A 576,716-nucleotide genomic window follows, 5' to 3' on the forward strand; every position below is an offset into this window, starting at 1 on the left:
TGATTTGTGCAAAATTGAGGTTAAAAAAGCAGCAATTTTTTTGCAAGTCATGGCAGAACTGTAGCCAGGAGACAATACAAAAGTATAAGTCTTTTTGGGTGGCCATGGGCCCACCAGGACCTCAGGGCCCCAGGCTACTGCCTGAAAAGGACCTATTATGAGTAGTCAGCAGATACAGCATTGTTTCTATTGGAAAGATTATTGCCATGTGTGCACAGAAGCCTGTCAGACTGGTAGTCACTGCAGCAGGGGGAGCACTGTCCTCAGAAATACACTGGACTTATAAATCTACTGTGTTCTCTCAGCACTCTTATCTTAGCAGCACTTATTGTGCTATTTTTGCATCTACGTCCACAGTATGAACCTGTAGTGGTTATATCATGCATATTAGGATGACCAATCTGCTTTAAATGGCTATTGCAATATTAACCAACATATATATTTTATATTTGTTGCTTGTCAAGTTAAATATTTAGCAAATTCATTAATTTACCAACCTTTCGTCCTTCTCCTAATGTTTCGCTATCTTCCTTTCATTGGTCACAGCTCATTGTTTAGGTTACTAACAACCACTCTGCTCTAAAAGCAGGTGTGTGTGTGTGTGTGTGTGTGTGTGTGTGTGTGTGTGTGTGTGTAGATAGATCGATCACTGCTTTTAGAGCAGATTAGTGGTTGGTTAGAGCTGTCAACAATGGGAGGGGAAGTGCAACCATATCAGTAGAAGGAGGCGAGTTTGCAAAAATATAACTCATTGAGCCCTACAAGTATTAAAAAGTTCAGGTGGGAATACCCCTTTCAGTTTTATGTTGTTGGAGAACATGTTCATATGAAGACCTTTATCTTGTGACATTATTTATCTATAGACACGGTTGCTCAGTGGTTAGCACTGTAGCCTTGCAGCGCTGGAGTCCTGGTTCAAATCCCACCTAGGATTTGCAAAGAGTTTGTACGTTCTCTCCATGTTTGCGTGGGTTTCCTCCAGGTACTCAGGTTTCCTCCCAAAAACATACAGATAAATGAAGCGCTGCGGAATCTGTGTGCGCTATACAAATAAAAGCATTATTGTTAAAGTCGGGGTTTGTCTTATACGGCGGGAAGGGGGCTGAAATATGGCCCCGTCCCCATCGTATGGGGCGACCACTATAAAAAAAAAAAAACAACAAAAACCTTTAACTCACCTTTAACTTCCCAGCCTCTGCACGCCTCCCGTACCGTTCACGGCGCAGTCAGTGTGACGTACACTACCTGCACCGGGGACTGAGATCGCCGAACCTCTCCCGGGCAGCTGAGCGTCTCATCTGAGAGGCTCGGCTTCCGGGAGAGCTTCGGGAGACTGAGAGAGGCGCTGAAAATTCCCGAAGCCTCTTTCTCCCCAAGCTCTCCCGGCAGCTGAGCGTCTGAGTCTCTCTGATGAGACACTTTACTGCCCGGGAGAGGTTTGGTGATCACTGGAGCAGGTAATGTACGTCACACTGCGTGCGCTGGGTACGGTATGGGTGGCGCGTGGAGGCCGGGAACGGGCCCTGGGTGAGTTGAAGGTTTTTTTGTTTTTGTTTGTTTTTTAAATTTAGCTGCAGTTATCCCCTGCCTGACCGCAGGAGGGCTGCGGTCAGGCAGGGGTTAACACTTTCTGGCGTATAAGGCAAACCCCTGACAATCTGCTTAAAAGTCAGGGGTCGTCTTATACGCCCAGTCGCCTTATATGCCGGAAAATAGGGTATTTGGTATCCACAGTTAATGGACAGTCATGTAGTTCATACATCCATACCATAGATAATTTGTATGCAAAAGGACGCTGGTTGACCTCAGGGAGATCAACCAAAACACCGCAGAGACACCATCACGTGTCTCAACGTCAGTGTATTCTAGAACATTGCCCCCTGGGAAATCGAATATGCAAAAGAACACTGCAGAGACACCATCACATGTCTCGACGTCAGTGAACTAGCCAGACCTTCCCTCCGGGAAGGAACAACCAAGCCAAAGCGTTCTCCAGTCAAGGAAACCACCTCAGCAAGGTATCCATCCACAGACAGCTGTTTCGGGGTTTTTGCCCCTCATCAGTGTGGAGTAGGTTTCTGGCTAGTGGGAGCAATGACTAGTATGTGCATGCAAAAGGACGCTGGTTGACCTCAGGGAGATCAACCAAAACACCGCAGAGACACCATCACGTGTCTCAACGTCGAAAACCCCGAAACAGCTGTCTGTGGATGGATACCTTGCTGAGGTGGTTTCCTTGACTGGAGAACGCTTTGGCTTGGTTGTTCCTTCCCGGAGGGAAGGTCTGGCTAGTTCACTGACGTCGAGACATGTGATGGTGTCTCTGCAGTGTTCTTTTGCATAATAGATAATTTGTATGACACAGATCATCCAGAGCAATGTCATTAAACATCTTTATTTCTCAGACACGCATGTGTAATATAGAGTTTTTACTTTTTGGCCCTGTTTTCTCACAGGGTGTAAAATATATATACTGGTGTAAAATGCTCACCAGTAAAATGAAAGCTGAGCTGTGATTGGTTGCTGTGGGCAGTTTACACTAGTGTATATTTCACACCGTGCATGTTTTGGGGTTAAGTTTGTGAAAGTTACATGTGAAATTGATAACAAAATACAAAACATCAGAATGAATCTTAGGCATTTATTTCCAGCTACCGAACAAGAGAAGAAATTCAGGAGGTGAGGAGTAAAAGTGACCCAATCACATTGCTGAAGGATAGGATGCTTAGTAACAACTTGGCCAGTGTGGAAGAACTGAAGGTATGTTATGGACATGGGATTGGGTTATGATGGCAGGTTCTGTGGGTTGGACGACTCACAACAGATTGTGCTGTTTGCTACATGCTAAATCTCCCAATGCATATGGAAAACGTATTCTTAGACCCTAGTCATCAGAAAGTTTATAGTGTCATTTTGGTCTTCGCCAAATTCTCCCCTCTCTTAACAAGGCTCTTGTCTGTTGTAGGAAATTGATGTTGAGGTGCGAAAGGAAATTGAGGAAGCCGCCCAGTTTGCCACCACTGACCCAGAGCCCCCTCTAGAGGAGCTAGCACATCACATTTATCACAATGAACCTACTTTTGAAGTACGCGGTGCAAACCCCTGGATCAAGCACAAGTCTGTTAGCTAAGCCTTCCATTTAGTCACACAGGCAAGCCACGTCTTTAGTCTGTTACTCAAAGGTCCCTAACATGGGGTCTGTTCACTATTTCATTTAACCCTTCCAGCCCCAATGGGGACAAGCATCTGACATCTATTGCAGACTATTGTAATTCATACAACTGGGACACTTGTAAATGTTTGAAACTGTTGCTATTAGCCTGACAGTTGCCTTACAGTCTCCATACTGAAAGTCCCCTCCACACACACACCCCTAATAGTTTAAAATGGCGTTATGGTAGGTTCCCATTTCTTTCTTGACTTATTTATGGAAGGCCCCTATTTTTAAGTGTATCCAGAAGTAAATCATGTGTCTTACCATATATGCACTTTTTTTGCAGTCATTAAAATTGGCCTTGATGTAAATAGTATCTTTCTTTTTCTTTCAGTACTTTTTCCATTTTAAACCTTAAGATTATCAGATTTTTTTTTTTAGAGTGCCACATGTGAAGAAGGCTTATATCCAGTAACAGACACCGTTTATATACATAAGTGGTGATCTTTCTGAGGAAGTAAAGCTTTACCCTGGTCTAGTCACACTGGTGAAAGTAACTAGTTACATCCATTAAGCACCTTGCCATTTGCATTTCTAAAATAAATACTGGAAGTCTAATTATAATAATTATTCTGCAGTTGAAAGGGAGAGTGTTTACAGACTTGACAAATTGAAAGAACATAGCATAGCCCTAGGATGAGTGTTATCAGCTGTATTAATGGAAAGTTTATAAAGACTCAGATTTTTTAGATTTTTTTTTTTTTTTTATTGGTATGTGTAACCTAATTTTTTTTTTTCCTACTGATTAGTCAGATACTGTTTTATCTCTAATCTGTTTCTATTTTCTGAAAACAAATATCTATAGTACAAGCGGTTTTAAGAAACTCTGTAATAGGTTTTATTTACCAAAAGGTTTACTTCTGTACTGAAAAAGCAGTTTTCCTAGGTCCCCCCTCACTGCAGAAGAACCAGGATTTCTATGTCCATTATGCTCTATGGAGAGGGGAGGGGCTGAGAGGAGTGAGTGAGCATGGAGCAGTCCTGCACAGCACTACACCTGCAATCTTCTCTCAGCAAGTTTCTAGATAAGCACTGACCTTTTTGACCCCTGAATTCAGGTTTTAGGTGCCCAGACAGTCTACAAACAGCTGATCTTCAGGTCTCCTCTTCCTGCTCACTCATCTCCCTCGGCCCCTCCATAGGATATAATGGACACAGCAAAAGCAGTCTTCACTGGCTTCTATGTAATGAGGGTGGATTTGCCTGATAATGCACAGATAAGAAGTGAGGGGGGAGGCTTGGAAATTGCTTTTTAAGTACAGAAAGAGGCTTTTTTTTTTGCCTAATAGTTTCTTAAAATTGCTTATACTACTGATTTATGCAAAAAAAAAAAGGCCGTTACGATTTAAGTGCTCATCTCTATAAATAACCCTTTTTTCCAACAAGCTCACTAAGAGCTTGTTTTGTTTTTTTTTTTTGTTTTTTTTCAAATCTGACATAGGAGTGGGGAGGATATCCTTGAGGACGTTCAGCTTTTTATCACATTTATTATGCAGGAAAAGTGGTTATACTGCCAATAGAAAATGTATATATAATATCCAAGCTTTGCCTACATACAAATATTACATCAAGGTTAATGTCAAATTTATTAAAGGAAGAGTGCCAAAATAGTAAATGAGGTAAGAGCAACAGTAGGTGAAGCAGACAAAAAAAATGGCGGATAGAAAATCTCCATTTTATTACACGTGGATTTTACATTGAGGGGTGAAATTGCCCCAGAAATGAACATTCAAATTTCCATAACTGCCCAGTTGATCTGCATGGGCTTTCGAGCTATCCATGCACTTGTCATCAATGAATCTTATTCACAGGAGCCTGGTTGTCAGATGCAGAAATTACTGCATGTATTTGGCACTGCGAGTCAGTTTCTATGCAGAAAAATTCTGCAGTGTGTGAGGTCTGTAAAAGTCATTGATAGGTCTGGTGGTAAAGTTCTCAGCAATATCGGCACATATGAATTAGAATGACCATGTATACAATGTTTGTTTCTTTATCACTAAAAGGGGTTTCCTGAAACTTTTATTCTCCACCAAGTGACAAATACCGACAGTATCACTGACATGTAAAAACCTAACAACTTTTACAACTTTTCCCCTATGTCTTTCTTAATACAAAAAACCCTAAAGTAACAGTAGTCTATAAAAAAATAAAAAAAATCACAGCGTGTCAATGACAGTATCACACTATACGTAATCATATGTTAAAGTGGCTCAGTGCAGTGCCCTCCAGTAGCTTCACAATTGTGGTTCCTGTTTTTTGTACAGAGAAAACTATACCTAATAAATTCATTCACAAGTGGGGGTTGTTATAATAATATGTGCAAGTACCTGTAGCACTGGTTTTGAGGTTCTTTAAATACATAGTGAAATATGTAATCACTGCCATTTAAAATAAAATTCTAGGACCGGCTCTGCTACAGCAGTATAAGTCATTATGATCAGGATGGATCCAGCTATACAGCACTGTATCAATAGCCATGGTGTGCTCCTGATGTCAGACAGATAAATATCACCATATGTTACATGGCAACCTGCTATTACTTTCCCTACATAAATGGTCATTTAAAGAAGCACAAAACCTCCAGCCTGTCTCACATTTGCTTTTAGTCTATTGTTCCTTGTTTCATTCTTCAGTAATGTCACTGACAGGTAGTTCAGTGACAGTGCTGGCCTGGCAATCATTGTTGTCTCACAACTAGCAGCTCTTTACCTTAGGTTTAGTGCTTTTTTTACACTGACCCTTGATACAACTTACTTGCTACATTACTGCAGTCTATCTGATATATATAGTATCTATACTATCTGATCAGACTCCTACAGAAAAAATACCCAATGCTGCACACTAGTTACAGTACAACACACACCTAGGAGGTAATAACTATACAGAGATGTACAAAAGATAAATAATTTAAAGTTGGAATGTTTTTTTCCTATATGTTACACTTTACATTCTATCTCCACAGGTGTGATACATGTATAATGTCAATTGTCCACACCAACTATTTTCTTAGGCTTTCGATGCTTGGAGATTGCTTTCCAGATCCTGCACAGAGGTCCGCCCCTGAGATACAGAGAAAAGCATTAGTTTCTGCATAGAGTATAGTACTACAATCTATTACCATTATCCAGTGCCCTCAAGCAAATTATAATCAATTATAAAAAAATGTATCGGCTGAATGGCAATGGCATTATATATGGGATACAGATTCTATATCTCTTCAGTGTTTGTACATAATATATGTTTTATTTATTTAGAGTGACTAGAGTCCTAGTTGTATTCTCAGACCCAGTCGGCAGTCATCCTGGCAAATTGAGGTATCCAGACTGGATTGTTTTTTTTTTTTTTTTTGTTTTTTTTTCTTCCCCATAGCATTTTGGGTTTACAGGGGTATCCTTATCACATCTTAGATTGAAATTTTAAAGACATGCCATGATTCTGAACTATTATTACAGAGCCATACCTGAGTTTTAGGTTCTTCAGGTCTTCTTTGGTGATCTCATGTAGAACGTCATAAAGGGTATAATCTTCTTCAACAAACTAATAAGTTAATACACACAAAAGAAGTCAGATAATATATCGAGTTCACATGGACGACAAGCTATCTGAAAAAACACCTTAAAATCAGCATGGAATTTGCTGTGTAGTTTTTTTTTTCTGCAGATTTTTGTCTTTTCAGGCTTGCGTTAATTTTAATGTGAGCTTTCAAGTAGAACTGCTCTAAAATGTGACAGATTTTTTATTTTTTTTGTTAGCATTCTTCATTAAAGTCAGCAGGGGATGAAAACTCATATTTTAGTGCATTTTTTGCCCATTTGCGGATTAGAGAATGATCTGTAATGAGTGGTAAGCATTACCTGCTCCACAACCTCTTCGCCACAGCCCTGCTGTCTCAGCCAGTCCACCAGCTCTTGGTCTCTATTAATGCCAATGGACACAAATGATGCAGATCTTGGAACATCTAACAATGAAAATTAGAAATGCAACTTCAATTATCCAACTTCAATTATCCATATTATGTGTGCTTCATAATAAGATGTGGTTAGAAACCAAGGCATCTATTATTTGAGTTGGTGTAGTAATATTTACCCATACTAGATTTGATCTGAAGGAGATGCAAGTCGTGGCTTCTTTGTTCCAGACATTGCTTTAGAAGAAACTGGTATTCTTTTTCCTTCTGAACAAGGTCTTCCAATAATCTACAGCCAAAATAAACCAATATAATAATGAGCCAATAAATTAACAAAAATATATTGGTTTGTCAAATTACAGTATTAACTGGGTTCATAACACACTTTTATTTAAGGGGTTGTGCAGGCAAAATTGAATGATGGCCATCAATATTTGTTGGCATTGTACCAACACTCATACCGATCAGCTGAGGTAAACACAGAGAACAAGAATCGGCACTGTGTGTAAACACCCTAAATGGAGCAGTTGCTGTGCGTGCACTAACACTCCATTCATTACTGCACACAATTTTCTTGCACTCTGTATTGTCAGAAGTGCAATCCTAATGATCTGCTAGTTATCCCCTACGATGTGGTTAGGAATCACCTTTCTGAAATTACAGAGCCTCCTAAAAGGAAATGTCTGGCGGAAAAAAAAAAAATTATTAAACTATTGTATTCCCCCGAAAAGTTATACAAACCACCAATATACACTTATTACAGGAAATGCACATAGAGGGGGGGATTTAACAAACATTGTGTAAAAGGAATACTGGCTCAGTTGCCCCTAGCAACCAGATTCCACGTTTCATTTTCCAAAGAGTCTGTGAGGAATTAAAGGTGCAATCGGATTGGTTGCTAGGGGCAACTGAGCCAGTTTCACTTAACACCATGTTTGATAAGTCCCCTCCATGCACTTACTACTGCATCAAGGCTTCACTTCCTGGATAACATGGTGATGTCACGACCCGACTCCCAGAGCTGTGCGGGCTGTGGCTGCTGGAGAGGATGATGGCAAGGGGACACTGAGGGACACAGGGCAGTGGAGGAACACTGAGCAGCCCCCTGCCATCATCCTCTCCAGCAGCCACAGCCCGCACAGCTCTGGGAGTTGGGTCGTGACATCACCATTTTATCCAGGAAGTGAAGCCTTGATGCAGTAGTAAGTGCAGGGAAAAAAGCACTTTATAAGCATTTCCCATAATAAGTGTATATTGGTGATTTGTATAACTTTTGGGGGGGCAATACAATACTTTAAAGGAGAAGTCTACCGAAAAATTTTATTAAAGTATTGTATTGCCCCCCAAAAGTTATACAAATCACCAATATACACTTATTATGGGAAATGCTTATAAAGTGCTTTTTTCCCTGCACTTACTACTGCATCAAGGCTTCACTTCCTGGATAAAATGGTGATGTCACGACCCAACTCCCAGAGCTGTGCGGGCTGTGGCTGCTGGAGAGGATGATGGCAGGGGGCTGCTCAGTGTTCCTCCACTGCCCTGTGTCCCTCAGTGTCCCCTTGCCATCATCCTCTCCAGCAGCCACAGCCCGCACAGCTCTGGGAGTCGGGTCGTGACATCACCATTTTATCCAGGAAGTGAAGCCTTGATGCAGTAGTAAGTGCAGGGAAAAAAGCACTATATAAGCATTTCCCATAATAAGTGTATATTGGTGATTTGTATAACTTTTGGGGGGCAATACAATACTTTAATAAAAATTTTCGGTAGACTTCTCCTTTAAAGGAATTATCTGGTTAAGTAATGGTGCGTTTACACAGACAGATTTATCTGACAGATTTGTGAAGCCAAAGCCAGGACTGGATTTGAAACCAGGAGAAATTTCAGTCTTTTCTTTATGACCTGTTCCCTGTTTAGTCTGTTCCTGGCTTTGGCTTCAAAGATCTTTCAGATAAATCTGTGTAAACGTACCATAACATATTTTCAATAATACTCCTCCTGGAGACTAACAATCTGCTCAATACTTGTTATTACCTCATCTATCTCCTCCCCCTGAGTTCTGAGTCTGCTGCCTTTTGCTTGAGACAGAGAAAACAGTGGCTGGCTGAACATTCCTCTCCATCCTGCTGCAAACTACTCCCCGCCCTTTCAGGGACAATCGTGTGAACAATGTATGTAGCCAGCTGTCACTGCACTGATGTTGGATGGCCCCCTCGGGGGAGTGAATGGCTTATTTACAGTGGGGTTGCCAGCAACTTGAGCCCAGCCAGGAACAATGTTTACATGTAGGGATGGGGACGAGGGAGTTTGCAGCGTGATGGAGAGGAATGTTCAGACACTGTTTTCTGTGTCTCCAGCAGAAGTTAGCAGACTCAGAAGTCAGGGAAAGAAACAGATAAGGTAGCAGCACTTCTCATAACAAATAGTGCCATTGATCTGAATAGAGCTTAATTGCAAACCACACTTGAATTGGAGACAAGTGTTGTGTTGTCTCTGGAAGAAAGTGGCCATGTTTTTCGAACACTGGATAACCCCTTTAATCCATTTATGTAGTCATGTTTTGGTATTAAAAACAGAAATGCCCTGAATATAAATGATTGGGCTTCATTCACATGCATCTGTGAAAATCATTTCCAATCCGTTCTTCTTTTTTAGCCAAAATAAAGAATGTCATCCTTTACAAAGGAAAAAGAAAACATTCCAGGTTGAAATGTTTTAGAATTTCTCCCTCTCACTTTTACAAGGATTTTTTTTCCTTGTTTGATGGAAAAGCAATAGATGGGAGCCCTGTTATGAACAGGGTAATCTATTATTCTTTGGTAAGGCTTTTGTCATCCTACCTGTTGGTCTCTTGTTTCAGTTTTCCAAGCTGTAGGTTTAGCTGATGACCCTGTGTCTCATGTGAAACCACTGAGCTAAGCGTGCTAACACCAGATGTCATTACAGCCTCTTCAGAACTATTCTGCTGAGCTGGCTGGTAATCTTCATCTTCCACTTCTTTATCCACTCCTTCACTCTCTGATGCAGGTCCCAAGTGTGTTCTTAGCTCTGTGTAGTACACGGAATGAAGACAAGATAAGAGTGACTCTGTGCTTGTGAGGTGCGTCTTTATGTTCACAACATACTGATTGAGAAAAGAAAAGGATTTCACATGTGCAGGAAACGTCAAACTAGAATACAGTGGGAAATACTGAGCACTTTAATGGATACATACAGAAATAGATGTTAAAAAACAAACTCTGCCTAAGAAGGTTACTCAAACTCTTCTTTAGGGTCTGTTCGCATGTACAGACTCGCTGCGTAAAACTCGCATCAAACTCGCATGAAAGTAGCTGCGTTTTTTGTGGTGTTGAACTTGCCTGTGAAAATCAAAACTCGCATGTAAAAATCGCACCAAACACGCAGCGAGAATACACATACATTGACTTTATAGTAATCAGTATCGCTGTGAATTTATGTACGAGAAACTCACAGCGATAAATACGCAGCAAGTCTGTACGTGTGAACAGACCCTTAGGGTGCCTTCACACATACCGGCTCGCAGCAAAAAACTTGCTGTGAGTTTCTGCTACAAGCCGAGGTCCTGGAAGGCCCCTATCAATACATACAAGCAGTGGTCTGAAAGACCGCTGCGTGTATGTAATGCAGCCGCCCCCTTAACCCCTTCGGCTCCCGCACCGCTGTCTCCATACATTACCTGGCTCTGGCTGCATGGGGTCACAGCGTCTTGCTCTGCCGCCCAGCCAATCAGTGTGTTGCCCAGCCGCAGCCACTGATTGGCTGGGCAGCAGAGCAGGACCCCGGGACCCCGTGCAGCCAGGCACCCTTAGGTTTTCTGACATTTATCATCTTCCCAATGGGGACAGCAGAGCCATCTATATATACACATATTGCGGGATCTGCCTTTGTGATTCCGTGATCTGTTAGCATGAAGGGGCTGGCTACAAGAAAGTTAAGTCTAGTGTGGGGTTCAATCTGATGGGTCTGCTTTGACCTGTACATGGACTCAAACGTTATGATCAAAATGTGCACAAAGAACCTTAAAGGATAAGTCCAGACAGACCTCTATTTTTCAAAACTGCTGGGAAGGGGGGGGGGGGGGGGGGGGGGAGTCTGAGTGAGAACCCAGGTTGTGACGTGTCAGGTCCGCTCGCCCAGTCAGCTGATGAGGCAGGACCCCACTGTGGCCACTGGCTAGCTGCGCAGACCTAACACGTCACAACTAGAGATGATCGAACAGCGCTAATTTTAAGGATTGTGCGAACTCGAACCATCGGTATTTGACTCCCACAGTCTTCCCGTTCCGTGGGAAGGTGAATACAGCCTATGGCCCAGGCTGTATTCCTGCTTTTCAGGTGGGACCCGGTAGGGCTGGGCGATATTGGCCTAAATCAATATCGCGGTTTAAGCTGCGGTAACGATAATTGAACGATAATTATGACACGCCCCTTTTTGCAAACCACACCCACTTGCTATGCCAAACGAGCAATATTTTGATTAAAAAAAGTAAAAAAAATAAAAGTAATGTCATCATTATTAGGGGGTCTCAGCAGAGACCTGGACGTGTATCTACAGGGGGTTACATAGGGAAAGGGGTGTATGACTGTAAAGGGAGGGGCAGATATGGGGTGTATTACTATACAGGGGGGCTGATAGCAGTGTATGCCTATATGGGGGGCTGATAGTGTATGACTATACAGTGGGCACGGACAGGGGTGTAAGATATACAGGGGGGTGGATAGGAGTGTATGACTACAGGGGGGATGATAGCAGTGTATGTGTATACGGGGGCTGATAGCAGTGTATGACTATACAGGGGGGACGGACGGGTGTATGATATACGGGGGGCAGATAGGGGTGTATGTGTATACGGGAGCTGATAGCAGTATATGACTAAACGGGGGGCTGATAGGGGTGTATTACTATACGGGGGCGGATAGGGGTGTATGACTATACGGGGGGCTGATAGCAGTGTGTGTCTATACGGGGGGCTGATAGCAGTGAATGTCTATACGGGCGGATAGGGGTGTATGACTATACAGGGGGGCTGATAGTGTATTACTATACGGGGGCGGATAGGGGTGTATGACTATATGGGGGGGCTGATAGGGGTGTATTGCTATACGGGGCGCGGATAGGTGTGTATTGCTATACGGGGGCTGATAGAGGTGTATGACTATATAGGGGGCACATAGGGATGGATGGTGGATAGGGGTGTATGACTATATAGGGGGTGGATAGGGGTGTATGACTATATAGGGGGCACATAGGGATAGATGGTGGATAGGGGTGTATGACTATAGGGGGGACGATTAGGGCTTTATTACTATATAAGGGGCACATAGGGATGAGGGTATGGGAAGTACAGTGCTGCAGCTTAGGAGGAATGAATGGGCTGCAGCAGGCAGGATGCCACACACATAACTTATAGGAAACATTGCTGTGTGCTGCAGCCCATTCATTCCTCCTAAGCTGCAGCACTGTACTGTTAATGATGCTGATGGAACTACAGTACGGCAGCCTCCCAAATGCTGCTCCTCCATATCCTGCCCGTGTCCTCCCTGCACACACAGGACAACAGGTGCAGCGCTTCCCGGTCATGTGTGTGTGGTGTGAGATCGCTCGTACGGGACAGGACTGATGGGGGGGGGGGGGGCGCTCGTACGGTACTGATCCGGGAGGGGATACTGGGACGGGTGCAGGCGCATTGGTAACGGGCGGGGGGGGCGCTTGTACGGGCCGGGTGCAGGGGGATGGGGCACTCAGACACTCTCACCCCTGCTGCTCCTCCTCCACCTCCCGCTCTGATACCGGTGTCCCTGCACATAACGTGCAGCGCTCACGCCGGGCCGCACGTGTGTGTGTGTTGGGGGACGCTCTGACAGGGGGAAGGTACTGACAAGCCGGGACTGGAGCGGGGAGGAGGCGCTCCGACAGGTCGGACAGCTCAGACCAGGAGATAAAAATACAAAAATACCGCAGATACCGTCCTGGCCAAGTTGAGGTCAATTAACCGACACCAGAGACGGTATCGGTATTTTTGCGGTATACCGCCCAGCCCTAGGACCCGGGCTGTCTGACTGCGGGAGTCAAATACCGAGGGTTCGAGTTCGTACGAACCTGAAAATTAGCGCTGTTCGATCATCTCTAGTCACAACCTGGGTCCCCACTCAGACCAGGAAGCAGCCACCAGCGCTGGAGCCTGGGAGGTCAGAGCATGTTTTCTTTTATCCTCCCCGCCACTTGTGATAAAAAATGGGTCTATCTGGACTTCTCCTTTAAAATTATGTAAATAATAAATACAGCAAGAAAACATTTTACCATAGTCCATATATTTAGGAGTTTTATAAACAGTATATCTTTGCCCAAGCCGACAGATTCTGTAATTTTTCTGCATGTTTACTCCTATTACTACTTTACCGCCACTTACCAGGAATAAGAATAGTGACAGCTGCCTGCACTGCACGACGAATAATATTATCCATAGCAAACATCCAATGGGGCCTGATTAAGTGGTTCCTTAAGACTTTATTAACCTGAGAAGACATGTAACAAACATAGAGCACATAAAAACACTCCACACATGCATCTCGGGCTGGATTCACATGATAATCGTCCAGTATGTCAGAGGTAAGTCAGGATAACTTGTTTACTGGCAAAATAATATCCAGTCTACCCATTTACTTTTTTTAAGTCTAGCAGGCTAAACAATTTATTTATTTATTTTTTTTTGGGGGGGGGTGGCATGGACCAAAAGTTATCTCTAGGAGACTGCACTTGGTCCCTTACAGTGAATGGGTATATGATATATGATATATGTTGGCATAGCTTTTTGCTGATATCCCAACATAAGGATCCAGACAAACCCTTTATTTATTGTTTTTCGTCTTTGTTTTTTTCAGCGTAGATTCAGATGGAAGACACATATGGGATTAAGTAGTAAGCAAACAAAAAGTGGTAAATAGGCATGTCACAAAAAAGTGACAGCTATGCTTTAAAGTGTCCCTATTGTTATAATGTTAAAAATCTAAATCAACAGTTTACAATTTACATTCATTTAAAGCGCAGTTGACCAGGGAAACACGGGACTTCCTGTGTTTAGGTCTAAAAACAGGGAGTGCAGTGCTTTCCATGATAACTAAAAAAAATAAATAAAAATAACGTAAATTGCTAACTTTCTTTATTTCACATCTACTGTTGATTTACATTTTGAAAGTTATAACGATAGTGACACTTAAACAAAGCAGAATATGTTTTATAATTTAACATTCTTTAAAGTAGTCTCCTCTTCTTCGTCACCTGGAATGGTTTTCAATCAATAGGTATGCCTTCTCAAGAGAATTTATGGAATTTCTTCCATTCATTATGTGTTTGAGACCATAGGTTGTGTTGTACAGAAATAGGATTGCTACACAGTTCTATACAGTGTTTATTCCTAAAGCTTTCACATGACTATTAAAAGTTGTTTTTTTTAAGTGACACTAATGCTTTAAGGTTATTCAAACTTTCAAACTTTGGTATGAAAATGATCAAATGTTATCATGAAACTGGCTGTTATTAGGAAGGAAAGGAAGACCTAGAGTTAATCTTTGCAGGAGAAGTTCATAAGAGTTACCAATAGAGATAAGCAAACTTACAGTAAGTTTGGGTCCATGCCTACTGTTCACTCCTCTCTAGTTACCAGACTCAGAAACTGAAAATTAACAGCACCCCAAAACTAGAGCCCATGTAAATGTCTTGTAGAGATGAAGTATCTGTCACATCATCACATCATCACATCTCAACTGTTTGGAGAAGACTGGGAGAATCTAGTGCTTTTGTGTTTCCTGCCATAATGTGGATTAGAACAGTAGCTGAATAGGACTAAACACTGTATAGAACTGTGTACCAATCCTGCCTTTGCACAATACGAAAGATGTCGCAAACCCATTTTAGGACCAGAACTTCCACACATTTACATCTATTGACCAGACTGCGGAATTCCTGGCATTATCGTTCCTTATAATGCTGTGAGCACTGAAACTGTTTAAATCTCCGCATCAGTGTACTGACATGGCTGTGTCATTGCAGAAGTGCAGAGATTTAACTATTTTAGAGCTCACAGCATCATAATGAAAGATGATGCCAGGCGTTCTAAGGTCTAGTCCATATCACATGGTCTGTAAATCTAGTCTGTGGACATCAGGCCTAACTCTTGACAACATATACCTGTTAATTGAAAACCATTTCAGGTGACTACCTTATAAAACTGGTTGAGAGAATGCAGAGAGTGTGCAAAGTGATCATCAAAACAAAAGGTAAGGCCGGGTTTACATTTGTCCGGCGGTGCGACGACGTTTCCCTCCGGCGCATGAGAAAGCGCCTGAGGGAAACGCATTATTGAACTGATCCCATTGTTTTCAATAGGATCATTCAATATATGCGGTGTGTAAATAGTGACAGCATGCAGCGTCCTCCCGTGCGGCCCGCAAGGCTGTGCGGCGCCGCATCCACTAAAGTGAATGAAGCGCCGGAGGCAAGCCGTGTGATGACTGATGCTGTATTCACTCGTCCGGCTCAAGCCTCCGGTGCTCCGAGAAGAGGCTCTCTGCCAGCACACCAAAGCCCTCCCCTTCCTGGTCCATTATCTTTAATTTTGTTTGTTTATTTATTTATTATAATGTTTATTTTAATTTATTGTGCTTAAATACAAGCTGGCAGTCTGCCATGTGCCTGTGGGGTCCTACTCTGTACAGGAAGTTCCTGCTTTTGGTTTTTCTATTGTACAGCAGTGGATCGAGGTATACTACTCTGCTCCTTCACATTTTAAAATTTGCAATTAAATTAAAAACTAATTAATTATTGGGAGGGGCATGCAGGCTAATGTGTGTGGGTAGTGTGTGTTGGGGTCAGATGGTATACTGTGCAGGGGGTCAGGTGGGGTTGTGTGGGGTCAGGTTTCATTGGTGTGTGTGGGGGGGGCAGGTTGGGAGGTGTGTGTGGTTGGATAAGGGGGGTGGTGTGTGGGTGGATCAGGTGGGGTAGCGTGTTGGGGTGGGTGGGTCTGGTGGGGTAGTGTGGGTGGGTCAAGGTGTGTGTTTGTGGGGTGGGGTAGTGGGGGTGGCTCAAGGTGTGTGTGTGTGTGTGGGGGGGGGGGGTCAGGTGGGTATGTGTGTGTTTGTGGGGGGGGTCAGGCGTATATACGCCATGCGATCATTTTGGCAGTTCAGAGCGTGGCCGTGTGGCGACCCCGCTCTGAACTGCCACGGTCCCAGATGCTTTATGCTTCTAGTATAAATGTAAAAAAAAAAAAAAAACAAGTGTTGTTATTAATAAAAAAAAAACCTCCCCTAATAAAAGTTTGAATCACCCCCCTTTTCCCATGTTATAAATAAAAATAAATAAACAAACATGTTTGGTATCACCGTGTGCGTAATCGCCCGAACTATTTATCACAGTCCTGATCTCGCACGGTTAACAGCGCAAGTGCACAAAAATCCACAAATGCAAATTGCGCATTTTTGGTTGCATCAAATCCAGAAAAATTGTAATAAAAAAGTAAAAAAAAAAAAAAAAAAATCGCAAACATTAAAATCCACCACTGAATACATACATGTAGGGGTGCGGTAGCATGTACACCCTGGAAACCCCATTTGCATTACTTTATGTAGAGCCGTGTAGGGGCTGCCACTATACTATACTGCAAGTACCTTAAAATCCCATTGAAAATTAAAGAAAAACCTATAGGGAAAAGAAATGTCAACTGATGAGAGCAAATTGTGACAACTGATGGTTTTTGCTGAAAAAAAGGATAGAAAAACTGATGACAACTGATGCATTTTTGGCATCATGTGTGGCATCAGTTGTGGTCAGTTTTTAGATAAAAACTGCAACTGACGCAAACTCATATATGTAAACCCAGCCTAACTACTTTAAAGAATCTAAAATATAAAACATATTCTGGTTTGTTTCATCTTTTTGTTTACTGCTTAAATTCATACGTGTTCCTTCAAATTTCCACAATCCAATAAAAATAACATTGGTAATTCTGCAAAATACAAATACTAAAAATATGGCATCAATTTCTCAAAACCTTACTATATGTAAAATCATACTGACTACTCACCGCATCCTGGAAGCCGAACAGGACTAGCTGGATTTGATTTATAGATGTGCTGTCAAAGTCAAGATCCACTTTAAGCTTGGATATGGTGGAAGCCATAACTCTCTGCTCTGGTGAACGGATAAAGTCCCTCAGGATACTGATAATCTGTTTGATGTGAGTGACTGACAGCTGCACGTCTTCTGAGCCCTGCAGAATATAATGGGTGGTATTATATTTAATCTTGAATCTAACTATATAGTACAAAGCACTCAGCTACCCAGTTACTTTTATTGTTAGGAGCTTCCAGATTAATGGGGTTCAGGTAATTTTTCCTCCAGGTACTTACGACCGGCACCTTGGACTCTGCTGCACTCCACGCTCCTTTTGGATCCGCTGGTGTCCACTGGCATCCTTGCTCCTCCCAGTCCTTGCTGCTTGCTCACCTGATATTTAAGGGGCCAATGGGTCTCCACCTATTTCTACCAATCATGTTGCACCTGCACCTATTAAAAGTTGCTCTGCCTGTTCCTCCTTGCCTGAGCATTATTTAATTCTTGTCTTCCTAAGTGAACATGTTTTCCTGTGTCTGCTGTTCTATTTATTCTGACCTGTTTCTCAGATTACGCTTGCTTGCCTGACCCCTTCTGTACTGTTCGCCTCTCCTGTTGCCGACTTAGACTGTCTGACCAGCACCTAAAGCCAATTGTCCTGTTGTTGCGCCAGACTCATATGCTGCTGCTACATTACTAGTACTGTGCTGCTTTTCTTGTTGGCAACTCCGCTTGATACCTACACTCATTTGGACTGTTCTCTGGAGCCTAGCATCGGAATTGTCTGGTTCTTGAGGCCAGCTGCTCCCCACAGCGGAACCATGCTTGTAGAGTGACCTGGTGTCCTCTAGCCTCTGAAGTCCAGCTTCCGCATCCTGAAGCAGAATAAAGGGTGAAGATCTAAAGGACTCTTAGACTCCGCTCCCTAATGTGGCTCAAAGCCAAACCAGTTCGGTAGCACTACGGGTCCATATGCCCATTACATAAACTCCTGTCATTGCTTGTTCACTTACCATTTTAGACCATTGTATGTAGATCCTGTTCTTTTCCCATCATAACCATCTTATGTGCTTCCTCTTTACAACCATCTCACAGCTTCATGGCCCTTTCTATATGAGCCTGTGTTTCACTAGATCCCACCTTTCTCTTACTATTAGCCTCTTTCCTTCACCATTCCTTACTTTCTCTTATTATCCTGTATTAAAGATCAGCTCATCTATATCCTGTAAGCTCTCTTACAATCCCATCCCAGCACCTTGGCTATATCATTGTTCCTCTTATTCTTTTCATTGTTCGTCACCTTGTTACCTTTCATGTAGTTCCCTCTGCCATTATTCCCATACCCTTTACCTCCCCTATACTCCCAAACCTTTCCCATATCTTTGTATGACCATTGTTTACAATACAGGAGAGAGTCATTTGTACCAAACAAGGCAGTACAAAATAACTAAATGTATAATGTCTAAAATAAAAGATGAATAACATATATATGCAAAAGATATATTGTATATTGTTGTACCTGCATAAGACATTCTTGTAGATTTGAGGACACTTTATTCTGCTCTTCCTTGAGGATCTTGTATAGTATTGCACGTCGTTCACTATCCTTTCGGAGAAGAAAGAGCCCAGAATCTCGTTCATCGGGAGAAGGGGGGGTACTTCTGTCTTCTGATACGGAGCCCTCATCTGGCACACTGTGTGTTAATACATCAATTTAATATAAATAGGGCTATGTATTCTCTGTAGTTTCCAGTCTTACAATAATTACTGTGTAATGACTCCATTTGCATGCACATTCGTTTTTGCGAAAAATCTTCATATTCTAATTATTCTTCTGTTGTCTAAACCTGCCCTCCAAGATGTTTAATTCCATGGCTGAGCAGCTAGAATTCAGTAAGATAATTAGACTTCTATATGCCCTGAATGAAATCGATCAATTCTACGTAGTTTTCATCCTCAAAGATTAACGGTGAAGTGACAGACATAACATTTCCTACATTTGTGTTAACTCAGTTTATTAATTGCTAAGGCATATAATGCATTTAGAAAGTATTTGAGCCCTTTCACTCTTTTACATTCTGCAGCTTTGCTAAAATTAAAAAAAAAAAATCAAATTTTCCTCCTTTAATTTGCACACATATTCTATAATAAGTGAGTATGTGAAAATCACATTTTAGAATCTTTGGGAAAAATTTATTAAAAAGGAAACAGTAAAATATTTCATTGACTTGAATTGAGTATTCAGCTCCTTCTCTGCAGATCCTCACAAGCTTTTTCAGGTTGGATGTGGTCTCTATACAGATGTTTGACTGGGTTAAAGTGGCATTGAGGGACATTTATTGAAAGGCGAAAATGCCTTTTTTGGCGCAGATGGGCCAGATCAGCGGAAGAATATTCTCAAATGGTATTTTTGTGAATATTTTTTCTCATTGGGCCAATCTGCGCCACTTTTGCCAGTGGGGCAGGGAGGATGTGTTACGGGTGGTGCGGCTGCATGCAGAGGGGTTGCGGCCTCTGCATGTGCAGCATTTATAATTTTTCCGGGGGAAAATTATACTGAAACCTACACAAGCTCTGAACTGGCATTGGTTTTAAATTTTTTCGCACAAACAGGCTCTGTGTGCAAGGGATTTATGTAGAGGCAGTGCGCCTCTACATAAATTCTCTGAGCTCCAGAGCTGCGGGGACATTAGTAAGCCAGCGCAAAAAATGACTCAATAAATGTCCCCCATTGTCTTGTCTTGTCTTGTCTTGCGCAATCTGAAGTCCCTAGCACTCTGGATGAAGTTTTTCTCCTTTCAGCCTTTTCCCTTAACCCTGATTAGTCTCCCTGCCCCAGCTGCTAAAAGACACCCTCACAACATGCTGCTTCCACCACCATACTTCACTGAAAGGGCCCTATTACACAGAGCGAAAATCTGCCGAATCAGGACGGTTTTGCAGATAATCGCGCCATGTAACAAAGACAAAGATCAGCCAATGAATGTTATCAGCTGATCGTGTCTTTTGAACCTGCCTATACTTCATCGGCAGCCGGACGCGCATCTCTACGGGTAATATTGATGCAAGGCTGACGACTGATAAAAAAAACTGTGAGACCTTATATAACCAATGAACTGAATTTACCACAGGTGGCACCAGTCAAGATCTCAGAGATGATCAAGAGAAATAGCATTTATTAGCGCCATTTTGCTGCATTTGTGCAATTTGCAGCATTATAGCACTAATTTAACGCTATATGTGAACAAAGCCTAAAGGTCAAGTGTCATAGCATAGAGACTGAGTACTTATGTCCATGCAAATTGTAAATGGACCCTTTTATTAAATGTGCAAGAATATCTAAAATTCTGCTTTTACATTCTCATTATGGGGTATTAAGCGCAGATTGATGGGGGTAAACTCTTTTTTTTGTTATGTTGTTAATTTACATATTAACAAAAAGGCTATATTTCAGTGCTGGAAAAAACTATTTTGATAAGAAAGGAATGTCCAGAGTCCTGATGAGAAGCCCCTATCTAGCCATGGGCTTATTTACAACTGTTTTTCAGCTGACAGGTCCACTTTAACTGAACTAAGCAGTGTCAGTAGTGCACTTACCTTAATAAACTGGATGTAGTAGATCTGTTGGTGGGTGATTCTGAACTGGATTTCTTCGCCTTTTCAAAGAACAGTTCATGCTTTGCATCAGAGTCAGGTGATACTGATCCATGCTCACTGCTACTGCTACCAGCCAGTTCTCCGGGCACTGGCAGCGGCAGAGAGGTACTGCGATTGTAATCTGCAACCATAACACTGACCTTATTACTACTCAATTTAACTGCACTTTTTAAATTAAAAATACAAAACCATACAAGCTCACACACACCTTAATAATAAGCAAATACTGGGTCTATTACTTTCATTTAAAATTATAGTAACTTTCTGTAAATGTAAGGATAATGAATACAGGGGCGGGGTGGGGGGTATGGAGGTCTTACCCTATCCTTTTTGGGTGGACAACCTCTATAAACATTAGATTGTCAATAGGTTCAGCTGACAAAAACCCAATCTATAGATAGTATTTGCCCCTGCATTACTTGGGGAAAGGCCCCAAGTATGCATCATAGAGGGACAAGACATATTAAGCATTTTATCTTTGACCTCCTAGTACGGATGCAGCCAATTTTGGCCTTCAGGATACAGCCCGATATCTCAAACTTGTAATCTGAAGGTGGGCATACATCTTCAATAACTGTCGGCCAACAATGATCTTTCCCATTCTCCCCATATATTGGAATGTTCAACACGGGAAATTCCATCACACCTATTTCCACTGACAGTATCTGCCTCATGATGAGCAGTGAGCTGCGGGGGGGCTTCCCGGGTGATCGCTAGATCATCTGGGCAGCCCATAGAAGATAGCAGCAAGCTGCTGCTGCCGCTCCTATTCCCCGAGGCGACGGCAGCAGATCGCTGCTATCTTAGGGCCCTATTAAATTGGACGATTATGGTACAAAAAAACGTTATATCGTTTGAATATGAGCGATAATCATTCTGTGTAATTGCAGGCAACAATCGAAAAGTCGTTGATTTAGATCTGATCCTAATCGTTCTCTGTAATTCCACATTTGTTCGCTCAAGTTCCGCATTTTTTCACTATTCAACCAGTGTAATTGCACATTGCTCATTGTTTTGCTGAGATCAGAAGGAATAATCGGTCATAGTAACAATCGCATTTAACGATTATCGTTCTGTGTGATATGGTGAACGATTTCAGGTTAATGATAAACAATCTCGTTTGCCATTGTTTATCATTAAAAATCACTCAGTGTAATAGGACACTTAGTCGTTTGAAAACATGTTGAAAGGCAACGACAGACAGCGATCAGCAGACATCGTTCATGTCGGCTCAACGCTAACTTCTATTACACGAGACAATTATCGGCCTTAACGGCTGATATCGACCGAATAGAGCCAATAATCGTTTTGTGTAATAGGGCCTTAAGTGAAGGTGGGTTTTATATCACACACGTTCTAGTGATATGGTCACTGCACCTACTACAATAGTAAATATGTCCTGCAGATCACATGGTGAAAGTCTTTGCTAAAGAATTTAGTTACATTTCAGTAATCTCAACTATTTAATTACTTGAGATTTAACACCTGGAAGCTAAGCCTTGCCAAGGACACCGCGCTGGTTCAAGCACCTTACATAAGTTTATAAGTCTTAGTGAAAATGAATACTATGTTATGTTAATGACAGAGGCACAAATGCAACCTGATATACCCCGGCTGTCTATCTGAGGGCTATTCAGCCCCCTCCCTCAGCCTATTGCTGTGTCTGATGCAGTGTATCTTTACCATATTTATTATCCCCATACTGTTGCTGTTACAATCATGCAACTTTGTCAGAAACAGATACTGAAAAGATCACTGTCAGATCCTTAAAAAAGGAAGAAAATAGGAAAGTAATCTTTTTAAAGGGGTAGTTCACAAAAACAAAAATCTTTCAAATCAACTGGTGGCAGAAAGTGCCAGAGATTTGTAATTTACTTCTATATCAAGTCCTCCAATACGTATCAGCTGCTGAATACAAGCTGCACCACTTACAGCATACAGCAACTAATAAGTAATGGAAGACTTGAGATTTTTTAATAGAAGTAAACTACAAATCTCTGGCGTTTTCTGCCACCAGTTGATTTGAGATTTTTTTTTTTTTGTGAACGACCCCTTAAATTAAACTTGCAACCAAAGAGAACGAGAGAAGGGCTTTGTCCCAGCATAAACTCCCACCTGTTCTGACATTGGTTGTGGAAAGACACAACTTCATGCCCCCCATGGAGGACTTCTATGGGGATTAGCTACTGCTCTGGACAGTTCCCATTACAGACAGAGGTGGCAGCAGAGAGCATCATGTCAGACTTTCAAAAAGCCATTGCTGACCGGCAAACTATGTTAGTAGGCAGCAACTGCTGATCTTATAATGAATACTGTATCTGCTAGAGTCTACTTACCAAAAAGGGTGATTTATATTTATATGGTAGGGACATCAAGTGAGTAAGTGAGGCCGCATTCACAGTTCACTAAACTACGCATTGATTTTTTTTACACGGATACTCTCGGCAGAAGTTTATTTAATTCTAATAAGTACCATGTGACTACAGGGTATCTTAATATATACATGGTTCGTATAAATAAAGTAAGATTTTGTTAATTGGCCTCCCAGTCCCGCATAGGTCGGTTATACAGAACCAAGCATGGAAATAAAACGCCACGTCCTGTAGGACATACAGTTGCTGATAAGTACTGGAAGGTTTGAGACTTTTCATTACAAATCTGTATCTGGCACCAGTAAAAGGATTAATTTTTCCCTTACGTCCTCAGCAGCAGCACAAATGGGGAAGATCCTATCTTCCTGCAATGGTAGGACAGATGGTACTAATAAAAGATTGATTAGGAGCCCTATAAGAAGGCCATACAGACCCCTCCTCCTTGTGTTTTTTTCTGTCCTCCTGTGGGACAGGTGGTAGGAGAGGGAAGCAGGCTCAGGCCTATGTTTGTGTCTGACTTTCCTTTCCAAAGATTCTTCCTTTCCACATGGTCGTGTGGAGAGGGGAAATTTATAGAAATGTTGTTTTTCCTGCTCTGCTGTATCAGAGAGGAGATTATTTACTTTTTAGTAGAGTTATCGCTCAGCTTCTCTGCTGTATGGAGCCGCTGTGTGAGGGAAGCCATGAAGCTGCTGCAGTAAGTATCATGGTGCTGCCAGACCTGTGTCCTCACCTGGGCGGCTGCTAATGTTTCTTGATACTTCAGCAAGGTAAGATATGCTGTTTTTTCTTTTGAGCTGGAAGCCTGGCATGTGTATCAGGAGGATTATTGGATATATATATATATATATATATATGTTGTATGAGGCTTTTATGCCTCAAATGTTTCGTTTCAATGTTTTTCACTTTTTTTAACATTGGTTGTGCAAGTCCTGTTAGACTGCTTCACTATATGAGTGACCTATGTAACTATAGTGAGTATACATGAACACAGCTTTAAAGCTGCTAGTTGGGTATTTAGTACACCTGCTGTCTCATAATTTTCTCCAGTACTGCTACAATGAAACTGTGTATGTGTGTGAACACAGCCCTAGAGCTGCTAATTGTGTACACCTGTTGCCTCATTACTTTCTATAGTACTGCCATCGGATGATGCAGTGAAGCTATAAAACTGTGTGTTTGTGTGTGCACACAACCCTAGAGCTGCTAGTTGTGCAGTGTGCACACCTGCTGCCTGATTACTTGCTATAGTACTGCTACCAGATGATGCAGTGAAGCTCTGAAACTGTATGTGAACACAGCCCTAGAGCTGCTAATTGTGTACACCTGTTGCCTCATTACTTTCTATAGTACTACCATCGGATGATGCAGTGAAGCTATAAAACTGTGTGTTTGTGTGTGCACACAACCCTAGAGCTGCTAGTTGTGCAGTGTGCACACCTACTGCCTGATTACTTTCTATAGCACTGCTACCAGATGATGCAGTGAAGCTCTGAAACTGTATGTGAACACAGCCCTAGAGCTGCTAATTGTGCACACCTACTGCCTCATTACTTTCTATAGCACTGCTACCAGATGATGCAATGAAGCTATAAAACTGTGTGCACACAACCCTAGAGCTGCTATTTGTGCATTGTGAACACCTGCTGCCTAATTACTTTCTATAGTACTGCTACCAGATGATGCAGTGAAATTGTGTGTGTGAACACAGCCTTAGGGTACAAACCCACACACCGTATACACAGCAGATACGCAACAAATACGCAGCAAATACGCAGCAGATTTGTTGGTACAGATTTGATGCTGTGTTCAGTTATTTAGATATAATTGCTGCGTTTTTGCTGCGTATTTGCTGCGTGTTTGCTGCGTATTTGCTGCGTATCGCAGCAGTAAATACGCTGCTTATACGGTGTGTGGGTTTATACCCTTAGAATTGTAGTTGTGTAGTGTGTATACCTGCGGTCTGATTACTTTTCCAGTATTTCTATCAGATGATACAATGAAGCTATAAAACTGTGTATGAACACAGCCTTAGAGTTATCGTGTAGTGGTAGATACACCTCCTGTCTAATAACTTTCACTAATACTGCTAACAGATGACGCAGTCACCCTATGGAGCGTCTGTGTGCTACTCCAGTGCTGCCATTTAAGAATGCAGTGAAGCTACTGTGTATGAACACGGCCTTAGAATTGTTAGTTGTATACTATACACCTGCTGTCTATTTACTTTCACTATACTGCTATCAGATGATATAGTGATCATGTGGACCTTCTGTGTGCTGACATTTAAGAATGCAGTGAAGCTACTGTGTGTGAACACTGCCTTAGAATTTAGTCGTGTACTATGTCCACCTGCTGTTTAATTACCTTCACTATACTGCTATCAGATGATGGTTATCATGTGGACCTTCTGTGTGCTGCTATTTAAGAATGCAGTGAAGTTATGAAGCCACTGTGTGTGAACATTGCCTTAGAATTGTAGTGTACTGTGTAACACCTGCTGTCTGATTTCTTTCACTATACTGCTATCAGATGATGCAGTGCCCTATGAAGCTACTGTGTGTGAACACAGCCTTAGAGTTGCTAGTTGTGTACTGGATACATCTATCTAATTACTTTCCCTAATACTGCTATCAGATTATATAGTGACCATATGGAGCTATGTGTGTGAGCACATGCTTAGAGCTGCTGGATGTGTACTGGATACACCTGCTATCTGATTACTTTCCCTAATACCGCCATCAGATGATGCAGTGATTCTATGGAGCTTTTTTGCGCTGCTCCAGTGCTGCTATTTAAGAATGCAGTAAAGCTACTGTGTGTGAACATGGCCTTAGGATTGTAGATGTGTACATCTGTGTACTATCTGATTAGTACTGTTATCAGATAATGCAGTGACCTATGAAGCTACATTCTTAGAGATGCTGGATGTGTACTGTATATACCTACAGTCTAATTACTCTGTAATACTGTGTACACCTGCTGTCTAGTTACACTCTGTAATACTGATATCAGATGATGCAGTGACCCTATGGAGCTTCTGTGTACTGAAGGATGCAGTAAAACTATGAAGCTGCTATGTGTGAACACCGCTTTAGGATTGCTGGTTGCATATTCAGTGCACCTGTGTGTCTGATTCCAGGCACTCTGCACTAGTCTGTTAGTCGGCCGGTCAGTCTGGCACAACTTCCATCCTTGGATGTAGCAGGATTCTGGTAACAGAACTTCTGGGGAAAAAGCTTTCTTGGCGTACAGATCCTGCAAGATTCCACTTTAAGGTGGCAGAGAATTCATTTGTGGATTGCAACTTTTTCTCAGAAGAGACAATGACTGCTTAAGATTTTACATCTGAATGATAATCTACAGGCTGAACTGGATGGAGTCCGAGGTCATGGCTCCTTCAGACGCACAAAGTCCTTGTTCAAAAAAAAAAATAAAAAAATTTTCTAGTAATTTAAAAAAAAAAAAATAATAATAAATAAATAAATAAATAAAAATAAATAAATAAATAAAATAAATGTCTATATTACTATAGCTGAGCAGTATACTTGGCTGCCCGATCCCCACAGTTTGGAGACTGGTCCTTCGTTGTAAGGGGGCAGATGTTCACTCCAATATAAAGATAGTTGGATCTGTATTGGACATTCTCATGAAAGTCTAATAAGAGAAGGAACTTCTACTTTGTTCCACATTCCGTAGGAATTCTAGTATGGAAGGTAAAGGAAAGAATCCTGCACAAGAAGGACCAGACGTCTCGGAGGCCTTGGGGATGGGGACAAGAACTTGTGACTACGTCTTTTCTGACAATTTATTTCCATAATGAGAGAGGTCTGTACCAGTGTTATATGATAGGAAAGGCTACCATATTGAATTTTGATCTGTGGGTCCCTCCTAGAGGGATGTTATCTGACCGTGTATACCTGTATACAGCCTCCTCTGAGGAAGGTGCTGTATGTGGGATCTATGATCTGTAGGTCCCTCCTAGAAGAAGGATGTTATCTGACCAGGTATACCTGCATGTACCTGTATACAGCCTCCTCTGAGAAGGCGGTTGTATGGAGGATTTATGCTCTGTAGTTCCCTCCTAGAAGAAGGACGTTATCTGGCCATGTATACCCGCATGTACCTGTCTACAGACAAAAGCTGCATATTCCTTTACATCAAGACCTTTTGTACAAGGCAATTGGCATTCTTTTCAATTTACAGTCCTTCTATCTGGAATAATCTTGGCTCCATCTACAGTCACCAAGAGGATGTCTATTGTACTTTGACTGTTTGAGAAAATTGAAGCTCATCATTGTTTTCTGGCATCGAACAATTCCTAAGGAGGAGAATAGATCCCCAGTCTGTGACTTTCTTCCTCCAGAGAGATTACAGAAGTTGACACAAGTCGGGGTTCTCAGCACTCCCCAGTTGCTGTCACTTCATCTGATACCCTTGGGTCTTATGTCTACACTGGAAATAACACCCAGAGACAAGGATAGCTTTTCCTGCTCAATGGCAGCAGTCTCCCAATGAAGTGGGTAGAGAAAACCATTGATATATCAAGCAGTGGGGCGCTTTTATGAGCAACTGGCAAGGAAGCCTTAATCCCCATCAGAAATGTTGCTGGCATCCAACATATGAAGGGAATACTAGTCCACTCCAGCACACCAATCTATGGTAAGCTATCAGTATAAGATCAAAACCGCATCTAGGATGGCGCATACCGATCTTTATAGGGGCACTACTGGAGGCAGGGGCATTTTGTCTGCTGGCAATCTATGCTGCGATGTAACCCTGTCGGAGGAACGGTCTCTGGACCAGAAGCTTTCTGGAAAATCGCATGGAGGATAGACCTATTCCTATTCAAGGTTCAAATTGGAAAACCTTTTTTCCTCACTCCTAAAAAGCCCAGAGTCTTGCAGAATCTGAGACAAGGTTGGGCCTTGGTCAGCCTCATTTGCCCCTATTGACCCAAGAGGGCATGGTTCACAATGGTGAGCCCCCTGCCTAAGAATCTTCTGGGAACTCTCCCAGTCTCCCCAGCTACTGACACAGAGTAGCAGAGATTACTCCCAGCGTCCCTGCCAGGTGTGGGCAGAGTCTAAAAATCTTGCAAGTAGCAAGTCTCTGGTTTCATGATGGCCTCTTATATTATCTAAAAGCATGGCGCTAATTCCATAGGAATAATCTGGAGGCTTCTGTATACCCTCAGTTAATAACTCAAGAGGGCAGGCTTGTCCGAAGCTTGACTGCCGTCAACAAGGTGGGAATTGATATGCTGTCAAAGTGGTGACCACTCTTCTGTAGTCCAGAGCCACAACTGCCTACAGAACCTACCTGAAGGTAAAGAAGATGTTTGAAGCCTGGTGGGTGAAAGTCTCTTCCACATCTCCATTGTTACAATCCATTACTCCTGCCAACACGGGAGAGAAGGAGCTTCATCCCTTAGATGTGGGAAGGGCTTGGAGCATGTATATTGAACGGGCAAACTCCTTCAGGAAATCTAACCACTTGTTTTTATCCTTTGCAGGGAAAAACAAAGGATGCAAGTCATCCAAAGCTTCTCTGTCCAGATGGATAAGGGAAGTCATCTCCATATGCTAACAAGAAGCTGGATTACAGGTACCTGGTGCAATCAAGGCACATTCAATGAGGGCAATATCATCCACATGGGCTGAAAAAAGATCTGTACCCTTGGAACAAATATGCAGGACTGCTTCATGGTCGTCCGTCAATACCTTTTGTCAAGCACTATAGACTAGATATTCACGAGTCAACCAGTTTTTGGCTCAGCCATTCTGTCTTCTGTAATGTAATGGCCCTCCCTAGTCTGTTTTCATAGCTTGCTATATCCCCATTTGTGCTGCTGCTGAGGACGTAAGGGAAAGGATAATTTTTTACTCACCGTAAATTTTCTTTCCTGTAGTCCGAAGCAGCAGCACAGACTTCCCGCCCTGATTTAAACAAACTATTATTTATGCAGCATACCTTGATTGTTTTAATGCCTTATTAACTAAGATTTTATTATGAATTTTAAATTTTTTTCGTCGTTAGAATTAACACAAGGAGGAGGGGTCTGTATGGCCTTCTTATAGGGCTCCTAATCAATCTTTTATTAGTACCATCTGTCCTACCATTGCAGGAAGATAGGATCTTCCCCATTTGTGCTGCTGCTTCGGACTACAGGAAAGAAAATTTACGGTGAGTAAAAAATTATCCTTTATTGCTGTAGTACCCCTTTAATGGAAGCTTTCTAAATCCCTGTTCTTAAGCTCCCACCAGAGGTGGCTTTAGGCAGATAGTTCTGACTATGTAAATCCTTGCAATGTTTCTGTAGATGTGCACATGTGTATGTCTTGCACTGTAGGCGTTTAACCCGACTTTTACAATGATTGGGTTCAATGAACAAGGTTATGTAAGGTAATGTACTGCATGGCAATGGCTTTCTTATTAATGGGAGTTTACCTGAGGGTTTAAATGCTATTTTACTTTTCTTTCCTTTATTTGCTTGCTTCAGAAAGAAGTCTCTCAGCAGGTCTGCTGCCGTTGCACGCTTTACTGGGTCAGGCTCAAAGCACAGTAATATAAAAGCCCTGGCCTCGGCCGACAAGGACTCTGGAATTTCTGGGTGGATTTTGAACATTCCCACCTGTAAAACAAGGAAACAGAATGTTCAGTATCCCTATAATGTAAGAGATACCCTCAGTCCCAATGGCAAGGTGATCATATATTACCCCACAAGCAATATAGGCAAATGTGTTTTGTGCCCTTACATTTATGCCCAGCACACTAGCCACAGAATTCTATAGTAGTTACATAAGCCCCACCATCAGCACCAAAAGTCACAGCAACATTCCCCTCACTTCCAGTAAATACGGTCACACACCCTCAGTCAACCTTGAGCCACAATACCCCCAGTCAGTCCTCCTCTACCCTCCTGCAAAGTGCGCTCTGCTCACAGTAAACTACATACAGTATAAGTAGACTATTGTCGGCTGCCGTATAAAGCCTCTTGCCTTGTTCTCTGCTAACACATATGTATGACTGCCATTGTGTGGTTAATATGCCCAGCATGTGTAGAATGTGACTGCTTTTACTGGGAGAGACAGATTGGGATTTGGCTGGCATCCAGCACCATATATTTAGCACTATCCGTAATCTAGCTGTCACTATTAAATGGATCTCCAATGGAATGGCAAAATACCAGCATAAATAGAGCCTTGAATGTGCAGGAGGATCCACTAAGGAGAAGTCAGGTAAAAAAAAAGTATTGTATTGTCCCCCAAATGTTATACAAATCCCCAATATACACTTATTACGGGAAATGCTTATAAAGTGCTTTTTTCCCTGCACTTACTACTGCATCAAGGCTTCACTTCATGGATAACATGGTGATGTCACGACCAGACTCCCAGAGCTGTGCGGGCTGTGGCAGGAAGTGAGCATTTCTAAGTATTTCCCACAATAAATGAATATTGCTAATTTGAATAACTTTTGGGGGTCAATACAATACCGTAATAAAAAAATTTCACTGGAGTTCTCCTTTAAATGGGAGCATCAGAGCAGAACCACACAGAAAGAAGTGACACTTATTTTTTGTAAGGTTCATAAGCTTGGTACGGCTTCTGCATCAAAAACTATGCAGTCGTTACCAGCATGAACATGCCCTGAGAAATTATGAGGAAAAAAATTAAGATATAATATATACCTTAAACATGGCAGCTTGGGGTTCTCCCAGCTCGTGGAATGGAGGCCTTCCTGTGGCCATTTCAATGATGGTACATCCGAGAGACCAGATATCAGCAGGAGCACCGTATCCTCTGGGCCCTTTATCAATAATTTCTGGAGCCATGTACTGTAACGTGCCTGAAATCAGGAGATTATATGTAGAAATAAAATCAGAAAAAGATTCTTCTATCCAGGCATAGTATCTAGAAAATGAAATATAAAATCCATAGCAAGAGCTCTGCAAATCACTGCAGTTATTGGTCCTTTTACAATATGGTCATTTTGGTTATCCAGTAGGTAATGCAGTAATGGGGCCATATTGCTCACTCTTCTTCACACTTCATGTGTATAACATTCATTGGAAGGCTTCTTATTACAGCCTGCCATTAATAAGATCAGGGACCCAGTCCAGGTTACCAAGCAGTCTATGGAAGGAGTCAACAGATTCCGTAGCTGTCACATAGACGGAACTAAAGCAGTAACATTCAGCAGGTAGGACAGGTAGATTAGAGGGAACAATAATACACTCATGGTGCATTCACACAGGCAGATTTATCTGACAGATTTTTGAAGCCAAAGCCAGTAACAGACCATAAACAAGAAACGGGTCATAAAGGATTTCTTGTCTTTTCAAATCCATTCCTGGCTTTGGCTTTCAAAACCTGTCAGATAAATCTGCCTGTGTAAACGCACCATAAAGGGAACCAATCGTGCTGATATGGTTCCCAGCTGCACAATATAGATCTACTGTGCAGCTTGCAGAGCATACCAGCCGCGGCTGCAGCAGTAGATTTACAGAGGGGAAAAAGATGTTTTATTATGCTACGTGAGGCAACTAGTCATGTGGACGGTAGTGGCTCTGCAGGGATGATTGACAAACAGAGAAGCCACTAATGGGTCTCTCTGTCTGTCAACCATCCCTGCACCGTGCACTGATAGGCAGATAGTTTTCATAAAAGCACTTGAAAAGTTGAGACACTCACCATCGCGTCTTCATAAAATAACTTTCTTTATTCACATAAATGCAGGTACATAGATACAGACGAAAGAATGGGTGACAGCCTGTTTCGCGTGTTTAATCACCACGCTTCCTCTCGGAGGGCTGACGCAGTGGTAAGTGCTTCAACTTTCAAGTGCTTTTGTGAAAACTATGTACTGTACAGTCTACGTGTTGATAGAGCACCATCTACATTGTTCTTGGATCAAGGGACCATCTAAATGGTGCGGTGGTAGTGCCGAAATTACCTTGCTAAGGAACAGAAAGGCAGAGAGCTGTGACTAGTCACAGATGGCTCCCCACCCGGACGACTAGTTGCCGCCCTCTCTTGACTTTGCATGCCGTTCAGAGGCGGACCTATCACTTGTGCAGCCTGTTCACCTGCACAGTGGCCCAGGCCAATAGAGGGGCCCGCCAGGCTCAGACTCTAAAGTGTCAGCTCAGCCTGGCACATGTCAGTAGTGGGCCCCCCAGGCGGCATTAGCACCCGGGAAGTGCGGGCCCCGTGCTCCTGTGGGGCCCACTTAGTGACTGGATGCTGTCACTATAGAATAACAGCTGTAATTGATCACAACCGTCCAAATAATGAACATGCTCACTATTTACCTTTTGCAAAATACTGCCTTTTTCTGTTCTCACATTGTTTTATTTTCTCTCAAAGTGATGGTGGTATTAAGCTTTTATTTTACTGTATGTGAATCTAGCCTGAATAATACGCTGACCTGTACAAAGGTATTTTCTCTGATTTCATTGTTAGCTCACTTTAAACAGATATTTGTTCTACTGTACACAAAGCAATACAAACTGACTGAAGATATTTTGTATTCACTTATACTGAACACTAGGGGGCATCATAGGAGGATCTTAAAATCTGTACTGGGGGGTCATTCCTGATGGTGACTGCACTGCACTTTAGTTGCTTCTCTAGTAATCACTGCATGTGAATGGCTTCCAGGTTTACTTCCATTTTCAGTCCTTATTTCAGTAGAAAGGAGTGGATACATTTTCTGCCTGCACATAAAAGAGCATCTTTACAAACCCATACTGTGTGGTGTGGTTCTTAGTACGCGATATAGGTATACAGTGGTCCCTCAACTTACAATGGCCTCAAGATACAATATTTTCAACATACAATGGTCCCTACTGGATCATCGTAACTTGAGACCAGACTCAACATACAACATACAATGCTAAGGACAGTCAGGATCTGCGGCACATGTAAATAACTAGATTATCAACCAATGAAACTGGCCATTTTACTGATAAAACCCCAGTATTAGTGAAGTGCATGTACTGGTTGGCTGTCTGCAATTTCCTCTTTACAGTACAGTGTGATACTACATGTCCTGTACTGTTGTGTGTCTAGTATCTCCTCTCTACAGTACAGTGTGATACTACATGTCCTGTACTGCTGTGTGTGTCTAGTATCTCCTCTCTACAGTACAGTGTGATACTACATGTCCTGTACTGTTGTGTGTCTAGTATCTCCTCTCTACAGTACAGTGTGATACTACATGTCCTGTACTGCTGTGTGTCTAGTATCTCCTCTCTACAGTATAGTGTGATACTACATGTCCTGTACTGCTGTGTGTGTCTGGTATGGAGACTTGCTGTATCCATATTAGTTAGCTGCTTGTTTCTCTTTAAATTTTCATTTTTGTCATTTTGGGAGATTTAGAAACAATCACCAGTTTTCCATAGATATTTGGTCTCAACATACAATGGTTTCAACATACAATGGTTTCAACATACAGTACACTGGTCATCCTGGAACCAATTAATATCATATGTTGAGGGACCACTGTATTAGAAATCTAGTGATCATCCTTTTCTTGTAAACAGCCACATTTGACCACTTCATTTATGGAGTATGTCTAGTCATCAAATACAAGTATAGAAGAGCCCCGGCACTCACAGACATTAGTAGATGCCTATTTATTCATTAAGTGAAGCACAAATGCAAATCAGTACATGGAGGATGCATTTCGGCTAGTAAATCCTTCATGAACAAATAGGCATCTACTAACGTTGGTGAGTGCTGGGATTCTTCGATACTATTATCTGGATTCTCTTATCACCTTATGTATTTAAGTTGGGGCTAGTGTTATGTGCACTGACCTCTTGTATCTGAGGGATTGTGTATTGTCATATAATTCCAAAAAAAACAATGTCCTGCATTTTTACTACTGAAATGTTGCCCTCTCCCTGTTGTCATCCCTGTGATATAATCGTAGTTGTACCCCCTCTGCTTGTTCCCATGTACTCTGCAATCAGCCGTTATTGTGACTTATGGGGTTAGACAGCGTTAAGAGGTTTCTATGATCACTCTCCATAGACAGGATAATACAGTTGCTGCCCTGTCCTGGACAGCACAGTGGCTTTCCCTCCGCGACTACAACGGTGCAGATCCTCAGAAGACTCTTGCCTGCACCGTTCTAATACAAAGCCGGTTCCTAAATGGGAACTGGCAACATGTTACAGAGCAGGAAGAGTTGAGCATATATAGTTTGGTTAGTATCAGTATAACTTGGCAGTTATATATGTAAATCTCTTTCCATTCAGGACTCAATATCCAAGTGGGAGGTCCAAATTAGTGATTGATAGCTATCTGTGTGTAAGTGTCCATATAGAGAGCTGTCAGTCACTGTGTAGGACCACCTACTTGACCATGCAGCCCAACATGTGCATAGATTTTCATGACGGGTTTTCATGGAACACTATATATCAAGCTGCTCAGCTCCTCTTTTCCTTTAGGCTGCGTTCACAAGGTGTGGTTTTTGCTGAGCTTTTCCTGCCTTTGTAATTATTCCACAAACACAAACAATTATGCACATTGCTGTAAAAACATTATTTTTTTTGCTCTGATTTCAGGAAAACCACAGCAAAAATGCAGGGTAAATGCACCGAAATATACCTAGAGCAGCTGTAAAACAGCAATTGTGGTCAGCTCACCAAACGGACAATGTGCACTGGGTCCTATATTGAAGCATGGAAAAAAAGGGTCCTGTTGTAGCAATGTAATAAAGGATATTCTCCAGCTCCAAAATTAGTAAAAATCCAAAGTCTTTATTAGAACATGTTAAATAATATTCTTAAAAAAACATCGATGTTCACAAGAAAAATAACCAACGCTTTCTGGAGCCATGAGTAAAGACGTTCTGTCCGAATCGCGTCGGTTATTTTTCTTGTGAACCTCGATGTTTTTGTAAGAATATTTTTTAACATGTTCTAATAAAGACTTTGAATTTTTACAAATTTTGGAGCTGGAGAATATCCTTCATTACATTGCCTAAATGCACCAAAACCCCATGTGAACACAGCCATAACACTAAACCTTCAGACTGGACTTCATTTTCATGATGGCAGGATTTCTTTAAGGGGTTAATGTAGAAGCATAGTTGTTGGTTTAGAGTGGGTATTGCTTGGGTATTACATAAAAATAATACAGTAGCACATGCCGGTGTTTTTTTTTTTTATAATGCCATGCAGCCATACTATACAGCAGTGGTCACCAACCAATTGCAAAACTACTACTCTCAGCATTCACTCACAGACATCACTGCTGTACAGTATAATGGGGAAATCAAACATCAAAGAAAAAAGCATAATAAAATGATTAGACACTGACAGGAAATAACTAATGATGCTGACCCTACAGTAATCAACATTGACCTCTGTAAGAAGGGAAACATAATAAGCAAGTTATTACCAGTGAAGGTCTCGGTGCATGGATTTACTCCAGCAAGTCGCTTTGATGTCCCAAAGTCTGATATTTTTACTACTCCACTGTATGTGTTGACTAGGACATTGTCACCCTAGATAAAAGACACTGGTTACATAATTGTGACACCATCATTACAGTAATTATCCAGCCTAAATGTACAGAATGGAACAACTAAACAATGCAGTTCTATCAGCTATACAGTAACTACAGGGTGGGATCACTTTACAAATGTACACAATCCAATGTTTTCATTGATACTATGACAATGTCATACCCCTCCTGTCTTCATCACTATGCCTAAAGCACAGTCAGCTGCCACTTACCTGCATAAAGTCAGCTTACTGAGAACTACTAGAACATTATCTTCTATCCAAAGGATACATGAAACGTGTTTCATTGCTGGACACCCCACACTGATGATTAGTATGGGGTATTAAAGGGAATGTGTCAGCAGAAAATAACTTATTTTTTAACACCTTTATGACCGAGCAATTGTCTTATTATGGATGTGTGTATGTGTATCTTTTTATGCTTGAACAGATTTCAATGAAAAAAAAACTTTTTGTATCTGACTTTAAATCAGTAAAAGAAAATTCAGGTGACACATTCCCTTTAAATTGTCACAGTCATTAAAAATTTTATTGCAGAAATCAATAGTACAGGCGATTTTAAGAAACTTTGTAATTGGTTTTATTAGCCGAAAAATGAATTTTTATCATGAAAAAGCAGTTTGAAGCTCTCCCCCCTGTCTTCATGGTTTTCCTATGGAGAGAGAAAGTAAAAGCAGCAAAAGAGGACAACAAAGAGTTAATTTACATTCACATCCGGGGCGCTCTCCTTTGACAGGCATCATGGAGCTATCTGACCTCTAATCAGGGCCGGGACATAGGGTAGGCCAGAGTAGGCGATGGCCTAGGGCGCCATCTAGTGGTAAGTTACAGGGGGCGCAATTTTAATTTCTTAAAAAAAAAATATATATCATTGACCTGCCAGGACCTACAGAGGCTCCGCCCCCTCCTCACCATGTGACCTCTTCTCTGTCTGACTGCTGGGCTGCTGTCTGGTGAGTTCACTGACTGACTCTCATCATTCTTTAGGTGTAGGAAGGCTGGAAGTGCTTGGAGAGCTGGGAATGCTGGGAGAGCTGGGAATGCTGGGAGAGGGAGGTCACCTAGGTCACAGGGCTGCCCCATATAACACTGCCCCATATCCCTGCACTGCTCCTCTATACACAGCACTTCCCATAGGCTATTGTTCCCCAACCTGTGGGTCACCAGCTGCTCCAAAACTACAACAGTCATAGCATGATGGGAGTTGTAGTCCTGCCATAGGTTGGTGAACACTTATATTCTGTTTATTGTGTACAGGCTAATCCCCTTGACACCAGTGATTTACAGTCAGGGGGTACAGTATACATGGTCCTGTTACAGTCAGAGGGTACAGTATACATGGTCCTGTTACAGTCAGGGGGTACAGTATACATGGTCCTGTTACAGTCAGGGGGTACAGTATACATGGTCCTGTTATAGTCAGATGGTACAGTATACACGGTCCTTTTACAGTCAGGGGGTACAGTGTACAGGGTCCTGTTATATTTAGAGGGTACAATATACATACTGGACTCTCCCATATAGTCTGCAGTGTGGTAATACTCTGCAGAGCCTGTGATGACCAAGTATCAGCCCCCACATACAGTATAGCCTCTTGGCTGTCCCCACATAGTGTACAGTCTACACTAGGGGGGGGCGCCATTTGCCTTCTCTGCCTAGGGCACCAAAACTCCTTGTCCCGGCCCTGCCTCTAATTAGGGCTCTGAATAGCTCCCCTGCTGTGTTATCCTTTCTTCTTAGCTCTCAGCTGCCTGCTAATCTCACTCCTTCCTCCTCCCTCCTTCCCTCTTCATAGACCAGACAGATCCAACTGATGAAAAAACTGTCGAGATTTCCTGATTCTGAGGAGTGGATGATAGAAAGGAGAGGAGGGGGGGTCTCGGAAAAGGCTTTTTACATGCAGATATTGGCATATTTGGCTAATAAACCCAATTACAAAGTTTCTTAAAATCGTCTGGACTATTGATTTCTGCAAAAAAAAATTTAATGACAGTGACACCTAACAATCTACTTAGCCTTAATCGTTAACCTGAACTCGTTCACCATATTATGTAGAACAATAGTCGTTGGTAATGATCGTTACTACAATCGTTTACTCCATTTGATCCCAGCAAAAGAATGAAAGACGTGGAATTACACTGAACGATTAGCAAATGATTAACAATGATTTTATGGCCAGATCTATATGAACGATCAACGACACACGATTTTTTGTTAGCCGCCTACAAACAAACAATTATAACTTGAACAATATAACAATTTTCCACACAATAATCGTCCTGTGTAATAGGGCCCTAAGACCAAGTATGGAGTGGCGAATGATCATGCGCACTGCTACAGAAAACACTAGGTGGGTTACAGAAGCAGCACTTTGCTGTTTTCCTGTCTCCCATAGTATTTGTATAGTGCTGCTTTCTGCATGTCCACCTACTGTGTTAAATGTTGGTTAGAAGTAGTAGGCCAATCAATACACATGTACCTGGCACATAAAGGTGCGCAGGGTTGTCACACTGATACAGGCCTGAACACATTAAAATCCCTTCACACCAGGAACAATATATATATAGTTACTGCACAGGGCATTGGCAGTAGGAACATACTGTACATAGCCGTATGGCTGACATTAAGAGGTTAACAATATAGTTAGGCATCCTCTGCTGTTGTTCCCCGTAGCATCTGCTATGGCTGCTATCCTGCTAACAATGCCCATGATAAATGTTTATTGCAGGAAAATCCTTTTAATAAATTAGATAACATCTGTGATTGCATTTCCTAGTTACGCTGCCAATCCAAACTACTTAACATAGATGTATAAACGTTACTGTCTTCAATTTCATTTAAACACCTTGCTCTCAGAACAATGTAAGTGGAAGACAACATGCTGACTTGTTCCATCATGAGATCATCAGGAAGTTTTATTTACCTGATCTAAACCCAATATTATTGAATTTTGTGCCCTCTGTGCCCGATCACTACAAATATAATAAACACTACTGGTACATAGTAGTATATCTCAGTAACTACACTACGTACATGTAACTAACTTTAGATTACAACTACATTTCCATGTAATAAATCACTACATCTAACTATACAAGAAGTGAACGCACATCACTACTCTTGTGCTTTTTCTAGTCTGGGCAAGTCACAACTACTAAATTTAATGCATGCAAACAATGTGTGGAATTTAGCCTGTTTTCTACATAACTTGTGTTCATGGTAGTTATCACTTACGTGTGGGATATGTCACAAAGAAAATGATTCAGAATCTCAGATTCAGAAAGACAGGCATATTCACAGCACAAACATTTCTGCAGCCTAATGTTAAAACTTTTAACAACTTTTTAGGTTTACATTGAAAACTAAAAAAAGGTATTGCTGGAATTTTGTCAGGTGACGGACTTATCATTCATCTGCCTGTTGAGGTTTCTCCATGCTCATACTATGGTTAAAGGGGTTTCCAGCGAAAATCTTTTTCTTTCAAATCAACTGGTTGTAGAAAGTTATATAGATTTCTAATTTACTTCTATTTAGAAGTCTACCTATACTTATTAGCTGCTGTATGTCCTGCATGAAATGTTATTTTCTTTTTCGGGCTGACACAGTGCTCTCTGCTGCCACCTCTATCCGAGACAGGAACTGTCCAGAGCAGCAGAGGTTTTCTATGGGAATTTGCTGCTGCTCTGGACAGTTCCTGCCTTGGACAGAGGTGGCAGCAGAGAGCACTGTGTCAGACTGAAAAGAAAACATTTCCTGCAGGACATACAGCAGCTGATAACTATGGGAAGCCTTGAGATTTTTAAATAGAAGTAAATTACAAATCTATGTAACGTTTTAAAACTATTTTGAAAAAAAAGAAAAAAAAAAAAAAAGATTTTTGCAGGATAACCCCTTTAAATTTCTGTAAACTTTATGCTAGTCTTGGAATGAAAAGTCCATGTGCCAAATTAATGAATCATTTCCATGGCACTTCTGCTGTGCGTCTGCTATTGATAGAACAATCTAAAATTTATCATTTAGTTGTCATCTGGCTTTGAGTATTTCTAAAATCCTTACTCATCTCAGTCTTACCTTAGTTATATTAAAGGGGTATTCTGACTGCACATTGCTTGCTGTGCTTGGGGCTGGCATGAGTACTGCTTGCTCAGGAAGCACTGTGCAACAGATTTTCAAGCAGTAACAGCTGATTTGTTAATTGTATATACAATTTTTTTACTAATAACACAGTCTATGTCCATCATATTAACTTTCAGATCAATAAAATATCATCTGCAATTTAAATGCATTTTTCAATATGACAAAGAAAAAAACATTTATATGTCACTGGAGCAAGTGTAAAAAACAAGTAATACCTTCTCCAAACCCCATGTAACTCCAATCAAAGCTCCTTCCAGTCCCTTGATAACTACCTATTTTTTTTGTCTCTGAGACAAGATATTGGAGCTGGACATGCCGTTCAGCCAGTCACTGGCCGCAGCAGTGTCCCTTAGTAAATGATTGTATGAACAGGCAGTTTCTGCTCCGAAATCTGGTCTCAAAAGCAGGAAGAAGAGACAAGAAGTGGTGGGCGGAAGGGAGTGCAATGGAAGCCTGGGTAAGTATCACTTTTTTCATTTTTGCCCCAGTAACATATAAGTTTTTTTTTACACTGGAATATCCCCATTTAACTAAAAAGCAACAGTTATAGTAAATGGTAGCAGCTATTTATCTTGATCTGCTTTAGATTTTATTTGCTTTAATTTTATTTTCTGCAAAAAGCAGTGTTCATACTTTAGTGATGCAACAATTTTGTAATACCTATTATAGTTGCCTAAATTACCTTTATATCTCGATGAACTATTTGATTCTCATGAAGGTACTTCAATCCTTCCAAGATTTGTTTTGTGTAAAATTTAATGGTTGGTTCCTTCATAGGGCCCCATTTAGATCTCAAAAGGACTGAAAGGCTACCTGTTTACAGAAAGAGACATTTAGCAGGTTTCTGCAGATATTTACTTAGGAATTGCTAAAGTAACTTTAAATTTTATACTGAAATATTGACAGCATCACACAGCCTTCACAAAGGTATAGGTACAAAGGTACGAATAGAAGTCTATGGGATCAGCATTTTTCAAGGACGTCACAGATATCACATCCAGGACATCCGTGAAAAACGCAGATCAAATCATAGCAAACTAGTCAATTTTTTTCCCCACCAGTACATTATTTTATGCGGATGCAGACATAAAAATAGCAGACCTTTATGCGGACCAGGAAAAACACTGAATGTGTAAATAAGGCCAAAGTCTGCCCTCTCCCAAATGGATGCATGAAAAACCAAACTAACATTTTTGGAATTTCTACAAACTAAATTTATGGCCATCATCAAAACGTTTAAAGGGGTAGTGCGGCGCTCAGAAATTATTCACAGAATAACACACATTACAAAGTTATACAACTTTGTAATGTATGTTATGTCTGTGAATCGCCCCGTGTACCACCACCCCCACCCGTGTACCCGGAAGTGTTGGTGCATTATACATTACCTGATCCGTGTCGAGGAGACTGGTGTCGGCACGTGACAGGTGAGTATAGCACACCACACTTGCGGGTACACGGGTGGGGGTGGTGGGACACGGGGAAGGGGGCCATTCACAGACATAACATACATAACAAAGTTGTATAACTTTGTAATGTGTGTTAGTCTGTGAATAATTCTTTACCGCCGCACTACCCCTTTAACCAGTCTGTGCAAGCTCACCACAAAAAGATATTAGATTTCACCTCGAAAGTAGATAATCTTGAAAACTGAGGATGTCACAAAAACATGAGGTGACCCAATAATGGAGAATAGAAGCTCAATTGTGAGACACTAATGCACTACACTTTACACTTTGAATATAGTATAACCTGTATAATATATTATTCAGCTCTTAAAGGAGTATTCCGGACACTAATGTTTTAATATGTACTGAAATGAAAATAAGTTATCACTAACTGGGGCAGGACAGTAACATCACTAACTGAGGTAGGACACTGCTGCAGTCAGTGACTGGCTGAGTAGCTGATCACTGCTGAGATGAGTCGGTCTCAGAAAGCAGCAGCCACGCGATTAGCGGGTAGCTGGAAAAGGGGAGCTGTGGGGAATCTAGGTAGGTGACCATGGCTGCTAACAGGCGTAAATCATGATACAAATCTACACCTGTTGGAAGCAGGTGTAGATTTGTTGCACCAGGCTGGCTGCATTTACTAAGAGGGGTGCACCTCTTAGTAAAACGGCCAGGGAAAGGCGCAGGGCCTAATTTAAGGTCCACCCATGTGTTTTTTGTTTTGTTTTTTAAGCCCCAGCAAAATATATATAGATTATTATACTGAATATCCCTTTAAGGGTTGAGAGTACTGAGCACAAATATATAAAACATACCTCCTGGGACTTGCTCCATAAAGATCTTAATGTATCCATCTTCTGAGACAGAGCCAAGATACTGAACTATGTTGCGATGTTTAAGATATTTATGAAGTGCGATTTCTTCATGAAGTGGTTGTGAATATCTGGGGAACAGCAAAAGCATTTTTATTACAACTTCTAAGTAATGTAATTACTGTATATATGTTTCCAGATGAGGTTTCTTACAGTGTAGACATACAATAATATAGCTGACAGCATATGGGACTCACCTGCTGTCTCTTTCTGGAATCTCCTTGATTGCTATGCGGACCTGATTGCTGAGGTCCCGGCCTGCATACACTACTCCATAGGTGCCTTTGCCCAGGATCACTCTGTCTCCATTTTCATCATAATCATATTCATACTAAAAACCATAAAGACCAACATATACTGCACATACATCAAGAGAGGTGAAATGCAGTGGGGATTACAATAATGGAAATGATCAGATCCTCTGCTACGACTGCTGATCTTTATTTCCTAATAAAAACTATTACAATAGTCATCATTTCCATTTCATTAATGCAAATGTATGATCTTGCGAAGTCCTCCAAATCTTATATGTACTATGCTAATAATTATTACTCCTCTATACACATCCACTCACCTCTAATGTATCACCATCTGCTTCACCCTCCAATTCTACCGTGCTGCCTACAACATCTGTGATGATTTCTTTCACAAGAGTACAAAACCTATAAAAATAGCAAAATGAGCTGTTAAACCCCCAGCTCAGCAGGTAAATAATAGTCTAAGTGTACAGTACATATTAGTACATATATTAATCATGGACAGTTTACATGAAATACTGTACATTCCTTACAATACATATGTGACACATACATAGCCTAGAATAAAAATCATGTAAAAAAATTCTGGGAGAATTCTGCTTTGAGACATGCAGAAATAATAATATGATATATGGACTGTAAAGGCGCAAGATCTATACAAGTTCAAAGGAATCACATCAAAAGTCACCGTTACTTTACCCCGTGGATACAACGTGACAACATCTGTAACAACAACTATCTGTACTGCACCCCAAGAATGGTAATTACACTATTACTTCTGTTGAAGACTGGATAGATAGATAGATAGATAGATAGATAGATAGATAGATAGATAGATAGATAACTAACAGGGATGTGAAGCTTATGACTCTGGTGTGAAAAACAAGTTCACCTAGTCTTCATTCCTTCTGATCTAATCCTTTCTCATGCAGAATTCTACCTGGGCACTGTGTACTATTCTAGCTAAGACAAATCTGGGTCTCATTTAAAAAGTACCTGTCCCAAAAAATAAGTTTTGATATGTCATCAGACATGTTAAAAGTTATTGATCCTACCAGGTCTCACTGCTGAGACACGCTGAGATCAGGAGATATAGTTAGGGAAAATATGTGGCAGCAGAGCCATACAATATCATTGACGGACATACAGCCAGGGAGTGAATAGCATAGCTGCCGCTGTCTCTCCCCGGCTGTATCTTCTGATCCCTGTAGGTTTCAGCTGAGACCCGGTAGGATCAGTAACTTTTGACACGTCTGATAACATAAAGGAGAAGAATTCCTACAGCATCCGTAGTGAAGCAACTTGAAGTTTATTCACGTACCCTAATAGGTCAATAAACTTCAGATTGCTTCACTACGGATGCAAACTCTGGAGCACTGTTGGCAACCTTACTTTCTAGAGACTGCAGCTCCCATTTTATACTGCTTTTATTGGCCTCTCTACTTTGCCAGACTATTGTTTCCTAGAACAGCAAGGACCTTGATCAGCACGCCAAAGACTATAGAACCCCCAACATCCATGCAACTGCGTATACCATGAGATTTTAGAGAGAAAATAAAGGTATATAATCATCCCGAGACACAGTAATTAGTATAAGGATAACCCTGTTAATATGCATTTGCTAGTAAAGTGGCTTTAGAAGATCCAGAAGTACATACTCACCTATTGCACTGGTCCTCAGTGGAAAAATAAATCTGAAAGTCATCAGAATTGTCGTGAACATACAGGAAGCAACAACGTTCATCAAACTTTGAAATGCTGCAGAAAGAAAAAAGTTTCAACATTTTCATCTTCATAAGACATATGAAGGAGTGATGAAGAGAGAGGATTAGTATGAAGCAGTTATCTTATACAAGAGAGGTCTACCCTGTCTGAGAGCTGAGAGCTACCATATCATATTAAAAGCCTGAAGGATGCCTACTGTTCAGCTGTCTCCAAACAAGCCATAAAGTTTCTCTGTGCAGACAGATTATTATGACTGCTATTACACATTCTACTAGTCTATGGTGTCAGAGAGCCAAAACACTGCACACACGTGGGTTATTGCCCTCAGGAAAGGTTCATTTTCAGTGTGTGTAGTGCTTAAGCTTTCTACAAGGCATAGTCTCATGTACAAGCTATAATGTTTGCCTTTTTATACTTGTTGATTTTTCCTTGAACGCAAAATAAAGCAACTCCCTAAGTAGTCTTTGCAAGAAATATCCTACTAGATTGACTGACTGCTCTCCCAGGACTCATTCACACATCAGTATTTTTCATCAGTATTTGCCAATCAGCAATCCTTTGCAACCCATTAATTTCTATGGAGCTATTCATACATCCTGCAAATTTGCAGATCGGTGATGCAAAAAAATAGGGCAGGTTGTAATGCAAATGCAGTCCGGACACTCCAATAGAAGTCTATGGGGGCCTCCGCACTCTGCAAAGCACTCGGTAATTGCATTCCGCAATTCTCATCCTAGCTCATTTTATGCCATCTCACTTTTTTTTGTTCTTTTTTTTTTTTTTTGCAGATCTGCAAAATATGGGGCACAACAGGGATGCACTGCGGATGATATTTTGCAGATTGCGGAGAAAAAATGCTGATCACAAAATTCATTCTTGAAAATATACTGTTGTGTGAATGTAGCTTCAATCTTAGAGATAACAGCAGGGAGGGGATTACCCACCTAGTAAACACAGTAGACAGGGGGAGGAGAAACCTTGGAGGCCAGCTCCCACAGGAAAAAAGAAGATACAAGGCAATCTGCAGAATATATATGCTGTGTACGTAGAGAGAAAATACAGCTCCCACAGAAAACTATACAGCATGTTAACATAAGCACATTGTTTAATACCTATGGAGAAAATTGCACACTGCTCATTCATATCAGTGGATTGTCTGTGTAAGGCTAGGGCTAAGTTGTAAGTTAGAACTTTGACCTGAACAACCTGTGTTATAGCCATATAGCCATAGCCTAATGCAGGAGGGAGAATGTCCTCCAGAGAGAAAGTCTTTATATCAACATTTCCTATTCTATATCACTATCCCACAGAGCTGGATGGATAAGCTAATTTATTTCTCCTATATTTTCTGTATCACATTCTTATCAATTTTATCTCCTTTTATCATAACTTTATTGAGACTAATACACAGGGGCGAGCTGGGCCAGGGGGCAGGGTGGCATCTGCCCCCTGGGCCGGTGTTTCCCAGTACAGGATAGGGCTGCACAGGGGTGAGCTGGGCCAGGGGGCAGCTGGTTGAAGGTCTTAGGGCCGCCCTGCAGCTTCTTTCTGCCCCAGTGCTCTTTTCTCCTGCACCTAAGAGTGCTGAGAGGCCGGACTGTGCTCCGCCCCCACCACGACATCAAGCCTCGTCCCCTTAGCAGACCCCTATGCTTTTAACCAAAGCCTATGAGGATTATAGTCAAAAGCAAACTGCTGCTCTTTCTCCCTTCCGTCACTAGAGGCCGCTCTCTACCCCCCTAGCTGCCACTCCTGCAGTCTGGATAGAGGAGCCTGAAGACATAGATGGTGGTCTGTAGGGAGCCAGGTAAAAACTGTACAGGGGAGACCTACACAGCATTCCCTGCAGCCCCCCTTTTCCCCCCCCCCCCCACAGCATCCCCTGCAGCCCCCCATCCCCTCCACAGCATCCCCTGCAGCGCCCCCTTCCCCCCCCCCCACAGCATCCGCTGCAGCCCTCCTATCCCTCCACACAGCATCCCCTGCAGCCCCCTCATCCCCCCACAGCATCCCCTGGAGCCCCCCCATCCCCCCACAGCATCCCCCCTATCCCCCCCACAGCATCCTCTGCAGCCCCCCTATCCCCCCCCCACACAGCATCCCTGCAGCCCCCCTATCTTTCCCACACAGCATCCCCTGCAGACCCCCACACAGCATCCCCTGCAGCCCCCTATCCCTACACACACACAGCATCCCCTGCAGCCTCCCCCCACAGCATCCCCTGCGCCCCCCAATCCCCACACACACAGCATCCCCTGCAGCTCCCCCCCCCCGCACACAGAGCATCCCCTGCACCCCCCCCCCCCCCCCACACACACACAGCAGCCCCTGCGGCACCCCCTCACCCCCACACACACAAAGCATACCCAGCAGCAAGTTCCCCCATCGTCCCTCCACTCCCTTCCCCCCACCAACCAAGGGCAGCAGCCACACAGGATCAGAGGAGGATAGAGCAGGAACCAGGACAGGTGAGATTACCCCCAGAGAACCTCCTAACAGTTCATGGTGGGAGTTGTAGTTTTGCAGTCTGTGGACATTCAGGTGTTGGACTACAACCCCCATCAAGCCCTATTGGCAAATCATATTAAGAGTTGAAGTTCTGCAACAGATTAGAGGTTGACACAGTATAGGAGAAGGGAAGCTGTGGCACAGTAGTACTACATCCCCCAGCATGGTGTATAGGGTAGGCTGTAGAGCTACATCTCCCAGTATGTTGTGTGGGGTAATATGCAGTTTGTTGTGTGGGGTAATATCACAAGTTGTAGTTCTGCAACAGATAAGACAATAATTCAGTACACGAGGAGGAGACAGTGGCGCAGTGCTCCTTTGTTCTCACAGCTCCCTGGTGCTTGAGTGATGCGCTGAGCCAGGTTAGTATGTTTCGGAGGGCCCTATACAGTTTTTTTGCTATGGGGCCCCATGAATCCCAGTTACACCCCTGTGTGTATGTTAGTGTTCATGTGTGGCTTTGGTAGAACAACTCCCAGCATGATCCTGTGTGGCTGTGGTAGAACAACTCCCAGCATGTTCATGTGTGGCTTTGGTAGAACAACAACTCCCAGCACGATCCTGTGTGGCTGTGGTAGAACAACTCCCAGCATGCTCCTGTGTGGCTTTGGTAGAACAACTCCCAGCATGATCCTGTGTGGCTGTGGTAGAACAACTCCCAGCATGCTTCTGTGTGGCTTTGGTAGAACAACAACTCCCAGCATGATCCTGTGTGGCTGTGGTAGAACAACTCCCAGCATGCTCCTGTGTGGCTTTGGTAGAACAACTCCCAGCATGATCCTGCGTGGCTGTGGTAGAACAACTCCCAGCATGCTTCTGTGTGGCTTTGGTAGAACAACAACTCCCAGCATGATCCTGTGTGGCTGTGGTAGAACAACTCCTAGCATGATCCTCTGGTGCTTTGGTAGAACTACAGCATGTGTGTATGTTGTTTTGTTTATTATTATTTTTACTAATAGGGGGTGTGCACATGAGGGGGAAGGAGAATTGAACCAAGGGTGAAGGATTGCCCATACCCACAGGGGGGATTGCTGGGGGGGGGGGGGGCATTTTGACAGCAAAAGTGATCATGTGAAGGGAGAAGTGAACTATGGTGAAAATACAGAAACCCCAGTTTCACAGCATCTTGTATTGTAGTCAGTATGATGGAGGTCACCCAGCTTGCCCACTATCTTATATTAAGTATTATGTGGTCACCCAGCTTTCACTCCATCCTTTACTCAGTATGAAGGAGGTTACTCAGCTTTCTCACCATTTTATACTTAGTATGATGGAGGTAACTCAGCTTTTCAACATCTTGTACTCAGTATAATGGAGGTCACCCAGCTTTCTACCCATCTTATACTCAGTATGATGGAGGTCACCCAGCTTTCACACCATCCTTTACTCAGTATGAAGGAGGTCACTCAGCTTTCTCACCATCTTATACTCGGTGAGAAAGCTGAGTGACCTCCTTCATACTGAGTATAAGATGGTGAGAAAGCTGAGTGACCTCCTTCATACTGAGTATAAGATGGTGAGAAAGCTGAGTGACCTCCTTCATACTATCTTATACTCAGTATGAAGGAGGTCACTTAGCTTTCTAACCATCTTATACTCAGTATGATGGAGGTAACTCAGCTTTCCATTATCTTGTACTCAGTATAATGGAGGTCACCCAGCTTTCTACCCATCTTATACTCAGTATGATGGAGGTCACCCTGCTCTCCCAGAATCTTATACTCAGTGGGATTGAGGTCACTCAGCTTTCCCACCATCTTGTACTCAGTATGATGGAGGTCGCCCAGCTTTCCCAGCATCTTGTACTCAGTTATGATGTGGGTCACCCAGTTTTCCCACCATCTTGTACTCAGTATGATGTGGTCACCCAGCTTTCCCAGCATCTAGTACTTAGTATGATGTTGTCACCCAGCTTTCATAGAATCTAATACTTATTATGATGTGGTAACCCAGCTTTCCCAGAATCTTATACTCAGTATGATGTGGTCACCCAGCTTTTCCAGCATCTAGTACTCAGTATGATGTGGTCACCCAGCTTTCCCAGAATCTTGTACTCAGTACAAGATGGTGGGAAAGCTGGTTGACCACATCATACTAAGTGGTTGGTAGCCTTGGGGAGCTGCAGAGTAAATCTATACTGTGCAGCTGAAAAACCAGATCAGCACAACTGTGCTAATTGGTTCCCTTTAAAGGAGCACTCCAGCCCTTACATATTATTACCCCCACATCAGTGCAGGGACGGTAGATGGCAACCCGGACCTTTACCTCTTCCAGAGGCACTGTTCCAACAGTTCGGATAACGTCTCCAGCCCTTCTGGTCATTTGTGACCAGAGAATTCCTACTGCTCTGTGTGAAGGGGCCAAAGGTCACCTACTCAATGTAAGTCTATGGGGCTATGGTTCCGTGTCAGCGCTGAGCCGTCCCATTTACTTATACAGGAAAGTGACTTCCGACCCCTTCACTGGGAGCAGTAGAAATTCCCTGTTTACAAATGACTGGAAAGGCTGAATGTGTATTTCGAATTGTCAGAACAGTGCCCCTGGAGGAAGTATTGGAGTGGGTGGCCATCTAGCTTCCTTGCACTGATGTGGGGAGCGTAATAATAGGTAAGGGCCTGAGTGGTCCTTGAAAGATGGGCCATTGGGCGGCTACTCATGGGCCAGTGCAGTGTGCTTGCCCCCCAGGCTAAAATTTGCCAGCCAGCCCCTGCTAATACAGTAAGCAGATCACTGATCTCAAGGAGACCAGCTACAGAAGAGACTGTCGGCAGCCGGTTAAATCGCTCGACATAGTGAAATCCTAGGTGCATTGCTCCACTTAGTATGGTGGTTTTGCTGGTCTCCTTACAGGAGCCATCCCTGTGCTAGGTCTTTTCCAGGAGCGATATCTGGCTGGTCCTGTGTTTTGAGATTCGTAACTGAGGCTTCACGGACCTTTTTGATGTTTCCCAGAATTTCACTGTATTGAGCGCTGTAACCGACTGCCGACAGTGTCTATTTTAGCTGGCCTCCCTGAGATCAGTGATCTGTTTGCCGTGTTGGTCTACTATGCATTGCTTCCACCTAGTCAAAATCCTGCTGCACACTGATAAAGGGGAAACAACCTGAAACAGCTGTCTGTGGATGAATACCTGGCTTCAGTGTTTCCCTGGTCATATCATCAGACTCGTGATTGAGTTGGATATTGACTGAAAAGGCCACTTAATATGGTGGTTTTGGTGGTTCCCTTACAGAAGCCACCCCTTTGATAGGTCCTTTCCTGGAGGGATATCAGCTATATTTAACCATTTAAAAAAAAAAAAAGTACCTGTCACTAAAAGTAACTCTTGACATGTCATTAGACATGTCAAAAGTTTTTAATTGCAGTGGGTGTCACTGCTGAGACTCAGTGTGAACAGGAGATATAGCCGGGAAAAGAAGGTGGCTGCTGTGCCATTCACTCCCCCGCCATTATCTTCATACCAGCAAATTCCGACAATGTAAGTCCACATTGACGAAATTTTTTAGCTTGTTGGGGAGTGAATTGTGCTGCTGCCACGATCTCTGCAGCTACATCTCATGATCACAGCGGGTCTCAGCAGTGAGGCCCGCTACAATCAAAAACTTTTGACATATCATTAGACATATTACAGGGACTCTTCTGGAAAATATTTAGAAACAAGCTACCATTGCTTGCAGGCCTTGTCCTTGCTTGTTGTGTGCACATTGTGATTAAAACCATGAAGACACCAACTGAGCATTCTCCTAACATCCCTGAAAATGTATGGCGTTGTTCGGTCCATTTCTCTTACCTTATGCCTCTGATAGAAGACGCAGTAAAATTCCACTCATGAATTCCTTTCTAAAATAATCATAACAATACAAAAGCAAAAGGATTATAAATTGTAAGCATACTTGACTGTTCACGATCCCGCTGCCCTTTCCTTTGTAGAGAATATAATCATGATCTTTTAGCTAAAGGGGGAAGCCTTTTGTTAGTGGTGTGGCAAATGGAATGTGCCTCACCCGGGAGGCTGCCTTAAGGGTATGTAAGCCCTGAAGTCACATCAATCAGGTGTACTTTTTGTGGTCACATACATCTTATGAATTGACAAGGGCAAACAAAAGTGTGTATATATAATATGTAGTGTTCATAGGAGAGATATTCCTTAATTGGTTAATTGGAAACTTTCTACAGGTTAAATAACGCTAACCTGCTAATATCTCATTACTGCGCATGGGGTGCTGAGAATAAAGGTAAGTTTCTTACCGCCCCCAGTGCCCCAATATGCCCCTGCTTAGCCCACCCCTTCTAATAAATATCAGTGGACTGGGCCAGACAGATCGGTGCACTTGGAGGTACTCCCACCCCAGTGCACCAAACCACCTTACTAGCCTAGGGATTTAACTAGAAAATGCATTAAAACAGTGCTGAGGAAGAAGGTAAGAGACATACAATAGGGATAGGCACAATAGGGATTCCACAATAGATTCGTCTAACCTGCTGATAGTTTCCCTTTAAACATATTTAATAGGTGCATAGCCCTTTGTCCTCAAGATAACAATAATATTTACAGTGAAGAAGCCATACAGCTATCCTCCTTATCTACAGAGCTCTTACCATTTCCACTGGTGACACATGCCATAATGAGACCGTCCTCTCATCGGCTTCCTTATTTATCGAGACATACGATGGCTGGTAAACCTTAGTGGGCTCCAAGACAAGAACCTAGAGTCATAAATACCAATTAGCTATAGGAGCGCAGAATACCATAATGAAGATTATATACAGTATACAGAATTTGTGTCATTTATGAAATTTTATCAGACAGTGTATACGTATATTTCAGGTTTACAGTGGGGAAAAAAAGTATTTAGTCAGTCACCAATAGTGCAAGTTCTCCCACTTAAAAAGATGAGAGGCGACTGTAATTTACACCATACGTAGACTTCAACTATGAGAGACAAAATGAGAAAACAAATCTTGAAAATCACATTGTCTGATTTTGTAAGAATTTTTTTGCAAATTATGGTGGAAAATAAGTATTTGGTCACCTACAAACAATCAAGATGTCTGGCTCTCACAGACCTGTAACTTCTTCTCTAAGAGTCTTCTCTTTCCTCCACTCATTACCTGTAGTAATGGCACCTGTTTAAACTTATCTGACTGTTATCTGACTGTTTGCACACCCTCAAACAGTCAGACTCCAAACTCCACTGTGGTGAAGACCAAAGAGCTGTCAAAGGACACCAGAAACAAAATTGTAGACCTGCACCAGGCTGGGAAGACTGAATCTGCAATAGGCAACCAGCTTGGATTGAAGAAATCAACTGTGGGAGCAATAATTAGAAAATGGAAGACATACAAGACCACTGATAATCTCCCTCGATCTGGGGCTCCACGCAAAATCTCACCCCGTGGGGTCAAAATGATCACAAGAACGGTGAGCAAAAATCCCAGAACCACGAGGGGGGACCTAGTGAATGAACTGCAGAGAGCTGGGACCAATGTAACAAAGTTTACCATCAGTTACACACTACGCCGCCAGGGACTCAGATCCTGCAGTGCCAGACGTGTCCCACTGCTTAAGCCAGTACATGTCCCAGCCCGTCTGAAGTTTGCTAGAGAGCATTTGGATGATCCAGAAGAGTATTGGGAGAATGTCCTATGGTCTGATGAAACCAAAGTGGAACTGTTTGGTAGAAACACAACTTGGCGTGTTTCGAGGAAAAAGAATACTGAGTTGCATCTATCAAACACCATACCTACTGTAAAGCATGGGGGTGGAAACATCATGCTTTGGGGCTGTTTCTCTGCAAAGGGGCAAGGACGACTGATCTGGGTACATGAAAGAATGAATGGGGCCATGTATCGTGAGATTTTGAGTGCAAACCTCCTTCCATCAGCAAGGGCATTGAAGATGAAACGTGGCTGGGTCTTTCAACATGACAATGATCCAAAGCACACCGCCAGGGCAAGAAGGAGTGGCTTCGTAAGAAGCATTTCAAGGTCCTGGAGTGGCCTAGCCAGTCTCCAGATCTCAACCCTATAGAAAACCTTTGGAGGGAGTTGAGAGTCCGTGTTGCCAAGAGACAGCCCCAAAACATCACTGCTCTAGAGGAGATCTGCATGGAGGAATGGGCCAACATACCAACAAGTGTGTGCCAACCTTGTGAAAACTTACAGAAAACGTTTGACCTCTGTCATTGCCAACAAAGGATATATAACAAAGTATTGAGATGAAATTTTGTTTCTGACCAAAAACTTATTTTCCACCATAATTTGCAAATAAATTCTTACAAAATCAGACAATGTGATTTTCTGGATTTGTTTTCTCATTTTGTCTTCCATAGTTGAGGTCTACATATGGTGTCATTTACAGGCCTCTCTCATTTTTTTTAAGTGGTGGAACCTGCACTATTGGTGACTGACTAAATACTTTTTTTCCCCACTGTATGTTTATGGGTGTATCTGCCTCAGCAAGGCAAATTATATTCTGAAATTATCTATAGTGGATTTGCATACAGAAAATCTCCCCTCCCCAACTACTTATACCTACTTGAAGCTCATGTGAAGTCCATTCTTCTAGTATGTTTGTGGACGCTGGTAGAGTTTTCGTTCGGGGGGAAAAAAAACTTTACTTGTGGAGATGTTGTGTCTAAGAGGCGGGGCCAAGAGCCTTCGTGCCCAGGTGAAGCGCCGCCTCTGTGGTCCCGGTCTGCGTTTACCCCTCCTCTCGTTCCCCCCTTTGTCCGCCCTCACTACTGCGCGGGATACGTGCGCTACGGCGCTCTACTGCGCATGCGCTGCAACGCTGAGGATAGAAGGGACGTATAAAGCGTAAGCGGGGGGCGTGGTGGACGAAGACTGACATGGGAGGCGGGACAGGAACATGGGGAGGCGGATTACAAACACATTGGAGGCGGGCCACGCAGAAGCTCGTCGCCAACACTGGGCGTGGACGACGCGCAGCGTGACCCACAACGAGGGGGCGCTGACCTCTCACGTCACGGAAACGGCGCCAGGGGTTTTGACGCACGCGCAGGTGCAAGAAAACAACTTCAGTAGTGAGGGCGGACAAAGGGGGGAACGAGAGGAGGGGGAGACGCAGACCGGGATGATAGAGACAGCGCTTCATCTGGGCACGAAGGCTCTTGGCCCCGCCTCTTAGACACAACATCTCCACAAGTAAACTTCTTTTTTCACCCGAACGAAAACTCTACCAGCGTCCACAAACATACTAGAAGAATGGACTTCACATGAGCTACAAGAAGGTATAAGTAGTTGGGGAGGGGGGAAAGTGGGTACAGAGTTGCTTTAAAGCGACTCTGTACCCACAATCTGTCCCCCCCAAACCGCTTGTACCTTCGGATAGCTGCTTTAATCTAAGATCTGTCCTGGGGTCCGTTCGGCAGGTGATGCAGTCATTGTCCTAAAAAACAACTTTTAAACTGGCAACCCCGTGCTCAACAGGCGTGGCCTAGATTGTGTATGCATTAGGCTGGCACAACCTCTCTGTCCCTCCTCCCCACCATCCTCATCATTAGGAATGCTCCAGGCAGATTGCCTCCTATTCATCAGCTGTGTAAATACTGAACATGGGCTGGATCGTTAAGGCACCTGTGCAATGTTCAAATAGGAGTAAATGTTTCAGTGGCATTCCCAATAATGAAGAGGATGGGGAGGAGGGACGGAGGGGTGGTGCAAAGTTAGGGCACAGATACTCCCTTTGGGCATGGGGCTGCAAGTTTAAAAATTCTTTTTAAGGACAATAACTGCATCACCTGCCAAAGGACCCCAGGACAGATCTTGGATTAAAAGCAGCTATCGGAAGGTAAAAGTGGTTTGGGGGGGTCAGATTGTGGGTACAGAGTCGCTTTAATATTTGAATAAACCTTTTTAGACACTGCGGAAAAGATCTACACAGAATTCAAAAGAAAACTGTGGATTCTAAAGCTGCAGCATCTTCATTTTTTGTGTGGATACACAGCGGATTTGTTGTAGATTCTTCCAATTCACTTAAATAAGAAAATCAAAACCCACAACAAATCTGTAAGGATGTTTTCACAATGGTTCAGATTTACTAAGCTGTGATTGGTTGCTGTGGAAAAAAGCAGGTGGTGTCATATTCAGGCAGCTTAATAATTCTTGGCCACTGTATTAAGCAGTGTATAGTCAATTCTGTTTCACGCAGATGCCAGGACAGGTCCTAGTGCATGCGTTATATGGATACAGTGACCCTAATGTACAAGTCAGAGGTGAAAGTATGTCATTTTGGCCTCTTTTCAGGACAAATGGAATCTGCTGGATGGAATAATGCAACCTTCTGCACTATTCAGGTATGTGTACATTACAGAAATTATGCGGATAACTTGCCGTGGATTCCGTGCTCTCCTGCTTGACTCTCTCCGCCCATCCCATAGATTCCATTGTATGCTTAGGCGGATTCCGCCATCCACCCAAAGAACTGACATGTCAAGACGGAATCAGCCCAAGCATAGAATAGAGCCTATGTGACGGGCAGAACTTCTAGTGGGAACGTGGGCAGCGGAATCCATACCCTGAGCTTGATCCTGTAAAAAAATGTATACTGCGCAGTGAGCATACATCGGAAGTGCACATTGAAGCCTTCCCTCAACTTGTACTGTTTATCTAACCTATACTCCTTAACGCACTGTGAAAGCCCTTTTATAAAACTATAAATCTGCAGCAAAATTAATTTCTTCAACTTTTCTGCACTAAAAGTTTTTAGGATCCACACCAAAATCCAAAACAAAATTGAGATGCAAAAAGCTCTTAAAAACTCACTATCATTAAAAATAACTTTTTACATGTCATCAGACATGACACAGCGAGTCTCACTGCTGAAACCCGCTGTGATCAGGAGATCTAGCTGTGGAGACAGCGTAGCAGCAGTGTGATCTATTCCCCAAATGGTTGCTTATTCCAACAATGTAGCATTATAGACTTTCACTGTTGCATTTAGCCATTATGGAGTAATGGCCAGGGAGTGGATTGTGCTCTTGCTGCACTCTCTCTCACACCATATCTCCTGATCACAGCCGGTCTCAGCAGACCCACTGTGATCAATTACAGTGGTACCTTGGTTTAAGAGTAACTTGGTTTAAGAGCGTTTTGGTTTAAGAGCTTGTAGTTTTTCAAAATTAAGACTTGGTTTAAGAGCATTGCTTTGGTTTAAGAGCTCCCTGTACTGGGTGGTAGGTGGAACGGGAGAGGGATATTGTCTGCACAGCATAGTCAACATCACTGTACCCTGACCCAGAAAGTGTCCCACACCTTCCAAATCATGGCAAATCTTCTTCAGGCTGGGGCTTACATCCAGGGCTGTGTAGTCGGTAAGCCACAACTCCGACTCCTGAATATTATCAGGACCAACTCGCACTCCTGCTCCTTCATAAATGGCCAGTCATATACCAGGGGAGTTATTTATCACATTAGCTCAGCAGCTTCTCCCTACATGATCCTGGGGCGACTTCTGAGGGAATAAGGAAAGATATAAAGCACCTTCTCCTGTGTGTTCAGTGGATGCAGCCAGTCTCCAGCCTCCATGTCCTGAACTACTCACAACTATACTAGATGGAGCAGGTGGTCTTTTCCTGCTGACAATCTTCTATGTTTCTAACTAAATATAGTCACCATACACACAGAAACACTGCTAACAATGCCAGATCCCTGTGATATAGAGGTCAGCTATAGTGATATAGAGGGGTCACTGTGGGTGTGGGAGCACGCCATAGCACACACACACACACACACACACACACACAGCCTGCTGCAGCCATAGCACATACACACAGAGCCTGATGCAGCCTTAGCACACACACAGCCTTCTGCAGCCATAGCACATACACACACATACACAGCCTGCTGCAGCCATAGCACATACACACACATACACAGCCTGCTGCAGCCATAGCACATACACACACATACAAAGCCTGCTGCAGCCATAGTACATACACACACATGCACAGGCTGATGCAGCCATAGTACGCACACACATACACAGCTTGCTGCAGCCATAGTACATACACACACATACACAGCCTGCTGCAGCCATAGCACATACACAGCCTGTTGCAGCCATAGCGCACACACACACAGCCTGCTGCAGCCATAGCACACACACACAGCCTGCTGCAGCCATAGCGCACACACACACACCCTACTGCAGCCATAGCACACACACACAGCCTGCTGCAGACATAGTACACACACAGCCTGTTGCAGCCATAGCGCACACAGCCTGCTGCAGCCATAGCATACACACACAGCCGGCTGCAGCCTGTCCCGTGCTCCGGGCCGCCGCCGCACCCCCTCTCTGTCCTATGCAGCCGCCCGTGTCCCGCTGGAGGGACCCGGCGCTGCTGCTAGTTCGGCCCCCGGGGGCGTCTCACCTCGCCCCGCTCCTGTCTCGTCTGTCTCGGCCGGCGCGCACGTCCCCGCCTCCTAGGGCGCGCGCACCGGCTGTCATAGATTTAAAGGGCCAGTACGCTCTTAATTGTTGTATGCACACAATCACTCCCTATAAATCCCAGCATGCCCTGTCCCTAGTTTTGGAGCCTCTACATGCTTCCCTTACTGTTTTTGGCCAGCTCCCTGTTGTACCTGTCCATTGCCCGTGTCCGTTGTTCCTGTCCACTGCCTGTGTCCGTTGTTCCTGTCTGCTGCCCTTGACCGTTGTTCCTGTCCATTGCCTCTGCCACCTGCGGTTACGCCTAAGACCACCATCTGCACGGTCACCTGCCTACTGCTCCTGCTACACCTTGCCCGCCGTCACTAGCAAACCAAGCCAGGGGTAGAGACCTGGGGGTCGCCTGCCGCAGCAAGCCCATCCCGCCTTGTGGCGGGCTCTGGTGAAAACCAGCGGCCCCTTAGACTCCGCTCCCTGGTGCGGTTTATGCCATCGCTGGTGACGGTACAGAGGATCCACAACTCCCATCGTTACACAGCCATAGCATACATACACACACACACACAGCTGCAGCCATAGAACACTGAAGAAAAAAAAACACATTGAGGACAGAGGTTACTGCTACACTACTGTCTTCTCCTCCTCTATATTACACAGGATATCTTCATATATCACTGCTGCTCATCCAGCATCCAGGAAGAGACCAGCACAGATCTCCCCCCACACAATGGACTCTTCCAGCTCAGAAACAAACTGCAAAATAATGACCAACAACTTTTCCCCGACCAACCTTATCTAATAGGGTCAGTGTCCTATTAGAATGTTGCTCATAATATATATTGATGAGCAAAACTTATAAAATTCATACCAAAACTCAATTCTAAATTGTTCTAAGATTATTTTTAAAGCTGGAGTCGGAGTCTGTACATTTTTTCCGACTCTAGCCAAAACTAGTTCCGACTCAGACTCCACAGGACTGTGGAGGTAATCTCTCCATAGCTATAACCTCTTTCTCCCCGGAAAGAGTGCTGCTATACTGTGCCCACACCTGTCCTGCCCATTCCTTCATGCTCCCTGCAGTCTCTGTCCGCCCTTGTGTTTCCCATCCTCTCCATTACTGTACAGGAGCTTATATCATCACATATTCTGCTGTTTCTGAATGTTTGTTTCATTTGTTTTACATGTTATTCAGAATAATAAATCATTATTTTTGGGGTGTGGAACCAATTGTCTGCATTTCTATGATTTCTTATGGGAACATTTGCTTTGGTTTAAGAGTGGATTTGGATTACAAGCACAGTTCCGGAATGAATTATGCTCGTAATCCAAGGCACCACTGTACTTTTTAAATAACAGGTACTCTTTTAAACTACATAACTCCAAAAACAAAATCAACGTAAACCAACCATGGAAAAGAATATGCCTGACTTTTTCAGAGCTTTCTGGAATAAGGTCTGTATCGACAGGAAAACTTGAAACTCAACATCTGACATTTTCTTTCCCACCAATGTAGTTCCATCAGCTGACTTGGTTTGCAATATAAAGTTCTGTATCCAGAAGCCTCAACCTTCATTTGCAATTCTAAATGGTATCTCTACTTCTGAATAAGGTCTACTTTATTCAGTAATAATATTCATATATATCCAATCTTCAATAATATTCAATCTTTTACACTGACATGAAGTTGTGAAAGTTCCTCTCTCTGTGTTTTCTGATAAACGTTTCCATCTTTCTTTTGAAATAATGTGAAGAAACTTCTAATATTGCTGTTTCAGCTGCATTGGTTAGGGCAGAGAGGTATACCATGGTCAGCCTCTGTCAGTTTTCACAAACCACAAAAAGAAGCTGGCGTGATAACTTGACAAGTTAGGAAATATAGCTGACCGTAAGATGATGCAAGTTTACAAAAGACTGGAGAAGGATTCAAAGGACAAATAACAAAAAGAGACTCAATAAGACACTAAACTATGATAACCATTACATACTGGAAATCTCAATCCGTTTGTGGATTCTTTTGTGGCCTCCACAATGATATCCATCCAGAAATTCAGCCTTTCTTGTCTGGGAGAGTGCTCTGGGTTGAGTTTCTTGAATCTCTGAATGAGAAGCAAATTCTGCACGACTGATCTCAGATACCTAGGGTGTAAAGTAAATTATATTTACTCCAGTATAGTCCAAGTTAAATGCCTTCATTGAGATCTTCACAACCCATAGTAAATCTACTGGCTCATGTGGTACCTCCTCATGCTTATAATGTCATACAAAATTCCAGAAATGTTACAGTTTTGTGGAATATTTCATCATGTGGAGTATAATGTAGGCATGAAAAGATAGTACAACACAGCTCAGCTTTTATGTCTTAAAAAGCTCTGATAAAATACAGCTAAGCTATGATTGGTTGCCTTGTGTAAGACAGGTTGATAAATCTAGGCCATTCCTATGGTACATTGGAACTTAGGCGAAATTCCTGCAGCTGGTCCTGCGTTATGCCTCCCACCCCCCCCCCCCCCCCCCAAAAAAAAAAATAAAGAATAAAAAAAAAGACTGATCCCTGCAAAGGGGGCAAAAACTCTTTCAAAAGAAAAGGCTTTACTGTGCGAAAATCCAATGTTATTTTCTGCAAATAGGAAAAGAGATCACACTGTTATAACTATTATACAGGGTTATATGGGGTCCCAGTGACTTAGGATCCTATTCCACGGGATGATTATAGTTCAGATTAGCGTTAAATCGAAATTCGAATCTAAGCGATAATTGTTCGGTTGAATAGCGGTTAACGATTAACAACCGAACGAGAAAAAGAGGTATAACCAGTAGGGAGACTTCATAAAATGGGTCCAAATACTGGCTACAACAATGGTGGATGGTCTGAAAACTGGGAAAGACTTAAGGATAAAAATCTGTATAGTCTGGAGGAAAGAAGGGTAAGGGGGGCATGATCATAACCTTTAATTATAACTAAATAAGCTTCAAAAGGGGTTCAAGAAGCATTTTTATTTAACAACAAGAACAAAAAGACACTTTGTGGTTAGTTGTGGGAAAGGTCAAAAACAACACCAATAAATATTAATTTACAGAAAAAGTAGTAGATGCTTGGAACAAACTTTCAGCAGATGTGGTTGGTAAATCCACAGTAACTGAATGTAAACCTGCCTGGGATAAACACATATGTATCCTAAGATAATAAGAAGGGAAATACTAAAAGGGTAGACTAGATGGACCCAGTGGTCTTTTTCTGCTGACTGTTTCTCAAAAAACAGTTGTGTTGTTACAGCCATTGCAAAACTGGTGCCCACCACACACTGATTTCTTACCATACTGGAGGCTTTAGCTTGAAAAGGCGCTCGGCAGCCTGTACGGCTTTTCCAATGTCACTGGCCAGCATGCTGACAATGAAAAACTGACCCACATCCCAGTAATTGTTCATTTTTTCCAAGCTTCCTTTCCTTCCCAGCAGACTGTTCAGACGAACACCTTAAAAGAAGAGTCTCACCGATTAATAGTAATAAACACTTTAGCAGTCTCTGGGCAGACTGTTAACCTGAGTGACATTGGCAAAGATAATTTATACTATAGGCCCTATTACACACACAAAAATCTGTCAGATAATCTGAGACCAAAGCCAGGAATGGATTTGAAAAGAGGAGAAATCTCAGTCTTTCCTTTATGACCTGTTCTCTGCTAGTCCTAGCTTTGGCTTCAATGACCTGCCAGATAAATCTCTGTGTGTAATTGATCCCTAAGGCCCTAAAATAATGGCCATTACTTTACCCGCGAAAAGACAGCCAAGAAAAACGGACGTAATTTTAACCTAGTGGGCACATAGCCTAAAACTATCCACATACACTTTGACAATCTGCTTTTAGTCTCATTGTGCTTTTTTTTCTTGATGCAACTGCACCCTTGATACACACAAGATATACCATCACCCAGTGCTATATCCAGATCACAAACCTAGCATGAGGATATTGTATATAATCACAGAGTTGGATAGATCAAAGATACAGCTATTAACATAGTAGGGAAAAATTGATATAGGATAATTAACTACAATTCATGGAATTTATTCATCAAAACTCTTGAGACATGAGATATCTTGTGAAGAATGGTAAGAGGTAAGACAAAATCAATGAAGAAGAAATAGATGACTATGATGCATTTACTCCACATGAATGAGTCTTTGAAACAACAGCATTACGTTGGTGCACAATAGTCTCTGCAGTATGTGCTGTACCTGGAAACCTAAGACCATTGATTGGGGAGCACAACCTTCTACAAACAGTGCACTACTGTATATGTACCTCGTCCTTCAGCAACAAAAAATGATTAATATTTACCTATTTTCCGAAGTTCTATGGAGGTCTCAAACTGCTGCCCAGCAACAATAAGTAAAACAGCGAGATTAATTCCCGAATACAATGATGGCTGAAGATCAAAACCTTTCCGATACCTAATAGAAATAATGTTCTTATTCAGTAGTTTTATCTTAACATTGTTACTAACTGCAAAAAAGTATATACTGCACATACAAAAATACAATGCTGTATATGAGGACCTACCCATAATCCTCAAGTCCCCTACTGCTTATGAAGCTTACTGCCTGGAAGTTATTGTTATGTCTCATATAAGATAGATTTAAAGCAGAACGAGACTTTTAGCTCTTGTGCTGTGACTTGTAATTTAAAGTGTCACTGTCATAAAAATTTTTTTTGCAGAAATCAATAGTACAGGCGATTTTAAGAAACTTTATTAGCCGAAAAATGAATTTTTATCATGAAAAAGCAGTTTGAAGCTCTCCCCCCTGTCTTCATTGTTCTCCTATGGAGAGAGGGAAGTGAGACACCAAAACAGGACAGCAAAGAGTTAATTTACAACTACATGACCCACTTTCTCCTCTGACAGTAAGCACTGACCTCTCTGAGCTCTGATTACAGCTGTCACCCAGCTCTGTGCCTGTAATCCTTTGTTCTCCGCTCTTACTGCCACTCATGTCCCCCCTCCCCCCTCCCTCCTCCCCTCTCTATAGGGTTGTGTCTGATGCAACAAGTCACAATTTCCTGATATTTTGCAGTGAATGGAAAAGAGGAGGGGGGGACCTGGAAAAAGTCTTTTTAAATGCAGATAATGGCATATTTGCCTAATAAACCCAATTACAAAGTTTCTCAAAATCGCCTGAACTATTGATTTCTGCAAAAAAAAAAAAAAATTATATTATATAAATCCAACCCAATTGAAAACAGCGGTATCTCCTGGTGGGCGCACAGTCCTCCACCGGGTTGGCTAATCCCCAGCTCTTTATCCAAGCAAAGAAGTTTGAAGACAGCGTCCTTGCAATATCCAAAAGTTTATTTAGCCAAATGCATACACAGAATACACAACGTTTCGGCTCTATGACATACTGAGCCTTTCTCAAGTATAACATTACCCTATGTTAACCGGAGTTTTATACAAAAAGTGACCAATCACCATTGACGCATAATTAAAACCTCGACCTATCAAAAGGCCTCCTGGGCGGGCACAACGTTCACAGACCATGATGTTATCATTATATCCATAATAAACATTATTCAATTCACAATAACTTAGTCTCAAGTTCATCACTTATCATGTCATCTCCTGGTATCACACGATCCTCACCACCGACTTCAGGAACTCCATCATTCAGTCGACCACGCCGCACTTCCATCACCGCTTGTAAACATTGGGATATATCCAAAATGAAGACACACTTTCTATATAAATAGTATGCTCTCAATAGAGCTACTGAAATACCTGTAACCAACACAGTCTCAACAACATATAAACAATCCTCCAAAGAAAAAAAGAGACCCTTTGTGTACTAGTATAAACCAAAATAAACTAGATTCTTATGTAATAATCCATACCTTTATTATCTATAATCATATATAACAATGAAATCGCAGTAAAAATCAGAGAACCACACATGGAAGACAACAACCCAGGAAGAGCAGCTAAGGGTAACCTCATGATGCAGGCTGCATGATGCTGTAAAGTAGTGGATAAAGACTAACCTTCGCACAAGTCACCATGAAAAAATGAATAAATATCTAATCTTTCTAATAGATGAAATCATAAATGCAATGTATATACAGCTGTCTCTAATAAAGTGACTGGTGCTATGTAAATAAATAAAGCAAAGTGCAGAGCATACCCATCACAACGTATTACTGCTCGTCCTGGATGCCGCCAAACCCCGACGTACGTTTCGTCTCCTTCATCAGGGGGTGACGTCATTACAGCAGGACGCATCTTATATACTAGATCACCATCAACATGTGACAGAACAAGCACCTGTGGTTAATAATCGGCGTCATGCCGCGTGCGGTCCGGGATCGTCCCTCCGGATGTGACGTCACCAGATGCGCGCGCCGGGGGGAAGGCCGGCCACGGCAAACAACGTCACCGTGGCCCGCCCTCCCCACGACAGCGCCTCCAGTAGAGACGCCCACCCCGAGGGAACAGTCCTTTTCAACACGCCGCATGCGCACTACCACTGGTATGATCAATGAGACTGGACAAAGAACAGATAATAGTGAGATGGGTATAACGCAACAATAGCGCAGATAGAGGGATCAATCCAAATCGGAATCTCCTAAAAAGCTTTAACATGATAATCAATAGTATAAATATCTAAGATATAACGTGAATACAGTGAGATAATTATTATATATGCAATGTTATATATAAAGTGCATGTGTTATATATATAGCACTTTAGCACTTTTTCATTAATATATTGTATAACACATGCACTTTATATATAACATTGCATATATAATAATTATCTCACTGTATTCACGTTATATCTTAGATATTTATACTATTGATTATCATGTTAAAGCTTTTTAGGAGATTCCGATTTGGATTGATCCCTCTATCTGCGCTATTGTTGCGTTATACCCATCTCAGTATTATCTGTTCTTTGTCCAGTCTCATTGATCATACCAGTGGTAGTGCGCATGCGGCGTGTTGAAAAGGACTGTTCCCTCGGGGTGGGCGTCTCTACTGGAGGCGCTGTCGTGGGGAGGGCGGGCCACGGTGACGTTGTTTGCCGTGGCCGGCCTTCCCCCCGGCGCGCGCATCTGGTGACGTCACATCCGGAGGGACGATCCCGGACCGCACGCGGCATGACGCCGATTATTAACCACAGGTGCTTGTTCTGTCACATGTTGATGGTGATCTAGTATATAAGATGCGTCCTGCTGTAATGACGTCACCCCCTGATGAAGGAGACGAAACGTACGTCGGGGTTTGGCGGCATCCAGGACGAGCAGTAATACGTTGTGATGGGTATGCTCTGCACTTTGCTTTATTTATTTACATAGCACCAGTCACTTTATTAGAGACAGCTGTATATACATTGCATTTATGATTTCATCTATTAGAAAGATTAGATATTTATTCATTTTTTCATGGTGACTTGTGCGAAGGTTAGTCTTTATCCACTACTTTACAGCATCATGCAGCCTGCATCATGAGGTTACCCTTAGCTGCTCTTCCTGGGTTGTTGTCTTCCATGTGTGGTTCTCTGATTTTTACTGCGATTTCATTGTTATATATGATTATAGATAATAAAGGTATGGATTATTACATAAGAATCTAGTTTATTTTGGTTTATACTAGTACACAAAGGGTCTCTTTTTTTCTTTGGAGGATTGTTTGTAAACATTGGGAGTACGGTTGCGCACACCGACGATCTCCATTGGTGTTGATGTTTCCATAGTAACAGATGCTTCATCTCCTATTGGTTCACTATGTATGATGCAGAGTTCATTCCACTTGTATATGTTTTCACCGCCTTCCGAGCTTGTTATTGACAGGTGCGATCAGTCCTGCTGCTGTCAAGCAATTACCATGCCGGATCCCCAGCTATTCCGGTCTGTTCACACCCAAGTTCATTTAGCTCGCGGTTTTCCATACCCTTCTTTAGATGTTGCACAAGGGAATTTATCCATGCCACATTTATAATGATGGAATAATCCCGCTGCCATTTTCCTCTATTATATTATCCAAATCAGTCTTGGGAATGAGGGATAAATTAGCGCACCGTACAGACTACTGTTTGAAGTTTATCCGGTGATATGTCTTGAACTCTAAATGGATATAGAGGAAAATGGCAGCGGGATTATTCCATCATTATAAATGTGGCATGGATAAATTCCCTTGTGCAACATCTAAAGAAGGGTATGGAAAACCGCGAGCTAAATGAACTTGGGTGTGAACAGACCGGAATAGCTGGGGATCCGGCACGGTAATTGCTTGACAGCAGCAGGACTGATCGCACCTGTCAATAACAAGCTCGGAAGGCGGTGAAAACATATACAAGTGGAATGAACTCTGCATCATACATAGTGAACCAATAGGAGATGAAGCATCTGTTACTATGGAAACATCAACACCAATGGAGATCGTCGGTGTGCGCAACCGTACTCCCAATGTTTACAAGCGGTGATGGAAGTGCGGCGTGGTCGACTGAATGATGGAGTTCCTGAAGTCGGTGGTGAGGATCGTGTGATACCAGGAGATGACATGATAAGTGATGAACTTGAGACTAAGTTATTGTGAATTGAATAATGTTTATTATGGATATAATGATAACATCATGGTCTGTGAACGTTGTGCCTGCCCAGGAGGCCTTTTGATAGGTCGAGGTTTTAATTATGCGTCAATGGTGATTGGTCACTTTTTGTATAAAACTCCGGTTAACATAGGGTAATGTTATACTTGAGAAAGGCTCAGTATGTCATAGAGCCGAAACGTTGTGTATTCTGTGTATGCATTTGGCTAAATAAACTTTTGGATATTGCAAGGACGCTGTCTTCAAACTTCTTTGCATATATATATATATATATATATATATATATATATATATATGCATGCATGCCAGTGACTCTTTAAACAATTTCTTATCTTTATCATTAAGGGTAGGTTCACACTATGGAACCCGAGCAGAGAATTCCCGCCGGATTCCGTAGCTTGTACCCGTTCACAGCCGCGCGCCTTTCCGCCGGCTCCATAGACACCATTCTATGGGCGGCCCGATTCCGCTATCCGCTGAAAGAATTAACGTATCAATTCTTTCGGTAGAATGCGGAATCCGCCCGTACATAGAACAGTGTCTATGGCACGGGCGAAGAGACGTGCGGCCGTGAGCGGGTACAAGCTACGGAATACGTTGGAAATTCTCCACTTGGGTTCCATAGTGTGAACCTACCCTTAGCCCTTAGACATGAAAACATTTATATGTATTTAGGACTATAACTAACCCATTTAGTCCTGTGGTTCTGGATATGTTTTATTTACTGTTATATAAAATACATTCCTATATATCCATCTTACCATTCAATAGCACTGTCCCTGCTCTTAGTGTCCTTACAGTCAGAATCCAGAAACATGTCTTTATATATGCGTCCACACAAGCAGAACATATCGGGCGCTGGGTGATCGCAGGCCTGCAGCACTTGAAGCATCACATGTAAGGCTTTCTCTCGGTCGCCGGCATTATTCCTTCTATAATGTGAAGACGTGTTATGATATAGTAAATTCATTTATCGCTGGGGCTACATAATGACTTTCACAACCCCCCAAAAGTAATGAGTAGTTACACAAGTCACAGTGCATAATGGGAAAAAAAACAAACACTGGAAATGTAATACTGACTTTGTCCTTTGATCATTCACTATTTGCCTTCATTCACTATGTGTTCTTGCTACTGGTGGATGGATGGATGGATGGATTGAATGGTTACATCCACCTTGATTCTTTACAACTGACATACATGTCTAGATAGATCCGAGCTCTCTCTTGAGATGAGCTCTGCACCATTCTAAGTTGGACATGATCAGGACACCCTTTTAGCTTTTAGATGTAGGCAATAGATGTTTTCACTGTCAGACAGTGCACAGATTTCTGGAAAATGGTGAATAAAAAATACATACAAAACAGTGAGCCAAGAATGCTTTATGCATTCCTGGCTTACTGTTAGTGGATTCCCTTTGCACTCTATGCCCAAACCAGGTTATCTGTGCACCCCACTAAAATAAATGAAATTTTTGCCAAAGTATCATTTTGGTATCAGGAAATTGCGATACTGCACTAAAGCCCCTATACCATGGGCCAACTGTGAGGAGCAAATGAGCGCTCCTCTTTTCCCACTCGCTGCCACCGCCAATACACACGGCTGCAGCAAACGGGTGCGGGAGGGGCCGCGGGGAGCTGCAGCGGCTGCCCGGGTGATCGTTAGATCGTCCGGGCAGCCCATAGGGGATAGTGGCGGTCTGCTGCCGGCGCCCCATGGAATAGAAGCTGCTATCCCAGTCGTTTGTTTTTCAACATGTTTGAAACACAAACGACTGCAACGATCAGCAGACATGAACGATGTCGGCTGATCGTTGCCTTCTTTTCCATAGGACGATTATCGTCCGAAGACGGACGATAATCGTTCCGTGGAATAGGGCCTTTAGGGTGCCTTCACACCTACCGGATCCGCTATCCGCTATGTGCTATCATAGGGATGAATGGCACTGGATCCACAGCCGATTTCGCTGTGAATCCGCAGCGTGAAATCTGCTGCGGATCTGGTAGGTGTGAAGGCATACCTAAACTGTATACAACACATGTCTATGCTCCAGGGCTCCTCTTGCGGTCTACTTCTTCCCGCGGTCCCGTGCGCTGCAGCTTTAGAGCAGTCTGTCTCAGCTGACATGCCGCAAATTACTGCCCGCAGCGGTCCCAGCCAGTGACAGGCTGAGCGGCACTGAAGCTGTAATAGGGAACGATAAATATCAGTATGAAAGTCAAGTTATGGTATTGTGTGATCTCTGCAATGAAAGCACTTAAGTTTCATAAACCAAAAGGTCTTAAATAGCTGGAGGCTATTCAGGCATCCCCTTTCCATTTGGGAATTGTGACGTTTGTTTTGCAACCCAGTTTGCTAACTGGGAACTACACTGTCAACTGGGCAGTTAACACTTCTCAACAAGGTACAGTCTCAGGGTCTCACCTGTAGTAACCACAATCTAGACCAGTGCCTCTCAATTCCAGTCCTCAGGCCTCACCAACAGGTCATGTTTTGAGGATTTCCTTAGTATTGCACAGTTGATATAATTATACTCAGTGCATCAGGTATTATCACAGGTGTCCTTTGTATGGGAAATCCTCAAAACATGACCTATTGGTGAGGCCTGAGGACTGGAATTGAGAAACACTGATCTAGACCACCCTCTTATGGACATTGTTGCAGTCTTTAGAGTGACAAGAAGATCACCACTGCTCTTATGGTATGTCCACACTACGGAATCCAGGCGGATCACCCACTGTGGATTCCGCAGCTCGCCCCTCTCGCGGTCACTCGCATCTCCGCTGGTCCCATGGGCTTCATTCTATGGTTTGGCAGTTTCCGCTGTCCACCCGAAGAATGAGCGGGTTCATTCTTCGGGTGGAAGGTGGAATCTGCCAAACCATAGAATGGAGCGTATGGGACCAGCGGAGATGCACGCGGTCGCGAGAGGGGGCAAGCTGAGGAATCCGCAGTGGGTGATCCCCCTGGATTCCTCAGTGTGGCCATACCCTACTGGAGGTTAACAGATGAGGCCACGGCCACAAAGTTAGGTCTTCTTAATATGGTGAATATAGTCAAATTGTTTCCAAAACAAAGATTTTATTTTAGTGAGAAAAAAAGTCCTGAAAGGTGTTTCTTGTAAAATACATCTGAAAGATGGCCATATGGCTGACTTGACTTAACTACATGCCACAAAGACATTCTGCTTTTATTATAAATAAAAGCTTTGTTATAAAGAGCAAATAAGTGATTCACATAAAAGGATGTAAAGGATAAAAAGCTTTCCAAGCTGGGAAATATACAATATATGTGCACCTAATGCACTGCGCTTCCTAGTTTTAAACTTGGAAACATCATAGAGAAGAATAGACTCGGCATCATTATCTGGTGGGTTGTAAACCATAACCCCGTGTCTGCATTTACAACCAGATAAAGCAAGTATTTGCCTCGCAGTTTGCATTAATTAAAACTTCCTCTGGCCAGACCTATGAAAAGGTCACTGTACACGGAATAGAAGAAAAAGTGTTTGTACGTGAAAAGCAAACACATCTCCTAAGCTTAAAAGCCACTTGAAGGCGTGCTGGTAATCACCACAGGATTTGGAAAGTTTACTGATCAGTTTTCAGTACGGATTATGATTTTTTGATCCCCCTGGTATCCAGGAATAGGCTAATGTACAGTATAAGAAATGTGATTGTTTGTTCTGTAAGCACTGCTAGTTATAGCCAGCTGCTTCCAGTAAGGCTCCTATTACACATGCCGACAACTCAGGAGGATGGCATTATGTCAAGTGACTTACGCAATCCTAGCTGCCTCGAGTCAAAGCAATTGTAAATTATCTGACAGACAACGGGAATCATGAATGGAAAAGCCTGAGCAGCAGAATATAGTAAACGCTCATATTCATAGTATTTTAGTTATTGAGGGTTTATGACTCGGTATAGTTTTATGATTGATAAATAAACTAAATGTCAGGATGGTATCTTTGCAGAGCATTATGCGCCCCTCGGCTCGTGCTGTGAATTTCTCTTATTCTGTTCCTGTGTTTTGTTTTGCAAGGTCTGAATGTCTGGTTTATCTGCTCACTTGGTTTGGTGGACACACCTGACTTCACCTGCTGAGTTCTGTCTGGCCATGTCATGGTTAATCTTTGTTTTGGTTCTGCTGTGACTGACAGGTTTTCCTGCCAGTGGATGTGTTTGTTCTCAGGTGTCTGTGCTTGGAGTTCAGGGGGATGGTCCAATTACGTTTATTGTGCTTGTTTGTATGTCTTGTTCTGTGTGCACCTATTCTAGTGGATGTCCGCGGCTGCTAGGGCAGTTTGAGGCAAGTAGGTAAGGACAGTTGGTGGGTTCAGTGTCAGGGCTCACTGTCTTGTCTTGTCCCTGCCGTCCGGTTTCTGACAGTAAACAGGTAAACCAGACACCAGAGGTGGAATCATATACATATAAGGGGCAATGCCACCCAAACACAGGGGAAGGAGCAGAGAAGTCAGAGAAAGCAAAGGTCAGGTAATGTCACAGTCAGACATACTACATGCAAGTATTATAAGTTGGTTGGCAAGTATTGTATGTTCCGCCATCCCCCATTGGTACCCACAGCTTCTTTCCAGTGGGCCTGGGAGGTGGAATAGTTGCTTACCAAAGTCGAGGAGTAGAGATAAGCACAATTGTTGGATGAGGAAGTATGATGTAGCCCTAAGGAGTCTGGGAAAACATGGATACAGCCTATGTCCTGTGTGTGTATCCATGTTTTCCTGAACTCCCTAGGGCTGCATCAAGCTTCTTCAGTCACCCATATTCAAATGCCAAACGATCGGCCTTGCACACGCTCAAGATGTGCTCATCTCTACCTAGGTGTAAACTGTTGAACTGCAAGCAAAAAATGAAGACCCCCTTCCCCTTCTTATTTTTCTTGTGGTGCTAGTTATTATCAATAGGAGGACTAGTCATGTATTGTTCCCAAATGGGAAGCATTTGCAAATTAAACTATTTAGGTAAGATGAGGGACAATAGGCGAGGGACACAGCAGGTTATATAGAAGCATGGTGCTTTTCTTAAGAGATGGGTTTTCACATTGCTTTTGAAGGTCCTGATTGATGGTGGGTGATTTGTTGAGGTAACATGAGAGCGTTGTATGACCTGTGAAGAGGTCAGGGTGCGAGAAGGGGGGAGCTGTGACCATAACCTATTGTCAGGCCGACTGGGGCCCAATCATAGCTGTAATCAAGCGCCAATCTGCTAGATTGGCACTCCTTTACTGGGCCTATTACACTGCCCGATAATCGTTTAACAAGGGCTGCACGGACATTGTTAGCGATGTCCTCGTAACCCTGGCTTAAACTGTACACATGACCTGTCCATGCTCCAGGGCTACTCTTGGGGTTTTCTTCTTCCCGGGTCCCACGCGCTGCAGCTTCAGAGCGGCCTGTCTCACCTATTACACAAGGAGGATTGAGGATATTACTCTGACCGGCTGCTATGGGAAACAAACAGAATCTTATTATAAGATAGATCGATAAATATTCCCCATACATTAACCAGAAGGTGATTTTGTAATGACGCTTTCCCTTTATTAGCGGCTGTCTGCTGTCAGTATCATCTCTGTCAGCAGGATACGATGCCTGTCTGGGGTTACGATGCCTAACAAGCACCTGCTCAGCACCAAACTTTTAGCGATTCTACACTTATTTTTAAGGTTTTAGTTATCTTATGTTACAGGATGAGAGACTAGAGAAGAGCCCTGTCCATGCTTTTAACACGCAACTCGAATTAACCCAAATGAATTTTCAATCTGACGCTTCTTATACCAATTCCTTAGAGATATCGTCCAGCTGTGCGGCAACCACAGATCTCCACACTTTGTCTCTTCTTCCTTGCAATTGTACGTATATCCAATTAGGATAGATTCGGGTTGATTAGGACATGTTAGCAGCATCATGCACAACCTCCCTGCCTTGCCTAGCAGCCACATATTGAAGTTATTACTTACTGCAGGTCTTATATTAAAGGAAATGGCTGCGATGACACAACCCTTTAATATTATCAATATTAGTTTATCTGCATGTATGTAAAAGGCTAGCACAATTATAATGTACATGACATGATACAGTATACTATTCTGTCTACATGTAGTGTCAGAACCAGTGGACCAGTCCGAGCTGGAAAAGCTACTAAGATTAACCCAAGTAACATGTCCCAGACTGCCTACATCCCAGCGTCTTACGGTCTAGTTTATTGCAGAGCTAGACTCCTGCTTATAATAAACCCCTTCAGGTCTGACAGAACAGTGCATATATTATATCCAGCATACAGTCCTTTAAATGTTATATAAACCTTGACTCATTTACACTGTATACCATGCACTGTTGTGTATACACTGTACATAGATGGATCTGTATTTTCACTGAAATACTTAGTTCTAGAGAGGTCTGGTCCACATTACGTCTGGAACCACTGAGTTATGCTGATGTCTACCTAATACTTTCCTATTAAAGCATATGGAGAGCCTTTTCCTACTGGGGCAACCATTGTAAAGGGAATCTGTTTATGCTGCTCAAACCAAGAACCATCAGGTTGGTCCCTGGTGGCTTCTGTCCATACAGTATGGGGACTGGTGGTGTGAGGTGAAGCTGCTGGGACCATCCTGATGACTCTTCGTTCAGGCAGTATGAGGATATGTTCCCACAACTTTTTTTAGTGGGAAAAAAAAACAAAACTGTTTTTTATCAATGGCAGGTGATGATGATGATGATGATGATGATGATGATGATGATGATTAATAACAGACACCATTATCAAAAAACTTCAAATTTTTTTACCTAAAAAAGATGTTGTGCAAACACAGGTTCCATGTGAGTGGAACGAGATCTGGGATGGCCACTCTACAGGATCTATGTTCAATCCAGGAAACTTTAAAGGCTTAGGGTACTATTACATGGGCCGATGGGGGCCCAATAATAACTGTAAATCTAGCAGATCGGCGCTCTTTTACTTGGCCTCTTACACGGCCCGATAATCGTTTAACAAGGGCTGCATGGACATTGTTACCGATGTCCTAGCAGCCCTTGCTTAAACTGCATACCTATCCATGGTCCAGGGCTCCTCTTGCGGTCCGCTTCCCCCGGGTCCCGCGCGTTGCAGCTTCAGAGCGGCCTATCTTAGCTGACAGGCCGTTCAGCCAATCACTGGCCACGGCAGCCCTGGCCAGTGATTTATTGAGCAGCCTGTCAGCTAAGACAATCGAGTAACACAAAGTTCAGTTCGGCACACTAGATATCTTGCCGGTGGTGCACGTAGATAGGAGCCAGTCCCATATATCGCATGAAATCAATTTCTCTGCACTCACGAATATGCTGAATTCGTATTTATTGCATCTTCAAAGATTAAATCAAATAAGTACAGGACGCTTTTCGGCGTATTGCCTTTATCATCTGACAGTTGATAAAGGAAATACGCTGAAACGCATCCTGTACTTATTTGATTTCATTTTTGAAGATGCAATAAATACGAATTCAGCATATTGGTGAGTGGCGAGAAATTGATTTCATGTCAGCTAAGACAGGCCACTCTGAAGTTGCAGCGAACAGGACCTGGGGAGAAGCAGAGCGCAGGAGGAGACTTGGACCATGGATAGGTAATGTATGCACTTTGCATATTGTCATCCGCCGGCCGCGCATCGCTATTACGCGTAGCTATGCGTAGTCGGTGCCCAACAATTATAGGGCCAAACCTATATCAACGATTAGCCGATGATAGTTGCCATTGGCTGATCGTTGTTTTCATTACATGGAACGATAATTAGCCAGATTGGGTCGATTTGGCCAATTATCGATCCGTGTAATAGGGCCCTTACCAGGAAACTTACCATTCCCTATGTATAGAGACTTTCTCAAATCTTCCTTTAAATCCTCAAAAAATAAAGACAAATCAATCATGAGATCCTTTGTTGGGAGCTATTCCATTAGGGCTCTATTCACACTACCATCATGGGTTTTGCACATAGAAAAGTAATGACCCATTTTGAGATTTTAGACAACTAATTTTGCCCTAGTGTGTCAGGGCTCCAGTATTTGAGTGCAAGAATAGCATAACTTAACACATAAATAATTAAAGGGAAACTTTAATCAGCATCTAACCTGTTGATATGTTCCCATAGTGCATGGGGCGCTGAGGATGAAAGTAAGTTTCTTACCTTCCTCCTCTGCACCATTTCGCTACTATTAGAATTTAATCTTAATGCTAATTAGGTATTTTGATTCACTGGGGACCGAACTACCACCTCCAGTGCACCGATCCTCCCCGAGTGTGCACCTCGAATGATAAGAATCCAATGGTTAAGGTTTTGTAACATACTGTTCATTGCGTTTTGCAACGTAAATGTAAACAAAGTCACCATATTATACAATACAATACTTATTATATTTTACTGACTTCAGTCTACTTTTTAGGCAAATACCTTCTATAAACAGTAGTACTAACAGTCTTGTCTTTCTACCTTGTTCTGGCAGCAGGAGACACTAACGTAAGACCGGTGGCAACAGAATGTTCCCATATTTTATTTATTAACAGGATTAATGGCTTGGCTTAGGGCACAATGTTTATTTCTCTAAGTAGAGTTCTTTGGTTTAATTATTAGTACCGGGTCATGAATTAGGCTAAAGAAAATTCTGTCTATGCAAAAGAGTTTTTAATAGTCTTGGAGGACTTATCGCTCCAGGCTGGTTTACTGTGCTGGAGGCGGTGGTATAGGGATAGAACGCACTTATGGGTGGCTTACTGCCATAGCAAGGACACAATGTGAAACCGTCTAAAGACCCTCTTATCATTATACATTAGCCCAATAAAAATAAGCCTATGGATTATACATTCTTCTACTTATAAATTAAGAACTAAAGCCAATGTGAAATCTCAGACTTCATATGTTTGTGTCCTCTGACTGTGTAGTGTATAAACTTTGAGGTGGAACTTATCAAGACCGGCGTACCTGTATACTGGTCTTACATAAATCCCCACCCCCATGCCCAACGCCCGAATTACTAAGGAGGTGCATGCCTCTCAGTAAATACGACAGCTGGCACACAACAGGCTCAAAGAACTAGGCCTGCTCCAGAGCAGACGTAGACCTCTTCAATAAATATGTGTACATGAAAGCTGAAAATAATACATTACGTAACCCAACTGGGAATAAATGGGGAAGATTTATCAAACATAGTGAAAAGTAAAACTGGCTCAATTGCCCCTAGTAACCAATCAGATTCCACCTTTCATTTTCCAAAGAGTCTGTAAGGAATGAAAGGTGGAATCTGATTGGTTGCTAGGGGCAACTGAGCCAGTTTTACTTTACACCATGTTTAATAAATCTCCCCCAATGTCTTTACGATCATCATGGTACTTTATAGGGGGTTTAACAATGATCAATCAAAAGTAATGGCTGAATCTTTTCTGGGTTCTCTTCGACTCCCAAAAATAGCAATTTTTTTTCTTCATATATAACCGCTCTATAGTGTTTTACTAGAAAACATCATGTGTGCTCTAATAATGGGCAGTATTGAATTTCCCTTTGATCTGCTGTAGATAATACGTCTTGAGGCGGTCAGGCAGGTGTTGGGATGATACCTTTGTTTTCCTGTACACAAGCAGCTGCCTGATGCTTTTTATAGATTTGTAAGAGCTTTACCATATCACACCTATCACGCTGACATGTTATTGAAATTTCCTGCTCTACATGAGGTCTATTGGAGCATACCACATGTAGCTCACAGAGCACTGCACCCTTATTACATGGCAAGAACATGAGGTCCAATGAGGTCCATTGGAGCATACCACATGTAGCTCACAGAGCACTGCACCCTTATTACATGGCAAGAACATGAGGTTGATCGGAGCATACCACATGTAGCTCACAGGCAGGGGCGGATTAACTTTACCATATGCCCCAGGCTGTTCACCAAGCTTGCCCCCCCCCAACCCCCTGTAACTATGGCGGCACTAGCTTTAGGGCCCTATTTCACCGGGCGATTATCGTTCACATAATCGTTAACGATTAACAATCTTAAACGACCGCTATTGCGAAAGACCGGGCGATTATCGTTCGCATAATCGTTAACAATTAATGATCTCAAACGACCGCTATTGCGAAAGACCTGAAAACGTTCACTCATTTCCATGGAACGATAATCGTTACTTATGATCGTATTTGCGATCGTTTTTTTCTTCGCTATTGCGTTCGTATCTACAGCAAACGACCGAACGACGTCTTATTCAATGCGAACGATTTGCGATAGTTTTGCGAACGAGCAAAGATAAAAATAGGTCCAGGTCTTATAAAGCGATCAACGATTTCTCGTTCGGTCGTTAATCGTTAACTGCATTTCAACCGAACGATTATCGTTTAGATTCGAACGATTTAACGATAATCTGAACGATAATTGTCCAGTGGAATAGGGCCCTTAGTCTTTTTCTTCCATAATGCAGCCTGTAAAGGACCTGTGGTGACATCATTGTCACATGGTAAAGGTCCTTCATTATGTTCTTTTATGTTACTGCATTGTCACCTGGCTGCAGTTTTGTCCTGATTTGTGCAAAATTGCGGTAAAAAGAAGCAATTTTTATGCAAAGTATGGCAAAACTGTAGCCTGGAGATAATACACCACTAAAAGTATAAGTCTGTTTGGAGCTAAGGGCCCCGGGCTACTGCCTGAAACGGACCTATTGTTATCCGCTGCTGCTCACAAGGCACTGCACCCTTATTACATGGCAAGAACATGGGGGGGAAAAGGTTGAGACATGAATTTGAGTAGAGCTAAATTTGTACAATACTGCAGTGAAGGGGAAGGTCAAGGTCCAATAAACCTACCCCAGTATTTATGCATGCATTATGAAAGAGAACCTCAATAAGGGATTCTTACCGATTGAGTGCGAAGGCATAATGAAATTTTATATTGTGTTGATCCGCTAAGTCACAAGTTGGCAGCATTTCTAAAGTTTCCACCAATTTAACCATGGCATCATAATCCTAAAAATGAAACAAATGTCAAGGCCCAGTGTACACAGACCACACGCAGAAACACTTAGGAAGCAGGAATATTGTATAGTGATACTCCTGACGGTAATCCATTGGGTGGTATGATAAAAAAAATAGGATTAGTCCTTACCGGTAAGCCGGTTTCTTCGAACCTTCACGACGGCACCATAGGAGGATGGGTTGTACCCTAGGGACAGGAAAAAGCACGAGAGGTTAAAAGCCCCTCCCCTTCCCTCCAGCACCAGTGTCTTTATAACAGAACTTTAGCACCACGTGAGTATCATACATTATATATATAATACTAGGGAGGGTAACTGGTGCCGTCGTGAAGGTTCGAAGAAACCGGCTTACCGGTAAGGACTAATCCTATTTTCTCTCCTCACCTTCACGACGGCACCATAGGAGTAATACCAGCAATTACCTTTAGGGAGGGACTACAGCCTGAAGAACCCTGCGTCCGAAGGACAGGTCTTCGTTACTTTGTAGTTGTAGCCGGTAGTGTTTCAAAAATGTGTGAGGAGACGACCATGTCGCTGCTCTGCAAATCTGTTCTATAGAAACAGATGCTCTTTCAGCCCAGGTGGTTGATATTGATCTTGTAGAATGGGCTCGGATATTAATAGGAGATGGAAGATTCTGCGCTTGGTATGCCTGTATAATGGCATTCCTTATCCATCTTGCAATGGTACTTTTGGATGACTTCTTCCCCTTATTTCTCCCCTGAAATTGTAGAAAGAGATTTTCGTCTATCCGCCATGGGGCGGTTGTCTCGATATATTTCAGGACTATTCTTCTGACATCTAAGGTCTGAAATTTCCTCTCTAAGTGATTTTTGGGGTTTGGACAAAAAGAGGGGAGTATGACGTCCTGGGACTTGTGGAAGTTGGAAACCACTTTAGGTAGAAATGAGGGATCAGTCTTCAGAACTATACGATCCTCTGAGATCGTACAATACGGTTGTCGTGTAGTCAAAGCCTGTATCTCGCCTATTCTTCTAGCTGAACAGATAGCTACGAGGAAGACGGTTTTGTAGGAGAGGAGCTTCAGGTTTGTCTCATCTAGGGGTTCAAATGGGGCTCCTGTAAGTCCTTCCAATACAACGTTTAGATCCCAAGGTGGATGTATGTTTTGTACTGTTGGATTTATTCTCGAGGCAGCGCGAATAAATCTTTTTATCCAGCGGTGATTCGCCAAATCTATATCATAGATCGCTGAGAGCGCCGAGACCTGTACCTTTAGTGTAGCGGGTTTGAGGCCCTTTGATAGTCCTGATTGCAAAAAGTCCAGTATTTGAGAAATATTGGGCTCTGCTGGAAAAGGAGGAGGGGTTCCACACCAGGAGGAAAAGACCTTCCATACCTTAAGGTAGATAGCTGCTGTTACCCTTTTCCTGCTTTTCATCAGAGTAGAGATTACGGTCTCTGATAATCCTCTGCTCCTTAACATTGATTCTTCAGGATCCAGGCAGATAGATGGAATTTTTGAGGTTCCGGGTGTAGTATTGGGCCCTGGAACAGCAAGTCTGGAGACTGAGGGAGAAGGATCGGTTCCTCCAAGGCCAGAGACTTTAGAAGGCCAAACCAACCTCTCCTCGGCCAATACGGGACGACCAGTATTATTTTTAGGCTCCCTTCCCGTATCTTCTGGAGCACCCTGGGAATTAGCGGGATTGGTGGAAACCCGTAAGCCATCTTGAAGCACCATCTCTGTGTTAGTGCGTCTATTCCGGTAGGGTGATCTGCAGGATTCAGAGAGAAAAACTTTTCTGCTTTTCGATTTTGCCTGGTGGCAAACAGATCTATCTGCGGTTTGCCCCAGCGTTCCACCAGTTGCAGGAAGAGTTGGTTGTTTAGGCACCATTCGCCCGGGTGAATTGTGTTCCTGCTGAGAAAATCTGCCTGTATGTTGTCTATTCCTCTCAGGTGTGTAGCTGAAAGGGATAACAGATGAATCTCTGCCCAGGAGAATATTTGCTGAGAGATTTTCCATAGCCTGTTGTTTTTTGCGCTGCCTTGATGTCGAAGGTGGGCAACCGTTGTCATATTGTCTGACAGGATATGCACATGAGTCCCTTTTAGGATATCTAGAGCAGATATCAAGGATGTCTGGACTGCTTTTAGTTCCTTCACATTTGAAGATTGTTTCAGGGTTTCTGGATCCCATACACCCTGAAAGATCTTCGCTCCTACCTGAGCACCCCAACCCGACTGACTTGCGTCTGTCCTCATTACTTGTTTTGTTTGGGGGTTCCATTCTGTTCCCTTTTCCAGGTTCCGTCTTATAAGCCACCAGCTCAGTGAAGACCTGACCTGGGAAGTAAGAGTGAAGGTCCTTTCGAGGCCCGTAGGTTTTTTGTCCCAGATTTTTAGTATTTGAGCCTGTAGGGATCTGGAGTGGGCTTGACTCCAGGGGACTGCCGGGATGCAAGCTGTCATAGACCCCAGAACGGACATTGCCTCCCTGACAGAAGGAAGTGTCTTTGTTTTGAATTTCTGGATTTTCTCCATTATCTTTACTATTTTTTCCTCTGGGAGAAACGACATCTGCAGGTCGGAATCCAGGAGGATCCCCAGAAAAACTTTCCGGGGGGATGGTATAAAATCCGACTTTTTTGTGTTTATGATCCACCCTAGGGACTGGAGTAGATTTTGGGTGGTCTGTAGATCTTGTAAGATCCTCTCTTGCGGCTCTGCTATTATTAGCAGATCGTCCAGATATGCCACCATGTTTATCCCTTGTATGTGTAGGTGTGATACGACTTCTGACATGATGTTGCTGAAGATCCTGGGCGCCGACGATATCCCGAAGGGAAGGGCCCTGAATTGAAAGTGGCATATCTTTGTGTTTATTGTTAGTGCAAATCTCAGAAGTTTCTGAGATTGTGGGTGAATCGGCACATGATAGTATGCGTCTTGGAGATCCAGAGAGATCATCCAGGCATTTTTGGCTATGAGTGGAGTAGTAGATTTTATCGATTCCATCTTGAACCTTATATATTTTACATGTTTGTTCAGTGGTTTGAGATTTATTATTAACCGGTATGTACCGTTTGGTTTTTTTACTAGGAATAGGCTTGAGTAGTGGCCTGAGCCCCTTTCTTCTCGGGGAACAGGAGAAATGACCTTCATGCGGTGGAGATTTAGTACGCTTGCCACCATTTCTGTTTGTAGGGGACCTGGAGACTGTCGGGAGATGACAAATCTTTCTGGGGGAGGGTGAGTTAGTTCTATCTGATACCCTTCCTTGATAATATTTAGTATCCAGCTGTTGTCTGTGATAGTGTCCCAGGCTTGTGAAAATTCCGACAGTCTCCCCCCTACAGGACAAGCGTCATTGCTTATCCTGGGAGGCCTTGGGGCTATAAAAAATATTTTTACCTTTGCCCCCTTTTGGATAACTCCAGCGACCCCCTTTACCTTTGCCCCTATAGGAGTCCTGGTATCTGGGTTTTTTAAACTGTTCTTTTTTCTGGGGCGTTTTATTCTCTGGAATAGCCTTCTTTTTATCCGCACTTTTCTCAATAATTGTATCCAATGCGGAACCAAATACGTATTTCCCTTTAAAGGGGATTCCACATAGTTTAGCTTTGGATGTGGAGTCACCCGTCCAGTTCTTTAGCCAGAGGGCCCTGCGTGCCGCGTTTGTCAAGGCCCCGTCTTTCGCAGCGAATCTTACTGATTCTGCCGTGGCATCTGAAAGGAAAGCGGTTGCATCTTTTAGTAGTGGTAGAGAACTAATGATTCTCTCCCTAGAGCAATCACTGTTTAGGTGTTCCTCTAGTTGTCCTATCCACAGGTGTAGGGCTCTTGCTACACATGTGGATGCAATGTTGTTTTTAATAGAGTATGCTGCCGTCTCCCAGGATCTCCTAAGCAAACTCTCGGCTTTGCGATCCATTGGGTCTTTAAGCTGTGAGGAATCCTCAAATGCCAGAAGGGTCTTTTTTGTCACCTTGGCCATTTGGGCATCAATTAATGGGATTTCTCCCCAATTCTCTGTGTCTGTATCACTAAATGGGAGACGTCTTTTGATCTCACCCGGGATCTGTAACCTTTTCTCGGGGTCCGACCATTCATCCATAATTAAGGCCTGGAGTGTGTCATGTACGGGGAAGACCAATCTTTTCTTTGGTCTAAGCCCCTGAAACATTTGGTCTTTTGCCGGTATTTCCTCTTGAATTTCTTCGAATCCAAGAGCACTCCTCACTGCTCTGAGAAGTGGCAGAGTATGATCCGAGGAAAACATATATTTTTTATGCTCCTCTTTATACTCTGTCTCATCTGACATCAGATCCAGAGACTCAGGGATCTGACCAGATTCACAGGATGAGTCTGACGAGTGTCTCTTTCTTTTAGAGGAGGACGCCACAGACATAGCGGACTCAGATTCCATGGAAGCCGGTGCTAAGGATACAGGTTCCCTGAGTTGGGAAATAGCTGGGGAAGTATCCCTGATAATAGGTTCCACTGGCAGAGATTCTGGAGGGGCAACGGTCTGCGGCGCAGTAGAAGGTATCTCCTGAGCGGGTATGGTAGGCTCTCTGGCCAAGGACGCAGCTATTTCGTCCTTCATCATTTTCCTTATGTCTTCCAAAAAGGAAGATCTATCTTTTTTAATAATGTCTCCAATACATCCTGCGCAGATGTTCTTTTTGTAGTTAGATGGAATCCTGCAATTGCAGGATACACATAACTTTGCAGGTGTTTTACTCTTCAATTCTTTTTTCTTTGTAGAAGTAGATGCAGCAGATTCTTTAGACTCCTAGATAAATATGAGAGCCAAGAATCTATGTGAGAATAATCTCTCATGAATCTCTCTATGCACCCAGATAGACGTGATATAACTTTAACCCCTGGTGACTAAGTGTAAGCAGAGTGAACCAGGTGATGTGTAAACCAGAACCCGAGTAGGCCCCATATGCAGAGTTGGCATTGGAAGCGCACTGGTTTGCAGAGATCGGCACACGGAAGCGTGACTGTAATATGGTTACTCACGGTTACCGCCGAGGTAGTCTTTTCTGCAGCGGAGGAATCCATCTTCATGCAGACGATCCGGTCCGCTCGCGCTGTCTTTTTAAAGATGGCGCCGGACCGGAAGTGCTATGACGCACTTCCGGTGTGCGCGCGGAATGTCGTCCGGCTGACGTATTTCCGGCTGAAGGCCGAGATTGCGGCCTACATCCGGAAGTCGCCGGACCCGTCTAGCAGTAGGAGAGTGGCCCGCCGGACCCCTCGCACTGCCGATTGCTGCCGCAGCCGCCGCGCACCGTACCTGATTCCGGGAGCGAGGTCTCTGAAGACGCCGGACCCTCAGGTAAAGGACGGGGGAGGAAGGAGACCGAAGGCCCCGATCGACCCCTCTCCTTTAATCTTCTTTCTTCTTGGGGGATCTCTCCTCATCTTCACGCGGATCCCCCCCTCTCGTGTCTGCCCTAGCAGGACAGGAAAAAGCACTGGTGCTGGAGGGAAGGGGAGGGGCTTTTAACCTCTCGTGCTTTTTCCTGTCCCTAGGGTACAACCCATCCTCCTATGGTGCCGTCGTGAAGGTGAGGAGAGAAAAACAACACAACCACATTATTTGTTTTCTGTGGTTCGATATAAATGACATTACACAAATTGTTATCTGCTCTGAGGTTTTCCTTTCTCTTTGCCAATATTTCATTAGTCACCTAATAGGCAATTAAGGCAGATTAGCGATTTTCCCTTGTGAATACACAGGTTCGTGGAAACCACAATCTCTCATCATTTTACACTGTCAGATATAAAGCAGCTTCTAATGTTAATTCTGAAAAAGGATTTTGAAGAACTCATTTAGTTAGATTTGCGTGAGAAAGCAGGCCTGATTCCAGCTATTTTGGCACTTGCAGTGGGGGATCAGGCAGGTGAGCAAAATGTTTTTGGCTCAAAAGCAGCCCACGTTTGTATATGAAAGTTTTGTGAAGACCCCCATATAACATTATCCTATGAGTCTATAATACTAGAGATGAGTAAACCTCTAGCACATTTGGGTCCATCCTAACCCCAGCGTGCAGCATTTAAATACCGCTGGCTAAAGAAGTTAGATGCAGCCTTATGCGGGCTGTGGCTGCTGGAGAGGATGATGGCAGGGGGATGCTCAGTGTCCCTCCAGTGCCCTGTGTCCCTCAGTGTCCCCCAGCCATCATCCTCTCCAGCAGCCACAGCCCGCACAGCTCTAGGATTGGTGATTTGTATAACTTTAATAAAAAATTTCACTGGACTGGATACAGTTGATCACTGTACATGTATATTATTGGGCCTGATTACATGCGACTGTGCATTCTTTCATTACACAATTTTCAACTATATAAGTTTCTGCATGATAAATGCCTTACCCATGGACAGTGGCGTAGCTACCAAAGAGGCAGGGTAGGCAGCTGCTAAGGGGGCCCATGGGGGGGATACACAGGGAAGATAAGAGCCTCCTGTGTCTTTCTGCTTAACCCCTCATGTACTGCAGTATGTAAGTGACTCAATGTTTACTTACATGCTGCAACACAAAAAAGGGGTTAACAAGCAGAAGACAAAGATCTCTGCTTCCCTGCTCCTGTAGCCCCTGACCTTAATTCTGGCTGCCTGCAGCAATCAAATAGGAAAATGTGCAGAGCTCCATGTAGAAGTCAGGGGTTATCAGTGCATCAGCAGTGAAGCAGATATCTCCTTGTCTTCTGAACACTGTGTCACTTACACACTGCAGTATATAAGGGGTTAAGAAAAATGTTGTCCGCTCCTGCACCTATATATTTAACCATATGGGCTCCTAATGGGCCCCTATAGTTAAAAACAGTGGACTGCCAGAGCAAGCAGCTATTGGCTCTCTGCTTTGCCAGTCACGATTCTGCCACTGGCCACAAGAGATTTTTTTTTGGCCACATCACAGAACATTATATAATATAATATATATATATTATATATATATATATATATATATATATATATATATATATATATATATATATATATATATATATATATATATATATATATATATATATATATATGCACAGTGCTTTGCATTGTGCATAGGGCAGGGCAGGGGGGCCCTTACAATTTTTTGCCATGGGGCCCTGTGAATCCTAGCTACGCCCCTGCCCATGGATCTACATTTATCTAAATGAATGTTATACCATTCCTTCTTATACTGTTACCTGGATATCTCTGTATGACAGAAGCAGGTTTATAACAATATCTGATGTCAGGACCTCAGTGTTGTCCATTCGTAGTTTTATACGTGCTAGTTCTTTGGCAAGTTCATCCCCTTGGTACTTCTCTCTGGCCTTTCTGATGTCATTGAGAAGAGTTTCCTTGTAGTATGCACTACAAGAGAAAAGAAAAGCTCTACATGCATTAGTCAGCGGATAGAAAAAAAAATGCAGTGCGGCACTCACCGAGACACTTTAAAATGCAGACTGCACAGTATTCCATCACAGTAAGGCTTGGTGCACACTACGATTTTGCAGTCCATTTTTTTTCTTCCATTTAAAAAACTGATGCATTTGTGTACTTCTGTTTTGATCCGCTTTTCCATTTACTTCCATAATAATAAAAAATGGATCACGTTTTTGTGTCCGCCAAAAAAAACTGTGTTTTGATCCTTTTTTAATCCGTTTTTTATTATGGAAGTCAATAGAAAAACATGTCAAAACGCATGTACACAAATGCATCAGTTTTTTTAAATTGGATTAAAAACAAAAAAAAAACAAAATTGAAAATTGACACTAGGCAGGAGCACGTTGCTATGGCTGAAGTTGCAAACACACAAAAACACAAAAAAATGCAACAGCTCACCGCAATGGCAAGATACAGACCCACTACAGACATGAAAATAGTTAAAAGCAGCAGTTCTTGGTCAGCTCTCCTAGAACACCATTCACACTAGGCAGGAGCACATTTCTATGGCTGAATTTGCAAACACACAACTGTCTGTAGTGGGTCTGTATCTTGCTATTGCGTAGAGCTGTTGCATTTTTTGTGTTTTTGTGTGTAAAAAAAACAAAAAAAAAACAGTCTGCAAAAACAGTGTCAACCCAGCCTTATAGATATAGGCAACAACTGTTTTGCACTCCTGTGGGCCAGGAGGATAAACTTTTTTTTTTTTTTTTTAATAAAGTCATTAGAAAATAGATCCTGCAGTATGCCATTCAACAGCATCCGTTTTTACCATCTGTTTCTTTTCTTTGAAAGGCAGAAGGGCTATAGTGCTTCATTTTCACAATGGTTTTATAAATAGGATAGTGCAAGTGAAGGTGTGTGAACCAGTTACTTTATGTGCTTAAAGGAGTACTCCGGCGGGGGGCTTTTTTCCGATCTGGCCGAGGAGTAGGTGGCTGAGGGCAACAACGTCCACTCACCTCCACGGTTCCAGCCGCCTTCTCCCCGGCCAGATCGGAAATAAAGCCCCCCCGCCGGAGTACCCCTTTAATGTCTAAGGCCGGGTTCACACTACATTTTTTTCATTTTTTTTTTAACAAAAAAACTATGAAAAAATGGATTTCAAAATGGATACATTTGTGTGCATCCGTTTTTCATTGTCTTTCATTATGGAAAACAAAAATCAAAACTAGAGATGAGCTAACCGGGTTCGGGTTAGAGTCCATCCGAACCCGAACGTTCAGCATTTGATTAGCTGGGGCTGCTGAACTTGGATAAAGCTCTGTGGTTGTCTGGAAAACATAGATACAGCCAATGACTATATCCATGTTTTCCACATAGCCTTAGGGCTTTATCTAACTTAAGCAGCCACCGCTAATCAAATGCAGAACGTTCGGGTTCGGATAGACTCGAACATGCTCCAGGTTCGCTCGTCTCTAATCAAAACACATCCCTTTTTTTTAACACACACAAAAATGTAGTTGACCATGTTTTTGATTACATTAAAAAAATATTTGCTTTAGGGTGCCTTCACGCGTACCAGATCCGCAGTGGATCCAGTGCCCAATCATCTTAATGAGAATACATATTCGCATTGACATCCCGCTGCAGGTATGTAAGTTAACCCCCCGCCGGCCAGAGTATACATTACCTCCTTCCCGCTTGCTTCGGGGGTGGTCAGCTGGAAATTCCGCTCAGCCAATCAGTAGCTGTGGCAGCACACTAGTTGGCTGAGCGGGACGAGCAGATGCCGGGAACCCCCTAAGCAAGCAGGAGCAGAGAGGAGGTAATGTATGCTCTGGCTGGCGGGGGGTTAACTTACATACATGCAGCGGGATGTCAATCCTGCTGCAACTATGTATTTTCCTTGGGATAAACGGGCACTGGATCCACAGCGGATTTCGATTCAAATTTGCAGTGTAAAATCCGCTGCAAATCCAGTGTGTGTGAAGGCACCCTTAGATTCGTTTTTTGTAAGGGTAGTCAAAAACGGATGAAAAAAAATAAGTTTGAACCCAACCTTAGCTGAATAAGATTGAGAGAAAAAAATGTCTATTGACTTTATGCTTCTATAGTCTCAATTATTAACATTAATAATTGAACAATAATAAACATTCCATCCATTTCAAAACAGAAAGTTCACTAAAGCTGTCAGGATCTCATGGGATGATGTTGGGGGGACTTAAACCTGTCAATGCCTCTAAAGGTGTGTTCACACATAGTAAATATGATGCAGATTTCACACAAGGAAATCCGCAGTGTGGTATCAGCAGGTTTTAATCTGTTTTTTAATGATTGGACACAGCATAAGATCCCCAGCAAAAAATCCACAAAGAAATTCTTAGCATCAAATCCAAAGTATTGCAAATAAACCCACAGATTTTACCCACAGATTTCCCTGCATGAAGTCTACACTACGTGTGATCATACACCGCTCATTATGCAGCTTCTCCTGATCCGCATGCATTCACTCCAACCATGCTCATTTCCCATGGCACATCCCTTGTCACAAATCACAACCCTTTTTTGTTCAACCTATCTAGTCCCACTTGTTTTTTGCATTTTTTTTAAGCTAAAGCGCGAAGTGGATTCAGGAAGAGTGAAAAATGTCAAAGTTAAAAAAATATAATTGCCAAATTCGGCTCTAAGGTCATTTCTTGTTTTGGTCAGACAATACGTATCATAACAATCTTTGGAAACATATTCTACTTACCATGAAGTAACATGTATGTCTTTAAGCAGGCTAATAAATCTGTCAATCAGGGGAACACACAAGGGTCCTAGCAGGTTGTCCCAGTTGGGCTGCATGTATTCAGAAGCTCTCCGCTGGGCATCACTCTCACAACAAAAGTAGTCACCACAAGGCGTCACAATGTAAGAAATAAAGTAGTAGTTACCACTTGAGGCCTGAAAATGGAGGGGAAAAAAAAACTATAAAATTAATAACCCAGAAATGTGAGCATCTCACAGTCCCAAATCAGTCCAGTGTAATACCAGTAACATGGCCCAAAGATGTTAACCTGTGTTTTAAACCAACTCTAAGCTTCACAACAGGAAACTATTTCATACTGGTCATCAAAAAAATCCTGGTATGAGAGGTAATAAAAAGAAAAATGTATAAAGATATTGCCACGGTATGTTGAGGCTAAGCTTTTGTATTACAGGGGGTTACTGATGCACTGGCTTTAGAAGGTGCTATGTGAATAGAAAAGAAATAAACAAAAGCACAACAAGGGGTTACACTAAACGCTAAACTGCTAGTACAGAGATGGAAGTAAAGCCTTGATTTACATTTCAGGCACAGTGTGGAGCCTCTGGAAGAATGAGAAAATCTCACAGTTTGCAGGTACACAGCCCAGTTTTGAACAGTAACTAAGCCAAACCAGCACTTCCTGTGCTCTGTATTGCTCTATCTATTACTAGTTTTTGACTATTCAAACTACTAAAGTGGTAGAAAGCAGACTGCTGGGAAATGAGATACCCAGTGAGTGAATTTACAGTAGGAACAAAGGAAAGCGCTTCGTTCCTATCTGCATTCTGCTCATCAGGCTGCAGGCTTTGAAGTCTGCTCCGCACCGCTCCTCTTCAGGTGCTGGAAAAAACAGCAAAGAGCAGAGCAGACTTCGTTTCTACTTTTTGTTTCCTTTGGTAAATTAATTGATTCACAAATATGTTAGGGATCACAAAAGCTATCACCCCGAGTGAAGTTTTTTAGAACGACAGGGACCATTTAATTTCTGCTTCAAGAATTAAAATTCTTGACGACTATTCTGTGACAAATTATGCCCATAGATTAAGAATTTTTGCTCCAAATCTGACGAGGAGGATTTCATAAGTGATCTTGGCAAGGTTCTTTGGTGAGGGATGAAAGAGGATTTTGACATGGATTTTCCCTCAGCAATTTCTAATGAAAACTTACATATCTATTTAGTATGAACCTACACTAACCCTCTATATTTTAGTCTGTATAACAGGAGTAGATGACGTCGGAGGTCCAAACATGCAGGCGTTGCGGGATGTCTAGGCGCCGATAGGCACAAGCAGTTTACCACATCGAGAATGATGGGAGTCGTAGTCCAAAAGGCATATAGTTGTTTATTTGGGATGGCGTGTTTTGAGGCATACCTCATCATGATGGATCTGATGAAGAGATACACCTTAATATGTGTCATCCCAAATAAACGACTATATGCCCGCATGTTTGGACCTCTGACATATCATCTCCTCCTGTTTGTTTACCAGGCTCTCCTGGCGCTGTGCACGGACTGCAGGCGTCAATCTTTTGATTAGCATTTGGCGGTGTCGGGCTCGAAGCACAACTGCCTTAGGTGCCTTAGGTGCATTAGCCTTTCCTTCATTTATTCTCACAGTGCTACATGATGTGCGCCTCTGGTGTCCCTTTATTTTTATAGTCTGTATAACAGTGAGAGATAGGAATCTTGACTTAAAAAACGACACCAGGATTAAGTATCTAGCTATTATACAGCCTGAGATAGAACTGGCAGACGAAGGGTTAGAAAATGACAGCTCCTCATATATTCAGTTCTTCAGTCAACAGATAGCGCCAATAGAAACCAGGATGTATTTCATAAATTCTCAGTAACTAAAGTGTCTCCATACCATGGGCATATGACGTTCTGGGCATTGAAAGGATTAAACCTACCCTGCACATTTACAATGGCAGAGCTTTAAAGCCCAGGAGCACGCATGTATGACATATGGCCACAACAACAGGTTAAACCTTTATTGTTTTACTTCTACTGGATATAATTCTGTCCTGATCATGTGATGGGCACATAGGTTCACCTCCATCTCATGAACAGGACACAGTTACGCCCCTGGTAGTAAATAATCAAGGTATTATTAATGACAAGCAGAAATCTTGCAAACTGTAAGGAATTCATAAAAGACTATGATATCAATTCATGCGACTTGTATTTTACCCGACTACCTCTTTCCTATGCCTATTTGGCTGTGTGCAGCTTGGAGCCTAGACATAGTGATTGGTTGTCTGACATCCAGACAATGTGTGACCTCTCTTTACAGTAACATATTTGGAGTAAATGGAAATATGAGCATAATAAATATATACAGTATATTATTCTGGTGAAAACATTTTTTTTTTTTTCAAATCAACTGTTGTCGGAAAGTTATACAGATTTTTATTTAAAAATCTTCAGTGTTCCAGTACTTATTAACTGCTGTATGTCCTGCGGGACATTTCCAGTCTGACACAGTGCTCTCTGCTGTGTCAGGAACTGTCCAGAGCAGTAGCAAGTCTACATAGAAAAACTCTCCTGCTCTGGACAGTTCCTGACACGGACAAAGGTGGCAACAGAGAGCACTGTGTCAGACTGGAAGGAATACACCACTTCCTGCAGGACATACAGCAGCTGATAGGTACAGGAAAGCCAGAGATTTTTAAATAGAAGTAATTAACTAATCTGTATAACTTTCTGACACCAGTTTATTAGAAAACAATTTATTTTTTTGGAGTTCCCCTTCAAAGTTGAACATTTTCTGAATTTAAAAAGTACCTGGCACTGAAACTAACTTTTGACATGACATCAGACATGTCAAAAGTTATTGATCAAAGGGGGTCTCACTGCTGAGACCTACTCTGATTAAAAGATATAGTTGGTATCGTCCAGTATAATGGAATGCAGGGCCGGCTGAGGAGAGGATCGCACTGCCTCAACCTCTCCCCGGCTATATCTCTAGATCACAGCGGGTCTCAGCAGTGAGACCCACACTGATCAATAACTTTTGACATGTCTGATGACAATTCAAAAGTTAGCTTTAGTGACAGTGCCCATTGAAGTTGTTCAGAGGCAGCACTTGTTTGGCCCGGCTTCTTCTGTAGAGATCTTCCAGACAGTGCAGACGGGGGAATAAAGCAAAAGACAAAATCTCTAAGATTCTGTGGGAATGTTTAGGGAAGAAGTCTACAAACTTTTTTTTCTCTAAAAACACAAAGGCTAATTCTTGACATTATGAAACACTAGTGTTTAACAATATGTGGGCACATCAGAAATGTAACCGATCCTCTACAAATAGACAAATACGAGATGGGAAAGCAGAAATGTGATTTAGTAAATGACAACTACTAATCTAAAAATAGCATTGTGAAGAAAACCAGACTCGTGGTCCATGAGAGCGAGCGTGGTTTCTTTGGTTGCCTTTTCTAGTTCAATTAATCTGCAGACAAAAAGTCATGTAACAAGCAGAAAACACAAAAACACAGATAGCCACCACTTTCTCACAGTATTTCTACATCCCAAGTTTAGGGTCCTTGAAACCAAAATAGACTGGAAGAGAACTAGTATCCCCAATGAAAATATATAGACCCAACAGTAACCTGATATCCCATTAGTCAAGACTCCTCTGCTTGTATAAATATATCAGATGAGTCTATATTTATTGGAATAGTAATAACAACTGGAACGCTGATAGATGATAAATAACCAGAACACATATTTACTTTTCCAATAGAAGTAATTAGAATTGATTACTCAAAGAGAGTTTTCAGTATTTCTACTTTATTCTCAATACATGGGGTAAGTGGGAGGCTGGTAACATTAATAATAGGGTGACAGTGTGGGTTGTCATGAGAATTCTCTGTCTGTCAATGTCCTTGAAAAGACCTTGGAAACACTGTTATATTTTAACAGGTCACAAAATGGGTGAAGGCCACACACCTGCAGCTTGACGTGGTGAAATCTTATACAATGCTGGGGTTTTAGTTACGTTTGCCCTGCAGGATATTTCTTAGGGGAAAAGTGGCCAAAACCTTTTACAAACATATTGCATGATATGCCCCTTTTTTTCTGATACTTATCGACAATTTTTGCAAGTGTCACAAAAAATCTGTTAGAGGGATGAATATTCCCCTTAGCTGGAGCTGTAATGTATCATGTTGAGGAAATAGCTACCTCTACATGTTAAAAGTCCACTACAAAATAATGTATAATAAGCCAAGAAAAGGGACAAAAAGTCAGGTGCCAGCATTTTCAACAGAAAAAAGAACTATGGTGTGACCCTCACATAGTATGGTGTTATAATCAATGTTATTTGTAAACATTAAACCCCAAAAAACCGTCGGATAGCTGCTTTTAATCCAAGATCTGTCCTGGGGTCCGTTTGGCAGGTGATGCAGTTATTGTCCTAGAAAAAATACTTTTAAACTTGCAGCGCTGTGTCAAATTGCCGTGGCCTAGATTGTCCGTGCCCTAGGCCTGCAAAGCCTCTCCGTACCTCCTCCCTGCCCATCATTCATCATTAGAAGGAGTTCTCCTAATCACTACTTGTCTGAACACTGCTCATGGGCCTTAATGATCCAGCGCCTGTGCAGTGTTCAGACAAGTAATCAATAGGAGAAATCCAGCTCAGGGGCATCTCTAATGGTGAGGAGGGTGGGGAGGAGGGACGAAAAGGCGTTGCAGGCCTAGGACATTCTAGGCAACCCCAATTTAACACAGGGCTGAAAGTTTAAAAGTCCTTTTTTAGGACAATAACTGTATCACCTGCGGAACGTGCTCTTGGATTAACTCTTTAAGGACGGGGCCAATTTTCCTTTTTTCGGTTTCATTTTTTTCTCCTTGTGTTTAAAAGGCCATAGCACTTGCATTTTTCTACCTAGAAACCCACATGACCCTTATTTTTTGCGTCACTAATTGTACTTTGCAATGACAGGCTGATTTTTTGCATAAAGTACACAGCGAAACCAGAAAAAAGTCAAAGTGTGGTGAAATTGAAAAAAAAAGAAACTTTATTGCTTTATTATACCTTTATTGCTCATATACGACTTTTTGATCGGTTTTTATAAAATTTTTTCTGGATTTGATGCGACCAAAAATGCGCAATTTTGCACTTTGGGATTTTTTTGCGCTGACGCCGTTTATCATGGGACATCAGTAATGTGATTAATTAATAGTTCGGGCGATAACGCACGCGGCGATAGCAAGCGTTTTTGTTTATTTATTTACTTTTATTTAAAACCTGGGAAAAGGGGGGTGATTCAGACTTTTATTAGGGGGGGGGGATTTTTTACTAATAACAATACTTTTTTTTTTTTTTTTAAACATATATTAGAAGCCCCCTTGGGGTTAGGGTTATTCCCCCTGGGGGACTTCTAGTATATACATTTTGACCTCTCATTGAGATCTTTGCTGTATAGTTATACAGAAAAGATCAATGAGATCAGCACTCGTTTGCTTTCGGCTGCCGCAGCCGAGAACAATCGAGTGCCGAGCCGGGGACGGCGCTATCTTGGAGCGGACCCCGGCCGGCAGCAGGTACAGAGATCGCTCCTCCGGGACATTGTCCCCCACTAGACACCAGGGAAGTGCTGCAGCCGGTAATCGGAGGCAGCTGTCAACTTTGACAGCTGCCTCTGATTACCTGATTAGCGGGCACGGCGATCACACCGTGCCCGCTAATAGCCGCGATCCCGGGCTACACGCGGCACCCGGGATCGCGGCGGTTCAGAGCGGGGCCGCGCCGCGACACCTCCTGCGGTACGTCATATGTCCTTAAGAGGTTAAAAGCAGCTATCCGACGGTACAAGCAGTTTGGGGGGGGTGGCAGATTGTGGGTACAGAGTCACTTTAGAGGGGTATTCCGGTCAAGAAAGATACGTGTTGAATCATCCCCCCTCCAGGAGACTAACAATGTTAGTTATCTTTTAAATTTCCTTCCCCCAGTTCTGAGCTGCTGGGCTGGTTTTTGCTAAAGACACAGAAAATTGAGTGAGCAGATCACTCTGCCTCTGCTCTGAACCCCCTCCTCCCCCTCCTTTCAGGAAAAGCTCATGTAAACACATGTAAACAGTGTCCCTGGCAATGTGCAACCAGCAACGGTACCTTAGATTAACCCTCCCAGCATCACATAGTGCAGGGACAGCCGGCCAGAGACACTGTTTACACGTCTCTGGGGAAGGGAAGGGGTTGGTGATTCAACATGTATTTTACTTGACCAGAATATCCCTTTAATGTTTATAAAAAAACATTGATCATACAATGTATAACACCATACTATTTGTATAATGTAGTATAATACTATACTATTAGTACCCTTTTAAAATACATACCTGAAAAAAAAATGTTTAAAGGAATTATCCCAAGATAATAAGGTGTAACTTGTTCACAGAACAGGTGATAACTAACTGACAAGGTGGGGGTTCAACCCCTGGGACCCCTACTGATCACAAGAACTGTACCCCAACTAAAAGGAACACTAGCATGCATCCTCAGCAATTACTCAATTCACTCTCTACAGAATTTCTGACGACAGCTAATGACAATGTTGTTCCAGAGAGTGAACGAAGCAAGGGGACGAGGGACATCTGTTCTCCATTACTGGTGAGCATAGGACTCTTTTCACCTTTAGGCCCAGTTCCCACTGAGCAAAACTAGCGGAATTCCGTGGCGGAATTGTCCGCCGCGGAATGCCGTTAGCCTCCCGCTCATAATGGGAGTCTATGGGAGGCCCGCGCTCCTGCCCTGTCCGCGCTGAAGAATGAACATGGACAACTTTAAGAACTTTGGATATCCTCTTTAAAGAAGGATTTTGATTGGTACCTTGTGAATATATTTGACCTATGTTCTCCTTCTATACCAATGATTCTTTAATCATGGTTATCTCCAAATTTATTTCATCATGGAGTCTCCTTTCTCTCACTAGTCTGTCATCACCCCAGACATCACCAGTAATGTATGTTTGACACAACGTAGTTTTATATTAATCACGGCCGTTGTTACTGATTTGCTCTTCCTGCAGGACATACAGCAGCTGATAGGTACTGGAAAGCCAGAGATTTTTAAATAGAAGTAATTTACTAATCTGTATAACTTTCTGACACCAGTTTTTTATGTAAACAATTTATTTTTCTGGAGCTCCCCTTCAAAGTTGAACATTTTCTGAATTTAAAAAGTACCTGGCACTGAAACTAACTTTTGACATGTCATGTCCCTGCTGAGATCTGCTCTGATCAAAAGATATAGTTGGTATCGTCGAGTATAATGGCATGCAGGGTCGGCTGAGGAGAGTATCGCACTGCCTCGACCTTTCCCCGGCTATATCTCTAGATCACAGCGGGTCTCAGCAGTGAGACCCACACTGATCAATAACTTTTGACATGTCTGATGACAATTCAAAAGTTAGCTTTAGTGACAGTGCCCATTGAAGTTGTTCAGAGGCAGCACTTGTTTGGCCCGGCTTTTTCTCTAGAGATCTTCCAGACAGTGCAGATTAGGGAATAATGCAAAAGACAAAATCTCTAAGATTCTGTGGGAATGTTTAGGGAAGAAGTCTATAAACTTTTTTTTTCTCTAAAAACACAAAGGCTAATTCTTGACATTATGAAACACTAGTGTTTAACAATATGTGGGCACATCGGAAATGTAACCGATCCTCTACAAATAGACAAATACGAGATGGGAAAGCAGAAATGTGATTTAGTAAATGACAACTACTAATCTAAAAATAGCATTGTGAAGAAAACCAGACTCGTGGTCCATGAGAGCGAGCGTGGTTTCTTTGGTTGCCTTTTCTATTCTGTTCAATTAACCTGCAGACAAAAAGTCATGTAACAAGCAGAAAACACAAAAACACAGATAGCCACCACTTTCTCACAGTATTTCTACATCCCAAGTTTAGGGTCCTTGAAACCAAAATAGACTGGAAGAGAACTAGTATCCCCAATGAAAATATATAGACCCAACAGTAACCTGATATCCCATTAGTCAAGACTCCTCTGCTTGTATAAATATATCAGATGAGTCTATATTTATTGGAATAGTAATAACAACTGGAACGCTGATAGATGATAAATAACCAGGACACATATTTACTTTTCAAATAGAACTAATTAGAATTGATTACTCAAAGAGAGTTTTCAGTATTTCTACTTTATTCTCAATACATGGGGTAAGTGGGAGGCTGGTAACATTAATAATAGGGTGACAGTGTGGGTTGTCATGAGAATTCTCTGTCCGTCAATGTCCTTGAAAAGACTTTGGAAACGCTGTTATAGTTTAAGTGGTCACAAAATGGGTGAAGGCCACACACCTGCAGCTTGACGTGGTGGAATATTATACAATGCTGGGGTTTTGGTTATGTTTGCCCTGCAGGATATTTCTTAGGGGAAAAGTGGCCAAAACCTTTTACAAATAACTTGCACGATGTACATCTTGCATGATATGCCTAGTGGCGTAGCTACCATAGAGGCAGGGTAGGCAGTTGCTATGGGGCCCATGCAGGAGGGGGGTGTCCTTCTGCTTAACCCCTTGTATAACCCAGTGTGTAAGTGACCCAATCTTTACTTACATGCTGCAACACAAAAAAAGGGTTAACAAGCAGAAGACCGAGATCTCTGCTTCCCTGCACTGATAATCCCTGTCCTCTATTCTCAAGCTGCTGCAATGAAGTAGGAAAGGAAAATGTGCAGAGCTCCATGCAGAGGTCAGGGGTTATCAGTGCACCAGCAGTGAAGCAGATATCTCCATGTCTTCTGAACATTGGGTCACTTACACACTGCAGTACATAAGGGGTTAAGCAGAAGGTACTCTGAAGCTCCTGCACCTATTTATTTAACCATAAGGTCTCCTAATGGGCCCTTATAGGTAAAAACAGTGGACTGTCATAGCAAGCAGCCGTTTGCTCTCTGCTCTGCCAGTCACTCTTGTGGCTGCAGCTAGGATTCTGCCTCTGGTCACAAGAGAATTAATTTTTTGGCCACATCGCAGAGCATATACTGTATATATATGTGTGTGTGTGTATATATATATATATATAAAACACACAGTGTTTTGTGTTCTGCGTAGGGGAGGGGGGGCCCTGTGAATCCTATCTATTCCCTCTGGATATGCCCCCTTTTTTTGATACTTATCTGCAATTTGCAAGTGTCACAAAAAGTCTGGTAGAGGGATGAATATTCCCCTTAGCTGGAGCTGTAATGTATCATGTTGAGGAAATAACCTTCATCTACATGTTAAAAATCCAGTACAAAATAATGTATAATAAGCCAAGAAAAGGGACAGAAAGTCAGGTGCCAGCATTTTCAACAGAAAAAAAGAACAGTGTGGCCCTCAAATACAACACGGGGAAGGGGCCATTCACTTAAAGTGTCACTGTCGGCGATTTTAAGAAACTTTGTAATTGGGTTTATTAGCCGAAAAATGCATTTTTATCATGAAAAAGCAGTTTGAAGCTCTCCCCCTGTCTTCATTGTTCTCCTATGGAAAGAGCTAAATAAAAGACCAAAACAGGACAACAAAGAGTTAATCTACAAATCCCTCACCCTTTATCTCCTCTGACAGTCACCACTGACCTCTCTGAGCTCTGATTACAGCTGTCACCCAGCTCATTGCCTGTAATCCACTGTTATCTGCTTTCTGCTGTCGGCTAACACCCTCCTCCCCCCTCCCCTCTCTATAGACCAGACTGGGTATGTCTGATGCAACAGGTCACAATTTCCTGATTTTTTGCAGTGGATTGAAAAGAGGAGGGAGGGAGGGGGGGGCCTGGAAAAAGGCTTTTTACATGCAGATAATGGCAGATTTGGCTAATAAACCCAATTACAAAGTTTCTTTAAAATCGCCTGGACTATTGATTTCTGCAAAAAAAAAAAAAAATACAACAGTGACTCTTTAAATAACACACATTACAAAGTTGTATAACTTTATAATGTGTGTTTATTAGTGAATAAATGTTAAACACTGCACTACCCCTTTAATGTTTACAAAAATTTGTATAATGTAGCATAATACTATACTATTAATACCCCTTTAAAATACATACAAGAAAAAATGTTTAAAGGAATTATCCCAAGATAACAAGGTGTAACTTGTTCACAGAACAGGTGATAACTAATTGATAGGTGGGGGTTCAACCCACAAGAACTGTCCCCCAACTAAAAGGAACACTAGCATGCATCCTAAGCCATTGCTCTGATCACTCTCTACAGGATTTCTCACGACAGCCAATATCAACATTGTCCCAGAAAATGAACGGAGCAAGGGGGCGAGGGACATTTGTTCTCCGTTACTGGTGAGAATGGGACTCTATCACCTTTACTCTGGACAACTTTAAGAACTTTGGATATCCTCTTTAAAGAAGGATTCTGATTGGTACTTTGTGAATATCTTTGACCTATGTTCTAAGCTTCTATACCAATGATTCTTCAATCACAGTTATCTCCAAATTTATTGGTGCCACATATCCTAAGTGCCATAGGCATAATAACACTGCAATAACTTTGCAACACTGGCACACTTTTCGTCCTTACTCCACCATGGTTGGCATACATGTATGGCATCATCTCTTCAACATTTTCTAAAACCCTAATATCAGATGCAAAACACTCCTCGTGACCTATTTTTCTGCTTTTTACAAAACTTTTCATAAAATTTCTTTCTCTCACTAGTTTGTCATCACCTCAGACATTACCAGTAATGTATGTTTGACACAACGTAAGTTTCATATTAATCACGGCCGTTGTTGCTGATTTGCTTATTTGATTAACCCTTAGAGGAGTTTTCATTTTTGCATTTTCGTTTTTCCCTCCTCGTGTATATAAGGCCATAGCGCCTGCATTTTTCCACCTAGAGACCCAAATGAGCCCTTATTTTTTGCGCAACTAATTGTACTTTGCTATGGCAGATGTAATTTTTGCCTAAAATGTGCCGGGAAACCAGAAAAAAATTATATGTGTGGTGAAATTGAAAAAAAAAATTTTTTTATTTTATTTGGGGGGGGGGGGGTTGTTTTTACTCCGTTCGCCCTGGGGTAAAACTGACTCGTTATATATGTTCCTTAAGTTGTTACGATTACAACGATATGTAACATGTATAACTTTTATTTGATTTGATGGCTTGTAAAAAATTAAAACCTTTTAAAGAAAATATATGTTCCTTAAAATGGCTCCATTCCCAGGCTTATAGCGCTTTTATCCTTTGGTCTATGGGTCTGTGTGAGGTGTCATTTTTTGCGCCATGATGTGATCTTTCTATCGGTACCTTGATTGCGCATATATGACTTTTTGATCGCTTTTTATTACAATTATTCTGGATTTGATGCGACCAAAAATGCGCAATTTTGCACTTTGGGATTTTTTTGCGCTGACGCCGTTTACCGTTTGAGATCAGGAATGTGATTAATTAATAGTTCGGCCGATTACGCATGCGGCGATAGCAAACATGTTTGTTTATTAATTAATTAATTTATTTTTATTTATAAAATGGGGAAAGGGGGGTGATTCAGACTTTTATTAGGGGGGGGGGATTTTGTGTTATTAAAAATACATTTTTCTTTTACTTTACACTTATACTAGAAGCCCTCCTGGGGTTAGGGTTATTCCCCCTGGGGGACTTCTAGTATATGCACTCTGATCTCTCAGAGATCCATGCAGTATAGTTATACTGCATGAATCCATGAGATCGGTGTTCTATTGCTTTTGGCTGCTGCAGCCAAAAGCAATAGAATGCTGAGCCGGGATCAGCGCCATTACGGCGCAGACCCCGGCCCGGGATGGATGCGGGGATCGCCCCCCCGCAATCGCGCCGCAGGGGGGCGATCCCCCCACTAGACCACCAGGGATGGATATGAGCAAGTATTTAGAAGCAGCTGTCAACTTTGACAGCTGCTTCTAAGTACTTAATTAGCGGGCATGGCGATCGGACAGTGTCCGCTAATAGCCGCGATCCTGGGCTACATGCGGCACCCGGGATCGCGGCACGAGGACGTTCAGTAACGTCCTGGTGCAGCTATGGGTTAATATGAAACTAAGGGTCCGTTTACACAGAAAGATTATCTGACAGATTATCTGCCAAAGATTTGAAGCCAAAGCCAGGAATGGATTTGAAAAGAGGAGAAATGTCAGTCTTTCCTTTATGACCTGATCTCTGTTTATAGTCTGTTCCTGGCTTTGGCTTCAAATTTTTGGCAGATAATCTTTCTGTGTAAATGGACCCTTACACTGTGCTGCCGTCTGTGGAATCACAGCCGGAGTGTATACACATAGTATACACTCTGTCCGGGATCACTGGCGGCCACGCAAAAAACTGACATGTCAGTTTTCTGTGGCCGCTATTCATTCATTCTGTCCGCATGTCACTAGTAATAAAAATGATCAATTATTACCAAAGAAAGAAAATAATTTCCCAGAGTTTCAGCCACTCAGTGTACATTAGCAATGAATGGCAGTACAAGCATACATACATTAACGGGAACAATTCTGTGCAGAAGACACTGTCATAGCTAGATAAAGAAGCCGCACATTAAGTGCACAGTAAAGCGCACACAATACTGCTCTGTGCAAACACTACAGTGCTATGCTTGGCAGCCGACTCATTTTCACTCACATTGTTGCCTACATAAGTGGACTATATTTCATATCTTTCTTCTAGGCCACTATTGCAGGTTAAGTAACCATTGGATATTATATTGAGATAGATATTTGACTATTAAAATACCTGACCTACTGAAACACATTTATTTACTGTACAAACAAATAAAGCAAACAATGAATTTATAACTTCTCAAGATAACTATCAGGTCAAGTCTATTTACAGACTATGACAAATAGTAGAGAAGAACTCTCCAAGTATATTCTGCTTATGTATTGTAGTGCATACAGCATCAGGTACAGTATGGACACGTTTCGGCCAAGCATGGCCTACATCACCACTGAGCCGATGAGTGCCATGCTTGGCCAAAACACGTCCTTACTGTACCTGATGCTGTATGCACTACAATACATAAGCAGAATATATTTGGCGAGTGCCGGGTCTTTCCTACTATTTGTCTGGACACTATTGCCTCGAGCACCACCGACCAAAAGAAGTGCCGTCCTTCCTACATCTATCTATTCACAGACTATGGCCAGAGTTACTAAAATGGCTCAGTTCTTAGGCCTCATCCACACACCGATTTTTCTTATGGGACCTCAGAAAGAGGATCAGTGATGTCCTGGAGAAACTAAACGGTGTTTGGTAGAAGCCTGCTTAGGCTAGGTTCACACTGCGTTTTCAGCATCCGTTTAACGGATCCGTTTTTTTTAACGTCCAGAAAAATAGGGTCAGCAACGTTTTTTGGTCCGTTTTGTTCCGCCAAAAAAAACGGATCCGTTTTTTTTTTATAATGGAAGTCAATGGAAAAACGGATGCACACAAATGAATCCGTTTTTTGCAATCCGTTTTTCATGCGTTTTTTTTGCAAAAAACGGATGCGTTAAACGGATGCTGAAAACGCAGTGTGAACCTAGCCTTAGGGGTTAGCAGGCAATGTTTTAGTAAAAACGTACAGCACACAAATGGTGCATTTAAAATGGATCCATAGGGGAGATTTATCAAACATGGTGTAAAGTGAAACTGGCTCAGTTGCCCCTAGCAACCAATCAGATTCCTCATTTAATTTTCCAAAGTGTCTATAAGGAATGAAAGGTGGAATCTGATTGGTTGCTAGTGGTTTGCTAAATCTCTCCCATTGACTTCTATTGGAGCCTCCAATTGGATCGGCAGCCAAAAACTGATCTGTTGAAATGGATCCTTTTTCTGTCCATAAATCAGGACCCTGATTAATGGACAGAAAAAACAAAAAATCATAATTGCAGTGATTACTGTAAAATACATACAACTAGGGATGCACGATGCACCGAAAAATCAATACTACTATCGATTTTCGGGGCAAAAAAACGGTTCGGTACCAGGATTTCCTGGTATCGATACTTTGTTAAACTACAAAATAGCGTAGTTTAACAGAGTATAGTGCAGAGAACATGACAGGCGGCTACCTGAGCGCCTGTCATGTTCTCTCTGTGCCACCCCTGCGAACACAGACCTGGGACCCCGATCTTCCGCGCACCATGCTGCTGCCGCCGGCCGTTCCTGCCTCTCACATCGCCGCGGGGGACACCGCCGGCCCGGGTACACGTGTGTGCCACTGCGGGGCTTGGCAGCTGCGATAGTGCTGAGGTCTTATGGAATAAGATGAGGAGAAGCATGAGCTTCCCCCCTCCACAGGCACCGGGCATGAGACAGAGCTGGGCCCGGTGAGTATCTGACAAGAGCCGAGGTGTATGCGGGGTCCCGGGTCAGTATAGCATTACAGAGCAGCGTCGGCGGCAGGAGAGGAAAGAGAAAGGCTGAGAGCTGCATGGTCCGGGGGAGGCGAGGAGGAGATCTGACAGGAGGTGGATGGCTGTGAGGTGGGGGCCCTCTGGACAGTCTCGGGCCGGCATCAGCAATGTGGGGGGTGAGCAAAAGGTCGGCATGGCTGCAACTGTGAAGGGAAGGGGGAGGGGGGCTGTAGCCTGCACATTACTCTGCTGACCGAATCCAGCTGGAATAGTGCAACTACAACCCTCATCATCCCTGATAGCTGGTGTGTGTTACATGACTACAGTTCCCATCATCCCTGATAGCTGAAGTGTGTTACATGACTACAGTTCCCATCATCCCTGATAGCTGAAGTGTGTGTTACATGACTACAACCCCCATCATCCCTGATAGCTGAAGTGTGTGTTACATGACTACAGTTCCCATCATCCCCCTGATAGCTGAAGTGTGTGTTACATGACTACAGTTCCCATCATCCCTGATAGCTGAAGTGTGTGTTACATGACTACAGTTCCCATTATCCCCCTGATAGCTGAAGTGTGTTACATGACTACAGTTCCCATCATCCCTGATAGCTGAAGTGTGTGTTACATGACTACAGTTCTCATCATCCCTGATAGCTGAAGTGTGTGTTACATGACTACAGTTCCCATCATCCCTGATAGCTGAAGTGTGTGTTACATGACTACAGTTCCCATCATCCCTGATAGCTGAAGTGTGTGTTACATGACTACAGTTCCCATCATCCCTGATAGCTGAAGTGTGTTACATGACTACAGTTCCCATCATCCCCGATAGCTGAAGTGTGTGTTACATGACTACAGTTCCCATCATCCCCCTGATAGCTGAAGTGTGTGTTACATGACTACAGTTCCCATCATCCCTGATAGCTGAAGTGTGTGTTACATGACTACAGTTCCCATCATCCCCCTGATAGCTGAAGTATGTTACATGACTACAGTTCCCATCATCCCTGATAGCTGAAGTGTGTGTTACATGACTACAGTTCCCATCATCCCTGATAGCTGAAGTGTGTGTTACATGACTACAGTTCCCATCATCCCTGATAGCTGAAGTGTGTGTTACATGACTACAGTTCCCATCATCCCTGATAGCTGAAGTGTGTTACATGACTACAGTTCCCATCATCCCTGATAGCTGAAGTGTGTGTTACATGACTACAGTTCCCATCATCCCTGATAGCTGAAGTGTGTTACATGACTACAGTTCCCATCATCCCCCTGATAGCTGAAGTGTGTGTTACATGACTACAGTTCCCATCATCCCTGATAGCTGAAGTGTGTGTTACATGACTACAGTTCTCATCATCCCTGATAGCTGAAGTGTGTGTTACATGACTACAGTTCCCATCATCCCTGATAGCTGAAGTGTGTTACATGACTACAGTTCCCATCATCCCTGATAGCTGAAGTGTGTTACATGACTACAGTTCCCATCATCCCCGATAGCTGAAGTGTGTGTTACATGACTACAGTTCCCATCATCCCTGATAGCTGAAGTGTGTGTTACATGACTACAGTTCCCATCATCCCTGATAGCTGAAGTGTGTGTTACATGACTACAGTTCCCATCATCCCTGATAGCTGAAGTGTGTGTTACATGACTACAGTTCCCATCATCCCTGATAGCTGAAGTGTGTGTTACATGACTACAGTTCCCATCATCCCCCTGATAGCTGAAGTGTGTGTTACATGACTACAACCCCCATCCCCCTGGTAGCTGAAGTGTGTGTTATATGACTACAACCCCCATCATCCCTGATAGCTGAAGTGTGTTACATGACTACAAGACCCATCATCCCTGATAGCTGAAGTGTTATTGTGCATATTATAAGATTATCACCTTCCTGATCACGCACGGTAAATGTTGCAAGCGGAGAAACCACCAAATTCAGTACCACATAAACACATGCTACTAAATAACACTACACCCCACAGCCATGCAGGCTAAAAGATAAAAAAAAAAGTGTTAGGAGTTAGAATAGGGACATTTTTTTAAGAACATTTATTTTAAATAATGCAAACTTTATTTTTAAAGTAATATGGTCCGTACGGGCGCATCTCTATTCTTGTGGGGGGGGGTTAAATAAAATTTATTAAGTATCGAATTGGTATCGAGCATTGAAAAAAAAAAGTTGGTATTGGTATCGAACTCAAAATTCTGGTATCGTGACATCACTACATACAACATAAATGATTCTCTTATTTTGTCCACTTGCACACAGATTACTGCCCACAACATGATCACAGTGTTTTATGAACTAGATCAATAGACCTAAGGACAATACTTGCTATAACTTTGGGTCTGCTTTTATTCTCTAGGCCTGACTCTTTTACCATACCGATGCAAGCTTATCTACACACTAAACTTTTTAAGCAAAAGAATGATTATATTCCCAGCGGGGGTGACAAATAACTTTCATAGCTATGATGTTCCACAATGTTGTACATACAACTTAATGACAGGAAACAAGAACGACCACTGTAAACACACGCTCTGTCAACCATCTGCATGAGAGAGTAAACTCCCTCTGCTTTCCTGAACCTCAGAGCTCATAGTAAGGACCCAACAATCAGAGATGTAATTACTTGGTCTGGGGGAGTGCAGTGACCTATACAGCAGCCTCCTGAGCAGTCTATCATGCATACATTCTTCACAAGATAACCTATTACCATAGGCTGAATACTATGATTTGTTACTTCCCTTTATAATAAGAAAATATGACATCCCACGGGGTCCAGAAACCAGCTAGGTCCTGCTTCCTTAAATAATCATAAACTGATGCACACATAGATATGGTACAAGTAGACAAAGTCACAATAGACCTAATGGCCACTATAATCGATCCCTGCATCCCATTTCACTTGTGCACTTATATATATACCCACAATGCATTCAGGAAAGTCTTCGGAACTTTTAAATTTTTCCCACTCTGTTACATTGTGCTCTTGTTCTAAAATAAAATAAAATAATCAAGTTTTCCTCTATCAATCTGCACTCAATACCCTCTGAGGCTTCCCATGTGTCTTGATAATCTTTAAGATGTTTCAACACCTTACATGGAGTCACCTCTGGTAAATTCAGGTAACACTGGTCAACAGCCAATAAGGTTCCGACATGAAAACAGTTGAACCTAACTAATTTTGGGGTGCTGAGATCGAAAATGATGTTCAAATTTTGAAATTGGCTCTAATTGTCAAGATATAGACGCACTTTTTATACTTCTCACAGCCTGTGATACAATACTGGGAAAAGTTTGCATCATCAGTATTGCATCATTAACTGGTATATTGCATCATTTTAGAATGACCAATAGTTATGGTATAAGGCTAGGTTCACACTGCGTTTTTGCCATCCGTGTTTTTCATCAGTTTTTTGCGAAAAACGATGAAAAAAAAATTGTGTGCATCCGTTTTCATCTACCTTTCCATTGACTTCCATTATAAAAAAAAAAAAACGGATCCTTTTTTTTAACGGACACAAAAGTAGTGTCAACGCTACTTTTGTGTCCGTTAAAAAAACTAATCTATTTCGATCCGTTTTTTTTTTATAATGGAAGTCAATGGAAAAACGGATCAAAACGGATGCACACAAATGCATCAGTTTTTCTCCCGTTTCTTGCAAAAAACGGATGAAAAAGACAGATATACTACTAAAAACGCAGTTATAACCTAGCCTAAGGTATCGGGGTAAATGGAACCCATCAATGCTTGCAGATTAATGTTGGACAGTTATCAGAGACAATCCCATGTATGAATACAAAAGACATGTGTAAATGCACCGAGAAGCCATTGAATAAGGACCTACATTCCAGAGTTCAATAAACATAATTAAACATAAGTAAACTTGCTTCCTTATGATTGCAGAAGTAATAAATATGTCGGCTATTATCAGGGCCGGATTAAGGTTGGTGGAGGCCCTGGGCAATAATTTTGTTGGGGGCCCCCCCATTTTCTTCCCCCACAAATAAACCATACAGTGATCTATACAGGTGGCTGATTACTGTAGGGGACTTAGCACCTACCCCTCCTCACTCCATCCTCCTCTGTTCTGCATATGATGGTCCCTAGAGGCTGCAGTGCAGAGGAAGATGCCAGGCCCTAGAGACAGGATGGGGGAGGGGTGAGCATCGTGGTGTGTTCCCACTTAATTCAATGCGAGAACACAGCACTTTAGCACTTTCTGTGCTCTCTTGCCCACTGTGTTAGCCCCAACAGCTAGCATATACAGTTGTGAATCACAGGCAGAACCTGGACTTGCAAATCTAGGTCTCATCTTCAGTTTCCAACCATATAAACTACCTGAAGCAGTAAAGAGCAGAAAGTACTTAAAGGCTGTGTATAATCTATAGCGGATATAATACATGTGAATATACCCTAAGGATCATGGCATATATAGCTGCACACAGGATACATGTCATAGGCTACATGTCATATGCTGCACAGAGGCTATATATACACAATATGCTGCACACAGGCTATATATCATACACTGCACACAAGCTATATATCATACACTGCACACAAGCTATATATCATACACTGCACACAAGCTATATATCATATGCTGCACACAGGCTATATATCATACACTGCACACAGGCTATATGTCATATGCTGCACACAGTCTATATACCATACACTGCACACAGGCAATATATCATAGGCTGCACACAGGCTATATATCATACACTGCACACAGGTTACATGTCATATGCTGCACACAGGGTATATATCATAGGCTGCACACAGGCTATATATTATAGGCTGCACACAGGCTATATATTATAGGCTGCACACAGGCTATATATTATAGGCTGCACACAGGCTATATACCATACACTGCACACAGGCAATATATCATAGGCTGCACACAGGCTATATACCATACACTGCACACAGGCTACATGTCATATGCTGCACACAGGCTATATATATATATGCCCCTATAGTATATACCCCTGCTCTGATATATGCCCCCATAGTATATGCCCTCGGTTCTGATATATGCCCCCTGCTCTGATATATGTCCCTATAGTATATACCCCTGCTCTGATATATGCCCTTATAGTATATATTCCTGCTCTGATATATGCCCCTATAGTACATACCCCTGCTCTGATGTGCCAATACAAAACAAAACCTCATACTCATCTGATCTGGGCAGATGACAGGTCTTCTCCTGGCTCTTCTCTGTTCCTTCAGCCTGTCAGCCACTGTGACAGATGCTCCAGCATGCTCCATGATGTCACATCCCTGCTGGAGAGATCAGGTTTCCTTGCTGAGGTCCCACGCTGTTCTCTCCTCAGTGAAGGGGAGGGGCAAGGGGAGTGAGGACCTCGGCAGGAGACAGGCACCCGGAAGCTTGACAGGAAGAATCCATTCAAAAGACCCACCAGGGGGGAGTCTGAGCCTGCCGGGAGGGAGATGCTTACACAGGATTAACCCTACACCTCCCTCCCTCCCTCCCTGGACAGCATGCAGTGTGGCCAGTGCTGTGTCCAGGTAGGGTTTCCACATGCTTTTTGCGCGTGGGACTGGCTCCCAGACACCACTTCTGGGTTTGGGCTGGTGGAGGCCCCCTAGTGGTGGAGGCCCCTGGGCACGTGCCCCTTGTGCCCCCCTTTAATCCTTTAATCCGACAAAACAGTAACCTGAAAACTCTTCGATATCATAGAAACTAGAGCCAATTAACATTTTTCCTTGTGATATTTGAATTCAGCACATAAAAATCATTAAGAAATGGATAATTTTATTTCTGAACCAAACAACTTTTGAAAATTTGTTGACCAGTGTATATAATCGGACAGGATTTGTAAAGACACAGCCCTGTATGTATAAGGCATCACAGCTGACAATACATATCAGAGCAAAAAACAAGCCATGAGGAGTAAAGGACTGCCTGTAGAGCTCAGAGATTGTGTGGGGGAGATCTGGAGGAGTGTATAAAAAGTTCTGCTGCACTGAAAATTCCCAACCGCACAGTGGTCTCCATAATCCACAAATGGAAACGTTAAGAACAACCAGAACTCTTCATAGAGCTGGTCACCTCACCAAAAGTAATCCTTTGTAATCTCTGGCTGAGTTTGAAAGAGCCTGTGTCTTGTTGGGAGAAACTTCCAGAAAGTGGACCATCACTGCAGTACTGCACCAATCTGGGGTTTATAAAAAAAACTATCTTTTTCTGCACCGATGTGAATTAAAAACTTGTCTTTAATTTTAATACGAGACAGTCATAGAAAAAACATAGCACACGCCGAAACGTGTAAGTTTTTAATTCACATCAGTGCTGAAAAAAATAGTTTTTTGGATGAATTTCTGCTTGGAAGTGATTCATGCACCTGTGGATTTTTCGGTGAGTGGACGCAACTGGCTTAGGTTTGTGGACACAAAATCTGGGCTTTATGGCAGAGTGGCCGGTAAAAAGCCTCTTCTCTGTGAATAAAAAACATGAAAGACCTGGAGGTTGTGAAAACGAAACACCCAAAGGATTTTCAGACTGGAAAAAACAAGATTCTCTGGTTTGATGAAACCAAGATTGCAGGAAACCAGGCACTGCTCATCACCTCCCCAATACCATCCCTAAAGTGAAGCATGGTGGAGGCAGCATCCTGCTATGGTGGTGTTTTTCAGCAGCTGGGACAGGGACACTAGTCAGGGCTGAGGGAAAGTTGAGGGAAAGAGATATTCGTTCTCAAAAAGCCCAATCCACAGTGCGCTGGACCTTAGACTGAGCTGAAAGTTCACCTTCCAACCAGACGCTGACCCTAAGCGCACAGCCAAGACAACACAAAAGCGGCTTAGGGACAACTCTGTGAATGTCCTTGAGTGACCCAGCCAGAGCTCAGACTAAAATCTCTGAAGAGACCAGAAAATGGCTGTTCACTGACTGTCCCCGTGCAACCTGACAGAGCCTGAGAGGATCTGCAGAGAAGAATGGCGGAAAATCCCAAAATTCAGGTGTGCAGACCTAGTGACATCATAGCCAAGAAGACTGGAGGCTGGAATCACTGCCAAAGGGGCTTAAAACTAAGTACTGAGTGAAAGCTCTGACTACTTATGTCAGTGCAAGATTTTAGTTTTTAGTTTTAATAAATTTGAAAGATTTTTTCCCAGAATGTTCTATTTTATTACATTATGACAAAATAAGAAAAAAAAGTCTGAGGACTTTCCGCATAGCCATAGATTTTATTGTCTATCCTTTAACCTATATTTCTTTATCCACACACTACACACTACAACATAACACATATAGATTTCTTTATTTTGAAAGCTGCAACATTTTCCCAATTAAACCAGGTCCCTGAGATGAAATGCAATGTGATGTGGGAACAAAATATCCTACAACTCACTGTGCCTTGGCTATGACTCATGAATGTTAGACTTGGCCCAGGTTCAGATGCACGGCTTCTTTATAGTAATTACAAGTGAACATCTATTACCATCAGGCAAGGAAATAATATGCAGTCTCAAGTCCTCCTCACCGGGATTCTCACAAAAGAAGCAAACCATTTTTTTTTAAATACGTATTAATCAAATTGTCTTGTTGTATACTTTAAAAAAGTATACTTACCTAGTATAGAGGTATACTTACCTAGTCCCATCTCCTGCCAGATTCCAACATGTCCGTTGCCCACTACTATCTTATTTCGACTAGTTCTGGTGATGTCCCATGCGGACAGCAACTACCCACTTAGCACAATCATTGACTGCATTCATGTCCTCATGTTAAAGACCTAGTAAGAATAAGCCGTCAGCAGGGCCTGGATGCTTGGAAAGATGGCAGCAATAGAGGATGGAGCCAGGTTGGTATACCCCTTTGTTATTTTCCCTGCAGCCTGGGCTACATATTACCCCCCCCCCCTTCCTCCAACCTGGACAACCTCTTTAATGGTATCATAATAAAAGGAGTAACTGACTATTTGATATCATATATATGAACCATTTAGACATAGTTTAAAAATTGTGTTTTTTTATGTACAGTATTTAATTGTTCATTAGAATAGTATTTATTCTCTGGAATGCCCCTTTTTTAATTCTCCACACCCACTTTTTCGTCAATTAAAGGGGTTAACCAAGACTCATCCCCCTGTCTTGTTGCATAAGAAGAGATTCACAGACATATTGCGCTGCTCAATCTAGAGAATGGTGGGGGTCTGAACAGCAAGACCCCAAAGAATTAACCCCAACAATTTAAAATTAATGGTCTCTTAGGCTAAGAAAGGAGCATTACATTGTTGGGAGTTCGACTTTAAAAAATTCTGCCGATAAGCTTAACTGTAAGCATTGTAGCTCTGTAGTTTTAGTAGCGTCTGCCACTACTGAAAGTACAGAGCTGTGCCCGGATAATATTACTTTATTTTGTGAGGTTAAAACAGAGGTTTAATACATATATATATTTATTTTTTTTATAATTATTATTATTATTATTATTTTTTTCATATATTCAGCTGTGCTTCCAGAACATAGAAAGCTGCTTTTATTCTACTGTGGAAAGAGTCAAAGAGGATTTCCCGAGCTCCTGATGTTCAACAAGCTGTAACATCTCCTTACACACCTCTCCCATAACTGACCCTACTTAGGACTCGGAAAGGCCACTTTGACTCTTTGTACCAGAAAATAAAAGCATTTTCTACATTCTGGAAGCACAGCTGGATATATAAAAGGTACCAGGTGCATTCTTAACCTAACAGCTATCCAACAATGTCAGCAGTTTGGAACCTGAATTGCAGCTGACAGATTCCCTTTAAATCACTGGGATTAGCAACTATATCTCCACATACACAGCCCCGCAGCATGAACATTATACACACACAACACTGCTTCACATACATTATATGTTGACACACAGCTCAGCTATACATACACACACAGCCTTGCTGCACCCACATATCTACTACACTTACAGCTCTGCTAAATACATACACATGACTGTGCTACACCAACATACACAGACACAGCTCTGTTATAACCACACACACGCAGTGCTGATGCACCAACAGACAAACATATACACACACACACACACACACATGTACACGTTGATTATAATAAAAACAAGTCCCTGCACAATTCAGTACCTACTAGTTGGAAGTTGACTTGTGAATCCTCCCAATATATATGACGGCTATATGACTGATCAGAACCTTTTACTCCTGGCCTGGTGTTTCGTTTTTTTTTTTTGTGTGTGGCAGGAAGCTGGATGCCATATATACATCACATCCAGCTTCTTTTCCTGTCTATTCTGCTTTCTGACACTGTGGGATTACAGGGTTACAAAACTAATACCTAGGTGCTAAAAACTGTGCTGTTCATACATGGATTAGGGGTATACATAAGGGTTGGGTACAGATTTAATGAACTAGAATTACCCAAGTTGGTTACATGTATATGTGTATCTTACTATTTTATTTACATATAGTAAGTGACTTATAATTATCCATGACCTTTCATTTTCACAATGACTAACAATGGCTCCGATTCAAGTTTGACTCCATGACACCAGATCATGAATTGAAATGGAAACTGTAGTTTGCAACTTGTCAGAGCTCCATGTGATGGATGAGTGATCCTGAGACAGAGAGGACAGAGAAGTGATGTCATTGGATCAATGGGGCAACAGAATGAGGTTCATGGCCAAGATTAGTGAAGTGACTGCTCCTACCAGGCATGTGTGTGAGTGTGAAAAACAGCTGAAGACTCGCACTGATGCAATTAAAAATAGTAAGATAAATACTAACTAAGGCTATGTTCACACACCGTATATTTCAGTCAGTATTGTGGTCCTCATATTGCAACCAAAACCAGGAGTGGATTAAAAACACAGAAAGGCTCTGTTCACACAATGGTGAAATTGAGTGGATGGCCGCCATATAACAGTAAATAACGGCCATTATTTCAATATAACAGCCGTTGTTTTAAAATAACAGCAAATATTCGCCATTAAATGGCGGCCATCCACTCAATTTCAACATTGTGTGAACAGAGCCTTTCTGTGTTTTCAATCCACTCCTGGTTTTGGTTGCAATATGAGGACCACAATACTGACTGAAATATACGTGTGAACCCATGCTTCAAGGGTGAAGATGAAAAAGTTTTAAAATTTACATTAGATACAATATTTATTGCCTTTATTTCTGCTCTACCTATTATACATGCTTTTATACTCACTGTGTTCTTCTGAGCCACCATATCCTAAAAAAGAAAACAAAGAAATTCAGATAAAATCAGCAGTCAAACTAGGCAGGAGCAAATCGAACATGCAGCATTTGATTACCGGTGGCTGCAGAAGTTGGATAGCAGAAAAGGGGTATTCCGGGAAAAATTCATCCCCACCATGCACCGGATAAGGAAGAAGTAGGAAATGGTGGGGGGTCCAACCCCTGAACCCCCTGGCGATCTACGTATCGGACTCCGCCGGCTTTGTTATGAATAGAGTACTGGGTCGGCACCTGACCCGCGGTTCATTCTTAGAACAATGGAAAGAGCCGAATGCAGTGCTTTTCCACCGTACTCGACTCTTTCCGTAGCTCCATAGGAATGAATAGAGCCACAGGTCACATGCTGACCCGGGGAAAAGTAAAATTTTCCTGGAATACTCCCTAGTAATAACTCGAATGTGCTTGAGATTCGCTCATCTCTACTCTACACCTGTCCTTAGGCTGTGTGTGGTATTAACACTTGGCTCCTTTTGCTCCAATAGAACTGAGCTGCAATACTACACACATACTGAGGACTGTATTTTACGTTTCTAAGAGGTCAGAGAGGTGGGCTGAGCTGCAGCAGCACTTCTATCCCTCCATGATTGATGTACAGGACTCTGCTCTTAAAGAGGTACTCCACAGAAAAAAAGCTATACAAATTAGTAAATTACTTCTACTTGAAAAACTCAAGTGTTCCAGTACTTATCAGCTGCTGTATGTCCTGTAGGAAGTAGTGTATTCTTCCCAGTCTGACACACTGCTCTTTGCTGCCACCTCTGTTCATGACACGAACTGTCCAGAGCAGTAGGAAATCCCCATAGAAAACTTCTCCTGCTCTGGACAGTTCCTGACATGGACGGAGGTGGCAGCAGAGAGCACTGTGTCAGACTGGGAAGAATACACCACTTCCTGCAGGACATACAGCAGCTGATTACTGGAGTACTGGAAGACTTGAGATTTTTAAATAAAAGTAATTTACAAATCTATATAACGTTCGGACCCCAGTTCATTTAAAAACATTTTTTTCACCAAGGATGCTGTGTAGTTAAAGAGAATGTATCACCTGGATTTTCTTCTACTGATTAGAGGCAGATACTGTAAGGCTCCGTTCCCACTGAGCAAAGGTAGCGGAATTCCGCGACGGAATTGTCCGCCGCGGAATGCCGTTAGCCTCCCGCTCATAATGGGACTCTATGGGAGGCGCGCGCTCCTGCCCTGTCCGCGCTGAAGAATGAACATGTTCATTCTTCAGCGCGTACAGAGCAGCAGCGCGCGCCTCCCATAGACTCCCATTATGAGCGGGAGGCTAACGGCATTCCGCGGCGGACAATTCCGTCGCGGAATTCCGCTAGCTTTGCTCAGTGGGAACGGGGCCTAAAATACTGCTGACCCACCCCAGTGTGATGAAACCCCCTCCCCTCTGTGATTCAGCTCCATTAGAATCAATGCCCCCAGTGCTTCATGCCCGGCCGGTCCTCGGTAACAGACCGGCGCAGGTCAAAAAGGGTCCACGGCACCAGCATCCCTGCTGTTCTATTCATGCAAAATAAAAACAACAACAATGTACCTAGTGGTACATTCACTTTAACACCTATAGTGTCAATCACCCTAAAAGGTTCCCTTTAATCTTATCAGTGGTTTAGTTCATATTGGGCATTTTTTATCATGAGAGAGAAAAAAAACACAGAAAAGCAAGTATATTCAATTCTGGGTTCAATAACAGCCAAAACAACATTCATGACATTTACCTTAAGAGACAGCGATGTATCAGGGTCTGTATCGTGATAGATAATAACATTATTTGCCATGTCGAAACTTTCTCGTACCCCGAGGTGGTAGAAAAGAGAAGGCTGCCTTCCCACATCACTCATGTCCACTACAGCAACATCTGCAATAGAAAGAGGTTTTATCAGTACCGGACTGTTTCAGCTGCCTTCACTTCCAGTTCTTCTTCAGCATTTTGTTATAAAACATATCATAAAACATCAGTTGTGGTCAGTCAGGGTCTCTGTGTCAAGACCTCCACCACCTGCTAAACAAAGCCAGGAGAAGCGCACGTCTGTGCTCTTCACTCGCTGATTCTCTGCTTGAACCACCTCATTATAGGAGAAACTTCATTGTAAGTTTATGGCAACTGTCTCCTGCATTGAGTTGGATTGTGTCTTGAGCTGGGGGTGAAGCGTACATCTGCACACTTCTTTAGGCTATATCTAGCAATCAATAGGGGTCTCTGCCCTGAGACCCTGACCGAACATAACCGTCTGTGTGCCATGTAAAACTTTTTACGTGACAATAAGACTTTCAATGGGATTTATCAGTGTCTTGGCTCTATTATAAACTAAAACCGTGACACTAGTGTGAACAAAGCCTTATATGCTGATCAGTTGTATCACAGTCATTCAGACATTACATCTATAAGAAAGTGCAGGGTCCCACCCAAATACACGAGAGATGTATGGAAATAACTATAGTGGACTTGAGCAGTTGAGGAACACTATATATATATAACATACAAGCAGTCAATGATGCGTCCTATGTTACTTTGGTCAGTCCCAGGTCAAAAGTGAATCTGTAGATCTGGCTCTATAGGAAGCTGTCACCAGGATTGTGGTAAATCAAGCTTTCATTTTATCCTAGCGTTGGTAGATACATATAAATAGATGTACTTCCTCTGAGAAAACAAGTCAATAATTCTTCCCAACAAATCTTATAGACAGCCTGGGAATTGTTCTGATACAGAAGAATGTTAACTGGAGCTGGGCGGTGGGATAGGGAGGCTAAGCAGTGGGATAGGGAGGCTGAGCTGTGGGATAGGGAGGCTGAGCTGTGGGATAGGGAGGTTGAGCTGTGGGATAGGGAGGCTGAGCTGTGGGATAGGGAGGCTGAGCTGTGGGATAGGGAGGCTGAGCTGTGGGATAGGGAGGCAGAGTGGTGGGACAGGGAGGCTGAGAGGTGGGACAGGGAGGCTGAGCTGTGGAATAGGGAGGCTGAGCTGTGGGATAGGGAGGCTGAGCGGTGGGATAGGGAGGCAGAGCGGTGGGATAGGGAGGCAGAGCGGTGGGATAGGGAGGCAGAGCGGTGGGATAGGGAGGCAGAGTGGTGGGATAGGGAGGCTGAGAGCTGGGACAGGGAGGCTGAGCGGTGGGATAGGGAGGCAGAGCGGTGGGATAGGGAGGCAGAGCGGTGGGATAGGGAGGCAGAGCGGTGGGATAGGGAGGCTGAGAGGTGGGACAGGGAGGCTGAGCGGTGGGACAGGGAGGCTGAGAGGTGGGACAGGGAGGCTGAGCGGTGGGACAGGGAGGCTGAGCGGTGGGGTAGGGAGGCTGAGCGGTGGGATAGGGAGGCTGAGCTGTGGGAAAGGGGGGCCGAGCGGTGGGACAGGGAGGCTGAGAGGTGGGACAGGGAGGCTGAGAGGTGGGACAGGGAGGCTGAGAGGTGGGACAGGGAGGCTGAGAGGTGGGACAGGGAGGCTGAGAGGTGGGACAGGGAGGCTGAGCGGTGGGACAGGGAGGCTGAGCGGTGGGATAGGGAGGCTGAGCGGTGGGATAGGGAGGCTGAGCGGTGGGATAGGGAGGCTGAGCGGTGGGATAGGGAGGCTGAGCGGTGGGATAGGGAGGCTGAGACATTTCTACAGCGCAATGCCTGAGACATAAGGATGAGATACATGCTAAAGAAGACATAAAGCGAAAAGTTTCCTGCATGTTCTCACGCAGAGCACAAAAGCATTGAATAATCCCAAAACGCTAAAGAACTTAGTAGGGGTGATATGAGTACCACATTCAAGCAATGGCGGATTATAATGTAGGCGGTTTGGGCGGCCGCCCGGGGCCCAAGGCTCCGGGGGGGCCCATGCCTTGCCGCCCACATTATAATGCCGCCCGGGAGGCCCCCTCGCCACTGCACTCTTGTGACCGCAAGCATTGTTTCGCTTGCGGTCACAAGAGTCTCCGGCTGCCTCCTTCTGATGCGCGGCTGCCGGGGGTGTCCGGTCCTCTGCCTGGCAGCGCGCGCGTCACACAGCTCCTAGTGCCGCCTGGGGCCCTGTCTTCCGGTACTGGGAGCGCACGTACCGGAAGTCAGGGCCCAGGCGGCACTAGGAGCTGTGTGACGCGCGCGCTGCCGGGCAGAGGACCGGACACCCCCGGCAGCCGCGCATCAGACGGAGGCAGCCGGAGAGAGGATCGACGGGGGAACGCAGGGTAGGTGAGTTATATTTTGTTATTTTTGTGTTATTTACTCACTGGGGGGCATCTATAAAGGGGGGGAAAGGGGGGCCAGCTATAAAGGGGGGGAAAGGGGGGCCAGCTATAAAGGGGGGGAAAGGGGGGCCAGCTATAAAGGGGGGGAAAGGGGGAGCAGCTATAAAGGGGGGGAAAGGGGGGGCAGCTATAAAGGGGGGGAAAGAGGGGGACCATCTATAAAGGGAGGGGGGAGAGGGGGACCATCTATAAGGGAGGGGGGAGAGGGGGACTATCCATAAGGGAGGGGGGAGAGGGGGACCATCTATAAAGGGAGGGGGGAGAGGGGGACCATCTATAAGGGAGAGGGGAGAGGGGGACCATCTATAAGGGAGGGGGGAGAGGGGGACCATCTATAAGGGAGGGGGAAGAGGGGGGCCATCTATAAGGGGGGAAGAGGGGGACCATCTATAAAGGGGGAAAGAGGGGGACCATCTATAAAGGGGGAAAGAGGGGGACCATCTATAAGGGGGGAAAGGAGGACTAGTTATAAGGGGGGAGAGGGAAGAGGAGGACCAGCTATAAGGGGGGAGAGGGAAGAGGGGGACCATCTATAAGGGGGGAAAGAGGGGGACCATCTATAAGGGGGGAGAGGGAAGAGGGGGACCATCTATAAGGGGGGAAAGAGGGGGACCATCTATAAGGGGGGAAAGAGGGGGACCATCTATAAGGGGGGAAAGGAGGACCAGTTATAAGGGGGGAGAGGGAAGAGGGGGACCAGCTATAAGGGGGGAGAGGGAAGAGGGGGACCATCTATAAAGGGGGAAAGAGGGGGACCATCTATAAGGGGGGAAAGAGGGGGACCATCTATAAGGGGGGAAAGGAGGACCAGTTATAAGGGGGGAGAGGGAAGAGGGGGACCAGCTATAAGGGGGGAGAGGGAAGAGGGGGACCATCTATAAAGGGGGAAAGAGGGGGACCATCTATAGAGTGGAAAGAGGGGGACCAGCTATAAGGGGGGAAAGGAGGACCAGCTATAAGGGGGGAGAGGGAAGAGGGGGACCAGCTATAAGGGGGGAGAGGGAAGAGGGGGACCAGCTATAAGGGGGGAAAGGAGGACCAGCTATAAGGGGGAAAGAGGGGGACCATCTATAAGGGGGGAAAGAGGGGGGGCATCTATAAGGGGGGAAAGAGGGGGACCATGTATAGAGGGGGAAAGAGGGGGACCAGCTATAAGGGGGAAAGAGGGGGACCATGTATAGAGGGGGAAAGAGGGGGACCATCTATAAGGGGGGAAAGAGGGGGACCATGTATAAGGGGGGAAAGAGGGGGACCATGTATAGAGGGGGAAAGAGGGGGACCATCTATAGAGGGGGAAAGAGGGGGACCATCTATAAGGGGGAAAGAGGGGGACCATCTATAAGGGGGGGGGAGAGGGGGACCATCTATAAGGGGGGGGGGGAAGAGGGGGACCATCTATAAAGGGGGACTATCTCCTATAGGATTAGCACCATCCTCTCCTGACATCCTCTGTGCTGCTGGGACCTCCCCTATAGATCAACACCCTCCTCTCCTGACATCCTTTGTGCTGCTTGGTCCTCTCCTATAAGATCAGCACCCTCCTCTCCTGACATCCTCTGTGCTGCTGTGACCTTAGGGGGGGGCAACATCAGGGGACCAGGTGAGGTGGCGATATGTTTATTGGGGGCAGTGGAGGTGGGGTGGGCAATGCTTACTGGGGGTAGCAGCAAGGGACCAAACATTATGTTTATTGGGGCCAGCAGGGAGGGGAGGCAGGCAGTGTTTATGGGGGACAGTGGGGGGGGGGGGGGACGCAGTGGCAGATTATAATGTGGGCGAATTGACTGGGGGGGGGGGGGGGGCCCAGGTTGGGTGGACAGCCCGGGGCCCAGAGTACATTTAATCCGCCACTGCATTCAAGAGAGGCTGCTAGATACAAATATTAACAGGACCTTCCAATGGTATAAGTCCCCAGCAGCTATGTCCCTCTGTAGCAGGGGTGCACAACCTGCAGACCTCCAGCTGTTGCTAAACTACAATTCCCATCATGTCTGAACATCCTGACGTGATGAGAATTGTGGTTTTGCAACAGCGGGAGGGCTGCAGGTTGGGCACCCCTGCACTACACTCTGAACCCCACAGCCATGTTCACACATTGAGGAGCCTGGCAGGAATCAGTTTTATATACCACCAGCAATGCAGGGGACTGGGTCTCATGAATGTGCTGCAAATTTTAAAATCCATAGCACACCGATTGTAGATTGGCTCAATTTAAAGGGGAACACCAGAGAGATTTTTTTTTAATCAACTGGTGTAGTAAAGTTATACAGATTTGAAGCAGAGAGCACTGTGTAAGGGTATGTTCAGACTGAGGAATCCACACGAAGAAGTTCTGTCAGATTCTGACGCTCGCCACCGCCACCGCAAAAAGCGCGCATCTCCGCCCCTAACAGACTCCATTCTATGGTCGGGCTGATTCCGCCGTTCGTCCAAATAACGAACAGGTTTATTCTTTGGACGGACAGCGGAATCCGCCCAACCATAGAATAGAGTCTATGGCTCGGGCAGAGATGCACGCAGCCGTGGGCGGTGGTGAGCAATGGAATCCGCCAGAACTTCTCTGTGCGGATTCCTTAGTCTGAACATACCCTCAGACTGGAAAGAATACACCATGTCCTGCAAGGCATACAGCAGCTGATAAGTACTTAAGGGATTAAGATTTTTAATAGAAGTAATATACAAATTAGTATAATTTTCTGATACAAACCTTTTTTCCCCTCAGGAGTACCCCATTAATGGTGCCAGTCTGTGTGCACATCTGTTTGCTGCACCATAGCAGAAATGTACGCAACACTATGTTGGCTAATCGTTGCCTTCTATTCCACGGGATGATTATCGGCCGATATCAGCCAAATACGGACGATAATCATTAGATAGGTCCTTTAGATGTCTGCTGCAAATTATCTTCCCAATTCATGTAGGAATCTGTAGCATGAACAGCCTTTGTCTGGCAACCAGGAACGTCTGACTAACATGAATAGAAATCTTTTCTTATTTTTAGCAAACATCTGCAAGGTTTATATGTCTCCTGTTCCCTTATCAGTTCCCAACATAACTACTTCATAGCGTCTACTGAACATCCCACCCTTCCATGCACACATCTAGAAGCTTCCTTCCTTTTCTACACTAACAGGATTGTGTTCCATCAGTTTCATGTCCATACAACATATATTTCTTTGGCCTATACAATGCACTATTCTACAGAACTGCTGACAGCATGCTGACGTACTAGGAGACCTCCACACAATTCAGATCTAGTATGATTCTAATGTATCCTAGCAAAAAGTGAGCTTGTGATTCTTAGCATCCTGTGCCCTTACATCCTCACTGGCAGTGTCGGACTGGGGTACCTGGGGCCCACCAGAGGAAAAGATCCTTGGGGCCCATCAATAAAGAACCAGAGAAACACGACATGCTGGCCTAGTCCTATCCTGGATTCATCTGTATCTGTGACAAATCCCTTGTAAGTAACATTTCAAACTCTTAGAACACCCTACAATTATACAGCTCTCAGGGTATGCTGGGAGTTCTAGTTTCTGAGAGGACAACATTTTAATAAATCACTGTGTGGAGAGTCTCCTGGTGGCTGCAATCTGTGGTTGACAACCATCAGCCTTGAAGGTCCAGCAATACATCTGTCTACACTGTACTACAACTCCCAGCATATCCTGAGGGCTGCAGACTGTCAACTTGGCCTTCCCCTTCCTCAACCAAGCGCATGCTATTGATATCTATTTATATGTGTGTGTATATATTAAGACAGATATTACCAATAATAATATAGGAAGGAAATATTATCACCATAGATATTACCGCCATACTGTTACTGACCAAATCCAGTATACTGAGACTAATATTACCAATAATACCAGTATACAAGGGGGAAATATTACTACTACACCATAACCACTACCATCACCACCATATTGTTACTGACTAAGGGTGGTATTACACGGGCCGAGCAGGGCCCGATAATACCTGTAAACGAGCAGCGATCTGCTAGATCGTTGCTCGTTTACTGGGCCTATTACACGGCCCGATAATAGTTTGTCAAGAGCTGCAAGGACATAGTTACCGATGTCCTTGCAGCCCTTGCTAAACTGGCATACATTACCCATCCACGTTCCAGGGCTGCTCCTGCCGTCCGCTTCTCCCGGGGTCCCGTGCGCGCTCTAGCTTCACAGCGGCCTGTCATCTGGTAGGCCGCTCAGCCAATCACAGGCCGGGACCGCCGCGGCCTGTGATTGGCTGAGCGGCCTATCAGCTGACAGGCCTCTGTGAAGCTAGAGCGCGCGCGGGACCCCGGGAGAAGCGGACGGCAGGAGCAGCCCTGGAACGTGGATGGGTAATGTATATCGTTAGTCGCCGGCCACGCACCGCTATTACACGCAGTGGTGCGCGGTCGGCGCCCGACGAAAATAGGGTCTAACCTATATCAACGATCAGCCGATGATCGTTGTCATCGGCTGATCGTTGCATTTATTACACGGAACGATAATCGGCCGAATTGGCCCGATTCGGCTGATTATCGCTCCGTGTAATAGTACCCTAAATCCTGTATACTAAATCCAATAAAACACAGTACCAGATTACAATCAACAAATAATACCCCCGCATACTGACTAATACCACCACATACTGACTAACACCACCGCTGCTACTGAATAAAATCCTCTGTACACAGATCACTATCACCTCATCCAGTCATATAGAGGTACCCAGCTCTACACAGGCTCTGTACTCTATATACATTATAGTGCAGTTATATCCAGTGACTCACAGGGGACATCTTCTCTGATCAGAGTTTTTCCCTTTTCATTTTCTTCTCCATCTGCCCTGGGCCGTTATGAGAACTTCTCTGAGCCACGAATCCACAGAATCTGCCAGACAGACATATTAGGCTCCTCACTCTGGCACCATCCTCATCTCTCTACAAACTGCACATCTGTATTGGCCCCTTTACACTTTCATTTAGTGGGTAGGCTGACTCTATGTGACCCCCCCCCCCTTATAGAATATGCTCCCTCTTCCATATAAAATAAAGCCCATGTGCATCTCCTAGAGAGCTCCCCTCTGTGTAGTCCCCCTATAGAAGATGCCCCCCTCTGTGCATTCCCTATAGTATATGGCCCTATTCTCTGTAGCCTCCCTTATAGATGCCCCCCTGTGCAGTCCACTATAGTAGATGCCCCCTCTGTGGATACCCTATTGTATACTGTGTTGTCCCCCTTATAGATGGTTCCCCTGTGTGTATTCCCCCTTGTAGATGCCCCCTGTGTTGTCCCCCTTATAGATGGCCCCCTGTATATTCCCCCTTAGTTGTCCCCCTTGTATTGTCCCCCTTATAGATGATCCCCCTTATAGATGCCCCCCGTATATTCCCTTATAGACGTCCCCCCAGTGTAATCCCCCTTATAGATGCCCCCCTGTATATCAGGGCTCCAGACTAAAAAATTTACCTGGGAGCCATTGGCTCCTAACCTGAAAAATTTAGGCGCCAAATAGAATATTTGGTCGCCAACATTTTAAACCATGTAAAATTAATGTTATGTTAAATGGGACTTACTGTGTGCAGAGGCCACGGCAGCATCCTCCTCCTTTAGATTCTTTCTTTTCTTAGTTTGAAAACTTTCAACATGGAAACTTGCAACTTGACAACCATATACAGTCTGACTCAGTACTTCAGCTTCACTTGGCTAGCCTTTTAATGAGGCTTACTCTTCTGAACTTGAACTTAAAGGGAACCTGTCGACCCCCGTGCCGGGGTGACAGGCTCCCAACCCCCCTATACTCACCTCATCGCGCCGGGTCCCGCTTCTGAAGATGGTCACGGAGATCTCAGCCGCTGCAGCCCGGCGTGCACACTGAGAGATGAGTCCAACGCTCATAGAGAATGACGGGAGAGTCCAGCGCTCAGTCATTCTCTATGAGTGTTGGACTCATCTCTCAGTGTGCGTGTCGGGCTGCAGCGGCTGAGATCTCCGTGACCCGACCATCTTCAGAAGCGGGACCCGGCGCGATGAGGTGAGTATAGGGGGTTCTAACGGGGGGTTGGGAGCCTGTCACCCCGTCACCGGGGGTGACAGGTTCCCTTTAAAAGCTTGCAACAGTCTATACATACTGAGCTAGACTTATGACTGCAGCCATAGTGACCCCCACAAGATGTGTATATAAATAGATATATCTCTCACCTAGTGACTAATGCAAGTGACCCCCTACAATACAGACACCTGAGGGGCCCTGATAATAATAATTGTGCATATATCTATCTCCCAGTGTCTGCAGCCAGTTTGCCCTACACTTATAGATGGCCCCCTCCCCTTATAGATGACCCCCTCTACCCCCATTATAGATGCCCCCTCCTCCCCCCCATTATAGATGCCCCCTCTCCCCCCCATTATAGATGCCCCCTCTTCTCCCCCCCTTATAGATACCCCCTCCCCTTATAGATGACCCCCTCTACCCCCATTATAGATGCCCCCTCTTCTCCCCCCCTTATAGATACACCCTCCCCTTATAGATGGCCCCCTCTCCCCCCCTTGAAGATGGCCCCTCTTCTCCCCCCATTATAGATGCCCCCCCCCCCCTTTCCTCTATGCTAAGCAGTATTTAAAAAAAACAAACTCACCTGACAACCCGCTCCCCCGGCGATCCTCTTCTTCTTCAGGCGCTGTCCCCGGCTGATGCGCGGCTGCCGGGGGTGTCCCGTCCTATCCCCGGCAGCGCGGCGCGTCATTGAGCTCCCTGTACGCCGGGGCTGTGACTTCTGACACAGGAAGCGTCTCTGACGTGCGCTTCCTGTGCCGGAAGTCAGGGCCCCAGGCAGCTCACTGATGCGCCGCGCTGCCGGGGATAGGACGGGACATCCCCGGCAGCCGCGCATCAGCTGGGGGCCCGGACTTAAAGAGACAGCGCGCCGTCGCCGGGGCCAGTCGCAAATGGCGCCCAGATTAATAAATCTGGGCGCCATTTGCAAAATGTCAGTCGCATTGGCGACCATTTTGGTCGCCATCTGGAGCCCTGTATATTCCCCCATATAGATGCACCACCTTTGTTGTCACCCTTATAGATGCCCCCCCTGTATTATCCCCCTCATAGATTTCCCCCCCAGTGTTATCCCCCTTATAGATGGCTCCCCCTCTATATTCCCTCTTATAGATGCCCCCCCTGTAGTATCCACCTTATAGATGACCCCCAGTATTGTCCCCCTTATAGATGCCCCCCCTGTATTTTTCCCCTTATAGATGCCCCCCCATATTATCCCCCTTATAGATTGCCCCCCTGAGCACAGCAGATTAAAAAGAAAACCACAAATACCTCACCTGACAACACGCTCCCCTGTCGCTGCTGTCTTCTCTTCTGCCCCTGTTGCTGCGTCGCTCCCTGGGGGATTCCCGGGCGGGGCACACATCAGGAAGCTCAGTAAGCGCCGGGGCTGGTACTTCCTGTACAGGAAGCGTCTCTAATACACTCTCACTGTACCGGAAGTCCCATCCAACGCACACTGAGGTTCCTGATGCGTGTGCTCCCTTGGAATCCCCAGGACACCCCCAGGGAGAGACGCATCAGCCAAATTGCCTCTTGCGACTGCAAGCAAGGCAGTGCTTGTGGTCACAAGAGGAAGGGGGGGGGACTCCGGCGCAGCACTTCAGGGTTTCTGCCGCACAACAGTAAGTGTGCTGCGTGAGTGGGGGGCCGGGGCCTACCAGAGGATCCTCCGGTCCTCCAGTGGCCCAGTCCGACCCTGCTCACTAACAATTAGCATTGACCATTTAGCACGTCCTGATGTGTCCCATAATAACACAGTCAATATAAATAATCACTGATATTGAGAATTACTTCTGGAATTATCATGAGCTCCATTCCTAATAAAGAAAAACATTGTTTTGTATACAGCATGAACAAAGGCTTCAAACATGATGCAATACAAATATCTGAATTTTTTTTTTCTTGGAGTGTCATCCACGGGCTACCCACAGTTATATATATGTATAGGAGCCCGAACCACAAATTTGGACTGTATAGTAACTTGTCCAAACCTTTAGCAGTCATGTGCACTGGCCCACAGAATAGAACGGGTCACATACTACCTGCAATTGTGCACCCACCATTGTATAGTATACACCCAAAGTTTTGCGGTCATGTTTATAGCTGCCTGAAGCAGTCACTTAAAGGGTTCGTTACTATGTTCTATGTATAAGAGATATACCATTGTATTTCTGTTTCAAATTTACCCCTGCACGCTATGACTTAGAGCTATATACAACTCACAATGTACAGGAGGTCTTTCACATTTTGAAATAAAGACTTAAAGAAAAGTTCTATACAACCCACCTGTAAGATACCAAACCTCCCTCTATGGAACCTGTCACCTCTTTTCTACCTTGACAAATGCTAACACCATAGAGTACAAGCACGGATTATATGCTATAGGATATCATCTTATAAAAAGGTTCACAATACCTCTGCAACTGTAAAAATAATGTAGGAAGCCCTACACCTGCTGGGCTCTACAGGACCAGGAAAAATCTGGTGTATTTATGAGCAAATCATGTAGGTCTGCATCCTGCATGCTGACTGGTGTGAGACTTCATAGAGCACATCCAGGGGGTACAGAGACTATAATGCGTGAAGTGATTGGGTAGCATCAGTCTTTATGTATAGGTTGTAAAATATACAGGAACACATATATTCTGTAAGATATACCAATATATGACATGGACAACATGTGCTGGTGCCATTGTGAGCAGCTTACAACCTCTTAGATACAGCGTATCCCTCTAAATGCACTTTTTTGTATCCTCAGGGCAGAACATCACTCATACAATTATTTGTCTACAATCTTTTCTTACAGACTAGAATAAAAACATGACGTGGTCAGTGACATAAAAAATAAAACGTGTTCCCAATCTGAGAGGAGAGCGCGTCAGCTCCTGCGGCAGCCCAGGCTCACTGCTGGGAATGTTTGCAGTAAGGAACTTAGGCAGAAAGCCAGGGGAATGCCTGCAGGAGCCAGCCATGATTCAGCAGATCTGTGCGCTGCTGGACTGCAAGCACAAGTGGGACTTTCATAGTTGCAGTGGTTGTTCAATAAGAACTTTCATAAACCCCACTATGCATTATAAAAAAAAAAGCTTTAAAGAGGTAGTTTAAAAAAAAAAAAATCTTTCAAATCAACTGATGCCAGAAAGTGCAATTTACTACTATTTAAAAAATCTCAAGTCTTGCTGTACTTATCAGCTGCTGTATGTCCTGCAGGAAGTGGTGTATTCTCTCTAGTCTGACACAGTGCTCTCTGCTGCCACCTCTGTCTGTGACAGGAACTGTCCAGAGCAGGAGCAAATACCTATAGAAAACCTTTCTGGCTCTCCAGACTGGAAAGAATACACCACTTATTGCAGGACATACAGCAGCTGATAAGTACTGGAATACTTGAGATTTTTTTTAATAGAAGTAAAATCCAAATCTCTGGCACGAGTTGATTTGCAAGATTTCTCACAGCTTTTATCTGAAGAGCTGTTTTAAAGTCATACATATTAAAGCGGACCATATACTTGAGAGGGCTGTACACTGACTGCTATCCTCCTAGCTCCCCCATAAACATGCATGTTCAGGTCAGATAAATGCACATATAGTAATACACTATCACTAAGGACAAGAAGGGAATAAGCTCATGTCAGACCCTTGTGGCACAACGTGCACATTGAAATCTAATGTGTGTTCAACATGTCAATCGCTTGTTCCTACAGGGAGCTGCTAGTAGCTTATTTTCCTTTAACCATTAAAATAAACTACACTCTATACCAAGCATTAATATACCTGTAGTCCAATAGTACATTTTGTATATACCCTACTGTGTTCAATAGTAAATTTTGCCCGAAAACTCCCTTTAATTTGACAATTTACATCCAATAACTATCCATCTAATGTGAATGGGGGTCTTCCACTTCACCCATGATGTCGGGGGAGAGAATGTTGCATTGCAACATCCCTGATACTATGTTCGCAGGGGGTACCCGCTGGAGTTATTTTTGAGAGTGCTTTCTCTAATTGCCCCATTCAGTACACATGCATGATCCTCGGAGATAGCCGTTGACCAAGCTGCGTGTCCATGTACACAGGGGGTAGATGGCAACCTTTATGTTTAATCTCTTACAATAATTATGTCAGGGGTTATCAATGTAAATTTCTTCCAAAAAAATGTCTTTTTTTGTATCTGCTTAATTTTTTCTGGCTTTACCATACAATGCCCCACTGACAGCGCATACATAGTGAGGGCACAGGGCAAGATGTGGATCTGTACATGCAGAGGCACCAAATGGGGGTCATTTTTCCCACAGATACTATGGCAGGAAAAGTGATCACATGACGTATAGCGGAGGTATTGTGCATCTGTGCTAACCATGTGGTCACAGACGTCGTTCCTATTACGCTACCTCCTGATATAAGCTGCTCCATGTACAGTTTCAGCAACTTTTGCATAAATCAGACTTCAGGCTGACATAATACAAGCTGAGACATGCCTCTCTATAAGACACTGGAATGTACACCCCCACTAACCATCCCTCAGGAGAGAGCGCTCTACATTGTTCCCAAAAAGGAGCAGAAAACTAAAATATAAGGTTTATACATTGTTACATTGTGCACAAACATGACAAGTACCAGTAATTCCACAAAATATTATAAAGAATATTATAAATTATAAAATATTTATAGTTGTAAAATTATAAAGTAATAGGGAATGATTTAGGGAAAACTTCCTAGAAGGCTGTGAAAGCAATATCTGCATATACCATATACCCTGGGGGGAGGGAATAAAACTGGTATAAAAGGGTGACTCACATCAAGTCTGAATGCCACAAAGGACAATGAGGAAATTCCTCTTTCAAGAAAAAGAGAAGATTTCTCAAACTGGTGTAAAGTAGAATTGTCTCAGTTGCCCCTAGCAACCAATCAGATTCCACCTTTCATTCCCCACGGATTCTTTGAAAAATGAAAGGTGGAATCTGATTGGTTGCTAGGGGCAACTAAGACAATTCTACTTTACACCAGTTTGAGAAATCTCCCCCAAAGTGTACCATACAGTAAGGTCCCCATACAACCTAGACTTTAGTCAGCCATATGGGGCTCTCCTGAACGACCACTGACATATGATGGAAAATCAAAACTTACCCCTTTGTTCAGGGAGAGATAAGCCACAGTCAGAGCTGTCTAGCTGAGGCTCACTCCTCCCCCTAGAGCAGGGATGTCAAACTCAGGCCCTCCAGCTGTTGCAAAACTACAAATTGCATCATGCCTGGACAATCAATGACTGGTATAGGAGATTGTTGAGAGCATGGTCACATATTAATCACCTATCCAGTGGATAGGTGACGTGCTATTAGTGGGCCAGCCATATTAAGCTCACCTATGATTGTGGAAATTTGCTCCATTCTAGCTATTTGTGTCATGTACTTATTTTGTAAGTTGGTCTTATGAAATGAAGCTCAGCAAAAAAATTCAGTCCGGAATTTCTTGTTGTTTTTTCCCCTGTGGTGTCTCCCAGCTACAAGACAGATTTAGCTTTTGTATTATTGTTAAAGTGATTGCTTCCTATTTCCTCTGCCTGGCGATGATATGGTTGATAGACTTCCCTCCTACAGCAAGTGAGATTCCAATCTACATGGGTGTAGGGTGTGAATGAGAATGGTATGCTTTAATGTCAGGTTGTATGTTTCTCAAAGAATAGTCTAATTATATATATATATATATATATATACACACAGGTACATTATAGCAGCAGTGTTTATAGCTGAGTGTGAGTGAAGGCACATTATAGCAGGAATGGAGAGGATGTGAAACACAAGGGCTGACAGAGACTGCGGGGAGTATGAAGGAATGAGCAGGACATATGTGGGCACAGTATAGCAGCACTCTCTGTGCGGGGATTACAGCTATGGAGAGATTACCTCCACAGTCTTGTCCCCTGATGCAAACCCCAGCCTGAAGTGGATCTGCTATGATATGGAAGGTGAGGCAGACTCACTGGGTCAGAGTACAAGGCTGTAGACCACCCTGTTCAGACTATGCCCCTTCCCCACTCGCCCTCCCACACAGTACAGGGAGCTCTTAAACCAAAGCAATGCTCTTAAAACAAGTTACAATTTTGAAAAACTGTGAGCTCTTCTTGCAAAACGCTCTTAATGCAAGTTACTCTTAAACAAACAAAGGTACCACTGAGTGTATATATATATATATATTTGCAGTGTATTTTGTATAACTCTAATATATGCAAAAATTAAGCAAATTTATAATGAACCTTGATCCTACTTACCCTGCAGATTTTTGTATACAGCACTTATCCAAACTTATGTGTCTCCAGGCTCGTGGTGTTACTCCACCATTTGTCGAGGTGTCTGTTATAAAGGTAACTGTGCTGTTTATGCAGCTCCATTGGGAGTAGATAAAGTGGGTCTGGGGGTTCAACCACTGGACCCCCCATTAGATCAGCTAGTTATCTTCTATGCTTTGTCAAATAAGAAAATCCCTTTAAGTGCAATGGCAGCCACATTATGATGTCAAGAGCTGAGAAACACCTTATCTTCTTTGCTGCTGAACTGACACAGCGGTGTCAATACAGCGGCAGAAAGTAAATTATGATGCAATAGTTCTATAAGAGTGTCAAGAGTTCAGTCTGTGACAAGACATGACATGCAGCCTAAGGCTGGGTTCACACTATGTATATTTGAGGCTGTATTTGGTCCTCATGTCAGGTCCTCATAGCAACCAAAACCAGGAGTGGATTGAAAACACAGAAAGGATCTGTTCACACAATGTTGAAATTGAGTGGATGGCCGCCATATAACAGTAAATAACGGCCATTATTTCAATACCACAGCCGTTGTTTTAAAATAACAGCAAATATTTGCCATTAAATGATGGCCATCCACTCAATTACAACATTGTGTGAACAGAGCCTTTCTGTGTTTTCAATCCACTCCTGGTTTTGGTTGCTATACAGCCTCACAAATACAGCCTCAAATATACATAGTGTGAACCCAGCCTCAGGCTGCAATCACACGTCCCATAAAATTGTCCGAGGTCGCCGATCCAGGTCGCGGCACAGATCATGTTAATGGCTGCATTCACATCAATGGTCCCTAAAAATTGTCCGTGGTCGCGGCGTGATCCGCTCTGCGATAAAATAGGACATGTCCCAGTGCGGCACGGATCCGCCCCCTCCCCCCCGCTGCCGAGATGACAGGAGAGCACATCTGTCATCGCATCTACTACACACCTATTTCCCCGGACCGGCCGGCTTAATGTTCACCTGAAGTGGCCATGGACTACAGAGTAGTCCAGGCCACTTCCGGTAAACGCAAGTAGCGGTCAGCACAGGGGAATAGGTGAGTAGTAGATGCGATAACAGGAGAGCACAATGTCATCTCTGCGGCAGGGCTACGGTGATCTGTGCCGTGATCCTACTCCTGAATGAGGCCCAAGGGCTCTTTTACATGGCCTGATCTGCAGCTTAGAAATATCGGCTCATGCAAAAGGGCCTTACCGTGTCACTGTCTTTATAACAAAAAACTTTGGACATGTCAGAAAGACATGTCAAAAGTTTTGTTTGGTCCATGTCTGAGTGTTCAAAACCTTGTCGATCCTGAGAATGAGCCAGGAGAAGACTAAGCTAAGTGCGGTCCTTTCCCAGCTCTGTGTCAAGTAACACTCAGACCCGCTCCTGGGTCCTGTTGATGGCCACCGACTGTCATCTTTGTCTGGCATCCGGATATGTTCACGTACATGGCTCTTCCAGCTGCAACGTCATAGCCCGATGGGCAGGACATTGGCTGAGTGGGGAACCACTCTGAGGTTGCAGCTAAAAGAGCGGTGCTATGGGGCATGAGGATAGTTACGTTTACATTGTTTATTATTTTCCCACACCCCCTGCCTGTCTGGCCTTTTACAGTTTCGTGGGACTTCTTCTTTAAGTGTATATCTGTGTTCCACATAGTGAACAAGCTGTTGTCTGCCTTTTTTTGACATGGAAACACAACAGACAAGATAAAATAAGACTTGTGCAGGATGAGTGAATGAAAACAACGAATGAAGAATGTACTGTGTCACCTAAATTTGTGCCAGGGCAGCATTGCTTCATCTGACCTAATCCAGGCTGTAAAACAGGCAGGATCCATCTAACTGAATAAGTAATCCAATGATTTGTCATGGGCATAGAGATGCCTCGCTAAGTGACTGCTACACTATTAATATTCTACTAATTACCCATTGTGGACAAACAGAAATACAAGTGTTTATAAAATAAGCAAAAAACATCCATAAGAGCCCGCTCAGGCCCCATTCACACGTCCGTGTCAGTTTTTACTGTCAGGAAATCCTGATCAGGAGGCCTCAAATGTCATCAGGAAAGTATCAGGATTTCCTGACAGTAATCCGTTTTTACCTTCAGTAAACCATCAGGAAAAGCCTTCAGGATTTCCTGATGGAGAAGAAAAAAAAAAAAAGTGATTTCAATATGGTCTAGTATGCCAACAAACATAACAAGTACCCACATCGCCCCTCGTGTACCTTGCCACTGCGTCCCCCTCGTCTACCCTGCCACTGCGCCCCCCTCGTCTACCCTGCCACTGCCTCCCCCTCGTCTACCCTGCCACTGCCTCCCCCTCGTCTACCCTGCCACTGCCTCTCCCCCTCATGTCATCCTCTTATCTGTAGCAGAACTACAACTCCCATTATGTAATGTAGTCCTGCATATTACAACACAAACCATGATGGGAGATGTAGTTCTACTGTGCCCCTGCCTCCCCCCTCCTATACTGTGTTATCCTCTAATCTGTTGCAGAACTACATCTCCCATTATGAACTGCCAATAGGGCATGATAGGGGTTGTAGTTCTGTAACAGGGAGAACAGGTTGCAAAGCTACAACTCCCATCATGGCCTGCAACCTGTAAGGCCACATGTTGCAAAACTACAACTCCCATCATGGCCTGTCACCAGGCCATGATGGGAGTAGTAGTTCTGCAACCTGAATGGCCACATGTTGCAAAACTACAACCCCCATCATGGTCTGTCAGCAGGCCATGATGGCAGTAGTAGTTCTGCAACCTGAAAGGCCACATGTTGCAAAACTGCAACTCCCATCATGGCCTGTAAGCAGGCCACCATGATGGGAGTAGTAGTTCTGCAACCTGAATGGCCACATGTTTCAAAACTACAACCCCCATCATGACTGTCAGCAGGCCATGATGGGAGTAGTAGTTCTGCAACCTGAATGGCCACATGTTGCAAAACTACAACTCCCATCATGGCCTGTCAGCAGGACATGGTAGGAGTTTTAGTTCTGGGCAGAAGGTGGGTGATCTCACCTGTCCCGGTGTCCGGTCCAGGAGGGTAGGCCGGGAGGCTGGCAGCGGCGGCAGCAGCAGGTGGCGAGTAACGGGGCTCCAGGGCAGTCCCGGCGGGCTTCCGCTTCACGGGGGGGGGGGGGGGGGTCTAGCTGTGAGTTGGATGCGGAGTCCCGATCGGCACCAGCTTCACGGGGGGGGGGGGGTAGGCGCGGGGTGCAGAGTCCCACCGGACACCTGCTTCATTGGGGGGGGGGGGGGGGGGGCGTTGTTGGTGACGCGGGGTGCAAAGTCCCGGCGGGCACCTGCTTCACGGGGGGCGGGGGGGGGAGGGGGTTGCGCGGGGTGCAGAGTCTCGGCGGGCACCTGCATCATGGGTACGGCGGGGGGCGCTCTCCCAGGCCATCCGGAGGTGCGGACGCTTTCCTGATGAGCATCAGGAAAGCGTCCGGAGCTCCCATAGATTTCTATGGGGGCGTCCGTTCCGGGTTTCCGGATGAAAATAGGACAGGACCTAAAAAATCCTGACCTATTTTCCGGAAAGGACACCCTTCGGGAAAAATCCGGAAGGGTGTCCGTGTCTAATGTAATCTTATGGGTCCGGAAATCCGTCTGGATTTCCTGATAAGAAATCCGGGTGGATTTTCCGGACGTGTGAAGGGGGCCTTAAATTTCTGGGTGCGGTGCCGCGAGTGGCCGCGGGGGGGGGGGTTGCAGGGTTAGGGGTTGTGCCGCGAGTGCCCGTGGCCTGCAGAAGAGGCGGCGGACGAAGAGGCAGTGGGAGGCTGGGCAGACCGGGGGCAGCGGTGGAAGGTGGTCCGGGTGAGTGGAACTCCCGACGCTTTCAGGAAAGCGTCCGGGGCCCGGGCGCTCCCATAGACTTCTATGGGGGCATCTGGGCCGGATTTCCGGCCGAAAATAGGACAGTTTCTAAAAAATCCGGTCCTATTTTCCGGAAGGGTGTCCGTGTCCAATGAAAGTCTATGCGTCCGGAAATCCGTCCGGATTTCCTGATAGGAAATCCGGGTGGTTTTTCCCGGACGTGTGAAGGGGGCCTTAAAGAATTGACATGTCAGTCCTTTGAGCGGAAGGGCGCAAAGAGCGGAGGCGCGCGAGGCCTCCCATTGAAAGAGATAGCAGACTGGACTGGGCACAAAGTCTGCAGGCAGGGGTTGCAAGTGGAATCTCTGCGCCGATTATGTGGTGTGAATGGGCCCTAAGGTTGGAATCACACATGACGCTATTTTTTTTTCAAAAGAGAAAAACGTATCTGTAAAGAAAGAAAGATACAAATGTGGGGACTGTAAGACTATAGAAAACTAGTATTAGGGCCTATTCCGTACCTCCCATTTGCCTCTAATTTTATCTGTAAGAAAAAAAACTAACAAAAAGACAAAAGGTGCAACAGCTTGCCACTAGGGATGGTCCGAACAGAGTTCGGTTCGGGTTCGTACGAACCCCAACCCTCGGCAATGATTCCCGCTGTCTGCCCGCTCCGGATCCAGCAGAACCCTGACCTGAACTCAATCAAATATCTCAGGAGTGACCTGAAAACAGTGTCCACCTATGGTACCCATTCAAGCTTGTGAGGATCTGCTGAAAAGAATGCCAGGAAATCCCCAAATGCAGGTGTACAAACCTTGTGACATCATACCCAAGAAGACTGGAGGCAAGAATCAATGCTGAGTAATGAATTTGAATACTTATATTACTTATATTTTTCTATTATGGGTTTTTGAGAATGTGGCTCAGTGACTAGCACTGTTACCTTACAGGGCTGGGATCCTGGGTTAACATCCCATCAAGGACAACATCTGCAGAGAGTTTGTAGGTTTTACTCATTCTTTTGTGAGGTTCCTTCCATACTCAAAAAAAAACAAACAACCAAAGCTAGGTTAAAGGGGTTATCCAGCACTACAAAAACATGGCCACTTTCCCCCTACTGTTGTCTCCAGTTTGGGTGGGGTTTTGAAACTCCGTTCCATTGAAGTAAATGAAGCTTAATTGGAAACCGCACCTGAACTGGAGACAACAGTAGGGGGAAAGTGGCCATGTTTTTGTAGCGCTGGATAACCCCTTTAATTTGTAACTTAAGGTCCTATTAGATACAGCTATTTTAAACATGCCTTTTTGGAAACAACCTGAAATCGTTCACCATACCACACAGAATGATAGTCATTAGTTACTATCATTACTGCCATCAATAATTCCTTCAGCAAAATAACAAACCATGTGTACATTTAGTGAAGGATTAGTGAATGACTGACGCCTTCCCGTCAGGGAATCAAACCCCGGTCTCCCGCGTGAAAGGCGGGGATACTTACCACTATATTAACAATTTTATAAATAGCTTAAAATATAGGGTCAGCGACACACAAAATTTTTTCAATATAACAATTTTTTGAACAATAATCGCCCTGTATAAAAGGGATCTTAGATTGTGAGCCTTAGGGTCCTATCAGACTGGCCGATGAGGCCCTATCAATAATGTAAACCAGCACCGATCTAGCAGTTTATTAAACCTATTACACAGCACGATAATCATTTAGCAAGGACTGCACAGACATCGTTAGTGATGTCCGTGCAGCTCTTGCCCTAAACTGTATACATTAACTCTCCATGCTCCTGGTGTTCTACTGCCCTCTGCTCGCTTCCCAGAGCTGCCGCTGTAGCTTCAGAGTGGGTCTCTGAACTGACAGGCCGCTCAGCCAATCACTGGTGGTTCGATTATCGCTCCATGTAATGGGGGGCAGGGGCACTTTACAAGCTATGCAAAGTGCTGCGAAATAAATCAAAGAATTTATTATTGAATGGAGAACTTAAACAACTTAAAGGGTCTGAAGACTATGAATTGCACTGTCTGCGGATTATGTAAGCACTTTCTATACAGGCCACATTTGTGTAGTTTGGCACTTCCAACAATAGATGTCTATTGTTCGGCCCCTTTACCACTACCGAATCGGCGCAGAGATTCCGTGCGGAACAAACTGATAGAAGGCAGGATTCGGCACGGGGGGGGTTCGGCACAGAATCTTGGCACTGATTCCGTAGTGTGAACGGGGCCTACTGAGGAAAATGACAGGAGGTGACTGTATCCTACAAATATACAATATAAGCGTTAATGCTATGTGATACTTTTATGCCATAAAGACCAATGACCTAAATGTGCCTAATCCATATATTACTACTGTAATATATGGGTTAAAGGGGTTGTCCAGCGAAAATCTTTTTCTTTCAGATCAACTGAAATCAGAAAGTTATAGATTTGTAATTTACTTTTATAAAAAAATCTCAAGTCCTACCATACTTATCAGCTGCTGTATGTCATGCAGGAAATGTTGTTTTATTTTCAGTCTGACACAGTGCCCTCTGCTGAAATCTCTGGCCAAGACAGGAACTGTCCAGAGCAGGAGAGGTTTTCTACGGGATTCATAGAAAACCGAGACAGAGTTCCAGTTGATTTAAAAGGTTTTCACAGGATAACCCCTTTAAGCCATAAAATTTCACATGGTGTCTGAGGGGTGTAGCTATTGTCAGCAAATTTAACAAAATAATACAAAGTGTATAATACAAAGTGTCCTTTCGTAAAACGCAAATATCCCAAAACCTAGGCTAGATCCGTTTAAAGGGGTACTCCAGCAGGGGGGGGGGGCACCTTTATGCTGGGACCGGGGAGGAGGTGGCCGAGGGAAAGGACGTCCACTCACCTTCCCGGTTTCAGCGGCGGGTCCCACATCGCGGCGCTCCGGTACCCGGCCGCTTCCGGGTGTCTGACGCGGGCCCGAGACGTGACGTCTCAGGTCTGCTCAGCCACTCAGTGAAGGAGGCGGGATCCGTTTCAAGTCAGCTCAAATCCCGCCTCCTTCACCAAGTGGCTGAGCGGACCTGAGACGTCACGTGAGACACCCGGAAGCGTCCGGGAACCGGGCACCAGAGCACCGCGATGCGGGACCCGCCGCTGAAACCGGGAAGGTGAGTGGACGTCCTTTCCCTCGGCCACCCCCTCCCCGGTCCCAGCAAAAAGGTACCCCCCCCGCTGGAGTACCCCTTTAACATTACAGCAGCACGGTGTCTGTACCGTGAATCATACGGCACATACAGCACAAAGTTGTTGGTTTTGTTACACTTTAAGTGTCTTGTATGCTGTAGCAATAGCTTTGTTCTTCACTAGAAGTAAGGAGCCAAAACCTGAAAAACGACCCATGCCAATAATTCTCTCACCAAATCTCATGCAGGCGCTGTGATTACTGGTATAAGGCATTTTCCAGGAATCTGCCAAACCCAGATTTATCCACCACGCTGCCAGGTAGTAAACGGGACTCATCAGCTGACTTTTTGCTGGCATTAAGCATGGTGAGCTTTAGGTTTAGGTGGTGCAGGATTATCATGGAAACTTATGGTAATCTCTGCAGAGGTCACAGAACAAACATATTTTGCAGTCACTTGTAACAAAGCACAAAGCATCTTACTGTATGTAAAGTGGCTGATCTGTTCAGTATGACCCATACTACTACCAATGTCTATGGAAATGAGGTGGCTGTGTGCCTGATGGTACACACCTCTTTACAATGGGTGTGACTGAATAACTGAGCAGTACTATAAAGCTGACAAATTATTGATGTGGACAGTGTTCATCACAGCAGGACAATACTTCCCAGACACGGGGGGGATTTATCAAAAATGGTGTAAAGTGAAACTGGCTCAGTTGCCCATAGCAACCAATCAGATTCCACTTTTCATTTCCCAAAGAGTCTGTGAGGAATAAAAAGTGGAATCTGATTGGTTGCTAGGGGCAACTGAGCCAGTTTAACTTTACTTCTATTTAAAAATCTCAAGTCTTCCCATACTTATCCTGAAATGTTGTTTTTTCCAGGAGACAGAGCTCTCTGCTGACACCTCTGTCCGAGACAGGTTTTCTATGGGGATTTGCTGCTGCTCTGGACAGTTCCGGTCTCGGCCAAATATGTCAGCAGAGGGCACTCTATCAGACTGAAAAGAAAACAACATTTCCTGCAGGACATACAGCAGCTGATAAGTATGGCAAGACTGGAGATTTTTAAATAGAAGTAAATTACAAATCTATCTAACTTAATGAAACCAGCTGATCTGAAAGAAAAAGCTTTTAGCTGGACAACCCCTTTAAAATCAATTATTGGTGTTGCACAGTGTGTGTGCAGCCCTAGCCTGTGTCTTCATCATAGTAACTAATGATACAAGCGCCGTACATGATGTGACGCAGTGTAACATCTGTCACGTCTGTGCTCCTCAGTCTGAATCAGTGCACACTGTGTACGGCCAGGCAGACATTTGCATTGCTATTTTGGCCCATAATTTATGTGACACTTGTAGTAGATTTATGGACTGCTGCTATAGAAGAAGCAAAAGGCCAGCTTTGATCAACAGCAGCCACACGCTTTGTATTAACAACTGGCCTGTCCTTGTATCTTTCAGGCTGAATTACTTGTGATCTTTAGATGAGGAATGACACTCGCTGACCTTGATGTAAAGACGCCAGACATTGGTATACTGGGCCACCCATCTAACTCTCTGGCTGATCTGTGCTTCTTACATATTCATTATTAGAATTTCTTTTATAGGTTATGTTCACATTAAGTTAAAAACAAAATGGTGTCTGCTCTTTCTTTTTAAAGGGGTTGTTAACTGACAACTGGTGCCAGAGATTTGTAATTTACTTCTATTAAAAAATCTCAAGTCTTTTAGTACTTATCAGCTGCTGTGTGTCCTGCAGGAAGTGGTGTATTTTTTCCAGACGGACACAGTACCCTCTGCTGCCACTTCTGTCCATGTCAGGAACTGTCCAGAGCAGTAGCAACTCCCCAAAGAAAACCTGTCATGCTCCCCAGACTGGAAAGAATACACCCCTTCCTGCAGGACATACAGCAGCTGATAAGTACTAAAAGACATAACATGTTTTAATAGAAGTAAATTACAAATCTCTGGCACTATCTGGCACCAGTTTAATTAAAAAAAAATGTAAGGGTGAACTACCCCTTTAAAATTAATTCTGTTATTAGCGCATTTTCAATCACCTCATGGAATGCACTTAAGTCAATGGAATGACTGGTGTCCAATGCACACAGTATATAAAATAAGGGACGTTCTCAACGTCAAAATAATGATCATGACAATTATGATAGATAGATGTGATAGCCCCCCCCAGTGCTTGTAACGTCCTTACCAGAGACACAATTATATTAACAATTGCACGGGAACGGCGCAGAGGATGAGGGTAAGACACGTACCTTTATTCTCCGCACTTGGTGTGCAATAGGGAGCCATCAGCAGGTTAGAGTTGTCCTGTTTAACTTGTGGGGAACACATCTCCTCTGTTCTAATGATTGGTGCAGATCCCAGCAGTCAGATCCCCATTGATCACCTAGTTATCCCCTTTCGTATCGTATGGATAGGAGATAACGTGAAATGGTCGGAATACCCCTTTAGGGTACAAACCCACTTGACGTATTTGCTGTGTGAATCAGTCTTAAAAATAAGCAGGCAAAACGCAAGTTGGCTTTATACGATTGTTCTGCGCTAAAATACGCAATTGCGTATTTTTGAAGCGTGAAGCTTGTTGTTAGCAAAGCATAAGTTGTTAACAACCTGTGCGAAAAACGCATGTAGCTTCACGCTTCAAAAATACGCAATTGCGTATTTTAACAACTTATGCTTTGCTAACAACAAGCTTCACGCTTCAAAAATACGCATTCGCGTATTTTAACACAGAACAATCGTATAAAGCCAACCTGCGTTTTACCTGCTTATTTTTAAGACTGATTCACGCAGCAAATACGTCAAGTGAGTTTGTACCCTTAATGTAAGCATCTGAACTTAAACGTCTCAGTCAACAAGTATTAGATAAATACAGTGGTGGGAGAAGGGGGCCATTCACTCAAATAACACACATTACAATCACTGTCCCCTCTAAGCTTCAGCCACAGCTGAGCAGAATGGCAGGGGTGCTGAGCAATGGTCAGGCTACCCAACCTGACCTCCATCCCTCCCCATACACTATCCCACCTGACCTCCATCCCTCCCCATACACTACCCCACCTGACCTCCATCCCTCCCCATAAACTACACTACCTGACCTCCATCCCTCCCCATACACTACCCCACCTGACCTCCATCCCTCCCAATACACTACCCCACCTGACCTCCATCCCTCCCCATACACTACCTCACCAGACCTCCATCCCTCCCCATACACTACCTCACCAGACCTCCATCTCTCCCCATACACTACCCCACCAGACCTCCATCCCTCCCCATACACTACCCCACCAGACCTCCATCCCTCCCCATACACTACCCCACCAGACCTCCATCCCTCCCCATACACTACCCCACCTGACCTCTATCCCTCCCCATACACTACCCCACCTGACCTCCATCCCTCCCCATACACTACCCCACCTGACCTCCATCCCTCCCAATACACTACCCCACCTGACCTCCATCCCTCCCCATATACTACCCCACCAGACCTCCATCCCTCCCCATACACTACCCCACCAGACCTCCATCCCTCCCCATACACTACCCCACCTGACCTCTATCCCTCCCCATACACTACCCCACCTGACCTCTATCCCTCCCCATACACTACCCCACTTGACCCCCATCCCTCCCCATACACTACCCCACCTGACCTCCATCCCTCCCAATACACTACCCCACCTGACCGTTCCACACACACTACCCCAGCTGACCCCCATCCCTCCCCATACACTACCCTACCTGACCCCAATCCCTACACACACTACCCGACCTCCTTACCCACATACACACTACCCAACCTGACCTCATCCCTCTACACACCCACACAATACCCCACCTGACCCATCCCCCGACACCCAGTACTCCCCACACATAGTTACAATACTGCTGCTCCAGAATGCGGGCTGCAGCACCAGGAGACGGGGCTGAAGGCAGGTGCAGGAGGAAGACGGAGCTGGAGGCAGATGCAGGAGGAAGACTGGGCTGGAGGCAGATGCAGGAGGAAGACTGGGCTGGAGGCAGGAGCAAGAGGGGGCCGGAGCGCGGCACTGCTGTGGCCAACCGTACGCAGTTACTGTGCCAGGTGATGTCACAGTAGCTACGTCCAGGCAGTATGTGGAGCGGGGAATACGTGGGGTCGGGCCGCACTGTAAGGCCGCGGGGCTGTGTTGGAGCTTGCATGCGCCGCACACTTTTCCGTATGTGGCCACGTGTCAGTGACTATGGCTACGCGGGTCATAGGTTCGCCATCTCAGGCTGAGCGGGCGGCTGGAGGCAGTAAACGGGCACTCCCTGTGAGCTGAGCGGCTGGGCGCTGCACGGCTTAAAGGAACGGTAATTACAATGTTGTATAACTGTGTAATGTGTGTTACTTAGTGAAAAAATGCTTTACACGGCACTACCCCTTTAAGTTTGAGAATTGAGGTACTGTACCACTGTATTAGAATAAGAGGTCCTGTGTACTTAGGGTATAACGGCATGATACTATACAGTATATTACTGCTACTATAACGGCATGATACTATGTATTACTGCTACTATAATGGCATGATACTATACAGTATATTACTGCTACTATAACGGCATGATACTATGTATTACTGCTACTATAACGGCATGATACTATATATTACTGCTACTATAACGGCATGATACTATATATTACTGCTACTATAACGGCATGATACTATACAGTATATTACTGCTACTATAACGGCATGATACTATATATTACTGCTACTATAACGGCATGATACTATGTATTACTGCTACTATAACGGCATGATACTATATATTACTGCTACTATAACGGCATGATACTATATATTACTGCTACTATAACGGCATGATACTATATATTACTGCTACTATAACGGCATGATACTATATATTACTGCTACTATAACGGCATGATACTATATATTACTGCTACTATAACGGCATGATACTATATATTACTGCTACTATAACGGCATGATACTATATATTACTGCTACTATAACGGCATGATACGTCACATTACTATACATGATATCTTACTGCTACTATAATGGCATTACATATTAGTCCCACTATAAACAAGTACGTTTGTCTACCGCCTATTCTAACAGCCATGCAGGTTCTCCTGTGTATGTCTATGAGGAGTTAGAGGCAGTATCGGACTGGAGTGCCTTGGCCCACCAGGGGAAATCATTCTTGGGGCCCACCCTTCTGCCACCGCACTTATCTATGGTAACATTAACACGGTGTGATATGGGGCAGCATAGGGCTGCAAATGATTGCTAATCAGCAGGGCAGGTGATGTGCAGCCGACAGCAATGATCTTAGCCGCACAAAAGATCAAATCAGCCGACTATGGGACATTTGCTTGCATGTCAGCAGATCTCTGGCACTTTAACATGGGCCGATCATCGGCTGAATAGACTTCCTAGGAGCACTTGTTACCGATTATTGGCCGGTGTAATTGGGCTATAAGACAATTTTTTTGTATGATAACGCTGTATACTTAGATACAAGTCATACAGCTACCAATAACACCAGTATACAAAGAGCAAATATCCCCACACATATTACCGCTACATAGTAACTGACCAAATCCTGTCTATCAAGACCGATATTACCAATAAACCAGTATACAGGATGGAAATAGTATCACCATACATATTACCGCTATACTGTTACTGACCAAATCCTGTATACTGAGACCAATATTACCAGTATACAAGGGGGAAATATTACCACAACACCACAACCATTGCTACCATATTGTTACTGACCAAATCTGGTATACTAAGACCAATGAACACCACACCAGATTACAAGTAACAAATAATACCCCCACATACTGACTAACACCACCACATACTGACTAACACCACCAAATACTGACTAACACCACCGCTGCTACTAAATAAAATCCTCTGAACAAAAGATCAATATCCCCTCATACAGTCATATAGAGGTAGCCCCAGCTCTACACCATATACATTACAGTGCAGATATATTTAGTGACTCACAGGGGACGTCTTCTCTGATCAGAGTTCTTCCCTTTTCATCTTCTTCTCCATCTGCCCTGGGCCCTTATGAGAACTTCTCCGAGCCACGAATCCACAGAATCTGCCAGAGAAATATATTAGGCTCCTCACTCTGTCACCATCCTCATCTCTCTACACACTGCACATCTGTACTGGCCCCTTTACACCTTCTCTCAGTGATTAGCCCTGACTATTTGTAGCATGTGTGTGTGTGTGTGTGTGTGTGTGTGTGTGTGTGTGTGTGTGTGTGTGTGTGTGTGTGTGTGTGTGTGTGTGTGTGTATGTATGTATATATATATATATATATATATATATATATATATATATATATTAGTGTACACACCTTGTAGATGGCCCCTTGTTCAGTTCTCCATATAGATGGCCCTGTGTGCCTCTACTATAGTAGAGATCCCCCTCTGTGTAATCCCCTTACAGTAGATGACAACCTCTGTGCATTCCCTATATCAGGGGTAGGGAACTTCTCCAGCTGTTGCAAAACTACAACTCCCATCATGCCTGGACAGCCACAGCTAAAGCTGTAGTTTTGCAACAGCTGAAGAGCCAAGGTTCCCTATTCCTGCCCTATAGTATATAGCCCCCTCTGTGTAGTCCACTAAAGTAGATGCCCCTCTCTGTGCATGCCCTATTGTATACACACCGCACCCAGTATAGTTACCCTTATACATTGTTGTCCCCCTCTGTGTAGTGCCCTTTATAGATGCCTCCTCAGTGTTGTCCTCCTTATAAATTGCCCCCAACCAGTGTCCCTTATAGATGGCTCCCTGTGTTATCCCCCTTATAACTGGCCCGCTTGTGTTATCCATCCCCCCATATAGATAGCCCCCTTATGTTGGCCATCCCTACCCCCCATATAGCTCCTTATGTTGTCTATTCCCCCGTATAGCCCCCTTAGGTTGTCCTTGCCCCATATGTTTTCCTTCCCCTGTATATAGCCCCTTATGTTGTCCTTCCCCTGTATATAGCCCCCCTTATGTTGTCCTTTCCTGTATACAGCCCCCCTTATATTGTCCTTTCCTGTATATAGCCCCTTATGTTTTCCTTCCCCTGTATATAGCCCCCTTATGTTGTCCTTCCCCTGTATATACCCCCCTTATGTTGTCCTTCCCCTGTATACAGCCCCCCTTATGTTGTCCTCCCCCTGTATATAGCCCCCCTTCTGTTGTCCTCCCCCTGTATACAGACCCCCTTCTGTTGTCCTCCCCCTGTATACAGACCCCCTTCTGTTGTCCTCCCCCTGTATATAGCCCCCCTTATGTTGTCCTCCCCCTGTATACAGCCCCCCCTTATGTTGTCCTCCCCCTGTATACAGACCCCCTTATGTTGTCCTCCCCCTGTATATAGCCCCCCTTCTGTTGTCCTCCCCCTGTATATAGCCCCCCTTCTGTTGTCCTCCCCCTGTATACAGACCCCCTTCTGTTGTCCTCCCCCTGTATATAGCCCCCCTTATGTTGTCCTCCCCCTGTATACAGCCCCCCCCTAATGTTGTCCTCCCCCTGTATATAGCCCCCCTTATGTTGTCCTCCCCTGTATACAGCCCCCTTATGTTGTCCTCCCCCTGTATATAGCCCCCCTTATGTTGTCCTCCCCCCTGTATACAGCCCCCCTTATGTTGTCCTCCCCCTGTATACAGCCCCCCTTCTGTTGTCCTCCCCCTATATATAGCCCCCCTTATGTTGTCCTCCCCCTGTATACAGCCCCCCCTTATGTTGTCCTCCCCCTGTATACAGCCCCCCTTATGTTGTCCTCCCCCTGTATATAGCCCCCCTTATGTTGTCCTCCCCCCTGTATACAGCCCCCCTTATGTTGTCCTCCCCCTGTATACAGCCCCCCTTATGTTTTCCTTCCCTGTATATACCCCCTTATGTTGTCCTCCCCCTGTATATAGCCCCCCTATGTTGTCCTCCCCCTGTATACAGCCCCCCTTATGTTGTCCTCCCCTGTATACAGCCCCCCTTATGTTGTCCTCCCCTGTATACAGCCCCCCTTATGTTGTCCTCCCCCTGTATACAGCCCCCCCCCCTTATCTTACCCCCTCTGATAAAAAAAAAACAAAAAAAAAAAACACAAGACTACTCACCTAACCACACGATCCCCCGTCGGTCGCCGGCCTCCTCTTCTCTCTTCTCCTGACAGGTGAGCAGCTCCGTTGCGAAGTGCCGCCAGCGCCATCACTCACCTCAGTGTGCGCCGCGGTGGCTGGGACTTCCGGTATTCGCTCCATGAACCGGAAGTCCTAGCCGCCGCGGCGCACACTGAGGTCAGTGATGGCGCTGGCGGCACTTCGCAACGGAGCTTGCGACACTCTTGTGATCGCAAGCAAATCTCTGCTTGCGGTCACAAGAGTGATTGACAGGGCTTCCCGCTTTGTCAATCAGAACACTTCCTTACATTTAACTGGAAGCGATTGTTGCGATCGCTTCCAGTTAAAAAGGGAGGCGCGGCCCCCGGCCCCCCTAGGAGCGGGGGGGCCCACTCCAGCTCGGGGCCCACCGGGGGTTTCCCCGGCCCCCCGGTGGCCCAGTCCGAGCCTGGTTAGAGGGACACAATATCTGTGTGAATATATATATATATATATAGCTAAATAGGGAGATTATATCCTGAGCCCTAAATAATGTGGATGACCATCTCTGTACAGCACTGCAGAATATGTTGCCACTATACCAGCAGATGTTATGTATACAATTCACTCAGCCCCCTGTACAATTGTGAGCACCTTCTGCTACTTTGTGGTAGTCATCGCCATCCAGTCCAAAAACACCGCAGCCAGGAATTTTTTGAATAGAATCCGTACACCAGGCCGACAGGCACACGTCTCACCACACACATGTTCAGCATCATAGTGAGGTGTGTAGCTGAGACCTGAGGCTAAGCCGCCGCCATCCTCACACCTCCAGGAACAGCCCGCTGCCAATACCTGCTAGCTGTAATACATGGCGCTGGAGGAGGCTGCTGATACGGACAGAGTCCAGACTGTACAATCCCAGTCATTCCCAGTATAACCACCGCACCTTCCACACACATCCGGATTACATAGTAATGAAAAAGAAATCATTGTGATCAAATCATTTCCTTTTAGTGTCTGTAGTAAAAAGTCTTTTACCTGCAGCAGCCCTGTCCTCTATATACACATTCCTCACCTGCAGCAGCCCTCTCCCCTTACACACTGTCCTCACCTGCAGCAGCCCTCTCCCGATACACACTGTCCTCACCTGCAGCAGCCCTCTCCCCATACACACTGTCCTCACCTGCAGCAGCCCTCTCCCCATACACACTGTCCTCACCTGCAGCAGCCCTCTCCCCATACACACTGTCCTCACCTGCAGCAGCCCTCTCCCCATACACACTGTCCTCACCTGCAGCAGCCCTGTCCTCTATATACACATTCCTCACCTGCAGCAGCCCTCTCCCCATACACACTGTCCTCACCTGCAGCAGTCCTGGCCCCTATATACACTGTCCTCACCTGCAGCAGTCCTGGCCCCTATATACACTGTCCTCACCTGCAGCAGTCCTGGCCCCTATATACACTGTCCTCACCTGCAGCAGTCCTGGCCCCTATATACACTGTCCTCACCTGTAGCAGTCCTGGCCCCTATATACACTGTCCTCACCTGCAGCAGTCCTGGCCCCTATATACACTGTCCTCACCTGCAGCAGTCCTGGCCCCTATATACACTGTCCTCACCTGCAGCAGTCCTGGCCCCTATATACACTGTCCTCACCTGCAGCAGTCCTGGCCCCTATATACACTGTCCTCACCTGCAGCAGTCCTGGCCCCTATATACACTGTCCTCACCTGCAGCAGTCCTGGCCCCTATATACACTGTCCTCACCTGTAGCAGTCCTGGCCCCTATATACACTGTCCTCACCTGCAGCAGTCCTGGCCCCTATATACACTGTCCTCACCTGCAGCAGTCCTGGCCCCTATATACACTGTCCTCACCTGCAGCAGTCCTGGCCCCTATATACACTGTCCTCACCTGCAGCAGTCCTGGCCCCTATATACACTGTCCTCACCTGTAGCAGTCCTGGCCCCTATATACACTGTCCTCACCTGCAGCAGCCCTCTCCCCCATATACACTGTCCTCACCTGCAGCAGCTCTCTTCCCCATATACACTGTCCTCACCTGCAGCAGCCCTCTTCCCATATACACTTTCTTCACCTGCAGCAGCCCTCTCCCCCATATACACTGTCCTCACCTGCAGCAGCCCTCTTCCCATATACACTTTCTTCACCTGCAGCAGCCCTCTCCCCCATATACACTGTCCTCACCTGCAGCAGCTCTCTTCCCCATATACACTGTCCTCACCTGCAGCAGCCCTCTTCCCATATACACTTTCCTCACCTGCAGCAGCCCTCTCCCCCATATACACTGCCCTTTCTGGAACAGAACGCTTTAGCTATGCCAGCTCTGATGTTTGGGAGAGTGACTAACAGGTAACAAGGTGCACAAGTAATGTATCATGTACAATAGGAGTATTCTGGGTAAAAAAAAACCCTGACAGGTACATAAGGAAATGTTCACACATGCCTGTCACACTTGCTGTAGTTAATCCACAGTTATGCTTCCCTTTACTACTTTCTATGGTCTGTACCACAATGAATGATAATTGATCGGGTTACGGCCAAATTCATATACATGTAAGAGGTTTTTTTTTAGTTTGTTTTTTTTTAACACAAGAGAATATTATGCATTTAATAAATCATCCAACATTGTTACAATCCAAAGAAAAGAATACAATATAGTGGAATAAAGTCAATGACATCTCAGGACTAAGCCCAGTCCATAAAGACCCAGGACTATAGTGCAGAGGGTCCATCAACTAAGAACCTGCAACCACACCAAGGTGAAGAGCACCTAGCACCATCTGTACACATCTCAGACCCCCACCCCCACCCATCACTAAAACAGGCAGGCGGATGTACCTGGACCATTCATGTGGAGTAGTCAACACCACCCAAAATAAAATGGTCACAACCTTTTGAGCACTCACTTACTACAAACTGGGAGACTTTTCCTGTGTTTTGCACAAAAACTGCAAATGTTGCACAAAACTGTGTGACCTCATTACACTGGTGACAGCGATGCTACGTGCTCCCCAGCGGCTTCCTCAGCTTCCTGTCCTGCTCAACACAAGCCCAATAGATCCATGAAAGTGTGAGGGGAGAGGATGCGGCAGGAGAGGCGTCTTATCCCGCTCCTCCTTCCTGTCTGACATTGTTTGGTCTTGTTACGTAATAAACTTATAATTTACATCGAAAAAATTATTTGTAAATAAATAAATACAGCTCTCTAAACTTCTAAATGTTCCTCAATGACATGAAGGGGAGATCTTAAAAACCTCTTAGAAAGAAAAACTTTCCCTTACACACTGTCCTCACCTGCAGCAGCCCTCTCCCTATACACACTGTCCTCACCTGCAGCAGCCCTCTCCCCTATACACACTGTCCTCACCTGCAGCAGCCCTCTCCCCATACACACTGTTCTCACCTGCAGCAGCCCTCTCCCCATACACACTGTCCTCACCTGCAGCAGCCCTCTCACCATACCCACTGTCCTCACCTGCAGCAGCCCTCTCCTCATACACACTGTCCTTACCTGCAGCAGTCCTCTCCTCATACACACTGTTCTCACCTGCAGCAGCCCTGGCCCCTATATACACTGTCCTCACCTGCAGGAGCCCTCTCCCCTATACACACTGTCCTCACCTGCAGCAGCCCTCTCCCTATACACACTGTCCTCACCTGCAGCAGCCCTGGCCCCTATATACACTGTCCTCACCTGCAGGAGCCCTCTCCCCTATACACACTGTCCTCACCTGCAGCAGCCCTCTCCCCATACACACTGTCCTCACCTGCAGCAGCCCTCTCCCCATACACACTGTCCTCACCTGCAGCAGCCCTCTCCCCATACACACTGTCCTCACCTGCAGCAGCCCTCTCCCCATACACACTGTCCTCACCTGCAGCAGCCCTCTCCCCATACACACTGTCCTCACCTGCAGCAGACCTCTCCCCATACACACTGTCCTCACCTGCAGCAGCCCTCTCCCTCATATACACTGTCCTCACCTGCAGCAGCCCTCTCCCCATACACACTGTCCTCACCTGCAGCAGCCCTCTCCCCCATACACACTGTCCTTACCTGCAGCAGTCCTCTCCTCATACACACTGTCCTCACCTGCAGCAGCCCTGGCCCCTATACACACTGTCCTCACCTGCAGCAGCCCTCTCCCCTATACACACTGTCCTCACCTGCAGCAGCCCTCTCCCCTATACACACTGTCCTCACCTGCAGCAGCCCTCTTCCCCATATACACTGTCCTCACCTGCAGCAGCCCTCTCTCCTATATACACTGTCCTCACCTGCAGCAGCCCTCTCCCCATACACACTGTCCTCACCTGCAGCAGACCTCTCCTTATACACACTGTCCTCACCTGCAGCAGCCCTCTCCCCATACACACTGTCCTCACTTGCAGCAGCCCTCTTCCCCATATACACTGTCCTCACCTGCAGCAGCCCTCTCTCCTATACACACTGTCCTCACCTGCAGCAGCCCTCTCCCCATACACACTGTCCTCACCTGCAGCAGCCCTCTCACCTATACACAGTCCTCGCCTGCAGCAGCCCTCTCCCCTATACACACTGTCCTCACCTGCAGCAGCCCTCTTCCCCATATACACTGTCCTCACCTGCAGCAGCCCTCTCTCCTATATACACTATCCTCACCTGCAGCAGCCCTCTCCCTATACACACTGTCCTCACCTGCAGCAGACCTCTCCTCATACACACTGTCCTCACCTGCAGCAGCCCTCTCCCCATACACACTGCCCTCACCTGCAGCAGCCCTCTCCCCCATATACTGTTCTCACCTGCAGCAGCCCTCTCCCCTATACATAATGTCCTCACCTGCAGCAGCCCCCTCCCCATACACACTGTCCTCACCTGCAGCAGCCCTCTCTCCTATATACACTATCCTCACCTGCAGCAGCCCTCTCCCTATACACACTGTCCTCACCTGCAGCAGACCTCTCCTCAGACACACTGTCCTCACCTGCAGCAGCCCTCTTCCCCATATACACTGTCCTCACCTGCAGCAGCCCTCTCCCCATACACACTGTCCTCACCTGCAGCAGCCCTCTCTCCTATACACACCGTCCTCACCTGCAGTAGCCCTCTCTCCCATATACACTGTACTCCCCTGCAGCAGCCCTCTCCCCATACACCCTGTCCTCACCTGCAGCAGCCCTCTCGCCATACACCCTGTTCTCACCTGCATCATAGAAGGTGTCCAGCACCGCAGTCTCCCCGAAGTCCAGCTCCCCGAAGTTGACGCTGGTGAGTTGCGCCCCCTCGCTGTCACAGGCGCGGTGCAGGCACTGCAGGGCTCCGGACTCCGGGCTGCCCCCCATGGCCGCCTTCATGCTGTCATTGAGCACATAGACCACCCGCAGGGACCTCTGCTTACTCAGCCACTGGGCACCTTCCCCTGAGGAGGGCGGCTCGGTCAGGGCACAGCTGGCGGCTGCCCCACACGGAGGGCTGCACTGAGGCTCCCCTGCCCCGGTCACCCCCAGCTCTCCGGGAGCCGGTACCGAGAGATAGAGCCCGGTGCTGTCCATGCTGTTTGGTGGGAGGTGTAACCGGGTGTGCTCGGTGTGTGGCGGGGATGGCTGTCACCTCATGGGCTCCACAGCCTGTACCGTGTGCTGTGCCGCCTGCTGCCCTGACACATGGAGGGAGCCCGGGCTACAGCGCGGAGGGGACCGGGCACACCGGGGGCATAGCGGCCACCACCGCTGGAGAGGAGTCCGGAGCTCAGGCTCTGTCAGGGGGATATGACGGCTCTGTCCTCCGGGCGGGGGCGGCCCCTGCCTCCTCCTCCTCACACCGGCCGGGGACCCCGGGGGACAGTCCGGCGGGGCAGGGACTCGGGTGTGGCGGCCGGGCGGGAGGGACATCCCCGCTACCTATATACACACCTACCCCAGGGGGTGGACCTGTGTACACCACTATATACAGACCTGTGTACTACACCACTATATACAGACCTGTGTACTACACAACTATATACAGACCTGTGTACTACACCACTATATACAGACCTGTGTACTACACAACTATATACAGACCTGTGTACTACACCACTATATACAGACCTGTGTACTACACCACTATATACAGACCTGTGTACTACACAACTATATACAGACCTGTGTACTACACCACTATATACAGACCTGTGTACTACACAACTATATACAGACCTGTGTACTACACCACTATATACAGACCTGTGTACTACACCACTATATACAGACCTGTGTACTACACCACTATATACGGACCTGTGTACTACACCACTATATACGGACCTGTGTACACCACTATATACAGACCTGTGTACTACACAACTATATACAGACCTGTGTACTACACCACTATATACGGACCTGTGTACTACACCACTATATACGGACCTGTGTACTACACAACTATATACAGACCTGTGTACTACACAACTATATACAGACCTGTGTACTACACCACTATATACGGACCTGTGTACTACACCACTATATACGGACCTGTGTACTACACAACTATATACAGACCTGTGTACTACACAACTATATACAGACTACACAACTATATACAGACCTGTGTACTACACAACTATATACAGACCTGTGTACTACACCACTATATACAGACCTGTGTACTACACAACTATATACAGACCTGTGTACTACACAACTATATACAGACCTGTGTACTACACCACTATATACAGACCTGTGTACTACACAACTATATACAGACCTGTGTACTACACCACTATATACAGACCTGTGTACTACACAACTATATACAGACCTGTGTACTACACCACTATATACAGACCTGTGTACTACACCACTATATACAGACCTGTGTACACCACTATATACAGACCTGTGTACTACACCACTATATACAGACCTGTGTACTACACAACTATATACAGACCTGTGTACACCACTATATACAGACCTGTGTACTACACAACTATATACAGACCTGTGTGCACCACTATATACAGACCTGTGTACTACACAACTATATACAGACCTGTGTACTACACCACTATATACAGACCTGTGTACTACACAACTATATACAGACCTGTGTACTACACCACTATATACAGACCTGTGTACTACACAACTATATACAGACCTGTGTACTTCACAACTATATACAGACCTGTGTACTACACAACTATATACAGACCTGTGTACTACACCACTATATACAGACCTGTGTACTACACCACTATATACAGACCTGTGTACACCACTATATACAGACCTGTGTACACCACTATATACAGACCTGTGTACTACACCACTATATACAGACCTGTGTACTACACCACTATATACAGACCTGTGTACTACACAACTATATACAGACCTGTGTACTACACAACTGTATACAGACCTGTGTACTACACAACTATATACAGACTACACAACTATATACAGACCTGTGTACTACACAACTATATACAGACCTGTGTACTTCACAACTATATACAGACCTGTGTACTACACAACTATATACAGACCTGTGTACTACACCACTATATACAGACCTGTGTACACCACTATATACAGACCTGTGTACTACACAACTATATACAGACTACACAACTATATACAGACCTGTGTACTACACAACTATATACAGACCTGTGTACACCACTATATACAGACCTGTGTACTACACAACTATATGCAGACTAAACAACTATATACAGACCTGTGTACTACACAACTATATACAGACTACACAACTATATACAGACCTGTGTACTACACAACTATATACAGACCTGTGTACACCACTATATACAGACCTGTGTACTACACAACTATATGGAGACTAAACAACTATATACAGACCTGTGTACTACACAACTATATACAGACTACACAACTATATACAGACCTGTGTACACCACTATATACAGACCTGTGTACTACACAACTATATACAGACCTGTGTACTACACAACTATATACAGACCTGTGTACACCGCTATATACAGACCTGTGTACTACACCACTATATACAGACCTGTGTACTACACCACTATATACAGACCTGTGTACTACACAACTATATACAGACCTGTGTACACCACTATATACAGACCTGTGTACTACACCACTATATACAGACCTGTGTACTACACAACTATATACAGACCTGTGTACTACACAACTATATACAGACCTGTGTACTACACCACTATATACAGACCTGTGTACTACACCACTATATACAGACCTGTGTACTTCACAACTATATACAGACCTGTGTACACCACTATATACAGACCTGTGTACTACACAACTATATACAGACTACACAACTATATACAGACCTGTGTACTACACAACTATATACAGACCTGTGTACTTCACAACTATATACAGACCTGTGTACACCACTATATACAGACCTGTGTACTACACAACTATATACAGACTACACAACTATATACAGACCTGTGTACTACACAACTATATACAGACCTGTGTACACCACTATATACAGACCTGTGTACTACACAACTATATGCAGACTACACAACTATATACAGACCTGTGTACTACACAACTATATACAGACTACACAACTATATACAGACCTGTGTACACCACTATATACAGACCTGTGTACTACACAACTATATACAGACCTGTGTACTACACAACTATATACAGACCTGTGTACACCGCTATATACAGACCTGTGTACTACACCACTATATACAGACCTGTGTACTACACCACTATATACAGACCTGTGTACTACACAACTATATACAGACCTGTGTACACCACTATATACAGACCTGTGTACTACACAACTATATACAGACCTGTGTACACCACTATATACAGACCTGTGTACTACACCACTATATACAGACTACACTATATACAGACCTGTGTACTACACCACTATATACAGACTACACCACTATATACGGACCTGTGTACTACACCACTATATACGGACCTGTGTACTACACAACTATATACAGACCTGTGTACACCACTATATACAGACCTGTGTACTACACAACTATATACAGACTACACAACTATATACAAACCTGTGTACACCACTATATACAGACCTGTGTACTACACAACTATATGCAGACTACACAACTATATACAGACCTGTGTGCACCACTATATACAGACCTGTGTACACAACTATATACAGACCTGTGTACACAACTATATACAGACCTGTGTACTACACAACTATATACAGACCTGTGTACACCACTATATACAGACCTGTGTACTACACAAGTATATACAGACTACACAACTATATACAGACCTGTGTGCACCACTATATACAGACCTGTGTACACAACTATATACAGACCTGTGTACACAACTATATACAGACCTGTGTACTACACAACTATATACAGACTACACAACTATATACAGACCTGTGTACTACACAACTATATACAGACTACACAACTATATACAGACCTGTGTACACCACTATATACAGACCTGTGTACACCACTATATACAGACCTGTGTACTACACAACTATATACAGACCTGTGTACTACACAACTATGTACAGACCTGTGTACACCACTATATACAGACCTGTGTACACCACTATATACAGACCTGTGTACTACACAACTATATACAGACTACACAACTATATACAGACCTGTGTACTACACAACTATATACAGACCTGTGTACACCACTATATACAGACCTGTGTACTACACAACTATATACAGACCTGTGTACACCACTATATACAGACCTGTGTACTACACAACTATATACAGACTACTCAACTATATACAGACCTGTGTACTACACAACTATATACAGACCTGTGTGCACCACTATATACAGACCTGTGTACTACACAACTATATACAGACTACTCAACTATATACAGACCTGTGTACTACACAACTATATACAGACCTGTGTGCACCACTATATACAGACCTGTGTACTACACAACTATATACAGACTACTCAACTATATACAGACCTGTGTACTACACAACTATATACAGACCTGTGTACACACATATATACAGACTACACAACTATATACAGACCTGGGTACTACACAACTATATACAGACTACTCAACTATATACAGACCTGTGTACACCACTATATACAGACCTGTGTACTACACAACTATATACAGACTACACAACTATATACAGACCTGTGTACTACACAACTATATACAGACTACTCAACTATATACAGACCTGTGTACTACACAACTATATACAGACCTGTGTACACACATATATACAGACCTGTGTACACACATATATACAGACTACACCACTATATACAGACCTGGGTACTACACAACTATATACAGACTACTCAACTATATACAGACCTGTGTACACCACTATATACAGACCTGTGTACTACACAACTATATACAGACTACACAACTATATACAGACCTGTGTACTACACAACTATATACAGACCTGTGTACTGCACAACTATATACAGACCTGTGTACTGCACAACTATATACAGACCTGTGTACTACACCACTATATACAGACCTGTGTACACCACTATATACAGACCTGTGTACTACACAACTATATACAGACCTGTGTACTACACAACTATATACAGACCTGTGTACACCACTATATACAGACCTGTGTACTACACAACTATATACAGACTACTCAACTATATACAGACCTGTGTACTACACAACTATATACAGACCTGTGTACACCACTATATACAGACCTGTGTACTACACAACTATATACAGACCTGTGTACTACACAACTATATACAGACCTGTGTACACCACTATATACAGACCTGTGTACTACACAACTACTGTATATACAGGCTACACAACTATATACAGACCTGTGTACACACACTCTATATACAGACCTGTGTACACACATATATACAGACCTGTGTACACACACATATATATACAGACTACACAACTATATACAGACCTGTGTACTACACAACTGTATACAGACCTGTGTACTACACAACTGTATACAGACCTGTGTACTACACAACTGTATACAGACCTGTGTACTACACAACTACTGTATATACAGGCTACACAACTATATACAGACCTGTGTACACACATACTGTATATACAGACCTGTGTACACCACTATATACAGACCTGCGTACACACATATATACAGACCTGTGTACTACACAACTATATACAGACTACACAACTATATACAGACCTGTGTACACACATATATACAGACCTGTGGACACCACTATATACAGACCTGGGTACACACATATATACAGACCTGTGTACACCACTATATACAGACTACACAACTATATACAGACCTGTGTACACACATATATACAGACCTGTGTACACCACTATATACAGACTACACAACTATATACAGACCTGTGTACACACATATATACAGACCTGTGGACACCACTATATACAGACCTGGGTACACACATATATACAGACCTGTGTACACACATATATACAGACTACACAACTATATACAGACCTGTGTACACAACTATATACAGACCTGTGTACTACACTCATATATACAGACCTGTGTACTACACTCATATATACAGACTACACAACTATATTTAGACCTGTGTACACAACTGACCTGTGTTCTACACTCATATTTACAGACGAAACAACTATATGCAGACCTGTGTACATCTTCTCAAATCGTCGTTCGTCGTTCAATAAATATTCGCAGATCGCTTCGTGTAAATAGTCTTTCACAGATTCAAAGATGTAAAAGATGGGCAAAAGCGATCTTAAAAACGATCGCAATAATGATTTTTATGAATTTGTTAACGATTTTTCTAACGATTTATTCGCTGATCGTTATAAAAACCAAATCGTTGCTTCAAAATCGTTAAACGATCAATTGGGCGAATTATCGCTCCATGTAAATGCAGCATTAGGCCAGGTTCAGACTATGTAAGTGTGCGGCTGTATTTGCGGCTGTAATTGTGCGGCGGTATTTTTGGTGGTTCATGCGTACGCTGGAAAGTATAGGATATACGGCTGCACAGTGCACACTATGTATGAATCTACGGCCCGATCGTAAACGGACCCGTAAAAAAATGAACAAGACCATTGTTTGCGGCTGGAAACGCGGCCGTGGATTGACAGGCGGTCTGTACGGAGTACTTCAAAAGTAGCCGGCAATGATGCCGAATGCTGATGCCTCTAATAGTTAATATATTAAATTAATAAAACACATTTTTTTTTGTAATAAAGTCCCTTTCGTTGTTCAATAATTTAATTCTAACGAATCCATCATTTTGCAATTAAATATACTGTTAAAATAAATATATATATATATAAATAAATGTATATTTATATATATATTTATTTTTTAACAGTATATTTAATTGTACAATGATGGATTTGTTAGAATTAAATTATTGAACAACGAAACTGAATTTATTTAATCGAAAATGTGTTTTATTAAATTAAATATTAGTACAGGAAGCTCCATAAGCCGTTAATTCATATTGCCGGCAAAAGAGCATTCTGTACTAATCATCACTTTACTTTAATGAAAACATCAAATGTTTCTTCTAATTATGTTATCACAATAGCATTATTAGAAGAAACATTTAGAATTATACGTGCGCTCAGCTGATTGGCTGATCGGCTGAGCGCACATATAAAGAGCCGGTCCGCAGTACAGTGACTTCATTGTGCTGCGGACCAGCGAAGAGGACACATCGGGGTGAGTATAGAGCTCTCCCCATCCCCTCCCCAGCACTGCACCCATCCCAGCAAGGAAGGGGGGGTCACTTAACCCCTTCCTTGCTGGGATGGGTGCAGTCTGACATCAGTCTGGCCCCCAAGGGGTTAAGGGGGATGCAATACATCCTCCCTTAACCCCTTGGGGGCCAGACTGTAAGCAGCGATCTGTAAAGATGCTGCATACTGTAAGGAGCACAACACCGCTCACAATGATGGGTGTTGTGCTCCTGTTTGTGTGTTTTTTGTGTGTTTCTCCCTTTTTGTTTTTCAGATATCGGTATCCAGTGGATTACGTCAGATTCCGTGGACTACGTCGATGACCAGCGGGTTTTTTTGTTTTTTTTTTATAAAATGGTCAATGAGGGGTGTGGGGGTGTTTTAATTTGAATAAAAAAAATTTTTAACTTGTGTCTTGTCTTTATTTCTTTACTTTATAGACTTAGTAGTGGAAGCCGTCTAATAGACGGAATCTATTACTAAGTTGGGGCCTAGTGTTAGCCGGTATAAAATGGCTAACACTAACCCCCTATTATTACCCCAGTACCCAATGCCACCAGGGGTACTGGGAAGAGCCGGGTGCCAGTGGTCCCGGAGCGTCAAAATTGGCGCTCCCGGACCGGGCGGCAGCAGGCTGGTAAGATTTAGGCTGGGGAGGGCCTAAACCAATGGCTCTTCCCACCCTGGTGTTACCAGGCTGCTGTCGTTTGGTTTTTAACCCGGCTGGTTATAAAAATAGGGGGGACCCTATGCGGGTTTTTTTTAAATAAATAAATAAAAAAACCGCATAGGGTCCCCCCTATTTTTATAACCAGCCGGGTTTCTTCTAATAATGTTATTGTGATAACATAATTAGAAGAAACATTTGATGTTTTCATTAAAGTAAAGTGATGATTAGTACAGAATACTCTTTTGCCGGCAATATGAATTAACGGCTTATGGAGCTTCCTGTACTAATTAATATTTAATTAATAAAACACATTTTCGTTGAAATAAAATCAGTTTCGTTGTTCAATAATTGTTCAATAATTTAATTCTAACGAATCCATCATTTTGCAATTAAATATACTGTCAAAAAATATATATATATATAAATATACATTTATTTATATATATATTTATTTTAACAGTATATTTAATTGCAAAATGGATTAGTTTAAATTTAATTATTGAACAACGAAAGGGACTTTATTACAAAGAAAATGTGTTTTATTATTTTAATAGATTAACCATGAGAGACATCGGCATTAGTGCAGAGGATCGCAAACCCCGGTAATAGCAATTCATGTAAACTGTGTTCCCTGCTTTCCCAGATGCATCCAGAGGTGTTTGCATCACTTTCTTAAGATTTTATTTGTCATTTTTAGTTGAACCAGATTTCCAAGTAAATGACCGTATGTTTTGAGCCGCATGTCTATTTTTTCCCACGGCCGTAGTTTCATCCGCACATTTACAGCCGCATAAAAAATACAGCCGCACAGTTACATAGTGTGAACCTAGCCTTATGCTGCGTTTATACCGAGTGATAATTCGCTCGATCGTACGATAGACGATTTCTAAGTAACTATATTTTTATAACAATCAGCGTTTAGACGGAACAATATATCATACGGAAAAATCGTTTTGCGATCGCTTAAGCCTATCTAGAACATAGGTTAAATCGGTGAACGACTGTTTACACAGAACGATCTGCAAATTTTTTGCGAAGGATCAACGACGATTTCAGAACATGTTCAAAGATCAAAATTAACGATTTGGCGCTCGCCGTTCGATCATTTGCTGCGTTTACACGTACGATTATCGTTCAAATTCGATCGTTATCGTGCAAATTTGCACAATAATCGTTCCGTGTAAACGCAGCATTAGTCCAAGTAATCAAATTTCTGTGAAATCAAACTGTCTAGGAAGCAATACTGATTGACAATGAATTTCACATGCAATTAGCAAGAGACACTCAATAAAGGAGTGGTTATGCAGGTGGGGAGCACAGGCCACTTTTCAGTACCTATGCTTTCTGGCTGATGTTTTGGTCACTTTTGAATGCTGGTGATGCTTTCACACTCGTAGTAGTATGAGACGGACTCTACAGCCCACTCAAATGGCTCAGGTAGTGCAGCTAATCCAGGATGTGACATCAATGCGAGCTGTGGCAAGAAGATTTGCTGTGTCAGCGTAGTGTCTACAGGCCGATGGTGACTAGCGACTTTGAGAACATGACAACTTGACCTCTAAACAGAGGAAAGCATTGCACCAACTATCAAAATTTGAAGGGGCAATAATCAAACCGTCAGATAAAGGCGGAAACATAATTAGAGATGAGCGAATACGATTCGATCGAGATGGTATTCGATCGAATATTGTGGTATTCAAAAGATTTGAATTCAATCGAGTAGTGTGACGAATACGTGGGAAACATTCGAAAGCCCTCCCATCGCACTTGGCGCTTTTTTTAATCCAATCACCATGCAGGGAGGCCGTGAGGGACCCTGGGAGTACGCACGCAGCACGAAAACAGCGTCTACCCTCATTGGATGGCTGAACCACATGACCTCGAATATTTAATACTTGGCTCCCGCCTCTCGACCACAGATGAGCTTTCAACCTAGCCAGGTAAAGATCTTGGAGCAGGGAGAGAGAGGTTTTAGTAGCGTTTTGGTTGGACAGGATTACTACAGAACCCAAAAATCCTTTTCAGGGCTAAGATCCAGCGAAAAAGTCATCTCTGCATCCAAAGCACTTCTCAGTGCTAAGAAATAGATGATATAACAGCAGCATCAGCAGCAGCAGGTGTATTCATTCCAGTACCGTGTGTACAAGTGACTTATAGTGTCCCTGGTTTAGCCCACTAAAAGCACGTAAACGTTATACTACCTATTTTGCCAGTTGCCCAGTAAAAGGCACGTGATACCTATTGTGCCAGTACTGTTCCAGTAACGTTCCTACAGCATGATGCGTGATACGCGTGAATAACATGACGCTCTACAGACGCACATTGGAATCATGTATGTAACGCTGCACAAGAAATACGAACGAAATGTGTGAACATTGCCGTAAAGCATTCGCAAATATTTTTCCTTCGCAACTGCATAGAGTGGCATTATACTGCGATTTTGGGGTGTTGGGTGCACCCAGGCATGCTCCCCCTAATGTCCGAGTGTCATTCCAGAGGTGTTCGCATTGTTTAGGGAGGTTTCATGGGGGACTTGCTGACCTCCAAGTGGTCGAATTTTGATTTCCAAGTGTCGAGAATTTTTATCCTATAGACTATAACAGGATCGAATCTTTGTTCGAATAGTCGAATCTTGGTGCCTATTCAATTCGAATTCTCGAAAGTTGAATATTTCACTACTCGCTCATCTCTAGTTGTAATATGGCCAACAAACTTATGAAAAAGAAATGTACAGACAATTGAGAGATACTGCCTTTTATAAGAAATTAACCTTTAACCCCCTTCCACAATTTAGGGAAGAATTGTCCCAACTAACTAAGATGGCAGAGATACCTTAGATGTGTTTTTTTTTTACTCTTTCACATAATAAATGCCTGTAATCTAAATCTCTTCTATATGAAGGCAAACTTTTCTATAAGAAATCATTAAAACGCAGACAATTCGTCCCACAACCCTAAAATAATGTAGGTAAGGTGTTCTGTATCAATAAAGAACACTGCACCAGTAAGAAAGGGGTTTATCAGTTAACCCTCCCTACACACACACACACACACGCAACTCCCCAGGTGGCCACAAACTTGCTGGTGCTGGTACTAGTGCCGGCTGCCAGGAGCAGATGAAGGGGTTAATTTAGGGGTCAGAGGGAAGCAGCGGTGACGTGGATGGGCACTGGAGGAGAGACGGAAGACGTGTGATCACAAGCAGAGTTGATCAGCTAGAAGAAGGTTAAAATGAGAGGGCTTTCTACCCAGTACAGTCTCAGGATGGGGACACACAGGAGCTCATATTAAGAAATTTAGCTTATTCACTGAGTTACAATTTTTTTACATTTTTAGTTTGTCTTGCAAAACGCTCTTGAACCAAATTACTTGTAATCCAAGGTTTCAATGTACTTTTATTTTAGTCCCATAAGAATGGGATCCTCTGATTTACCACAGGAACTGCCTGATCAGCAAATCAGTTGCTGCTGGGGTGTCCCGCCTCAGTCACTGATTGGATGAGCGAAAAGAGGTTATTTACATTTTTAAAGGGAGGGTTTTTTTAAAAAAATATTTCTTCCTTCCCTCTAGGGGGCAATCCTTTAATTCCTTATACAGCTCTAGAAAGAATTGAAACTCCACTGTGTCTCTAGTTTTACAAGTTAGTAAAACTCAGTACTAATATTTCAGAAATCTATATCTCATGGAATAACCTGATTTTTAACCCTGATGTTCATCCACAACTTTCATACGTCTTGCCGTGCTTTCAACTAATCTTTCAAATTGCGGTTGGGTAACTTTATGTCCCTCCTGGCACAGAAATTCAAGCAGTTCGTCTCTCTCTGATGGTCTGTGACCATCCATCTCCCTCTTGATCACATTCCAGAGGTTTCCAGTGGGGTTCAGGTCTGGAGATCGGGCTAGTCAAAAACTCCCACCTGGCTGGTCTTTGCTTCTCATTGATGAAGGAATTTTCCCTAGCTTTGTATGACTTCAAAACAGGCGTCTAGAGGCAGAGCTGAACTACCCTAGCCCTGCATTTCGCTCCCACTTACCATTCTTTTTGTTTGTCACTTGATGTCATCCCACGTCTGTTAAATAAGATCCGAATGAGATGGTGATCATCATAGCCATTAGAGAGTTGTCCCTGCCCTCTGCCAGTCTGTAGCTTTCTTGCTGTTTGACCTTGTTCTTATGAACCGCTGTCTCTGAAATTTAAAGTATGGAAGTACCTTGGCACTCACTGCACCTTTGCCGGTAAAGCTAGTGTTGAATAGTGTTGAGCAAACTTCCTGAATGCGTCCGGGAGCAGCAATTTCTCCACACCTACAGTAGATGCTCTGCATTTTACTCCAGGCATCTGGAGTTGGGTGTCATCCTAGGGCTGCGAGGACAACATGGATACAGCCTATGGCAGCACAGCTTTTAATGCGGGGGAAAAAGTGTGCAAAAACAGTATCTATTGGCAGTAGTCAGAGTATTTCCTATACAATCTCCTACATGGATCATGGGAGGACTGCTAATATTGTCAATGTTGGATGTAGTTGACATTCATAGTATTTCCTATGGTGATTCCCAAATAGCTGTCATGGTCAGCCTAGGCTTTAGCTACTGACCACTTGGGGACACTGGAAAATAACGATGGTCCGAACCGAGTTCGGTTCGGGTTTGTACGAACCCGAACTCTTGGTAATGATTCCCGCTGTCTGCCCGCTCCTTGCAGCGGACAGATCCAGCGGGAGGACCGCCTGGAAAACTGGGATACAGCCACGGAGCGGGCAGACAGCGGGACTCTGATGCCGAGCGTTCGGGTTCATACGAACCCGAACCTCGGAGGGTTCGGACCATCCCTACTGGAAAACCTCCAGAGCTGAGCGATTTACTGTATGTTTCACCATGTGCTGCATTTTGAGCTATTGCCTGAAGTTAGACGATAAACGAGTAAAACATCTTAATACGTTCATTGTTTTCTCTAAGCATGCCCAACCCTCCCCACCCAGGCCCCCCACCCTGGCAAACTGATGGTACCATTGCATTGCCACGGTCAATTCATGTCCAGTCCCAGGGTCCAAATATCTCCTGGGGAGGTTTTTTTCTTCCTTTTGCAGTTCCTTACTGTCTGTAGCATTGTATTTCGTCTGGTCTCAAGTTACATTGGTCCAGAAAGGACCTTTGTATGTTGAAAATATTGTAATCTGGGGCCATTGTAACTTGAGGACCCTGAAAATACTGCAGTCCTCTACATGGAAAACGTGGATACAGCCAATGACTATATCCATGTTTTCCACATAGCCTTAGGGCTTTATCCAACTTCAGCAGCCACCGCTAATCAAATGCTGAGCGTTCGGGTTCGGATCGACTCGAGCATATTCTAGGTTCGCTCATCTCTAGTTGTATGTAAGGATATGCTTTATCCATATTAGTTATCTGTTTATTTTTCTTGTGACATTATGGAGTTTTAGAACCAATTACCAGTTTTCCATAAAGTTTTGGTCTCAAGATACAATATTATTGGATTCCAGGACAACATTGTATCTTGAGGGATCACTGTAATAATATCATTTGTAAAAGTTCACACAAAACATCCAGGATAGATTTCCTAGGTAAATGCATCAAAAATCCTGCAAGTTAATGAAAAAAATGCCCTCAGTGTTCTATCCTAATTCACAGTATTCTATCCTATGCCAGGGTAGACGACTGGTAGATTGTAGTGGAGTTTCCAAATGGAAGTACATGTGCCAGGTTCACATTCATGTGTGTGGCATTGTGAACGTGGCACGCATCACGTAATATTTGTGCCTTGTCACATTAGAATTACCCAGGCAAGTAATTTTTCTTCCCAAAATATTGTACTCAGCGCTGCTGCCCTCTACTGGCTGTCATCTGGTCATTACTGGTGTTTCTGAAAAAGCTATGGGAATGTATGAGATAACCAGAATTACCAGTTTTATTAAATACTGTATAAAACTGCCAAAAAAGCATGATGTACAACTTTCTATAGTACTATAGGTGCGTTCACATATGCTGTTTCTCCTTACATAGGACAGTACATAAGCAATTTTCTTGGTTATGTAAATGTAAATGTTATTCCTTGTGTAATGAAGGTTCAGCTACTTTTCAGTATACCTATTGGATCCATTGCATTGTGCCTAGGGGCCCAGTCTTGCTAGAAACAAGCCTCTTGTCACAAATTTGGAAGCCAACAATAGCATAAGTGTTCTTTTGCATGGGCCTATTATCATCCAGGAGTGTTGCTAAAACCCTCCTGATATTCAGCCTGTGTAAAAGTAGAAACATAGAAGATTGTTGCCACAAAAAGACCACCTGGTCCATCTAGTCTGCCCTTTTAGTATTTCCCTTCTATTTAAGTGTATTGTCCCTTTAACGGCAGTGTAACTATTGCATGTTTATCATTACAAGCTTTTTAATTGAATTGTGCTGATACCTAACACTCAGCAGCTGCTGTGTAATTGTAGTGAATTACCTCTTTAGTGCTCCCTACGGCCATCTTCATGGAAGGTGATGAGATAAATGCTGGACAGTCGTTCCTGTTTGAACAATAATAACAGGTATAATGATGTGTAAATCACCAGGGGCCGGTTATATACGTCTACATGCCATTTTATCTTGATGCATTACTCAACAGAAAAACTAAATTAACAAGCACTTACTGTATATTTATAGTCAATCTCAACTTTTTTGGGGCCAGTCCCTATTTAGTAGGATCGTATGAAAGCATTACAGAGATCAGCAACAAATGACTTTTTTTTTCTAATAGTTCACACTTGAAATGCTTTCTTGTCTGAGGCCAAGGAGCTATCCAGCAGATATAAGGCTAATTCCCTTTTTTTGGAGGGGGGGGGGGGGGGATATTAGCGTCACAAAGTCATCTACAAACCTCTTAGGGTACTATTACACCAAGCAATTTTCCGACGACTAACGATTAACGATCTAAACGACTGCTAAGGCAAACGACCCGAAATCGTTCGCCCAAGTACACAAAACGATGATCGTTATTTATGATCGTTCTTGCGGTCGTTTAGTCGTCGCTATTGCGTACGTTTCAGCTGTGAATTCTTATTCCACCGAACGATGTGCGAACGATGAGCGAACGATCAAACGATAAAAATAGGACCGGATCCTATGAAACGATCGATTTCTCGTTGGTCGTTTAATCGTTGCCTGCTATTACACAAAATGATCATTCAAATCCGAACGATTTTTCGAACAATAATCGTTCCGTGTAATACCACCCTTAGTCTTGTCTTCAAGACTATCTTATTGTTCCTGTCTTCTTTGAACATCAGAAGGTCCTCACAGGCTGGACACCACAATTGGTCTGTTGTCAGCCTAACAAATGACTAGAGACTGGGCAACATAAAAGCAGTGGCATTTTTATAAGAAGGAAATACTGAAAAAAAGCCATCTTTAGGTTTTTACATTTTGGTCAAAAGTTGCTCCAAAGTGGTTCTCCGCTTTAAGTCTGGGTTCACACCACATCCCAACCCTATGTTAGGAGTATTTGAGAAACTGTCAAAAACATAGGCCTGCTAGAGATGAGCGCAGCTAGAGCGCAACTATCATTCGGTATTGGTTGGTCAAGAAGTTGGATGCAACCATAGAGAGTCCTGGAAAACATGGATACAGCCTATGGCTAACACCATCTCTAACGCCGACCCCACAGAGGGCCTGTTAACCCAAATGGACCAAATGTAGTCTACTAGTGTCTGCAAGTATAAATGAAAGTAAAAAATTTTACTAATTAGAACTAAAGTAGTTACTAGTAGATTATGTTCGGTCCATTTTTACCGGTATGCCAACATATACCAGTGACGTACAGCATAATGTGGTCAGAACAAATCTGTGCCAAACAAATGAAGGCTGACTTCTGGTTTGTTTTCATTTGGTGAACACTAGGCCAGGAAGGGGTATTTTTTTTTATTTGGTGACAAATGCCTCCATAAGGATAAGTAATAAGTAAGTAATGTTCATTTAATCCAGTTGTGACCTCTTAGGTTGGCTTTAATATGTCATATGTGTTCCAGGTATAAAAGTCACAGCTTACACAAGTCAATTCCACGCTTCAGACTGGAAAGCAGCCATGTAAAGGTATTGGTGTGATAAACCTCTAAGGAGCTAAAGGTAATAACAAGAGACTTTCATGCACATTTAATTTGCCAAAATACAAGATATATGAAACAAAAAAGCTGTTATAAAAATAGGATTATGTTATTACAAACCAGAATCAAATTCCTTACTAAGATTTGCTTTATTAATAATAGTCTGCAACTAATAATAAAATGGAGTTATACTTTACTTGTCTTTCATGTGGTCACTATATTAATTTGTTAATATTTGCAGCGGAGCCATTGGTACCGCCGTATTGTATAGCACATGAAGGTAAAGAACATCAGCCCCAATTGTCCCATCTGTTGTGAAGGTCTAAAGGATTTTACTTCATACATTATAACTGTGAGGCTGGAAATTTTTTAAATTGTTCTTTGTAGCATTATTATCTGCTGGAAGTTTATTCTGTGTATCTACTACTCTTTCAGTAAAGTAATATTTTCTCATGTGGTTTCTGCTCTTTCCTCCAACTAACCTCAGATTATGGACCCTTTTTTTTTTTTTTTTTTTTTTTAAATCCAAAACACTTCCCTCCTGAAGCTTATTTAGTCCTTTATCATATTTTAATGGACCCAACCATCCGCATACTCAGTATAAACCTTATCAATAAAGCTACTAACACTGTGTCTAAACAAAATGTTTTTTTTTTTTTTGTTTTTTTTTTATTCCTACGCTGTATCCTATTCATTCCAACTAGTCATCGGAGCGGTCCTGGGGTCCCAACCAGTCATGCTCAAGGGGCTGTTTTTGGCTGTAATCATGCCTCCTCGGGTGGTGACTCACACCTCATTCATCACAGAGGGGCGAGCCTGAGCGCTCATACCAGCTCCTATGTCTGTCTGTGTTCAGACTGTACAGCACACGTCCATCTGAACATATATAGATATATCACACAGATACATTAAAAAACAATTTCATCATTCATTAAATGTAATGGTCTCTACCTATGTGGTGCATATCCTGCACAGACACATGGAATGTGGTGTGAACAAAGCCTTACACCTAAATAGAAATATGATGTTATCCTTACACGTGTGATCGGTCACCACTGCCATCACTTCTCATTCCCCTATACACATCTCAAAGGGGAGGGGAGGGGAGACTCGGAGGGGAGGGGAGCAAGAGTTAGGTATTTGAAATCCAAAATGCCTGATTCTCCTGTCCCCCAACATCATCTCTTCGGAGCCATCACAAACATTACACAACCAGTTAATCCTATTGAAATGGTAGTAGGTTTCGGCAACTACATATTAAGTGTCAGGATTCTAAAACTTTTCTCTAAGAATCGGATTTCCTGCTGTAACATGTATCACTTATTATAGTTGATCTGACAGCGTGACAGTCAGACTTTCCCCTTTCCTATATACTACTACAGTGTTCCTCAACCAGCTGTTATAAAACTACGACTACAAAAACTACGACCCATCATATCTGAACAGCCTTTGCATTACACTCTGTTACTATTTGGTTTTGATTAGATTTTTTTAATCCTTTTTTAAACAATTCACAACAAAACTTCCAAAAATATATCAGTTATAAAACACTCTGGTAAATCTTTAAATCTCTTTGTATACATACAGTATACACGTAGGCCCTGTTCACACACTCTCCAAATGGCAGCAGTCTTTTTGTTAGACAGCTGCCATTTAACAGCAAATAACGGCTGTTGTATTAAAATAACATCCGTTATTTACCAGTAAAGGACGGTCAGCTAACAAAAATGGATGCCATTTTGACGGTGTGGACATAGTCTTATACTGGATTCATACATATTATATGAACACATATTTGTATAATGATCATTTATGATAATTTTAGGAACTAATGGGAAACTAAACCGCAGTGACAACTACAATGGCTGCAGTGTGAAAAACACTTGGGATACTGTTAGTTTTCTCAATTTTCCTAGAATGCAATAGCCAAGTAAGAGGGATAGTGCTGCCACCTATAGGGTACCTGAAGTATAAGACTTTATTTCAACCTAATTCAGAGTTACTTACAGTGTGGTGTTTTACTGGCAAAAAATCATCCAGGCACATGATCAAGGCTTCTGGACTATACAGAATACAACTATACTAATATATTTTGTGACTCAGTATGTCACTATTGTAAGACCTCTGATAGTTAGTAGTAGATAGAAACATGTAATGGTGCGTTTACACGGACAGATTTATCTGACAGAATTTTGAAGCCAAAGCCAGGAACAGACTATAAACAGGGAACAGGTCATAAAGGAAAGACTGAGATTTCTCCTCTTTTCAAATCCATTCCTGGCTTTGGCTTCCAAAATCTGTCAGATAAATCTGCCTGTGTAAACGCACCGTAAGGCTGGGTTCACACTACGTATATTTCAGTCAGTATTGTGGTCCTCATATTGCAACCAAAACCAGGAGTGGATTAAAAACACAGAAAGGATCTGTTCACACAATGTTGAAATTGAGTGGATGGCCGCCATATAACAGTAAATAACGGCCATTATTTCAATATAACAGCCGTTGTTTTAAAATAACAGCAAATATTTGCCATTAAATGGCGGCCATCCACTCAATTTCACCATTGTGAGAACAGAGCCTTTCTGTGTTTTTAATCCACTCCTGGTTTTGGTTGCAATATGAGGACCACAATACTGACTGAAATATACGTAGTGTGAACCCAGCCTAAGGGTGCATTTACACAGATTTATCTGACAGATTTTTTAAGCCAAAGCCAGGAACAGACTATAAACAGAGAACAGGTCATAAAGGAAAGACTGAGATTCTTCCTCTTTTCTAATCCATTTCTGGCTTTGGCTTCCAAAATCTGTCAGATAAATCAATCTATGTAAACACACCATGAGATTTACTAATGCATTGCACATCAACTTTGTCATAAAATGTGCCAGAATCTGATGCATTTCTAGTGCAAAATGTACTAAAGGTGTTATCCAGGGCTTTAAAATTCTCTCCAGCCATCTCTGTGGTGACCAGCGGGGGACACTACAGAACAACGCTGGGGGAGCACAACGCTGGGGGAGCACGGAGAGGTTAGCATGGGCTCTTTGCTATTTTCCATATGTCTGCAGCACAATACCAAAAATGTTAAAGTGCCGGATAACCCCTTTAACGAGCCACTACAATACATTAAAGTGTACCCGTCATTGTAACTTTCAAAATCAACAGCATATAAAGCAAGTTTGCAATTTACTTTCATTATTTTGTTTAGTTATCATGCTGTAAAACAAAGCTATACTTGCTTGTATCCAGGTCATTTTGGGCTGGATCATGAAGGGGTTAATTTAGCTGTATACAAAAAAAATGCAGTCAACTACACTATTGTATACAGCAAAAAATGTGTTGCAATCCACTCATTTTAATTTAATGTAAGTACAGTAAATGAAAAACAGATTTTGCTTTATGGTATACAAAAGCATCTGTTGACACGTTTTTCTCTTTTTCAAGTGATAAAATGTATCCATTAAACGCAAACAAAAATGCAGTGTGAACCTAACCTAGGAATAGTAAATCATCTGTCAGGGACTGTCATAGAATAGAGGTAAAGGTAGACAAGGACAGGTGGACCCTAGGCTGGAACCCACCCCCTGTCCCAACCGACTTACCGCTATCTGCCCTAGGTGGCAGCAGGTAACTGGGCTACTGTCCCTGCAGTGGATAAGTGCACACCATTCACACTAGGCAGGAGCACATTGTTATGGCTGAAATTGCAAACACACAAAAACACAGAAAAATGCAACAGCTCACCGCAATGGCAAGATGCAGACCCACTACAGACATGAGCATAGTTAAAGGCAGCCCCCCCAACTGCTAACAAAAAATTCCCACAAAGATAATGAGGCTCTTGGTTACCATTTGCAAACAGGGGCAGACCCTACACTGTACTATGGCCTCTCCATGGAGTGTAATACGCCTATGCTCTGGGCATGTAAGATCCATCTGATACCTGCAAAAGTAATTGCACCACCTGGGTGGGATGGGTGGAGTGCACGACCAAGTAGAGGCAGCCACTCCCCCCCATCTGGAACACAGTAAAAATAGACAAATTTGGTCAGCTCTCCTAGAACACCATTCACACTAGGCAGGAGCGTGTTGCTATGGCTGAAATTGCAAACACACAGAAAAATGCAACAGCTCAACACTGTTTGCAAATGGTAACCATTATTTTTGTGGGAATTTTTTTTAGTAGTTGGGGGGGGGGGCTGCTTTTACAAAACAAAACAAGACATACAAACAAAATAAAGAATGGCAAATGGATCGGGTCACAACTAGCGGGCTGAAACAGTATCCAAAAAGCAGAGTCAGGTGTCAAACAAGAGGGTCAGGGCAGGCGGAGAACAGGAATGGTCAAAGACAAAGTAAGGGTGCGAACACACACACCGTATCTCAGTAAATTTTCTGCTGCGATATGCAGCAGATTTGATGTAAATAACTGAACACAGCATCAAATCTGCACCATCGTATCTGCTGCGCATCGGTCGTGTGTGTTAGCACCCTAAGAGTCAGAGAATAAGACAATGCAGAAACTGGGGGCTAGCAGAAAAAGAGTGAGAACTCAAACTAGCCAGCATCTAGTGCAGATACCGGAGGTGCTTTATGTGAGATCAGGGGTCAGATTCAGGACTGGATTGGCCCAGCCCCTGATCTCCAACCATAGACACCAGAGCACAGCACACACACTAGAAGGCAGACCTGTCAGTCACAGAAACTACTAATGGTCCTTTTACACGGAGCGATAATTAGGCCACTCGATCGTTTAACGATTTTGAGGCAACGTTTATTTTTATAACGATCAGCATTTAGACAAAAAGATAAATCGTTTGAAAAAATCGTTATTGCGATCGTTTTAAGATCGCTTAAGCCCAACTCACACATAGGATGAATATGTGAAAGACTGTTCAAACGAAGCGATCTGAGAATTTTCAGCGAACGACCAACGATGATTTAAGAACATGTTGAAAGATCAAGTTGAACAATTTCTCACTCATCGATTGATTGTTCGCTGTGTTTACACGAGCCAATTGTCGTTCAAAGGCGATCGTTGTCGTGCAAATTCAAACGATAATCGCTCAGTGTAAAAGGACCATAAGACAGGAGAACACAGCAGGTGAAGACAGGTGCAGCTAATAAGAAAAGAAACAAAACAGGAGAATAGGAGAAGGTTAAGATAACAGAAAAGAAAACACAAAATGAGTACAAAGCTATAACAAAAAATGCAGCCTTGGTCCCACTACACCAAGATCCCTATAGGCATAGTCCTAACATCATCCCTATTCTTTTTTTACTCCCAAAGGATGAAAAACCATACATATTTTTACTGTATGTATTTATGGTTTTACACCTGTCCTCTGCAGAACCATGCATGTTTAGAAGGTTCATGTTAATGGTTCTTTGTAAGGTTATGTTCACACAACGTATATTGTCAGTTTTCTGCGGCTGCTATCAGATGTAAAAAAAAAAAAAACGGATCCATTTGTGTGCATCCGCTTTTCCATTGACTTCCACTATAAAAAAGCAGAATAAAACAGATCCGGGTTTTTTTTTTTAACATACACAAAAACGTAGTCAACCTCATTTTGTGTCTGTTAAAAAAAACGGATCCCTTTTTAATCTGTTTTTTTTTTAAATAATGATAGTCAATGGAAAAATGGATCAAAATGGTTGCATACAAATGCAGCAGTTTTAAAATCTGTTTTTCATCCGTTTTTTTTTTGCAAAAAACTGATTGCAAAAATGTAGTGTGAGCCCAGCCTTTAAGAGGCACTATCAGCAGGTTCTTCCCAGAGAACCTGCTGATACGCCACAGTAGCTGTGTATCTCCGTAGTACATAGCCACTTCTTTCACCCCTCTTCCCCCAGCCCCCCCCCCCCCATTTTGTTTGTAAAAACGCTTAATGCTCTTATGCAAATTACTAGCATAAGAGCATTTAGGGCGTTGCTCGGGGCTGAAAAGCATCGCTGCGCCCTGCCCCCTCCCGTCCTGCCCACTATGCATATTCATAACTGCATAGTGGGCTATAGAGGGTATAAAGTGTATAGACACTGTGGCTGCGCAGGAAAGCAGTCCCACACATACGTGAACCCCCCCCCCAGGCTGCCGATCCTCCCGGAGGTTCCTCAAGAAGTAAGTATAAAGTCTATCTTGTACTTACGTCCTGAGGGACCTCTGAGAAGATTGGCGGCCCGGGGGTTCACGTATGCGCGGAAGCAGCCTGTCTCCAGCGGGACTGCCTACCTGTGCAGCCGCAGTGTCTATGAACTCTATATGCTCTATAGCCCACTATGCAGTTATGAATATGCATAGTGGGCGGGACGAGAGTGGGCGGAACGAGAGTGGGCGGGTGGGACGAGGGGGCGGGCTGGGCAGGGTGCAGCGATGCTCTCCGGCCCCGAGCAACGCCTTAAATGCTCTTATGCTAGTAATTTGCATAAGAGCATTTAGCGTTTTTACAAACAATGCGGGGGGGAAGTAGTGGCTATGTACTGTACTACGGAGATACACAGCTACTGCGGCATATCAGCAGGTTCTCTGGGAAGAACCTGCTGATAGTGCCGCTTTAATTAAAATAAATCTTCCCCCAATGATTATAATAAATCCTAATTCTAGGTCCACTTAGTTATCAGAAGAGTATAATCAGGGGTTCATTAGTGTTGAGTGGATCTGTCAAAATGTTCGGGTTCAGCAACATTATCCGAAGTTGAACACTTTGCGTTTGATTCCCACGGCTGCAGAAGTTGGATGCAGCCCTAGATCTGCCAGGAAAACAAGGATACAGTCTATGGCCTGACTGTATCCATGTTTCCAGTACTTCCTAGGGTGGCATCCAACTTCTGCAGCTACAGGGAATAAAACGCAAAGCATTTGGGTCAGATAGCATTTCAGATCCGCTTAACACTAGTGTCCATATCTGACCCTTGTATACATATGATGCTGTTTGCTTAGGAAAACAAACCCCTGGTCAGACTTGTACCCCTAATACAGACACAGAAATGCACCCACATTACTGTCAAATTGGCCTTAGTTTTGGGCTAGGGCTACACGGCAACTTTGGCTATGACATAGGTCATGTGGTCAGAGCTTTTTGTGTTGTGCTGTTGTGCTACAGCTAATGTAAGGGAATGGGATCACATTGAAACCCACAAGTAATCAAAAATTTGAGTCAACAGATGCCAGAAATCCTCCAAGACTGATTTCTGGTCATTACAGACAAGGGCAAATTGCAAAATATCCCCATTAATATTAGCTGTCATGCAGTAGTGTAACACACTGATATTTGGCTACATGAACTGTGTTGCAGCTAAAGTCATTAGTGGTCTTATCTGAATACAATTCAACCCTCTGCACAATGGCGTAGCTACCATGAAGGCAGGGAAGGCAGTTGCTATGGGGCCCCGGACTACAGGGGGCCCGGGGGCCGCCTTGCCCGTCTCCCCTGTCTTTAAGGTAGCAACGCTACTGATAGCAAAGCACCCTGCCAGAGATGCAGGAGGGAGCGTCTGCAATCCCCTCTGTAACATCTCCCCCGGACACAGGCTCAGAGCGTCCTGCACCAGTGTCCCCCTCTCCACAAGTGGAACAGTCCCGGGACGTTCCGCTAAGCCCCGCCCCCATCGCGGCAAGCCCCGCCCCCGGCGCCCACCTCGGGTGGGATATTCGCTCATGGCAGAGTGCACAGGGCCTGAGGAGGAGACACAGCAGGAAGATGGTAACTATCACTGCCAGCTGGAAGACACACAGCTTCCCTGGCATCCTGTATAATGGGGGTCACTCAGCTTCCCTGGCATCCTGTATAATGGGGTCACCAGCTTCCCTGGCATCCTGTATAATGGGGGTCACCAGCTTTCCTGGCATCCTGTATAATGGGGTCACCAGCTTCCCTGGCATCCTGTATAATGGGGTCACCAGCTTCCCTGGCATCCTGTATAATGGGGTCACTCAGGCTCAGCTTCCCTGGCATCCTGTATAATGGGGGTCACCAGCTTCCCTGGCATCCTGTATAATGGGGGTCACTCAGGCTCAGATTCCCTGGCATCCTGTATAATAGGGGTCACTCAGGCTCAGCTTCCCTGGCATCCTGTATAATGGGGGTCACTCAGGCTCAGCCTCCCTGGCATCCTGTATAATGGGGGTCACTCAGGCTCAGCTTCCCTGGCATCCTGTATAATGGGGGTCACTCAGGCTCAGCCTCCCTGGCATCCTGTATAATGGGGTCACTCAGGCTGAGCTTCCCTGGCATCCTGTATAATGGGGTCACTCAGGCTGAGCTTCCCTGGCATCCTGTATAATGGGGGTCACTCAGCTTCCCTGGCATCTTGTATAATGGGGGTCACTCAGCTTCCCTAGCATCCTGTATAATGGGGTCACCAGCTTCCCTGGCATCCTGTATAATGGGGGTCACCAGCTTCCCTGGCATCCTGTATAATGGGGTCACTCAGGCTCAGCTTCCCTGGCATCCTGTATAATGGGGGTCACTCAGGCTCAGCCTCCCTGGCATCCTGTATAATGGGGTCACTCAGGCTGAGCTTCCCTGGCATCCTGTATAATGGGGTCACTCAGGCTCAGCTTCCCTGGCATCCTGTATAATGGGGGTCACCAGCTTCCCTGGCATCCTGTATAATGGGGTCAGACAGCTTCCCTGTCATCCTGTATAATGGGGGTCAGCAGCTTCCCTGGCATCCTGTGTAATGGGGTCACCAGCTTCCCTGTCATCCTGTATAATGGGGGTCAGCAGCTTCCCTGGCATCCTGTATAATGGGGGTCACCAGCTTCCCTGGCATCCTGTATAATGGGGTCACCAGCTTCCCTGGCATCCTGTATAATGGGGTCACTCAGGCTCAGCTTCCCTAGCATCCTGTATAATGGGGGTCACCAGCTTCCCTGTCATCCTGTATAATGGGGGTCAGCAGCTTCCCTGGCATCCTGTATAATGGGGTCACTCAGCTTCCCTGGCATCCTGTATAATGGGGTCACCAGCTTCCCTGGCATCCTGTATAATGGGGTCACCAGCTTCCTTGGCATCCTGTATAATGGGGGTCACCAGCTTCCCTGGTATCCTGTATAATGGGGGTCAGCAGCTTCCCTGGCATCCTGTATAATGGGGTCACTCAGCCTCCCTGGCATCCTGTATAATGGGGGTCACTCAGGCTCCCTGGCATCCTGTATAATGGGGTCACTCAGCCTCCCTGGCATCCTGTATAATGGGGGTCACCAGCTTCCCTGGCATCCTGTATAATGGGGTCAGACAGCTTCCCTGGCATCCTGTATAATGGGGTCACCAGCTTCCCTAGCATCCTGTATAATGGGGTCACCAGCTTCCCTGGCATCCTGTATAATGGGGTCACCAGCTTCCCTGGCATCCTGTATAATGGGGTCACCAGCTTCCCTGGCATCCTGTATAATGGGATCACCAGCTTCCCTGGTATCCTGTATAATGGGGTCACCAGCTTCCCTGGCATCCTGTATAATGGGGTCACTCATCTTCCCTGGCATCCTGTATAATGGGGTCACCAGCTTCCCAGGCATCCTGTATAATGGGGTCACCAGCTTCCCTGGGATCCTGTATAATGGGGTCAGTCAGCTTCCCTGGTATCCTGTATAATGGGGTCACCAGCTTCCCTGGCATCCTGTATAATGGGGTCACCAGCTTCCCTGGCATCCTGTATAATGGGGGTCAGCAGCTTCCCTGGCATCCTGTATAATGGGGTCACTCAGCCTCCCTGGCATCCTGTATAATGGGGTCAGACAGCTTCCCTGGCATCCTGTATAATGGGGGTCAGCAGCTTCCCTGGCATCCTGTATAATGGGGTCACTCAGCCTCCCTGGCATCCTGTATAATGGGGTCAGACAGCTTCCCTGGCATCCTGTATAATGGGGTCACCAGCTTCCCTAGCATCCTGTATAATGGGGTCACCAGCTTCCCTGGCATCCTGTATAATGGGGTCACCAGCTTCCCTGGCATCCTGTATAATGGGGTCACCAGCTTCCCTGGCATCCTGTATAATGGGATCACCAGCTTCCCTGGTATCCTGTATAATGGGGTCACCAGCTTCCCTGGCATCCTGTATAATGGGGTCACCAGCTTCCCTGGCATCCTGTATAATGGGATCACCAGCTTCCCTGGTATCCTGTATAATGGGGTCACCAGCTTCCCTGGTATCCTGTATAATGGGGTCACCAGCTTCCCTGGCATCCTGTATAATGGGGTCACTCAGCTTCCCTGGCATCCTGTATAATGGGGTCACCAGCTTCCCTGGCATCCTGTATAATGGGGTCACCAGCTTCCCTGGGATCCTGTATAATGGGGTCAGTCAGCTTCCCTGGTATCCTGTATAATGGGGTCACCAGCTTCCCTGGCATCCTGTATAATGGGGTCACCAGCTTCCCTGGCATCCTGTATAATGGGGGTCAGCAGCTTCCCTGGCATCCTGTATAATGGGGTCACTCAGCTTTCCTGGCATCCTGTATAATGGGGTCACTCAGCTTCCCTAGAATCCTGTATAATGGGGGTCACCAGCTTCCCTGGCATCCTGTATAATGGGGGTCACCAGCTTCCCTGGCATCCTGTATAATGGGGTCACCAGCTTCCCTAGCATCCTGTATAATGGGGGTCACCAGCTTCCCTGGCATCCTGTATAATGGGGTCACTCAGCTTTTCTGGCATCCTGTATAATGGGGTCACCAGCTTCCCTGGCATCCTGTATAATGGGGTCAGACAGCTTCCCTGGCATCCTGTATAATGGGGGTCACCAGCTTCCCTGGCATCCTGTATAATGGGGGTCACCAGCTTCCCTGGCATCCTGTATAATGGGGGTCACCAGCTTCCCAGAATCCTGTGTAATGGGGGTCACTCAGCTTTCCTGGCATCCTGTATAATGGAGGTCACCAGCTTCCCTGGCATCCTGTATAATGGGGTCACCAGCTTCCCTGGTATACTGTATAATGGGGTCAGCAGCTTCCCTGGTATCCTGTATAATGGGGTCAGACAGCCTCCCTGGCATCCTGTATAATGGGGTCACCAGCCTCCCTGGCATCCTGTATAATGGGGGTCACCAGCTTCCCTGGCATCCTGTATAATGGGGTCACCAGCTTCCCTGGTATCCTGTATAATGGGGTCACCAGCTTCCCTGGCATCCTGTATAATGGGGTCACTCAGCTTTCCTAGCATCCTGTATAATGGGGGTCACCAGCTTCCCTGGCATCCTGTATAATGGGGGTCACCAGCTTCCCTGGCATCCTGTATAATGGGGTCACCAGCTTCCCTAGCATCCTGTATAATGGGGGTCACCAGCTTCCCTGGCATCCTGTATAATGGGGTCACTCAGCTTTTCTGGCATCCTGTATAATGGGGTCACCAGCTTCCCTGGCATCCTGTATAATGGGGTCAGACAGCTTCCCTGGCATCCTGTATAATGGGGGTCACCAGCTTCCCTGGCATCCTGTATAATGGGGGTCACCAGCTTCCCAGAATCCTGTGTAATGGGGGTCACTCAGCTTTCCTGGCATCCTGTATAATGGAGGTCACCAGCTTCCCTGGCATCCTGTATAATGGGGTCACCAGCTTCCCTGGTATACTGTATAATGGGGTCAGCAGCTTCCCTGGTATCCTGTATAATGGGGTCAGACAGCCTCCCTGGCATCCTGTATAATGGGGTCACCAGCCTCCCTGGCATCCTGTATAATGGGGGTCACCAGCTTCCCTGGCATCCTGTATAATGGGGTCACCAGCTTCCCTGGTATCCTGTATAATGGGGTCACCAGCTTCCCTGGCATCCTGTATAATGGGGTCACTCAGCTTTCCTAGCATCCTGTATAATGGGGTCACCAGCTTCCCTGGCATCCTGTATAATGGGGTCAGTCAGCTTCCCTGGCAACCTGTATAATGGGGTCACCAGCTTCCCTGGCATCCTGTATAATGGGGGTCACTCAGCTTCCCTGGTATCCTGTATAATGGGGTCAGACAGCTTCCCTGGCATCCTGTATAATGGGGGTCACCAGCTTCCCTGGCATCCTGTATAATGGGGTCACCAGCTTCCCTGGCATCCTGTATAATGGGGTCACTCAGCTTCCCTAGCATCCTGTATAATGGGGTCACCAGCTTCCCTGGCATCCTGTATAATGGGGTCACCAGCTTCCCTGGCATCCTGTATAATGGGGTCAGACAGCTTCCCTGGCATCCTGTATAATGGGGTCAGACAGCTTCCCTGGCATCCTGTATAATGGGGTCACCAGCTTCCCTGGCATCCTGTATAATGGGGTCACCAGCTTCCCTGGCATCCTGTATAATGGGGGTCAGCAGCTTCCCTGGCATCCTGTATAATGGGGTCACCAGCTTCCCTGTTATCCTGTATAATGGGGTCACCAGCTTCCCTGTTATCCTGTATAATGGGGTCACTCAGCTTTCCTGGCATCCTGTATAATGGGGGTCACTCAGCTTCCCTGGCATCCTGTATAATGGGGTCACCAGCTTTCCTGGCATCCTGTATAATGGGGTCACTCAGCTTCCCTGGCATCCTGTATAACCTCTTAAGGACCCATGACGTACCGGCACGTCATGGATCACTGTCACTTAAGGACCCATGACGTACCGGTACGCGGATCCTTTAAGAGGGCACCGCGGACCGGCCGCATGCGATCGGGAGAGATGGCCTGCAGAAATACACTGCAGGCCATCTCTCCCGGTCGGCATGGGGGGTTGTTAACCCCCCCCATGCCGACGATCGCCGCTATTGGCTTATCAGTTCAGATCAGCCAATAGCGGCGATCGGAACCTTTCCGGGTCATCGGTGACCCGATGACCCGGAAAAAATGGCGGTCGGTGCTGTCCGAGGACGGCACCGACCGCCATTACTGTAAAAAGTAATGGTGGCCAGGTGCCACCGGCCCGATCGCCGTGAACGGCCGGCCGTTCACGGCGATCAAAGTCCCCAAAAGTTATAAATACCTGCTCCGGACCCCTCAGCTAGGTAGCTGAGGGGTCCAGAGCAGGTATTCGTACATTACTCACCTGTCTCGGGGTCCTGATCGGCGTCTTCCGGGTTCGCGGCGTCCTCGTGGTCTTGTTCGGGTCTTCGGCTTCTTCCGTGACGTCACGTTCGGCTATTTTCGGCTCCAGCGTCGGGTTTTCGGGATTTTCCGCTCTGCTGCCCTCTAGCGGCTGATATGTGTAATACACTTATCAGCAGCTACAGGGATGTTCAGTATGTAATAAAGTTTTTTGTTTTTTTTTCCGCACCCTATCGCCGCTGAGTGTTGATCAGCATCGCACGAAAGTGCGCTGCTAATCAGCAACTCCTCCTTTTTGGCGTAGGGTGTTTTTTTTCTCTATCCTACTGCCACGGTCTGCTGATAACTGCCGCACATAAGTGCGGCATTTATCAGCAACACCATTTTTGGCGTAGTTTTTTTTTTTTTTTTTTTTATACTTACTGTAAAAAAACACGTAAAAAACACTACATTACACCACACTACACTACATTGAATAAAGTTTGACACTACACCACTACATACCCCATATACTAGTCCCCGTATAAAGATGACCCCCAGGGTGTTTTCGGCGTCAGAGGGATACGTTATTATTGCCTCCGACACCGAAACAGCCAGTGAGGATAAATGGGGGGATCCTTCGTTCCTCCATTCATCCTCATCATCCAGTGACGTGTCTGGGGGATAGCGTAGTGTATGCTGCCTCCCGGACACGTCTTTTCCGCCAGTACCGTCCCAATAAGAGATCACGGTATGGCATGAAATTCTACTAACTCTGTGAGCGTACCTCAGGGTACTCTTACAGATTTAGGGTACGTGCACACTGCGGAATGGCGAAGATAAACCTTTGTGCATTCCGCAGCTGGCACCCACCGGCGGACTGCTGCAGGCGCATGTCTCTACCCGTGTCATAGACTCCATGTTATGCACAGGCGGATTCCATCGTCCGTCCAAAAAATGAACACGTTGGACGGAGAGCGGAATCCGCCCGTGCATAGAATGGAGTCTATGACACGGACGGAGGCGCGCGCCCGCATCAGTCAGCCGGCGGGTGCCAACTGCGGAATGCACGAAGGGTTATCCTTCGCCATTCCGCAGTGTGCATGTACCCTTAGAGTGTATGAAGGAAGGGACACCCGAATGCAGCCCCCAGATGCCCCCTCCCCCCCCATCCTCGGAACAAGTGGAAAGATCGTCTGGGAACTGATCTTCCCACTGCTGGATAAAGGTCACCACCTGTACGGGGATAACTTTTATACCAGCACCCCCTCTTCCGGTCCCTCGCTGCCTGAGCTACTGTAGCTTGCGGCACGATCCGAACATATCAGAAGTAGTAATAGCGCCCTAATATTTAGCAGCCATGGAGCGGACCCAGCGCTTCTGGATATGAAGGACCCCGTATCGCACCAGGACAACATTTTCCAGGTGACGTCCCCCACACTGGAAAACAGGAGACCCCAGAAGAAGTGCAGAGTGTGGGGTAACAGGGGGATCAGGAAGGACAACATTTTCCAGTGTGACACCTGTCCTGATCACCCCGGCCTCTGCATACTGGATCGCTTCAAGGCGTACTACACGTCATTGGGGTTCTACATTATCTAAATTCTGTCCCTTATTCCTATTTCAGGGGTCACGTTGGTCCAGGGATTATTCTGATCGCCATTATGGAGTCAGGAAGGAATTTTTTCCCAGTGATGAGGCTACTGTCGTCTGCCTCACGAGGGGTTTTTGCCTTCCTCTGGATCAACACAGGTTGAGTTTGATGGACACCTGTCATTTCCAACCTTATAAACTAATAATTGGCCTAACACCCCCAAATAAATTAGAATTGTCCCTTTTCCCCAGCTAAGTAGGTATGGCCGCCATTCCCATTAGAGGATGCCATGATGCAATTACAAAGCCTCTGTGCGGCCAGGACAGTAGAAACCCCCCACAAGTGACCCCATTCTGGAAACTACACCCCATAAGGAATCTTACAAGGGGGGCAGCGGGTATATGGCCCCCTGGTGACGGCCACATTTGGGACGTGAAAATGAAAAAAATGGTATTTTTTATTTTCACGGCACATGTTCTACACATGTGCCCGTCACCAGTGGGGTCCATATGCTCACTGCACCCCTCGTTAGATTCCTTATGGGGTGTAGTTTCCAGAATGGGGTCACTTGTTGGGGGTTTCTACTGTCCTGGCAGCACAGGAGCTTTGTAATTGCGACGTGGCCTCCATCCTCCATTCAAGCCTCTAAATGGCGCTCTGTCCCTTTGGTGCCCTGTGCTCATATAGCACATTATGTCCACATGTGGGGTATTTTCGTACTCAGGGGAAATTACCCTACACGTTTTGTGTTCATTTTCTTTTTTAACCCCTTGTGGAAATGAAAAAAAATCAAGGCTAGACCAACATTTAGTGTAATTTTTTTTAAAATTTTTACTCTAAATCATTAATCTTGTCATGATTTTTTCATTTTCACAAGGGGCTAAAAGGTAAAAAAAAAACACTAAATGTGTAGCGCAATTTCTCCTGAGTACGGAAATACCCCACATGTGGACATAAAGCGCCATGCGGGTGCAGGGTAAGCCTCCAAAGGGAAGGAGCGCCATTTGGTTTTTTGAGGCTGGATTTGGCTGGATTGGATTTCGAGGGGCCATGTTGCATTTAAAAGGCCATTGTGTTGCCAAGACAGTTGAAACCCCCCACAAGTGACCCCATTATGGAAACTACACCCCTCAAGGAATGTAACAAGGGGTGTAGTGAGCATATGGACCCCACTGGTGACGGGCACAAATGTGGAACAATGTGGCGTGAAAATGAAATATTACATTTTTTACACTATAATGTTGGTCTAGCCTTGAATTTATCATTTTCACAAGGGGTTAAAAGAGAAAAAAAAACACAAAATGTGTAGAGCAATTTCCCCCGAGTCCGTAAATACCCCACATGTGGACATAAAGCGCCATGTGGGTGCAGGGCAAGCCTCCGAAGGGAAGGAGCGCCATTTGGATTTTGGAGGTTGGATTTGGCTAGAATGGATGATGAACGCCATGTCGCATTTACAGAGCCCTTGTGCTGCCAAGACAGTGAAAACCCCCCACAAGTGACCCCATTCTGGAAACTACACCCCTCAAGGAATCTAACAAGGGGTGGAGTGAGCAAATGGACCCCTTGATGACGGGCATATTTGTGCCGTGAAAGTGAAAAAATGAAATTTTTCACTTTCACGTCACATTGTTCCACATTTGTGCCCATCACCAGTGGGGTCCATATGCTCACTGCCCCCCTTGTTAGATTCCTTGAGGGGTGTAGTTTCCAGAATGGGGTCACTTGTGGGGGGTTTCCAGTGTTTTGGCAGCACGAGGGCTCTGTAAATGCGATGTGGCCCTTGAAATCCATTCCAGTGAAATCCAGCTTCCAAACGCTCCTTCCCTTTGGAGGCTCGTCCTGCGCCCCCTTGGCACTTTATCGCCACATGTGGGGTATTTCTGTACTCGGGAGAAACTGCGCTACACATTTTTTGTCTTTTTTTTCCTTTTATCCCTTTGTGAAAATGAAAAATTGAAGGCTAGAACAACGTTTTAGTTTAAAAAATACTTTTGTCTTTTTTCACGCCACATTGTTCGGAAAATCTGTGAAGCACCTGTGGGGTCCAAATGCTCACCGCACCCCTTGTTACATTCCTTGAGGGGTTTAGTTTTCTAAATGGTGTCCCTTTAGGGGTGTTTTTTAGGTTTTGGCACCCCAGAGCCTCTGCCAACCTGAAGTGGTACAGTCAGAAATTACCAAATATAATGGAGCCATTGAAATTCACTAGGCGCTCCTTTGTATCTGAGGCTTGTGGTTGCGTCAAATAGCGCAATAGGGCCACATATGGGGTATTTCTATAAACTGCAGAAACGGGGCAATAATTATTGGGGTGCATTTCTCTGGTAATAGGTTTATAATTATGAAAAATATTGGATTACAATAAAATCTCTGCACAGAAAATAAAAATTTTCAAATTTCTTACACACTTAGCTTTTATTTCTGTGACTCCCCTAAAGGGTTAAAAAACTTTCTGGATGTGCTTTTGCAGAGTTTGGGGGGTGCAGTTTCTGAAATGGGGTGCTTCGTGGGGCTTTCTAACACACAGTCCCCTCAAATACACTTTAAACCTGAACAGGTCCCTAAAAATATGATTTTGAAATTTTACCGAAAATTTGGAAATTTGCTGCTAATGTTTTACGCTTTCTATTGTTTTAAAAAAAAATGAAAGATAGTTTAATAAATGCTGCCAACATAAAGTAGACATGTTGCTAATGCTATTTAATATATAATTTATGTGATATAACCACTTTCTGTATAAGCAGAAAAGTTTTAAAGTTGGAAAAATGCATTTTTTCACAATTTTTCACGCTATTTTGGTTTTTTTCATAAAGATTTGTTATAAGTATCGACTCCAATTTACTAGAAATGTGAAGTACAATATGTCACGAGAAAACAATCTCAGAATCAGCCGGATAGGTAAAAGCATCCGAAGTTATTAATGAATAAAGTGACACTGGTCAAATTCATAAAATTTACTCCGGTCCTTAAGGCCATTTCAGGCCCGGTCCTTAAGGGGTTAATGGGGCCATTCAGCCTTCCTGGCATCCTGTATAATGGGGGTCACTCAGCTTCCCTGGCATCCTGTATAATGGGGTCAGACAGCGTCCCTGGCATCCTGTATAATGGGGTCACTCAGCCTTCCTGGCATCCTGTATAATGGGGGTCACTTAGCTTCCCTGGCATCCTGTATAATGGGGTCACTCAGCTTCCCTGGCATCCTGTATAATGGGGTCAGACAGCCTCCCTAGCATCCTGTATAATGGGGGTCACTCAGCCTCCCTGGCATCCTGTATAATGGGGTCACTCAGCCTTCCTGGCATCCTGTATAATGGGGGTCACTTAGCTTCCCTGGCATCCTGTATAATGGGGTCACTCAGCCTCCCTGGCATCCTGTATAATGGGGTCAGACAGCCTCCCTAGCATCCTGTATAATGGGGTCATTCAGCCTCCCTGGCATCCTGTATAATGGGGTCAGACAGCCTCCCTGGCATCCTGTATAATGGGGTCAGACAGCCTCCCTGGCATCCTGTATAATGGGGTCACTCAGCTTCCCTGGCATCCTGTATAATGGGGTCACTCAGCTTCCCTGGCATCCTGTATAATGGGGTCAGACAGCCTCCCTGGCATCCTGTATAATGGGGTCACTCAGCCTTCCCTGCATCCTGTATAATGGGGTCATTCAGCCTCCCTAGCATCTTGTATAGTGGTCAGTATAATGGAGGTCACCCTCCTGGACTCAGCTGCTCCAACCAGCAGGGACTCCGAGTGGCCTGCTACCACTCACCCACCCCCACCCCAGGGCACAGCGTCTCAGAGCTGCCAAAGGCAGGGGGACAGCTCCATATTGCCGGTACAGGTAATATGTTGGGGGGGCCCCATACACTTTTTTGCTATGGGGCCCCATGAATCCTAGTTACGCCCCTGCCTCTGCAGCACAAATCCTGTTCAGGTAGTTACAGTAAAGGCTATCAGCAGGGCCGGTTTTAGACTAAATGTGGCCCTGGGCAAAGTTGAAGATGGGGCCCCTAATGCTTAAAATATTTTAGAAACAATTTAAGGTCCCCATACACTTTTGTCAACAGTACCCGCTGCTCTTGGAGGGTTCGGGTATTACACAGCCAGATATTCTGGATAAGTTAGGGCCAATCTAGCTGATCTTACAGAACCTATTGAACAGCTCGATTATGTCAGTGCATCCCTTGCTGTAAATAGTAAATAAACGTTTCTCAGTGTCCCCAGGCCTTATCTGTGCGACTCCCTGGTCAGCGCAGCTGCAGCTCTCATTTCTGGTCCCCTCTCTGAAGTAACAGGCCAATCACTGTCCGAGACAGGACACCACCAGGCCAGTGACGGGCCGAGACAGGACACCACCAGGCCAGTGACGGGCCGAGACAGGACACCACCGGGCCAGTGATGGTCCGAGACAGGACACCACCAGGCCAGTGACGGGCCGAGACAGGACACCACCGGGCCAGTGATGGGCCGAGACAGGACACCACCGGGCCAGTAATGGGCCAAGACAGGACACCACCGGGCCAGTGATGGGCCGAGACAGGACAACACCGGGCCAGTGATGGGCCGAGACAGGACAACACCGGGCCAGTGATGGGCCGAGACAGGACAACACCGGGCCAGTGATGGGCCGAGACAGGACAACACCGGGCCAGTGATGGGCCGAGACAAGACACCACCGGGCCAGTGATGGGCTGAGACAGGACACCACCAGGCCAGTGACGGGCCGAGACAGGACACCACCAGGCCAGTGACGGGCCGAGACAGGACACCACCAGGCCAGTGACGGGCCGAGACAGGACACCACCAGGCCAGTGATGGGCCGAGACAGGACACCACGGGGCCAGTGATGGGCTAAGACAGGACACCACCGGGCCAGTGATAGTCCGAGACAGGACACCATCGGGCCAGTGATGGGCCGAGACAGGACACCAACGGGCCAGTGACGGGCTAAGACAGGACACCATCGAGCCAGTGATGGGCTGAGACAGGACGCCACCAGGCCAGTGATGGGCTGAGACAGGACACCACCGGGCCAGTGATGGGCCGAGACAGGACACCACCGGGCCAGTGAAGGGCCGAGACAGGACACCACCAGGCCAGTGATGGGCCGAGACAGGACACCACCGGGCCAGTGACGGGCTAAGACAGGACACCATTGAGCCAGTGATGGGCCGAGACAGGACGCCACCAGGCCAGTGATGGGCCGAGACAGGACACCACCGGGCCAGTGATGGGCCGAGACAGGACAACATCGGGCCAGTGATGGGCCGAGACAGGACAACACCGGGCCAGTGATGGGTTAAGACAGGACACCACCGGGCCAGTGATGGGTTGAGACAGGACACCACCGGGCCAGTGATGGGCCGAGACAGGACACCACCGGGCCAGTGATGGGCCGAGACAGGACACCACCGGGCCAGTGATGGGCCGAGACAGGACACCACCGGGCCAGTGATGGGCCGAGACAGGACACCACCGGGCCAGTGATGGGCCGAGACAGGACACCACCGGGCCAGTGATGGGCCAAGACAGGACACCACCGGGCCAGTGATGGGCCAAGACAGGACACCACCGGGCCAGTGTTGGTCCGAGACAGGACAACACCGGGCCAGTGATGGGCCGAGACAGGACAACACCGGGCCAGTGATGGGCTGAGGGGCTGTTACTTTAGTGATGGGACCAGAAGTTAGAGCTGCAGCTGCGCTGACCGGGGAATCCCACGGACAAGGCCTGAGGACACTGGGAACATGATTAAGTAAGTAATAGCTTTATTATTTTATAGGCACAATTATCAGCCATTGGCCGCACTACCTGTAGCGATGATTTTGAAACTTGTCAAAAGACAACAATCATCCGATGATCAGCTCTTCAGCTGATCATTCTCCTTATTACATGGACCAATATCAGCCTGATTCAGACAAGTATTGGTCCATGTATTAGGGCCCTTAGTCACAGTCAGTCAGTTCAGGAGGTTACATGCCAGGAAAAGACTTACACTATTAGAGGCAAAAGACAAAAACTATTTATATGCATTGTTTTTTAACAAAACTATTGTTATATGAGGACCAAATATTACCTTCATACTGTTACAGAAGAAAACGCACACATGTAAAGACCAATAATATCACCACTGCATGACCACCACATAATGACTCTATATATACACTATATACAAACCAATATTACCGCTATAGAGTGACCGCCACATAATGACTCTACATACACACTATATACAGACCAATTTTACCGCCATACTGTTATGGAAGAAAACGCACACATGTAAAGACCAATAATATCACCACTGCATGACCACCGCATAATGGCCGAAAAACACACTCTATACAGACTAATGTAACGGCTATAAAGTGACTACAGCATAATGACTCTATATACACACTATGTACAGACCAATATTACCGCCATTGACTGACCACCGTATAATGACTCTATATATACACTAATATTGCCGCCATACAGTGACTGCCACATAATGACTCTATATACACCATATACAGACCAATGTTACCGCCATAAAGTGACCACCACATAATGACCGTATATACACACCAATATTACTGCCATAGTGTGACCACCACATAATGACTCTATATACAGACTAATATTACCGCCATAGTGTGACCGCCATATAATACTCTATATACACACTATAAAAACACTATTGTCTTAGTGTCATACGCTATTCATAGGAACTGCAGCCAATCACTGGTCTCAGTGGTCATGTGCAGCATATATATGAGTGATGAGGCCAGAGAATGGGTGCAGCTCCAATGCACAGTGTATGGTGACCTCATCTGGAAACTTCTGCCACTGCTGAATCAGCAGTGGCAATATATATATATATATATATATATATATATATATATATATATATATATATTACTCACACACAAACGTACGCACTGTCAATACACATACTAAGACATCCATAAAAACACATTATACAAATCCAAAACAACCAGTCCATACATTATACACCTACATTCAGACACACACTAACATCAGCAGCATGGGTGTAGTGGTGCACATGTTCCTTGCAGCAGCAGGCTTGGATTCTCACACAGCAGCCTGCAGACTTCTCCCCCATCGTCCCGACACCAGTCAAAGCAGGAAGACAGAGGAAGGTCACATGGTGCTGGAGGGAGAGGGAGAGGGGGAGGGGACAGAGCACACACCGGGAGCCCAGCGTCCTGCAGCCTCTGATAGCAGCCATTAGCTGCAGCCAGGGATCACTGCCAGACGCTGGAGGACGCTGTCTGTGCTCTCCTGACCCTAACAAATAATGTAACTGCAGTAGGGCGCCCTGGGCAATTACCGAGTGACGGTTGTCCCTGACGGCAAGGGGGGAGAGACGCTCTCCGAGTATCTAGATATAAGGGAGCAACCCTAAGAGGTAGTGGTTCTATAGGAATCAGAATCCTGAAATGCAAGCCATTGACCCTATGTGGGGTAAGATTCTCCATATGATGTGTTTGGGCTATCTCTGCAATGGTTGGAGGGTCGGCAGATTTCCATTTCCGGGGAAGGACAAATTTTGCAGCTTGGAGCAAATGGCGCGCCTGCTATAGACATTTGATGCTACTAATCGTCATGTGGATACTCGACAATACATGTGTGTGTAAAAAGTACATGGAACATCTCCACATGGTCCTGAAAAACATAACACGCTTAGGCTGGGTTCACACTATGTCTTTGCAATCTGTTGTTTTCTTCTGTTTTTGCCAAAAACTGATAAAAATTGGATGCAATTGTGTATCCTTTTTAATCTGTTTTTCCATTGACTTCCATTATAAAAAAAAAAGTATCAAAATGCATCCTTTTTTAAACATACACAAAAACAAATAGCCTTATTTTTGTGTACTTTATTTTTGTGTTTTTATCCTTTTTTAAAAATAAAACTCAATGGAAAATGGATCAAAATGGTTGCACAAAATTGCATTTGTTTTTTGCAAAAACAGATGAAAAAAAAAAACGGATTGCAAAAAGGTAGTGTGAACCCAGCCTTTAGACTATGTTCCCAGACAGAATTCTTGCTCAGTATTTTGCAACCGATACCAGGAGAAATAATTTCTGGCTATATATAGGTAACTTTACAAGATATCTTTGAGCCATTAACTGGCACTATAGCTATGAGGTTACAGGTGCCTGTCCCCATAAGTAAATTTTCTAATGAACTGAAGGGATATCAGTATAGTCTTTACCTAGTGGCTTCACATAGCATATCTAGCAGGTAGAAACACAATATGGTTGTCATTTAAAGATAGAGTTAATAATATTTTATGGTTTTATAGCTGAACAATGTTTCCTGAAAGATGATCTATAATCACAAAACAAACAGAACAAAACAAAATAGGATATGTATTGCTGGACCGTAACTCCTTCTGATCATCTAAAAAGACACGTACACTTACTGATGTATACGGCTGACTGAGCAATATTCTTTATATTACTTGCTCTGTATGCAAAGATGAGGGAAATGACTAGCAACCAGAAACACAATCAGAGATGAAAGGTCTATGACATGGAAAAATATGCGCTCACTTTTAGGAATCCCTTTTAAAAGTAATGATTAGAATAAAGTGGAAAGAGCAACACCTACTGATATCAGGCCTACCTGGAAGGAGTAGTAAAAGGTGCAAACAAAGCAGTTGCACAATATATTGCACCTTTTTGCCGAGTCTGTGCATCACACACTACGTGGGCATACCTCCCAACTTTTGCAAAGAGCAAAGAGGGACATGTGCGCCGCGGTCCCCATAGCCACGCCCCCATAGCGACCCTCCATAGCCACGCCCCCATAGCAACCCTCCATAGCCACTCCCCTACAGTCACCACATGCTGCTGACTGAATAGTGCCCGATATAATATCCAATCCCCCATTATAGTGCCCCACATAGTATCCAATGCCCCCATATATGCCCCACATAGTATCCAATGCCCCCATATATGCCCCACATAGTATCCAATCCCGCACATAGTGCCCCACATAGTGTCCAATCCCCCACATAGTGCCCCACATAGTGTCCAATCCCCCACATAGTGTCCAATCCCCCACATAGTGCCCCACATAGTGTCCAATCCCCCACATAGTGCCCCACATAGTGTCCAATCCCCCACATAGAATCCAATCCCCCATATAGTGCCCCACATAGTATCCAATGCCCCCATATAGTGCCCCACATAGTAGCCAATGCCCCCATATAGAGCCCCACATAGTAGCCAATGCCCCCATATAGTGCCCCACATAGTAGCTAATGCCCCCATATAGTGCCCCACATATTATCCAATCCCCCCATATAGTGCCCCACATATTATCCAATCCCCCATAGAGCCCCACATAGTAGCCAATCCCCCCATATAGTGCCCCACATAGTAGCCAATCCCCATATATGCCCACATAGTAGCCAATCCCCCCATATAGTGCCCCACATAGTAGCCAATCCCCCCATATAGTGCCCCACATAGTAGCCAATCCCCCCATATAGTGCCCCACATAGTAGCCAATCCCCCCATATAGTGCCCCACATAGTAGCCAATCCCCCATATAGTGCCCCACATAGTAGCCAATCCCCATATAGTGCCCCACATAGTAGCCAATCCCTCCATATAGTGCCCCACATAGTAGCCAATCCCCCCATATAGTGCCCCACATAGTAGCCAATCCCCCCATATAGTGCCCCACAGTAGCCAATCCCCCATATAGTGCCCCACATAGTAGCCAATCCCCATATAGTGCCCCACATAGTAGCCAATCCCTCCATATAGTGCCCCACATAGTAGCCAATCCCCCACATAGTGCCCCACATAGTAGCCAATGCCCAATATAGTGCCCCACATAGTAGCCAATCCCCATATAGTGCCCCACATAGTAGCCAATGCCCAATATAGTGCCCCACATAGTAGCCAATCCCCCACATAGTGCCCCACATAGTAGCCAATCCCCCACATAGTAGCCAATGCCCCATATATGCCCCACATAGTAGCCAATCCCCCATATATGCCCCACATAGTAGCCAATGCCCCCATATATGCCCCACATAGTAGCCAATCCCCCATATATGCCCCACATAGTAGCCAATACCCCATATATGCCCCACATAGTAGCCAATACCCCCCATTAGTGTGGCCCCAGCGGAAAAAACAAAAAAACAGTAACTCACCTGTCCTCCGGTCCCAGCAGCTCCTCTCCCGGCAGAGCGCGCACTCCCGTCATCCTCCGGGGCGGGCAGCGGGGTATACAGACACTGACTGTACCGGAAGTGACCTGCAGCCTCTATATGAATCACTTCCGGTACAGTCAGTGTCTGTATACCCCGCTGCCCGCCCCGGAGGATGACGGGAGTGCGCGCTCTGCCGGGAGAGGAGCTGCTGGGACCGGAGGACAGGTGAGTTACTGGTTTATTGTTTTTTCCGCTGGGGCCACATATATTGCGGGACACGGGGGGCCGTTCCGGGACCGCGGGACAGAACCCCGAAAACGGGACTGTCCCGCGAAATCCGGGACGGTTGGGAGGTATGCGTGGGTGTTTGGGAGGGAAGGGCTGGGGGGGTTGCCATGGCACTTGATTTATTAAAATGTATGCATGCCCATGTGAACTGTGGCTGAAACTGCTGCAGATGACACAGAGCAGCTTCGGGTACACCTGGGTGATACGTGGCTGGGAGGGATGAGACCATGGCAGTTTCTAGGTCATTTTGGCAACAGGGCGAATCCTGATAAAAGCTCCCCCCACTTCACTCAGTTCTGCCTTGGGGAAGGTAGGGGGGCTTTTATCAAGATTCAGGTTTCTAGGAAGAAGCAGTGTGTGTATTACGGCATAGAACAGTGTAGCACCCCTACCAAATATTGTTCAACTGAATACAAAATCATTATACAGTCACTCACAGGCAGGGCCGGACTGGGACTTAAAATCAGCCCTGGCAATCAAACCCCAGCAGCCCACATACCATATCATGGATAGCCGTGTAAAATATGCGATGTAGCAAATTCTGCTTCATTTAGCCGTTAAAGGGAACCTGTGGGGTCTATACCAGGTACACAGCTGTAGATCCCAGCGTACAGATAAGGGACTGGATCTTTAGTCCCGTGTAAACTTCTATAATCATTATTTTCATTACCAGCTGAAGTGTCACAGAGGTGGAGCCACAGCAGCACCTTCTGCCCCCGCCCCTGCCTGCTCTGACTGATGGACATATAAGGGTGCTGCTGCTGCCGCTGCTGTTCTGAAACGTTAGTTAGTAATGAAAAGGACAATTATAAAAGTTTACACTGGACTAAAGTTCAGTGATATCTCCCACACATCTGTCTGCTGAGATCTATAGCCCTAGACCTGGTATGGACCTCACAGATTCCCTTTAAAGGAGAAAAACATGGCCACTTTCTTCCAGAAACAGCGCCACACTCTTCTTCAGTTTGTGTGAGGTATTGCAGCTCAGTTCCATTGAAGTGAATGGAGCCAAGCTGTAATACCACACACAGTCTGAGGACAGGGTGGTGCTGTTTTTGGACAAAAGTTACTATATTTTTTAAATCTCTTTTATCCTGACTATATCTGCACTCCATATAATGGTGGTATAAGTAGTAAGGTTTTAATTATTAAAATGTGTCTGCTGGTTGTGATCTCATGTGTAATCAAAGCTACATAATAAGCTGCTAGATAGCCATTTCCTACTGGGTATCTATCTATCTATCTATCTATCTATCTATCTATCTATCTATCTATCTATCTATCTCCTATCTATCTATCTATCTATCTATCTATCTATCTCCTATCTATCTGTCTATCTGTCTATCTATCTATCTATCTATCTATCTATCTATCTATCTATCTATCTCTACATTATCAGTAGGGCCCCAGGACAAGTTTTAGGATACATATTGGAAACATAGGTAAGAACTTTCTGTGCATGATACTCTCATAGTTAATAACACCAGTAAGCAAATATCAACACACTGTACACGTTACTGCCATACTGTTACTAAGCAAACCCACCAATATTGCCAATACTACCAGTATATAAGCAACAAATAATATCACCACACCATGAGCACGGCCATTACCACCACATAATGACTAATACCGCTACACTGTGACTGAATACAATCCACTATATGCAACACTTATATTACCAATAATACCAGAATACACAGGACGAGAAATACCATACCATACCTACCCTCACCATACAGTGACTGGATAATACCACTATACCATCACACCATGCCCACTACTCCCACCATAGTGTGACTGGACAATACCACTATACTGTCATCAAATAATAGCCACTATATAAAGACCAATATTCTACCACAGCAGTGACCATAGAACACAGGTGTCACACTCCGGCCCTCCATCTGTTAGAACACTACAAATCCCAGCATGCCTGGACAGCTAAAGCATGTTGTGAATTGTAGTTTTGCAACACCTGGAGGGCTTGAGTTTGACACCCCGATATAGAGGTAGATCCCAGCTGTGTAAAGGTTCTGCAGACTTTGTAAGTGATAGTAGTGCAGTTACATCATGTTACTCACAGTAGGCGTCTTCTCTGCATGAAGAGACGTCCACTTTTCCTTTTCTTCTCCATCTGGCTCCGGCCATCATGAAGGCTTCTCTGGCCAGGACTCCTCTCCACGGGATCTTCCAGACAGACATTTTAGGCTTCATGCTCCAGCAACATCCTCATCTATACATCCCTCCATATAGAATAGCCCCCCCTACATCCCCCATATATAATAGCCCCCCTGCATCCCCCCATATAGAATAGCCCCCCTGCATCCACCAATATAGAATAGCCCCCCTGCATCCCCCCATATAGAATAGCCCCCCCCTGCATCCCCCCATATAGAATAGCCCCCCCCTGCATCCCCCCCATATAGAATAGCCCCCCCCTGCATCCCCCCATATAGAATAGCCCCCCTGCATCCCCCAATATAGAATAGCCCCCCTCCATCCCACATATAGAATAGCCCCCCTGCATCCCCCCATATAGAATAGCCCCCCTGCTGTACATCCCCCATATAGAATAGCCCCCCTGCTGTACATTTTCCCATATAGAATACCCCCCCTGCATCCCCCTCCCATATAGAATAGCCCCCCTGCATCCCCCATATAGAATAGCCCCCCTGCATCCCCCTCCCATATAGAATAGCCCCCCTGCTGTACATCCCCCCATATAGAATAGCCCCCCTGCTGTACATCCCCCCATATAGAATAGCCCCCCTGCATCCCCCCCATAGAGAATAGCCCCCCTGCATCCCCTCATAGAGAATAGCCCCCCTGCATCCCCCCATATAGAATAGCCCCCCTGCATCCCCTCATAGAGAATAGCCCCCCTGCATCCCCCCATATAGAATAGCCCCCCTGCATCCCCTCATAGAGAATAGCCCCACTGCACCCCCCATATAGAATAGCCCCCCTGTAAAGCCCCAGACAGACAGCCACCACCCCCCTGCATCACCGCATAAATAATAGCCCCCCTGCATCCCCTCATAGAGAATAGCCCCCCTGCACCCCCCATATAGAATAGCCCCCCTTGCATCCCCCCATATAGAATATCCCCCCTGCATCCCCCCATATAGAATAGCCCCACTGCATCCCCCCATATAGAATATCCCCCCTGCATCCCCCCATATAGAATATCCCCCCTGCATCCCCCCATATAGAATAGCCCCCCTGCATCCCCCCATATAGAATAGCCCCCCTGCATCCCCCCATATAGAATATCCCCCTGCATCCCCCATATAGAATAGCCCCCCTGTGCATCCCCCCATATAGAATAGCCCCCCTGCATCCCCCCATATAGAATAGTCCCCCTGCATCCCCCCATATAGAATAGCCCCCCTGCATCCCCCCATACAGAATAGCCCCACTGCATCCCCCCATATAGAATATCCCCCCTGCATCCCCCCATATAGAATAGCCCCACTGCATCCCCCCATATAGAATAGCCCCCCTGCATCCCCTCATAGAGAATAGCCCCCCTGCACCCCCCATATAGAATAGCCCCCCTGCATCCCCCATATAGAATATCCCCCCTGCACCCCCCATATAGAATATCCCCCCTGCATCCCCCCATATAGAATATCCCCCCTGCATCCCCCCATATAGAATATCCCCCCTGCATCCCCCCATATAGAATAGCCCCCTGCATCCCCTCATAGAGAATAGCCCCCCTGCATCCCCCCATATAGAATAGCCCCCTGCATCCCCTCATAGAGAATAGCCCCCCTGCATCCCCCCATATAGAATAGCCCCCCTGCATCCCCTCATAGAGAATAGCCCCCCTGCATCCCCCCATATAGAATAGCCCCCCTGCATCCCCTCATAGAGAATAGCCCCACTGCACCCCCCATATAGAATAGCCCCCCTGTAAAGCCCCAGACAGACAGCCACCACCCCCCTGCATCACCGCATAAATAATAGCCCCCCTGCATCCCCTCATAGAGAATAGCCCCCCTGCACCCCCCATATAGAATAGCCCCCCTGCATCCCCCCATATAGAATATCCCCCCTGCATCCCCCCATATAGAATAGCCCCACTGCATCCCCCCATATAGAATATCCCCCCTGCATCCCCCCATATAGAATATCCCCCCTGCATCCCCCCATATAGAATAGCCCCCCTGCATCCCCCCATATAGAATAGCCCCCCTGCATCCCCCCATATAGAATATCCCCCTGCATCCCCCATATAGAATAGCCCCCCTGTGCATCCCCCCATATAGAATAGCCCCCCTGCATCCCCCCATATAGAATAGCCCCCCTGCATCCCCCCATATAGAATAGCCCCCCTGCATCCCCCCATACAGAATAGCCCCACTGCATCCCCCCATATAGAATATCCCCCCTGCATCCCCCCATATAGAATAGCCCCCCTGCATCCCCCCATATAGAATAGCCCCACTGCATCCCCCCATATAGAATAGCCCCCCTGCATCCCCTCATAGAGAATAGCCCCCCTGCACCCCCCATATAGAATAGCCCCCCTGCATCCCCCATATAGAATATCCCCCCTGCACCCCCCATATAGAATAGCCCCCCTGCATCCCCCCCATATAGAATAGCCCCCCTGCATCCCCTCATAGAGAATAGCCCCCCTGCATCCCCCCATATAGAATAGCCCCCCTGCATCCCCTCAGAGAATAGCCCCCCTGCACCCCCCATATAGAATAGCCCCCCTGCATCCCCCCATATAGAATAGCCCCCCTGAATCCCCCCATATAGAATAGCCCCCCTGCATCCCCCCATACAGAATAGCCCCACTGCATCCCACTCCCATATAGAATAGCCCCCCTGCACCCCCCCATATAGAATATCCCCCCTGCATCCCCCCATATAGAATAGCCCCCCTGCATCCCCTCATAGAGAATAGCCCCCCTGCATCCCCCCATATAGAATAGCCCCACTGCATCCCCCCCATATAGAATAGCCCCCCTGCATCCCCCCATATAGAATAGCCCCCCTGCATCCCCCCATATAGAATAGCCCCCTGCATCCCCCCATATAGAATATCCCCCCTGCATCCCCTCATATAGAATAGCCCCCCTGCATCCCCTCATATAGAATAGCCCCCCTGCATCCCCTCATAGAGAATAGCCCCCCTGTAAAGCCCCAGACAGCCAGCCACCCCCCACCCCCCCCCCCCCCGCATCACCGCGTAAATAATAGCCCCCCTGCATCCCCTCATAGAGAATAGCCCCTGTAAAGCCCCAGACAGCCATCCCCCCATATAGAATAGCCCCCCTGTGGAGACCCCCCCATATGGCCACATGTGAAGGGGTTAAAAAAAAAAAAAAAGAAGAACATTCTCACCTCACCTCGCTCCCAGCAGCTTCTTCCTCCTGGTCCCGGATCTTCAGTCTGCAGCTTCTTCTCTATGCTGCAGCGCGGCGGCGGCGTCTCTCCTCACAGGCCCTCAGCGGCGCGTCAGGGAAGTGACGTCACCGCTGGGGGCCTGGCAGAGGTGCCTGCAGACGTGCCTGCGCGCGGCACGTCTGCGACCCCGGGCCGGCCCTGACAACTTTCAGCCGCGAAAACCGGCCCGGGGGGGGGGGCACATGCCACAGGAGTGACTGGCAGGGCCGGGGGCCAATTATGGCTCCCTGGCTCTGTCAGTCAGAGCCCGGCCACTGCAGACTGTGAGCGTTCATCTTGAACGCTCACAGTTAAAGGGCCAGGGCACTGGCCCTCTGCAGAGGCTGAATGAATAGCGCAGCGGCCGGCTGCGCTATTCTTGCAGCTACTGCTGAGGGCCGGTGCACATGGGGGGCAGGACCGGCGGCCCCCGGATTGGTAATACTGGCAGCCCAGCGGGCATTTGCCCGCTTTGCCAGATTACCAATCCGGGCCTGCTCACAGGTGACATCTTCTTTGATCTGAGGCGTCACTTTCCTTTTCCTCTCCATACGGCCCCAGCCTCCATGATGATTTCTTGCATCTACCATCCATCTCTTCAGAACCTGCCAGAGAAACATCTCAGGCTCCGCATTTCCAGCATCTTCCTTCCCCTTTCCCCCCTATAAGGTCCCAAACTGTAGTAATTCTGCTGCTTGGTGCAGTAAGGTCAGCTGGTAACTGTGTGACCTCCATTACACTAACATACAGGATGCTGGGAAAGCTGGGTTACCTCCATTACACTGACTTCCAGGATGTTGGGAAAGCTGGGTGATCTCCATTACACTGACATACAGGATGATGGGAAAGCTGGGTGACCTCCATTACACTGACATACAGGATACTGGGAAAGCTGTGTGACCTCTGCTACACTGACATACAGGATGCTGGGAAAGCTGGGTGACCTCCACTACACTGACATACCGGATGCTGTGAAAGCTGGGTGATCTCCATTACACACTGACAGCTGAAAGCTGGGTGACCGGTGAACTTTGTCACCGGGGGCAGGGCTTATCGCGCAGGGGGGGGGGGAATTATCGGGATATATCTTGGGCTCCCTCTGTGCAGAATTCCCCCCACCCCCTCCTCATTAGCCCCCACCAGCTACTCACCTCTCACCCTGCTGCCTCCAGCTCCTCTTCTTGGTGAGTCCGTTCTCATCTGACTTCCGGTGCAGACAGCCAGCCTGTCATACAGACTCCGCCTGCACAGGAAGCCCCTGTGTCTCTGCCCCCGCACTAAGCCCTCTGTCACTCTGGCCAGGGGATCTGGAACTTAGATCCCCTGAGGATGCGGGCCAGGTACTCTCGGGCTCTGCTGGGCGCCCCCTAGCTGTCGGCGCCCCGTGCGTTGGTCCGGCTCGCCCGGCCCTAGAAACGGTCCTGGATGAGACCAACATATCTAAATCCCCCCTTAGGGTAGCTTCACACATACCGTATCGCAGTGGATTTGATGGTGCGGATCTGCAGATTTCATCTAAATAACTGAACACAGCATCAAATCTGCACCATCAAATCTGCTGCGGATCCTGTATGTGTGAATGCACCCTGAGGCCGGATTCACACTACATATAACACCAGCTGTTCTGTAACCTGGCTGGGTCACAGAACAGCCTGTGTTACTGAAGATCATCCTGGTCAGTACTACCCTTATGCGCCCACATCCCTATTCACCGCTTCACACAATGGAGCTTGCGGCCGGAGCTGACATGTCTTGTGCCAATGAATAGCGCAGAAAACTGACATGTCAGTTTTTTGTGTGGCCGGATGGAATCCCAGCCGGACCACATACTATGTGTATACGCTCTGGCCGGGATTTCATTTATTTCAATACAACATATGTTTGGTATAAATCACGTCCATTGTTGCAAATTGCAGCGATCGCCGTGATTTATGCAAAACATACGTTGTGTGAACATGGCCTTAGGCTGGAATCAGACATGGCAGTTTTTGTGCCAAACCCAGAAGTGGATTCATATGGGTTGGAAAATATAAAGGGAGGACTTGTACTTCTTTTTACTGTTGAATCCACTTCTAGCTTTGGCACAAAAACTGCAGTTTTCCCAAGAACACGTGATCATGTGTGAAACCAGCATTAAAGGGGTTATCCAGCGCTACAAAAACATGCCCACTTTCTTCCAGAGACAGCCCCACTCTTGTCTCCAGCTTGGGTGAGGTTTTGCTGCTCAGTTCCATTGAAGTGAATGGAGCTTAATTGCAAACTGCACCTGAGCTGGAGAAAAGAGTCGTGTTGTCTCTGAAAGAAAGTGGCCATGTTTTTGTAGTGCTGGATAACCCCTTTAATCTTTACTGGCTCAGGATCTACCTCTGGGGTCCAAAAAATGAATTTTTAAGGATATTTATTTTTAGTTAAGAATTCTTTAAAAGTAGTACAACAATAAAATATAATAAAAACAAAACCTATATAAATTAGTTATCAATGTAATCTTACTCACCTCCCCTGCTCCCCTCTTCCCCCTAAATTTAAATTTTATGCATAACATTATTTTCAGTTTTGCAGTTCTGAAAGGTGTTGTTAGAAAGTACAAATGGCCATGCAAAACACAAGACCTCATAATGCTCTGTAAGTTGAGGAGGAAAAAATAAACCAAGTCTTAAATGGGTCAATAAGGTCTTTTTAGAGTTTGATTTATTCCTCCCGGGATTATCTAATATTCATACACATAAACTTAATAATACTGTCCAACAACCAGTGCAAACTTAAGAGCGGCCTTACACATAAGCTTTTTTTTGCATTTTTATGTCACAAAAAAAGCCAATGCAATGCAACTTTGGGCGTTTTTCTGGTCGTCATTTTTGCCCGTATTTGCGCGTGAGCATCGCCATCTCAGCCAATCAGCGGCTGCAGCAGCGTCTCGGCCACGGCTGCTGATTCCCAGGCTCCATCTTTGAAGAGGGAGAGCCCCAGGCTTGTCAGTGTCCCAGGCTCTGCTGAAAAACGAAGACGTTAAAGGTGAGTATCAATAGGGCCCCCCTTCTCCCCCCAGCACTGCAACCATCCCTGCAAGGAAGGGGAGCAATTAACCCCCTTCCTTGCTGGGATGAGTACATTGTGATATCAATGTGGCCCCCATGGGGTTAAGTAAGGATGGCATGCACCCTCACATAACCCCCTGCCACATTGTTCAGTCTGGCACATAAAGGGGGAGATTTATCAAACATGGTGTAAAGTGAAACTGGCTCAGTTGCAACCAATCAGATTCCACTTTTTATTCCTCACAGACTCTTTGGAAAATTAAAGGAGGAATCTGATTGGTTGCTAGGGGCAACTGAGCCAGTTTCACTTTACACCATGTTTGATAAATCTCCCCCAAAGTGTTAAGTGTGGATGTCATGCTACTGTAAGGTGCAGAACACATGTCACAATTACTCCTTGCCTTTTTTTTGTCTTGTTCCCTTTTGTTTTTTAGACATTGGTATCCAGAGGATTACTTCGGATTCAGTGTACTAAGTCAATGACCAGCATTTTTTTTTGTTTTTTCTTTTATAAAATGAACGAAGAGGGATGTGGGGTGTGTGTTTTTTTTTTATATTTTTTTTTCTATTGTGTTTTATTTTAATTTTATTACAGACTTAGTAGACAAGGCTGTCTAATAGACGGTATCCATTACTAAGTTAGGGCCAAGTGTTAACAGGTATAAAATGGCTAACACTAATCCCCAGTACCCACTGCATCAGGGGTACTGGGAAGAGCTGGGTATCAGTAGACCCGGAGCATCAAATATAGCATTTCCGGACTGGGCAGTAGCAGGCTAGTATTATTAGGCTGGGGAGGGCCTAAAAAAAAATTACCCTTCCCAACACTATGGAAATGGGGAAACCCTATGCTTTGGATAAAATAAATTTTTTTAAAAAGTGGCGTTTTCCTCACTGAAAAACACCACTAAAAAGCCCCATATGCATAGGCTATGGTGTTTTTAGTAGAGCTGAAGACTTTCATTCAGTCTGAGGGAGAAAAACGCTGTGGCTCCAAGTGATTGGCACTATGGAGGAGTGATTGGCGCACTGAGGAGTGATGTAAGTGTGCCACATGTCCTTCGTCTTGCAAGGGTTGTAACTAGCTAAACCGACTCAAAGGAAGAGAAAGAGGACACGTGATCCATATCTCTGATGGGAGGGGGAAGTAACCAGGAGTCAGAGTGGAAGCCAGCTTACAGCTTTTTTTTGTCTCTACATACTGTAACACCGGAACGATGCAGAGGCCAAAATAACACACAATTACAGATATATACAGCTTGGTGAATATTGTGCAATGCTTAACTGATGATTTAGAAAATAACTTTACCTTAGTCCTCGGCAGTCCAATCTCTGTATTTCCTGCTGTTCTTGATGTTTTTCTTGGGGAGAAGCAGATTCCTTGGAGCCCTTCTTGGCACCAGGCTAGCCTCTAAAAGCCTTTACCTTACTATGTGGGCAGAATGACTGACACCTCTTTTACTACACTAGTATCGTACCAGTCCCATTGCTGAGTTATCTTTAGGAGACAGTCTATGATTTAGCAATTTATTGATCACTTCATAGCAAATAAAGGGGTTGGCCGCTTTATAGTAAAATTGTTCAGTGTATAGTATTTAGGGGCGAACTAACTTTACCATAGGCCCCGGGCTATGCACCAAGCCTGGGACCCCCAACCCACTGTAACTATGGCAGCACTACCGTGGTGTACATAATACAGGATAATGTCATGATGCCCTGATTTGTGCAAAATCGGTGGTAAAAAAGCAGTGATTGTTTGCAAATCATGGCAGAACTGTAGCCAAGGACAACACACCACTGAAAGTATAAGTCTATTTGGGTGGCCATGGGCCCCCCAGAAGCTCTGGGCCCCGGGCTACGCTCGAAACAGACCTATTATAATCCACTACTGACAGTATTAGTAACTGTACTCACAGCACTTACTGACAAGCAGCTCCCTGTGTACCTCATACAGCTAAAATAAGACTACCCTCCTCCAGGCCGTGCTGCCCTGCTCTGTGGTGATTGTGTCCATAAGATGGCCGACATGGAGGAGCATGTGACTATGCTCCGCCCCCAGGGTCCACCACTGGGGGCAGAGCATGATACAGACCCAATGTTAAACACTGGGGGCCGGGCATGATCACATGCTTCTCCGTGTCAGCCATCTTATTGACAGACTCACCACAGAGCAGGGCAGCACAGCCAGAAGGAGAGGAATCTGGTTTTAGCTCTATGAGGTACACAGGGAGCTGCTGTCAGTGAGTAATACTGTACACTGAACTATTTTACTATAAAGTGGCCCTTTAATGCAACTTGCCACTTTGAAAACCGTGGCAGCTTTATGAAAACCAAAATTTGTGTCAGTCTCGAAACCTTTAGCGGCAAAAGTTGAAGTAAATAATTGTGATCTGACAGGTGTGTCTGTGCACGAACTATGAAGGTGCTGATGTTAGCAAGGTCTAATATCTATGATGGCATAGTCTGCTACCTAAATAGGAGTTCAGTATATGCCTTCTAAAGGGATTTTCTAGGATCTATCTATCTATCTTATATATTTTTAAGTGCCACTTCATCTGAATTATTTAGAAATAAAAAATCTAATATGTTTGACCCACACTCGAAAAACATTTACCTAATCAAGACACATAGAGACTGATGGAAGAAATAAAGCACAGTGACAGCACATCAATATAAAAAAACATTCGTTTTCATTATGAAGCTTACAACAGAGTGGCAAGTGACAATACATAAATACCAGAGATATAAAAATCCAAGTTTAAAACAACATCACTAAGTATGCAGGGAATTTATTGTATGAGCGGAGAGAGAGAGAGAGAATTATTATTTGCTCAACATAATTCTGATTGCTTAAAACACCAGAAGGGGAGCAAAAGAAAAATAGGTAAAACATGATTCACACTTCATTTTGAGTGATGCATATAAATTACACTGAGGTTGTAAAATATAATAAAGAACATACACTGGTAGAGAACACATTGAAGTTCCTGCAAGTACAACATGTTGTAATGATAGGGACATTCATTCCATGCTATAACAAACTAGCGTAACCTTCACAGCAGTAATGTAATCTTCCATCTCTTGTAACAGTCCGCACTCGTGATGTTTGTCACTCACAGAATACAAAGGGTCACAGCAGAAAAGAGTTTGGTTGTACAAGTGATATACATATTAGAAGACATGTAGGAAAATGTCCTTAGTTCCTTGTAATCCCACCATGCACTGCTTTCACCGGGTCACTTGGTCACACTTTAATTTTTATTATAGAATATTTAATATACACATACAGTAAAATCCCTTCAACCTGGTATCCAATAGTCCTGATTTTCTGTCATTGGACATATATATGGTATTATCATAGTAGCTTCCCTATATAACAGTTACATTTCACCTACATATAAATGACAATTCAAAGCTGGCTGTATATTTTAGGCTAGGTTCATGTTATTGCCATACAGTTTTATGTTTCGTTTTTTTTTGTATGCCAATTTAGGCCCATATACATTTTAATACATCACCCACTGTAAGACCATATATATATATATATATATATATATATATATATATATATATATATATATATATAATATTATTATTATTATTATTTTTTTTTTTAACAGAACAATAAAGCATGGTAGTCTACGGGGGAAATTTATCAAAGGATCTGCAGGTATTTTTAGGTGAATGACTGAAGTTTTTGCCCATTTTTTGGTCTAAGTTTTATTTATGAACCCGTATTCGATGGGCAAATATTTTTTAGATGTGATTTTTTTTAATCTGCTTGTTTTTAAGTATTTACCCCAAAATTTGCATAATCCAAGATTTGCCCCCAATTTATCATTTGTGCATTTTTAAAAATCGCACAAACTGATGCAGGCCTACATCTAGTCAGTTCCAAGTACATTCACACAATTTTTTTTGTGAATTTTCTGCAAATGTTTTATTTACAAATGTATTAATATTTAGTTAAATTAGTCCTATTCGGCTGGATAAAAAACAGATAAATATTCTGTAGAAAAACCTACAGAAACTGAACCCAGCATATATACATGCTAGGTTCATTAAAACCTGTAAATCTGCTGGATCATATTCTGTACGTTTTTTTTTTATTGCCGCACCACCAATAAATACCTCAAATGTGATGTGAATCTAGCCTTAGACTAAAGTTGACCAAATCCACTGATCTCTTAACTCCCCCCAATAACAGATGTCAGGGGAGAGAAGAGTCACACATGTTGAGTTTCATCATGTCTGATCCATTTGCCCTTGGTAAGATAAGCCAGCACAAGAAGTGACTGGCAGCAGCCTTCACCCATTCAGAGCACATATACACTTGGCCATGGGGAGAAATATGTGTCAGTGGCCCACACCTATCTGAAATGTACAGCCAGTTTCACAGTCCAGTGTATTAGGTAATCTGTCATTGTTCAAGTCCTATTAGAGGAATTTTATTGTATATATAAATACATAATAATCATACATAATACTCAGGCACCCAAATTTCTCTGCAAGTTCATCCAGACCCTTAATGGGATGCAGCTTATTGAGAAAGGGCAGTGTCACATATAAATACAGAAAGTGATATGCACGCGTCACCTCAGCTTTTACCTCCCTGTATGCTCTCATTTGCATTCACGCAGATTATTTCTTAGAGAAAATTACACATTTTTTTTTTCATTTTTGCCACCAAAAGAGATAAGTCGTATCATACAAGAGGCTTCCACCTGTATTAATGCACCAATAGAACATAAATGGTAGCACTAGTAATACTCTAAATGGTTGCCTCCAATAAGAGGCCGCTTCAAGCATCATTCTTGCCAGTTTGCAGTTACTCCAGCTAATTTTAAACCAAGTGGGCTTCGTTCTACATGTCACTATATAACGTCTGATATCAATATGTATATATCTATATTGCTGTTTTTCATTTAAATAGTTGTGCACCGATAAGTTAAAAATATAGTCATTCATATAAAGTGTCTTTTAGATTTTGTACCACTAGAGGTCTCTGTTGTACTTTATCCAGTGGCTTCAAATAAGCTGCACGTAGTACCAAAAATCACCACCAGAGTGAAATTCAGAAGTCTCAGCTGCTTGTAAACAAAGAACACCTTGGCTTTCACAATCACTGTCCTTACTCCATTGTTCTTTACAGTTTTTCTTTACTTGGAAACTAAGTGTAAACTAATCCAGAACCCTATTGGCAAATACATGTCTGATGCTGAATCCTCATGATGCAGACTAAATTACTGTCACAAATTTTCCATACCTTCCAAACAGAATCACATACAAGAAGTAGCCAAATATTCAGCTGGATGCTACCAGCCTGGGCGCCTGTTTCTTACTAACCATTTCCCACTGGTATCATAGTTTTAGCATATAATCTAGAACTCTCCCTTAGTAGGTTACTTATAAATAGTTTTTATTTTAACCTTTGTTTCTCAGTGATAAATGTAATATTATAGTGTGTTGTAAATATGTTATTTTATTGCATTTTAAGTTATAAGAAACATTACATTGACCTCTTAGTTTAGGTGTAACCCAGAGAAGGACATTCGTTGCCCTACCAGTAGATTTTGCTTCCTCTGGCCTGTTTTATTACTATAGTAGTTGGGGCTTCAGTATAACTGAATATGTTTTTGCATTAGTCAATAAAAATTTAAAACAAAAAAGGCACAAATCATCTTCAAATACCATACGTTCCTGTCCTAAGTACACATTCGTAAAGTACAGTGAAAAGAAAAGCGTTTCATCACATTGTATGAACAGTACTTTGCATATGTACGCTTCGACTCATAGATCCAAGCTCATACAGCATGTCTCAGAAGTTAACAGAAAGGACAAGAAAGGTCGCTCAGCTGCACAGATATTTCAGAAATCTGAGATAAAAGACATAATAAAAACAAACAAAAAAAAACAACATAAAATTATAAAGCTTGTAAACAGACAATTGGAAATACACTTTATTCATGGAAAAATATCATAAAAAAGTACCACTCTGAAGTAAAACTGCCTGAGTTTCCTTCATGCGCAGTTTTAAGGAGGAACACTTGAGCACAACGTCAAGTCCACTGATATATGTGTGTGTGGGCACTAGAAAAGTCACCAGGATGTCCTTGGTAGGTTGAACCGTTGTTGTGCTTGTTGCGTTTGAGGCAAATTTTTAGATCATTTGGCACCAAAAATATTTTGGCCTGGGAGGGAAGAACTGTTTGTGATTCTAGGACTGTAGATATGGGTTATGAAGTATCTGTTCTCATTTGGACTGTAGAGATTTCTTAATTTCGTTGACATCCATCTAGGAAAACAGAGACATTATTTAGACATTGTTTTATAGTGTCTACAAGAGGTCTAGTGCAGACAGACAGGTAATATATTCCACTAACATCCTGTAGATAGTCATTGTCCATTGGCTAGACTTCATGAACGATTGTCCCTGTCAAACATGTAAGCAGAAAGTTCTACAGTACTCTCCAATGCCGCACTTCCATCCTCTGGCCGTTTCAGGGAAGAGTGTGGGGTATGTTGTGGGCGTCACTGGGGTGTCATGGCGACATTGGGCAGCTATTGGACACTGGCTGCGTGTCTAGTTTCAGCACACGCAATACTCACAAAACATGCTCCCGCCTTGGAGAGAATGAGAAGGAGCTCTATAGACAGCCCCACTCTTGTCTCCAGCTTGGGCGGGGTTTTGCTGCTCAGTTCCATTGAAGTGAATGGAGCTTAATTGCAAACCGCACCTGAACTGGAGACAAGAGTCATGTCATCTCTGAAAGAAAGTGGCCATGTTTTTGTAGCACTGGATAACGCCTTTAAGGGTAAGGCTACATTCGCACAAGTGTAGAGCTGTCCACAGCCACGAACCCGCAGCTACGGTATGTGCATACAAAGCCGTCTGCAATTGCATAGACCAATACATAGAGATCCGTGTTTGAACATGCAGATTCCGTGCAGATGTTGCACTTGGTCAGAATTGAACCCAGGATTACAGCAGTGTTATCCCCTGAGCAGCCCTGCTGAATATCTATGCTGAAGCCATGATTGTGTACCTGTAATCGTAGGCGGATCTTCTTTTCTTCATCCAGCTCGGAGAGTAATTGTTTGATTTCTTTTCTAAAATAAAAATGATAAGATTAAAGCAGTTACATTACTGAACCATATCTGGTGTAACTTCACACATGCTGGATCACCACCCAGTCACTTTGTGAAAGTGAGAATTGTGAGGACTGAAAACATCTTAGGGGCATGATGTATACAGGCCGGATTTAAAGGGGTACTCTAGCAAAAAAAAAATTCCTTTCAAATCAATTGGTGCCAGAAAGTTCCAGAGATTTGTAATTTAATTTTATTTAAAAAATCTTCAGTCTTCCAGTACTTATCTGCTGCTGTATGTCATGCCGGAAGTGGTGTATTCTTTTCAGTCTGGGGAGTATGATAAATTAGTGATAGGGGATTTGCTACTGCTCTGGACAGTTCTTGTCACGGACAGAGGTGGCAGCAGAAAGCACTGTGTCAGACTGGAAAGAATACACCACTTCCTGCAGGATATACAGCAGCTGATAAATACTGGAAGACTGGAGATTTTTTAATAGAAGTAAATCACAATTCTCTGGCACTTTTCCCTGGAGGGAGTACCCCTTTAATCTGCCTGTATAGACAGGGAAGATAATCCTATGTATGACGTTTTACAATTTGTATCTGTTAACTAAATTCTGGTTAAAAAAAAAATCCTCTTATATAATCAGACATAACCAAATAAAGCACAATCTATTGCAGCTCCACAATTTTTCCGCTTGCCCTAGGTTTCGGTCCCGGATCCACCCCTGTGTGATCTGACTGGAGTCTTACAACACTGCACTGACGGCTATCATTAGCTGGGTGTAATTACTTCCTCCTCTCTGATAAATTGATATTTTGGGATATAATTGCAGTTTCCTTTGTCTCTCGTCTTTTGCACATACTTATTTCATCCAGATGAAAATGACTGACTGTATTTATGAGAGCAGTGACAATTACAGGATCTCTTGGCAGCAAACTTAATTAAATCCAAAGCTGGTGAAAATAAGCGTGAGCCGGACGCGGGATTGACGGTGGGAGAAACCAACATGAACAATAACATATATGTCTCTATGTTCATCTGACTTTCCTCTATAAGCCCAAGTGGGGAGCCACAAAGTCATCCATGACATATTTGAAGTTTTAGATAAAGACTCTTATCCATCTTTACTAGAAAAAAACTACTCTTCTAGACTATGGGCAGCTATGCTGTCTTCTGCTGGAGCTCCTATGACTTACTTTTGCTGGTCCTTCATTGTCTCAATGATGCTTCTAAGCTCCTTGACTTGCGTCTGCAGCTCTTCTAGTGATGACTGGCCATGTTCCACCTTGTGTCTTGCATCGGCGCTACCAAAGGACGGAGAGTTTGACCTGTGACTACTTGAGGTGACAGAATGGAATGCTGAAGGGGCTCCAGGAGCTCCATGGGAGAAGCTAACACTTGAAATCAGACCTCCTGGTTTGGGGGGCAATGCAGCTCTATTATCTGGCACCTGCAAGACAGGAAACAAACTAAATATCTTGAAAAAATGTAAGACATTCTTATTACTATTAAGGCACAACTAGTAATGACCTAGTAAAGAAATGTGTCTCAGCAATATGTCCAAAATAGTCATTACATCGGTGCTAGAGCAGACAATGCCCATACAGAGGATGGGGAGGATGGAAGAGATCCCTACTCAGCTGACGGTTATTGAAGGTTTATAGGCATCTTAAAGGGAATCTGTCACTAGGTTTATGCCGCCTTAAATGAGGGCAGCATAAACTAGCGACAAATGCTGAACAGATCGACGTATTACTTACATCATTTTGTTCAGTCGTTCTTTTAATATGTAGGAGAATATGATATTTGCCACACCCCTCCCCCCGCCCTCCAGCTGCTGATTGACAGTTGACTGCCTGTATATAAACTGCCAATCAGCAGCTGGTGGGCGGAGTTTTCTGCTTCTCATGAATATTGAGGACTACTGAGCTCATGCCCATAATGGAGAAGACTACTTATTGCCCATGTTATTCAGGAGGATATCTATGGATCAGCTGCACAGAACAATGTAACGGCCCTATTCCACGGGCCATCTAGAGGAGCAAACGAGCGCTGTAAGCACTCGTTTGCTCCTCGTTCCCTGCTTGCTGCCGACGCTATTCAACGCGGCTGCAGCGAGTGAGTGCGGGAGGGGCGGCGGGGAGCTGAGGGAGGGCTGCCCGGGTGATCGCTGATCGTCCGGGCAGCCCATAGGATACAGCAGCGTCTGCTGCCGATGCTCCTATTCAACGGAGCGACGGCAGCAGATCGTTGCTGTATCAGTCGCTTGTTTTTCAACATGTTGAAAAACAAGCGACTGCAACGATCAGCAGACATGAACGCTGTCGGCTGATCGTTGCACTCTATTCCACAGGACAATTATCGTCCGTAGCAGCCGATATTGGCCGAATACGGACGATAATCGTTCCGTGGAATAGGGCCTTAAGTGATACACCATTCTGTTCAGCTTCTCTTCACTAGTTTATGCTACCCTGAGATGGGACAGCATACACCTACTGAAAGAGTCAGGCTATCCTTATAAACAAATATCCAGTTGAAGAACCATCTTTGTTCTAATCCTGCACTTACAGACTGAGGCCCCATTCTCACTGAGCAAAACTAGCGGAATTCCGCGGCGGAAGAAACATGTTCATTCTTCAGCGCGGACAGAGCAGGAGCGCGCACCTCCCATAGACTCCCGTTATGAGCGGGAGGCTAACGGCAATTCTGCTAGTTTTTCTCAGTGGGAAAGGGGCCTGACACAGACATTAGCTTGTGCTTCTGACCCTGCCATTTCATTATTACATTAAATCAAAGGTTCTATAGCTTACCTGTGACGTTACACTACGTGGGGTTTTCTTGGATGGGTCTATTGTTCTTTGCGGCAGGTGATTGATATCATCCTTGTCATCCTCTGGGCTTGGAGAGTCGAAGAAATCAGGACTGGAAAGGGAGGACTGCAAAAGAATACATTGTCAACTGAATGCAACCATATTTCTAACATGACGTGAGATGATGAAGACCATCCTCTTCATTACTAACACAGCCATAGTCTATAAGCGGGCTCTTAAGTAGAAATGAATTCACTAGAGAATGAGACGAATATGTCAGCTAAGTACAGTAATGCATTGTGCCTTTTACTATAGTTGATCCCTGGAGGCCAATTCTATTTTCACACTTCTGTACAGCCTAGGACAAGACGCTCCCCTACCTGATAACTGTGGCCATATCATGCTTTATATACACACAAATTTCAGGGAAAGAACAGCTGCTTGTCTCCTAATAACAGGACAGGCGGGATGAAGAGAAGACTATATGATATTAGACCCTGTTACACCTGTCACTCATAAAAGCTGTATCACTGTATCTTGGTCATCCTGCAGATGATGTTAGTGGTGATAGGGACGGAAAATCCCGTTCGACACCTCTGTTCAGTGAGAAAGAACACTCTTGCTGCACCTCACCCCTCCCCGTAGAGGACACAGAAACGCTTGGCCCTGCCAATCAATCGGCAGTCAGTTATTGAAGGTGTATAAGGGCCTTTGCTCATATATATTTCAGTCATGTCCATCTACTTATAGCTTCCCTGCATGAGAATCTCTTAATTTTGAACATGCCTCGCGGGCACAAGTCCTACCGATGTCAAAGACTGAGAAGGTGGACGTCTCCCGCTGGATTTAGGTCTTGAGGCAGTAGGATGACTAAGTTTCTCTCCAGTTGACACAAGGGAATCAAAGCCTTCGACATCTAAAAGATAAAACACAGATATGGCAAAACCGAGATGAATAGGCATCTAATTCACATACTGAGCGGAATAGCGAAGATAATTCTGACACTTCTTCTGAGACAGGAATTGGATACCCTCAAACGGCCTATGTTATATACTGACATTTATTCTTTCCATTTCTATTACTGGTCTACTTCATTTATACAAGAACATTAGAATAAGATAACACAGAAGGCACATTTATATTCTTTCATTAAACAGACATTCATTTCATGGACTTATTTAGTGCAGTGTAAGGAACTCTGTCTACAATGAAGGTTTTGCAGTATTCCTATAATTCAATCCGAGTTAGTGCAGTAGGTTTGCTAACTATAAGCACATAGGTAGATGTTATTAGGCTAGCTCCGTGCAAGAGTCAACATTTTTTGCATAAACCTTATTTTCTGGAAAAATCTGCACCTGTTTTCATTATTTTTAAAAACAGTAAAATGGATAATGAAAGGGCATTTCCTCTTGCGGACTGGACACCAGAAATCAACGTATGCTATACCAAATATCTGCTCCTGTGTACAGGGTAAGTTCACATGCCACAGATCTGCGGCACAACTGTTGCAAGTAAATGTGGAGTTGATAAATGGGCACCAGGTAGTATAGGAGATTTGTAACGGCCCACCTCATCCAAGGTAGGTGGCTCCGTGGAAATGGGTTCCTCAACCTTTAATTGACATGTAGGAAAACCATTGCAGTTAAAGTGAAAGTTTATTAAAAAGAAAATGGGCTTTTGTTCTTTAGTTCTGACCAGAAAATACAGAATCTAAACAGACAACTTTAGTGGTGGGCAACGTTTCGGTCCTCCTAAACCTTTCTCAAGCCAACGCCTTAGGGCCGGTTCACACTGAGCAAACACGGTGCAATTCTGCGGTGGAGCTCTCCTCCGTGGAATCCCGCCATGCTCAGTGTGCTGCTTTGAGCGAATAGGAGAGCGCGCGCCTGTCCGCTGCCACCGCTCTCCGCTCAAAGAAAGAACATGTTCATTCTTTGAGCGGAGAGGAGAGGGAGCGGACAGGTGCGCGCTCTCCCATTCGCTCAAAGCAGCACACTGAGCATGGCGGGATTCCACGGAGGAGACCTCCACCGCAGAATTGCGCCGTTTGCGCTCAGTGTGAACCAGCCCTTAAGGTAGGAGTGTGTAAATAGATATAGAGGGCATGCGCCTGCTCCATAGATCATGGATTCTACAAAGCGTGAAGCTGGTGTCATGTATGATTATGGCGCCAGAAACTCCAAACGTATTCAAATCTTCCCGTTACTGTCAAGACACATTTATGCAGCTGTGTCACCACAGTAGCGGGAAGATTTAAATAGGTTTAAAGCTCCCGGCATTATACTTTGCATCAAATTATGTAGATATTTGTGTGGATTTGTTGTTGAATATGAAAATTGGAAAATGGCAATGTGTTTCAAATTCCACAGTTGCAGAATATTGTGGATTTATTGTTAAGTCGATGGGCAAAACGTGTGATAAATCCACAGCATAAACATAGTATATATAATATATAACAGTTTTTTATGCAGCATATAAATTTGTTCCAATTTCATCCACAATATTGCTATGGTTTACACTAGATTTTCTATATGGAAATTCAGTGTGGAAAATCCACAGTGTAAGTGCTACATGTGGCTGTACTGTAATGTGCACGCAGTATATTGGCCGTCATTTTAGTCAGTTGTTTTACCAATAGCAAGAGTTGTTCCAAACCACCGAACAGGGGTAAATCTTTGCATTATAGTTTTCTGTGTGCTGATTCCACCTCTGGCTGGGGTAAAAATACTGACTAAAATGGGGACTTAAATACTATGGGGGAATTTACCAAGACTGGCCTACCAGTACGCCTGTCATACATAAAAACCCCAACCTGCGACAGATTTAATAAGAGGGGCATGAGTAAGCCCGTCATAATTTTGATAACTTCCGCCCTATGTTTGCACATAGCCTAAAACTGGAATAACACATGCAGTTGTTTGTGACGGTCTTTGATGCACAGTCACAGCCATTCACAGGAGTAAATCCAAAAAGAAAAAAAAAAAAAAAAGGAAAAATAAGCCCATGCAAGGTTAGAGTGCTATTACAGATCTGTCGGTAATGTCTTTAAAGACAGTTATTCAAAAACAAAACAGACATTTCATGCATTTTCAAGATTGTTTGTAATGCATTTTAGGTTTGGAGCCCTTCCTTCAATTTTCCATTCCTTTTCATTCTTTTTAATTAGAATTTTGAATTTGAATTATGGCTGTGGCTCCAAACAGCATTGTGTGTGACACCAGCCTTAAAGGGGAACGCCGGTTAAGAAAGATTTAATGCTGTAGAATCCCCACCCATATTCTAAGCTTGCATGTAATAGGCTTTTATTACATTAATTGGTCTATTTGTCTGCAGCGCATCCTGACTTATACCTTGAAGTTGCTGAAAATCCTCACTTTTTGGTCCACTTTGTCTCCACTCCTCTGTCCTCCCCCTCCATACTGAGGTCACATGATCTGTCTCTTCTGTTGCCAGGGAAGCTGTAACACCTCATCTGTAACCCCGCCCACCACTGACATCACACAGTGATCACCTGGCCAATAGCAGGGAACCAATAGCCCCTTTTGAGTAGTAGAGGGGAAAGAAGACACTGTTATTTCACCTCTTTCTCTAACTATCTATATAGATACTGTGTTTACTGTGCAAAGTAGAAGCAGATTGAGACAGTGGTGGACAGATACTAAAAGCAATGCATGCTGGGAGATGTAGCTTCCCAGGCAGATGCCATGATTTAAGACTGGGATCATTTGTAAAACTTCAAACTTGGGACCAGGAGCAGCATAGACAAGTGGGAAATGTGTCAAACAATCAATGGGGGTCCAGTGAGTGCGACTATATGGTTTTAATTTATTTATGGGGTTGCTGAAAAAACCCTTTTAAGACACTACTTGTAGTCCCTTAGTACCCTAATACTAAGCCAAAAGCTTCCCACACTGGCCATTAAAGCATGCTATAATCACAGAAGGGTCAACAGGTCAAATACAACACTGCCAAATGGTTAAGTGATCGCACACAATCCTTATAAAACAGCATGTGGCCAGTTCACAGGCGTCATCACTGAAGTGAAGTCACAGTCAGAGTTAGGTCAAGACCCACAGAGATCCTTTGGCTAAACATTTTTTACAAACAGACAACTAGTCGAAAATGTGAAGTTGTCTTTAAGAAATGAAAATAATGTGTCCTCTAAATCCCAAGCATGTCACAATGAGGCCGCTGTGATTTGTGGTTTTATCCACCCTTTACAGCAGTGCGCTGGTTTCCCCTGACTACAACCCCAGATACAGGTTACAGGGCTGACTGAGCAACTCCTCATGCAGGAAGCCCCAGTACAATGTTACCCTATTCCATTATCTTCAAGCCTTGCCAACATAATAATAGTAATAATTTTATTTTCATAATTATTATTATAATATTATAACATAAAATAATAATAAAAATAGTAACACCATAACATAATAATATAACATAAAATAACATAAAAATGAATTCCAATATATCCATACTACATAAGAGACTGGCCGTTCCATGACCTCTCCATGGCCGCTTGCACCATAGTGTGCACTGACAGGGTTTTCTGCGGCCACTATTCAATGAATAGCAGCTGCAGAAAACGGACGTGTCAGTTTTCTACGGCGCCGCTAGGGATCCCGGCCAGAGTGTATACTATGTGTATACACTCCGGCCGGGATTCCCTCAGAAGGCAGCACTACGTAAATTCCGTGGGATTCCACACGGAACTTGCGTTGTGTGAACATAGCCTTAAGTCAGGGGTGGGGAAACTCCGGCCCCCGAGATCTCCTGATGCCCGCGGACTTGTGGACCCTGCGCACAGCATCCTTCTGTGTCCGGCAGTGTCATGCACATTATAACTGAGTGCCGTGGCTACCTGACACAGAGTAGGATGCTGTGCCTGCCAGCTCCTCTCAGCCTTAGTGGCGTACGTCTAACTTCTCCTGTGAGCCACACGTGATGACATCACATCATCGCTCGCCGCCTGCTGGAGAAGACGTGCGCTGCTCTGGCATGGACTGTAGGAGATGGCCGAGGACCCGGCCAGCGCTGGAGCAAGGAAAGGTGAGTGGAATGTTTATTGTTATTTGGCACTGAATACCAGGTCATGACAGGAGGGGGTAACTACAGCTACCAGGTCATCACAGGAGGGGGTAACTACAGCTACCAGGGCATGACAGGAGGGGGTTACATCAGCTACCAGGTCATCACAGGAGGTGGTAACTACAACTACCAGGGCATGACAGGAAGGGGTATCAGCAGCTACCAGGGCATGACAGGAAGGGGTATCAGCAGCTACCAGGGCATGACAGGAGGGGATAACTACAGCTATCAGGGCATGACAGGAGGGGGTAACTACAGCTACCAGGGCATGACAGGACGGGGTAACTACAGCTATCAGAGCATGACAGGACGGGGTAACTACAGCTATCAGGGCATGACAGGAGGGGGTAACTACAGCTAGCAGGGCATGACAGGAGGGGGTAACTAAAGCTATCAGGGCATGACAGGAGGGGGTAACTACAGCTATCAGGGCATGACAGGACGGGGTAACTACAGCTACCAGGGCATGACAGGACGGGGTAACTACAGCTATCAGAGCATGACAGGACGGGGTAACTACAGCTATCAGAGCATGACAGGAGGGGGTAACTACAGCTATCAGAGCATGACAGGAGGGGGTAACTACAGCTATCAGGGCATGACAGGAGCAGGTTAACTACAGTTATCAGGGCATGACAGGAGGGGGTAACTACAGCTGTCAGGGCATGACAGGAGAGGGTAACTACAGCTATCAGGGCATCATAGAAAGGGGTTACTACAGCTATCAGGGCATGACAGGAGGGGGTAACTACAGCTATCAGGGCATCATAGAAAGGGGTTACTACAGCTATCAGGGCATGACAGGAGGGGGTAACTACAGCTATCAGGGCATGACAGGAGGGGGTAACTACAGCTATCAGGGCATGACAGGAGGGGGTTAACTAAAACTATCAGGGCATGACAGGAGGTGGTAACTACAGCTATCAGGGCATCATAGAAGGGGGTTACTACAGCTACCAGAGCATACCAAGAGGGGGTAACTACAGCTATCAGGGCATTATAGAAAGGGGTTACTACAGTTACCAGGGCATAACAGGAGGGGGTAACTACAGTTACCAGGGCATGACAGGAGGGGGTAACTAAAGCTACCAGGGTATGACAGGAGGGGGTAACTACAACTATTAGGGCATCATAGAAAGGGGTTACTACAGCTACAGGGGCATGACAGGAGGGGATAACTACAGTTACCGGGGCATGACAGGAGGGGGTAACTACAGCTACCAGGGTATGACAGGAGGGGGTTACACCACTTGGGAAGTGGGGTTAACTACAGTCACCACTTTGGGGGGGAGGGGTTTAGGGGTCACTACAGCTACCAAAGGCACCACTAGAGGGTTAACTACAGGCACCACTTTGCCTTGCACAGTATAACATTAAGTGCGACAGCCATGTAGTGTATGGCCCTCGAATAATTTTTTAAATGCTCAAATGGCCCTTGAGCAGGAAAATGTTCCCCACCCCTTCCTTCAGTGATTTCATATATAAGGTGCTGGGACTACATGGACAATGTACACTGTAGCCATATACCGTGTCATGCTACATGCTTCACTCTAGCTCTCCTATATCTATGGATACAATACTCCACTCCATTAGAAAATGTCAAACATGTGCTTCAAGCTACTTCAATGTCACTTGGTTTAATGTGTAGGAATAAATGCACATTTCTGTTCTCGCTTTTCATTGTGTTTTTACTAATAATTACAGACGTGTCAAAATGCCAATGCTATATAGCTAGCACAAGGAGTTCAACCTACACCCCCCCCATACTTGTAATGAACTGAATACGGAAGAACAGAAACACCCACATAGAGCTGGCAGATATGAAAAAGAAAGAAAAGTAGAACAATTATCAGTTATCTATTGCCTTATCTCATTCATATTAAAACAAAGTTACTAGGTTGTCACCCATCTACCTATTAATCATGGCTGGGGGCTACTATCAGCTCAGTAGAGAGGAATAATGTGTAACACAAATTTATTGTGTAGCATATTGATTTTAACTTAGGTTTACTGGTCTAGGCTTAAAGGGGTAGCCAGGATTAAAGAAACATAGCTGCTTTCCCTCAGAAACAGCACCACTCTTATCCACCAGTACTGCAGCTCAGCTCCAATAAAGTGAATAAAGTCCAGTTGTAATACCACACACAGCATGAGTACACATACTGTATGGCGCTATTTTTCTAATCCTGGATAACCCCTTTAAATCCACTTCTCTCAAACTATGACACTGCATTTATAAAACACATTTATATATATATATATATATATATTTATATATCACAGACAGGAACTCGGGCAGGCCATATCTCCAGAATCCCAAATAAATATGGGAACGCCATGTCTTTTGTTCCCTTGCACTTGTATTGTTGAGGCAATAGGTGGTATTGTACTGGCGAAGCACAGCTGTATTCTCCAGCCAAGTATTAATGAATTGTTGTTATAAATATTCACTATGCATGATTTAGCATTCTGCAGCAATCGTTTACAGTCTACCCTATACACTGATGAAGAAACCTAACTGCATATGATTAGGATCAAGCTGCGGGTGTAATATGTGTGTGTAATTGCATCTGCAAGTGGATATTATACCATCATATCAGCAAAATTATATATACAGAGTAACAGGGCACTAATGTCTGATATGGACAATAGTAATGAAGCTACAGTATAATCATCAATTTAGGGGGTTTTGGGGCTTTAACACAGACAAACTGGTGATCCACCACACAGCTTTTAATAGCTTAATGGGTATATGGGTGTTGTATCCATTAGTGCATGTATGGCTGGCTCAGCATGTCACTGCTTCAGCAAAGTGAACACAGACTGGAGGAAAACCTTTAGTGCAGCAATGTGAATGTGAGATTAGAAAAACAAACAGCACCACTCTTTACCTCAGGCTGTGTATGGTATTACACCTCACCTCTACTTCAATAGAACTCTGCAGCCATAACACACCCAAATTGAGGACAGAGAGAAAGTTGCTGCCAGACATGTTTTTCTAAACCTGGATAACCCCTTTAAAAAAAAAAAACACATGCAACTGACAGTTTTTGTCAAATCATGGCTTTGTTTAATGATACCTCTTGGTCACTGTTGCTTCAAATAACGTCCCTACTTTTGATAGTATAAGTGATCTGTCACATATATTTGTAAATTACTTCATTTACCAACCAAGGTGGACTCCTTACCCCCAGAAAAACAGCTCAAAAGTTTGGGCCCCTAAGTGTCACTTGTTAAGTAGCAGTTTCTAAAGGAAATGCATCTTTAGTAAGAGGGATAGCAAGACAGAACACGGGAAGTAGGGGTAAGGCTTTGCATGTGCTATGTCCAGGAGAGAGAGAGAGAGAGAAGGCCTGGGCTGTGTACATGCAAGCTGAGGCTTTCTTCTTCCTTCAGAGGATATGCACTGTCCATGAAGAGTAGATCAATACTTCCCCTCCCATCCCAGCAGCAGGTTGGTGCATACTGTTTGCTCCTTTACACTCACAAAGCATCTAGCAAAGCCAGTGCATCAGAACCCCTTTCTCCCACAAGATGTCATCTACAGTACTGAACTGTGTAAACCATGAGCCCAGCACAGTGGCAGCCTGTTCAATCCAGTGCACTTTCGCCAGCCCTATGTCATGGCATAGCAGTAAGGGCTATGTGCTGGGCTATGATTGGCCAATAGTAAGAATTAGACATAACGTTTTTCTTTAACTCTAAGAAAAAGTGAAAGTATTCCCCTCTATAAAAATGCACCTTGTTTTGTAAGATTAACCCTTCATAGAAGTGAAACAGTGATTTTAGTGCCCTCACTGCTGCTATTGAGCCTATGAGTCCCTTCCATGGTGCATTGTAAGTTTTCATTCTCTCCATTTCGTGAGGCAGGACCAGAGCTGGGCCATCTGCATGAAGTACACACACTTATTAGGCCAGGAACACCCTGGAAGGTGTTATATAAACTTATGTAAGCCCCGCCGCTCTGACTGGAAACGAGGACATATATTCACAGTTTTGTATGATTTTGGTGTATATCTGTATATATGTCTGTGATACATATGGAATATGTGTGATGCTTGTAGTGCATGTCATGACACTGTGAATCAGATAGGGGAAATGGTCACATTCATGGAAAGATTACAAAGGGGATCTCCTATTTCAGCTACTAAAGGAAACCCCATTAAATCAGCTTGAAAGTAATAGCATAACAGGAAAAATCTTTTATATCTTTTTATAGATTTGTCTGAAAAAATTGTTGGTGAAGCCACAAATGTACTTAGTAGTCAAAAATCTAATTAAAACGGCAATGACAGTGAAATAAGCGCAGCCGTGCTGGTTTACATAATGTGCCGTGTGGAAGAGTGTTCTTCTAGCATAGATCTGACAAATGAACACAACTCTGATGCAAATGACATCTTCTAGGCAACAATAAATCAGGATGGCAGCATGATATTGATGAGGTGCCAGAAGCGCTCTTGTGCATTCCACTTATATGACAGTGTAGGAAGCTACCAGCCATATAGTGCACAACTGCGCTTACAATGGGATGAGAGATTGTCACTGCAAACATGCACTCTACATCTACAGCATAGACACTCATGGAAGAGGTAGAAAGCCTTACCCTCGTCAAGTGAAGAAGAGTAGTTACCCATAGTAAAGAGATGAATGTGAAGAAAGCTTGATGGAAAATGAACGGGAAAAAAGAAGCATCACTTATAATGGTAGAAATGATGGCACAATACAGACAAAACTGAGAAACAAATGATGCTGCAGGATCTTGTATGTTACAGCAGCCCAGACATAGATACTATGCTTGTGTCATCCTGGAATAAGAGGTGCACTGCCCTGACTACTTATAGAGACTTTGTAAGGCAAAATTTAAGTGTCTGTAACTGTCATTTTAGGGTCATTGGTCTGGAAACAATAAATATCAATAGTACAAGCGATTTTAAGAAACTCTGTAATAGGTTTTATTTACCAAAAGAGTTTCCTTCTGTACTGAAAAAGCTGTTTTTCTAGCTCCCCCCTGACTTCAGAAGAAGCAGGATTATGTGTCTATAGAGAGGGGAGGGGCTGAGAGGAGTGAGTGAGCACGGAGCAGTCCTGCACAGCACAACACCCTGCAATCTTCTCTCAGCAAATTCCTAGATAAGCACTGACATTTCTGACCTCTGAATCCAGCATTTTAAGTGCCCAGACAGTCTACAAACAGCTGACCTTCATGTTTTTTCTTCCTGCTCACTCATCTCCCTCGGCCCCTCCCCCCTTCATAGGGATATAATGGAGAGAGCAGAGCCCGTCTTCACTGGCTTCTCTGTAATGAAGACACATTTCCCTGATAATGCACAGATAAGAGGGAAGGAGGCTGGGAAATTGCTTTTTGAGTACAGAAAGAGGCTTTTTTTGCACAATAAAACCTATTGTAGAGTTTCTTAAAATCATATACACTACTGATTTCTGCAAAAAATAAATAAATATGACAGTTACACTTTAATGTTACCTTTTCAGAGCAAGATGCTAAAATGCTTTATTTCCCCCATAAAATGCTGGTTGCCCAGATTTCAGGGTATGTAATGGAGGATTTCTACTTCAGGGGTTGTACAGGATTAGAAAGAGAATGGCGGCTTTCTTATAAAAAACAGTGCCACACCAGTCTATTGGCCGTGTCTGGTACTGCAGCTCAGCTTCACTGAAACGAATAAGTTACATAAGGGGCCATTCACACATCTGTAATATATGGTCTGAGCATGGACTGAATACTGCGGACCGGACCTCAAAATGCCTGGCTTCATGATTCACTATGATGCCGGGACCTCCTAAACTGTTTAAATATTTGTACTGCTGTACTGACACATGTTATCATGATACAAATCTACAGCTGCTCTTGAACAGGTGTGGGCTTGTTGCGCAGGGTTAGCTTACTAAGAGGTGTGCGCCTCTTAGTAAGACCGCCCAGGAAAAAGCTGGCCTAAGCCTATTTAAGCTGGCCTACCAGTAACAGTACAAATGTCCCCCTATAAGCTCTGGAATTAAGGGCACTTTATAAATAAATAAATAAATAAATAATAATAATAATGAGTACGCAATGAAACTTGCTGCAATCAATGAAACCCCCAACCATCCACTATTTATCCGCTATTCTGTCGACAGGGACTAACATTAAATTGTTGGATAAAAAAAACTAAAACTTAAGACATATCACAGAGACATGTTAAAAGCTTTGATCAATTGGAGTCTGGGTGTTTAGACCCCCACAATCCTTCAAACGAGGCGGGAAAAGCTCAGTCTATTAACAGGGACACTTTATACAGTGTTGATGTAGGCTTGTAATATTAACATACATTATATATTCTCTTTTTATGGATTATGTGAGTTTCACTTATCTATGGTTCTGGAAAATAATTCTATATTCCATTCAGTGCTTGATAAAATAGGTAATTGAGGGAACTTATTTAGCAATTTTACCATACTCAGATCATCTCTCTTTATAATATATGAAATAACCCAGCCTTTATAGAGAAAAGCTAGGAGCATGAACTGTTTGTTTGGTATGCCTCTCTGTTTTGAGGTTCGCCATGATCTTTATTCAGCTCAGTTACAATGTATTGGAATAATAGGCCCCATAGGGAACACTATGGTATAAAGAAGACTGATCGCGACGTTACGGTCTGATTAAAACTCCCACTCATATGTAGTTACTGATAGTTCTACATTAGGCAACTTTATTGTAAAGTAAAAGTAAGCGCAAAGTATGAACATCCCCATCAATTCTATTATCCTGCTCTGCAATAGTTACATCACTAACAAAGATGAAAGATTGAGTGTAATAAAGTGCAAGCTTTGTTCATTAATAAGATGAAGTGTTGATGATAAAGCTCTGTGTATCATAGAATATGCCAAGCCTTGTATCTAAAAGACCAATGTTTTGGGATTTAACAATTAAAATATGGATCTGCAAGTCAGACGCTACATTTTCACAGCTGGATCCAGAGGAGAGAATACATCAGCTTCAGTACATATCCCCAAAGACTAGCATCAATGTTCATTTACACAACTGCATCAACTCACGGTGCCTTTTGTCTCCCACATGAATAATACATGACAGCGGAGAAGCAGCTTTACAAAGAAGTAAAATGATAAATAATGACACCGGATAAAACAAAATCTCTTTGCATTAGAGCGTGCATGCAGTCTGACTGCCCTGTGCTGAACATTTCTATTCGATCTATTCTAAAACATGACCCACCGCTTCCTTTCTATAGGACTCCTGAATTTGTTTTTATTTCCCATATAATGCACACTCACCACCACTATTTCCGCAGTGTCATCTGTTTTGTCCCAGCTCTGCTGCATTCATACATTTCATTACTGCAGTTGGGTCACGCGACCTCTGATCATATAAAAGTTTGGAATCCACAGCTCCTTAAAAATTGTAGACTTCATTTCAGGTACATTTAAAAACTTCACACAGTTAAAAAAGCTCAGACGCGTTGCATAATGAAGGAGGGGAGCCTCTGCAACGCGTCGGCGCTTTTTTTTTTTAACTGTGTGAAGTTTTTAAATGTACCTGAAATAATGTTTACAATTTTTAAGGAGCTGTGGATTCTAAACTTTTGAATGCATTTAACATGGAGCACAGCCCGCTCTATTGTTCCAGGTGCTCCAAACAGGAGAACTACACAAGAAAAAGCATAGCTGAGCAAGGGTGAGCTGAAAACTTTTTCTATACTTGTCTGATCATATAACACTGTATTATTTTTGTTCTACGGTGCAAGAATACCCCTTTAAGTCAGATCACCAGGGTGGCCCCTGCTGTTCAGTAGCTGCTCTTTTCTCAGGCTAACAGGGATTCTACAAAAAAAAAAAGGAATGAAATGTAGGTGTCCTGATGAGGCCTATACAAAGGGGGCACTTCAAAACATACACCAATCAACCTTGCCCCAGCCTGTTATGTCTGATTATAGATAACAATTCACTTCATCTAACTGAAAGAGAAGGGTTTAACCATAGGACGTTATTGTTCTTAATCTGCCATCTAAACAAATACATTACGAGACTGAATGAAATGTAATCAATAAAATATAGCCAAGATATCTCAAATGGATATGCCATGGCTAGTACCTCCCCCATAGTTATTTATTTATTTATTTTTACCAAGGTGAGATCTTGTTATTCATGTCCAATCTTCTACACAAACAGGTCAATGTTACAATGTACTGTCACTTTAAGCTGCTAAGATCATGGCGTACCTCCTGATGCCCTAATAGTGTTGGGATTGTAACGACATACTGTATTATTTCCTATTATTGTCCTTTGTACTCCCGGAATACTTTATTCCCAAATTCAACAGACAAGACAATAAAGTACAGGGGTCCCATTAGATGAAGCGATTTTTCGTTTTCTACGATTAATGATATCTCTGATTCAGGTTGTTCGCAATCTCCAATTAACCATAAACAATTGAATTCAGGTTGTTCGTAAAAGTGGCCTTTTGCATTCACCAGAATACACCTGGAACCGTAGTTGTTAGTTATGATCTTTTGTATACGAACGATCGTAATAACGACCAGACAATGTGTGCATACACCGAAATAATTGTGAACAATTTGCGAAGAACTAACAATGATTTTATGGTCAGCTCAAAAGATGCTATCAAAGACACACGGACAAATTTTCGTTAGTCGTTTGATGGTTGCCTGCATACACACATGGAAAAATTATCGCCTAGCCATCTAATAGATGAAAGGAAAGAGGTGGAGATATCCAAGGGGTCAAGGATGGGTGGCACTCATGGATTTCAGCACAGTCACACTTCTTTTGGGGACATTCTACTACATGTATTACAAGTCATTCACACTAAATTACAGGGTCTATATCTGATATCTAATCTAGAAATACCTTCCTTTCACTTCTGATCCCATAAGAATTCACATAGTGTTTATTGTTTAATGCAAAAATGCTGCAATATACTTGTAATATAAACTGTAACCTTGTAACTGTATATTATAGAATATTCCATAAAATATGTCACCAGCATTTCTATGTAGACACCAAGGTACTACTACCCCCTACTGTTTCCCTCCCTCCATCCTTAGGGACCTCATCACTCATCTTGTTATTTTCACACATAAATAATTTCCTATGTCATTTCTCACTATAGACACCAGCTTTTCCGTCCACTCCATAGTGTTCATTCACAGCTCATCTGAGGAAATGACGACCTTTACCAAAGGCAGACTGGGGTGCAGCTCTCTGTGCCACAATACTAGTATTACCGGGCTGGTGTCATTTAGATTAGCAGCAAAGCTCACATACGCTACGTTATAGCAATCATAGAAAGATTTAACAGTAGATCCTGTCGCAGCAATGCAATAAAGTCTTACCTAGCGGACAAGGAAAAAAGATTTGGTCTTGCTGCCCGTAGCTCCAGAGTAACAAAGTAGCTGTTACTTCACTGAGTGACTTGAGCAGATGACATTGGAGAAGTGACACATGCTAAATCTTCCATGATTTGTTTGCCAGAGACCTTGCCTCCCTAGCAAAGTGTCTGTAACTGAACATTGCAGAGCACACACATTGCCCTACCACTATAGGAACAGAGATCAGCTGGATTATTCCCCACATTCTTAACTATACATGATATACTTCTGTTTCCCCGAAAATAAGACATCCTCCAAAAATAAGGCGTAGTGGAGGATATACTGGATAGCTTAAAATAAGGCATCCCCTGAAAGTAAGACCCCTGCCGCTATGCTGCTAAGGGGAGGGGGGTACACTACAGTATATAATAAATGTTTATTTCTTTTTATTCAACAATAAGTGTTAATTCTTCTTCATGGAAAAATAAGACATAGCGCATCTTTGGGAGCAAAAATGTTATACTGTCTTATTTTCGGGGAAACAGGGTATATAATTATAATATAGTTCCTTAACAAAGTCCCATTAAGGATGAAAAATAAGTCTAGGTTCACGTATATTTGGTGATCCAGCACAGTCCTGGATAGGGATGGATGTTTTGCATCTGACGCCCCATCCGTTGTCCCATAGGCTGAAATAGGATGGCTGGATCAAAAATCCCTGCATGTAGAATTATATGATTTAGTGCCCACAGACCGGATGGCAAATATGCTCAATGCTGGATGAATGGGAACAATGCCCAGGTGGAACAGATAGGAAAACGTTGAGAAAATGAAAGGGAACAAAGCCCATTAAGAAGTAACACAACCTTTACCAAAGGCCGACTGAGAAGCAGCTCTCAATGCCACAATACTAATACTGTTCACACTGCTGTCATGCCATTGCTGAAATGGAAACCATGGGTCCATCAGATTTTGCATGTTGTTTGCTGTTTTGATGAAGAGAATAGTGCAGTATGGAAATCTCCGTCTTTCAGTAAAATCTGTTGTCTCCTGCTCTATAAAATAGCTGGTCTCCCTGAGATCGGTGATCATTTTACTAGGCATTGATCCTGTTAGGAATTATATAATATGTATAGGTAAGGTATACTAACCATATGGTAGCTAACCCCAAAACAGCTGTCTGGAGAATCACTACTCGGCTAGGTCCTTACCTAGAGGGATATCTGTCTAGTCCTGTGCTTTGAGACTCTTAAATGAGGCTCCACTGACTCTTTTCGCATATTTGTAAAATGTGATGGCACTATTGACAAAGGGCCTCTAATGGACAGAGACAATATAGAGAGAAACAAACCAATGAGGAACAGTAGTGACAGTAGCCAGGGAGTATGATTGGTTCCATATGTGTCTATGTAACTTTTAGAAGCCAGGTCCATATATGCCATTGTTTTACCAGCACCTCCCATGTCAATGCATCAATATTTTGTGTAACCCACACTAGTTATGTTTCCAATAGAATATGTTGGAAATCTATTAACCAGCAATGACATATTATGAGACAGAAGCTGGTAATATACACCTCCAAATTGGTCATTTACTGCTGTATCCCATGAATACAGATCAGATATAACTAATACGTCTTTGATTTAACAAAATGATTTACGATATGAGAAAATGTTCCACTTACAAAGTAATATCTGGCATTCCTTCAATAATGATGTCACCCCGAAGAGCACTCCTAAAATGCCGTCCTCCTGGAAATATTTCATGTGAAATACAATCCCATATATCTCATCCTTACAAGGCCATAAATGCAGCACAAGCGTGTCAATGTCTGTGGCCAGAATGTTAAGTATGTCATTATGGGCACATCAACTGGTTAAAATGCTGGATTATGGTTTACTGTCAGCTTATCAAATTACAGCCCTGCAAGTCCTCCACAATGATATAAGAAATGACAGATTTATTAAAAGACAGATCACACAGAAACTTCTAGAGTTTACTGATACTGGAACAAATATTAGAACGATTCTCACCCTATCCTTTACTAACTAAACTATCAACAAGTGTAGGGATGGGAGCCAGCAGTGACGGGATATTGGGGTCAGGGCAGTTTCTAGGTCATTTTGGTAACAGGGCGAATCTTGATAGAAGCAGTGTGTGTATTGCAGCATAGAAAGGTGCAGAGCCCCTAACAGATAATGTTCTGCTCAATACAAAATCATTATACAGTGACTCACAGGTGACGTCACTTTCCTTTTCCTCTCCATCTGGCCCCACAATGATGATTTCTTGCACCTACAATTCATCTCTTCTGAACCTGCCAGACAAACATCTCAGGATCCGCATTTCCAGAAACTTCCTTCCCCTTTTTCCACCTATAAGGTCCCAAACTGTGGTAATTCTGCTGTTTGGTGCAGTAAAGTCTGCATGGTGTGACCTCCATTACACTGACATACAGGATGCTGGGAAAGCTGGGTGACCTTCATTACATTGACATACAGGATGCTGGGAAAGCTGGGTGACCTCCATTACATTGACATACAGGATGCTGGGAAAGCTGGATGACCTCCATTACACTAACATACAGGATACTGGGAGAGCTGGGTGACCTCCATTACACTGACATACAGGATTCCGGGAAAGCTGGATGACCTCCATTACACTGACATACAGGATGCTGGGAAAGCTGGATAACCTCCATCACACTGACATACAGGATGCTGAGAAAGCTGGATGACCTCCATTACAATGACATACAGGATGCTGGGAAAGCTGGATGACCTCCATTACACTGACATACAGGATGCTGGGAAAGCTGGATGACCTCCATTACACTGACATACAGGATGCTGGGAGAGCTGGGTAAACTGTGAACATTGGCGCCGGGGGCGGGGAATATCGCTGGGGGGGGTGCTTATCGGGACATATCTGGGGCTCCCTCTGTGCAGGCTTCCCCCCACCCCCTCCTCTTGGCCCCCATCAGATACTCACCTCTCACCCTGCAGCCTCCAGCTCCTCTTCTGGTCTCTCCGTCCTCTTCTGGCTTCCGGTGCAGGCAGCCAGCTGTCATACAGAGGCCGCCTGCACAGGAAGCCTTTGGGTCTCTGCCCCGGCTGCTGTTTCCTTTGGCTGTGCGTGCTGTATGCACAGCTAAAGGTCGCTCTGGCCAGGGGATCTGGAACTTCGATTCCAGATCCCCGGGCCAGTCTTAAGGATGCTGGGGCTGCGGGCCGGGTACTGTCGGGTGCCGCAGGGCTGTGGGCGCCCCGTGCGGTGGCAAGGCTCACACGGCCCTAGAAACGGCCCTGATTGGGGTGCTCTTAACCTCTGAAATTCACCCTGTTAAGGAGACTTGAAGGACGGTAAAAAAAACAGCGCAAAACATTGTAGGATACTTGATTGTAAAATATTACAGAAAGCACAAAACAAGCTGGCACCATGGGCATGAACATGGCATGTGCGTTTTAGTCATTGTAAAGTAGCTAACATAGATCACAGTTACAGAATTATTGCACATACAATAAACTAAATAAAACTGCAGATAACTGAACAAGAGGTAGACCTGGATATTCTGGTTACAGAAAGCTAAGCAGCAGTGCTCAATGTCAAGCAGCCATTGTAAAAGCAAAAAAGATTCTGGGGTGTCCATAGGGGGGGTGAATAGAGTATGAAATGGGGTGGGAAATTTTTCCAGTAACACAAGACTAGAAAATTGGGCTTGTTCTGCTTAGGAAAATATACAGCAGAGGTGAACCTATTCACATTTATGAAAAATAATAATAATGAATATATGAGAAACAAACAGAACAGACACATTTCATTCATACCAAAAAAACTGTACAAAGGACAAATCGGGGAATAGGTTCTTTATGGTTCCAGTAGTAAAACTATGGAATGTCCCACTCCAAGTAGTAGTAATGGCAGATACTACACATACTAAGTCAGCATTCAGAAAGGGTTTGGAGTGTTTTTTTTTTTATCTATGCAACATGTATTATAAAAAAGATCAACAATCAACAGATAAAAATCCATGCAACTTCCTATCATAGATACCTGAAACTAGATGGACCTGAACTGTTTTCTACATTCATATGCATTATTTGTAATTAGGTTTATTAGCCGAAAAATGCATTTTTATCATAAAAAATCAGTTTGAAGCTCTCCCCCGTCTTCATTGTTCTCCTATGGAGAGAGCTAAATAAAAGACCAAAACAGGACAACAAAGAGTTAATCTACAAATACATCACCCGTTATCTCTTCTGACATTCACCACTGACCTCTCTGAGCTCTGATTACAGCTGTCACCCAGCTCTGTGCCTGTAATCCTCTGTTATCTGCTTTCTGCTGTCGGCTAACTCCTTCCTCCCTCCTGCCCCCTCCCCTCTCCCTAGAAAAGACTGAGTACGTCTGATGCAACAAGTCACAATTTCCTGATTTTTTGCAGTGGATGGAAAAGAGGAAGGGAGGGAAGGACCTGGGAAAAGGCTTTTTAAATGCAGATAATGGCAGATTTGGCTAATAAACCCAATTACAAAGTTTCTTAAAATCGCCTGGACTATTGATTTCTAAAAAAAAAAAACTTGCTGGAAAAAAAAACAGTCCACAGACTGGGTTCAAACTTTGCCATTGATTCCGCCAACTACAATACATTGGGTGAAGTGAAAGCCTAAGGGAAGCTCTTTATAACCTGCAGGATGTCCAATGGTGAATGGGACTTTACAGTCTTAGGCTGGGTTCACACTACGTATATTTCAGTCAGTATTGTGGTCCTCATATTGCAACCAAAACCAGGAGTGGATTGAAAACACAGAAAGGATCTGTCCACACAATGTTGAAATTGAGTGGATGGTCGTCATTTAATGGCAAATATTTGCTGTTATTTTAAAACAACGGCTGTTATATTGAAATAATGGCCGTTATTTACTGTTATATGGCGGCCATCCACTCAATTTCAACATTGTGTGAACAGATCCTTTCTGTGTTTTTAATCCACTCCTGGTTTTGGTTGCAATATGAGGACCATAATACTGACTGAAATATACGTAGTGTGAACCCAGCCTTAGAGGGAAACTAACAGCAGGATAGATGAATCTAACCTGTTTCCCTTGGTCTGGGAACGCTGAGGATGGTTTTCTTACCTTCATCCTTAGCGTAGTTCTAATGAAATCCTCCCACAGTGCAACTAACCATTTAATTAAAATATTAATAAAATGGTGACTCTCACTAAAACAGTGCTGCAGATGTGCAGATGAAGGTAAGATTCATTATTATTATCTTAGGGTATATATATGTTTATCCCAGGTATGTTTTAATTCACTTGCTGTGGATTTACCAACCACATTTGCTGGAAGATTGTTCCAAGTATGTACTACACTTTTAGTAAAGTAATATTGGAGGAGGAGGTTGGTTGCGGCCAGGTGGAGAGGAGGCGGGGGAGGAGCATGATTTCTGTGCAAGCCCTACGGCAGCCGCAGGTTCCACTGGATTTAGGAGGAGGCATGCACCTCTTTGTAAATCTTGCAGGGTTTTATTTAACATCGGTGTACTAGTATGCCGGTCTTGATAAATGTCAGACCCATAGACAATTGGGTATGCCCTCCAGCATGGTTGCTTACGAAAAGGGTGGGACTCCTTCTCAATTGCCACACAAGCCAAGCTCCATGCTCGGGCTTCCTTGTTACGCCTCTGCATACATTTGGACTTCATTGGATGCTACTGTGCACATTATGATGGACTGATGGGTTAACAGCACATGTGTTGCTAAAGGATATGTACACTGGATTGGTATGTGTTCTGTAATAGGAAGCATTTACAAAAAACATATGTGTCCGTGATTTGTTTTATGAACCATAACAGATTAAAGAACATTGCATGTATGTTTTTTTTGATCTGGCACAATGCCATTGGATAGCAACTAGCGCTGCACACATGTGAATCTGGGCTATTTGGTAATTGAAGTTGGGATTAAACAAGTCGTCCCACAAAACTTAAAAATCACATTCAGACGGGGGTGGGGGAACATATCCCTGTGACCCCTTTCCGATTTCTGACAACCACTGGCCTCCTGCTGATGGATGGATTGCCCGATCAGCCAATCAGTGACTGGGGCGAAACACCACTGCAGTCAGTGACTGGCTGAACAGGGAATCCATTAGAGGGGCTGTAACGTTTCAGAAGCCGCAGTCAGGTATGTGACATATCGGAATGCTGGACAAAAATTATATCATTCGCCTGTCAGAGAGAGGCAAGAGCGTCACTAAGGGGGCACTGCAACAGGTAAGTATACCTTCTTTATTATTTTCCAACACCTGCCTGTCATTTTTAAGCTCCATGGGACTTCTCCATCAAACACTAATTCACATTACTGAAATGAAATTTTCACAAATATAAGCAATAATGTCTCCATCCAGTTGTTATTGCCTCCTGATACACCCCATCTTGTAATGGTATTTTCCTGCTTACTCAATTCTATGATCTATTAAGATATGTGCCCACTAGAGATGAGCGAACCTAGAGCATGCTTGAGTCCATCTGAACCCTAACTTTCGGCATTTGATTAGCAGTGGCTGCTGAAGTTGGATAAAGCCCTAAGGCTATGTGGAAAACCTGGATATAGTCATTGGCTGTATCCATGTTTTCCAGACAACCTTAGAGCTTTATCCAAGTTCAGCAGCCACCACTAATCAAATACTGACACAAACCCAAACCCGGTTCGCTCATCTCTAGTGCCCACAGATGACCACACACATACCCTTTCCTTACAGATTGTAAGCAGGGTCCTCACTTCTCATGTTTGACTTGATGGGTAATAGTCTATCTCTGTAATGTCAATTTTTTTTTTCTACGTATGTAACCTAAGAATTGCAAAGTGCTGCGGAATATGTTATTAAACATTATTATAACATACAGTGATAAAAAGAAGTAAGCATTGTACTGACACCAACATCCACGTTTACCACTTTTTATAATATTTATAAAGATGCACTATCCTGTCTAATCCTGGTCATGTATAGGGATCCCGCTCCATTTCTCAGAGGTTTATCCCGCTGTATATGATGGCACTGTCGTAGAAGTCTGTAGTTATTGTAGGAATGTGTTGTGTTTTGGTTAGTAGTGTGTTTTGTCTTTACTAGCGTACTACTTAGTATAACAGACTCCATGTGCTACAGGGGTTTATTCTAAGTAATGGAGTAGGCTGGCATTTAGGAGGCGCATGAATCTGTCAGTGTGTATGACTGAGCAGGGACTCTGAGGATATTTATAACCCGGCAGTAATACATCCAGGACTTACCAATGTCATTGCTTTTATCGGACGAGTCTCTGTCAGGAGTGCTGGACACCGTACTGATCCCCACCTCTGCCTTCGGACTGTCGCTCCTATAGACAAACAGAATTGAGAACACAGTATAAGCACATCCACACGTCTCATGCATCTCCAAATGTGGTAATACAACATCTCACTAAGTCAACAAGCTGAATGCAGGATTTGGAGTTTATCTTCTTTTTATAATCTTAAAGTAAAGCTCAGCTTTGGAGCCACTCTTAAGGTTGTAATGGAGTACTGCCTAAATAACATTTCAGTTCTTTAAAATCTTCTTATAAAATAAGCTGCATTCTAGCTACAAACTGGCAAGATGTAGGAGTTTTAGGTTCTAATATCTGGGCCTGTAGAGCACAGCTTTCCATCTCCAGAAACTTTTCATCTCTCAGTGTAATGAAGATACAAACCATTGTGACCTGCAGGTCCACCTTAAATTAGGCAATTGCTTCTGTAATCGGATACAAACCATCGTGACCTGCAGGTCCACCTTAAATTAGGGAATTGCTTCTGTAATCCTCTAATAGAAATCTTGAATAGGTTTCAAGCTACATCATCATACAGTAGTACACCAAGAACAGCACCTTAAGATATGTATACACTGTATATGAAAGAGCTTACACACATGCACTAGATGCTACTGAGCTGAAAGGCGGTTGCAATTGTGAAGACGCAGCAGGTATACAGAATCCTAAAAGGAAAATGCTAAATCATTCCAAGAAACTCTACAAGTAAACATATTAATTTATAAATAGAAAAAGCGATCGGCATCACTGTCCAAAACTCTATAAAAATAGTCCATGTTTAAACTCGGGGAGAGTATTGCACAAAAATGTGTATGTGGTCCTCACTTATGGGATAGATATGAAACATATCTTTGTACGGTAGAAAAAGGGCACTCACCATGAAAACTTGAACTTTATTGTAGCAAAATCTTTACACACTCCATTCAGAGTGTAGCAGGCAGTGGGGACGCCAGGTACTCAAGGCAGCGTGACAGCTGTTTCACACACATCAGCGTACATCTCCAGACCAGACATGTGCAAAACAGCTGTCACGCTGCCTTGAGTACCTGGCGTCCCCACTGCCTGCTACACTCTGAATGGAGTTTCTAATGATTTTGCTACAATAAAGTTCAAGTTTTTATGGCGAGTGCCCTTATGAATTTCCATTTTATTATTATTTATTTATAGAGCGCCCTTAATTCCAGAGCACTATACAAGAGATAGGGCGTAACAAACAAAAACAATACAAGATCAAAAACATATTACATGAAGGCAAATGGCAGACTTATACATGATGGAAGAGGACTACTTGTCTACAAACAAACGTGTTCAAATCATGTTGTTAATATATGTTTAGTGTGTATGCCAGTAAAGCTTCAGACATACATGCCAAATTTATCTTAAAGGAGTACTCCGGGGAAGAAAATGTTTGTTTGTTTTTTTAAACTTGTATCACAAAATTATATAAATTTGTAAGCACTTATCACTTATGTTCTGCCAGAAGTGGTGTTTTCCAGTCTGACACAGTGCTCTCTGCTGCCACCTTTGTCTATGTCAGGTACTCTACAGAGCAGTAGTGAATCCCCATAGAAAACCTCTACTGACATAGTGGAACAGCATCTTAGGCATGTATAGTCCACACACACACGTTATAGAACACACACACGCATATATAGATAGATAGTCACTTTGACTTTGATGAGAGAAAGGACTTCTTCCTGTATGTTCCAATCTGAAGCATACTTATTAACAGCTTGAGTGTCCTACGCTGAGCAAGCACATGATGATAAATATAACTCCTATTAGTATATCATGCTCAGATTGCGGAGCTGCCAGAGATGTCACCTCTATGTCACCTAAGCCTTAACTATCACTGGACTTGGGTTACACTTTTACTCCAGTGTGCACAGTAACACTTCTGTAATTAACTCCTCATTACACTGGAGTGACTAAGATCATATAATATTATTTCCTACTGGATATCCGCGTTGCATACACAAGGAGGTGTTTATAGTTCATGTCACCATATGCCAAATGAGGAAAAGCACAAAAAATATATAAAAAAATCTTCCTTCTCTTAGGTGGAGATGCCCTCTAACTGTAATTTGACAACTGTTTATGAACTAGATACACTCATTTATATCAATTGTACACTCCGGCCGGGATCCCTAGCGGCGCGGTGAGAAACTGACAAGTCAGTTTTCTGCAGCCACTGTTCAATGAATAGTGGCCGCAGAAAACTCTGTCAGTTCACACTCCCGCATCAGAACTTAACGGAGCTAAAGATCATCCGGTCAGTACTGCAGTGCCGGCAGGGATGATCTTTTCTGAGACCGGCCATTCGGTCGGTCTCTTACAGCATCTGAACATAGCCTAAGGGTGCGTTGACACGTTCAGGATCCGCAGCAGATTTGATGGTGCAGATTTGATGCTGTTTTCAGTTACCTAGATCAAATCTGCTGCAGATCTGCTGTGGATCCACAGCATAAAATCCGCTGTGATAAAGTGTGTGTGCACCTACCCTAAACTTGTCAATGTGTATTCTGTTTTGGTTAAGAGGGATGTCTATTGCCCTTTTTCTCATTTTGGAAAAATATGTTGCAATTTTTGGGACCAGATAAGAAAACATACTGGTCGGATACAACTTTGGAACCTACCGTGCATGTGTTACAGGTCCTGCTGGTCTCTCTGGCCGCCGAGGAGGGAGTGTGCCAGATTTACTAGAAGTACTAGTCTTGGGTGGCCGGGGCTTCTTTGGAGGTATAGCGGGAACGGAGTGCTTCAATGAACTATCCCCTTTGTGATCTCTTTCAGGCCTCTCTGTAAAAAAAAAAAAAGAAATGGCTTCTATCAATACCTGCTTGATCAAATTACAAATAAAATAATAAATAAATAAATAAATAAAGTGCTAGGTAGAAATGTGAACCATAATTTAAATTGGTCCTCTCTCCTCTCATTCTACTGATTGGTCAGGGACTTTCTTAATAAGTTTTATACATAAGACCTTTTTTTGAATCTTTTTACTATTTTATCAATATCTTTTTCTAGGTGAGGTCTTCAGAATTGGATACAGTATTCCAGATGAGGTCACACTAGACCTCAATACAACTCCATTGAGCTCATGCAGTTTCCATCGTTTTGACCACGTACGTATCTAGTAAAAGCTAAATAATATTACAGACAACTCCAGGAACATCAACCATATTGCACACTTTTTTGTCATTGGCAACCTATCAAACCTTCTTCTATGTCACCTAGAAACATATTAAAAAGAACAGAAATGATCTCAGCACACCACTTGTAACCATTCTCTGCTCAGTATACATATACAGTAAATTTCCTACCAACGAAGTGGAATGGCATACCGAGCCTTATCTATGTGCAGACATTGCTATCTTGTTTATTCTTGGCCCAGGCAGTATGACAGAGTTGTCTTCTATCATAAGATCCCCTGACCCCTAATGATAATGAGGTTGCTCTGTTGACCTTGTCCCAGTCTATGCAACAAAGCGGAAAATTAAGCTGCAGAGAACAGCAGAATGTATCTCAGTGTCTAGTATAAGGATTGGATTGTTTCCAGGCTTTTATTTTATAAATATTATCACAAAAATACATGAAAAAAATGTCAAGAATGAAAACAAATAATAAATAACAACCTGGATAAATAAGTCACTTACAGATGATACATTCCCTTTAAGCAGCACTTACCCTTTTCATCCGGTCTGTGCGGGAGGGTTTCAGGCCTTTCTGGAGGAATCTTCCTTATGTCTTGCTTTCTGTCTGATGTACCCACTGTAATAAAAAAAATGAAAACAAAATAAACCTATCTACAATAGCATATTAGCTAAACTGCATAAAATACTGAATTCTGGGCACATCAAAGGGATTACAGCCATGATTTAGACAGCCTACGTCCGGGGAAATAGCTGTACAATATATTGCAAGAAGCTTAGTCAGGACACCTTGATGGAAATAAGATTATCTTGTCTGGCTCAATACGCCATCTACTTAAAATTCATCTATGCAAATCCAGGATGTATAGATTCTCCCTCACCTCTTCAGGGAATTCCAAACACATAGAAGATGAATCTGATCTGACAAAACCCTGACCACATATAGATATAAAGAAGTATAATGTAATCCCTGGTCACCACGGCTGTAATGATCTGGATCCATCCTGGGCTCAAGTCCCTTTTTACACTAAACCAGAATAGAACATTCTCTGCAACAACCTCATTATGTGACTTGTGATTGGAATTAGCTCCAATGCTGTGACTTCTCCTGTAGTTAAGCAGCTGCCCTCTGAGCTCTCCGCCTGTTATATGCACAGATGTACAAGCTTTTTATGCCCTATGGTAAAACCAAGGACATCCCGACACACAGTATGTAATACGACCCTCTGCACTGGTTTGTTAGACGTTGTGTAAATAAGTGTTTTGATTCATTGAGTGATTTAACTCATTGATCTTCAACCACCCAAAAGACCATAAATTGCACCACTAAAAAGGGAGGGCATTTACTAGTATACTAGGTAAAACAATTGTTTTAAAAACTTATACAAACACATATGCTTTGTATACAGCACCTATAACGACCTATGTGTCTCCGTGATAACAGAATAAAAAACAAAGCCTATATGTAGTCAGATTCTGCAGTGATGTCTTAGGCTGCATTCACATTATGTTTCCAGCCTTGGTTAGGCTAGATGTTGTTTTCAGAAAATGGATGCTGACAATTAGCCCGATGTATTCCCACAGGGCCTATTGAGTTTATTAGGATCAACATGGTCTGACTAGAACTCGATTGGGTTTGTTTCTCAAACATGTCTTGTTTCTGTGTGGGAGTCAACAATGTGATGTGAACTGGGTCTTAATAGAATATGCTTTTGAACAGAAAACGTCACAAAGCTTTTTAAGATAAGGTGGAGATGAACAGAGGAACAACGGAGGGGTCGTTTTATTAAAAATGGGAGCTGGAATCTGATTGGTTGTTATGGACAATGGCGCCACTGTTCCTAAGCACAAGTTTTAAATACAGTATCTGTATTGCAGCAGATTTCAGGCTGCAAGATTCTCCCCTGGTGCCCTCCTGCTTGCTTCTCCGGGTCCCCTGCTTAGTGACAGCCCACTCAGCCAATCATTGCACTGTCCTGCCACAGCCAGTGATAGGCTGAGCAGGCCGTCACTAAGCAGGGGACCCGGAGGAACACGCAGGATGGTGGCAGGGGAGAAGCTTGCAGCGTGAAATCTGCTGCAATACGGTACATGTAAATAGACCCTTAAAATGTCAATTTATTTTAATGTAACAGCCTCCGTTCTTTCCTGTTAAAGAAGGAGATCCTGATAAAAACATGTCAAAAGGACACAAAGGAATGCTGTTAACCATGACGGAAACCCCATTAAAACCTTAAGGTTTCTTAAATGATTTGTCTGGAAAAAAAAAAAAGAAATATTACATTTCAACAGCATAGCCACATGTGATGTTAGCAGGTCTTATCTCCACTCTCTCTGCCCCTCCTTGACTGACTGGTTAGCAGGCAGAGGAAGCCGTCGCTGATATGTAGAACTGTCTGTCATGTTTACATCATAATTTTACCTAAGAAATGACACTTCCCTTCATGTCTGAAATGATAGCCACTTAATCAGTCCATAGCTCAATAGAAAGATATATTTATTACAGCTCAAAGCCACAGTCAAATGAAGAGAGACAGCGGTCAGTTACCATCAGTATATTTAATGTGGAGCTAAAAGTGAGACGTCTTTACTACAGGTTATGTATTCATTACAGAAGAATGGCCACTAGATGGCAAAAGCTTCTACTTCTTTAGAAACTATCCCAGTGTCTTCCTGGTCTAGTACCACAGATGTCTATGCAGAAGGTGAATAGATTACATAGACAGAGAGAGGGCAAAATAACTGAACCACCATGTTCTAACACAAAGTAGAGCTAGTAGTGGTAGCGGTGGTGGTAGTATGGTAATAGGGGTGGTAGTAATGGTGGTGGTAGTACAGTAATAGTGGTGGTAGTAGTAGTGGTGGTGGTAATAGTAGTGGTGGTAGTACAATAATAGTTGTGGTGGTAGTAGTGGTGGTGGTAATAGTATTGGCGGTAGAACAATAATAGTTGTGGTGGCGGTAATAGTAGTGATGGTAGTACGGTAATAGTGGTGGTAATAGTAGTGGTGGTAGTACGGTAATAGTGGTAGTAGCAGTAGTGGTGGTGGTAATAGTAGTGGTGGTAGTACGGTAATAGTGGTGGTGGTAATAGTAGTGGTGGTAGTACGGTAATAGTGGTGGTGGTAATAGTAGTGGTGGTAGTACGGTAATAGTGGTGGTGGACGTAGTATGTAAATAGTGGTAGTAGTAGTGGTGCTAGTGGATTAACATGTATATATCCCAAAATAAAATTTTAAAGGAAATAATATGGGGGCAGACTAGATGGACTAGGTGGTCATATATGCCGACAATCTTCTATGTGTGATCTAACTGTAGCGGGGTTACCACAGGCTTTGGGGCACATGTGGCTGAAACCATGCCCCATTTGGTCACCAATAGCCGCATGATGTTACTAATAATCCCAGTAAGGGTACTGGTGAAGGCATGGGTGCGTGGTTTCAGCCACATGTGTTCCTAACCTTGTAAGAACAAGGCCTTTATCCCCACCTTCCCGACTAAGCTGTCAAGTGTAGTCATAGCTGCGCTGGTCAGGAGTGCTTTCAGTTAAAGGGACATTTACAGAACCAGGGAGGCCCGCTCGGCCACCTGGTGCTGCAAATGATTACAGCTCAGGGGGCTCAGTGTATTGCAGGAACAGGCCATGGGGCCCCATAGTAGCCGCTATGGCTGCTTCAGTGGTAGTTACGCCCCTGCTGTCAATGTACTCTAGATATAAAGATAGTGAGATAGAGAGATCAGTTTTCGTGTCGTTGCCATTACCTGTTCCTGGCTTGGCTACTGGAGCTGATGGAGGCGGTGGTTTCTTAGGTCTCTGTGAAAAGACAAGTGAGAGGATGTACTGTACAGTATATAAACAAACATAGTAAATAATAATGCTTAAAGCACAGCAGTCCAGACCACATATTTTAGGTTTTGTTTTGTTTTTTTCATTTTTGGGCAGACATATGTAACTGTACAGGCAAGCAGCTGCATGTGTCCATAGCACACATTTGGCGGAATGTCTCATAGAGTCTTGCCAAACATAATACCCAAACACCAACAGCTGCAAAGGCTCACCCCAATGGTGGTATCAAGAATAAGGCAGACGCTATTGAAATATTTGACATCAAAGCAACCTGGATCAGGTTGGCTTTCCCTTTAAAAGTTATGTGATGGAAACATTATTCGCATAAAATTATCTTTAAATAAACATGAATTCAGAAGGTACTAAAATAGTCTAATGTGCTATTTAACTTCCCTAATGCTTTTGCTGATGAAAGATCCTACAGGGCTTTGCAGGTGCTTATTTAGATTGCATATCATTTTCACAATCCGTTAGGAAAAGCAAGCATATTTGCCTCTTTGTAAATATATTTATTTTGTATAATTTTCAATGTGCGGCTAGATTCACGGTAAACCGCCATTTGACATCTGAAATGAATTCAAAAATGGAAATTGCAGAATGACTAGTTTAGGTCCATTTATTTCACAGCCAGACTAACAGTTTAATTATTGCCCAGGGTGACCCTGATTTCTGGATAATTCACATCGGCATATATCAACATGCAATATTATATTTCCATAAACAAATATATTACGCCATTATTGGAATATTATGCCCGAAATGTTTCACTATTTAGCCAAATTTCACATAAAGTAATATTACTAGATGTTAATGCCAGCGGTGTGTCTCGAATGCTCATTATAGTATTAACTCAGAAGTCAGAGGTAAATTAATGGCTGTAGGAACTTTGCTGCTCCCTGGAGAGCCATAGACTACTCTATTTTAAGGGGTATAATTTGACTGTACAAAAAAAGTTTTCTTTTCACACAGTTTAACTTTAAAAGTGTATCAGCATTCAGTTTTAGGCTATGTTCACACACCGTTAGAGACCGGCCGTTCCGTGACCCCGGCCGGGTCATGGAATGGCCGGTCTCTGCCCAGATCATCCCTTAAGTACCGGCCGGATGATACGTCCGGCCGAAGAACTCTGATGCGGGCGCATCAGCGTGAGCCCGCATCAGAGATTACCATAGCACACAGTGAAGCAAGCGGCCGGAGCCACTTGCTTCACTGTGTGAACTGACAGGTCTTTCTGCAGCCGGAATTCATTGAATTCCGGCCGCAGAAAACTGACATGTCAGTTTTTTGCTGCCCCGCATGGGCTCCCGGCCGGAGCGTATACGATGTGTGTACACTCCGGCCGGGATCCTATTCATCAATGACATTGTTCCACCCCGCAAAACTACGGCTGTAGTTCTGCGGCGAGAACTACGGCCGTAGTTTTATGTTGTGTGAACATAGCCTTAGGATGAATTCACACTACGTATATTTCAGGCAGTATTTGGTCCTCATGGCAACCAAAACCAGGAGTGGATTAAAAACACAGAAAGGCTCTGTTCACACAATGTTGGAATTGAGTGGATGGCCGCCATATAACGGTAAATAACTTCCATTATTTCAATACAATGGCCGTTGTTTTAAAATAACAGCAAAAATTTGCCATTAAATGACGGCCATCCACTTAATTACAACATTGTGTGAACAGAGCCTTTCTGTGTGGTTTCAATCCACTCCTTGTTTTGGTTGCCATGAGGACCAAATACTGCCTGAAATATACTGTATGTGAACCCAGCCTCAAGCGGTATTCAGACAGGCTTTATTTACCCATGTTTATCTATCCGTACTCTAGATGAGAGGTCTAGCATTGTAACAGGCAAACCAATAGAGAGCACCCATGTTTTCAAAATATTTTTTTAAAAGCTTGCATTTTATTAGATTAATCCTTTAAAGTGATAACAAGATGATTCTAGTTCTCTATTGATATTGAATCCCCCATGGTGTACAGTGATTTCTCATTGACCCATTTTTAGGAGGTGGCAGCTCAGAAGAGTTGTTTGCCAGTAGTACAAAACATCACATACAACTCTATGCTATGGCATGAACTGGCATAAACAGGTGTGCACTGTGCTGGACTGCTGATTTACACAGCACACTACTACAGTTGGCATGTGGGGAAAGAAGGTGTTACTAATACACTAGTTTCTGCAAGGTGCTATGTAAGCTGACATGAAAGAAACAGGACGACAACAAGGGAACAGGTTACCCTAAGCACTGAACTGTCTGACACTATATTTATATAGTACACTATTATACATAGCATGTTGGGAAGAAAGAGAAGTATGAGCAGAAATAAGAACAGCAGAAAATAAAGCTAAGGGTTGTACTAAGCACTGCTGTAGTAGAGATAAGAGGGACGGTGTGATTTCCCTTCCATGTCTCCCTCTCCTCCATCTCCAGTACACAGCACAAGCTAAGCCCCGACCCCACTCCCTGCATTCTATCTTGCTGAATCTATTACTAAAGACAACAGCCTAACAACAGGCAGTGGACAGGAGACTGAAATGAAGGGAGACATGAAGTAAACAATACATAAGCTGCCAATGGAGGGAAGTTGTTTGAAACAATTGTTAGGGTTTTCAGTCTCTGAATAGAAACAGCAAGTCAATTTACTGACAGCAAAGAAACGCCTCAAACATGGGGATGAAATGAATCACAACGGCCCAGATCTGATTTTTGTGTCAGATGATGATCGATCACAGCTCAGCTTTTTTTCTGCATAAAATGAGCTGGACACAAATCACATGTCTGTCTCACACAGACTGATAAATCTGGGTCAAAGACTGTTCTAAATGCTTAACGTTTCATTATACAGTGATTATGATCTCACAACCCCTTAGGAAATGCTACACAAGATTTTTCTTCTCCGTTGTGTTAGAATCTGAATGGAGCACAAAATAAATACAGTAAAAGATATTGTCCTGCCGCTGCTATGGGTCTCTCTACAATCTAGATTATATGTGCTGAATTAGCAAATGCCAGAAAATAATAATTTCACCATAACTTATTTTTTTTTCCGATTAAAATGTTCTAGAACATAATCAGTTGCCTTTCTCTGCATTCACATCTATCAACTCCAGTTGGTTTTCTTTCCTGCCTCATGGCTGCAACCAACCAGATTCCTCTAGAGAGAACCAACATTGTATATTTTATACCAATAAAGTAGATATTCTTGACCTTATTCTTTATTTGAAGCTTATGTACCATCAGATGCATTGCTTTAAGTTTTTGAGATGAATGGACCGGGGCGCAGGGATGCTGGTGCAACAGTCCTTTTTTTGACCCGCAGTCCAGTTCCCATGCACAGTGCCAGTCTATCTCTGGGGACCGGTCTGAAGCACTGGAGGCAGACCCTCTGGCCCCCAGTGTGATGATCTCCTCTCACCTCTGTGACGTGGCTCCATTGATTCTAATGGAGCCGCGTCACAGAGGGAAGGAGTTTTGTCACACTGAGGGCCGGTGCGTCCTCCTCCAGTGCTTCAGGCCGAGACAGTGCATGGGAATAGACCCGCGCTATGGGCGAGAACCGGGCCAGATATTTGAATAGCCCAAAGGCCTTTCTTCTACTTAGTAAATAGATAAAATTTTTGAATTAGGTCCGAGGAAGTTTAAGTTATAAATTGTTCTGTCCGTGTTTTCTATTAGCATATATAGATGTCAGCCTACCCTGGGCAATTAAAGTCAATAGACCCATTAGGAGTATACCTCTATATATGTCAGCATACATTTTTGCCGGTATCACAACAAATACCAGAGACGTACTGCTGAAACACAGTGTGAACACAGATAAACAAAGATATTCATTTCTTAAAGCAGTGCTTCTAGAAGAGAAGAGAAATTCTTAGGGCCCTATTCCACAGGAACGATTATCGGCCGAGTAGGACCCTTAGAAAGACGCTGCTGCCACCATCAAAGCAAATGGTCTACTGGGGGAGCTGGGATATGGACTGAGCGATCAGCTGATCACCTCGAGGACTGCAATGTAAAAGGGAATGTCTCTAATGTCTCCTGTAATCATATTCACTGTCCTTTAACTATAAGAGCCCTTTAACCTATGGTGAAGCAACTATTAGCATACCATTATTTAGGCATTTAATCTACAATGATCTGTCTAATGATGAGCTATTTAAAGAGAGAAATGTTCAGTACAGATTGTCAGTGAAGTTGCCTTATTACTAAAATGATCCATAATTCCCCTCAGTCACTGTGTGTTTCTATAGGGCCACCGCCTCTCCTTTGCTCAGTAGACCATATATCTTCATCAGACAAGGGCACTAGCAGGTGAAATACATATAGACGCTGTGGTATACACGTTTACTGTTGGGGGTAAATATGTTGTGTACATATGAAGAGGATAAAGGACTGGGGAGGACTAGTCTGCAGCCTTATAATCAGCACATTTTACCATTAAGCCTGAAATCTTTCACTCACTATAATGGATGACTTAATCTGACCTGGGTAGGTGGGCGTAAATTCCGGCCCTTGTTGAATTAAATAGGAACTCTATAATTACAGCCATTTAACTCATCATTTCCGATGTCTGGCCAGACCTATTTTTGTACTTGCATTGTTAAAAGAACAGGCAGACGTCAGCCTGCAGGGGAACACTCTGTTTTACTGTGTCAGCTCGGGATTACTCGCACTGTTCTTTTGTGGAGAGTCATTACAGGTCCCTTACAATGTATTTTACCTCTGCAAATTGCTGTATTCTCTCTAGTGATACCTAATTCCACAGTAATTCCTGTAATCTGTCTAAATATTGTCTCTATTCTTTATAGAGTGCACTGAAATCACTGGACCTGTTGCCTCTAGCTCTCGGATATTCAGTGGAATTGTCTGATATATTCATCCATTCATGTTCCTCATTATTGAGCCTCTCTCTGTAACCAGAAAAGTGTCCAGACCGGAAACACTATGGCAAGGCCTGTGTGTAGGTGACTGCTTAGGATGCCATGTGTAATACAGGGGGCAATCTCTCAGCAAGGCCGTGATGTTGCTCTTGCAGGAGCCAGGTATATGACGTACCCGGTTTCCTGCAGAAGATGGCAGCCGGCAGTGATGAACAGGACCCTGGAGCGGTGCAGCGGAGGGACGGAAGAGCTCACTTTTTTTCTCACCCACACCCGCCTCCCTGCTGTTTTTTACTGTAGGTGGGGCTTCCTTTTTAACTGAACACTATGTTCCTGGCACACGTGCTATGCAGAGGCCATTTATGTTATGTGAGAAGGACCCAATATGGCTTGTCTTCATCCTTCCCTACTCTGCACTTTAGAATGGCTGCTACATAGGAGCACTAACTTACCAGTAAGTCAATGCATAAGGAGCAGATTTCGATAACCATTGGTTGTTTCCATGTAATTCCTCCCTAACATATGGAGTATTACAGCTAACAAGAAGAATTACTGTAGGCCAATAGCTTTACACTCATAATGCAAAAGTTCACTAAATGATTACATGTAAAAAAAGATACCAAAAAATAGAGCTTTGTAACAAAGAAGCCAAAAATAACATTAGATGGCACTCACATGGATTTCCTTCTCATAATCAGGAGGAAGTAACTTCACAAAGTTATCGGGAAACACTCCTCTTCTGCCGTTTATCTCTCCTTCCCACCAGCCCACATCTACACAGTCCTAGACAAAGCAAAAATGTTCTGTTATAGCAGTACAATTGTTTTTATAGCTGACTCTTGAAGATTTTCCTTTAGCCAGCCATTGGCCACGCGTCTCTTATTATATGGAGAGATATGTGGCTGATGATGGATTATACATGTTCAAAGATCAGTCGACCAATAAACATTTATATACAGTGTACAGGAGCCAGCACAGACAGCAGACACAGATATGGAGTTTGCAACCAAGAGGAAATATTTTTATTTATTTTTCTTAGTCATTCCCTTAATTGCTTCTTTAAAGGGGTATTCCCATCTGACCTAGTTGAGGTGGCCAAGTAGGCTGCTTAATGCTGTTTGCACTGCAACTCATTCCCTCCCGGGTTACTGAAACCTGCGGCTGCTATATTGTTTTCACAACTCCTATAAATGTCAATAGGAGTTAAGCAAATTGCACAAAACAAACTGCTGTTTTCACCATCCTGACTACCTCTGGCAACTGCAACCAGGATGGACAGGGCTGAGGCGGCCTTGTTTCCAAGATCGGTGCCAGTTCCAGAGGTGGTACTCTACATTTATCATACAAAAATGTCAATACATGAGTAACTTCTAACTCCCAAGTAACACTATTTCCATCAATCGTAACATGACATGTTTTGCCTTCCTCAGTCTCAAACGGCGACTCTATGGGAGGACTCATGTGCCCCCTTTTCTCTCCTCCGTTCTCCGCTCAAAGAATTGACACTCCACTCTCTGCTCAAAGAGGCACATGAGCCCTCCCATAGACACGCTGTTTGACACTGAGGCAGGTGGGATTCTGCTATTCAGATTTCTGCTCCGGAATTCCGCCAAATTTTCTCAGTAGGGAACCTTTTCCTGTAAATCAAGCCAGTGAATGCTGTATAGTGTCTTAGAGATCAGAACAGAGCCCCAAAGGAGGACTTTTGGTAATATTTTTATATTTTCTAAGTCCTAAAAAAAACCATTTTAACACCAGGTACACTCCAGAATGTAGGTTTCTATATAACTGGTTTCTGAATGCAAATATTCAATCCTTTCCAACCGCACAATGGTAAAATAATTCCAGTATACTATGATAGACACTAGATCATAAATTACATTGTATCTAAAAACTATACACTGTAAATTGCAGAGTTTATGGTGATGTATGTACCTGAAGGGGTTAAAACTCTGAGTGTTGTTGCCAGCTTCAATAATACTCCTGCTCATTGCATTGTCTCAGATGTAAGACTGCCCCATTTGTCATCAGTGATGTTTCGTAAGACTACTGTAGGATGTCTAAACCAGACAAGGCCTTTTCACTGTGACATTGGCAACACATTACCATGTAGCTGTGAATAGTGTGAAAGTTAGCAGGCCATAAAACCTGATGAGAGGCAGCTTGGAGCCCGCCGCACTATACACACTTAATGATCCCCTCAGTTTAAGGCCATACTTATAATAGGAGAAGCATTTAGCAGCCTATAATGTAATTGGTTTTCTAAGCGGTGTGAACAAATCGTTTGCTTAAAAACTGCAGATCTAAGGGAAAAAGGAAATGAAAACTCTCAAGGAGGAAAGAAAGAGCCGCAGCATGCACAACAAAAACACTAAAACAACTACCAAGACATTACCATAGAAATCGTAATATGGGGCAGGCCTGACTTCACTTATGTGTCTAGGTTGTTGTAGGTTTAAGGGACTGTGCTCTGGTTTTGAATATAGACCTTTATACTTATAGTCTTCCTTCTGTGGTCTTTTCTTTCTAAACTGGTTTCAGAATGTTGTAGATTTGTAATTTACTTCTATTTAAAAATCTCTGTCACGAATAGAGATGAGCAAACCGGGTTCGGGTTCGAGTCGATCCGAACCTGAATGTTCGGCATTTGATTAGCTGGGGCTGCTGAACTTGGATAAAGCTCTAAGGTTGTCTGGAAAACATGGATACGGCCAATGACTATATCCATGTTTTCCACATAGCCTTAGGGCTTTATCCAACTTCAGCAGCCACCGCTAATCAAATGCAAAAAGTTCGGGTTCGGATGGACTCAAGCATGCTCGGGGTTCGCTCATTTTTAATCATGAACAGAGGTGGCCGCAGAGAGCACTGTGTCAGACAAGAAATACATCACTTCCTGCAGGACATATAGCAACTGATAAGTACTGGAACACTTATAGGACAACTCTGGGAGAGCGATTTTTTGTAAAAGTGGCGGGGAGGTTGAAATGAAACAACATGCTCTCACCCACTGGGCTCCAGCGCTGATGACACGTACCACCGTTATGGTCCCATCGCCGCTTTCTGGTTAGAGAGGGGACCATGGTTGTGATGTGTCAGGGCAGCTCAGCCAGTCAGCAGGCGTAATGGGGTACCGCCTCGGCCACTGGCTGGGTGGCCCTGACACATCACAACCCAGGTCCCCTCTCAAACAAGTAAGCGACAGGGGGACCGGAGCAGCGGTACACGGCATCAGCGTTGGAGCCAGGTAGGTGAAAGCATGTTATTTCTTTGAGCCTTCCCAGCAAGGTTACAAAAAAATTGCCCTGCCTGGAGTTGTCCTTTAAGATTTTCAAATACAAGTAAATTGCAACTCCGGGGTTACAATAACCAGGGTAAAAAATTGAACGTGATAGATGAGACTGACTAACCACAGGCCTGTAGGCCTGGAATACAGAAACCCCCTTAAATGTAACCTCACCCTATTAAAATATAACTTTTATTTTTTTTACTATAAAATGGCATACAAAAATAAAAAATGTGATTTAGTAGGAATACGCTCCCAGTTGTCTGTATATAACGCTGTCTGGTAGGAGGAAACCCTCTCTACAATAAAGTCAGTGAGACCCGCAGTATGACACTGACGAAGACAATGGGAACGATTGATATATATGGGCCTTTAAGAATTTGTAAGGCCTTGTGCATACGGCAATATTATCAATCTGTGTTGTGCAGACCCATAACACAGCACCCACAGCAATCTGTGGACATCTATTTCCCAGTAACAATGAGGCTATGTTCACACTACGTAAGTTACGTATTAATCATGGCTGTTGTTGCCAATTTGAAACAACGTGCTGCCCTCTATGGAATCACTTCCAGAGTGTATACACATGGTATACACTCTGGCCAGGATCCCTAGCGGCGCTTCATGAAACGGATATGTCAGTTTTCTGCAGCTGCTATTCACTGAATAGCGGCCACAGAAAACCTGTCAGTTCACACAATGGAGCGTGCGGCTCCAGCCGCACCCCCCATTGCGTGAAGCGAGGAATTCGGATGCAGGCGCGCACGGATGTCCCCGCATTCGAATTCAGCAGCAGTGAAGATCATCTGTCCGGTACTGCAGTATCGGCCGGGATGATCTTCTCTGACACCGGCCGTTCCAATACCCATTGTCTTACGCTGTTGGAACACGGCCTGATAGTTCCTCAGTGTTGATGAGGCACTAAGATCCCATTATGTTTCCACACTCATTATACTGGAGTGAAGGCTATCTATTGTCACAGCTGCTTTCTCCTGGGGCCTAGCTATATAGCATACAAAGGTTGCACTGGCATCAGCATTATAAAGGTACATGAGCGGGGGTCTTTTTACAGACTGATACAAATTTGAAACCAACAAGAGCTCCAAGTTGCACATCCATCAATTACATTACATTACATGCATATATTGTATAGGACAACCAGTTTATACCTTTAGCCTTAATCAGGCATTCTACAGGTGCCCCCATACTACAGTACATTAAAATGTCCCATAGACTGCAGACTGGCGGGCATAACATATCACATCCCTCCCTTCTAGTAGCCTGTCCTGTTGCTTAGTAGTGTCAGAATTATTCTGAATAACATGTAAAGCAAATGAAACAAACATTCAGAAACAGCAGAATATGTGATATTATAAGTTACTGTACAGTAATGGAGAGGATGGCAAACACAAGGGCTGACAGAGACTGCAGGAAGCATGAAGGAATGAGCAGGGCAGATGTGGGCACATACTTGCAGCACTCTCTGTCCGGGGAGAGAGGGGTTACAGCTATGGAGCGATTACCTCCACAGTCCTGTCCCCTGATGCAAGACCCAGCCTGAAGTGGATCTTCTATGATTTGGAAGGTGAGGGAGACTTCCTGGGTCAGAGTACAGTGCTGTAGACCCAGCTATGCAGACCATACCCCTCCCCCACTCCCATCCAGTACAGGGAGCTCTTAAACCAAAGCAATGCTCTTAAACCAAGTCACAATTTAGAAAAACTGTGAGCTCTCAAACCAAAACGCTCTTAAACCAAGGTACCACTGTGTGTATATATATATATATATATATATATATATATATATATATATATATGGTGAATTACTACATGGGTCCATCACGGCATGTAGCATGCTATTTTCTGCCAACCGTAAGTACCTTTTGTAGTGACTATATAAATGTATACAATGGCCTGAGGATGAGAGAGGTGGTGCCATTCTCCTGGAACAGATGATTAGCGAGGACACGGACACATTTAATACACAGAGAATGTGATGACTGTCTTTATCTCTGCCAAGAACGGCCCACACTTGTCACAATGTAGAACATCCCGCTCAGCTCCAGCACAATGCTGCAGTCAATTATTGCACTGTTTAAGTTGACATTTCCTTCTTTTAAAGGGGTTATCCAGAAAAAATCTTTTTCTTTTAAATCAACTGGTTTCAGAAAGTTATATAGATTTCTTATTTACTTCTATTTTTAAAAAATCTCAAGTCTTTCCATACTTATCGGCTGTTGTATGTCCTGCAGGAAACGTTTTCTTTTTAATCTGACACAGTGCTCTCTGCTGCCACTTCTGTCCATGACAGGAACTGTACAGAGCAGGAGAGGTTTTCTATGGGGATTTGCTGCTGCTCTGGACAGTTCCTGTCTGGGACAGAGGTGGCAGCAGAGAGCACTGTGTCAGACTGAAAAGAAAACCGCACTTCCTGCAGGACATACAGCTGATAAGTATGGGAAGACTTGAGATGGTTAAATAGAAGTGAATTACACATTTATATAACTTTCTGAAAGCAGTTGATATGAAAGAAAAATATTTTTGCTGGGTAAACACTTCAAGTATTCATGGATATGATTAGAGATGAGCGAACCAGGCTCGGGTTCGAGTCCATCCGAACCCGAACTTTCGGCATTTGATTAGCAGTGGCTGCTGAAGCTCTAAGGTTGTCTGGAAAACATGGATACAGCCAATGACTATATCCATGTTTTCCACATAGCCTTAGGGCTTTATCCAACTTCAGCAGCCACCGCTAATCAAATGCCGAAAGTTCGGGTTCGGATGGACTCGAGCATGCTCCAGGTTCGCTCATCTCTAGATATGATGCATAGGGGCCGACCAAAATCAGCTGATATACCTAACTTTATGGTTAATCTAATCTGCAATACATGTAAATATATATTGACTTTACAGTCTATGAAGGTTGCTCCACCCTTAATAACCAATAAGCAGTTACTGTAATTGCAATGCTAGGAACCTACAGGATCAATGAGGGCAAATTTATGGCACATGGAAGCTTGCCTGGAATTAAACATAAATGGGTATCCTTACATTGAAGTATAGACTATGAATTATGGAGCCATAACTGAATGAACACAGATGTGTACTACTGTACCTACATATGCTTCTGATGGCAATTCTGGCACGCACCATCAAATGCAAGAATGGCCACATGGAGATATTATAGGCTGCTTAAAGGGGCTCACAGGGAATGTAAAACTAGATATCTTTATGGTCACAGCTCAGCTGAACTTGAATTCTGCGCTGACAAGACAAGTAGAATATTTCTTCATAAAAGGCAGGCTATTTGTAATTTGTTTCAGACAGCGATCAAAATAGCAAAATATCTGTCCATGAAAAGCACTGGGCTGAGATTTTCAATCTGAAAGTGACAGAATAAATATACGACTCAAACATTATGTCAGGAAATTACCTTGTTGACGACAATCACAATATCACCTTCTCTGATTGTCAATTCGTCTTCATTGAGCGCTTCATATGGGAAAAGAACTTTACAATATTCCTTGGCTGCCAAACAAAAAGAAACATGATTTGATTTATTTAGCGCCATTAATCAGCCTGTAAATGGACGTCCTGTTATCAGCGGCAATAACTCTGCATGCATGAATAATCCCATTCTGCTGCCATAAAAACCACTGCTGGTCCTTTATTGTGGCTTCTCCTATCATAACATGCTTGATGATCAGTTACCAATGGTCTCATATGGAGAAATAATGTACCCTTATGGTGCGTTCACACCTACAGGATCTGCAGCTGATTTTCTGCAGCAGATTTCATTTAAATAACTGAACACAGCATCAAATCTGCTGCAGATCTGCTGCAGATCCTGTAGGTGTGAACGCACCCTTACCCTTACAAAATAAAGGTACAAAGACTGGGGAAGGGAAGTAATAAAAAAAACCTCTCTATGTAGAAGGCAGAAGAGCCCTTAACGTTTCAGAGGTCAGTCAGACATTTATGGTTTATCCTGTTGTTCCTGGACACAACTGACCTTTCAGTCTCATCATTTCTGCTGGCTGGTGAGGAGCGTCATCGTATCAGCTCTAATTGTGATAACTTTTATGTCAGCACAATCGAATAATATGATGGCCATATCATATTACTTGGCCTTATTTGGTTTAGTGTAATAGGGCAATTTAAAAGGCCACGATCAGCCAACATGCACAATGTCAGCTGATTAGTGCAACAATGGCCTACTGCGTGGCAGAATACCGACGCTGGCTTCAATGGGCAGCCCAAACAATCTAAGGATCATTCTGGCAGCCCCTCCCGCTGCTCCCTGTTTGTTGTCTGTGCATGTAATAGTGGAGAACGAGGCGGAGGTGAGCGCTGAGTTAACAGGTGGGTGCACACTTCCCTCGGTCTTTTCCCTCAGATTATCTGTGTAATATGCCCTTAACCTATAAACTTTGATAAAGCAAGCCTACATCTGTAGGGGACACAATGCCGAAACTAAAAGTAATATCTATTGAAAGGGGTTAAGTCTAGTATCAACTTTAATAAATAAAAGCTGGATTTGGGCAATGTCTGCTCAGGATTATCTGAACCTTTATCCTGAATCCTTCTAATTCAGATATCCGCACTGTGTAAACACCTTTGGGCCAGGTTCATGAACATATGTCTAATTTTAGCTTGCCAAATAAATGCTAAATCTAGCCACTCTGCCGAGAGTCATAAAGACTAATGTCGGAGTTGCTTTCCAACAATATTGTACACATATTTAAATGGCTTCTTATAAGTATGATAAGTTTCTATTCCCCTGATGATAGTAAACAATAGAGCTTGATTGATTGATTGATGAAAGCAGACACTATAAAAGGCTATGAATAGGACGGTAAGCCGGTTTTGTGAGCTCTCTTGTGCAATGGGCAGAGACTAATCTGGAGATGCAACCCAAAACATATAGCAATGCAGGAGGCTGGAGCAAAAGACAGATTCTTCTACTGCGGACCAGCAAGAAAAGCTTGAAAGGGAAGGGCATTTATAGGCTACATAAGGTGGAGTGCCTTCCGGTCACACAGTATAATAAGAGAGTGAATCCTGCCAAGCGTGACGTCCTCTCTAGACAAGAAATCCATGCCAACACTAACGTCTGGGTGTTAAGCTTTTAGTGAAATTATTTTAGTTAAAATAATAGATGTTACCGTCAATGTCAAAAAGTCTCCTGCTAAAACTAACATCTGAATGACCTCCGCCTGACCATAAATTATCTTCTCAGCCATAATAGCGCCATAATACTCATATAACGCATTCATTCAGAATATAGTTAGAAGTTAGGTAGTAAATGTAGAGCGTGCAGCCTATTCCTTATACCCAGTACATAGGACATGTGCTTTATCATTCTGAAGGAAACCTAACTGCAATATCAGCTTCTTATAAACCAAGGAGGGAAAATGTAGATATCACGTGAAACAAAGAAATAAACATCTGCAAAGATGGAAGGAATGACATTCCCAAAGAGTGGCATGAAAAATTATTGTGTAGACAATTATGGTTATTGCACACAGAATCACTCTCCAATGTTATTTCCCCTCAGTGCCAGCCTTGTGCTTGGCTGTGAAGATTGTGTGCCTGCGGAAAATGTATATAAGGGGTGATGCCACAGAGAAGCTTCCTCAATCGGCTATTTGTTGTATATAAGTGCACTTTCTAAAACAGGAACTCATTGCCCTAAGGAGTCCATGTATATTCTGATAACCAGGTACAGTTCACTTAATATGCGAACATTATCCATTATTGGCATTACCATTGCTGCCATCTATTTGTGCGACTACAGCAATCACAGGGAAAACAGCGAGCATGGCATTGTGTATCCACTGCCTAAACTCTGGTTAACAACATTCAGAAAGTTGGTTTACAGCTCACATATGAACATTTGCAACCAGTGTCGGACTGGGCCACCGGAGGATCCTTCGTTGGGCCCCTCCCCCACTCCCAGTGACCATCCAGCAGCTGGGGCCCCCAGATAGCCATAGAGTGATGCTACCTGTCCTCAGTGGGCCCCAGTGTCGGACGCTGCGGCAGCTGTTAGGTCTTCAGAAGCCCTGCGAGGATACCTGGATTCAAGCCCCGGCAAAACCATGTGCTGGGTATCACCCGGGAAGCTCCGCCCCCACCGCAGAAGTTCCGCCCCCTGTCAGCGTGACTGATCTCTCTCATGCAGAGCAGGGAGAGGAGTCGCTGGGGGACTAGAGGAAGCATACATGTGAGGTAAGTATGGCTGTTTTTTTGTTTTAAATACAGATGAAGGGGCAGGAGAATAATAAAGGAGGCTGAAGTATGGAGATGAGGGGCAAAAGGATGAGAGGAGTAGTACTATGATGATGGAAGGGCAGGAGGATGAAGGGGGTAGTAGTATGATGATAAAGGAGGTGGTAGTATTATGATGAACGAGTAGTAGTATAATCTTGATGCAGGAGGATGGGGGGGGAGTACTATGATGATGGAAGGGCAGGAGGATGAAGGGGGTAGTAGTATGATGATAGAGGGCAGGAGGATGAAGGAGGTAGTAGTATGATGGCAGGGCAGGAGGATCATGAAGGGGTAATAGTATGATGATGGAGGGCAGGACGATGAAGGGGGGAGTAGTTTGAGGGCAGGGCAGGAGGATGATGAAGGGGTAATAGCATGATGATGGAGGGAAGGAGGATGAAGGGCGGAGTAGTATGATGATGGAGGAACAGGAGGATGAAGGGGGGAGTAATATGATGATTGAGGAGCAGGAGGATGAAGGGGGGAGTAGCATGATGACGGAGGGCAGCAGGATGAAGGGGTAGTAGTATGATGATGAAGGAGGGAGTAGTATGATGATAGAGGGGCAGGAGGATGAGGGGTAGTAGTATGATAATGGGCGGCAGGAGGATGAAGGGGGTAATAAAATGATTATATGGGGTGCGGCTGCATCATATGGGCACAAACTACCAGTATATACAGTCAGTCATTTGAGTGCTATCTCTATAGCCTGCTCTGATTGGGGGACAAGGGAGTTGTCGCAGATCCAGATGAATCCAGAATAGGGCCGGGTCAGTATGTCGCTTTTTAACGATTCTTCTTTGGTGGGATCATTTCCTCTGGTGGGCCCCAGGTATCCCAGTCTGACACGGATTACAACTCACAGTGTGGAGCTGACTCAATGACTTCTATGGAAGACCTGATCTATTACTTATGAATGTAAAGGCATAAAACTACATATTGGTTTTTTTTTAAAAAAGGGACAGGTATTGGCAGGACAAGATAAAGCATTAATGTAATTTTAAAACACTTCTGACATGTCAGAGGTATATCAAAAGTTTTGATTGGTCATGGTCTGGGTATTCAGACCCCCACTGATCACTTGATTGAGCCAGTAGAAGAGCTAAGCTAAGTGCTTCTCTCCTTATCTCGTTCGTTGCAGTAGATAGACTCATTAGTAAGTCTATGGAGCCTTTCTTATGAAGTGAGCAGCAAGAAAAGCTTACCAGAGGATTTCTCCCACCACGTATGAGCTATTGTTGGGGGGCTGAGCACTCAGACCCCAACTTTTCAAGATTTTTAACATGTCACTATGACATGTCAAACATTTTTTTAATTCGCAGTGACACTTGAAAAACAAATATACTTACCCCTCAAATTATCCTGCAATTGTGTGTCCCTCTGCAATTTTGGGCAAAGGTCAGTACAGGCAATTTTAAGAAACTTTGCAATTGGGTTTATCAGGCAAATATGCCATTATCTGCATTTAAAAAGCCTTTTCCCAGGTCCCCCCCTCCCTCCTCTCTCTCATTCACTGCTCATTATCAGGAAATCTTGACTCTTTTACATCAGTCGAGCCCTGTGTAACCTATGGAGAGGGGAGGGGGGAGGAGGGAGATTAGTCACCAGTAGAGAGCAGAGAACAAAGGATTACACAGTGGGAGCTGTATGAAAGTTGGTATTCAGAGGTCAGTGCTGACTTCAGAGGAGATAGCCTGGTAATGTAGCTGTAAATTAACTCTTTGTTGTCCTGTTTTGTCCTCATCTCCCTCCACCCCTCCCCTCTCCATATAAAACCATTAAGACAGGGGGGAGAGCTTCAAACTGCTTTTTCATGCTAAAAATGAATTTTTCAGCTAATAAACCCAATTACAAAGTTTCTTAAAAATGCTTTCTTAAATACGTTTAAAAATTTAAACGCCAGGGACACTTTAAACAAAAATGTTCATCCATTGGGTGAAAATAAATGTGTATTCCCTGGGGTGGTTAATCCCTGTATAGAGAATACAAAGGATATGGCATAACTAAGAGAATTGGGGGGGGGATTGTCCGACAGCACCAAGCTATCTTAACAGGGGCCCCAAAAAAATACCAGCAGAAATAGCTCAAGGCCGCACATGCATGCTCCAGCTCCATTCATTCTGCGAGGAGAGACAAATGCAGCTTGCATCTCTCTTCAACAGCTCCATAGAGAATAAATGAATGTGCAGCATGCATGTACGGCCTGGAGCTCTATTTTTCAGGGATTTTGGGGTCTCTGTTGCAGTCAGACCCCCGTGATCGCTTTGTTATGCCCTATCCTTTGCATAATCTGGATAGGGAATAACCCGTTACCAATGATTTGTACTTATGCCCAACCTAAGACAGACCAGTTTTGTCTAAAATGAAGTCAACCATAAATAAAAGTTTTAGACAACAGTTGCTAGTATTTTTTGGTAAGGAAAGTTTACAGAACATAACCAGAAAGATTGTTCATTAATCATGTATGGCTGATCCCAACAACTGTAATAAATCCATAAGTACAGTGCTGAGTTCTTAAAATATGTATGGCTGCGTCTGCAAAATAATCGTTCATCATACTGGTGTTCATTCAGGAATTGTTTGACCTACTTCTGCATAATGTTTATGGCCACCTTTACTTTCAATGTAATCCTAGCTGTGATAATGAGAAGACTGCTGAGAAGTGATCTCTACATTACAGCACAGATCAGTCTATTGAGAGGCTCAGTGGTTTTTAATAACATGTAAAATCTAGAAAAATATGACCAGTAATGACCATCTGAACTGACAGAGGTAAACTTTTAGGGCTTTTTAAGTTAAAAGGAGAAGGCGACTTCTAAAATCAGGCAGCCGGCAGGGGAAAGTACAGACTTACCTCTCCCCGTGCCCGCAGTGAGCGGCGGGACCAGCCTCAGAACCCCCACCGGGCTCTGGGATCTCCAGTGCTGACAGGTCACAGCCCAGCTGGGACAGGCTTTTCCCTCCCCCACTGCCCGAGTCGTGGTGTCGTAGGCCTTGTCCCGCTGATCACCGTAGGTACAGGGAGAGGTAAGTCCGTACTTGTAATCTATTTCCCCCCTGCCAGCTGCCGGATTTTATAAATTGTCAGACTTCTCCTTTCAATATTTTCCGCAAATACATTCTTTTGCCTCCTTCTCCTGATATGCCGCTCTCTTCCTCTCAGTGTTGACAGCTTGTTGGCTAGGTTACCAACTACCACTCTGCTCTAAAATCTGTGGTCTGGCTGGTGTACATTGTGCTATAATGTACACATTTAGAATTTTAGTGTATATATACAGTATAATATATATAAATATGTATACTATAGCTATATATACACCAGCCAGACCACTGCTCTTAGAGCAGAGTGGTGGTCGGTAACCTAGGCAATGAGCTGTCACTGATTGGAGGAAAAAAGTGGGAATACCATGAGGAGAAGGCAAGTTTTCTAAATGAATGTATTTGCCAAAAGGTTTACAAGTTTAACTATCGTAACTGATAATGGGAATACCCTGTAAAGGGTGTGTAGAGAGAGCTGGGGAGCCTGCCATCCGCTTTCAGCAATAGCCGACATGAAGCAATCTTCAAGGATGGCTATTTTAAATGCTTCTAAATATTTCTAAATGCTGCTGTCAATATACCAGTGGAGGAGGTCTCATACTAGTTTGTTTTCTTTTGCCTATGCAGATCCTCCTAACAGGACAGGCTGAAAGAGGCCCCAGGCCAAGAAAGCCAGGCCTGATGTGGGAGTGGAAAACTTATTACATACAGAGCTATATGGTGCTCATCTCTTTTAGAGCCCCTGTATGGCATGTATGACACCATTATACAATCACTGTAAAACAGATATGGTATTCTCTATGGTAGGACAATGACAGATTTTTTTATTTTTTATTTCATTTTTTACTAAAACTGTAAGGCTGAGTTCAATATGTGTTTTTGCAGTCCATTTAACATATCCATTTTATGGGGGGGGGACCCACAAAACACACTGTGAACCCAGCCTAACTTTTGTATACAGAATAAAAACTTACTTTTTGATTTGTTTTCTGATTCCATCTTCAGAGATTCTTGAGATGCCATAGTTGGTGGGATTTTTTTCCCCATTGTCTACAGAAAAGATAAATAAAAGAGCAGTGTTTAATCATTACCTAGAAATACTTAGTAATTATCATCACCTTATACTATAACAAGGATATTTCACATTTGCCAAAGTAATGAATTTCTTTGCTTATCTTGGCCACTATACTCACAATTGTTCTTTATATCTTTACAAAACACTTAAAAGAATGCACTGCATTATAGGAGCTCGAGTAAGCCTCTGTTCACACTTTATTTGCAGTGCATACTGTATTTGGCACACACCCTGGGAAACTCTTTCACCAACTGTTTGGATTTGTTGTATGGAAAAAGAGCATCCTTATGGCAATATATATTGTCACTTCTTTTGTCTAACTGAATTGAGAAATTAAAGGGGTTGTCCAGCGAATATCTTTTTCTTTCAAATCAACTGGTGTCAGAAAGTTATAAAGATTTGTAATTTATTTCTATTAAAAAATCTTAAGTCTTCCCATACTTATTAGCTGCTGTATGTCCTGCAGAAAATGTTTTATTTTCAGTCTGACACACTGCTCTGTGCTGACATCTCTGGCCGAGACAGGAACTGTCCAGAGCAGGAGAGGTTTTCTATGGGGATTCATATAAAACTGAGACAGAGTTCCTGTCTCGGCCAGAGATTTCAGCAGAGAGCACTGTGTCAGACTGAAAATACAACAACATTTCCTGCAGGACATACTGCACCTAATAAGTATCGGAAGACTTGAGATTTTGTAATAGAAGTGAATTACAAATCTTTATAACTTTTGGACATCAGTTGATTTGAAAGAAAAAGATTTTCGCTGGACAACCCCTTTAAGTCAAATATGGTTTTTCGGCCTGCTTAAAGGGGTTATCCAACATTAGAAAAACATGCCCACTTTCTTCCAGAGACAACACGGCTATTGTACCCAATTTGGGTGCAGGTTTTGCAACTCAGTTCCATTGAAGTGAATGGACCTTAACTGCAAACCACATCTTAACTGGAGACAAGAGTGGTGTTATCTCTGGAAAAAAAAAGTGGCCATGTTTTTCGAACACTAGATAACCCCTTTAAATGCATAAAAAATATTAAATGTGTTTTCTTTGATGGGCATAAATGCAATAGATCTGCAACTGTATTGTCTAGATGTTTGGCATATGTCTGGTCTGTATTTCTGGCATATATAGTATATATAGGAGGAGAGAAGATGAGTGCACAGGGAACATACTGATGTAATCATGCAGGCTCGTAATCTGAGAAAGGAGATGGAGATATCGCTATGTAGGCCCATGGGATATAAATTCTGTCACACATTGGTCCTGAACGAATAGACATTGACAAGTCTAGAAGATAGAAATTCTGGTCCTTGGAGAAAAAGACTGCATATTATTACCTTGGATGTTACAGCCATATGAAATTTTCATTTTTTTTCTTTTTTTTTCTGGCTTCAGGTAATTTGAAACAGATATCCAGCCAAAAAAACAAAAATGCAAAGCAGGTAGGGGATGCAGGAACATAAAAAAGAATCCATACTTACCCGTCCCTGTGCCCCTGCAGTGCCACATTACCAGCTCCCCGACCACAGTTAGGCTCCAGTTTTTCCTGGGTTCTGGTGTTGTCACAACCTGGCAGGGAGGACCCACTCAGCCAGTCAGTGACTGCAGCAGTGTCTAATCCCAGTAAGTGACTGGCTGAGCGGACAGTTCTGAGCTGGGTCATGGTAGGAGCAGAAGCTGCAGGAGGTCGGCAGGGGTCCGGGAGCGGTGATGTAGCCCTACAAGGGCACAGGGACAGGCAAGTATTGATTCTTTATTATGGAGTCGCACCTCCCTGCCTGCTATATATTTTTTTGTTTTTGCCAGACTTCTTCTTTAACACTTTAATGTTCATCATTTATAAGCAGGGGCTAAAGCTGAAACGTACCACTAAAAAAGAACATCTACTTAGTATACATTAAAAAATCATCAAAACCAAAAGGCTGGTAACAACAGATGCAACCTTGTGGCAATAAATGGATCTCTTGGCAGGAGTCTGAGTAAGTGACACATACTAAGGGCTATATTAAATGGACCAATATTCCGGATTGCTTACAGAGCCTATTACACAGTTCGACTATCGTACAGCAGTCGTTACAAGTCATCAGACATATAGCGGAAAGACCACAGGAGGGCAATCCTCTCCCCCGGCCAGCCCTGCATTCCATCAATAATTTCTCATAGACTTCTGTAGGGAATATTGAAGGACTGTGAGGCTGGCCGGGGATTGCATCGCGCTGCCGCTATATCTTCTGATCAGAGCAGGTCTCAGCAGTAAGACCTGCTCTGATCAATAACTTTTGACATGTACAATGGCATGTCAAAGGTTAGTTTTAGGAACAGGTAAGCTTTAGGCATGCATGTCTAAAAGTATACAAGAGTGGCTCTCTAATGCTACCTATTGGAAATAGCTTTCCCTGCGTCGTTGTTTGACACCAATAAGAAGCGTTAAGTCAGTGGTGGGGAACCTATGACCCTGCAGCTGTTGCAAAACTACAATTCCCATTAAGCCTGGACAGCCAAAGATGCCTTTGGCCATGATTTAGGATTTACCTATCTACAGCTGTTTTATTTCTTGTCCCTCATCACTACAGGGCAAACCCCCCTACCAGTTGTTTACAGGTGGGTAAATCCTCCTTCTGGGAAGTGATTGGTTTATTAAATCTCTAGGCATGTGATAAGGCTTCTTAACACAGTCAAACACTGACTTGCAGGAAAAGCCACCACCAAAAGATTGAATCAGAGAGCTGCTTTGCATATCCTTCTTCCCAAAATTTGCGGTGGAGTTCAAATGGCCTGTAGGTTCCCACTAATCTTTATGGCAGCCTTCTAAAAAAAACACTACAAAGATAGGGACACTTGGGAGGTAAACTTATAGACCATAATAGCTTTAACATGGTTATTCCTAATACAATTACTCATCCCTCTGACAGTTCTCCCTGGAAACCTAACAAAGTAAGACAATCTTTCCTTCCCTCTTACTTGCAGAGAGTTTCTTCTTAAAGTGATACCCCAGTTTTCCTGTGTGGGGGTATTGACACCATCAGTCACTAAGGCAGGGCTTAGCATCCATTAAGAATAGAGGCATCAACAGGAAGGATTAGTTGAAGGTACAAATAAAAGGCAGATTGCAGCTGTCGCATCATAAAGGAAAACCTTTTACAGGGAAACAGTGGAGCAGTCGTCCACATCAACCAGGCAGATTCCAGTCTTCATCTTTAAAAAGCTCTCTGCAAAATGAATGCTAGAATCTGATTGGTTGCTACGGACAACTGCCCATCTGCACAAGGTTCTCTGCACTAGAGACGATCGAACAACGCCGATGCCCAGGCCCGCACAAACCCGAACCACCGGCACCCGACTCCCGCAGTCCCCCCGCCCCGCGGGGAAAGCGGAGACAGACCAAGCCCCGCCCGGAAAACAGGAACACAGCCCGGGCCATAGGCTGCACTCCTGCCCTCCAGGCAGGACTCGGGCCGCCCACACCCCCCCCACGGAACGGGAAGACAGCGGGAGCCAAACGCCGATGGACCAAATCTGCACGAACCTGAACATCAGCGCCGCCCGACCATCTCTACCCTTCACCACCATTACATATCTGTCGGTCTGATGGGTGTGGTAAGGGATCTATTCCCATTTGTGGTGAGGACCTATACTGCATCTTTCCCTTAAGGTGCCAGGGAGGTTAGACTGTTTACAGTACCATGACTGTGTGCAGCTATGAGTATAACCTACGTTAGACCTAAAAACAACAGGAAGGTTTATTGTCCTGACATCTCTTTGTGGTATGTTCACACAATATGAGATCCGCTACAAATTTCCTGCATTGTTTCAATGCTTCAAGTATCCAACATCTGTTTCTGATAACTTGTAGATTTTATGTACATCCACATAGTGCAGATAATCCACAGTATCTACACTGTGTGAACATACCCCTATAGATCTCTAACCTTGCAGGGAGCTCTATATCGGGAAAAACAATGCTACAATTCCTGAAGGGTATGTTCACACAGAAAAAAAATTCCAGCAAGATTTTTGAATGCATTGGTTTTGGTGCAGAAACACTGCAGAATTTTCTACAACTGAAAAATACAGCTGCTTTCTTCCACAAACAGTGTCACTCTTGCAGCTTGGTTCCATTATAGTGAATAGAACTGAACTGTAATACTACTCACAACCTGGGGACAGGGATGGCACTGTTTCTGCAAGACAGCAGCCTTGCTTTTTCGAATTCTGGATAACCCCTTTTTTTTTTTTTTTTTTAATTCTAAATTTTATTCATTTTCAAAATTTTCCAAAAAGATACAAGTATACCATCAGCTGTACACATCAGAGTAAGAACACTGCACCGTCGGGTGCGCGAACTATAAGACAAAGAGCCAACATGGCTCAACATTACCAACAGAGTTTACACCGAGTAACTCCCACAACGGGGAGGCCATCTGTGAAAATGGGGGGCGACTCATCATGTGAGAGAAAAAAGAGCTGTCGCTCAGGAGTAGAGAGGAGCGAGAGGCAGTAACAACCGGAGAGGGGGGAGGGAGGGGTAAAGGGGGGAAGCTACAACACCAAGGAGCACACGAAGGGCAAGGGTGATGACAATCTGCATACACATCAACATTGGAAGAAACAAAACAGGGGAGGTGGGGGGGGGAGCGAGGCACCTCACTGAGAGATGAAGGTCTTATATTCGTCGGAATCAGCGAACTGTTCCCAGTAGTACCAGGTTTGAAAGAACCTGGAGTTCCGGTCATGCAATTGGGCGGTAAGGTCCTCCATATATTTCAGGTCCTCCACCTTCCGTAACCACATAGCAACGGTGGGGGGAGCCTGTTGCCTCCAGAGGGCAGGGATACAGGCCCTGGCGGCATTGACCAGATGGCGGAGAAGGGAGCGGCGATAGCCTCTCAGCGGGATGTCCGACAGGTGCAAGAGAAACAGTGACGGAGAGAAAGGTAAAGGAGAGTCAGTAAAGGTCGAGGCAATACGCCAAACCTCTCTCCAAAAGGGGACCAGTTTGGGGCAACTCCAGAAGGTATGGAGGAGGGTCCCTTCCTCACCGCAGTTTCTCCAGCACAGGGGGGACACATCAGGAAAGATTCTGTGAAGGCGGACCGGAACCCGGTACCATCTAGAGAGAATCTTATAACCCGCCTCCTGTAAGCGGGAGGAGATGGAGGAGGTATGAGTACAAGTATAAATACGGTCCACTTGTGGGCCCGTAAATGAGATGTGTAAGTCTTGTTCCCAGGCGGTAAGGAATGGAGGAGGCGGCTGTTCCGGGGGGGAGCCCAGCACGGCGTATAGAAGGGAGAGAGTGTGTCGGAGAGGGCCCACACCAAGGCATAACGTTTCTAGCTGAGTGAGCGTGCGAGAAAAAGAGGATGGAGCAGGTAAGGAGAGTAGGAAGTGGTGCAACTGTAGGGCTCTCCAGAACCCTAAAGGGGCAGGGTCGGGGAGATCACGGAGTTCAGTAAGGGACACCCAGGCTGACCCCCGCAGAAAGTTACGTGCACGGAAGGAGCCAGCTTGGAGCCATTCCCGGAAAACAGGGTCAGCGGATCCAGCCGAAAACGAGGGGGAGCCGATGACCGGAAACAAGGGGGATGGGTGAGGAGCTAGAGAGGCCGAGGAGAAGTATTTCTGGCAGATCTTAAGAGTCGGGACGACTGTCGGGTGAGACCCGACCAATCTGCTGGAGTTGGGAAGCCAAGGAGCCGCCAACAGGGAGAGGGGGACGAGAGACATTTCAAGGCCGACCCACAGTTTTGATGAACAGTGTCGGTGCCAGTCTATCACCCTGACGAGGTGGCTGGCTACATAGTAGTGAAGAATGTTGGGGAGGCCCAGCCCACCTCGCGTCTTTGGCCGATACAAGACTGATTTCGCTATTCTGGGCTGTTTGTGGGCCCAGATGAACTTGGTCAGCAAAGAGGAAAGTTGTCTGAAGAAGCTCAGGGGCACCGACACCGGCAGGGCTTGAAAGAGGTACAGAAGTCTAGGAAGGATGTTCATCTTGAAGATGGAACAACGGCCGAACCAAGTGAAGGTGCCCCGGTGCCACCCAGACAAGTCCGCTTCAATCTTTTTCAGCATGGGAGGGAAATTAACCCTGAATAGATCGGAGATAGAGGGGGTAAGCTGGACTCCTAGATAGGATAGAGAGGATCTCGACCAGCGAAAAGGGAAAGATTCTGCGAGAGTGGAGGCCAGCGAGCGGGAAAGAGAGAGGTTCAGCGCCTCGGACTTCTGAAGGTTAATTTTATAGTTGGATAGGGTTTGAAATCTGGTAAGCTCAGAGAGAAGATTGGGGAGAGAAACCGTAGGGTGGGTGAGAAAAAAGAGCAGATCGTCCGCGTAGGCCGCTACCTTGTGGGTGACCGACCCCACTCGTACCCCCGATATATTTACGTTCTGTCTGACATGACGTAGGAAGGGCTCCAATGTCAGTATGAAGATTAAGGGGGAGAGTGGGCATCCCTGACGGGTGCCGTTGTGTATAGGGAAAGGAGACGAGAGAAGGCCGTTGACAGAGACCTGAGCCGAAGGACGTGAATAGAGAGAACCGATCCAGGCCAACATGCGGGGACCTAGTCCCAAATGTTGGAGGGTGGCGGTCAGGAAGGGCCAGCCGACTCTGTCAAAGGCCTTCTCCGCGTCGGTAGAGAGGAGCATCGTGGGTGGGGTGCCAGAGTGGGCATAGTGTATGAGATTGAGGGCCCTAGTGGTGTTATCCCTGGCCTCCCGGGTGGGCATAAAGCCCACTTGGTCTAGGTGAATGATAGGTTGTAGAAGTGGAGTGAGACGGGAGGCCAGGATCTTGGAAAAGAGTTTTAGGTCGAGGTTCAGGAGGGAGATAGGGCGATAGTTCTGACAAAGGGAGGGGTCTTTTCCGTCCTTGGGGATAACGGTAATGTGGGCGCGCAGGGAGTCGAGGGGAAGATGAGAATCGGCAGTAAGGGAATTATAGGCCGCTAGAAAGTGATCACGGAGCAGGGGAGAGAAGATTTTGTAGTACGGAAGCGTAAGCCCATCAGGGCCAGGGGCCTTTCCCGACGGGGAGGATTTGATAGCCCAGTTCCACTCCGTGGATGTGATGGGGGCCTCCAATAGGGATATGCTCTCCTCCGGCAGGGAGGGGAGGCCTGAGCTCGACAGGTAATCGGAAATCGCTGAGCGCAAAGCAACCGAAGAGGACATCGAGGGTGGAAGGTTATACAGTTCATGATAATATGAACGGAAAGCGTCTGCTATGTGCGAGGTTAAAGAGAGTTTAGAGCCCGACGGAGAGGATATGAAAGGTATAAAGGAGCGAGACCTTTGGACCCGGAGCGCACGAGCCAGAGTCTTGCCCGGCTTGTTGCCGAATTCAAAATAGTGGCGGCGGCAGCGCGCCAGCGAGGCCCTGGCAGAGGAGAAGGTAAGGTCCCGGAGCTTGCTACGGAGGGCGGCCAGCTCCGCACCCACGGTCGGGGTAAGAGTCCGCTTATGACTTTTATCCAGATCAGCGATCTGGGAGACCAGTGATTTTATCTTCGCTGAGCGTTCCTTCTTAAGCCGGGATGCGAGCTTAATAAGGGTGCCTCTGATGTAACATTTGTGAGCTTCCCAGATCACTGATGGGGACACGTCGGAGGTGACGTTGGTGGAAAAGTAATTAGTTAGTTCAGTTCGCACTTCGGCGAGGACCCCCGGGTCCTTCAGTAAGGTCTCATTAAGGCGCCAGCGCCACGATCTAGGGTGCGGTAGGGGAAAAGAGAGAGAGAGGGAGATGAGAGCGTGATCCGAAAAGGAGATCGGGTCTATAGAGGCGGCGACCACACGGTCCAGATGAGAGTGGGAAACAAAAAGATAATCGATACGAGAGTAAGAATTATGAGGGTGAGAGAAGAAAGTGAAATCTTTGTCCTGCGGGTGCAGGATGCGCCATGCATCCATCAACTGGAAGGAGTAAAGAGACCTTTTGGCGCGGCGCAGGGAAGAAAAGGGGAGAGAGGAGTGTCCGGACGAAGAGTCCAGAACAGGGTCCAACGCCATATTGAGGTCCCCCCCAAAACCCAACAGACCCTCCAAGAAATCCTCTCCCGCCAGAAGACACTGATCCAGAAAGGTTGACTGGCTGCTGTTAGGGAGGTACACTGTACCGAAGGTACATAACGTACCCGCCATCGTGCCTTTCACAAAGAGGTAGCATCCCTCCTTATCCGCCCTGTGGTCTATGTATTCCCATGAGGCTGACCGAGATATCAAAATGGCGACTCCTTTGGTTTTGGAGTCGGGAGAACAACTGTAGTACACATCAGGGAAGTTACGATCTGACAGTTTTTGCAGGCTATCAGCACGAAAATGAGTCTCCTGCAGGAAGGCCACACCGGCCCGCTTAGCCCACAGGAGTCGTAACAGGGAAGATCGCTTCTCCGGAACGTTCAGCCCCTGTGCATTGAGGGAAACACAAAGGATAGACGACATCTCTCAGGGAGGTGGACGGACACACGCACACACACACCCACACACACACTAGGAGAGGGACTGGGACAACAAATCAAAGGGAAACAGGTGAAGGGGCGGGGAGGGAGTCGGGTAACAAAGACCCAGACACTAGGATGGGCAGGGACCACTAACGTGGCCCGCCCAGAGCCTGTGAGGAGTAGACCACACGGGGGAGCGTGGAAAAACAGACCAAGGGTCCTGACTCGAACACACAAGGGCGTTCGTATAGGCTTAACCGGAGAACTCAGCTATCCGGGCACACTATATATGGGAGAGACAGAGACATGACCTATGAGTGGCCATACGTCCCTCAGGTAACTAGCTGGGGAGGTTCGGGGAGGGAGCATCCATTAAACACCCTCTCTGTACCTCATCACAGGGGAAACATGGATAACAGCACTGGACCAAGGCAAGTAGAGGGGGGTTTAACAGATGCTAAGCCCCCCCTTTAGTGACACGTTCTAAAACTGATGGTGCCAATAACCGCATACAGGAAAACTGGGGTGACAGTATCACTTTAAGCCTATGCAAAAGAAAATGGCAAAGACACCATCACATGTCTCGACGTCAGTGAACTAGCCAGACCTTCCTCCGGAAAGGAACAACCAAGCCCAGGAATGTCTCCAATCAAGGAAACGACCCAAGCAAGGTATCCATCCACAGACAGCTGTTTCGGGGTATTTGCCCCTCATCAGTGTGGAGTAGGTTTCTGTCTAGTGGGAATCCTACTCCACACTGATGAGGGGCAAATTACCCGAAACAGCTGTCTGTGGATGGATACCTTGCTTGGGTGGTTTCCTTGATTGGGAGACATTCCTGGACTTGGTTGTTCTTTCCCGGAGGAAGGTCTGGCTAGTTCACTGACGTCAAGACATGTGATGGTCTCTCTGCAGTGTTCTTTTGCATATTTGATTTCCCAGGGGGCAATGTTCTAGAATATACTGAGGCTGAGACACGTGATGGTGTCTCTGCAGTGTTTTGGTTGATCTCCCTGAGGTCAACCAGCGTCACTTTAAGCCTATATCTGGAGCTGTTTTATCTGAACTACCATAGTTATCTGAATGCTAATTCATACATTTTCATTTTTCTTTCTGCCAAAACAGGGATGGATATGACTTAATATAATTCCAACAGTAATCTGCAACCCATGGTTTCCCAGCTGTTGTGAATTAAAGTCCCAGCGTGCTATGCCAGTCAGTAGCCTCAATGGTGTGCTGGAAATACTAGAAAATAGATGTACAGTAGATGCTTAAGTCAACCCATAAACAGTTAAATACATAACAAAACACATACATAAAATATATGTGACCATTGGAAACACATATTGAATAGTAATATTCAGGCAGACATTAATAGCTCCCCAGTGAATATAGTGTGTGCAGCTTATAGGCTATTCATATCCAACAGACATCTTAAAGTGGTTTTCCAGGACTTTAATATTGATTATACTCAGGATAGGCCATGGATATCAGATCAGTGGGGGTCTGACTCCTGGCTGATTAAAGGGGCCTTGGAGCTCAGGGAAGTGCTGCAATTTCCTTATTGTGTTTCGGGCACAGCGCCGTACCATGCAGTGGCTATGCCAGGCACTGCAGCTTGAGGCAGATCAAAACCCTTTAAGTGAAGGGGACTCAGCTATATGCAGCACCAGACACAACTGCAATAACATGTACAGAGCTGTGTCTGGTAAGATGGATCTGCCCAAGGACCACAATTCCTGCAATCAGCTGACTGGAGGGAGCAAGACCACCAAAATTGATATTGATGGCCTCTCCTAAAGCCAGCAAGGTATTACCTGAAAATACAGTGTGATACAGTGTATACAGAAAAAAGGACTAAATGTAATACCAAAAATCTTTATTCATAAATCACAAAACTCAAAAACATTTTAAAATTACATAACATGATGTTTTATGGCATTCCAGATAAACTGACACGGTGGGGTAAGTAACATAGGCTACAGCAGACAACTACACCAATAATCATCAGTGCAGTACCAACAATAGTATACACAAGGGAGGTTTTGAGTCCAAGTCCAAGCTTCCCACAATGGAGAGTATCCGCCTAACTAACTACCACCCAAAAGAACCATAAACCATGGAAGCCAGTAAACAGATCACCACTCACCCATGTCAGCGTCTCCCCAATGTACGTTTCACTTTTTGCGCTTCCTCAGGGAAGTGTGATACAGTGGCATCATATGAGAGCACATGCAGTGCCTATGGCTCTGTAGTAATACACCACATGTGTCTGTTTTGTAAGGTACCAAGCACATGGCTTAAATTGAGGATTTATACAGAATCCGATTACTGCTTCAGGTTTCTAAAATATTGTATTGTTGTGAAATCTGTATTTTTGAGTCTGATAATTAAAATTTTATTTTTTATTTTAAATACACTGGAGAATAAAATATAGTTTCCTGACTATATAAAGTAAATATGAAGGAAACTTCAGCAGGATAATGAGAAAAAACTGCAAAATGTGACATCTGCCTGATCTTACAGGCACTCGATCTGTGGATTCCAGGTTGTATTTAGCGGCACGGCGGCTATAAAAACGACGCCAGTCAATTACTAGGTCACACTTCTGGTCATTGTGTGCAAATGGCTGCGCCTGGAGTGCTCATTGACTGCCTGGGCATAGAATGAATTTACCATAAGAGCCCTGTTATTTGTATATTCACATTTGTGCACCCTCTCAAATACTGTGTATATTGGAAAGCCTGATTGAGTTTCATTATTCGTCCTGCTTACCAAGATAAACACAGCTGACAGTTCCTCTGACAGCTCCGGGAGATTAGCTTTCAAAACATCAGCCAGACCAAGCAGCGCGCTGATTTCTTCCAATGAGGTTCTGTACAGTCTCTATAGAGCCGTTTGTTAAAAAATATGAAATATTCAAATTCAAGACGCATAACGGAGCGGTAGATGGAGGCGCAAAAAAACAACAACAACGTGAACAATAATTCTGCCAATAGTAATTAAGTAGACAGCATCACTTTTTTTAGTCTCGATGTATAATCATTTGTGACCAATGTAATTAGCCCTCATTCATTTTAAAGCAGACGTGCGGGTGTAATGGCGCTGCCAATCGGGATGCCATTCCTTGCCGCGTAATTAACCCTTCTCAGCTTTCTGGCAATGGTCTGCACTGATATTTCCACAGCTATTACATTCTCTCAGCAAGTGAATGAACGTTTTTATACTGGCACAGGGAGGGAATTCAAGCTGCGAGATGAATTGTGGTTTTGGAAAAGCAGCCAGCAGCCTTGCAGGGAAGATGTTGGCCGTGTTCTCCCCAGGTTTATCAATCTCAAAGTAGAATTAGTCCTTTTTTTGTTTTCATTAATGATATGGAAATTCATGAATCTTTCATGAGCAAATAGTAGCAGTGAGTGATTATTTTACAATTTGGAACATTACCAGCAGATTCATCAGGCAGCTTCCAAACCATTTATCAGCTTTTCATAAGAATACAGGAAAATTAGGCTGGTTAATATGACAAATACTGCTGTGTCGCCTGCAGTCTGACTGAATCTGGCGGCAGCCCTCTAGTCTGAAGGTTATCAGTCTGAAGTTACACACAGAAATACCATGTTGTTTCCACCAAAACACTGAAGATTTATAAGTGCGTAAACAGCAACTGTCCATAGGAAAGCCGCAGATGAGCCGCACTGAATAAAGATGGGGGTAAAACTCATATAGACTCCACAGCAAAAATTTGGTGGATTTCTGCCACTACGTCCTTAAAGATACTCATTAGATTTCCATTACTGAATACTGAATGTGGAATCTGCAAAGGGATTCTGAATACTGAATGTGTAATCTGCAAAGGGATTCCTCTATAGGCGTGTCACCACCACCACCCCAACCGTACATATATAAAATCAGAATGTTCCATATAATAGGCAGCAAGCTCAGACGAGTCAACCAAAGTATGAAAGGATACCCTAAAATTTAATACTATGTTCCCACGCAGTATTTTGCTCAGTATTTTAATCATTTGTGGTTTATTGGCAGCCTTCCACTAAGTTTCAACAGTATGAAAACATATGCTTTCTGTGTTATAAATACACTCCTTTGGTTGTAAAATACTGAGCAAAATGCTGAGCAAAAATACTGTGTGGGAACATAGCCTAAGGGGCCTATTCCACGGGAGCGATAATCGGCCCGATTTGGCCGATTATCGCTCAGTGGAATAGAGAAAACAATCAGCTGATGATTGTGTCATCGGCTGATCTTTTATTAAGGGCCAAACCTAAAATCATCGGTCCCCCAACGCGCATCACTCGGTGGAATAGCGGTGCACGGCGGGCGACCGTCGATTTGAGAAGAACCATACATTACCTGGCAGGGCTTCTCCTCCGCTCCGTCTTCTTCCTGGATCCCGCGGCGCAGCATCAGCAGCTCCGGAGCGGCCTGACTGAGCAGTCAGACCGCTCAGCCCAATCACAGGCCAGGACCGCCGCGGCCAGTGATTGGCTGAGCGGTTTGACAGCTCAGACAGGCCGCACCGGAGTTGATGCTGAGCTGCGGGACCCGGGGAGAAAGACGGAGCGGAGGAGAAGTCCTGCCAGGTAATGTATGGTGCAAGGGCTGCAAGGACATCGGTAACAATGTTCCTGCAGCCCTCACTTAACGATCATCGGCCGTGGAATAGGCCCAGTAAACGGTTTTACATCGTTTACATCGTTGATCCGGCCCTGCTTGGCCCGTGGAATAGGGCCCTAATGCATGGAATAGGTATAGAATAGAGATGAGCGACTCGCTCTTCTAAACAAAGCAAAGCACTTTGTTGATCCGCGGTTCGCTCATCAAGCCGCCGGCCTTTCAATGCTGCTCCGCTGCCTGCCACTCCTCCCAGGATGCCAGGAAAAACTGGATCCAATCCTGGGAAACCTCTCCCAGTTTCCCAGGATTGAATGCAGCTTTTCCCCGACACCCGGGTTGGAGCGGCAGGGAGTGGAGCAGTGCTGAAAGGCTGGCGGTTTGATGAGCGGAGTGCAGATCAAACAAAGGGATTTGCTTCATTTACATAAGCAATTTGCTCATCTCTAGAACCTTGGATCTTCAGCTGTTGCAAAACTACAACTACCCTCATGCAATGGACAGGCAAAGCTTTAGCTTTGGTTGTCCAGGCATTGGGGGCATGACCTATAATAATAATAAGCCTCAAGGGTCCAACAGAAGACAAGCGCTAGGCTTGATGGATTATGGGCTCATTCAATAAATAACAGACTTAACTGATGATTTCCTTTGTGTACAATGATAACTACAAAGTTTATGATGAAAGGGGGATGACCCTTAGAAAAATCTACTATAGTGATCCATAGGAACCCTGGTCTGACAATGTTACTATTGTAAAGACTACACTTTCCAACAAAGTAATAATAGGATATAGGAAAAAAAACCCCCATAAAGTTAGAATTATGATAGGAGCTCATTTAGGATATAGGTGTGGATAAGTCATTGTACTTCTGGTACACGGAGCGCCTCTAACAAGAGCTCCCTCTACCAGAAGTACAAGCCGGCGGCGCAAACTGAGGTCAATGGTCCAAGCTCTGCTGGGGAATCCCCTGAGATCCCAAAGAGCGAGCATCAGCCGGGGTCCGGGCCGACACTGCCCCCAGCAGGTGTACTGTGCTACCAAATCTTAGGACAGTGCGCCAATGGGACGGGGGGGCAGTACGGTGGGGAGCGGGACACATGGGGCTGCCCCGGGACGGCGGGACATTATCCTCAATTTGGGACTGTGCAGCCGGATCTGGGACGGTTAGGAGGTATATCACTACTAGTATTAGTTTATACCTTCTGATACCTGTACACAATGCAGAGACCAAACGCAGAAAGTCCAGGTTGCTGCGTACTCACTAAGAAGGCTGGGAATTCCTGCATTTGGTCTGTTTTTTTTTTCTCAACCAGCACAAGACTAAAAAGCTGTCATCAGGAGACTGGACCTGGATTTCAAGTAAGATATACACGTAGATATAGCCACAAGATATAAGATTGTGGTGCATTCTGGGTGTCTAGATTCTCTTTGGCCTACTAGAAATGTCCTTGTCATCCTTGTGTGATGAAAATTCAGTTTCATTATGAGCCTATTTAGTCAGCACGCTTGATGCCTACTGCTCCCCCATTAATATAGCTATCCTGACCCTGCCTCTTACATACATAATCCACCTGAAGTATATCATATCAAGAAGCCTATAAGTCGGTGCCTCAAACTTTCAATCAGAAACCAATGTTACCCCAAGGAAACTACCATTGGCTCATGGACCACACTGAAGCCATCATTTGGTACATGTCTCTGCCTGGTAAAGGTTGTCAACTAAAAAATATTAGATATATTTATTCTTTTTATTACCAACCATTATACAGCAATGTCTACCATATATGATGCCAGACAGATGATGCCACAATTCAATAACATCAACATCAAAGGACATTGTGCCACTGAGAAGGATCGGGCATAAGAGGAGGAGCAGCACCACTGCAGCAAGAAACCTCACCTAACCACAGAAAAACACAACACACCTTAGCTAAGGCGGAGGTGAAATGTTCAAGACTTTCCCATAATATTGTCATTTTAAAGAATATAATGTTGCTTTTTGGCTCATGCAACATACACTAATAGAATAGGGTGTATCTCCCCACAGCTAATTTAGTAGAATACTTTGTTGGCAATATTTAGTTGATTACAAACATCTGTTGGCTTTTTGCCAATGTAAAAAAAAATCCTGTACGTGCACAGTTGAATCGCTGCTTGCAAATTTGGGTCAGGCTTCATTTTATAGCTGCTATTCTACAGTGTACGTGTATCTATGGTATTACTGCAGTGACTAGTCTGCTATGATTATCTAGCTGGATTAACATCCCACATGGCAACAATTAAAATGTACATAAATAAACGCACAAGATTTAGCCGCTTGAGTCTGCAATAAAATTAAAATAATAGTACATGTGCTATACTATGCAAACACGTGCTGTCTAAACAACACATTCCAGGCAAATGATCGATAATAGCAGGCAGTCGAGATGAAGCGAATTTAGAGTAAAAAGGAAACAAAAAGCTTCGTTAGATTGGCAGCCGGCTTCGTTAGATTGGCAGCCGGCTGCATTTGAAGTCTTTGCTGCTCCAGGTGCCTGGAAAAGCTGGGTCCAGTCCTGGAAAACTGGGAGAAGTTTCCCAGGGCAGGATCCAGCTTTTCTAGGCATGAACTTCAATGGTAGCTGGCTGATAGGCTGACAGCCGAGCTAACAACGTTTCACTTCATTGTTACTGTAAATCTGCTCATCTCTAGTAGGCAGTCTAACAGACACAGACCCTATACTCACCCAGTCGATTGTCATTCAAAAATCCCGCCAGTCGCGGTCCCAGTCAACCCTGTCCGCTTCTTCAGATCTTCTTTACTTCAGGGTTCCTATGGCATGAACGAGAGCGAAAAGGCTGCCAATGCGCAGTACTGGCAGTCTTTTCATTGGCTGGATTGCATCACACGGCTTCCAGCTTGCTCAGCCAATCACAGTTGAGCAAGGTGGAAGCCATGTGATGCATTCCAGCCAATGAAAAGGCTGCTGGTGCGCACGCGCACTGGCAGCCTTTTTGCTCCCATTCATTTTAAAGGAAGATGCTGAAGCAGAGGAAGACCAGGTCCGCCCCCGCTTGTGAGAACATTGTCACAAAATGGCGGCAGGAGAAGAGGACGGGGTCGACAGTAAATGTGTAAGTATAGTTTTTTCTAGTTCCCGGATTGTGCAGGCGCAAGGATACACTTACACAGATAACCGAGTAAAAGCTGAAATTGCACAAATACACATGGATCTCTTTTGATGCTATGTTGTCTCTATTGCAACCTATGGAATTAAAGATAGATAAAAAAAAACTCTGTATGTTTCCTAGGAGGTCAACTATTTCCTCCCTCCTTCTTACAAACTGAAAGGGTTGGTCTCATATCCTAGCACAATAGCATAATAATAGGATATGACGTCATTTTATGATTAGTGGGGCTGAGACCTCTGGGACTCCCACTGACTGAGGATGAAAGGAAACACAGTGGCAGCCAACTATACTGTGAGTGGTTCAGTGTATACTGTATACAAGTCGCAAATGCTCAACTTATTGTAAAGAATTGTAAGATAACTGTTAATACTCCTAAAAAGAGTTAAAAGAAGAGCCATGTTTGTAAGCTGCACTGCCATATAGAATAGATAAACACAATCTTCCCTGATGATGACTGGCCGAGAGCTAAGGACAAACTCACAATACTTCTCCCGAGTGTCCTTTTGAGACAAAGACTAGGAGCACTGGTCCACCATCGCCGCTTACACTAAATACTCACCTAAACGTGCCCATTTTCTGTGCCGCGTAACTTATGACATCACTAACTCTAGGTAAACAGGACGTCAATGGACGGTAGAGTAGGTGATGGGGCAAATTATGTGACGTCCTGGTCAATCGGAGAATGGGCAAAGGAGTTTACGTAAACTAGTTATTTAATTTGAGCAGCTCGGTGGGACAAGCCCGTAAACATTTTACAAGCATATTAGTTCATTTAGTTTAATCTTTGACACTTAAGGCCAATTACACAGGCCAATTGTCCCTAATGAGCGTTCCTAGGATGGTGTATAAGTGTAAGACAACAGATCCGATTTGATCTTTTGTGGGGAGATAAATTTTATCATCATTGGCCGCACATCTCTCTGTCGTTGGTGCGGCCCAGCTGTGCAATTAATCGAGCGTTGCTGATCGCTGCTTGTTTGCAGCCGCGGATGGACACATATCACTGCATCTAAAAAAGAGCCTTAGGAACCAGAAACTTCATGCTCGAGTTCGATAGTTTAAATACAGGTGGCTGAAGAAGCTGGAAGTAGCCCTAGGGAGTCTGGAAAAACATGGACACATAGATTATATCCATATTTTCCTGGACTCCATATGCCGAACTATCGGACTTGAGCATGTTCAAGTTGCGCTCATCTCTACTCTTTACTTATCATGGCATTCATCTAAATGCATGCTTTATGTGCATACAGTTGATAGTGGTGCTCTCTAGCACTTGAAAAAGTGTCTTATGCTACGTTTACACGGAGCGATAATTCGCCCAATCGATCGTTTAACGATTTTGAAGCAACAATTTGGCTTTTATAACGATCAGCGTTTAGACAGAGGAAAATTGTTGGAAAAATCGTTATTGCGATCGTTTTTAAGATCGCTTAAGCCCATCTAACACATAGGGTGAATCTATGAAAGACTGTTTACACAAAGCGATCTGCAAATTTTTAGCGAATGACCAACGACGATTTGAGAACATGTTCAAAATGATTGATTGATTGCTTGATCGTTCGCTGTGTTTACACGGAATGATTATCACTCAAATGCAATCGTTATCGCGAAAATTTGGACGATAATAGTTCCGTGTAAACGCAGCATTAGATTCTGCAGATCTAGCACCAGCGGCTGTTGTGCCCCTTGTCCAGTTGCTGCCCCCCCCCCCCAACACTGGCCCTTCCTACTAAAATCTATGGGCTCATCAGTATTTACTTCTTAGATATTTTCCTACTGGACATATTTATACTGTGATTTCATCTCTAATCCTCCAGTTTACTAGACTGGAAAAGCATTCCCAAAAAGAGATAAAAGACAGCTGAAACAGAGGGGCAACTTATAGACAACATTTAGGGTCTGATCCACAATGATGACAGATCTGTTTTTAAGAGAATATGAAGACAGCTAAGGGGGCCCAATGACTTACAATATAATGTGATCAGTCTGGATTATATCTTCATGACACATACAGCTGTAGACTGTACTACAGGGAATTTTTCAATTCTATATGCAAAAGTTTTTACATTTAGCATGCTGAGCCTTATAGTCCCACGATATCCAGGAATAAACTACTTACATATGAACACTCAAATTCTTATCAATGATATCTACAGCTTGGGAGCATACAGAGCCTAAGAGTTCAAATCAGCAGAGGGCAATACAAAACAAACCTGATATATATATATATATATACACACACACACATATATATATCTATATATATATCTATATATATATATATATCACATACATTACTACATCTGATTACCATTCATGGCACACAAAGTTCACAAAAAGTACTAAAAGAATACAAGGATATTTTACTCTCTTTAGAAAAAGGAGCATTTCCCCAACAAATTTTGTCCGTAAGCAAGTATAAAAGCTGAAGAAGTCCTAAAATGGACAAAGTCTGGCTATAGAACGGCAGCAGCACATCTTCTCCTTCCATACAGGGAGGATGTCACGGAAAAATAAATTGGGAGAAGATGAGCACACATCTGGAAATGCAATGCCTCGAGAAATGTAAAAAAGAAAAAGAAGGATAAAACTGGTAAAAGTGCCACATAAGTCAGGAGCGAGAGGCGACTAATCGCTAGCAGATTAATAGAGTTCCTCTAATGACCATCCCTGGGAGTAAGACTACACGGAGCAGAAAGTTTCAGTGTAGAGTCTATCACCACCCTGCTAGCATTCAATGGAGTTCCTGTTTCTTTTTTCTGCTTCCTGCTCAGGCTAATACTGCCACATCATAATGCTGTAAAGATGACAACAAATATAAAAGCATAAAACATCAAAATACCTCATCTCCCATTGTGAAAAGTGGCTGCTGTGCAAAATGTCCAAGAAGTCAGAAGTCCAATCCTCCCACTTCCTTTAAGCAGCTAAGTATACAAAGCCTGACAGACACAGCCTAATACTGAGTCACACTTAGGGCCAAATGAGCTTGCAGGAAAACAAAGCTTACATTTGTTTATTACACAGGAAGCTTGGAGCAGTTTACCAGTTGGGAGACTTTACGTTGGAGGTTTCCTTTTTTTTTTCCCTTCCTTACTTTCTCTGTCCAAAAAATGCAGCTTCAGTTCTGGTTACTTTCAGGAGGGAGGATGCATCAGGAATATTTTAGCATTTTCAGAGAGGAAAACGGATGGGAACAGTTATAGAACACAGGCAAACTGCGAGGACATTCATCTCCCTATAGTCTGAAGATGTGTAAAGGGAATGTTAACAGGGATTCTAGAAGTTACACAAATAAAGATAATGCTGCAGATAGTACGTAAAAAAAATAATAAAATACATCAAATGGATTTGTTGCACACCGTCAAAATGACAACGAATAACAAAGACAAATAACGGCCGTTGTTGGCCGTTAAAGGATGGCTGTCGAATCAATTTCATTTCAGTCATTTCAACGGTGTGTGAACAAAGCCTTTGTGTGTTAAAGGGTTTTCCAGCAATTTTTTTTCTTTCAAATTAACTGGTGTCAGAAACTGCCAGAGATTTGTAATTTACCAAATCTCCAGGCTTCCAGTACTTATCAGCTGCTGTATGTCCTGCAGGAAGTGGTGTATTCTTTCCAGTCTGACAGTGTTCTGTGCTGCCACTTCTGTCTGAGACAGGAACTGTCCAGAGCAGTAGCAAATGCCCATAGAAAACCTCTCCTGCTCTTCAGACTAGAAAGAATGAGACTTCCTGCAGGACATACAGTGGCTGATAAGTACTGGACTTGAGATTTTTCAAAAGAATCAAATTACAAATCTCTGGCACCAGCTGTTTTAAAAGATATATATATACACACACACACAGTGGTACCTTGGTTTAAGAGTAACTTGGTTTAAGAGCATTTTGGTTTAAGAGCTCAAAGTTTTCAAAGTTGTAACTTGGTTTAAGAGCATTGCTTTGGTTTAAGAGCTCCCTGTACTGGGTGGGAGGGCGAGTGGAGGAGGGGCATGGTCTGCATAGCGAGGTCTACAGCACTGTACTCTGACCCAGGAAGTCTCCCTCACCTTCCAAATCATAGCAGATCCACTTCAGGCTGGGGCTTGCATCAGGGGACAGGACTGTGGAGGTAATCTCCTCATAGCTGTAACCCCTCTCTCCCCGGACAGTGAGTGCTGCTATACAGTGCCCACATCTGTCCTGCTCCTTCCTTCCTACTCCCTGCAGTCTCTCTCAGCCCTTGTGTTTCCTATCCTCTCCATTACTGTACAGTAACTTATAATATCACATATTCTGCTGTTTCTGAATGTTTGTTTTATTTGTTTTACATGTTATTCAGAATAATAAATAATTATTTTGGGGGTTTGGAACCAATTGTCTGCATTTCTATGATTTCCTATGGGAAAATTTGCTTTGGTTTAAGAGTGGATTTGGATTACAAGCACAGTCCCGAAACGAATTATGCTCGTAATCCAAGGAACTTCTGTATATATATATATATATATGACAAAAAGTTGCAGCACTCCAAAGTCTTCAAGTCAAATTAAAGGGATTTATTTAACCCATGAACAAAACTATTGCAGCAGCATTTTTTTAAACATTTTCTTCCTAGTCTCTCTCCTAGCTGCAGGGCTATATACACTTTCTATACTCTCCATCTTCTGCAGCAAAGAGGAGGTGGGGGGAACAAAAGTGCCCTGAATGCAGTGTGTGGGAATGGGGCCGAGGTTCAAAAAAAGGACCGTGGCACTGGCATCCCCACAACGGTGTCCGTCTATTCATATAAAAAGCTTAAAGCAGCAGGTTCACTGGTTCACTTTAAAGTGAATTCGCTTTAAACAAGCCTTATACAGCCAGGGCTTGTACACATACCTGTAGTTATAATCTACTATGTGTGAATACAGCATGAGTTTCTAATTCCGGACCAGTCTGTTTCAGGTTTAAGAATCACTGCTCATAGCCGTATTACAGCACCATAACAAATTGTATAGGCCCACAAAAGACACCTATAAAAGTATATAAGGCCCTACTGTATCTCCATGTGGAGGCACATAAAGTTCTTTCTGTCAATGCCACAAGGAATCCAGGAAAAAACAATTCTGGAAAGTTTCATGTTCTTGTAGAGCTATTCTACTTGCAAAGTATTGCATATCCCTAAGGCATTAACATTTGCTGGCCCACAGAGGTGAGGCCTCTAGGAAAGTACAGTGGTGCCTTGGATTACGAGCATAATTCGTTACGGGGCCGTGCTTGTAATCCAAATCCACTCTTAAACCAAAGCAAATTTTCCCATAAGAAATCATAGAAATGCAGACAATAGGTTCCACACGCCAAAAATAATAATTTATTATTCTGAATAACATGTAGAACTAATGAAACATTCAGAAACAGCAGAATATGTGATATTATAAGTTACTGTACAGTAATGGAGAGGATGGGAAACACAAGGGCGGACAGAGACTGCAGGGAGCATGAAGGAATGAGCAGGGCAGATGTGGGCACAGTATAGCAGCACTCTCTGTCCGGGGAGAGAGGGGTTACAGCTATGGAGAGATTACCCCCACAGTCCTGTCCCCTGATGTAAGCCCCAGCCTGAAGTTGATCTGCTATGATTTGGAAGGTGACAGAGACTTCCTGGGTCAGAGTACAGGGCTGTAAACCGCGGTATGCAGGCCATACCCCTCCTCCACTCGCCCTCCCACCCAGTACAGGGACCAAAGCAATGCTCTTAAACCAAGTCACAATTTTGAAAAACTGTGAGCTGTTAAACCAAAACGCTCTTAATCCAAGTTACTCTTAAACCAAGGTTCCACTGTACTTCTTTTTATTTTGTCGGTTTTGTTGGGAAAAGTTTCTATTAGGGAAATGCATAAATAATTTCAGAAGACAATTTAAGCTAAACAATTCCTTTTACAAGTGCAAGATCAACAAACATTTTATTGAAATACTGGTGGTTTAAAGGGGTTGTCCAGTTTGCATAAAAGTGCCCCTTAACAATAGGATTATCCTAAAGTGCCTGCCTGCTGGGACCACTTAATGCAAAACCTTAAAGAAAGGGTTCAAGTCCCACAAGGGCAATAAAAAATTACAGTGTGCCCATTCACATCAATAGGTAGTCAATGTGATGCAGGCTGGGAAAGTCCTTCAGAGCAAGACACTCTTTATGACTACTCAGGTCAGGAAATCAGGAACCTGAACTCAGAATCCACTAATATGGCATATGTAAGGGTCCATTTACACAGAAAGATTATCTGACAGATTATTTGCCAAAGATTTGAAGCCAAAGCCAGAAATGGATTTGAAACTAGGAGAAATCTCAGGCTTTTCTTTATGACCTGATCTCTGTTTATAGTCCTTTCCTGGCTTTGGCTTCAAATCTTTGGCAGATAATCTGTCAGATAATCTTTCTGTGTAAATGGACCCTAAGTGGGGTTACTGATCCGGACCGGCCATAGGTCAGTGTCCAAATGCAGAACAGAAGCTGAATATTAAATATAGTACAAGTAAAAACATTAAAACTCCCTATAAAAGAAGGTTTCCTGTAATAAATGAAAAGACTAATTTTGTCAGGTAACAAAACAGTTATTATAGGAAATTATTCGGAATAACGGACATCCTGTCTCTACAAGGGGAACAGGTCAATGACAATAGTGGGCTCATTTCCTACTAGAGTCGTCATTTTTATTCCACAGGAAAAACGTCTGAAATCAATGATGCATAATTTTTTTAATCTTTTTTTAATTTTTCTACGTACTTATTCTCTCTGCACCAACTGTATGTATTTACACTGTCAAGAACAGAAGTACCCAGACATCAGCATTTACCGTACACTGGAAATGAGCGCAAGCCAAGCATGCAGCATTCGATTACCGTTGTCTGAAAAAGTTGAAGGTAGCCCTGAGGTTGCTTGGAAAACATAGATATAGCCATAGGCTGCATCAATGTTTTCCAGGACTCTCTAGGGCTGCATCCAACTTCTTCAGGCATCGGTGATCAAATGCAGCATGCTCAGGTTGCATGCTCGAATTGTGCTCATCTCTACCGAACGTGTCAAATACTATCTGATATTACTTCTGCTATGTGTGTGATGTGATGTCTCATGAAACAAGCCTCTTCAATAGGTGCTGGCATTTGTGCATATGTGTGGACATTGATGTGGATAGTTATCAGAATCAGCACTGAGCAAAGACAGGAAGGTTGTCAGTAGAGTACGGTGGTCGAGGTGATACAGGCAAAAATTGTTACATATTGCTTTTCTTTATACTATAGTTTCCCTTTAAAATATATAACCAGAAGGGATTCCTCTCATTGGGGGCAGGCCAGCCAACCTTCAGGGCTTCACTCCTGGCCGATGCCCAGGAATAGAACAGTGTAGTATGCGGGAATCGGGCTGCAGTTCATAAACAGGACCGCGGTACTGGCGCCGTTCTATCCATGTCAAACACTTAAAGTGAATGTACTGATGGTACACTTGCTTTAAGGCTTTGATTTCATTCAGCAAAACTAATAGTCTTGTTATATAATCAGAAATGTAAAAGACTCTAGATATGCTGGTATAATACTTTAGATGTCCAAAGTAGATGAACCAGGCAGTGGGTGTGACAACATTTCAGAATGCAGACCACAAGCAACGCTTTCTTAGGGAATCCTTATACTTTGGCAGAGTTACATTACCTTCAAATAAGTGCTGGTATTGAAAAACACATTTGCTGATGCGTACAATGCACCCAGAACAAACTGTTTAGCAAGCATAACATCTGTGCCAGAGTTTTTAACTCCCTTTAAACCAAATAGTTTGGGCTTATACAGCCATAACAATTTAGCAATAATGGGACAGATGAAACCGCCAAACCGCTTGTTCCTTCAGATAGCTCTTTTTAATCCAAGATCTGTCCTTGGGTCCGTTCGGCAGGTGATGCAGTTATTGTCCTAAAAAACAACTTTTAAACTTGCAGCCCTGTGCCCAATGGGCCTGGCCTAGAGTGTCAGTGCCCTAACTTTGCACCACCCCTCCGTCCCACCTCCCCACCCTCTTCATCATTAGGAATGCCACTGGTAGGATATTTCCTATTCCTCTCCAGTGAATACTGCACAGGTGTTTTAACGATCCAGCCCATGTGTCGTGCTTACACAGCTGATGAATAGGAGACAATCTGCCTGAAGCATTCCTAATGGTGAAAAGGGCGAGGAGGAGGGATGGAAAGGTTGTGCCAGCCTAATGCATAGTCACTCTAGGCCACACCAGTTTGGCATACAGTAGGTCTGCAAGTGTAAATGTCGTTTTTAAGGACAATAACTGCATCACCTGCCGAATGGTACCCAGGACAGATCTTGGATTAAAAGCAGCTATCTGAAGGTACAAGCGGTTTGGGGGGGTCAGATTGTGGGTACAGAGTCGTTTTAAGGGTAGCTTCACACACACCGTATTGCAGTGGATTTGATCTAAATAACTAAACACAGCATGAAATCTTCACCATCAAATCTGCTGCGGATCTGTTGCAGATCTGCTGCAGATCCGGTGTGTGTGAAGGCACGTACAGGATCTGCAGCAGATTTGATAGCACAGATTTAAAGTTACAGATTCAATGCAAAGTAACTCTGGGCCATCATATCTGCTGCAGATCTGTACCATAAAATCTGCTGCAGATTCTGTACGTGTGAAAGCACCCTAATGGTGCAGATTTGAAGTCGCAGATTCAAATCAAATCTGGGCCATCAAATCTCCTGCAGATCTGCTGCAGATTCAAATCTGAGTCATTAAATCTGCTGCAGATTTGATGGCGCAGACTTGAAGCTGCAGATTGAAAGCTAATCAATTTTGGGCCATCAAATCTGCTGCGGATCTGCTGCAGATTCAAATCTGCGCCCTAAAATCTGCTGCAGATCCTGTACGTGTGAACGCACTCTAATGCTGGGTTTACACGGAACGATTATCGTGCGAATTTGCACGATAACGATCGAATTCGAACGATAATCGTACGTGTAAACGCAGCGAACGATCGAACGACGAGCGAGAAATCGTTCATTTTGATCTTTTATCTTGTTCTTAAATCGTTGTTCGCAAAAATTCGCCGATCGTTCCGTGTAAACAGTCGTCGCACGAAAGGCCGGCCGCCCACCGCTCGCAGCCCGGCCCCCCGCTTATCCGCAGCCCGGCCTGCTGCTCATCTGAAGCCCCCTGCCGGGTTGGTCGCCACCCCCGCCGCCGCTCCAATCGCCCCCAATGCTGCCGTGCATTGATTGGCTGAAGAGGGGAGCCGGGAATTTCAAACGGCACCTCTTCAGCCAATCAGTGCTGCCGGGCTTTTCCGTACGATATATTGTACGTCTAAACGCTGATCGTTATGAAAAAAAAATCGTTACTCCGACATAGTCAATCGTGCGTTTACATGTACAGGATCTGCAGCAGACTTAATGGCGCAGATTTAAATCTGCAGAAGATCCGCAGCAGATTTGATGGCCCAGAGTTACCTTGCATTGAATCTGCAACTTCAAATCTGCACCATCAAATCTTCTGCAGATCATGTACGTGTGAACGCACCCTAAGGCTGGGTTCACACTACGTATATTTCAGTCAGTATTGTGGTCCTCATATTGCAACCAAAACCAGGAGTGGATTAAAAACACAGAAAGGATCTGTTCACACAATGTTGAAATTGAGTGGACGGCCGCTATATAACGGCCATTATTTCAATACAACAGCCGTTGTTTTAAAATAACAGCAAATATTTGCCATTAAATGGCGGCCATCCACTCAATTTCAACATTGTGTGAACAGATCCTTTCTGTCTTTTTAATCCACTTCTGGTTTTGGTTGCAATATGAGGACCACAATACTGACTAAATATATACATAGTGTGAACCCAGCCTAAAGGAGTATTCCATCTTAGCTAATATAGCTTCAGGGTAGCTTCACACATACCGTATCGCAGTGGATTTTCTGCTACGTATCCGCAGCAGATTTGACTAGATGAATGAACACAGCATCAAATCTGCACCATCAAATCTAGGTCAGTTCCCCTGAAGTAAATGGAGCTTAATTGCAAACCACACCTGAACTGAAGACAAGAGAGGGGGAAAAGTGGCCATGTTTTTGTAGCGCTGGATAACCCCTTTAAGGCTTCACTTCCTGGATAAAATGGTGATGTCACGACCCGACTCCCAGAGCTGTGCGGGCTGTGGCTGCTGGAGAGGATGATGGCAGAGGGATGCTCAGTGTCCCTCCAGTGGCCTGTGTCCCTCAGTGTCCCCCTGCCATCATCCTCTCCAGCAGCCACAGCCCGCACAGCTCTGGGAGTCGGGTCGTGACATCACCATGTTATCCAGGAAGTGACATCACCATGTTATCCAGGAAGTGAAGCCTTGATGCAGTAGTAAGTGCAAGGAAAAAAGCTGTTCCCCAATGTTTATAAATGTAATAGCTGTAGGAAGAATCCTGTTTGTTCCAACTTCTTCCATCAAATAATTATAGAGGCCAATGTGCCATTTTTTGAACCCCTCTTCAGATCTCTGCTTCCGCACAGTCTGGTCTCCGGTCTACCACAGGTGACTCCAGTCAAGGTGCAGAAACACCTCAAAGACAATCAAGAGAAGTGGAAGGAACCCGGGAAAAATTTCAAGTGTCATATCTAAGAGCCTGAATACTTATGTCCATGTAAAATGTTAGAATTTTTTGAAAGTTTATAAAAATGAAAAACTAACATTCTGTATTTCCCATTCATTATGGTAATTTTTCATTTTGGCACAAAGCCACGACATAAAATAAAAGTGATAAAGTTAAAGGGTCTGAACACTTTCCAAGGGTCTGAACACTTTCCAAATGGATTGCACCTGCATAATCTGCTAAACATCGCATTGTGTTAATCTGACTGTTCTGACCTCTTGCACTGATATAAAAGAATTAGCATAACGTACAAAGTGAACTATAAGACAGCAATTTATTTGTTTTTTAAAAGCCCCCAGAAATACTGTCTTTACATGAGTGAACATCATGTCAGGAAGCTCTGCTATCAACTTTAGCATCTGATGACATGGCTTTCACCTGGTCGACCCTGTTATTATAGCAGTGTTAATGTAATGCTGCGTTTACACGGCATGATTATCGTGCGAATTTTCACGACAACGATCGAATTTGAACAATAATCGTACGTGTAAACGCAGCGAACGATCAAGCGACGAGCGAGAAGTCGTTCATTTTGATCTTTGAACATGTTCTCAAATCGTCGTTGGTCTTTCACCAAAAATTCGCAGATCGTTCCATGTAAACAGTCATTTACCGATTTAACTTATGTGCGAGATAGTTTTGCGATCGCTTAAGCCTATCGCAAAACTATTTTTTTGTACGATACATCGTTCCATCTAAACGCTGATCATTATAAAAAAAAAAAAACTTTACTTCGAAATCGTTCATCGTACGATCGGGCGGATTATCGCTACATGTAAACCCAGCATAAGTCTGCCACTTTTTTAGTGCTGCATGACCACCAGTATCTGTATATCAGCTTAACAAACTACACTATATCAGATTTCACTCTGTGGCTCTGGGCATCCATATTAGATAATGGCAGCAATTCAGTCAGTCACCAAGTCAGTTACTATAGAGATCATCTGACAGTCCAGATTGTAACATGCTGTATTCACTGCAGAATTTGCAGAAGTTTGGGTTATTTTTGGATGTTTAAGAAAGCTAAGTTATATATCAAGTCTAAATAATTACGTACAACTCAGATCCAGCTTCCATCTAGCACACTTTTACCTATTAAAATAGTCCAGGGAATCATTGTGAACAGCAGATCACTGGCCACTTGTTGGAATTACTTGGGGGTGGATTTATAAGAATCCACGGAAATAGTAGAGACCCTTAAAGGAGAAGTCCGGCGCAAATGTTTATTAAAGTATTTTATTGCCCCCTAAAAGTTATACAAATCACCAATAAACACTTATTATGGGAAATGCACATAAAGTGCCTTTTTCCCTGCACTTACTACTGCATCAAGGCTTCACTTCCTGGATAACATGGTGATGTCACTTCCTGGATAAAATGGTGATGTCACGCCCCGACTCCCAGAGCTGTGCGGGCTGTGGCTGCTGGAGAGGATGATGGCAGAGGGATGCTCAGTGTCCTTCCAGTGCCCTGTGTCCCTCAGTGTCCCCCTGCCATCATCCTCTCCAGCAGCCACAGCCCGCACAGCTCTGGGAGTCGGGGCGTGACATCACCATGTTATCCAGGAAGTGACATCACCATGTTATCCAGGAAGTGAAGCCTTGATGCAGTAGTAAGTGCAGGGAAAAAAGCACTTTATAAGCATTTCCTGTAATAAGTGTATATTGATAATTTGTATAACTTTTGAGGGGCAACACAATACTTTAATAATTTTTTTTGTCTGACTTCTCCTTTAAGATAGGTAGACAGAGTGACTCCATGTCATTTTAATGGCTCTATGAACCATCCATGTGCCATGTGCCAATGCATTCTCCTCCAGAAGGAAGAAAACTAATGTATGTTAAAGCAGTCTTCACCAAAAGAAATATATCTCGCCTACTACTTAATACTACATTTCTACATAATATATATTATATATTTATATATAGCGATCTTTCTAAGGCTTATTCTAACTCTACCCACCTAAAACTGTGAGTGACGATTACATTGCAATTATAAGGCAATATATATATATATATATATATATATATATATATATATATATATATATACACACTGTGTATATATATATATATATATATATATATATGTGTCAACATTGCCGATTCTAGCTGTTCACCCTTTTATATGTGGTACAGTACTTGATTTCAAAGTAGATTGAAGCATTTAGCAATGAAGACTGATTGCTCCAATTCTCACCACAGTACTTAAAACCCTGAAGGAAAAAGGGAAAGTTGCAGCTTCTAAAATATCCTTCAAATATTTAACACCTACAAAGCTCTGACACATTGCCGTTTATCAGTCAAGGTAAAAAAAAATTGATAATTTTTTTTTTATAATAAATAGCAACTTCATCCTTGTGAAGAACAAGCGCTGTGTATTGGAGATGAAGCCATCCACTTTAATTAATTTTACATGAAAGCATTAGTGGTGAGTCACAAACCTCAGAAGGAATACGATCCTGCACGAGGTACAAAAGAGAATACATTTTAGTAACTGTGGGAAAAAGGCAGCAGCCAGGAGGTAATCCAGCTCGCCTGTGAGCAGATCCTAGAGATGCAGATGTGTGGGCAGCCCCCGATTCCAGTTATGATGTTGTTTCCTTCCTAATTCAATTTCTATTTGAATTATTCAATTAAAATACAGTCAAAATATAATCCTTATACACAAAGCTCATTACACGCAAAGAACGAGCTGAAAATACTCCACAGGTCTAACCATTCTCCACCCACAATAATATTAAGACTTCTGAGTAATGTGCTAGGAAATCAATGCTGCTCCAATGTTCTGCGCTACAGATGAATAGTGTTGTGCAACTGGTTTACATCAGTAGTAAGAATATAATGTCACAAATTCCCATCCTAGTAGCACAGCAGGACCTTATTTATGCCTTGTTTATAATAAAAAGCGTAAAATAATAAATTGCACAAAAAATTCAGTGTGGTTTTTGTCCTTGCCAAATGACATATTCTAAAAGAAATGTAATGCTAAACGTTTGAAACAAACACAGAAAATAAAGCAACACATTGCAAACACCAAAACATAAGCAGAAGTATATACACATTATTCTGTTCATTTCTGCTATATTTATGCAACAATCTGCCAGAGCATAGAATGAAGATTATGGCACGACCAGAGATTCAAGCGGGAGCGTGCAGTGGATTGTGTGGTAAGTCCTCCGCACGGATTCCATAGTGTGAACACATCTTTATACCAATGTGCGGCCGACGACTGATGAATGTGTATAAAAAATAATAAACTATATAAATACCTGTCTATGCTCCCCGGTGTTCTTCTAGCTTCTGCCCTCTGCACCACTGGAACATCTGAGTCGATCTCTGAAATAACAGGCTGCTCACCCAATCACTGACTGTGGTGCTTTCCTGTCTTGCCCAGTGATTGGCTAAGTGGCTTCTGACTTTAGAGACCAGCTCAGAAGTTCCAGTGGCGGCTGCAGGACTGGGAAAAAGTTAGAACAACACACTGGGGTGCGTGAACAGGCATGTATAAAGTTTATTATTTTAAACTTAAGGCAAGGCCTGCACAAACATCACTGACATATAGATATATATAGATATATATATATATATATATATATATATATATATATATCTATATATATCTATATATATATATATGTAGCCCTTGCTGCATGATTATCGAGCCATGTTATAGGCTCAGTAAGTGAGCACCAGTCTAGCAGATTAGTAACCGCAACAAAATCCTCCACTCCACAATGGGGCCCAACGGGCGCAGGTCCAGGTAAAAAAGCAAGGCAAAATAATATACTAAAAAATTATTAAAAAACAGCACAACGCTGTCTAGCAGATTGGCACTCGCTTATCCAGAATATCAGGCATGTAATATGGCCCTTACTCCTCTCAACCAATAATAAGGAGAAGAGAACTGGACATGCTTAATTCCATCTGCCTGATCAGTTTTTCTTTTTTTCTATAGGAGATAAGCTACACCCACAGATGTCTGGCAGTCTCTTACATCCCATTCTGAACACATGAACACACACACAGTCAACTGAGTGAGTGTCTGGTGATAGCTATTGTATGTGTATGACTAAACTTAAGCCAATCTCATGTAAAGTCACATGAACATGCTTCTGGTGTTTATCTTCTGCTTCAGTGACCTCCTGTACTCTAAACAGTGACTATATCTAGTTATGAATAAGTCTTGAACGCTCTCAATTTGGCTTACAATGGCTGGAAAAGTTGGATACCCCCTTTGGGAGTTTTGAAAAACATAGATACAGCTATAGGCCATATCCATGTTTTCCTGACAGCCTTAGGGCTGCATCCAACTTCTCCAAACACTGGGAGTCAAATGCTGAGCGTTTGGATTTGGCCGAATCGGAACGTTCAACAAGTTCACGCATGACAAATGATCTCCCATCTCCCCTTCCTGCCACACCTTACACATCTCTTATCTGTACTGCTTCCTGCTCTCCTCCAGGAGGATCAGGCTTTGCACATTGGGCAGCAGACAGTAGTATATCCAGTGAGTGAAAACAGCAGAGCAATGTTTCCTTAGTAAATGTGTGTTGATTCTAAAGACAGTGAATAACTACAGCACTACCTTACATCCAGGGGCGGATTAACTTTACCATAGGCCCCGGGCTGTTCAGAAAGCCCGGGCCTCCCTACCCCACTGTAACTATATCTTTAGTATTGCTCCTCCATAGTGTAGACTGTTTAGGACCTGTGGTGACATCATAGTCACATATTATTCAGTATGGCTGCTGGCTGCAGTTTTGCACTGATTTGTGCAAAATTGTGGTAAAAAAGCAGTGATTTTTTTTTTCAAGTAATAGCAGAACTTTAGCCAGGAGACAATACTCCACTGAAGTATAGTTCTGTTTGGGTGACCATGGGCCCCCCAGGAGCTCAGGGCCCCGGGCTACCGCCCAAAACGGACCTATTATAGTCCGCTACTGCTTACATCCTGTAATGGGGGGCATGCAGGCAGCTGTAATAAAGATAGTGTCTTTGAATAGGGGGCAAGAATCAAAAGAACGGTAGATATTTACATTACTAATACTAGAGATGAGCGAATTGTTGTTCTCAACAAAGTGAAGAACTTGTCTGATCAGCGCTTCTCTCATCAGCCCTGCCAGGCTGCGGGCTTGATGGGCGGAGCACTGATCAAATGAAGCACTTCATTGAGATCAGCAACAACGGCTTTTGTCATGTCATAAGTTTTTCTAAATGAAAGTAAGGACATGTCAAAAGTTAGGGTCAGTCAGGGTCTGAGAGCTCTGACTCCAGCAATCCTCAGCTTAAGCAGGGAGATGCCGACCAATCGCTATGACAAGCTGAAGAATTGCAGGTTAAAGCTCTACAAAAACATGGCCACTTTCTTCCAGAGACAGCACCACTCTTGTCTCCAGCTTGGGTGGGGTTTTGCTGCTCAGTTCCATTCAAGTGAATGGAGCTCAATTGCAAACCGCACCTGAATTGGAGACAAGATTCATGTTGTCTCTGAAAGAAAGTGGCCATGTTTTTGTAGCACTGGATAACCCCCAGGGTTCTCCCCAGGGTCTGAAACCGTAGTAATGTAATAATTATAAAAATGAGATTATGTTGTCCCTCTTTTTATGCATGGCCAAAAAACTGGACCAATCTGCACAAAATTTGACTCATACGTAATTTAGACCCTTTAGAAAGTTTTAGACTGGTTTCAGCTCTTTAGGACCTTACACTTTCTAAATATTCACAAACAAATTCCTACTGGGAGGACACAGCACATGAACCTGGAAGGAGTGATTAACAGGGGAGACTATTAAATGGCAAAACTGCAGCAGTGGGGAATTCAGTAAGCAAATTTAGTCAGTATTTTGTATCTGTATTCTTAAAACAAAATTCGGTGTAAATAAAAAAAAAAAAAAAGTTTAGGATCCATTTTTCTTTTTAACTTAAAAAAAAAAAAAAAAAAAAGCAAAATACTGACCACATCTGCATGGCGTCAGTAAGGCCCTACATCTTTTCATGCAGTCCTATGTTAAAGGTAGTCTCTTAGCTGCAATTCACATTGAAAGTCAGGTATTATGGCACCTTGCATAAGTTTCTGTGCATCTATAACGCAGAAAAATGTTTGTATTGGTGCCAAAATGGTGTTTTCAAGCTGCTAAAGTGCTGATGGCTAGAATGTCCCCTCCCCCCCCCCCCCCCCCAACCCTTTTCCTGTTTGAGGGTTCGGCTTCATGTTCCTGGGCTGTGCATACAGATTTTGTGTGGGTAGGAGATTTGGAAACAGGGCCCAGCTTCCAGCTGTCAATCAAGTAGGGATAGGGATGGGAGGGGCAGCGAGGAGACATTACAGCCTTCAGCACTTCAGGAGTTTGGGAATGTCTCTTTGATGCTTAGCACCAGAGAATAATAATATGTTTCTATCTTCTGGAAGTACAGCCAGATATATGAAAACCACATGCCTCCTTACTCTAACAGCAATCTAACAGGGTCAGCAGTTTGGAAGCCAACTGCAGCTGACTTATTGCTTTAAAAGGGCCAAATGAGTAACATCTGGAATCACACAGTTAGTTGACCTACAATATATTCTAGGCACTATGCTACATGCTAGAAAACCAAATTCCTCCAGAATGTTTTTTTTTTCCCCTGTAGTGTCATCTATAGGTAGTTACCTAGCTAGTTCTCGCCTACCCCAAACAATATAGGGCCTAAAACTTCTCTGGAGAGACTGCTGAGTAAGAGATAAAGGAAATTTTAGAGTCAAATATTTAGATACTTGCAACTTAGAAATGGTGTCTCTTCTGTGTACCTCGACAGATGTGATTTAAAAGCTGTCTTGAACTTAGACTCTCCAACTCTCACCCCAATGATATGTGCTTAAAGGAGTACTGGCAATTTTTTTTGTATAATGCTGCGCTTATAAACATATCAAACATCCTATTCTTGCCACACTCCCCCTGTGTTTTGCTGTGGTGTTTCTGGCCCCCTTTGCTGACTATTGCCACCGCCACTTCTGAGACTAGCTGTCTCTTCTCAGTCTGAGATTAGGCCGAGCGGGCTTTCACTGCCGAGACCAGCTTGTTCAGCTGCGTCAGTAGGGGAAGCCAGAGACACCACAGGAGGACACCGGGGGACCTTGGTGAGGTATGAATTAGATGTTTAATATGGTTTACATAAAAAGTTTTAGGCTATGTTGCCACTATGTAAAAATGACGGTCGTCTTTCTGGACTGCTGTCATTAAAAGACGGATGTTTACTGATAATGATGGCCACAAATAATGATCATGAACATGATATATGGCCGTCATATGGAGTAATATAGCAGCTGTCCAGTATTTTTACAAAGTGGGAACATAGCCTTAAAGTGACACTGTCGCCCCTTAAAGTGACACTGTCGTTTTTGCATTATGACTTCTCTACACAGGTGTAAAGGGTAAATTTTGCAGCTTTCATACCTTGTTTTATATCATACGTCATGGTGCTTTTTCAAGTATAAAGTGATCTTTTATCATCCGCGGATTGTGGGGGTGAGGCTTCATGGCTGAAGCACCACTTGGCCCCGCCCACAATGCCACAGTTGGCCCGTCCCCGTGGTGTCATCAGTGCATAGGCCCTACCCCTCAACAACCATTGGAAGGGCAGCCTAAAGGTCTAGGCCCCACTTGATCTAGATCAGCCCACACCAATGGCCGCTGAGGGGGCGGGTCTATGCACCAATGATGTCACCGGGGTGGGGCAATGGTGGCATTGTGGGCAGGGCTAAGTCATGTTTTGCCCGTGAAGCCCCGCCCACATAGCACAATCCGCAGATGACAAAAGATCACTTTTCACTGGAACAAGCACCATAAGGTATGAAAACTGCTAAATTTACCCTTTACACCTGTGTAGAGAATTCATAATGCAAAAAGGGGGTGACAGTGTCACTTTAAAGTGCCAAAGGACCCATTTAACCTCTCTTATTTATAAACTAAATTTGTCCCTCCCCACAAGATCCCCACACACCAACGGTAAACGGCACCAACATGTAAACATCACCACTGATTTGGCTTATGGGGCTTATTGCTCTAACACTATGAAGCACAACGAAGCAATTGTGCTTCCACAGTCAGTCCCAGTCTGGAATACATCAGGCAGACCACTGCTTTAAAAGCAGAACGGTGGCCTGTAATCTAGAGAACAAGTTGTCAAGTTGTCAATAATTGGGGGGGGGGGGGGGGCAGGTATATCAGGAGTAGGAGGCAACTTTTCATTTTCAACTATGTTAGATGACATGGGGATACCCCCAGGGGCTGGCTGGCAAATTTTAGCCTGGGGGGCAAGCACACAGCACTGGCCCATGAGTAGCCGGCTAGCGGCCCATCCTTCAAGGACCACTCTAGGCCCTCACTTATTACGCTCCCCACATCAGTGCAGGGAAGGTAGATGCCACCCACTCCAATACTTCCTCCAGCGGCAATGTTCTCACACTTCGGATAACACATTCAGCCCTTCCAGTCATTTGTAAACAGGGAATTCCTACTGCTCGCTGTGACGGGGTCGGGGATCTCTTTACTGTATAAGTATATGGGACGGCTCAGCACTGACACGGAACCATCCCATAGACTTACATTGACAAGGTGACTTCTGGCCCCTTCACACAGAGCAGTAGGAATTCCGTCACAAATGACCAGAAGGGAAGGAGACGTTATCCAAACTGTTGGAACATCGCCGCTGGCAGAAGTACAGGCCCGGGGTGCCATCTACCATCCCTGCACTGATGTGGGGAGGGTAATAATAGGTAAGGGCTGGAGTGCTCCTTAAAGGGAACCAATTAGCACAATTGTGATGATATGGTTTTCAGCTGCACAGTATAGATATACTATGCAGCTCCCGGAAGCTACCAGCCACTGAGTATAAGATGATGGGAAAGCTGGGTGACCATAATATACTGAGTATAAAATGGTGGGAAAGCTGGGTAAACATAATATACTGAGTATAAAATGGTGGGAAAGCTGGGTGACCATATTATACTGAGTGAAAGATATTGGGAAAGCTGGGTGACCTCCAACATACTGACTACTATACAATATGCTCCAAAATACCCAACAAAATGTGTGTATTGTTCTGTATGGGTGTATATTGTTCTGTATGGGTGTATATTGTACTGTACGGTTCTGTATGGGTGTATATTGTTCTGTATGAGTGTGTATTGTTCTGTATGAGTGTGTATTGTTCTGTATGGGTGTATATTGTTCTGTATGGGTGTGTATTGTTCTGTATGGGTGCGTATTGTTCTGTATGGGTGCGTATTGTTCTGTATGGGTGTATATTGTTCTGTATGGGTGTATATTGTTCTGTATGAGTGCGTTTTGTTCTGTATGGGTGTATATTGCACTGTATGGTTCTGTATGGGTGTATATTGTTCTGTATGGGTGCGTATTGTTCTGTATGGGTGTATATTGTTCTGTATGAGTGTGTACTGTTCTGTATGGGTGTATATTGCACTGTATGGTTCTGTATGGGTGTATATTGTTCTGTATGGGGGTATATTGTTCTGTATGGGTGCGTATTGTTCTGTATGAGTGCGTATTCTGTATGGGTGTATATTGTTCTGTATGAGTGTGTACTGTTCTGTATGGGTGTATATTGCACTGTATGGGTGTATATTCTGTATGGGTGCGTATTGTTCTGTATGGGTGCGTATTGTTCTGTATGGGTGCGTATTGTTCTCTATGGGTGTATATTGTTCTGTATGGGTGTATATTGCACTGTATGGTTCTGTATGGGTGTATATTGTAGTGTATGGGTGTATATTGTTCTGTATGGGTGTATATTGTTCTGTATGGGTGTGTATTGTTCTGTATGGGTGTGTATTGTTCTATATGGGTGTGTATTGTTCTGTATGGGTGTGTATTGTTCTGTATGGGTGCGTATTGTTCTGTATGGGTGCATATTGTTCTGTATGGGTGTATATTGTTCTGTATGGGTGCGTGTTGTTCTGTATGGGTGTATATTGTTCTGTATGGGTGCGTGTTGTTCTGTATGGGTGCGTGTTGTTCTGTATGGGTGCGTTTTGTTCTGTATGGTTCTGTATGACCGTATATTGTTCTCTGAGTGTGTATCATTCTGTGTGTGGGGGCACAGCAGTCTGAAGTGTGTGTGTGTGTGTGTGGGGGGGGGGGCAAAGCAGCCTGAAGGGGGGGGGGCAAAGCAGCCTGAAGGGGGGGCACAGCAGCCTGAAGGGGGGGCACAGCAGCCTGAAAGGGGGGGAGGGGCACAGCAGCTTGAAGGGGCTGCAGTCTGGGGGAAGGCTCACACAGCAGCCTTAGGAGGTACATATGAACTACAGGTGCAGAGGGGCAATGCAGCCTGTGGAAGAGGGTGCAGCTATAGGGGGTTAAGGGCAGCAGCTACAAGGGGTTGGGGGAACAGATGCTAGTGTGTGTGTGTTTGCCTCTGTCAGCCCAGCTAAGCAGACAGCCCTCTCCTCTCTGTCCCGACCTCCCTCCTATCTACAACCCAAAGTACCTGCATTTATAGCTGCTGAGCACAGAGCAGGACACGAGGGGGATGGTCAGGGAGCAGGAGCCTGTAGCTGGAGGACGCTGTGTAGCTGGAGGTTAGCAGCCAGCCCAGCCTCCTCCTCTCCACACTGTGTAATACAGGAAGTCCCGGGCGAGGAGGAACATGGGACGGTACACAGGGGGCGGGGCTTAACGGGGGCGGGGAGCAGCTTCAGCTGCCACTGGCATCACAGACCGGCCCTGCAGCACAGGCAGAGAGGAGAGCGCTGGGGCGGTAAGCAGCCTCAGCGTGGCCCTGTATTGTACTGGCGAAGGCCGGCCCGGGGGGCAGATGCCACCCTGCCCCCCGGCCCAGCCCGCCCCTGGATACCCCTTTCAACAAGATCAATTCACCTTGTGCATTTTCATTTTTTTCTGGGGAAATTTTCCCATTATGTACTTCTAAATAGATTGACCCACTTACAGGATATTAAAGAGAATGTATATGTACTGCTTTTTGTAAATGTATTTAAAATAAATTTTCACATTATTCCCTTGCCTGAAAATAGCTTGTAAGCTCTGATGTGAACCTTTCCATAGCAGACAACTATGACAGCATAAAATAGATGGAAGGTCCTTTGGGTATTTTAGAAGAGAACGTTCATTACAGCACATCGTCTAATTGAGCATCCTGCAGTTCTATTAACATGAGATTATTAGGCTGCATGGGATTTCAGAAACATTCCAATATTTAAGGCAATTCATTAAAATGTGATTATGACTGATATAAATTCAGATTAATTAGGTCAAATATTACTTTTCAGTTTTGGGAGGTGATTTTGTGTTTTTCTAAATTGAGTGTGTTTTTGGCCCTCAATTTGAATTTTGACTCCATATTAGATCCTGCAGGGTGTGTTCTCACATTCAGGAATTGTAATATGGACGGTCTTTTGATTTAAAAAAAATACATATATATGGATGTAATGGTATAAAAAGCGTCACACATCTCCCCTGAGCCACTGTAAATGGTGTTTCGACACTCCAGGTCTCCTCTCTTCCTGATTTTTCTGATGCCACCCCCATGACCCCACAGGAACTGCCATGCTCGGCCAATGACTGGTCGCAGTGTTGTACCGTCTGCTGGTGAATGGCTGAATAGGGCAGTTTCTGTAGGGTCAACAGGAACCAGGAAAAAATTGTCAGGACCTGAAGCATTGGAAAAGCAGCTAAGGGACAGGGCCATATGGCTATTTGTTATAACACTGCCAGACATTTTTTTTAAATGTTTGCCCTCACATAAACCCTTGTTGTAATTTTGTTATAATAAAATGTTATAATAAAATTGTTATAATGTAAATTAGAATGCCACAAATGGTATTGTATTCAGGACTGAGAAATAAATAACATAAGCAGACACTGATACTCCTCTTTCCAGTTGAATCTACCTCTGGCTATGGTTGAAAGAAAAAAAAACACAAAACACTATCTGTGAACAAAGCCTACAACTGTGAATCTACAACGGTCAGGTGGGCTGCATTGAGACCCGCTCCCCTGAGATGTGGGCGATGTGTAGCTGTGGTTAGAGTCTACATATGCCACAAAGTTTGCTTTAGTGAACTATCCGCCTTCTACTGTGCTTATTTTAATGTCATGCTGCTTTCAGAACATTTTTTCACCATGGCATAAATATTCATAGTGAGACCCACATGACCGCAATCAGCAGGAGACACCTGAGTGCACATGGTTTTAATCCCTCCTGTCTTTTCCCATTTTGTCTGCAGCAGCTATGGTATGCGCAATACCTCATCCAGACTTGTGCTGTTTGGGGGCGACCTTTTCCGCCGACGGTGCTGGCCGGGTTCTTGTGTGGTGTTTTTGGGTCTGGTCCTGTGGCATGGGGGTCGCAGGGCCGTCCCATGGCCCCCGTTCCCTGGCTGTGCACGCCTGCGGGGTTGGTGGCCACTGACTGGCACGGTGTGGACTTAGTGTAGGGACCCATGTGTATCAGATACCGGCACGAGGTACATGGGGCAGTATGGCTTGATCAATTCATACACAAAATTCTGATGTGTTTTTTATTTAGCCTAGGGGCACTAGTATCAGCCATAGGTGTGAGGTGCAGCACTCTCTTTCTTCCCTGAACCATAAATATTCATAGTAACATAGTTAATAAGGTTGAAAGAAGACAAGAGTCCATCAGGTTCAACCTAGGGAAACCCTATAGTGTTAATCCAGGGGAAGGCAAAAAACCCCTATGAGGCAGATGACATTTGCCCCATCACAGGGAGAAAATTCCTTCCCGACTCCAATGGCAATCAGAATAATTAGCAACATGTTCACCCTAACCAGTTCTCTTTAAGTGTTACATAGGTGCACAATGACTCTAGTGCAATAAGAATGAAAAAGATGCAATGCAGCACTCACCAGTAGAATTAGTAGAAAACTTCTTTATTTCGTTCCAAGAAAATGCGAGTTCTGGATCAAGCAAAACGATTTGGCTGACAAGGTGGGCTAGAGCCTGTTTCGCAAGAACTTGACCAGCTTCCTCTGGCCTTACCATGACTCTATCCTGCCCTGGTATCCACAGTATATTGATACATTAAATAAAAATGGCATGTGTGTGTGTGTGTATGTAGGACTTGTTCAGTACAGGTTTTGGGCATTGGATTTAAAAAATAATAATTTTCCTTTCACTGACAAAATAAGAGATCTGGTGAAAAGTGGCGAGGAACTAAAACTAATAATGCTTTATGTATAAGTGGAAAACCCCTCTAAGAAATGACTGGTGTATACAGTATGATACATGTAACCCTGCATATTAATACTCTCAAGTATTCCCTTACAATGTTATATGTGGTGTCCCATAAAAGATATCTGTACTAGGAATCACAGCACATGGCACATAACAGGGGAAGAGCTAAAGGAGGTGGTCAGTTACAGACTGGACCTAGGGGAGGATGAGGACGTTGTGTATCTGGACTTTTCAAAGGCATTTGATACTGTGCCACATAAAATGTTGGTCTATAAAATGAGGATGCTGGGACTAGGGGAAAATAAGTAAATGGCTAAGTAACTGGCTGAGAGATAGGAATCAGAGGGTGGTCATTGATGGAACATATTCGGATTGGGTCACAGTTACTAGTGGGGTAATGCAGGGCTCAGTATCGCGTCCACTTCTTTTTAATATGTTTATTAATGACCTTGTAGAAGGGCTACAGAGTAGAATCTCCATTCCAGATGATACTAAACTTGGCAAAGTAATCATCACAGAGAAAGATAATATCATATTACCGAGAGATTTGGAGAAGCTGGAGGCTTGGGCGGGGAAATGGCAAATTAAGTTTAATGTGGATAAATGTATAATCACTGGTCAGAGCACATATGGAATACTGTGTACAGTTTTGGGCACCGATATATAAGAAGGACACAGCTGAACTGGAGCGGGTGCAGTGGATGGCAACAAAAGGTCATTAAGGGAATAGGTGGGTTACAGTACCAAAACAGGTTATCAAGCTTGGGGCTATTTAGTTTAGGCAAAAAAAAAAAAACATTTTAGGGGCGATCTAATCACAATGTACAAATATGAATAGACAGTTGTCATGGCTGATTCATTAAACAAGTTATGGGCACTAGATTTCATGTGATAGGACGCGGATTCAGGGATTTATTCTGATTGCCATTTTGGAGTTGGGAAGGAATTTTTCTTCCTTCGATGGGGCAATTGGCCTCTGCCTCATAAGGGTTTTTGCCTTCCTCTGGATCAATACAGTGCCCATAGGCTGAACTTGATGGACTCTCGTCTTTTTTTAACCTTAGTAACTATGTAAAGGTTAATGGGCCATAATGTAAATGTTTGACTTGCTCAATTTATTATTCTCCTAAACGCAAAACAACATAAAATAATCACAGAAGAACAAAACAGGAGTAAAACCTCCAACCAAAATTGTCACCCTGCTGCACCCACCATCAGCTACTGGGCACTGCACCACTGAGACCTGCATTATGGGTTATGGAGCACAGGACAGACATATTCAGGTAATCTTAATGCCATAGTAATAATAAATGATAAGAGCTAAGTGAATAAATCATCCAGTTCTTGTTTCTCTGATGTATTCTGTAAATGTGTTACGTATATGAAGTGAAGGAGGTAAGTGAATCATTTCTGAAGCCTCATAATCTACCATCTGTCCTGGAATTTCCCAACCTATTCTCACATACCGTACTCCTACGTCAAATCACCTTGTTAGAGGAACTTCACATATAACTGAAGTTAGCAGAAGTCAATTTCATGGTATGAAAGTATATTTTAAGCTCTTTTTTCCACCTTTTATTTAGGGAAAGCTAACACACTATTGCTTTTAGCACTAATTCACTCAGCTGGGTAGATAGAGACTTCGAAGAAAAAAATATGTTTTTAAATCAACAGGTGTCAGAGAGAGATCTGTAAATGGCTTATCATCTCAAATTCTTGAGCCCTCTAGTACTTTTCAACTGCTGTATGACCTGGAGGAAGTGTTGTACTCTTTCTGGTCTGACATACTGCTCTCTGCTGCCACCTCTGCCCATGTCAGCAGGAGAGGACAGTTATATAAAGCATAATATGGGATAGCTCAGACTTTTATGGGCATAACACAGCAGCTTGAAAGAGTAAATGTGGCACTCACCCGCTTGTAGCAAAAATAAAATCTTATGGTTAAAAATTTTATGGTTATAAACCCCAGTTAAAGGGGTACTCCGGCAAAAAAAAGGCGGCAGCAGAAAGCATTGAGTCAGACTGGAAAATATACAATACTTCCTGCAGGACATACATCAGCTGAAAATTACAAAATTACTGGCACCATCTGACACCAGTTGATTTGAAAAAAAATTGTTTCGCTGGAGTACCCCTTTAAGATTTTTAAATACAAGTCTGCATAACTTTCTAGTACCAACTGATTTGGGGGAAAAAAAGTTCTCCAAAGTTCCAATTTAAGTGACTAAATGAATATGAACCGCCAATAGGGGAAATATAAGTTAGCCACTCAGAGGCTGTAGCGGGGCCCTGCCTCGGCCACTGACTTGCTGAGCGGCACAAGGCGTCATGTCTCAGGTCCCGACTAAGACCAAGAAGAATCCAGGACTGGGGGACCAGAGCTGCGGGATACCGGCACCAGCACTGAAGCGGGGAAAGTGAGAGCATGTTATTTCTTTCATTCTCCCCCTCCCCAGCACTCTGCTAAAAATCACCCCAGCCCGGAGTTCTCCTTTAAAAACATTCACAGAGCAGAGGTTGCGAATACTACATCCTACAAAATTATTGGGGCCCCCCCCCACCATATTTTTTCTCCTAATGTGTTCAACAACCATAATCCGTCCCTGTCTATATGCACATTGACTTTATACAATACATTTAACAGAGGCAACCATTTTTTTTTACAACAACCTCCAGCTATGTTTTAAAAAACTGTGTGCGTCTGGACAATCCCTTCAAGGGAATCCAAAGAGTAAAAGATTGCCTGGAGTAACAAATAAGTTTGATCTTAAAACAAGTAAAAACAAAAATGAAATGTTAAAAGAAAAAAACACCACCAAAGTATCAAACAGGAAACAATAAAAGTGGTGCTTTGTCTTAACCTAAAAAGCCACCGACTTCTTATACACAATATCAATACAACAGGGTGCACAATGTCAATTATTCTCCTTTTCTATTGATCTAGGTTTCCCAGACAGAATAAAAGTGGCCGTGTAAATCATTTAGTATGACAGGTGGTTTCTTTAAAGTCACAATGGAGATCAATTCACTGTAGATCACAGGGTGGAGAAGGAGACAAACAATTATCTATTGGAACGTGGAAAAGAAATGATTTGTACATTTCCTGGAGCTTTACTCAATAAACCACAGAGTGCACATAACCCCTAAGTAGGGCAAGTATGGAAATTCTTGTGTTGTATGCAAATGGAGACATAGGGGGACATTTATCAAGGGGTTTGTGCCTAATTTTTGGTGAATAATTGCATTTTTCACCCATTTTTGGTCTAAGTTCTAATGAACCAGTATTCGACAGGTGAATATTTTTAGATGCAACTTTTTTTTTAATCTGCCTGTTTAAAGTATTCACCCAAAAGTTTCCATAATGCGGGATTAGAGCCCAATTTATCATTTGCAACTTTTTAAAAAGTGGCATAAACAGGCGCAAGCTTATGTCTGGTCAGAACCAGGTGAATAAAACTGCGCAATTTTTTCAATTTTTTTGCGCCTTTTTATTTAGATACATTTACTATGGAAGTGCTACATTTTAATAAATCAGTCACAAGATATTAGAACAAAGTATACACCAATCCCCATTACAATAGTTGCACTTATTAGACTCCTTAGTAAATGTCCCTCATATTGTTTTATGATATAGTATAGACCACTGCCAGTATATAATAACCATCATTCTACATAGATTTTGCTGATGAATCAACTAGTAGTAGAAATCCATTGTCTTGTATTTTTCTCAGGGTGTGCTATAGAGATGCAGGTGCAGTATATGGCAGACATCATAGAAGCTAGCCTCAACCTTCTAAGCTCCAGAACAAGTGAAAATTAAAGATGAGGCATACAGAAGGGAAACTAATGACAAATGCTGTATACAATTATTATAAGCCCCAAAACACTACCACCCTTTATGTAGTGTCGGACTGGGGTATCTGGGGCTCACCAGAGGAAATGATCCTGGGGGCCCACCAATGAAGAACCAGTGAAAAATGACATGTCAGTCAGCGTTTGTGTAGGTTTTAAAGCTATGGGCCCACTGGAGGATCCTCCGGTCCTCTGGTGGGCCAGTCCGACACTGCCCTTATGTGCCCAAATGGCAGTTTAGCTTAAAAAGTTAGGGTCCTATTAGACAAAGAGATATTTAACGATTACAAACAAGATTGTTTATCGTTAACCTGAAATCGTTCACCATATTACACAGAACGATAGTCGTTAGTTACAATCATTACTACATTACTACAGTTATTACTATGATCGTTTACTCCATCTGATCCCAACAAGAGAAGGAACAATTTGGAATTACACTGAACGATTAGTGAACAAATGTGGAATTACAGATAACATTTGTGGAATTACAGCGAACAATTAGCGATCACTTTAAGGCCCTATTACACAAAACGATTATCAGCCGATATCAGCGCTCGTTTGCTCCTCGTACCCCACTTGCTGCGACCGCTATTCCACGCGGCTGCAACGAGTGGGTGAGCGCGCGGGGGGTGGCGGGGTGTGGGGTCTTTGGCGGCTGGGCTGCGGGGAGGATCACCAATATACACTTATTACGGGAAATGCTTATAAAGTGCTTTTTCCCTGCACTTACTACTGCATCAAGGCTTCACTTCCTGGATAACATGGTGATGTCACTTCCTGGATAACATGGTGATGTCACGCCCCGACTCCCAGAGCTGTGTGGACTGTGGCTGCTGGAGAGGATGATGGCAGAGGGATGCTCAGTGTCCCTCCAGTGCCCTGTGTCCCTCAGTGTCCCCCTGCCATCATCCTCTCCAGCAACCACAGCCCGGACAGCTCTGGGAGTCGGGTCGTGACATCACCATTTTATCCAGGAAGTGATATCACCATGTTATCCATGAAGTAAAGCCTTGATGCAGTAGTAAGTGCAGGAAAAAAAGCACTTTATAAGCATTTCCTGTAATAAGTGTATATTGGGTATTTGTATAACTTTTAGGGGGCAGTACAATACTTTAATAAAAATTTTCACCAGACTTCTCCTTTCAGCTAGATATAAAGTGTCCATGGCAAGGAAAATGCATTAAGGTAACATTCTCATACTAGAGTAAAATTCTCCTTCAAAAAGAAGAGGTGCACATCTGTATGTGGTACTTTGGTTTTAAAGCAAATGTACCACTAGGTACATCACTTTAGGATTTTCATATGAATAGACTGGTGCCACCGCAGGAAAGCCGATGCTGCGGTCCTTTCTTTTTGAAGTGCGGCCCGGTTCCCGTGCACGGTGCCGTTCTATTCACAGGCACCAGCCCAGCCTGAAGCGCGGGTTGCGGGCCCGTTTACCCCCAGTGTGACGAAACCCCTCCCCTCTGTGACGCGACTCCATTTATTTTAATGGAGCCGAGTCACAGAGGGGAGGGGTTTTTGGCCCACCAGGGGTGGGCAGGCCTGCCTCCAGTACTTCAGAACGGCGCCATGCACCGGAATCGGACCGCAGCTCAAAAAAAGTACCATGGCACCGGCATCCCCACATCGGCGCCAGTCTATTCATATAAAAAACTTTAAAACCTAAGTAACACATACAGATGTGCACCTCTTCTTTTTGGAGGAGAACCACAGTCAGTATGAAAGAAAGATAGTGTGCAGTAGCACAGAAAACTATAATAAGAAATAATATGTTTTAAAAGCTTTCGAGAACAGGGTAAGTGACTCATTTATTGTTAAACCTTGCTATGTAATTGATACCACACATGTGATGTACACGTTTCACACATTCTTATTTATAGCCCTAGTGTGTAAGGAAGGAAGAAAACACCGCTGGGACAGGAACACGATTATTATATGTGTACATCTCTGTGGAACATGCTGATACCATGCAGACGACTAAAAGTAAATATGCATCTATTCATTGTCATTCACTGCTGTATGGACAGTAGAATTTTTATTGGCTCCAATAACAGCTGTATATCTATAGTTATATCTCACAGCTCATATAGGGTAGAGCCATCAACAAAGATCTGCAGGTTGGAGCGTAACCTCTGCTAGCGGTGACTACTACGATAACAATATTAAGGCAAGAAGCAGAAGACCATTATTAAATTCATATACATCTGGCAGTCACACCCCATAGACTATCCAGTTATCAGCCATGAAATATGTAAATAAAAAAGATTCAATGAAGGAAACCAGGCTTACATGTGTCTGTATGTGATATCAATGTCAGTTCTATACAGTGCAAGCTGTCCATGGCTTTTCTCGCCTTGTAAAACCAGACAATGGTGCAATAATATATGTACAGCATACAGACACATAACTTACCTTTTCTACTGCAGCAATGTCATTTTCCACTTCCATTGACCTTGGTCTCAGTTTAATTGGTTTGTCTTTGAAAATATCCCCAAAGCCAAATCCCCTGATCTTTTTTGCCTGGTTTTCTGCTCCACTTGTTCCATTAGTCCCTTCTGACTTGGAGTCGCCCCCATCACTCTCGGAGCCGGCAGTGTCTTTAAATCCTGCCAGGAAGAGAATATAATTGCTATGACAACTTGGTCTAATTTGTAAAAAGAAATAAATAAATAAGGAGGTAGCTGTTTATTCTTCACGGTGCATCTTGTAAATGAGATTTTGTATTTGGGGGGGGGGGGGGGGGGGGGGGGGGGAAATCACAAATACTGTATGTGAAAATGCTAACAAGCTTTATCCTATGGACCAGATATTTTCCGGAATCATCGCAACGTTTACACAACCTCTGATCCCCCAAATCTGTAATCACCTGCGATCTCTGCTCTAGCGTTGTACTACGATTGCCTAAAATTGGCTAAAAATTCTACCAGCCTCCACCCACCTCCAGGTACTCAGCTTCTTCATTACTTACATACTTTACGACTCCATTAAATACCATAATATTACATTTCAAAATAATTTTTAGTTTTTTAATTTTAATTTTTAATTTTCAATTTGTGTATCTGCAACTATAAAGATTATGCCATCCAAAACAATAATAACTTCATATTTAGTTCCCTTCATTTTTAGTTTCTTCTAGTCTATAATAATTACTTTGTATTATTGCCACTAGAGATGAGCAAAATTACAGTAAGTTTGGGTTCGCGAAACCCCCGTACACTTGGCATTTGACTCCCGGTGGCCGGAGAAGATGGATGCAGCTCTAGGGCTGCCTAGAAACATGGATAAAGCCATAGGGCCGCATCAATATTCTCCAGCCACCGGGAGTCAAACTATGAGTGTTCAGGGTTCCAACTTACTGTAGCTTCGCTCATCTCTAGTGACAAGCTAAGAAACTAGAAGAAATATTCAGTTTTTCTCACCTCTACTTGACACTGTAGGCTAAAATCAAACTAAACAACTAAACAACTAAACAAGAAATCAAACTAATACAACCATTTATTATACTGGGTAGGGGCTCAAAGCATTGTCAATAGCAGCAATAGGCACTGTAACTTGTATTCGCAAATTGTAGTAAAGTCATAAACTCCTCGTAAATAGACATAATGGTGTCTTAAAAGGACATTTGGTAGGCAACAGGTAATGGGCCAATTAAATGGCTTTCTACCATCGCTTTCTTTATAGGACAAATAGTGGCATCCGAGCAAAGGCTTTCAAGGAGACCTTATGTTTCCTCTTCTAACTACTTCAAAATGATAGTTGTTGTTATTATAAAGGGTTTCTATGAACACAAAATACGGAGCGTAGGTGAATATCATCAGGAAGTTTTGAAAGAAGAATTCTATATTATGGTATATTTGGGTAATATGGTGTATCAATGGTAAGAAGTATTGGATAAGATCACTGGCTCTGCTGGTTGACGAACAATTGAAACAACATCTCAATGAAGAGGACACATTTTCCTTATGTTTCCTCCTGTCATTGAGAAACTAGACTAAAGAGGACCTGTCTTCACTCCTGACATGCCTGTTTTAGTAAATACTTCTTTTCCCAATGGTATAACATTCATTCTTATTGTTTCGCCTCCCCTCTATGAAGAAGTTCCATTAGAACCGGGCCGCGGTTCAAAAAGTGGACCGCGCCACTAGCATCCCCGCGCCAGTGCCATTCTATACATGGGTAAAATACTTATTACATTAATAGTTTTGGATGACAACAGTTATTAGTATTTAGTAAAACAATGCCTGTCCATTTAGTGAGTAATACAGGAAACAGATCACTAATCTTAGTGAGACCAGCCAAAGATAACACTGTCAGCTGCTGGTTAAAGCACTCAATACAGTGAAATCCTAGGTGCATTGCTCCCTGGGAAACAAGAATATGCAAAAAAGAGAGAATACGTGGAGATCAGTGATCTGTTTGCTGTATGCCTCTACTAGACATTGGTCCTACCTAGCCAGAATTCTTCTCCACACTGATGAGGGGAAACATCCCGAAACAGCTGTCTGTGGATGGATACCTGGCCTTAATATGGTGGTTTTGGTGGTTTTCCTACAGAAGCCACCCCTTGGCTGGGCCCTTCCCGAAGGGATATCTGACTAGTCCTGTGTTTCAAGACTCTTAAATGAGCCTCAGATCCGGTGACTGCGTGGTCCTCCTCCTTTCCAACGCACGTTTCGAGTAAGCTTGATCACCCCGTGATCAAGCTTGTGCGAAACGTGCGTTGGGGGAGGAGGAGGACCACGCAGTCACCGGATCTGAGGTATACCCTGCACTTTTGCATGTTACTAGTTCGGAAGCTGGCCAGGCACTGTTCCTACTATCTTATATGTTTACAACTATTATAGCTGCCTATCTAGTAGAGACTTTGTATACAACATTCGTCTAGCACTGTGCACTTTAGTTTATACCCTTGTTGCTGCTATACTATTGAATATACTGGACACTTAGTCCTGCAGCACTGTGCACTTTACTAATTTCTTTGTTTCTTGGCTGCTAGAGTACTTTCAATATGCTTCCTTAAATTGTTATACCATGTCCTGGTGATCTCTGTGGCCCACCTATGCCATCTGTGCAAATCTGTTAATACTATCATCTTTGATTTTTATAGATATGTGTTTTTATGTATGCCATTAATTTTCAATAAAGTTTTTATTGTTCATTATACCCTGTTGTGAGCTATCAATTTTTGTAGGAATTTATCATAGATATAGATAGCCCTGTATACTAATTGTGGCCTGTTTAGGAGAAAAATTGGATCATAAGTAGTAATGAAAAAGAAGGGAAAAGACTAGTGGTATACTGGGACCTCGCAATACTGATCAAAGTAGCAGGAGGTTGTGGTCATAACTGATCATTTATTTACGTAAAAGGCAGGCAATGCTTTTTGGTAAAAAACAGAAGTGCTATTCATGGTGGAAACACAGACATAACATATCACATAAAAATTAACATAAAATCTTATGTAAATAGAGTCCTGCATTGCTAGACTTTCTTTATGTGAGATTTTATGTCTGTTTTTCAAGCTTGAAAAAGGAGTTAGTGCCAAAATTGGTCAATGATGCTAGCAACAAGTATATACTCATGAGGTCCTTTTGATTTTAGATATGGGGCCAGGGAAGACCAAGAGAAAGACCATAGTAGGCCTTAAAGGCCAACGTTAGAAAACCATGGCCACTTTCTTCCAGAGACAGCCCCTCTCTTGTTTCCAGTTTGGGTGGAGTTTCCCAACTCCGTTCCATTGAAGTGAATGGAGCTTAATTGCAAACCACACCTGAATGGTGCTGTCTCTGGAAGAAAGTGGCCATGTTTTTCTAACGCTGGATAACCCCTAAAAAGCCGTAGCCATTGGGTAATGGTGTATGGCTGAAGCTTTTTGTAGAATTTAAGGCCTTGATTGTTGGGGAAGTTGGTCATCTGTGAGAATTAGGTTTTTACTGTAATCTAAACTAAATCATGTGGGAATAATTTTACAAAACTATCGTATAATAGCTGTTTGCATAGCTGTGTTTGCTTTTGGGGGTCCCTGGTGTGATCTCTTGTTAAACTCCTTTACCACAGTCTGATAGCCATACTTATGTTTATTGTATTTGTAAATGCTCCTGATGTGAATTCAGATTCTCATAATGCAGTAGCGTAGTACAACAGGCTAGAATAGAGCAGCAGGACTGTTGTCAGAGGTCTGTGTGGACAGCAGTGGGAAAGGAGGGGGGTGTTCAGCATGGACCAATCAGGAAGTGAGAATCACAGAGCTGTGCAGGAGCACAGTGACAGAAACCTCTCTATACAGCAGTGTGAATGGCTGAGTGTAAGTGCAGGCACATTATAGCAGTAATTGAGAGGATGGGAAACACAAGGGCTGACAGAGACTGCAGGGAGCATGAAGGAATGAGCAGGACATATGTGGGCACATACATGCAGCACTCTCTGTCCGGGAAGAGAGGGGTTACAACTATGAAGAGATTACCCCCACAGTTCTGTCCCCTGAAGCAAGCCCCTGCCTAAAGTGGATCTGCTATGATTTGGAAGGTGAGGGAGAGTTCTTGGGTCGGAATACAGTGCTGTAGACCCTGCTATGCAAACCATGCCCCTCCCCCACTCCCCGTCCCACCCAGTACAGGGAGCTCTTAAACCAGAGCAATGCTCTTAAACCAAGTCACAATTTTTGAAAAAGGGTGAGCTTTTCTTGCAAAACGCTCTTAATCCAAGTTACTCTTAAACCGAGGTACCACTGTATATGCATCTGAATGGAATAACACTGTTTGTCTCACTATACCATACAGCAAATCACAATGTATATCACCCACATAGAGAACAACATGACAGTCGATGGACCTCCGGAGGTCTACAGATGTTTACTGCATACAATGGGAGCTTTCCTTGTGCTTATTGTAGGCAGAGATTGCTAAACATAGACTGAAAACAAACCTATATATTGATAGACTACTTGGTACTAAGTCCATTTTTTAAAATTTGTATCTTATTTCTTTGAAGTATAGCATGGCCTCCTAATCTGTTTAAGGAGGCTTCCTAACAATCCTGGGACTTGTTCTATTGTGCAAACAACCAACCAAGGAGCATTTGATTCCAACAGAGAATAAGCAACAGTCACTGACTGGATTTAGGAGCTGATATTTATTTTGTCTGAAATACACAGACAGTATGGTGGAGAACTACAAGTACCAAGTACAAACTGACACCATAAGTTTATCTTATCTATATAAGAAACAGAAATGTGGATATCAGTGGAGTCAGCCATGAAACCCTGACATCTTCTGGACATGGATATTACACACATGAAATAATAGTAATGTGCAGACAATTCTAACAATATAGTTAAGACTGATAGATCTCTGCTCAGTCCTCTTGTTTTAGTTTAGCTTACAAACCATCCACCTGATGGCCTAGTGAGTCAGACAACTCCTACTCATTGAACGGGCAGCCTACGTGAGAACATTATATCCATTACATTTTAATGCAACAAAGGACCTTCTTAGAACTATTGCGAAGTGCGACTATTACTTTTCAATAACATTTTCATTGTTTTAATAATATATGAAATTAAAAAGCAATAAGCGCAGCATGTGCAGGAAAATTAACTCTGAGGGAGCCACAAACACAAGTACACAGTATGCACCCTCACCTGATGTGGTCGTACTAAATTAGGCACAACACTATTCAGAGCTTGAAATTGCAGTGGGATTGCAGCCCCCCACCTTCCGGTAACTCAGCCAGGAGTTCCATAAGCAAGGTTAGCACAAAGAAAAAGTGATAAAAGCGATGGCTTCCCTTGCACAGTCCGTCTGGACCAGGAGTCTAATGTCTGGATCACTGGGTTTTCTCAATGTTACCAGACACTGACTCCACGTTCTGGTGAAAAGAAGTTCTTTATTTGCATTCAGCTACGCGTAGCTGAATGGCTCAGGGGTATATGAGCCAGATATACTGTATGTCCTGAACCTAACATTCACACCTCTTTTGGAAATAAAGTTTATGCCCACCTGACTGTTCAGGGAAAAATGCAGATAATCAGATAAATAGCAAAATGTTCTCCCACATCCCCGGTGATGTCACTGCCGCACTGGGGAGCTGGGAGAACGGAACGCAGATAGACTGCACCGGGTCAAGTGAGTATGTGCTTGAGAGGGCTCTTGTGGCTGGAGGTACGATGCTGCCTCCAGCCACAAGAAAGACTGTCAGGGAGCCCTGCCAGTGTGTGCCATAAGCCATAACTTTCATCGACGCAGACTGCATTTCAACAGGCGCCCAGGCTCCCCAGCGGTTGCGGGGTCTGCCTCCATGGTACCTACGCCACTGTAGTATTGGATGGCCACAAAGTGGCATAAAGTGTTATATTAACCACAGGTCCTCTGTTATCCTGCTGTGGATGCAATTTAAAAACATTATTGTATAAAACGGATAACCTCCACTCCTCCATGTTGAAAAACCATAAAGTGAATAATTGCTGCTGTTTTAGAAACCGGATACCTTCTTACAAGTTATAACAAACTCAATAGGTATGTTCTACTTCTACATTATTTTCTCACCTTGCTTTATCTGGTGTTCTTCAAAATTTCCTCCAATTTCAGTTTCAGTCACAAGCTCTTTAATAAAATTGGAAGGGAACATGCCAGTCTTTCCATTGAGTATTCCTTCCCACCACCCTTCCTCCACCTTTAGAAAAAACAAACAGCAAAATATTACATTTAATGGTTAATAGAGGTTAATCCACTATATTATCTATGAACTATATATGGATATTGAAGGTAGATACAATAGAGTAATTAATAGCTGTAGATTGAAAGTGTACCTATAAAAAAGAGACATGTCAAATGTTTTGATCAGTCCGGGTCTGAGTGCTCAGACCCGTACCGATGGGGAGATTTGTATGCAGAGTCTGACTCTTTTTTTAAAATTCAGAGCGGAGAGTGAATGTGTTGCAATACATCTTCTGAGCACTCAGAGTCGGACCAATCAAAACTTTTGACATGTCTCTATGACATGTCAAAAGTTTTTTTTTATAACAACAGGTACACGTTAAAGTACACTATTGTTTAGACAATAACTAATTCAATGACTGTAACAACAGTTATGAGGCATAAGGCATTACACTTAAAAGTGTACCTGCAATGGCATATATAGTTAACAAAATAAACAGTTAATGCTTGCCTTATGTATGCTCTCGATTTTGCTCTAGAAGCCTATTTACTGCTATGTCATCACTAGTGCAAATATTTAAACAGCTTTGGATCTCCCAGCATCATATTAAATGATGATGCCAGGAGCTCCAAACTCCATCCTGTAGCACACTGTCTATATTTAAGGAACGTGATTATAAGGCCTAAGAGTTTTAAACCGCTAGTCAGGAGGCATGCTTGCAGCAGGGAAAGAGATGAAGGCAACACTCTTTAACCAAAGGTCCCCATATATCTTATCCACAGCCATAGGCGTCGTCCACTGTGGGTTCAGGCATCGGTATAATGTGTATGAGGCTCTCTAGAGCAGTGCTTCTCAATTCCAGTCCTCAGGCCTCACCAACAGGTCATGTTTTCAGGACAGACACCCATATTATGCCCATGTATAGGATGGATATTAAATGGCCTACATCACTCTGCTAACAGGTTCTTTTTAACAAATAAATGTATTATCTTTTTATCCAGGAGGCTCGCAGTAACTGCACATCACAACCATATTGTCATATTGTGCTTTCTGAAATGACACTTTCTGGATACAAAAGACCTTAAAATTCTGGACCCTCAGGGAAAACGTTTCTTAATTATACAAGCCGGCTATTCTAATCAGGTACAGTGGGTTTTCGTAAGGGCACCGCCAGATATAGATCGTTCGATGTTTATCAGTAAATTGCATCCTACAATCTCATCTCCTTCACTGGTTGACTAGTTTCTAATTTCTTCTAAAATAAATGTCATCTGGGCCTAGACGTATTTTCTATCTTTTTACACATTAAATTGATGGCGATGATCAATGAAGCATTGTTTTTTTGAGATCTTGTTTCAGGGAATGATCACAACTTTAACATAATCAACGACAAATAATTTATATAACTTGTTACTTTTCCTCAATCGAAAATATGAAAAGTTATCTCCGCTATTATTGGCACAAAATCCAATTCAAGGTCTATAAAACAGATCTTCTGGTTTCTTGAATATCTTCTATCTGACATGTGCAAAATTGATAGCATATTGTGCACGCAATAAAAATATTATGTAACATACACAGCTGAGAGAGCATGACAGTTGCCAAAGAACACTCGGTAGATATGACAACAAGGTAAAGTGACGAACTGTGGGGGTTTTCCAGAGAGGTTTTTTGGTATTCGCCTTTTAGGGTACAAACACACACACTGTATACGCAGCAGATCCGATGGTGCAGATTTGATGCTGTGTTCAGTTATTTAGATCTAATCTGATGCGTATCTGCTGCGTATCTCAGCAGAAAATACACTGCGTATACGGTGTGTGTGTTTGTACCCTTAAATTGAGAAGGGTGACCTAAAGGTAACTACAAAAAGTAATTTTTGAAGCAGCAACCTTAATATTTTTAAACATTTTGTAGACTACAGGGAGGACCACTGGCTAAAGGGAAATGGGCAGGGTGGAATTTGATCAGGAGTATGAACTTACCTCTCCCTGTGCCCATCGTGAGCGTCAGGACCGGCCTCGGGACCTCCAGCATTGACACGTCACGACACTCAGCCGGTCAATGGTACATTCAAATTTAATGGACTTTTCAATGAAAGACGCACCCAAAGGGCAAACAGCCCACCTAAACTAGAATAATGTGCCAACAAGCCCTCATTGCACTAATGCAGGGGTGGAGAACCTCCGGCCCCTGAGACATCCCGATGAGGCCCGCGTCTCTCTTGTGATGTGCACCGCTCTGGTGAAGCAAGAGCATCCTCCTGTGTCTGTGAATGCGACTGCCGCCAGATACAGGCGGATGCTGTGCACACAGGCTTCTTCCCCACCAGAGCAGCACACATCTTCTTTCTTCTGCGGGCCACGCACAATGATGTCATCTCATCGCGCGCCGCCTGCCGGAGACCGCTACAGACTAAAGAAGAGAGAGAAGAGCACCTGTGAGCGGAGGAAGTGGGATGTTTATTTTATTATTTGTTACAGACACTTGGGGTCAACTAGACTACCAGGGACATCACTGGGGGGTTAACTAGACTACCAGGGACATCACTGGGGGGTTAACTAGACTACCAGGGACATCACTAGGGGGGTTAACTAGACTACCAGGGACATCACTGGGGGGTTAACTAGACTGCCAGGGACATCACTGGGGGGGTTAACTAGACTACCAGGGACATCACTGGGGGGTTAACTAGACTACCAGGGACATCACTGGGGGGTTAACTAGACTGCCAGGGACATCACTGGGGGGTTAACTAGACTACCAGGGACATCACTGTGGGTTAAATAGACTACCAGGGACATCACTGGGGGGTTAACATCAGCTATCAGGGGCATCACTGGGGGTTAACATCAGCTACCAGGGGCATCAATGGGGATCAACATCAGCTACCAGGGGCATCAATGGGGATTAACATCAGCTACCAGGGCCATCAATGGAGGTTAACGTCAGCTACCAGGGGCATCCCTGGAAGCTAGTTAGGACTACCAGGGGCATCAATAAGGGTTACCAACAGCTATCAGGGCATCACTTGAGGTTAACCCTGGCTACTGGGCATCACTAAGGATTCACATTAGGTACTAGGAGCATCACAGAGGGTTAACTACAATAACAGGGGCATTAGGGGAACAATACTTTGCCTTGCCCCGGTGGCTGCCAACACATGCTACAAACTGCCGCGCACAGTATGCAGCCCTCAAATGATATACATGTCCGAATGGCCCTTGACAGGGAAAAGGTTCCCCACCCCTGCACTAATGGGTTGCCAAACTGCGACATGACAGGTGTCTTTTTCATTCTTTTAAAAACGGACAGGAAAAATGTGGGAACATAGCCATAAAGCTGCATCTTCTATCAATACTCAGAACATAAGTTCTATGTAACTGGATTATCATTTAGATTGATAAGTATGTGATGAGAGCCTTCCCACCATCTCTGGAGAGGCATCATGGGAAATGTAAGCTGCAGGTGGAGACGTATATCTGGGGTAAGAAGGAATCAAGATGGCAGATAACCAATAAATGTCAGATTAGATCAAATAGGTATACACAAGGCACTCCATTCTCTAGTGATAGCCTATGCTACACATAAACAAAAATTAAAGTGCTTCTTAACCCTTTGAGGACCAGGCCCAAAATGACCCAGTGGACCGCGCAAATTTTGATCTTAGTGTTTCCGTTTTTCCCTCCTCCCCTTCTAAGAGCTCTAGCACTCTCAGTTTTCTATCTACAAGCCATGTAAGTGCTTGTTTTTTACAGGAATAGTTGTACTGTGTAATGGCGTCATTCATTTTACCATAACATGTATGATGGAATTCCAAATATATTATTTATGAAGATATAAATTGGTGAAATCGCAAATAAGAATGCAATATGGTAACGTTTGGGGGGTTCCTGTGTCTACGTAATGCACTATATGGTAACAGCGACATGACACTATTATTCTATAGGTCAGCCCGAACACAACCATATGCAGGTTACACAGATTCTCTAATGTTATATATTTTTTTTTTTTATGAAATCCGTTTTTTTGCCAATTAAATATTAATAAAATGGGCCTATTGTGACGCTTATAACGGTTTTATTTTTTCACCTACGGGGCTGTATGGGGTGTCATTTTTTCCGCCATGATCTCTAGTTTTTATTAATACCATATTTGTGAAGCTCGGACGTTTTGATCACTTTTTATTAATTTTTTTTAATATATAATGTAACATAAAATCGGTAATCTGCGCACTTTTTCCCCTCTTTTCGTGTACGCCGTTTACCGGTCGCAATGACGCTTGTTATATTTTAATAGATCGGACAATTACGCACGCTACGGTATATTATATGTTTATCTATTTATTCATTTTTATATGTTTTATTTATATAATGGGAAAGGGGGGTGATTTAGACTTTTATTGGGGGAGGGGTTTTGGGGTAGTGTGTTAGTGTTTTGAACTTTTTTTTTTTTACACATTTGAAGTCCCTTTGGGGGACTTCTACATTCACTAGTTTGATTTTTACACTGATGAATGCTATGCCATAGGCATAGCATTGATCAGTGTTATCGGCGCTCTGCTCATTGAGCCTGCCTGTGCAGGCTCAGTGCAGCAGAGCGCCGATCGGACCGCACGGAGGCAGGTAAGAGACCTCCGGCAGTCCGTTTCACCGATCGGGACCCCCGCAGTCACACTGCGGGGGTCCCGATCGGTAAGTGACAGGGGACTCCCCCTGTCACTTACACTTAAACGCTGCGGTCGCGCCGCGATCGCGGCGTTTAAGGGGTTAATGACACGCGGCAGCGCGATCGCTGCAGCGTGTCATTACCGGTGAGGTCCCGGCTGCTCACTGCAGCCGGCCCCCACCTCCTATGAAGCGCGCTCCGCTCCGGAGCGCGCTTCATAGCGGGAATAACACCCATGACGTAAGGTTACGTCATGGGTCGTCTGGGGACAGACTTCCATGACGTAACCCTACGTCCAGGGTCGTCTAGGGGTTAAACAATGGCATAATATCCATAAACATCTACTTATTATATACAGTGGTGCCTTGGATTACGAGCACAATTCGTTCTGGGACTGCGCTTGTGATCCAAATCCACTCCTAAACCAAAGCAAATTTTCCCATAAGGAATCGCTGAAATGCAGACAAATGGTTCCACACCCCAAAAATAATGATTTTTTTATTCTGAATAACAGGTAAAATAAATCAAAAACATTTAAAAAGCTGGATGAGTCATACTATAAGTTACTGTAAAATATAACCAAGCAGCATGTGGTGTATATTGTATAGTAAGTGCATAAGAATGAAAAAACAGCAGCAGTTTGTAGATACAGGATGGAGATGCAGATCCCCATAATGCACTAGCGTAGTACAACAGGCTAGAAAAGAAAAGCAGGGCTGCTGTCAGAGGACTGTGTGGTCACATGATCACAATGGGGAAGGAGGTGTGGACAAATTAGGAAGTGAGAATCACAGCTTTGCAGAAGGACAGAGACAGAAACTTTTCTATACAGAAAGGAAAGGCTGAGTATAAGTGCAGGCACATTATAGCAGAAGTGTATAGCTGAGTGTGAGTGTAGGCACATTATAGCAGCAGTGTGTATAGCTGAGTGTAAGTGCAGGGACATTATAGCAGCTGTGTGTTATAGCAGCAGTGTGTATAGCTGAGTGTGTGTGCAGGCACATTATAGCAACATTGTAAATGGCTGAGTGTAAGTGCAGGCCCATTATAGCAGGAATGGAGAGGATAAGAAACACAAGGGCTGACAGACTGCAGGGAGCATGAAGGAATGAGCAGGACATATGTGGGCGCAGTCCGGGGAGAAAGTGGTTACAGCTATGGAGAGATTACCTCTACAGTCCTGTCCCCTGATGTAAGCCTCAGCCTGAAGTGGATCTTCTATGATTTGGATATTGTGGAAGACTTCCTGGGTCAGAGTACAGTGCTGTAGACCACCCTGTGCAGACCATGCCCCTCTCTTCCCCCACTCAGCCTCCCACCCAGTAGAGGGAGCTCTTACACCAAAGCAATGCTCTTAAACCAAGTTACAATTTTGAAAAACTGTGAGCTCTTAAACCAAAACGCTCTTACTCCAAGTTACTCTTAAACTAAGGTACAACTCTATACAAATACAGTATAGCATAATCTATGAGATCTCTGTATTCTTTTAGGTGCTCAAGGCCAAAAGACACAATGTTTTTTTTTCGCTGTTTTGGCTAGTACTACCACAGATCTGTATGAATAATATGCTGCATATCATGGCGACAGATCCAAAGATGTCCTGTAAAACATGTCCAAACTAATATAATACTTTTCTAACATTCCCCTTTCTAGTTATTCAGAACTCTCTAGTAGGGTATCTGACAACAGGTTTGTAAAGCAATTCTCTACTTACTGAATTTCCAAAGGCCATCAGAGCCTAGGGAAAACACAGTATATAACCTGGATCACGTTCTCCGCTCACTGCTGATCTGGCCATGAGATGCGGTAACCTGTAATTTGACACACTGATGGCAAGGTCATAGGCTCCCTTATAACTAGCGATGCCTGGCTGAGGTTGTTATTCAGCACATCCAGTCTGTCAAATAGCAAACTACTGCTGCTTATACCTACCAGTGTGACACGGAGTCCATCATTCACCTTTCTGGGGGCCCATCCTGACAACACTGAATACTATAGACTAATGTATCCAATTCCTTAAATTCAGAGCATGTTGGTAGTTGTAGTCCCACTATAGTAACCTATGTTATAAGTGGATGATTTGGAGGGTACAGTTCTAATAAATATTCTTGGCCTGTTTATCCATACAAGCCTAGAACAGCAGCAGATAGGTAATATCTCAGCAATTCAATAGAAACATGAATATGAAGCCTGCCTGACCTGGTCATCAAACCGTTTTATGTAGTTATGAGCAGCATGATAGTAACTAAGTCCCATGAAATGTATTTATAACTTCCCCTAAATGTATTGGAATATAAAACAAATCTATAAAAGCCATGTCTGGCAGACTGATGCATGCTGCCGCCTTACTTTATATAATAGGAAAAGCATCAGGCACATCTGGGGGGGGGGGAGCAGAATGGTTTCTAATACAGATTATTGCAGCTCCGCAAATATTTAGGTCACATTTTCTTGCAGAAGAATGATTTCAGGTTGTTTTATAGACTCAGACTGTAAATATATGTAGGTGGATGCTGAAAGGGAGAACATCAGGGACTGGTGCAATAGATATTTCTGCAAATGGTACAGTAACTAACATTGTTATCTAATAATGTATATGAGCACAGATCACTTATAAACAGGCGATAGATAGATAGACAGACAGACAGACAGACAGACAGACAGACAGATAGATAGATAGATAGATAGATAGATAGATAGATAGATAGAGACGGTATATAAGAAAAAAAGTGATTGCTGCAGGCCGACATTATGTTATCACTGAACTCCATGGCGATGTAAAGGTGAGTAGGGGAAGAAGCAGGGTTCCACCTTTGTAAAGATACAGAGTCTTGTGAAATGGATCGGCACAGAAGTTTGGGCAAAACAATATTTATTTCAAATGACCACACACCGGCTTTCTGTAGCGCCACTAGGTGGTGTGTTCTGAATACAGATTTAAAAATACACTGTTTATTCTACACAGTTTATTCTACTTTAGTTATGAGTGTATAGTTCATGCTTCAGTTTTTCCAACATAACCTACATTAAGCAGAAGGAGTAATACAAACTGTGAGCTTTTTTTATGGGGTTACATCTGTAACCCAACATCAAATTAGCACAAAACCATCCAAAAATGTTAACTTAAAAACGACAAGTAATAGACAAGTTAATTAAAGGGGTTCTCCGGAAACTGAATAAAGAATATTTTTTGCTAATACTGTCGTAGCCGAAGTAAGGGACGACACAGCCCCGTCTGCTGCCACTAACATTAGTGTCAGGAACTGCAGGGCTATCCAAGCCCTGCAGTTCCCAATCCGCTGCTCTGAACTAGTGCTGGTACTCAGCACTATACAGTGCGGGGTCCAGTTCCCTTCCCTGGAATATATATTCTTATATACAATACCTGGAGGAAGGCTGCCTGATACAGTCACTGTGCGCAGAAGCCTCTCTACAGTGAGCGGTGAACCATTAACAAAGCTAGCGGTGTCAGCAATCACCACTCACTGTACTGAGGCTGCCGGACACTGTGAACATGTGAGGAAGTCTCCCTCCAGGTATTGTATAAAAGAATATACGGTACACAAAGGGAACAGGACCCTGCTCTATATAGCACTGTGCGGCAGCGATTGATTAGAAAAAGGTACCAGGAATTGCAGGGCTTAGACAGCCCTGCAGTTACCAACACAAACATTGGTAGTAGAGGGACCAGTGTCGCACCTTAGTGCTGCCACTCAACAGAAGTGCATATGTACATAAAATTTTACATTTATTTTAATCAGGTTATATTACAAAGTAACATAACTTTATTTAAGCAATGAATTAGCAAAAAACAAACCAACATTTTTTCAGTCTCTGGAATTCTCCATTTAACGCCATAAAAAGGGTCAAAATAGCCCAAGTTAATGCCAAGATAATCTTCTTTGGGAGAATAGGACATTAATAAGGAATCTGATGGAACATGCCAAAAGTTTCATATAACATGTACATGCCAGTACAATAGAGACCCTCCATCAAAGGTCATGCTTATAGTCTATACTATGACAATGTAAGTATGTGAGTGAATACGGAAGTAAATATATTGGTAGAGTTCCCTTTAAATCACTAAATCATGTGCTTTATAAAAAAATATATCTTGTGCAAAATTAACATAAGTTTGCTTCTATTTAATTACAGCAAATTCCAAAGGTCTGTATGTGAGTGACATAAAAACCCACACATCAGTAACTCCATGTGAACGCCTACATATATGGAAAACTAAGATTAAAAATAGCAAAAGTTGTTTCGCTCAGTATACACCCACCATTCACAATTAACATTAAAGGAAAGGGAATAAAAGAAAAGATTTTTTTTCTTCCCTTGGAGCAATACATCTTGTGTGGTCTCAGCTCATCCACTGAAGGAATATGTCATTTTTAATTGCTACAGTGTTAAGAAACATAGAAGACAAGATTTTCTTCTTTTATATCACACCACATTATCTTAGGTGGCAATTACTTTAATGTGAATATCTGGAAATAATAAACCAGAGTTACAGGTGTTCTTTTGTTTAAGTGGATCACAACCCCGGTTAAACAATCAAAACATAGAGCTCAATATATGTATATGTTACAAATGGCTGTATGCTCTCTTCTGTTTATTAGCCTGTTTGGGGCTAATAAACCTGTAAGAATGGTTAGTTGTTGCCTATATCAGTATTTGTCTTTCTTTTGATAGCTTCCTTTTCACTGCTTGCAGTTGTCATCATTCACCTATGACACCTATGAAGCCATAATGAAAAAATACCCATAGCTTACATGTTTTACATCAACAAAGAACCAAAAGAAAAAAAGGCATATAGGATAAGATATAAAAGTATCAAATTTTATTGAATATTACTATTTAAAAAAATCCATAAACTGACAATAAATTATATGCAAACATAAACAAGGAACCAGATGACAAAAAAAAAAAAAAAAAGATAGACTCTCCCCTCAGTTTTTACCCTAATGTCCTCTGTGATCAGGAAAAAAAAAAGATATAAATAAATATATATATACAGCAATCAATATCAAGTGGTAAAAGGAAAAGAAAGAAATTTGTGCTCAATTCCTCACTGTCATAGAGATGAGCACTTCAATTCCAGTAAAAGGAAACCTCTGTTAGGGTCCTATTACATGGAGTGATTTTTAACGATTAACAACTAATGATAAACGATCGCAAACGAGATTGTTTATCGTTAACCTGAAATCGTTCACCATATTACACAGAACGATAATCGTTAGATACGATCGTTACTACGATCGTTATTGCGATCGTTACTATGATCCTTTATTCCTTCTGATCCCAGAAAAACAATGAACAACGTGCAATTACACTGAACGATTAGTAAAAAAATGCGGAACTTGAGCGAATGATTAGCGATAATTTTAGGTTCAGATCTAAATCAACGCCATAAGAATGATTTTTTGATCGTTGCCTGCAATTACACAGAACGATTATCGTTTAAATTAGAACGATATAACGATTTTTCGCATGAAAATCTTCCTGTGTAATAGGGCCCTTATTCTTCAAATGCTGAAAAGCCACTCTTATGTAGTTCTGCCCATACATCTGAGGGTTTGTTATAATGTTTCACTAAGTCTGAAGTAAACCAATAAACATACATTTATATGTTATTAGGTGTAACAATCATGTCCTTAAAGCAGATGCTTACCTCTCCAAGTACTTCAATGATCTCCCCAACTTTGAGTTCAAGTTCATCTTCATTCTGTGGTATATAACTAAAGGCCACCTGACATCTTCTCCGCCTCGTTCTCTCACCTGTATACATATGGAGAACAAGAGGTAAAACTATAATTCTAATACAAACAAGATGAACAAAACACCAATGCTTATTTGCCTTTTATTTTATATTAGATTAAATGGGAAAAAAAGCCGGGAAAGTGCGAGGCTGGAAAGAAATGGAATAAATTGATTTCACAGAATATCTAAACCTTTATAACATTCGGTAATGAGCCATACGTTGAAGATATTGTTAGAATAAACAACATTACTCTTCAGGAAGTAAAATAATACGTGTTTAAGTCTACATGTCATACTCCCTGTATACTAGTTCCAATGCCTCTGGCCTTCTCGGTCCTCTGCAGCTTTCTGCCTATATTTCTCTGTAATAACTTGTTGTCCACCATGGTGACATATGACCACAACGGCCAACCAAGATTATAAAGAATTGAGCAGAACCATCAGGGCCAGGATAGTGTTAACTCAGTATGGAAAACATTCTGAAACTTTTTTTTAAACTATTTATATCCAGTGGAGCCCCATGCAACTTCTAAAAATCTAGAATAAACTATGATCAAGCTAATGCTTACACGGGAGATGACTCCAATATTTCAAAAAGTTCTAAATACTGATCTTCACTCAGGCCTTAGCATGTGTTTTGTAGCCTCATGTCTGTCTATTACACATCGTCAGAGGTCTCCTGAGGTTATTTGCATCAAGGAATGCTCACACTAACTAGTCTTTTTTTTAGAACAACAGGTTTGTTAGTAAACAGTAAAAGTGTGCCTTTATTTACTGGCAAAGCACCTGGAAAACATACATGCCTAATCTCATCTTCTTAGCTTAAATGCTTTTTATCAATTAGCTTTAGGGAAAGTCACTAAGGGTACGTTCACACTTACCGGATTCGCAGCGGATTTTCTGCTCATCTAAATAACTGAACACAGCATCAAATCTGCACCATCAAATCTGCTGCGGATCCTGTACGTGTGAACGCACCCTAAGGGTGGTATTACATAGCCCGATAATCACTTACTGAGCCCATTACACTGAAGAACCACGCGGCTAGGGCTGCATGGGCATTGTTAGCTCTGCTTTATATAGAAAATACATAAAATACAGGTTATACTTACCTGTCCAGGCTCCCCTAGTGTCCTGCTGCCTTTTCCCCACTCACCTCAGCCATCGGTGAAGCTTCTGAAGCCGTCTCGGAATTGACAGGCCACTCAGCCAATGACTGACTGCTGTGCTGTCCCGTCTTAGTCAGTAATTGGCTGAATGGTCTGTCACTTAAGAGACCACTTTAGAAGCTTCAGCGGCCGCTGAAGGGTATGTGGAGAAAAGGACACTGGGGGAGCATGGATAGGTAAGTATTATCTTTATTATTTTCTTTACACCATTATCAGCTGTCGGCCGTGCATCACTTTTACACGCAGTGATGTGCAGTCAGCGGCCGGTGATTTTTAATAATGATAATAAAAATAACAATGTTTTTATTTGTATAGCGCCAAAAGATTCTGCAGCACTCTATATAGTTTGTCAATGGTCCGTTGATCGCCTCCTCTGCTGATCGCTGTCTTTATTACACAGAGCAATATCTGCCCGAATCGCCCTGATTCTGCAGATAATTCCTCCATGTAACAGGGCCTTAACACAGAATTTACTTAATTGTCCACTGTGCACTGTGGATGTTTACTCAATGCTCTGAATAGGAGACATGAACAGTACAATTATTTGTGTGTTATTCATTTATTTAGAATCTGACTACATATCTATCAACACAAAAATCCAAATGATTCAGTGGGATTCACTTACTTTTTCTAACAACTTTAAAATGCACAACATCTTGGAAATAAGGCAAAAGGAAGAAAAACTAAGGCGAAAAACTACAATTTTTATTTCCCGGACCTACGTGTCATTGAAAGGTGGCTAATATCAGGGGACGGTAGAGGAAGACCTTGTTTTGATATAGATAGAGATATATTACTCTCCCTGGCAACACCTTTTATTATAAACTGATATATTACATGGTAACCTGGAGTAATGTGAGCAAGGCGTTTAGATCATCCATTGTTTCCTGTGATTGATTTTTGAGTGGAACTGAAGCGAGGGTGGAAGAAAAGTGTGCACGCTTAGATTTTTCATAAGAACAGAAATAAAAGGAAAGTACCAATCATTTCTGTAGTACAAGAACTGTTGCTTCTGCATCCAAATGAACACAATACAGAACGCCTCTTCCCATTGGTTTACTTTGTGCATTAATTTATAGGTATGTATAAAAGAAAGAGTAATGACTCACAACGCAACAATAACAACGTCAGTTAGGTAAAGGCAGTAACTCACTATATTTGTATAAGACACATGTAACATCTCTGTCCACTTAGGGCTCTCGTATAAATTTCTTAGGTTATTATTAGAGATGAGCGAACCGGGTTCGGATCGAGTCCATCCGAACCCGAACGATCGGCATTTGATTAGCTGGGGCTGCAGAACTTGGATAAAGCTCTAAGGTTGTCTGGAAAACATGGATACAGCCAATGACTATATCCATGTTTTCCACATAGCCTTAGGGCTTTATCCAACTTCAGCAGCCACCGCTAATCAAATGCCGAACGTGCGGGTTCGGATGGAATCGAGCATGCTCCAGGTTCGCTCATCTCTAGTTATTATCACTGTTCTAGGAGTTTTGCATATGATCACCCATGCAACAAACAAAGGGCCGAGACGAGCTAGTCCATGTAGGCATAGACTTCTTACAGGTGTAATTGTCTTGTTTACAAGCATCTGACCTGACTCCATGTATGCAATACATATTTATAATTGAGTTATATTATAACAAGTACTGTATAATGTGGCATGAGCACTAACATACAATACATTCGTATGCCTATTGTTATAATCCGTAGAAGGAGATGACATTGGTAAAAGGGCTATCCAGCGGAAATATTTTTCTTTCTAATCAACTGGTGTCAGAAAGTTATATAGATTTGTAATTTATCTCTATTTAAAAAAAAAAAATCTTGTCTTTCCATACTTATCAGCTGCTGTATGTCCTGCAGGAAATGTTGTTTTATTTTCAGTCTGACACAGTGCTCTCTGCTGACATCTCTGGCCAAGACAGGAACTGTCCAGAGAAGGAGAGGCTTTCTATGGGAAGTAAATAAAACATTCCAATAGAAGTATATTACAAATCTGTGTAACTTTCTGACACCAGTTAATTTGAAAGAAAAATATTTTTGCTGGATAATACCTTTAATTGACTAACAGATATAATGTGGAGGCTGGTTTGTTAGAAAAATTCTTGTCACTTATGTAAAAAAAAATAAAAATCAGGCTTAAAAGGTCCTAGAACTAATGGAAAAATGAACGGTGTACTGTGATCAGTTGTTATGGGCAACACAGCTTTCTTTAAATTTAGACAGTTTAAATAAATGAGACCAATACGGCTGGTTTCACATTGGCATAGGATGTTCCGTTAGGGTTTGCCAAGCGCTGTTACTGGCTGTCACATGATAGAACTTTTGTCTTTTATGTTTTTTTGTTGTTATAACAAAAAATATGTAAAAGCTGCAGCAGGTGGAAATCAGCATGCAAAGTCAAAATCCATTGTCAACAAAACTCAGTATTAACAGTAACATGCGAGAAAAAAAAAACTGTGGCCATAGGATATTGTCATGCATTAAAACAGGCATGGACTCTTGGGACAGGGATATAATATTACCGCTTTATAAAGCTTTGGTGCGGCCTCATCTGGAGTATGCCGTCCAGTTTTGGAACCCGATTCATAAAAAGGATGTTCTAGAGCTAGAGAGGGTACAAAGACGGGCAACTAAACTAATAAGGGGAATGGAGCATCTTAGTTATGAGGAGAGATTAAAAGAATTACATTTGTTTAGTCTGGAGAAGAGACGTTTAAGGGGAGATATGATTAACTTATTTAAATATATAAATGGCCCCTACAAGAGATATGGGGAAAAGATGTTCAAGGTAAAACCCCCTCAAAGGACAAGAGGGCACTGCCTCCGCCTGGAGAAAAAAAGGTTCAATCTCCGGAGGCGACAAGTCTTCTTTACCATGAGAACTGTGAATCTGTGGAACAGTCTACCACAGGATCTGGTCACAGCAAAAACAGTAGAGGGCTTCAAAACAGGGCTAGACAAGTTCTTAGACCAAAATAATATAAATGCATATGTATAGAACCTATCACCCCTCCCCCTTCCCTGTATCCATCCCCTCCTTGGTTGAACTTGATGGACATGTGTCTTTTTTCAACCGTATTAACTATGTAACTATATATTAACTATGTAACTATATACTAAACTTACTCTCAATTAAAACCATACAATTCCTTTAAGGCTATTTCGTTGTAAGTAGGCTTCAAGTACAGTTAATGATCTTTCCCGACCAGATATCCACATAGGAATGATAAGACCCATCCCTGTCCCCCCCCCCCCCCCCCCCCCCCGAAGTTTCCCTGTGAGACAAATATATGAGACATATATATATATATATATATATATATATATATATATTCATTCCATATGAATGCTACAATATGGTTCACTAGGAAAACAATAATTCCACTGACTGATATAGTGTTCCACAGGTGTCTGTCACCATTATAGTATTAGCCTTCATAGGCGGATTACTGTAATGATGAAAACTTGCCTTATATTGGCTCTCCCTGGACATGTTGTATCAGTCTAAGTGAAGTGAATGTTCTGGGTTACTGGTTAATGTCACTGCTGAGTGAGTGGAGCATGAAAGGCGAGGGAAAAGAATACATATCTACGGTGTACCATTAGGTTTTATACACACCTTCTGCACAAGAACACTAGGTGAATATTGCATAAAGAATTATTCATATATGGAAAAAATATTCTGGGATTTAAAGGGAATCTGTCAGCTCTATATCATGATCAAAATGATACCTGTCTCAGAGCTGATGGCTGTTTGCAGTTATAAAAATACTATTCAAACGTCTATCCAAGCTCAAGTCTCATACCCCCCTTATTTTACCAAAATATTATTTTGATAAAATAATCACATTTGATTAGTTATTTTTGTTAATGCGACCACATAGGCTGGGTTTACATTTATCACTTGCATCCGTTTCAACAACTGAAGACAACCGATGCCACAACTGATACCAAAAGGTATCAGTTGTCATCTGGTTTTCTATCCTCTTTTCCAATGGGCAGGCCGTACAACAGACTGCTACAAGACACGTTCTAAAGTATGGCATGCTGGATGCTTTAAACTCACCCATCAAAATGAATGGGATCAGTTCAAAGATGCTTTTTACCTCCAAAATAACGCCGCATCACTGGATGAATGTAAATCTGGCCTTAAAAACAAGCTCCTAATGTCATACTGACTGCTGCAAAATTAGCATTTTATGTACTATGTAATATACGAATGACTAACGTTTTTTTCTGCTTTTAAAACTTTATTGCATTTTTTTGTCCAAAAACATTGCAGCTATAAACTAGCTGACCCATAGTGAATGCATCTGATCAGTGAACTACTGAACTAAATGCAAGGAGAACCAATCAGAAGAGTCTAGTTCACTCAGCAAGCTACTGAGCTATATAAGCCAGGAGAACCAATCAGGAGAGTCTAGTTCAACCATATGTATATGACTTTGCTCAGCAGTGACACCTGTGGTGGTTAGAGGTACTGACTATAGTGAATGTGTGAGGGAGAAGTAAGCTGAAAGTAGCATATACAGCACAGAGTGAGGATATAAGAGCCAGTGCAAGACTGGAACTCTGGCTAAGAAGATGACTACACTACAGGTGAGCTGGATGAACAGACTCACACACACAGGCTGTGTATAGGCAGTGTAGTTGCATAGTTTTTATTTGTATTTTCTGGGATGTGCTGTGTTTTATTACTTTCATTTTCCAGCATAGGGGACTGAAAAGCAAATTGCAGTATGACAGTGATAGAGCTGGAGCTGCTGGGCTGGACTCTCTGTCGCCCCCTGGCTGTAATTTATTTTCAATATTCCTTGCCAGGAAAATTATCTAAACCATTTAGGTCATTTTGAAGATTATTTCATTTTGAACTGATCATTCACAAACTTCCCATCACTACTGTACAGTAAGCGTCTTATATCTACCACTGGTCTTGTCTTCTGGATATGTTTTTTTCATCCTATCCTAACATATTACTAATTCATTACTGGATCGCAACAACCCTGTGATCTACGGCACCCAAAGATTTTTGGTGAATATAACAATTTACTATATTCTAAAACTATCTGCACAAAAACCGCCTATTCATGAAAGATACTGCTGAAACTTTTAATATGTATACAAAAATGCCTATACTTCTGTAAACCCCATGAAAAGGTAGCACAAACACAACAAGGAAAATCTCATATAGACAAACATACAATAAATGAGGGACTGTGCTGAGTCGCATCTTTGTACAGCTGTAGTACAGAAGTGATGTCTGGCTGTGATCCCACAAAATAATAAAGAATTTTCTGATAAGTGTCTGAGTAAGCAGGATGGTAAGCAGCAATATATGTGAGTAAGCAGGACAGCAATCCATTTCCTGATGAATATCACCTGCCTGGGGAGCGAGTAATAGTCATTTCTACATCTGCTGACCACTTGCGCCTTCTAGAAGCTCCACAGAGAAAACACCCAAAGTGATTCATTGGATGACATGGTCCCTCTATTGATCACAATGAAATATTTTATAGCGTTCACATTTCTGATGATTTCTTCTCAGAATACAAGGCTTTAAGGAAGAGGACTTATGCACATGTCTTTTATAAGGAGCAGTAAAGGGCACTCATAGAATTGCACAGCACCTGAATGTAGAGTCAGTAATGAATATAGAGTTATATAGCTAGTTATGTATGACTCTATATGGAACATAGTAAGCAGCCATATGGGAATCCCTGTGCAGGAGGCCCCAAGCTGGGTTTATAATACTGGGCTTTTGTCTGGGCCACCCCTGGACAGGTGCTATATGTATTCATAGCTAGGTATATCTTGTTCTTGTTATTTGCATTTGTAACCTCTTGCTTTGTCTTTGTCAGTAAAGAATATTTTTTCACTTATTATGTCTGGACTGAACCTATTTATTAACGCATCTTAGAATCCAGTAAAACACTGCTGAATCAGCAGCAAATTCCTCTGTTAGGCTATATTCACACTACGTATATTTCAGTCAGTATTGTGGTCCTCATATTGCAACCAAAACAAGGAGTGGATTAAAAACACAGAAAGGATCTGTTCATACAATGGTGAAATTGAGTGGATGGCCGCCATATAACAGTAAATAACGGCCATTATTTCAATATAACAGCCGTTGTTTTAAAATAACAGCAAATATTTGCCATTAAATGGCGGCTATCCACTCAATTTTAACATTGTGTGAACGGATCCTTTCTGTGTTTTCACTCCTGGTTTTGGTTGCAATATGAGGACCACAATACTGACTGAAATATACGTAGTGTGAACCCAGCCTAAGGCCACCATCTATGTCAGCATAGAAAAACATGACAATTACAAATATTCTGACATGGTCAAAATTCCCCTGTTAGGAGCCATGGTAAGGCTGGGTTCACACTACGTATATTTCAGTCAGTATTGAGGTCCTCATATTGCAACCAAAACCAGGAGTGGATTAAAAACACAGAAAGGATCTGTTCACACAATGTTGAAATTGAGTAGTTTTTGCGGGGTGGAACAATGCCTTAGTTTCAATGGGATCCCGGCCGGAGCGTATACACATTGTATACGCTCCGGCCGGGATCCCGTGCGGCCCCGCAAATAACTGACATGTCAGTTTTCTGCGTCCGCAAGAAACCCTGTCAGTTCACACAGTGAAGTGAGCGCCCGCATCAGAGCTCTGCGGCCAGACAGATCATCCGGCCGGTACCTAAGTATCGGACGGGATGATCCGGGCAGAGACCGGCCGTTCCGTGACCCGGCCGGGTCACGGAACGGCCGGTCTCAATACATTGTGTGAACATAGCCTTAAACTGTGATTATTCAGATTTCCCTGTTTCATGCTGCTTGTGGTTCAGGCATCATAAAACTTCTGATAACTTCCCTTGTACTAAATAAGTCACTGTGTACTTGTATTTGTTATTTAGGGAAATCCTAATAGTTGTCCTCCGACGTTATTATATCTTGTATTATTGCTATGATTGGAAACTGCAACACTCTATAATAGTAACAATGTAAACAACTTCTAATCCCTTTTTAATAATAGCACACTGCCATTCTCCAGGCCAGGCTGTCATGGCGACAACTTGATCCCACTAATGCGACAAAGAACTGAAATAATTATGTCCTTGTCACTAATACAGAAAAGATGGCACGGAATGCAAGCTCTCTGTGCCTGCATGCTTTTATGGTACTTATAAAAAGAAAAATTGTAAAATTAAAACTTTACAAAAAAATAAAAAAAATTTCACACTGCCCGCATAGCCCTCATCTAAATCGGGGGACAGTTATGTATGCACACAGCCACTTTGTTCATAGTTTATGTGACTACTAAAGATAGTTGAGTATAGTCCTCCCCATTCTATATGGGGTATGGTGAGGTATTATTTCTGTTGTTAGGAGCCACACTGTGCATGAGGCCTCAGAATGCATTTTTCCTCATGCACACATCAATTTTTTCTTCCGGGACCTCATAAATCAGGATCAGTGATGACCTAGAGAAACCATCCACAAGCAATCAGTTTTTGTGGATCTGCAAAAAGGATGGGAGGGTAAAAAATGGCCACTGGTGGGGGTCTGCCTAAGGACTTCCAGGCAATGCTTAAGTAAATATGTACAGCACATGGATGGTGCATTTGTATTAACATCTGTTAGCGTCTCTGTTATGCAAAAATTAACCATATAAAAGCAGGTCCTACTTTTTTACAGAATGGATTGGTGGCCAAAAACAAGTCTGTTTTCATATTTTATATCCGGATGTGTGGATGCTTCAACTGAAATCAGTGAGTTTTTTTCTGTGCGTATACCAGTATTCTGATTTATGGACAGATAAAACTGTTGCAAGAATTTACAGCTCTACTGTGTTTTATGTCTGGGATGGGGTGCACATTGATATTGGGCTAGGGATGGGGGGAAATTAACAAAGAAAATATGCTTACTGAACCTCGTCCCCCGCGCTGCGCCACATCACAGAGTTCCCGTACCCCGCCGGATGCCATTTTCTCCCATCTGTGAGGTTCATCATGACCCAGCTGCCTTGTCACTGAAGGCTGGGATTTAGCCTGCTCGGCCAATCAGTGACTGCAGCCGTGTTCCGCCCCAGTCACTGACTGGTTGCGTGGGGCAACCCTCAGCCAGGTCATGATGTAAAAGCAGGGGGAGACGTGCAGGCTGTCAGCAGGGTTCAAAAGCGGGATGTGCACTGCTCGGGCATTGGGACAGGTAAATATAGCCCCCCCGACTGATTTTTTTAACTTTAACAAAATACTGACCCAAATTCTGGAGTGTCATTCTGGAGGATTGAATTAATCCATTATATGATGCTTCATGTGACCATGAAACAATCATTCAGGTACACATCAGCTCCCCTAGAGGAGTTCATAGGACTGGGACCCCATGATCACCAGTTCTTCATGTGACCCATAATATGGAAGGGTAAAAAACAAAGGTTACTTTCCTGTTTTAAATGTTGGATTCTGTTGAGCATTGATAATAAGCCAAATCTGCCAGAAAGGGCTAGATAAAATTGACCTATTTCTAAATGGTCTGGCTTTTACTTTTATTCCTGTAGAGCATTAAATACTTTCAGACACAAGTGAAATTGTAAAGAGAGATTTTCACACAATCTGTCGCTGCAGAACTAATAAGTCCAAGTGCTATGTGCTGTGCTATAGCAGGGAGCTAAGCGATGACTAGCAGGGGTGTCAAGACTCTACGGGAACCTTAACCCTTCCAGACGCAAATGTGGGGATGGTAAACTCTTTTTCTTGCACTGCTGTTCTGCATGCTTCGGCGGTAACAAATATTATGTCTCCATAAAAAAAAAAAAATAAACAACTTTGTTTATTCAAAATTTCTAATATATTTTGGCAATATTCACAAAACAATTTTGAACGTTTGTTATCTAACATACTTTGCAATGACGTCCATTGGTACATTATTTAAGTTTAAGTTGAATGAAAGTCACATTCAACACCCTTTGGTTGCGGCTATTATTAAAAGTCCATTGAATTCGGTTGAAAAGAAGGTGAAAGGACAGTAAAAAAATAAAATAAAAAATCTGTGTGAAATAACACCCATTGTTCACTAAATGACATCCTCCAATAAATTTGGGAAAAGTAATTTGATGGCTGTGGCAAACAACAACCGATATTCGATGCATTGTGTGAACTAATGGCCGTTGTTTCAATAGACTTCCATGAAAATCATGAAGGCTGAAAATAACGGCCGTTATTTTACTAAAAAAGACAGCGTGTGAACATCGCCTAAACTTGTTTTCTTTAAACATAAAGGGATAATGTGTCTATGGTCGGGGAACTTTAGTTTGCTCTTTGAATGTATTGAAGACTTTAAATAGTTTTGAAAATCCATAATATCTTTTGAAATGACCAGTCTAGGATTAAACATTAATAGTTTGGAGAACAGCTTTTACATTTCCCTATACAAATGTTTTGTATATTGTATTTTATTCATTTTTTACCAACAGCATTTACAGAAAAGAGGCAGCCTAATAGCAGAGAACAAATTGGGCAGCTCATTATGGTGGCAGGTCTTTGAGATCTCGAAACGCGTTGTCCGTGAGATGTAAATTAATAGTTGTGGTTCATAGCCGACTGTCTCCTTCTACACAGTGAGCCATTTGTTGTCCTCTGAAAAACATTAAAATGCTGGGCTTCCTGCATTCTATTCACAGGTCATGACACTCAGGAAAGATTGAACTGTTGACTCAAAACTATTAATGGAGGGGGCCGCCGGATAAGGCAGCAGTGCTCCTAAGGCTGTTTCGGAGCAGAGTTTACCCCGACTGACAGCGCAGGACCGACACCATGAAGGAAGGTAAGACACATACCTTCCTACTCAGCGTCCCCGGCACTGTAGGGGGCTATCAGCAGGTTAGGGGCCTATTCCAAGGAGCGATAATTGGCCGAATTGGCCTAATTCGGCCGATTATCGCTCCGTGGTATAGAGAGAACGATTAGCCGATGATTGTGTCATTGGCTGATTGTTCATTTAGGTTCAAACCTAAAATCATTGGACAATTTCACAAACATCATACATTACCTGTCCAGGCGCAGGTCTTCTCCTTCTCCTGGTCCCATGCGGCAGCATCAGCTTCGGAGCGGCCTGTCTGAGCTGACAGACCGTTCAGCCAATCACTGGCCAGGACCGCCGCGGCCAGTGATTGGCTGAGCGGTTTGTCAGTTCAGACAGGCCGCTCCGAAGCTGATGCTGCCGAGCGGGACCGGGTGAAGGACAAGAAGATGACCTGCGCCTGAACAGGTAATGTATGAAACAAGGGCTGCAAGGACATCGGTAACAATGTCCCTGCAGCCCTCGCTAACGATTGTCGGGCCGTGGAATAGGCCCAGTAAATGAGCGCCGATCTATCAGATCGGCACTCGTTTAAATCGTCGATCGGGCCCTGCTCGGTCCGTGGAATAGGACCCTTAGATTCGCCTAACCTGTTGATTATTCCCCTTTAACTACTGCAACATTCAAACAAGAAAAGAAAAAAAAATTGTGCACAAAATTTTGTCATAAAAACAAGGTTAATGATTTCACACTTAAAAATGGAACCAAACAATGGAACCCAGCAGCGATGTCTAAATACGCCACTAACCTAGTTACACTTCCTGATATCTTACGTTCACCAGCAAGCAGTCATACCGCATGGAAACATGATTTGCAGAAGTACTATCTATATAACCAGAAGCAACGACACCATAGGTTTTTTAAAATGCTATTTCATTTACAGTATATTTTCACACAATGCATTGCAGCAGTTAGTTTAGGCAATGTAAAAAGGCTAAACATGGATTTTGAGACTAAATAGTACAGTAAATTGAATCTGAAAAGCGAAAAACACTTTTTTGGGGGCAGGAATTAATTGAGAACAATTTCCAATATCCTTCTCTATTTCTCGAGTCAAGACACACAACAATCCCACCACCCATGAACAACGTGAATAAATCCTTATACTTTGGGATTTTTTCAATAGTGACAACAGGAATTGCAGCTATACTGTTAGTCACGCTCAGACAATGTTTTTTAAAAGAAGTGATATTTAGGAGGAGATCTAGCATGTAAAAACTAATGGCCTACTCTCAGAATAGGCCATCAATTTTAGATCAGTGGGGGTTCGGCTTCTCTAACTCCCAGCTGTTTTAAGGAGGAGGGAATCGGACCTGGTAGATGGCTGATTCTAAGAATGGCCATCATTTGAATGGGACAGTTCTAACTATCTAGTGCTTAGTCTGGATGGCGAAAACAAAGTAAGGATGAATGCATCTTCCAACGTTCTTGTGTGTTAATAGGAGTCGAGCCTAATGACAACAGATGCATTTTTGAGGCATCAGTTTCTGGTAAAAAAAACCAAAAGGATGCCTGATATATCAGCCTTACAAGCTAAATAAAAATTTGGGTTTTTTATATTAAAGGGGTAATGCGGCGTTTAACATTTATTCACTAAATAACACACATTACAAAGTTATACAACTTTGTAATGTGTGTTATTTAAGTGAATGGCCCCCTTCCCCGTGATCCCCCCACCCCGGAAGTGTGGTGTATTATACTCACCGACCTCAGCTGCCATCTTGGGTGGACGATGTCATGTTCGGGAGGCTGGCCGGACCGCTCCAGCCGTCCCTCATGCTGGCCCCCCTCTACCGTGTCATAAGCTGCTCGGCCGTAATTGGCTGAGCATAAATGTGCTCATTCAATCGCAGCTGAACAGCTGATGACACGGCAGAGGGGGGCCGGCATGAGGGACTGTTGGAGCGGTATGGCCAGCATCCCGAACATGACATCGTTGACCCAAGATGGCGACCGGGATCGACAGCAATGGAGTAAGTATAATGCCCCACACTTCCGGGGTGGGAGGGGGAACACGGGGAAGGGGGCCATTCACTTAAATAACACACATTACAAAGTTGTATAACTCTGTTATGTGTGTTATTTAGTAAATAAATGTTAAACGCCGCACTACCCCTTTAACGTAATGCCAAAACATAAATCCATCAAAATACAGATTACTATGGATGAACATAAAGAAAAGGCAAAAAACAAAGTAACCTGCTACATTGTCTGGTAGATGCTTTTGCCTACTGAGGGTATAACATTAATTGAGGAAGAGTGACATTATTATCGGTGACTGGTGAGGATCCGACGCCTTTGTCACAATGAGAAAAGACTGAATCTGATTTTTATATATTCCAGAGCGAGGATGAGCAATATCACAGCTGATTGACCTCGCAGCCTAGATCACAAGAGACACTTTCTGTTCAGTAAGAAAATCCTATTTCAATGAAGAGCATTCTAGGGCCTCTATTTTATTTGGATTGTGTAGTAAGCTTTTTACATTCATTCTGTGCAGCAGACAATATGCTCTTTACATTCTTGTAGTTTCTGTCGTGTAACCTCATTTAGATCCACATTAGAGAGGTCTGAGTTTGCTTCAGAGACAAGTGGATGCTATTTCTGAAATAGGGCTGTATTCTGTCATGTTTTCAGTTTTTTTAAACAATAAAAATGATTGAAACAAAGAGACGTGCGACCGCACAGGAGGGGAAAGAACTGCCAAGCTATATACACGGCTGAAACAGAAACTACACACTGCCAATTACTTTTATGGTTGTAATCTGGTTGTAAAATGCACCAAAATCGTCCACTTTTTGGTGTAAAATATTATATTATATTACAACGTTGCCTAGTTTAAGTTTACACTAAGTATTACACCGGATTAGGAATTCTGCCCTTTTTTGCTTTCTCCATCAAGCAGGAAGGGTCTGTGACCTCTTCTGCAGGGAGAAATGGAGCTTGATGTCGTTATGCAAAAGTACTAGATTTCCTATGTTACACAAGACAGCTGTCCTTCTCTAATTTTCAGTTGTTCCTAAGCTAGTGGGTGTTGACTAGCTGCTATGAAGTCTCCCATACACTGCACATACACAGAAGAGGGGATCCTATGTGACCAATGCATACCTTCGGATTAAATAGCAGTACTGATCAGTGTAAACTGTAAATCAAACACTTAAAGTGTCACTGTTGTTATAACTTTCAAAATCAAAACCAAAAGTGGATGTGATATAAAGCAATTTTGCAATTTACATTCTTTTTTTATTAGTTATCATGGAGAACACAGCACTTCCTGTTTTCCTGTTCTTTTTTCTCTCTCAAAGAGTCAGAAAACAGGAAGTCCAGTGTGTCCCAGGCCATCTGAGCACTCACAGAGAAGGCAGTCATGTGACTGATGGACATATTGTGCCGTGACACTGTACTGGCTGGAATTCCTGGGTTTAGTCTGTATTTTACAACCCACACAAGTCAGAAAATCTGCCTTCAGGAGACTGGACCTGGATTTCTGCTAAGTATAGTTTGTTTTAAAGCATGATAACAAAAAAATACTAATGAATGTATATGGAAAACCTGCTTTATTTCACATCTACTGTTGATTTAGATTTTGAAAGTTAGACCGACAGGTACACTTTAACTTAGATATAACATAGAAAAAAAAGGAAAAAAAAAATTTGGTCAGCTCTCCTAGAACACTGTTCACACTAGGCAGGAGCACGTTGCCATGACTCATTATTTTTGTGGGAATTTTTTGGGCAGTTGGGGGGGCTGCTTTTAATTATTTTCATGTCTATGGTGGGTCTGTATCTTGCTGTTGCGGTGAGCTGTTGCATTTTTCTGTGTTTGCTATTTCAGCCATGGCAACGTGCTCCTGCCTAGTGTGAACAGTGTTCTAGGAGAGCTGACCAAATTTTTTTTTTTTTCCTTTTTTTTCTGTGTTCCAGTTCGGGGAGTGGCTGCCTCTATTTGGTCGTGCACTCCACCTGTCTCACCCAGGTGGTGCAATTATTTTTGCAGGTATTAGACGGATCTTGCATGCCCAGAGCATAGGCGTATTACACGCCATGGAGAGGCCATAGTGTACATACAGTGTAGGGTCTGCCTCGATATGAGTCCACCTTATCGTGGTGAGGCAGTTTACGCTGTTTGCAAATAGTAACCAAGAGACTCATTATTTTTGTGGGAATTTTTTGGGCAGTTGGGGGGGCTGCTTTTAATTATTTTCATGTCTATGGTGGGTCTGTATCTTGCTGTTGCGGTGAGCTGTTGCATTTTTCTGTGTTAGATATAACATATACTACAAGCTCCTGCAACATGTGTGTCTCAGCCTCTTTCTTACCCTACAGCTAAATGCCCCCATACACCTTTAATAACTGACGGATAAGTGACTGTCTGCCTGTCAGATATGTTACCCGCCCACCACCTATCCTCCCCAAACACAGAGACATTTGGTGCAGCATGCGTGCCGATTAGAGATGAGCGAACCTGGAGCATGCTCGAGTCGATCCGAACCCGAACTTTCGGCATTTGATTAGCGGTGGCTACTGAACTTGGATAAAGCCCTAAGGCTGTGTGGAAAACATGGATATAGTCATTGGCTGTATCCATGTTTTCCAGACAACCTTAGAGCTTTATCCAACTTCAGCGGCCCCCGCTAATCAAATGCAGAACGACCGGGTTCGGATGGACTCGAACCCGAACCTGGTTCGCTCATCTCTATTGCCTATATTCTTTATGGAGAGGAGTAAGCCACAGCCAGAACACTCTGGTTGCAGCTGATCGCTCTCTGAACAAAGAGGTCGCCCCTGATTTTCCATCATGGCCAACCCCTACCACCATTGACATCATCTGTCAGTGGTTGTTCTAGATGGCCCCATAAACCTTATACCAGCAGCTGAATATGAATGCTGAATGACGCCAGTGGTGGGTCTGGCAAACATAAGTCTAAGGGGTATGAGTATTTATTTTCCTCCAACTCCCAACAGACATCTATGGGCACCATATCTGATCCCTCAGTGAACTGACAGATTTTTAGCAGTTTTAAGAGAGACGGATTAGTGTAGGAGGGAGAACAAAGAAAAGTAGCTTAATACGTTGAGAACAGGAAATTTTTTCTACTAACTTTTTTTTTTTTTCATATTTCAAGGAACTTTATATTTATTTGCACATGGCCTTGATTTATGCAAAGTATTATGCATGTCTATAGACAGATAAGGAGGAGATGTCTTCAAGGTAACATTAAAAATTACTAAATATATATTTCCTGTGTGAAATGGTAGACATTTTCACATAGCTTTTTAGAACCTGTGACGTTGCAATTGGTATGACTAAATTCTAGAGGCGACTCTGCATGGCACGCGATGGTGCAGCACCATTACTGTAATGGCTTGTCTCTATTCATAACAGATACCACCAGCACCTAACAGACCCCATAACAGTACTAATGCAGTTCCTGTTGTCTTCCTAGCAGCATCTAACAATCTACTAACCACAGAGCAAACCAACAGGTGCTCAAAATTACTGGAAATTAAATTTAAAACATTTCAGGCCCTTACTGTTCACAAATGTATGTGACATATTATTATCCCAGCTGTGTAAGTAGATGATGTAGGTGGATCTGGGAACCAAAACGTTAATGGCATGGATGGACCAGGTCCCCCAGACCTCTACTAGGGCTTATAGAAAGATGACCCCTGTCCATATGAAAAGGGATTGATTTTATAAAACAATTAAATTCAAAGACCAGATTTAGGGGCCATTTGCACATCTTATCTAGCACTGCGCCTGGCAACAATCTCTCAAGGTGAGTGGGCATTTCCCTAGACCTCAAGCGCAATATCTGCCCCAGGATCCACGGGGTTTTGTTAGTACCGTGTTTCCCCAAAAAATAAGACAGTGCCTTATATTAATTTTTGTTCCCAAAGAGGCACTCTGTCTAATTTTCGGGTGATGTCTTATTTCTTGGGAGTGACACCAGACAAGCACGGGGAGGAGAGAGGTGAGTGGCACAGGGTGGGATGTGAGCAGCACCGGGAGGAGGGAGAGAGGTGAGCAGCATGGGGTGGGATGTGAGCGACACGGGACAAGCATGGGGAGGGAGGGGGTGAGCGGCGACGATAGCCTTACTTTCGGGGTGGGGGTGTCTTATTTTTGGAGGGATGCCTTACTTTGGGCTAGCTAGTAGACCAGTTGGGGTGTCTTATTTTAGGAGGATGTCTTATTTTCGGGGAAACACGGTAGGACTCTTCAGATCTTCAGGCTAAACAAGCTGGATCTTTTCAGCTTATCGCCAATGTTCTTGCTATATTTTTTAAATAACATCCGTTCGTGGAGAAGATTATTTTTCTTCCATCAGAGAAATTAATAACTATGTTTATCACAAGTTGCGGAATATGAATTAAGAAACAAATTAAGTTACATGGAGCTAACCCGATGAGCGGAGGCCGATACTTGTTTTGACAACAATTACATGCAAATTCCTCCTGCACCGGTAACTGTATGTTGGCTCACTGAATACTAATTATACAATATAATCAGGCAGGCCAGGATTGCAGGTGCAGACTGTAAAACCTAATTGTATAGACAGCAATCGCACCGCCGGACTCCTAGATGAGTGTTTGTTCTGAGTATTTTAAAGATAAAATATGATAAGCGAAGAATGGCTGTGGCCTCTGACCGACCCGTGTGTGCCGCTCCAAACAGGTGTTCAGTTTATTCTTCCTTCTAGATGTTTACTTGGGGCATCCAAGCGAAAAAAACTACATACAATTCTTTACAAATACATAGCAGGAATGAAGTGGCCCAAACGTTATCCTTCTTATGACAGCATCTTGTGGGTAGGTTTATAGTGAGTAAGTGAAAAAATATTTAGGAGGTTGTGGAACCAGATATAATAAGAACCCATGAGAGTACACGTGTAATGTACAAGCAATAATAAAAAAAAAATAGTACGCGCTATAACAACATGGCCAATCATTTCTCCCAATTGCTGAGCCTAAATACTGATTTAATACAGAGTTAAACATGTGGACATGACAATGGATATAAGTATTTCTTTTCAGGCTCCACAGGGTTTAGTAGAAGCACTAGTATTTAACCATAGTAAATGCTGCATATATAATTTAGACTCACAAGGTTCTGGGAGATAAGATAGGTGTAGCTGTTTAGTGGTATCCTGACAAATAAAAAATATTAAGTCTTCCAGTACTTATCAGCTACTGTATGTCCTGCATGAAGGGGTGTATTCTTTACAATTTGACACAGTTGCCATCTCTGTCCATGATGTAAACTGTCCAGAGCGGTAGCAAATCCTTTTTATTCTCTTTACACCAGATGCATTTTCCTTTGCAAAGAGAAATTAAAGGGGTTATCCAGCGCAAATCTTTTTCTTTCAAATCAACTGGTTTCAGAAAGTTATATAGATTTGTGATTTACTTCTATTTAAAAATATCAAGCCTTCTCATACTTATCAGCTGCTGTATGTCCTGATGAAAATGTTGTTTTCTTTTCTTTTCAGTTGGACACAGTGCTCTCTGCTGCCACCTCTGGCCGAGACAGGAACTGTCCAGAGCAGGAGAGGTTTTCTATGGGGATTTGCTGCTGCTCTGGACAGTTTCTGTCTAAGACACAGGTGGCAGCAGAGAGCAGTGTGTCCGACTGAAAAGAAAACACTACTTCCTGCAGGACATACAGCAGCTGATAAGTATGGGAAGACTTGAGATTTTTAAATAGAAGTAAATTACAAATCTATATAATTTTCTGAAACCAGTTGATTTAAAAGAAAAAGATTTTCGCTGGATAACACCTTTAAGTACACATGTAGACATAGGATCATTTACAAATTAATCCCTCTATAGCTTTTCTCCAGGTTCACAATATTCCATTAAGGCAGGCTACATGTCTTAAGGCATATGAACATTATAACTGTGGGGGTACCCCGCTCAGAACCACCCTCTTGAGCCTTCCATGTACCACATGAACGGCCATAGATCTAAATGGCTAAATATAATATTACATTTACCTGCAGTATCGTCTAGCTGTCTGCAGTTACACCTCCACCTGTAAAGTCGTCTCCTTGCTAGGGATGCAGGGAGATTCCCTCTTTGCCCTGGCTTCATTCCTTCTTGCTATCTGTCACTTCGCAGTAATTTGGTCTTTTTTACTTTTCTTATCCAAATACAATAAGTCCCACGGAAATAAGACATTACAGGTAGAAGATCAGCAGTAACATAACCCTTAATGAAGCTTCTAGCAATTTAGCAGAAATTACGATTAGAGCTAAATTCTCATAACATTGTGCTCAGACGCTTGCTTTGTATTGCTGATTAATAAGCAAGCATATTGCTCTGTATGAAATAGTTAATGAAGAATATAATTGCTTAGAAACAATCTAATGCAACAACAAAATGAATTTCTTCATCTGCTGCTTATAAACATTAAGGATCCTCATATTAAGCTAAAGGCAATTATTGTTATGGATGCAGAAACATTATGGAAATCTCACACACGCTGCCAATCTTCCTTATGTGTGGGTCTGAATGAGCCCAGAAAGAAACAGATTGGATAAAGAAATTGATTGTATCTATAGTTAATTTCAGGATTATCACAATAATAATTACTCTCATTTACTGTTCCTTCTTCCATTTCTGCTTGATGATATTATGATTTTTATATAGTATTATTACTCTGGCCATTAATCCTACTGCTTAGATCTATGTGATGATGAATATAAAATAATAAAAGGACATCTAATAGTATAGCAGTATAACAGGCCCCAGTTCTATAGCATTGTACTGCAATATTCTACAGCAGAGATCTCCAACAGTGGCAGCTAGTGGACTCTGTTACGTACAAGGTGGAGATCACTAACGCGCCCATAACAAGTGATCAGCCACCAGATTGGGCCATAATAACAGAACGCAGTGCCATCTGGAAACAGCATAACTTGCTACCATGTCTAGCTGCAGCCACACTCACTGTTTTGCACGGTTTTCACTATTTTCCCACAACTTGCACACTATAAAACCATACTTCACGCCTGTAAACAGAGAAGTCATTTGCTGAAATGCTTAAAACAACGGGTCTGAATGGGGTGTCAGATTCTTATAATTCTCACATGGCTCTTAGGCGACAACATCAGCAAATGTAAAGTAGTTTATAGAAGAAAAAAAATCTGATGTTGGTTTGCTCTGGACTTTCCCTACAATACTGTGATACACTAAAGCAAATCCATTGTGAAACCTGTATATTCACTGGGTTCTGCTGCTGGATATGTCAGTAGTATGTGAATTAAGCCTTACGCTTTAAAGGAGAAGTCCGGCGAAATTTTTTATAAAAGTATTGTATTGCCCCCCAAAAATTATACAAATCACCAATATACACTTATTACAGGAAATGCTTATGAATTGCTTTTTTTCCCTGCACTTACTACTGCATCAAGGCTTTACTTACTGGATAACATGGTGATGTCACTTCCTGGATAACATGGTGATGTCACTTCCTGGATAACATAGTGATGTCACTTCCTGGATAAAATGGTGATGTCACTTCCTGGATAACATGGTGATGTCAAGACCCGACTCCTAGAGCTGTGCGGGCTGTGGCTGCTGGAGAGGATGATGGCAGGGGACACTGAGGGACGCAGGGCACTGGAGGGACACTGAGCATTCCCCTGCCATCATCCTCTCCAGCAGCCACAGCCTGCACAGCTCTGGGAGTCGGGTCCTGACATCACCATATTATCCAGGAAGTAACATCACCATGTTATCCAGGAAGTGACATCACCATGTTATCCAGGAAGTAACATCACCATGTTATCCAGGAAGTGAAGCCTTGATGCAGTAGTAAGTGCACGGAAAAAGCACTTTATGTGTATTTCCCGTAATAAGTGTATATTGGCCATTTGTAGAATTTTGAGAGGGCTATACAATCATTTAATAAAAAATTATCGACGGACTTCTCCTTTAAGTATATAAACGCACTAACAGCACTTTTCACATAGATGTTTTTTTTTAAATTCATGCGTTTAAATCTGGCATACAGGTAAATATATAGCATTATAATGGTTGACAGCAATGAGGATAAGCTTGATACAATGCATCAGATCAACATCACACATGATATCTGGGCAAGGAAGAGTTAATAGTGCAGTGAAATATAAAGAGTAATTATAGTTAAAATATGTTAAACAGCCAGAAGATCATGGGTTCCTGTCTTCTGAGTGAACGGTCTGGAAGCAAGTGTGCTTGGCCTCCACTTACATTCACTTACTATTAGATTGTCAAGGATAGTAGTGGTACATTGTGGGTGCACTGCCATTCCATTTAATTGGGGGCAAAAGACCCCCATTGATCAGATACTTATTACCTATCCTCTGGGTAGGTGTTAAAGGGGTAGTCCACCCAAATTTTTTTTCTTTCAAATCAACTGGTGCCATAAAGTGCCAGAGATTTGTAATTCACTTCTATTAAAAAATCTTAAGTCTTCCAGTACTTATCAGCTGCTGTGTGTCCAGCAGGAAGTGGTGTTTTCTTTCCAGTCTGACACAGTGCTCTCTACTGCCACCTCTGTCCATGTCAGGAACTGTCTAGACTGGAAATAATACAACTTCCTGTTGGGCATACAGCAGCTGATAAGTACTGGAAGGCTTGAGATTTTTTAATAGAAGTAAATTACAAATCTCTGGCACTTCATGGCAGCAGTTGATTTGAAAGAAATTTTTTTGGGGTGGACTACCCCTTTAAGCTCTGATCTTTGGATAATGTAATAAAAAAAACAAGACCTGATGAGGTAAGTGATACACCTACAAGATATAATTAAAGTGTACCTGTCATTAACAAAAAACTTTGGATGTGTCACAGGAACCTGTCAATGATTCTCCCAAATGATCTGGAGAACAAGACAGTATACAGTGTCAATCATTTCCGCCCAGTGGCTCCATAGACCCCTAATGGAGATACCGCGACAGAGATTGCTGCAAGCCAGGGAGTGAAATGCGCTTTAACGCGCTTCACTGGGCTCATTTTTCTAAATGATGGGGGTCTCAAAAGTGAGACCATGTTCTATCTAAAGTTTTTACATGCCATACCTATCTCCTGTGGGTGTTTTAAACAGAGCTTAGTTGAATCCTTACCCTTACACTTATAGTCCGAGAGAGGCCAGTGTTAGAAACCATCTCTCTGAGGTCACCTTGTTCGCACATAGTATATGCATCAGTCTTTTTTTAAACTAAAACCAGGAGTGGATTATAAACACAGAAACTGTGCAAATCTTTGTATTCTAATTTTGCCCTGTCAGTACACTCCTGATTTTGGTTGAAAAAAAAGACTGTCCAAAAGACTTTCAGAAATACTGTGTGTGAACATAGCCTTAAAGTGACTCTGTACCCACAATCTGCCCCCCCCCTCCCCAAACCACTTGTACCATTAGATAGCTGCTTTCAATCCAAGATCTGTCCTGTCCATTCGGCAGGTGATGCAGTTATTGTCCTAAAAAACAACTTTTAAACTTGCAGCCTTGTGCCAAATGGGAGTATCTGTGCCCTAACTTTGCACCACCCCTCCGTCCCTCCTTCCCACCCTCTTCATCATTAGGAATGCTCCAGGCAGATTGACTCCTATTCCCCACCTGTGCCAGCCCGGCACATGGGCTGGATCGCTAAGGGACCTGTGCAATGCTCAGCATGGAGAAAATGTTCCAGAGGCATTCCTAATGATGAAGAGGGTGGGGAGGAGGGACTCCCATTGGGCATGGGGCTGCAAGTTTAAAAGTTGTTTTTTAAAACTGCATCACCTGCCAAACGGACCCCAGGACAGATCTTGGATTAAAAGCAGCTATCCGAAGGTACAAGTGGTTTGGGGGGTCAGATTGTGGGTACAGAGTTGCTTTAAAATTTGTTTGTTTTGTTGCCCAAGGTTGCAACAAGGTTTTGTTGCCTTCCAAGCTGAGCCTCACCAACAACTAGGGCCCACCTCAAAGTCTAAGGACTACTGCTATACATGCCAGCTCTAGATTCGTTCAGGCAAGATATTGGTCTCACACATCCAATTGAGGTACATACAGATTCTGTTTTTCATCTGTGCTGGGTGTGTTGAATTAGGATGGGCTCCATCATAGTGTCCTTTGGGTAGAATAGAGCTGCACGCTGTGCTATTCATCTAATCAAATACAATGGAATCCAGGACAGAGTCTCCAACACAGACACATAGTATAATCAATAAGTAATATGGAATCAGCTCCCATGCTCATACATCTATACATTTATATAACCTAAAAAAAATATTTGAATATAAGGATGAACATCCACTTCAAGTAAATGTTATTTTGCTCTACAGTTCCCAATGCAATGACTCACAATGAAAGTGATTCATAATCATAAGAAATTTAATATCTGACAATCCTTTGGTCATAGGGCATTTAAACTGCAGTAAGGCTAAAACCACCCAGTGAAAATGACAGAATAAAATGCCAATTGTTATTTTGCAGATTCTTAGACAGACATCTTATGGAAACAACTGGATTGTAGTGTCCCCCCTGGATCGTGGTCATAAATTGCGCTTTCCCTGCATTCGGCTGACATGTAAGCAATATACGCTGCCCCCTGGCAAGCAAGTGTCATTATCTAGACGTATGCTGCCATAAATCACACTGCAGCTGTGCGTGCATTTAACAGACACTTTAACACGGACGTGCACATTACGGTGAACGATATGTATGCACTTTACAGAATAATCCATATACTCTGACAACATATATAATGCCTGGGTGACAGCGAGTGACCGCTTATTTACTGATTTCTTTCTTTCACCGAATCAGATATTTTTCTTGTTATACCTGGAAATGTATACAATCAAACAGAAATGCATGCTTGTTGCTTCTTACATCTAAAACAGCTTGGTTATCCATCTTAGAACACAAAGTTGCCTAACCTTTTAAGCATTGCACCGATCAAGCATGCTTTACATAGTTTGTAGGCTTGCAGCTATATAAAACACACCTTCAAAACATACCTGATACTTGAACCATTATTTCTTACTCCAAATTCCAAAAAGAATGACATCAACATTAGCAAACAAGAGATCATTCATATATATATGTTAGAATATCTATCCATGGAGCCCAACAGCAATGTGCCAGATGTAAAAAGAAGAGAAAGTCATGGCAATCAACCATATTTTCTTTGTTTTTTTATTGAGCATTCAGGCACCATGCTGACCTGACATTTGTCATTACATGTACACAACTCTATATTCCAACAGAAAACAATGCCACATCATTGCAGTAAACCACAGTTATACAGCATCACTGAATTCAGCAATGTTCTGCTATTGAAAATCCAATGTCTGGTTCCAGAGATAAGTTTTAAACTATACCTGTTTTAAAAAACTTTTGAAGTGTCATGGAAACGTAAAAAGTTTTGATTCGTCCAGGTCTGAGGTGCAGACCCATACCAATCGGGAGAACAAGTGGAGAGAGGATGTGCTGCAGCGCATCTTCTCCTGGTTCATTCTCCCGATCAGTTTGTGTGTGAAAACTTAGAACTGGACCAATCAAAGTTTTTGACATGTCTCTATGTTATAAACAGGAAAGTGCAACAGCAATTTGCAAGTGCCAGGACCACACATACTCCTTCCAGCATACACACGATAAAAAACTGTTCTAAAGATTTTTTTTTTTTTAAATTAGGTTCTTAAACTATTTGATCAAACAGAATGTGTTATCTCATATGTGTGGTAAGTCCTGGCACTTGCAGGTTGCTTTTGCAACAGTGTGAGTGCTGGCCACTTTTTGTATTTTATGTCTCTATGACATGTCAAAAATTCTTTGAAGCGAGAGGTACACATAAAAATCTAAGTATGCTAATGACCTTGTCAGGTGCATTGAATGCGGTCCCAGCACCCCCAGTGGACTTTTTTTTGGCCTTTTTGGGGGGACAATAAACATAAATTAAGTTGACAAAATAGGCATCTTATATCTGCAATACATGTAAGTCTCGGTATCTGTTCTGTAAAAGAAATTTAGTTTAAAGCGACTCTCTACCCACAATCTGACACCCCAAATCGCTTGTACCTTCAGATAGCAGCTTTTAATTCAAGATCTGTCCTGGGGTCCTTTCAGCAGGGAATGCAGTTATTGTCCTAAAAAACAACTTTTAAACTGACAGCCCTATGCCAAACGGCCGTTGCCTAGATTGTGTATGCATTAGGCTGGCACAACTTCTTTGTCCCTCCTTCCCGCCCTCCTCATCATTAGGAATGCTCCAGACAGATTGTCTCCTATTCCTCAGCTGTGTGAATACTAAACATGGGCTGGATCATTAAGGCACCTGTGCAATGTTCAGATAGAAAATGTTCCAGTGGCATTCCTAATGATGAAGAGGGTGGGGAGAAGGGATGGAGGGGTGGTGCTAAGACTCTCGCTGGACTCTCCTGTCATTCTCTATGAGCGTTGGACTCATCTCTCAGCGCGCGTGTCGGGCTGCAGCGGCTGATATCTCTGTGACCTGACCGGATCCAGAAGCGGGACCCGGCGGGATCAGGTGAGTATAGAGGGCTGTAGCGGGGGTCGGGAGCCTGTCACCCCGGCACGGGAGGTGACAGGTTCCCTTTAATAAGGCTATGAGTTAATAATTGACAGAACAGAAAGCTGTCAACAACCCCAATGATATACAGTCATTACACTATACACGGTCATAACAATGGGAACCCTAACACATCATCACATCAGCTAACTGGATTCAGAAGTTGTAGAATTAGCTGGATGCTGATCATCTCTGTGCTGTGACTGTAGTATAAATACAGATGTAATAGCCGGTTCAACAACTCGTACTATTAACATATTTGGGTTATATGTGGGCTCTACGGTAATGTTTATCTGCCATTGTTTGGCATTATGTACCTTGGCACTGTATGGTACTACTTTACTATGGAGATTATAGATAGATATAGATACACACACATACGCACGTGCGCACACACACGCACATATATACATTTTGTTGCCAAACATTTCCTAGGGTCCTCAGTCCCTAGCAGTCTTCTAAATAGAGTGCACAGTTCCCTCTCACCACCAGGCATTGTTCTCTATGACTTCTTTCTTGGAGGGAACTTTTCAGCTATTCCTAGCTGTATCCTTTTCTCGTCCTGCTAGGCAATGGTCTATAACATATGATCAGTGCAAGTCAGGAAGGAAAGCTTAATGTGATGTTCACATCACATTTAATCTGCTATCATACAAAGAACTGTGTGGCTGAGCACAATTACACACTATTCTTTGCCCAACACTGATCTGCATAGACAATGCATGGCAAGGAGGAAAGCTCAGCTCGCTGTTCAGCTTCCTGATCGTTAAATTGCTGGAGCAAAATTGACAGTTCACCAGCTATACAGCAATACTACCCTTACTACAAGTTCATGTAATAAAAATGAAGGAATATGGGGAAAGCAGACAGGTAATGAAGGCTGGGTTTACACTACGTTTTTGAAACCCGGTTTTTTCATCCCTTTTTGCAAAAAGGAAGGAAAAACGGATACATTTCTGTGCATCCATTTTAATCCGTTTTTCCATAGACTTCCATTATCAAAAATGGATCAAAACTAGAGATGAGCGAACCTGGAGCATGCTAGAGTCCATCCGAACTCGATCGTTCGGCATTTGATTAGCGGTGGCTGCTGAAGTTGGATAAAGCCCTAAGGCTATGTGGAAAACATGGATATGGTCATTGGCTGTATCCATGTTTTCCAGACAACCTTAGAGCTTTATCCAAGTTCAGCAGCCCCCGCTAATCGAATACCGAACGTTCGGGTTCGGATGGAGCATGCTCGAGGTTCGCTCAGCTCTAATCAAAACACATCTTTTTTTAACGTGAACAAAAATAAGGTCAAGTACACAGGATGTCAACATTTCTAATACTGGCTCCTTAGCCTCTTGTATAAACCCCTTATTTACACTAGGACACCAGGAAAAAATATATCCCCCCCCCCCAGCCGGTAATCCTATTATATCCTTGATGAAACATATAAATCCCAAAATCTATCTTGGATCAATATGGAAATATTGCCTCGTATTTCCTAAAACACCAACATGTAGGACATTAAAACCCTTTTACTTTAAATACCTATCTATCTATCCATCTATCTAGAAAATCAAAGGCAGGTAGACGGCACTTCAATAAAGTGAATAGGTGCAAGTTTATTCACCCGTATATGTACAGCGACGTTTCGACTCAAAACTGAAACTTTTTCAGGCTATCACTCATACTTGTGTAACTAAGCCACATAACGCTGCTCCTATTGTAAACAGTATAGCAGTAGCCAGTCCATAGGAGTTCTACATTTTCACGTGTCATACTCCTAGACAACCCCTTTAACTAAAATTGTATACTCCACAAGTGTGATACTCTTCCCCTATGTACAAAACGGTTTTATAATCCAGAATCCCAAAGATAGAGGAACATGAAAGTAATGCAATATGTTTAAATTCCTCATAAAAGCAAAACAAGTACGACATCTAAGGAGTGTACAGCATACAGAGTAGTATTTTATTACCTCTTCCGGAACCACGGACCACTGCTTCACTTGAGAGGAGGGCACTGCCATTAGATATGGTCTGGTTAGGTCTGTCTGGTGGTTTGTTGCTTACGTCTTTCTTAATGTCTTTCTTCAATTCCTGTAGAAGAAAAAATGTAAGAATCAACAATGCAAAGGCTGCTTTAAATTCAGCAAAACCACATCAAACAAAGGTCATCGTGCTCTTCCCTGTAGTGCCAGTGTCAAATTAAAATGGCACCCGGGCCTGTGTAGTCAAAAAAGACATGTTATCTACTAGTGAGAACAATACATTCATCATCTCATGTCTCCTGAAGGAAAGCATAGAAAGCTTGGCGGTATGAGTATATGCTGTGTATAGATGGTAGCCATCATCTACTATGGCTTTTCTAAAATATAAGATAACTTTAATAAATTCTTAATACAATATATTCACAGGTTCATTTATCTTCGATAGAGCAAAGATGTTTCCTGGCAAAGGGCCCACATAGTCCTAAAAGATGGCTGCACTGAAATGACCTATTATAACACCCTTGTGATACAGGATATAGCTTTACGTTCAGGCTATTCTCACATTATTATTAGATCCGCCACAGGGCTCTTCCTCAATTCTGGCAGTGTTCTCACGGTTTGTAGCAATGCCTTACTAGGTGTACAGAAGTAGAGCACCCTTAGGGTCCTATTACATGGAGCGATTTTTAACGATGAAAGACGAGAGTGTTCATTGTTAACCTGAAATCATTCCCCATATTACACAGAACAATGTTCGTTAGATACGATCGATATTACGATTGTTATTGCGATCGTTTATTCCTTCTGATCTCAGGAAAACAATGGGCAACGTGCTATTACACTGAAAGATTAGTGAAAAAATGCGAAACATGAGTGAACGAACGTGGAATTACAGCGAACGATTAGCGATAATTTTAGGTTCAGATCTAAATCAACGATCAACGACATACGAACGATTTTTCGATCCTTGCCTGTAATTACACAGAACGATTATCGTTTAAATTCAAACGATACAACGATTTTTCGCACGATAATCGTCCCGTGTAATAGGGCCCTTATTCTGGAAAGACAGCAGGTTTAGGTCGCCCCTATACTCTAAACAGGCCATCAATGTCCATGATGGGAATAAGTAAGTCTTCGGTGAACAGACATTTATTAGCAATGGTTGGATCAGCATTGACGAGTAAATGGGGTGAAAACACTACATCCTAAGCATTAAGTGCATAGAGTACCATCTATAATTTTATATCTTTATACAACTTTTATTTCAATTAATATGGAGACTTCATTTCTAACGTCTTGGTCAATAATAGACATTTATCAGTCAGGCTGGATTGGCTGTCGGCGTGGCGGAGCTGGGACAGTAGTCGCCATGCCAAGTGCATTCATCCAATTTTCTATTAACCTCTGCCACTCAGATAGTTTACAATGTAATTGACTGAAAGATCACAAATAATATCTGCGGACAGATAGAACGGATTTATTGAGTATTATGCTTCTCTGAGTACTAAAAGGAGAACAGAGCATGGTGGCAGTGGTGAACAAATCAAACCTTAAGGCTCATAATCCGCCATGACATCAACATATTCAGGGACTATCAATAATCTTGGGCTACTAACTCTAAAGCAGGGGTAGGGAACCTTGTCTCTCCAGCTGTTGCAAACCTATAACTCCCATCATGCCTAGAGAGCCAAGGTTCACTGCTGTAGACCTAATGAAGCTGTGCTGTACAGGGCCTGAGCAAGTATGGTGCGAAAGCTGCCGGGACCTTGAACATATGGGGGGGATGGATTTATCACACTGCGCAGGCATAAATTGCATAAATTATGTGAGACCACTAAGGTTGTGCAAAAACTAGAAATTTACGCTGGGGTAAATTGTTAGTTTCCGAGAAATGCATTAAAAACATTATATTCAAATCAGTTTGATTCACCAAGGGTGGTCCCAAGCCCTGTTACACTGTTACTGGCTGTGCCTGCCTCCTCATAAATATTCATCAAAGGCTCTGCTGATGCAGGTCTTAGCCTTGCGAAATCCAACAGTCGTGCAGTACGCATTCTCTGTGACGGTTACTGCGGGAGTCCGCTAGGCCAGGACCTACATCAGCAGCAAAGCCCGCAATGAATATTTAAGAGGTGGCAGGCACCAAATCAAATTGCCTGTAGAGTTTTAATACATTCCTCAGGGACGGAGCTGCGAATTACAACAACACAACCACAATTTTATTTTTTGCATTTCTCAAGTAACAGGAGTGTGAGCTTCACAGCATATACTAATACTCTATATTGTATCTGCACTAATATATACTGTGGGGGAGATTTATCAAACCTGGTGTAAAGTGAAACTGGCTCAGTTGCCCCTAGCAACCAATCAGATTCCACCTTTCATTTTCCAAAGAGTCTGTGAGGAGTGAAAGGTGGAATCTGATTGGTTGCTAGGGGCAACTGACCCAGTTTCACTATACACCATGTTTGATAAATCTCCCCCTGTATCTGCACTTATGCTCCCTGTGTTTTGTCAACTTTGCCCTTGTCTTAAAAGAATAAGGGCACATACTGTATAAGAAGAACAGAAAAAAACTACTAGGGTCAATTCTTTAAACAGAACCAAAAATTATACTGAATGTTTTTCTGATTTAGTTTATTAAAATATTTACATAAGAGAGAAATATGCTTTATGAGTGCATACTATATAAAACATCTAATACTATCGGCTTAAGATGTATTATATAAAAAGGAGAGAAGTGGAAACAATTACCTATCTATATCCACATGACAAGATTTTCCAGGATTTATAACATCAGAATTTCCCTTTTCCTGTATGACTATATTTTATATAAACTACCTCTTGTCATATATCTTCTCTTTATATGACTTTGGTGCTGGTTATATGGTTTATGTGTGGGTCTGATCTCATTCTTAAATCCCTGTTCACATAAATGTAATAACTGAAAAAGAGAACTTCTTTTTTGCAAGGTGTGAACAGGAACAAAAACATAGGACAGTCTTTCAAAGCGTGAAATGTTCATGTAAACAAGTAAAGTAAGGCATTGGTTATGTGAATGAATGGAATCGCATCCAGAGTGTATACACATAGCATACACACATTAAGGATGTTTATCTGCCTAGCTTGCAGATTGTGTCGGGCAGTGGTTCATCGTTGCAGCCCCTTGTAGACAATTTTTTACAAGAAACAGTCTTGGGATTGGAAAGATAACTGAAGAAGAAGAAGTATGCTAAAATGTGTGGTAAAAGGGTCAATTAAGGAGAGGCAGACGCTTTACTGGACACGGAATGTGATAATAAATATTGACAAATAAATCTAAAGTTTGTGAATAAATAGAGGATGAAAAATAAATAAAATTTAAAAAGTCAAGGTTGAGATAGAACGGGATAGGAAAAGTGGTTTACTTAGAAAGAAAAAAAAAAAAAAGACAGGTCCATTTGTCACTTCATATCATGCCCTATTGGTTAAGTGGACAATTTTGAAATACTGGGACATCTTGAAAAGAGATCCACAACACAGGGACATGTTCAAGGAAGCCCCATGTGTGCATATTGGAAAGGACGATCATTATGAATTGGTGAGACATGATGAGAGACTAAGTAAGACAAATAGACAAACATTTCTCAGAACACAAAGAAAACGCACTTCCGTGCCTTGCATGACAGCAATGTACCTCTACAGTACAAGGAGAATTTATACACCACCCTACCCAAGGCAATAAGATTCCAGTATGTGGCTTCCTTACATGCAACACTGAGAACATTATTTTTTAAAGTGTTCATGTGATAAGCCTTGTGACGGCCACCAGACCAGTAAAAATAAGGCTTAATAGACACTAAGCAGTAAGTAAATTTTTAAGTATAGAAAAAAAAGCCACAAGCGCCATGAGGGCAAGTATGGAAAGACCACAGTTGCAAGACATTTCACAGAAGCAGACTATAGAGTTTATGCTGGCTAATTTGATAAAATGCCTGTTGCAGAGAGAATGTTACTGGATAGAGAGACTTAACACAAGAGCCCCAAAAGGGTTAAACAAAGTACGTGGCTACAGATATTTATTGTGAAAATTCTGTTTAATATACAGCAGGTTCTATATAAGTGAATAAGTTTTTATGTGTAGTGTTGAGAGGACCTGCTGAACTTTTCGGGTTCAGCAACGCTCTCTGAACCTGAACGCTTTTGACTCCCAGTGGCTAAAGAAGTTGGATGCCACCCTATAGAGTCTTTAGCATTGAGGTTTGGAGAAGATTGCCAAACCTGAACAGCTCGGCAAGTCTGCTGAACACTAGTGCCAAATAGAGCCTGGTGCTGAGTGATTATTAGCACTGTGCACTAAAAGTGTTGTGATCAGGCAAATTACATACCACTATGGCTTAATCTATGCTTTTCACCTTTTAGAGGTCCTCTGGGGTTCTGTTATTTAGATACTGCATGGAATCTCTGTTAAGGTATAAATCAGTAGTGTTGAGCAGACTTGCCAAACTGTTCGGTTTCAGCAATGTTCTCAGGACCCAAACACTTGGCATCTGACTTCTGTCAGTCTATGGCTGTATCCATGTTTTCCAGGGCTCCCTAGGGCGGCATCCAGTCACTGGAAGTCAAATGCAGAGACTTCAGGTTTGGAGAACGTTGTACAACACGAACAGTTCAGCAAGTCGCTCAGCAGTAATATCAGTAAAGACAAGCCTTTATAGCACAGTTTGAGAGTTTGACTGTTCTTCTTAACCTTTCTTTTCTGGTGGGACTGCCCCAAGCCATTGTACCCATCAGCTGAGAATGTAGAGAGTTATAAGAGTATATAGCTCTCACAGGGTATTGATAGAGAGAAAAGCACACAGATGTTTGCAAAAGGAGAAACACCTGGGGACTTGTACAAGTATAGAGAGAAAGCAGAGCTGACACAGCAAACTCTATACTCCCGAATACACAGTCTTCACATCCAGCATATATCACGCAGAAGACAGAACATTGGGGTCTGAAATTAATCAAGAATTGAAACGATTAGGGAGGGTTTAAAACCCTATATCATAGCAAAAGTTTTTTTTAAATGACCGGGACCCTTAAAGGGAAAATCATGTCTCAAACTGCTTACATGGCTACATATCTATGCAAGCTCTGAGACTATCCACACCTTACTGTAGTTGTCCAAGACTGCAATCACCAAAAACATGCAGCTCTGAAATGTCATAGAGGTGTGGTCAGGGCACTTCAATTCATTCCACTGCCCCGGCCACACCTCTATGACACTTCTCAGCTGCTGAAAAAGTATTTGTAGGCTCAGACAACTAGGGTATAATAAAGGTATGGATATTCCCGCAGATTACATAACTATGCAGCCATGTTAGCAGTTTGATATGTCTTTTTTAGCCGCCAGTTTCACTCAAGCCCACATAAACCATGTTTTAACTAATTTTATACCTCCAAATGCCATATCAAAACCAACTGGGAAGATGAGATATTGAGGCAGGTAGGCACGTATGTTACACTGGACAGCTACACTGGTAGCATCAAAAGGTCTATTGTATTTACCCTGCACAGTAAGTAATATGCTAAATCAGCTTAATAAAATACTCAATAACTAGCAAATATCAGAAGTTTAGCAAACAACTCTGCCTATCTCAACTTCCGAGAACCAAGTAACTGTTGTATGGGGATGACATAATAACATTCACTAACAATCCATTAAACTAGTGGAAACATATTTTAAGCTTCTATTATATGCCATTCTTCTACAAGATGAGTAATAAAATAATGACTAAAAAGAATGTCAAGGACTCTTAATTAAAGCAAACAGCATTCAAGTGAAGAGGGTAGTGCAGACCTGCGGGCAATGCGGCCAGGCTCGCACGAAAGATTATTTCAAGTTATTTGACATTTCCAATCTATTTGTATAATAACTATAATTGTGGATTCTAATTAGTTTTCATATGTTGTTAGAAGGATTTCCACCGAGGCTGTAAAACCATCCTTCAATATGCACCCTCTAATTATAAGCTGCTCCCTCTCTGCAATTTCACGACAGTATATACCTGCGTGGGAGATGGGCTTCATCCAGCCCAATCGTGTTTCTAACCACTAAGCTCTTAACATTATATTTGGTGCCCTCAGGTCCATAGCTTGTGGTGTCATAGTGATCAGTAGCCACGTATTATTAAGGTAGTGGGATAATCGATTGAATTGTTGGTTACATACAGAGAAGTGCAAATGGTGAACAATAGAAACAAAGTTCATATTAAAACTTATTTCTTATTTCATGACTAACAAGCTTATTAGTTTAGGGGTGATCTCAGATGCCGTGGCAATGGTATGCAGCTGCCGCACACATTGATCATCGCTGCCGGCACCAGGAGTTCCCAGTTTGAACAGTTTAAGTCCAAGTCTCACCACGATTACAGGGGAATCTCGAGCCACTAATGCTCAAGATTACCTGAAAATTGCAGCAGGAACCTGGGTTTCACCCTCTTAACCTGCTGCGGATCCATGTACTGTGAAGGTCTATGGGGGTTACATATTCGCAGCGGAATTTTCATTCCACTGCGGACATGTGACCTGGCCCCTTTAACCCCCGGGCGCCCGCAGCCCCGGCCCGAAGCATTACCTGCTCGGCGCAGCGGCTGCAGTGAAGCTCCTGGCTCCCCTCGCTTCCTATCAGCTAATCAGTGCTTCCGTGCACTGATTGGCTGATGAGGAGCGAGGGGAGCCGGGAGCTTCAAACAGCTGCGGCACCGAGCAGGTAATGTATGCTTCGGGCCGGGGCTGCGGGCGGTGGGATGCGGGGGTTTAAAGGGGCCGGGTCACATGCAGGCAGCAGAATGAAAATTCCACTGCGTGTATGTGATCCATTCAGCTTCACACTACCAGGATCCGCTGTGAAATCCGCTGTGGATCTGGTACGTGTGAAGCTACCCTGAAGCAGCAACCCCAGGAACTACTATGGGGCGGAATTACGCGGCGGAACTCTCCGCCACTGAATCCCACTTGCTTCAATGTCAGACGGCATTCTCTATGAGAGGGGTCACAAGCCTCTGCTCCCCTTCGCTCTCCAGTCAAAGAATTGACAAAAGAGTGGAGGCGTGTGAGCTCTCCAAGGGTATGTGCACACTGAGGAAAAGGCGAGGAATTCAGCTTGAAATTCAGCTCAAAATTCAGCTTGAAATTCCTCCCGTAAAAAATGTGCAGAGCAAAGTCCCATTGTGTTCAATGGGTTTTCTGCTCTGTTGTTCCCACTGCAGAATTTCCGAGCAGAATTTTCTGCTGTAGATCTGCTAGAGGAATCCTATAGTAGTCAATGGGGGCTTAAATTCTGCTTGAATTCTGCCTGAAAACTTTCAGCTACAATTCCTCGAGAATTGCTCAGTGTGCACATACCCTTATAGAGAATGCCATCTGACACTAAAGCAGGCAGGATTCCGCTGCGGAACTTTGCTCAATGTGAACATACCCTAAGAGTACCCAAAGGCTGCTCTTACACAGGGCAGTTTGATTTCAGTTTTTAATGCACATCCTGAAGCCAAAACCAGGTGTGGATTGTACTGAATGAGATAACGGAAAGTAAAGATGTTACAGAGAGAGAAAAAAAAATAGCATCTATATAATCTAATTTATTATGGACAACTAACTTATGGAAACTAAACTGCCCTGTGTAAAATCTCACCACACACAGATTTATGCACTACTCATCGGAACCAGGGGCGGGCACAGACTGCAAAGGGCCCCTGTGCAAATGTGTTTGGGCCCCCATAATCTATTAGTTTCTCCACCTTTCTGTACACCCGGGTATTTGGTACATGTGTTCTGGTTCTCAGGAAGGTCCTACAGCGCAGCACAGATGCCAGGGCCCACTAGAGGACTGCACTGCAGTGTGTGCAGGACCCAGTGGGGGATTGGGGTACCTGTGGCCACCAATATATCTGATCTTGGGGGGCACCCAAATAATGATCCCATCAGAAGCGACATGAGAACCTTGTCCCATCCTGTACTGATGTATCTGTGACCACAGCTGCCTGAATAACAATAACTACAACTTATGAAGCTCTTCGAGAATGCTGGGAGTTGTAGTTTCCGAGAGGACAACCCCTTGAGTTTACTGCTCATTTGTACTTCAAATCCCAGCACATCCTGAGGACTTCAGACAGCAGTAAATGCTGGGTGTTGTAGTGCCTGTAGCTTCTGTACTTAGAGGGTCTAGGATGCATTATACACTGGAGGCTGTGTGGGGGATAAGAGTATATAGATTATGGAAGTGACCCCAGAACAGCACTAATAGGGGATAAAACAAATGGCTCTTAATAACTGTTAGGGCACAGGGGCGAGACATGCACTGTATATGGCTGCACAGGGGCGAGACATGTACTGTATGTGGCTGCACAGGTGGAAGACATGTACTGTATGTGGCTGCACAGGTGGGATACATGTACTCTATGTGGCTGCACAGGTGGGAGACATGTACTCTATGTGGCTGCACAGGTGGGAGACATGTACTCTATGTGGCTGCACAGGTGGGAGACATGTACTCTATGTGCCTGCACAGGTGGGAGACATGTACTCTATGTGGCTGCACAGGTGGGAGACATGTACTCTATGTGGCTGCACAGGTGGGAGACATGTACTCTATGTGGCTGCACAGGTGGGAGACATGTACTCTATGTGGCTGCACAGGTGGGAGACATGTACTGTATGTGGCTGCACAGGTGGGATACATGTACCGTATGTGGCTGCACAGGTGGGAGACATGTACTGTATGTGGCTGCACAGGTGGGAGACATGTACTGTATGTGGCTGCACAGGTGGGATACATGTACTGTATGTGGCTGCACAGGTGGGATACATGTACTGTATGTGGCTGCACAGGTGGGATACATGTACTGTATGTGGCTGCTTAGGGGGAGATGAAAAAGAAAAACAACCATGCTGCAGAGGGGAGGGGGGCACAGAGATTGGCTAAAAGGCATAAACTTACAATAAAACTTACAGCACCAGAGAAGGGGGTGGGGGCTCTGTGTCTTTTTTCAAGGCCCTATTCCACAGAAAAATTATCGTCTGTACTCGGCCGATAATCGTCCCATGGAATAGAAGGCAACAATCAGCCGACATCATTCATGTCGGCTGATCGTTGCCGTTGTTTGTTTTTAAAACACTGTTGACAAACAAGTAACTGTGATAGCAGCGATCTGCTGCGTCGCTCTGTGGAAAAGGAGCAGTGGCAGCAGACCGCCACTATCCTCTATGGAATGCCCGGATGATCTAGCGGTCACCTGGACAGCCCCCCGCAGATCCCCATGGCCCCTCCCGCACTAACCCGCTCACTGCCGCCGCGGGCATTAGCTGCGGCAGCGAACAGGTAACAAGGAGCAAACGAGCGCTTTCAGTCGGCCTGTGGAATAGGGCCTTTACACAGTCCACTCTCTATCTTACAACTTCCAGCAGCCTGACAGACACACTGACAAAAATCACTCACTGTCAGAGCTGCTGCTGTTGCTCCTCTTCACAGTCCTGTCCCTGGCAGCCATAACCTTGCAGGATCTCTCCAGCCCGTCATCACATGCTCTTTCCTCTCCTCCTCACACAAGGTATCCTGGACAGTGGAGTACAGGAGGGGGTGGGGCTGTCATCACATGCCCTCTCCTCCTAATACAAGGTAAGCCAGACAGTGGAGTACAGGAGGGGGTGTCAGCAGCAGCAGTGTGCAGGAAGAGAAAAGAACCAGCTCCAACTGGGCACAGCATCCAGCCACTAAAGGGGCCCCACAGGAGCATGGGGCCTGCACTTCCCCGGTGCTGATACCGCCTGGGGGGCCCACTACTGATAAGTGCCATGCTGATCTGACACTTTTGAGTCTGATTCTGGCGGGCCCCTCTATTGGCCTGGGCCCCTGTGTAGCTGAACAGGCTGCACAAGTGATAGGTCCGCCTCTGATCGGAATAAGACAGTGAAAACGTCCTGCTGGCAAAAGAAGCAAGTCCTAATTCTGGTATGGCCAACAGAACACATTTACATTAAATCCTATGGTTTTCCAAAAGTACACAGAATATTCAGAATGTGCTGTATAGGTCTATAGGTCAAAGAATCCCTCTGCACTATAAGCAGCATGTATACAGCTGAATGAATTGCACTGTAGAAACACCAACGAACAGTCTTATAGATTTTACTATCACATCTCGTCCAAATATTTCAGGCGACTGTATGAACAGAATATCAATCAGCAAGAGAAGGATCACATGATGAGAAGTAATCACGTCTGCGCTGCTCCTCTATCTCGCCTTTCACAACAAACCCTTACAATGTCTTTGATGCATCAAATGTGACTTCACCTCTCGCTACAACATCTTGTGATACAGAAAATGTTCCTCCATTCAAACGGACAATGTAATCCCATTTGCCAATGCCCCTAAATACAAAGAAGGAGTCGGTAAAGAATTGCATTTGAACGTCTTGAAGAATGATTTTCAGACAACGTCCGCTATATGTGTACAAAACAGTCCGTCTTTTCTTTCTACAAAATATCTAGCACAGCCAACGCACCAGACAAAACAGGTGTTTATAAATGAAAGAATGATCATTAACATTAGTGAATGTGGAAACAGACAATTTATATATAATAAGAAATAAAGGATGGGGAAGCGGCTTTTACTCTAAGCCAATTTTCTGGCTTTAAAAAGTCATATAATTTGGCACAAAAGGGATTTAGACTACAAGTTGCACCTGTGTTTCCATTTTGCGCTTGTCTTTGTGACAATTGGGTGGGGTTTAGCGGGAGGGTTGACTGACACACAGATTTGCCATAATTTACAGCAGAAAGTGTACCTGCATGGTTTGCAATAACCCTTCACAGTAGTAACAGGGTGATTTAGTGCTCTCGCTGCTGTTATTGAGCCTCCACAGAAGACTCTCTCAGGCAGGGGCGTAGCTAATGTCCCCTGGGCCCTGGTGCAAGAGGTCAGCTTGGGGACCCCTCCCCCCCCCCCCCCCCCCTCCTCGACCAAGGAATGCTTTTGGTGTGTGTGTGTGTATATATATATATATATATATATATATATATATATATATATATATATATATACAAAAAAAACTCACTGCATTCTTCAGTGTGAACTGGGGCCAGTAGCTGGTGTAAACTTATATAAATGTCTGAAAATGCTGCAGCACTGCACAATTTAAACAAAAAAACTTATTTTCCCATACATTGAATAGCTTTATGGGAAAATAAACACAGAGCTTTCCATTTGAATTCTGGAGTGAATTTATACATATCTCCCTATGGCCCCTTGTCTCACCTCACATATAATAATTCCTTTATACTGCCCCCCCCCCATACTATTATTTCTTACCCCCTACCCTTTAACTATTACCTCTTTTCTCCTGTATGCTGTATGCACTAAGCTTTTTCTTTTTTTAACCTTGGGGAACTCCTACCCAATAATGTTCTACAAAATACAAAAAAAGTCATACAGGGACTCACAGGTGACGTCTTCTTTGATCTGAGGCGTCACTTTCCTTTTCCTCTCCATCCGTCTTAGGCCACCATGATGATTTCTTGCAGCTACAAGTCATCTCTTCTGAACCTGTGAGACAAACATCTCAGGCTCTGCACTTATCCAGCAACTTACTTTTTTCCAACTCCTAAGATTCTACACAAATTCCACTTAAGGTGTCATGTGCAGTAAAGCAAGTAGGTATGTGTTGCCCCTTGTATGTAGGATCCTCTGCTGTGCCTCCATATAGTAATAATGCCCGGTGCCCTGCATATAGTAATAGAGCCCCCTGTGCCCTGCATATAGTAATAATGCTGGTGCCCTGCATATAGTAATACTGCCCCCTGTGCCCTGCATATAATAAGAGAGCCCCCTGTGCCCTGCATATAGTAATAATGCTGGTGCCCTGCATATAGTAATACTGCCCCCTGTGCCCTGCATATAGTAATAGAGCCCCCTGTGCCCTGCATATAGTAATAGAGCCCTCTGTGCCCTGCATATAGTAATACTGCCCCCTGTGCCCTGCATATAATAATAGAGCCCTCTGTGCCCTGCATATAGTAATAGAGCCCCCTGTGCCCTGCATATAGTAATACTGCCCCCTGTGCCCTGCATATAGTAATAGAGCCCTCTGTGCCCTGCATATAATAATAATGGCCCCATGTGCCCTGTATATAGTAATAGAGCCCCCTGTGCCCTGCATATAGTAATAGAGCCCCTGTGCCCTGCATATAGTAATAGAGCCCCCTGTGCCCTGCATATAGTAATACTGCCCCCTGTGCCCTGCATATAATAATAATGGCCCCATGTGCCCTGTATATAGTAATAGAGCCCCCTGCATATAGTTATAGAGCCCCCTGCAAATAGTAATAGAGCCCACTGTATATAGTAATAGAGCCCCCTGTATATAGTAATAGAGCCCCCTGTATATAGTAATAGAGCCCCCTGTATATAGTAATAGAGCCCCCTGTATATAGTAATAGAGCGGCCCCCTGCATATAGTAATAGAGCCCCCTGTATATAGTAATAGAGCCCCCTGCATATAGTAATAGAGCCCCCTGTATAAAGTAATAGAGCCCCCTGTATAAAGTAATAGAGCCCCCTGTATATAGTAATAGAGACCCCTGCATATAGTAATAGAGCCCCCTGTATATAGTAATAGAGCCCCCTGTATAAAGTAATAGAGCCCCCTGTATATAGTAATAGAGCCCCCTGCACCCTGCATATAGTAATAGAGCCCCCTGTATATAGTAATAGAGCCCCCTGCATTGCAAAAAAAAACAAACATTAAACTCACCTAATCCAGGGATGGCAGCTTGTCTTCTCTCTTGTGGCCCGGCCTCTGCAGCTGTGTTCAGGGACGGAGGGGGTCCCTCATATAGGTGGGCAGAGGGCAGCAATTACAGGAAGGGAGTCCCCCCATAGCGCAACGCGGGTAGCGGTACGGCGCCGGAGGGCCCTTCTCGAGTTGGGGGGGCAAGAGGCAGTGAAGTGGCAAGGGGGGGCCCCTGCGGGCCTCCCTCGCTGGCAGGCTGGGTCGCAGTGGCTATAGCTATAGCTACGCCACTGCTCTCAGGCTCTCTACCATTTTCTCCTGCACATAGCACATGCTAAGTCCCATCCTATTCCTGTGATCTGTCCGGATCCAGCTATTACTAGTGATGGAGTTCCCTTTGGGGAAAGTCATCACTTTAGTAAATTAAGCGATTTACAAATATGATAGGAATTACATGAAGGAAGTTGTTTAAAACAAAGTGACAATTTAAATTGTATTGCAAATGTACACCTGCCCATAGGTATCATTTATTAGCTTTCAAGTGCACAAAGCCAAAAGCTGTGTTAAATTTATTGGCACATTTTAATATACCCCCCCCCCCCCCCCAAAAAAAAAAAAAAAAAAAGAGATGATGGAGAGGCAATACTAGTACAGGTGAAAATCATATACACAGATCATATCATGTACACAGATGCTGGTATGAACTTGGCCTAATAGGAGGTCTTCTGAAGGCCAAAGCTTTACTTAGATAAGTTTAACACTTTGCTTTTCTATTAGGTAATTATATTTCCAAGTAGATATTATTGCTTTATAAGCAGGAACAATTTGAATTGCATGTGACAACTGGATGGAAATGCCAGATTATGACCTCTGTTTTCTTAGAAGGAGGTGTCATCTGTCTCCTAAATGACAGAATACAGGCAACATGTAAAAAAAACAAATGTCCCAGTTACTGGCTATGTACACCTATGCAGTTCTTTTTCATATTCCTAATTGAAATATATAAATGTTTTAGGTCGACAGCTCCTAGCCAGACCTTGGAGTCTCCATAGCTACAGACTACAATTAAACCATCTGCGTAGTCTGATTCTGCAGTCATCCAATATTTCTTGCCAAGTGTGTGTAACCTAGAAGTTGGGGACATATGGAAGGGAACTAAAGGCTACTAAAAGTTAAATATAGAGTAAAAAAAGAGTCTTGAATAACAAAGGGTAGCTGCTGGCTGGTGGAACTGGCACGTGAGGGAGAAACAAAATAAGCTAAGGGTCAATACTGCAAAGTCAGAATATACATCAAAGCCAAAATGAAATCCAATATCTGAACCAGGGAGGTAAGGTCAAGGCAGCACAACTAGACTGAGAAACAGACAACAAAGGGTCAAACAAAACAAAATCAATAGTAGTAAGACTAGCAAGGCTTTAAGGGGGTAGTATGAATGAGAATAACTTATTTCTTATCCACAGGGATAAGAGTGAGACTGCAGGGAAGCAGGGATGGATGCAAGGAGGGAAGGAGGGTGGGAAGGGAAGGAGGGAGGGTGGTAAGGAGGGAAGGAAGGAAGGAGGGAAGGAAGGAAGGAGGGAAGGAGGGAGGGAAGGAAGGAGGGAGGGAAGGAAGGAAGAAAGAAGGGATCCCCCCCCCCCATATATAACAAATACCTAAGATCTTTTGGCTAGCTTGTGTTTACATTTTATTTAAAAGGGAGTTTACCAGCCCCAGAACAAAAAGGTACAGTTGCATATATATACATACCATACTACCTCCTCCCCAGCTGTTGGTGTGATTCTCCCAGTTCCCAAACATCACCAATGTGCCAACTCAGTTGAAGGGCTATTTCAGACCCCAAAATGTATCCCTGATCCACACCTCAATCCCTTTAACCACTGATTAAATGGCATTTCCAGTAACTGGTTGAATGACCAGCTCCTATAAGGTTGACACTTCAAAGGAATCAGAAAGCAGCAGGAATCAAGAGACAACCATCTATTTTTTTCTGGGGCTGGGCAGCCCCTTGAACTTATTATCAATATGGTTTATACCAATGTGTGTGGAGAAACATTATTCATGGCTACATTGCCCCCATGCATAATGTTACGCACATGTATTATTTACCATACAGTCTAATATATTTTCTGCTAATATTTTGTAAGTTTCTTGGTAATTACTGAGATGTGTGATGGCTGGCTCACACCCTGCGATGGTAACCATTACTGTAGGGTACCATTGGGGCAGAGTCCATTATATAACATGGAAAAACGGCAATCATTATAGATAAATCAAAGCGGCTCTGTTGTTTATGGCAGTGAACTATGAATAATGTTAGGAAATTAAAATAAGCTATAAAGTTGTTAACTAATTTAATGGCTTTAATCTTAAAAAAATAAGTGAAGAATATTTTTAAGAAGAAATAACCTAAATTAGTAAAGAAAACACAATGAGAAAATTCCTTATCATATACTTAAAAATGTGCAGAATCTTCATTAAGAAAACTTCATCTAACTGGGATTTTATAGTCATTGATTCTTTAACTAGAAGGAAATAAACTGTTAATTAACTAACAAGTATTTTCCATGAAGAACTCTTAATCGCTGTCCTCCGCAAATCACACCACCCTTCTAATGAATATTTTCCCTGGGATCTTCTCCCATGATAATAGGTACTTCTGAGAGTTAGATCTTTTCATCTTCTACTCTCATTGAATTACAACTAAAATCTAAGCAAAACTGTTGCTGAAGACTGTGGAGATATTGGGGAGATGTCAAGTTCATTAGTTCTATCTATTATTCTGGTCTAGAACTTGATCCACTATTCTTTGTTCTTAGATATGCATATAATCCACCTATGCCAGAACCACCAGCTTGCTGTCCTACCCTTTGACTCGCAAATTGATAGATTTTATTGGAAAGACTGTAACACAGGCCTCAGTTTGGAAAAGTTTATAGATTAAAAAATATAAGCCTTATGGAAGTTTGAAATTCTCCTGTGGTTGGATATCCTGGCCTTGTGAAGCAAAAAGGTCATGGGATCAAGACTGAGTGGTTCTCCTAGATGACTCTTATTATCCACTTGATTTATCTGCTGCTGAAATTTTTTTTTATGATCTCTCCATATCTATATGTTTCAGCATGCAAATACTTATGTACACTGGGGTAGCTAGGGTTCATGGAGTTCCATAGCAAAAAACTGCATAGGACATAGGACACCCCCACCCCACCCCCACCCCTGGCAGAGGCAGTAGGTCCTGCTCCCAAGAGCTTGTTTCAGAAGCAAGATAAATAGAGAAGATCAAGGGATTGGATGGAGGCAATCGGGAGCTGTGAGGATGCAGAAACTAGGTAATATGGGTTTTTATGCCACCCTGCTCCAGCAGTATATTTATTTTTATTATAAGGCTGGAATACTCCTTTAAGTGCTACTGGAATTGGAAGAAAAAGTTCTCAATAGTCCTACAACATCTCAGATTGATCGTCACAAACCCAAAACAGGGTCTAATGAAAAAATGTTTAAATAAAAGAAAAAAGAATTCTTGGGAAAATGCATAAAAGCTGAAGGGGAAATTAAAGAGATGTGATATCTGATTAGGATCCTTTGATCTCCCAATGACGGAAGGTTTACAGTTTATGATTTCCTGTCTTTCCTGTATGAAGAGCATGTGGAAGGGAAAGCAGCGTAAAATCTGGTTTATTAGTGTAAAAAAATACCTTTAGGTATCACAGTAGCTTTATCTAAGACTCCAGTACTAAAAACAACTTCCCATTCTGGTTTTGTATTGGAGGGAGGATGCAGTCATGTCTGGTTCCAACGCATTGATCTCAAATTTAAAAAATAAAATCCTCTAAAATTGAAAGCTGAACATTTCTCTATCTATACAGGGCACAGAACTGGAATAAAGTTGCAGTTATTTTAATAACAAGAAAAAAAAACAAGTATATAGTGCTATTGGGATATATGCATGTCATACAAGGGCTCCCCTGCTCCACAGTCTGGCTATCGGCCACAGCAGCTGGGCACTGCATAGTACAACTCATGGTCACCATAAACATGATTGGGCAATGTGATAGCACATTTGTAGTACCTACCAGCCCAGGTACATACATAGAGATTACAATATAGTCCTGGTTTAAAAACACCCCTAAACTGCCACCATAGCAGTGCCTTTTGGACAACCCATTTTAGGGCTTTTACATTTGAAAACTGCAGCTTGACTAAAGAGTCCACTGATTTTCATTGACATCGAATTTGGTTGACATCACTGATATTAACCAGACCCACATACCCATCAGATTTCTGTGTGTCTTATATGAGACAGACAATGAAGAGCAGTCTACATGCCGCAATATCAGGGTTACAAATTAGCTTGGTAGCCTCCGCACACAAAGTGTTCACCTCTCACACGATCCTCTCACGTACTGTATGCATTTTACATCTGCAATTCTACTGTAAGCCAGTGGGGTTATTTTTATATATCCTGTATATATCCTGCATTAACAGGAAGCTGATGCTATGCGTTATCATGCATTTCTCAATTACATAGTAACTTATCAGACAACAACTAGAACTGTCAGTTAAGGATTTCAAATAAATGGAGTCAAACTTGCATAAAAAACAACGGCTGTAGGTTACTGGTACAATTGCTAAACCAGTTAGGAAATAAATAGGTTTACATAAAGTACTATGCTTCCTTGAGATACTAGGACTACAAACAGATAAACCTGGCAGGATGCATGGGGGATGAGAAGACCGGTCTAAGCCCTGATGCATTAGGTTAAAACTTCTATCTTAGGCTATGTTCACACATAATGGGCGTTTATTTAAGGTCAACTGATGCTATTTTAACATAAATTCACGATTTCACATAAAATAGTGATATTTTTGCTGTGATTGTGATGTAATTGCAGCAAAAATATCGATATTTAATTGCAAATTGTGCAAAATATGATTGCATTCACTTAGTGCAGTGCTGTGATTTTATCCATGTTTTCCAGGACTCCCTGGGGTAGAATTCAACAAGCCGTAGGGAATCAGAAGCCAAACATTCGGGTTTGGGGAACATTGCTCTATGCTGTGTTCATTATTTTACAGCCCTGAAACGATTTTTTTACTTTAAGGAAATTAGGTAACCCCCTTAAAGAGACTCAAAATCTGTTCCTCCCAAACCGCTTGTATCTTCAGATAGCTGCTTTTAATCCAAGATTTGTTCTCGGGTCCGTTCGGCAGGTGATGCAGTTATTGTCCTAAAAAAACTTTTGCCCTGTGTCAAAATGGCCGTGGCCTAGAATATCTGTGCCCTAACTTTGCACCACCCCTCCCGTTCCTCCTCCCCACCCTCCTCATCATTATAAATGCCCCTAGAACACTTTCTCCTGTCTGAACATTGCACAGGTGCCTTAACGATCCAGCCTATGTGCCGTGATGACACAGGTGATGAATAGTAGAAAATCTGCCTGGAGCATTGCTAAAGATGAAGAGGATGGGGAGGAGGGACAGAGGGGTGATGCAAAGTTAAGGCACAGATACTCTAGACAACGGCCGTTTGACACAGGGCTGCAAGTTTAACAGTTTTTTTTAGAGACAATAACTGCATCACCTGCTAAATGGACCACAGGACAGATCTTGGATTAAAAGCAGCTATCTGAAGGTACAAGCGGTTTGGGGGGGGGGGGCAGATTGTGGGTACAGAGTCGCTTTAAATTAACTGTTCAGTCAAGAATTTGCAGTTCTTTACAATCACCTGGTTTCCCAGTTTATTACCACCAAAATACTTCCTAGTGGGGCCAGTCCCCAATAGTACTTTGGGAGCAGTTGTCTACATTTATACTTGACAGCATAATATGATTGGACAAGGAAACATGCCGTTTCTTGAAAAAAAAAAAAAAAAAAAAAAAAAAGGGAAATGCTGTTTCTGTAAAGCATTATTTGTTTTTGGTAAGTGCGGCTTTAAGGGACAATGTACTGTCCAAAAAGTCCAGACTTAAACATTATAGCCAGAAGCCAGGGCTTTATGGCTGCTCATACTGTGTGTACGGACAATAAACTCTCATTTTAAGCATTGCTTAGAGAAAACGCCTAATATCACAATTCCCCAGCCGTAGTTTAATTACTGATAGCTAAGAAACTCATTTCTATATCGGAGATAATAGCCATGATCACCCAAGTGCTCCTTTCTCTTATTTTTCACAGACAAAGGCCTGGAATGAAGGCGCAGATCAGGAGATCACCATGGTAATTATACCGTTAGACATCGATGAGACACAGATGGGTTGGATTTTTTTTTCTGACTTGTGTACCGCATCTCTTCATCTGCTTAAATGAACATATCAGCACTGCTGTATATAAACATTGTGCAAACTGCAACTCAAATACCAACTGGCCCCGGAATCTTTCCGATTTGTTTTCACATTAATATTAACATACGTCTTCACATACTGATGAGACACTTATGCTCAGATGTTTTCTTCTAATTCACTTGGCACTTTTAGTTTTGCTGTTCAGAGAAGACTCTAAAGTAGTGATAATCTGCTGCAGGGTGGATCCCAAGACTGAAGCCTCTCTAGCAGAGTTCTTCTCACTTGGGAGCCGGCATCTCTCAGTATTCCATTTCGGCAGCATAAAGGAGAAAATCTGGAGAATTTACAGAAAGATCCCTGATGATCAGATCTACATTGCTGCCTCTTTACCACTGATGATAGAGTTATACCAGACAGATATTGAATTATTACATATGATTACATAATATGTAAACGGTACACCAGGGTTGGGCAAATCTTACAACCTGGAAAGATCAATGCAGAAGCAATTTCCCAAAGAGTTCATATTCTGTAAACTGCAGTCAATTGGATCATACTAGCTCTACAGGCTACAATATTCTATTTATATGGCTAGCCTTAGGGTTGTGTGACATTTGTGGTAGTACAGGGCATGCCAAATGCTATTATTGTAGGAGTACTGCCAGACAAGATGGACTGGGCTCCAAGAGATTGTTCCCCTGCTGTCCAAATCTATTGCAAAACAGCACAAAATGCTATTAATCACCCTAGCAGTGTTAATGCAGCACATTACATTATGTTATTTGTAGAAGATAGAAGGTACAGCAAAGGCCACCATTCACCCTAAGGCCCACCCAGTTTGTTCATCCCTGGTATATATACTGTACCTCCTTCACAACACTGCAATAGACGTTTACTTGGCAAAATAAATAGCTCCTGATTAGAGATGAGCAAAGCAAATGAGATTTATCTGACAGATATGTAAAGCCAAAGCCAGAAACAGACTATAAACACAGAACAGGTTATAAAAGGAGACTGAGATTTCTCCTCTTTTCAAATCCATTCCTGGCTTTGGCCACAAAAATCTGTCAGATAAATCTGTCAAGTAAACGCACCATAAAGCACTCTTGGGTTCGTTCGAACCAGAGCATGTGGTATTTATTGGTGGGTGAGGAAGTTGGAGCCTATAGCTGTATCCGTGTAATCTAGGCTGTAGGTTTTCCTTAGGGCTGCAACCAACTTCTTCAGCCACCAGTAATCCAATGCCGCAAACTTCGGACAAACCAGAGCCGGCTCAAGCTTTGCTCATCTCTATCTGTGTATGAAATGTTATAATATAGAGCTACCATTGCCCTTTATAATAAAAAATTCTGACAATGGTGAAGGTGGTGGTATTATGCCCTGCAGGGTGCCCATCTCTATCACACAAAGACGCCTGTCCTTTGTGCATTACAGTCACATGACTGGCTATTGGTGAGTCCCTCCCGTGAACCCCAATAATGAGACACGACACCAGCATGGAATGCATCGGCCACAGCAGCCGTTTTATTAACAAAATTAATAATAACAATAATAAACCAATAGGCACATTAAAACCTAACCTCAACACTTTGAGATAACCCAACCTTTTTAGCCCTGAAGGAGGTCCTCGAAGCCCCATAAACAGGCGGTCCCTTTTCCAATCTGAACCACTCCCGACTTGCCCACAGGTTCTACCTCCAGCCGAGGCGCACCTGACTCGGAGGCATGTAACTGAACCCCTGTGTGCCCTTCAATTCCACAAGATGCCTCCGGGGCCGAAGCCCCCCACCAGACCCCCTGGTTGCCACTAAAGACCGCCATGCCCTCCTAAATTAGGGAGTCCAGAACCACCTATTGGTTCCCCCCCTAATCTCCAGTGCCAATGTACTACACCGACTTCGAGGACCCCCCGCCACCGACGCAGCTCTTAAAGCCTTAAGAGCCTGCGTCCCTCCACATCCCCAGGGCCACCTCCACCCCATCCCGCAGGGCCATGTTCCACATATCAGTACCGATGGCATTGAGGTGAACCCCATCCCGCCTCCAATAGGCGCCCACCCCTGACTCCAGATCGATGTGCCGCACCCCCACAGACCCGTTTCTTGCCACGAAACGCCCCATAGCCCGGTTAACCTTTATCCGCGCTTTATCAATAGCCCCCACTGACCGGGCCCCCGTCCATTTCTTCCGCGGCACAATGTCCGACCAAACCACCACCAGTGAAGGGTACATTGACCACAGCCTCAACAGATCAAACTTCATGTCATTAATGAGCTCTCTGAATGGCCTGACACCTAGATCATTCCCCCCTAGGTGGATAACTAGAATGTCCGGCGCCCTGTCCAACCGTACAAAGCATTTAAACTCCGGCAGGAGTCGTTTCCATGTCAGCCCACCTTTTCCCAACCACCTCCCCGCCACATCATCTCGGGGGAAACCTAGTTGTCTGCCGTCCGGCCGCACTCTGGCTCTCAGCGCTCCCCAACGCACGTATTAGTGCCCCAAAATTCACACCAGGCAAGGGGGGCCACCTAGAACAAAAGAAACAGTAAAGGCCTGCAATCAACAGTTAACCAGCTCCCCCCCCCCCCGGGATTTTGGGGCAACACACCACACACCCAGTGCCCACCACAATCACAACAGGCGCACATAAGATCGGAACCTGATGGATTCCCACCTGCCTATACGCCTAATCACCTCCTCTCCTAACCCTTGTCGAGCCGCCTCCGTAGCCGCACCGATCCGAAACGAATGGCCACAGTAAGACCGCTCCTCCAATCCCAAGCAACCGAGGCACTTCCGCAACACCGCTATGAACTGGTAGCGAGACAAAAACGTACCATCCTCGTGGACCAGCAACGGTCCCCGCTCCCCAACAGCCCCACCTCTAAACTGTCGTAAACACAGCACCGGGCAAACCCCCGATCCAGGAACTTCAAACAGCACCACTCGCCTACCCCTCCCTTCCTGATCCGTTTTGGAGCGACGCAGCCAAAACTCCACCCGATCCCCATATAAATCCACATCCTCGGCCCGTAGCCCTCCAGGCAATCGAACAGCAGGGGACACCAACTCCCCCAATCGGAGAGCCCCGAAAAAGGCCAGAGAAAAAGCCAAGCGGAACAGTGTCCGAAACACAAACCTCCCCCAAAACACATCCCAGCCGGGTCAACAGCCCAAACGACACGGGGCGCCGGCCATCCTCCACCTTCCTGCCCTTCCGAAAGCCCTTAAGCGCCTGACGCACCAGGAAAGTCTTAGTGACCTCCTGCGACCCTCGTGCCTTGCACCCAAACGAAACCCCCGCCACCAGGCGATTAATCCGGGCAACTGACCACCCCTCCTCACTACAGTGCCCCAGCAACGACAGGAACGCTAATTCCTCACCTACTTCCGGACCCATACTCAACCTCCACGATTCCCAGTGTTCCCATGCCGCTTGGTACGCCACCCAGGTGCCAGGAGCCAGCGATTTCCGAATCAACTGCTGCGCTTCCCGAAAGGAAGATCCCAAAGGTCCACCGGACACCGCTCTCCCTCCGCTTCCGCCTCTGGAGCCAAATCCCGAAAACGCTGCCACTGCGAACGAGAAATGGCGTCAGCTATGCAATTCTGAACCCCCGGGACATGTACCGCCACCACCCAAGCATTCAGAGCTAAGCACCTAAGGACCAAATACTGAACCAACCGCACCACCGGGGGCGAGGATGCTGATAAAGTATTGATCGCCGTTACCACTCCCAAATTATCGCAGTGGAAGCGCACCTTACGATTCCTGAACCTGTCCCCCCACATGGCCACAGCCACAACTATGGGGAACAGCTCGAGTAAAGCAAGATTTTTTACAAGCCCCGCCTCTCTCCAAGCCACCGGCCAGGACTCCGCACACCATCGCCCTTGCCAGAATATCCCGAATCCGACCCCCCCAGCAGCGTCGGTGAACAATTCAAAATCAGCTGCGTCCATCACTTGGCCCAGCATCAATGATCGCCCATTAAACGATTCCAAGAATGAAGACCAGACCTCCAAGTCATCCCTCAACTCGGCCTTCAACCGCACAAAGTGATGGGGGGCCTTCACCCCCGCCGTGGCCTGAGCCAAGCGTCTGCAAAAAATCCGCCCCATGGGCATGATCCTGCAGGCGAAGTTGAGCTTCCCCAACAACGACTGCAGATCCCGTAACGTAACCTTTCGAGCCCCTTTGACCCGAGCCACAACCGACTTAAGGTCGGCCAGCTTCTCCTCCGGCAGGCGGCATTCCATCCTAACCGTGTCCAGAACAATTCCCAAGAAACTCAGGGACGAAGTTGGTCCCTCCGTCTTATCATGAGCCAATGGAACGCCAAAGCGCTCCATCACCCGATGCAGAGAATGCAACAACATGGCGCATTGCCTCGACCCAGCCGGCCCCACACACAAAAAATCATCCAGGTAATGGATGACAGAGGTGCACCCTGTCGTGTCGCGCACCACCCACTCCAAGAATGTGCTAAACGCTTCAAAGTACGAGCACGACAGGGAGCACCCCATAGGCAGGCAACGGTCAACGTAATACTTCCCGTCCCAAAAACACCCCAACAAATACAAACTGTCCGTATGCACAGGAAGCAGCCGGAAGGCTGATTCAATATCTGTCTTGGCCAACAGCGCGCCCGGCCCAAAGACCTTGACCCACCGCACCGCCTCATTGAAAGACGTGTAGTGCACCGAACACAGGTCCGGGTCAATACCGTCGTTCACCGAACCACCCCGCGGAAAAGACAGATGGTGAATGAGCCGAAACTTGTTCGGCTCCTTCTTAGGCACGACCCCCAGCGGCGAAACGTGCAACCCCCCAACCGGCGGTGAAAAAAGGGGCCCGCCATCCTGCCCAAAGCGACTTCCTTAGCCAGCTTCTCTGCAACCACCGTGGGATGCTCCAAAGCCGATCGCAGGTTTTTACGCCCCACGGCCTTCGCCGAAGGCACCGACGGAATAACAAACCCCTCCCGAAAACCCAACTCTAACAACCGCGCCGCCTCCCTGTCGGTGTACCTACTTAGAAAGGGAACCATCGCGTCCACCCGCACCGGCGTCACTCCCTTTTCCAGCAGCATCGCCCCCAGCCCGGGATCTACCCCCCCGAAAACACCGCGCGGCTCCGTGTCCCCCCCCCCCCGCATACTGAACATTCATGACGGAACTTACATTTGGCTCCAAACTTACAGTTTCCGTCATTGTACTGGAAGCACAGCCCTCGTTGTATGGCCGCCGAGTGCCCCGGCTGACTGGGGCCCCCGGCGCCCGACTGAAAGGACTGCCCCCCAAACCCAGACCGAGCCTGAGCCGTGACCCGCAGCCACAGCCCAATATCCTTATGATCCCATCGGATACTGGGCCGCACCGCCTTCCTCTGCCTGAACTGCTCGTCGTACCGCAGCCAGGCCTGCCCCCCATACACGCGGTACGCCTCCCCGATTGCATCCATATAGCAAAACAGCGCCGAGCAGTTATCCGGCGCCCGCTCCCCAATCACCCCTGCCAAAATCGCGAACGCCTGCAACTAATTGGCAAAAGTTCGCGGAATCAGCTTGTACCTCCTCTTCTCCTCCTTCTCAGTTTTCTCATCAATCTTTTTTGACTTATCTAGATTGAACTTCTCAAGTGGAAGGAGCGAGAATATTTCCACATACTCGCCCTTCCAGATCTGCTCCTTCACCTCCGGCTTCAGGTGGGCACCCAAGGGACCCTCATAGCATACATATACTTCCGCCCTTGCAGCGTCATCAAGCCGCACCACCTCCCCATCACCCCCCGCAGAAGGCCCCTGCGTTTGCACCGACACGGACACCCCTGACCCCGACACCCCAGCAGCCTCTGACCCTGCAGGACCCCCAACCGGACCCTCCACAGTTTGTCCTGTGCTTACCCAAGCCGATACCGGAGACGACACCACCGCTCCGGTCCCCCCTCTACCCTCTGCTGACACCCGATTCTCCAGCCCCTCTAACAGGTGCCGCAACCCCTGTACCAGGTCCCCAAAGCTCCCTCCGGCTCCCCCCGCACTCATAGGCACGCTCCCCCCAGACATGCCCCCCACAGTATGTAAAGAGGGTGACTCACCTGGCTGCCTGGGCGCTGTGAACCCAGCAGCCGAAGGTCCAGCGTCCTGATGAGACCCGTCTGCGCTGATCCCAGGAAACGGTGCCGCCAGCGGATCTCGCGACTCTCGGCGGGCTTCTACTTCCGGGTTAGCGCCGGAACTGACGTCACCGCGGCGCCGGACGTCACCCTCTGCCGGCCCGCGTCCTCCGTCATGCGGCTCCACCGGGGAAACGAGTGCGGGGCCAGCACCCAGCTGCCCGCTCACACGCCGGAGAGACGACCCGGTCCCGGGTCTCCGCACTTCTGCCCTGGGGGAACGCCTGACAAGATGCCGGGCTGACTCACCGGCACGCCTCCTCGGCGAGTCAGCCGCTCCTGGTCCCGCCTCCAACGCCGGCTCAACTGTAGGATGGGGAGGGGACTTCTCCCCCCGTTGCAGGCCACGCCTACCAGCGGGATTCCTCCCGGTCCGGGACCTACGGCTGCCGGCTGAATTCCCCGTGGTCCGGACCAGAGAGGCCCTAGAGGGGCTCCCTAACCGGCGTCTGGCCCGAGGGGTCTCATCGGGGCTAAGGCGCGCCGGAGGCCGGGACCTCCGCGGCCGGCGTAACTGTGAGGAAGGCCCTGCGGTGACCTCCTCAGACCCCTGCAGCACGGTGCGAAAGTGATCGTGCAGCCACTGCGGCCCCCGCACATCAGCCGCCCTCCTCAACTCCTCCAGAATAGCCTCCACCGACTCCATGACAGGTAAGCCAGTAACACAAGATTGTTAGCTCCTTTCACTCCGGCAGTAAAACTGGCTATGCCCTCCCCTAACCCCTTTTTCCCTTAAATACTGGCTCCCCCCGCCCCTAGCAACCTACCTAGCACCCAATCCCCTACCTGCCATACCCCCTAGCCCCCCAATCCCTTAGCCCCTTTACCCTTTCCTACCCCCACCCCTCTCCGCCCCCACCCTTACCCCCTCCCCCTCCCCCCTCCCCTTCTAATGTTAATCAACCCCCCCCCCCGCCCCCCTAACTGAAACTCTACCTCCTTCTCTCTGTCCCCCCAAAGTCCAGTCATGCAGGCCTCCCCTAAGCTGCGCCCCCAGTCCGGCCTGTACTAGTACAGTGAAGAGGTCAGTGTGTTAAAAGACATAATATAAGGTGACCACATTAAATTCTGTCTTCATTCCCAGAATGTGACAGCGAGGGCTGCAGCTATTACCAATGTAACAGAATTACAAAACCGTCCTAATCTTTAGTATCATTACCACATGTGCTATTACCAGTATAATGTAGATTAGCAGAGAGGAACCGTGGTATTCACAGCTACAAAGACGCCTTCCACATGTGCCCAGCATTGTATACAAATTGAGTCTGTCATTTCAGCTGACAAAAAAGTCATGAGAATCACTTGGTAAGAGCATCTGCCTGAAGAAAATGAACAAACACTGAGCAATTAGACAGCGACCAGCAGTTCTCGTCTGCCTGCGGCCCAGCGGAGAGATTCCGCCTCCATGTATCAATTAGCTGAAGCTTTTCTCCTCCATGCTAATGAGAACTACAGGGCTGCATACAGCAAATGCCCCTAATAAATCAATGGCGCTAATTTCCCCCCAACTGCTTTAACGGTTTAACTTCCTGAGTTGTCACTGAAATTACTCTCCTTCCAGTCCAGTCTACTCTCAAGGTGCATAATAACAGTCATTGGTAATCAGCTATAGCGTTATTATAAGCATATCATATATAAGCATATCACTTGTGTCTTCGCACAATGCATAGTATAACACTGTACAATTTGGGTGTTTTTACATTGCATTAAAGGGGTAGTGCGGCGCTAAACAATTATTCACAAAATAACACACATTACAAAGTTATACAGTTATGTATGTTATGTATGTGAATGGCCCCCTTCCCCGTGTTTCCCCCCACCCACGCCAGACCCGGAAGTGTGGTGCATTATACTCACCGCATCTCGTGTCGACCCCCGTCCGCCATCTTGGGACAATGATGTAGTCTTCGGGAGGCCGGCCAAACCACTCCATCCGTCCCTCATGTCGGCCCCCCTCTGCCGCGTCATAACTGTGCTCAGCCGCAATTGGCTGAGCACAGTTATGCTCAGCCAATCGCAGCTGAGCTGCTGATGACACAGCAGAGGGGGGCCGGCATGAGGGACGGATGGAGCGGTTTGGCCGGCCTCTCGAAGACTACGTCATTGTCCCAAGATGGCGGACGGGGGTCGACACGAGATGCGGTGAGTATAATGCACCACACTTCCGGGTCTAGTATTGGTGGGGGCAAACACGGGGAAGGGGGCCATTCACATACATAACATACATTACAAAGTTGTATAACTTTGTAATGTGTGTTATTTTGTGAATAATTGTTTAGCACCCCACTACCCCTTTAAAGGGAATCTGTCACTGGGTTTATCTCACCATGAATAAGGGAAGCATAAACTAGTGATATAAATGGTGAACATAGTGTATTACATAATTTTCTTCAGCCATTCTTCTAATATGCAGGAGAATAGGATTCTTGCCAGACCCCACCCCCTGCCCTTTAGCTGCTGATTGACAGGTAACTGCCTATACACTGCATGGATGCCAATAAGCAGCTGGTGGGCAGAGTTTTCTGCTCCTCATGAATATTAAGGACTTCTGAGCTCATGCTAATAATGGAGAGGACTACTTACTGTCCATGTTATTCAGGGGAGTATCTTATCTTCGAAACAGCTGCACAGAACAATGTAAGTGATGCATCATTCTACAGACTTGTGAATGCAGCCTTAGATATGGCTGCATAAACCTGCTCTCTTTACACACTGTCCTGCTGGCTCCATTTAACACATCCATTGACCCCTATATAATCGTCCTTGGCCAAAAGTGTCTTACTATTATGTTAGGAATTCCCTTTGGCGTATACACTAGCAGACACTGCTGACACAGTGTGAAATATGCCTTACTTTATAAATACAGTAAAATTCCAATAATCCAGCATGTCTGGGACCATCTTAGGGCAAAATGATAAGAAATGGTGACATACTGATGCCATTTCATCCACATTAGGCTCCTATTTAGAAACTCAACAAAACTGCGGATGTGGAAACATTACATGCATGCAGCATGCGTTTTATACCACACCCCCTACCCTCTCCAACAGCCACACAAACAAAGCCTTAGGCAGTATATCTCTAGCAACAAGTCTCAAAAGTCCAGTCGACTGACGTAGTATTTGCACAGAGGAGCAGAAAAGCTGATAAGCTTTGGTTCTATAAATAAGATATTTCTAAAAGGAAATTAAAGGTGTAGGAATCTGTATTTGTGCCTTTTTTACTTAAAAGGAGAAGTCCGGTGGGTAACGAGGGTGGGGTTGAAATAAAAAGCTTATAGTCACCATTTCTGGCGCACGCGCAGAGCCGCATCCTGCTCCTGGACCCGCCGACTGTTTTCTGAGCTCCCAGCTGGCTACGTCACAGCCCGACTGACAGATGCCCCGCTCAGCCAGTCAGCGGCTGGGGTGAGTGACTGCAGTTACTGATTGGCTGAGCGGACTAAATCCCATGAGTCTGTGACGCGGATCCCGGGTCGTGGCATACCCGGAACTGGAGAGAAAATAACAGCCGGTGGAATCCGGGAGCTCTGGCATGTGGCGCAGTGCGGGCCCTGGGAACGGTCAGCATAGTGTGTTTTTTTTATTTCCCCGCCCGTAATGATTTTTTTAGTTTAGGTAAGTGAAGCTCTATGAAACTGTTGTAACATGGTGATATTTTAAAGTGGCACTATCAGCAGGTTTGGGCCAGTGAACCTGCTGATATGTGTCAGCCACTATTTACCTCAGGATTCCAGTGCTGTAAGTCATATTTCCGTTAGGTCCGGCATACTGCTGTTTTCCGCTAATTGCTAATATGCTAATGCTTTACTGTAGATGATTGGTCAGACAGTACTATCTAAATAAGCCAACTCTCTGAAAAGATCCACAGTAACAAAAAGTTATAAAAAGCACATTTTTAGTGCTGCACAGAGACATGCAGATGAGAACACTCTGGAAGTTTCTATAAAGCTCTATGCCAGAACAGACTTTATGGATGTGTCAGGAGGATTGCTGTTGTTGTGCTTTGTGAGCTGTGTTTGTCATCACGTTAACCATCAGTAGTTACCCTCAATGGATCGAGCAGGGTCAGGCCGTGCATTACCGGACACCACTGCAGTACCAGTATCCACTGTAAGGGTATAAACCCACACACCGTATATGCAGCGTATTTACTGCTGCGATACACAGCAAACACGCAGCAAATACGCAGCAGATTAGATCTAAATAACTGAACACAGCATCAAATCTGTACCAACAAATCTGCTGCGTATTTGTTGCGTATCTGCTGTGTATACGGTGTGTGGGTTTGTACCCTAAAGCACAAGAGGCTCTTATTCTCTCTAAGATTTCAACAGCACTTCACTCACTCCAACCCAAATAGCAACTCAAGTGTACAGAAACATAGAAGAAGCTCCTGATCCAACTAGTCTGCCCTGATATTATCTTTATCTTAGGATAGATATACTGTATGTTTACTGTGGAGTTAATAACTGTGTAACGCTCATTCTACATATCTACTACTTGCTTCTGATCTCTCACCCCCCCCCCCCCCCAACTAACCTTGGACTGTGCCCCCTTGTTCTTGTGTATCTTGGCATGTCATGAGAATGAATAAGTAGAAGCCTGTTAAAATGGCTCCTGTCTAATGGACATATCACTTAGTAAGTAAACAGTCAGAACTAAGGATTTAAGGGACTGTCATGTGATGGCTGAATGAATGGGTAAGAGCACCTCCAAAACGGGAAGAATTGTAAGGGTGTTCCCATTGCGCAGTAGATACTACTAAAAGAAGGACAACTGGTGAATGGCAACATGGTCATGGATGCCCAAGACTTACTGATGTGCATAGATAGAGAAGTCTTGTATGCCTGGTTTTGTTTCACAAAAGAGCTTTTTCAGCACACATGGATGGTAGTCTGTGGACTGGATCTGGGAGCTCCCAGCATCATGGTTAATTATGATGTCAAAAGGTACTAAACAATTTAAAAGTTCCCACTAGTGTGCTGCCACATGCTGCCTCCTGTCCACCACTAGCTGGGTACATGTGTGTCACTAAAGCCCCTTTTACATACATCCCTGCACGGACCCATAGCGGGCCATGTAAAAGGACCCTTACTTGGGGAGAAGTGGGGAATGTGTGGCCAATAAGTAAAGGGGATCCAGCAATTGTGCATGCACCTCTCCCTGCATGAAAGCTGAGCTGTGTAAACAGCTGCCAATCTGAAAGGTTGTTTAAGGAAGCAGCTGAGCCTTTCTAATAGGGCCTTAAAGGGGTACTCCAGTGAAAAGCTTTTTCCCAGTAATTGAAACACATTACAAAGTTATATAACTGTGTAATATGCCTCAATCGCCTATCTGCCCCCCTTCCCTATCTTTTCCCCCTCAATCCCCTACCAGGAAGTGAAGTAAACTCATTATTACCAAATGACTGTTGACCCCAGGCTGCTCTGTGGAAGCCATTTTGTGACAATGATATCCTCAAGAGGGAGGCGGGTCTGAGCCCTGTCACGGCAGCCTCCCTTTGTCAGATGACACAGGTTGCTCTGCTCTGATTGGCTAAACAAGATGTAAGCCATCTAACAGGTTTACAAAGTCAGTTAGACATCACAGGAGACAAAGTGCATCGTAGGAAACCCCAAACCAGGAAGTAAAGAAAAAATGAAGACACCAACTGGAGATTCAGAGACCTGCAAACAGCGGGAAATTCAAACGGAGACAGACTCAGGAGGGAAGTGTAAAAACTATGTTTATGATTGATTGATTGTTTTTTTGTTTTTTTTATCAGCACCAAAGTACCCCTTAAGGGCTATGTTTACACTGCAGTATTTTAGTCAGTATTCATGTAAAAGCTAAAATAAGGAGCAAAAACTACACAAAGAATTTATAAACCTCCTTCTTTACTCCTGGTTCTTGTCTAAAAAGCTAATTTATCTGAACATTTTTGCTCTTTGCATCTAGTTCTGGTTATTCCTTTTGAACACTTTGGAAACATCTCTTATTTCCTATGAAATTCTGATAATCTAGAATTTATGAATCTTGGCCTTTTTCCTGCTCAATGAATGCTAGATTTCTTTTAAGGCAGAAGCTGCAATGTTCACACACAGCATACGAAATCTAGGATATGCTGTTTTATAAGCCAGGTTCAGCAATGCTGCAGATTTTTAGCACACATTTTATCTACTGCCATAGTAATACATGAAATCTGCACGTCACATTTATTGATCTCTAACCTGGTCTAATAGCATTCCACTTATCCGATGGGTGAACCTGGCCTAAAGCGTAGGCTGACCACAATGCTGAATGCTGATGGGAATGATTGTACTAGTGACATACTAATAGCCAGTTTGATCTACTCTAAAATACAGAAATGGCACTGGTTGGGGTAGGCTGCTGACCTCTTTGTACCTTGTTGTGATGGCTGTAGAAGTGAATTCTAATAAGGATATAATAGATTCTGAATATTCACACATAATTGGTCTCATTGTAGTCAACGCTGAAAAAAACATGAAGAGTTAGGTTATAAAGCCAAAAATATACTGATCATATTTTTTAGTTCTGAATTTCCCGAGACAGCATCCGTCAGTCTCTAATGGTGCGTTTACACAGACAGATTTATCTGACAGATTTTGGAAGCCAAAGTTAGTAATGGATTTGAGAATAGAAGAAATCTTAGTCTTTCCTTTATGACCTGATCTCTGTTTATAGTCTGTTCCAGGTTTTGGCTTCAAAAATCTGTCAGATAAATCTCTCTGTGTAAACGCACCATAACTCCCAGTTTTATGGGTGTGCTTGGGTGGGGAAAATTTCGACAGCCACCATTCACATTCCACTTGTGAATCACGTATGTTGAATTTGGGAACTTCAGATCGCTGGATATGTCTGGTATGGAAAAGCCATCTCTATGACAACCGACCATTACACCTTTCTCAAAATGACAGAGTTCCAAACTGTGTGGCATCTTACATGGGACTGATGCCGATGTTCTTTACCCCACAATATTTATCAGTGGTGCACGTGACATGTATCCAGACTGCAGAAGTGTCCAGTTACTTTCTGGTAGATAGTGTTTTAAGTGATAGAAATCTAATAGTTTCATTACATCACTTGTCAATAAAAATTAACCCGCTGAATACAATACATCATAGACTGCACTTCTTTTATGATATCACCACCTAATCACATACTAACCTGCTAAATGCCACATACATTAAACTACATAGTATAGAGGTATTGCATAATATACACACTCAAATAAGCCCATATACAAACAACCACCACATAAAAATAAGACAATATGGTACCAAAACACAATGCACAACTCCATAGGTAACAAGATACAACATAAATAAAATATATAAATAAAATAAACCCATGTACAGAATATGAAAATACACCAATAAATAAGCCGATATATGATACAACTATTGTAGAGAACCCTATACAGTATTGTGAAGAGAAAAAAAAACATAATAATCAAAACCACATAAAGGAGACACACTTTACACAATAGCAACAAGCAGTGCAGCAAGAGGAGCAGACCCTAAGGGCCCTATTCCACCGGACGATTATCATTTGCATAATCGTTAACGATTAACGATCTCAAACGACCGCTATTGCGAAAGACCTGCAAACGTTCACTCATTTCCATGGAACGATAATCGTTACTTATGATCGCAATTGCAATTGTTTTTTCTTCGCTATTTATTCGCTATTGCGTTCGTATCTATTGCGAACGCCCGAACGATGTCTTATTCAATGCGAACAATTTGCGAACGTTTTGCGAACGAGCAACAATAAAAATAGGTCCAGGTCTTATAAAGCGATCAACGATTTCTCGTTCAGTCGTTAACTGCATTTCAACCGAACGATTATCGTTTAGATTCTAACGATTTAACGATAATCTGAACAATAATCGTCCGGTGGAATAGGGCCCTAAGTGTGTCACTGCATGCAAGGCAGCTTCCTCAGGAAGGGACCTGTGCACTATGTACGCAGTACCATACTGTTTATGTTATATCATCCTATTTTTGCATTATTTGTAGTTGCCATTACCTTAATTCGGGCTGGTGTGCCAATTGTTGTAAAATGTGCATAAGGTGTAACACTCTTGCCCATATCATGCAGTTTTATATATATATGTCAAGATTTTGCAAGTATTTTGGGTGAGCACTAGTTAGGTTACATATCGTCCAACTCACGAAGTACATTGCTGAACATAGTACTTCACAGCAATGTACTTGTTTTATGACATGACTATCCACTTCCAGTTTAAAAAGTAGGAAAATGTATGGTGCAGATTAGAATCGTTCTTTGATATTTTTAGATTTCTTATATATTTACTGGCTATATATATTTATCAACTATCACATAATTAAAACCTTATGCATCACACCTGCTTTTTGAGCAATGGATTTGTTGTGTTATGTCGTCAATATATCCATATCAACTGCAATTTTCAAATACACAACATTTTCTGACCTTTCAGGAGTGGTGGATTGTCAGCCCTGAAAGATTTCCAATAGATTGGGAAACACTGGGGTGGTAGTGAAAGTGTTCTGGTCATAGTGAATCAGTATTTCCTGGACTATATCCTGAGAAGACGCTGAAGACTTAATCCATACTCGGGGCTGGCTGTATTAGGTTGCTAATGTTGGAGAGTTATATTTCCAGCCCGCTTTTGTCAGGCTGTAACTTTTCCAGACAGTCTGTGCATTTGCTCCTTTCCAGTAATGTATCTGGAGAATAGCCTTCTGAAACGTTTAACATCTGCAACTCCCAGGCCTCTGGGGTATCACAGCCCTAAATACAAAAGGTTTTGGAAATAAAATGCCTGAATTGCTTCACATTTAGAAAAAGTAACACTGTATTACGGTAATTTTTCTTGATTTCCTTTAGTGAATTTACCAGGGTCAAAAGAAAATAGAACAAATTAATCAGGAATCTGACAGTCTGAAATTTCGGCTAATATGGCATCCATCAAAACTGCAACACCAAGTGACGCTATACCAAGGCCACTTCCACCCAAAGTGCCTTAATTCACATCAGAAGGCCACCATACTCTCAGAAAAAAAGTGCCACCAACACACTCTGGCAGTGCTCAATACGATAAATGTGAATATATCGGCACTACCAGGTAAGCTATTGTTGCTCAACAGTACAGAGACGGAAGTCCACATACAATCCAATAAGGAAGGCACTGTGGCACTCAACAACTTGTAAATTGTAAAAGTGGATACTTTATTCCATACGAGAGGACAGTGACAGCAGGGTGCCACTGCATCAACATTGCCAGCCTAATGTAGGCGCTGTTGTATGTTACGGTACAACTCTGTGTATAAATTTATACATTGTTATTTGAGTTCTTATGCGAGTCTCGTAGAACTTCACTAATGTACCTCTTTGATATGCTGAATAAAACGTGGTGATCCTTGGCCCATTCTTATATAATAGACATGTTCACTTGCCAAATAATGCAGAATACAGCTTTTGTCTGAGCAAATAAAGGGACACTAGAGATGTCTGAACATGAGTGTGCAGCAATTGATTCTCGGGGGCTGAAGAAGTTGGATGAAGCCCTAGAGAAAGTCCTGGAAAACAATGCAGCCTTAAAGAGAACCAAACAGCCCAATTGGGCTGATATGGTTCCCGGAACTGCTGTATACAGCTCCTGCAGCAGCCGTGGCACGTACCAGCCGCGGCTGCAGCAGGAGCTGTATACCCGAAAAAAAGGACTTTAATCCCCCTAGCGCCCGAACGTGCCGCGGCTGCTGCTGAAGCTGTATACAGCAGTTCAGGGATTCATATCAACCCGATTGGGCTGATTGGTTCCCTTTAAAGCTGCATTCAACTCCTACAGCCACCACTAATCAAATGCCACAAGTTCAGGTTCTGATGAATCCGAGCATGCTTAAAGAGAACCAATCACCTAAAATTAACTGTCCCTATAATAAAAGATTATCTCTCCCTAAATCTATTCCTGAAGATACAGACTGCCTGTGCAGTCTGTATCTTATGCTTTTACCTAATCCTGTAAAGCGGAGCAGTAAGGACGGGGGCGGCCATCTTGATGACGTCACAGTGGTGCGTTCCAGCGCTGGAACGCAAGGGACGTAATCAAGATGGCGCCCGGCTTTACTGCACCGCTACAGAGGACTGGGTAAAGTATAAGATACAGACTGCAAAGGCAGTCTGTATCTTCATGTAGTTTATTTCTGAAGATACAGACTGCCTGTGCAGTCTGTATTTTATACTTTACCCAGTCCTCTGTAGCGGTGCAGCTAAGCCGGACGCCATCTTGATTACGTCCCTTGCGTTCCAGCGCTGGAACGCACCAGTGACGTCATCAAGATGGCCGCCGCCGCCCTTACTGCTCCACTATACAGGATTAGGTAAACGCATAAGATGCAGACTGCACAGGCAGTCTGTATCTTCAGGGACATACTAATAGGCCCAGTTAGAATAGACATACATAGTGATCTCGCGCTGTATAGCGCGGGATCACTGTGTATTTACAGAGCGGCTGCAAAGGCTCATGGGAGCCCTTCCCGCCGCTCGGCATGCCGGGAGCTTCCTGTCTCGCGCCGGCTCTTTTGAAAAGAGCCGGCGCGAGACAGGAAAAGAGAATGTGTATATTGTAAAATCACGGGCATAAAAGTACATAATTCCAATTACAAATATTAATAAAATATTAATTTACAGCTAATTAGCAAAAAAAAAAAATTAAAATTTCGGCCATGATTGGTTCTCTTTAAGGTTTGCTCATCTCTAGTGGACACCATTACCGGAACAGTACAACAACATTAAACTCAAAATTGAGTGTCGACTCCACCTATGTCCAGCGGGCAGAGGACCCTCTGTTCACCAGAATCTGCAACAGAGTTCCCAACACAGATGTGATCCTAGCCTAAGGCAAACATGGTTTCTGGTTGCAAATGTGTAATGGTGTTTTATCCAACAAGCTAAAATAAGTTGTTTAGAACTTGTGTTTTCCTAAAACAGCATATGTATTGCACTGAAGCATGAAAGTAGCTGCCAAGCAAATTGCTGTGACCAGGACAGAACACACACTAAACAAATAACAGCCAAGACACTACGCCAATGATGTGTCCATGTTTGGTAGGAAATATTCTATTTCTCTGCGGTGTATACGGCATAGTTTCAGATGACCATTAATACTAATAGCAGCCCTAATATATAAACACAGTAACCCACGCAGCATAATACAATCATTTCATTGTTCTTCTATTCGTATTTCCAAATTATTTTTTCACCGGAAAGAGTCAGCACAGAACGAGTTTACACAATATCATCCTACCAATACAGTTATAATTATGGACTAGATAATGGAGGAAGCCCAATAATCTCATGGTGAGTATTATCGGTTTTCATGGTAAGAATTATATAATATGCAAGGTTATTTCTGCAGTCAAAATGCTGAAAACCACAGTGAAATCCCAGGAGAACCCATTTTTGTTTAATAAGGTCTGTTGGGAATCTACTGTGGTTTCCATCTGGATCTGTCAAATGATGTATCAGTCAGTGTTATAAATGGAAGCCATGATGTTACTTCAAACATTGGCAGAGGTGCCCGATCGGTGGCCTAAGGCCACATGCACACCACAATGCCTCTCTGTGCTGTCCCAAACCAGCAGAGCATAGATGTCCTTGTCTGTTTCCTGACAGAAAATGTAGCTGTCACTGGAGAGCATCATTGATTGGAGTGGTATCATTACATGGCACCTCAGTTCTTTTGTCCCTACACCGATATACAAATAAACCCACAGGTATCGGTGAACAGACGTGCAGACCCAGAGCTTGGGATCTATATGAGAGCGCCCTCTGCTGGCTATTAACAGGAGTAGGGGCAGTTAAGTGCTTAGAGTACATTGTCTGACTGGTAGTAATGGGGGGGGGGGTCTAAGCTCAGGCACTGTAACGGACACAGTTATGGGGGCACTGTTATAGGGGTGCACAGTAGGGCTGTACGAGTTCTGTTTAATACAATTTAAAGGAACAATCTAGGCAAAATGGTCACTGTGTTAAGTCTAGCGATGGCCTGAGGGGGCAGTGCATAACTACTATTCACTGTTACTAGTGGGGTACCACAGCGGTCAATTCTGGACCCCATTCTCTTTAATATATAATGACCTTTTAGAGGGATTGCAGTGGGAGGTATGTATTCCTGCCTGTGATACTAAACTGCATAAAGTGGTTAACATTATAGAGGAGCTAGATAAGTTTAATGCTTGGGATAAGAAAGGGCAGATGGACGTTCAACACTAATAAATGTGAGGTCCCAAACATGGGAAAGAAAAAACGATGGCGGGATAACTTACTCACTGGGAAAACACTGGGTAAAAGGTTAAAACTCACATGGATTAGGTATGACGTAAAGGGGTATTCTGCTCACAATAAACTTTTAATATGATGCTGCCCTTGTGTTCCCAATAGCGAGAGGATGGGTAAGCCACTGAAAGACATCAAGCAAATAGCAGCTGAGCTGTAGTTGTCAGATACGGCCACTACACAGTGAATGGAGACAACTGCTTCCGACCTTCTTCACTGTGTAGTTCAGGCCCAAACAGCTGATCAACGGGGGTACTGGGGTCAGCGCCCTGCCACTCAGTGACTAATGAGCTTTCCTGTACATAGGCCATCAGTCAGTTTTGCTTGAAAAACCCTTTAACTTGAAAACCACTAGAAAGATATTGTAAATGCAATATGCTAAATAACAGTATAAACTGGCATTGCATGCAACACAAGGTATTTTACAATTACTTTTGCATCTTTTCCCTCTGTCAAAACCCTGGTGAGTTGATCAAGCACTGTCTTGTTTTTGGGTAAGATCTATCATTAGTATGGCTGAAATGCAAAGAAAATAACCAAAGTGGCAGGGAGCATCTGTAAAGCACCAGAACCCCTTTCTGCAGGCTACCGTTTGGGGTCCCAGCACTCTGACCCCCAATGATAATCTCTGACATGTTTCCATGAACTGCCGGATAGAAGTATACAGCCAGGGCATTGGATCCCGACCTCAAGTCAATTATTACCACTTTGTAGCATACTTTTCTGTGTTAAAAGCCATTTAGTTTTTTTTTTGCTTAGAATTGTGGTTGCTATGGCAACTGTACCCGCCATCCTGTGTGCCTCCTAGATATGCATCTAGTCCTCGTACCTTCTGACAAGACGCTCAATTTCAGAATGAGTAAAACCGAGACTGTCAGGCCTTCTCGAGCATTAATGAAATGGAGCAGCAAAAAAGGGGGGAAAAAAGTCGCTGCTTGTGTTCTAAATAAATGTAGAAAAAAAAAAGAGAAAACATTTACCAATTTATGTTTTACTGTTAATGTTACATCCATGTAACCATGGCTGTCACAGTAACAGATACAAGTACATATGGTAGAATTCATATTCCAGAGTTAGGGCAAATTCACATGGGCGGATCCGCAGCGTAAAATTCACTGTGCCTATTACTTTCAATGTGGATACATACTCGCAGCGGGAGTATGTACGTAAAAGTCCCTTTAGGCCCCCCCCCCCCCCCGCCAGCCGGAGCATACTTTACCTCCTCTCCGTTCCACTGACTGGCTGAACGGGACGTGAAGACGCCAGGAGCCCCCGAAGCAAGCCAGAGCAGGGAAGAGGTAAAGTATACTCCGGTTGGCGGGGAGTTAATGGAGCTTTCACGTATATACTCCCAGCGGGATGTAAATCCCGCTGCGAGTATGTATCCTCATTGAAAGTAATAGGCATAGGTTCCGCAGCGGATTTTGCTGAAAATTCGCAATGTAAAATCCGCTGCAGATCCGTCCGTGTAAACTTACTCTTAGGGTACAAACCCCCACACCGTATACGCAGCGTATTTTCTGCTGCGATACACAGCAGATACGCAGCAGATTAGATCTAAATAACAACACAGCATCAAATCTGCACCATCAAATATGCTGCAGATCTGCTGCGTGTCTGCTGCGTATACGGTGTGTGTGTTTGTACCCTTAAAGGACAACTCCCGTGCTGCTAAAAAAAAAACTGAACTGAACAGTTGGTGTTATCATTTTTTCTTCACTTCCTTGTTTGGGCTTTCCCATGATGCACTTTGTCTCTTGTGATGTCTAACTGACTCTGTAAAACTGTTAGATGGCTTACAGCTTGCTCAACCAATCAAAGCTGAGCAACCTGAGTCATCTGACAAAGGGAGGCTGGCCAAACAGAGCTTAGACCATTTTTCCTCTTGATGATGTCATTGTCACAAAATGGCTTCCACAGAGCAGCCTGGTGTCAACAGTCATTTGATAAGAATGAGTTTACTTCACTTCCTGGTGGGGGGTTGAGGGGGTAAAAAATAGGGAAGGGGGGTAGATAGGTGATCGTAGCATATAACAAAGTTATATATCTTTATAATGTGTTTCCATTACTGGGGAAAAGATTTTTGCCAGAATACCCCTTCAAGGTTAGGTTAAAACTGAGTTTTTGCTGTATGTTTAACATATCCATTTAAAGGGGGGGGGGGGACGGATACAAAAAAAACTGAAACGGATACTGTTGTATGCTCAGCCCCTTATAATGAAATACTAGAATAGAAGCAGTGAGTCAGGGAAACAAAAATGTAAATCTCATAACTGTATTGGCATGCAGGGAAGTCAGCAGACATGCACCTATGGGAGCTCTGCTGACAGTTTTCTAGTCTAGGAATGAAGCAGACAATATTTTTAGTCTTAGTCAAGGAATGCAGCAGACATAATTTTTAGTCTTAGTCTAGGAATGAAGCAGACATCATTTTTAGTCTTAGGGTGGGTTCACACTACTGAATTCTCGCGGACGTATTCCGCGATCCGCTGAAAGAAGTGACATGACACTTCTTTCAGCGTATAGCGGAATACGCCAGCCCATAGAATGGTGTCTATGGAGCCGGCGGAAAGGCGCGCCCCCGTGTGCGCGGACACACAACGGAATTCTGAGGACATTGTCCGCGCGAATTCCGTAGTGTGAACCCACCCTCAGTCTAGGAATGAAGCAGACATCATTTTTTGTCTTAGTCTAGGAATGAAGCAGACTTCATTTTTAGTCTTAGTCTAGGAATGAAGCAGACATAATTTTTAGCCACCAATAAAATTGTACTTTTTGGTAGATGAGGTACAGGAATGTGTAATGACATGTATGTCATGTTAATAAATACATAGACTATGGCAACGTTCAACCTCATGTATAAACGACCAACAGGTGACTTACAGTCCCAATGTAATCCTAAGTCGTCATACATGATTTATGAAAGTACTGGTCACATGGTTCCCTCGTAAAGCAGGAGCTGAGATCAGGTGCACCCCCTATAGTTACACCTGTTATGTGTCATATACTAATATTTTTTTGTAGGTGGTAGCAATGACATAGGAGGGGCTCTAAAAGACCCAAATATTAAAATAACAGGGAAGTGGTCTCATATTTAACAAAGTAGAATCTGTTATCTAAGAAAAGGAAAGTGTGAACAAAGGGAAAAAATAATGCAATCTGCAGAATATAACTAGTGAACACACGTGTATACGTATAGTCCATGAGGTATGTGACCTGTCACCTTTTTCAATAGATGAGCTGAACACACAAGACACATAAATCATCTTCTGACATTGCGCCAACTTGCACAAAATCCAGTCTGACTCAGCTTAAGCGTATCAGGAGTCACAGCATGTACTACCAACGCCTACTACTACGTACAGTATATAACCACTACCTACAATATATATAATGTAACTGAAGATCCTGATATTGCAAAGTGCTGTTTGGTTGCTGTAAAATCATTTACATAAGTCAGTAAAGTAAATCAGACAACTGGGCCCTGGCTGCATGAGTTGTACGGAGACAATCCCCTTCCATAAATCTGATCATGGCGATTTTCACGCACAAATGACCAGTTTTTTATTCCCAGCTGATGATTGCTTGGAAGTAGGGATGAGCAAAGTTACAGTACTAGCAAAGCACTTTGCTTCAATATTACTGTATATTCGCTCATCCCTACTTGCAAGTTACATGTAACCATTTGTCCTATATACTATATGCTATATGCCATCAGAGTTGTCCTAGCAGTACAATGTCTGGGAGGTAGTGCTGCTCTATATCTACTTCTAGGACAGGGCTGAAGCTGCCAATACACATTAACATGTTGGCAGATTCCCCAAATTCGACAATCTAATACTGAATGCATGAGGATCTTTCACGTTTCAAAGGCTTCAACATGCTCAATCCTTTCTGGTGCCAGGAGATGTGTCTGGTGGCAGCTTCTTTTCCTTCCTCACTGATATAGGCATGTACTGTATGTCCAGGTAACCTAGGCTGCTTGGAGTTAGGGAGTTGGAACTATGGAGTTAGGTAAGATAGCAAGCGTCTGACCCAGAGCTATAGGGGTTTATAACCAGCTAAATAGAGAGCAGCATATCTGTCCACATTCTGATCTCTGCAGTCAGAGAGGAGCGCTCTCCTTATCTCATGTAGTGACTTGCTATATATTCTGAATGAGAATAGATGATACAACATAACACAAGATAAGTAAAGCAATGGATCTGCATTACTGTTATTCAAATGTGAACTATTACATTTTGTATAAGGATGCCATTGTCATTCACATTCAGAGCAGCCATTTACCTGGCTATGAATGCACGGCAGTAAAAAGCCTTCCTGAAAGAAGGATCTCTGATAACCATGTAATAGACCACATCAAATTTCTTCTTGTCTGGCTTTAATCCAGTGATAAAACATTGCATTACGAGCTGTTATATATCAATTCTACAATGGGCTTTGAACAGTGTGGCCTTTGCTGCAATATATTCTATATATGGATGACAGGAGCTATGAGCAGGGGAAGTGGCTGGAGTTCAGGCGTCTCCGCTCTACAGCGCCAAGCACACGGTCAGGTGTTTAGCTCTGTAAACTTGGCAGCTTTTTAGTTTTCTACAGTAAAACTCTAGTTAAAGCCGAGCACCCAGAAAAAAATCACTACTGAAAACTATAACAAAAAAAGGAACCAATGTGAAAGCAGGAGAGGAGAAGCTGATCTCTGGGATATATAGGTTTATAAACCCCAAATGGACGCATAGGGGAAAAAAAATCCTGGATGCCTTAATATTAGAATTATTAGGAAAAAACAAGTTAATCAACAACCAGGACTAATGGTCCGTTTACACAGAAAGATTAGCTGACAGATTATATGACAAAGATTTGAAGCCAAAGCCAGGAATGGATTTGAAAAGAGGAGAAATCTCAGTCTTTCCTTTATGACCTGATCTCTGTTTATAGTCCAATTCGGGTTTTGGCTTAAAATCTTTGGCAGATAATCTGTCAGATACTCTTTCTGTGTAAATGGACCCTAACTGTTTTACTGTTCACACATGTTGGAGTTTCATGTTGGACGGCTAGATGGAATGAAATGAATGCAAATCAATTACTGCAATTAAACCATGCATTCACATTTTTATCGCTGCGTTTAGTGCGATTTTTACATGCGAGTTTTGATTTTCACATGATTTTTATGTGAAAATCAAAACTCACATGTAAAAATCACACCAAACACGCAGCGATAAAAACGCAGCGTTAAATACGCAGCGATACGGTACGTGTGAGGCTACCCTAAGGGTGCGTTTACACAGAGAGATTTATCTGACAGATTTTGGAAGGCAAAGCCAGAAACAGACTATAAACAGGTAACAGGTCATAAAGGAAAGACTGAGATTTTTCCTCTTCTCGCATCCATTCCTAGCTTTGGCTTGAAATGGTGTACCTGGTCTACAATAATGTTCAGGTAAGTGGCACATGTCAAAATAACATACAGATGACATTCTGGTTCTGATATACTGTACACTACAGCAAGGACCTTATGAAACTGCTATTTAGTAACTATGTAAATACAGTATATCTGAGAACTGGAGATGTGGGATACAGGTATCCGTTCTGTCCCACTCACAGACCAAAGATTATTACTGGTTGGGAAATAACCCAAGAAAGTTCTAAAGTCTGACAGATGGGGTTACCCTGATGGGCCTCATATGGTCGGTCTTATATACTGCATGCTGCCCATGAAAAGACATTCATTATAAATGCTCAGAGGCTAAAAAGTTGTACTGAACAATGGCCGTCCCAGCATAACATCCTCTTTTATTTAGCACAGTCATTTCTTCATAAGAATTTTTAAAAAGTAACACCTATTAGATGTGCGAATTATTAATAACCTGCTAGGATGACTGGTTTACAGTATGTGAGATCAGTGTGATAAGCGTGACATCTCACTGTATGCAGTTAAAGAAACACCAGATGACACAAAGTAAAAAGATCATGTAAATGACTGTGAGAGACTTTTTTGTTGTTGTTGCAAAAAGTACACGATTTCTCCCAATACATTACTAACACTTAGACCTGTAGTTGACTGTTTTTCAATGTAGTAAAATATTCACAGCAATGCATTCCAGCCTTCCAGCATATGTTGATTGGTTGGCTTATAACTATCCCCCCCCCCCTCCCCTTACTGAAAATTCTTTTTTTCTTTTTTTTTATCCCTTATATATAGGAAATTGTTACCCTGTCTGCTTTCGCCACCCAAGTCCCCAATGGAAAAATACTGGGAAAGGGTGCTGGGTATATCGCAGATAGATGGAGGTCTTTTCGCATTACACACCTCTCGAATGGGGAATTGCAGTATGTAATCCAACCCTTCACTCAAAGTACTTCAAAGGGTCATGAGCCAGCTTAAATTTTGAACCATCGCCCAAGTGGTCTTTTCCCAATTGCAAATCTCTCTGAGTCTCCTCGGTGAACGGGCAATTATTTAAGTATCCACAGATTTTGTTCTCCATTATATTGCTCTCCATGTGTATTTATGACAGTTTTCTGTATTACATGTGTATTATATATCAGATCTCTAGGTTAACTCCATCCAGGGTTTAAGTTGAGTGCATGGGCTTTATAGTTATGTTATGTATTTGTCTTTATTTTGTATTTGAACGGGACATGCAGGCACACATACCTGCCTTTGCAACTGATACTGGCTCGTGAAGTGTATTGACGATACAACCTGTATTGACGATACTCATGGGACAACTCTGTCCTCCATCTCAAGCCCCTGTTACACAGGGCAACTGAGAGGTGCAAACGAGCACTGTCAGCGCTATCTTGCTCCTCGTTCCTCGCTCGCTGCCGCCTCTATTACACACATCGGTAGTGAGCGTGTGAGTGCAGAGGGGACCATGGGGAGCTACGGGGGGGCTGATCATTAGATCATCCTGGCAGCCTATAGAAGATAGCAGCGATGTGCTGCCACCGCTCCTGTTCAGCAGAGTGACAGCAGCAGACTATTGTTATATAAAAGACAAACAACTGCAACGATCAGCTGACATCGTTCATGTCGGCTGATCGTTGCCTTCTATTACACAAGACGATTATCGGCCCCAACGACCGAAAATCGTTTTGTGTAAAAGGGCCTTTAGAGTCTGATTGAAGCCTTTACAGCTGTCGCTAGGACACCTGCAAGATGCTTTTTTCTGGACCTTTGCTTATCTGGGCTGGAACCCTGCCTACGCTGCTTTGATAATTTTGTCTTCGCAAATCCACGCCCTATGAGCCTTTATTGTCTGCATGCCTTGTAAAATTTGGAAAATGTTGAACAAAAAAGATAGAAGTACACACAGACCGTATTTTTTTTAGACACAAGTATATAACAGAGAGTAATGAACTTTGGCATGGTACTTAAAAACTATAATTTATCCTCCTGGAATACGCTACTCTTGCAGCTTCTCGCATTTGAGCTCTAAAGTCTTTTAGTCTAATATTTTTCATGAATGATGCATACATAGTATGTACTCACTCTTACAAAGTTGTCAGGGAATAGCCCTCTCCTTCCTTTCAACTCTCCTTCCCACCATCCGCCATCTTCTTTCTTGATTTTGGTGATGATGTCACCCGCCACTATAGTCAGCTCGTCATCATGCTGAGCCTTGTAGTCAAACTCCACAATCGCATCCACTGCAAAGATAGAAATGATCACAGTTTAATAAAAGTACACTAAGTGTTACAATGTTACTCAACCAATCACCAACAGAATGCTACAGTAGGCTCACGTTATGTAAATGTGTTTAGGGTCTGTACTAGGAAAGCATGCCATACACAGCTATAGACCTCCCCCAACCCAACAGAGTGGTGGTGTTTTGTTTGTTTGTTTGTTTGTTTTTACAAATTGTTATAAATATGTTTTATTTATAAATCTTGAACACAAAATGTCCAAACAAAGTAGCAGTCATATCAAGATTATTGGGAAGACAGAAGCAATGTCCAGGTAATACAATACACAATTAATGGTTGGAGCATTTAGACTGACTGTAAACCTGTTAAGGGGAAGACAGACAAATAACTGTGTTGTCTGTATTGTATTATTATTAATAATAATAATAATAATAATAATAATAATAATAATAATATAAATAGTTCTACATTGGGGTATAAAGCGAAGGAGATGTTAGCAGAGCCTTATGGTGCGTTTACACGGATCGATTATTGTTCGAATTTTCGCAATAACAATCGCATTTGAGCGATAATCGGCTCGTGTAAACACAGCAAACGATCAAGCGACGAGCGAAAAATCGTTCATTGTGATTTTTCAACATGTTCTCAAATCCTCATTGGTTGTTTGCTAAAAATTCGCAGATCTCTTCATGTAAACAGTCTTTCAAAGATTCACCCCATGTGTGAGATAGGCTTAAGTGATCCTAAACGGATCGAAATAACGATTTTTCTAACAAATTTTCTAACTATTTACTCATCTAAGTGGTGATCGTTATAAAAACCAAATCTTGCTTCAAAATCGTTTAACGATTGATTGGGGCGAATTATCGCTCCGTGTAAACGGACCATAAGATGAGCACATAGACCTGCATTATAATTCTTGATGTTAATATATACCTAAAAAAAATCCAAATAGCAATTATCCTTCATATCTGTGTGGGAGCTCTGTTCGCAGAGTCTGCTCAAATCCTGCTAAATAGACGGACACCAGATAGGAACGCCATGGAACCAGTTAAAGTCAATAGGATACAGTGGTGTAAATTGTGCAACAGATCGCCCAGCTCCACTTTTGAGCAGTGCCCTAAGCAGAGCCTTTGATGCAGATGAATCAGAAGATACATCCTCATCCTCATATGGACTCATCACAAGACAGATTTGCAATCAACCTTGCGAGAACTCTGTTGGTGGCCATACTGGTTACCGTGTAGGCTTCCCACAATTGATTGTACAATATATATACAATATATATACAATTGCAATATATATTTGTCTTTTTATGATCTAGAACTGTATTCAGAATGTCTCAGATCTTCCAGAATTCCTTGCCGTCTTAAAGGAGTTTTCCAAAGTTATCCTATATGCACAGGATAGCAAATAACTAGCTGATTTGTGGAGGTTCCGACTGTTAGGACCCCCACAGAACCTGAGAACAGAAGATTATCTGACTATGTAATCTGATTTTTGAAGCCAAAGTCGGGAGCAGACTATAAACAGAGAACAGGTTACAAAGGAAAGACTGACATTTCTCCTCTCAATTCCATTCCTCGCTTTGGCTTAATATATCTGTCAGATAATCTGCCTGTGTAAGCGCATCACTACTAACCTTCTGCAGGAGCACAGCTGTGTCTGACAACAAGCTTGTTGACGGTTTTCTTTGTAAACCAATAGAATTGTTAATGCAGCTCTAGACTACATGACAAGGGTCCTGACAGAATGCGTCGTGTCACCTAATAATATTACATTTATTTGTGTAGCACCTACAGATTCCGCAGCGCTACACAATATGCTTCAATTATCTCTCATGTAGTAGACATACGTATAAAGTAAACCTTTTATTCTTTGAGCCTGTATTACAGCAGGGTCAGATGCAGGTTTGTAGAGTGGCTTTCATACGGCATGTCATTGCTGCTGTTAGTGCTCAAGTCAAAGATCTGTAATGAAATTACCGATGATGGTAATTTCTAGCATGTGAAATCAGAAAACTTATGTATGTGGAAGTCACCTGGGAGTGTAAAGCTTTACAATAAGTATTCTAGAGAAATAAACAGCAAATACAGCCCCAAATTCTATGATACAGTATGTGAGATATCATATGAAGCAATTATCACTAAAAGTGAAAATCCCACTATAAAAATACAAATTGCCGTGAATGCATATATAAAACTGCTACTAAAATACTGGAAATACCAGCACTGTATACACTTGCAGATTTATACAGTGAAGGGGTTATTAATGAACTATTGGCTCAGATGAGGGAAGTTATTTAGCAGCTTTGTATTCCAGTGGAAAATGGGAGTCGGCACACATAAGTTGTTCTTCCAGATAATAAACATTCACTATTTCATAGGTACAGGTTGTATTGTCAGATTATAACAAGTATAGCCTGGTAGAGCGTTCTCTCTTTATAATAAACTATTTCATAGCAAGCCTGTCTGGCAGAAGAAATTCACTATGTAGTCGTGTTTATGTGAAACTGGAGTGTATGAGTGGTGAAAGTTGCCAAATGTATTGGTAGATATTGCACTTGTTAAAAGGAACCAGTGAACTTAAAGGGGCTGCACGCTATGGGTAATACCATTTTGTTAGAATGGTCCCTAATGATAATCTTATAATAGATGGTCTGCTGATGGGATTAACTATTTAGGTTACCCTAACCAGACAACCTCTTAAGAGAAACCCATCGTGTTGAATGGGCAATCTGAGCTCTAATAGGGAAGAGAGCAACTCGAGCATGCTGAAGTGCAATTGTTTGGCATTTGATTACCGGTGGCTGAAGATGTTAGATGAAGGCCTTGTTGCATCCATTTTTTCCAGGTAGCCCTTAGGGCTGCAACTTCTTTAGCCACCAGTAATCAAATGCTGAACAAATGGACTGGTCAAACTGGTATAGGGTTTATTGGGAAAGTTTAGTGTATAACTTTTAACTTATTAACTTAAATCTCTGCTCATTCTGGGCTTAGGAGTCCAGTGGGTGGTCCTAATCAGTAGCTGACACTTACCTGTAGAAGCATATGCATACAGGAAAGGCTATCAATAAGTGACACCGCCCACTAGACTCCTGAACCCAGAATGGGCAGTTTTACATTATACAGATTTTTTTTTTTCTAATAAATCCTATACAATACGGATGAGTGAACCTGTTAGAAGTTTCCCAGGACTGGATGGAGCTTTTCCAAGCACCCGGAGCGGAGCAGTACAGAGTTCAAAGGCAGCTGGTTGATAAGCCGACGGTCGAGCCTAGCGATGCGCTTCTCTCTAGTACTGTACATTTGCATATCCTTACTATATAGTAATCTGCTCAGCTTCTCTAGCCCAGTACCATGATATTGGTAGTTTGGACAGCATTTTCATAGTGACAGGTTCCCTGTCGTATTTGATCATAGTGTTCTAGTATTGGCCTTGTACAAAACCAATGCTAATACTGTAAAAAGCCATAGCACTCCATGATTGTGCAATAACATAAAATCCAAAAGTTTACATGAACGTCATGACGGAGGTGCCTGGAGTCAGCCCCTCACCCATCTAATACTGAAAGTCTATTCTAAGGATAGGCCATCCATTTTTAAACAACGGCTAAACCTTTTCATAATGCTATAGTAATAACATTTCTGGTATCTCTCAAGTCTTCTCCAGGACACTATATCCAATGAAAAACAACAATACTGTGCCACAAAAAAACAATGCCTACCACCATTTCTTTTTGAGCTTGCAGTTTCATGCAAGGAAAACCACTAGAGCAGGGGTACTCAACAACTTTTAGTGAAGGTCCACTTACCGGGGTCTATTGTCAGGTGAAGGTCCGAGCTGAACGTCAGTAAGAAACGTGTTTTGTTACTTTTCACAAACGTTCAACTATCTACATACAGAATTGCTGCTTATTAGCAGGAAAACTGGCATATTTTCTCTTTCACCAGCCCTTTGATATTAGGTACAAAGGGGGTGACTGCCCTTGTAGTATATAGCCCCCCTGTTGCTCCCCCAGTACTGTATAGCCCCCCTGTGTGCTCTCCCCCAGTAGTATATAGCCCCCAGTTGCTCCCCCAGTAGTATAAAGCCCCCCTGTGCACTCCCCCCAGTAGTATATAGCCCCCATGTGCTCTCTCCCTGTAGTATATAGCCCCCGTGTGCTCTCCCCCAGTAGTATATAGCCCCCTGTGAGCTCCCCCCAGTAGTATATAGCCCCCCTGTGAGCTCCCCCCAGTAGTATATAGCCCCCTGTGAGCTCCCCCCAGTAGTATATAGCCCCCTGTGAGCTCCCCCCAGTAGTATATAGCCCCCCCAGTAGTATATAGCCCCCTGTGAGCTTCCCCCAGTAGTATATAGCCCCCCCAGTAGTATATAGCCCCCTGTGAGCTCCCCCCAGTAGTATATAGCCCCTTCAGTAGTATATAGCCCCCCTGTGAGCTCCCCCAATAGTATATAGCCCCCCGGTAGTATATTGCCCCCCTGTGCGCTGTCCACCTGTAGTATATAGCCCCCTGTGAGCTCCCCCAGTAGTATATAGCCCCCCAAGTAGTATATAGCCCCCTGTGCTCTCCCCCTGTAGTATATAGCCCCCTGTGAGCTTCCCCCAGGAGTATATAGCCCCCCAGTGCGCTCTCCCCTTATAGATGGCCCCCAGACAAAAAAAAAAAACAAACAAACCACAACTCACCTAGCACCTCGTTCTGGCTGCGCCCGCCTTCTTCTTTTCTCCTGTCGGCCCGGCCCCCGGCTGATACGCGCTCTCTGGGGACGTACCGGGGATTCCCCAGCAGAGCGCGCACCAGTGACCTCAGCGTACTCCGCCGGCTGGAACTACCCGGAAGTACAGGCCAGCGACGCACACTGAGGTCTATGGTGCGCGCTCTGATGGGGAATCCCCGGGACGTCCCCAGAGAGCGCGTATCAGCCGGGGGCCGGGCCGACACTGCCGCGGGAGGCATTGCGGTGGGGAGCGGGACCTCCTAACCGCCCCGGATCCGGTCCGTCCCGGGGTGGTTAGGAGGTCTGACCAGGGGTCCGGACAGCTGGCCTCCGCGGTCCGGGTTCAGACCGCGGCCCGCCAGATGAGGACCCCTGCAGTCAAGTGGGAGACTCTCAACACCTGGAAGCAATGTTCCATCAAAGTGTACCACAAGGTCAGGGGCTGTCCAAGGTTTAGAATTCTCATGTTGATATATTCTATTATAAAATTTTGAATTCGTAGGGGGAAGGGTGGTCTTCTGCTTGGCCCCAATAAAGTTATAAAGAAGTATAAAGAATATACAGCTAACACAGGTTTAAATAGGCAGCACGTATGGAGATGCTACTGTATTCCCCACAGATTACAGTTTATCACTGGTAATCCCGGAAAGGAGATTCTTTTTGATCTACTTCTTGTTAACAGACCTTTTAACAAGTAGGGCTTGTCCAAAAGAAGAGAGCCCATTTAACTTGGCTGCCAAAACCTTCTAGCCTACAGATGATAGCTGCTCTCCATGCAACATATTAATAAAGAGCATGCCCAGGCAAAGGAACAGTATGTACCATCACATAAGATCATCAGTGCAGTGTGCAAATACATAAATCACCATTATAGATATTGTTATATACAGTTAAAATCAAATCCCCTTAAATGCACTGTCAACTTCAAAGGATTAAAAACGAGTAGCCGGCATATGCAGAATGTCGCAGCCTAAAAAGCAGGACCCATCTGAAATGCTGCGGCCATCCAGCTGCTCAGGAAGTTATTCCTCTGTCTGGCAGGGAACCCAGATACAATAATGAGCTCCAGACATTCAGATCTGGTCTCTGCTGTGACTGCCAAATCCCATATATCTGCTAGACTACTGTAAATCCAGCTTCTCTTAAGAGAAATAACAAAGATTCTAGTCCAATTTTACAGCATCAAGTGTACAAGCCTTGTCCTTACAGACTTGTAAGAATATGAATGTTTTATCTAGTGAAATATCACATTTATAATAGCACATTTATAATAGTAGTATATTCAGACATCGCATTAATGTCATGGTTTACAGTACTGTTGTTAGGTACTGTCAAAGTGCAGCAAAGTACCACCATTTTTGTAAAATAATATTGACTTCATTGACTTGGCTTTGAATCTGCTCCCCGTTGAAGGACGGAAATTGTTGACTTCAGGGATGGAACACAAAGGAAGACGGTGTTACACAGATGGCTGCATTTTAAGATCCAAATTAATGCTGCAACACCCAGAAGGACTGCTGCCGTTCTTCTAAGTTCACATGGTCAGGTTTTCAAATGCAACTATTGAATACAAAGTCAAGAATGGATTTAATAAAGGTGAAGCCTCAGTCTTTCCTTTATATTTATATATAATCTGTCCCTGGCTTAGTATTCAATAACTGCAATTAAAGCGAATGTACCATTAGGTACATGTCTTTGGGTTTTTATCTTAACGGATGAGTGCCGTGGTCCTTTTTTTGAACCACTGCGCCAAAGAGGGGAGATCCTTACACTTGGGGCCAACAGGCCTGCCCCAAATGCTCCATGGCAGGCCTCCAGATCCGTTAAGGTATAAAACCCAAAGTAATGTACCTGATGGGCAGCTAAGGGCCCTATTCCACGGGCGACTTGAGGAGCAAATGAGAGCTCTCAGCGCTCGTTTGCTCCTCGTTCCCCGCTCACTGCCACCGCTATTCCACACGGCAGCAGCGAGCAGGTGGGTCCAGGGAGGGCCAGGGGGAGCTGCCAGGGTGATCGCTGATCGTCCAGGCAGCCCATAGCATACAGCAGCGTCTGCTGCCACCACTCCTATTACACGGAGCGACAGCAGAAGATCGTTGCTGTATCAGTCGTTTGTTTCTCAACATGTTGAAAAACTAACGACATGAACGATCAGCCGACATAAACGATGTTGGCTGATCATTGCCTTCTATTCCACGGGACTCGGGCGATAATCATTCCGTGGAATAGGACCTTTAGGCTGTGTCCACATGAGCTTTGTGATTTCCACAATTTGTTCCATCCAAAGAACAGAAAAATAGGTGATATTGGTGTTACATGACAGACACCTATGACACCAACTGGCATAAACTGGGGTCCATTAGGTTCTGTCATTTTACAGGAAAAATATAATCTGAGAAAGCAGGATCTTGAAAGTGCCTCCGATGCAAGTGTGAACATAGCCTAAGCCATTAACCCCTTGCCTCCGCAGCCTGTTTTGGCCTTAATGACCAGGGCTTATTTTTCAAATTTGACCTGTCTCTCTTTATGTAGTTATAACTATCGCGATTATTCTGAGATTGTTTTTTTTGTGACATATTCCTCTTTATATTTGTGGTATACTTTGGTTGATACACTCACTAGTTTTTTGTAAAAAAACAACATTTGGGCAAAAAATTTGAAAAATGTATGTTTCCTTATCTTCAAAACTCTCTTTTCCTAAGGCTAGGTTCACACTGCGTTTTCAGCATCCGTTTATCGGATCCGTTTTTTTTTTAACGTCCAGAAAAATGGGGTCAGCAACGTTTTTTGGTCCGTTTTGGTCCGCCAAAAAAAACGGATCCGTTTTTTTTTATAATGGAAGTCAATGGAAAAACGGATGCACACAAATGAATCCGTTTTTTGCAATCCGTTTTTCATGCGTTTTTTGCAAAAAACGGATGCGTTAAACGGATGCTGAAAACGCAGTGTGAACCTAGCCTAAGAAAGATAGTCATGTCACATGAACTAATTATTACTGCAACATCTACAACATGTCTGCTTTATGGTGACGTCATTTGGTGAACGTCCTTTTACTTGTTAGGATGTTAGAGGACTTCAATATTTTGCATTTTTTTTAAATTTTCAGGAAAATTACAAATTCTGATTTCATTAGGGACCAGTTCAGTTCTGTAATGAATTTGTGGGGCTTGCACCCCTCAAAGTATTCAAAGTAACATTTCACAAGTTTATTAACCCTTTAGGTGTTTTGCAGAACTTTAAGCAAGTTGGAGGGGAAATTTAACATTTTCTTTTATCTGGCAGATATTCCATTTTAATCCATTTTTTTCCTCTTACACATCTAACTGAGAAATGATAACTGAGAAATGGAACTCACTATTTATTCCCCTTATTCCAGTGTTTCTAGAAATCCCCCGTATGTGGCCGCAGTGCGTCACCTGACTCAACCACAGGCCTCAGACATGACAGAGACCTGGGGAATTTTGGGTTCTTTTCTTATTTCAGTTTTTTTTTAGCCATTATACCATGTCACAGAGGCTTTGGCGTGCCAAAATATTTGTGTGAGACAAGTTGACGTTTCCATCGGTACCATTCGAGGGGACATGTGACACCCTCATCATTTTTTTATTAATTTTGTTCTGAGGTGGTACGAATAAAAAACACAATTTTGCAGCAGTTTTTCATTATTTTTTTGTACACCGTTTACTATAAGTTGCATATGACATGTTATCGTTATTAGTCAGGTCGGTACGGTTACAGTGATATCCATTTTATATAGCTTTTGTTATAGTTTATGGCATTTATACTATAAATATTGTTTGTGTCTTGCATATTGTAAGAACTGTAATATTTACATTTTTTCACCACTGGAGTTATGAGAGGGCTTTTCTTTTGCGGCATAAGCTGACGCTTTTAGTGGTACACCTTTTGGGTACATGTGACTTTTTGATAGGTTTTTCCTTTATTTTTTAGGGGGCGGGATTAACAAAAAATTTTCATTTTTATTAGTTTTTTAACGGGTTAATAGACGGGGTCATTACGGACGCGTTGATATGAAATATGTGTATCTTATTTATAGGGGATCATTTATAAAGGGGGGCTGCGCTCGGCAGCAGAGAAGGGAAGCCTGGGGGGAGCGCAGCAAGTGCCGCAGCCTTCTCCCAGGCACCCGATCGGCAGGCAGGAGCATATCTCCCCATAGATGCTGCGGTCGCATTGACTGCGACGTCTATGGGGTTAACTGCTCCAGGGGAGCGCAGCTCCTCTCTGGGCAGTGGCAGCAGGAGGAGGCTGTGTGACACAGCCTTCTCCTGCTGCCCGATCACATCTAGGAACAGAGGGGGGAGGCAGAGAAGCCATGACGTCCAGAGACGTCATGATGCGTTCTGCCACTGCTTTTCATGACGTCCCTGACGTCATATTGGGGGAAGGGGTTAAAGGGGTTATCCAGCGCTACAAAAATATGGCCACTTTTCCCCCTACTGTTGTCTCCAGTTTAGGTGTGGTTGGCAACTAAGCTCCATTTACTTCAATGGAACTGAGTTTCAAAACCCCACCCAATCTGGAGACAACAGTAGGGGGAAAGTGGCCATGTTTTTGTAGCGCTGGATAACCCCTTTAACTTTCTTTAATGTCAAGTCTAAAACTATAGAGGTCATAGGAAGCAGCGCTGGCAGGGCTAGTCTATTTTATGAAGTAATGAGCTGTAAGGTTTGATTTGATGGAACAGGACCTTGGATGAGCCCATGAAACACTTGCTGCGTATCGCAGCAGTATATACGCTGCTTATACGGTGTGTGGGTTTGTACCCTTAAGTGATATCAGCCACTTTTCTAGTTTCATTTTATCGGTTAACTGTGTCACTTAGGCGGGACTTCACAGCAGTTGGCTCCCATCTACCGGCTGGGGAAAGGGCCTAACTACCATGAAGCTCTGCCTAGGTGACACTGTCCACCAATGAAATGAAGCAATTTTAAAGTGACACTGTCACCCCCTTTTTGAATTATGACTGCTCTACACAGGTGTAAAGGGTAAATTTAGCAGTTTTCATACCTCATGCGCAATGTCATTTAAAAGAAGAAAGAAAACACACACATTTTTATACAGGTATATAATGAATGTGCAGCATCTAAGCATGTGGATGGTGCAGAGGCCTGCATGCAGAATAAGGGGGGTGACAGTATCACTGTAACAGGATCAAAAACCTGTATAACTTCATAGAAAAGGTTGTGCGATTTTGGCATTTTCCAGACTATTTATTTTTGGCTTTTTTCACACTGCTTTTGTTAACCCTTTAAGGACATGGCCCATTTTCGTTTTTACGTTTTCGGTTTTTCCTCCTTGTGTTTAAAAGGTCATAGCACTTGCATTTTTCCACCTAGAAACCCACATGACCCCTTATTTTTTGCGTCACTAATTGTACTTTGCAATGACAGGCTGAATTTTTGCATAAAGTACACTGCGAAACCAGAAAAAAATTCAAAGTGTGGTGAAATTGAAAAAAAAAAACGCATTTCTTTTATTTGGGGGAAATGTGTTTTTACGCCATTCGCCCTGGGGTAAAACTGACTTGTTATGCATGTTCCTCAAGTCGTTACGATTAAAACGATATATAACATGTATAACTTATATTGTATCTGATGGCCTGTAAAAAATTCAAACCGTTGTTAACCAATATAAGTTCCTTAAAATCGCTCCATTCCCAGGCTTATAGCGCTTTTATCCTTTGGTCTATGGGGCTGTGCGAGGTGTCATTTTTTGCGCCATGATGTGATCTTTCTATCGGTACCTTGATTGCCCATATACGTCTTTTTGATCGCTTTTTATTACATTTTTTTCTGGATTTGATGCGACCAAAAATGCGCAATTTTGCACTTTGGGATTTTTTTGCGCTGACGCCGTTTACCGAACGAGATCAGGAATGTGATTAATTAATAGTTCGGGCGATTACGCACGCGGCGATACCAAACATGTTTATTTATTTATTTATTTGTTTACTTTTATTTAAAACCTGGGAAAAGGGGGGTGATTCAGACTTTTATTAGGGGAGGGGGCTTTTTACTATTAACAACACTTTATATTTTTTTTTTACACATATACTAGAAGCCCCCCTGGGGGACTTCTAGTATATACACTGTGATCTCTCATTGAGATCTCTGCAGCATAGATATGCTGCAGAGATCCATGAGATCGGCACTCGTTTGCTTTCGGCTGCTGCAGCCGAAAACGAACGAGTGCCGAGCCGAGGACGGCGCCATCTTGGACGCGTCCCCGGCATCAGTAACGGAGATCGCTCCTCCGGGACAAGGTCCCGGAGGAGCGATCTCCCCCACTAGACACCAGGGAAACGTTGCCTCCGGTAATCGGAGGCAGCTGTCAACTTTGACAGCTGCCTCCGATTAGCTAATTAGCGGGCACGGCGATCAGACCGTGCCCGCTAATAGCAGCCGTCCCGGGCTACTCACGGCACCCGGGATCGCGGCACTTCAAAGCGGGGCCGCCGCGCGGCCCCGCTTTGAAGTGCAAGTGCGGACATATGACGTACCGGTACGTCATATGTCCTTAAGAGGTTAAAGTGTCACTCTCGTTTAAAATTTATTTATTTTTTTTTGCAGAAATCAATAGTACAGGAAATTTTAAGAGACTTTGTAATAGGGTTTATTAGCCAAAAAATGCATTTTTATCATGAAAAAGCAGTTTGAAGCTCTCCCCCTGTCTTGATAATTTTCTTATGGAGAGGGGATGAGTTGAAGATTATGAGGCACGAAAACAGGGCAACAAAGAGTTAATTTACAGCTACATCACCGGGCTATCTCCTCTGAAGTCAGCACTGACCTCTCTGACCTCTGAATACCGCTTTCACACAGCTCCCACTGTGTAATCCTTTGTTCTCTTCTTTCTGCTGGTTACTAATCTCCCTCCTCCCTTTTCCCCCTACCCTCTCCATAGGTTACACAGGTAAAAGAGTCGACATTTCCTGATAATTAGCCGTGAATGAGAGGGAGGAGGGGGGGTGGGCTGGGGAAAGTCTTTTTGAATGCAGATAATGGCATATTTGCCTAATAAACCCAAATACAAAGTTTCTTAAAATCACCTGGACTATTGATTTCTGCAAAAAAAATAATAATTAAAAAAATAAATAAAAAAAATAAAATAAAATTATATATATATATATATATATATATATATATATATATACACAGTATATATATATATATAACAATGACACTTTAAGCTCCACTGAGCCCTATCACCTCTGACAATTCAGAGCAGTTCAGCGCTGTTCTTGCCATCAAAACAGTGGTACCCCAGTGGATTCAGGGAGGCTCAACTTCTGGTGATCTGGTGATCTCACACCCTTTTGAATGGGAGCGCCAGATGCTACCAGCTGGATCTTTTCTATTCAGTCTCTGATCTGTTGCTCCATATGCTGAAACTAGACACAGCAATGGATCTCTGGATTCTCTGAAATATTTGCCACCTGCTATGAATGCATCAGATCAAGGTACTCCAGATGAAGCATGTGTTATTTGGTGCTTGCAGGCCAGATTGGTAATGTGCCAGATGAATTGGATTTAGGCCTTACAAGTCCCAGTGGGCATCTTTTCATCCATTGCACAATGGTTCCAGCAGAATACAATTTTAAAGTCACATTTGAAGTCATTGTGTAATGGCTCTGCCAGTGCTGTTTTTGTTGCCCTGCTCAAATGGCAGATCAATGCACAATACAATGCAAGTGTTAATCTTTCTAGTGTACATTCAGTTTCATCAAAATGCCACAGAAAATATCACAGCCTGCAGCACCATATTGTCTGGTAAGATTTTGGACACCATGAAAGAAATCTCACTGGTGCTGTTGGTGTCTGACATAACAAGAAATGCATAACTCCTTGTAAAATGTATCGAAAAACACTGGATAGTACCTGCTAAAGAGAGTCAAGAAGGTCGTAACAAATTCACTGTTCATTATGCTGGATTTCTCACCTAGACCCAGCAGCACAAGTGCAAGAAGTTGTTAAGAGTACATAACACTCAGATGAATATGACTCCTGTGTCACCAGCAGGATATCCTGTGGCTTGCAGCTAGTACTGTATATTCAGCATCGATCTAATGATGCATCTACCATACAATCACACACAAAGCTCATAAGGAATAATAAGCAAAGAAGAAATGTAGCCAAAATGCTTCATACAGGGTAAGCCCCCGAACCATTTGACAAGGATCTGGTTCCCAAGGGAAATACCTGCTGCTACTGATAGAAGTTGTTTTTTTAGTGGCGACTCCCAACTAAGGATGGTCCGAACCTGCCGAGGTTCGGGTTCGTATGAACCCGAAAGCTCGGCATCAGATTCCCGCTGTCTGGCCGCTCCGTGCAGCGGATGGATACAGCCGGAGGACCACCTGGAAAACTGGGATACAGCCTATAGCCAGTGGCGTAGCCACCGTGGTCGCGGGGGTCGCCGCCGCGACCGGGCCCGCCACAAAGGGGGGCCCGCAGGGCCCCGCAAGGCCCTCCCTTTCAATCACTCTTGTGACCGCAAGCATTGTTTTGCTTGCGGTCACAAGAGTCCGACTCTGTCTTCCCCCGGCTGCTGCGCAGCTGCCGGGGATGTCACGTCTTATCCCCGGCAGCGCACGCATCCCAGAGCTCCCTGCGCGCCTTGGGCCCTGACTTCCGGTTCCGGCGCGCAGGGAGCTCTGGGATGCGCGCGCTGCCGGGGATAAGACGCGACACCCCCGGCAGCCGCGCAGCAGCCGGGGACAGACCGAAGGAGTGAGGATCAACGTGGGAGCGCGTTGTCAGGTGAGTTAAGTTTTGTTTTTTATCAGCCTGTACGGGTGGGGGGAAAGAGGGGGGCATCTATGAGGGTGGGGGGAAAGGGGACCATCTATAAGGGAGGAGGGGGGGGGGGTGAAGGGGACCATCTATAAGGGAGGAGGGGGGGGGTGAAGGGGACCATCTATAAGGGAGGAGGGGGGGGTGAAGGGGGCCATCTATAAGGGAGGGGGGGTGAAGGGGGCCATCTATAAGGGAGGGGGGGTGAAGGGGACCATCTATAAGGGAGGGGGGCATCTATGAGGGTGGGGGGAAAGGGGACCATCTATAAGGGAGGAGGGGGGGTGAAGGGGACCATCTATAAGGGAGGAGGGGGGGTGAAGGGGACCATCTATAAGGGAGGAGGGGGGGGGGTGAAGGGGACCATCTATAAGGGAGGAGTGAAGGGGACCATCTATAAGGGAGGAGGGGGGGTGAAGGGGACCATCTATAAGGGAGGGGGGGTGAAGGGGACCATCTATAAGGGAGGGGGGGGTGAAGGGGGCCATCTATACGGGAGGGGGGGTGAAGGGGAGCAGGCAGACAGCGGGAATCATTGCCCAGAGTTCGGGTTCGTACGAACCCGAACCTCGGCAGGTTTGGACCATCCCTACTCCCAACTCTAATAAAAGGCTCATTGATAAACATCATGTTATCCTGGAATTATAGCAATGGTATCCAGGCTTTTGGTACACAAAGTACTGTTTAAAAGTAGAATTAAATCAATTAAAAAAAGAAAAAAAAAGATTTATTATTAAGAAAAATTATGACACTTACATCCCGCAGTGGAATGCCCAGCCGGGAACCCCCGAAGCCGGAGCGTGGAGCTGGTACAGTATGCTCTGGCCGGCGGGGGGTTAAGGGGGCTGTCACTTACATCCTGCTGCAAATATGTCTTCTCATTAAAAATGTCAGGCAAGGGATGTGCAGCAGATTTCACAGCGAATTTGTTGCAGCAGGAAATTAACTGGCATACACGCCTGGCATACACCACAGAATGGGATCAGGTTTTTGTTTTTTTCTGTGGCATATTTCAGAAGTGAGCCCCACTCACCTAATTTATCACGGTTTACACCTGGGAACAGGCATAAACCAGGTCAGAAATCTACATTTGCTCCAGAGCAGGTGTAACGTTCTGCACCCGTTGGATATACTACGAGGTGTAAGCAGTGCCTTCCTTCGTACCCTTGCAGTCACACAAGTACTACCTGGAACAACATCTACTGATCTTTTTGGTATTAGATCTTCGGACAATATCAGGTTACCTAAATAATAACAGTATCTATGAGTAAATGATAACTGGCATGCACTGCGACAATCCATGCTCTCTCCTGGTCTCACTGGGAAAAGGTAAATGCATGAGAGCATGTCTTCTGCTAAGAGGCTTACAATTATCAGGAACACTGACATCAAATAAATCCAAATTATTCCAGCTCAATCACAAATCTGCCCTGCCCATTTAGGCTTCTTTCCACTGGCGAAGGATCAAAGAGTGAAATATTACCATGTGACAGTTTACAGGACCTACAGCGAAAAGGATTTGGCTATAGGTTCTGTGATGAGTAATACTTGAAACCCTTATTACACGGTCACACATTTGTTTATACTTAGGGGATATGTACTGAAATCTTCTCATCCCCATGCTTCCCCTGCTAGCTTCCTCCATTAAGGGATGATTATGCAGTGTAAAAGAGGAAGTACAGCTGTGGTCCTCAGCATAACATACTGTATAGGGAACTACCTATTGCATAGTACTTACTGGAGTTACTACTTATTTTCTATGGCTTCCTTCTCATGGTCTTATTTACTCAGATCAGCTGGGAAAACAACTTTAAACCCTGACTCCCTAGGGCTGCATCCAACCTCTTTAGTCCTGGTATTCAAATACTTCACAATCAGACTTGAACATGCCTGATTTGTGTTAATCTCTAGAAATAACAAAAAAATCTGTTTTGGGGGTCCTATTTCTATATTTCATGGTTCTACTACCTGGTTGAGCCCCTGTTCAGTACTACAGTTCCTAGAATGTATTGCCTTTCCTAATGGCGCGTATACACGTAACGATTATCGTTCGAATTTGAGCAATAACGATCGAATTCGAACGATAATCGTACGTGTAAACGCAGCGACCGATCAAACGACGAATGAGAAATCGCTCATTTTGATCTTTCAGCATGTTATCAAATCGTCGTTCGCAAAAAATTCGCAGATCGTTCCGTGTGAACAGTCGTTCGCCGATTTAACCAATGTGTGAGATAGGCTTAAGGATCGAAAAACGAATTTTCCGTACGATATATTGTACCGTATAAACGCTGATCGTTATGAAAAAAAATCGTTACTCCGACATCGTTAATCATACGATCGGGCCAATTATCGTTTCGTGTAAACGCACCATTAGCCCTCCCATCCTGCCTACTCCCTTCCCATAGCACTCCTGCCAGTTCCACCTCCAAAGTGGTTGTAGGACATCTCATTTCCCTGCAGACTATTGCAAAATCAGTAAGGTTGCAGCACCTGCTGCATGTAACACTGTCTCTCTCTAAATGTCCCAATAAAGATATATATGTACACGTGTTTGTGACAGAGGAATGGTGATGTGGGCTGGAGGGGCTAGTCAGAGATGGTGACATCACTCACAAGGCGAGATTAGAGCTCAGAGACCAGATCCAGCCAAGCCTCCTGTGACATTAGAAAATAGTTACATAGTTAATAAGTTGAAAAAAGACAAAAGTCCATTAAGTTTAAACTATAACCCTATTGTGTTGATCCAGAGGAAGGAAAAAAAACACTCTTAAGATGCCAATTGCCCCATCACAGGGAGAAAAACTTCTTCCCAACTCCAAAATAAAAATCAGAATAATCCCTGGATCAACATCCTTTTACATGAAATCTAGTGTACTGATGACGTATTGTTAATGAAGATAGGAGCGCTTCTTGTGTTCTCAGAATGAGTCACATGACTGCTCTGGCTGTGATTTTTTTCTCCCTGTGATGTCACAATTCCTCACTTCCTTACTTGTTTCTTACAGTGAAGGTGATGTCACAGGATGAGTAATCGGGTGCAAAGGGGTAGTCACTCCTCCCATGTACTGCCTGCACTGCCACGCGGATTTCAGCCCCGCACTGAAGACGGAGCAATCATCAGATCCCAGTGCTATTCACAGCAATAGGAGCAGCATGACATGAAGGAGACATTGGCTGATAAATATAATGATAGGCACTGTTGCCTAGTGACAGTAGAGTACTAGAAGTGCGGTCTGCAGAAGCGGATAGGCCTCTGAACAGGGACATAACGCAGCACTGTGATCAGCCTGGATAAGTTAGTGTGCCCCAGTACTCCCAGGCAATCTAGGAAACGTAGATTCATAAATCTAACCTAATATATATATATATATATATATATATATATATTCATTTATGCTCCACAATTCATTAGTGATTAATAAGCTTGAGTAAGAGATGCAGCAAAATAAAATATGCAGTGCATACAGTGCAATGGTTGTTTGGTTTGGGTCAGATATCTCTGAAATCCCACAGATGCCTGGAACCTTAAGGCCTTGCACTTACAACACAGTACTGCCATATCCAAAAAATATCCAAAGGGCAAGTAGGGATTACAACAGTCAGGTCCCCTCTATTCTAGACAATGAACTAGCAGGGGCTGCACAGACTGAGGGCCGTGTTACATGGTGAGATATTCTGGATAAGCGAGCGCTGATCTGCTAGATCAGCACTCGCTTCCTGAGCCTATTACATGCCTCGATAATTGCACAGCAGAGGTTACATGGATATCCTTAGCAATGTTCGGGCAGCCCTTGCCTTAAATTTTATACATACCTGTCCACGCCTACCGGGGTTCCCCTAGCTTCTGCCCGCTCCCTGCAGCTGCCGTTTGAACTTTTAAGCCGGTCTCTGAAGTGACAGGCCGCTCAACCAATGACTGGCCATGATGGGACAGCGCAGTGGTCAGTGATTGGCTGAGCAGCCTGTCATTTCAGAGACCGGCTCAGAAGTTCAAGCAGCAGCTACAGGGAGCAGGCAACAGATAGGAGAAGAACAACGGGGAGCAGGGATAGGTATGTATAAAATGTATAATTTTTTTTTTACACATTGATCACCGGTCGGCCTCGCATCACTATGAGATATAGCGATGCGCAGTCAGCGGCCAATGATTTTTCAATATGTTGAAAGACAATGATCAGCCGATAATTGTTTCTTTGGCCTGTCCTTATTCCATGGAGCGATAATCTGCCGAATTGGCCTGTGTAATGTGGCTTTAAGGGTGGTTTACACAGACAGATTTATTTGACAGATTATTAAAGCCAAAGCCAGGAATGGATCTAAAAAGAGGAGAAATCTTATTCTTTCCTTTATGACCTGTTTATACTCTGTTCCTGGCTTTGGCTTCAATAATCTGTCAGATAAATCTCTCTGTATAAACACATTCACATGTTTAGTAGTTTTTTAGGACCGTATATAATGTCTGCAATTATCCTCAATATTTGGCCGCAATCCACATAAAATTTGTCTGTAATGCATCCATAATCCATATTCCTGTGAATCAGCAAAGAAGAGAAAGGTGATACTTAAGTAAGTGGGAATGGTTTAAAATTATTAGTCATCTGTAATTTTTTGCCAACATTCCTTCCATAAAAATTACAGACACTCCCATAGACTTCTATGGGACACTCTATGCCACAATTACCGTCTGCACTACAGCTTGTCAGTAATTTTTGCAGATTACGGGTCCATAAATTTGGGGCCTATGAGGCCTAAATTTGACCGTAATTACGGATCCGCAATTATGAACAAAATGTAGCCTTATATAATAATTCTGAGGGCTCCAATGATCTAACAAAAGGCTGGTGGAAAATTATACATCTCTTTCATTATGAGGATTCCTGCACTAATATCCAGGACTGATCAGTCAACAGATGAATGAATTGGGAAACTCATTATCTTACTTCAGAGGGTGGGATTCTGCTTGAAGGACAGGGATGTAGGGTTGCTAATTTTGGTTTCAGGGGTATTCTACATGTCAGATACATGGTCTGACACTATAGTAATATTACATCATTGCTGGTGCCTTTAAAGCTTAGGAACTTTTAGAAATACCACCGGCTGTGGAGGCGAATGCACAGATTGTCTTATGACTAACCAGCTTTATGTATAGAAAGGAATACAACCCATGTGACAATATCATTCCCTCCTTAGAGGGCACATCATAAATTTCCTACTAATGCTTTTCATAGACAGTTAGTATAAAGTGAGGATCCCACCCAACAGTCATCGCTGGCCTAGAAGAAAAAAAAAAGGCTTGGGAGGTTTGTGTTATAAAGCGCCTGCCAGCAGCTTTAGCAGAGGAAGCTATGAGGCTGTCTGCACATAAAAAGCAGAGAGCAGACAATTTATCTTCCTTGACTCCCCAATTAATCTTGGCCCTGTTGCTTCATCCAGTCATTTTGCTATAACAATGATCACATCATAATATTTTTAGATTTTCTCCCCTCACTGCAATACCCTGCTATCTGTGCCAACAAAACTCACACTTTTCATGCAAAGGCGCACCATTTCCAGCCCAGTAAACAACAATGTGGACGTGGGCATGCTTCGAATAATAATTCATCCCATTTACTTGGCAAAATTAACATTCATAGATGGAAAAAAAAAAGAACCTTTCTCCGCTAAGATCCCCTGCATCGTCTCTGCACCCACCTTGCATCTTATAGACATTGTTTCTGGAAGACAGCCCCTGTTCTTGGATGTCACAGAGGGATACTCCCTGCTCTGGTGGACTTAAAGGGGCACTCCGCTACTGATAAAATTTACCCCTGTCCAATCACCACCCATAATCTAAGCTTTATGACAAACAATGGCCTTTACTTCATAACAACAGCCGATGTTTTACAATAACGCCAATTATTTGCCATTAAATGACGACCATCCATTAAATTAAACACTGTGTGAACATAGCCTTTTTTGTGTTTTCAATACACTTCTGGTTTTGGTTGCAATATAAGGACCAAAATACTGAGCAAAAATACTGTGTGTGAACATAGCCTGAAGCTGCAAAAAATCCTCACTTCTTGGTCCACATGGTCTTGGCTCCTCTGTCCTCCCCCTCCCTTTTGAGACCAAATTCATATGTAATTGGTCTCTTCTGTTGCCAGGCAAGCTGTAACACCTTATCTCTAACCCCGGCCACCACTGACACCACACCAATGAGTGAGGACCTGGCCAAGGGGCAGGGAAACACAGAACAGTGACAGACTCCTGAGCGGTATAGGGGAAAGGAAAGAAGGATCTTTTGTGGAGTCCAGTCAGTGTGTTGTAAGGTAAAGTGAAGCAATGTCCTGTTTTTGTGAGGTGGAAACAGTGAAAGAGAATATACATGAATAAATCCTGTTAAACTTCACTACAATGGAGCCTGCTTAACTTTTTTAAGTGTGCTAGAGAGGATATTTTTAGGGGCCTGACCAAAGGCACCCCCCCCCCCAATTCCCCTAGAATCTTAAAGAAATTACCACACTGACAATACCCTACACTGCCATACCATAAGAGTGGCTGTGGATGAACACATATATTGATAGATACAGTATTTTGTTTACAGTGTAAAACAGAAGCAGATTGAGCCAGCGATAGTCAGATACTACAAAATGAGGTAGCTACCTGTCAGTTGGCTCTAAGGACTAATATATGCTGGAAAATGCTTTTTTCTAGCCAGCAACATCTTAAATATAGACTGGCTTTTAGAAAACCCTGTAGCTCAGGAACAGCAGCAGCTAGAGAGATGGGATATGGCTAAAAAAAAAAAAGGCTTGGTTAGGCTGGGTTTACATATATAAGTTGGCATCAGTTGCGTTTTTTGCCTAAAAACTGACCACAACTGATGCCGAAAATGCATCAGTTGTGATCAGTTTTTCTATCCGTCTTTTCATTAAAAACCATCAGTTGCCATCAGTTGTCATCAGTTCCCATCAGTTGTCACAAGTTGCGCTCATCAGTTGACATTTTTTTCCCCAGTATGTTTTCCTGTCATTTTCAATGGGATTTGCGGGGGAGCGCACGGGGGCTATATACTAATTGGGGGAGCTCACAGGGGGGCTATATACTACAAGGGGAGAGCGCACAGGGGGGCTATATGGGAGGGGGAGAGCGCACATGGGGGGCTATATACTATTGGGGGAGAGCGCACAGCAATGCTGTATACTAATTGGGGGAGAGCACACAGGGAAGCTAAATATTACTGGGGGGGCAACAGGGGGGCTATATACTACTGGAGGAGAAACAGGGGGGGTGATATACTACTGGGGGACCAAGGGGGGACTATAGGGGAGGGGGAGAGCACACAGGGGGAGATATATGTTTATTTTGTGCTACTATTTGCCTGAACGCCGGATGCCAGAGCCGAACGGCATGCGTCCTGCCCGGCGAGGCATCCGGCGCTCTATTCGATTGAATTGGTGTGGCGCCGCATCACCGGAGCGGCGGTCCGCCAGGACGCTGGAAGATGCGTCCTAACGCACCGGCGGTCCGGCGATGCGGCGGCCACTAGTTCACCGCCGCACATTTTGAACGATCCCATTGAAAACAATGGGATCAGTTCAAAGATGCGTTTCCCTCCGGCGCTTTTCTCCTGCGCCGGAGGGAAACGCCGCCGCACCGCCGGACAGATGTAAACCCGGCCTTAGTAAGACCAGCTAGGTTTGGGATAATTTCAGTGGAATTAAGCCTCCTCATAATAATGTCTACTTCTAAAGCACCGCTATATTCCACAAGGGAACCTAAAAACATTGCATGTAGTAAGGCCTCATTCACACGACAGGAGAGCACGATGTAAATGGCTGCGGTCCCTAAAATCCGCAACCACGGACAATTTTGCGGCTCGTGTGAATGTAACAGTTGATATCCTACATCAGTCATGTCAAACTTTGTCCCGCGGTGCCATTATTTTTGGGCCGTCAGGCAATTCACAGATTTAATTGCATCTGGCCAGCCGACATCACATTAGATTATAATATGGGTGGTCTGGACAGCTGCTCAGACCGCACATATTATAATCTTGTAGGCCACAGGCAGTTTTTAGCCTGCAGCCTAGGAGTATGTGAGTGGTGTCACGACGCCGGCAGCACAGTGATGTCATCACACATGTCCTGCACTGGGCACCTCCCATGGCCTCAGGAGCCGCAGAAAAAGGTGAGTCCGAGCTAACGGGAAAACCTGTCCCCCCTGGATGGCTACCCGAACCCGCCGTCCACAGGTGACAGGTTCCCTTTAATAACTGTTGTGGCTTGCTAGTATATAAGAGTCTATTGGGGAGGGCTGGCTACCATATAAGAGACTATAGGGGAGGGCTGGCTACTATATAGAAAAAGACTATGGGGAGGGCTGGCTACTATATAAGAGACTATAAGGGAGGGCTGGCTACTATATAGAAAAAGACTATGGGGAGGGCTGGCTACTATAAGAAACTATTGGGAAGGGCTGGGCTACTATATGAGACTATTGTGGAGGGCTGGTTACTATATGAGACTATTGGGGAGGGCTGGCTACTATATGGGACACTTGGGGGGCTGGCTACTATTTAAGCACTATTTGGATGGATGGCTAATAAATGGGCCAATTTTAGTTGGGTTGACTACTACATGGGCTAATATTGGGGGAGTTGACTATTACATGGGTTAGGGTTTAATCATAGCATTATATCATGTCATTTATCATAGTGCACATCTCTGGGAGACGCACACCTCTGACAGTGCCAGGACTGCCACATGCGCTTTCCAATGATCAAGGTTGGTCTGCGACTTTGTCCAATTTTTTAATTTTGGCCCACTGTGTATTTGAGTTTGACATGCCTGTCCTACATTATACAAACGCATTGCAAGAGTGTCAGATTCTTGAGAAATAATCCAAATCTTAATCTGTGTTTGGGTATTTGCCAAAATAGTATCCAATCCTTAAATAGTCAATTTGTATATATGTACATGTTTGGCATATTTACACATTAAAGCTATGTTCATTCACACACTGTAATACAACGGCCATTATATTACAGCGCATCACCGGCTGCATTTTTACATGTTCCTGTGGCTGGCAGGAACATATCTAAATGGTTATTTGAAATGCCGGCACATTTGGGTGGGCCTGCAATTCAATTAACCATTGACCTCAATACAATGTACAGCCGAGACAACGGCCATACATTGTGTGAACAGTCTGTCAACAACGGCCGTTGTTCACAGTCTGGCAGCCAGAAATAATTGGCATGTCAATTATTTCCACAGCCGTAGAGGAACAGTGGCCGTTGTGCAATAAATTGTGTGCACAGCGGCTGCTGTTCTCCATAGGATTTGACACAGTAAATTCTTCTTTGACAAGAACAGCCATTGTTATTATCTGTAACAATGGGTGTTCTTGTCAGAAAAAAATACAGTTTGTGAAAATGCAGAATGTAAAGAAAATGGAAATATATATAATTATTATTTTTTTTAATTTTTTTTTGGAACAATGGAACAATTTGTCTCATCTTCCATGCAGTGTGAAACCATACCCTGGGGTGTCCTAGAAGGGATACAAAAAAACAACGCAAATATATCTGCCTACTCATAGAAACCATGATGGAACAGCCCTTTAAATTCCGGCAAGCTATTGTCCTATTGTAACCCCTCATCAGACACAGCAAAATTGAGAAGATTTTCTCAGGGTGTCTTAAGTTCAAGTCTGAACTAAACTGACGCGGTCCAATGTGGATGGAATGTACAGAAGCTCCATCATGTATGAAAAGACCAGTAAGGAATTTTTTATATGCTCTCTAATGCTCAGTGGTTCTGAGATTACAGTGATGCAAACCTGATATCTAGAGAGATGCCCTATTGTTATGATAATATATGTTGACTTTTAAAAAGAAGTGTATTGGCCCTCCTGAAGCGTGCACAATGGATCCTTACACCTAGAGGTGCCTGCAGCCTGTGACGCATCATATTGACAACAACCATGTCGGGATCCCAGATGTGTTGTTTTATTACGGATGTAAACACAGCCAAAGTCATGAGATAATCATTTTGGATGACAAAAACAAACTGTTCGTTTCTTATTTGTTTATACATGTTATTTTATGTTTATCCAAGCAAAAAGGAAAATATGAAATATACGGTTTTCATTTGCACTGACATCTAGTGGCCAAAAATGGCTGCACTGCAGAATGGTCCAAAGAACGTATGTTGTTTCCAGCCTACAAGCCTAATATATGGAGGCCGCACATCACATTGTTCAGGGCTTAGGGGTTTGCTGCTAACATCGTGGTGACACCTCGACTGCTTTTATGGAGTAAATGTCTGGGGAGGTCCTACACAATATTATTCAGGCAGGCATGGCTGATTGGTGTCCAGGTTTACAGCTGATATATCTAGTATAACTGACCGGCTATTTTTTTTAACCTATTTTTTCAATTTTAACTTATAATATTTAACATATATTATTTCATACTGATGCAAATGTATGTCATTTGATCCCATTGACAATATTTCTACTGTAAAATAAACTACAAAACAAAGTTACTAAGTCATAAAACAAATGTCACAACAAGGATCTGGCATAGTGCAATGCAGGCACATTCACTTCAGGTTTTAGCTAACAAATTCTCTTCTTTTCAAATCCATTCCTGGCTTTGGCTTCAAATCTTTGGCAGATAATATGTCAGATAATCTTTCTGTGTAAATGGACCCTTAGTCAGGAAAGGAGGGGTGGATGAGAAGGCCTGCATGCTTTTTTTTTCTTTCATGTATACTTTGGAAACAAAGATTGAGTAAAAATGGAAAATGCTTCATCATACGTGGTGTGATGTTGTGACTCATTTACACAACATGTACAAGATAAAGTAAATCTGTGCTCCTGAGAGTGAATCATCTCATGGTACAGATATAACAACCATGAAAACGTCAAAGCAGCAGCAGGGCTGAGTTTGTCATTCGCCACTATCTGCTGTTATACCAAAATAAGAAAGCTGGAGTAAACTTACCGAGTTATGACTGTGAGCTATCAAGGTGGACAACATTGCTTTTCTACCGCTGACATTAACAATATATCAATAGAGCAGGTCCAACTCCTAGACTGTAACCTTCACTTCAACTAACCAGACATGTATGGCCTATCCTACCGAGGTAAAGGGACCCTTACACCCATCACTGAGGAAGTCACTGATATCTAGCGACGTCCCTGTGTACTAGGTGGCAGTGAAATGTAACGTCACTACAAGTAGCTTTCTAATAATTTTTACAATGTCATAATGTATCAAAGTCAACGACAGCTTCATGGTTCAATGTCCTATATGGGTCTTTCATGGTGGACGGCTCTGCTACATCCGTGTTCATTCAAATCTGTATTTGGCAATGTAAATTTTACACTATATTTTATTTTTTTAACTTTTTTTTTTTCATTTTACTGTTTAGAATTTTGCAGAAAGCTTCAGGGGTTTCTATTATCTGTTTTAGGCTGGGTTCACACTACACATATTTCAGTCAGTATTGTGGTCCTCATATTGCAACCAAAACCAGGAGTGGATTGATAACACAGAAAGGATCAGTTCACACAATGGTGAAATTGAGTGGATGGCCGCCATATAACAGTAAATAACGGCCATTATTTCAATACAACAGCCGTTGTTTTAAAATAACAGCAAATATTTGCCATTAAATGGCGGCCATCCACTCAATTTCAACATTGTGTGAACAGATCCTTTCTGTGTTTTCAATCCACTCCTGGTTTTGGTTGCAATACTGACTGAAATATACTGACTGGAGTATACGTAGTGTGAACCCAGCCTTATGGTGCAAATGAAAACAGGTAAGAATCGAAGGCTGACGGATGGATGGCCTTACAGAAGACAAACTGTTCAGGAAACGAGATATTTCTATTCCGATATGTCTTATTTATCTGTAGTGACAACCACTGATGCAGCCACCAAGCTTTCTGAATGCAAGGTTTGACTAGTGTGGACTCACAATACCCACAATCCCACCTCTGCACACTGCAATGTACCTATGGCTGTATCCATGTATTTCAAATCAAATGCTGACACTTCTGGGTTCAAGCGGAATGGTGTGTTTGAGTTGTGCTTATCTCTATTCAGAATATAAGAGAACGAAAGACAATCATTGTGGAAATTGTAATGGTGCTCATCCGGGTTACCACAAGCTGTTACGACGTTTTGGAACCGCTGTGATAGACTATCATGAATCCAGAAGATATTTAAAGGCAATTTTTTAAAAATCTTTTTTCTTTCTCTCGAAGGAATCCTGTGGTTTTTTAACTTTTCTATTCAGCTTTTCTGCCTTCATAAACTTACATTCATTTACATATTGAATTTTTAGAGTGAAGCCTGCTGCTATTTTTGCAGCCATTGTGCAGAGAAGTGGATGTTCAGATGATTCACCAACCCTCCCACATCAGATCACATTCACAGGGATCACAGCCCACTGAGCCGCACTTCTAACTTCTGCTAACTTCCCCAAATTTGCTTACTGCAAAACCTGTCAAGAAAAACGTCTCAACAAAGCTATGGCTCAGTACAAACGTCAATGGTTCCCTATGCAGAAGAAAATAAAGGGCAACTTGCAAATACCGTGGCTGAAATCTAGCATTTAGCATTTATCAAATCTAGCATTTTACTATTATGTTTTGGTGAATGATCGCCCACTAAAATAATCAAAAATACAATAGAAGGCTGCCAGTGGCCTGCCAGTGACTGAGAGGGAGCAGTTCACATAGTACAAAGCATTCAGAAAGTCTTCAGACCTTTTCACATTGTTTACGCTGTGCCCTTATGCTCCATCATGGCAAAGTAAAAGAATGACAGAAAAACTAAAAGTTTGCACTGTCCTCAGTATTTACACCCTCTACTTAGGGCCCTATTACACGAAACGATTATCACCTGCATTCGGCTGGTATCGGCCTTTACGGACGATAATCGTCCCGTGTAACAGAAGGCAATGATCAGCCGGCATGAACCATGTTGGCTGATCGTTGCTGTTGTTTGTCTTTCAAAATGTTGAAAGACAAACGACAAGGATAGTAGCGATATGCTGTAGTCGCTCCGTGGAATAGGAGTGGCAGCAGCAGACCACTACTATCCTCTATGGGCTGCCAGGATGATCTAGCGATCACCCGGGCAGCCCCCTACCGCACTCACTCGCTCGCTGCTGCCCCGTGTAATAGGGGCTTTAGTGGAAGCACCTTTGGCAGTGCTTGCAGCCTCCAGTCTTCTTGGGTATGATGCCATAAGGATTGTACACCTGCCATTGTTCCCTGTAGATTATCAGGTCTCTCCAGAGATGTTAGGGTACAAATTAGGGATTAGGACATTCTCAGAGTTGTCCCTAAGCTGCTCCTGTGTTGTCTTGGCTGTGCGCTTAGGGTCAGCGTTTTTCCCAATCTAAGGTCCAGAGCATGCTGTATCAGGATTTTATTACAAATATCTATGTATTTTGCTCCATTCAGCTTGCCCTCACCCCTGATCAGTTTCCAGATCCTGGCTGCTTAAAAAACCTTGGCTTTATCAGTGCAGAGAATCTTGTTTTTCACAGTCTAAAAGTTCTTTAGTAGAGAACCTCGGGCATACTCGAATGTGGCATCTGATTTCCAGTGTCTGAAATTAGGACTGCATCCAACTTCCCCCAATGGTGTGGTGTGGTCAGTTTACAGGAGGCCACACCATGCAGAACTATTCAGAGCAGTAGATCCCCATAGAAAACCTCTGCTGCTCTGGACAGTTCCTGACATGGACAAGTGTGGCAGCAGAGAGCACTGCGTCAGACTGGAAAGAATACACCACTTCCTGCAGGACATGCAACAGTTGATAAGTACCGGAAAACCTGATTTTTTAAATGTAAGTAATTTACAAATCTGTGTAACTCTCTAATACAAGGGAATCTGTCAGCACTCGGACCTGACCCGTGTTGCTGAAAATGTCATATAGGTCACAGTACCCCATTCAACATGGTACCTGTACCTTATCTGTCCATGTAGTAGAAACTGTGTAATCTTACTGTGACCAAATGTTAAAGAGGAGTTGCAGCTCTCCGGCTCTGCCGCGCTCTGTCATGCCCCCTCCTTGGTTCCTCCTCTCTCCTCCTTTAGTATAGTAATTTCATACCGGCCTCCAGTTCCCGCGCAGCTGATGGCGCACACATCTAGCGCCCTAAACTCCTTCAAGTGCCGTAGTGAGGAAGAGAGGCACATGCTCATTGACAGAAATAAGTTTCACTCCTGCTCTTCCTGGCTACAGCGCTTGAATGAGTTTAGGATGAGTTAGGTCAGAGTGCTGAAAGATTTCCCTTTAAGGGTAGCTTCACACATAACGGAATTGCAGCGGATTTCACAGCGAAATCCACTGCCATTCCCCTCCTGTCAGTTTCAATAGGATTACTTACTTGCAGCAGAATTGTCATCCACAGAACAAGCCGGAGCGTGGACCAGGTAACGTATACACCTGGCTGCAGGGGGTTAAGGGGGCTGCTGCTTACATATTCGCAGCGGATGACTATTCCGCTGCAAGTATGCAATCCTACTGAAACTGGGGAATGGCAGTGGATTTTGCTGCAAACTCACATTGTGAAATCCACTGTGATTCTGTTACGTGTGAAGCTGCCCTTAAGTCCCTATTACACAGGGCAACTGTGAGGAGCAAACGAGTGCTGTCAGCACTTTCCCGCTATTGCATGCGCGGCAGCGAGCAGGTAAGTGCAGGGAAGGCAGCGCTCGTATTCCATGGAGCGTGGGCAGCATATCGCTGCTATCATTGTTGAACATGTTGAAAGACAAACAACAGCAATGATCACCTGACACGGGACGACTATCAGCTGTAACGGCTGAATACGGGCAATAATCATTCCGTCTAATAGGGCCTTTAGTCTGTAAATGATCAATTCTCTGGAACCAAATTGCTTTGTCCTCATTGTCTAGTTAGTTGTATCACTAGTGTTTGAGGTTACCCACAGCCTCAACACCTGGCTCCACTGTAAGTATACATATATGGAATACATGGCTTATCTTCTCCTGCAGCTGTGTAACACAACCAACAACTGTATCGACTTCTAAACCTTACAGACTGGAACACTTTTATCTCCTTCCTCAATACCATTCCATTATGGACTAACCGGTTGCTTTAAAGACCAAGACCAAATTGTAGAGGATCTATGAGCTTCTGGTATCACATGTACAGATGTCCTAAGGATATCCCACCAGCAAACCAGAATGCTAATACCCTAGCTGTAAATGTGCTGCGGAAGGACATTGAAATGAAAAAAAAAAAAATGAAAAAAAGAAAGATTAGTGTTGAGTGCATCTGTTATAATGTTCAACTTTTGATTCCCCTTGGCTGCAAAAGTTGGACCTAGGGCTGCCAGGAAAACATGGATACAGCCTGATTCTTGCATGACCACAGAGAAGAGTCATTTACAGAGCCACCCCTGTTTTACTGATCGTGTTCTACTGATGGTGGGGGTCCCCAGCATGCTGTTCAGTGCAGTCTGCTAATCACCTGTTGGTAATACCTGCTAATACCTATAAAATAGTGTGAGAATTTCTAAATGCCAATGCGGTAACGTCAGAAATGTCAATAAGAAAACCACAGGAAACAGCATGTTTGTCTTTACTGCATGGTAGCTTCTACCTGAGACTGTACCTGTATAGGAGTTTTACCACCACTGTATGTGAGGGCGTATCCCTAATATATTCTTCCCTTACCAATACAAGGCAATCACGATCCTGGGATCTCCACTGATCAATAGGACAAATGGGCCACAATTCTAATGATTTTTGTCAACTCTGAAGATACACCTTTATATCTGCCATATTAGGGTCTATAACATGTGTAGAATATGTATTATAAATGGTGTAGAGCCGTACCCACCCGATTCTGGGAAAATATCTGCCTAAAGGCTGGAAACAAACACTGCAGGTTTTTTTTGGGAAAACAGCCACTGCAATTTTGTGCTAAAACCAGAAGTGCATTCAAATGGGATGGAAAATATACACTCACCGGCCACTTTATTAGGTACACCTGTCCAACTGCACGTTACCACTTAATTTCTAATCAGCCAATCACATGGCGGCAACTCAGTGCATTTAGGCATGTAGACATGGTCAAGACAATCTCCTGCAGTTCAAACCGAGCATCAGTATGGGGAAAAAAGGTGATTTGAGGGCCTTTGAACGTGGCATGGTTGGTGCCAGAAGGGCTGGTCTGAGTATTTCAGAAACTGCTGATCTACTGGGATTTTCACGCACAACCATCTCTAGGGTTTACAGAGAATGGTCCGAAAAAGAAAAAACATCCAGTGAGCGGCCGTTCTGTGGGCGGAAATGCCTTGTTGATGCCAGAGGTCAGAGCAGAATGGGGAGACTGGTTCGAGCTGATAGAAAGGCAACAGTGACTCAAACAGCCAACCGTTACAACCAAGGTAGGCAGAAGAGCATCTCTGAACGCACAGTACGGCCAACTTTGAGGCAGATGGGCTACAGCAGCAGAAGACCACACCGGGTGCCACTCCTTTCAGCTAAGAACAGGAAACTGAGGCTACAATTTGCACAAGCTCATCGAAATTGGACAGTAGAAGATTGGAAAAACGTTGCCTGGTCTGATGAGTCTCTGATTTCTGCTGCGACATTCGGATGGTAGGGTCAGAATTTGGCGTCAACAACATGAAAGCATGGATCCATCCTGCCTTGTATCAACGGTTCAGGCTGGTGGTGGTGGTGTCATGGTGTGGGGAATATTTTCTTGGCACTCTTTGGGCCCCTTGGTACCAATTGAGCATCGTTGCAACGCCACAGCCTACCTGAGTATTGTTGATGACCATGTCCATCCCTTTATGACCACAATGTACCCAACATCTGATGGCTACTTTCAGCAGGATAATGCGCCATGTCATAAAGCTAGAATCATCTCAGACTGGTTTCTTGAACATGACAATGAGTTCACTGTACTCCAATGGCCTCCACAGTCACCAGATCTCAATCCAATAGAGCATCTTTGGGATGTGGTGGAACGGGAGATTGGCATCATGGATGTGCAGCCGACAAATCTGCGGCAACTGTGTGATGCCATCATGTCAATATGGACCAAAATCTCTGAGGAATGCTTCCAGCACCTTGTTGTATCTATGCCACGAAGAATTGAGGCAGTTCTGAAGGCAAAAGGGGGTCCAACCCGTTACTAGCATGGTGTACCTAATAAAGTGGCCGGTGAGTGTAAAGGGTGGACTTGTACGTCTCTCTTGCGGTGGATCCTCTTCTGGTTCAGGCACAAAAACTGCAGTGGCTGTTTTCCAAAAAACTGCTGTGTATTTTCAGTTTAAGGGCCAAATCACACGGAGCAAAAGCGGTGTAATTTCAAAAGTTGAGAGTTCCACTGCAGAATCCCACCTGCCTCAGTGTGTCAATGGGATGGCTTTCATGCCTTTGCTTCAGTCGCTCTCCGCTCAAAGAATTGACATCAAGGGGAGAGTGGCGGAAGCAGAGGCGTGCGAGCTCTCCCATTGACACACTTAGCTAGGTGAGATTCCGACAATTTTCCTCTGTGTGAACTGGCGCTAAAGGGGTATTCTGGCACGGTAAAATATAAAATGAATCATCCCTCTCCTGGAAATTAATGAATCGTTCCATATTATCTTTTCAGTCTTTCTGCTGAAGACACAAAAAACTGTGTGAATTGTTCAAAGCGGAAACACAGTGAACTCCACCCCCCCCCTCAAGACAGCTTATTAAACAGTTTCCCTGGCCGCCTGTCTCTGCAGATAGCCGGCCAGAAACACTGATTACTTGAGCCATCTTGGAAAATAGAGTGAGGAGGACGCTCAAAGCGGAGTCAGAGTGAACAGCTCACACATAGTTTTTTGTGTCTTCAGCAGAAAGCAGCAGGCTCAGAGCTAGGGGGGATGATTTATCATGTATTTTACCTGACCAGAATACCCTTTTAAGTCCAGAGTTTGTAATAAAGTGTCACAGCAAGGCAATGTGAAGGTATGACAAGATGCATGTACTGTATATAGCTAAATATTTACCCAGTTCCATAAACACAGATCATAAGTGTGTGTACTAAACAGATATACACTGGGATTTGTTGCCACGCGGATTCTATTGACATGATGTGCGTACAGGCTTCTCTGTGACCTCAATAATGCATCTGATTCTCTAGCGCAAATCCTGTGTTATGTACACATAACACCAGACATCAGGGATTCAGCTTGCAGATGCTACCACTTTTAACTTACAATCCTCTCTGTATCTGACCAAGCCCATGGGGAGATTTATCAATGCAACTTATCTGATTTAACTGCATTGAAAAACATGTATTCAGCATGAATAACTTACTAAGAGATTCTCAACACTTTTTCTAAAAGAAACAACAATTGCTCTAAAAAATGAATTGTCCAAGACAGATTTACCACTATTTACTAGTACTTTTAGTAGTGATCATTACACAGTACTACGGTATTCGTTCAATATTCTACAGATCCATTCATAACATCACACAATAACCAGTGTTAATATAAATCTCAATTTCCTTACAATACAAATTAGCTGAAAATGTCCCTCCATTGTTTGAGTGCTCGTGGTCAGCCAATAATAGCATCCATTGTATTTCCAAAATATATTTTTTAATCTCTTACTCTGGCTGTGTAACATCTAACCTGGCAGTTTTGTAGTTCTGGAGACAGACAGAGAAAGCTTGTAATGCATTATATCTTAGGGTGGTATTACACGGGCCGAGCAGGGCCCGATAATACCTGTAAACGAGCGTCAATCTGCTAGATCGTCGCTCGTTTACTGGGCCTATTACACGGCCCGATAATCATTTAACAAGAGCTGCAAGGACATCGTTACTGATGTCCTTGCAGCCCTTGCTAAACTGGCACACATTACCCATCCACGTTCTAGGGCTGCTCCTGCCGTCCTCTTCTCCCCTGGTCCCGCGCAAACTCTGGCTTCACAGCGGCCTGTCAGCTGATAGGCCGCTCAGCCAATCACAGGCCGGGACCGCCGCGGCCTGTGATTGGCTGAGCGGCCTATCAGCTGACAGGCCGCTGTGAAGCTAGAGCGCGTGCGGGACCCTGGGAGAAGCGGACGGCAGGAGCAGCCGTGGAACGTGGATAGGTAATGTATATCGTTAGTCGCCGCCCGTGCACTGCTATTACACGCAGCGGTGCGCGGTTGGAGCCAGACAAAAATAGGTTCTAAGGGCCCTATTCCACCGGACGATTATCGTTCGCATAATCGTTAACTATTAACAATCTCAAACGACCGCTATTGCAAAAGACCTGCAAACGTTCACTCATTTCCATGGAATGATAATCGTTACTTATGATCGTATTTGCGATCGTTTTTTCTTCGCTATTGTGTTTGTATCTACTGCGAACGACCAAACGACGTCTTATGCAATGCGAACGAGCAATGATAAAAATAGGTCCAGGTCTTATAAAGCGATCAACGATTTCTCGTTCGGTCGTTAATCGTTAACTGCATTTCAACTGAACGATTATCGTTTAGATTCAAACAATTTAACGATAATCTGAACGATAATCGTCCGGTGGAATAGGGCCCTAAAATATATCAACGATCAGCCGATGATCGTTGTCATCGGCTGATCGTTGCATTTATTACACGGAGCGATAATCGGCCGAATCGGGCCAATTCGGCCGATAATCGTTCCGTGTAATAGTACCCTTACTCCAGAGCTTGCAATAAAAGATAAAAGGTGTCCGGCGCTCAAGGGTTAACCATACAAGGTAGTAAATATAGCACTAACAGGAGGGTAGGACTTTCTTCGATATGGGGGATAGGGTCTCTTGAGACAACTTAACCCCCTCCAGGTTCGCAGAATTGATGTGACTGACACCGGTCAGTAAATGGAGGTCCACACTTTAATTTCACATAACATCGATACAATGACAAGATTCAGACCGACGCGTTTCAGTGTGTTTATTACACCTTTATCAAGCCTTGGTATGCCTCCCCGCTGCAGGTTCCGGGGTTCCCTCCTCTGTTCGTGGCAGCGGCGTGGCAGCGGGTCTAGTGACTCATGGTCCTGACAGTAGTGGACACCCACTCCAGAGCTAGATTCATAGCTTACACTTCTCAGCATTGTACTATATTGTTCTCCATGCTGCTGTTGCTTCTTAGAGTGCAACAGTTATATAGGGGAGCAAGATCCTCACATTTGTTTTCTTGCAGTGAGATGTACGGGCAGTGGCGTAGCAGGGTAGGCAGTTGCTATGGGGCCCCTGCCCACATCACCGAGTATGTATATATATATATGCAGTGCTTTGTGTTGTGTGTAGAAGAGGGGGGGCCCATACAATTTTTTGCTATGGGGCCCCATAAGTCCTAGCTACGCCCCTGTGTACAGGGGACCTCATATAGCAGTGTTGGGGAACCTATGGCCCTTCAGCTATTACAAATCTACAATTCTCATCATACTTGGCCAGCTAAAGCTTGTCCTGACCGCTTATAGACGTGGTTTCTATAGGCTATAATAGGGTAAACATCTCATCTCAAAGTGCTTACCTCTTCCCATTTTTACGCAGTATTAAGAGTACTGCACCGATCAATGTAGTGAGAGAGCGAGACATTAGGGGAATTTCTCAGGTCTATATGTCTGCTAATCTGCCATCATTTCAACTTTCATTACAGATTTCTAATAATCTAGTATGCTGCAGATACTGCGGGAAACAGCTACCATAGCCAAATCTTCCTTTTCTTCTTTGAAGAATCAGCCATGGCACCACCATACCGGAGAATGGTAGGTGGAGAGCTCCTAGGATAAGCATGATGAGGGTGGACACTGATCCCCTGCAATGGAGGATAGATACTGTGTCACACCTGCTTTGCAGCAGAAACATGGTAAAATATTATAATCTGTAACATGTTGAATGCCAATAGCCCTGAGAGAAAGGCAGCCACCTATAGTAATATATTATAATGGCTACGTGTATGCATGCTTCCTATACCACCATAAATAACCACATAAAATATTATCATATGTAACATGCCGAATGCCAATAGCCCTGAGAGAAATGCAGTCACCTATAGTAATATATTATACGTCATGTGAGCATTACATTCTGCCCGCATGGAGCTGATGAGCTTTCTATTACATTTATGAGGAGCCCTCTCCTCTGTCAATCATACACAATGCTTCCCCCAACAAACATAATGTCATCAGCGTAACAAGTTTCCTATTAAAACAACATTCCAGGTCAATGGTTACTGCTAAGTAATGGATTTGTGATTTATGCAGAGAAGGTCTAATCCTCCAAAGGTTACAGCGAATACAGTGTGGCTTTCACATTGTTAGCTAATCTGACAGGACAAAACATTGTGACGGCCCAGCAATATACAGCAGTGCTATAAATAGTCGTCAGCCGGCGGGAGCGGAGCAGGATTGTGACTCCCGCAATCTTCTTTTATAGGAAACTTTTTTAAGCTCCTGTAGCAAAATAGGATTAGAAGTTTAGTCACAAGAGGATCTTCTATGCCTGTTTGGTACGGAGTCCCACATTACAGTCTTGGAACAAAGCAGAATTTAGAACTCTAAACACATCTTTCCTGAAAAACTACCAAATCACCTTTTGTTCTTCTCGAGATGCCAAAGAGACTTCAAATATAGAATGATAAAAAGGCAAAAAGTTTGGAGATTTATATAAAACAGAGACAGACACATAAGGATGATCACACATTGTAAATACTTCAATGTGTCTGGGTATGTGCACACTGAGTATTTCTCACAAACTTTTAAGCGGATTCTGCGTCAAAATGCACACGGAATCCGCTCGAAATTCTGTAAGTAAAAAATGAGCAGTCCCCATTGTTTTCTATTGTATTTCGCGCATCAGTGCACGCAACAGAAAATTTTCATCTGGAATTCTGACCGGATTCCATGTTCTGCCCAAAGAATTGACATGTCAATTCTTTGGGCGGATTCCGCAAGAAGAATCCTATAGAAGTCAATGGGGCTTAAATTCTGCTCAAAATTCTGCTCCTTTTCTGTCAGAGCAAAAAAGGAGAGGAATTTTAAGCAGAAATCTTTCCTCTTCAATTCCTCGAAATTCTTCAGAATCCACGAGAATTGCTCAGTGTGCACATACCCTAAGGGTGGGTTCAGACTACGGAATCTGCACGGATAAATTCTGGCGGATTCTGTCGCTAGTACGCGCTCATGGCTGCGCGCCTTTCCGCCCGCTCCACAGACACCATTGTATGGGCAGGCCGATTCCGCATTCCAGCGAAAAAATGTACATGTCAATTCTTTCGGTGGAATGCGCAATCGGCCTGCCCATAGAATGCCGGAATTTATCCGTGTGGATTCTGTAGTCTGAACTCACCCTATTAGAGTAATGTGGCTAACAAATCCCATCCCCATGATGCAGGAAAATTCTGCAGCATGTCGACTTACTTTCCAGATATGTTGCAAATTTATTGCAGACTTTAGTAATGAATTCAAAATCTATAACACAATGATATGGCTGCAGAAATGCAATTGTGGATTTTAAATATATTCACTCATTTCCACATACAGATCTTCAGATTTACTGGTGGACATAATCATGTCGCCAGTGGAAATGGAAAATCTGCAGCTATACTGTCCCATGCGTGCGGCCATACCACTATAGATCTATTTGTGTCTTGCTGGTTAGTTCCATTATTTATTTCCTGTGGCTTACATAGTGTCGACATTCTGCAGCACTGCACAGAGATCAGCATAATTCACAATAGCAGTATCACAAACATAGGTGAATATCAGAGGAAGCTAGTTGGCCCTATCAGTAAGTGGAGTATGGAAGGGCACAAGAGTACCCATAAAAAAAAAACAAAGGAAGGAACTCCATGTCACTTAAAGGGAATAGCCAGAGAGCAGGAAAGGGCCTACCTTTTTTGCTCTCTGCGCTCCACTGCCTCCGTCTGCCTGTCCGTGCTGATACTTCCACAGACAAGAGGGGGTGGTAGCAAGTTGCAGGCAGTGATCAATAACTTCCCAATGTTACCGCATTTACTGTGCCATGAGGTAGTTATTGGAAATTGCATGCGGGTGTGATTTTGTCTGCACGCGATGCCCTTAGTTCCCTCAAAATGCCCCTGCCCCCTCTTTTCTGTGGAAGAGTTAGCACAGACAAGAGAAGAGAGTAAGTGGAGCACTGGAGAGCTATAAAAAAGGTAGGACTTTTTTGCTGTACACATATCCTCTATTTTACTGTTATATGGCTGATCTCTTTTAGGTCTATGGGACCATCCCCCAGAGAGTGGGGAGAGAAGCACTCACTTCTTTTCACTGGTTCTAGCAATCATCGGGGGTCTGAACACCCAGAGCCTGACTGATCAAAACTATGGCATAAATGGCATTATTAACACTTCTGCAGTACAGAGAGCCTTTACATGGACACTGAGAATCAAAGGGGGAACCTATGGTGGAGGGGCCTGGTGCTCAGATTAAGCCTGGTAATCTTATGGAAAAGCCCAACAGTCAATTTGGACAAAACAGACCACGAAATCGGGTTCTAACTATATAAACAAAGAAATATAGCAAAACTGCAAATGTAGGAACACGGCCTTAGTTTTATTCCTACCTAGAGCAGCTTAGTGTATAATTCTCAGTTATACTAGGTTCCACCTAAGGCATTTTCACAAGAAATAACAGAGAATACAAGCAATTTAATATAAGCGACAGGTGTGGCTGTCTCAGCTGTTTCACTGTTCATTAACCTCATCCTCATTATTCGCTTTAGCACGCTCGCATAGATCTTTGAATCAAATACTATACACGAGTCAATGTATGGATCAACAACTGGATCAAGTGTAGCTACACAAAAAACTACATAAAAAAGTATACTTTCATACCCCCGGTTTCAAAGCTCCTGTTTAGCTACTTCTGGTCCTCCAATGCTCTGGACGTCTTCTTCTTGCTTCTGAGACGAGAGCTCAGAGCAGGATCTGCCTGCTCAGCCAATCACTAGCTGAGACAGGACACTGCTGTGGCAGGAGATTGGTTGAGAGGGCAGGTTTTGGAAACAAAAAGAAGAGACGAATGGCCCAGAAGGAGCCAAACAGGAGCTGTGGGGGGAAGTTAAGTTATATTGCTATTTTTCTACCACCCCAGCAATGTCCAATTTTTAGTGAAAGCCTCTTTAATGTTACCTATGATAAGAAGATGTCAGAACACACAGTGCATCCCAGCTTGCTGCATATAGGACTGTGCATCTGCAGACCAGTCTGACTGTCCATGCTGATCCCTGTCCACTGCCAAAAGTGCCTAAATAATTCCCCATTTAGGTGTGTTTGCCTTGTTTATCTGGGGAAGTGATGGCACCAGGATGCACTATGGGAGCAAGGCAAGCAGATGGAGATTCTGCTAGGAAACCTTAGGTCCTGGCATTTATATGGATATTACTTTGACATATACCATCCATCTAAACAATGTTGCAGACCAAGAGCACTCCTTCATGGCAACATTATTCCCTAATGATATAGGCCTCTTACTGTAGGATAATGCTCTCTGCTGTACTACAAATCTTGTCAGCAACGGCTTACAGAACATGAAAGGGCCCAATGCGTTGTTTTGGTCTTCAAATTCCAAAGATCTCAATCTGGTTGTGGATCTGTGGGATGTGCTGAAAAAACAAGTCTGATCCATGGAGACCCCACATCACAACATACATGACTTCAAGGATCTGATGCTAGGATGCCACAGGAACCCTTCTAATACCTTTTGGTGTACAAGAGTCAAAATGTCAGACTTGGAGGCACGGAGGGTATTAAAGTGGTAATTCAGTGCTACAAAAACATGGCCACTTACTTTCAGAGACAACACGACTCTTGTCTTTAGCTCTATTCACTTCAATGGAACTGAGCAGCAAAACCCTGCCCGAGCTGAAGACAAAACGGGGCTGTCTCTGGAAGAAAGTGGCCATGTTTTTGTAGAGCTGGATAACCCCTTTAAGCTGATATGGCTGATCAGTTCCACATCGACTAGCTTCAAGGGCCAGTTACTATTCACAGTTCTGTAGTGTGTCAGGATGAATATCCATTTTTAGGCACACAGAGATTTTTTTTTACCACCACACCTTATCACACAATGTGAATTGTGGGTAATGGCTTTATTTGAATGATCTTTGAGGCTACCCGAAGCCTGATTGGCCATATATGACACATAGCCTCTGAGAACAGATGCATAGACTTTTCAAAACGCTATCTAGAGACTACGTACAAGTGTGCATACAGCCTCATTGCTTAGTATAGTGGATGTGTAATACAATCTGACATTTATGAGACGTATAAAACACATGAAGAAATACAGGATGATATTCTTCGTAGTGCTCTTAAGCTCATTTAACCCTAATATACAGACAGAAAGTGAAAAACAACCTCACTATGATAAGGTGAAATGCAAAGAAAGCAAAAACTGGTACCAAGCATACTGACCTAACTGGTGATGCAGGACTGATGCAACATGAGTCTGATATTGTAGCACAGAGAAAGAGGGAGAACAATGACATCTACAATGCAGGATGGCGTCTGATGGGAAGCAGACAGGGGCCATGCTGCTGGGAAGTGATACAAGTGCATAGTATAATATCAAGTGAGGGTGCTATGAGGTATAGTGGTGCTCCCACTGGCACTCCTCACCTTACAAGGAGAACACACATCTTGGGTCATGCCTCTGGGTTATATGACAAGCCTCTATTTTAGGAAGTCTGTAGACAACACACTGTGAACAGGTTGACTCAAAATGTTCTTATTCCATAATACAGGTGATATGCTTACATAACGGCCTCCTGAAGATTACGTTATTGTCCCAAGATGGCGTCCAGGGTCGACAGTAATTCGGTGAGTATAATTCACCACACTTCCGGGGGTGGGGGGGAACATGAGGAAGGGGGGCATTCACTTAAATAACACTCATTACAAAGTTGTATAACCTTGTAATGTGTGTTATTTAGTGAATAAATGTGTAGCACCGCACTACCCCTTTAATACGTGCCATATGGTGCACAGACAGCATATATTATATTCCTCAGTGCACCAGTGCTGCAGGCTGGCCACTCTTCTTTCAACGGCCTACTATACCACTCTGCAGAGGCCATTTCTGCACAGGGACAAAAGAAGCATCTCTATAGCTTCAGCTTTTTTTGCGGATGGCTACATTTTGTAACTGTGAAAAAAAAATAGGTTGTGAGGTTTTACAACGGATGAAATGTGAGAAAAATACGTTTGCTGATAAACACTGCATCATCCCCTCATACTGTAATACTATGTATTAATGCACTCATCCACAGCTGCTATGTATCTGATCACATAGAGGGTCAAAACACTTCTATGTCATGTGGACAGAGGATAAATGTTCCAAGTTGAGGAATATCCCTTTCATTCAGTTTCTTTTGCACACATAGTGCCAGTATATGCCAGTGACTGGGCCCAAAGGGGCACACACACACATAACGTTCTATCACTAAATTTCATAGGAAGCCAATGAACCTTACTGGATGGCTCAGAAAGGGAAAAGTAATTGTAAATGTGTTCCCCTATATTTCCTGAACATTAACTGAAAAGATCAGTAGCTTTCCAGTGGAAACCTACACAACAGTGAGGGTACACAGAGACTATTAAAGTAGGAGTTCATTATATATGCTAACACTGTTGTAACATATGCATGAAACTATAAATAATCACAATGTATGACGACTAGCATCCATCATAGGTATATCACTCAGTGGCACCTATTATAGGTATATCCCTCAGTGGCATCCATTATAGGTATATCCCTCAGTGGCATCCACCATAGGTATATCCCTCAGTGGCATCCACCATAGGTATAACCATCAGGGGCATCCATCATAGGTATATCCCTTAGTGGCATCCATCATAGGTATATCCCTTAGTGGCATCCATCATAGGTATATCCCTCAGTGGCACCCATCATAGGTATATCCCTCAGTGGCATCCACCATAGGTATATACCTTAGTGGCACCCATCATAGGTATATCCCTCAGTGGCACCCATCATAGGTATATCCCTCAGTGGCATCCATCATAGGTATATCCCTGAGTGGCATCCATTACAGGTATATCACTCAGTGGCATCCATCATAGGTATATCACTCAGTGGCATCCATACACTACCTGGAAAAGCATTTCATGGCTTCAGGCTTTCCATGCTATTTCCAACCTGTTGCCCCTGCTCACAACCCACTAAGGTGGACCAGCCATGCTCAGTTCAACTGCAATCTCCAGAAAGTAATAGTAGTCGGTCTCCACTGAGCCTGTAAGCAAGGGGGACGGTGAGAAAGTGGGTGCAGTGTTGCATGGCAACAGCAGGGTCATAGTTTAGAGAGTAAATACTAAAAACAGCACATTAGCGCTCCTTTACATATATGCATGTGGTGGTACACCGCTGAATTTTCTAACTTTTCTTTATAGCTCAACACCTTTAAGTATATCACCCAAATGGAGGATAAAGTGGGTAATGGTAATCCATAAGATACATTTACTGTATTATTCTGAGAGTTTTTCAGTGTAAAAGTAGGTTTAGCCGCAAATCTTCTCTTGAACACTCCTGATGCTGTGTTCAGAGGAGGTGTACAGATGTGTAATGGGGTACCCCATATCAAAAAGGGGTATGAAAGCCGACTGCAGTTTTAGGGCTGTTTGTCTGTTGCAGGTACCCATAAAACATGGAGGGCTAGCTATAAATTATCCTACACAAGCTTTTATTGGTGTTTGCTGAGCACCATAAGCAAACATTTTATGGGGAGTCTTGTCTCATTTTCCAGTTGTATAAAGTTACTTTGTAAGCAGAGAAAACAATTAGAAGATTATAGATAATTAACTTTAATAGGAAGTAAACAGACACTGTAAAATTCAACTCTGATCACTATTTTTAGTATGGTGTTCAGGAACTCTCCTACAGTTGTAAAGCAACAATGTGCTAAAGAGGCTTTATTTCTAGCCATACACATTACATGTCATAAATGTTTGATAAAAGGGGACCTGAACCTAAGTGGAATAAAGGAGTCCCCTTGCCCACAACCTGCCTTGGAAAGCAAGGGTTAAATGAGAAGTATTGCATTGCCTCCAAAAGTTATACAAATCACCAATATGCACTTAATATGGGAAATGCTTATAAAGTGCTTTATTCCCTGTACTTACTACTGCATCAAGGCTTCACTTCCTGGATAACATGGTGATGTCACAACCCGACTCCCAGAGCTGTGCAGGCTGTGGCTGCTGGAGAGGATGATGGCAGGGGGACACTGAGGGACACAGGGCACTGGAGGGACACTGAGCATCCCTCTGCCATCATCCTCTCCAGCAGCCACAGCCCGCACAGCTCTGGGAGTCGGGTCGTGACATCACCATGTTATCCAGGAAGTGAAGCCTTGATGCAGTAGTAAGTGCAGGGAAAAAAGCACTTTATAAGCATTCCCCATAGTAAGTGTATATTGGGGATTTGTATAACTTTTGGGGGGCAATACAATACTTTAATAAATATTTTGCCGGACTTCTCCTTTAATCACTGTGTCTAGGCAGAGAATGAATAGAGAGGTGGCCATGCATTTGCATGGCTCTTTCTATTCACGTCTACAGAAGTTACGGCTGGCAGCCTCATTTGCATTCACCATATGAGTACCCGATACATTTTAGTTAAGACGACTTCCATTTATTCATCCGCACACTTTATTATGTGCTCAGGTTGTAAATGATGACTTCACTTAAGAAGCGCAAGACTTTCACATATGACTCTTAAATGGAAGTAAAATATATATGGCTTTTACCCATTTAGGAGATCAATTTTGGGAGTTACAATCTTAAAAAGCACTAATATTATTAACTGTAATGGCGAATACTCTGTAGTAATAACTCACCAATGCTTTTAACTATTGCGGTTATTTTGAGATTGTTTTTTCGTGACATATTCCTCTTTATGTCTGTGATATACTTTGGTTGATACATTCATTTGCGCAAAAATTCGAAAAATTTACATTTTTTTATATTCAAAACTAAGAAAGATAGTCATGCCACATGAACTAATTATTACTGCAACATCTACAACATGTCTGCTTTATGGAGATGTCATTTGGTCAACGTCCTTTTACTTGTTAGGCTAGGTTCACACTGCGTTTTCAGCATCCGTTTAACGGATCCGTTTTTTTTAACGTCCCGAAAAATAGGGTCAGCAACGTTTTTTGGTCCGTTTTGGTCCGCCAAAAAAAACGGATCCGTTTTTTTTATAATGGAAGTCAATGGAAAAACGGATGTACACAAATGAATCCGTTTTTTGCAATCCGTTTTTCATGCGTTTTTAAAAAAAAACAGATGCGTTAAACGGATGCTGAAAACGCAGTGTGAACCTAGCCTTAGGATGTTAGAGGACTTCGAAATTTTGCAGTGATTTTTTCACATTTTTAAGAAAATTTAAAATCTGATTTTATTAGGGACCAGTTCAGTTCTGAAGTGGATTTGTGGGGACTGTATGTTATTTACGCCCATAAATCTTTCCACTGTAAAAACTGCACGCCTCAAAGTATTCAAAGTAACATTTCATAAGTTTATTAACCCTTTAGGTGTTTAGCAGAAATTAAAGCAAGTTGGAGGGGAAATTTAAAATTTTCATTTTTTGGGGGGCAGATATTCTATTTTTATACATTTTTTCCTCTAACACAGAAAATACTGAGAAATACCACTCAATATTTATTCCCCTTATTCCAATGTTTCTAGAAATCGCCGAGATGTGGCCGCAGTGTGTCACCTGACCTGACTGACATAACAGAGACCTGGGAAATTTGGGGGCCTTTTTTTATTTCAGGTTTTTTTAGCAATTATACCATGTCACACAGGCCTTGTGGTGCCAAAATATTTGTGTAAAACGAGTTGACATTTCCATCGGTACCATTCTGGGGGGCACCCTAATAAATAAGGTGGTATAAATAAAAAACACAATTTAGCAGCTGGTTTTCACCATTTTTTTGTACGCCCTTTACTATACGTCACATATGACATGTTTTCGTTATTCGTCAGGTCGGTACGATTACAGTGATATCCATTTTATATAGCTTTTGTTATAGTTTATGACATTTCTACTATATAAACCGTTTGTGTCTTGCATATTGTAATATTAATATTTTAATTTTTTCGCCAATGGAGTTATGTGAGGGCTTTTTTTTTGCTGCATAAGCTGACGTTTTTAGTGTTACACCTTTTGCATCTGACGTTTTGATAGCTTTTATTTTTTAGGGGATGGGATTAACAAAAAAAATTGTCATTTCGATTCCTTTTTTATAAAAAAAAAAATTTGCGTCGCTAATCGGGCGGAATAATTATTGTAACAGGTTAATAGATGGGGTCATTACGGGCGCGGCGATACCAAATATATGTATCTCATTTATAGGGGATCATTTATAAAGAGGGATGGGGAATGTGTATATTTATTTATTCATATTTATTTAATTTATTAATTTATTTATGTATGTAATTGTGTGTGTGTGTGTGTGCTTTAACTTTTACAGGTCCATCTATAATACATTACAGCACATGATCAGTGCTGAAATTTATTACAGAATGAATGAGCTGTCAGAACCTGACAGCTCATTCATACGATCAGGTCCCTGCCCCAGTGCAGGGACCTGATCCTCTTATACCATAGCATTGCTATTGTAACCCCCCGGAGCCGCGCAAACGCTCGTGCAGCTCCTGGAGGGTCGTAGGGAGCGGATCTCCCTCCGGCTGCCCCATAGACACTGCGGTCCCACTGACCCACTGGTGTTAACTGCCCGGGGGCTCCCCTCCAGGCAGTGGAAGCGGGAGGAGGCTGTGTAAGACAGCCTCCTCCCGCTGCTCAATCGTTGTTAGGGACAGCGGGGGGAGGCAGGGAAAGACTTCATTACATGACGTTCCCGGAACTTCATTTTGCGGCAAGGGGTTAAAGGGGTTATCCAGCAAAAATCTTTTTATTTCAAATCAACTGGTTTCAGAAAGTCATAAAGATTTCTAATTTACATCTATTTAAAAATGTCAAGTCTTCTAGTAGTTTTCAGCTGCTGTATGTCCTGCAGGAAGTGGTGTATTCTTTCCAGTCTGACACAGTGCTCTCTGCTGCCACCTCTGTCCATGTCAGGAACTGTCCAGAGCAGGAAAGGTTTTGAGGATTTGCTACTGCTCTGGACAGTTATTGACATGGACAGAGGTTGCAGCAGAGAGCACTGCGTCAGGGTATGTGCACACTACAGAATCCCGCCGTATCACCCACCACGGATTCCGCTGCTGGCATCTCCGCTGGTTTGAATTTAGGTTCATTCTTTGGGTGGACGGCACGGGCAAACGGCAAACCATAGAATGAAGCCTATAGGACCAATGGAAATGCGCGCCTGCCAGCGTCTGCGAGTGGGGGCGAGCTGTGTAATCCGCGGTGGGTGATATGCTGGGATTCTGTACTGTGCACATACCCTCCGACTGCAAAGAATACACCACTTCCTGCCGGACAAACAGAAGCTGATAAGTAGTGGAAGATTTTTCAATAGATGTAAATTACAAATCTGTACAACTTTCTGAAACCAGTTGATCTAAAAGAAAAGGTTTATTGCCCTTAAAAAGTTTCAATAACATCTCAAGTCAATGACATAGAGGTGCATCCTAAGAGCATGCAGCACCCTCAGCCACCTGACTAGGCAAAACCCACTTGGTTTTTTATTTTATGAAACTGCAGACTCAGCTATGCATGTCAAGAACCACATGGTGTCACTTTAGAAAACCTTGCTCCTGTTAACGTCAATGGGAGACTGGGAACAGTCACACAATAGGAGCCTCAGGGCTGTCTCTGCCCTGTAAGATTGCCTTCTCCTAGAGACATCTCTTCACCAAGAAAGCCATTCATATGATATAAATGTCATTCATCAGACCAGGCCATCTTCCATCCTTCAAGTTCCAGGCCGGTAGCAGGCATTTGGCTGGAAAGCACTATCCATTATGTAGCCCACCATCTATTATTTTATCGAAGTCCAACACAAGGACTGACTGTTTTCTTGCTTCCTAATACATCTCACTTCTTGACAGATGCCAGTGTAATGAGATTATCAATGCTATTTCCATCCCTGGCTGATCAGTGTACACCCACATGCAGTGCAAAGGGATCAGGCAATCTCCATCTTCACTTACATTCACAACTCTCCCCTGTCTTATATATACTTTACAATGAGATCTTACTGCTGTAAACCTGCCACATCTGTACACTAGTGATGTCACGATACCAGAATTTTCAGTTCAATACCGATACTAACATTTTTATTTCGATACTCAATACCAGTTCGATACTTACTAAAATATTTTTAAAAAACACAACAATAGAAATATAATACTCCCTAGACAGCGAATATAATAAACCTGAAATGTTTTCTATACACTTCAGGCCTGCACTATTACAGAGATTTTATTACGTTAAAAGTAAAGGTTTGTGATTTTTACATAACTGTGTACAGAGTACAGCGATCACTCAGACAACTCGCTATACACTGCTCACTCGGCTCCGCTATACACTGCTCACTCGGCTCCGCTATACACTGCTTAGCCGGCTCCGCTATACACTGCTCACTCGGCTCCGCTATACACTGCTCACTCGGCTCCGCTATACACTGCTTAGCCGGCTCCGCTATACACTGCTTAGCCGGCTCCGCTATACACTGCTCACTCGGCTCCGCTATACACTGCTCACTCGGCTCCGCTATACACTGCTTAGCCGGCTCCGCTATACACTGCTCACTCGGCTCCGCTATACACTGCTCACTCGGCTCCGCTATACACTGCTCATTCGGCTCCGCTATACACTGCTCATTCGGCTCCGCTATACACTGCTCACTTGGCTCCGCTATACACTGCTCACTCGGCTTTGCTATACACTACTTAGCCAGCTCTGCTATACACTGCTCACTCGGCTCTGCTATACACTGCTCACTCGGCTCTGCTATACACTGCTCACTCGGCTCTGCTATACACTGCTCACTCGGCTCTGCTATACACATACTTATGCTGATGTCAGCACCTCACAGCCCCTGCACCTCCCCCACCTGCCAGCCGGCTGGATCCTCACATGTGTCCTCTCTCTCGGACCTCCCGCTCTCCCTCTCCAGCCTTCTCCTCCTTCCTCCTCTCTCCCTCTCCGTCCTCCTCTCCCTCTCCAGCCGCGGAGACCTCCGTGCAGCTCCGGCTCCTCTGCATAAATCATTTCAGCGGGGGTCTGCTACACACAGTAGCCGACCCCTGCTGCATATGGAGCGGGCTTAGGAGGGGTCAGGTGCCGCTGTCAGTGTGACAGTGGCATCTACACAGTTACATAGCCGGCACTAGCGATCGCAAAGTGCCGGCTATTTAAAATTGGCGCCGCCGGGAGCGGAAGGAGAGAGAACAGAGGAGGAGACTGCAGGGGCAGTGAGAGGCACATAGAGAACACGGCCGGCGCTCAGCTAGCCGCCGGCCGTGTTCTCTGCGTTATACTTTATGTTAAGTTGCCTAATAGTGCAGCTTTAACATAAAGTATCAATACCAGGAAATCCTGGTACCGAACCGTTTTTTAGCCCGAAATATCGATAGTAGTATCAATATTTCGGTGCATCGTGCATCCCTACTGTACACTGACACAGTCATTGACTTCCTCTCATCCCGATCTTCCTCCTGCATCATGTGTACATGCACCTTTACATAGAATGCACAAATAAACTGCAGCCGAGGGCCTAATAGACAGTGCCATCTTCACAGCACTCGCTGCCAGCTGCTATACTTGGCATTTACTTTTGCAGATCACGCCCTTGATAGCCATGATTTTTATGGCAGCACTATCGATCAGGATCAATGATAGTTTTATTGGTTTATCTTCCCTGCATTGACAATGGGCAATTATTGCTGCAAAAAAGGCTTAGAAATGTGATGATAACCGGCATTAAATCTTTACATGCTCTTCTTCTGTCTCCTTAGGACCCATCATCACTGTCAAGGCTCCTTAGTACAAAACCTAAAAACTCTTATGGCGAGTTCAGACGCAGGGCATATTTTCTGTAGAAAATCCATAGACAATGTGCAGCAAACTTGCAGGCGATACTACACGTGCGTTACATGCAGATTATGCTGTACAATCACCATTTACAATGAAACAAGGTTGAGACCTGCAGGGAGAATTCTCACCTCAGAATATAAATCAGAAAATGAATATATATCTAAGTTGTTTTATTCTGCTACATGTGAACTGGTATTGGATGGGGTATCAGTAATAGTGGCATATTAAGAAATTTACTGCGTATGCAATGTCATTAAGGGGGAACTATCAGCAAGTTAGAGGAATCTAACCTCCTAATAGCCCCCAATAGCACCTGGGACGCTGAGGAGGAAGCTATGTGTCTTACCTTTTTCCTCTGCATCAGTCCTGCACTGTTAGTCTGGGTAAACACTGCTCCGGAGCACCGTTAGGAGCACTGCCATCCCTGCCACCACTGTCATCCAGTGGAGGCAGTGCTCCTAACAGTGCTTTGGAGCGGAGATTACCCAGACTGATACCGCGGGAGTGGCACTGTGGAGGAAGGTAAGATACATACTTTCCTCCTTAGATTCCCCAGCATTATAGAGGGCTATCAACAGGTTATATATGCCCTATATAATTATCTTTACAACAATGCTTCAAGAGGGCTTTTTAAAGTGTCAGAATAAAGTGACAGAATAAGAATGGGCACAGCAGCGCTCGGCACCCAGTGCCCCAATCAAATCTTCTGACATGGCACTATACCATCTCAGAAGTTTGTCTTAAAACTTATGGTACAAAAGAAATAGTGCTTGGTATCACATATTGGAGGTGGCGTTGCCCTTCTCTGCTACTGACATTTTCTTTCCCCAGTTTTCATTGCGGTAAAGTTTCGCCACAGCTATGACTCCTATAGCATCTCCATGTTTCTTAAGAAGAAGAAAAGTTGTATGGCGATCACAAGAAGTGCTCATAGAGAAATGTAGAGGTAGCTGTAATGTGCCCATCTTATGGGCCCTATTACAAATCAAACAGATTCGGCAGATTATTGATCTGTGTAATATAGACAACGATCAGCCGATGACATCGATCATTGGCTAAATGCGTATTTAGGTCCTAAATCTGTAAAGAAAATAATACAGTCCATCCATTACCTGTCCATGCACCCAGTGTCTTACAGCTGCTCTGTAAATTGACAAGCCACTCACTGGACAGGACAGCTGTGACTAGTGATTGGCTGAGTGGCTCTGAAGTTGCACCAGCAGCTGCAGAAAGAAGACAGAAAGACACCTGGAGTGTGGAGAGGTAATGTATGGACTTTATTATTACACTTTTAAAGCAAGGGCTGCATGGGCATCACAGTCGATCTCTGTGCAGCCCTTGCTGCACGATAATCGAGACGTGTAATAGGCTTAGTAAGTGAGCGCTGATCTTGCAGATCAGCACTCGTCTACTATAGTAATCGGGCCATCTAATATGGCCCTTAAACTTAAACAGGTTATCCAGTGTTACATGGACACTTTCTTTAAGAAATAACACCTCGTCTCCAGTTGAGGTGTGGTTTGCAATTAAAAGGAATGTCTAGCGAAAATCTTTTTCTTTCAAATCAACTGGTATTACTATGTGTCCTGCAGGAAATGTTGTTTTATTTTCAGTCTGACACAGTGCTCTCTGCTGACATCTCTGGCCGAGACAGGAACTCTGTCTCCCTTTTCTATAAATCCCCATAGAAAACCTCCCCTGCTCTGTACAGTTCCTGTCTCGGCCAGAGATGTCAGCAGAGAGCACTGTGTCAGACTGAAAATAATACTCCATTTCCTGCAGGACATATAGTAGCTAATAAGTATGGGAAGACTTAAGATATTTTAATAGAAGTAAATCACAAATCTATCTAACTTACTGACACAAGATGATTTGAAAGGAAAAGATTTTCGCTGGACAACCCATTTAAGCTCCATTGACATCAATGGAACTGAGTTGGGAAACCTACACCCAAACTAAGGACAAGAGTTGTGATGTCTCTGGAATAATGTTGCCATGTTTTTCTAACGCTTAATCACCTAAACAGATACCAAACACAAGAGTTATGAGACAAGAAAAATGTGAAAACGTGTACATGAATGGTAAAACAGTTTCCTGCCGTTTAGTCTACTGGGGGTTCAGTGCTCTCATTGGGTTTTAGAGAAGTCAGCTTTTACAATTGGATTATTGGTGTAATGACACTATATTCTATTACTATTTATGTCCCTGCGGGAAGGCTCAGACTTATAGGTGTAGTACCCAATGGCTGGAATACAGATCCTCAAACATTACCATGTATTATTACAAAGGACTCTAAGAGGGTGAGATTTGGTAACTGCAAAAAAATTATAATAAAAAGAATAAAAAAATTTATTCTTATTTATTATTAGTCTTTATTGAATGGAAAGGAAATGAAACCCCAGCTGGAATTCTCAATGGTGGCTGAATAAAGAAAGCTGTGTACAAGTATATTTGCATTTTGTAATGTTAGACTATCAATGTATTTCCTATTATCTATTCTAGAAGTTGTATTTGAGACCTTAAAGGGAACCTGTCACCACTCCTGACCTCTCTGTTTTAGTAAATAACTCTATTACCCATGAAATAACAACTCTGGAACATTTTTCTTATAGCTGTGTGATGTGTCATTTATCTATCCTTATTAAGAATGTATGACTGAATATCCAACTGGGTGTTACCAGGGGGCGTGTCCCTACATAATGAGACACTGTCATCTCTGATTGGATAGTGTTAAAGAGGTGTATTGACACACCCCCAACTGGTAACACCTAGTTGGATATTCAGTCATATATTTCTAGTAGGAAAAGAGGGACAACACAGCTATAAAATTAGGTGATCCAGAATTGTGATTTCATGGGCGATGCATTTATTTGTGAGGAGTGGTGACAGGCCAGGAGTGGTGACAGGCTCTCTTTAAAGAATTTCTTTCATTTGTAAAAAAAAAAAAAAAAAAGGTTTCTAATGTCATGCAATCAAGTCCTAGCTTCTGATTGGTCAGGGCCTAAGTGACTACCACTTCTGCAATAAATCATAACAAGTGCGCCCAGTTGGGGAGTGAAGCTTAGACAGCTTGGGGTCTGAGAGGTCTGAGACTCCCTTTAAATGATTAGTTACAGCCGGGTCAGTGTGCAGTGTGACTGATTACAGGAGATGGGCTCTAATAATGTCTATGGAGACAATCAGTTAAAATGTATTCCGAGCCTAGAAGCAAAGTGCGCTGCTACACACTTTATCTGACTATAACTAATGATGGGAGGAGGTCTGTGAAACTACAGGCATATTATCACAGTTCAAAAAGTGAAGCATCAAAGCTAGTGAATGAAGCAGCATCATGCATGTGGGACTGTGGCTCCATTCACCCTGGGGTCTCTGGTAAGAACTGCAGTCCCAGCAGTCAGACCCCCGCACAGCAGATACTTATCACCTTGCCTGTAGCTGTTACATTGTAACCCTGGAATAACCGTTTTAACACCACAGACTTCTAGTGATACTGATAATGTGTCCTGCTTTACGTTAGCTTCTGCATTTGGACCAGAGAGCAGGAAGAATCACCTGAAAGGGAGCCTACAGTTCCCAGTATTTCGTCCCCCATGAATACTGTTAGCACTAAACCGCCTTCGTATAATGTAAGGATGTTGCTAGCTTCTCACTTCTGCCCCCTTGCAGTGAGTTGGAGTATGCACACTGCTTGTGACATGCCGCTGCCTAGTTCATGAAATATATGGTCTGGCCATTCCTGCCTAGGTGATCAATCCATTATGGGACACAGGCCCGGATTGGTAATCTGGCAGACAGTCTCTGTATGTGGGCTGGTGGGGTATGTGTGCCAGGGCTGCTATTTAGTCCCAGTCCGGCCCTGATGGGACATATAACTTACCGCAGAGGTACTGCATTTAGTCAGATATCTCTATAATAAAGACAGCAGACTATTATCCTATTATCTCTTCGACCGACTATCGCTCCATGTAATAGAGAGATGTAATAAGCCAATGAAACAATCATCAGCTGATCGTTTCTTTAGGCCCTGACCTAAAATCATTGGCCGCCGACCGTGCATGGCTAAATGTAATAGCAATGCACAGCTGATGATTCAACAAACAGACGGCCACTCTGAAACTGCAGCGCATGAGACCGGGAAGGAAGCAGAGAGGGAGATAGGGAACGTGGACAAGTAATATAAACTGTTTGGGCAAAGGCTGCATGGACATTGCTAACGATGTCCGTGCAGCCATTGCTAAACGATTATCGGGCTATGTAAACGAGTAAATCTAGCAGATTGGCGCTCGTTTACAGTATTAATTGGGCAGCACGGGATTGATGGTGGCCAAAGTAATAGGACCCTAACACACAGCAGCTCGGTCCTATCCAGTTGAATACCATAAATTCTGCTGACCAGTGGGGATCCTACTGGGAAAGACCATCAATGTCTGATTTTCCCAAAAAGCCTCATGATGGGTTATTGTTTTTACGATGAAACTACAGTTTACAAATAGTCCTGACAATATTTTATCCAGGTAATGGATGTATTCTGATCATCCAGGCATGGGCGACATCTAAGCCTCATTACACCTCTGCAGCATTGTGATTAATGGCTATTCCCTTTGTAGTCTTGCTTTGGTATCCAAGGGTTCAGTCGGTCAGTGCTACAGTTCTGTGATTCTTCCGGAACGTCTTGCGGTTTGGCATCCAATCAATTCTTACCATCAAGTTTAATGTCCATGTGGCGTGCTGGGGTTTAGGCATCAGGCCCTTATATCCATTAATGTTGGTTAATACACCATCAGAGCAGCCAATAAGGTGAGCGCATTAGCTGCATGAGAAATATAAAGAAAAGCATAGAACGGAGAAGCTGTCCCCTCACCAAAGCTGCTCCATTCCTTCATATTAGAAAAAGTGAACATTGGTTAAAAGGCATCTTCTGATTACAACAGGGAATGGAGTTTATCAGGATGTGGGTACGGTAGTGAGACGGCTCCCCTCCTTGCCACTTGCCTTTCCTTCCTCCCCTTCTTGCTAGCAGCTTTCACTATATTCTCGAGTTCTAGATAAGTCAGCAATAAAATGTGATGTAGCTGTGGATTACAGGATACCTGTATTAAAGGGGTCACCTGGTCTTAGAAAACTCTCTGGATAGGCCATCAATTTTAGAGTGGTCCAAGTCCAACTTCTTGTACCCTAAGGGCCAGTTCACACTGGGGAAAAACGTCAGAATTCGGCAAAGGAGAATCCCACCGTGCTCAGTGTCTTGCAGTGTCTGAATGGGAGGGCGCGTCCCATTCAGACACTGCAGGACACGGAGCACAGCGGGATTCCACGCCCTTCCATTCAGACACTGCAGGACACGGAGCACATCAGGATTCCACGCCCTTCCATTCAGACACTGCAGGACACGGAGCACATCAGGATTCCACGCCCTTCCATTCAGACACTGCAGGACACAGAGCACATCAGGATTCCGCGCCCTTTCATTCAGACACTGCAGGACACAGAGCACAGCAGGATTCCGTGCCCTCCCATTCAGACACTGCAGGACACGGAGCACAGTGGGATTCCACGCCCTTCCATTCAGACACTGCAGGACACGGAGCACATCAGGATTCCACGCCCTTCCATTCAGACACTGCAGGACACAGAGCACATCAGGATTCCGCACCCTTTCATTCAGACACTGCAGGACACAGAGCACAGCAGGATTCCGCGCCATCTCATTCAGATACTGCAGGACACGGAGCACAGCGGGATTCCGTGCCCTCCCATTCAGACACTGCAGGACACGGAGCACAGTGGGATTTCGCGCCGTCCCATTCAGACACTGCAGGACACAGAGCACAGCAGGATTCCGCGCCGTCCCATTCAGATACTGCAGGACACGGAGCACGGCGGGATTCCGTGCCCTTCCGATTCAGACACTGCGGGACAGGGAGCACAGCGGGATTCCGCGCCCTCCCATTCAGATACTGCAGGACATGGAGCACATCAGGATTCCATGCCCTCCCATTCAGATACTGCAGGACACGGAGCACGGCGGGATTCCACACCCTCCCATTCAGATACTGCAGGACATGGAGCACATCAGGATTCCGCGCCGTCCTATTCAGACACTGCAGGACACGGAGCACAGCAGGATTCCGCGCCCTCCCATTCAGACACTGCAGGACACGGAGCACGGCGGGATTCCACAACCTCCCATTCAGACACTGCAGGACATGGAGCACAGTGGGATTCCGCGCCGTCCCATTCAGACACTGCAGGACACAGAGCACAGCAGGATTCCGCGCCGTCCCATTCAGATACTGCAGGACACAGAGCACGGCGGGATTCCACGCCCTCCCATTCAGACACTGCAGGACACGGAGCACAGCAGGATTCCACGCCCTCCCATTCAGACACTGCAGGACAGGGAGCACAGCGGGATTCCGCGCCCTCCCATTCAGACACTGCAGGACACGGAGCACAGCGGGATTCCGCGCCCTCCCATTCAGACACTGCAGGACACAGAGCACAGCGGGATTCCGCAGCGAAATTCTGCCATTTTTGCTAAGTGTGAATTGGCCCTAACAATCAATTCTATAAAGGAACCATAGTGCCTTACCAGCACTTGTATCTGCATGACTGGTGCCTCGCATTGCCGCTAATACTAGTATAGCAATACAGGTACAGGAAGTAGTATACAATGAAGAGGATGAAGCACCCACCGTGGTTTCTTCATACAACTGATTCTTGGGGCCACGAGGAGTTAGGGCCAGTTCACACAGAGTAAAATCGACGGAATTACGCAGCAGAGCTCTCCGCTGCAGAATCCCGCCTGCTGTCTGTTTCGATGGGAAGGCTTGCACGCCTGCGTTTCTGCCACTCTCCGCTCAAAGAATGGACAGGTTTTACTCTGTGTGAACAGACCCTTAGACCTCAAACAATCTAATTGATGGTCTATTTTATTTTATTTTATTTGGTAAGATAAGCCCTTTAAAGGGAATCAATCACTACTATAATGCATATACCACTGTTGGAAGCTCCTAAAAGAGATGCTCAAGTGTTGTCTTACCATACTTGGTTTGCTGTCCTCCTAGGGGGTATATAAGAGAAAATGCTGCTTTAGGCCATGTTCAGACAACAGCCACTGTCTGACATGTTTATCCGGCTGATACTGCAGTATCGTCTGAGTGGACATCACTTCATTTTAATTGGAATGTGGACACCTCCAGGTGTGCCTGCTCTCCAATTTGCCATAGACCACAGTGTAAAGTACGGTCGGGAGCCATACTTGCACAATGAACACAGACTACTTTGTACAGCTGCTGTTTCCTGAACTGCGGCCATACAACATGGACCTGTCAATTATTTTGTGCAGCCGCAGAGAACCATGGCCATAGTGTATAAAGAGTGTATACACTAGCGCTTTGGTTCCATACACTGCTATGCAATTAGCCAGTCCTGTTAAACAATGGCCATTGTTGCACTCTGAAACAGCCAAATACAGTGTGTGAACATGGCCTTATTCTGGCACGCTGCAGAGATGATTGATAGGCAAGGAGGATTCTAACTGGCCTCTTTGCTTGTCAATCATCCCTGCAGAGTACACTGACAGGCAGAGGCCATGACTAGTTACGGACCGGCTCAGCCCAAATAACTAGTTCCGACCTCTCTCCCTGCAGCGCATGCTGGAATAAAACAGCCTTTTCTCCTATATACCCCCTAAGAGAATGGCACACAAAGTATAGTGAGAGAGTAATTCAGCAGCTCTATTAGAAGCTGCTAATAACATTATAGTGATCGGTTCCCTTTAAGCACACTCAACACATATTAAACATATACTTATCAGAATGGTAACATATACTGTAGGTACAGTTTGGTCCATGTTCTTAGCATATACGTCAGTTTTGCGAGACTCAATAGCGTGGTCTCCCCCCCTTATCGGAGCTATATGTTCCAGGACAATGCACACCATGAACCGGATACTGTAAATGACAGATAGGAGCACAGGACTAACCCATTGTATAGGCAGAAGACATCTATTACGTCAGATGAAAGCAAGCGATACATACATAGATAGATAATGCGAGGATATTATATACACAGATAAATATTAGACATATATTAGATAGATTTCTGCTGTCAGCGTTTAGTATGTGAACCTTCTGTATGTTTAGTGATGCAGCTTATTGTTCACACCTCCATAAAGCCCACAACCTGCTATATACTACATTCTATCCAATGTGACGACCACAGGGATCACCCACAGTGGGGTCATAGGAGCTTCAGCCCCCACATGCCCCTATAATCCAGAGCGAACATTATACACAAGGAAAGGGTAACACACAGCATGTGCTATAAGCCCCATAGAACATATGGCTTCCTGATCCATCTGCATAGATTACACAATAAGCAAGCACTGCTACAGTATGAAGAAGTGCCACACAGTGCCAGCTACATTGTGTCCCCAGCATCACTACAACCTCTGGATGACAATAACTGCAGGGGAATATTAACCCCGCACTGCCTGCCGCCTGGCAGGACCTCACACCAGCCAACTACTGCTGTATTATTCACATCCAAGATGCCAGCCACAGAGGACACAAAGGGGTGTGCGTACAATAGTAATCCTATCCATGCCGGCACAGGCAGGAGGTCGGCACAAGGAGACTGGAATATATATATAAATATTATATATATGTTTATATATCCAGAGCGTGTCAGCAAACAACATAGTACAGGCACCATGATTCCTTTACTGTGCTACAATGGAGAACAACAGTGACACACGTGTGAGATATTAGAGTAGATATGGTATATCTGTACTTGTGTAGCATGCACGTTTATATATATATGTTTTATAAACGGTGGATTTATATATTGTAGCATGTATAATTTATATATAGTATAGGTACGGAAATGATGATGCATTTATAATATGGTATAGCACACATGGCAGATCTACATAGAGACAAATGTCCATAGGTAATAGTAAGCTTGGTGCACACATTGTGCAGTGTGATGTATGATGCAGCATGGCTGGTGTTTGTGTAGTACTGTACCCAATGCTTCTTCACTATAGTACATGCAGGTATGGGGTGATATATATGGTGTATATGCATGTATCTATAAATATATATACTAAATGCTTAAGAACTTCCAGCTCTGCCTCCCATGGTGTGGAATATAGACAGTACACATATATATATATATATATATATGCCATAATGTAAATATATATATATAGATAGTATGGCATGTTGGGTGCACATAATATATGGTATATTGTATGTACTGTATATAATGAGTTCAGTAAGCTATGTATATACAGTGTGGTGTAAATACATAAAGCTAAGTGTATATTGCCTGGTATGCAATGTTTATACTGTATGTGATGATATAATATGAATCAACATACATATAGTGTGATATGCTTGGTGAGTATATCAGCTAGTATACTAGTGTATGTACTATGTGTATACAGTGGGGTGTGAATACACAGAGCTCTACATGTATATATACTAAGGTACATTGCTGGTATACAATGTATATACTGTATGGTGTGACATGCCTGGTGAGTATATATCAGCTAGTATACCGTGTGTATACAGTGTGATGTGGATACACAGAGCCCTATGTATATACACTATGGTGCACTGCTGGTATACAATGTATATACTGTATAGTGTGACATGCCTGGTGAGTATATATCAGCTAGTATACTGTGTGTATAGAGTGTGATGTGGATACACAGAGCTCTATGTATATATGCCATGGTGCATTGCTGGTATACAATGTATATACTGTATAGTGTGACATGCCTGGTGAGTATATATGATGTATCTAGTATACTATATGTATACAGTGTGATGTGTATATACACTCTGGTGCATTGCTGGTATACAATGTATATACTGTATTGTGTGACATGCCTGGCGAGTATATATGATGTATCTAGTATACTGCGTGTATACAGTGTGATGTGTATATACACTCTGGTGCATTGCTGGTATACAATGTATATACTGTATAGTGTGACATGCTTGGTAAGTATATATGTGTATACAGTGTGGTGTGGATACACAGAGCTCTATGTATATACACTCTGGTGCACTGCTGGTATACAATGTATATACTGTATAGTGTGACATGCTTGGTAAGTATATATGTCTATACAGTGTGATGTGGATACACAGAGCCCTATGTATATACACTCTGGTGCATTGCTGGTATACAATGTATATACTGTATTGTGTGACATGCCTGGCGAGTATATATGATGTATCTAGTATACTGCGTGTATACAGTGTGATGTGTATATACACTCTGGTGCATTGCTGGTATACAATGTATATACTGTATAGTGTGACATGCTTGGTAAGTATATATGTGTATACAGTGTGGTGTGGATACACAGAGCTCTATGTATATACACTCTGGTGCACTGCTGGTATACAATGTATATACTGTATTGTGTGACATGCCTGGCGAGTATATATGATGTATCTAGTATACTGTGTGTATACAGTGTGATGTGTATATACACTCTGGTGCATTGCTGGTATACAATGTATATACTGTATAGTGTGACATGCTTGGTAAGTATATAGGTCTATACAGTGTGGTGTGGATACACAGAGCCCTATGTATATACACTCTGGTGCACTGCTGGTATACAATGTATATACTGTATTGTGTGACATGCCTGGCGAGTATATATGATGTATCTAGTATACTGCGTGTATACAGTGTGATGTGTATATACACTCTGGTGCATTGCTGGTATACAATGTATATACTGTATAGTGTGACATGCTTGGTAAGTATATATGTCTATACAGTGTGGTGTGGATACACAGAGCCCTATGTATATACACTCTGGTGCACTGCTGGTATACAATGTATATACTGTAAGGTGTGACATGCCTGGTGAGTATATATGTGTATACAGTGTGATGTGTATATACACTCTGGTGCATTGCTGGTATACAATGTATATACTGTATAGTGTGACATGCTTGGTAAGTATATATGTCTATACAGTGTGGTGTGGATACACAGAGCCCTATGTATATACACTCTGGTGCACTGCTGGTATACAATGTATATACTGTGTGCAATGTATATACTGTAAGGTGTGACATGCCTGGTGAGTATATATGTGTATACAGTGTGATGTGTATATACACTCTGGTGCATTGCTGGTATACAATGTATATACTGTATAGTGTGACATGCCTGGTGAGTATATATGTGTATACAGTGTGATGTGTATATACACTCTGGTGCACTGCTGGTATATACATGCTGTGATGTATACATGAGCCGGCATGCTGCAGCCCCCTCCCCATAGCACACACAGGGTCACCACTCACCCATTTATGTGGAATCGGGGTGCTCCGTTAAAGTTCCCTGCTGTCCGCCTTGGCTGTCAGCTGTGCGGGGGGCTGGGCAGCGGCTGGGGGCGGCTGTGCGGCTCCGGGGGGCTCCCCGCTATTGTCTGTCAGCTGCGGTCAGCGCTGGAGGACGAGCCGCGGTGTGGAGCCGTGTAGCGGCAGTGATGAGCGCAGCATTTCCCCTTCCTTCCTCCCGGCGCCTCCTCCTCCCGCTCCCGCAGTGTGTACCGCCGCCGCCGCTGCCGCTGCCTCACTGATGCTCTCTCCCCGCCGCCACTGTCACCAGCTCCGGGGAGCAAGCATCGCGAGAGCCGCTCCTCCTCCACCGCCTCCTGCGGGGGGCACAGTCCCTGGCACCTGCAGTGCCCTCACCTACAGGCAGTGGCCATAGTGCTACAGTGTCAGCTCCACCTGAAGGGGACATATTGGCCACTGGTCAGAGGGAACCAGGGGTGGCACCATGGGGGCACTACCTACCAAAGGCACAGGTGAATGAGATCACACATAGGGGTACCTGCAGGATGTACAAGCTGCCATATGAAGGGCACTACTTGGTTGCCCGTGGTTACCGCACTGTTGCCAACATCCGTGCCAAGAGAAAGAAACTAGTATTTTCTTTGACAAAATATAAAAAGGTCAATAATAGGATGCCAAGTTAGAGTTGGTGCATGAACCCTTGTGGTTATGAAAGGGTGCGCCAATAGTAAGGCTGGGTTCACACTGCGTTTTTGCAGTTGTGCGACATCCATTTGGATCCGTTTTTCCACTGGGAAAAAAAAACAAAAAACATCAAAACGGATGCGTTTTTTTAATGGACACAAAAGTAGTGTTGACTACGTTTTTCTGTCCGTTAGAAGTCACCAATTAGAAACGGATACAATGAACGGATTGCAAAAACGCAGTGTGAACCCAGCCTAACGCGTCTGTTTGTTTATTTATTCGCTCTGCAATAAAGCTTATTAAAAGAAATCAGTAAACTTGTATATGTCACTGTTGCCCTGGCAATACCAGCCATACCCATAGGGGCATGGTGGTGATTGGTGAGGTGGGACATGTGGCCATCCTGCTGCTGGGTGGTGTATGGAGAGGTTGGCGCTGCAGGCAGGGAGAGATAGGTAGGCAGAAACACTTAAAGGGGTTATCTGGCGCTACAAAAGCATGACCACTTTGCTCCAGAGACAGCCCTACTCTTGTTTCCAGTTTGGGTGCAGGTTTTGCAATTCAGTTCCATTGAATTGAATGGAGCTTAATTGCAAACCACACCTGAGCTGGAGACAGGGCCGACTCTGGGGTCTTTGCCACCTGAGGCAAACCTCCGATAGCCGCCCCCTCACTGGCACCCGAACAAGCCCCACCCCCCGTGGCCGCCACCATCAAAACCCCCCATCTTTGCAACCCCGCCCCTAGCCAGTACATTTACGTACAATAAAAAATACAAATTATTGTTAACATAAACTTTAATTCACAACACAATCTTTCAGCAGTGCAAAAACAAAAAATAACCGTGCGTGCATGCCTCACCAAACCAGACCAGGTTGGCTTCAAAGTATCCAAAAAACGCAATGGAGACAGCACTTCCAACAGCAATCTCCAGGGTTTATTGTCACACTAGTGCAACATGTCTCATCTATACAGAGGGGCAACAACATGACTATTATATATGAGAACCATGTTGTCTCCCTGTATGTATACTGTATAATACAATATACAGGGAAACAACATGTCTCATATATAGAGAAGGGCAAAACAACATGTCTCATATATACAGAGGGGCAACAACGTGACTATTATATTATATATGAACCATGTTGTTTCCCTGTATACAGAATACAGGGAAACAACATGGTTCATATATAATATAATAGTCATGTTGTTGCTCCTCTGTCTATATGAGACATGTTGTTTTGCCCTTCTCTATATATATGCCAGATAACAAGCAACAAATATTACCACCGCATACTGACTAACACCACCGCTGCTACTGACTAATCCACTGTACACAGATCACTATCACCTCATCCAGTCATATAGAGGTACCCAGCTCTACACAGGTTCTGTACACCATATACATTACAGTGCAGATACATCAAGTGACTCACATGGGACGTCTTCTCTGATCAGAGTTCTTCCCTTTTCATCTTCTTTTCCATTTGCCCTGTGCCATTATGAGAACTTCTCCGAGCCACAAATCCACAGAATCTGCCAGACAGACATATTAGGCTCCACACTCTGTCACCATCCTAATCTCTCTACACACTGCACATCTGTATTGGCCCCTTATAGATAGCTCCCCCTGTATTACCCCCTTATAGATGGCTTCCCCCTGTATCCCCCCCTTATAGATGGCTCCCCCCTGTATCCCCTCCCCTTATAGATGGCTCCCCCTGTATCCCCCCCCCCCCCCGTAAAGATGGCTCCCCCTGTATTACCCCCTATACATGGCTCCCCCTGTATTACCCCCTTATAGATGGCTCCCCCTGTATTACCCCCTTATAGATGGCTCCCCCTGTATTACCCCCTTATAGATGGCTCCCCCTGTATTACCCCCTTATAGATGGCTCCCCCCTGTATCCCCCCCGTATAGATGGCTCCCCCGTATTCTCCCCTTATAGATGGCTCCCCCCTGTATCCCCTCCTATAGATGGCTCCCCCGTATTCCCCCCTGTATCCCCCCCTCGTATAGATGGCTCCCCCCTGTATCCCCCCCCTATAGATGGCTCCCCCCTATATCCCCCCCCTCGTATAGATGGCTCCCCCCTGTATCCCCCCCTATAGATGGCTCCCACCTGTATCCCCTCTTATAGATGGCTCCCCCCTGTATCCCCCCCCTCGTATAGATGGCTCCCCCCTGTATCCCCCCCTATAGATGGCTCCCCCCTGTATCCCCCCCCCTCTCGTATAGATGGCTCCCCCCTGTATCCCCCCCTCGTATAGATGGCTCCCCCCTGTATCCCCCCTATAGATGGCTCCCAATGTATCCCCCCCTCGTATAGATGGCTCCCCCCTGTATCCCCCCCCTATAGATGGCTCCCCCCTGTATCCCCCCTATAGATGGCTCCCCCCTGTATCCCCCCCTATAGATGGCTCCCCCCTGTATCCCCCCTATAGATGGCTCCCCCCTGTATCCCCCCCTATAGATGGCTCCCCCGTATTCCCCCCTTATAGATGGCCCCCTCGTATTCCCCCCTTATAGATGGCTCCCTTCTGTATCCCCCCCTATAGATGGCTCCCCCCTGTATCCCCCCCTATAGATGGCTCCCCCCTGTATCCCCCCCTATAGATGGCTCCCCCCTGTATCCTCCCCATAGATGGCTCCCCCGTATTCCCCCCTTATAGATGGCCCCCCCGTATTCCCCCCTTATAGATGGCTCCCCCCTGCACAGCAGATAAAAAAAACAAACACCCAACTCACCTACCATCGCTCCCCCGTCGCTGCTTCCTCTCCTCTTCTGCCCCCGGCTGATGCATCGCTCCCTGGGGGATTCTCCGGGAGCGCACACATCCGGAAGCTCAGTGTGCGCCTAGGCCGGGACTTCCGGTACAGGAAGCCCCAGCGACGCGCACTGAGGTTCCTGATGCGTGCGCTCCCGGAGAATCCCCCAGGGAGCGACGCATCAGCCGGGGCCGGATTTCCTCTTGCGACCGCAAGCAAGAAAGTGCTTGCGGTCGCAAGAGAAGGGGAAGGGGGGGCGCGCAGGGCCGTCTTACCCATTGGGCATGGGAGGCGGCTGCCTGGGGACCCTTGCGTCCTAGGGGGCCCCTGCCCGCTGTGTTTTGCGAACGAGCAACGATAAAAATAGGTCCAGGTCTTATAAAGCGATCAATGATTTCTCGTTCGGTCGTTAATCGTTAACTGCATTTCAACCGAACGATTATCGTTTAGATTCGAACAATTTAACGATAATCTGCACGATAATCGTCCGGTGGAATAGGGCCCTAAGGGAGAGCCTAGAAAGTATCTAAGATGTGAGCAGTAAGTCTAGAATTTTGCAACCTAACTTGTTAAGAAACTTTCCTTCCTTCCTGAATTCTAACTATTTCCTAATACTGTAACTAAGCAGTGATATTGTTGTCCTTTCTAGCTATTTTATTACCTAGCTATTTTATTATTAAGAAACAAGTAAACTTTATGCTGTGTGCAGTGTGTGTACGACATGAGAAGTAGCACTATACCTTACTATCACATCTCAGTTGACGCACAAGATTTGGGCTTTATTGTTAATTTTGAGTTCTCTCTCAACAAGTCAGCGGAGCCTAACATCTATGCTGGCCCCCATTTGTGGCATATACATAGAAGAGTGTTTCCTGTTCCCCTATATCTCTATAGCATACTCTCAGAAGCTGCAGCAGCATGAAGGAAATTATAGACCAGTACTGAGCAGTGTAAGCTGTGAGTCAAGAACCAAGGTTTGATCTAATACTTACAGTAAGCCCATGCAGTCTTTCTACAGTCACTCTCTCCAGCCACTTCCACTTCCTTTCTCTCTTTCCCCTTCCCTTCTCAATAGACTTCTAGAGGCAGCTGTAATCTGACCCCTCATTGAGCAATACCGTCTCCAGAAGAACTTGAATAGTTTTTCAGCCTGAGTTTTTTTTAGTTTCTTTCTGATCTCTATACATTATAGCCACTCGTGTTCTAGAAAGTAATGGAAAATCACAACATAGGGATATAGAATTTTTCAAATGCACCCAAAGTGACTTGGAGGGTTGACTGGGATTCTGGTATTGAAGTCAAAATAGAGGCTCTGAACATGATTGCGGACAAGGCCTAATGCTACCACATTATAATATGATCCAGCAAGTGGCAGGCAATGACTAGGTAAAACATAACACAACATGCAGCTTGTACAAGAACACAATGCATTATAAGCACCCGGAAGTAACCGACACTGCTGTATAATGTAGTAAGTTATATTTGCGGCAAACATGACAGGATGTGGCTACTGAGCAGCTGTCACTTGAACAGAATTTCCTACTTAAATATGTTTTATTTGCGATGCCACCACAAAGAATGCTACTTTATGGCTGTCTGCCTATATACTGTATAGGATTAACAAATTACATTTTTAGAGAAAGAACCATGGTTCTTGATGAGTAGCTTCAAATTTGGCTTCTAAACTATACTCACAATGACATTAACTATATAAGGTAAACCTGGTAACATACAAAACTGTTATCTAAGCCTTCAGAATTCAGGTTGGTAGCCAGTCAAGTAACAAAGGATATGTGGTGGTAGGCAGTGGTGTAGCTGCCATAGAGGCAAGGTAGGCAGCTGCTATGGGGGGCCCAGGGATGCACAGGGAAGATAAGAGCCATCATGTGTCCTTCTGCTTAACCCCTTATGTACTGCAGTGTGTAAGTGACCCAATGTTTACTTGCATGCTGCAACACAAAAAAGGGTCAACAAGCAGAAGACAAAGAGATCTCTGCTTTACTGCTCTGATAACCCCTGACCTCTGTTCTCGGCTGCCTGCTGCAATCAAGTAGGAAAATGTGCGAGCTCAATGCAGAGGTCAGGAGTTATCAGTGCACCAGCAGTAAAGCAGAGATTTCCTTGTCTTCTGTACTTTGGGTCACTTGCACACTGCAGTACATAAGGGGTTAAGCAGAAGGTAGTCTGCTCCTGCACCTATACAGTGGTACCTTGGTTTAAGAGTAACTTTGATTGAGAGCGTTTTTTGGTTTAAGAGCATTGCTTTGGTTTAAGAGCTCACTTCTGCTATAATGTGCCTGCACTTACGCTCTTACATTCACACTGCTGTATAGAAAGGTTTCTGTCACTGTCCTCCTGCACAGCTCTGTAATTCTCACTTCCTGATTGGTTCATGCTGAACACACACCCCTTCCCCATTGCTGTCATGTGACCACACAGACCTCTGACAGCAGCCCTGCTTCTCTATTCTAGCCTGTTGTACTACGCTACTGCATTATGGCGATCTGCAGCTCCATCCTGAGTCTACAAACTGCTGCTGTTTTTTTCAGGTTCATGCCCTTACTATACATTATACACCACATGCTATACTCTACAGTAAGTTATAATATCACATATTCAGCTTTCTAAAGTTTGTTTCATTTGTTTAACCTGTTATTCAGAATTAAAAAAAAAAAAAATCATTATTTTTGGGGTGTGGAACCAATTGTCTGCATTTCAATTATTTCTTATGGGAAAATTTTTTTGGTTTAAGAGGGATTTGGATAACTAGCACAGTCCTGGAACGAATTATGCTCGTAATCCAAGGAACCACTGTATTTACTTATGTTGTGTGCCAAAAGTCTCCGAAACCCGACACACACCCATCATTTTTTGCTTTAAAACTGAAAAGTTGGCATATCCCTTCATACACCACTTCAATCCACCATAACCAACATATTTATTAATTAAACCATATTTTTTTAATAGATTTTCCTTTCTAAATATCAGCCTTCTAATGGTCGGGTTTTAGTTTTGTAATGTGAACCCCCCCCCCCCCAGATTTACTAAAGGCAATAGGACACATTATTTGTCGGTTTGGCAAACTAAAACCCTGAGGTGTAGGGTTCTTGAAAAACAGACAAGGGGAAATCTGACCATGCCTACTGTCACTATAGATTGGATAATTCTTCTTCTTCTTCTAGATTTTATGTGTTTTAGCCAAAACCAGGAGTGGAACTGACACAGACAAGAACTTGGGAGAGATTTTGACCTTTGGTGTCTTGGACCCACTTCTGGTACTATACCATGGAGGAAATTTATCAAGCTGTCTTATTTTTATTTATTTATTTTTTATTTATTTTTTATATTATTTTTTTATTATTATTTTTTTATTTATTTTTATTATTATTTGTCCATCTATTTATTTAATTCTACTCACTTGGTTAATATATATATCATACTCGTATGTTTATATGTGTCTCCCATTCATATGTGTCTCCAATCATATATATATATATAGAGAGAGAGAGAGAGAGAGAGAGAGAGAGAGAGAGAGAGAGATGTAATAATGTTCTGCAGTTTCAGCGCTTGTTCACATGGAAACATTGTCCATGCGTTTTTATGTGACTGTTACATAAATATGTTTCCATCCTTTTATATATAAACTATAGACAAGCAGCGCATCAACGGGGGCTACGTACAAAACGCATATACTCTGTTACAAATACATCAATATACTAATTTTATGCCTATATACAACAGTATGTTAAAGTATGAGTATACTACGGACACTCCCCATGAAGCAAAGCTGCAGGAATCCAGTCCACTCATTAGCAGCAAGAGGGAAAACTCCAGGTCTGCAATTAACATGGATTTAACATATATTTAAATGCTACACAAAGGAACAGAATCCACTTTGCAACATATTACTGAGGAAAGAACGGAGCATCGTTCTGAAACGCGTCTAATAAGAGTTGCAACGTTATATATAGCAGAAAGACGCATTGTGCACACTATATCACCAGTCCGCACTTCAGATCTGAGCACCCAGCCACATTGGGAGAGGCAATCAGACATGAAACATACCTCCTGAAGCTCCACAAATGTGAGAGACAAGATCTGTGTGTAATACTCTGGGGAGAACCTCCCGAATGAAGGATCTCTGAGCAGGAGAAGTTCCATATCCATCTACATGCTCCTCACTAACTGCGGCTGCAGATACTGCAAACACAGACACTTCGGACTGGTGAGAGGTGTACTTTCACCGCTTTTATTCTATTTCAACTGTATTACCTCTGCATATACAAACATAACTACTAATAAGTGATATAATATAGCTCGAATCAACTAACAGAGGAACAGTTCTATATTTATCATAAGCGCAGTGACTACAAACCACTGCGACCTGCAAGGGCCCTGCAGAGTCGCATATGGACAAGATCGTACTGCTATAATCGTTTATGAAAAATAGTCGTTTATGAAATATATTACACAAAAATACCCTTTTTTATGAAACATCCTTCAAGCTCTGCTATGTTCTTTATATGTGTTTTACACTAAGAATTTTAATATATATACTCCTGTGATTATTATACTATGAAGATATATACTGATCTATATGCCTATAGAGCCTTATGAATCTTGATACAGGTGTGTTTTTTAATTTTGCTTGTATTTTTTACTGGTTAATTTTATTTTTTATTTGTTTCATCTTATGAATATATACACACAATTCTGACTTATTATAATTAACCATTTATGATATAACCAGAAAAGATATATATCTAAGACTATACATATTAACTTGGATAATTTAAGGGGAGTTACGCTAGAGAGCCTATTACTTCTATTACTCATATTTGCTGGTTCTTGGTGCCAACCAAGTAGTGCACTCGCTGTACACCCCTCTTCCTAACAGTACTGTTAGGTTGAGTTCTTACACTAGAATATTTCATGTCTTACAGAAAAAATCTCTTTGTTGCCCAAAGCAACCAATTACAGCTCAGTTTTCATTTTACCAGAGCTTATTAATATATAAAATCTGAGCTTGGGCAACAAACAAAATCTTACTATAGGACAGCTTGATACATCCCTCCCATAGTATGTTTGAACCCAGCCCAAAGAGGTCTATAAATTTTTAACCCCTTCATGTCAGCAATCTGTATGTATACGTTCCTATTGCACATACCCCGTGCAGTAGGAATGTATACATACGTTCCTGCTGTGATAGGGTTAATGATGTGAGCAGGAGCATAGCGATCCCACTCACATCAAAGTCCGGGGCCGCAGGTAATGAGAGTCAGCTGCGATCCCACAGTCGACTCTCATTAACCCCTTAAACGCTTTGATCTACAGCAATCACGGCGTTTAGGGTGCTCAGTGACAGATCAAGCATCTGTCACTGAGTGATCGGGACCCCCGCAGCCGTGCTGTTGGGGTCCCGATGGCATGTGCCGACAGGCGGGGGTAAGGTCCTTACCTCCGTCCTGTCGGATGGGCGATCCATGTGTAGTGTCTGCTCTCAGGCAGACTCTATAGATAGATTGCCGATAACACTGATCTATGCTATGCTATGCTATGGCATAGCATAGACCAGTATATGCAATCTAATGATTGCATCTTTTACAGTGATAAAAGTGAAAAAAAGTGTAATAAAAAAGTTTTATACAAGTATAAAAAAAACCCTTATAACCCCCTCCCAATAAAGGTTTAAAAGACCCCCTTGTCCATTATAAAAATATAAATAAACATATTACGTATCGTAGCGAATCGCTAAAAAATAAATATATGATATTAATAAAAACTAGAGATCATGGCGCAAAAAATGACCCTGACCAGCCCTGTAGGTGTAAAAATAAAAACGCTATGGCTCTTAGAAGGCGTGAAGGAACATTGCATTAATTTGACCTGGACTTTTGTGCATCAAAGGGCTCTGTCTTGAAGGGGTAATAGCTGTTGCCCATACATGTCGATAGCTTTCTCTAATGATTTCCCCATAGAAAAACTTTGATTGTATGAGGACCTTAAAGGGGTTATCCAACGCTACAAAAACATGACCACTTTCTTCCAGAGACAACACCACTCTTGTCTTTAGTTCAGGTGTGGTTTGCAATTAAGCTCCATTCACTTCAAGGGAACTAAGTTGCAAAACTTTACCCAAACTAGAGACAGTGATGGATTTGCAGACTGCTTCTTCTCTCTGTACCAGCTGGTTCTCACCTCTAGAACTAAACTTAAAACTTTCAGTGGATCTCCAGACCAGTCCTCGGTGCCATTTTGTGTCAGTGTCGTCACAAGCCTGGGGTGGGCCTGATCTTCCTCCTCTTCAGTATCTTCTGCCTGAATGAATGGGAGAGAAAAGGCTACTGGTAAGCCTGCACATTATCAGCATTTTCATTGGCTGGACTGCATCACATAGCAGTGAGTATAAAATGTATGTGTTGCTGTCTTTTTTTTCAGCACCGCAGTTTTCCTTTAACCCTTTCCCGCACGAGGACGTAACTGTACGTCCTCGCGCGGGTGCGGGCGTTCAGAGCGGCGGTCCCGGGTGCCGCTTGTAGCCCGGGACCGCCGGTATTAGCGGGCACGGTCCGATCGCCGTGCCCGCTAATACAGTAATCAGATGCAGCTGTCAAACATGACAGCTGCATCCGATTACCGGCTGCAGCACTTCCCTGGTGTCTAGTGGCGGAGATCGCTCCTCCGGGACGTTGTCCCGGAGGAGCGATCTCCCTGTCTGATGCCGGCCGGGGACTCTTCCAAGATGGCGCCGTCCCCGACTCGGCACTCGTTTGTGTGTTGTTATTAGTAAAAAGCCCCCTCCCCTAATAAAAGTCTGAATCACCCCCCTTTTCCCATGTTTTAAATAAAAGTAAACAAATAAATAAATAAATAAACATGTTTGCTATCGCCGCGTGCGTAATCGCCCGAACTATTAATCACATTCCTGATCTTGCACGGTAAACAGCGTCAGCGCAATAAAAATCCCAAAGTGCAAAATTGCGCATTTTTGGTCGCATCAAATACAGAAAAAATGTAATAAAAAGCGATCAAAAAGTCGTATATGTGCAATTAAGGTACCGATAGAAAGAACACATCATGGCGCAAAAAATGACACCTGACACAGCCCCATAGACCAAAGGATAAAAGCGCTATAAGCCTGGGAATAGAGCGATTTTAAGGAACGTATATTTGTTAACAATGGTTTGAATTTTTTACAGGCCATCAGATACAATATAAGTTATACATGTTATATATCGTTTTAATCGTAACGACTTGAGGAACATGCATAACAAGTCAGTTTTACCCCAGGGCGAATGGCGTAAAAACACATTCCCCCCAAATAAAAGAAATGCGTTTTTTTTTTTCAATTTCACCACACTTTTAATTTTTTTCTGGTTTCGTAGTATACTTTATGCAAAAATTCAGCCTGTCATTGCAAAGTACAATTAGTGACGCAAAAAATAAGGGCTCATGTGGGTCTGTAGGTGTAAAAATGCAAGTGCTATGGCCTTCTAAGCACAAGGAGGAAAAAACGAAAAAGCAAAAACGAAAATTAGCCTGGTCCCGAAGGGGTTAATGAACAGTGGAGAATAGGCTGTGGATGAACCTCCCTGACAGTGGACTATCTAACATAGGAACAAACCGTTTGGGATGTTGAATGAGGCTGATCTCTCTTATCTCTGACATCATTTAGAGGACCCTTACTTGCATTAGATCATTGATGAATCTTGCCAAATTGATATGCCGACATTTCCCTGCTTGGATCGAAATGGGTCCCGTCACCCGTGCATTTCAATTGCCTGAGCCTGAGAGTCAACTAGTGACTATGTGACTATGACAGAATTTGTAAATTGATAGGGACCCGTGCTGATCTGAGCAGGGATAAGTCAGCATATCATTTTGACAGTTTCCCGAAGTATTTATGTCTGGGAGGCACAAACTATGGTGTGAACCCTGCCTAAAGGACAAGATTCCATCATTTTCTATCCATTTTTGTTAAAGGCTACATGTTATATCACAGCCATTCTGTATGTTTTGTCTTCTACCAGTGACACAGTGCTACATTTACTGGATGATGAATGTTCCTCTAAGGAAGCAGAAAATTGCTGTTCATTAGGTTGCTGAACCAGACAAAATGTATAGGATATAAAGAGATCATTTCATAAGGCCATGCACTATAAACTAGTGACAAACCTTCATACATCATGCAGAATGAATGAGCTACTAGTTATATGGCATCAGCCAAAGAAGAATGGAATTTGTTTCCTTACAACATAACTAAGAAAACTAGAGGCAGGAGTCACAAACCAGACATCAAATCACAGTTAATAGTATTTTGTTAGGTACTGATTACTAGCATGGGAGCTCTGTGAACTTTGTAGGAGTATAGGAGACAGAGGGCTTCCCTGGGGGTACTCCTATTTCTTATCATAAACCCATTTCTAAGAGCAGGATGAACGCTTGTTTGCTATATTAATCCTTAGAGGACAGGGCCAATTTCAATTTTTGCGTTTTCGTTTTTCTCTCCTTGTGCTTAAAAGGCCATAACACTTGCATTTTTTTTACTTAGAAACCCACATGAGCCCTTATTTTTTGTGCCACTAATTGTACTTTGCAATGACAGGCTGAATTTTTGCATAAAGTACACTGCGAAACCAGAAAAAATTTAAATGTGTGGTGAAATTGAAAAAAAAAACGCATTTCCTTTATTTGGGGTTTTTTCGTTTTTACGCCGTTTGCCCTGGGGTAAAACTGACTTGTTATATATGTTCCTAAAGTCGTTACGATTACAACGATATATAACATGTATATCTTTTCTTTTATCTGATGGCCTGTAAAAAATTCAAACCATTGTTAACAAATATATGTTCCCTAAAATCGCTCCATTCCCAGGCTTATAGCGCTTTTATCCTTTGGTCTATGGGGCTGTGTCAGGTGTCATTTTTTGCGCCATGATGTTTACTTTCTATCGGTACCTTAATTGTGCATATGCGACTTTTTGATCGCTTTTTATTAAAATTTTTCTGGATGTCATGCGATCAAAAATGTGCAATTCTGCACTTTGGGATTTTTTTCCGTTAGAGATCAGGAATGTGATTATTAATAGTTCGGGCGATTACGCACGCAGCCAAACATGTCTGTTTATTTATTTATTTTTATCTATAACATGGGAAAAGGGGGGTGATTCAAACTTTTATTAGGGGAGGGGGCTTTTTATTGATAACACTTTTTTTTTTAACACTTATACTAGAAGCCCCCCTGGGGTTAGGGTTATTCCCCCTGGGGGACTTCTAGTATAAGTACACTGATCTCTCATTGAGATCTATGCTGCATAGATATGCAGCATAGATCGACGAGACAGGCACTTTAATTGCTTCTGGCTGCTGCAGCTGGAAGCAATCGAGTGCCGAGCTGGGATCAGCGCCATTACGGCGCTGACCCCGGAAGGAGTAAGATGTGTGGATCCACCCCACTAGACACCAGGGATGGCTGCATTCAAGTAATCGGATGCAGCTGTCAACTTTGACAACTGAATCCGATTACTTTATTAGCAGGCACGGCGATCGGACAGTGCCCTCTAATAGCCGCGGTCCCGTGCTAGATGCCACGCACATGGAGGCGGCCCTGGACGTTAGGGTGCGTCCAGGGTCGGCTAAGGGTTAGAGGGGAACTCCACATAAGAAAAACAGTTTTTCTATTAAAAGTACATTAAAAGTTATATAGATGTGACTATATAATGTATTACCATATCTGTGCAGTTCTGCCACACTGGTAGCTGATAGAAATGCAGGAAGTGAAGAAAAATGGCCTCTGTGTCAATCCACATTGTCTCCTGCTTCCTCTGCCCTCCCCCTTAGGAGACAAATCTTCCATGCCTCTGTCTCACATTGTGTGTGTTTGCTGAGTGCAGGCTGATGATGCAGACAGGGGGCAGGGCGTGATGTCACAGGAGGCTTGGCTGGATCTCCCAATCCCCTAAGTGATTCACCATCTCTGACCGGCCAGAAGAAGCTGCTGCAACTTCACTGCAGTGTCTTCACAAAAATGATGCAGTAACACAATTAAATTATGCTAAACGGCATAGAGTATCAGAGTCGGCACTGCCAATGCCACCTGGACAAAAAACAAGGCATAAATAGTGTATGCCATGTAAGATAATATCTGAAAAAAACTTCTTATTGCGGGGCTCAACTTCAAAGATAAAAGTTGCTAGATATGTGTGTGAAGATGAAAAAAAAACAAATTTAAAAAGTTCTTTACATTATTCCAATATTGGCGTTACAGGTAGAGAATACAGCGTGCTGTGTGGTGTTACAGGTAGAGAATACAGCGTGCTGTGTGGTGTTACAGGTAGAGAATACAGTGTGTTGCGTGGTGTTACAGGTAGAGAATACAGTGCTGTGTGGTGTTACAGGTAGAGAATACAGCGTGCTGTGTGGTGTTACAGGTAGAGAATACAGGGTGCTGTGTGGTGTTACAGGTAGAGAATACAGTGTGCTGTGTGGTGTTACAGGTAGAGAATACAGTGTGTTGCGTGGTGTTACAGGTAGAGAATACAGCGTGCTGCGTGGTGTTACAGGTAGAGAATACAGTGTGCTGTGTGGTGTTACAGGTAGAGAATACAGCATGCTGTGTGATGTTACAGGTAGAGAATACAGCGTGCTGTGAGGTGTTACAGGTAGAGAATACAGCGTGCTGTGTGGTGTTACAGGTAGAGAATACAGTGTGCTGTGTGGTGTTATAGATAGAGAATACAATGTGCTGTGTGATGTGACAGGTAGAGAATACAGCGTGCTGTGAGGTGTTACAGGTAGAGAATACAGCGTGCTGTGTGGTCTTACAGGTAGAGAATACAGCGTGCTGCGTGGTGTTACAGGTAGAGAATACAGTGTGCTGTGTAGTGTTACAGGTAGAGAATACAGTGTGCTGTGTGGTGTTACAGGTAGAGAATACAGTGTGCTGTGTGGTGTTACAGGTAGAGAATACAGCCTGCTGTGTGGTGTTACAGGTAGAGAATACAGCCTGCTGTGTGGTGTTACAGGTAGAGATTACAGCGTGCTGTGTGATGTTACAGGTAGAGAATACAGCGTGCTGTGTGATGTTACAGGTAGAGAATACAGCGTGCTGTGTGGTGTTACAGGTAGAGAATACAGTGTGCTGTGTGGTGTTACAGGTAGAGAATACAATGTGCTGTGTGGTGTTACAGGTAGAGAATACAGCCTGCTGTGTGGTGTTACAGGTAGAGATTACAGCGTGCTATGTGGTGTTACAGGTAGAGAATACGGCATGCTGTGTGGTGTTACAGGTAGAGAATACAGTGTGCTGTGTGGTGTTACAGGTAGAGAATACAGTGTGCTGTGTGGTGTTACAGGTAGAGAATACAGCGTACTGTGTGATGTTACAGGTAGAGAATAGTGTCCTGTGTGATGTGACAGGTAGAGAATACAGTGTGCTGTGTGGTGTTACAGGTAGAGAATACAGTGTGCTGTGTGGTATAGGTAGATAATACTGCGTGCTGTGTGGTGTTACAGGTAGAGAATACAGCGTGCTGTGTGGTGTTACAGGTAGAGAATACAGCGCACTGTGTGGTGTTACAGGTAGAGAATACAGCCTGCTGTGTGGTGTTACAGGTAGAGAATACAGCGTGCTGTGTGGTGTTACAGGTAGAGAATACAGCGTGCTGTGTGGTGTTACAGGTAGAGAATACAGCGTGCTGTGTGGTGTTACAGGTAGAGAATACAGTGTGCTGTGTGGTGTTACAGGTAGAGAATACTGTGTGGTGTTACAGGTAGAGAATACAGCGTGCTGTGTTACAGGTAGAGAATACAGCGTGCTGTGTGGTGTTACAGGTAGAGCATACAGTGTGGTGTTACAGGTAGAGAATACAATGTGCTGTGTGAAATCGTTGATTGTCTAATAGGATCCGGACCTATTTTTATCGTTTGATCGTTCGCATATCGTTCGTTGGAATAAGAATTCACAGCTGAAACGTACGCAATAGCGACGACTAAACGACCGCAAGAACGATCATAAATAACGATCATCGTTTCGTGTACTTGGCCGAACGATTTCGGGTTGTTTGTCTTAGCGGTCGTTTAAGATCGTTTATCGTTAATCGTCGGAAAATTGCTTGGTGTAATAGTACCCTTAGCAAAGGAAGGGACTACTACCGTGGTTGGAGCCACTCTAAAAGGCAGGGATAACTTCTCTTATCCAGAGTAGAGTGCATTTTTCCCCTCCCTATTTCTATCCCTAACTAAGCACAACATTATTATTATTTTTTTTTTTTTTGTATATTGATTAGATCTTACCTTGGACTTGGAGACCATTTTACTTAAAAGTAAAATATTAAAAGTCTATTAAAGGTTATGTTTTTTTCCTTATGTGATCAGTCCATTTGTGCCTACAGTCTGACACAGTGCTCTCTGCTGTTACCTCTGACTGAGACAGGAACTGTGCAGAGCAGGAGAGGTTTTCTATGGGGATTTCCTACTGCTCTGGACAGTTCCTGAGCACTGTGTCACACTGGAAAGAATACACCACTTCCTGCAGGGCATACAGCAGCTGATAACTACTTTAATAGAAGTAATATTAATATCTCTGCCACTTTATGTAACCAGTTGATCTGAAAACAATTTGTTTTCTCGGGAGTACTACTTTAATCTCCTTTCTCCCCGCTCCTTCTAATATTGTGGGGCTTGTGTGAAGAGGGAGTTTAAGAGAGAAGAGAAGTTAAACTATTAGGAATTCTTCTATCATACATACAATACTTACATACTAGCGTCCTGGAAGTGAGCATATGGCCTCCACTTAAATGTCAACATCATTTAGTCTGTCTAGGATTACACGTAGAGAAGAAGGACTTTAGCAGCGACATCCACAGAACTCCTTCTTCAGTTCCTTTGAAAATTGTACACAAGTGTATCTAGATGAACTGATGGTGAAGGCAAAGGGCAGTCACACCAAATAATAATTTAACTTGGTGGTGGTTAAGCTGCATTTAAATGGCTTTTTTCCCCCATCGGTGGTAGTAAAGTGGCGGAATCGCTCCCCACCCCCCTGCATCCTGTAGTGCTGCAATAATGCTGGTCCTGGTTTAAAATTCAATTGCTATGGGCTCCAGCAGCCCATGGTAATCGGACACTGATCTCATGGATTATTGCAATCCAATCCCCCCCATTTTTTCCCCCGGTTTGGCAGCATATTTTATAGAAAAATTAAGTTTGTCTTTGCAAAGTACAATTGGTGTCGCAAAAAAAGGGCTCATGTGGGTCTGTAGGTGAAAAAATGCAAGCATCAACATAAGAAGGAAAAAAAACCAAACCATGAAAATTGGCTTCGTCCTTGAGGGGTTAAAGTCTACAGTTTTGGTTTGTGGCACTTTGCAGGTCAGTAGACTTTTCTTCAAAACGCAGCATGCTCGGGATATGGTTTTCCTTTGTGATTTTTAGAACTCAATGGGGTTTTTTTTCATTCTGCATTTTCTACTGTGTCAATTAAAGTGTCAATGTTGTTTGAAAAAGTTTTGACCCGAGTTTGGAGACACATACCGTTCGTGAGAAGGAGCTGAGAGAAGACCGCACTGAGCTTGATCTTCCTCCGACTCTGCGTCACGTGATGAGTCTATGGAGCCTAACTCCTTCACTGACAGACGCACGGTACTCTCCCTGCTTGTCCTCACGATTGGTACATGTTTTGATAACTCAGGCCAGGACTAAGCAAAACATTTGACATGCATCTATGACATGTCAATTTTTTTTTTTTAAATGAGAGTGACACTTTAAATTAGAATGTGATTTTGTGTTGGTGGTGGTTTTGTGGCATTTTTCACATTCTACATCATGTGATGATAAAATTGCTCTTTGCACATGATTTGTAATATCAAAACATACATGAAAATGACATAAAAAGGCTATGTTCTTACAACATGGTTATCTTAAAAATTTTCATACAGTTTGAAACCAAAAAAATCTTGGCGATGAAGGCCTACAGCAGATGTATACTATGAGAATGTTGCAAACAGCCCTCTATGTGGGATATTGGGGATCACAAAGGAATCTTCAGGCTTTGAGAGGAGTTAGGTTTTTAATTACAGGCACATTTCATTATTATCATAGAATAATTCCTTTATGCTTCTTGTCACTGTTATAATTACAATTTAATAATACATGAGATGCGGAAGGTAGAAACACTCAGAGAAGGAAACATTTTTTTACTTATTTTGCAAACAAATTGGCTTCATATGTAAAGGGGTTGTGAGAGCAGGTATAGTCCCCTGGTTTATCCTGGAGAGACACAATTGAACTCTGGGTGGAACAACTGTCCTGGCGAGTGTTGTGCATGGGTCTTATTCTATAGTGGTTAAAGGAGAAGTCCATTTTTAAAATCTGGCAACCAGCAAGGGGCATGGGTGGATTCTATCAGGAGTACGAACTTACCTTTCCCTGTCCCTGCCTCGGGACCCCCGCTGGGCTCCAGGATCTCCAGCGCTGACACGTCACGACCTGGATGATGGACTAGCCGCTGTTAATGCTTTTTCTATACTGAGTATTTTGTTGTCCAATAGAGATACTCTTTCTGCCTTACCTATTGCTTTCTTTCTCTTCTCACACACATTCTTTTCCACCACTCGCAGGGCTCAGTACACACCCCTGTAGGAAGTAGTCACTTGGTGGGAGTGTCAGGCTTGGGACAGGACACTAGACAAGTGGTGCCCTAGCACTGGCACCCACCCCAGCTGTCCCTGCCATCTTGCCCCGACTGCTCTAGGTGACAGCGGACAACTTGGCGGCATTCCTTAACTTAGGCAAAATGCGACACAAAAACGAGGACCAGACGAACAAACAAAAAGGGATGGTCAGAAACAGTCGGTCAGCGAAGTACAAAAACGGGATCCAGAGAATAGTCAAAGTCCAAGCCGAAATCTAATAACCAAACTCACAGTCAGAACAAATGCTAGGTCAAGTAAACTTTTTACAAGTGAGACTCTATCGCATGCGAAGTACTGGGATAGGGGATGATACTTATAGGGGCTGGGCTCCTAATCCCAGGACAACAGGACTATCTGATTGGCAGTGTTAACTGTCAATCTCCCTTTGGTTACACAGCTGTGCTGCTCAGCCAGGGAGGCAGGGAAGCCCCGGCTGCAGCAGATAACTAGAAAGAGCCGACATGCCCCTTAGCAACCCGGCCAGCCGCTAGGGGCGCCGTTGACACCCCCCCCCCCCCAGCAACCGTCTGGGCCGGTCGCCAGGGATGCTGTTGCCAGTGTCAGAGGGCCAGCCGTGCACTGCAGTGGAGCTGGGAGCAGAGTGCGCAGCTCGACAGCTGACAGGGAGCAAGTGTAGGAGTAGTCTCACACAGATTGTGATAGTATGTACATATATAGAATTACTGTTTTTAACATGTATTCCTATGTTTATATGGCTTATGTGTTTATATGAACTCACATTGGCTTGCATGTAATCCGATATACACACCCACCGCCACTCCCACTCAGTGTACTATTGGCTATTGGGTTATTTGTAAGTGTATAAAGGAAAAAAATTTTATGCATTTCATTAGCTATGAGTAAGGTTGAAAGACCTTTGCTGAGTTTGTTATTTTTCTATGTAAAGATTTAACCCCTTCCCTCAGCGGGACGTACTGGCACATCCTGCGGCAGGTGGGAAGGTTCAGAGAACTGCTCTAAACTGCTGTGATCTCAGATGCTTTCTGCAGCCCGGGACCGCGACTATTAGTGGGTGCGACTGACCGAAGCACCCGCTAATTAGGACAGTTAAATGCAGATGTCAAGCATGACAGCTGGCTTTAAATGTCCTGCGGTACCCCTCTCCCTGGTGCTTAGTGGCGGATCTCCCCCCCGCGATGCGATCGTGGGGGGAGATCTGTTACACTGGCCATGCTGGGGCTCAGCATCAGAATGACGCTGATCCCGGCTCGGTAATCCATCAATCTGGTCTGCTGCAGACAAGAATAATAGAGCACTGATATGATGGATCAGTGCTCTATTATATACACAGCTTTGATCTCAATGAGAGATCAGTGCTTTTTATATAGAGGTCCCCCAGTGGGCTTCTAATTACTGTATGTAGGGGAAAAAAAGTGTTTTTATAAATAAAATAAATCTGAGCTGATGACGCAAGATGGCGGCTGGGGTATAATGCACCACACTTCCGGGGTGGGAGTGAACAAGGGGAAGGGGGCCATTCACTTAAATAACACATATTACAAAGTTGTCTAACTTTCTTGTGTGTGTTATTTCGTGAATAAAAGTTAAACGCCGCACTACCCCTTTAAGAAAAGTCTGAATCACCCCCCTTTTCCCATTTTACAAATAAAATTAAGTAAATAAATAAATAAACATATTTGGTAATGCCACGTGCAGAATCTATTAAACTATGACATTTCTGATCTCACACGGTAAATGGCGTAGGTGCAAAAATTCCATCAAATCCAGAAAAATTGTGATTAAAAGTGATCTAAAAGTTGAATATACACAAATAAGGTACCGATAGAAAGTTCACATCATGGCGCAAAAAATGACACCTCACACAGAACCATAGACCATAGGATAAAAGTGTTATAAGAATGGTATTAGAGCAATTTTAAAGAAACTGTTTTTTTAAAGGTTTTAATTTTTTAAAAGCCATCAAATAAAATAAAAGTTATGCAAGTTGCACATGGTTGTAATCGTATTGACTTGAGGAACCTAGATAACATGCCAGTTTTACCATAGGGTGCATGGCGTAAACACAAAACCACCCCAAATAAAAAATACTGTGTTTTATTTTCTATTTCACTGAGCATATAATTGTTTTCTGGTTTTGCAGCATATTTTATGCAACAATTAAGTCTGCTATTGCAAAGTACAATTAATGGCCCAAAAAATAAGAACTCACGAAAAAGCAGAAACAAAAAATGGCCCGGAGGGGAAGGGATTAATAAAGACCACATTTTTTACATATCCCAGGATTGCCGGCTTTTATCCTATCCTAAAATATTCCATTACAACTGTCCTCACTGGCCTGCACTGTACACAGGGAAACACCTGCCAATAATCTCATCTCTTGTGGTGTGTAGCTGTATTTCCGATAGCATTGCACAGAAACTATGGCCTGAAAACAGCATGTCTGTCCCTATGTTATGCTGCTCTCAGGTTCCCCATATTCACTGCTCCGTCCTATTGTGCTGTACTGGGACATTACTTGTATTCATTCAGTTATGGATTAACAGAATTTCACTATACAGGCTTTAAAAGGTAAATTCATGCTGGAAGCATATCAGGTGTCTGTTCTATGTAGCGGTACACAGGTATTAAAAGTGTCCAGTGCATTTTCATATATGGAATTCATAATAAAAAGCCGAAATCTTTGGTCCTCATGCCTTCAATGCACCACTCCTGGAGCTCCCAGTCCTGTTCACAAAAAATATCACAGCAGAAAAAATTATAGCAATAATACACCTAATCAAGAAAAATTCACTGCAAGGAAAAAAAAAAGTGTATTGTCTAAAATTTCACTTTTAATAGAACCATTTAAAATCATATAAATCCAGAAATATTGATAACCATGCCACTAAGCGGCATTCGACCAGCCTATGTCAAGGGACACTCGGGTATATATATATAGGGAGTGTACTTACGGTTTGGTGTCTTCAGGGCTAAACAGCCCTAGAATGAAGGACACTAAGGGAATAAAAATCCCACAGTATTAGAGATTCTATACTGTACCTCAAAAATTAAAAGGCACTTGATAGCTGGGACAATGCCCTAGAAATTCCTGCCTATCACACCATCAACCCTATTCTGTCCCTTTCCCAAGACACAAGGCCGTCAAAAAGAAAACACAGAGGTGTATAATTCACACCATGCGTATTGCCTCTACGCGTTTCCCTCCTCAAAGATGATATATGGGGAGTTCATCAGGAGGCTTTAGATCACCGTCCTGGGGGTCACGATAATACCCAAACAGGACCCTGGCGCCATGGATGGAAGACAGCCAGTCCTGTTCACAGCAGCCGGCTGTCATCTTCAGCTGGAAACGGGTAGGTCACCCAGCTGAAACGTCACAGCCTGGCAGACCGATTGCCCGCTCAGCCGGTCAGTGACTGGCTAGAAAAACTTTCAGAGCAGAAATCTGCTAAAAATACCATATACATGAAATGTAATGGCCATATAGGGTGCTGCTCCTCATGTCCACACACAGCACAGCTAGCCCTAAAAAGTCACTTGAAATAATAGGAAATCACAGAAAGCCCAAACACAGAATTTTAGACCTGACACAAACTGACCCGCCATTTCAGATATCTTCACGCTCAGGGAGAAAAACAAGGGGTTATTCAGCGCTACAAAAACATAGCCACTTTTTCCCCCTACTGTTGTCTCCAGTTCAGGTGTGGTTTGCAATTAAGCTCCATTTACTTCAATGAAACTGAGTTTGAAACACCACCCAATCTGGAGACAAGAGAGGGGGAAAAGTGGCCATGTTTTTGTAGCACTTGATAACCCCTTTAAGGCTTATTGAATCAGAAGATTGTTAGGCTGGTTGATTTCGAAAGAGGGATGGTGCTTGAAATTTTGGTCTTCATTGCGTTGCACTAAAAGGGCTTTACAGGCAAGGACTGCTTTTTCTAATATTTCCCCATAAACAACTATTTATTGGATCACCAAGAAAGGTCTCTGTCACCAAGTTTATCTAGCCCTCACATAAATTGTCCTGTCCTATCAACAACATTCTATGAAAGAAGCATAAATTGTGATGTTTTAGTAAAAATAGGGACCAGTGCCCAATTATGAAAGATCTTTAGAGGTATTGAAGTGGTTATTTATTTCAGAGCTAAAAATGAAATGCTCCCAAACCTAGCCGGTCTTACCTATAGAGTCCCCTGAGTATTTTGAGCCGTCTCCTGTCTTTCCAGCTGCTGCCATTGCTGAATTACAAGTTTTTCTAAAAGCCAATTTATATCCAAGATGGCGTCCTGCGCCTACACATGTCCTGTGCCTACAAAGGGAGGGGGGAAGAGGGAGAAGCACATTGTCAGAGAGGACACAGAGAAGATGATTTTACGTGTCCAGAGCGGGTAATTATGAGAAGAAAAAAAAAACTGAGAAAGAATGCATTAGACGTAGTGTGGTATTGGGAAGGGGGATTGTTTAGAATATTTTTTTTTGTTACCCGGACGACCCCTTTAACCATAGGAGACACACTCTTCCTAGTTAAAGGTCCTATTGCTTCTGTTAGCTTGTAGTCATGTTATGGGAAGGGGAAGATACACATGCTCATGTGTACAACTGGACAGCTTCCTCTTTTATGTATTGTATTATACTTTATAGAGGTGACATGTTTAGAAGCAATAACAAGCACTTTGTGTGAAGTAATGTTTCCTTATTGCTTTATGGCAGGAGTGGACTTCCCACTACAGTTTATAACCTTTACAATTCCAAGCGCTATCACAGCAAATCTATTCAGAGGAAACGAGCAGCAGCATGATTTGGGACTATTTGGCAGAAGTAAGCGCCCTGTAAATTTCCCTTAACTTCTGCATTTTGTTGCTAAATAAGTATGACTTTAAATTACATTAGTAAAAGATGAGGGTCCCGTTAGCTGTAAAAGTCTTTACTTCCAGTTGATAATGTTTTAAAATATAAAATGAAGATAACAGATTTTTTTTTAAAACATGGCTGGTTTGCAAAACATGTAGAGCTAAAAGGGAATGTGATCCCTAGATTTTCATTTACTGATTAGAGTCAGATACTAAAACATTATTTTAATCTGTTTCTTACTGTAATTTTATTTAACTTTTTGTACATTGTTATAGGGGCTGCCATGTTGCCTGAGATGTTTTTAACAGCATTTTAGTGACATGCTTCACAGAAAGCCTCATGGACATAGATGACAATAGACAAAGACTGTCCCCTTGAGATGAATGTGAAATATTACTAAGCATGCTGTGTGACCTGTGAAGAGGTCATTTAACAGGGAGCTGCTGTTGTCTCCTTTATCTACTGGTGTTACATGTTGCCGCAATGCTGTACAGATCACTTTACAGCAGCCTCCTCTTATCCCCGAAGACACAATAGGAAATCTCAGCTTAGTTTTAGCCCCAGTGGTGAAAATGAAAACTGGAAGATTTATTTTTTGGCGGAACGCAAAGGTGGTAACAAACAATGCGGATGCGTGAATAGCCCTATTAAAAGCATTGTAATATATCATTGCCAACAATTGCAGATCCGTAAATACAGACACTTTTCGCGGATGTGTAAATGAGGCCTAACATGCAGTAGGTAACATACAAATTCTACAACCTTTTAATGAGGATTTTTTTTAACAAGTCACATATAGTTACCCTGCTGTAACCCCCACTTTTTGTTAAATTCAAGTTTTGTTTTTTCTTCTTTCTGCAGCCAAAAATTCAAGCGAAAATATTTAAAACTCTTCTTTATAAGCAATAGAAACCACATGTGACAAGCCATGTTTAAAGAATCAATAGTAAGTTTAAATATGGAGCAATACATCACTGGTGATATTTTTATGGCACTAGGAGACAATAGCTGAAAAATTAAACACAGACCAGATAAATGTGATGTTGGTCACGTTACATATTGTTTCAATGGAAAATTCACATGCAAAGAAAAAATCATCCTGGAAGTCTGTTCTACAAGCAAAATTTCATGAATTGACAAGTGTGTGTCAGGAGAAATATCATATTGTATATTGCAATATTAATGTGTCTAAAAAAATAGAAGTTAGTTCATCTATGTATACACACAAAAAAAAACAAAACATAAATACCCTTAAAGGGAAAATCTTTTTTTTTAAATCAACTGGTTTCAGAAAGTTATATAGATTTGTAATTTACTTCTATGTAAAAATCTTAAGCTTTTCCATATTTATCAGCCGCTGCATGTCCTGTAGGAAATGTTGTTTTCTTTTCAGTCTGACATAGTGCTCTCTGCAGACATCTCTGTCCGAGACAGGAACTGTCCAAAGCAGGAGAGGTTTTGTATGGGCAGTTCCTGTCTGGGCCAGAGATGTCAGCAGAGAGCACTGTGTCAGACTGAAAAGGAAAAAAAAACAATTCCTACAGGACATACAGCAGCTGGTAAGTATGGGAAGACTTGAGATTTTTTAATAGAAGTAATTTACAAATCTATATAACTTTCTGAAACCAGTTTTTAGAAGAAAAAGATTTTTGCTGGATAACCCCTTTAATGGAATCAATAGGAATCCATTAGGTTCCATTAGAAAATGGGTTTATTTTAATAAAGAGTACCTGTCACTAGAAAAAAACTTGACATGTAAAAAGTTCTGATGAGTCGAGGTCTGAGGTTTTGAGACTGCGACTGACCAAAAGAACAAGCCAGGAGAAGTCTGCACAGCATTGCTCTGTATTATGTGACCTGAAGGGCCCCAGAATGTAAGTCTATGGAGCCATCAAAGTTGGAGAAGAACGCACAGCAGTGCAGATTTGGACCCAGTGGCGTAGCTACCATAGAGGCAGGGTATGCAGTTGCTATAGGGGCCCATGCAGGAGGGGGCCTAGCGGAGAACATAAGAGCCTCACTGTACTGCAGTGTGTAAGTGACCCAATGTTTACTTACATGCTGCTACATAAAAAAGGGTTAACAGGCAGAAGACAATAAAAACTTTGCTTCCCTGCACTAATAACCCCTCTGTTCTCACTGCCTGTTGCTCTGTGCAGAGGTCAGGAGTTATCAGTGCACCAGCAGTAGAGCAAAAATTCCCTTGTCTTCTGAACATTGGGTCACAAAGGGGAGGGGGGGGGGCCTTAAAGTTTTTTTGCTATGGAGCCCCGTGAATCCTAGCTACGCCCTGCTTGGACCGATGAAAACTTTTAACCTGTCTCTGTGACATACAAGAGAATCCAGCAGCATCCAATGGTGTACAAGAGGTTTCAAAGTTTTATTGCATAACCAAGCAACACACAGCAACATTCGCTGACGCTTGCAAACGCTCCTGTGTGTTGCTCAGTTATGCAATAAAACTTAGAAACTTTTGCACACCATTGGATGCTGCGGGATAGTTTTGTACTTGACGCAGCATTTGGGATGCTGGTAAGCTAGTGTGCATCCTCATCTACTTCTACGGGACTCTTTTCTCTTTGTTACATCTCTCTGACATGTCAAAGGTGTTTTTGTCATGCAAGGTACTCTTCGTCTAAGACTAGATAGTTAGAAGGGGTCACCTCATGGGCACACTAAAGGCTGTATTACAAAGCCCATTGTGCATAGTAAATGAATGCCAATCTCACTGATCTTATTATATGGCTTGGTAATCATGCGGCCAGGGCTGCATGAACGATCCCTAGATCATTCTTGTGGCCCTGAGCAACCATCGGATGCACATCTTCTATTACACGGAGAGATGTGCAGCCAACGGACGGTGTTTTTAAGCAGAGCAGAGTTGAGCAGTCGGACATTATAAGCGCTTGTTTGCTTGTTTGTCAGCTGACCGTGGCCCTATTACACAGGGAAATATCTGCCAATAATTCTTCCATGTAATGGAGCCTGAGGCTGTGTCACACATGCAGGAACTCAAGGTGAATATATCATATAATTGCAGTAACTGATAATTTCCTTGTGTTACTACATCACTTCATTGCAGTCAGCGTAGCTACCATAGAGGCAGGGTAGGCATTTTCTATGGGGCCCGTGCAAGAGGAAAACCCGAGTGGTTGAGAATGGAAGAGCGTCCTGTGTCCTTCTGCTTAACCCTTTATATACTGCAGTGTGTAAGTGACCCAATGTTCACTTACATGCTGCAACACAAAAAAAAGGGTTAACAAGCAGAAGGCAAAGAAATCTCTGCTCTGATAATCCCTGACCGCTGTTGCCTGCCTGCCTAAATCAAGTAGGAAAATGTGCAGAGCTCTGTGCAGATTTCAGGGGTTACCATTGCACCAGCAGTAAAGCAGAGATCTCCTTGTCTTCTGAACATTGGGTCACTTACACACTGCAGTACATAAGGGGTTAAGCAGAAGGTAGTCTGTGCCTTCACCTATGTATTTAATCTTAAGGGCTCCTAATGGGCCCTTATAGTTAAAAGCAGTTAACTGACAGAGCAAGCAGCCATTGACTCTCTGCTGTGCCAATCACTCTTGTGGCTGCAGTCAGGATTCTGCCTCTGGCCCCAAGAGATTTTATTTTTTGGCCACATTACAGTGTGTATGTATATATATATATGCGCAGTGCTTTGTGTTGTGCGTAGGGGAGGGGGCCCTTACAATTTTTGCTGTGGGGCCCAGTGGATCCTAGCTATGCCCCTGATTGCAGTCAAAAATCATTTAATTGCCTTCCAGCCATCCTACATTGCATTAACGCAATGGAACTCCAGCATGTGTGAACATACCCTTAGGGTAGCTTTACATTTACACGTACCGTATCGCAGCAGATTTGACTAAATGAATGAACACAGCATTAAATCCGCACTGTAAAATCCGCTGCGGATCCACAGCAGAAAATCAACTGCGATTGATGTGGAGCATCAGTTTAGTGAATTTACATATTGTACACATTGTGCTCCTGTCTAGGATATCAGTGGGTTAAAGAGGTTATCCAGCGCTACAAAAACATGGCCACTTCCCCTACTGTTGTCTCCAGATTGGGTGGGGTTTTGAAACTCAGTTCCATTGAAGTAAATGGAGCTTAATTGCAAACTGCACCTGAACTGGAGACAACAGTAGGGGGGGAAAGTAGCCATGTTTTTGTAGTGCTGGATAACCCCTTTAAGTAGCTGGTGATATTCCACCTAAAAGAATTTGTCAAGTATCGGCATTTGGTCTCAAAGGGTTTGAATGAAATGACAACGTGTATGCTTAAATGTCGCTCATTTCAGTTTTACTCATTGCCATGGTCAGATGGCCAGACTGGGGGTGAGGGAAAGTGGTTGTTTGACCAAGGGCACCTCAACCAATCTAACATTTACTGTATCTATGCAGTGAATAGGAGATATATGTATATTTGGCTGGAATTCAACTTTAAATCCTGTAATATGCTGACATGTACTTCTATTACAAAAAAAAAAAGTTCCTCTTGAGTTGTATTTAGCCACTAAAAGACAGATGTTGTGTTTTGGACAGCATGGGTCCTTTATTTTATTTGGAAAAGTGAAATAGACAGAGGACAGAGTTTTGTACTATACTGGCACGAGCATGAAATGTGTTTAACTGTAAATGTTGTATTGATTAAACATACTAAAACAGTTTTTGGATGTTGAGTAATGTTTAGGATGTGACCCAGACATCTTCTGTTAAATTCAGCAGTTATTAGTCAGTATAATGGGCAACATGTATGGATATGCTGTGCTACCAAACCAGTTGGGCTTTGAGCCATACCTGGAAGTGGAGTGTAAGTACCCTCTAGGTCTTCACCCTGTTAGAGGTGTATTGTGGTGAGGCGCGGGAAGCGTTTGTTTGGGGTTACCCCCTCAGGGTAAGCTGTTACAGTGGTTTGGTAGCTGAGTGGGTCTGTGGTCACTTGAACACTTGTCACTGTAGCCTGGAGTGGTATAGGACCCACCTGGACAGTCTCACCAGCTTTCAAAGAGAATTAACTCAAGTGTAGTGATGTGTGTGCGGGTGCGGAAGAGACAAGCCAGAGTCCAGTTCTTTAGCAAAATGGATAATGGAGTAACCGTAGTGCAATACAGGGATAGAACTCGTAATAACAATACAGTCCAGTGCAATACAGTAAATACAATCTTGCGACACCTTAGGTATGTGTAGTTGAGGTAGAGATCAGGTGCTTGTAGTTATAAAGATGCTTGGTAGTAGAGAGAGGAGAGGAGTTGCCAGAGGGGCCCTGCCCAATGTACAAGTGTACTCTGCCAGAACAGTAGAGGTGTATAGTAGAAGAGAATAAAGAATACTCGCACTCACAGATTACTTTGCTAGTCTTGACCGCCTTATGCCACCTAGTTGCGAGCTACCTGTCCTAGGTGGGTAATATAAGCCCCAGGCCTTGTTATCTGGGTTGTGCAGACTCTCGAGTCTTCCAGTTGTCCTGTGCTGAACAGTGGAATACATAGACTTTTCCTAGTACCTTTGTTCCACTGGGGTCAGTTCCTATGACTCTGAAGGTAACTGCCCTGCACGGTTAAGAGAGGTTGACGGCATGGGCAAGGTGATCCCTGATCCCTGTTAGGCTTCTCTCTGCATAACAGTTCTAGTGCTCAAAGAAGAAAATGGTAACTTGCTAGTTGTGTCCCTGTTAGAGGACCTTGCCAAAGCCAGGCCCTGGCTTAGCTACTCCAGAGACTTGTTTGTCTAGCTCCCTCTCTCACTGAATCTGAAACTAGACTAAACTAACACCCCCCACCAGGAACTAGGTCCTAACCACAGGGATATAACTAACCCCGGCTGTGATTTGTGGGCTATGTGTATGCAGAGAAGAGAGTGAAAGCGATAGGTTAGAGAAGGAGGGAAAGCACCTGCACCTTTGAGTGGACAAAAGGCAACATGTGACATACAATAGTTAACCCCTGGAAGACTTCAGCTGCGCAATAGACAGGTTACACAAAACACAGTAGTGACACCTAGTGGGAAAACACGCTAACTACAGCGGACACCTCATCCCACTTGTGTGAGCCCGAGAAACGTACCTTACTCAGGTGCAACAGAACTTAGGGGCCTATACTGGGTCACTATAGTATCAGGTAACTCCACAAGCATGGCCCTGTTGGTTACAGTGTGTGGCATCAGGAGGTCAGGCAGATAAATGCAGTCAGCAGGCTGGATCAGCAATAGAAGAGAAGTCAGTATTAGAGATGAGCGAATTTGATGAGCGCCTCCATGATGATTACCACTGATGATCATCCAAAGGACAATTTGGCCTAGAGGTACTGGGCAGGACCAGGACGAAAGGTAGAAGCATCATTATTGGTAAATTATATTGAGCACTGTGCTGAAGGTTATTGCCATAGCTGCATAGCTCTGCCATGTGTGAATCAACTTATAGGAAAATGACACAAGTGGCTCCAACGTTATCACCAATGGTGTTTACTCGCTGGATCCTGTTGTGTTAGGGCTTCCTTATTTTATCAGAGCATGTACCCACTGGAGGATTCGGTGTATTCTAGTGGGCTACACCAACCCTGTGGTGGAAATCTGTAGGTGTTACCAACATTTACGGCAATTGCTCATGCCAAATACTAATAGAAAAACCTACATCTAAAACCAGCACTTATGGTTCACAGTAGAAGTAAGGACAACCTGCCAAGAAAGTAGATGTTAATCTTTTGTTTTAAATGCCACCAGAAAAAAGAAAGCATACTGTATGCATGCAACAGGTTGCACATCAAAAATACAATGATCTTAATTGAAAATCAACCTATACAAGAAATCTAAAAGAAGCAGTAAAAGGGAGGCAAGCCCCCCATAGTGACCATCAACAACAGAAAAACATTTAAAACTCCTTCTGAATGTGATCTAATATTGCAATGATAGTCCAAGGAATTGATGACCTGTATTATGGCATGTGACTTGCTTAGTTAGCCAATAAACTGTACAGTAAGTGAGGAACACACTAGTCTAGTTTTTATGTGATGATGAGACATGTACATGTTTTCTGTATATGATATTGTTACTTTTTCTTGACTTTGTATTTATACATCTGTAGTTACAGTGTATAGCGTGTGTATGTACAGTATGTCATAATATGCAGTTGGAAAATACTTACCATCTCACAATTACAATTACACAAGTACGACATGTTCCATTGTACTGGGAATTGTTCTATTTTGTCTATTTGTTTAAAAAACAAAAAAATTATCTGATTTAAAAAAACATAGCAAACACTATCCTGTTGGCATATAAAACAGGATACCCCATACTGACCCCAGGCCCCATTGCACTACTTGGATCCTACCGAGCAGAGACGTTTTAATACGTTGGTGGGCCCAGTGCACAGCCCTCAAGAGTGGGCCCCCCCCCCTTCCCTTTTGGCACATTGTATAATGTACTGAATTTGCCCCCACACTGTATCAAGAGCCCCAATACATACAGTAGTTACCTTATAACACTATTTCTACCATATAGTGATTACATATTACATAAAAACTGCACTAAACAAAACAGAAAGCGATCATCAATGATACCATTACATAATACCGCCCTAACACTACAACCCTATAACAGAGTGCAGTTACATCCAGTGACTCACCGGGGAAATCTTCTCCGATCAGAGTCTGTCACCTTTTCTTTTTCTCTCCATCCAGCCTGGGCCACCTTGAAGTCTTCTCCTGGCTGTGAATCTTCTCTCCAGAATCTGCCAGACAAATATTTAAGGCTCCAACACATACAGTAGTTAGGTCCCTTGTACCCCTATACAGTAGTTACACCCCTCTGTACCCCTACATAGTTACACCCCTCTGTGCCTCCATAGTTTTAAGGTGTCCCTGTAGTATATAGACCCTCATGTGCTCCTCCAGTTATATACAGCCCTCCTGTTCCCCCCCCCTATTAGTATTTAGCCCCCCTGTGCACTCTCCTCAGTAGTATATAGCCCCCCTGTGCTCTCCCCCAATAGTATATAGCCCCCCTGTGCTCTCCCACAATAGTATATAGCCCCCCTGTGATCTCCCCCATAGTATATAGACCCCTGTGCTCCCCAATAGTATATAGCCCTCCTGTTCTCTCCAATAGTATATAGCCCCCCTGTGCTCTCCCCCCAATAGTATATAGCCCCCCTGTGCTCTCCCCCCAATATTATATAGCCCCCCTGTGCTCTCCCCCCAATAGTATATAGCCCCCCTGTGCTCTCCCCAATAGTATATAGACCCCCTGTGCTCTCCCCAATATATAGACCCCCTGTGCTCTCCCCCATAGTATATAGCCCCCTGTGCTCCCCAATAGTATATAGCCCCCTGTGCTCCCCAATAGTATATAGACCCCTGTGCTCCCCAATAGTATATAGACCCCTGTGCTCCCCAATAGTATATAGACCCCTGTGCTCCCCAATAGTGTATAGTTCCCATGTGCTCCCCAATAGTATATAGACCCCTGTGCTCCCCAATAGTATATAGCTCCCCTGTGCTCCCCCATAGTATATAGCTCCCCTATGCTCCCCCATAGTATATAGCCCCCTGTGCTCCCCCATAGTATATAGCCCCCTGTGCTCCCCCATAGTATATAGCTCCCCTGTGCTCCCCCATAGTATATAGCCCCCTGTGCTCCCCAATAGTATATGTGCTCCCCCTCCCATATAACATTGAAAAAAAACAAACACTTTTACTTACCTAGGTCCACCCGTTCCTCTTCTCTTCCCTCTTGTGGCCGCACTTCCTGCGGCTACAAGAGGCTGCACTCCCCTTACCCTCTCGCCGACGCTCTAGTGACGTCGGGCGCTAGAGGGAGAGTGCGGCCTCTTGTGACCGCAGGAAGTGCGGCCACAAGAGTGACTGACAGGGAGGGAGCCAATGGCTCTCTCTCTGTCAGTATCGCTGCCGCTGAAGCGCCGCAGCGGCGGACGGGGGGGCCCTGCAGGGGGCGCCATAGAGGGGTAAGTAGATTACCCATCCATGGCGCTACCCCCTGACAGGCTGGTGGCCGGAGCCCTGTGCGACTGCACTGGTCGCACATAGCAACGGCCTGCCTGCTCGGGGGGGCCCCTTTAACCAGTGGGCCCGGTGCACGTGCACCATGTGCCCTCTGGTTAAAGCGGCCCTGCTACCAAGCATGAAAGCACTGGCTTTGATAATGGAGTATAAATGGAGTGATAATGGAGTATAAAAAATAATAAAGATCAATTAAAAAAAAGTATATCACCATGTGTGGGATCAAAAAAGATAAGGGTCAGGTGGGACAAGCCCCTAGCCCACCTGACCCTTTACTATCTGGTGCATCATTAGACTGTCTAGTCTAAGTTTGTACCATCTTAATGTATTGCACCAAAAAGCAACACATTTTGGCACATTTAAGCTATGCCACTCATTTTAAAAGCCACACTTCAGATTTTTCTGGCACAGGTGGTTTTGATTATCTCCCCCACTGTATGGTTGCCCCCTTTCGGCCTCCATTCCTCACCCTCTAAATTTATGTTTACTGTAATTTTTCTTTCAAAAGAACAAAATAAGCAGTGACATTTTGGTACATAACAGTTAAATAACATTATACGTGACCTTTACTATGATTACAGGCAGGGCCGGCGTTAGGGGGGGGCAAACAAGGCAATTGCCCAGGGCCCCCATCCCCCAGGGGGCCCCCTGCAGCTGCCGTGATTCCTGGGTGTCAGATTCAGGAATACACGGCAGCAGCCTGCACCAGGGCAGAGGGAGCTCTGCTCTAAGCACAGGCTGACAGAGCGGCTGCTCGAGCCGACACCCCCCTCCCCCGCCTCCTTCCCTGAGGTCCCCTGCACTGAGGAGCTGCTGCTGCTGGAGCCCACACTCCCCCTCCCCCTTCCCTGAGGTTCCTTACACTGAGGGTCCTGTCCTGCTGCTGGAGCCGACACCTCCCCTCCCCCTCCTTCCCGAGGTCCCGTACACACCAGGCTTCCTGTCCTGCTGCTGCAGTAATGTTACACTGCTGGCAGTCGGGACAACAGGAAAGAGGAGGAAGAAACCAGCAGCAGCATGAGGCTCCCAGTCCGGCCCTGTCATCAGCTGCTGAATTATTACCTACCAACTACTAATGTAAGTATATAGTGTATATAGTGTATGGGTGTACTGCTATATAATGTGTATGGGGGGTGTATTCTTATATAATGTGTATGGGGGGTGTATTCTTATATAATGTATGGTCAATGTGTAGGTGTGCATGTGTGTGTACTGGAGGTTTACATATGCATAATGTGTTTTTAGATATATCTGAGAGTGTATATGTGGGTACTATATAATGTCTATGGGTGTGTGTGTTTGTACTGTTATATAATGTGTATGGGGGTGTGTGTGTGTGTGTACAGTTATATTATGTTTGGGGGGGTCGTACTGTTATATAATGTGTATGGGTGTGTGTGTGTGTGTGTGTGTGTGTACAGTTATATCATGTTTGGGGGGGTCGTACTGTTATATAATGTGTATGGGTGTGTGTGTACAGTTATATCATGTTTGGGGGGGTCGTACTGTTATATAATGTGTATGGGTGTGTGTGTACAGTTATATCATGTTTGGGGGGGTCGTACTGTTATATAATGTGTATGGGGGTGTGTGTACGGTTATATCATGTGTTTGGGGGTGTACTAATATATAATGTATATTCAGTGTGTATGGTGTGTGTCTGTGTGTGTACTGGATATTTATGCATAATAATGTGTGTTTAAATATGTGTGAGATTGTATGTGTGAGGCCAGGTTTACACTACGTATAACACCGGCCATTCTGTGACCCGGTCGAATCGCCGGTGTTACTGAAGATCATCCTGGATGGTACAGCAGTACAGGCCGAATGATCTTCACTTCTGGTGAACCCGGATGTAAGCGCACACAGTGTGCGCCTACATCCGAATACACCAATGCTCACAATGGAGTGTGTGGCTGAAGCCAGACGCTCCATTGTGTGAACTGACAGCTTCTCTGTGGCCACTATTCAATGAATAGTGGACACAAAAAACGGAAACAACGGTTTTTAGTGTGGCCAGATGGAACCCCGGCTTGAGTGTATACCATGTGTATGTATATATATATGTACTATGTGTATACACTCCGGCCAAGATTCCATTAATTTCAATAGAACGTGCATTTTGTATAAATCACGGCCATTGTTGCAAATTGCAACAACAGCCGTGATTGATACAAAACATGTGAACATAGCCTGAGACTGTGTATGTCTGTGTTCTCATGTACAAGTAAACATCACAATGCGTAGTGGATATAATACAATGTAGTGCACCTTGCTAGTAACACCTCAATATGGAGTAAATATAAAGTGCCTCAATACATAAGTATTATAAGAAGTGGCTATATATATATATATATATATATATATATATATATATATATATACACACACACACTGTATAAGGTGTATTGTATTATATTCATAATATATTGAGGTATTAAAGCGGTGCTGTCATTTGTCATATCTTGTGACATGTCATTCAGAGACCTATGGGGATCACCACTTATAAGCGGGTGATGTGCGCAGTGCAAGGTCTGATTTCTAGTCTGTGGAGTGAGTGAATCAGCCAGGGAGTGAAGTGCTCTACTGTGTGCTTCACCCACTTATAACTGACAATTTCAGCAGGTCTCTCCCCGACATGTCAGAGGTTTAGATAAGTGACAATACCGCTGTGCAGCGCAGCTCTTTTCTGCCCAATTTTACATTGGCTATGTAGAGAAACTGCTGCACGCCATGTGGCACAGCTGCCAAGCAAACCATCTAATGCAGGTACTAGAGAGGAGCAAAGCAGATTCCTATTGATATGTACGAAGTAAAACAAATCTCCTTTAGGGTACGTGCACACGTACCGACTCGCAGCGGAAATCTCGTTGCAAGTTTGGCAGCGAGATCCACTACGAGTTAATATCCTGCCAGGTCCTGTGCACACATACTCGCAGCCGTCATTCAAGGGGTTATCCAGCGCTACAAAAACATGACCACTTTTCCCCCTACTCTTGTCTCCAGATTGGGTGGTGTTTTGAAACTCAGTTCCATTGAAGTAAATGGAGCTTAATTGCAAACCGCACCTGAACTGGAGACAACAGTAGGGGGAAAAGTGGCCATGTTTTTGTAGCGCTGGATAACCCCTTGAATGACTGCTGCGAGTATGTAATGCAGCCACCCCCTTAACCCCTTCCTCCGTTCCCACCCAGCTCCCTCTCTCTGTATACATTACCTCTCTCCTGCACGGGGTCCCGGCGTACTGCTCTCCCGCCTGGCCAATCAGTGTTTAGCCCAGCCGCAGCCACTGATTGGCTGGGCGGGAGAGCAGGACGCCGGGACCCCATGCAGGAGAGAGGTAATGTATATACACAGCGGAGGAAGGGGTTAAGGGGGCGGCTGCATTACATACTACCGCTGCGAGTATGTGTGCACAGGACCTGGCAGGATATTAACTCATAGCAGATCTTGCTGCCAAACTCGCAGCGAGATTTCCGCTGTGAGTCAGTACGTGTGCACGTACCCTTAGTGTGCATTTACATGTAGCGAGTTTGCAGTGGCTTTCATGCTGCAAGTTTCTCAGCAAATCCGCTGCAATACTCAGTATCATTATAGTCAATGGCCCGGGATTCTTACATAGGATATTCATTCTACTATGGGAATGTAGTGACGGCCATGTTTAACTAATTAGATGCCAGTAAAAATAATAACCAGCCCATGATTACCTGCTCATGCTTACCTGTCTGCTTTTACCTGTCCATGCTCCTGTTTGAGGAGTCTCTGGGTCCCTGCTCACTGATAGCCGCTCAACCAATCACAGGCTGCAGCGGGACAGCACATTGAGTGGCTGAGTGCAGAGACCCAGAGACTCATGGAGGAGCGTGGCGAGGGTGCGCAGGCAGGTAAGCAGTTGCTCTTTATTATTTTTACTGGCAGTTAATTAGTTAAACATGGCGGTCACTACATTCCTGCAGCAGATATTCAGAATGCAGGGCCAGAACTAAGCTATGTAAATGAATGATGAAACACTGCATCCAATCTACAGCGAACATGGTACATTTAATTGGGGCCCCATTTTTAATTTTGCCCAGGGCCTCACTTAGCCTAAAACCGGCCCTGATTACAGGCCAAAGTTATTGACCATTGAATGAGTCAGCTCCAAGAACCTCTTATGGCTTACAGGATTAATCTTAAAATGAGCCATAACACTGTTCTCTATGAGCAATATTCAGGAGAATGCCTAATCATTGATAAAGAGCAGTACTGCTCACCTAATCAATACCATAAATTTCAGTAACCTTACATGAACCATGGATTGTGTGCCAGCTAATGCATTAAAGAGGAGAGACAGAGAATGCATATTTAATTCCGTGATTTACGTCTATATCACTGTTTTACATTTAGCTCTTCCTCTGCAGATCTGGGGGGAGGGGGGTATTTTATTAAAGGGGTTGTCCGGCGATAAAAAATTATTCACAGAATAACACACATTACAAAGTTATACAACTTTGTAATGTATGTTATGTCTGTGAATGGCCCCCTTCCCCGTGTCCCACCACCCCCACCCGTGTACCCGGAAGTGTGGTGCGCTATACATTACCTGTCACGTGCCGACCACGGTCTCCGATCCTCAGCAGTGACGTCTTCTTCGTGAGTCCGGCGGATCTTCCCGAGTGCCGGCCGCCCTCTGCAGCGTCATCCGAAGCTCAGCCGCGATTGGCTGAGCATAACTGTGCTCAGCCAATCGCGGCTGAGCAGCTGATGACGTGGCCGCGTCATCAGCCGCTCAGCCGCGATTGGCTGAGCACAGTTATGCTCAGCCAATCGCGGCTGAGCTTCGGATGACGCTGCAGAGGGTTGCCGGCACTCGGGAAGATCCGCCGGACTCACGAAGAAGACGTCACTGCTGACGATCGGAGACCGTGGACGACACGACATGCGGTGAGTATAATGCACCACACTTCCGGGTCTAGCGTGGGTGGGGAGAAACACGGGGAAGGGGGCCATTCACAGACATAACATACATTACAAAGTTGTATAACTTTGTAATGTGTGTTATTCTGTGAATAATTTTTTCGCCGGACAACCCCTTTAATTCTATTACTAACTCTATTAGTGTGAGCAATGATAACAGCAAAGATTATACCATCAAAAAAGTTAACCTTCACATGTTTTGTATGGATGGATGGTAGACCCAAGGGACTCCAGTACCTGTCCCTGGTAGCCCACTGCTGTTGTGATTAGTATTGAGTGGACTTGTTCAACTGTTTGTGTTCTACAACGTTCTCCGAGCTTCATCGCTTGACATTTGACTTCCAGCAACTGGAGAAAGTGGATGCTGCCCAAGGCTTATGGCTGTATCATTGTTTTCCAGGACTTCCTAGGGTGGCATCCAACATCTTCAGTTGACGAGAGTCAAATGCTGAGCCTGAGCAGCTTAGCAAGTCCGCTCAACCCTAGTTGTGATCCAACGGCTTGTTCATTTTGAGCTTCTGCTTAAAAAATCTGCAGTATCAGACATTTATTCTTTAGACCTTGTGGTATATTATTCTGAAATTTTAATTATATTTCTGCACTTGCCACTTTTTTTATATATTTTACTTAACCCTTTGAAGACCGGGCCAATTTTCATTTTTGCGCTTTAGTTTTTTTCCTCCCTGTGCTTAAAAGGCCATAGCACTTCCATTTTTTCACCTAGAGACCCACATGAGCCCTTATTTTTTGCGTCACTTATTGTACTTTGCAAAGACAGGCTTAATTTTTGCATAAAATATGCTGTGAAATCAGGGAAAAATAGAAAATAACTTGGTGAAATTGGGGGGGGGGGGGGGGGTTGTGTTTACGCCGTTCACCCTATGGTAAAACTGATATGTTATACATGTTTCTCAAGTTGGTACTATTACAACAATATGTAACTTTTATTTTATTTCATGGCTTTTAAAAAATTAAAACCTTTTTTAAAAAAATGTTCCTTAACCTCTTAAGGACATATGACGTACCCGTAGGTCATATGTCCTCAATAGCACTTCAAAGCGGGGCCGCAGGGACCCTGCTTTGAAGCGCCGCGGTCCCGGGTGCCGCGTGTAGCCCGGGACCGCCGCTATTAGCGGGCACGGTCTGATCGCCATGCCCGCTAATTAGCTAATTGGAGGCAGCTGTCAAAGTTGACAGCTGCCTCCGATTACCGGAGGCAACCTTCCTTGGTGTCTAGTGGGGGAGATCGCTCCTCCGGGACAACTCCCTGTCTGATGCCGGCCGGGGACTCGTCCAAGATGGCGCCGTCCCCGGCTCAGCACTCGTTTGTATTTGGCTGCAGCAGCCGAAAGCAAACGAGTGCCGATCTCATTGATCGGCTTCTAGGGGGGGCTAGGGGGGCTTCTAGTATATGTGTAAAAAAAAAAAGTGTTGTTAATAGTAAAAAGCCCCCTCTCCTAATAAAAGTTTGAATCACCCCCCTTTTCCCAGGTTTTAAATAAAAGTAAACAAATAAATAAACATGTTTGCTATCGCCGCGTGCGTAATCGGCCAAACTATTAATTAATCACATTCCTGGTCTCGCACGGTAAACGGCGTCAGCGCCAAAAAATCCCAAAGTGCAAAATTGCGCATTTTTGGTCGCATCAAATCCAGAATAAATGTAATAAAAAGCGATCAAAAAGTCGTATATGCGCAATTAAGGTACCGATAGAAAGAACACATCATGGCGCAAAAAATTACACCTGACACAGCCCCATAGACCAAAGGATAAAAGCGCTATAAGCCTGGGAATGGAGCGATTTTAAGGAACATAGATTTGGTAACAATGGTTTGAATTTTTTACAGGCCATCAGATACAATGTTATACATGTTATATATCGTTTTAATTGTAACGACTTGAGGAACATGCATAACAAGTCAGTTTTACCCCAGGGCGAATGGCGTAAAAACAGTCCCCCCAAATAAAAGAAATGCGTTTTTTCATTTTCACCACACTTATTTTTTTTTCTGGTTTCGCAGTGTACTTAATGCAAAGATTCAGCCTGTCATTGCAAAGTACAATTAGTGACGCAAAAAATAAGGGTCATGTGGGTTTCTAGGTGGTTAAAATTGCTCTATGACCATGCTTATAACGATTTTGTTTTTTGATCTATGGGTCTGTGTGAGGTTTTTTGTGCCATGGTCTGTGCTTTCTATCTGTACTATGTTTGTGTATATGCAACTTTTTGACAACTTTTAATTACAATTTTTCTGCATTTGATGCAACCAAAAATGGGCAATTTTGCACTTTGGAATTTTTGGGCTCTTAAGCCATTTACCATATAAGATCAGGAATGTGATAATTTAATAGTTTGGGCGATTACACATGTGGTGATACCAAATATGTTTGTTTATTTTTATTTATAAAATGGGAAAAAGGGGTGATTCAGACTTTTTTTTTACTAATAAAAACATTTTTTTCTTTGTACACACTTACTAGAAGTCCTCTATAACTACATTGATCTTTCATTGAGATCTATGCAGTACATATATGCTGCATCGATCAATGAGATCGACGATCTATTGCTCTTGCCTGCCGCCGCTGAGAACAGTAGATTACATAGTCGGGATCAGCGCCCCCGGCTGGACCAGATGAAGGGACCGCTTCTCCGCGATCACATCGCAGGGGGCAATCCCCCCACTAAACCACCAGGTATGGGAGAAGGCGGCATTTAAATGCAGCTGTGTCAAAATTGACTGCTGCATTTAAATGGCTAATTAGCGGGCACAGCGATAAGACCATGCCCGCTAACTGCCGTGGTCCAGGCCTTCACATAGCAGCCGGGATAGCAGCAGTTCAGAGCAGGGTCACCGCGAATTAGGCCGATTCAGACGATTATCGACAAGTTTCAGCCGAAGAAACAATCTAAAATCATCGTCCGCAACAACGCATCATCCTGTAATAGCAATGTGCAGCCGACGGCTAATGATTTAATAAACTATTTATACATTACCTGTTCATGCTCCCGGTCTTCTTCTGCCCTCTGCTTGCTTCCTGGCACGGCACGCTGGATGCGGGGAAGCAAGCAGAGGGCAGGAAAAGACCGAGAGCGTGGACAGGTAATATATGACCAGCTTAGGGCAAGGGCTGCATGGACATCGCTAACTATGTCCGTGCAGCCCTTGCTAAACGATAATCAAGCCATTTAATAGGCTCAGTAAATGAGCACCGATCTAGCAGAACAGCTCTTGTTTACATTATTGATCGGGCCGTTGGCCCATGTACTAGGACCCTTAGTCTCACACAGTGCAGTTATGCCGCATTTTTTCCCACAATTTTTCTAAAATCATGGCAAAAAAGTGCACTATTTACACTGCAGTTATCTAAATCACAGTGAATTCTGTAAAATAGTGCAATTTTCTGTTGTAAATTAGGAAAATTGTCAAAACTGCACTTCAAACAGTCTAAAATCTCCATCAACAATCAATACAATCAATATTTTCCTGTCCCGTTACTGTTTTGTCCATGAAATGCACCAATTACAATGGTCTGGATGGAATAGACACTTCTTTTTATTGGCATATTACATCTGAAGGCTGTTTCCTGTTTCTCTTTCCCTTTCTTGTCAATAACTGATCTTTGTAGACAAATGCATTACTCTTCTTTTATGTCACCACCTCCACCTCCAAAATGTTTTTCACTTTCCAAAGCCAGCATTTTTCCCTGTTTAAATTATATTTAAGTAAATAGCTTCTTTGTGAAGAGCAGCATTCAGCCCGGAAATTTAAAAAAAAAAAAAAAAAAAAAACATAAAAAACCAACCTCAAAAAAGTATGTATACAATTAAGACATTAAACTTGACATTTGGATGTTTGAGGATGAAAACTCTTTTCCCAGCAGATTTGTTCAGCATATGTGTCCAGCAGAGAAAGGTTCTAGGAAAAAAAATGTTCCTGACAAACAGACCAGTCAGTGAGTGTGATAGTATATATTCTTTTTCAGAGTTGGCTTCATACACCATGTAGAAATGAGAATGCTGAAATACAGACCGGCAACAAAGGGATCATTTGTTACCAGTGCAATAACGGACAAAAGTTTTGTATTCACAGTGTAAAAATAGACAGCTTTAGAAAAATGTTATCTCAAGGGAAAAATAGCTCCTCAAAAAAGGGGACTGGCCCTAGCTGCAAGGATTTCCCTCATCTCTCCTCAGGCCACAAATCTATAGCGTCTTACAATGAACCAACATAGGGCGATAATCACTGTAATGGATAAACTCTCCATGCTTTCCAACCCTGACTACTGTGTAGCAATAATCTACATGATTATTCTACATCAATACCCAAAAAAAGAAAAAATGCTGGACATAAAATACAAAACTACAATTTTTCTTTCATTTATTTCAGTAAAAGAACAGCAACAACAAAACCCAAGTAAGGTGCTTAATTAGCTACCTTCAGCATCTAAAACAGTGGCACTGGGCACTCATGTATACAAAGTTATACAAACAAGCAGGACTAAAGGTGGTATTCCACGGGCCGACCGGGGCCCGATCAACAATGTAAACGAACGCAGATGTGCTAGATCATTCATGTCGGCTGATCAATGCCTTCTATTACAGGAAACGATTATCGTCCGTAACGGCCAAATAGGAACGATAATCTTTTCGTGTAATTAAAGGGAACCAATCACCCAGAAAATCAATGTAAAGACAAGGATATGTGCTGATAGATCACCCAGCACACTTCCCAAATATGCCCCTGTAACCTCTGTGCCCCCCTCAATTAGACAGTAATCTTACTTTGTTCAGGTCACGCGCTGTATGTAAATTTTTGCTAAGTAGTCCTGGTGGGCGTATGTAGTCCTGGTGGGCGTATGTAGTCCTGGTGGGCGTATGTAGTCACGGTCCGGGGGCGTATGTAGTCACGGTCTGGGGCTGTAATCACGCCCAGAGGGGCGTGATTCGGAGGCTTGCGGTCCAGTGACGTCATCCGGCGGCTTGCGTTCCGCGTCGCGGCCGCGCCGACGTGTTCGGGAACCCGCGCATGCGCAGTACGGCGGGAGACGACGCTGACGTACTGCGCATGCGCGGGTTCCCGAACACGTCGGCGCGCCCGCGACGCGGAACGCAAGCCGCCGGATGACGTCACTGGACCGCAAGCCTCCGAATCACGCCCCTCTGGGCGTGATTACAGCCCCAGACCGTGACTAGATACGCCCCCGGACCGTGACTACATACGCCCACCAGGACTACATACGCCCACCAGGACTACATACGCCCACCAGGACTACTTAGCAAAAATTTACATACAGCGCGTGACCTGAACAACGTAAGATTACTGTCTAATTGAGGGGGGCACAGAGGTTACAGGGGCATATTTGGGAAGTGTGCTGGGTGATCTATCAGCACATATCCTTGTCTTTATATTGATTTTCTGGGTGATTGGTTCCCTTTAAGCTTTAACACACAAATGATATAACAGAGTAAAGTGCAAAGTGCACTATAGCCCTGCACAGTGGCGTCGCTAGACATTAAGATTCGGAGCCAGTGTCTGAATCTTTTGCCTACAGACGCCAAGCTACAGGGGTCTGTGCTGACGCGATGGCCCCCCCAGAACATCCCCCCCCCCCGGCACTCACCGCATCAACAGTCCTCTCTACCCTGAGGCCGGACCCCGTGGACGTACAGCATGCTGAGGACGCGCTGCTCAGTGACGTCATCCGGCCCTCATTCATTGGATGGACGGCCGCGGCGGCTCCACGCTCCTGCGGCGCCTCTCTCCTGACTCTACACTGGCTGGAATGACATCACCCTGCAGTTGTGCCTCACGACCGGCGATAGCGGAGTAAGTATTGTATTGTAACCCAGGGGATGGCTGCCAGGGGGCGGGAAGGCTGGGGGGTTGGCAGTGTGTGTGGGGGGATAGTGGCCAGGTTGGGTAGTGTATGTAGGAGGGGAGTGGGGGGAATAAGGTGAGATAATGTATGTAGGGGGGTCAGATGGGGGCAGTGTGTGTGTGTGTGGGGGGGGGGGTGTCATGTGGGATAGTGTGTGTAGGGGGGGTCAGATGGGGGCAGTGTGTGTCTGTGGGGGCGTGTCAGGTGGGGTAGTGTGTGTGTGTCTGTGGGGGGGTGTCAGGTGGGGTAGTGTGTGTAGGGGGGGTCAGGTGGCATACTGTCTGAAGGAGTAGTAAGGTGGGGTAGTGTGTGTAGGGGGTATGGTGGCATACTGTCTGAAGGGGGGGTCAGGTGGGGTAGTGTGTGTAGCGGGGTTAAGGTGGCATACTGTCTGAAGGAGGGTCAGGTGGGGTAGTGTGTAATTGTGTGTAGGGGTCAGGTTGGATAATGTGTGTAGAGGGGTAAGGTGGCATACTGTCTGTAGGGCGGTCAGGTGGGGTAGTGTGTGTTGGGGGTTAGGTGGGATAGTGTCTGTAGTGGGATAGTGTCTGTAGGGGGGTCACGTGGGGTAGTGTGTGTGTGGCAGGTTTATTGCATTATCACTATATGGGAGGCACATGGGGCATTATTACTATATGGGGCACAGTAGGGGCATTTTTCAATGTGGGATAGCACAGAAGGGAGCATTATTACTATATTTCTGTGCACGGCAGTAGGTATTCTATAACAGGGGGATATCCTATATGGTGATGCTGCACAGTAGGGGGAATATTCCATATGGAGATGCTGCACAGCAGAGGGGGGCATATATTATATGGGGTCTGATGCACGGGGGGGGCATATACTATACAGGGTGTGTTGCACAGGGGGCCATATACTACATGAGGACTGCTGCATGGGGACTTATACTATATGGAGGTACAGTTGAGGCCTATAATTTATGCAGACACAGAGGGAAGGGGGGGGGACTACTACTATGTGGGGGTAGAAAGAAGGCCTCAGAAAGAATGTCAACTCAGGGGGCCCATGCCCCAAACGTTTTAGAACCCTAGCAACGCCCCTGGTCCCGCAGCATGTAATCATATGACTAAAACCAAGTTTATGTGACCAGGCCTATACCTAGCAAAATGTCTCCTGCCTCCCCCTTACCCAACGCATGTTTCGTGTGTATTCTGCTTAGACCCTTGACCCCTCCACTGTGTGTTATCAGGACTAAAGTCAATGCAGTCATCTACCAGGAAGTATTACAGCACTTCATGCTTCCCTCTGTCGACAGGTTTTATGGAAATGGAGTTTTCATTTTCCAGTAGGACTTGGCACCTGTACACACTGCCAAAAGTACCAATACCTTGTTTACTGACCACAGCATCACTGTGCTTGATTGGCCAGAAAACTCGCCAGACCTTAACCCCATAGAGAATTTATTGTCAAGAAGAAAAGAGACACCAGACCTAACAATGCAGACAAGCTGAAGGCCGCTATCAAAGCAACCTGGGCTTCAATAACGCCCCTGCACTGCCATGGGCTGATCACCTATGTGCATTTATTGTACAGAGTTTTTTTTTTACTTTTCTAAGATAATGAATTTTGGGTTTTCCTTAATCATCCATAATCATCAACATTAACAGAAATAAAAAACTAGGAAAAATTCACTCTGTTTGTAATGACCGTATATAACAGGGGTCCTCAACTGGCGGACCGCGGTCCGAACCCGGACCGCGGAGGCCAGCTGTCTGGATTCCTGCTGCACTCTGCACAGTAATTATGAGTGCTCATAATGAGCCCTCATAGATACCGTGCGGCAGTACTGACAGAGAGGGAGCAATTGGCTCCCACCCTGTCAGTCACCCCTCACTGGCCGCAGCAGTCACAAGAGGCCGCACTCTGCCTCTGGTGTCGGCACTCGAGTGACATCACTGCGTCGGCACCAGGACAAGGGGAGAGCGGCCTCTTGTAACTGACTGCTGCAGTGAGACCACAAGAGGGAAGGGAAGAGGAGACCCCGAACCCAGGTGAGTATAAGTGTTTTGTTTTTTTTACGTTATATGGGAGGGGGAGAGTGCACAGGGGGGCTATATGGGAGGGAGAGAGCGCACAGGGGGGCTATATACTACTGGGGAAGAGCGCACAGGGGGGCTATATACTACTGGGGGAGAGCGCACAGGGGGGGCTAGATACTACTGGGCGAGAGGGCACAGGTGCACAGGGGGGCTATATATTACTGGGGGACAGCGCACACGGGGGGCTATATACTACTGGGGGAGAGCACACAGGGGGGCTTTATACTACAGGGGGAGAGAGCACGGGGGCTATGTACTACAGGGGGAGAGCACACAGGGGGCTATGTACAGGGCCGGCCTTTGGGGTGTGCGACCTGTGCGCATGCACAGGGCGCATCACTCCCGTCTAGCTGTGGTGGCTTCCCCCAGCCTCCCCTCCCCACGGGCGCCGCGTACTGTGTCCTATCAATCTTGTGACCGCTTGCGGTCACAAGATTGATAGGACAGTGCTCCCCCGGCTGATGCACGCTCCCTGGGAATTCCCCAGCAGAGCACGCATCAGTGACCTCTGCATCAGCCGTCGGCCTTGTACTTCCGGCATAGGGAGGAAGTACCGGCCCCAGGGAGCGCTGAAGTCACTGGTGTGTGCGGTGCCGGTGACTTGCCCAGAGAGTGCTCATCGGCCAGGGCGACGATGCAGAGACGAGAGCCGCGGCGGGGGAACGAGGAATAGGTGAGTTGTGTGTGTGTGTATATTTTTTTTTTTTTTTTTAAAAGGGGGGAGACAACATAAGGGAACAATCAATAGGTGAGCATCTATAAAGGGGAAAACAACAAGGGGGCATTCTATAGGGGGGGCATCTATAAGGGGGAAATCTATAGGGGGAGACAACAAGGGGGCAATCTATAAGGGGGCACACTATAGGGGGAGACAACAAGGGGGCAATCTATAAGGGGGTACACAACAAGGAGGCAATCTATAAGGGGGTACACAACAAGGGGCAATCTATAGGGAGGCATCTATAAGGGGGTACACAACAAGGGGGCAATCTATAGGGAGGCATCTATAAGGGGGAGACAACAAGGGGGCAATCTATAGGGAGGCATCTATAAGGAGGGAGACAACAAGGGGGCAATCTATAAGGGGGTACACAACAAGGGGGAAATCTATAGGGGAGGCATCTATAAGGGGGGAGACAACAAGGGGGCAATATATAGGGGGGAGACAACAAGAGGGCAATCTATAGGGGGGCATCTATAAGTGGGCAGACAACAAGGGGGAAATCTATAGGGGAGGCATCTGTAAGGGGGTAGACAACATAATGGGGCAATCAATAGGGGAGGCATCTGTAAGGTGTGAGACAACAAGGGGGCAATCTATAGGGGGGCATCTATAAGGGGGGAGACAACAAAGGGGCAATCTATAGGGGGGCATCTATTAGGGGGGAGACAACAACGGGGCAATCATAGGGGAAGACAACAAGGGTGCAATCTATAGGGGAGGCATCTGTAAGGGGAAAGACAACATAAGGGGGCAATCAATAGGGGAGGCATCTATAAGGGGGGAGATGACATAAGGGGGCAATCTGTAAGGGGGGAGACGACATAAGGGGGCAATTTATAAGAGGGGGACAACATAAGGGGGCAAGCTATAAGGGGGACAACACAAGGGGGCTATCTATAAGGGGGACAACAAGGGGGGCGATCTATAAGGGGGCAAGCTATAAGAAGATACAACATAAGGGGGCCATCTGTAAGGGGGATGGACAACACAGGGGGGCCATCTATAAGGGTGACAATACGGGGGCCATCTATAAGGGGATGGACAACACGGGGGCCATTTATAAGGGGTACAACACAGAGGGGCCATCTGTAAGAGGGGCAGAGGGGACAACATGGGGGGAATCTGTAAGAGGGGCAGAGGGGACAACAAGGGGGGGCATCTGTAAGGGAGACTACAAAGAGGGGACCATTTATAAGAGAGGGCTACAGAGAGGGGTGCCATATACCATAGGGGGACTACACAGAGGGTGGTTCTTAGGGAGATCCACATAGGGCCATATATATGAAAGTCTAAACAAGGGGCCATATGTAAGGAGGCTACACAGGGGGGCATATACTATAAGGGGGTCACATAGAGTCAGCCTACCCACTAAATGAGGGTGTAAAGGGGCCAATACAGATGTGCAGTTAGTATAGAGATGAGGATGATGCCAGAGTGAGGAGTCTAATATGTCTGTCTGGCAGATTCTGTGGATTCGTGGCTCGAAGAAGTTCTCATGATGACCCAGGACAGATGGGGAAGAAGATGAAAAGGGAAGAACTCCGATCAGAGAAGACGTCTCCTGTGAGTCACTGGATATAACTTCACTGTAATGTATATGGTGTATAGAACCTGTGTAGGGCTGGCTTTACCTCTATAGTGATCTGTGTACAGAGGATTTTATTCAGTAGTGGCGGGTTTTAGTCAGTATGTGGTGGTGTTGTTCAGTATCAGTGGTGGTGTTAGTCAGTATGTGGTGGTGTTATTCAGTATCAGTGGTGGTGTTAGTTAGTAGCAGCTGCGGTGTTAGTCAGTATGTGGTGGTGTTAGTATGTGGTGGTATTAGTCAGTATGCGGTGGTATTAGTCAGTATGCGGTGGTATTAATCAGTATGCGGTGGTAATATTTGTTACTTGTAATCTGGTACTGTGTTTTATTGGATTTAGTATACTAATTTGGTCAGTAACAATATGATAGTGATGGTAGTGGTTGTAGTGTGGAGGTAATATTTGGGAGGGTCGGGTGATGGGTGCTGGATATTGTCTGGAGGAGTAGGAGCTTTATAACACCTTGAGGGGGTCTCAGCAGACCCCGAGTGTGTGTGTGTGTGTGTGGGGGGGGGGGGGCGCCAAAAAAAGTTTTGCACAGGGCGCCAATTACCTTAAGGCCGGCCCTGGCTATATACTACTGGAGGAGAACACAGGGGGGCTATATACTACTGGGGGAGAAAAAGGGGGGCTGTATACTACAGGGGGAGAGCGCACGGGGGGCTATATACTTCAGGGGGAGAACGCACGGGGGCTATATACTTCAGGGAGAGAGCGCACTGGGGGCTATATACTACAGGGGGGGAGCGCACAGGGGCTATATACAGGGGGGAGAGGGCACAGGGGAGGCTATATGGGAGGGGGAGAGCGCACAGAGGGGCTATATACTACTGGGGGAAAGCACTCGGGGGCTATATACTACTGGGGGATTGCGCTCGGGGGGCTGTATACTACAGGGGGAGAGCAGGGCCGGGACAAGGAGTTTTGGTGCCCTAGGCAGAGAAGGCAAATGGCGCCCCCCCCTCCCCCATTAGAATTGGTGCTCCCCGCACAGTATAATGCCCTGAATGTACCCCCACACTGTATTAAGAACCCCAATACATACAGTAGTTACCTTATAACATTATTTCCACCATACAGTGATTACATATTACATGAAAACTGCACTGAACAGAACAGAAAGATGAACTGGAGAGAATGGAACGGCTGCACATCCCATCTATGGCCGATACTAATGCCGCTAGGCCTATATTAAAAATCAACACCAGAGTGTCTGTATATGAATTGATCAAACCATATTGCCCCGTGTACCACCGCGCAGGTCCTCTGGTCCACACAGGTCCCTACGCTAACTCCACACCGTGTCGGTCAGCGACCGCCAACCCCGCAAAGCGTGCACGTGCAGGGAAGGGAGGCCATGGAACGGCCCTGCAACCCCAATGTCACAGGACCAGACCCAAAAAGCCCCACCAAAACCCAGCCAGCACCACCGGCGGGGAAGGCTGCCCCCAAACGACACAAGCATGGATATGGTATTACACTTACCATTGCTGCTCTCACAGAATGGGGAAGACATAAGGTCCAGACATGTGAGCACAGGCATATCCTGCTAATTTTGGTCATGTGGGTCTTATAAAGGAGTGCTAGCTGTTCAGAGAGGGAGAACTGTGAAACATGAACTGGAGAGAATGGAACGGCTGCACATCCCATCTATGGCCGATACTAATGCCGCTAGGCCTATATTAAAAATCAACACCAGAGTGTCTGTATATGAATTGATCAAGCCATATTGCCCCGTGTACCACCGCGCAGGTCCTCTGGTCCACACGGGTCCCTACGCTAACTCCACACCGTGTCGGCCTAGCGGCACTAGTATCAGCCATAGGTGTGAGGTGCAGCACTCTGTTTCTTCCCTGAACCGCATTTTGTTTCTCTCTTTTCTCCGTGTATTGCACTCCTCCTGGTGAGACCCACATGACCGCAATTAGCAAGAGACACCTGAGTGCACATGGTTTTAATCCCTCCTGGTTTTTCCCATTCTGTTTGCTGCAGCTATGGTGAGTGTAATACCTCATCCAGACTTGTGCTGCTTGGGGGCGACCTTCTCCGCCGGCGGTGCTGGCCGGGTTCTGGTGTGGTGTTTTTGGGTCTGGTCCTGTGGCATGGGGGTCGCAGGGCCGTCCCATGGCCCCCGTTCCCTGGCTGTGCACGCCTGCGGGCACGGTGTGGACTTAGTGTAGGGACCCATGTGTATCAGATACCGGCACGAGGTACATGGGGCAGTATGGCTTGATCAATTCATACACAAAATTCTGATGTGTTTTTTATTTAGCCTAGCGGCACTAGTATCAGCCATAGGTGTGAGGTGCAGCACTCTGTTTCTTCCCTGAACCGAAAGAACAGAAAGATATCACCAATGAAACCATTATATAATACCGCCACACCATGACCCCTATCACTACAACCCTATAACAGAGTTCAGTTACATCCAGCGACTCACATGGGCCGTCTTCTCCGATCTGTCACATTTTCTTTTTCCCTCCATCCAGCGTGGGCCACCTAGAAGTCGTCTTCTGGCTGTGAATCTTCTCTCCAGAATCTGTCAGAGAAACATTTTAGACTCCAACACATACAGTAGTTAGCCCCCTCTGTACCCCTATATAGTAGTTACACTCCTCTGTGCCCCCATAGTTTTAAGGTGTCCCTGTGCCCCAGTATTGTAGTAAAGCCCCTCTGTGCAGCCCCAATATAGTATAGACTGCTGTGTGCTGCCCCCAGAAATATATAGACCCCCTGAGTGCTCCCCCATAAGTATATAGATCTCCTGTGTGCTCCCCCAGAAGTATATAGACCCCCTATGTGCTCCCCAGAAGTATATAGAACCCCTGTGTGCTCTCCCAGAAGTATATAGACCCCGTGTGCTCCCCCAGTTATATTAGACCCCCTGTGTGCTGCCCCCAGTTATACATAGACCCCCTGTGTGCTGCCCCCAGTTATACATAGACCCCCTGTGTGCTCCTCCAGTTATATATAGACCCCTGTGTGCTCCCTTACCCTTCCCATATAAAAGTAATTCTCCAAAACAAACAAAAAAAAAACACTTATACTCACCTGGGCCATGCGTCTTCTCTTCACTGCACTCTTGTGGCAGTTACCTGTGGTCACAAGAGGCCGCACTCCCCATCGCATAACAGTGCACCAACACACCCCTGACCCTGCAGAGCATCACATAACAGTGCACCCACACACCCCTGACCTGCAGAACATCTCATATCTATGCACCCACACACCCCTGACCTGCAGAACATCTCATATCTATGCACCCCCCCCTGCAGAACATCTCATATCTATGCACCCACACACCCCTGACCTGCAGAACATCTCACATCTATGCACCCACACACCCCTGACCTGCAGAACATCTCACATCTATGCACCCACACACCCCTGACCTGCAGAACATCTCACATCTATGCACCCACACACCCCTGACCTGCAGAACATCTCATATCTCGCACCCACACACCCCTGCAGAACATCTCATATCTATGCACCCACACACCCCTGCAGAACATCTCATATCTATGCACACCCCCCCCCCTGCAGAACATCTCATATTTATGCACACACACACACCCCTGCAGAACATCTCATATTTATGCACCCGCACACCCCTGCAGAACATCTCATATCTATGCACCCGCACACCCCTGCAGAATATCTCATATCTATACACCCACACACCCCTGCAGAACATCTCATATCTATGCACCCCCCCCCCCTTACCCTGCTGACCAGTGCCCTCAATGTTGCTTACCTCCTGCTGATCTTATACACTGCACTCACTGCCTCATAAACAGCCTAGGAAACTAGCTGCCTCATAGAGCCTAGCAAAGGAAGATAGCTCCTCCCACACTGGTCACATGGGCATGATGTCATCAAAGGTCCTTTACACCTCCTGGACCCTCTATTCCTGCTGCTGTATGTAACAGTTACAGTGCATGGCCGGCAGACAGGCAGGGGGCGAGCGGGGGCAGGATGGAGGGGTAAATAAATTACTTACCCATCCAGATGGCGCCCCCTGACGTTTGGCGCCATAGGCCATCGCCTACCCCTGCCTACTCTTTGTCCCGGCCCTGGGGGAGAGCACACAGGGGCTGTATATTACTGGGGCGGTCGCCCCCTTTGTACCTAATTTCAAAGGGCTGGTGAGAGAGAAAAAAATTCCAGTTTTCCCACTAATAAGCATCAATTCTGTTACCTGACAAAAGATCCCGGTTAGTGGACCTTCACTAAAAGTAGTTGAGTACCCCTGCTATATAATATAGGGGTTTCATTTTTGAATTGAATTACTGACCCAGAAGTTACAAGAAATCATTATTGAAAGTGGATTGACAGCACAGGCACCATCTGATGTCGTCATCTTCTAAATTGCTGAAATCATGCACGTATTATAATGTCTGGGGTTTTTTATGTAGCGTCAGAACACTTTACGTGTTGGCCCTATATAAATCAGTGTTATATTCCAGGCAGTGTAACCAACTGCTGTACTGTGCTGAGGAAAATCCTGCGCATGCCCAGACATGCAACAATGCAACATAGAAGATGCCATTGGACCATGCCTGCACTTTTATGGATCGGGATGTGGTCATACGGACATAGGGAAAATCATTTTTGCTTACAAAACTAACGGTATGCAAACATAAAAATGTATGAAATGGCGGAAAAAAACACCTGCTGAAATTTTTTATTTCTTTTTACCAGAAAAGACTGATTAAAAAAATGAATGGGGAGATGTATCACGTTGCCTATGGCAACTAATCTCAGCTCAGCTTTCATTTTCACACAAAAATATCTGAAATAAAAGCTGAACTGTGATTGGTTGCTTTAAGCAACAAACTGAATCTTACTATAAGGCAGCTCCATAAATTTCCCCCAAAAGGTAAGCATACACCTTCAATAACCATTGGCCGAACAACATTTCTCTCTCCTGTCCTCCCCATACACAGGAACTGTATGAGACGACCAGAGGGATGAAGTGGAGAGCACGAATCTCAGGATAACCCCTTTAACTGCTAGGAGCAAGGAACCTGCCATACTAGCTGCAGATAAAATGGTACATTCTGTGTAGGAAACACTTCAAGTTACTTAAATAACCATGAACAGCCTTTCAGGACTTTTGGTATGATAGTGACGGTGACCACTCATTTTATGAAACACAGTTGAAAATCAGGTATGCATTATGCTTGAAGGACACCTAGTGACCACTATAGGAATTACAACTTATTATTAAAGAGGTTGTTCAAGAAAAACTAACATGTCCCCTATCCAGGTAAGAGAACACGGGGGGTGGGGCTTCTTTGTTATGGACACAGCCGCAGGTACGGCACGTGACCCGTGGCTCCATTCATATTGGGCACTGTAAAGAGCACAGTACAGCACTCTGCCCCTTTCCAGCGGCTCCATAGGAATGAATAGGTCCCACACGTCACTTGCCGTACCCGCAGCTGTATTTATAACAAAAAAGCCGGTGTGTGTGTGTGTGTGTGTTGTTAGGACTCTCTTAAATGTCCCCTCTCCTGTGTGTGTGTGTGGACCCCCTGCGATCTTTTACTTGTCCCCTATCCTGTGGATAAGGGGACAAGTTAGTTTTGCTTGCACAACCTCTTTAAAAATAAATTCAGAGGGAATATATATAATATATTATAGCGTTAACCAGAGGTAGACCACAAGCTTCAAGTGTAGGACATAAAAGACCCAACTACACCATGAAAGTCTACATACAAGTAGAGAAGTAAAGGGTAAAACAGTTTAAATGAATGTATCAGAATAAAGCTGAACACTACTGGTTTATTCCTTTATTTTGCACATACTGGGAAACAGAGACATGAACATGAAATACTCCAATAGAACAAGATTCTATCTACTTTCTCGTGACAAGTCTTCTCATGTATATGACTTAAAGGGGTTATCCAGAGCTACAAAAACAAGGCTGTTTTGTTTTAGAGACAGCCCCACTCTTGTCTCCAGCTTGGGTGGTGTTTTGCTGCTCAGTTCCATTGAAGTGAATGAAGCTTAATTGCAAACTGCACCTGAACGGGAGACAGGAGTCGTGTTGTGTCTGAAAGAAAGTGGCCATGTTTTTGTAGCACTGGATAACCCCTTTACCCTTAGGCGACCCTGGACGTACCCGTACGTCCAGGGTCGCCTCCATGTGTTCAGAGCAGGGCCGCTAATAAAGTAATCGGATGCAGCTGTCAAAGTTGACATCTACATCCGATTACTTGAATGCAGCCATCCCTGGTGTCTCGTGGGGTGTATCGCTCCTCCGGGACATTGTCCCAGAGGAGCGATCTACACATCTTACTACGTCTGGGGTCTGCAATCAAAGTGCCTATCTCATCGATCTATGCTGCATATCTATGCAGCATAGATCTCAATGAGAGATCAGTGTGCTTATACTAGGAGGGCTTCCAGTATAAGTGTAAAAAAAAAGTGTGATCAATAAAAAGCCCCCTCCCCTAATAAAAGTCAGAATCACCCCCCTTTTCCCATGTTATAAATAAAAATAAATAAATAAACATGTTTGCTATCGCCGCATCCATAATTGCCCAAACTATTAATCACATTCCTGATCTCGCACTGTAAATGGCTTAAAGGGGTTGTCCGGCGATAAAAAATTATTCACAGAATAACACACATTACAAAGTTATACAACTTTGTAATGTATGTTATGTCTGTGAATGGCCCCCTTCCCCGTGTCCCACCACCCCCACCCGTGTACCCGGAAGTGTGGTGCGCTATACATTACCTGTCACGTGCCGACCACGGTCTCTGATCGTCAGCAGTGACGTCTTCTTCGGGAGGCCAGCGGATCTTCCCAAGTGCCGGCCGCCCTCTGCAGCGTCATAAGCCGCTCAGCCGCGATTGGCTGAGCACAGTTATGCTCAGCCAATCGCGGCTGAGCTTCGGATGACGCTGCAGAGGGTGGCCGGCACTCGGGAAGATCCGCCAAGCTCCCGAAGAAGACGTCACTGCTGACGATCGGAGACCGTGGACGACACGATATGCGGTGAGTATAATGCACCACACTTCCGGGTCTAGCGTGGGTGGGGGGAAACACGGGGAAGGGGGCCATTCACAGACATAACATACATTACAAAGTTGTATAACTTTGTAATGTGTGTTATTCTGTGAATAATTTTTTATCGCCGGACAACCCCTTTAAGCGCCAAAAAAATCCCAAAAGTGCAAAATTTAGCATTTTGGGTCGTATCAAATCCAGTAAAATTGTAATAAAAAGTGATCAAAAAGTTGCATATGCGCAATCAAGGTACCGATAGAAAGAACACATCATGGCGCAAAAAATGACACCTCACACAGCCCCATAGACCAAAGGATGAAAGCGTTATAAGCCTGGTAATAGAGTGAAGAGGAAGTCTTAGATTTACACCCAGTTGTAAGAATGAAAACGTCAAAATTTCAGGATTATTTTGACATCGCAAAATAGAAAAAGAGAAAAATCAAGTATGCATCCTGCACTGTCATTCCCATGATCTGTGGCAGTCTCAGCGGTTGGGCCCAACTTAATCTTGTGATAGCACCAGCCCCTTTAGGATAGTGATTTCTAAACCTCTTTTACCATGGGGGAACCTCTGAAAATGCTCTTAGTGGGGGGGGAATTTTAATTATTTGTTCAAAGAAACTTATTGTAAAAAAGTTATGTTAAATTCTGCCCGATGGACACCCGATGGAATCATTGAAGAAATGAGAGGACTTGTCAATAAAATCCTGGCCTTTTAGTTGATGTGTCTCATATCTTCTATGGCTGGAAAATTCTAATCTAGCCCAAAAATGGGGCCCTTCTTCCATTTCCAACTTTTCACAGGAATTGTACCTTGTACCATTGGAAGTAAAGAGTAACATTTTGGTCAGCTGGGCAGGATGCTTCGGAGACACTTTCTGGGCACTGTTCGGAGACACTTTCTGGGCCTGTTATCCATATATATATATATATATATATATATATATATATATATATATATATATATATATATATATTTTTTTAGAGAGAGAGAGAGAGAGAAGAGGAGGACAAGAATGGTGCTGTTGCTGGAAGAATGAGACCATGTTTTTATAATCCTGGACAATCCCTTTAAAGGGTTATCTGGGCACATACATTTGTAGATATATTGCTGGGGGAGTAATAAAATAAAAAAAGATCATACTCACCAACCCTGAGATCTAAACCTCCAGGTGTACTTGTAAGTCAGAGGTGTCTCAGCAGTAACTGACTGCTCCGCCAATCACTGACTGAGGTGGGACACTGCTGTGTTCAGTGATTGACTGAGCAGCTGGGAAACAGCTTTTTGAGTACAGAAAGAGGCTTTTTTGTATAATGAAACCTATTGCAGAGGTTTTTTTTTTTTTCAAATTACTTGTACTATTGATTTCTTGTCTTGTTTGTATAGCAGTTGGTTTAAATTTAATATATATGATATTGATGATAAACCGGGACGATCAGAGTGCTCTCATTTCCAAAAAATGGGGAGTGAAAGCTTTGAATATCTTGGAATAAGGATAAAAAGGGATCCAGGGAGATACGTGAAAGTAACTCTTCCTGTTGAATCTGAATGGGGTGATAGGGAGGAGGGGCATAAGGGTAATTAAGGCATATTACAAAGTTATAGTGTTATTTGCTGGGGGGGGGGGGGGGGGGAAATAACCACAGTTGTCCTTTAAGCTTCCTGCATTATTGGCTGATAGGCTGGCATCCCAAATATGTCATAGAGCTTGAAACGCTTCTAAGTAGGTTAATTTGGAGAAATAAGAGAACAAGAAACTGTTATAAAACATTTGCTTTAGAATTAATCTCTAGGAGCTTGGCACTTCCAGGTTTCAGGCTGTGTTACGACTTACATCCAACTTGATCCGCACCTCCCACTCCTGTCTCCAGGACTTCACCCGAGCTGCACCAGTTCTATGGAATGCATTAACCAAGACTGTCAGACTCACCTCCAATACACAAAGCTTCAAACGTGCCCTCAAAACACATCTGTTCAAGCAGGCTTACCAGGTCCCCTAATTTGACTGCTACCCTCAACCCCCCCCCCCCCCCCCCACACACACACACACTACCACCACACACAAACAGACACATACATACATGCACACACAGACACATACATACAAACAAACACATAAAGCATTTAAGCACTTAGACCTGTGCAGGCAGGCATTGGTCGGTGACAGGTTCACCCACCCTTACCTGGCACTGCCTTATTTATAAAAGTGGCCGGACCATAAGAACAATGAAGCACTTTGCCCCTCTGCCATTTTGTCTCCATCCCCCTCCTAATAGTGTGTAAGCTCATGCATGCAAGCAGGGCCCTCACTCCTCATGTATGGATAATTATATGTAGATCTCTGTAATGTCTATTTTTGTCTATGTATGTACCCCCAGAATTGTAAAGTGCTGCGGAATCTGTTGGCGCTATATAAACAAAAATTATTATTATGCCATTGCATTCCTCCAGATATGGGGTTCATGTGATGAAGGTCCTGAAGAGCACTGCCATTGCTAAAAAGGAACATGTGACACCGAGTGCAACAAACCAGTAGGAATTCAGACACCAAGATATTGAAATTAGCCCTGAGGAAGGGGGCCAATTAGAAAAGACTCTCTCACTGCCAAGACCGCCCAGTGCCATGACACGTTCTGTCATGTGTTGGCACTGAATCAAGGACAGTAACATGTATTGTCAGAACACAATTTTTTTTAGAACTACAGAACTTCCTGTGCAGCTGGAGAGGTGGTCAAAGTCTGGGAAAATGACCAGACTGGAACTGGCAGCACATGGGTGGTATGTATAACTTTGGGAAAGGGACAGAAAGGGAGAAGAAAAGTTTTTAACTGGAGAACTCCTGTATATCTTGGATTTTGTCTCAATCTTCAAAGGGTAACCAATGGGTTCACTCTAAGTACAGAATTATGAGAAGGGGTGTTGGGCTGGGAAAGAGAATGGATAGAAATCTATGGGGCAAGGAAGACAACATTTTAGTGTGCATTTGCTTTTTTTCCCCATCAGCAATTTGATGCTATTGTCCAAAGTGACAGAGAATACTTCAGAGAATGTATTTTTCACTTGATAAATAATTTTAAACCAGAAGAAAAATTAAAACAATTCAGGCACTTTAATACATTAATACACAACCTTCTCAATTCAAAACTAAAACAGAGACCTGAACAGAAACAAAAAAATAACATGCTTTTGCTAAGGAAAAGGTGTAATAAATATAACACCCCCATCTATGGCAAGACTATTTTTTTCAGCCTTGAGTTTTATTTTTGCAAAAATGGTAAATGAGAAATTAGCAATATTCCATCTGAACATGGTCATTAAAAAACTGTGAAAACCGTAGAAAATTTGTGCAGCAATCCACTATTGAGAAAATAGTTTTTCTTTTTATCAAGACTATTGTTTTTCTTTCTTTTTTTATTAGTGCCGAAGCTAATAATAAAGCCCTGGAAAGTCAAGTATCTACAATTGGAAGCTCTAGTAGGTAAGAGTCCTCCTGACTCTCATGGAAGTAGGTTACATCCTTGTAGCTGGGTCCTTCCATCCCTGTAGAGAGAAACAGAATATGCTTGAATAATACATCGAGTACATTGAAATGCTTAATATCACTCATATCTGTACTAAGGGCCCTATTACACGGAGCAATAATCTGCTGAATCAGGCACATTTGGAAGATCATCGCTCTGTGTAATAAAGACAATGATCAGTCAATGACAAAGACTATCGGCTGATCATGTCTTTTGTTCCTGACCTAAAATCATTGACTGCCAGGTGCGCATCGCAGCACAACGTATAATAGAGATGCTAAGCTGATGTATAATGTATAAGTTTATTATTTTACACTTAATTGTGCAGCACTTGCCTAATAACTGTAGAATACTTACTGCACTCCCTGCAGTGTCTGAAGTGACAGACCACTCAGCCAATCACCGGGACAATGCCGCGGCCAGTGACTGGTTGAGCAGCCTGTCACGCCAGACACTGAAGGGGACGGGCTCAAGCTGGCAGGACAACAGGGAGCCCAGAGAAATAATTTCTCCAAATACCTGGAGAAATCTCCCATGACTTCCCATGGAGGGACAATGGGAAGAAGTCCTGCAGATGACACCCAACTAGAGATGAGCGAACCGGGTTCGGGTTCGAGTTGATCCGAACCTGAACGTTTGGCATTTGATTAGCTGGGGCTGCTGAACTTGGATAAAGCTCTAAGGTTTTCTGGAAAACATGGATACAGCCAATGACTATATCCATGTTTTCCACATAGTCTTAGGGCTTTATCCAAGTTCAGCAGCCACCGCTAATCAAATGCCGAAAGTTCGGGTTCGGATCGACTCGATCATGCTCCAGGTTCGCTCATCTCTACACCCAACTTATCTTTGGGTGAGCAACACTGGTTTTCTAACCTGTACATGCTATACTATGTGTATTTTATGGCTCAGTTCCTATTCAGCATCAATGCACGAGACACACCTCTTTATAACAGATGCCACAATACACGAAGGGGGCATCCCTCATATGTTTCCACGTGGGGGGGGGGGGGGGGATCCTTAATATGTTTTGGCACTGCCCCAAGCCGTTCCATTAGGAGGGGGGGCGGGGGTAATTTTGGCCATATGTAGAGCCTATTTGGTAGACTACAGCAATCCCCACTGATATTTTGGGATATGCAGATGATCTGACCATTAATGTATGCAAGCAATTAGCAATCACCTGCATCCTATTTATGGCAAGAAAGTTAATTGCGTAACATTGGCTGCAAGAGGAGCCCCCCCACTGTGACAGAGTTCATAGGAAAAGTCAATTGGTTGATTAGTATAGAAAGGCATACGTATGAAGAGAGGAAAGCAAATCGCCAAATTTCACAAAATTTGGAATCAATGGCCGGATGCTCCTGGCCTTGCGCCCCCAGGTTCCTGCACATAATGTCCACTAATGTCAGTAGTATAGAGACTACATCATGGGTTCTTTTTCTGATATCTGATTTTCCTGTGTTTTTATGTACACTGGCTAGTTTAGGTGTAACTTTATTCTCATGTATACAATGGTTTTACCCATATTGTGAAAAATGCATGTTTCATGGACAAAGGGACGTTCTTAATTTAAGGACAGTGAAGGGATTTTTGGGGAGGTTTGAGGGGGTCTGCCCTCTCTGGGGTTTTTCTTAAAGTTTAAAGCTTTTATTTTTTGGAAAATGTTCAATAAAAATACTTGATTAAAAAAAAAAAAAAAGTAAGAGGGAATCTTGAGCATGTTTCGGTACATCCAGGTTCATGGCAGCTAATTACTGGTGGCTGTAGCAGTTGGAAGCAGAGTACCCCATTAATTTCTTGACATTTTGTATCAATAATTTTAATTCATATACTTGGTCTGTGTATGTAATCCTGGACAGCCCCCTGTAACCTTCACACTATTTACTGAAACTTTGTATCGCTGATTAATTCTATACAATTTTCACATTGTGTATTTACATTCTAGCTGTTGAAGGGTATGCTGCAATGATTTCTTCTTCTAATGGCAAGAAACTAATGTTTCTCCTTGAGGAGAGCACCATAAAGATGTGTGCACCTTCATAGGCCATTAACATTCCACTGGGAATTGTGGGAAGAAGGACACTCGCAGAAGCTCTCTTGTGCCACCTTTTGGAGACAAGCTTCTAATGGCAGGTAACACTAACTCGGATAAGGGACAATGTTATTCTGTAAAAAAAGGATATGGGAGAAGACAAAGAGAAGCCACCATATTGATTGTTTGGCCAATGCGATTTGATCTAATATGCAGTAACCAAAGTATCTACAGAATTAGGCAAAATACTGGGATGGTTAATTCCCGAAAATATGAGTAATATCGCATTCATAATAAGATTTCTCAGGACAGTTTCCATTTATCTAAATCGTATTGAAGAAACTTGGATACATGTAGAAGTCATTTCTAAGTTTGACGTTAATCTCTAAGGAGTTAACATAGGCCTTTTCTTCCCTTCCTGGCTAAGGTTATGACAGAAGTAATAGCCCATGCCTTAGGAGTGCCATGAATCACCCCCTACATGTAATGCCAGACTCATTGTGGACAGCCAACAGCTAATAAAAAAATAGGATGGAGATGGTTATATCATTACAAAGTTAAATTGGGCCGAAAGTAAGCTTGAAAAACGTCTGAGCAGGTGAACGTAATGTCTGTGGTTACCACTGGGTGTGGATTGGATGTCCAATGGAAAACCAAAAATCCCAAATGTGGTTATGCAATGTAACAAGATATTGGGAAGTTAGCAGTAAAAGAATATATTTGCCTTTAACATTTGCAGAATAATTTGAAAGGAATTAACTTTTTTTTTTTATTATTTTTTTTATATTAACCTCTAAGCATTACCCGACATGCTATTTCGGTGGATGAAATCTATCACTGGCGACATTTCTCATGCTAGTTTTATTTTATTTAAAGCGACTCTGTACCCACAATCTGACCCCCCCAAACCGCTTGTACCTTCGGATAGCTGCTTTTAATCCAAGATCTGTCCTGGGTTCCGTTTGGCAGGTGATTCAGTTATTGTCCTAAAAAACAACTTTTAAACTTGCAGCCCTGTGCCAAACTGGCGTGGCCTAGAGTGTCTATTCATTAGGCTGGCACAACCTCTCTGTCCCTCTTCATCATTAGAAATGCTCCAGCCATGTATTATCCTATGGATCGTTAAGGCACCTGTGCAGTGTTCACTGCAGAGGAATAGGAAAAATCCTGCCAGTGGCATTCCTAATGATGAGAATGGTGGGGAGGAGGGACGGAGAGGTTGTGCCAACCTAATGCACAGACACTCTAAGCCACGGCAGTTTGACACAGGGCTGCAAGTTTAAAAGTTGTTTTTTAGGACAATAACTGCATCACCTGCTGAACGGATCTCAGGACAGATCTTGGATTAAAAGCAGCTATCTGAAGGTACAAGTGGTTTGGGGGGGTCAGATTGTGTGTACAGAGTTGCTTTAAACTTTTGTTCTTTCCTGTCCAGAAGTTGCTATTTAGTTATCACATAGTCTGATGTGGCTTCATAACTAAGGTGCTCGGAGTCTTCATGCCCGGTCTACTGATTTGCATTGTCTTTACTGTAAGGGATGTAAACAGGTATTAAGGGTGGGCTGCATTGTATTATTCCTTGTTTGTTACTCCCACACCTTTTATTTTATGTTTATTTTAGCAAAAGTAACTTCAGAGACTTTTGTTTGTGAATATTTGATAAGAAAAAATTATACAGCCCTGTGCCTTATTCATGGCTGCAGTTCTCTCCCTCCTCCTGTCCAGGACAGAGGAGGAAGCTGAATGGAAAAGGCCCACAAAGGGTCTGCCTCTTTGAAACATGCAATAGTGACAGTACTTTAAGGCTCCTTAACATGGTTACATGGTATGCTCTGTCTGATCAAATAGTTTGCCAAGATCCTCATTTTTTTTATATCTGTAGAGCAAGGTTTTATTGTGTGTACCCAAGGGGGAGTATATACGGTTAGCACTTGCACCTGTAGGTTGCTGTTTCACTCTTTTTTTTTTTGTCAGTACTTCAAAACACGTTTTCCTTTATGACCTTAATCCAAGGTATGTTTTCACTGCTCCTCCAGTCCTCTATATCAGCGTTTCCCAACCGGGGTGCCGCGGCACACTGGTGTGCCGTGAGAACCCGCCAGCTGTGCCGCGGGATCCCGGTCGGAAATTAGAAACTGTCCCTTTAATATCCCTAGAAGCTGCGGCCGCGCAGCCTCTAGGGATATGCCGATGGATTGATGTTCCGCCCGCTCACACAGTGAGCGGGCGAAACATTCAATCGCGCACAATGTCAGAGCAGGACCTGTCAGCGTCCTGCTCTGACATTGACTCCCATAGGCCGCGGCACTTCATGCCAGCAGCCTATGGGAGGCCGGGACGTGACCTCTCCGGCAGGCGTGATGATGTGACGTCATCACGCCTGCCGGAGGTTCAGTCACCGCGGCTCACAGGACGGAGCCTGAAGAGGAGGGAGAACACACAGCGCTGATTAGGTGAGTATGATGGTTTGTTTTTTTTTGTTTTTTTTTTTAAACTATTGGTGCATATTGGCATACTGCAGGGGGCATTATATGGGGGCATACTGCAGGGGGCATTATATGGGGCATACTGCAGGGGGCATTAATATATGGGGGCATACTGCAGGGGGCATTAATATATGGGGGCATACTGCAGGGGGCATTATATGGGGGCATTAATATATGGGGGCATACTGCAGGGGGCATTATATGGGGGCATACTGCAGGGGGCATTAATATATGGGGGCATACTGCAGAGGGCATTATTATTATATGGGGCATACTGCAGGGGGCATTATTACTGTATGAGGGCAAAGCAGGGGGCACTTGTACTCTGGCCTCATGGCCATAGTACGTCTCATTGTACCCCTTTATACTGCAGTTATATGAGCCACATAATTATCAGCACCATATACTGTGGCTATACAGTGCACATCACCACAGTATATGGTGCTGATAATTATGTGCTCATATACGTGGGACTGTATGTATGAGTTTACATGGGACTGTATATATATATATATATATATATATATATATATATGGGAATACATGGGACTGTATGTATGAGGTTACATGGGATTGTATATATGAGGGGGTTATCCTTTTTTATTTCACTTTTTTAAAATGAATAATTTATTGAAAGGATCTCTGCCTGGCATATGTCACTCTTGAGGGCTTAAAAAGCAGCTCTTGTGGTGATAAGAAGCTGATTTAAAACCCCCAAGAGTGAACTCCGTGAACTATATGTATAATATGTACTGTTTTAGTGTCATTTTGTGCCATTTTGGTTGGTGGTGTGCCCCGGGATTTTTTAAGTATAAAAAGTGTGCCGCGGCTCAAAAAAGGTTGAAAATCACTGCTCTATATAGTCCTGTATTCAGTTGTGAGGGAATATGTATCTTTTACAACATTTATGTGCACATGTATAATGAAGTAGGTGAAACCTAGGATAGACTTTGCTTCCCTCTGTATTTAAAAAACATATTGGCTTTAAGCAAATCACTTCTATTGATTATATAGGTTGTACCTTGTAGGGTTTTCTGACCTCATCTGAATGTTCAGAATGACTCCTTGAAGAAAAGAATTGATGGGAGTTTTCTCTGTAGCTTGAACCCTGCAATATTCCAGAGACAGAATAAGAAAAGCATTGAAGGACAACTATAGCCGCGTGACATGGGCTTGATAATTGCAGGCAGCATGTTTTAGAGCACGAGGGGCTGACTGAAGCAATCTTTTACGGAAAAAGATTTAGAATGACTAATATACTAAGTAACCGAATCAAAATAATCATATTCTAAATGATACATTTTGGTGTAATTGTCATTCTTGGTAGATAGATAGATAGATATCCATTCACGGAGCAGTGGCTCCTGCACATGATGGCGGCAATTTATTTTTTTTTCTTTAATAGAAACCCCTGGGTTCTTTTTAAAAGGAGAACATTTTTATTAAAGTTGTATTGCCCCGCAAAAGTTATACAAATCACCAATATACACTTATTACAGGAAATGCACATAAAGTGCTTTTTTCCCTGCACTTACTACTGCATCAAGGCTTCACTTCCTGGATAAAATGATGTCACGACCCGACTCCCAGAGCTGTGCGGGCTGTGGCTGCTGGAGAGGATGATGGGAGAGGGATGCTTAGTGTCCCCCCCGCCATCATCCTCTCCAGCAGCCACAGCCCGCGCAGCTCTGGGAGTCGGGTCGTGACATCATTTTATCCAGGAAGTGAAGCCTTGATGCAGTAGTAAGTGCAGGGAAAAAAGCACTTTATGTGCATTTCCTGTAATAAGTGTATATTGGTGATTTGTATAACTTTTTTTTTTTTTTTTGGGGGGGGGGGGGGGGGGGGGGGCGCAATACAATACTTTAATAAATATTTTCGCCAGACTTCTCCTTCTAACTCAATTACCGAAATTAAGTACAGCAGATCCATATATTGTTGCACAGTAATGCCTGCCTTGGCATTTAAGCGTTAAATGAAAATTCCTGACTTCATGAGTCACAGAAAGTTTTTGTCTTTATTTTTTAATTTCCAGACTAATCCTGGTAATGATTTTCTCCATCATAAAATACACTTAAAAGAGGAAAGTGTGAGTATGTCCAGTGTCAGTGAGCGCTGCTCTGGTCATGTACACTGAATGGCGATATATCTGGGTGTAGTGGTTAAACAATCGGGACTGGCTCAGATTACAGATCCTAAATCAACATGCTCAGACTTGAAAAATGAAAGTCACATTTCCGGCATTAATTAGTAATCCTTCATTAACCTGATTTCCAGACAATGAACTCCCTTGTTTTATGCTAGGAGCATTACAACATAAACTGCACAAAAACACTTCTAATGAGCTAATGCAATACTCCACAGGCAGACAAAGATGACCTAACAAACTCGTAGGGAAAACAAGATTTACTGGGGAATAAACTGGCTGAAATTAAAAACTGGATGCTACTTCAAAGAACAAAGTTTATACGTCTGTGCTATGTCACAAGGCTGGGTTATATGTCTGAGAGCCCAGAGAACAAGCACTGGCTACTCCTGTATGATGTAGGTAGGATTAAATGGAGGACCATGCAACACTCCTAAAGCATACACTATCCCGTTTTTAAAGGGGACCCACCTTATACATTACTAGTGACAGATGAGATAAAATGGAGTTGTCCTAAATTGACAAACCTGATCAATTGGTGATCAAGTTATTAGGGACCACTGCACAACGGTCCTGTAGTATCTTCCCCTACAGCTAATAGAAGGTGACCTGAACCATGGATGACCATGTGTCCTAATATACAGAGGAAATGCTGATCCTTGTATAGTAAGTGTGCCGAGGTGATAACACATGTTGCATTTGGACATTATAAATATTAGACATAGTGGTCTATTTGGTATCACAATCTTCCCATATGAATACACCAGGATCCTCCCACTGAGGCTCTCCATGTTAAATAGGCCGGGCGTAATTCGGAATAGTTGGGCTCCTGGACCTGGACTACCACAAACCCACCAAGTGTAGTCATAACATTTAACTGCAAATGCTTGTCAGGATATATGCAGCACCCTGAAGGCTCACTCAGCCACTGGGTGCTGCAACTGATCACAGCTAAAGGGGGGCCAGAGTATTACAGGAGTGATGCAGCGGGCCCCATAGCAGTCGATATAGCTGCTATGGTGGTAGTTATGCCCCTGTAAATGAGGTAAAAGTGATGTCCGACCGCTGGGACCCCTACTGATCCTGAGAACAGAACAAGAGAGTACAAGAGACAATACCAGAAGCAGAGTGAGGTAAGGTATAAGGTGTTTGGGCAATCGTCAGCTGTCGGCCACACATCACTATGACACATAGCGATGTACAGTCGGCGCCCGGCGATTATAGGTCCAAACCTAAACCAACGATCAGCCGATAATCATTTCATTGGCTGATCATTGTCTCTACTATACAGATTTATAATTGGCTGAATTGGCCTAATTCAGCCAATTATTGCTCTGTGTACTAGGGCCCTAACTTTATATATCTGGTGCTAATAGACTGGTAATTCAAAATAGGAAAACAATGGTCTACACTACAGGATTCCACATTAAGGCTACATTCCCCCACCAGGCAAATACATACATCTAAACCAATACCCCTTTGTGTTCTTCAACAGCCGTGTGGTGTTGCAGATGATCCCAGCAACACTGTGCAGCGATTTATGAATACAAGGGGGTCACTGGCAGATGTGAATGGAGTCTAATTGTTCAGGTATGTTCACACATAGTGTTAGTGGTAGCTCCAGTTTTAATATTTTGTAATACTATGATGTCCGGACCATTGTCTTGTACAATTTGCTGAATGTCATCATTGTTGACCAGCACTACTCTTCTGGCAGCTCTAAAGGATCAACCCTTCTCCCCCACCTCTAACATGAGATGTCACTTTCATGCCCACCTTAAATTAGGTAAAGGACTAAAAGAAAAAGGTAAACTAAAACAGACATTATGTGAAGACAACAATGAAAAAACAAATATATGCCAAGAATCATGTTTGTCCTCTCTTGCCATGAGTTTAGTTGTGTATGCAAATCCCTGCTGACAGGTCCTATTTAATGATTTTTATTATATTTCTCTGCAAGCATACAGGAGGTAAGACAGCGTGATCCAGACAATAAGCCTCAGCCAAAATGGGGAAACAAAGAAAATAAAGTTCCCAAGAAATGACACTCACCGGAGGCCTGCCCACTGACTTCTGGAATGGCGCTCTGCCCCCTCTTGACATTTTCGGAAATTCTCCAGTTTCATTATTGTGTGGTTTGTAATAGCTGCCTGAAGCATCACTTGACAATATAAAGAGAGAACAATTACCTTTGTGTTCAACACAACATGTCATCTATAATACTGAGAAAAAGGACGACTAAGTCTGCCTTACATTCAGCAGCATCATATAGAAAACAATACATAGGTTACATGGTTCCTTGGATGTCTACGATATCCAGGTGTGTAGTGGGAGATATATAAGCAAACCAGACATCTATATCATAAAAATGAAAGTCTGTCTGTCCTCTATAGACTTCCAAACGCCTGAACAGTTTGACCCTAAATTTGGCACACAGATACATTGGGTGCCCGGGAAGGTTATTGCGAAGGTCCCGTCCCCGTCAGATGTACAGGAGGGGAGGGGGAGGGGAAGGTGGAAGAGCGGCGCCCCATAGAGATGAATGGGAAAATCTCCTCACTGCAAACACAGGTGATATAATTAGCTGCAGCAGACACGGCAGTTGGAGCCTTAGCAACCAATAGGATTACTGCTTTCATTTTCACAGGGAGTAATGGTTGCTAGGGAAGCTGCCTCACAACATCCACAGTAATAACTGGTAGACCCCCTACTCCATCTATACAGTACATGTATACAGGGCCCCCTACTCCATCTATACAGTACATGTATATACAGGACCCCCTACTCCATCTATACAGTACATGTATATACAGGACCCCCTACTCCATCTATACAGTACATATATATATACAGGGCCCCCTACTCCATCTATACAGTACATGTATATACAGGACCCCCTACTCCATCTATACAGTACATGTATATACAGGGCCCCCTACTCCATCTATACAGTACATGTATATACAGGGCACTACAGGTATACCAAACTGTGACTGGGTAACACTGCTACACCAGACCTGACCAATACCGCTATACTGTAACTGGATAACACTGCCATACCAGACCTGACCAATACCGGCAAACTGTGACTGGATAACACCGCCACACCAGACCTGACCAATACCGCCATACTGTGACTGCATAACACTGTCATACCAGACCTGACCAATACCGCCATACTGTGACTGGATAACACCGCCATACCAGACATGACCAATACCGCCATACTGTGAATGGATAACACCGCCATACCAGACATGACCAATACCGACACACTGTAACTGAATAACACTGCCATACGGGTAAATACAACCCTGCAGGTATACAGGACACTACAGGTATACAGGACCCCAAAACTATACACTACAGGTGCACGGGACCTCCACAAAACTATATACTACAGGTATACAGGACCTCAAACTTTACACTACAGGTATAAAGGACCCCAAAACTATACACTACAGGTATACAGGACCTCCACCAACTATATACGTCAGGTATACAGGACCTCCACCAACTATATACTACAGGTATACAGGACCCCAAACTATACACTACAGGTATACAGGACCCCAAAACTATACACTACAGGTATACAGGAACTCCACCAACTATAAACTACAGGTATATAGGACCCCAAACAATACACTACAGGTATACAGGACCTCAAAACTATACACTACAGGTATACAGGACCTACACCAACTCTATACTACAAGTATACAGGACCCCAAAGCTATATACTACAGGTATACAGGAACTCCACCAGCTATATACTACAGGTATATAGGACCCCAAACTATACACTACAGGTATACAGGACCTCCACCAACTCTATACTATAGTTATACAGGACCCTCAAACTATTCACTACAGGTATACAGGACCCCCGAACTATATACTACAGGTATACAAGACCTCCACCAATTATACACTACAGGTATCCAGGACCCTCAAACTATGAACTACAGGTATACAAGACCTCCACCAACTATACATTACAGGTATACAGCACCAACTATATACTACAGGTATACAGGACCTTCACCAACTGTACAATGCAGGTATACAGGACCTCCCTCAACTATACACTACAGGTATACAGCCCCCCCCAACTACACACTACAGGTATACAGGACCCCCCCCAACTATACACTATAGGTATACAGCCCTCCCAACTATGCACTACAGATATGCGAGACCCCTAAAAACTATACATTGTGGGTATACAGAACCCCTCCAACTATGCACTACAGGTATACACTAATTCTGATTAACTCAGATGAAACAATACCTTTAGCTTGGCCTCCTGGGCACCTTAGAACAAATCTAATTAACACACTGACACTTTATACCCGGGCAGCGCCGGGTACATTTTCTAGTAAGAATTAAAAAAGAGGAGTCCCTACTCTCAATCTACATCCCTGGGTACATTAGGTGTGGTTGTTAACAAGAAAAACTACTAGAGCTTAAAGGGGTTGTCCGGCGATAAAAAATTATTCACAGAATAACACACATTACAAAGTTATACAACTTTGTAATGTATGTTATGTCTGTGAATGGCCCCCTTCCCCGTGTCCCACCACCCCCACCCGTGTACCCGGAAGTGTGGTGCGCTATACATTACCTGTCGCGTGCCGACCACGGTCTCCGATCGTCAGCAGTGACGTCTTCTTCGGGAGCTTGGCGGATCTTCCCGAGTGCCGGCCGCCCTCTGCAGCGTCATCCGAAGCTCAGCCGCGATTGGCTGAGCATAACTGTGCTCAGCCAATCGCGGCTGAGCAGCTGATGACGTGGCCGCGTCATCACCCGCTCAGCCGCGATTGGCTGAGCACAGTTATGCTCAGCCAATCGCGGCTGAGCTTCGGATGACGCTGCAGAGGGCGGCCGGCACTCGGGAAGATCCGCCAAGCTCCCGAAGAAGACGTCACTGCTGACGATCGGAGACCGTGGACGACACGATATGCGGTGAGTATAATGCACCACACTTCCGGGTCTAGCGTGGGTGGGGGGAAACACGGGGAACGGGGCCATTCACAGACATAACATACATTACAAAGTTGTATAACTTTGTAATGTGTGTTATTCTGTGAATAATTTTTTATCGCCGGACAACCCCTTTAAAAGAAACATAGGACTAAAGTGTCTTCAAAAAAAATATTATAGATGCAAGAGACAGAATGAGGAGGTGATAACACATGGACAATTCATCTCTCTATTACTTTTCTATTATGTAGATTATGAGTGTCCATACCCCCCCCAATATCAGAGAGCCATGTATGTTTACAGGATATGGAGAAAGAAGAAAGACAACCTGTCACAAAAGCCAACATTGGCATTGCTGTCCTCTTCACTGTGCAGTCTCTGCTTTCTTCTCCTCTCTATATCATGCCGCAAATCATTTGGATCTTCGATTACTCTATGACTGACCTGGAAAACAGAAAAGGAGTTAAGGTCATGAATTTTCCATGTCTTAAAGGGGGTTTTCTTGACAAAAACAGACTGATGAGCTATTCACTGGATAGCTTGTAAGTCACCAATCGGCAGGGTGCCGGCACCTGGAACTCTGCACAGTGATCAAGTGAATAGGAGCTGAGGAGCAACTGCACATCGCTACCGCTACACAGAGAATGGAGACAAACTCTGATGTGTAGTGTGAGCCCCCGGACAGCTGATCGATGTGAGCGACAGTATTGGAACCCCACTGATCAGTGGTCAATGAGCTATCCTGTGGACAACTCAAATCAGTCCATTTGGCTGTAAACTCCCTTTAAAATAATGTATTGCAATGAGATTCCTGACAAACCTACTGAATATGATCTAAACCAGGTTTTATGTCAAGTTTGATAGGTCTTTTTTTCCTTTTAACCATACGGATCCTACACAGGTTTAATGGCCAACTCAACATCAGGTGACTGAACCATTCTCTACTTTGGCCAACGCGATATGATGAAGAGATGAGCACAACTCAAGCAGACTTGAGTCCGAATGTTCGGCATTTGAAAATAGGTGGATGAAGTTTGATGCAGCCTCTGGCTGTATCCATGATTTCTGGAAATCCTTAGGGTTGCATCCAACTTCTTCAGCCACTGTATGCCAAGTGTTCGGACTCACGCAGGCTTAAGTTGTACTCATCTCTAGATATGAGTGCTGCCCTCCACTCAGTAAGGCTATGTGTACACACAGTATTTGAGACTCATTTTGCCTGTAAAACCAGATTTTTTTGGAGGCTCATGATAAGCCTTTATTTAAAGCCTTTTATTAGATTCTATAAATTTGTTTCAGCCAGAAAATGTGCAAATGGAATGCAGAGTTTTTTGATGTTTCATGTCTCAAAAAGCATGCCAATTTACTTATCAGGTAAGTAACTGGGCAACCTATACAGCATGTGAGTTGCCGCCTTGTGGGACTCACCTCAGGGATCTCACCTATCAGAAGAATGGGAGTTCTTTGTAATTCACAGCAGACCTCTACATTTAAATCTATGGGACTTAAGGAGCACTATCTGGGGGGTCCAACAGCTGGACAAGGTGATGTAGAAGGCAGGCATAATTGACATGGACATATTTGTTTCATGAGAAAATCCCCAAGTAACATCACATAATTCTATCTTTAGGACTGAATATACGTCACGCGGCTGTAAATGACTTGGTTTATTGCTAGAAGCTAGATTTCCGATAAAGTAAATAATGTTTTTCTAGACATTACTTCCTTCATTCTGGTATTGAGCAAGGGCCAGACAGGTTGGTTACTGTGTGAAGAGTCAAGTCAGAGGCGGGTCCACCTTCCTCACGCAATAAAAGCAAATACTAAAACTATTAACCAGGAATTTCCTACAGACAGACATTCCTCAGTATGAACTTATTCCACATTCTACATATCATAAAGTATACATTCTATCCTAGGTAGTCCCCATGTACTCGTAGACACTCTGCAACATAAACATTACATTACAAGGATGCGAAAATACTTCCCGTTACAGATATAGCATCCTGGTGAGGTCTGATTAGTCAGAAACCCACCCTTCCTGAGACCAGATTGGTTTTATGGGGGGATTTATCAAACGGCACAGGCGGTGGAAAAAGTCTGCACTAGTGGGGACCTTTTAAGACAAGCATGTGTAATGCCGGCCGTGGTAAATTAAACCCCTCCCAATTGCCTTCATTGATGGTGGAGAGCCGAAACCGCAAGTTTACTTACCCTTGACTAAAATGAATGCCAATTACGGAAAATGCGAGTGGGATCAGACTCACTTATGGGATAACATAACAGCACACACCATGATGCAACGCATTCAGTCAATGCTTCAGGACTTAAATTAAATTTCAAATTAAAATATGGAGGTAAATGGGGAGATTTATCAAAGGGGTGTAAAGTAGAACTGGCTCAGTTGTCCCTAGCAACCAATCAGATTCCACTTTTCATTCTTCACAGATTCCTTAGAAAATGAAAGGTGGAATCTGCTATCTTTAAAAGTTTACTGTAAAGAGGCTATCTTTACAGTTGTGACAATGGATATAAAACTGGATTTTGTAGGTACAGTACATGGCTGCTTTACTAATACCTGTACGTCAGCATTTGTACCAGCTGATCTTATTTTACAAATGTTCTCATCTTTGTATTTTATTAATAGCAAATCATCATATGCATTTCAAATACACAGGTCCACACAAGTCTATACATGGAGCTGATGTTTACCAGTGTGACTTCAGTTTTGTGGAACGTCTTATTCTGAAGATCTTCCAGAGAGATATCAATTCTCCTGTAAGGTAAGATGAATAAAAGAATAATCCAGATACATTTTTAGTTTTGTTATGTCATCAATTATTGCCTACATTTTAGCCCCTTTAACTGCCATGATAACCCGTAGTCTTTCTTAATAAACTTCTGTAAAGAGTCAGCATCCAACTTAAAAAGACATTGGGGAGGAGCAACATGAAGACAATCCCACTCATTTGGCTGCTCTCAGCCAATCAGCATCACCAGTAGTGATCTTAGTAACACTATATGCAAAAGAGGAGCCCATGGAGCCTCATTGAAGAGTCTCAAAACACAGGACTAGCCAGATATCCCTCCGGGAAGGACCCAGCCAAGGGGCAGCTCCTGTTAGGAAACCACCAAAACCACCATATTAAGTGGCCCTATAAGTCAATGTAATGACAAGGGATAAACCAAGGCTAGGTTACCATCCACATACAGCTGTTTCGGGGTGTTGCCCCTCATCAGTGTGGAGCAGGATTCTGGCTAGGTGGGAGCAATGCCTAGTAGAGCCATAAGAGAAACAGATTGCTGAACTCAGGGAGACCAGCCAAACGACAACACTGCCGGCTGCTAGTGAAAGCGCTCAGTAACACTATGTGACTGTCAGCAGTCAGTTATCACACTGCTCCTTCAGGTGTCCTCAATACATTTTCCACACATACTGTCATGGACCTTGAAAAACAGTATTTGTGATGTTCAAATTATAGTTTGTAACAAGTATTTTCCCTTTGAAGCATCACTTGTAAAGGTGAAACTAAAGTTAGAAATTAACATTGCAAAACCACTGTCAGCTTCAGCCAGAGCGGTTTTCGAAGACTACAAGATCAAACAGACACTGAGGCGGTGATATCATGAAATATCTAGGACCTGTATTAACATGCTGCCACCTGGTCAAAAGTCACATGACATTACCTGTGAATCTCTGGATTGAGCTGTGCGGTAGGTTTCTTAAGGTTCAACTCTTCCTTATTGCTTTCTGCTTGCAGCTTGGAGAAACGTTCATGAAGTGACATTTCAGGAGACTTGAAGTGGTTTGCTGTAAATAAAAGGATTAACATTTTATTTGTAATCTACTGAAAAAAGGGAAAAAAAATCTAAATATATCTACTAGTTCATTCACTGCATAACGTGTATTTTATTTTTGGTGTAATGCACATTCTGGTTCATGACAAGTACCTACCCCCTTTCCGGCAATACTGAAAAAATGCCTCCCACCCAGAGTGCCCCTTTAAGTCCAACAAGTATTTTCTTCAGCTGCTCATTTTACGCTATTTAGTAACATTTCAGACTCTGTAGACCGGTTAACATGAAAGCACCATAATTTTCCTGGATACCATCGTACCTTTCACTTCATGGATGATGGTTATGATTTCCTGAGTAAATTCAGTGTTTGGAGCATTAGGTCCCCCATGCTTTGGAGAACTTAGATGGTCAAACACGGGGTGAAAAGCATCCTTTCCATCCACTGCTACCAGGTCTTCAGACATCTGTCTCTCATTGAAAGTGGTACTGCTCCTGCAATGGTCAGAGCAGTTTGAACTTTAATACTTTTTCTTCTTTTAAAAGACATTTAGGTGGCAGCCTACTAAAAAAAAAAAAATCACAATACCTCATACTATATAATGAAAACCTAATGGCCAGGCAAATATGAAAACAAAATGACCAAAAATTTCCTAATATAATGCAACTTTTTCATATTGTATGCATGGGGTTTGCACACTAGGCTTAGGATATTAACCCCTTTCCGCACCCTAACAGAATTACAATTACGGTGCTTGCAAAGGTCCGGAAGTAATGGTGAGCGAACTTCAGAAAAGTGTCCGTGCATGACCATGTGGCTGAACCCAAACACTTGGCATTCACTCCAGGCATCTAAAGTAGTTGGATGCCGTCCTAGAAAACATGGATACAGCCATAGGCTGTATCTATGCTTTCCTAGCAGCACTAGGACGGCCTACAAATTCTCCAGACGGCCATGTAGCTGGACACGGACACTTCTCTGAAGTTCTCTTATCACTATTCAGATGCTGAGCCAGTAAGGGGTAACCACAGGAGCTTGGAAGTGACTGCTAGGCTCCTATTGTAATGGTTGGAATCAGAAACAACTGCGATCCTAGATTTTAACCCTTAGATGCCGTTGTCAATTGCAATCACAGCACCTAGGGCTTTCAAGCCTCTGGTTTGACAGAAATAAAGGAGGCTTTCTCTACCAGAGACAGACTCAGGACACCCAATCTTTGGCCCACTCTTCTGATACTTATTGGTATCTACTACTCTTTCAGTAAAGTAATACTTTCTCATGTTGCTTCTGATCTTTCCTCTTTTTTTTTTCATTAAAAACACTATAAAAATAATTATAGTGCACCATAATCCTTTTTCTACATTACCTTCATTTCAAATCCAGCATGTAAATAGCTATACGAAGTGGCTGTCATCAGGTTCTATGATGCATCCTAATGCATAGTTATGAATGGTGGAAGAGTGGACCATGACCACACAAAACAGCTATTTATACATCAAATTCTTAGGCCTTAAACGTTAATGTCTATTACTACAGAGTGAAATATGGCAAACACAAACTCCCTATACAGCTCCTAAAGAGGTGGAGTTCCCTTAAAATACTCATCACTGTGTAACGTTGCAGTAAGCGAGGTAACATTTTCAAGGAATTAGAAGAGCACCTCTTTTGAACATCTTTTTCAGATCTCTTCGGTTCATAAGTCCTCTTCCCTTGGGGTACTTCAGACTTTGGTTGAATGTCTTTGGAGTTACTCCAGTGTTCTTGAGGTTGTCTAGACAAGAAGAACTTAGGAAATTACTCCATTCATACTATATAAGTGAACATATACATAGCCTAGCCAAGACAACGCATAGCTCTACTCTGCAGTAAGCTCTGCAGAATCTAGGAATAGATTGTTAAGGATTATCAGTCAGATGTAGATGCTACACATGTAATATCCTGTCTGACATTTTCATTTTCTTGTGAAACAAAGATGATGTTAAAAAAAATAAATAAAAAAACTAACAAATGAGAACACAAAAACATAAAGAGATTTTGATGTGCGACATAGAACTATCCCCTTACCTGTTAAATACTTCTTGTTCTTTCAGGTCATAAACAGGATCCACATTGTTGTTGTAAATCTACATTGTAATATATGAAGCCACCCAATCATCAAAAACCATATAAAACTCTTATTTTCTTGGATTACACATTTCAGGAGCGGAGTGCATATCATATTATTCTGGGCTATAGGTATGTGAGGCGAGAAAAATTTCATGCGACTTTACATTAAACTTGTTTTTGGTTCAAGTTGATTTCAAGGATAGGAAGGACGTTATGGCGAGGTAGAACAGAGTTTGAGAATTTGTAGCATTTAATTTGGAAATGTTTTCTTTTTTTTTTTTTACCAGGAAACTCTAACTTGATTGAAGGATCTGCTGGAGAGCAAGGTCTAAAAAGTTGAAATTTGCCCCAGATTCGAATGAAAGTTTTTTTCTTTGACTTTTTTTTTTTTTTTTTTTTTTTTTTTACACAAATGATTAACAAACGTAATATAGAGGTTTCCGATAATTCGGTATGACTGTATCTAAAGGGTCTTTTGGGAAGGTCACGGCTCTTGATGTTCAAAACTGTTGATGTTAATGAATCCTGAGTATAAGTATTAGACGTCCATCTCCTTATAAGACTGTTATCACCCATTGCGCAGAATGTTAGACGATGACACCCCCAAAGAAAAAAAATCCCTTAATTGGCTTCGATTTGAGTGTTTTCGAGTTAGCAGCTTGTTTGTTGTTTTAATAAAGTCTCCCAAAGTCTCACATAACATACATATTATCATGATTGACAGAGCCTACGATTTCTCTTCCAGTAAAGTCGGTCCCATGGAAACTTTCTTAAATTTTCCCCCCGCTTTCTTTAGGGAATTAAAACAACATTTCTTCAATCATCAAATGTTCTAAGTCGTTTCCAAAGATTAATTGGTATGTGAAGTCACCGAGAGCGTAAGCCATTCTGCGAAAAATATTAGGCTTGGAAGAACAGTGTTCATATGATCCGCACGGCTGTCATGTATGATGGGAGCGCGACCTTTTAAGAAAATATTTTGAAGTTCTTGTTTTCCATTTTATTTTTCACTTTTATTTGATCTAGATTGCTTGTTGTTGTTTTTAGGTGACCATAAAATGAACAGGTTCCTGATCATTAGTTTTGGTTTCTTCTTTCATTCCACCACTGATTTTAGTTTCACGCATGAAAAATATTTATCGTTCTTTCAAACTTCTGCATCATCCTCCTCTTGTTTCCATGGGTGAAAGAAGCATGAACTTTTACCTCGCCCTCACAGAAAACCCAAGAAAAAAATAAAATATGAGATTAATTAAAAATAATACCTATACTTATCCACAGATTTCTTCAAATCCAAATTAGCCATGATAGGTTCCTTTTCACAATTAATCTTCGATATCATGGTTGGGTCAGAAGATTTTGGACTATGGTTATCCAAATGGCGTTTAGAACTTGGTTCCCTTCTGTATTCAGATGTTCTTCCACTTTCCTTGTGCTTATGATTTGGGTGTTTGTTATCCGTTTTGAACGTGTCTCTTTCAGGAGCTTTTCTTTCACTGTATTTAGTAGATGGCTCTAGTGGTCTTTCAGGAAATGTCCCCCTGTCACGGTTACTCATATGTGATCTGTTGTTTTGGGAAGTTCTAGTAGGAAAGTTTTTCTTGTCCTCATAGCGGTTGTGTCTTTCCGCACGGTCATGTGAAAACTGTGGCTCAGCATGTACATATGATGGCGATCTATGACTATAGTCATATTCTATCTTGGTAAGTTCTCCAGAATGTGTCTGGTACACAACAGGACTAGGATCTCTAACATCTAAGTCTTTTGACCAATTTTTGTCATGTGGCCGAAAAGTATGATCATCATTCCAGTGAGAATGTCTTGGTGGAGGCCAGTAGTCATGTCTCTCTGGTTCTCTAGTTCTCTTACACACTGGTTCATGTTCTCTGTACTCATGGTCCTCTGGATGTCTGTTGACATAAAAAAAAAAAATGGCAGTTAAATCAGATCAGAAATCCAAGAAATGTACACAATGCTTTGCCCCTTAACATGAGCCATAAGGCTATATATATGTTCCTACTGCCGATGTCCCGTACAATAGAAATGTATGTGTGTGAGGCTGCTTCAGTGTAAGCATCCCTGCACATATTAATGGGCCAGAAGTCAGGCATAATGCCAGGCAGCAGCAATCACAATGCTGCCCGCCATTAACCTGTTAAACACTGCAATCTAGAGATCACATTGTTTAAAAGGTGACTAATCTGGACACCTGCAGTCACAATTAGTTTCCCTGACAGGCGGTGGAATAATAATAACCTTTTGGATCAGCAATGTTATCATAGAGTCTACCTCGGGCAGACTATAAGAAGAGTGCTGATAATACTGATAAATGCTTTTTAATGGCATAGCATGGTCAGTATAAGCAACCTAATGATTGCTTATACAAGTCAAGTTATACAAGGTAAACTTAAAACATGCAAAATAAAAAAAAGGTTTTTAAAAATATTAGAAAATGCCTCCTCTAATAAATGCTTAGAATGTAAAAAAATAAATAAGAAAACAAATATATTAGGGGTTCTGGATTGTCCGATCTGAAAATATAACAATATTATTTGCGCATGGTAAGTGGTGTCAACAAAAGAAGGGAAAAAAACCCCACCAGGATTGCTGATTTTTTTAAATTATATATTAGACATCAATATACCAATAGAAACTATAGATCATGGCGCAAAAAAAAACATCTTTATGTATATGCTGTACAAGTCCAGTTTGGAGACACCTATTGTCGTGGTTGTACATTGTAGATCCATAATAAATACATACGTAATTAAGTATCAAACAAAAAAAGGGTCAAACCAGAATCTTTTATATTTTAGATTCTTCAAAGTAACCTGCTTTTGTGTCTGTGTGAATAGGCCCATAGAAACCTACGCGTCCTAAATTTGGCCGTAATTGTGGATCCACGATTCCTGACAAATTTAGGGTCAGTACACAGTTCCATTAAGTGCTGTGGGGCGGTCTGCTGCCACTACTCCTATTCCACAAAGGGATGGACAGCAGACCATCACTGTCATGATTGTATCATTTAACACGTTGAAAGGCATAGTGCATACCAGCCGATCGTTGCCTGTTGACGTGACCTATTAAACCAAACGATTATCATCCGAAACAGCTGGTAATTGGCCAAATACTGGCGATAACCACTTGGTGTAAAAGTACCCTTAGAGTGGTCTTTGTTTCTATGTGTGTGTTTCCCATTGTGAAGCAAGGTGGTGTGATGGTGTGGGAAGACTTTGCTGGTTTATTCAAAACTCAAGGAATGGCTATCAGAGTATTCTGTTGCAACAATCCATCCTATTCAGTGTGCACTTGTGAGGGACAATCATTTGTTTTTAAACCATACAATGACCTCCCCCCCCAGGCAATGTAAAGGCTATTTGACCAAGGAGGAGAGTGCTTTAAGACATGGCCTCCAGAAACATCCAGCGTCACTCTGAGCAAATTAAAAGAATGCAAGAGTGTACAAAGCTGATCTCAAAGCAAAAATAAGACTACTGTGGAAAATCTAATACATATTCTGGCTTGTTTAACAATTATTTGACTGACTGACGGTCATTACATGTCACAGAGATGTGTCCAAAGTTTTCATTGGTGGGGGTCTGGATGGCAAGACCCCCACCGATGACTAAAAACTGCTAATGGAACACCCACTTATGTGTTTTCTACAAGGAAAGTTTAATTCCAAGTGTTCACTCCCCCCCCCCCCTGCCAAAAAAAACCACATAGAATTAAAAGGTGTGTCCAAGCTTTTGACTGGTACTTGTCTGTTTTTAAAAAGAAGGAGCTCACAATAAAGTCTAGTACAGAATATCAACATATCAAAAAACAAATAAATCTCTACCTTTTGTGAACTGAGTGTCGATCAACAAACTCTTCAGACCTTCTGCGAGGTGGTGGTAAATAGGCATCTGTGTGATCTTGATTCCACTGACCATCATGGTCATGCCAGTCTCTATTGGGTTCTCGGTGGTAAGATCTGTGAAAAGTGTCCTCTCGTCTTGGAGGTTTAAAACCGTTTGTTTCAGTATGTGCGATAGGTTCTTGACTCCTCTGATGATGATCTCTGTGTTCTCTATGGCCATGTCTATTTTGATCCTCGGGATATTTATTTGCAAATCTCCTGTTGCCATCTCCTCGTCGATCTGGAGAATGCACTCTTTTAGGTCGATTGAATGACTCAAAGGGTGGTTTCTTTAAGTCTGTGGAAAATGTATCTGGCTCATAGTTTTTATCATTAAAACTTTTATATGGAGTCACCTTGGAATTGCTTTGTCCATGTCTTTCTTCTTCCTGCCAGTGTATGGGTCTTCTAGGGTCTCTATGGAAACCTTCACCATCTTGATAATGCTCTTGAAAGTGTCTGTGTCTATTGTGCTCTGGACTTCTATACGGGGGTGGCCTACATAAAACCAAACACAATAAAGTATAAGATGTGGGGCTAGATTGCATGCACAATATTACTTTGTGTTTACAACCACTTCTAGAGGAGCTGCTCCAGACAGTGCTCTCTATATACAAGGCTTTTGGCATGACTGGAACTCTCACCCTCCTTACTCTATGTGCAGTTCTTCACAAGCTTGGATGCTGCACATTTAATCTAAACCTGTAAAACGTGTGTTGTGCCCACTTTCTGCTCTAAAATTAACGTAGTCAGGGGACAGTGTCAACTAGATGGGGTTTCACACCAGTTGGGCCTCCTCATCAGGGCCGTATTAACATCTGCTGCTGCCCTAAGCACTGAACCTAAAGACGCCCCATCTTGGGAAGCGTGGGGGAAAGTGGTTTCGGCCAGATGCACTTATCTACATGGAGAAACATTGCATTAATCGTGTTTTTCATGGTTTGTAACTGCTTAAAACATACATTTCCACACTGATCATTTATTAGAGGCGTCTGCATAATGACTGATGGAATTCTCACCACAGGATTGGTAGGTAATAGCTCCAGGCGTCGCAGCCATACCAGACCTGGCCCCACCCCCACCCCAAATAAGACACCAGATTTACTGGCAAGTCTGAACAGGAGGTGAAAAAAAAAGTTTTTTCCCTCCCCCTGCTCCCTGGTGCTGCCCAAGGCACCAGACCACGTGTCCCTAGTAGTAAATATGGCCGTGCTCCTTATGGCAGTGAGCACAGTGCCCACAGATCAAATGAAGCGAGAGTGAGGGGGAAGGGGGTTACAGTATCACTTTAAAGAGACTGTCAGTAGGTTTCTGCTGTCCTAAGCCGTCCTTTATGTGCTGATTGGCAGTTATCTATATGTTGCAGAGAAATCCTGGGAAATGATGAAATGACCAAGCCGTTCCATCATTAAAGAAAGTCAGGGACTTGAGCAAATCCCTGACCCCTTTCAGGGAAATGATGGAATGAAATCTATAAATTTCCCCTGCGACATACCCCTGGAGGCACCACACCAGGAGCAGGAGGGCCTTCCAGCAGGTATCACAGCAGCAAGAAGACTGATCCAAGAAGCAAGGAGGAAGACCAAGATGGTGCCGGAGCTCCTCCCTGGACCTCCTGGCAGGTATGGCAGCGAAGGGGGAAGGGGAGCAGAGCGGACACACTGAGGGAGCAGGAGGCAATACAGTAAGCAACTTCTATGTTGCAGGGGAAATAAGCGGACGGGGAGCAAAGAGGCGGTGGAGGCAGATGGGGAGCAGAGCGGCACACCTCCAGGCAGGCATATAGCGGCAGGCGGACGGGACTGGATGCAGATAGGGAGCAGAGTGGCTTACCTCCTGGCAAGCATATAGCAGAGGGGCGGAAGGGTAACAGGGCGGACAGGCTGGGGGAGCAGGAGGCATGTTGCAGGGGAAATGAGCGGATGGGGAGCCGAGAGGCGGTGGAGGCGGACGGGGAGCAGAGCAGACAGGCTGGGGGAGCAGAAAGGCAATACAGTAAGCAAATTCTATGTTGCAGGGGAAATTATAGAATTAATTCCATAATTTCCCTGAAAGGGGTCAGAGATTTGATCAAATCCCTGACTTTCTTTAGGGAAATGATGGAAAGGTTTGGTCATTTCATAATTTCACATGAATTGATCAAATCCCTGATTCTATCATTTCACTGCAACATATACATGCTGTGTATAGGCAGTCAACTGTCAATTAACAGCTGGAAGGCAGGGGGACTGGTGAGGCAAGATTCATATTCTCCTGCATATTAGGAGAACAGCTGAACAGAATTATACAAGTAATACACCAATCTGTTCAGCATTTCTGTCACTAGTTTTTTGCTGTCTTCATTTAAGACAGTATAAACCTAGTGACAGATTCCCTTTAAAGAGGTTTTACAGGGAGGTTTTTATTTTTTTTTATATTGCTGGGGTACCTAAAACAAAATTCCTGCTATTACAGTGGTAATTATACACCACCTGCCCATATTATGCAATATCTTGTTTATATTACTTTATAACCCAGATAAAATGTAAGATTGTATGAATAAGTGACATCATTCTACATAAAACAGACCACAGGCTATGGTACAATACAGACAAATAGGTTTTTACAAAACTTCGTATGCACACTTGGCATAAAAAACAACAAAAAAAAAAACTCCAATCAGTGCAACAAACTAGCAAAAAAAAAAAAAAAAACATACAAAAGTCTATTTTCAGATTACATACTAATACTGTTACTCAGGTCATATACTAACCTGGATTTCCACCTGGGTGATCTTGAGCGGGATTTTGCCATACTTTATTTCGTGGCCTTAAGAGTAAGCAAAGAGAACATTATCTGACTTGTCTGAAAGTATTCAATTTTCTTTTAAACAGAGTTTTACAAAATTGTACTATGTAGAGAACTATAGAACTGAGGTTCTGAGAGTCCCGGACAAACTATTGTACAGCACTATATGATCACTGGGGAAGGTCCCTGTGCAGGGCGTTTTGCCGATCAGTTATTACTGGCGTACAGATAAAATGTGTTTGTTTTCCTTGCAATTAAATCATTATATAAGACATACAATGAAATAAAATAAATGTACGTCCAATTTTTTTAAACATACTTTTTAGGCTTTCAGCCTACTGACTCCAACTATTGTATAAAGGGGGTTGCATACTGTAGACAACCTCTATAATTATGGGGAGTGTTTTATCTAGTGGATTATATTTCAACACTTTATATAACTTGTACTCCTATGAAACAGTATTGTGACATCAGTTATCAAACTTCTACATTATGTCGTTCCTCTTTTATTACTCCTGGAAATAAATATTCAAGAAAAACACAAAAATTGTACCTTTATTGGGGAATAAGTATACAAGACACGGCAGGAGAGTCAACAGATTTGTCCGATAGTCTTACCTCTTTTGACCACTTATGTGCAACTCTGGAAAGGTGACAAAATGTACTGAAAACGTTTAACGTGCTTCATCCAAAAGAGAATGCGTTTTGTCATTCTTCGTTTTTTAAGAAGTCACACTTTCAGAAAGACTCTTCATATGAGTTATTTTCTAAACAAAACCTACAAAAAGGAACAGAAAGGGAATACGATTGAAATAAAAAGTAAAAGAGTAGCTGTATGCTTTTATTAATACTACAGTCAGTTTGTGACAACTTTATTATTAATGTGGACAGCACACAGACTTCAGGTACATGTCCCGCTGACTTAGTGTCGACTTTATAATCCTAAAGAGGTAAAACTTTCTGAGGTTGTGCTAGGCATCTAACATGAGCCAAATCAGTAACCTAGAGACAAATGGTGTCATTGTTCACATATACGGAAGTTACTGTACTAAGAACTAAGAGATGGATGTGTTTTGACACAGCTGGAACCGCACTTGTAATGGACATAATCCAAGATCTACTACATACAACCGAGAAGTCCAGATAGGGCTGGGCAATATGACCAAATAAATAAAATCTTGAATTTTTTTTGCCAAATAGAGCCACCCCAGATAAGCAGTTATGTGCCTCCAAATAGTAGACAGGCCACATATAGTAGTTAGGCCCCTCTGTAACTTTATATAGTAGTTGGGTCCAGAACACAGGACATTCAAATTAATTTGATTAATCACCCAGTCCCATGTCCAAGAAATGGTTAAATTTGGCCACTTTACATTTAAGGGTATATTCACACTAACGGGCTCGCAGAGAGATTCTCGCTGCGAGCCTGGCAGGTCCTGGCAGTTCCCATACACTTGCTGCGGTCTAAACGACCGCAGCGAGTATGTAATTCTGCCGCCCTTAACCCCTTCTGCTCCCTCCCGGCTCCCCCGCTGTAAGCATACTTTACCTGTTCTTGCTGCACAGGTCCGGCGTCCTGCTCTCCTGTCCGGCCAATCAGTGTGTTGCCCAGCTGCAGCCACTGATTGGCCGGACGGGAGAGCAGGACGCTGAACCCGTGCAGCAAGGTCAGGTAAAGTATGCTTACAGCGGGGGAGCCGGGCGGGAGCAGAGGGGGTTAAGGGCGGCAGAATTACATACTCGCTGCGGTCGTTTAGACCGCAGCAAGTATGTAGTGTATGGGAACTGCCAGGACCTGCCGGGCTCGCAGCGAGAATCTCGCTGTGAGCCCGTTCGTGTGAATATACCCTAAAGGCTGCGTCTATTACCTAAACACAGCCTGTTCTTGAAGGCACCCTAAATAAGTCACTGCCCCCACAAGACCATAAAATCTGTGGACACTATATGGAAACTTGTCATACTGTTTCTCTATTACTAACTGGTAAAATGATGCAAAACAGTTGTGGGCAATGGACTCTGATCAAAGCTAGGTCCGATCTGTCAGATATAGCCAGGGCTAAAACATGTCATGTCACTGCTGCAACATTTATGTATGCTGAGGGTGACTATTCCCTTTGCTGCTGTGAAATATAAAATGTAAAATATAAAAACCATCCAGAATACCCGTCATTTGTCTATATGCATTTGATTAACCCTGGTCAGACTTGATGTTTTTAGCTGGACAAGTAGGCTTTTATAGCGGATGCACCTCACATACTTATGCCCCATAAAATGTACACAGATGTCACTACAATGAAATAATAAAAACACAAATGACATCTCACCACGGGTACAACAGAAAATAATAAAAAGAGATCTCTGCACAGGGTGCTAGCAACCCACCCAGCTGTGTAGGGAACAGCAGCTAGTCCTATTTACTTGAATAGAGCTGGGTGTCTGGGTTATAGGCCCTGCATTCCCAGGATCAGGGAGGGTCCCCGAGGTCAGACCCAGACCTGTGATACAGCGATAGCCTTCATCAATCACACGCTATCACTTTATGAGATGTGAATACTCCTTAGTAGGATTAGTATAGCACAAGCAAACTGCACAGATGGCTGAGAGCTCTACTCGTGAAAGCTTACCCTATACCGTCCTTCCAAGTAACAGAACTCAGCATAAAATGCCCTTCACAAGGACAAATCCCTATTAGCTCCTGACTAATGTTAGCCAGGGGAAACATATCTAAACTACACAAAAAAATACTTACTAAATTGCTTAGTTAGGCTGGGTTGACACTATGTTTTTGCAATACATTTTTTTGTGTGTGCATCCGTTTTAAGCCGTTTTTCCATTGACTTCCATTATAAAAAACAAAACAAAAAAAAAAAAAACACTATCAAAATGAATCAGTATTTTTGGCGGACACAAAAAGGAGGTTGGCCACGTTTTTGTGTACGCAAAAAAAAAAAATACGGATCCGTTTTAATGGGTTTTTTTTAATAATGGAAGTCAATGAAAAAACGGATCAAAACAGACACACGCAGTTTTTTTTTTATCCGTTTTTTTTGCAAAAACTGGATTGCAACAACGTAGTGTGAACCCAGCCTAAGGGATTATCTAGGCAGGGAATTTTTGTTTTGTTTTTTTACTAAAGGCCAAGGGAAGAACTGATTAAAAATAAACTACACTTAACTCCATGACTCCTGCACCGGTGCCTTTATTGCAACACTCTGTCCCTGCTGTGCGGCCACATCAGAGCTTTGGAGTTGTGACGGTGTAGGCGTGCCCAGCCAGTCACTGGCTGCAGAGATGTCCCGCCTCAGTTTCTGATTGGCTGAGGCAGCCACAAGGACAAATAAAACTTAAAAAAACAACAACAGCTGAACAGACAAGTAGGTGTGTATATTGTTGTCTACAGCAAAACAAATAACAAAATAGACAAAACTTTTGGCACATGAAGATGACGATGAGAAGAGATTAGAGACAAAATTAATGTTATAATTATTAATGTTATAATCCAAAATAACTTGCTATAATAAGATTGCTACTTCTGGATTCACTTGGCCCTTCATGGGGCAATTAAGAGGAATAAAAGGGGTATAAAAAAATTATGTGTAGAGTACCCCTTTAAACTGTACTTTTTTATTTTTTATAAAAAAAAAAACTTCTATGTAGTATGGACATCTCTCGGCAAATCACATTCTTGTCTCCAATATATTTGTCCAAATCAGACAATTTTTACTTAGAGAACCTTAACACTTCTCGTAGGGAAGAAGAGTTTGGAGCAGTATTCTATTACACAGGCAACAGGTTTGCTCTGGAACGATACACTGACCTATTACTAGGTGCTACCTATAATCACATTTCCTCTGTAAATTATAAATGAAGAAATTGTAGAAACCTCCAGTGCTCAGTGATCATTCACAGTCACGGGAGCCAAAAGATATTGGGCAATGAGGAAAAGAAAACATCTGCAGGTCAAAGACCTGAACGGTGGTGTTAGCAAGAGTTACACACCTTCAAGCTAGCGAGGAGTAGTATTTGCCTCTCTATTAGTCTGCTAATGATCCTGACAGGAGTGACATATACTGGCCCACCTTAAAGTTATTTTTATTTTCCGGCTGTCATTTTTTGTCGGGTTATATACAAGACTTGTTTAGTTGATGGAAATTTGTGGACTACTTTTCCACCTAAGTAGAGGTACTCTCCAAGCTATTAAGTTGTTGGTTGAGTGTTGTTATGACATTTGACCATTATCCCATTAAACTTAATGCCAAAGTAGATGTAGCTTTTGGAGTGCTAGCAGTAGTTTTATTTTTTCTTAAAAGGCAAAACATTTTAAAAAACACTGCACCAGACGAACACATGCGAAGTCAGCCTTGAAGAGAATGTCTCAGCAAAACATACACAGGACACTGCCAGGATAGTGTCCGAGTCTTTTACCATAATTATCTTAATACCAGACTGACTGTAAAAAACACTGAACAAGCCAAACTACTTCAATTCTGCGCTGAAGTTTTAAGGCATGGTATAAATTGATGCCTGCTCCCTTAAAGTTAGATTTTTGCTACAGCATGGGACAAAGTTTTGTTTTCTTCCATGGACATTTATTTTAAAGGGTAATTGTTTGCAGAATTTCAAGCTAAGCCTGTGCCATGGACTCTGCTTGAAGTTCTGCCTGTGCTATTCATTAAATGGGATGCCTCGTGCCGAAAGAATTGACGGAGGGCGCACAAGGCATCCCATTCAATCAATAGGACAGATGATGCGGGCTCCGCTTGAAATTCCGTGAGGATTACTCAGTGTGACATTATTTAGGTAGACAGCAGATTCTGCACAAGCATAGAATAGAGTCTATGGCATGGGCGGAGAGTCAAGCGGGAGTGTGCGGGGGCAAGTGGCGGAAACCGTGGGATGTTATCCATCCGCATTCCCTAGTGTTAACGCGCCCTAAAAGTGAAAAGTACAGCCATGTTCAGCTGGGTTCACCAAGTGATTCCCCTCAAGAAGTTGGGTGAAATGTGAAGTTGGGTGAAATGTAGCACATGTGTTACCTGGGTGGTAACCTTGTCTGTAGTCTCTGTTCGTGTAGGTACTGTATGTTTTTATCCACTTAGCTAGGCATACATTTAGCCCCATTATATATGCATACTAGCTTGGTTTTAGGCAGTATTTATTTCGCTAACCATTATTCTTTGCATTGTCCCTTTGGACCTGTGGTCAGAGTATGTAATATACATTGGTACTGACTGTTCGCATTACATGTGACCCCTCTTTTCATTGTGGCTGCACTTTTATATTATGTGGTTATCATGCGAGTTGAAGTGGTGTTTGGTATGTCTAGACTGGTTTACACTGGATCCACTAATAGGAACAGACAAATGCAGATGTGAATGCTGCTTTAGCTGTCACTCTGAATTAGATTTTATCAATTCACCACTTTTGTCCCCATGTTCAAGCAACAACAATAAGTCAAATTTACGGAAAAATCTGATTCACAGCCAATATGCCAATTTTTCTATAAAAATCTATATCTTTACATATTATCATAATGCCAGTTTTTAGGTAGAGATTTCCTTACTTAAAAAAAAAATAATTAAAATCTACAACAGGGCAATGCCAAATTTTGATGAATATACATACAATATCTTGGTCTCCACAAATTGGTATGGTAAACCATGAGTACAATACGGTAGAATTCTTGACAGTAAAAGAAAAAAATAAAATAATAAATATACCTCCTACTGATGTCATTTGCCATGTTTGATAAGCCCCTACATACATCTGAATAGGCTACCAATGTTGAGAATTTTGTTTAAAATACTCTACAATAAACACATTGAGAGATATTAAGATGACCAACAACCACTATCCATAATATGCTAAATTTTCCACCCAAAAGACGCCACAAAACATGTGTCTGAAAATGTCATCAGTATATAAGCAGATGCGCTCTTTATGCGACTCCACCTAAAGGATGAGCTCACTCGGATCGCTTCAGGCTCCTGTAGTAGTCATTGCTTGGCTATCAGACCCATTTCTTTTTGGGGCTGGCAAAAATAAGTCTGCAGATAACTTTTATACACATTTACATCTATTTCACTTTGTTAAAGAACTAGTTCAAGATAGCTGGCTATAAATCTGAGCTAGTTATAGGGTTAATGTTGTGTATTTCTGCATCACAAATACATATGGCCACAGATATAATTATAAATAATCCTAAATTGTGGACTATCCTCTTATTAAGGGGAGGTATGTGCATGGCGTCTGGAGATTTTTCCTTAAATCTAGAGTGGATTTCATCTCTACACATTGAAAGGGTTAAAATCCGTGGCAAAAATCCAAAAAGGCATAGACGTCATATCGATTAAAGAATCTACATGGGGGGGTCAATGTCTGGGGAAAGTCAGTCTCTAGTTTGTAGGTTAGATCTATTCCGTTGCCATTGACATGGCCAGTACTGTAATCCAATGCAGAGTTTCCATTCTAATTTTACAGCATATCCACTACATATGGTTCTATCCTACAGAACGGCGATGTGCCACAAGTCAGAGAATACAGGGGAGAACAAAGGATTATGTACATTGTAATATAGAATTCCGATACTTCCCCTAAAACACAAAGAGACATCTACAAAACTATTATCTAAACATGAAAAACACATTTTAACACCTAAGTAAGGGAAATATAAAAATGGATATTGGTATTACCAAGAGGCCTCTCCCCATCACCTTTCTATGCAAGTGTAGTCTAAGGCTCTTTTCACAACACATAAGTGGCGTCCATTTACTGTATACATAAGGAAATCACCCAGCACATAAAGCAAAATGTATGTTTATGACAGATTGCGGTCAGCCGAATGTGTAGTCAGTCATAACTTTATGGGGGATAGGGACGGAGTAGGGGTAGTCCCCCAATATACCCCTACCAGACAGCACAAAAACATACACTTACCCGATAAACTTTTAATAACTGATGGGAAAGCGATCATTGAAGGAACTGTGGTAACATGACTTTGGTGTGGTTAATGCTCCGATTGACATAGCATTTACCTGAACGGCTATCATAAAGTGTACGGCCAGATGCATCTCTATATCTGGCAATAACAACTCGCTAGGGGTTAGAGAAGCCAAACCCAGAGGCATAATTGAATTGTAGAATCCTGAAACCGTAGCAGTATCTTTTTCCCAAAATCCTTTTTTCAGTGTATAAACTATTATTATTATTATTATTATTATAGACTGCTGCAAACACAACCTAGAAAACGGACCATAAAATTGTTTCTTGTGGTCATTCCATACATCTTTGCTCTTGCAACAAGTCATGGGTTAATATTTTGCTTATAATCTCCCATTTCACATTTACTAAATTTGGTACAGCAAGCATAAAAAAAGAAGGGTAAAGGGTTGCGATATTTAGAAACAAGATCATAAATTCAGACGTCACTTTAAGTACCAGACAATTATCTGACACAGACGGGAGAGGTCACTTCAAAAAAGAGCAAGTGAAATTGAGCTATTAAAGTTTTAGAAAGATTTAAAAACATAAAAAAGATTATGGTAATAGCGGCAGTCAAATTATCCGCAGCTGCCAGCAGAACGGGCTCTAAATATCAGCTGGCATTAGCACTTCAAGGGTACTCCAGAAACAACGTATGGCCGGGAATTCTATCCCAGTCAAAAAAAAAAAAAAAAAGTCGCTGAGTACACACAAGCTCATTGTCTTTCTGCAGAGGTCAAATGTATTAGCAAACAATCTCTGGTATCTGATAAGGTCGGGGACGTGTACTGTAAATGTTTTGTCAGCAGAGTATGAGGAGACAACATTTCTACTCAAAAAGATGCCACAAATGGCTGCTTGTGTTTTATCACTTATGGGCTATGATTAGAGATGAGTAGAGATGAGCGAATCGAGTTCGAGTCGATCCGAACCCGAACGTTCGGTATTTGATTAGCGGTGGCTGCTGAACTTTGATAAAGCTCTAAGGTTGTCTGGAAAACATGGATACAGCCAATGACTATATCCATGATTTCCACATAGCCTTAGGGCTTTATCCAAGTTCAGCAGCCACCGCTAATCAAATGCCGAAAGTTAGGGTTCGGATGTACTCGAGCATGCTCCAGGTTCGCTCATCTCTAGCTATGATCCCACAATGACTTTTTTTAGACAAAATAACAGCCGATGTTTGATAATGACGGCCGTCAATAATAATCATGTTAATTTTATTCCAATGACGGCCATCCACAAAGATGTTGTGGAAACCTAGCCATACTCGAAAAAAAATTGAGGAAAAAAACAATGGAAAACTAAACAGGATATATAGGGGGACATTTATAAAGACTGGTAATGGTAATTGTCTTAAAATAGGCCCCGCCCCAAATTGACCACAGTACTCCAAACATAATATAAATATCCCCTTTAACATAATTCTTCTTAAATAATATATTTTCAACACCATTTTAACCAGGCTACTGTATTCTACTACAGATGAAATATGCAGATGAAATTCACAGCATTTCGGCCTGCCAAGTGTGTATTTACCCTAATAGTAAAATCCCTGGATCCTGCCAACTAAACAGCGTGGTACAAAGTATACTGCACGTCCCAAGTCATTCTCTGCTCAATTGAAATCTGATAAGCTGGAACAAAAAAAACTGCAACTCAGCAATTTGATGGGACTTTTTGCAATGCACAGTCATGTTTATGGCAGAATTAATAATGTAGGAGGTGTCTTTAACATGCAGAAGGTTTTATGATATAAAGCGATGTGTCATAGATATTAATGCCAACTCACTCTTCCTTTTCCCATAAATCTAGGGTGAATCTGTAGCTACTACACTATGCAACACATCACAAAATTCAATACAGTGAGACTTTCAGTGTCATACTGGTTACTCCATTTAAAGTATCCAGTCAGGCCCACAGAGCTACACACACTGGCCCGGGGCTTGACTGGTGAGGAGAAGAGTACGCTATAACACATAGAATGTCATATTAACAATGGAGAACCATGACTGGCATCTCATTGCTTGGGAGGAGGATGACACAACAACATCCAGTCACGTTTGCACCAATCTCCTACTACCAGGTGTAACTGGTAGAGTTGGCACAAGGAGGTGGATCCCCGAGGAGTGCTGATGTACTTTCTTCAAGGAGTATAGTTTTCACCAGAGCCTGCCGCAAAGCAGGATTGGCTTTGCTGCGAAAAACTCCCAGGTCACTACCCTCAGAGAAGGTCCCTGGTGACCACCGACTGAAGGAAATGAAAAAGTTCTGGAGCCCATGGCTAGATGTTCTACTTCTGTGGTCAAACTTCAACCTTTCAATATGTAGATGTTAATCTGACTGGAGCAGAGTAGAGAACCAAAAATGGAAAGAGATCCAAACGGCTAGGAAGTTGTAAGGAAAGTGACGGATGGCCAGGGAGCACAGACGTGGTTTGCTGACTGAAACACACCAACAACTGAACACAGAGGTCTGGAGGTGATGGCTATAAATACCCTCAGGTGATCAGCCTAGTATTTACTAGAACTTGTGTGCTGAGCCTATAAATACAGGTGAACAAGCGTATACCTGCCACTAGAGGGAGCCCGATCCCCCAGGAAGCCTGCACGGCACAGGTGAGAAGATGCCAGAAGACAAGTACACTAAGAAAGAGCAGGAGAGTGAACAGATAACTGAAGCGCCCTGCGACCCGCAGCAGGTGAATGATAACGGACATGACTGCATGCCGCTAAACAAAAATAGCTTTGTTGAGAGCCTGAGTGCAGTGAGATAAGTGTTGTCTTGCAATAGCTAAATTTGCTAAGTAAAAGAATGCATTTGGAAATGGATTGAACACAGTCACTAATAGACTACATACAAGCCCCTGAATTCAAAACAACAAGTAACCAGTATGGCCATTGGAGTGATTTGCCATTCTTCTTCTAACCTTAAGGAAGTCTGCACTGCTAATGCGTAGCTTCAGACTTTTACAACAGCAGAAGTTAACTTTTTATTACTTGTTGACCAGGACTAATAGTCCAACTTATCAGCACTGAAGACATTTAAGGTCAATAAACACATATACAACTTCTGAAGCTTTTAGGACCTTGAGATGGATACTTATGTCTTTACCACATATTGCAAACAATGACGCAAATAAGAAGAAAAAAAATATGAACTCTTGATCTCATTTACAAGGAGCATCATTTGTGGCAGTTTAGTCATTCTTGTTATTTACCCAGAATGATTATTGGTAAATGGCCACTAACCTGTCAGGATATTCCTAGCCTTTATAAAATGTTTATCTAACATTTATCACCAGTTACCCTATGCCAGCTGCATCTATTATTTTCAGTTGTCCATGGTCTAGTAGATGAAGATTAACTGCTATGATTTCTACCAAACATAGAATCACAGAAGTGTTCCTGTTCCCCTATATCTCTATGGCACATATTAAGAAGAAGCAGCAGCACAGAGGACATTATATAATAGTAATAAGCAGTGTCAGCTGTGAATCAAGCTCTGGGGCAAACTATAATACTTACTACAAGCTGCAGCCTCTCTGAATGTCCCTGCACCTCTGTGTCTCTCCAGCCAACTTTTTTCATTAACTTCTTTGGACAACAAATATCCCTCAGTGAGCTAACAGTCTTACTTGTCTATCAAGACAAGCTTGCTCCACTTTTTCACTGATTAATAGGTTCAGATGGAGGAGGCGGAGAGGTCTATTAATTTCAGTTAACTTGTGAAGTCTCTTTGCAGGCGCTCTTCGTCTCTCTGAACTCACTCCCCCTCCCATCTCACTCTTCACCCTTCCCCTCTCACTTGACTTGTATGGGCAGCATGTGATGTGTGCACAGTTTTTCTTAAAGGGTTTCTTTCTTGCTGGGACAAGTCAGAAGTTTCTTTAAGAGCTAGGTACCCATTAAAGGGGTTGTCTGGGATAAATTTATTATTAGCCATCCTGTCGGGGAAAATGTGAGTTAGGGTCCATTTACACAGAAAGATTATCTGGCAAAGATTTGAAGCCAAAGCCAGGAATGCATTTGAAAAGAGGAGAAATCTCCGGCTTTCCTTTATGACCTGATCTCTGAAGAGGGAAGAAAAAAAAGGGACGACTGCTTGGGGGGGGGGTTGCGGTTACTACAGAAAAGTATTTCAGGAATTAATGTCTATCATCTGAAATGTACGATGTGCACCTGTTATGCAACCAGTATTTATGACATGCGTGTCATTGAAAGAATACATGTGATTTGCCATTTTAAAAAGAATTCACATGACACCACCTTCAAAAGGGCAGTAAGGGTTAACATGTAATCATAAAAAAGGATAATTGCAACCGGTTTTAGATTCGTAGTAAATTTATTCATCATTCTTTGAGGCAATAAATGCAATTGTCATTAACACAAAAATAAAGTTTGTGACCTTAGTGCTGAAACCCTCACTATTACTTGATATAACCAGTAGAACCTGCATGTGGCTATGCAGTTCTCTTTCGGGCTAGCTGTTCAATCCATCTCATGCAATGAGATGAGCTGCATAGACTTAGAATGGAGCTCATCTTCTGCAATGAGTCAGATAAAATGGCCAGCCAGGGAATGAAGAAGTGCACAACATTATATATATATATGTGTGATTCCTGGGGCCTCAGGACTCAAGACTTTGAACATGTGATATGCCAAAGGGTTTTAACAGTAAGACAGTGACGTTTTAACACCATAAGACATTGCAGGCAATTGTTCTTTTGAAATAGACTAGACATGCCTGTAACATAACAGCAAGACTTGTCCTCCATAGAAAGATCAGCTCTATGTATTAATTTTCCATTTTGGCTTACAGAAGGAGGTCTCTATTATGTATGCAGGTTGGCCATATATAACAGTTTTAATAGCCGTCAGCCAAACATATGACCAACAGTTGTCTCTCCCGACCTCCTCATCCCATAAATGTTCTGCACAGTGGAGAGAAGCAAGCTGCAGCCTGACAGCTATTAGACACCTTATAGGGGTACTCCGACGGGGGGGGGCATTTTTTTCCTGGGACCGGGGATGAGGTGGCCGAGGGAAACTACGTCCACTCACCTCCCCGGTTCCAGCGGCGGGTCCCATATCGCGGTGCTCCAGTCTGCTCAGCCAGTCAGTGACGGAGGCGGGATCCGTTTCAAGTCCACTCAGATCCTGTCTCGGGCCCATGTCCCAGGAAAAAAATGCCCCCCCCCCCTTTAAGTTTCTACTCTCCACCTACAACATCGGTTGGTGGAGAGTTGGGAGGCTGCCGTGACCTTTACAGTCCATGGTTTCAGCTGAGTTTATTTGAAGGTCTATGGGCACCTTAAGACAAACAATGTCTTTAGTATCTGCTTCTGTTTGGTGTGGTGCCATGCAATGGCCTTTATATTTTCTGCACTGTGTGTGCAGAAGGATGGCTGCTGGACCTCTAGGCCGCTCCCTTATTGGACACTGTGGCGGTGGTAATCGCCATGCAGCACTGCACCATTTAGGTTAGGGTCCCACACAAATCAGGAACCGTGAAGTGATGTGTGGGCTTATACACTCTAGTACCACAACAAAACAGAAAAAGACCCCTTATAAGTCAATAGTGTCTATTGGGTGACCTTTGTAAAATCCCTGCCCCCCACCCAGTTGCTTAAGAAACAAGGGACTTTTGTATACTAATACCTTTACCGATATTATTGATAGACCTATCTAGTAACCAATGTCATATGCAAATGCCTAATGTGTTTATCCCCTTCAGGATTCCATCAACAAGACTTAGTAACGGAAACATATTTTTCCAGATCTGTCAGTCTTTTTATGTCGTAATATTTTGGAAAAATACATTTATGTGTTCATGGGGGTGGTGTGCACATTTTCCCTTATTACATTATATGATTAATTCAGCTGGAGAAATAATCCTTGCTACGCTAACCAACTAAGATACTAAAAGCTTAAAACTATTGAGCTACTATTGAACTACATCCCTAAAACCCATATACTATAGAGCTGCTTGTAACAGGATACCTGAAAACCATTGCCACGTGGACAAAGTAAATAAAGGCATACACTCCAGGCTAAACAATACAAGAGATTTCTCACTGACATTTTTTTTTTTTTTTTTTTGCACCAAAGAAACTTCAGATGAAATATTTTCAGGAACAGTCATTCCTTTTCTGGAATTTTTTGGCCATTGAATTGCTTGGGATTTATGCAGATCTCAATCTTAACCAACTACTTTAGTTCTTTAAATAACCATAGATTGTCCTGGAAATCTGGAATTTTTTCCTAGACTGGGAAAAAGATGCAAAAGTAATAAAAGTCATATGCATTCAGTTTTTTTATGGATTTTATACTGTATCAAAATGAAGCTTTCCAACCCATCCATTCTTGGAATATTTTCTAGAGATATTCTTTAAGAAAAGGAGAAAATACCCTAGTGTTCATATTATATTTGGAGGCCAAAGCCGTGCGAAGAATTAATCGTTGTGTTCCTCCAACCACTCCCTAGTGATCCAAGCCCAATGACACGAAGCAATATCTTGTTGAAAGATAGCACTGTGGTCAGGAAAGACCTCAAAGATATTGGTGCAGATGGTCCGCTGACAAGTCCCTATAGCATTCACTATTCAAGGAATGTGGTATGAAGACCAATAGCATGCCAGGGAATGCTCCCCAGACAATGACACTGACGCCATCACCATTGGCCTGTTAAACACCAAAGGTGCATCCATGGGGCATGACGTCAGACTGTCTACGATACATGTGGGCCTGGTCACTCATATGGTTCAGCAGGAAAAGGGACATCTCATTCCAGATAACCTTATACCATGCATAAAAGATCCACTGAGATCCTTTTTTGACCCATGCAAGGCATTGTTTTTGATGATACAGGTAATCAGTATCCAGCTACTCAAATTTGTTTTTCTTACCAGCTATTGTACTGCTGCATCAGTTGGTCCACTGTGGTCCACTGATCCAAGAAACGAGTGTCATGGGGTACATTTAGTATCTCAGCAACAAACACATGTGGCCTGTTGCCATTTAATTTTCTGTCTGATGTCTGTCCATGGTTCATTCAGTCTTGGTACACTCTTTATACTGTAGTTCAGGAACTGCCTGGCATCGCACCTAGGGCCTCTAACAATCTGATCATGGTCAAGTTACCACATTTACAGCAAAGAAAAAATATATTACCTAATCGGCAAATCATTTGGAGAAAGTAATCAAAGTTAGATAATCCCTAAACCCATGCAGATTATAAAACTCTAATCATCTTGGAAATATTTCTGAATCTGTCTGAATTCATAAACTGTGTAGTCATGCAATTTTGGACAATCTTTTCCATGCGGATGAAGGCACCATCCTACAGTTATATGGGCCATAGAGACTCCATGTGCCTCTGTATACAGTCTGTGCACAAGGCCCTAAGGCCTTTTATATGTGTCAATTACTTGCAACGAGAGTTCCTACGCTCATTCGACCAATAGGCCAGTGTAAAAGTAACAATGACCACCTGACAAGCGGAAAGCACATGCTAGTCAGCTTATTGAATCCATTGTGTGAACAGGAAATGTGCAGCCGATAACAATGAACATTAAAGGCCGTACGAATGATACAGTGATCGTTCGTGCAGCCCAGCCATGCAAAGGTAAAGGTTCAAATCAGCTGATTATTTATTATGAATAGGGAGAGAGGGGGTAATCAGCTGCCAGACAGCTATGGTGGCAGCTTATCTCGCTGCAAACAATATGACCAAGTAGCTGAAAACCAATCTGCCCGATCCTTGTCTCCCCATCAACATCTGATTGGAAAGTGTCGGAAAGTTTTAATAGCTTATCGTGACCAAGGCTGTGTGTGTGTGTGTGTATATTATATATATATATATATATTGGACTACACAGGATTTATTATCACTACTAACCCTTTAGATAGGCAGAAAAATAAGGCACCCCAATTACAGGATAAAGAAATGCAGCATACAACACATCCACAAGGCGCTTAGTTTACTTCCAAAAAACTGCCTTATACGTTACATATGTATGTGTTGGCCGAAGCCCCTAAATTCAGCATCATCAGTCAACCCTTTAAAGGGGTTATCCAGTTCTACAAAAACAAGGCAACTTTCTTTCAGAGACAGCACGACTCTTGTCTCCAGGTCAGGTGCGGTTTGCAACTAAGCTCCATTCACTTCAATGGAACCGAACAGCAAAACCTGCACCCAAACTGGAGACAAGAGTGGTGCCGTCTCTGTCTTTGTAGCGCTGGATAACCCCTTTAAAATGTATAGCAGCCAACAGGACATGTCAGGGGACAGAAGAATTTGACATGTTGATTCACAACTGCCGTTCCTTTTGCCCCTGGGAGGAGAGACCACCGCTTGGGGAAGCTCCATAGTGGGAAAGTGAAAGGAAAACCGCTTCTTACATTAACACAAAAGTGTCTATCAGTAAGGTTGTGTTCACATCTGCCTCAAAGCTTCTAGACATAATGTAATAGAAATACTAGTTTATCATTGAGGCATACAGCAGCATCATAGATTACTGGCCTGACATAGCGTACAGGCAATAACACTGCACCACTAAGTAAATGGTGGCCCAAACAGGATCATTTACAGTGATGCCATGGGGTAATAATACAGAGGTACCTGTGTATAAACAGGAATATTGGAGATTCCTATAGCAACCAACGGGATTTAAGTCGAGGGTAATAAATGAAAGCAAGCCTCTGATTGGCTGAAGGCAGCCAACTGCACTGCATGATGTAACTTCATGATGTTGCTAAGCAGCGGCCCTAAATGTTAGTGCCATTGTTTATCAATGAGATGTAGCAACACACATAGAGGCGTCCACACCCTTGGAGGGATCCAGATGTCTCTGCCATTCACTCCGTGTACTTTCAGTGTGTATATTTCCAGTAAGCAGACATTAAATATGGTTATCCTTCTTACTATTCGCATTATGGGACTGCACCCTGTAGTATCTCTTTCTAAAAAAAAAAGAAAAAGGAATTGCAAAACGGGACGGTAGTATAAACCAGAGAGATGTTGTGTGAGAGTCCAACATGGTAAGAAGATGGACCTAATGTAACCTATGGCGTCTGTCACTGTGATAAATTTGGCGCAGTTTCCGCCTGCCTGGCTTAGTTCCATTGTAACCAAAATTTAAAATATTATAAATCTGTCCAATATTTATAGGTAATTGTAATAACTAGATCTTACAGGGTTGTCCTGCCAGCTGCTACTGTGTTCGGCTATTTGTCACAGGTAGTTCCCCACGCTTCCGGAAAGCAGCCGGTCACTGGCCGCAGCGATGACCCCCCCCCCCAGGTAGAGATGGGGTAGGTGACAACAGGAATCACTGAGCAGCAGGGAGCGACAGTGGGGGGTGGGGGGAATAGGGTCAGCTGGAGGAAAATTTATATATATATATATATATATATATATATATATATATATATATATATAGCAACTACTGGTTGAACGGTCCAATCCAGTGATCAACCATGCAACTGTTCAATCCTGACATTGGTGCTGGTTTCTGCCCGTCAAAAAGATCCTTTAAAGAGTGCCTAACGTTTTAACTAACTCCTGACGTGTCCACGAGTTCTGTGTATGAGCCCTAATAGGAAGAACAAGGCTTGTGCACGGTTCTCAGCAACTTTAGGACATTTCCACAGCAATCTGAACTCCTCAAGGCTGATGGCCCAATGCTGTCCCAATACACCTGAATGTTCATAATGGAGAAGTAGAAAATGCTGCCAGACAGCAGATCCTTCTTTCCACCAATATTATCTGTTGGGGAAGAAAGTTTGGAGGCCGCCTGAAATCAGAGGGTTAGCGCCCTATTCCACGGGACGATTATCGTTCAGATTATCGTTAAGTCGTTTAAATCTAAGCGATAATTGTTTGGTTGAATAGCAGTTAACGGTTAACGACCAAACAAGAAATCGTTGATCGTTTAATAAGACCTGGACCTATTTTTATCGTTGCTCATTCGCAAATCGTTCGCATTGAATAAGACGCAATAGCGACAACAAGATGACTGCAAGAATGATCATAAGTAACTATTATCGTTCCATGTAAATAGGTGAACGATTTCAGGTCTTTCGCAACAGAGGTCGTTTGGATCGTTTATCGTTAACGATTATGTGAACGATAATTGTCTGATGGAATAGGGCCCTTAGGCTAACTTTTGCTTGAAGCACATGGGAACCTTTATACTAGTGTCTAGGATGTGGCCATATCCCTTGCCTCGTGGGGCTTATGGGCATATATAGCAGAGCTGGAAACCTATTAGTGGTCAATAGGTGCTGCAACAGCCAAGAGGGTAGACACTGACCAACAGACAATAAAGGAGGCAACAAAACTGGACGTTTATAGTGGACACCGATGGACAACATAGACAGGGATGAATTATATGTACACTGGGCCCCAGGCTGTCCACCCACCCTGGTAGATGTGCATGGCTGGATGGCTCCCATGATGACAGATAACGATTGGGGGGGGGGAGACTTACCTCCCACACGCTCTCCTCTTCTGTATTCTGGCACAGGCAGCATGTTACAGACGCCGCCTGTGCTGGAAGACAGAACAGGAGAGCGCACCCCCCCCCCCCCCATTTATTGTCATCATGGGGCCCACCTGAGTATCCTCCAGTGGGCCAGAGACAAGATCAGATCTGGGCAGTTTGGAGGATAGTGCCCCCACCCCCAGGCAGCTGCCCCTATACCCCCACCCCCAGGCAGCTGCCCCTATACTCCCACCCCCAGGCAGCTACCCCTATACCCCCACCCCCAGACAGCTGCCCCTATACCCCCACCCTCAGGCAGCTGCCCCTATACTCCCACCCCCAGGCAGCTGCCCCTATACCCCCACCCCCAGGCAGCTGCCCCTATACCCCCACCCTCAGGCAGCTGCCCCTATACCCCCACCCCCAGACAGCTGCCCCTATACCCCCACCCCCAGACAGCTGCCCCTATACCCCCACCCCCAGACAGCTGCCCCTATACCCCCACCCCCAGGCAGCTGCCCCTATACCCCCACCCCCAGGCAGCTGCCCCTATGCCCCCACCCCTATACATAGGCAAAGGACAAGTGAGGCCAATGGAAGCTCACGTACTATGGTGCTGCCACCCGGCTCCATGGCAGCCACTATTCTTTGGCGTTCATAGATCAAAGATCCGGAATGACGTGTATGTGATCTGCTGTGACGTATCAGCCCATCGTACTATCTCCCCCCACCACCATGATTTATGACATGGGATGTAGACACAAGGAAGGGACTGCAGCAATAAAGATAAGTGACATCTGGGAAGAAGAGGGACGGCACGGCGGAGACAAGGACACCCAGTAATCCTCACCAGCAAAAAGTTACTTCTCCCTGCAAAGCAATGACTCCCACCCAGATGTGACACATCAGCCCCTGCACCAGCCCTGCTGGGAGTAGTAGTCCGCCTGCAGAGCTCCATGATTGATAACATTACACTGGGATCCACCATCTGCACAGGGAGAAGAGCCCCCCAGCCTGCAGCAGGGTAACAGGGGGGCAGCTGGGGGAGCCCTGCCGGCCTGTGGAGGAGGGGATTACAAAGGAAATAATCCTGGTGCAGGCTGAGGACACAGCAGCACAGTGCGGGCAGATTACAGGGCGGCACAAGGTGCTCTCCACTGCTGACACCAATGCGGCTGCAGGGCACAGCAGCACAGGACATCTGCAGCAGTGCAGCCAGCAGGTCATCCACACCGCGGGGAGGGGGGAGCCCCACTAATAACTCGCCTGTCTCCCCTGAACTACACAGTGATGACACATCTACACACCCCCTCCCCACGTGTGAGAATGAGACTTACCTGTGCGGGGGGAGGCGGGGGGCGCTGCAGGCTGGGGGTCCTCGGTCCCGGACTCTTCTTCTCTTCACCCCATGCGATCAGCTACTACTACGGCTCCTGACGGCTGCTGTCCTGGCCGCAGCGAGAATGGAGCGCTCCGGGGAGCTATGATGTCACGTTAGGGGCAGGGCCTCCTCGGGAAGGGGCGGGGACTCCAGGATGGAGCGCTGTGTAGTACTGCACAGAACAGGAAGCAGCGGACCATGTGTGCGGGGGAACGTGGGCTGTATACCGGGGGAGAAGAGGCTGTATACCGGGGGAGAGGAGGGATGGGGCTGTATACCGGGGGAGAGGGAGCTGTATACTGGGGGACAGGAGGGATGGAGCTGTATACCGGGGGAGAGGAGGGATGGGGCTGTATACCGGGGGAGAAGAGGCTGTATACCGGGGGAGAGGAGGGATGGGGCTGTATACCGGGGGAGAAGAGGCTGTATACCGGGGGAGAGGAGGGATGGGGCTGTATACCGGGGGAGAGGAGGGATGGGGCTGTATACCGGGGGAGAGGAGGGATGGAGCTGTATACCGGGGGAGAGGAGGGATGGGGCTGTATACCGGGGGAGAAGAGGCTGTATACCGGGGGAGAAGAGGCTGTATACCGGGGGAGAGGAGGGATGGGGCTGTATACCGGGGGAGAAGAGGCTGTATACCGGGGGAGAGGAGGGATGGGGCTGTATACCGGGGGAGAGGAGGGATGGAGCTGTATACCGGGGGAGAGGAGGGATGGGGCTGTATACCGGGGGAGAAGAGGCTGTATACCGGGGGACAGGAGGGATGGGGCTGTATACCGGGGGAGAAGAGGCTGTATACCGGGGGAGAGGAGGGGATGGGGCTGTATACCGGGGGAGAGGAGGGATGGGGCTGTATACCGGGGGAGAGGAGGGGATGGGGCTGTGTACCGGGGGAGAGGAGGGATGGGGCTGTGTACCAGAGGAGAGGAGGGGATGGGGCTGTGTACCGGGGGAGAGGAGGGGATGGGGCTGTGTACCGGGGGAGAGGAGGGGATGGGGCTGTGTACCGGGGGAGAGGAGGGATGGGGCTGTATACCGGGGGAGAGGAGGGGATGGGGCTGTGTACCGGGGGAGAGGAGGGGATGGGGCTGTGTACCGGGGGAGAGGAGGGGGAGCTGCGGGATGGGGCTGTGTACAGGGGGAGAGGAGGGGGAGCTGCGGGATGGGGCTGTGTACAGGGGGAGAGGAGGGGGAGCTGCGGGATGGGGCTGTGTACAGGGGGAGAGGAGGGGGAGCTGCGGGATGGGGCTGTGTACAGGGGGAGAGGAGGGGGAGCTGCGGGATGGGGCTGTGTACAGGGGGAGAGGAGGGGGAGCTGCGGGATGGGGCTGTGTACAGGGGGAGAGGAGGGGGAGCTGCGGGATGGGGCTGTGTACAGGGGGAGAGGAGGGGGAGCTGCGGGATGGGGCTGTGTACAGGGGGAGAGGAGGGGGAGCTGCGGGATGGGGCTGTGTACAGGGGGAGAGGAGGGGGAGCTGCGGGATGGGGCTGTGTACAGGGGGAGAGGAGGGGGAGCTGCGGGATGGGGCTGTGTACAGGGGGAGAGGAGGGGGAGCTGCGGGATGGGGCTGTGTACAGGGGGAGAGGAGGGGGAGCTGCGGGATGGGGCTGTGTACAGGGGGAGAGGAGGGGGAGCTGCGGGATGGGGCTGTGTACAGGGGGAGAGGAGGGGGAGCTGCGGGATGGGGCTGTGTACAGGGGGAGAGGAGGGGGAGCTGCGGGATGGGGCTGTGTACCGGGGGAGAGGAGGGGGAGCTGCGGGATGGGGCTGTGTACAGGGGGAGAGGAGGGGGAGCTGCGGGATGGGGCTGTGTACAGGGGGAGAGGAGGGGGAGCTGCGGGATGGGGCTGTGTACCGGGGGAGAGGAGGGGGAGCTGCGGGATGGGGCTGTGTACAGGGGGAGAGGAGGGGGAGCTGCGGGATGGGGCTGTGTACAGGGGGAGAGGAGGGGGAGCTGCGGGATGGGGCTGTGTACAGGGGGAGAGGAGGGGGAGCTGCGGGATGGGGCTGTGTACCGGGGGAGAGGACATGTCCCTTTTCTTGACTGACCTTTACCTTTCGTATACATATAGAAAAGAAAAGGAGGACAGTGGGGCGCTGCATGTGCAGACAAGAAACCTGGGAGACAGTAGTGCATACAGTATCGCATGCACGATCACCTGGCCGAGTTGTACAGACTTAGGTACAACTATTAAGTATGCCTTGTAATAAGTTGATGGGCTGCAAGGCCCAACCACCTTCTTCATTAGGCATAACATAGCTTGGTAATAGCACATATTAAATAAATAGCCTGGAACAAATTCAGTTACCAGATGCCCTTGTGATGTCGCTATGTGTTGTATCCCACCAGGCATAATTAATAAACAAACATTCATAAATCATTCCCATACACCCATTATCATTCCCATCCCATAAACATTACTACACCCACTTCAGATTGGAATCGTAACCAAACCAAAAATGACCAATATTTAATGACATAAATACGATAAGAGCGTTTACCTAATCAGCCTGTATTACAGTTAGATTAAACACCATGGGGGAGATTTATCAAACATGGTGTAAAGTGAAACTGGCCCAGTTGCCGCTAGCAACCAATCAGATTCCACTTTTCATTCCTCACAGAATCTTTGGAAAATGAAAGGTGGAATCTGACTGGTTGCTAGGGGCAACTGAGCCAGTTTCACTTTACACTATGGGGGAGATTTATCAAACATGTTGTAAAGTGAAACTGGCCCAGTCGCCCCTAGCAACCAATCAGATTCCACCTTTCATTCCTCACAGGCTCTTTGGAAAATGAAAGGTGGAATCTGATTGGCTGCTAGCGGTAACTGAGCCAGCTTCACTTTACACCATGTTTGATAAATCTCCCCCTATGTCTTTAGCAAAAACAACAATACTGGGATGGTCTGGAGGTAAGGTGCTCGTCTCTAGTCGTAACAAAAACCCTCCACTCCACAACTGGGTCCAACGGGCGCAGATCCAGGTAAAAAAAAAAAGCAAGGCAAAATAAAGCACTAAAAATGTATCAAAAAATAACACTGTGTTTCAGGATCGTTCCGATCCCTTTCTCCCTCTACCAAGTTAATTACCATAGGCCAGCTTTTTTCTTTACCTACTCCGAAACACCCAGACTCTAACTTCCGAAAGATATCCCAATCATCCATACCCGTCTCTTGCCCTACCATTTTGTAGAAAGCGCGATTCCTTTTAGTAAACCAATATAGCTGTGGTGCCAAAAAATACCATTCCATTTTTGGGACCCCCAACCCCCCACTGTCTCGGGATGGCACCACTAAATCTAACTTTAACCATTCCCGTTTCCTCCCCCCTATTAAGGCGTTCCATAGTACTGTGATCCTTATTTATTTATTTTGGACCAACAGGGAGAAGCTCCAAATATGTACAAACGTTTAGGAGTACAAACTGACTGTCAGAATTATTCTGTCTGCTATAGAGATGGGTAGCCTCAACCATGCCTCCACTTTCCTTTCTTCAATATTTGGTTTAACATTTAACTTGTTGAATTTCACAATATTCTTGGATATCCTTATTCCTAAGTATCTAAAACGTTCTCCATCTTTTAACATTTTTAATTGTGGGAATTCACCCTCCTGTAGCACCTCCCAGTGGCATGAGTGTTGACTTGCCCCAGTTTATGAATAAACCTGAAAATTTACCCACCTCCCCAATCAATTCCATAACTTTCGGCACTGCCACCACCGGATTCCTAAGAAACAAAAGCAGGTCATCAGCATAGAGTGACACCCTGTCCCCTTATTCCTAACTCCTAATTAAGTTTGCTAGGGGCGCAACACTGAGGGCGAAGAGTAAGGGGGAGAGGGGACACCCCTGCCTAGTTCCTTGCGATAATGAAAAGGGTTCCGACCTCCCACTGTTTGTAGAGATAGAAGCTCTTGCATTCTTATACAATAATTTCCCCATCTGTATAAACCTATCACCTAGCCCAAATTCTCCCATCACTGCCCATAAATAGTCCCACGCCTTGGTGGCATCCAAAGACAGGATGGAGTGGGACCCTCTCCCCCAGATAGATGCATATTTTCAAATCTTCTAATATTTTCTTTGGACATATGTCCTGGAACAAAGCCACATTGATCCTCATTAATTATATCTCCAATCCCCCTCACCCAGCCTATTGGTCAGAACGCTTCCAAAGATTTTTTTAATCTAAATTAATCAAGGAGATCAGTCTGTACGAATCTCTCTCAAAGGGGTCCTTCTCCTGTTTAAGGATTAAAATGATTTTGAATTCACCCATTGACTCGGGCAGTTCACCCACCTCTATATCCCTCGCTCCATAATTTCCCTGGGATCCCATCTCTTCCCGGAGCCGTGGTCCCTCTTATCATGTCTAGGGCACTATTTAATTCTGCCACTGTCACCGGGGCCTCCAACATGTCTGTTTCTTATAGGTGAATACTTGGCAATGCCTCCCTTCTTAACAGATCCTTGAGGCCTTTCTCATCCTTTACATATTCCGTTGAGAATAGCATCTTATAATACTCCCTGAATTGTGCCAGTATTACTGTCCCAGAGTTTGATAACTGCCCCTCTGATGTTCTAATAGCCAACATATCCTTACTTGATCTATCAGTTTTGTCGTAAGGCCTTTATTAAATGTACCCAAACCCACATGATTTGGCCCTCTTGAACTCCAGTTGGCTCCTCGCCTTAGCCAACAAATACCCATCAAATTCCATTTGTGCTTTTTCCAAAACTTCCTCTGACTCTTGTGTGGGAGAGCCTTTTATTGCTTCTTCTGCAGTGATGTTCTTTTTTCCTAAACCCTTCTTTTAATCTTTTTGATAATACGCATATACTTGCCCCTAATCACCGCCTTAATAGTGTCCCATACTATTGAAGGTGTAGAAGTGTTCCAATTTATTTTCCATAGTGCCCCCAATTCTTTTATAATATTTTTTTGGCTACCTATTATTTTCAAGCAGTGCCTATTTATTTTAAAATCCCTAACAACACATCTACCTACACTATTCAACTCACTGTTCAATTCAAGGTGATCAGATATCTTTCTACCTAAGTACTATCTTTCTATCCTTTTCACCATTCTATCATTCAGAGAGAAGAGGGAACGTGGGTTCCTATGCTATGGTAATATGGTGAACTTCATGAGTTCTGGGAGGCAGTATACATAAAGGTGTCCATCCACCGAATATAAGGGAATGGGAAAAATGTGTTGAAATTTATGAAAAATATGTGGATATTATGAATCCAGTACCCTATAAGGATATGTATTATAACACTTAATAATATACACTCACCGGCCACTTTATTAGGTACACCTGTCCAACTGCACGTTACCACACGTTACCACTTAATTTCTAATCAGCCAATCACATGGTGGCAATTCATTGCATTTAGGCATGTAGACATGGTCAAGACAATCTCCTGCAGTTCAAACCGAGCATCAGTATGGGGAAGAAAGGTGATTTGAGTGCCTTTGAATGTGGCATGGTTGTTGGTGCCAGAAGGGCTGGTCTGAGTATTTCAGAAACTGCTGATCTACTGGGATTTTCACGCACAACCATCTCTAGGGTTTACAGAGAATGGTCCGAAAAAGAAAAAACATCCAGTGAGTGGCAGTTCTGTGGGCGGAAATGCCTTGTTGATGCCAGAGGTCAGAGGAGAATGGGCAGACTGGTTTGAGCTGATAGAAAGGCAACAGTGACTCAAATAGCCAACCGTTACAACCAAGGTAGGCAGAAGAGCATCTCTGAACGCACAGTACGTCGAACTTTGAGGCAGATGGGCTACAGCAGCAGAAGACCACACCGGGTGCCACTCCTTTCAGCTAAGAACAGGAAACAGGCTACAATTTGCACAAGCTCATCGAAATTGGACAGTAGAAGATTGGAAAAACGTTGCCTGGTCTGATGACTCTCGATTTCTGCTGCGACATTTGGATGGTAGGGTCAGAATTTGGCGTCAACAACATGAAAGCATGGATCCATCCTGCCTTGTATCAACGGTTCAGGTTGGTGGTGTCATGGTGTGGGGAATATTTTCTTGGCACTCTTTGGGCCCCTTGGTACCAATTGAGCATCATTGCAACGCCACAGCCTACCTGAGTATTGTTGCTGACCATGTCCATCCCTTTATGACCACAATGTACCCAACATCTGATGGCTACTTTCAGCAGGATAATGCGCCATGTCATAAAGCTAGAATCATCTCAGACTGGTTTCTTGAACATGACAATGAGTTCACTGTACTCAAATGGCCTCCACAGTCACCAGATCTTAATCCATAAATTCATTAAGGAACACCTCCTCCATTTACCATTAACTCTTCCATTCTTATTATATGGCACAAGCCCTTTTTTAGTTCCCTCAGCTGCAATCCCTTCATACGTTTTCACTTTATTCACTGTCCCCCTCCATTCTTCCAAGGATGGGGTGTTCACATCCAACCACCTTCTTACTATTACCACAATCGCTCAATTCAGAATTTTATTTAACAGGGAATTAGCTTCTCCATCTTCTATTAACCCACCCGACAGAAGTTCCACTCCGGAATGATCTCTAAGGTTCATCCCCATCTCTTGCCTCACATATTCAAGTATTTCTCCCCAAAAACCACGTATTTCCTCACATTCCCATATGAGGTGAACCTGATCTACTCCTATTTCTTGGCATTTCTGACACGCAATGTTCTCTCCTTTCTTCCAACGTGGAGTGGGGCTTCCTGATAAAAAACGCTGAAGGAGTTCGGTTTGGTCCCGGATTTATTTCCTGGATTGGGCTTCTCTATGCACATCTATGTGCTAGTATAATCACAAATGGGGAGGTCTCAGACAGGTTTAAATTAGGGAGGGGAACGTGTCAGGGCTGCCCATTGTCTCCTCTGTTGTTTGATCTGTATATGGAGCCCTTGGCTAAACGTCTAGAGAGGGATAACGAAATAAAGGGATTTAGACTTAGTGGAGATAACAGCAAATACTTGCTATATGCCGACGACGTCCTCCTCTTTATGAAGAATACATCAGAAACCCTTCCTAGAGTAATGAGGGTGATTGAGGAATTTGGAAAAGTAGCAGGATTTGGAGTTAACTGGGGGAAATCCTCACTTCTTACGCTGGGGGAGGGAGGGGACAATATGGATTATGAGGGGCTGCCGGTTAGAAGGGCTACAGTAATAAAATACTTAGGGGTTAAAATAAGTAAAGATATAGGGACTTACCTAGACACCAATTTCAGGCCTCTGATGAGTAAATTAAACAAACAAATCAACACCTGGTTAAAACTCCCCTTAGCAATGGTAGAAAGAATTGCGATAATCAAGATGGTGATCCTTCCGCAGATTCTGTACTTTCTAAACACATCTTGAATATGGATACCAGATGGGTGGTTCAGGAAAATTATAGCAATGTTAAATAGGTTGGTGTGGGGTCGTAAAAAAGTATGCGTAAGATATGAGGTGTTGACACAATTAGAAGATAGAGGGGGCCTGGCATTGCCAGAGTTCAGCTTTATTTCTTGGTGAGTGGAGCCCAGGCTCTGGCAAGGTGGAGGACGTCCCCAATAATTAAGTATTTGTTGGAAAATAATAAAACGAGACATGTTGATTTTTTTGAATTATTGGAAGCTGGGTATTGCACACACGACAATTTGGGGAATTTATCGTTTGTCAAATTATATGCTAATATATGGAAAAGAATTAAAATATGTAGGATAGAATATAGTTTACACTTTACACCTTTATGGGAGAATAAAATGTTTAAGAGATTGATCACAGGGGAAATAGCCAATTTTTGGGGGAAATTTGGTATAAAATATATATCACAACTGTTTGAAGAGGGTAAGTTAATATCACTGGAAGAGATTGGAAGGAGATATGAGGTTAGTGAGTGTCATTTCCTTCAATATGCACAAATTACTTGGGCAACTAGAGGTTTCAAGGACACAGTTCAATTACACATAAATTCACATATAGTGATAGATAGTATGTACAAAATCCGTGAGGGAATTAAGAACTTGTCTAGGGTGTATAAGATATTGCTAGGGCAAATGCACACACCACAGTTGGCAAGGATTAGAAAGCAATGGGAAAGAGCTCTGGGGAGTATAGAAGACACGGCATGGGAGGTAGTAGTGGGGAACCTCGGTCGTGTCTCTAGTAGTCCCTCCCACAGGTTAATCCATTTGAAGGTATTTTATTGGTTATACTATACGCCAAAGAAGATGATGCGTTGGATATTGCTGACTCCAGAACTAATTGGTCAATAGTACAGATCTTAAGAAAGGTAGGATCCGAATTATGTTTCTCGTAATAGTGTCTAAATACTTCATGTTTAAGGAAGCTCTTTTTTTATATTGATCCTATGGCAATTAAGGCGACAATGAAGAGGCTGTGTTGTCCGACCTACTTATCGGAGGCCACATGGGCACTCCAGCATGTATATAACATAGCTTGATTTGCAATCTAGCTTATGTTTAATAGAAAAGGATTGTCCTGTTGTGTTGCTCCTGAATTTAGTGGTCCCCCTCTGATGGTTACACTTGGAGACACCCACATTTGTTCTGGTGACTTTCTGTTCCCTATTGTGTCTCCACAGACAGCTGAGAGCTATCATATTTTTAAATGTAGAGTCTACAATTTAAATACATACCAATGTTTCTGAAGCACCTTCTGTATCTCCCTTTGAGATTTATTATAACAAGTTATACAGGTAATCCTAGTTCTTGTGAATTCTCTCTGGCCCACCCATGTTTCTTCCACCTTTTGGAGACACATCTTTTGGGATAGTTCAGATGCACTCTGTTATGCATTCTGCAGTAGTTTTTCGAATAGCCTTTTGATGAGAAGCGATTTTTCAATATACCCGCCTGTTTTTGTTTTTTTTTAAAGTGCTATCCTCCGTGGAGTTTTTTCTTACCCGCTCATACAGGCTGTAGGTTATGTTCATTTACAATTTTTTTCAGGTTGCCACTTTTAAAGGACAAGTAGCTGTTCGAATCAACTTCTTTAAAGATGGTGCATGTTAACATTTCTTTCTCCTTATGGTTTTTCAGGATATCTAGAAATTCTATCTGCACTTCGGAGTAGTTGAGGGTTAGGGTGATCCTTCATGTATTATTCGTAGTGTGACATACAAATTTATCAATCTTACTAAACTCACCCCTCCAAAGAAAAAGCAGATAATCTATATAGTGCTTTTAGATAACAAGTTCTGAAAAAAGGGGACTTGACTTAAAGTGAGAATCCTCGGAAAGAATCCTCGACTTGATGTTAGACTCTTTGAAAGATTGTCGTACCTGCATGCCCATTGCTGTATCGCGTATCTGATGGTAGATGGCACCATCAAATCTGAAGAAGTTGTTTTTAAGGGTGAACGACAAAGCTTCTGTCAGGGAACCAAATTGGACTGCCGAGACTTGTGTAACCCTGTCAAGAAATTCTCTAACACAGTTGACTCCAAAGTCAAGATGGATAATGGTATAGAGGGCTGAAACGCCCATGGTTACAAGGACCATCCCTCTTTCCAAGGGGATGCCTCTAATGATGGAGATCAGGTCATCAGAATTCATAAGAAAGCTATTGAGACTTCTAGCGTGTGGTTGAAGTATTAGATCTAAATATTTGAGAGCGAACCGGGTTTGGGTTCGAGTCGATCCGAACCCGAACGTTCAGTATTTGATTAGCTGGGGCTGCTGAGCTTGGATAAAGCTCTAAGGTTATCTGGAAAACATGGATACAGCCAATAACTATATCCATGATTTCCACATAGCCTTAGGGCTTTATCCAACTTCAGCGGCCACCGCTAATCAAATGCAGAAAGTTCGGGTTCGGATCGACTCGAGCATGCTCGAGGTTCGCTCATCTCTAGTTACTTGTTAACCCACCCACACCTAAAATTATTGGTCTACCTTATAATCTTCATATTCTTGGATAATGACTCAACCCTTTTATTGGCTGGTCTAATTACTATTTCCTCATTCTCTTTTAGACTGGACGTTACACGCTCTTCTTTAGTTTGTTTACCTTCTGTAAATGACGCAGCTTTTAGATTTTTGGGTAAACATTTAAAATCCAGATTTAATAAAATAATGATATCAGCTCACCCTTAACAGGTAATAATTTTTGTATAGTGTGGCCGTCCAGGCACAGAAGCACGTGGCTCAAAATACTGCGGGCCGTATCCTGTATAATCTGATACAAAAAGGTGCACGGCCACAGCTCCTTAAACGTTTATTCATGGTACCTCTAAAAGAACAATACTAAAACTGCACTGACGCATTGCGGAGGACACCCTTCTTAATCATGGCAAAGTGTAATACACACTGATACAACTTTATGCTTGTAAGATGTGCCGCCCTGAGAATCGGGACTGCCCCATCCAGGGCATACAAAACCCCGGCCAGGAACCACATGACTCACAATATATTATCAGAAAAACAGAGGTATGTGTTCTAACATTAGTATATATAATATAAATCTGCTTTAAATTTAACACTTTGGGAAATTTTGTTGCTAAATTCAAGATCCAGAACGCCTCCCGTTTTCTTAACAAATGTACCCATTTCCCCTTCCACTATTTAGCTTAAACTACCGGTATCTCCTCCATGATGTTCTAAAAGATGTTTAGACAATCCTGACATCAATTTTTTTTGCCAAACACTGCTGTGTGTGAACGAATATCAGCTAGATGTTCATTGATTCTAGTTTTTAAGCGTCTCCTACTATAACCCACGTATTGCATCTAACATGCAGTATATTCCCCTATGTAGATGGTGTAGGTAGTAGCGCTGTTAATAAAAAATTTTATACTACATGTGCGTCCCATACTACTTGAGACAACCTCTGATTTGGCATATATGAACATTGGTCAACTTGGTATTCCACACCTGTGAAAACCGCAAGTGAGTAGCCAATTGCCCTCATGTTGTTTGCTCTACCTACAGAGGGTACTCGGGGACAGCAAATTACCAAGTGTTTGTCCTCTTTTCGCCACAGCAGCCGACAGAACTTGTTCACTCTTCGCGTCTTGGTATAGCATAGGTATGTACCTTCACACTATATTGTGTATTTTATTAAATTGAGGGCAGTAATTTGTGGAGAATGTGATCGGGTTATCCTTCTGCTTATTCCTCTGAATTTCAACATTACCTTTATTTCTGTCCTGCAAATGGTAAAATCTGTTCTGAGACTCTGCAATTCTGCGGGCCCTGGTTACAACATGTTCAGTATAGCCCCTCTTTCTCAATCTATCTGTAAGATCAAGTGCAGCTTTGTTATATGCATTATCATTCGAGCAATTACAGCGAGTTCTGATGAACTCGCCGATAGGTTGTGTGTAAACTTGGGCCGGATAGCTGCTAACCGCATACAATATACCGTTACTCGAACTCGGTTTGCGGTATATGCTGGTGTTAATCCCTTCATCTCCAAAGCTTAAAGAAACATCCAAAAAAGAAATAGTTTTTGTTTGAAACTAAAAAGTGAATTTTAAATTTAAAGAATTTCCATTAATATAGGTAACAAAATCCAATGCTTCTTTCTCGGATCACCGCCATATTGGGAGGAGGTCGTCTATGTATCTCCCATACCACAAGATGACATCTCTATAGGGGTTGTGGACACTAAACAAGACAACCTCCTCCCAGCCATTTATACATTTGCCAGAGATGGTGAGAAGCTTGCACCATAGGGCATCCTTTGATCTGTAGAAAAAAACACTCCCCAAATTGAAAAAAAATTATTAGATAGTAAAAATTCCTTCATCAAAAGAATATAATCACAAAGACGATCATCATAGTTACTATATTTATAAAGATGAAAGGATAGTTCTGTGATAGCTCGATCATGCGGTATACTTGGATACAGTGCTGCTACATCGCATGATTGCCATGAAGCGTTATCCACTTTTGGCATCCGATCAATATTAGCCAAAAGGCTTTTACTATCCCTTATATACCCGATGGTTCGTTTGACTAACGGTTGGAGCAACTTGTCAAGCCATGTACAACATCGCTCCAACAGTGACCCAATGCCTTCTACAGTTGGATGAAGGGGTGGCTGGAACACCCCCTTATGGGTTTTCCAGAGTGCATGAAAACTAGGGACAACCGGAAAGTCAGGAATAAGGTATTGTCGTTGTTTGGGGCTCACCACTCCGACCTCTAAACCTGTGTCCAGTACGTTAATTAATTTCTACTTCAGTGGGGTCAGATGTCAAAGGTTTGTATGTGGATGTGTCCCCCAAAATTTTATGAACCTCTCTCACATAAAGGTCCCTATCGAGCTCTACAACTGAGCCCCCTTGTCAAATTTGTGTATAATTATAGGGGGGTTTGTCCTCAGTTCTTACAGAGCTTTCCTTTCCCCTTTTGTGAGCTTATCCCTTTCCATTCCAGATCCAGACCTATTGGACAAACCGCTCTTCCTCAATTTTATTCTGAAATACATCCATAAAAGGAACTCTTGAGCTTATGGGATAAAAGTCTGGGTTTGAAATGGCGAATCTATCTGTAGTGCTTACCGGATTGTTTTGCCCGACATTAGTGCTTTGCAGATCCATTTGCTCTTGGAAAGACATATTAAGTGGAATCACATTTTTACCAATATCATTAAGACCATCATTTCCCACTGTCCCATCAGTTTATACATTACAGGATGCATTAGAAGATACATGAACTTCATAATTTTCATTGTCCACCCCCAAGAAATGTCTTTTAATTGTGACTAGTCTCATGAACTTATTTATATCCTGTAGCGTGGTATACCGGTCAAACGTCTCAGTTGGCACAAAAGTCAAACCGTGTGACAAAACTTTATAATGATCACCAGTCAAAATACACGCGGATAGGTTGTGCACATCTAAACTACCAGGGGACGTTACCGCCTCCACCTCTCGTATCCTCCTCCTCGCCCGGTGTTTCCTCCCCGCTCTGCTTGGCCTTGATTGTTTTTTGTCTGATCGCCATATGCCTGTAGTCCGGAGCGGTTGTTCAGTGGATCTCGAGGTACATACTTGGAGCGTCCACATCCTCCTGTTCTGAGTAGTCAGTCTGTGTGTCAGATGTATCATTATCTGTGGTATCGAAAGACACTGCTCTTTGCATTTTATCTTGCGTGGTATTTTTAAGGATAGGATGCTAGGTTTTTTGCGTTATGAGTTGTTCCCACTACCTATAGACCATGTTCTGAGAGTAATCTTTCAAATCACAGGTAAACTTAGTTTTTTCACCTCTATGATGGAATTCTCAAAGTCAATAAGAATTCTGTAAGTGGATTCCATTGCATCAGTAAATTTGATACGGTTTATCCAGTGCTGTTAATTTTACTTTACTTTTTGCAACAATGATTTTCATAAGTGTGAACGAACTCGTAGATAAGCCATTAACAATAAAAGTCAAAATGGAAGTCAGCTCACCTTTATATTGTGTTGTTAGGACTTCAATACATTCAAGAGGGTGCACAGTTCCAGGCGGTGGCTGGCCGTCGGCAAACGAATTGAACTTTGCGCGCATGTGCGAAACGCGTCAATCTATCAGGCCACACAGCATCGGTTGCTCTGCTGTTTTTTAATATGAATTAATAAAATATATAACTTTTAAACTTATTCCTGGAGTGCCGGACCCACATTTTCTTCAGTAGATAAGGCATTGTTCCATTCCAAAGATATTCCTCCCCTTCTGTGGAATTAGGAGTTTTCCTTACCCGCAGACCTTGGGGGATCATTTTCCGTTCTGTATATTCTTTAAGGGTATTTACATGCCACCAAATTTGTAATTGTTTTTTTTTTTTTTTTTTCAAATTACTGTTTTCTTATCTCCATTGGTTTCATTCGTATTCCCTCAAGAGAACACGGCGCTCACTATTGTCAAGTGGTTCTTGTGTTGACATAGTAATTCACTATAAAAGTTCTGAGGACAACCACTGTTGCAGTTCAATAAGCACAGTCTTTTCCTTTTTACCTTCCGGGTGTGCACGAGGATGCAGCAATATTCAAATTTAATAAAATAACGATATCAGCTCACCCTTAACCTTTCTGTATCGGATTTAAAATCCAGACAGATTGCATCATAAAATGTTCATATCACTTGTCCCTGATTCTTTAACAGAATTTTGACTTTAGCTCAATTTAAGGATGAACCCTAGTTTGTTTACCATCATTATTATTCTCAGCATAGGAATTACAAGTGATATTATGTTTAACCCCTTCTCGCTGCGACCCCGCTCTGAACCGCTGTGATCCCGGGTGCTATTTGTAGCCCGAACCGCAGCTATCAGCGGGCGGAGTCCAGTTGCTGCGCCTGCTAATTATACATTTAAATGCAACTGTAAATACTGACAGCTGCATTTAAATGTACTATGTCCCCCTTTCCCTGGTGTCTAATGGGGGGATATCGCTCCCCTAATAAAAGTCAGAATCACCCCTCTTTTCCCATTTTATAAATAAACCTATTTGGTATTTCCCCATGTGTAATAACCCCTACTATTAAATTATCACATTCCTGATCTTGCCTCGTAAAAGGCGTAAGCTCAAAAACCAAAATTGCGCATTTTTCACATCAAATCCAGAAAAATTGTAATAAAAAGTGATCAAAAAGTCGCAAGCAAGTCACCAATGAAAGTACTGATCATGGCTCAAAAAATGACACCTCACAAAGCCCCATAGACCGAAGGATAAAAGCGTTATAAGGATGGTCATAAAGCAATTTTAAACACTTTGTTTTTTTTTAAAAGGTTTTAATTTTTATCTGTCAGATAAAATAAAAGTTATGTAATTACATTGTTGTAATCGTACTGACTTGAGGAACATATGTAACATGTCAGTTTTACCCCAGGGCGATTGGCGTAAACACGAAACCTTCCAAAATGAAAAAAATTCCTTTTTTTTCCAATTTCACTGCACAGATTTTTTTTCTGGTTTCACAGCATATTTTCTGTCATTGTAAAGTACAATTAGTGGCGCAACAAATAAAATCTCATGTGGGTTTGTAGGTGAAAAGATGCAATCGCTGTGGCCTTTTAAACATGAGGAGGAAAAAACGAAAATAAGCCCAGACTTAAAGGGGTTAAGCGATTTCAATAGTGTCTCTTCAGCGTCAATTTCCTCACATATTGATGTAAGTCTAAATATAAATCAAAGTCATCCACCTCATTTTCTGGTGAAAATGATAAACCTTTTTGAAGTAGATTTGTTTTGTGTTTTGTTAACTGATGTGACGAATGATTAAAGTTCTAAACAAGTTTGTGACCGCTACAACCCTATTTGTGTTTGCAAAAGGAATCACAGTACCTTATGCTGCGTTTACACTTAACGATTATCGTACGAATTTGCGCGATAACTATCAAATTTGAACGATAATCGTACGTGTAAACGCAGCGAACGATCATACGACGAACGATACATCGCGCATTTTGATCTTTCAACATGTTATCAAATCGTCGTTTGTCATTCGCAAAAAAATTGCAAATCGTTCCGTGTGAACATTCGTTCGCCGATTTAACCAATGTGTGAGATAGGCTTAAGCGTTTCCCAAAACGATCGCACAACGAATTTTCCGTACGATATATCGTACCGTCTAAACGCTGCTCGTTATGAAAAAATAATCGTTACTCCGACATCGTTAATCGTACGATCGGGCCAATTATCGTTACGTGTAAACGCACCATTAGGCTCTAAAAGTAGTCAATCGGGGATGCATAGGGTTTTCACCTGAAGACAGACAGGCAATAGCATATACGAAGAATAATCCAGCAATCATCCGATTAAAATGCAAAGTTTTATTGTAAATCCATTAAAAATTATACAAACAGTGAACATCTAGCTCTTTTTTGGGGGGCCCATCCGCACTCTGTCCCTTATCGGAGAGCTTACACTTGAATTGATCCAGTCATGTATACCAGCGTTCTTTTAGTTGTTTCACAGAATCTGAAAAGGGGAGTGTCAGCAGGGAAGTATACCGCACTTATGTCACCACCAGTTTCTGTTAAACTTTAAAATTTGAACTTTGTACCATCATGACTTTTGTGAATTTTTTCTTTTCACTACCTTGCCATCGCGGTGATCATGGTGGTGCTGTCCTTTGTCCAAAACGTATGAAAGCAGACTTAATTCCATGCTAGTCATAGCATACTATGACTAAGGTCTGAAAAGACCGAAACATGTCAGTGATTGTCAGGGTTTTATTGTTTCGTGTTTTTTTTGCTATGCTACAATAAAGGAATTGGATTTGGACGACTGAGTGCTGGAACTATCCTTGCTGCTTGTTCCTTGGTGATTGCAAACACCTCCGTGCACCAGCAGGAGGGGATATGCGTGCAGGTGTGATCAGCTGATCATCCTTCTTCCTTTTACTTTAGGGGGGGTGCCCTAGTTTAGAGTAGGTGTGCCTTATTTTCGGGGGGATGCCTTACTAGGCTAGTTGGTAAGGTAGTTGGGGTGTTTTATTTTAGGAGGGCATTTTATTTTTGGGGAAACACGCTGGAAAATAGAGAAAGGTAAGTAAGTAGACACTCATCTATATCATAAAAATCAAAGTCTGTCTGTCTGTCCTTCTGTCTGTCTGTCCTCTATAGACTTCCAAACGCCTGAACCGTTTGACCCCAAATTTGGCACACAGATACATTGGATGCCCGGGAAGGTTATTGCGAAGGTCCCGTCCCCGCCAGATGTACAGGAGGGGAGGGGGAGGGGAAGGAGAGGCACCCCATAGAGATGAATGGGAAAATCTCCTCACTGCAAACACAGGTGATATAATTAGCTGCAGCAGACACGGCAGTTGGAGCCTTAAGGCCCTATTCCACGGAACGATTATCGTTCGTATTCGGCCGATATCGGCCGCTACGGACGATAATCGTCCGGTGGAATAGAGTGCAACGATCAGCCGACATCGTTCATGTCGGCTGATTGTTGCAGTCGCTTGTTTTTCAACATGTTGAAAAACAAGCGACTGATATAGCAGCGATCTGCTGCCGTCGCTCCGTTGAATAGGAGCATCGGCAGCAGACGCTGCTATATCCTATGGGCTGCCCGGAGGATCAGCGATCCCCCGGGCAGCCCCCCCGCAGCTCCCCGCCGCCCCCTCCCGCACTCACCCGCTCGCTGCAGCCGCATTGAATAGCGGCGGCAGCGAGCGGGGAACGAGGAGCAAACAAGCGCTGAGAGCTACTCAGAGCTACTCAATCTATACAGTACATGTATATACAGGGCCCCCTACTCCAACTATACAGGACATGTATATACAGGGCCCCCTACTCCATCCATACAGTACATGTATATACAGGGCACTACAGATATACCAAACTGTGACTGGGTAACACTGCCACGCCAGACCTGACCAATACCGCCATACTGTGACTGGATAACACCGCCATACCAGACATGACCAATACCGACACACTGTGACTGAATAACACTGCCATACGGGTAAATACAACCCTGCAGGTATACAGGACACTACAGGTATACAGGACCCCAAAACTATACACTACAGGTGCACGGGACCTCCACAAAACTATATACTACAGGTATACAGGACCCCAAACTTTACACTACAGGTATAAAGGACCCCAAAATTATACACTACATGTATACAGGACCTCCACCAACTATATACTACAGGTATATGGGACCTCAAACTATACACTACAGGTATACAGGACCTCAAAACTATACACTACAGGTATACAGGACCTACACCAACTCTATACTACAAGTATACAGGACCCCAAATATACTACAGGTATACAGGAACTCCACCAGCTATATACTACAGGTATATATGACCCCAAACTATACACTACAGGTATACAGGACCTTCACCAACTCTATACTATAGTTATACAGGTCCCTGAAACTATTCACTACAGGTATATAGGACCCCTGAACTATATACTACAGGTATACAAGACCTCCACCAATTATACACTACAGGTATCCAGGACCCTCAAACTATAAACTACAGGTATACAAGACCTCCACCAACTATACATTACAGGTATACAGCACCAACTATATACTACAGGTATACAGGACCCCCGAACTATACAGTACAGGTATACAGGACCTTCACCAACTGTACACTGCAGGTATACAGGACCTCCCTCAACTATACACTACAGGTATAGAGCCCCCCAACTACACACTACAGGTATACAGGACCCCCCCAACTATACACTATAGGTATACAGCCCCCCCCCAACTATGCACTACAGATATGCGAGACCCCTAAAAACTATACATTGTGAGTATACAGAACCCCTCCAACTATGCACTACAGGTATACACTAATTCCACTGATTAACTCAGATGAAACAATACCTTTAGCTTGGCCTCCTGGGCACCTTAGAACAAATCTAATTAACACACTGACACTTTATACCCGGGCAGCGCCGGGTACATTTTCTAGTAATCTATAAAGATAACTATTATGTAAACACTATATAAACACTAGTTAGTGCAACACTCATGTACTATGTCCTCAGACCCTAGGTGACCACATTGTTCAATATACTCATCCTAAGTACCATTGAAACAGGGAAGAAAAAAATATTACACCCTGAAATCCAGATTCAGTCCAACCTGGTGTAATGTGTTTAAGGTATGTATCCATCTTGCATCACATTTTTTAGGGCAGCCACTCTGTCACCTCCTCTCCTATTGCTCAGGATCCGATTCAGGATCACAAACCTAAAATCCGGCAATCTGTGTGCTGTCTCAACAAAGTGCTTGGATACAGGTAAGTCAAGTCTACCCGTACAAATGATGGATTTATGTTTAGTGATCCTGGCCCTACAGTTCATGGTGGTTTTCCCTACGTACAGTTTACCACAGGGGCATATGAGGACATTCACCACAAACTGTCAGACATGTGAGGAAATCTTATAGACGTGTCCTGTCTGTGGGTGAGTAAAAGAAGGGCCCTTCACCATCAGTAAACAAATGCCACAATTCAGGCTGGGATAACAACCTCTCCTTTCAGTACCAATATGGATCTGTATTGACCTAGTGAGGGGACCCACATCTGCCTTGACAAGGATGTTCCTCAGGTTAGTCGGCGTCTATACGCCATATGTGGGCACATTTTAGACTCCTGAATCTCAGGATATGCTCTGTTTACAGACCTCCATTCACATCTCGATACCTCCCTGCTGGCATCTGAATACCTGGACACAAATGATAAACGGGATGGATGGAATATTAATGCTTCAGGCTTTTTCCTCAATGAGGACCCTTGGGTACCCCCTATCTCTAAATTTCATACTCATGTCATCCAGTCTTTTTGTCCCAGTCAAGTACAACTCTAGTCACTCTAAGGAACTGACTGTAGGGCAGGGACTTCACTATTGGTCAAATCCGTTCTCAACCTGTCACCCACTTTGGATGTCCATGTGTCAAAAGATGGTATCTCTTACTTAGATGACACCATCGTGAACTTAATATGATCGACCATGTTTAGATATTGGTAAAACTCCTCCAATTGGTGTTGTGACCCTGTCCAAACCACAAAAATATCCTCTATGTATCTTCACCACCTCAGAACATGTCTCAAGTGGGGGGATACATAGACAGATGAACTCTTCATGTACATATTGGCATAAGTTGGCGCTACATTACTACCCATAGCAGTCCCTCTGTGTTGGACATAGTATGTATCCTGTAAAAGTAAATGTTTTTCAGTTAAAATGATGTGTAACAATTCTAGCAAAAATTTAGCAGCATGGGGTGATATCAGAATAATCTAGGACCTGCTTCACCCCATCTAACCCTTTCTGATGGTCAATAGTATAGAGTGAAGTTACCTTAAATGACACCAACCAACAAACGTCAGGAATAATGACTTCATCTAATTTAGACAAAAAAATGTATGAGCAAGCAACGAAAGCAAATCCTCTTTATGTAAATAGATAACCAAATGGCCAAAAATAGACCCACGCCCAGACACTATAGGGTGACCAGACATTTATGTATTTTAGGTAGGCAGTACAGTATGGGAGTTACTGGATGTTCAACCACAAGAAATTCTTTCTGAGTCAATGATATTAACTTTATAGGCTTTCCTCAAGATCTTATCTTGTTGTGAGTCCTTCTGTTTCTGAGAGTCCTTCCTCGGTTGCGAAGTCGTTGTCTAAGCTGGTTGGTCCCGTTTCACTGGTCTGCCATTTCTGTTTCTTGTAACGACTGTGGTGTTTCCTGCCACCCCTTCTGAGACGTCCTGCCCATCTAAAAAACGGGGTTAGAATAATCATCAGTTTGTGTAACTGAAACTTGTGTGTTTATGTTTCTGTGAACCATTAGAGCCTTGTGAATTAAATCTCTGTGGAACAATCCCCTTCTTTTGCCAATTATTGATTTTGCAAATTATAGATTTTGCCAGACTTTTAATCCTATAGATCGTGATTCCACTTCTGTTGTTTGACCTTTTCTAGTTAACAAATCACTCAATGCCTCATTCACACAGTCCTTATATTCCTGGAGATCGAGTGCAGGTAGCAACGTGGTTACATTTCGCTTTCTCCAGCTGCACAGTCAATTCAGCAATCTAAATCTGTAGAAAATCTAGGTTCGACACCATGAGCTCCTTTGCATAGTGGTTCGAGATTATAATAAACCGTTCACAATAGATGCTATTAGGGAATAGGTTTGATGTTAAAGGAGAACACCCCCTCCCCTTGGTATACGTCCGGACTTGAAATATTGATAGTCAATAAATACAATTCTAAAGAGATCAACCTTTTAGATTTATTCTTCCACTTTCTCTTCACCTGATCAGGTATGAGACATCTCCAGAGATGGCACCCGTGAACCTATCCACCTTCACGTTATTGTAGCAAAATGTTTCAAGTGTGGACACCTTATAGCAAAAATAGAAACTGTGCACGCTAAACAGTCGAACTTGTATAATCCAAAAGTATAGCAGCACTATACCAGTTGTAAGCATATAGGGCAAGTGCTCGCCTCACCAGACTGGACCAACCATCCATCTGTATCCAACAAGTATGCAAGGAGACAGCACTTCCAAAAAAAAGATGTATCTTTAATTCCCCACAGCAAGCAACATTTTGGCTTATACAAAGCCTTTCTCAAGCAGGCTGAGCGTGCAGTCCATCAACCAGTTAGTGACGTTCTAACCAAAAGAGATTCTGGAGCTCAGCGGAGGTCCTGGTTCATCAAGCCACCACTGCAGAGGCACAGGTAGAGGTAAGTATTGATTGTTTATTATGTTACCCTCTGCTTCTGCCTGCTGAAAATTTTAAAAAATTGCCAGACTCCTTTAAAGTGCGCCTGTCATTTTTTTACTTTTCCCATATAATAGAGTTTTGATTGGTCCAGGCCTGAGTGCACAGATCTGTGACAATCGTGAGAACGAGCCAGGAGAAGACCGTGTTGCACCGTCAGACTCTATAAACTTTATAAGCCCGACTCTTTTCAAACACGGCGGGAGTGGAAAGCACTGCTGCAGTCTTCTCCCAGCTCGTTCTGCCGATTGATACAGGTGTGAACACTCAGGCCCAGACCAATCAAAACTTTTGCCATGTTTCTATCACAGGTTACAAATTAAACAAAACATGTACTCTTCTAAGGGGTATTCTGGGCTGACTCACTTCCTGAGTGGTGCTACCGCCGGATTCGTGACATCATGGCTGCGTTCCAGCGCTGCCATTCTGTGCCAAGATTTCAGCTGCAATGGGCATCTCTTGGTCCAAGCTGTGCCAGCCTCCTCTTCAGACAAGAGCGCTTGTGATTGGTGGTCTCCTTCTTTGGAATCTCTCACCTAAATAAAATTGGGAGGGGGGGTGGGGGCGTTTCGGTGACGGTTAATGTGTCATGTTGTGTTTGTTCTTCACTTACTGCACTTTATTTGCTTGAATGTCGATGATTTCTGGTTGTATTTTTTTTTTTTATTGTGTGTCATTTAATACATTCATATGTTTGTTTGTTGCCACCTCATCCTCTGTTCTTTTTAAATAAAGAATTAAAAAAAGAAAAAAAGAGCGCTTTGATTGAAGAGGAGGGCGGCACAGCTTGGACCAAGAGAAGCCCACTGCAGCTTGGGTGGGGGGGGGGGACACCAATCTGTTGGGGCTGTGGTCTAGGGGTAACTTACCTGTCTAGAGACCTGCCAGCAGTTCATCTGAGTGGTATATCTTATGCTGTGTTTACACGTTTGCACGATAATGATCGAATTCGAACGATAATTGTACGTGTAAACGCAGCGAACGACGAGCGAGGAATCTCAAATCGCCGAGCGAGAAATCTCAAATCGTCGTTCGTAAAAAATTCGCAGATCGTTCCGTGTAAACAGTCGTTCACCGATTTTTCCTATGTGCGAGAAAGGCTTAAGCGATCGCAAAATGAATTTTCCATACGATATATCGTTCCGTCTAAACGTTGATCGTTATAAAAAATTGTTACTTCGAAATCGTTAATCGTACGATCGGGCAAATTATTGTTCAGTGTAAACGCAGCATTAGTGTTTCTTTCAGACAAACTGCCTAAAAGGACTAATCTGCAATCAGAGACACTGTCTGACAGCTGAGCGAGCAGGAGGCTATTCAGCAGAGATTATTCATGAAGGAGAGGTAGGAGGAAGGAGGTGTGAGGCACAAACAACACTTTGACACTTCATTACAGTAGTGTTGTGCATAATCCACTGCACAGACAAATTCAACATAATTTATATTTATCACTATGGGGGAGATTTATCAAACTGGTATAAAGTAGAATTAGCTCAGTTGCCCCTAGCAACCAATCAAATTCTACTTTTTATTCCTGACAGATTCTATGGAAAATGAAAGGTAGAATCTGATTGGTTGCTAGGGGCAATTCCATTTTACACCAGTTTGATATATCTTCCCCGAAATCTTTATTTCCAACCATTGTATATGTTGCTATTCATTGACCTTTTTTAACCTTGCTTTTAAACTTGAATTTGAATAACCTTAATTCCTCACCTTGGATCCATTGCCCTGCCCTTCACTCATTGCTATTGACCTTTAGCCATGTTCACCCAATTGCTCACCGAAAGCACACGTCATGTCCGTTATCTGTAATATGATCTTGTCTATTTAACCCTTGCTATTTTTGTTATAAGACATGTCTAATAAAGTGATCTCGTTTTTTTTCTAAGCTCGTTGCCGTTCTTGTAACAAATGCTATATGCTATTATCGGATGTTTCAATGACATCTTCCTGCTGATCAGTGATCCCATGGAACACTGCAGTGGTTAGAGTAAAAGGCCCTATAAATAAAAATGAGACTGCTGCATGGACTTTAATTATTATTGCACTAATTTCTGCTTTTAAAAGGGAGTGATTTGGACAAAACAAATATTATAGAATGTACAGGGGTATAGCAAGGATTTATGGTGCCCCATAGCAAAAAAAAAAAAAACCTGTACGCCTGGTCTGGCGCAGTCCCCCACAGTTTTATCATTCTCACAGCTCCCCAGTGCACTAGGGGGGCTGGGAGAACGAAGGAGCGCTGCACTGGGCCAGGAGAATATGTGTGTCTGTAGAGGAGGTGATAAGTGCTGTCACCCCCAAGGGTCATTCCAATGAAGGCAGACCACACTTCACCAGGGGCTCGGGCACCATAGCAGTTGCTTTGTCTGCCTTCATGGTAGCCAGCCTCTGGGAATTCACTGTAATCTTCACTTTACACAAGGCATTATATTAGCCAGTGGCTGGCTTTGGGGGCTGCTGTCTGGTAAGTTTTCATGATGGTGCTAAGTGATGATATTTGGGAGGTCACTGCATGTGAAACAGAAGAGCACATTCCCTCTTCTACTCCTCTGGCACAGTTTAGACCCTGGCAGCTCCCATAAGCAATTCACTTAGTGTATGTTCCCTCTTCAGACTGTGTAATTACAAGATACTTGGAAAGCCAGGTTGTGGTTAGTTAACAGTGAATGGAGCCATCATGTATTGTAAGTCATTGTGAGTTACATAGTCGGGTTTCAGGAGGGCTCTTGCCCAGTTTTTGATGACTCCCATGTAGCATTAAGATTATCTGAGGGTATAATTTGTTTGGCACTAATTTTTTAGGGCACAGTATTTTTTACTGTACAAGATGCAACATAGAATGACACGAGGCAGCACTCACCATGTAAGCTGTCGGCTGTTTATTGCAAAATCACGGGTAACATAATGCAATGGATGCACACAGCAAACGAGCAGGGGCGTTCCACTAGGCTACAGCCTGTTTTACGCTATACACACATCATCTGGCCTGTTGGACGTCACTGCGTACATGCGTCAGGTTTAAATATCCTTCACACCAAAAATGAAACAGTCTTAAAAAGTGACAGATACCCAATTAAACACACATGCTTCAAAATATATACAAAGACAAATACAAAGAAAATAACAAGATAATAAGTATATGAGGGCAGAATATGGTCATATGAAAGCGTTCATTTCTATTCGGTCATTTAGACCCAAAGGGTCCAGAGCACGATTTTAGTACGTAAAATCCATTGTGACTCCCGTTGCAGGAGTAGTCGTTGCCAATCTCCTCCTCTCTTCGGACAATTTCCAATCCTGCAAATCGTAAGAGACTCATCACTTTGGTGTTCAGACTGCATGTGTTGCACTAGTCTAGGAGCCCCCCTATCCCAGTGCGCAAAGACCTGCAATGCTCTCTAAAGCGGACGAACATAGGGCATATTGTTTTGCCTATGTAAAAGTGTCCACAAAGACACATGATTACATAAACCACGAATTTTGTTTTACAGGTAATAAAATGGGGTACATAGTAACGTTCACCTCCCATAAAGAGTGCTGCCTCGTGTCATTCTACGCTGCATCTTGTATAGTACCTGCTTTAAAAGAGACTGAGCACCGCCATTGACACTGGTAATCGGCCAATATATTCCACCATTTGATATCTTTCATTCTCTTATTCAATTGCTGAATTAGTGAGAAAGAGCAGTGCCAGGATTTCACTCACTGGATTTAATACGTATTTCTTACTGTTATACTAAGAGTACAAAATATGTGTATGTCACTGTTCAGGGGGCATATATTATGTGTGGCACTATTTTAATCAGAGGGCACAGTATGTGCAAGCATATTAGGGGGCACAGCATAATGTGCAGGGGACAAGTTGTGTGTGGCACTATTGTAATAAGAGGTCACGGTATTCAGGGGGTACAGCATATGGCAGTATTATATTCAGGAGCAGTTGGTGCAGCATTATTATATTCAACACAGCATGCTTGTGTTGTGGATATGTGCTTGATATATTGTGTACAGGGTAGAGATTCATGATGAATCTACAACAAAATCCACATGTAACTTATGCAATTTTTGCTACATACATGTTGCACTTGAAAAATCTAGACGTTTGTGAAATCAGTTTAATGGGGTGTAATCGGTGGGACAGAAAATTCAATCCAAGGCCCAGTACTAGAAGCAGGTCTGTAAGTTTGTAAAGAGATATTCCCTGATTTCCTCTAATACAGACACCAAGCCTAAAGTGTATCTATTAGAGATGAGCGAACCGGGTTCGGGTTCAAGTTGATCCGAACCCGAACG

At 43.6% G+C, this 576,716-nt stretch overlaps 4 protein-coding genes across 8 annotated transcripts in view; 1 reads left to right on the forward strand and 3 right to left on the reverse strand.

The window, feature by feature from the left end:
- Window positions 1-3,525, forward strand: part of PDHA1 (pyruvate dehydrogenase E1 subunit alpha 1) — a 14,410-nt gene extending 10,885 nt beyond the window's left edge. For both annotated transcript variants that reach the window (XM_069945067.1, XM_069945068.1), the window contains 2 exons: window positions 2,652-2,760; window positions 2,966-3,525. In XM_069945067.1, the coding sequence (XP_069801168.1) occupies window positions 2,652-2,760; window positions 2,966-3,130 (274 nt within the window). In that variant the 3' untranslated portion in view covers window positions 3,131-3,525. The remainder of the gene's footprint in view (window positions 1-2,651; window positions 2,761-2,965) is intronic.
- Window positions 3,526-4,786: 1,261 nt separating this feature from the next.
- Window positions 4,787-196,455, reverse strand: MAP3K15 (mitogen-activated protein kinase kinase kinase 15). 2 transcript variants are annotated; one of them, XM_069944509.1, is made up of 30 exons: window positions 196,440-196,455; window positions 163,208-163,271; window positions 113,271-113,410; window positions 111,491-111,514; window positions 86,900-87,093; window positions 83,964-84,132; window positions 76,683-76,789; window positions 66,553-66,723; window positions 61,531-61,643; window positions 60,508-60,667; window positions 59,179-59,329; window positions 51,379-51,486; window positions 50,570-50,619; window positions 44,208-44,303; window positions 42,863-42,950; window positions 42,486-42,619; window positions 42,232-42,359; window positions 40,648-40,778; window positions 35,704-35,809; window positions 30,978-31,135; window positions 29,735-29,918; window positions 20,853-21,033; window positions 18,775-18,949; window positions 17,227-17,412; window positions 13,552-13,657; window positions 9,962-10,169; window positions 7,301-7,410; window positions 7,069-7,172; window positions 6,675-6,751; window positions 4,788-6,274 (listed from the first exon to the last, which is right to left on the reverse strand). In XM_069944509.1, the coding sequence occupies exons 3-30, from the start codon at window positions 113,391-113,393 to the stop codon at window positions 6,196-6,198; spliced, it is 3,621 nt and encodes a 1,206-aa protein (XP_069800610.1). In that variant the 5' UTR covers window positions 113,394-113,410; window positions 163,208-163,271; window positions 196,440-196,455; the 3' UTR covers window positions 4,788-6,195. The 2 variants fall into 2 exon arrangements, with proteins under 2 accessions (XP_069800609.1, XP_069800610.1); XM_069944508.1 differs by lacking the exons at window positions 163,208-163,271; window positions 196,440-196,455 and adding an exon at window positions 148,475-149,123 and having other exon boundaries at window positions 4,787-6,274.
- A 4,535-nt stretch (window positions 196,456-200,990) lies between these two features.
- SH3KBP1 (SH3 domain containing kinase binding protein 1) lies at window positions 200,991-450,641 on the reverse strand. 2 transcript variants are annotated; one of them, XM_069946144.1, is made up of 18 exons: window positions 450,329-450,641; window positions 391,225-391,382; window positions 346,172-346,292; window positions 318,518-318,624; window positions 308,064-308,190; window positions 301,933-302,126; window positions 255,462-255,537; window positions 248,609-248,703; window positions 242,566-242,673; window positions 236,920-236,971; window positions 233,693-233,776; window positions 232,642-232,804; window positions 229,953-230,038; window positions 209,036-209,145; window positions 208,230-208,355; window positions 206,616-206,869; window positions 205,370-205,433; window positions 200,991-204,618 (listed from the first exon to the last, which is right to left on the reverse strand). In XM_069946144.1, exons 1-18 carry the CDS (start codon window positions 450,330-450,332, stop codon window positions 204,577-204,579), a joined length of 1,971 nt encoding a protein of 656 aa, XP_069802245.1. In that variant the 5' UTR covers window positions 450,333-450,641; the 3' UTR covers window positions 200,991-204,576. The 2 variants fall into 2 exon arrangements, with proteins under 2 accessions (XP_069802245.1, XP_069802246.1); XM_069946145.1 differs by lacking the exons at window positions 301,933-302,126; window positions 308,064-308,190; window positions 318,518-318,624; ... (1 more) ...; window positions 391,225-391,382; window positions 450,329-450,641 and adding an exon at window positions 274,652-274,748.
- Window positions 450,642-507,657: 57,016 nt separating this feature from the next.
- Window positions 507,658-551,296, reverse strand: BCLAF3 (BCLAF1 and THRAP3 family member 3). 2 transcript variants are annotated; one of them, XM_069944764.1, is made up of 13 exons: window positions 551,139-551,296; window positions 532,950-533,109; window positions 532,297-532,352; window positions 529,485-530,042; window positions 526,909-527,553; window positions 525,198-525,308; window positions 523,859-524,031; window positions 523,429-523,552; window positions 522,454-522,517; window positions 520,070-520,185; window positions 516,808-516,916; window positions 513,631-513,717; window positions 507,658-508,107 (listed from the first exon to the last, which is right to left on the reverse strand). In XM_069944764.1, exons 3-13 carry the CDS (start codon window positions 532,335-532,337, stop codon window positions 508,078-508,080), a joined length of 2,058 nt encoding a protein of 685 aa, XP_069800865.1. In that variant the 5' UTR covers window positions 532,338-532,352; window positions 532,950-533,109; window positions 551,139-551,296; the 3' UTR covers window positions 507,658-508,077. The 2 variants fall into 2 exon arrangements, with proteins under 2 accessions (XP_069800865.1, XP_069800866.1); XM_069944765.1 differs by lacking the exon at window positions 551,139-551,296 and adding an exon at window positions 547,938-547,984.
- Window positions 551,297-576,716: the final 25,420 nt, after the last annotated feature.

The sequence above is a fragment of the Dendropsophus ebraccatus genome, chromosome 11 (genome assembly GCF_027789765.1).
Source record: "Dendropsophus ebraccatus isolate aDenEbr1 chromosome 11, aDenEbr1.pat, whole genome shotgun sequence".
Classification (NCBI taxonomy): domain Eukaryota; kingdom Metazoa; phylum Chordata; class Amphibia; order Anura; family Hylidae; genus Dendropsophus; species Dendropsophus ebraccatus.

Coding starts and splice junctions, on each gene's coding strand:
- MAP3K15 (XM_069944508.1), bottom strand. CDS start 148,823: ATGGACAGCACCGGGCTCTATCTCTCGGTACCGGCTCCCGGAGAGCTG. Junction 51,487..59,178: donor CAAACGGATTGAGATTTCCA/GTATGTAATGGT, acceptor TTATGACTCTAG/GTTCTTGTCTTGGAGCCCAC. Junction 35,810..40,647: donor TAGTTCATCGAGATATAAAG/GTAATTTAGGCA, acceptor TCTTTTATCTAG/GGTGACAATGTCCTAGTCAA.
- SH3KBP1 (XM_069946144.1), bottom strand. Junction 248,704..255,461: donor ATCAGAAAACAAATCAAAAA/GTAAGTTTTTAT, acceptor TTTGTTTGGCAG/CCAAGGAATATTGTAAAGTT. Junction 209,146..229,952: donor CGATAAAAGCAATGACATTG/GTAAGTCCTGGA, acceptor TTTATCTTTTAG/ATGTCGAAGGCTTTGATTCC.
- BCLAF3 (XM_069944764.1), bottom strand. CDS start 532,337: ATGGCAAAATCCCGCTCAAGATCACCCAGGTGGAAATCCAG. Junction 522,518..523,428: donor CTCAATCCAGAGATTCACAG/GTAATGTCATGT, acceptor CTTACCTTACAG/GAGAATTGATATCTCTCTGG. Junction 516,917..520,069: donor AATGTTGGCTTTTGTGACAG/GTTGTCTTTCTT, acceptor TATATTGTCAAG/TGATGCTTCAGGCAGCTATT.